The 569,353-nt window shown below is 43.1% G+C and overlaps 29 protein-coding genes, 2 long non-coding RNA genes and 1 pseudogene across 60 annotated transcripts; 20 read left to right on the top strand and 12 right to left on the bottom strand.

The window, feature by feature from the left end:
• The first annotated feature begins 5,762 nt into the window (after nt 1-5,762).
• Nucleotides 5,763-72,053, top strand: znf469 (zinc finger protein 469). Of its 2 annotated transcripts, none has more exons than XM_030426216.1 (3): nt 5,763-5,901; nt 28,707-28,926; nt 58,836-72,053. In XM_030426216.1, the coding sequence occupies exon 3, from the start codon at nt 59,025-59,027 to the stop codon at nt 70,848-70,850; it is 11,826 nt and encodes a 3,941-aa protein (XP_030282076.1). In that variant the 5' UTR covers nt 5,763-5,901; nt 28,707-28,926; nt 58,836-59,024; the 3' UTR covers nt 70,851-72,053. The 2 variants fall into 2 exon arrangements, with proteins under 2 accessions (XP_030282076.1, XP_030282077.1); XM_030426217.1 differs by having other exon boundaries at nt 5,781-5,906.
• Nucleotides 72,054-97,946: 25,893 nt separating this feature from the next.
• Nucleotides 97,947-111,861, bottom strand: kras (v-Ki-ras2 Kirsten rat sarcoma viral oncogene homolog). Of its 2 annotated transcripts, XM_030426825.1 has the most exons (6): nt 111,225-111,861; nt 108,329-108,446; nt 106,782-106,960; nt 105,894-106,053; nt 103,285-103,409; nt 97,947-100,530 (listed from the first exon to the last, which is right to left on the bottom strand). In XM_030426825.1, the coding sequence occupies exons 2-5, from the start codon at nt 108,437-108,439 to the stop codon at nt 103,290-103,292; spliced, it is 570 nt and encodes a 189-aa protein (XP_030282685.1). In that variant the 5' UTR covers nt 108,440-108,446; nt 111,225-111,861; the 3' UTR covers nt 97,947-100,530; nt 103,285-103,289. The 2 variants fall into 2 exon arrangements, with proteins under 2 accessions (XP_030282685.1, XP_030282686.1); XM_030426826.1 differs by lacking the exon at nt 103,285-103,409 and having other exon boundaries at nt 111,225-111,859.
• A 4,861-nt stretch (nt 111,862-116,722) lies between these two features.
• rassf8a (Ras association domain family member 8a) lies at nt 116,723-131,584 on the top strand. Of its 3 annotated transcripts, none has more exons than XM_030426823.1 (6): nt 116,723-117,180; nt 122,742-122,944; nt 124,962-125,767; nt 125,967-126,164; nt 127,195-127,330; nt 129,120-131,584. In XM_030426823.1, the coding sequence occupies exons 2-6, from the start codon at nt 122,842-122,844 to the stop codon at nt 129,239-129,241; spliced, it is 1,365 nt and encodes a 454-aa protein (XP_030282683.1). In that variant the 5' UTR covers nt 116,723-117,180; nt 122,742-122,841; the 3' UTR covers nt 129,242-131,584. The 3 variants fall into 3 exon arrangements, with proteins under 3 accessions (XP_030282683.1, XP_030282681.1, XP_030282682.1); XM_030426821.1 differs by having other exon boundaries at nt 116,725-117,180; nt 127,186-127,330; XM_030426822.1 differs by having other exon boundaries at nt 116,727-117,180; nt 124,962-125,761; nt 127,186-127,330.
• Nucleotides 131,585-133,302: 1,718 nt separating this feature from the next.
• Nucleotides 133,303-137,680, bottom strand: bhlhe41 (basic helix-loop-helix family, member e41). Its single transcript, XM_030426824.1, has 5 exons — nt 137,094-137,680; nt 136,928-136,994; nt 136,652-136,759; nt 136,421-136,532; nt 133,303-136,221 (listed from the first exon to the last, which is right to left on the bottom strand). Exons 1-5 carry the CDS (start codon nt 137,153-137,155, stop codon nt 135,257-135,259), a joined length of 1,314 nt encoding a protein of 437 aa, XP_030282684.1. The 5' UTR covers nt 137,156-137,680; the 3' UTR covers nt 133,303-135,256.
• A 960-nt stretch (nt 137,681-138,640) lies between these two features.
• Nucleotides 138,641-147,440, top strand: sspn (sarcospan (Kras oncogene-associated gene)). Its single transcript, XM_030427181.1, has 3 exons — nt 138,641-139,107; nt 141,495-141,581; nt 143,461-147,440. Exons 1-3 carry the CDS (start codon nt 138,880-138,882, stop codon nt 143,818-143,820), a joined length of 675 nt encoding a protein of 224 aa, XP_030283041.1. The 5' UTR covers nt 138,641-138,879; the 3' UTR covers nt 143,821-147,440.
• Nucleotides 147,441-151,130: 3,690 nt separating this feature from the next.
• On the bottom strand, nt 151,131-220,513 carry itpr2 (inositol 1,4,5-trisphosphate receptor, type 2). The gene is made up of 57 exons (XM_030425891.1): nt 220,006-220,513; nt 213,014-213,084; nt 212,583-212,701; nt 212,402-212,488; nt 211,028-211,186; nt 208,991-209,089; nt 208,771-208,854; nt 208,524-208,670; nt 206,914-207,009; nt 206,572-206,616; nt 203,959-204,110; nt 202,411-202,510; nt 202,111-202,271; nt 201,879-202,020; nt 201,626-201,784; nt 200,052-200,224; nt 198,971-199,090; nt 198,583-198,765; nt 198,195-198,446; nt 197,968-198,115; nt 197,732-197,879; nt 196,868-197,055; nt 196,630-196,753; nt 196,478-196,535; nt 196,228-196,393; nt 195,792-195,959; nt 194,909-194,995; nt 194,684-194,809; nt 194,451-194,573; nt 194,028-194,228; nt 193,668-193,919; nt 192,461-192,586; nt 192,167-192,295; nt 191,708-191,828; nt 191,438-191,619; nt 190,811-190,953; nt 189,447-189,555; nt 177,386-177,506; nt 176,243-176,430; nt 175,904-176,087; nt 174,982-175,238; nt 174,671-174,871; nt 173,720-173,830; nt 173,250-173,345; nt 172,452-172,571; nt 170,004-170,126; nt 169,701-169,893; nt 169,344-169,469; nt 167,676-167,851; nt 167,420-167,584; nt 167,159-167,342; nt 165,088-165,180; nt 163,492-163,613; nt 163,212-163,377; nt 162,965-163,125; nt 154,738-154,899; nt 151,131-152,446 (listed from the first exon to the last, which is right to left on the bottom strand). Exons 1-57 carry the CDS (start codon nt 220,095-220,097, stop codon nt 152,366-152,368), a joined length of 8,070 nt encoding a protein of 2,689 aa, XP_030281751.1. The 5' UTR covers nt 220,098-220,513; the 3' UTR covers nt 151,131-152,365.
• Nucleotides 220,514-229,966: 9,453 nt separating this feature from the next.
• On the top strand, nt 229,967-240,589 carry plekhg7 (pleckstrin homology domain containing, family G (with RhoGef domain) member 7). Its single transcript, XM_030424618.1, has 14 exons — nt 229,967-230,061; nt 231,277-231,317; nt 231,697-231,798; nt 232,257-232,406; nt 232,689-232,784; nt 233,149-233,247; nt 234,088-234,201; nt 234,549-234,723; nt 237,414-237,529; nt 238,243-238,330; nt 238,416-238,495; nt 238,665-238,818; nt 239,041-239,138; nt 240,280-240,589. The coding sequence occupies exons 3-14, from the start codon at nt 231,715-231,717 to the stop codon at nt 240,388-240,390; spliced, it is 1,365 nt and encodes a 454-aa protein (XP_030280478.1). The 5' UTR covers nt 229,967-230,061; nt 231,277-231,317; nt 231,697-231,714; the 3' UTR covers nt 240,391-240,589.
• Nucleotides 240,590-241,079: 490 nt separating this feature from the next.
• On the bottom strand, nt 241,080-261,554 carry eea1 (early endosome antigen 1). 2 transcript variants are annotated; one of them, XM_030424616.1, is made up of 30 exons: nt 261,382-261,554; nt 257,539-257,616; nt 257,339-257,451; nt 257,201-257,255; nt 257,037-257,102; nt 256,874-256,904; nt 256,689-256,793; nt 255,529-255,650; nt 255,033-255,188; nt 254,120-254,134; nt 253,720-253,836; nt 251,712-252,050; nt 251,392-251,541; nt 250,921-251,040; nt 250,445-250,648; nt 250,072-250,272; nt 249,826-249,939; nt 249,526-249,681; nt 249,290-249,429; nt 248,781-249,111; nt 248,553-248,654; nt 248,260-248,454; nt 247,989-248,171; nt 247,013-247,198; nt 246,771-246,902; nt 246,172-246,357; nt 245,842-246,080; nt 244,729-244,849; nt 244,506-244,604; nt 241,080-244,422 (listed from the first exon to the last, which is right to left on the bottom strand). In XM_030424616.1, exons 1-30 carry the CDS (start codon nt 261,403-261,405, stop codon nt 244,300-244,302), a joined length of 4,203 nt encoding a protein of 1,400 aa, XP_030280476.1. In that variant the 5' UTR covers nt 261,406-261,554; the 3' UTR covers nt 241,080-244,299. The 2 variants fall into 2 exon arrangements, with proteins under 2 accessions (XP_030280476.1, XP_030280477.1); XM_030424617.1 differs by lacking the exon at nt 254,120-254,134.
• Nucleotides 261,555-261,611: 57 nt separating this feature from the next.
• nudt4a (nudix (nucleoside diphosphate linked moiety X)-type motif 4a) lies at nt 261,612-276,963 on the bottom strand. The gene is made up of 5 exons (XM_030424619.1): nt 276,376-276,963; nt 270,768-270,878; nt 267,695-267,739; nt 267,345-267,432; nt 261,612-263,644 (listed from the first exon to the last, which is right to left on the bottom strand). Exons 1-5 carry the CDS (start codon nt 276,472-276,474, stop codon nt 263,418-263,420), a joined length of 570 nt encoding a protein of 189 aa, XP_030280479.1. The 5' UTR covers nt 276,475-276,963; the 3' UTR covers nt 261,612-263,417.
• A 4,384-nt stretch (nt 276,964-281,347) lies between these two features.
• slc17a8 (solute carrier family 17 member 8) lies at nt 281,348-292,833 on the top strand. The gene is made up of 12 exons (XM_030424825.1): nt 281,348-281,947; nt 283,375-283,630; nt 284,676-284,794; nt 285,881-285,995; nt 286,744-286,831; nt 287,529-287,615; nt 288,628-288,770; nt 288,867-289,016; nt 289,124-289,256; nt 289,484-289,594; nt 290,131-290,258; nt 290,688-292,833. The coding sequence occupies exons 1-12, from the start codon at nt 281,847-281,849 to the stop codon at nt 291,015-291,017; spliced, it is 1,761 nt and encodes a 586-aa protein (XP_030280685.1). The 5' UTR covers nt 281,348-281,846; the 3' UTR covers nt 291,018-292,833.
• Nucleotides 292,834-294,359: 1,526 nt separating this feature from the next.
• nr1h4 (nuclear receptor subfamily 1, group H, member 4) lies at nt 294,360-309,247 on the top strand. 7 transcript variants are annotated; one of them, XM_030426191.1, is made up of 10 exons: nt 294,360-294,509; nt 295,212-295,387; nt 298,487-298,861; nt 301,760-301,900; nt 302,997-303,163; nt 303,277-303,372; nt 303,553-303,652; nt 304,182-304,328; nt 307,823-307,936; nt 308,528-309,247. In XM_030426191.1, exons 2-10 carry the CDS (start codon nt 295,291-295,293, stop codon nt 308,764-308,766), a joined length of 1,476 nt encoding a protein of 491 aa, XP_030282051.1. In that variant the 5' UTR covers nt 294,360-294,509; nt 295,212-295,290; the 3' UTR covers nt 308,767-309,247. The 7 variants fall into 7 exon arrangements, with proteins under 7 accessions (XP_030282051.1, XP_030282049.1, XP_030282052.1 ...); XM_030426189.1 differs by having other exon boundaries at nt 294,361-294,509; nt 303,274-303,372; XM_030426192.1 differs by having other exon boundaries at nt 294,361-294,509; nt 303,021-303,163; nt 303,274-303,372.
• A 129-nt stretch (nt 309,248-309,376) lies between these two features.
• c1qtnf13 (C1q and TNF related 13) lies at nt 309,377-314,926 on the bottom strand. Of its 2 annotated transcripts, none has more exons than XM_030426198.1 (2): nt 314,796-314,926; nt 309,377-310,970 (listed from the first exon to the last, which is right to left on the bottom strand). In XM_030426198.1, exon 2 carries the CDS (start codon nt 310,927-310,929, stop codon nt 309,913-309,915), a length of 1,017 nt encoding a protein of 338 aa, XP_030282058.1. In that variant the 5' UTR covers nt 310,930-310,970; nt 314,796-314,926; the 3' UTR covers nt 309,377-309,912. The 2 variants fall into 2 exon arrangements, with proteins under 2 accessions (XP_030282058.1, XP_030282057.1); XM_030426197.1 differs by lacking the exon at nt 314,796-314,926 and adding an exon at nt 312,595-312,730.
• ube2na (ubiquitin-conjugating enzyme E2Na) lies at nt 314,077-320,766 on the top strand. Its single transcript, XM_030426199.1, has 4 exons — nt 314,077-314,220; nt 318,205-318,451; nt 318,871-319,011; nt 319,465-320,766. Exons 1-4 carry the CDS (start codon nt 314,191-314,193, stop codon nt 319,506-319,508), a joined length of 462 nt encoding a protein of 153 aa, XP_030282059.1. The 5' UTR covers nt 314,077-314,190; the 3' UTR covers nt 319,509-320,766.
• Nucleotides 320,767-321,767: 1,001 nt separating this feature from the next.
• On the top strand, nt 321,768-334,203 carry bmal2 (basic helix-loop-helix ARNT like 2). 3 transcript variants are annotated; one of them, XM_030425927.1, is made up of 17 exons: nt 321,768-322,112; nt 327,149-327,278; nt 327,383-327,436; nt 327,540-327,581; nt 327,735-327,892; nt 328,510-328,589; nt 329,042-329,134; nt 329,746-329,863; nt 330,019-330,168; nt 331,259-331,502; nt 331,586-331,692; nt 332,000-332,150; nt 332,260-332,330; nt 332,446-332,560; nt 332,666-332,756; nt 333,096-333,195; nt 333,300-334,203. In XM_030425927.1, exons 1-17 carry the CDS (start codon nt 322,055-322,057, stop codon nt 333,455-333,457), a joined length of 1,920 nt encoding a protein of 639 aa, XP_030281787.1. In that variant the 5' UTR covers nt 321,768-322,054; the 3' UTR covers nt 333,458-334,203. The 3 variants fall into 3 exon arrangements, with proteins under 3 accessions (XP_030281787.1, XP_030281788.1, XP_030281789.1); XM_030425928.1 differs by having other exon boundaries at nt 332,449-332,560; XM_030425929.1 differs by lacking the exon at nt 329,042-329,134 and having other exon boundaries at nt 321,769-322,112.
• Nucleotides 334,204-336,966: 2,763 nt separating this feature from the next.
• LOC115586683 (guanylyl cyclase inhibitory protein) lies at nt 336,967-341,199 on the top strand. Its single transcript, XM_030425930.1, has 5 exons — nt 336,967-337,084; nt 337,748-337,880; nt 338,917-339,066; nt 339,167-339,272; nt 340,297-341,199. Exons 1-5 carry the CDS (start codon nt 337,014-337,016, stop codon nt 340,431-340,433), a joined length of 597 nt encoding a protein of 198 aa, XP_030281790.1. The 5' UTR covers nt 336,967-337,013; the 3' UTR covers nt 340,434-341,199.
• A 524-nt stretch (nt 341,200-341,723) lies between these two features.
• ppfibp1b (PPFIA binding protein 1b) lies at nt 341,724-364,284 on the top strand. Of its 8 annotated transcripts, none has more exons than XM_030426319.1 (28): nt 341,724-341,903; nt 348,137-348,218; nt 349,290-349,495; nt 350,642-350,731; nt 350,844-350,957; nt 351,311-351,439; nt 352,843-352,935; nt 353,311-353,403; nt 354,084-354,201; nt 354,376-354,420; nt 356,798-356,859; nt 356,959-357,043; nt 357,428-357,561; nt 358,080-358,177; nt 358,962-359,022; nt 359,138-359,324; nt 359,736-359,768; nt 360,370-360,511; nt 360,621-360,752; nt 360,951-361,101; nt 361,214-361,325; nt 361,439-361,527; nt 361,807-361,929; nt 362,043-362,168; nt 362,258-362,446; nt 362,726-362,890; nt 363,094-363,159; nt 363,257-364,284. In XM_030426319.1, exons 2-28 carry the CDS (start codon nt 348,155-348,157, stop codon nt 363,338-363,340), a joined length of 2,991 nt encoding a protein of 996 aa, XP_030282179.1. In that variant the 5' UTR covers nt 341,724-341,903; nt 348,137-348,154; the 3' UTR covers nt 363,341-364,284. The 8 variants fall into 8 exon arrangements, with proteins under 8 accessions (XP_030282179.1, XP_030282180.1, XP_030282181.1 ...); XM_030426320.1 differs by having other exon boundaries at nt 358,965-359,022; XM_030426321.1 differs by lacking the exon at nt 359,736-359,768 and having other exon boundaries at nt 341,725-341,903.
• An 11,120-nt stretch (nt 364,285-375,404) lies between these two features.
• Nucleotides 375,405-379,381, top strand: endouc (endonuclease, polyU-specific C). Its single transcript, XM_030424717.1, has 8 exons — nt 375,405-375,561; nt 375,749-375,805; nt 375,880-375,979; nt 376,063-376,174; nt 376,263-376,384; nt 378,376-378,488; nt 378,656-378,806; nt 378,897-379,381. Exons 1-8 carry the CDS (start codon nt 375,551-375,553, stop codon nt 379,170-379,172), a joined length of 942 nt encoding a protein of 313 aa, XP_030280577.1. The 5' UTR covers nt 375,405-375,550; the 3' UTR covers nt 379,173-379,381.
• A 965-nt stretch (nt 379,382-380,346) lies between these two features.
• Nucleotides 380,347-400,895, top strand: polr3b (polymerase (RNA) III (DNA directed) polypeptide B). The gene is made up of 28 exons (XM_030427163.1): nt 380,347-380,543; nt 380,903-380,935; nt 381,688-381,744; nt 381,825-381,889; nt 382,016-382,091; nt 382,603-382,703; nt 382,816-382,907; nt 383,013-383,130; nt 383,317-383,425; nt 384,241-384,363; nt 386,072-386,188; nt 386,265-386,399; nt 387,595-387,756; nt 388,606-388,806; nt 389,067-389,229; nt 390,126-390,279; nt 390,411-390,485; nt 390,667-390,765; nt 390,876-391,003; nt 392,546-392,755; nt 393,276-393,434; nt 395,128-395,245; nt 395,372-395,514; nt 397,764-397,867; nt 399,116-399,282; nt 399,765-399,878; nt 400,030-400,203; nt 400,513-400,895. Exons 1-28 carry the CDS (start codon nt 380,472-380,474, stop codon nt 400,640-400,642), a joined length of 3,399 nt encoding a protein of 1,132 aa, XP_030283023.1. The 5' UTR covers nt 380,347-380,471; the 3' UTR covers nt 400,643-400,895.
• A 2,866-nt stretch (nt 400,896-403,761) lies between these two features.
• Nucleotides 403,762-423,966, top strand: rfx4 (regulatory factor X, 4). Of its 2 annotated transcripts, none has more exons than XM_030426075.1 (18): nt 403,762-404,005; nt 406,344-406,430; nt 406,657-406,717; nt 410,261-410,384; nt 411,707-411,768; nt 412,416-412,629; nt 413,130-413,207; nt 413,310-413,473; nt 414,089-414,189; nt 414,279-414,337; nt 414,457-414,601; nt 414,923-415,017; nt 415,543-415,660; nt 417,771-417,890; nt 419,267-419,431; nt 419,532-419,697; nt 419,794-419,932; nt 422,572-423,966. In XM_030426075.1, the coding sequence occupies exons 1-18, from the start codon at nt 403,963-403,965 to the stop codon at nt 422,842-422,844; spliced, it is 2,214 nt and encodes a 737-aa protein (XP_030281935.1). In that variant the 5' UTR covers nt 403,762-403,962; the 3' UTR covers nt 422,845-423,966. The 2 variants fall into 2 exon arrangements, with proteins under 2 accessions (XP_030281935.1, XP_030281936.1); XM_030426076.1 differs by having other exon boundaries at nt 419,571-419,697.
• A 2,354-nt stretch (nt 423,967-426,320) lies between these two features.
• ric8b (RIC8 guanine nucleotide exchange factor B) lies at nt 426,321-438,432 on the top strand. 2 transcript variants are annotated; one of them, XM_030426084.1, is made up of 10 exons: nt 426,321-426,695; nt 427,127-427,174; nt 427,269-427,898; nt 429,203-429,297; nt 431,360-431,510; nt 431,787-431,882; nt 431,969-432,113; nt 432,218-432,362; nt 432,459-432,578; nt 435,499-435,859. In XM_030426084.1, exons 1-10 carry the CDS (start codon nt 426,612-426,614, stop codon nt 435,605-435,607), a joined length of 1,623 nt encoding a protein of 540 aa, XP_030281944.1. In that variant the 5' UTR covers nt 426,321-426,611; the 3' UTR covers nt 435,608-435,859. The 2 variants fall into 2 exon arrangements, with proteins under 2 accessions (XP_030281944.1, XP_030281943.1); XM_030426083.1 differs by having other exon boundaries at nt 426,322-426,695; nt 431,784-431,882; nt 435,499-438,432.
• A 44-nt stretch (nt 438,433-438,476) lies between these two features.
• si:dkey-103i16.6 (SIRT1 domain-containing protein) lies at nt 438,477-452,388 on the bottom strand. Of its 3 annotated transcripts, none has more exons than XM_030426088.1 (8): nt 452,104-452,388; nt 442,938-443,169; nt 441,876-442,094; nt 441,406-441,638; nt 440,050-440,150; nt 439,778-439,939; nt 439,477-439,689; nt 438,477-439,090 (listed from the first exon to the last, which is right to left on the bottom strand). In XM_030426088.1, exons 2-8 carry the CDS (start codon nt 443,159-443,161, stop codon nt 438,896-438,898), a joined length of 1,347 nt encoding a protein of 448 aa, XP_030281948.1. In that variant the 5' UTR covers nt 443,162-443,169; nt 452,104-452,388; the 3' UTR covers nt 438,477-438,895. The 3 variants fall into 3 exon arrangements, with proteins under 3 accessions (XP_030281948.1, XP_030281949.1, XP_030281950.1); XM_030426089.1 differs by having other exon boundaries at nt 452,100-452,387; XM_030426090.1 differs by having other exon boundaries at nt 438,934-439,131.
• A 1,829-nt stretch (nt 452,389-454,217) lies between these two features.
• tmem263 (transmembrane protein 263) lies at nt 454,218-458,164 on the top strand. Its single transcript, XM_030426103.1, has 3 exons — nt 454,218-454,424; nt 456,190-456,260; nt 456,685-458,164. Exons 2-3 carry the CDS (start codon nt 456,194-456,196, stop codon nt 457,002-457,004), a joined length of 387 nt encoding a protein of 128 aa, XP_030281963.1. The 5' UTR covers nt 454,218-454,424; nt 456,190-456,193; the 3' UTR covers nt 457,005-458,164.
• Nucleotides 458,165-458,497: 333 nt separating this feature from the next.
• LOC115586746 (zona pellucida sperm-binding protein 4-like) lies at nt 458,498-461,401 on the bottom strand (annotated as a pseudogene).
• A 4,685-nt stretch (nt 461,402-466,086) lies between these two features.
• On the bottom strand, nt 466,087-471,067 carry LOC115586740 (zona pellucida sperm-binding protein 1-like). The gene is made up of 9 exons (XM_030426065.1): nt 470,972-471,067; nt 467,915-469,591; nt 467,516-467,700; nt 467,332-467,429; nt 467,091-467,251; nt 466,813-467,005; nt 466,478-466,622; nt 466,317-466,395; nt 466,087-466,232 (listed from the first exon to the last, which is right to left on the bottom strand). The coding sequence occupies exons 2-9, from the start codon at nt 469,464-469,466 to the stop codon at nt 466,141-466,143; spliced, it is 2,505 nt and encodes an 834-aa protein (XP_030281925.1). The 5' UTR covers nt 469,467-469,591; nt 470,972-471,067; the 3' UTR covers nt 466,087-466,140.
• A 116-nt stretch (nt 471,068-471,183) lies between these two features.
• LOC115586766 (uncharacterized) lies at nt 471,184-472,170 on the top strand. Its single transcript, XR_003984912.1, has 3 exons — nt 471,184-471,371; nt 471,518-471,806; nt 471,906-472,170. It is a non-coding gene; the product is annotated as an uncharacterized LOC115586766 (long non-coding RNA).
• A 1,411-nt stretch (nt 472,171-473,581) lies between these two features.
• cax2 (cation/H+ exchanger protein 2) lies at nt 473,582-486,754 on the top strand. The gene is made up of 20 exons (XM_030426074.1): nt 473,582-473,762; nt 477,766-477,918; nt 478,015-478,121; nt 478,234-478,342; nt 479,029-479,145; nt 479,233-479,294; nt 480,053-480,205; nt 480,319-480,510; nt 480,612-480,711; nt 480,794-480,935; nt 481,091-481,274; nt 481,472-481,571; nt 483,019-483,152; nt 483,254-483,285; nt 484,358-484,470; nt 484,586-484,731; nt 484,814-484,908; nt 484,985-485,063; nt 485,166-485,274; nt 485,619-486,754. The coding sequence occupies exons 1-20, from the start codon at nt 473,693-473,695 to the stop codon at nt 485,690-485,692; spliced, it is 2,271 nt and encodes a 756-aa protein (XP_030281934.1). The 5' UTR covers nt 473,582-473,692; the 3' UTR covers nt 485,693-486,754.
• On the bottom strand, nt 486,742-493,573 carry LOC115586754 (kelch domain-containing protein 10-like). Its single transcript, XM_030426093.1, has 10 exons — nt 493,288-493,573; nt 492,515-492,607; nt 492,190-492,411; nt 490,601-490,755; nt 490,364-490,512; nt 490,175-490,259; nt 490,032-490,098; nt 489,900-489,947; nt 489,674-489,813; nt 486,742-489,001 (listed from the first exon to the last, which is right to left on the bottom strand). Exons 1-10 carry the CDS (start codon nt 493,367-493,369, stop codon nt 488,792-488,794), a joined length of 1,251 nt encoding a protein of 416 aa, XP_030281953.1. The 5' UTR covers nt 493,370-493,573; the 3' UTR covers nt 486,742-488,791.
• Nucleotides 493,574-497,858: 4,285 nt separating this feature from the next.
• Nucleotides 497,859-508,975, top strand: LOC115586762 (ubiquitin-conjugating enzyme E2 H-like). The gene is made up of 7 exons (XM_030426101.1): nt 497,859-498,186; nt 502,963-503,039; nt 503,151-503,225; nt 503,341-503,380; nt 503,664-503,716; nt 505,557-505,685; nt 506,628-508,975. The coding sequence occupies exons 1-7, from the start codon at nt 498,134-498,136 to the stop codon at nt 506,750-506,752; spliced, it is 552 nt and encodes a 183-aa protein (XP_030281961.1). The 5' UTR covers nt 497,859-498,133; the 3' UTR covers nt 506,753-508,975.
• A 3,700-nt stretch (nt 508,976-512,675) lies between these two features.
• On the top strand, nt 512,676-515,440 carry LOC115586767 (uncharacterized). The gene is made up of 2 exons (XR_003984913.1): nt 512,676-512,911; nt 514,632-515,440. It is a non-coding gene; the product is annotated as an uncharacterized LOC115586767 (long non-coding RNA).
• A 4,191-nt stretch (nt 515,441-519,631) lies between these two features.
• Nucleotides 519,632-530,577, bottom strand: LOC115586747 (putative adenosylhomocysteinase 3). Of its 5 annotated transcripts, none has more exons than XM_030426077.1 (17): nt 530,253-530,577; nt 525,551-525,662; nt 525,000-525,137; nt 524,419-524,519; nt 524,102-524,204; nt 523,916-524,010; nt 522,595-522,701; nt 522,392-522,508; nt 522,250-522,313; nt 522,080-522,168; nt 521,875-521,945; nt 521,698-521,792; nt 521,503-521,601; nt 520,646-520,714; nt 520,442-520,520; nt 520,231-520,351; nt 519,632-520,137 (listed from the first exon to the last, which is right to left on the bottom strand). In XM_030426077.1, exons 1-17 carry the CDS (start codon nt 530,541-530,543, stop codon nt 520,131-520,133), a joined length of 1,758 nt encoding a protein of 585 aa, XP_030281937.1. In that variant the 5' UTR covers nt 530,544-530,577; the 3' UTR covers nt 519,632-520,130. The 5 variants fall into 5 exon arrangements, with proteins under 5 accessions (XP_030281937.1, XP_030281940.1, XP_030281941.1 ...); XM_030426080.1 differs by lacking the exon at nt 530,253-530,577 and adding an exon at nt 528,366-528,479; XM_030426081.1 differs by lacking the exon at nt 530,253-530,577 and adding an exon at nt 525,899-526,083.
• Nucleotides 530,578-533,687: 3,110 nt separating this feature from the next.
• Nucleotides 533,688-545,108, bottom strand: LOC115586753 (muscarinic acetylcholine receptor M2-like). Its single transcript, XM_030426091.1, has 4 exons — nt 544,604-545,108; nt 536,621-536,843; nt 535,552-536,412; nt 533,688-534,714 (listed from the first exon to the last, which is right to left on the bottom strand). The coding sequence occupies exons 2-4, from the start codon at nt 536,789-536,791 to the stop codon at nt 534,403-534,405; spliced, it is 1,344 nt and encodes a 447-aa protein (XP_030281951.1). The 5' UTR covers nt 536,792-536,843; nt 544,604-545,108; the 3' UTR covers nt 533,688-534,402.
• An 8,884-nt stretch (nt 545,109-553,992) lies between these two features.
• LOC115586757 (guanine nucleotide-binding protein G(i) subunit alpha-1) lies at nt 553,993-564,357 on the top strand. Its single transcript, XM_030426096.1, has 9 exons — nt 553,993-554,500; nt 558,138-558,180; nt 559,682-559,823; nt 560,807-560,964; nt 561,082-561,210; nt 561,656-561,785; nt 561,876-562,029; nt 562,966-563,158; nt 563,243-564,357. Exons 1-8 carry the CDS (start codon nt 554,383-554,385, stop codon nt 563,154-563,156), a joined length of 1,065 nt encoding a protein of 354 aa, XP_030281956.1. The 5' UTR covers nt 553,993-554,382; the 3' UTR covers nt 563,157-563,158; nt 563,243-564,357.
• Nucleotides 564,358-569,353: the final 4,996 nt, after the last annotated feature.

A 569,353-nucleotide genomic window follows, 5' to 3' on the forward strand; every position in this document is an offset into this window, starting at 1 on the left:
CACGGAGAAGACAGCCCCCCTTGTACCCCGCGTATCCTCCACTTCATCCTGACCGGGGATGATCTCTTTGATCGTTCCTTTAACTCTACCCAAAAGTTGCTGCAGCACTCGTGTGAATCACATCCAGAATCAGAAAATGTATAGCAGATGCCTCTGATTACATGTCGACCATGGCTAATATACTTCTCCGCAGGCTGTCTCTTTTTTTTTTTATAACATTTTTCTATGTCCGTCATAAATAAAGTGAGCATGTGTGTGTGTTGCTGAAGATCCACGATGGCCGGGTCTCAATCTCTTTGATGATTAGATATACCGTACGAGATGCACTGTAAATCTTTCCAGAAGAACAAAGCCTCAGGGAATGCGACTGTTGGGCAGTGGAAAACCTGTTCGTACCTACAGTGTTTCTCTTTATTCTGCACTTCTTTTTAAGGTCGCTCATTAGTCGACAACGGCGGATATTGAAGACGCTGTTTATAAAGTGTCAGTCAGGTGAAGTCATGGCTGAACCATAGGCACCGCGCTTGAGGTGAAAACCTGTACGCGGATTCTTGCGGGGACTGCTGTAGTGTGATCATGCGCGGCTCTCAAGCCACTGCCTGCATCAACTCGCCTGTCTCCTGCGGCGAATGTTAGTAGGAGCAGGTGTTGCTGCAGACAAAGGCCCATAGGAGAACTCCTCGTTGCTCTGGCTCCGATCTCTCTCTTTTTCTCTCTCCCGCTCTATCACGTGAACACGCCTTCGCCTTCTATTCGCCTTTCAGTTAAGTCACCCAGCGAAGAATTTATGACCGCTGGGCTTGGATTCCAATCATTATCTGTTGAAATCACCCATGTAACGCACATGCATTTTCAATAGCTGGAGGGCAACTTGCCTATAGACACTTCATCAGGGAGGATGTTTAATAACCCATCATTCTGTGACCTTTTTTTTTTCTTGTTCCCAACTTTAAGCGACCCCTTCGGCCCGGCTATGCACGGTTTTTTGAGGATAATCTAATCTGACAGGGATGCATTTGTATAGACTGATGGGTTTGTATGGCTCGCTGTGAGTTTGGGGCACATGATAAGGTCAGAGTCATTATATACCCTTCAGATTTTCATCCATAGAAGCACCTGCCAGGGCTGTGTGTGTTATTTAGCCTGACAGAGCAGGTGTTCATCTGTATAACACTGGGAAAGAAGTAGGTGCCCTAGACAGCGTCAGATGTAGAAGATCTGGATATTATGCCAGTTTTGAGGGACTGGGGAGACGACATTCAGGAAAGAATAAACTGAAGAATCAAATGTGACTACGTCCTTCGGTAAAGAGGTGAAAAAAAATGTTGTTTTATTATAAAAACTAAGTCTTTCGATCACTCAAGCCAGGATGATTCATTTTCCAGTGATTTCACTTCATCGCCTTTACAGGAATGTATTTCTGCCCTGTGCCATTACACTGCAAACCTTAACTTGTGATGACTAAATGATTCTAGTTGTTGTGAATGTTTCCAGACCGCAACTCCATGAAATAAAAACCCACTATTTTCCTCATTTTCCAATCACCACCGTCATGCCGAATACTTCTTGTCATGCCCCCTGTGGGTGCTCGTAAGCCCCGCTCCTAACTGGAATAGGGAGGCAGAGTTTCCAGTGGGCGTTTGTGGACGGCATTCATCATGGTCCTCATTCCAGCAACATGTTACGATCACTTCAAGTCCTCTGGGATCACATCCGGTGGAGTTAAAATAATAATGTGCTGAGAGATCATCTGTCAAGTCGAGTCAGGGGTCATATCGACAGACCCACTCCAGACTTAATGAAATGTCGTTCTCATCACATGTCGGTCCTGATGGTCTCTATGTCAGATTATGTGATCATGGTAACTCATATTCCAGGTGTGACTTGGCCAAGAGGTATGTCAGACTAAACATTGAACACTGACAACACTGTAACTCCAGCAGCAATGTCTGTTTGTCGCGGTTCATAATCGGATAAAACCACCCTTTCAATCTCAAAAGTTAAAAAGCCTCTTCTTAGCGTGTAAACAGCTCTGGATTAGAGCATAGTATAATGTAGTTTTGGATGTTTATTCCCCCAGAAGGTCTGGTTCTGCACCCAACTCTCCTTTCCAGAGCTGGCCCGGTGGAGAGAGTCTTCCAGGTTTGTTAGCATTGACCTGCAGACAGCTGCTGGAGCTGGCGAGCTCTGGATCGCTGGAGGAGACAGCAATGGGTTGAGCCTGAAGCCTCTGGAGGAGTAAATACCCGGAGTCCAGTGGGTTTTTTAAACTTTTGAGATAAAATAAAGTGGATTTATCTTTACTGCTTTGGTAGTGCCAAAATCTTGTGCAATTCTGTCTTATTTGTCTGCTGCATGGAGTGCACTGAACTTTTATGATCGTACAGAGAGGAGATAGGGAGGAAGATTCTGGCTAATAAACCGGCGGACGAGTAACACGAATCAGCACGTGCACCACAATAGAGCCGACACGAGTAATGTCGGGTGAAATCAGCTTCTCTTTGTTTGTAGACGCTGAATTCTGATGACTTCCTCGGGATTTCCTGGAGATTTCCTCAATGAGGTTAACATTTGTGATTCAGAGTGAAATGTCTCGGACCAGTCGATCTGATGCAGGCTTGATGGGTCCAAAGTAAACATTGATGAAAACACTGTATGTACCAGTAAATATCTGAAGTACTTGATGCCCAAATAACCTACACTGTCACATCTTACCTCACCACAGCGGCCCTTCTGCTTACACCATCCTTGTTAAACCAGGTGATACTGCCGCACACACGACAAGATCTAGAGTGGCTGCAGACACTTTGTCCTATTTACAAACCACGTGACATAAAAGAGTGATGGGACAGAAGGATCATCAACGGCATCTGAAGAGTCACCGGACACCAGGAAAAATTGGACAGGCCAGTTTGTTTGTTGGGGCCTTGTGGGTGTAAATCCACCGTAATGTCACCTTTTGATTTGTGGACCAACGCTCTGAAGTTCGACCGTGACCGTATTTGGCAAGAGGGAGGAGCGAGGGAGCAGTGGCGGTTCTAGACCAGTTTTAATAGGGGGGCCAAGTTGGGGCCGGCTTTTTTGTTAGGGGGCACATACAACCCAGAAAAAAAAGATAAATCCCTCATTCAGACAAAACAGTGTTTACAATTTCAGCAATTTTGATTGGGTAGTAAACTGCTGAGACACTTTATTTCTGCCTTTCCCTTCAAAACAAAGTCATTGCAAGACATTTGTCATTGTATTATTGATGCAGACTCCCTGTTGTGGGGGCCACAGGGGGGTCCAGACTCGGAGTTACGGGGGCAATGGCCCCTGTTGCCCCCCCCTAGAACTGCCCCTGCGAGGGAGGACATCCTGATTGAAATTGGACTGAGAACCCAAGGGCACAACATGGTAGTGCCTGAAAGCATAGCGTGCTCTATCATCTATTTTACTCTAAATTGGACCATAATTTACACTGTTTTGAAGCATACTTGAAACTAGTGGTTAAGACCATAAACTCTTGACCCCTGCTTGCCATTGGCTTCACTTTTCAGACCCGGAGGCTCTTTCCTTATTTAATACAGTCAGTGGAGACGTCCCAGGGGCGAAGTCATCTGCCTTTTTTCATTTGCCAAAGTTGTCCTGATATCTTGCAGCCTTAATCCTGAATGTGAACTTTCACCACCAGAGCAGTGTGAGAATCCCATGACAGTCAAGTGGGATCTGGTGTAGATTTACATACCGAACGTACACAAATTTACGTTTGCATGCACAGGACTGCGTAGACACAAAATATCGCCAAGACTGACTGACACAGCCATATTACTGAACATACAGACATTTGGGACACTGGCATAAGTATGTGAACAGTTGTTAGGTCTTAGCACATTAGGGTCCATGACAGAGCTGAACCCCTCTTTTGAAATATTCTGCTGAATGGGTGAGACGGAGATGGAAATGTTTTAAACTGGACAAGCGGGAATTGGGAAATCTGAGGGGGGAATGGGGGATGATGATCCGGCAGAGTAGGAAGCGGTGCCAATTCTCAAAGACTACACCATGACTCATAGGTCAAGGCCCCCGTGCCTGTAAACAGGATTTTTCTCATAATTCGTGGGTTGAATCACACGCTGCACTTGTACACTCTGCTCTGCTTTTCTGTTATAATCTCCGTCACTTTTACTCAAGGAGTACTAATCTCCCAGGAAGGAGGGGAGGGATGGGAAGAGTGTCAGAAATGAATCAAGGGAATAGAAACCGGTTATCAGTTGAGTCAGGAGAGGGGGAGGACGTGTGAACAAAGTTAGGGATGTTGAGGATGTTGTGTGTGATGGCCATTGTTGTGATATCCCTTGTGTGGTGTTGAAGCTGGGGCCAAATGATGACGGGGATCATCGTGATGACTCCTGTAGGGCTGGGATTTGTTGTGAAAGCTGTTGTGTGTCAAGGTCATGGTTGGGGTGTCAGCACTGCTCTGGCTTATCTCTTGATCAGGTTGCAAGATGACTGAAGAGCTGGACCAGAGCTACACTCTGCTCCTCTTGACCTTGTCGTCTTTTTTCACCAGAAAGTGTTTGCTAGTGCCGACACGCAGTGAGACGGATAATGAGGAGATTCTCTTGAAGTCAGTTCCAGGCTCTCGTTGTCTTCTTGCTCTGACAGATTGCCTTGAACAATCAATTCCAAATTTAGCCAACTTTCACTTCTTTTTCTCTGCGCTCTCTTCCTTTCATTCAACGAGGTCACGACCCCTTTAGGAGACTCCCAGTGGGTTTGCACTTTAATGGACACACTGGCCCGGCCAATCAGGCACAGCGCATTCCTCACATTCTGGAAAGAAAGTGTCAACGCCATTAAAACCCTTAAAGTGAAAGGTGTGTGTGTGTGTGTGTGCGTGTGTGTTGCACCGTGGAAAGGCCACATTACACAATGTCGCATGCAGCAGTCAGGCGTCCGTGAGCCAAACCTGTGCGTTTCTCCGAATCATCTATTAAATACCTTCGTCGGTGGACCACAGATTTATAGTTGCAGTTTAACTGTTCCTGAAACCGGACTACACTTGAAACAGTATGGACTGCAAACTCCAAAAGGATTCCTTCCCTTTGCCATACAGTGAGCTCCCTACCACACAAACACACACACACACACACACACACACACACACACACAGGCACGCTTTAATAATAACAGGTGTGTCTCCCTCATCATACAGCTGCACACCAGAGCCTTAGAGTGAGGCAGAGCTGTATGGATAGAAAGGGACACACTGAGGGTATCTTGAGTGTGTGTGTGTGTGTGTCTGTGTGAGTGAGTGAGTGAGTGAGTGAGTGAGTGAGTGAGAGAGAGAAAGAGAGAGAGGGAGGATAAACAGTGACATACTGCAGCAGGGAGAGGGGGAACTAGAGAAGAATTTTTTTTTTGCGAGTGGAAGAAGCAGAAAAGGGGACAGAAAGCAGGAATTTAAAAAAACAGAGCGAGCGGCTGCTTTTACTGATTGGCCGAACCTCAAGAAAGCAAAAGTGGTTTCAGGAAAACTTTAAAAGCTGTTGGGAAGAGGGAATGGAAGAGAAGAGAGCCTGGTAAAACAGAAATCAGTGGAAACAGCGCGGCGGTTGTGAAAGTTGAAAATTTTTAGTGGAGCGAAGTGTCTAATCTTTTCTCTCCTGAGGGCGTTTTTGGAAGCCTCTCTCTCATCAGTCTGGGCAGGACTCAGTTGTCCCTCTATACCTCCCTCCCTCCCTCATCCGCTTTCCCTCTGCCGAAGCTTAGTTCACTGCAGTAGAGCGTAACTAGAGCCACGCGATGACTACAGGTTGAGAAGTGAGTGAGAGAAAAAGGGAGACAGAGATCAAGGAGAGGAGAGACTGACGCACACCTCACACATTGGAGTTTGGAGTCACTGTGCAGCCCACAAAGGTGAGGTGAGAGGAGAATATCTTACCAGTTTGTGAGCCTTCCCTGTGCATGAGTGAGTGCATGCGTGCACTTGTGTGCATGTACATTAGCAGCGTCTATATGTAAACATGCGTGTGGGTGAGAGTGCGACCATGATTAGGGTTGAATTAGGGCATTGAGCAGGCGGCTGCACGCAGTGGATCTGTTTGAGCAGAGAGTTTTTTCCTTGAATCAGCCTGAATGAAGGCTGCTATTCATATTTCTGCGCGTAAACCATCCCTCGTGTCAGTGATCGGACCTTGAAGGGTGTGTGACAGGTTTGCCTTTCCGAGAGATCACAGTTTGGTGTGTGTGCATGAATCACCCTGCGAGCGGGGCAAAAGACACATTGTATGGACGTCACTGCACATGTATGTTTCAGCATGTGTGTGTTGCCCTCTCTTTGATTTCACTCTGATTCTTGGCTGGAGAGAGATCTATGAGCAACAATGAAACGTTCAGCTGTGTCAGCAGTGGACACCTAGTGGAAGACAGACGGACCGTAGAGACTCAGGGACTCATCTGGCCACAATATGCCTGCCTGTCTGCACATTTTTTTGTTACATTTAAAAAAACGCTGGGTTCCTTTTGTTAAAGATTTGTATGTGCAACGGACAATCAGATGTTACGACAGTGATGAGAGGCAGAAAACAGGCATAGTGAGTTTGTTGTCGGAGCGTCTCTGCAGAATGTAAAAAGCACGCACACATCAAGATGCATTTAGAAAGGCTGAGAAGTAGCTGCAGCGGTGGTGTTGTCCTGCCCTTACCTGCACGCCTGAGTACTGTTTACACTTACAATGCCTCCACGCCTCAAAAGAGTCTTCTTTCTTCTTCCTACATCTTCGGATTGTTTTATCTCTTGCTTGTGGTTACCCTTGCTTTGCCTGCAGCCCTCTGGTGACAGCTCAGAGGTAAGAGCTTCCAGGGTGTCGCTGACGGACGTAAGGGTGGGGCTCAGGTAGAGCAGACAGAGGTCACTGTGGAATGTTTGAGATTCCTCAGCAGCGCTGCCTGCGCGGTGGATACACCCAGCCCCCGACCCGAGCGGCCCCGACCCAACCCCTGCTCACCTCGCCTCCCACCAGGTACTCCGCTTCCCCTCCCATCACTCCCCACACCCACTTTATCCTCTCTGCCCTGTGAGCGGAACCTGCTCAGTCATGCCAGTCTGCCTCCTTGTGCCTGCCTAACTACCACACGCATTTAAAAGGTGGAAAATCATACTCAGTGCTGCCAGGTGTGGCATTCCCCCTGCGAGTGTAATGTCGGATTGTGCCAGGTGTGCCATCAGCATGTCTGAGTTAAGGAGACAACAGTATTACAATGTTTGAGCGGAACTGGGCAGGCGAGTCGTTGCTCTCCGATCTTGAGTGCGTGGGTCGGTGATGAACGGCACAAATGAAGCTGCTGTCAATACTGATATCCTCCTCTCGTGATGCGTGTTTGTGTGTGTATCACATTCTTTCTGTCAGTGATTGAGATAATTAGCTTAGATTACTATGTTCAACTTCCAAGAGAAATAGGAAGTGTAGGTGTGTGTGTGTGTGTGTGTGTGTGTGTGTGTGTGTGTAGCGAGGCTGTAAAACCTTGTAGTTTTATCTCTTGCAATCCTGAGGACATGAAGAAAAAGTGAAGTCCAAATGCAGGCAAGTGCGTGTCTCTCAGGCAGAGGAGGACGTCAGAATACGGCTTCTTACGTCCGTCTTTCCTTTTCGGAAGCTGCCCTCGAGCATCCATTAAAAAAAAAAATAACATCATAGGCGTGTAAACTCCGTGCAGGGCAAGCACTGTTCGATAATTACGACAATGGCGGCACAATTACAACACCGCGGAAACAAATTGCCAGATTTTCCATCAGTCAGCGATCAGAATCATGTGCCCATTATGACGGGACTATCCAGGTACTCCCTTGAAATCTTTACAGGTGAACTGATTGATTTATGGGATTGAGGGCGGCGGCGAGGTCAGAAATCCAGGTGCGCGACGTCATGAGCTGAGGGTGCCAGACGCAGATTCCACCGAGAACAATAGAATAGACGAGGGATGTTTGACGTAAAGTTGGTGTGCGCTGGAAACGTTGGCCGAGGAAACGGGAGGCTAAAAGGTGTCATTGATGGCCAAGGGAATAAAACCTCGGGCCGTTAGCGAAAAAAGGAGTGGAGGAACGATGGAAAGAGAAGGGTGTGACAGAAGAGGGGAGACAGCAGAGAAGTGAGAGTCCCTGTCCAGCTGTATGACAGAAGTGTTGGCCTGGTAGAGCTCCTCAATGGCTCAGTGAAGACTGCTGGAATGAAAACCATATCAGCGCCTCGGACTTTTTTACCTCACATTACCTCTCTTCTCGCTTCTCCTGTCCCTCTATGCCTTCCTCCTGCCTCAGGGCCTCCACGGCTCTGGCAGTGGTATGGTTTTCATTAGTCGATTACAACCTCTGTAGCTGTCCGCCCTTCTGAAAAAAACTCTCTTTTCCTATTTTTGCTCCTTTTTTTCTCCCTTCTCTCTGCTCAGTGCCACCTTCCTCTCATTTTTCTCCCCCTCACTTTAAGTTTATCAAAGTCATGACTCATCACAGTCTGTTATGAACTGACTGTGCTCCCTTTTATACTCTACCAGTGACTGTGACAACATATTGTCAAATTGCCAAATAAGGCTTGATGTGCTTTTAATTTAACCGGCAAGTCCATCTCAGGCAAAGTATTTTTGCTAGCATAGCACGTCGCAGCCGCTCGTGTTTGTATGTGCACGCCGAGCGGTATGTGCAGAGCAAGATACACAGAGCAAAGCCAACACATGCGAGCCCTCACTTGCTCCCCTGCATTTATCAATGCATTTAACAATAGGATACCTCCATATGCCTTCAGGGATTTAGATTGTCAAACACCGAATTAAACCTCAGCTAAAAAATGCAGTAATGAAACATTTGGAAAGACGCACTCAGGGTGTTTCTCCAAGATTCCTGCAGGATTTTCTCTGTGCTGTCAGAGTTCAGTAACAAGGAGGTGTCCTTGGGTTCACTCGCATAAGACACAAGTGGAAATATCTGCCCCATGGCGTGGGACTAAACCCAGTAAAAAAAAATAATCAAATTCAAGACTTGCGAGTACTTGCTGATTAAACTCCCATTACCAATTATTGTAATATCTGAAGTATGCCAGATGGCATTATACAGGTAGGCACTGGCCTGTTATAATGTAAATAATTCAAAAGCAGTGAAATATCATCTGGCATAATTGAGTACATTTTTCACTGCTAATAGCTAAGACTCAACACCCATATGTGCATAGATGTATAAAAGCACTGGCCTACAATAACAGGCAGGCTGTGTGGTGGAGCCGGGGGCTGGACGGATAAACAGCTGTGGGCAATTTAGCTCATTGGGTGTAAAGCATGGGGCAGTGGGCAGCAGGTCGAGTTGGAAGACAGTCAGCTGTTAGATGTTTGTTCCTGTTTTCGTCATTGGCGGACATCAGAGCATCGGGCTGGCTCTGGTCGACCGAAATCGAGGGCTAATGTAGGAAATTGCAGGAAATAAGAAACAAATGGCATCGGAGCCGACTGCTGCGGGATTATCATTAAACACCACAAACTCACACAGACAAAGCATTTCCTCCGAGATAAGTGTTTCCTCTCCTCAGCTAGAGAAAACGAGCTGAAGTCACTTACTTTTTCAAGGGTTCTGGTTGTCTGAAGTCTTTTCACGAAACGGTTTATACTTAGGTTTTTATTTGCTGTTAATGACACTCTTAGCTTCAATCGGCTGACATTAACATGAGGACGGGCTGTAGTTTACGAATGTGCTGAAGAATGTTGAACTTTGCATTTCCTCCCTCATACTCTTCCTCAGTTTGTCGTTAGTCTCCACCAAGTAATCGTGTGTGCGGAGTAGTTTAACGTCTCCTTGCTTTGGTTATGAGCAGCGGTGACACTGCAGAGGGGACACCCAGTTTCATCCTGCCCCCTTTTATGTTGCGGCCACTTCACGTGGGCGGGCGGTGATTTAAAACCGTTATGAGTAAAGAGTTGAGTTATGAGTTAAAAAAAAAAAGTTCATCCTCCGAACAGGAAAATGCCTCTCTAATATCAGGGTTGGTTTTATGTGTTCTGTTCATTGGAGCTCCAAGCATGAATAATAATTGTGTGCCATCACGTTCTTTCACTCTCTTTTTAAATACAGCAATCGCTTATCGAAACAATGCGCGCAGTGCATATAAACATGATGTATGTTGTGTTATGGAGACATTTCTGAGCATGTAGGCGCTTCTGCTTTTCACGCCTGAGGCACCAAACCATCACTTGCTCTTGCCGCCTGTAACCCTGTAACCCTGCAACCCATCTCAGCACTTTCTCTGAGACCTCAGCAGAGGACCAGGGGCGGGGGTGTGGAGATAATGATCTCCTGACAACCGGCACGACTCTCAGCTCTGTTTGAAGGCACATAACTTACTTAATGAACCGCCATTCCTGCCCAGAGCATTAGCCAATCCACTTCTTGTTATAGTTTTTTGGTTTATTAGTTTTGATAGTTAAAATACACAGTCCCGCCCAGTTCAGCGTGAAGAGCAGCTCAGTACAAGCTGGACTCCAGATTGCATTCAACATCTCACCTGACTGAGACGCAGTGGGACTGAGATCACAAACCCTCCCAACAGGGAGCGTACACAACAGTGGCGGTTCTAGACCAGTTTTAATAGGGGGGCCAGGTTGGGGTTGGGGTTTTAAGTTAGGGGGCACATACAACCCGGAAAAAAGGATAAATCACTCATTCAGACAAAACAGTGTTTACAATTTCAGCAATTTTGATTGGGTAGTAAACTGCTGAGACACTTTATTTCTGCCTTTCCCTTCAGAACAAAATCATTGCAAGAAATCTGTCATTGTATTATTGATGCAGACTCCCTGTCAGGGGGGCCACAGGGGGGTCCAGACTCAGAGTTATGGGGGCACTGGCCCTTGTTGGCCCCCCCTAGAACTGCCCCTGGTACACAAGGACGCCAAGAGGAGATAATGCCATACACCAGTAAAGCACATGTTATCACATATAGTAGACATGCACAGGCAGAGGCAGACTGTCTTAGTCCTACGTTTGGTGTCACAATGAGTCAGGATTCACATGATCAAGTCCTGATCTTATCAAACGCGCTCTCATATCTGTGACAGAGCACCTTGTCACTTCTGTCACCGACTTCTCTGCAAGTGTTTGTCAGCTTGTTCCTGAATGACGGGCTGCAGGATGGAGGGGACAGCAGGTTGTCTGTTCCAGCTCCTCTCCTCAAACGTTCCTCTGTCTCTGAAATAAGGAACAACAAACTTCCTGTGTTCTCCCTCCCGTGTGCGATCACTCTAGTTGTTTTGTTTTTTTCGGATTTTAACTCCCATCATAACTTTCTTTTCAACGGGAAAAAAAATCTTCTTTTGGTGTCAGGTCAGCTGGAAAGGTCTTCCCAGGAGTGAAATCACATCGGGAGAGTTCCTGTGAAACAGAGATACGAGCGTGATGGATGAGAGACGGGGGGGGGAGCGTTGACCTTCTGGCCATCATCATTTACTTTGAGTTAACGAAGCCTTTCTTAAGAAAGGTTCTTTTTGGATCTCATTGCAAACCTTTCAAATACTGATGCTTTGAGACTGTCGGTCGGGTCAGCTGCTATCCCAAATTGCCAGAAGCAAAGATGGGGGGCAAAAGATGGGGGGTGGGGGGAGCGTTGACCTTCTGGCCATCATCATTTACTTTGAGTTAACGAAGCCTTTCTTAAGAAAGGTTCTTTTTGGATCTCATTGCAAACCTTTCAAATACTGATGCTTTGAGACTGTCGGTCGGGTCAGCTGCTATCCCAAATTGCCAGAAGCAAAGATCTCTTTTCCTAAGAAGTGTTTCTTTAACTTCTCTGCTTCTGTTCAGTCATTACCAGTGAGTCAGGGAGAAAGACTGACCTAAATAAAGCATGCAGCGGTGTGTACGTTCCCATCTTTAGTGACTAATGCGACTTAGATTTCCTCCTGTGTGTGTGTGTGTGAGTGATCGAGCATGTGGGCGTGTGCGTGTGTGTGTGGATCTGCGGTCGCTCGGCTGCGTCTGTGTGTCTGTGCTTGTATGCACGTGTTTGTCACAATAGTAAAAGTCCTTAACTCCTTGTGGTCGCAGCGCTGCGGTCTCGTGGACTAAATGAACTCAATGTCTCATTCACACACACACACACACACACACACACACACACACACACACACACACACACACACACCTCTAGGTGACTCCCCATGGCAGCGGGCCCAGTGTGTCACAAAACCACACAGCTGTACATTCCCAGACTCTGAGAGTGGGATTAGATTAGCAAAGTGGAACACTTGCATCTGTAGGCGATGGCTGTGTTTTTGTCTGATTGCATCTGTGTGTTTATCTGTGTCTGCACACAAACAGGCTCGGTGAGACTGCTGCCAGCTCAAGGTGTGTGGGAAGGCACAATCAGCGCTGGCTGCGCTTTTATTAGCTTATGTGAATGTTCTCCAGTGAGCTCCCATAGGTCAGCTTTTTACGGCTGCGTTAAACGTCTCTGTGTGCCACATGCCCGTTTTAGCTGGTATATAATTTGATGTCTTTTACACTGAATGGGTTCTTTGATTGGCAGTAAATCCTGTATGGCTCGGTGCGACCTAGTGGCCAGAGGATAGAACGTTTTAGGCAGCTTTTATTTTTGAAATTATGACTCTAAACTATTATTGTTGGCACATCGGACAGTTTATATTGTTGCTGTTTTCTGAAACCACACTTTTTAAAAGTAGTTTCCAGCTCTGAACTCTCAACTGGACAGTGCTGGAGCAGTTTCATGTCTCCTCTACTGTATGATATACTGTACACGTGGGCCATATTTTCTGGGATATGTGCTGTGAGAAGCTGAATCCGAGTCAGCGGGGTAACTTTTATTCTTCAGGACCATCCCGCCTGATATGAGGGTTTTAATAAGTGAGCGTGTGTCATCCCAGGCTGAGTGTTTTCCTGCGTGGTATAGATTTGTGCATGTCAAACACAGTCAGCAGTAGCTGTGTAGAGGCTGTAGATTAAAAAGTCTCGCCACAACTGTTTCCAGTGGCGTTGTGATCGGTAATATTGTGATTGAGGCTGACAAGCGTTGTAATGAGAGCCAGTATCTCCCACAGCTTCAGGCGGAGCCTCTGAGCAACACTAAATCAGCAGAGTCAGCCGTATTTTTTGGAAATCGGGGAGCGTTTTGAAAATAGTGAGCACTCGGATGAGCAGCCAACAAGCAGAGTGTTTATTTAAACATTTTTTTTAATTCATTTTTTCAAGCACAGCCACCTTTCAAGCCTTAAGGAGGTGAGAGGTGGTGTGATCAATAGATTTTGGGTGAGTTACTACTTGGCCACAATGATTTTGTTATATTTTTAGGCTCGATTTATATCTTGATATTCTGAAATGCTTGGAGTGGGCGACAAAATCAAATACCTTATTGGTGATAATATTGTATGAAGGAGATTTATGTAAGTAAAAAAAAATAAAAAAAATAATTTTACTGGGACGCACCTTTAAAAGCACTTATGACGCATCACAATAACGACGTGTCATTATAAAGAGATATTTTGATATATTGCCCAGCCCGTTTAGAAGCACATCATTCAGAAAGAATGACAGGCTGCAAGGTTCAGGTGTAGAGCATTTCTATTTATGTATACGTTTGTGTGTGTGGGTGTGTGTGTGGAGATAGAGAGCCCCCGGGCCCCTGAAGGCAGCGTGTGTGTTTTTTTTAGCTTACAGTGTTGAGTGTTCATTAAAGTGGCGTTGAATGAAAAGTGTGTAGGTTAGTGAGAGTGGGCGTGCCGGGGATGAGTCTGTTGTTGATGACTGCTGGTAACTCCAGCTGACTGTGAGAGTGTCGACTTCGACTCCTCAAGTGACGGAGAGCAAAGTTGTGGCAGATGCAAACGGAGGAAAAAGAAAAGGGCAGATAGGGATGGGGGAGGGGGGAGGGGGGAGGGGGAGGGAGATTGAGTAAGCAGCGATGTGCCGAGGGAGGAAAGAAGAGCAAGATGCCACCATCTGTTACCCACATGCACACCCCACAGCAGTCACATAAATCTCAGCCGAGCTCAGCAATGCAAGGCTGCATTCCGCCAGGCTAAACGTGCACTGGCTAGCTACCTCAACAGAAATGTGCAGCTCATGCGACATACAGATCCGAGTCATACATTTGCTGCAGCCAGAGGGGTGAAGATTAAGCGCGATGGACGGACCGGGACGCCGGAGTGATCCGCGAGAAGTGTGGGAAAGTGTGCGTTTCAAACCATTTCTGCTCGGGGGAATTGCGATATCGTCGCGTTGCTTAAAAGTTCAATTATCGACTTGCCAACGGGAATAGAGTCAGACCTTCAGAAGCAACCTTTTTTTCTAAACGTGCTACTGTCGCAGCAGATCCATGAATTATGGCTTGTAAAATGTTGGTGTGAAGACCTGCAGGAAAAATACTGCAGATGGGAAACGGTTGATTTAAAAGTTGTTTATAAAGCCAAAGTTCTTCTGTTCATCTGGTGTGGTCCCTTGGCCGTCCACGATACGAGGAAGAGTGGATGTGAAAATACACAGGGCACACACACACACACACACACACACACACACACACATATACACAGTTACAGGTCACCAAGGTTAAAGTCAAGCTCAAGCATGGGAATGTGCGGATGTTGGGAGTTCCTGCGCCTTGTTTTTCTGACAGTTTGCTACGATGTGTGCCTTCGCCCCTCTACTGTCCGATGCAACGTGCCATACTCTATAAAACATGTGTATGAATCACTTCAGTGTCTGCGCAGCCCATAGAAGTCGAACCACGCCTGGCTGCTGGTATTTCAGCCACAGGTGAAGTAGCAGTAAAATACATATTTCTGAGATGTTTTCCTGGATAAGTCATCTCACAGTTTTCATATCTTTATTGGCGACGGTATTTTTTTTTAGATAAATTATGTAGCGGCAGCGACTTTTATTTTTATTGTCGATTCATCTAATCTAATTTTCTCTAGCTGGATCTATGAAATGTGAGAAAATGGAGAAAAATCGCAATCAAAGTCCAAAATCAGCGAGTAGGAGAAGAGAAACTAGAAAATATTCACATTTAAGACGCCGGAATCATAGAATTGTAACCCTTGTTTTTCTTCTTTGTAAATGACTTGAACTAACCAATGAGTTGATCAATCGTTGCAGCTCTAAAACAAGGCTTTCGATAATGGTGCCGTCTTCCGCTCTGCAGGTCAGTGGTCGGCTGTATATGACTGGTGAGGCAGCACAACTATAGTGATCCTCAGGCCTCTGATGTGACTGTGACCTCTGAACTTCAGCTGCTCTCTGAAGGTTTAACAGTTTAACATCCAAAGAAAATTCTCCTCCCCCTCCTTCATAAAAACCAGTGAAGTGGTGCCGTAAAGCCGGTAGTTTTCCACATTGTTTTTACACTTCGTCAATAACTGTGAAATTTTCTTGTCATGTCTCCGATGATGCCTCGTGTTACAAATTACAGAGCTGCGGAAATATCGCCTGTGAGTGGCAGACGGCTGTCAGCTTATGGCTGTGATTTAAAGAGGCATGTTTTTCTGGGAAACATCTTGCGTGTGTAAAGCGTGTCTCCGTACGAGGACCCGTGCTCCAACTTAAAAATGGTCTAAGATCTATAGAACGTGAAAGAAATGCGGTCATTAAAACAATATCATCTTTTCCGTCTTTTTCGGATACAGACACATATTTTTGGCTTCTTCGGTCTGATTTCATGGAACTTTCAATCGATTGAAATCATCGCTGGTGAAGAAATTATATAATAACATAGCGGCCAGAGATGAGTCACCACTAATTTCACGTTCCCTTTAAAACCCACTGTTCAATTGTACCGTTCAAGCACTGCGGGTGAACGGAGCCCAGCCAATGAGAGAGCCCAGTCATGACATCACAGTCATGCAGTGTGGCAGATGGATGGGGAAGAACATTCCAGGAAAAACATCAGAAACACTGAGAGCAGAGGCTGGAGTTAAACTCTAGCTGCGTTATTCGCACAGCAGCAATCAGCGGAATCGGTTGGAGAGTGGAATCCGGCCAGAGGTCCCTGCTTACGAGGCAGGAACGCTGTGACACTCTACGGTTACTTTAGGATAAGGAAACCATAAAATAATCACAGCCCTGGAGAGTGGCAGCACTGTACGTCCATCATCGGTCCTTCATCATCGTCATGCTTCTGCTATGAGGCTCAGGGAGCCGCAGCCGATGTGGCGGCTTGCCTCCATCTGTATGTGAAGTAAATGAAGGAGCGTCCCTCTGAATATAATTGAAGACTATCGGGAACGCTGCACAGGGTCTATGGATCGGAGCTATGCTTCCAAAAAGTTCTGGGAGACAGCTGATTAATCTCCAATTTTCTAGATACATTAACAAAATGGCCAGCTGATGAAAGCGCCGGCATGCGAGGTTGCTGTCGGTTCCAGCTGGCTTTGCTCCAACAACAAAGCCAGCCAGCTGCTCCGTTGCCAATTAATCCCTGGTTTTAGCTTCTTCCTGCGAAATTAAATCTGGTTTGCCGTTATCAGCGCATGTATCAAAAGTACTGTAACTAGATGCTTCTCTCTGAATGCTGTGGAGATTTATGGGTCGATTATGCAGCCAGTCACATGTTCAGTCAGCAGCTGCAGGATGGGGACAGCTGCGACTTCTTGAATCCCACCTACGGAAACCGTTGCCAAGCCGGACTAATCACAGCTGGAGCGATCTCATTCCGATATGAAATGATGCGGCTTACACAAAGTTCTTTAAAAAAAAAAACCAGACATGTTTTATGATCAGGGGTGTTATCTTGAAAGTGGTTGAAAAGGAAAAGTGCTCAAGGTTGTTTGGGGCATCTTTAAACATGCACTGCACAGCTGGTTGAATCTGTTCCAGGTATTTAGGATCCAGAGCGCCTGCCTAGTAGCAACAAAGCGCTACTGTGGGGTTTATTTAACTTAAAAGGCATCAGTTGGTGACATAAAAATCGTAATTGGATGAGCACGAGAGTGTAAATCTATCCACTCGTTTCACTAATTGAATAAGGCGCTCGTGAGATGGGATCATTAGGAGTTTTAGGAAATGATCAAAACAAACTTAATGACGGAAACGCTCGTGTCATTCTGCTACTGGCGATCTCTTCTGTCTGCCTCCAAAGCATAAGACTTGTTCATCTTCCCTGCCTCTATGTGTCTCCTTCTCTCTTCTTCTTCGTCTTCCTTTCATCCTCAGCCAGACGTTTTTGGAGATGTAAGATGTAAAAAAAAAAAAAAAAAAAAAAAAGTGCAGGAAGGAGAAGGAGAAGAAAGAAAGGACAGTTCTGAAGGAATATGGCTCGTATTAATCTGGAAATATTGCTTTACCTCATCTGAACTAAATTACTGGTCTGAACTCGCTGTCCTCAGAGAGCAGGCAGAGCGCCACCGGCAGCCCAGATGGGCAAGGAGTGGTCGGCAGATCTGTCACCGTGACCACGGTGAGCACATGAACCCCTGGTCTGCCGAGCGCTGTAGCTGTCCTTTTATACTGCGGATCAAAAGTGCCTCTTTGTTATTGTTGGACTCGGATTTTATACTCAGGGGCAGCGTCTCTGGAGGAGAATGCGAAAGCTTTGAGACTCTTCCTCTCTCTCTTTCTTTGTCCTGTTTCCTGCTATTGCTGTGGCTCTGTGCATGTGTATTGTTATAAAACTAGAAGAAGCAAAGAAGGAGGGGGCAGAAGGAAAGCAAACATGTGACGATAATAAGAGCCGATGTGTTATCGTTAAATACGAAGGATAACCTCTTGGTTTTATGAGAGCATTTTGAACAATTCTATGGATGACTTAAGGACACGGTCGCACCGGTGCCTTGTTGTCGTGTGATATCCAAGCGCTCGTTGCTGGAGGCCATGAAATCTAAAGTTAGACGAGTGGTGCTGGCTTATGGTGAGGCCAAAGCTTGCCAAGGCTTGTGGTTTCCAGTGGTAAGTAGCAGAGGCAGACACAAGTGACTGCAACCTCTCTGACTGCTACTCTGAAGGAATTTAAAGGTAGGATTGCACATGCTCCGAGTAAACACTGGTCCATCTGCTCTCTCTCTCACCCATAACTGAGCTGAGCTGACACAGAAACATTTCACTACGCTATACAGCGAGATCGACGGCAGCCTCAGAGAGACAAGAGGTGGATATATGGCCATTACGCAACTTCAGTGGCCAGTGGCACTGAGTCGAGCAGTACTTGTTGCTGCGATCGCTCATAACTCCACCTGTCAGAGATGAGGGCGACCCTGTTTTTATTGGAATAACTTATCGGTGAAGAGCACAACACACTCGTGTCAGATGAAAGGCTCTGTTGCATCATTCAGTGTCCTCAGATGTGTAACGGTGTTTGACACCAGATGCTTTTTTGTCATTTTGTCGGCCAATCGCAAGAAAGAAGGAGGAGGAGGAGGAAGAGCAGAAGGGAGGATGAGGAGGAGGTGCTGTGTTTTTTTTTTAATTCCAATATCTACTCCAGTTTTCACCTTTAAAAAAAATTTACAAGACAGAAGAAATCTGTGATTTATCTCCGGCGATGATCCTTCATGAAATGAATCGTAAATTACCCTGCAGATGCCACTGCCGAGAGTCTCTAACAGGAACCAGCAGGAATGTTTTACGGTAGGTATGACAACACAGGAACGGGCTTCAGTCACAATAACCAACCACCAACCAATATGGGCAACAAGATGAAGGAAATAAAACAATAAATCAGTCACCAAAGTCAGTAATAATGATTGTGTAAGTATCATTATTCTCATTAGCTCATTATCTTGGTTTTAGTGTTTGTTTTTGTTAAACTAATTAGGTTAAGACGGATTAGGTGTAACAAGTTGCATCACTGATAATTCCAGTCTGAGTCTCTTAATCACGATTGTCTGACCGGACAAAGTCTGATCTGATAGAGGAGTATTTTCCTATGTAATACAGCTGCACAGTGCGTACATAGCCTAAAGTAGACAGCTGGTAATTTATATGTTTGACAGTTGAATCACTCTGAATTATGAAAAGCTCTGCATCACAGCGTCCCTTTGATGGTTTGCCATGCTCTACATATAATGTATTTTTGTATAATGGCCATATGTTTTATATGATATCTATGGAGACAGGAGTGTGTGTGTTGATCTGTTGTGACAGGAAGGTTTGGACAGGAATAAGACGGCATGATTAAAAAAATACTGAAGTTCAGCTGCAGTTTTTGCCAGCTGCAGCTCTGCAGAGGCATTATACTCTAAAGAAATGTCCCTGAGACGGATGTATGAGACATGTTAGTGCAGAAAGACGTTTTTAGACAGTTGTTGGACCGTAAGTAGAATTAGTTGCACTAAGCCGACGATCAGATGTGGTGTGTTGGGGCGTTATGATTGGTTTGGATGTTGATCAAGATCAGGACATCGCTGCTCAACATCCTTGAAGTGCAACAGGCCATGCAGACAGAGAGAATAGTGAAAGTACAGCGAGTTATGTGACACTCTGGGATGGGACCTCCCAATACATCCACCTGCACTTCCTCAACCACAACAACTCTCACAAAGTGTGAGTATTATAGGTCAACATGCCAGGGCAGCTTAAAACAATCTGAGGTGAGCTAAACTGTGGGAGGTGTTGGGTGTAGTATGATCGGTGGTTTATCTATGAATTAATTCAGGGGACGGTAGTCAGACGTGGCATCAGATATTTTTGTCTTTTATCCTTTTTTTCAGGGATGCAATGAACACATGGCAGCCTGTCATGATAAATCACCGCCATATTTCAGTCAATGCCTATCAACTCCTCAGAAAGCCAGCAATTTTATTGCGTTTGCTCCCTGGATTGGAAAGTCCCAGCTACTTCTTCGTAGCCTGTATCGCCTTGTGTGTGCTACAGCGCTAATTGATGCAATGTGACACCACAGATGTGTGTTGCACTTAAATTGTCTGTATCCAACAACAGGCCTGCCTCGCAGAGCTGGAAAGTTGGCACACCCTTCCTTCAATTAGAGGAGGATACTCATCATTGTCACCCGCGTTTGTTCATATACCTGCCTTGCATACAGCCAACCTCTGACCTCAGGAAACACATCCCCATGGGAGAGGGAAATGTGACTGTGAGAAGGCCACTCGTGGGCGGCGGAGTGGTTTTATACACAGACTGGCATTATCTGCATCTCCTGCTCCGCTCAAAGGACAGGGCCACTAAGTATACCCTGTGAGGCCTTCCCAGGCTCCTCTGGGCTGGGGAGATGCGGCCGCTTCTTGGGCCGAAGGCCAATGACATGGCGGCCGACCTCCACGGAAAGTATTTTTAAGGTCAATTACAGGGTACAGTGCCTTTAGATGGCCGACTGGTGCTGAGGAGGCCTCATATTAAAGGTTTATGTGGAGAAGGACCAGAGAAGTCTGCCTTAGCTCACCCCAGCTCCCATTGTTCCCACACACCCACAGGGACAGTGTACTCTGAGGGATGATGCATGGCAGCGTGCGTGTGTGTATTTGTGCATTTGTATGAAATTCTTGTGCATTTAAGGTTATGTTGTGGCCAACCTCTCCCCAACAGATAAGCCGAGGATTTATCAAGCGGTGTCAGTGCAGCAGCTCATAAACACAGGACATTCTAGAGAAACCCAATGGCCTCAAATTAGATGAGTCACGAACGTTTGCTTTAAGTGTGTGACCTTTTTTTTTTTTTTTTGCTTTATAGGTATGGCTTCCTCCAAGCTTAACATTGCATAAAGCTTACATTGCTTATAATTAAAGGATAGGTTTACATTTTTCTAAGTTTGTCTTAAAACAACACTCACAGGCCTCATATGTTTGTTGAACATATAAAACAGTTTGGAAGAGTGATCGGTCACTGTAATCATTCCTCTTGCCCGTGCTGGTCATAAAGATCCGCTTTCTTCTCAAATGCACATAAAGTTCATCTGAAGCCAATACAACCCAGAGTTAGTTAAATCAAGTGTAGATTTGTGGAAGTAATATCAGTCCAAAATTCCATCTTTGTGTCATCATCTCTCCACCACAGCTCAGCAACGAGGAAACATTGTCTGTGAAAGCACAAAAAAGGAAATTTCGACCATAAATAGATCGTAAATTCGGGAGATACCCACTTGATTTGACTCAGAAAACTGAAGCCTCATATTAACTTTGATTGAACTTCAACCTGTAATTTTGTGGAAATATGACCCATCATCTCTCACATCGGAGTGGCACTTGAAAGGGAATCGCTTTATGGCCAGTATGAAACGGATGAACGATTATAACTACTAGCAACTTGTTGCATGCACATAATGGCATGTGGGCATTGTGTTAAATGTCCAGTGTGTAGGATTTAGAGGCATCTCGTGGTGAGGTTGCAGATTGCAACCAACTGCACATCCCTCGTCTCACCCTCCCCCCACAGCGGCCGCTAAGAAAAAGCCCTTCTCTACACCCACAGTGTGGTCTGTCCATTCTGGCAGGCTCCCTGGAGAAGGATCCTCCCCCTTTGTCGATATAAAAGCTTAAATTTAACATAACAAACACATGATTCTTATGTTCCATCCCTGCCCACATAATATTTAGTTTCTGCCCCTTAATCCCCCTCAATCTTGCCCACTGTTTTTTAGATAAGTTATTGTATTGATGATGGTGGTTTATATGGTCGTACTTACTTACACAGTCACATTTCAGCAAACAGCCGGGCTTCGTAATGTAGGACGGGAACACAGTCTCAACAGAGGAAGCATGTCGCATTTTCATCCATGCAGACAGACGGATAATAAACACAGAATAACCAACACACTCATTGCTCATTAGAGGGCTTATCTTAATCCTCGCCACCACACATTCACTGATCCACTTACACAAGCCCCATTCTCTCCACATGGGCCACACACACACAAACCCACACAGCTGACCAGCTCTCAATATAAATGAACATCCAGCGAGATGATTTTGGTCCTTTTCATGATTCATTCCAACACGACTGCAGCCCGGCCATAAATACAGGCCTGTCAAAATGTGTTCTACCCCACAGAGAGGGGAGTGGCGCTCGGTACAGTAGACACCATTCACCTCTCTGTGTGTTTGGAGGGGGCAGAGGGAAGGTTGGTAGTCGGTGGTGGCTTTTGGTCTCCACGAAGAGTGAAGTATTGATGGGACAAAAGTGAGGGGAAAGATTGAAAGGCCCTATTTGTGCAGATGAGGGCTGAGTGTTTGGTTTGCTGTGGCTCCGCTACAGTTCAATGGCAGCTCTATCCAGCCTCCTCTATTTCAACCCAGACGCTTTTAATCAGACAAAATAAAAGCACCGGAAGATGCAACCCAAAGAGGAAACATCGATATGTGTTTAACTCTATCGCTTTATCGCCGTGCTCCAGACGTAAATGACATTTTGAGCCGGTTACCCTTCAATTAGCCACAGTTTAGCCTGAGACACCAGTCTGGCAAGGCGCAGCATAGCGATTACCTTGTTTTCACTGTGTGAACATGATTAGCAAATGGCTTGTTTTTTCTTTTTTTATGTCCTAGTTTAAAAAGTTCATGTGTCTTTTATGTTGCCCCAAGATTCAGGTTCAAGCAAGATAATCTTTGTGAAAGATAATTGTGTAGAGAACTTCAGTTTCTTGTGTTTCATGATTTACTTTTTTTTTCTCAACATGATTATTTTCTTCATCAGCAACGGGAAAGGTGTCCGTGTGAGAGCAGTGCTGAAGCAGCATCCTTATGATTCACATCTATGGTGGAGGATTCGCATATTTTAAGAAGTAGTTGATGAGCTACTTCCTTAGTTAAAAAGGCCTGATGTGTGGTGGATGGGCGTGGGGTACATCCAACTTTCACGCAGGAGACCAAAGTTTACCCTTCCATCCCAGACCTGCAATTAAACTTTGCAGCTCTATTAATTATAATCATGATCTCACTGGGACGTAATTGATCGGCAACAGTTCTGACCTTGCAGAGCGAAAACATTGCAATGGTCCAAATTATTATCGCAATAAAATTCAGTGTTTCTGATATCAGTTGAATTTGTCAGCTACAGCAGAGCAGGCTGATAAGTCAGATTTGCATTGAGAACATTTTTCAAGAAACATTTTTAGGATAGAAAAAAAAGTCTTTTGCTGCTGCTCTATAAACACAACAGAACAGGCCTTTCTCCTTCAACTCTTTCTTCAACTCTTCATCTTTCACCTTTAACCTCCCCCCTGAGTCCCACCCTCCCTACTCCCAACCCAAACCCCCAGACCTTGTCTCCCTGGGAACATCATCACTCCTGGTCCACATGGTGAGGCGAGTACACATCGCCGAGCTGCTAAGTCTACACTGGCCGGGGTGCCCCGTGTTTGCCCTGGGGGAGAGCATGTGTTCGTGGAAGCTGGGCTCTCTGGGTCAGAAATGGCACACCAGGGTGTGATGGGCTTTGCGCTGCTGGTCATAGCCATCGTAGGTGTGAAATTCCCAGAGCTGAGGCTGGCCACTCAGCCCGGCAGCACCAGAGCCCAAAAGTTGCACAGACAGAGGGAGGGAATGGAGACATTTTGGTTAGCCACCATCACCTGTGTCTGAGATCAAACCCACAGTCTCAGTTTTCTGGAGCCCTTTCTTGTCTCAGTGCACAAAGACACAACACACTCATAGGTATAATTTGTAAATTATGGCATTTTCCTGCTGTAAAGAGTTAATATTATTGTATCTGTTGGACACATCAGGTGTGTGGCAGTCATGGAAATCAGTCACAACATGTAGTCACCCTCAATGCCCTTAATTGAGAGTTACAGGATTATTGGTGGTGTTGGGGAGTCCTTTCATTGGGGCACTGGGTGTGTCTGCAACATGTCCTGGAATGATCCCGGCAATGTACATTGTGAATGGAAGAAACTTAGGTTACATCATGGAAGAAAAACAGTAACTTACTGTACTTAACGGGCTCTAATACCATGAAGCTGTGCATGACGAGCCTCAGTAATTATTGCGTAAAACTCTGACCCGAGGCTTGATCTTTTCTTCAGCAGCTAAAACACTTCATTGTCCAGTCTTGTTTGAGAAGCGCTCCTGGTTACCACACACTAATGACTGTGTGTGGCCGTGTGAGAGCACCAACTGTAGTGGCACACAATGTGGCATTCAGCCAGACCACAACACTTGACTCCACGACCATCTCGCCATGACTACATTGATAAAAACCCTCTTATCTCTGAATTGGTGCCACGATGTTGTCTTCCAGTAGTTTAAAGAGGAAAAGAGAAGCTTTTGTGTATCTGTTGTTAGAGGGTAAATGCTAGAAATGTGTCCCATCTCTATGTTTAGCTTAGAATTATATTTAGTAATAACAGTAGGTCAGTGAATGTCTACCTGCATGCTGCTTCCAAAAAGACCCAGTTTAATTAGAATTCTGACCCAGGTGTTAGTCCCTGAGGGGAGGTTAGAATACTCTAAGGTCATTAAAACACTTTATATGTTTAGCATTTGGTGTTTTATGTGACTTTTTCTTCCACAGAGAGAGAGAGAGAACATTTAGACACCTTAGACGCTTGGCAGAGTGAGGATATGAGTTTGAGGGTAAAGTGTAAAACCATGTTTCTCTTAGTGCTCTGCATGAACAAAAATACATTTTTAGACTAGTACAATAAAAGCCATTGGTGTCCTGATGCACAGGCTCCAGGGCCGGATCCAAACAATCTCCATATTCATCCTGGAAAAACGTTGAGGAGTCGATTCCTAAACTCCACTTTGATACATCTCACAAAGGTTTTCTGTGTTAACAACACAGAAAGTCCCCTCTCTTCTCCATCCGCCCCGACTCTGTTTTCAATTCAGGTTGTTAGCGAAAAATTTAATTTCACAGCAACCTATGATTGAATCCTGAAGTCTTATATGATTCCAGCTGCCATCTAAAGACATGTTGTCTCTGAGAACAAACCTTATATCCTGTTGTATCTTTCTTGGTCCATTTCTCTTGTTTAATTCACTTACATGCCTATGTGATCTTACCACAAACTATACTTGCAGTTATTGGCGTTAAGATGTTTCATTCTTTCCTCCCCTTCTGGCACAACCAACCATGGATGTTTTGCCAAATCTGTGTGATGCCTAACACTCAGACTCCTGTCACTTGTGAAATCTAATCACAGAGGCAGCCATACTGACTTTTTCTGTATCCTCTAGTTGCTGTAAGATGATGGTGTAGTTCTTCTTCCTGCCTGCTCTGTACGAAGGGTGTTTTTAACCCAGCGGTGTTTAGATATTCACCCAAAAATCCTCTTACTTTGATATATAAAGGTCCCATATTGTGGAAAGTGATGTTTATACTTGTTTGATTATAAGGTAAGTTTACCTCTGAAACAGAAGCCTCTGAATATATAAAGTTTGTTGTCATCTCCTTGTGTTAGTTAGGCTAGTCGCTTATATTATTTTATTTATTGATGTAGTATTTTGAGGATATTAATATTGGTACTAGGTGTTGTATGAATGCCAGCCTCTGTTTATTTTTACGTTGTTCTTATATGTCGCAGGTATAGCCTACTGCTAATGCTGCATTGATTCGACTAGGATTTCATAAAGCTTTGTTTCCGCCACAGCATTTTTCTGTGAAGTGCTGCCTGTGCTGAGTTTTCAAAGATTCAGCTGTGGTTGCAAAAACACAGACAGAGCTGATACTGAAGCATGGTGGGCAGTGCCTGCTCAGGCCTGTGAGAGCTGACCAATCAGAGCAGACTGGGCTTTTTGGAAGGCTTTAAAGAGACAGACACTGACAGACATAGTGGTGCTGCAGTGACAGACAGTATTTCTTTTAACATCAGCTTGTAGGCATCCAAAATAAAAGCTTGCACCTGAAAATGAGCAGAATATTGGATGTTGTTTAATAGATTCTTTCGTATGCAATCAGGAAGACATTTGGAGCTTTCTGGCATGTTACAGCTCACTTTTTCAAGCCTGATGACTTCTCGTTGTGATCTGTTGTTTGACATGAGCAGATTTTTGCAGAAGGCAGCATGTGGCATCCTCATAACACATGCTGCCTGTGTTTGTTTGGATCCTTGGATTGAATTCAGTTTACAGTACCAGACTTCCACAGAAATGTTGGTATTTGCTATTTTGAATCTTCCTAATGAGTTTCTGCACAATGCCTGTGTGTGTGTGTGTGTGTGTGTGTTGCACTTAATTAAATGGATAAAATACAGATGACTAAAATGACTTACGAACCTCCCTAAAAAGACGTCATTTGGGAAATCAAGAAACACAGTGGTTCATCCTCCCTAAAGCAGAAACATGGAAAGAGAAATGGAAAAACTTAGTGTCAAACCTTCCCTCATTTCTTTCTGTAAATGCTGTGTATGTACTGTACATTACAGTTGAACTCAGCCCCTAGTGGCTGGAGAGAATATTGTATCCCTCTGCAAATCCCACTTCATTCCTAAATCCCAGTTTTAGAGCTTGAAGCACAATCATATCTCTTTGCATCAAAGTGTGACTGACAGCCTGTCATTACTGTCTAATTTTCCTTTATTATGCGGCCACTTTGTGCTATTTTTGATCTATTTACTATTGTTTGGGTGATTACAATACCTGATTACATAGTAGCCAGTAAACAAACAACAGCTTTCAGATGTTGGATTAGTCTTTTCTCTGTCACTAAAGCCCCGGTTTAAAGATGTAAAACACCACAGAAGGGCTGTCCATGTCTCTGGTTTTTGGAGGGATTAGTGTTTCTTAGCAATGAAGTGCACTGAAATGAGTTTGTCTTTCCTTTCCCCTGTCATACCTCGACCAAACCCACTCCAACACTCTCAAAACCCCAACCCCCAAGGCTGGGGCTTTCACAACCTGCAATGAAGGCAGCCATAACCTTAAGTACTGTTTTGTGGACCGTTTAAATTTGACACTATTATGCCACAGAGAGGGTCTGTGTAGGTGTTAATGCTAGAGCGGGAGATCGCCAGAGATCTGTATAATCCCTGCTTACCTCATCATGAGCTGCCAAAAAATTTGCTCCCTTTTTTTTATTACACCGTGAAGACTTTTCTGGTCCTGTAGTTCTTTTGTGTGATCTTTTGAATAGCACTGAAGTTTTTCCTATAATGCTCTAGTTTTGCTTTGGAATACAGCACGTACTGCTTAGTTGTGTTAAGCAATAAAAACGGTACCACAGGATCTTTTGTAACGTTATTTAAAGTCAGCGCTGCCTTTTCCTGTGAAAGCGTTTCAGACGGGGCACCATATGCAGTAGCGGCGGCGCTGGTGGGTGCAGGGATGAGCTGTGGTGGTGTCTCTTTCTAATTTCTCAGCAGGATCGAGGCTCAACTGTCCTCCTGTGAACTGGAGCTTGACCTACATCATATACCAGCAAATTATTTCTCTCAAACTCTCTGAAAATTACTACTTTAATTGTTGCTATTGCATGAGAAGGATCTACAGTGCAGTTTGACCTGAGTGAACCCACAACTGGCAGCTGTTCGGACTATGGTGCCCTTGTCTTGTTTTATTTTCTCAAGTTGAGTAAATTCCCCTTCCCCCAGTCATATTTCCTATCTTAAACTTCAAACTTTTCTACTCTTCCTCTCCTTTAACTCTGCACCTCTCCGTCTGTGTCATGGCCCAGTTTTTTAACTGGCAGACTTGGCAGCGCTGGGTTTGTGTGTGGTGGCACTGGGGGCAGGGTGCAGAGCTCGCCTGGGCTGAGCGTACCCAGCCCCTCATAATTACAGACAGTAAACAGCTAGCGCTTTTCAGGCCTATTACCCCCCCCCCCCCCCCCCTGTCTGATGGGGAGAGAGTTCACTTTGGCATGAGAAGAGACAGCCGAGGGGATGAGAAGGAGAGGAGAGATGGACAAAAACTGTCATCCTTATTTTAGGTGGTGACGATGGAGGAAGTTTGCAAAGAGCTGGTGACTTGGAGACAGGTTTATAGACACAAACACAGTAGGAGACGTCGTCCCCACCCCCTGCACATACTTCTTGTGCGACAGTCTTTTGATGTGATCTTTTCTTACAGTAAGTCTTAATTAGAAGTTCCAACACCCTCTGGTTAAATATGCCTCTTCACTTTTTACTTTTCTCCCTTAAAAACTGTCAGATTGATCACCCGCCTCTCTCTGAGTGTGTCTGTGTTTTCTTTTCCATCTGCCAGCCTGACTCTGTCTCTCTACCCGCCCCCCCTCCCCCCCCCCCCAAGTGAATCTCTGCTCACACTCTTAACTTTGGTCCAACTTGAGTTCTCCTCCTTCTGCTTCTCCTTCTTTGTTTTTACTTTATACTCATTTAACACCCCCCCCCCCCTCCTCTCCACACCTCCCACACATGCAAACTGTATCCGTCCTCGTTGCGTTTCTAAGTGCTCCGCTGGCAAAAGCTGTCGACCTGAAACAACTCTAAGGCGGTGTGGTCGATGTAAACTCTCAAAACAAACAAATAACATCTCATGGATTCAAACCATATGCTCCATGCCATCTCTCTTGTCTCTTCATCTCCTTTCTCATCTCTCTCCGTCCCCCCCCCCCCCCTCTCCCTCTCTCTCTCTCTCTCTCTCTCTCTCTCTCTGTGTGTGCACTGCACAGCGCTGGCAGTCAGAGGGGTTGGGAGGTTTTCTTTGGCAGTCTGCTTCCCCTCTCTTGGCCGGGACAGGCCCTGGAGCGTGCTACTGGCTGGGAGTGTGGAAGGGAAGCGGGGAGGTAGCGAGGGAGGAGAGGAGGGAGGGAGAGAGGGCTCAGGAGGAGGGAGACTGGAGGGGTTGGAGGCGTGGTCTGCAGCTGGTAATGAAGTCTTCTCTTTTCATCCTCAGAAGGCAGAGTGTGAGCGGACGGGCCCGGGGTCTGCGCGGCTCCACTGCTTTCTCCGCCTGTAAAAGTGTGCCGAGCGTCAGTCCGCTCTGCTCCGCGCTGCTGCCGCGTCTCAGCGCCTGTCTCCCACAGCTGAGAGATACAAAGAGACCCCGAGACTGAGTGGGACCGCTACAGTCATGAGGCTTTCCCTTGTATCGGCTCCACAGCAATACTCTTGAGGTAAGACTTCAGACTGTCTCCTGCTCGTGTGCTGCTCCTGCCTCACTGTCTGTCTGTCTCTGTTGATTGTTGTGGTGGGGGGGTGGGGGGGTGGGTGTAACGTGGGCTGTCTGCTTTAGGTCCCTCCCACTTTGAACGTGTGTGTGCACATACAGTAATGTGCAGTGGTAGGTCGGTGTGCACACATGGACTCGTTGCATTTTGTGCGCACGTCTGTGCGTTTGGCACGTTTCCTGCACTGTTTATGTATGAACGCAAACTGAGTCAGCATTCAGTGAAAGGTTTATGTTAATGGTGATAAATGGCTCCTACTGGTCATGCGAGGAGGAGGGTCAGACCGAGGGCTGAGACGTCCTGGAAAAAAGGAAGATGGGACACAGATATGGGATGGGAACTTTTGGAAGAGTTGACTGGAAGTTGGATATTCAATCATTATTCTGTTTTGGTTGTCAGGTGAATAAGTTGAGGAGTTCCCATGCGTTGACTTTTATCGTTGGTCTCTTGCGAGTCTATGCAGCCATATATAACACATGATACTACCCTTTAACTTTAAATGAGCTGTTAAATGAATGTACAGGGCAGTGGTACTGACCCGGACTGTGTGTGGGCACGTGTGGAATTGTTTATTTACACTGCTGATTGCAGTTTAAGGCATGCCATTGCGCTATATTGAGGATCATCCCTGTAAATATAAAAGGACAGGAGACAGTCTGTCCTCATCTGCAGCCCAGTGACACCAGGCTTTGAAGTGATTTCAGTGGATCTGTCCTCCTCCCCGCTGGGCAATTCAGATCCGGCCTGCGACTTCACTCACTTTCATCCACATTCCCTTGGAAATCCATCCATCTGTATTCTTTCACTCACCTCCTTCCTGCTCCCTTTCACCCCATGAGTTCTTGCACCCTGATACCCCTCGGTGGAGCCTTCACCTCCTATCAACACCTCTCATATTCTCATCGGCAGTATTCCTATGGTTTTATTCTCCATCCCCACTATTCAGACACGCTTCTGGGGAACGGGTCTTTCCGATACTTCTCCCGGAAAAAAAAACCTAAGCGACTTTCCATTAGTTTTCTGCCGGGCCATGAGAATTATGGTTTCCCAAATGAATAGTGTACAGGAGCCCGGCTTAATTGAAAAAACACAAGCGTGGTCTGCCATGAAGGAGACGGTCCTTGTGTCACAGTTGAACTGTGCGAATGTACTTTCCAGAGCTGGAGAGGGGGAGAGCAAGAGAGAGAGAGAGAGAGAGAGGAAAATACTAGAACAGCATGAGATAGAGGACAGACAGAAGGCTGAGGCAAATAAAATTATCAGATGAAAGTGTTGAAATTCAAAAAAGGGCTGATTGAAAACATCGTGGCTACCATATAAATAAAGATTCGTAAGAAAAGAGGAGGACCTATCAGGGGTCACAGGAGTTTCTATAAAAAATCTTTTAAAGGAACCTAAAAGAGAGAGAGAGAGCAATGCTATGTGTGTGTGTGAGTGTGTGTGTTTGTGTGTTCGTCTGGTCTGTCAGTTAGGACCATGTGTATAAAATGAGATTTAGTGGGAGGGAATGGCAGAAGGAGGCCATCGTGAGACTGTTTGCTGGTCATTAAGCCCCAAAGGGCAACAATAGAATCTGCAGTAAAAACCTGCTTAATTGCAGTCCAGCCAACAGCAGCGAGTCTCCCATGAGTTTCCCAACAGGGAGTCATCATAACAGTTTTAACCCTATGCAGCAGTCTGCTCAGCTGTGAGTCAGCCTCTATTGTAAACAGACCACCAGTGAGCCTCCAGCAACGTTTCATCCGCGTTGCTGCGTCACCCGTATCAACAGTTCATGACACATTTTATCAATATCAGCCGTGGTGTATTTTTTTTATTGTGTCTGCTGCCTCCCCCCTCCTTCCTCTGTCCCTCTTCCACCCCTGCAGTCTGTCTCCCACACTCCCTGCTGTGTTTGCATGACATGTTTGTGTGGCAACCCCATATGGTGATGATTGAGACCCTGTCATTGGTTCAGATGGGACATTTGTCACACACATGTTTGCCAGCCGTTGCTGTTGCTAGGGCTCGTGAAGCTGCCGTGGAAGGCATCTCCTGTTGACTTCCTCACCGGGGGAGGCTCATTTGTTTGTGAGGGCACCGTGAACTCTGACCCCGCTACCACCTCCCGCCTCTCACGCTGCCTGCTAACGTAACTCTAGACTCCCCGACGGTCCCACCGCTCCCCCCCACCCACCCACCCACTCTTCCGCCGTCACCACCGCCACCACACATATGCATGATTACTGGGACAGAGATGTAAGGAAAGATCAACACTTGCAACAGTAGAGTCTTCTAAAGATTCATCCTCAGGGATCCTGGGAAAATGTATGCAGGCAGGATGACTTCACTGTAACCAGAGAGTGTCAGGAGATTGAAGTGTGGACAGAAAGATAACTTCAGGAAGTGTGATTTAACGCTCTAAAGAGACCCTTTTTCTTTTCATGACTCACACACATTTGCATCTTCATCTGCTAAAGACTGTTAATCATAATCCTCCGGGTCTTAGTATTAAATCTTGCTCGGTGTCTAAGCGGCATGATTGTGACTATAAGGTTGGTTTATTATCTGCTCAGCAGGTACTGTTCCTACCAGTCACTGAGGTTACATAAGAGCAGGGAGGTTATTCATCCCTTAATTCCCATGTTGACTGATACCGTCATGACCTCCGACCTCCCTGCCTCCCTCCTGACAGGGCTGAGCTGACTTTCATTAGGCTGCTGCAGTGAAAGGCTAACAATGACCTCGACTTCAGAGGGAAAATGCCTGAGTCATAGGCTTAATCTGCTCTTCATCACTAGTGTTATATGGTGTGAAATGACTGGTCGGGATGTATTTTAAGGAGGTGATGAGTCGTTAAAATACATCTTCATTACGTCGAGCTTTATGATGTATGTTTGCTGGAGGGTTCTTCAGCAAACATTTGGACCAGCTGGTCTTGTTGTCCCTCTGCAACTCATTGCTTTGCTCATCTGGACTCAGACAAATGCACAATACTTGTGGGGAAGACACCGCATGGGATCATACAGACTTAGATTCAAATGCTTTTGGTAATCTTCTCATTCAAGCCAACGTCTTCTCTGATTTGTAGATACAGATTAGATTGCCATTAGTATTATTATCTCACTGTCAACATTTGAATTATCAAACAAACTGGACGTGTGACTGCCATATGATACTCGTGTCCCAACTATTTTACTGACAGCTGGCATCAACATATTGTAGATATTCCCCTCAGGACAAGGTTTGTGATGTGGCCCCAGGGAGCAGTTTAAAAGTGTTGTTACTTTAACGTGAGCGACAAACACAACATCAAGGGGGAAGAAAAGAAAAGGGGAAAATGTCCTGACTTGGTCGTACCAGAACGCTGTGAGTTTTGAATGTGTGATAGATAATCAGATTTAGATTTGAATGAACAGATTTGTCACTTAAAAGAGAAACATCAGAGTTGGTTGTAAAAGCTTCTTTTTCCTTTCATTTAACAGCCAAACCTTGATTTCTTTGCCCTTTTTTAAAGATGTATAATATAATTTGAATATGTAATTAAAAAATATGCCTTGCATGGTTAAAAAATCATCATACAGGCCTGTGTTAATTCTTGATTTACAAACTTTGGTGATTGAAACAAACTTATAATATACCTTATCAAACATCCTCTGTGTACGTCAAGTCCTGCTACTCTAAGAGTCATAGCAAGTCTCCTCTGGGGGATCAATACAGGATTATCTTCTCTCATCTTACCTTATCTTATCTATAGTCTAGTTGCTACACAAGGATCTGAGGATGAAAAGTTCCTTCTTTCTCATTTTGCATGGCTGACTTCTGTCTCCATTCAATTTGAACTAACAGTTAATATGTTTTCATTGTTTCGGCTATAGATATTGAGGGTACGTTGGCATGATTAACTTAGTTCTGACTCAAAATGTGCTTTAATTATAGCAACTGCATTTTCACTTTTAGCCTCTTTTTCCTTCATTTTCCATTCAGCATCCCTGTCAGTTTTTTTTTGTATCATCGGGATGCTTTCAGAGGTGAACTGCTGTCTCTGATGTAACTTATAAAGACCTTGAAAATACGCAGACGCGTCAAAGTTATCAGTTACTTTGTCCTCCATCCTCTCTGGTGCCCTCTCCAGCCGATGGTGCCGGTCAGCCCACACGTAGAACCGAGCCTGTGAGGAGGATTCGGAGGCCGATGCTTCTGAGCTGAGCAGACTCAGATGTAAAACACATGACTTATGGGAGAGGAGAGTCCCTCAGCTCTCTCTCCACCTCCTGCCTCTCCTCCCATCCCTCCCTATCTCCGTCCTCTTCTTCAAACAGGACACATTCGGCATATTTTCCATCCTACCGTACGTCTCTGTTTGTCAGGTCGCACCTTCAATCTAAAAGGCCCCCTGAGCTCCCACACAAATCCACTTCCAGACTCAAGAGACTTATGTGTCTGTGTGCTTCTGCCGTGCGCATGTACGTTTACGTGTCGGTGCATCCTCGCATACATTTTATGCATTCTTAACTGTAAGTCCAAGTATCTCTGTCAGATGGAAGGCGGTTTACTACGTGTCCGCTGACAAATAACTGCTGGATCAGCCGTCATGAGTTTATTAGACACTCTATCCAACAGGCAGAAAATTGGCCTGAATATTTCGCCTGCTCCTCGACTCCTTCTGCTGCCTGAATGCAGACCTGGCAGCTCTGATTGCTTTTGACAGTGACAACAAGAACAGGCTGCCCGAGAAGACTTTCTGAAGACCTCCTCCTGTATTCGCAGGAAAAAAATCAGGAGAATGCGCCAAATCAAACAAGATATTGTTTTTTTCTATTTTAACCTTCTTGCGAACTTTCTGGAACTTTGACTGTTAAAGTTGGGATACCACCATAGAAGTTACTTTGCTCCGTGGATGCCTGTAGTGGACTTTTCAGTGTGCTGAATTGAAAACAGACATGAATACACGTCACTATCGTGCACCATGAAAGGCAGAAGCACTTCACGTCTTCATTCCGCCTGATGCTCGGTTCTGCAGTTGTGACATCAGGACTTTTAGGGGGAGCGAAGCAAAAGGGAATCACCAGTAGATTATAGCTCAGGCACATCCCCAGACGCCTTGGCCAGGGTCCTAGAGCTAAACAGCTTTAGGACCGCTTTCCCTTTTTCAACCCCTTTTCCGCCACATTCCTGCTCTTCCCCTCTCACTCCTGGGTTTCGCTCCAGATGTGGCATTGTTTGGACACATTTGTTTTGGGCTCGGGCCGGTAGACCTGTGCGGTGTCTGATGTCATGCTCTATTTAGAGGAAAAGCCATGAGAACTGGGTGGAAAGGAGTGCTGTGGTCTCACTTCAAAGCTCGTGTCTAGGACTACTGATGACTGTCATCCGTGGCACAGCAATCTGTGTCATGGACAGATGACCACATTCATTTTAAGTGTTGACAGGCATGTCATTTTAGAAAGGTTCAGAGAGGAGGCACCACTTTGCCAGAAAGATGGAATTTCTTTTTTTTCTGTTATGTTTTATCTCACATTGCCCACCGGGGTGGAGTGAAGTTATCTCAGCCTCGCTATTATTTGGAATAATCTGCCACTCATACAAACAACACCGGGTTTTTTTTTTTACTTGAAGCTTCCGCTGTGGCTGTTTGTGAGCGAAACTCGATATCCATTGTTGGATGAAAATGAAAAGGAGGATGCCCTCAATTGAACCAACAAACATGACAGGTTTTTTTATGGGTCAGAGGAGTCACATGCTGCCTAAACTTTCATGCCTCTCTAATTAGCTCTGTCAGTCAATGAACCTGGCACCTCCTGCCATTGAAGAATGGGATAATGAATCTCTCTCTGTCTCCGTCTCTCAGTGTGCGGTATACGTGTACGCACAGTATAGTTTATTCCACAACCAATCTAAATACGAAGGAATCCATTGTGCTCCAGCCTCGGGGAGCTGGGAATAGCACCTTAGTTTCATGGAGGGTAATCTTTTCCCTCTGTGCCTTCTTATGTAAACCGTCAGCATTGTGGAGGCTTCACTGTCAGATTCCCCATGGGAGCTCTGCCTTCCGCACTGTTTGGCCTTCAAACACACATGTATTTGCCAGTTCCTCTCGAGTGTCCCCAGCTCAAACAGCTATAAGCCCTGACCCCGCGGAATATTTCCGGTTCAAACGGGCATGTTTGCCAGATCTCCGTCCCGCACTGTGCTGCCTCGCTGTTTGCTCAGGGAGTTCACAGTGGCTTCTTGAAAGCCGCAGTGACACGAAGTGCTAGAAGACGTATGGCTGTCTGCTAGCACTTCGGTGGTCGTTTTTCCCATTCAGTCGCACACACACACACGCACAGAAACAGACACAGAGAAAGGGAAAACTGCATTTGGATGATACAGTCATCAGACAGCCTCTCTGTAGCCTCCCGGTGACCCACATCTCGCTGCATCAGTGGAAAAGCTCCACATCCTGACAACGCTTTCAATCACTTGTTGCTCTTAGACACAAGTGTTTTAAAGGGAGATTTCCCTCGGGTCAGAAGGTTGAACTGTCATCCTATGAAAACAGGGTTTCGAATGTTTGTAAAAGCAGCGCTTGCCTCACCTGTGTGGTATGACGGCCTCCAGAATCCAGGTGATCTGTTCGTCTGTTCTCTCAGGTGTTCGGCCAGCAGCAGCCGCCGTTTTATGCCGAGGATATTTAAGGAGCTCCTCTTCCAACAAGCTGGCAACGCAGAAAGAGTTTTTTTTTTCCCACTTTTGCACCACACATATAATTCTGTTCTTCTAATTCTGTTTTTTTGAGAGTAATTATATATAAATGCAGATGTTTTTTGACATAAAATGTGGGTCTCTGCGGGTCTCCCTCCCGAAGTTCACTACAGCGCAGTGCCACTGTGGTCAGCTTCAAAGACTTGGACACAGACATGTTTACACACTCGCATGCGCAGACACGCAAACAGACCTTCGGATGATTTATATTTACTCCCCATACAGGACCGTGAGCGAAAAAGATGAAATCGGTAAAAAATTCTCCCGCGTGTACACACACACTCGCACTGCAGTTTTTTTGGCTCGCGGCTCCAGTGCTGCGCCCAGTGTTTCCCCCAGCCGTAAGGGCCAAATATTACACACAGTGAAAGCATAACAGTTCGTAAGGTCAAGCACATCTAGGTGATCAGCGCTTCCGCTCCAGATTCTGTTTATGACTATGTGTATACACACCATGCAGCCTGTCAGACAATTGTATACACCCCACACCCAGCCTCGAGCTCACACAGCTGGCACAGCCAAACATTCACAGAGGCTGTTGTTTCGGGGGGTGGTGGTGGGGGGGGGGAGTTGTGTGTGTTCGTGTGTGTGTGTGTGTGTGTGTGTGTGCATGTGTGCGTGTGAACTCCCTCAACTTTAAGGATCTTCGACTGCCACCCACACACTGAAAAAGTTACCCATGCAAGCACACAACTTCATGACCTCAGGCAGAGCTTGACAAGGAGGCTAACACCGTGTGGGTGTGTAAACTCGTACAAATAATTCTCAGTTCTGGAAACAAATTGAACCAGATTGGATGGGATTTATTTAGATTTGGCAAAAGTAATAGACTGATTGCGCCACATTTCCTCAGCTCCTCAGTGCCAGAAGGTCCATTGAAATTTTACGACCTCTCTATCTTGATCTACGACAGCCTGTGTCTCTTTAAAAAAAAAAAAAAGAAAAAGGTCCTTGACTGTCTGCATTCCCCTCACATTCGTCCATTTCCCTTCACATGAGAGTGGATCGAGATGTATCTGTGCTGCGAAGTTGCAGGAAACAGACAAAGAGGCGGGAATATATACAGCCACACAGCGTGCAAAGAGATGCAGCGTGTTCACACAAACCTTTTGAGTGCAGAACATTCACTTTTCGAGGGTAATACACTGACGTTTATAGGGCTAAAACAGGTGGCTGGGCTGTAGAAATGGGAGGCACAGATGGGTGAAGTGACGGGGTGGAGTAATGACAAACTTGAGTATAAATTAAAGTTAAACATTGTCATTTGAGGGGAGTGTCAGACTGCTTTGAATGCACCTTTAATCTGCCTGATTCTTTCTTTTTATTCAGTTTTGCCATTTGTATCCCAGATTCTTCCTTTTGGTTTTAAGTTTTGGGAAAGTAAATTTAAAGGGATCAAAAAAAAGGGGGGGAAATAATAAATGTGTTTATTCATGTGAATTTACCACTTTTCATCAGCTCACTGTCACACTTGCCAAGACATAAATTGGTACTTCAGTGATCGCAAAAACAGGAAATCCATCTGTCCAAGAAAAAAAAAAAGTCTCATTTAAACATTAATAACAGTCCTGGAGGCGAAGTTTGTTTCCTGTCACAGTGGGAGCAATCCTGTTTCATGTTGCATCTCTCAATCTGCCTGAACCCACTTGACTTTAAGGCCTTTTACAGAATGGTCATCCACTTCACCACAGCTGACTGAGCCTGTGTGTGTGTGTGTGTGTGTGTGTGTGTGTGTGGGTGTGTGTGGGTGGGTGTGCCATTTATACACACACACCCACATGTGTTTTTGTTTAAATGGCCCCTCGTGGTTGCTCTTGGCTATCTGTTGGCGATATCTCTGCAGCAGAAAGTCGGTGCCCACCCCTCAAGACTCAGCCTCAGCACAGTAGTGTATATCTCATTTCCGTGTTTGCATGTAGCCTTAAACTGCCACAGAGAAGAAAGGGATTTGTTATGCGAACCATGTGTGACTGCTGACGCAGATGGGAGAGGTTAAAGCAGCGGGGGAACTCAAAGAGTGTGGCTTCATCTGCCAATCTGTTTCACCCTGCATCTGATTTCAGACGTCAGATTGACAGCCTGCGAGATGCTATCGGCTCCTGGACGAGCAGCGAGGCCGAAAATGAACACTGATACTGGAGATAGTGTTAGCCCTCTGGGTTCTCCTTGAGGCCAGGATAGCAAATAATGTTTTGGATTGAATTAGGGATGGACCGATTGACATCCTGGCTGATTATTGGATCCCATATTCAGCATCCATCTGAATAGATAGATGATAAAATGGAAATGAGTAGTACAGTACTTGAGTAAATTGTGCTTAGTTACTGTACATCGCTGGTTATCATCATGTCATGTCTCCTTGATTACTATTAATCGGTATCTGTAGCTATAAATCAAGTGGTGCACATTATTTCACACTACATAGTCCACCTTTGCTCGAGGAGTTTTTAGAAACCAAACTTTTGGGTTGACTTTCAAAAAGCTTTCACCTTTCTCCAGATCTGGTGAGTGGGCTTGTGCAGCTGGGCTAAACCAACAGAGCTTCTCCCCGTGAGCCACAGCTACAGATAGCGTACCGTGGAGGCGGATGTATTCACAGATTTTGGGAGCGATCCACTCACAGTGGGCTAACAATGGCCTCGTCAGTATGAGGTGCGGTGGGGTTGGTGCTGCGGTGTTTATGTAGCCTCGGGATAGCTGTCATGCTACATGTGTTAGCACAGTATTGAATCATGCTCACGCTGACAGCATTATCGTAAGGATGTTGACTCTGGAAAGCTACGTACGGCTGGAATTCTTCCAAAGTGTCATCATGCCATAGCTGTATAACTTTCATTTTTTTCTTCTGCAGACATAAAAAAAAAGGAACCCTGCAGATTTATATACCTTTTTTTTATGACGCATGAATGTGGTTCAGTAGTTCAGGATTTAAAGACATGATATGTCACATATGTTTTGTTGAGTTGTCTACGTGTACAATATTTCCAAATGTTTAGAAGAAGAAGTCCATCGTTTTGGTGTGTTTCATCAGGTCGCCTTTTGGTATAACTTCCGGGGGAAATGCCAGATGGTGACTAATCTTAACTGAATTACACTGGTTTGTCTTTGGACATTTCTGTCTGAGTCACATATATATATTTATCCTTCAGTCATGGTAACAATGGGGACAACAACTCCCATGATCCCACGCTTCTTGCGCCTTGTGTTTGTTTTGATAGAGAGACCTTAAATGGCAGAAATCGCACACTGTGCATTTAAGAACGAGCTCTCAGCAGGAATAAAGATAAAGCTGCCTGAAAGTTTTATATTTAGTTTTTTGCTGCATATGTTGACTCGCACTTATTAAGAGGGCATTACATCCGAGTCGGTGAATCAGCTTTACCAGTCATCGCATGCAGCAGCCAGGCCCCGCTGAAAGAAATGCCTCTGCCTGAGAGCCGGGGCTTAATGAGGATGTTTTCTGCAGGAGGCACAGCTCCAGGTATGCTAACAACATAAACGCTCTGTAGCCCTGGAGCAGAAAGGCTTTTCCTGCCGCAGGTCTGAAAAAGGAAACCTCAGGCTTTCAGGTTCCTTCTAACAATGGAAAGCATAATAGGCAGCTCATCGCCCCGGACCACAAATGCCCCTTTCTCTCAGCTACTTTAATTTGAGAAGCTTAAACACATCTAAGGAGCTTAGTCGTCTTGTAGACACAGGCGTGCACATGAGAGGAGGGCGAGGGAATCCCCCCGGACTGTCTCGCTATCAGCAGAGAACACTGATGTTATCTCCCTTCGCTCTCCCTGCTCCTGAACAGCTCCTTGTCTGTCTTCCCTCCTCCTCCGCCACTCTTTCTCTCTCGTCTCCAGACGGTCTCTGATGCTCCAGGGAGAGCTATACTGATGCTGCACCTGGGTTTTAAAATCCTCACGGCTCTGCGAGATCCGAGACTATCACTGTGGTCCAGGCACCCCCCTTCAGCTAGAATGACAGACTCAGAGGGGTGTAGCAGGAGAGAGAGAGAGAGAGAGGGTGGGCACCAGCGGGGGTATTACTATCAGGTTTCCCCTCTAACTACAGCAAAAACTGGGCCTGAGCCAGAGCTGCCACAGGGCTCTTCATATTCCCAGAGGCGCTCGTCTGCTTTCTGATTATCAAATGACATGCTCGGCCTCAGCGATTCTATTTCACGGAAGAACGTTATTGCTGATATTCTGTTTTCCGTGCTTTTTTTTTCCTAGCGAGGGGGATGAAGCAGGGAAGGATAAGAATGAGTGGGGGTGGCAGTGTTTTGGTGCAACAGTTGGATACATCTCTCTCTGTGGTCTCTCAGCTGCGCCCATGTGTTTTGGATAAAGTTACATATCCCGCATAGATATTTTTACGTGTGATTGACAATTAGCCCAAATGTGTTCCTTGTTTTCTAACTGCGGCTCCCAAAGCATCAATAAAATATGCTCGAGGAGGAGCCATTTGAAGTGGTTTGATGCAGCAGAAGTCGCCATGGTGCTCTGTGATTAGACTCCTCTGGTTTGTCTTTATCACTTTCCCCTCCTCATTTTTCACTTTTTCTTTTTCCGACGGCAAGCTGCTCACACTCTCCGCTCTTTGTTCCCGGCTCCATTGTGAGAATATGGCGAAGGTTTTGCGTTTGGCGAGAAGTCTTTGATCAAGTGCGCACACGCCCGCAAGAACGACTTCAAACATCGCTGTCCATCAGAAGCTTAAAATTGTAGTCCTTTTTAATCTCTGATTTATCTCGACTGCTGATTTTCAACCGGGTTCCCAGGGCTCATTAGGCGGGCTGTGATGGAACACATTACAAACTCCTCAAACAGAGTTGCTCTATGTCACTTATTATTCAACATCCAACACAGAGCTCGAGTCATGATGGACTCTGAGTGAGTTTTAATGAAAGATTTCCTGCTCGGTCCCTGCCAGGCCGACTACCACGCAATATCACCCGCTCCCTGAGAGCTCACTCCTTCAAATTAAGGGCGAGGGAAAAAGCTGCGATGCTAAAAACAGAATATTTTCAAAGGGAACGGGACTGTTTTCAAGGGAAAGTAACAGGAGCTGCATCCGACTTTAGACCCCGGCATGGGTCAGCGAGAGTAGGACTAGTAAAACCCAGAGGGCCATGTCTCCCCCTCTCACTTCACCAGTTCAGGCCAGAGATGAGGTGATCCACATGCCAGGGGAAGTGTGTGTTTCCTTGTGTGTGTGTGTGTGTGCAGAGTACGGAGGAAAAAGTCAGACTTTGGTTTTGGTCCAAGACAGGAAAACGCTGAAGTAAGCTCACCCGTCACCTCCCAGACTACCGGATAAAGCCCTGGTCTAATTGTTCCTAAGGCAGTAGTGTGATTTATTCTTTTTAACACCCTTTTTAACAGTGTGTGTACGTTTGTGCATGTCGGAGCCACCACCCGTCTAATGTGGCAGTGCCGACGAGGGGAAAAGAGGTCATGTGAGGAGAACTGCACCAAGGATGTAATGATATATCGGGCTCTTTTTTCATTTTTTTTTCCCTCCGGCAGATGTGTGTTTTCTGACCGCGAAGTTTTTTTTTCCTCCCATCGCTTGATTTGTGTCAGGGGCTGAGACTCAACCCATTTCACGGTGTACAGACAGAACAGAGCAGCCCCCACAGGCAGGAGGAAGGAGTTAGGTCTGTTGAATGATGTCAGTGTTTGGAGAGGATGAGTGTGTTGGTGGTGGTGGTGGTGGTGGTGGTGGTGGGATGAGTCTGGCGGAGGGGAAGGAGGAGTATGTGCGGGGGAGGTAACACGAGATCCCCCACAGAGATGCTAAACTCCATTACAGACTGAAAAGAGAGGGAAGAGGACTCTTTACAAGGATGGAGAAAAACGTTCCACTTTTAATCTGTGCGCAATCTAAAAATAACCTCCCCTCTCTGTCTACTGCCCACTGGGGCAGGCTCGTTAAAGAGTCTGTCTCCGCAGAGAGAGAGAGTCAAAGTGCTGCTGAGGACCAAACAAAAAAGAGGAGAGAAAGAGGACGAGAGAGGAGGGAGGGATTAAGATGGAAAATGGAGCACAAGTGGGAGGGCAGAGACGGAGTAAGAGCTACACAAAAAAAAAAAAAAAAAAAAGGCAAAGAAGGAAGAGAGCTGGGAAAGATGTGGGACAGATGAATCTTCGAGAGAGAGCGAGAATGAGTTCATGATGCTGCAGAGACTGCTGAGTGGATCAGACTCTTATGTTGTCAACTGTTCCCTCTCACCACGCCAGTCAGCCAGTCAGGCTCAAGCAATGCCATTACACACCTATTTGGCCCCGAGGCTTTTGTGAGTCTTGGTGCTGCAATAAAAGCACCTAGTGCTTGGAAATGTGGAATAACAGAGGAGCTTTTACAGGGCCCGGTGGCATGGCCCTTCTCCGAGTGTCGTTTCACCGCACAAGCAGTGAATCACACGCACTACATAGTCACCCATTCTTCAGATGCTTCCACTGCTTTCCAGTCTCAGCGTGTGACTCACAGCTTACTACTGTCCCAGTTCAGCCTGCCACCCAGCCTGATGTGTCATCCTCATCTCTGTTACTGTTAAGTTGTTCTTTTCTTTCCCCCCCTGACTGGCAGGAAAATGAATGGAACAGGTGAGTGCTGGTCGGTTTCGCAGTGGGGACCGGGATTTAGGCGATTTGTGCCAAAGACTTATGAGAAGCGTCTAACAAAGAGGACTGCTTCTAAAAATACTAGACTACACTGTCTCTGGGACGTTGACATCCTCCCTCGGAAACTAAAACAAGCTTTTATTCACTAACATCCATCTGGCCACTGGTAGGAGACTCCTCTAGACGGCACACGCCCGTGGTTCTGCCTTTCTGAACAATTTGGAGCAATCCTGGCACAGCTTCGACCAGGTGGACCCACTGCGCTCGTCTCATGGCGAATCTGCTGTAGCTTGCAGAACTCTTCCTCTCAAAAGACCCGACTCTAATTTTGTTTCTCCACTTTAAAGAGACGGTACACCCTGAAATATAAATGCATATTTTTCATTTTACAGTTGCTGTTTATCCATCAAGGTCTGTCGATTATCTTGAGTAACCGGGTCATGATTTCTGGACGCTTTTCAAATGAGTTTGTTTAGGAGGGGGGGGCTTTGAGCTCCACAAGCCGAGTACAGTCTTGTTCCATTATGTTTTCGAAAAAGGCAGCAACTCACACCAAAACGATCTATATGAATAAACAGCACGACAGGTAAGAGGAAAAATATGTATTTTTGATTTTGCATTCGTCTGTCCCTTTAAGCAGGGGCCAGTAAAGACATCCCATCATCCTTTCCGCTTTCTTTTTATATACATATTCACGCCACGGTTGCCAGCAATTACATATTGTTCAGATTTTCACTGAGACGACTTAAAGAGCTGGGTGCTGGCTGCCAAGTACACAATCACAGCGGAGCTGATAAATGACATATGGACACTTAAAGTCCCGAGCGCGATCACACAAATATACTGAAGTCACATACCTTAGCAGGGGTGCCTTTTTACTACTGTGATGTCATTTTTCCCCCTTTAAAGCAGGGGCGCTGACCCCCTACCGCCATTACTTTCTCTTTCTTAAACAATGGAACATCAGCTGGCCGTCTGCGGAGAGATTGCATCACCGAGATTATTTAGGTCTGTCGGAGCAGCAGCAGACGTCTGAGAGAAACAGACAAACCCAGCACCATTCATAAATTCCTCCAATTCTGTAGCCAAGTGTACAAGACCTGGCGATCATGTGTGGACTGTTGTGACTCTGTAGTCATGATTACACACACACACACACACACGCTGCAGTCCTTACATCCGCCGACTTTCACTGTTGCTTTGAAGAAACAGTGGTTGCCATAGAAAGGAAAGTATTATTATTGTAAGATAAGAGCGTGTTCTCTGCTAGTTTTTCCATTTCTATCGTTACAGTAAGTGTTCACCGACACTTTAAACTAGCAAAACACAGATTCAGGTTGGGTTTTTTTTTGCTCTTTTAGGATTGGTCAATGCTTTTAACGTTTAAAAATCCTCTCTAAACTTTACAGCCCCATATTTCATTTTAATTGCCCACCTCTTCTCCGTCTGCAGTGATAGCAAGGTGGATAAGGGATGCTGAGAATCCACTCCCGGGAGAGAACGCACCAATCAGATAGGAATATGTTCGTTTGTTATTCTTTTCCTGCACTCCCCCTTCATAGCGTTCGGTGCATGAACTTTTAAACGCGCCTCGGTTGGGGAAAACAAAATGAAGTTGATTTAATTCGTAACCTTCAGAACCCAAACTGTACAACAACACCACCGTTATATCTTGTCAGTGATGTGCGATGCTTGCGTGCAACGGCGGGTCACATTCAAACACATCTGACACTGTCAGTCGTCAGTAGGTGGAAACAGAGCAGGGAAATGGGATCACAGACATGTAATCACATTTTACATGTGAACAGCTCTTGTTTATGCGGCATTTCTACAGGTTCAAATATTTATACGCGTTTCTTAAATGACGGCGCCTATTTCTGACTGCCCCTTTGACCAAGATCAGGGTGTGTTCTGGTGACCGATGGTCCTCACACGGCCACTAAAGACCCGGTAGCCTTAGATTAATGGCTTTCCTGCTGCCCCAGAGATGGAAGCTGTGCCAACACAAACGGTCGGGCACGCAAGGCTGGCATGACAAATTGAAGCGAGGGCAAAAGGGCAACGGGCAGACCGCAGTCCAGACAGGCACGTTTTGTTTTTTTGCCTAGCGGAGCTGAATGAAGGCAGCGTCAGGACCACAGTGATGAGCTCAGAGGTCAAAGGTGTGACCCCAAAGTGTCCCTCTGTCTCGGCCTTTTAATGGACTGTGACTGGGCTTCCGATCCCGACAGCTCAGCCGAATGGTTTATTCATCAGCGCTGCTCGCGGGCGCAACTTTGTGTGCGTAGATTGACACGTAAATTACCTTGTGATATCCTTGCGTCAGCTTGTGCAAACGCTAGTGTTTTCCTCTGATTGATGCGTGACGCTCTGAAAGCCAAGGATTGCAAATTTGTGCAGTTACAATCGCTGAAGTCTTTTTTATTTATGCTATTGATTGTGAGTTTAGAAGCTGTCAAAAATGTGAAACATCATTATAACAGCCTGCAGTGAAACATGTAAACAGTTCCCCGTTCAAAACATGAGCTAAGTCCGTCTTTCACTTTTGTGTATCTTAGTCACTGATTTATCGTCATTTCTGATTTCCGAAACAATAATTTCTATAATCTCTAAAGTTGTCTGCGTCTTTAGTGACTCATTTATTGTATCCTGTCTCTGATTCAAGGCTGACTTTTGTCAGTACAACAGTTCAGTGTTTGTTTAATGCTCTCCAACTGTTGATTTTGTGACAGTCTTATAAGGCCTCACACTCTGGTGCTTTTACCTCCTGCAGCCTGAAGTCAATTGACTAAATCAAAGTAGAAAAGCAGATCTTATAAATCATCGCTCGTTCTCAGATTGCGTTTTTTTTTCCCGAAACACACGAGCACGCAACATTACGCTCGCGCTCGCACTCACACATTCGCGGGCATGAATGTTTGCGTGCGTCTCAAGGTCAAGAGGGGATCGTTGGTGGTTGTTTGTGCAAAGGCTGCACGGAAGCAGAGTGACTGTGAGAACCTGAGTCCTGAACACTCTGGCTTTCTTGTCTTTCTCAGACACCGAGGAGTAAAGCGTTTGAGCAGATCTAGATGCACAGCAGCTGTAAAAATAGGAAAGAGAGGGAAAGTATGATTCATGTGATGGAGGACGGGATTACTCCAGTGTACTTATGCTGTTTTGCTGCACCGTGAAGAGGATCCAAGTCAGGCCTTATCAGACAGCTCCCACCATGACTGAAGGAGATGGAGTATGGGAAAGACCAGTTCGATAAGGGGACAGCTGTGACTTAAGACAGCTTGATAATACCACAACCACGGTCCCAGTCTCCACTAGTAGTGTGCTTAAAGTCGACACCAAAGTGTGCAAACTCTCACTGGTTTCCAGCAGATTTCATAAAGGATCAGCTCACCGGAAAACGATCTATTCAGCGTCATGCCGATGGAAAGTCGGGTGAAGTTTCGTCATCCGCAAAACATTTCTGGAGTTTCACAGCATTGCAGCAATCTCCTAAACCACTGAAGTAGACGGGGGCTTCAGGGGCTACATTCAGCTCAGCGTAATCAAATCCTCTGGAAGCTCAGAGGCCCCAAATCAATTTGAAATAAGGTTATTTGCACCCTCGACGTGCAGTCGAGCTCGTGCTAACACTTTAGCTTAGCAGCTTGAAGAAGGGTGTCTCTGGGCTTCTGTAGACTGGGATTGCGCTGGAGTCCCAAACCACTTCAGCTGCTTAGAAGGCTGTTTCGCTGTGAATCTCCAAATTGGTTGTGGACGACAACACTTCACCTGACTTTCCGTTGGCATAAGGGTGAGTAGATAATGACTGAATTTTTCTTTCCTGCTGAATTTATCCTTTAATCTTCTGCCATAAGACTGCTGCACACTTAAGCCAGAAGCACTTTCAGTGTGTTTCTTGCCTCTGGTGTACCGTCCTCTGACGACTGACTTGGAATAAATCACACTCATTCATTCTATACGCCTGAACGTATCACGGGAGGGGGAAGTCGTGTTATCTTTGTGTGTTTCATGTAAATACTGTACTAAGTGCTCCTGAACTGGTATATTTTCCATAAGACACGGGTCGAGGATAAATATACAGTACACAGCATTCTCTTTGGGTCGCTCTTTGGCTTGGCCCGGCCGCCCGCCTGCCTCACACACTGGTATGTGAAGGTTGGGCATGGTTGAAGCACAGAAGCCACTTTCTCTATCCCGGCCTCCAGCACCGGTCTCCAGTGAGCCTGAGCAGGTCTTGAGGGGAACAACGTGAGCTCTGCCAGGGGCTTTGGTTTGTTCCTCAGCCTCCAGTCAGCCACTGACCTATAATAAGGCCTCCTGTTCAACATGGCAAAGGTAACAGGGAGAGTGGAAAAGAATTTACAGTAGCCGGGGGTTGACTGAGTTTGTTGATCAACCAGAGATTAGTCCAGCAAACACAGGTCGGGTAGATACGCTGCAGTATCTTAATAAAACTCAGTCAGTAATGGCGGCGTTGTTGTCTGACAGTCCGTAGCGATTCCGTCTTGGAGAGAGGTGAGGATCTGGATGTACCGTCTCATCCGTGCAGGTGTTGACTGAGCCACTTGCGCAGGATCGTGCTGAAGTCTGCCCGTCTGGTTGGATCAGTGGCGGCGCTGTCTGCGTCGGTCGATCCTGCTGAATCAGTGGATATGTTGTCTGAGTAGTGCCGTCCTGTCCAGCGTGGACTAGATCAATACTGGTGTTGTGTAGTGTTGGGACAGCGGGGACTGGATCAGTACTGGTTCTGTTCCAGCCACCGTGGGTCAGCGCTACACACTCTCTGTGGCTGAGCTGTGGCTGTATGAATGGCTTCTTGCAGCGGCCGTACAGAGCGTCATTCTTCTCACCCTCATCTGAGGCTGACATCCGAGGGGGAAGCCCAGGGAGCCGGCAGGTTAAATGTTTTTCTATCCCCCTGGTAGGAATGGACGTATCGGGTGCTGTTTTAATGCGTTTAAAGAAGAAAAACAAGGCAGTGTCCAATGACCGAAGGTAGGAACGACAAGGACAGTAGTGAAAACAGACTGTGGCTCGGGCCGGTCGCCCTCCCTTCGCAGTGTACAGGGGGGGGAAAAGCGAAAACATCCAGTCCAGTGACAGACTCATCATTATTGCTCAGGGTTTGTTTGTCTTAAGAGTTATTTGCCCACTTTGCCATTTCCCCAAGAATCTTAAATACCCCCTGCCCCCCTCGGCCCTCGTTGGGTCCCTGCTTAAATAGTCCAGCTCAGTGGGAGCCCGCTATCCCCGAGCTCCTGTCCTCCTCACTGTTGCCAGGTCTAGATGGGACAAAGTGAGCATTCCAGGAATAGCAGCACAACTCTAACACCCAGACCCACCTGCTCCCCTCCCCCTCCGACAGGGAGTACGAAAGCCTGCAACCTTTCTCCTCTGCATTCGTAAACGTGACTGCGGGGGTTCCCATGCAGTGACAGTTTTCCCGCAATAAACTACCAAGACTCATGAACAGACGAAGCATCTTTGTAACTATGTTGCTCCACTAGAAGTTGTCCTTTTATCTATGTCCCTCGCTCCTCCGTTTCCCTTCTTATGTAACAAGACAGATGCGAGAGGTGTGGCTGTTGCCAGACAGACAGACAGACAGACATCCTACAAATACTTGACATCAGCACATTTCACCTCCCCAGCACTGACACAACTAGTCTGTCAAGCACCGCTGAGAAGAGGGAATGAGCTTCGGGTTGATCTCAATCCCTCAGTGAGGGGAATATTTGTGAATTTTAAAATAAAGCCATCCTGAGGCTGGTAGGGGAGAATCAGGGAGGAGCAGTGGGGAGAGGATGAATAGGGTCCTGTGCTCAGCCCCTGGGTGGACTGAACCCCTCTGTTAGTGCTTTTTTCGGCCTTGGCACACAGGGCTGCCTGTGAGGAGTGGGTCGGAAGCAGGAAGTGGTTGTGTAAGGCGATCTGCAGATGCAGCACAGAGCCCCTTTTCAACAGAAGACCCCTTGGTCCCGTTCTGCACAGCGACACATCAGGTAGTCCTCCTGCTGCAGCCGCAGCAAGATGCAGGACACACCTACACGGGACCAATAGGAAGAGAGACGGGGGAGATGAGAGGAGGAGATAGAGAAGGGGAGAGAATGAGGTGGAACGCAGGGGAAAATGACAAATGGTGGGCTTCTACAACTTTAGTCACAGATGGGAAAAGATGTTTACCAGAGCGCTGCTGAGGTCTCTGCCAAAATGTGACATGACTGAACAACAGGCCAAACTGTTATCCGTGAAATCTTCTATTACTGCAAAGCAAGAGGGATGATAAAAAAAAACTAAAAAAAACAATGCTGAAATTGGACATGGAGGATCAAGCAACAGGGGTACAACAGGTCAATTTTTCCATGGCACACAGGAAGGAGTAACCTGTTAAACTGTGTCTGTCTGAGGCAGTAAAAGCTGCTGTATAATCCCATCCTGGATCTGAGGTAGATTGGCAGTCATTGCTCGAAGCCCCGGGAGCTGGAATCCATCTTCTCTCTGCTTGACTTCCTTTCCTCTTCCACATATTTGCCCTCTCTCCCACCTTTGGACTTTTGGATTTCCCAGGTGACCTAATTGTTGTAGGTGAATTGCTGAACTCCGTTATATCTGATTTCAGATCCTGCAACTGCCCGAGGTCGTCATTCCCCCCCTGCTCGGGTATTTATAGATAGTTTTTGCAGCTGGGAATAAAAAAAAAAAAAAGACTTGCTCACAAAGGTGGCCCATTGACAAAACACTAATTTTAAACACCGAGCAGGAATTCAAGGCACTCTGACTAGTCCATCCCTTTCCCACTTCATTTTGCTTTAATTGTCCTGGCTATTTCCAAACCATTACTATAAAGTGGTTTCGAGCAGGATGCATACCACCTCGTCTCCTGCCGTGCTGCATAAACAAACACAGTAAAAGGATAAAGTTAGAATCACGCCGCTGAAATGTCGCTAAATGACAGCTGAGCTGAGCTTCACTTGGTATGAATGAGGCTTTTGTTTGAACAGGACTCATTGTTTTTGTTTCCAGGCGCTACTTTAGGTGCAACTAAGCTGTTGAAGTGGACAAAAGTGTCGGAGGCCCCAAAATAGAAACAATTATTTAATGGTGTTTGTTCGGGCAGGGCCGGCTTTTGTGTGCGAGTGCCCATCAGTGCCAGAGTGGGAACTTCAGTAGTAGTTTGACTTTATTTTTAGTCTGGTAAATGTAATACCGAAGCAGAGTTTTTATGTGGTTTTGTATTATTGTGACATAGATTAAACTGTGATGGAGTGATCTGGTGAAATCTATGTCTCTGGCGAACCGTTTAGCTCCAGCTAGCCCTTTGAAGGTCTGCCCAGACCGAGGGGAAAGCTCGAGAAGAGCCGAGACACAAACAGAAAAGTAACATAGACGCAGACAGAACCCGGCTCAGAGTCCCACCATAGCGCTAATAAAACCAAACAGATGAAAAACATGCTCCGCTGCCACCAGAGCCCTGCTGTTTTGTGATCATGTGTATTTTTGAATACCATGTCATGCGTTGACACGGGCTACTTAGGAAAGCCTGAGTCGTAATTAGGTCATTTGGACGTTTCCTTAGACTATTTAAAGGGAGGCAGGCAGGGTGAATTTGGAAAATGCTGGTACTGACTCACGCACACTGTGCCTGGAATTCCCTCTCTCCCATTGGCCAGGGGACTACTGATTTTGGCTTTGGTGCAAATTGGACTGAAGAATAAAAAAAGGGAGAGAAAAATATTACTCAATGTTTTTTCTTTGCTACCCTTTTCCACCCTTCTCTTCCCATATGTGCTGGAATAGCGTCGGAGAAGAGGAACTGCTCAGGTTCGTCCCAAAACACTTAACTCCAAATAACCTCAGCTCACGGCCTTATTCTTCGAGTTAGCCGTGTTGCTTCTAGAATTTAGCCGTGACTGTCAATCATGCGCCTCCTCCGCTTAAAAGTTCATCCTAAATCTTCCACAAATGTTTTTGTTTCCTCCCAGCGCCAACCCCCACGTGCCCCTCCGTTCCTGCGACTTAATACCAAACTGAGGAGATTTTGCTTTCATGTGCGTTGGAGGGTTGGAGAAAGAAACGGAGACAGTGAGACAGACAGAGAGAAAGTAAGACGGCAACGATGATGCATCTGCCGCTGGGATTTGAAGCAGAGGAATTTAAGAAGCAGGAGGTTTTACCGGTGATGGTCATTTCTCTTCTTCTCTCCTCTTGGTTTTTATTTTTTGAGCTGCTCCTCTCACATTTTACCTGAAGCCGAGTCTATAGGAAATGAATCACTTCCTGTCACGGGTCTGCTCGCCCTCTGAGCTCTGTGTGTGCTAGCCTGTGACCCCGAGCAAGACGGCATTAAATCTGACTGAAAATGCGTTGATTCATCTACTGGGGCTTGGAAAAAGCAACATTATACAAACCAGTCTATAAAAACCTTCTGCCAAACTGCACGTCAGTCACAGAATATACACTGAAATTATACATGAAAGCACTTGCACACTTAAATGCTGCACAACCACACTCGCAGAGATGCACATATGTACAATTATGCCCAATTGAGTGTACTCACACGCATTCGGCGCGTTCGTGTAAAACCTGAAACGCTCTCCTTCCTCTTCATTGCAATCATGAACTCAGACCAGAGGTTCATTCACAAGTAGCACTTTTGTGTATCCGCCGGCTCCGTATTCTCAACAAGGAAACTTTATTTCATGAGAATTAGTTTTGTTTCGTTTGGTGTCGATTATGTGGCGCATTAACGTAGCCTGCTTTCACCAGGTTTAAGGAAAACCCCCTTTTCACCGTCACGTGTTGGAACTTGTCCGGGGATAAACCCTGTGAAACCACCCTCTAAGTCTTACAAGCAAAGGTCTTACCTATAGGTGAAAGGTTAAAGTGTGGCCTGAAGGTATGTTGGGGTTTAGACCAAACAAACTGCCCGAGTCACACTTCACAATTATTCCTCCCATGTGTCCCTCCGGAGGCGGAGAGCCTGGCGCTCTTTATCTTCTTCGTCTTCTTCACGAGGTGATAGTGTGGCGGACCTTCAGCCCTGAAGCGCTCAGTCGCAGCTGTGTACATGAGGAACAAATGAAGCCAAGATCGTCAGGTTCATTTCAACAATTCTAAGCTTTATGTGCTCCGTGCCGTACTGTACTTGTAACTTTTCACACAAGAACACATGAAATGTCAAAATTCCAGACGCATTTAGTTATTTTGCAGGAGAATATAGAATTTCCCGACTGCTCAAAACATTAGCCCTTAGTGTGAAGCACCGCGATATGTAGCCTGTAAAAACCATTACTGAGATTTCGTGACACTGCGGCCTCGGTCGTGCCGTACGAATCGGACCGAGTGTGTTGCTGAATAAGTGTTTTGCCTGTTATGCGTTACGCACGAGGGGAAATGGAGCTTCTGTCAAAAAACGTGTGGTTGGTGACACGCGGACGCCGCTACTCACGGCCCTGCATGCCTGTGCGCGCTCGTCTTCCGTGAGTTTGCTCATTGATTCATGGGAGGGAGGGTGACGGGTCAGGGAGAAAGGGCTGAGTCCCCTGAGGGCAGGGGGCTGAGACTCTGTCTCTGCAGGCCCAATCTCCTCACTGGACTTTCACCTATGCGGTTGTGTGCCCCGACTCCTCTCACTGCCTCCGGCTTCCCTGTGGTAGAGGATATGTGAATGTTAATGGAGCTAAACATGCAGTTTTTTCTGCGTAAATAAAAACACTTCCTCTGGAATACCTTCTTAAATCAAATGCTGATCAATGGGAGCCTGTAAAGTAATGCTTACTGACTCAACTGAATGACCAGCAAACTCTTATGTGTGGATGTGCAGGAGCTTTTTCGCATCTGCTGTCGGTTTGCACACAGATTTGTTTATATCAGGGTTCACATATTAACCAATGACTAGTTGCTGATTGCTGATATAAGGCCATTTATCGAAACCTTTCCCCCACTAAGCTCCTGATGATAGTAAGTAAGGAAGTTGTACATGAGTTAACATCTTAAAATGCCGAGCTCAGTACGACAAGAAGTTCTTCTCCATTGATAACACGTAAAGTTTATTCTTACATAACAAAACACTCGATAACAAGTGTCAATAGTGTCCAAATTACTCTAAATTAAGTGCTTCATATTAAGATAATAATTCATGTACAGTTTCCTTACTTGCTACCAATGAGCAGTAATTAGGAGGTTATTGAGGAAAACTCTTTAATTATTGGACTGGATGTAGAATAAAGTAAGAGGTAAGAACTGAGAACTGAAAGCATGAAGATGAGAGAGGCAGAGAAAATGTCACATCTGCAGTTAAAAATGAAACTTGTCCAGTCAGCCTTTAAAAGATTTTATGAAATATGTCGTCTCTCCATCTGGCACAGCTGAACGACCAAATTACAATGGTGAGAATGTGCAACGGATTATTTTTTTGTGCTCTTTTTTCTGTTTGTTGCTTTTGTGCCGGGTCGGCTCTCTTCAGCGCGCCGAGGCACAATTAAAAACGAGAGATTTATGATTTCCTTGTAAGTGTGTGGCATCGTTGAGATGCGAGGCTGCAGTATTTCACCCTCCGCCACTTGTTTATGTGTGTGTGGGGGGTCCGTCCACCGCATCCACATTCAATTTTTCTCACCCAGAAACCGCCTGAAAATGGCGCTCTCGCTGGTTACCTTTTAGCCGAGAGCTCAGAAAATCCCTTAAGCCGTGTGGTTTGGTAAGGAAAATATTAATTGAGGGTCCCTTACCTTCTGAATATCTGAATATTCGCAGCCAGCAGGCGACCGTTTTATGTGTGTCATATAATATAAACCATCTCTTCGGCCATTAAAGTGCTTGAAAATGAGCGCCGCCTCAGACACAAAATATACGATGATTAAGTCTGAGGTTACAGAGGGCTGTCTTGTCCCATTCCATCCAGAAGCTTCTTTTACATTTAATAAAACTTTGCTGATCTTGAGAGGCGACCAAATACTTTTGGGCCCAGGCAGAAAAAGGGACAAGCAAATATTGATACGCTGAAAAAAGGAATGCAGGAGGAATAAAAAACCCCCGATAGAAGGATTTCGTCCGTTAAGGATACGGTTGTCGTGGCTATAAGAGGGAGTCAGGAAATTTTAGTCTAGCTTGCCCTTTCGCTAATATCCTGTTCCTCTCAGTCATGTTGTAACGTCTATTATACACTTTACCTGCTTTCCGCACAGCCGCGCACGTAATATTCCGACGACGTGCGGAAATAAAGGGGGGAAACTGTGTCAAAAAAAAAAAAAAAAAAAGGAAGAAGAAATAACCTTTAAACAGCCTGAAACAAAGATTCCATCATGTTTGTGGAATGCTGTGGTTTGCAATATGGAAACAGACCGACTCCAGAATTCGGTGGTTAGAAAAAAAAATAAATAAAAGAAAAAAAAAAAACCTCGTCTGAGAAAGAGGAAAAACTTGGGAGGGGGTAAGGGGAGCCTCTGGAATTACACACCAAAACCCCCTCAGACACACACATGTACGCACACTCAGACACACACACACACACACACACACACCACACACATGCACTCCTTCCATCTTCCCCACTGCGCAGCTAACCACACTGGGTTAAGGGTGGGGTTGGGGTGGTGGTGGTGGTGGAGGTAGGGAGTGTAACAAACCCTCCTTCAGTGCTGCGCTCGCCGTTTCATCTGAACGTCGGGGGGGGGGGGTTTTGCTCCGGCGTCTTCTGACGAAACGTCACCGGCGCGGACGAACGCGGATGACTCATTAATTACTCTCCTGTAAATCACGACTGGGGGAACTTCGGTTTGTCGACGACTGACAGACCGCTCCTGTTCACACATCCGGAGCTTCTGTATTAATAAACCCCGTGGTTGGTTGTGCAGTTGTGAAAGCGCGCCGGGCTCTCTCCTCGCGTCGCTGACATATCTCCCCTCCCGGTATTTGCCTTTGAATGGACGTACGCGCGGATATCTTAAAGGCAAATTGCTTGCATAATGGATGTTTCCAAAAATACAGAGGAGTAGGAAGGCATGCTGACCGAGGTCTTGGCGGCGCGCCCTGCTATGGGCCCCGGCCAGCCGCTCTCACTTGCGCACTCCCTCCAGCCCGGGCCAGTCGTGCTGGGAGAGGTGTGAGGAAAGACAGCTTTTATTCTGCCACCTGATCCTCCAACCTGCATCCCTTCTGATTACACAACCCGCCAGGCTAACCAGAATACTGAATATCCTCCCCCTCTCTACCCTTCCTTCGCTTCCTGACACTCGTCCCTTTGTGTGATTTCCACACTCGTTATTGGCCCTCTTCCTCTTCTCCTCTCCATCACCTCTGATCTCATCACCCCTCCTCGTCTTCATTTGTCTTCTCTCTCCCACTCTCTCTCAGCGGTCTTTGAGACGGCCGCGTGGTGATATTTCAGCGAGAAAGCATCTGGAAAAGCTGAACAACTTTTTTGGGGAAATTCCTCCAAATGCCAGTTATTGATTTACATTATTATAAAAGGGGCCATTGTTTGTCGGAGTGGATCGCTCGGCTCGCTGCTGCCCTTCTCTTGGCTCTGGTAAAAAAAAAAACGCTTTGTGTCTCTTGAGACTCATTGTCTTCAGGATCTAACAGTTTTCTTGTGGTGTCTTACGCAAATGTTAAATTGCAGCTCTGTTGAGAACGGCCTATCTTGATCGCTGTGGTCTGCTTTTGCCATTTCTTCCCAGCCACCTTTGGGTGCTCTCCTGTTACAGAGCACACACATCTTACAGAAAATGTTGAATAGCTCAGAAGAAAGAGACGCCGAGCCTGTCGTCTTTTAAGTTTCGCAGACTCTGAGAGATGCGGAGCTTATTGGGCGATTTGGCCCCCTCGGGAAATAGAAATTGCAAAAGCAATTACGAGCTTAAGGCGCTGATGTGATGAGTCGACGGAGATTTTCACGGTGCTACCGGCATATTTCCACTCAAGCCAACACCACATACATCCTGCGCCTAAACGACAGGAAAAGGACTTTCAGGAAATTGAGCTTTTTCTTTTTTTTTTTAATCGAGCACCTTTTACCCACTCCCTCCGCCCGGGGAGAAACCCAATACGCTGTGTGTGCGAGTGATGACAAAAAGCTCTAGTTTCTCCAGTTTTGCGCCCAGTTGTGTACTCACGCACACACAGAAACACACGTGCACCTACACCACAAACACACCAGTTCTCCGACACTCAGCAGTCTCAAGCTTCAGGGTGGCGTTGTGGTGAAGCCATATGGGCCTCCGTTGCCTGAGAAACTTGGTGATTTGACAGGAGGCCTGAAGAACACACAAGCACGCACCAACACACACACACATACACACACACACAAACACACAAACACACAGAGACTTAATTGACTTGTAAAACTGCACTAAAACACACTTTTATGGAACAAATTTTAGACCAGTCGCACAGGATCTGATATCAGCTTGTGCCCAGCTTGCAATTCTGTCACCACCGCGCTGTCTTTATACGCAGTCCAAGAGCAATTTATCCCTCTCGAGGTATAAATGAACAAGCCGAACCAAAGACGCCACCAAATTGGCAGATGGATACGCTTAAAAAAAGTCGCAAAAAAGTCTGCGAGTGAAGTAATTCTGGCTTGTGAGGAGGAGAAGAGTTAGCGAGCCGCTCCGGGCTGTAGGGGGGGGGGGGGGGGGAGTGGACGAGGCGTTTGTTAGGATATAAATGAGCCCTTACTCTTTGTAAAGTGACAGCTCAGGCTTCGGTGCTACTTCTGTAAGGCCCCTGTGATCCTCATACTGCTCTTTCTGTTGCTGGAGGCATTCATCCTCAGCCCCAAACCTCAGCGGGCCGGTCTGGGCAAACACAATTGGGGCTATGATGTATGATTGTGACTGTTGACTCTGCGGAGCTGGATCAAGCACTTCCTGGTGAAGATGCTGGCCGGGCCATTCATACCAGTTTCCCCCCCCCCCCTTGACCAGTGGCAGAGATGGCTGCAGACACTCCAGGCTTTCAGATTCTGTTGGAGCTGTAGAGGGGATGTGATTTTTCACAACCAGCCTAAAGTCAGCCAGGTCTCAGCCTCAAGCCTCCCTCCCAACCTGCTAAATACCTCCGGGAGGTTTACCAGAGGATGAGACGAGGAAACACATAGCGGGGTGCGATCCCCTCTGGGTAAAAGTGGAGGGTCATATCTCACTGATTCATTTGTCAGGTGGTATCTGGACACGCCGGCTACCGGTCTGCTGACACGAACATAGCCCTCAAGATGCAGTGCTATAGGCCAAGACGTCTTATCTGATTTCTGTCCTCCTCTCTCTGCCTCTGAGAGGGCCTTGACTTTATTCTCCGAATAAATTTGCCCTCTGGGACCACACGTCTGCCACTGAGGCCCCTGAAGCCTCTTCAATCCACTCCTCTGGGGCTGCGAGCCCTCATTTACACTGTAAAGCAGTCAACACGCCATGTTTGGAGACTCATATCATTAATTAGGCAACGAGACATGCCCCGACTGTAGATGGTTTGGTTGTTTAACCAAGGTTCACAAAGAATTCATTTGTGCGCTGTCTGTCAACATCTACGTGATAATCAGCACAAATGTGATGTCAAACAATCTTAGCATAACCTCGGCGCTGAGATGATCAGATAGGATCTGTAGGAAAGGAATCTAGGTGTGTTGTAGAAAAAAAAAAAAAAAAGAAAAGCTGAGCCTGCGAGGAGCCTTCACTCTAAAACTCAAGGAATCTTTCTCAGAGTCTGAAATGTGACGTTTTGGCAAAACCACTGCAAAGGGAATGTTTCTGCAGCCAAACTAAGTTACTCGAGCAACAAAAGAACCAAGAAAATGAAGAAAAATGGCATGTGGGTGTACAGTCCTAATTAAATCAGTGCATCACAGTAAGCTGGCTGATAAAAGCTGAACCCCCTCGGACTGGAAGAGAGGCGCTCTGGATGGAAACATCTGATGCTGATCTCAGAATGACCCCCGAGAGGGCAGAACAGCTCCTGAGAGATTGATGAGAATGAAGATTCTGGTGGACATATTTCCTGCATCCTCTGCAGAGGGGATTATGCAAACAAACACATTTGGCTCTTCGCTTGATGACAAGATGTCAGAATTATCAGTCCACTGAGGTCTGAGGGTGAATGTGGGCAAAGATTTTTAATATTTTGTCTTCTCGCCAAACTGACTTTAAACGTTTGCTGCTGAAGGTGTGTTTCAACACCTGCTGGGTAATCAGTCGTTAACGATCGAGAGGCTCAATGCAACGCTAACATGCGCCACATTCATACAGTAATACTGCAGTGTAATTGTACAGTTCTTACTCAATCTTCCCAGGACCATCCTTAGAAAAAAAACCGTAAGAGCACTACTATAAAACTGCCAGGAATGTGTCTTGCTCAGGGACACTTCAGCAGGGTGGACGGTAGCCAAAACAGAGGCTTGGACCCGAGTCCTCTGGCTGAATTGTGCTCTCTCTCTCTCTCTCTCCCTCCAACCTCCAGGCCACCCCCAACATTGGCTTTGGTAGTAGCCAGACAAGAAGGTGGGATGGAAGTTTGGTAACCAGGCCTAGAAATTACATTTTGGTGCTAACGCCAGGTTTCATCTGGTCCGACCTCAAAAGAAGCAGAGGCAGCGGAGGGGCCAAAGTAAACCGGGACCTGAGAAGCTGTGTCTGGGATGCCTGAGGAAAGGCAACAAACGTCAGTGTGCCCACAGTCCTCACTGTCTAATGGCTGACTGACTAATCCCTGATATTCCTCCATGATCTAAACCTGCAGCCCTCTGTAGCAAAAGAACACTGTGGCATTGTGTCCTCGCTCCTAAGGAGTCTGTGATTCATTCACTGGCAGCACTCTTTTTGGATTGGTGTACTGTATTTTTCTCATCCTCAGTACTATAGTGAGCTTCGTCGCGTCAAGACCAGACTGGTTTTCCTTGCGTGATTGTTTATATAGAGGATTAGGGGCTGTGATACTCCTGCAGCCATCAGTCCACTTCTGTAAAGTATGAAATCCAACGCTCTGATGGAAATGCATTTAGTTGTTTGAAATGCATTTTTACTGTAGGAATAAAGAGTGTCAGTAGTATCTCCAAGACTTGGAGTGTTTGACTTTGGCAGTTTTTTTGAAATGCCCTCCTGATTACACTGGTGCTTTGTGCGGCTCCTCTGTGAAACGCTGCAACAGTGCTCTCTGCTGGCAGAAACCGGGAACACTGAACTTGTACTCAGTCTCACACATGATGGTAGATTTTTTTGAAATTGTGTCTTTATTAGTGTCTCCTCTTCACATACCCTTTAATATCTTGTTTCATGTACAAATTCCTCATAAGCTTTTCTATTTTTTTATCTTTTTTTCAAGAATGATTCTGCTGATTTTAAAGATGCAGCATTCTTTTATCACCAGTGTTTGCTGCTTTGCTTGCATGTTTGGATTGTATTGCCAGATTTTGTATAATTATTATTTAAAAGGCACGTAATATAATCACTTTACATTACTTTTTCAGTCGAAGAGTAATAAGCTTGACATCTGATCCGCTCTTTTCTCTTTTGCTTCCAGGTCTGCTTTGCTTCGGTGCCGGATCACAGGTTCACCATGAAAGCGAAGAGATGAACCTGCAGCGAGCAGCCCTGTCCCTGCAGTTCCTGCCACTGGAGGTTTACTGATTCATACTACCCAGAAGACGATGCCCCTGTCTCCCAGATATCACCTCTGAGGACCAGGCCTTCACCGCACGCATTGTGCACCATGGCTGGAGAGACTCAGCGAATGCATGCTGTCAAAGAGCTGGACGCTGAGTCCAAACTGCAGGATGAGGGGACGGCACTGGATAAGCAGAGTGACAAAACCACAAAGGAGACTACAGAGCACTTTTCAAGCACCAGCACTGAGGCCAGAGCCAGCAGCAGAGGGGCCAAAGTTGAAAAACTAGAGAAGGAAAGGGACTGTCCTCAGCAGCGTGAGGCTGTCATACGGCCACAGCAGACAGGGAAGATTGACTTCAGGTCATTGCAGAACCGATCAAAATTTGCCACTGACAGGACTTGGTCGACGGGCAAAGGCAGCCCCCAGTCCCCGAGTGGAAAGGGCCGCAGCCGCGAAAAGGGGAAGCGGTCAGGAAAGGCAGAGCGTGGCAACCCGCAGCAGCTGTACAGACTCAGCATCACTAATCCACGCTCCAACCCGAACATTGGCATCGCCTACCCACAGCAGAAGATTTCGCCACCCAAGAAGTTGGAGACCAGTCGTGGCCCGGTCTCGGGCAGCTACAGATTCCACGTCCCCAGTATACCAGAGAGAGAAGCTGAACTACAGCAAGAGGAGCTCAACTACAGCCGCTGCTTCCAGGAGGCCTCCTCTAACCTTACCTCCCCAAGCTATACCTCACAGGCACTGGTTTCCTCAAGTGGAACGACATCCCACTCACATCCGACCCTGTCGCAGCAGCAGCAGCCGGCCTTGATGGAGAACAACGGCACGCAGCCCAGCAGCCAGCTAATCCTGGCCGACTTTCAGCTGAGTGGCTCTAATACATGGCAGTCTCCCGAACGGACTTTTAATGGTGCTAATTACGGGGTTTCATCACAAAAATCCACTGCCCTTACAGAAGCTAATAAGGCGGGTGCCTTTGTGCCTGCTCCATTTCAATACGGATATCATTTTCTGGAGGAATCGACCTCTGACTCTTTTCCCTGTGAACAGAACCCGCAATCCCAAGACTTTACAGACTCCTCACTCGGTTCTGTTCACGTGACCCACAACTCTTTTTCCTTCGCGCCCGGAGAGGGGCAAAACATTGCCCAGAACAGCACCCAGTTCAGTAACGAACAGCAGCCGGAGGATAGAAACTCTTATCCTCAGCCCCCACAGTCACAGTTTATTCAAGGGGTAGCGACTTCCATCCAATGTCCCCGGAATCTGAGTGAGGACTCAGCGAGCAGTGACAGCTCGGGCTCCAGCTCGCAGCAGTCAGAGCAGGGGAAGACGGCCCTGCCTGAGAGCGCAGACGTTACTGGACAGGCAGTAGACAGTAGGGATGCAGCCATCACCTCGGGGAGTAAGAGGAACTGTCACCCCAAAGACACAGCTGCCAACCAAAGAACACTCATTCAAGGAAGTGTGCACCATGCGAGAAATATTTCACAAGGTCCAGGCTCCCAAATGCACTTTCCCGGAAAAACATATAACAACCCTGCAGTCAGTAACATGCACACGGGCTCCATGCCCTTCGATAAAAACATCAATAATAAGGTTCTGAATAGGTTACCACACGCATGGGAAGGGTCCAACAAGACATATTCACCGGCAGATCAAAACACGATTCAGTATTCTGACATGAATGATAAGTTTCACTTTCAGAACCAGCCAGCACTTGACCAAAGGCCGACTTCAGCTAAAAATAGCAGAATGCCCTGGCAGCAGATACGGCCGACCCCTGCCATGCCCAACCAGAACAGAATCGAGCTATCGAGGCAAATAAGCAGCCAAAAAATGACTTACATGGTTTCCCCCTCTGACTGGCAGGATGACAGCAAATCCCATAAACACAGCTCCCTGAAAAACCCCGGCTCGTTTCAGAACAGCAGAACTAGCGACGGCTTCCCAAACCAAAGACAAGAGGCTGTAAAACACAGCGGCAACACGGTGTCGACTTTCAAAGTAGAGATGAGCCACGCGCAAGTCTGCGAATCCAAAAACAAAGCGGTGTATTTTGGACTCAATCAGTCTCTTCCGGCAGCGCCAACAAGAAACTATAGCTATCCTCCATTACAGGTCCCACCTATGGGCCTCATGATGGTGTCCCCTTATGAATCTCCTCTGCCCTCGCCGGTCCACAACCCCGCGTCCAGTAGCACCTGCTCCTCCCTCTCCCCGGCGTCCACCAGTCCTGTAAACATCAGCTCTGAGGACAGCCAGATGTCGAAGTCGGCAAACCCCCACCCGTTTTATCACCAGCCCCAAGCCAAAACACAGCTAGCGTCCGACCACCTGAGCTCTCACCCTCACCAGTTTCATTCCGACGCGCCGCGAAACCTTCCCTACGCGCCGGACAGAGCCAAAGACGACATAATGAGCTACCTGCAGAACGGCACGCATCCCAAGTCCGCCATGGATGGAAACAAAGGCTACATGGACAGTTTCGGGGTGGAGCATCACCAGCCGCCACCGCCGTACTCTGCACATCAGCTGCTAGCGACCTCGCTAGCCGCGGCCAATCTCGACCAGTTAGACGTGCTCCTGACGTGCAAGCAGTGCGATCAGAATTTCAACAACCTGGCTTCATTCCTAGGCCACAAGCAATATTGTGCCCAGCACGCGTTCTCACAAAATGACCTCAAAGACATATCGAAGTTGGAGGATGGCAGAAAGTTCCACGTGGAGCCGGCGAAAGCGGTGACATCGACGGCGAATGTCTCGATGTCGAGGTGCCCGTCTGACCTTCACTTGTCCCTGCTGGGCCTCAATAAGAATGGAGAGCTGATATCTGAGAGTGAAACAAAAGGAGACAGTAAGGACGATCCGATGAAGCTCAACTTGTTCTCCGGCCCCGGTAACCTCCCCGTCGCTCTCCCTGAGCTGGAAATGGAGGACGCCAAATTAGACAGCCTCATCACAGAAGCCCTGAACGGCCTGGGTTATCAGTCAGACAATGCGGAGATAGACAGCAGCTTCATCGACGCGTTCGCTGACGATGACCTCACCACCGTTAAAGCGACATCACACAAGCAGTGTCTGAAAACCAAAGAATCCCTCGTCTTTGAGAGCAAAAATAAACAAGCAGCCGATGATGACAGGTCTTTCACGCAGGGAAAGTATTTTTACGACTCTGATGTGGAGAGCCCTGAGACGGATAAACAGTACACAGAAAGCAAGCTCGAGAAAATATCTCTGAATTTGGAACAAGACGAGAAAATTAACATAAAAAAAGAAGCCTCTCATAAAAATTCAAGAAACGCCCCGAGGGAGAAGACGAGGGAACAAGACGGCAAAGTGAAAGAGGCGAGAAAACTGTGCAAGAGTGAGGACGAAAACACGAGCACACAGAGGTTCCTCTTATCCAGCAAGTTCTCTGAGCGCTGCGGCGTTAAAAGCTTTCAGGAGAGCGCCGCGCTGCGAGGGTCAGCGCCCTCGCAGGCCTCCACGTCGCCGACCTCGAGGAGCGCGGTGAAAGAGAGCAAGAGGAAAAGCACCGGAGGGGGCACCTGGAGCAAAGAGCTGATTCACAAAATAGTTCAACAGAAAAATAAGCTGCACAAGCTCCACGTTAAAGGCACCAAAAACCTCCAGTTTTCCCTCGTGATGGAGAGAGTGACTCCCACCGTGCAGAACCCCGCGTTCGGAGAATACGACTACGTCTCGGACTCGGACGACGAATGCGAGCCTGTAAAGATAGCGAGCCAAGGCCGGCTGAATCAAAGCAGCCGGTGCAAATACACGTACACCAAGGAGTGCAAATGGCGAGCGAGGAGCGAGAGGGACCAGGCGGCGTGGAGGCACGAGTCGAAGGAGTGTTTCGAGGTGAAAAAAAGCGAGGAGGTCTCTCTCTCGCCCGAGAAACACAGCTCTCACCAGAGACTCAGGAGGAGGGGGAGCAGGTCGTCCACAAGCAGTGAACTCAGCACATCTGTGAGCGTTTCCAGCGATAGTATCAACAGCCCCAAAAGCACTGACCGCACTGACTCTGACTGTGAGAAGAAGACAGACATCAAAAAGAAAGAGCCCGCGGAGCAGAGAACGTACGAAAGGTCCTCCCCGCAGAAGTTATGTAAAGAGTCCAGCACACTAGCACTGACGTTCACCAAATCTGTCAAGAAGTACAATACCGACAAAGCCGCTCTCTCCGATAACAAAGACGGCACGGAGGATCCAAAGAAGCATCATTCGCACCCGGACGTCGGTGAGCCGGTGTCGTCCTCGCAAAAAGCGAAAGACGCAAACAAAAGCGGCGAAAAAAGCCGAGGCTCTCACACCAAATCCAGAGGGAAGCAAGTGTCTCCCAGAAAAGAAACAGGCGCAACGGTGTGTTCAGACAGAAACGCCCTGCAGAGGACGGACAAGCTGCGCCTCAAGGAAGAACCGACGCGCTGCAGCAGTCCAGATAACAAGCCACTACGGTCTGATTCGCACCCTCCCGCCATCAACAAAGAAACTGATTTCAATATTGACAGAAACACAAAGGGCAAACGGAGAGAGGAGCCCCGAGCCACGCGGGCAGAACTATCAGACAGCAGCACATTTGAAAAGCTGAGCGACAGTGTCTGCATGGTGAAGGAGCCCATTACTTTAGTCAACGACCTGGACACACACAAGCCGGCGTCTCTCTCCGCCTCTTTGATGGATGAGGTGTGCCTGTCTCCGACCGAAAGCCAAGGCCCGCTGATACAAAAGGACGCCCTCAACCTCATGCCCTACCCTCTGGATCAGGAGCAGGGGCTCATGAAATCCCCGCTTTCGTTCGACACGTCGTCGATGTTCGGGGACCTGGCCGGGTTCGACAGCGGCCTCTACTCGGATATGCCGATCCAGAAAGAGGGTTTCCATTCGATAGAGGCCGCGGCTGATAAAAAGGAGGAGTTTGTCTCGTCCTTCTCTCCCTTCCTGGAGCAAAGAGACTGGAATCTTATAGTTAGCCCCGTGCTGCCGGATGAGATATCCCAGTACAAAGGCAGCTCTGAGAAATCGAGCGAAAAGAAACCAGATTACGATCATGTTCCTTTGTCTCTGCCAGAGAAAATAATTGACTACAGTGCAAATCTCAACAGCTGTGCATCAGAGGATGAGCTAGAGATTAAAAGAATAGTGAATGAGCTTGAAAACCAGCTGCAGACAACCAAGATGGAGAGCCCATCCTTGCTAGCTCAGGACGTCCCCAAGCAGCTGCAAATGAGCAAATTCTCACCTTTACGTCTGAGCGATGATTCAGGGAGTGGAGGCTCCAGTCTGGACATGAGGTGCCCCGTGCAAACCATCGACGTGCGAGTGACCAGTTTGCCCTCGGAGCCTTTCACTGAACCGTGGGCCAGTCCGTTCCAGTTCGAGCTAATGGGCGGACACCACAGTCCCCACGCTGCCATCCACAATGAACCAGGGGCCCTTGAACATTTCACTGAAAAAGAAGACAACGCACAGAATTTGATCTCCGCGGCCTCGCGTGTCGAGCACCCACAGCTCCCCCTCGAGCGGAAATCAGAGGAGGGAAACACTGAAAGCGAGACTCCCTCAGAAACAAAGGAAGACATCTTAGAACAGAAGAGATATACAGAAAACCTAATGAAAAGCCTGGAGGTGATATCAGACTCTATATTCAAAAAAGAACCCATTATCTCGGAACAGAAAGAGCCGAATGCCACCTCTCGCACGAGTCAACAACATCAAGAAATTGAATGTCAGGAAACTGATGCAGTCGAGAGGGAAGATCACAGAGAAAAGGAAGCAATTACTGGCAAGGAGAATATATTATCACCTCGAAATATCAATGAGCGGAAGGACGATGGTGAATTCATTCTGAGTGAGTCACAGTCATCTCTCGCTAACAGCACTGACCCCGCTGTCGATGGAAAGCATCCAATTTCATCGCAGCCCGGCGAGCCCGCGGAAAACAAAGGAAGCGAGGCTGAGACTAAAGTCACTTCAGAGGCGGATATCGCTGAGAATAGTGATTTGATTGAGTCTGCTCACCGCTCAAGTGTGAGTACACATGACCCACATGTGCTGGAGGAGTCCGGCGGGAAAAGCGACGCGGCAGACAATGTGAACGAGTCATTTAAAGGCGGAAGAGAAGGTCCAGAACACTCGACAGGCGGCTATGAGGAAACAGAGGCGGTGAAGGGAGTCGCCGCTCAGTCCGCTCGCCGGCCTTCATCACCAGCTCGCCCTGCTGGTTCCAGTTTAATTCCGGATGTGATCAAAGCAGCACTCGAAGAGCAATCCACTGATAACCATCACAGTCCTGGAGACGTTAATTCATCACATGCTGATGAGTTGAAAGTTGAGTGCTCAGACGGTGTGATGGAGGACATAACTGTTGAAACGGCAGAACGGGATCATTTGATCGGACTGTCTCCCGCTAAAAACTGCAGCCCTGCGAAGACTTACAGCCCAGCGACTGATATGTCAGTGGAGATAGTCACCACAGACAAGCCCTGCAGTCCAATACTGGTTGAAACCAGCGCAGAGAGGACCAGTCACTGCTCGCCTGCCCGCAACACCGAGCCAAGTAACCTGTTGATTCATTCGCAGCCCGGCGGCATCGTTGACGATGATTCCTGCAAAGTGACTTCACTGAATGACTCCGCCGACCGCGAGACAGATCTCGCCTTTAACAGCATTCAGAAGCGAGAGGAGATTTTAAATGTTCAGGACATCAAAGAACATCCTCCTGTGGATTTCATGGCAAGTCACCAAAACTCACCATGCACAGAGGAGGCGGAAGAAAGTCTTTTTCTACGCACCGCCGCACCAGCCGGTCTCCTACCCACCTCTCATCAAACGCCCATGCAGAAATGGGAGTTGGAAGAGGATTCATGTCCGCCACAAAGCAAATGCGGCGATGCGTTTGTTGACTCGATTCAGAATATGAAATCCCCCGTAAACAAAGAAGAAGAAAGCCACATCAAAGAGGCCTTAAACAGCGACGAACCAGCCGTGATGGAGTATTCTCTGATAAGCCCGCCACCCCTGGACTTGGGAATCATGGTGTGTAAAATCCCCGGCGCCGACACCGCCATTCCCTCCCCGCTGCCGGCGACCAGCTCGGCAGAACCGCAGGAAGAGTCGGGCGGTCTTGAAAAGCGAGGCCCGATGTACGATTTCAAGCTAAGCCCCTTCAACTACAACAGCATCTCGGACGAACCGCCGCAACTGAATCAATACGACTACATACCGATTTCGCCAGCCGGCAAAGCTGAAGAGATTCCCGACATGAAGCAGAGTCCCAGCGGTGACTGTGGACAGTGTGAGTGTCTGAGTGTCGACCCCGCACTGAATTTTAACAAAACAGACACAGACACAGAGGCAACACTGAAACCAGAGCCTGCAGCTGAGCTCAACTTATCAGATGAACCACTGGTCCTCCAGCAGGGTCTGAAATTCACATGTTTCTCACTGGGCCTCCCACCCGAAAACACAAGCAAAGATTCCTCAGCTGATAATGTAAAGACCAACATGGACGTTTGCCAAGATCCAACTGGGCCCGATGAGCGTTTACATATTCATGCGGCCCTGCTGAGAAAGGTTGAATCAGACAACTTAGCTTCTCTCGAGGCTTCTGCCGAGGACAGTACGCTCGTCCGGAAAAAGACTTCAGATGGTCCGCCCACTCCTACGCCGCTCGTCATCTGTGAAAACGAACAAATGCCTCTTCTTCCATCAGACCCATCAGAGAAACAAGCAACAATAGAGGTTGGCCCCTGTCCAACGGCGCTACAAGTACACAAGGAAATGTCCCCCAAAAAGACACGGAACGGCGCTCAACAGGGGAAAGTGCTCTGCGAAATCTGCCTCATGTGTTTCAGGACCGTGCCGGGGTTAAAGAGACACAAGGCCATGAAGCATCTGGTCAGAGCTGAGAAACACATCGGCCCGCAGAGCGCGACACCAAGCCATCCGGGGACCGTGCTTATTTATGAAGCATCGCAAACCACCGAGAAAGAACATAAATATGATTCACAGACCTGTTACCCAACAAAAATAGACGGGCTGCCCGAGACAAGTAGCACTTTCATATCTAAAGCAGCAGAGACTGAGTCACTCCTGGAGGAAATGGCAACAGAGGCGAGTACAGTGGCGGCGGATGAAACGGGCCATCAGAACCCTCCGCTGCCGGCGAAAGCAAAGAAGAACAACAAAGCTAGAAAGAACAAAAACAGCGAGGTAAACATAAAGCCTGACCCCTTCTCTGATGAGCAGCTGAATATATTGAAAACAGACATACTTCAAGCTATAACTCCTGAATTCAAAAGCGGCGGGCTACAAGAGCGGCCCAAATCTCCAGAGGCCCAGGTGAAAACCGGTGACAGAACCGGAGCAGAGAAAATCCCTCGCAGCGGCTCCGACGACGCGCCCCGATCTCCGACAAAAGAGATGAGTGTGCTTAATGAAACTGTGGAGCTAAATCAAACCACTGACAAGGACGAGGAGATGAAATGTACAAGCATGACAGAGATGGCAAATGGGGAAGTATGCACAGACGATAATGTGGAGAGCGCTATATCTGTACGCGAGGATATAATCAGAGAATGTGACGGAAAGTCTCTGTGTGCCGAGGAAGAGATGTGTGAACAGAGAGGATCAGAAGACAGCCTTGCCCGAGAGATTCTCCGAAAAGTGGCAGCCGAGATAAAATGCGAGAAAAACAGCGGCCCTTCAGACGAGGTGCGTCCCCTCTCCTGTTTGAATTCGTCGCCTCTCAGTCCTGCCGGCTTAAGTCCCGAGCTGAAGGCCCTGCTCGACGATGACACCACGTTTTCACAGCTGTTCCCCCGAGACGAAGAGGCAAAAAGGAAAAAGTGCCCGAGGGTGTACAGCAAAAGAAACAAAAGACAAAAGCTATCGCCTGATTCGAACGTGACTCAGGACTGCCCTCCCTCAGAGAGCTTCGTGCAAAGTCAAGCAGAGCCGACATTCAGCGACAATCAGACGAGCCGCTGTGAATACGAGACGATATCACTCGACGATGCCATCATGTTGAACATGTGCCACAACAGCACATTAAAGGCCGACGCCAAGCCAGATGTTCAGCAGAGTGATCAGCAGGATGCTCGTGAGAATGTTAAAGAGCTCGGGAACAGCCTGCTGAATCCACTCGAGAGCGGCGACGAGAAATCCACAAGTCCCCCCGGTGACTTCGATGGAAGCCCAACAGTGAACTCTGATCCCAGCGCCTGTAAAGAGGAAGTGCCGCCTGCGCCGTGCTCGCTGCCCGCCGCCCCCTACACCGCGGAGCCGTGCGTCGCAGAGAGCGTCCAGGCCTTCCACAGCATCGACATCCAGAACATCAACACCACGTTTCAGCTCCCTGACATTCAGTTCTTCGACTCCAACAAGGATATCTCGGTGGCTCCCCCCATCGTCGCCGCCGAGACGGAGAACAGAGATGACGAGAAGTCAAAGAAAATAACGGAGCGGCGGGGAAGGAAACGGAAAGACGGTGGAATAAAGGTCAAAGATAAGCAGTACAAGTGCAAGGCGTGCTTCACCTGGTTCCTCACGCTGGGCGAACTGAACTTTCACAAACTCTCCCACAACCCCTCCCCACCTCCGACCTGCTACATGTGTGTCCAGCGCAAGTTCAGCTCCAGGGAGCAGCTGAGAGACCATCTGAGGGAGAAACACGCCAAGAACAAGACGGGTATCTGGACCTGCGGAATGTGCCTGAAGGAGATCTCGGATGTGTGGATGTACAACGAGCATTTACGAGAACACGCCACCCAGTTTGCCCGGAGGGGTCAGACACAAGGCTCCATGTTGGGCATCCCCTTCATGCAGGAGACCGCCGTGAAGAACTTCATCACCTCCATCATGCAGCACCGCCCCAGCAAAACCAACAGGGAGTCCAGCAAAGCCACTAAAGAGCAGGACAAAGCCGCCGCTGCTGCTGCAGACAGCGCTGTGGGAGAGGGGAAAACCTCAGAGGGGGCCGAGCCAAAAGTTCACAGAGCTAAAAGCAGCAGCGGAGCGGGCGGGAAGCAGAGCACATTAACCCCGCTGGAAGTCCTCCACAAAACTGACACGCCTAAAAGTGTGGAGATGCATCCCAACTGCAAAGATCCCTCGAGAGACTGCCACCACTGCGGGAAACAGTTCCCCAAACCCTTCAAACTCCAGAGACATCTAGTGGTTCACAACTTGGAGAAGATTTTCCTGTGTCACAAGTGCCCCGTCTCTTACCAGGAGGCCCAGGAGCTGAAGGGCCACCTGAAGAGAGAGCACGAGGAGGTGGACGAGCTGGATTCGAAACACACCACCCTCTACACCTGCGAGCTCTGTGCTGATGTCATGCACGTGATTAAAAAGTCTTTCATCTGCAGCACCTGCAACTACACCTTCTCCAAGAAGGAGCAGTTTGATCGCCACATGGAGAAGCACCTGTCAGGGGGGAACAAAATTTTCAAATTCCGAGGTGTTCTCAGACCTGTCAAAGCGTCGGCGCCCAAAGAAGATGAATGTGACTCGCCCGCGAGTAAGAAGAGGAGAATTCTCTCCGACAGTCTGCAGGAAAACAGCTCAGACAGCGGCATCGCCAGCGTCAGCTCGCTGCACCTAAATCAAAACGCTGAAACGCAGTCCTCGAAAGCCTCCATGTCCACGGCAGACGACTCCACGCAGACCATCACGAACGAATACCACGGTGACACAAACAATACGAATGTCAAGACGGAGGACATCGCTGAGGATTACTCCGAGCTGCTTGTGGAGCTGGAGAAATGCATCCACCTGGGCTCCTCTGAGTCACCCAAGAAAGAGGACATTGACCAAACCACCTCAACTATTTTTGATAAAGAGGGTAATGGAAAATCAATTACTGACCCATGTGATGTGAAAGAGGAGAGCGAGTCAGTCTGCATCAGAGCAGAGGAAACCTCATGGCCAGTGTCCAAAGAGAGCAGTCGTGCAGGGGAGGAAATGGGTGAAGGTGACACAGCCGAGACTGAGGAAAAAACAGATTCGCTCCCGCCCAGCGAGGACTCTTTTGTCAGCTCAAGAGAAAATCAAGCAGTTTCAAAGGCACCTGAGTCAGCAAAGCATGAATTAGCTGCTGATTTGACAGAGCAACAGAGGGACGAGGAGCAGTGGCATCACGCGTCGAAAGCTTCAAATAATGACAGCAAACAGACGACTTTATCTCACGGCGCTGAGCAGGAAAGTAGCAGTCAGACGAAAGACAAAGTCGCCTCAGACAAAACGGCTGACAACACTAAAAACGGCACGAAGGCTACAGAATCCACGCCAGTCCTCCACTCCAGAGCCACCCTCAACGCTTCGACCGCCTCCAACGAGGACAAAGAGTCCGTGAGACCGCAGAAGAAGAGGAAAGACGTCAAATCCCCCCACAGCCTGCAGAGGGTTTCCTCTCCAGCCACGCAAGAGAACTTTGGCGTCGACTCTCGGGCCAAAAAGAAATTCCGCCCCAGCAAGTGTGCGAACCCGTCTCTGCAGAGGAAGTCAGACGGACCCAACGACTACCCCGTCCTGTCCTCGGTGCGGGACGACGTCGTGAGCAACAAGATCGTCTCCAAGTGCAAGACCTCAAACACGGGTCTGCAGTCGAAGAGGAGCTTGCTCGACAGCTGCGCGCAGAAGAAAGCGGACATCGTGACTCCTCTTAACGGGGAGTACAAAGCCAAAAAGGGACCTCTGGGACGTCCTTTGCACCCCCCTATTTCTAAAGTGTCCTCAGTTTCCATGAACAATTCTCTGAATAAATCTAGGCCAAAGATGGGGGTCAGGTCGATGGAGAGCCATTCCTACCGGACAGCTGAGTCACAGAACCACCTCCTAAGTCAGCTGTTTGGCCAAAAACTGACAAGCTTTAAGATTCCTTTAAGGAAGGACACGTCAGAATCTATTAACTGAGATGGATCTGTGAATACGGGACTGTAAATTTCACAGCTATTAAAAAAATGTTTAAGACAATTCATTATGGTGAATGAGATTGCACAGCTCTTTTCTGTGAAACGCTATCTTTAAATACTTACGTAGTCACTTTATGTCTTCTCTGTACATGTGTTTTTGATGACACAAATGTGAGGACGAACAGCAGATATGAATTTTTATCTTTTCTGGGGGGGGGGGGGGGGCGGGTCATAAAATGATGCTACAAAACACTTTTTTTCTACTTTTCCTTTTGTAGGATATTATCCGTTTTCGGAGATTAAAACTTCATTTACCTTAAAGGAAAGAAAAAAAGAATACTTGAAAATACAGTCCAATATTTTCTTCTAAGAAATGCATGTTCGTTTTGCATTCATAACATGATCTCTATCAGTTTTTTTTAAGTCTTTTTTCTACGAGAGGACCGAGCGACATCATAACTGACCTGGACTATTGTCTGTGCACCTTTTCGTACATGCTTCCAAATATTCATTTTTGTATTATTTTGTAACTTTACTGTACTGCATTGACATTCATCATATTAGCATATTTTTTTTTTTTGGTTGTTGTATAAATATTACCTGGTGCTACATCGTGTTTTTTTTTTTTTTTTATTGTAATGTGAATGCCAATGTCCTCGGAAGGGAACGTGAGATCTGTAGCAGTTACAGTTCATTCATCCGACTGTTTTTACTTTTTTTTTTTTTTTTATTAAAGATACTGTGTAAAAACCATCCAAGTACATATGTAGGCTGATAGAAGATTAAGAAAAAAAAAACCTTCCACGTAAAAAAAAAAAAAAAACAATAAACTCAGGTGCATGCAAGGACATCACAGTCCCAAAGACCTGTATTCGGAGATCTTCCAATGCACTGATAATACCACACACAAATCACAAACTCAATCATCTGTGTCTGTAACTCCAACTGTTTAATTATGAATAGTATTTACTAGGACAACAAAGGTGCTTTATCTTGTTTATACTGTATGTATCTTATACTGTATAATATTGTAGGTAGATTGTTGTTTGGTGTAATGCTTCATGTCAAAGTTTTATTTTAATAATGTGCAAAAAAGAATCAAGAGTGAGAAGAAAAGGGAAATGCAGTGCCTCTTGCAGGTTGTAAAGTGGTTCACTAAGTGCCTCCTTTATAGTTGGTTATTAAAGATCTGTATTGGTCTCTCCTTGCTCTTTTTCTTCCTTTTTTTTTTTTTGTTCTCGTTCGTGACAAGTTTTTTTTTTTTTTTTGCAAATGTACTGACTTTCCATCCCCGCGGACTGCAGCTGTCACCGCATGCATCAAACACTGCAAACAGTGGAAGCCGCTTGTGCCTGGAGGCAAAAAACAGGTGCACACACAACAGAGTCTGACTTCTTCTGTCTTCAGATCAGCACTTCAGTGAGCGCACTCATCATGTGAGAGATGAGAATAAATGTGTCTTTTACTACAGGGAAACATTCGGCACGAGACAGATACATTCATCCAGCCATATGTTACAGTCTCCGGCAGCGGCGTGCGGCTCTCGCTTCTGTCAGTGCTTCTGTCATGTCGCTCATCTCGCCGCGTGTAAAATGGCTTCTATTCCTACACGAACATTTTTTTTCATCATCACATAGGAATAAAAAGCCATAGGACACGGAGGCATAAAGTGTAGGGAGTCCACACGGAGGTCAGAAAAAGGGGAGAAAAAAAAACCTGAGAGGAGCGGCTGTGAGGGGGATAGATTGGGTAGAGAGCAGGAGGAGACGGAGAGGGAAGAAAGACAAGAGTTTAGATTATTTGTCAAATATTGCTGTGAACAACATAAAGTCACACTTTTCTCTCTGCAGTTAGCTGTGGACTGACTGAAAGTGAGTCTATTGACACTAATCAACAAATGAATCAGCCTATGTGTTGATTTTATAAGCATTTCTTTACATATGTGGCAGCTTTTTCTTCAGATCACACATCTGTGATGCATCGGAAACACTCACATATCACATTGTAACATGCACAGTGCATCAGGACGGCTGATAACTACAGTATGGCCCGCGATATGTCATCACTCTTTAATCGGAGTTTACGCGGCGATGTGAACATGTCGGTACTTTCTGTAAACAAAGTAAACAAACGGTCAGGCCGTGCGTTAATTGGGTGACCATGGCAGACATTCAGAGGAAGTGTGGAGCAAACAGAACCGCAGTGTTGTTGTTTGCTGAAATAACTTCTCTAATTAATTTGGTGGGAATACTGGTTTGGCAGCACCCACAGAGAGCATATTTTTGGACTCATTGACGACAACAGAAAAAAAAAAAAAAAAAAAACAGCAAGAATAACTGTCCATGAATTACAGGCCGTGCTCGGCTGTCTGCTTGTCTATTCCTCTCCACTCTCTGGATCAGAGTTCCTCCAGGCGGGATGGAATTCAAATCGTCGTGAAGCCGGACGTTGTGTTACATCTCGACCTTTGTCGCAGCACAGCGCAAAAGTCATGAGCAGCACCTCAAAGATACAAATTCACCCTCGGGTGCCTCGAGGCAGAGGAGGAGCTGTCATAACAGCTAATGACTCCCCAGTTACTATTATGTGTTTACAGGAAATCACCTTCATGTTCATGTCAGCACTTGTGCCCCATGATAAGCTTTTAATCAGATATCTGCTCAATGTTTTATATGGGCTTCATCGGCAGAAACACAAGTTGAGAGATGCATATTTCATGATCTGCTGAACCCTATTCTTGACTTCTTTTTAACATGCATAACGATTAGCTAAGTGCCTGGGAGCATATTATAACTACATTGTTAAAAAGTCAAGGTCAAAAAGTTTTTCAACACCCTTTATTTTGATCATTTTTGGTCGCAGTGTGACTGCAAATTGATGATAAATACCAATCTACTGCATCGCTTGCAGTTAGCGTTAGTTTGCATGGTTTAAAGTTACTGGTCTGCCCGTGGGTTTGTCTTTTTCTTCAGTATCTAGAATCCTTTTCACACAATAAACAACAAAACTGATTAACTGTATTTGGCTTTTTCTTAGCGGACAGCAGGAGCCGTCACAGTATGACAATCTGTCATCTATCAGAGAGCTATTAGTTCATCTTTCTGCAATCTCGATCCAAACAAAGCGCCGAATGTTTGCCTTTCGCAGATCTGTGTAGCCGGAAAATAACTTTTCAATTTCAATCACAACAGAGCGTCACTGGGGAGGTCAGCGATTTGGATCTATCGCAGATAGTTTGCTGATTATGTGGTAAACACCCGTGAACAGCTCACCCGTCGTAACACTTCATGTTGCTGTTAAATACCTACTCGTAGTCATGGGGGAATATCAAAGTGGTGCACTAAACGATAGAATGTGTTGTGCGATTTCGGTGGGATGCCTTCTTCTTTTTATTCAAACCACAGGAGAGCCACGAGTCCCCTCAGTAGACCCAAATAGAATCAACTAAATAAAAGTCAGCGTGGGAAGATGGATGACCATCTGTTGTTGTTGTGTGTGGGTCCTCCCGCTATAAATGGCTGCCATTGATCCAAAAGCGGGAGTATTAACGTTAATTGGGAGAAGAAAAGAACGCTTACTGAGAATCATGATGTGTTTTAGTTTAAACACGCAGTTTGATCTCACATGGAATGTAATTAATAAACATTCCGAAGACTCCGTAATGTTGTTATGTGAATATTGCGAAATTAAATCTAGTTAAGTATTCAATTAGGCAGAGGAGGCATGGTTCATTCTCCAAGCCCAGATTAAATTCATCACACCGCGGGAATCTTGGCCAGTCATGGGTTCAGTGATGAGTGTGGAGCCTGAAGGCAGCATGATTGATGACTGAGCCATCAAGACATGTAAATGAAATGTCTGTGATTAACATGATAATTAGAAACGAGGCCACATAACAGTGACGCATGCTTTTTTTTTAAGTTAAATGCCTCCAAGTGCTCATCTACTGTATTTCCCTCCAAGATTCGTGTCCTTGAATGTACCTGGAGTTTTTACCTGATCCCCCCCCCCCCCACCTCGGTGGTGTGTCCAGTCTTCGCTGCGGAACCTGAACGCGACCCTTCCTCCAGGTCCTCCGGTCAGCAGCTGCGTGTTGATTAAGACACAGAAGGACAAAAAAAGGCAGAGATCTCAGTATGTTTTTGTCACCGCTTCAGACGTGTCACACAGTGAGTGAGTAGGAGCCCCACGCAACACCGACTGTCAGCCGTCCTTTTATCATCTGATCTGTGAGGAAATTCTCCAGAGGCACAGTCACGCAGGAGCATGACAGGAACGCTTTGCACTTTGAAGTAGAGTGACATTATCAGTAAGTATGGTCTTGAAATAGCATCTCTTCTCTCTCTCTCTCTCTCTCTCTCTCTCTCTCTCACTCCATTTCTGAGTCTCCGTGCGTGTCTCATCTGATCTCCCACTTTCTTCCCTCCGTCTATTCTCCTCCGCCGCCACCCTCGTTCTCCTGCTCTTCCTCTCCTCTCCCCGCCATCAATTTAACCAGCGACTCACCCCTTCTACCTATTTTTTTTTTTTTGCTCCTGCCTCTCCCTATTCTCGTCTTTTAGCACCTGCTTTTGTTCGCCCTCTCTCTCCCTTCCCTCCACCTCATTCCATTTCCCTTCATCCCTTCTGCCCTCTCACCTTTCCCTCCACCATTCTCCCTTGTTTTTCACCCCATTTCTATCTCCTCTCTCCCCTCACCCCTCACGGTTTGCTCTCCCCCCTCCCTCACCGAGCCTCACTGGGGAGCGTGCTGTTGGCTGCCTCTGCAGGGAGGTCGAGAGATCACGGGCAGATCGAGATGTGGTCAGCGGTAATGACACACAGGCTGAGGGGCCACGCGGGTCGCTTCCGTCGGGAATGTGAGGCTTCAGCCATCACGGGCAGAGATAAATAGATAGATGGACGGGGAGGGATTTGTCGCATGAAGGGGGGAAGGAGTGACTGAGCATCCCTCTCTCTGCACACACACGGTGGGGAGATCGTGATGAATTTCCAACTGGGGTGATATCTGAAATCATTTGCGTTCGACAGTGGGAATGTGTATGAATAATTCAATATAAACACGTTCCCCCCGGTGTGAACAAAGAGGACAGAGGAATCTTTGAAATCAAGACATCAAACCAGTTTTTGCCCTACAACCATCAAATAACAGCCTCAGCCCCCTCCCCCTTTTTAAAATGGGAGAGCCGGCAGTGAGAAAACACGCCGGGGAAACTACACTTCCACAACAATGGCACCTGAAATAGGAGTCAAAGGAACTGGGGCAGTTGTAAGATCAAAATAAATCACCAGGCAAATGAGCGTGACAAAAATAAAACGCGGAAGACGAGACATTAAAGCAAAGTCAAGCGCACTTTGGATTTCCTAATTAAAGGCCTCTCAGCGGGAAGCTGTGGTCGCTCGCTGCCAACGGAGCCTTTATCTGCTCAGCCATTTGTCACCGCAGTCAGCACCGGAGAGGGAACAGGGTGTACACAATAGCTAAAAGTACCTGTTTGATGTTCCAGGTTTACAGGCATAAATGGGGTTGCTCTGCAGGGGCTATGCAAACAAATGAGACGCCAGTTGGTGTGTGTGGCAGCGACTGGAAGGCTGCACCCGACAGCTGACGACACAGACACACACACACACACACACACACCTGATTTTTGAAGAAAAGTTTGTAACGCACACTTATGAAGTGGATTGCGAGTACAGGAACAGATCATTCCAGTTATTTTATACTGTTGGAGTGGATTTTTTATTTTGATGACAGACTGCAGAAAATTTAGGTAGCAAAACATTTAGAGAAGCCGATTTCTTTCTTGTCCGAGGCAAATATCCCTACGAACACAAAATGAACGTATCGTATCGCATCGTATCGTATTGTATCGTATCGTCTTGTATCGTATCGTATCATATCGCATCGTATTGTATCGTAACGTATCGTACTTCCTTAAAACGACCCAACTGCAGTCCCACATAGACAGACAGAGACAGAATTCCCCATATTGGTTACAAACATTACAAATGACCGTTCCAGCCGGACCTGCTGGCCAGTAAGGATGCCTCTCGCACCTCCCCTGAGACTCTCCCCAACCCCTCCCTCGCCTCCCCTTATTACTTCTCCGCTAACCTTCATCCTCACCCCTCCTCCTCCTCCTCCTCCTCTACTCCTCAGCTTCTCCTCCCGCCGTCTCAGTGGTTATCACGGAGCATCTGAAGGATCCACCCTGACATTTGATGTGGCACAAAATTGGATTTCCAGTGTGATTCTCTCCCCGAAGCCCCTCGTGGAGTGTAATCCACGCTGTGACTAATTGAGTGGCATGCCAACAGCCTGAGCGTGTAAATGGATGGCTGCTGGTGAAATGTGTCTGGGACCTGAGCTGTTTTTTTTTCTTCTTCTTTCCTTTTTTTTTTTTTTTTTTTAGTCCGATGGCCTGTGAGTTCATTAGACAGAGAGGGAAAGGACACACACACACACACTGTGCGGGATTCTCCAATACAAAAATATCCTTTGTCAATGTCATCCCTCGTCGTCGCCTATCGAATGTGACCCTGCGTGTGCCGCCGCCTGGCCGTCTGTGACATTTATAACTAATCTCAGCAACAGGAAATCAATTATCCCCCTATAACACGAGAGCCGTCCTATAGACTTGTGTGCGAGGAGCATCAGTGAACCGTGTCGGAGCTCTCGTGCATAAGCAAAACCCGGTAATCTGAAGTGAGCGCTCGAGGTGTCAGGTACAGATGTTCCAGGATGACTCACCACGGCTGTGTCACCTGTCTGACCACCGCTATCCCAGAAGGCATTGCTTTAACCTGGCGAATCTGTCACGCAGACAGAGCTGGAGCTCTGTAACAATGACGCAACAGACAAAGAAGCTTTCTTTTCTCGTTGTTCCACGTCGATAGGTTATCTTCGCACACAAAATCCCTTCACTCTAATCTCAAATCTCTGTCATGCCCTCTGCTCTGGGGACCCCACATCTGATTCGGATTTGAATAATTGAAGCTGTTTTCCTCCCCGGAGGACTCGATACAGCAGTTTCTTCTTCATTAAAAACTTTCCACTAATGCCTTCTGTGTGTGTGCGTGTTTTTCTATTCCCGTATGTGTGTGCGTGTGTGTGTGTGTGCCTCCTCATTTACAGTGAGCACCCTCCTTCCACACCCCCGCTAAAATATACACACCCACACAAATTCACACACAGACGGGTCTTGGATATAGAAGTCTACACACACACACACACATACACAGTCCCGAGGTTTTGCTGTGACACATCCTTAAAAAAAAAATCACTTTGAGCGGAATGAGATGCCGGCAGCAGTTTTTGAAGCGTAATGGCAGGGCAGCACGCGACAAAAAGGCACTGATGAATGAACTCGGGGAAGGATGAGAACGTGGCATACGTACCTGCAGGATTTCATTCACCAGACTCTCCCCTGCTTCTTTCTCCCCCTCTGTTTGTCTCCCTCTCTCTCTCTCTCTTTCTCTCTTTGTGGATGTGGTTGTTGCCAGCCCGGCCAGCCTGTTTTCTGGAGGAGAGAGTCTCTTCACCCCGTCGAGTCGGGGACCGGGGCTCAGCTGCAGAGACTGACATCATCCCTTTCAGAGAGGAGGTTTTCCCCTCCCGCTATCTGCACCCTCTCTCTCTCTCTCCCTCCCTCTCTTCCTCTCTGTGTGTCTCGCTCTCCCTCTGCCTCTCTCACCCTAACTTGGCCACTCACTCTCTCTGTACAGTAGTATACTCCTCCTATCTCTCCCTCCCCTGCTCCTCTTTTTTTTCTTTTTTCTTTTTTTTTTTTATCTCTTTAGCTCTTATTCTCGCTTTCATTTTCCTCCACATATTGCTACTATTTTTCAAAGCCACCACACGTGAGAGAGAGAGGGAGAGACGTTTGTGGCATCTGTGCACAGTAACAAGTGCTAAACTAGGACTTGCACTGTGTTTTACCTCATAATCAAGCATATGAATCTGTCATCCCAGAGGAAACTTATCCACCAGGAGTTTTTTTTTTCTTTTCTTTTTTTTTCCCATCAGAGATTTTATTAATAGATGTGGCCGCCTGAAGGTCTTTCACAATTAGCTTCCCTTCTTCCTATTTCGCCCTGCATCTCCCTTTCCTATCCCTGTGAAAGATCAAGGATCCGAGGAGTACATCAAGGCTGTGGAGCCTTAATGGGCAGCCGGCGTACACCTATCCAATTCTTTTAGATCAGCAGGAAATGAAAAAGGAAAGGAGCCGGGGCAGGGGGAGCCTTCTTTGAGTCTATTGAGATGGATGCCTGCTGCGGCGCCTACGGTGGTGGAGATCGGTGTTGCTGTCCGTGGTGCTGATTACAGCTGAAGGAGACATCACTAAGGACAGCAGTGACCCTGCAGACCCACGGAAAATAGCCTTGAACAAGGCAGCGAGGGGAAAAAAAAACCTGTTTCAGCCGCTGCAGAAACCTTAATAAACACACACACACACACACACACACACACGTATAGAGACTTACGTCTACCTCCCAGCCTCCTCCCCTGTCTCCCGCGGGCATTTCTCTGCGTCTCAACTCATTTAGGCTTACATTCATCATTGTAAGGTAACAGTGGCAGGTGGGATTAAAATGGATTAGCCCTATTAAAGAAATGTGTGGTGCATATTACACCCAGACCCACACACACACACACACACACACACACACACACAGTGTTGTCCAAAGAGCCATTTAAATGCACAGCATTTCCCAGCCTCAATCCTTGGGCACACACACACACAGGCAGCAGAGTATGTTGAAATGCACACACATGCCGAACACAATGTTTTAAAGGCACACGCCGGCAGGTAAAGGTGGCGGCTCGAGGACGTCCTCCGCGCCGGCGGGAACAGGAGGGAGGAGGTATGGGTGTGTATATTGCTGCTTTACTGCCACTCACTCTGTGGACTCCTTTTTGTTGTCTTAACTCTCGCCTCAAGAGGTAGCTTTTAGAAAGCTCGCCTCCTTGTTTCCATAGTGACACTTTCCCTCCTTTGTGCGAGCGAGTATGTGTGTATTTCAGAGACACACAGCGAGGAGAAAGACAGGCGTAGGGAGGAGAGGGAGGGAGGAGGAGGAGGAGGAGGAGGGGGGTGACAGCGAGATAACTTGGTTCACTTACATTTATTCACTACAAAAAGAGAAAGGGAGGGAGAAGGAAAGCCGGTTTTCTGCATCAGGGAAAGCCTCACTTGTTCACTTTTCATTGGCCTTTCAGCAATAAAGTTGCTCAACTTTTTTTTTTTTTCGACTAATGGCTCCGCAACAGCTCGCCAAAAATAAAACTGTTGTTACCTCGACTGAGATAGCGACAGTTAACGCCAACGTGTTAATGCCGCGTCTGAACTCGTTCCGGGGGCATATGGTTTTTGTTGGTTTTGTTTTTTTTAATTGATTAAACACTGTGTGCTTTTTGTGGGGGCTGCGGGTGTATCTGAAAATACACCTGCCACATTTAGAGTTTAAAAATACGCTTCTGAAAAAAGAAAACACACAAATATTGGATTGAAACTTGAAGTCTTTCTTATCTGTGTGGAGAATTAGTCTCTCCTACCGTGTGAGGTCATTTTCTCACTAACTGGAGCCTCTTTTGAAAAGGTGAGATATGGATTTTCATTAATTGTGTGTGTGTGTGTGTGTGTGTGTGTGTGTGTATGAGGGGGATCTCAGGCTGCATGTGAAACCTTTTTGGTAATGTCTGGTCCTAACAGATGAGTTAATCAGAGAAAAATATGGATGAAAACTTCCCCAATCGCCAGAATTAATGTTTCTGCAAAAAAAACACCATTATGTTGAAACTTTCCCCTTCGCTGTGTTTAGAAACCACTTGGTGAGGGTTTGGAGAAGATCACGATTTGGCTTACCTGGTTCAGTTGCCACAGTCACCGCTAAAAACATCAACTGCATCATCGCCATGTCGACCAGCTGTCACACCGCCTTACCCTCCACCTCCTGAGATGAAGTCAGTTTATATCAGCCCAGTCACCAGAATTACAAGTTGGCACTGCAAAACAAAAAAATGTTTCTGCAAAAAACAGATTCGTTTGTACGTCATACAACGTCAACGTCACCGACTTCCCTATCAGAGGGTGGAGGGGACATGTTGGTGGTGGTGGTCGGAAGTAAAGATGGCTCGTTTGCGAACGAATCAGTTTGAAGGAACGACTCTTTCACGCGAACGAACTGACCTGATTCCACGTTTCACTTCTCTCTCGTTCGTTCTGTCGTTCTCACAGACCAGTCGCTGCGTTGTTCACTGTTCAGTTATCAGAGTGGTGAAGAGGACTGAGAGTCAGCCAATCGTATGCTGAGTCTAGGACACTGTCGTCGAATTTTAGCCAATGAGAAACAGGAAAGCGTAGCAACCGTTTCCATGAAAAAAAAAAAAATGTATTTCGTTCGTAGCTCATCGTTCTCGTTAAGTCAGTCAGTCACCCTCAGCTTACCTTCAATACATGTCAATTTAATGTCAAGGTGAATATACTCATTATCCTAATTGTGTTGTATAAAAGTACACATAATCATGAAGTTGCAGCTTCATGTATTTGCCTCGAACTACAGTGTTATGTTGACTGTTAGCACGATCGTTTGAGAACGAGGAGCTGAGAACTGTGCATCACATGATTCACCGCTAAACAACGTTGTACCGGAACCGCGACTGAACAAACGAATGAACGAACGATATGAATGATTCTTCCTGCCGAACTGACCGATGGGAACTCAATCTCGACATCGAACGATGAAATCCACCTCTGGTGGAAAGCGAGAAGGCTGCCAAGCCAGTGACTACAGTTCAAGACTGTGTTCCCAACATTTGTAAGCGTGAAACCACTGGATGTTTTTACCGGGATATCGGGACAATTTGCGACCATGTTTCAAAAGCAGATATTTTTCTGGGGAAGTCCGTAAATCTCCAGCCGTGTTCGTGCTGAAAAACCCAGGTGTTTTTAAGGAGTCCTCCCAACATCTCCAGCTGTTTTTGTGGCGAGCAAAGCAGCTATTTCAAGCCAGAACATGATGTTTTCCTAACCGTAACCCTAACCAGACCATAAGATCAGCACTGTCACATCATTAAACATGAAAGCTGCAACATAAAGGAATGTAAAGTTTGAACGTCTCTGTGTTTTTTGCAGAAACCGAAATTGCCGATTGGGTTGTTGCCGACAACACATATTGCAGAAATGCTGCTACGGTGCGTATGTCACGTGCAGATTTGTTCATATTGGTGGTTTGCGGAGACATGTACATATTCTGCCGACCCGGCTGATGAAGTCCGTTACGAATCCTCATGTAACCCTGCGGTGTTGTTCTCCCATTTTTCCCCCCAATAGTGTCATTCAGTTATTATCTCTAAGTTATTGCGCAGCTGTAGGGCGTAGTGACTGTAAGCTCAGGAAGCAATAATGAAAAACATTCAGAGTGACCTTCAAGGCTACAACTATTAGCCAGATAAAATACTACCTAATCTAAATCTGCGGCGCACCGTGTGTAATGAATTATTAATTATGGATATTAAATGGCCGAATTTATCACTTTCACAACAACCTGGGTGGGTTCAGGAGATTGATGGCATGCAAACAGATGCGTGTGTTATTGCATGTGTGCGTGTGCTGCGTTGCATGTGTGTGTGCCCTTTTGAAATTGTATATATGAGAGTTTAAATCTCCTCTCATGGCCCAGCAGGAATCGGCGCAGAGAAAAGACTTAGCCGAGGAGCAAATCCCCTTCTCCCCATGCCATGCAGCATCTCTGCCGACCGCGTTCCACATCAGTGAATCAGTATCAGGAGCAAGGACACTGGAGGCTCGGGGTTGACTACACATAAGGGGATTGTCTAAACTGAGACGTCTGCCATCTTGAGCTGTCACAACTCTTGTGTATAAACAAGGATACACCTGACAAACTTAATGAGATGACGGATGAGGTAAACGGAGCCTTCGGAGAGCGGCTGAACTGTGTGGCTCCCCTCTTTATCATTCGCCGTCCTGATAACGCAGCGCATTTTGAAAAACAAGGCCCCCGAAAAAAAGGAGCACCTGCAAAACTTTTTTTTTTTTTTTTTTTTCCCCCCAAGAAGCTCCAAGAAGTGTTCAGACAATATCTCAACGAGTTCTGTGGCTGCTCTCTCCAGTTTCTGAAAGCCTAACAATGACTAACATGGCAGCAAAACATGATCTGAGTGCAATGGCAGGGTGGTATTAAATAAATTGGAGCTGTTCCCCCTGAGTGGTTGGAGGTAAGTGGGGGGGGGGTTCTTGACATTTTTTTTTCTCTGGCGCTGTAGGAGAGAGAGAAGAGCCACGCGAGAAGAAAAGAGAGAGAATGCAGAAAGTGGCGAAACGAGGCTGTTCGTGTCAGCGGTGCCGACTGATGCGTGAGTGGCTCTGAGCGGCTTCTCAGCGGGCAGGTTGAAGTCGTCTTAAGCCCAGCATTGCTCAGCTTGCTCCATCAGCCCCGGAGTTATCTCCATAAAAAGCCGGTCCATCACCCTGACAGTGAGGCCGAGGCGGAGGTGCAGCGCTCGATCCCTCACCATTTCAAATTACTGTAACCTACCTGCCAGACACTTCCCACTGTAGACGGGAGGGAGGCCGTGTTACCTTGTAAGGATTTGTTATCACTGAGATATTGGAGTTGCTCGCCCATGTGATTTCGAATCTGTGCGTGCGAGCGAGAGCGTGTGTGTGTGTGTGTGTGTGCGACGCCGAGCGAGCGAGTGGCGCATGGCCGCAGATGACTGTGTAGCCTTATCTTCACTTTTTCTATTTTGTCTTGAATCAATCCCCAGAGTGTAACAATACCTATTTCTCTCTGTATAATTGGACTGGATGACAGGCACATCTGAAGTCAGCCGATGAAAGCCTCTCCTGACAATGGTGTCTGGCCTGTGACATGACTTGAATGAGGAAGAGATAACGCTGCCACACACACACACACACACACACACACACACTCCACACACACACACACACACATATATATTTATATACTGTAGGTGCCTCTGACTTAGCTAACCAAAATGTCCAGAAACCTTCACACACATTTGTAAACTCACTCACTTTGGCCTCGAGTCGGGGCAGCGAGTGAGCAGGAAGAAGAGGACGAGGAGATGAAATGACATAATTTGTATGATGCGCTCAAATCTGCCTCCCATAAATCTCATCCGCATTGTCAGATATAAGTTGCAGATTGAATTTATTGCGGCGCACATCAAATATTTGCCGTCAAATTCTGCATAACTGCTTGCGCTGCATAATGTGGCAGACTGTAAGTTTGAATGGCTGCCAGTGAAACAAATTATTATTCAGGTTCCCCCCCCCCCCCCAACACACACTGTATTCTGGCTCAACTATTTATATCCGCATGTGAGGGTGTGAATGTAATATCCTACATACTGATGCACATAAACCCACACACACACACAAAAAACACACTGCGGACAAAACACGGGTGAATACGTCTCAATAAAGGCACTCAAGGAGGCAACCGTGAAACCAGATTCTCAACTTGTGCCCTCCAAAAAGCACAAAACCCCCCTCTCTCTCTCTCTCTCTCTCTCTCTCTCTCTCTCTCTCTCTCCCTCTCTCTCCCTCTCTCTTAGTGTATTTGCCGTTCGCTTTGTCGCCACGGAAACCGCCATTACCCAAACATCCCCGCGCTGATGGACACTTACATTAAAAGTGTCCTCTCCCTCCGTTAAGCCCCACACTTCCATCTCTCTCCCCTGTCATCACCAACATCATGAGGTCCAGCAAGCAAACATCTCCGACTAAGTGGGGTTTTTTTTCTAAGCACAAAAAAAAAAGAAAAAGAAAGCTTTGGTTCAAAAAGCCAAAAAGAAAAATAAATACATAAATAAATCACAGTGTATTCAAGATTTTTTTCTGATAAATTAAAGCCAGTGGTGGAACACTATGTGGTGCCTAAATCAATAATGTCACAGGGCCAAAAGTGAAATGTTCCTCTGAACAGAAAATTGATTTATCTCCCCCAAGTTGGCTATATTCACACCGTCTAATGACACCCTCTGTGTCACATCATACACAATGACAAAGGTCTGTGTACATGGATGTGCGAAAAGGTAGAGGGTTACATAATGGCGGCCATAAATCAATGTGACACAGTGTCTAAAAGTGAAAGCTTTTTTCTTTTTCGTCCTTTATGTCCCCTTCACAACCCTGAGCGTGGCCTCGTGGAGTATTTATTTCTCTGCCCAGAGTGCATAACACAACGCTAATTCCAAAACAGTGATTTATTCAAGTGGGAAACTTCTGCAGCCAGTGAGCAGAAAAAACTGCAGCTCGGGAGGATATTTGTGAATAAATATAAAAGTAAAACATTCATCACATGCCAGTGTAATCATATGAACAGAAGGCAGAGGGGCTTTATCTTTTTAACCAATAGCTCATTCATAGTAAACTCATCGGTGTGTGTGCAGCAGGTGGATATATTATCACGAGCACGTGTACAATTGAATGCAGGCCCGATGCATCTGCATTAACACTGAAGCTAATAAGGTTACAGTTGTTTTGAGGAGCTGATTCAGCTCTCTGGAGAGACGCTGCTCTGCTGTTGCTGTACATTAGAATGTACTCATGCAGATTTCTTAAATATTTTCTCTCTGCCCTTCTCCCTTCAGCTCACGCTACATACATACCAATAAGGCTGGTGACTCTCTGCGCCGCGCTCATCGTCAACAATGACACTAACAAGTGTTACTGTGTAGTTTTATTATTTGCCACAGAGCTTCATTATTGTCCACAGACTATTAAAAACACAGCGGTGAGCCACCATCTTCTCACCGGGCGACATATTGCTTCATTACAATCAACCTGAACACTGTAGTTTATTTTTCAGTCGGTCTCATAATCACTGTCTCGCGCTAAATACTCATTAGAATCAAATATGTATTAATCCACCACTGAAAGCAGGCCTCCACAATTGTGCTGTCTGCCCCTGACTGAGGAACATTTGCTAAAAAAATGACAGTGCCCAGCTGTCTTAAGACATTTAAACCCTTTTGACGGATAAGAACAAAACATCTGTAACCTGTTTTATAGCAGCCGATCATCATGTGCAATGGGAAGGGTTAATAGTAGCACAACAGATTGCACAATATCTGCATTAAAGAACCTTTGTTACAGCGCCTTCGTTTTTTAACACTTGTACTCATATTTCTATAGCGCTTTTCCGGTCTACTGACCGCTCAAAGCCGCTTTACAACACTTGTCAGATTCACCCATTCACACACACACTGATGGCAGAGGATGCTATGCAAGGTGCCAACTGCTCATCAGGAGCAATTTGGGGTTCAGTATCTTGCTAAAGGACACTTCGGCATGCAGCTAGGAGGAGCCGGGATTTGAACCAGCGATCTTCAGATTATTATACGACCACCTGCGCTACAGCCGCCTTGTTGTCCTCCTCACACCGGAACGACTGACTATGAGAATCATTTTGAAATATAATTTTGAAGTTGAAATGTCGAGAATTATGTTGACATATGATTTTGTGAATTACATCAAAATGTTTAGAATAAAGTGAAATCATTTTGTGAAAAAAGTCAAAATGTCCAAAATAATGTTGAAATATAATTTTGTGTAAAAAGTTAAAATGTAATTTTGTGAAAAAGTCTAAATGTCAAGAAATCACAAATCTACCTACATTACCGAACGTTACTTCACTACATTAGTGAGTTAAAGGGTCAGTGTGTAATATATCAAGTATTTAGCGCCATCTAGCTGTGAGGTTCTACATTGCAACACTCCTTTGCTCACCCCTCCCGTTCTGAAGACGTTGGAGACGTTCCGGAAGCTACGGTGGCCCTGACGGACAAGAAACTCATTTTCAAAATATGGACTCTTTCCCAACAGCGTCGAGTATTTCTACTGATTCAAGTAATGAGGTAAAGATGTAGTTAGTTATTAAGGCTATAAAACTAGAGGTTCCCTCTCAGTTCCGCAGTCAAGCTAGCTCTGAGCGAAAACGTGTTTAGCCTTACTACGTAGTACCACGTAGCGCATTGTGTCCCTCTCGGCAGTCCATAGTTTTTTTAAAACCGGGAAGACATGGCAGCTTCCATAGAGCTATGTTTATTCAGAGAGGTAATTCTTCACTCAGGAGGATAAGTCAGATTGTTGGCGGAGGTAATTGTACACCAATGAGGACTTACTTATGAACGAAGACGTTGATTTGAGTTAATAAATTACATAAATCGTTACACACTGTCCCTTTAAAATAACTCACTGTTGAAAGTCTCTACAGCTGCCTGAGGTCGCCGCCTAACAACACGTGCTGTTTTTCAACCCATATGTTTTTTTTTTCTGATGTTGGATAGCATGTCGCCGTTCCAGGAGGCCAAACAGCTGACGTGTAACTCAACACAACAACGTGGGCATCTAGTGTGACATTTAATAGACACGTCAGCCAGCCTTTTCTTAATAAGGGCATGCCAGTTACATTCATTTACCGTCTCTGTTATGTGGTTGCTGATCCTTTGCTTGGAGGATGACGATGACTTCAGTCTCTCCTCAGCTTGCAGACACTTTCGGTTGACGTTCTGCCAACAGCTGCTAACCACCTCCCGCTTGTCGATCGTACACATATCACATTATTAAAATATCACACCCCTGTCCCGTCCTGCCAGCTCTCTCTTTTTTGCTCAGACATCGATTCGTCACTGTTACTGCCTCGTCTGCCGAGTTCAGAGGCAGGACAACGATGGCCCCTCATTCCACGTTTGCACCTTCTACACAGGTTGGCGCGGTGGAAGAGCATCACAACATTTACACACAGAACAGGAGAATTATTTCTGGACTCTTGCAGTTTCCCCCCATAGCTCTGTTCACTTTGATTTTCTGTCATGTAACTTTGTGGTTATGGGTTTCGTCGTTTTTTTTCCAAAGCCAAAGCAGATTAGCAGATTAACCCATTTTTATTTTACCTTCCCCGCACCGAATGGAAGACGGCTGGCCGGAGTCCAAAGCAGAGCTAACGGGAGAATCAATATTGCACTAACATTCATCAGGTGCACATAAACACAACTTCAAATGAATGCTAATGTAGCCGCTGGATGTTTGATGGGTAAATGTTTGCCAACACATTCCCCGTATTAACCTCCTGCAGCGTTAACGGTCAATGATGTGCTTCCACTGGCCTCAAGTGTAAAAACAATCAATTAATACCGTTTTAAAGATATGAGTCACAACTTAAGCCAGCTCGTTCATTCCTGTCGGCTCTGCTTTGACTAATTCTCCTGTCGTGACCCCTGCTGCGCTGCTGCGACCCCTCTCCCACCTCATCCATCACTTGACCTTCCCTGCTCACCTGTTCCCACTTTCCTTTATAAGCGGAGGAGTATGTACTGTACACCGGCTCATTTTCACTCAGGCCTGTCAAGACTGTCTATTGTGCTCTCGTCTTAGCTCTCCCAGCCTTTTGTTCTGCCTGCCCGACCTTCAGACTCCTGCTCCTCTGCCTGTCCCATTCCGGATAAATTTGCCTGTCTTGATTTGACTGCCGGCTTCTGAAGAGGACTTTTTTACTCATCTGTCTCGTCTTTGGGTCGTGTTTTGTTGGTCCAAAACCTGGTTATTTTTCAGCCACTGCAGTGTCGAATGGTAATGTGTTCAGTTTTTGAGTCTGTTTGTGTGTCATCATGGCAAACTGTGATCCTGTGGACACCCCCTTGTAGCACGACCTGCCACAGACAGCAATTTTGAGCGAGGTGTTTATCTGTGGACAGATGCGAGATAACTTCACAACCCTGCAAGATGCAGTCATGAAACTTAAAAGGTGTGTAGTTGAGATCAAAATGAAGTTTGAGTTTGAGGATGGGCGCAGTACGACCCATGAGCACGTGGTAGTCGTGGGTTGGAACGTGAATGTGTTGATGTCCATCATGGCTAGTGTGATCTGATCTAAAGATGATGGCTAGTGAAGATCTAGGGAACATATTGGGCCATATTAAACATCATATTTGATGACTCATAAGCTAACGATAGCATTTGACCTTTCCGAACTAACATTACAATTTCATTATATCCATTGCCTTTCACTTTCAGTTGTTATTTTAGACTTAATAATGCGTTTCTATCGAATCGTCTAACAAACAGTAATGTTAGCTAGGAACTGTTGAATGCTAACGTTAGCTAACTGAAGCTAATGGGTCGTCTTTCCAGTTTCTTATAAACCAGGAAGCAGTTAAATGATAACAAAATGAAAGAAAACTCTCTTGGACATATTTATGTAAGCCTGGAACGGAAAACCACCGGATGTCATCAAATCAAGGAAGTGGTTAAATGCTAACGTTAGCTAACTGAAGCTAATGGGTCGTCTTTCCAGTTGCTGATAAACCAGGAAGCGGTTAAATGATAACAAAATGAAATAAAGCTCTCTTGGACACATGGAAGCCTGGAACGGAAAACCACTGGATGTCATCAAATGGTAGCGTTAACCAGGAAGTGGTTGAATGCTAACGTTAGCTAACATGACCTGATGCCCTTCCAGATTTTCACTACCCTCCATCTTTTCAGTTGCTGATTTTGCTGTTTTTAGGAATTGCAACCTGGAGCGCAGCAGTACAACAGGAGCTTCCCACCCCTGAGGGTGATGTCAGAGGAAAATGGCCACTGTGAGATTATTCTCTTTGGGCTTGAGGCTGAACGCCACAAGACATTGGAGGGCACTCAGGAAGTACTGACACTGACAAATGAATGTGTTTTTCGTGGGATACACGCGGAATAACAACATGAAAATATAATGCAATCCGATGCAACATCTCCACAAATCACAGTCTTCGGAATCACCTGAGTTCACTCAACACCTCTCCGACACAGGAACACGAGGTTGCCTTGATTGCAGGGCTGTTGTGCTGTATTGCATTAGACTTGAAATAACGTGCACGATGTTGTGTCCGGCTGAGAAGGGAAACAAAAAAAATCAAGTCCCGCTGTGTTACGTATGTACGGTAGAGCTTGCAGGGGGTGGATTTTTTTTTTAATGGAGAGAGAAGTGTGTATGATTTAATGATTTCTCTCTCAGCTTTGTGTATCCATCATGATATGCTCCCCCCCCCCCCCCTCCCCGACACGTTGGTCAGCAGCAGCAGGTGGTATGATGTGGCTGAAGTGTAAGTGGCTTTCAGAATGCAGGATAGCCTGTCAGCCGGAGGCCCTTAGGGGAACAGCTTCACACCATGTCTGGTTGCAGAATGGCCTTTACACACTCCCTCTCTCTCTCTCTGTCTTGCTCGCTCTGTGTGTGTGTGTGTGGGTGTGTGTGTCTAAAGTCGACATAGAAGCTCATCCCTCTTTCTTTGTGTGTGTGTGTGTGTGTGTGTTGAAGCGAGAGAGGGAGAGGGTGTTGGTGGGCGGGTGTAAATCTCTGTCCAGCAGCACGCTGGGATGGGTGTTTGGGGACTGGTTGGAGAGCTGGCTCACAGGAGCTCAGATTGATGAAGTGATGGTGATAGATGGAGGTAATAAAGGCCTGGATGTCCTGTCTGTTGCCAGTGATGAGGCTGGTATGAATCACCCGTCTGGGGCTGCTGAACATGACGCTGCTCAATCCCCAGGCCTTCCACCCCGCCACGCCGCCGCTCCTCCGCCTCCGTCCCTTCTATCCCTTTATCTCTTTGCCTTGTTGACTTACCGTCATTATAGGAAGGCCGCAGCCCTGAATGCAACCAAGAATTAACATTCGACGGCATGCCATTACTGTATCAATCTGTGCTGATGCATACTTTGAAAGATATTATGGAGCTTGTTTATCCGTCTTGAAAACACGGCGCGCTCACAGTTCAAAGCGCCGCACGCTGTTTCATTAATTTTGTGTCCAAACATCACTTGTTGAGTGATTGCGATGCGTGCAAGAAAGAAATCCAATCAACTCAGTCAGCCACTCCTCATGAATAGGGTCATTTGAATAAAGAAGGGCATCTGAAATTGCAGTGTTTGTGTCAACATAACAAGTTAATGATCTCAGATGATAATTGGTAGTTGGATGCCGGGGCGCTGTGTTGTGGCCCGTGAGGTTCAGTGGCAAGGACCTCCTGTGATAAAAGAAGCAGCATGAGGGCTTTCAAAGTGGCACGATGCTGTAGGCAACACAATTCATCACCGCTCCATGAATATTCATCCGGCTCTCTGCTTCCTCCAGGGCTGGTGAGAACACGTCTGTGTTAAGTCTCTTCTATGTGTTGCGGTTTTGAAGACACCTGAACCTTCTGGCCTCTCATTACCAGACCGCGGTCTCGCTGCCCCGCGCTCAGCTGCCTGCCAGGGAGGGAAGCCGGGCTTCATTAAAATAAAACGGAAATCCTCTCACTCGGTGCACTAACAAGGCGAGAGGTCAGGCAGTCGGATGATTGTGAATTCGCCCTCGCCGCCCGTTCACACGGGTCAGCGCTGGTGATTTTGATTGAGCTCGCTCCGTGCAAAGTGTGCACGGGGCGAGCAGGCAGATGGATTTTGCCAGGCCGGGATGTGTGTGGTTTCTGAGTGGAACCAGTCTGAGGCTTGTTGTTAGCAATTTAGGAACATTTGCTGTGTCTTTTCCTCTCCCCCCACCCTTCTCCTTGACAGGAGACCAGAGTGCCACAGATTGGTTTCTGGGGCATCTTTTCAGCGCTTTATCAGACCTGCAGGCTCCTCAGTGCTGTCCCCAGATTACAGTTTAGGGAGGGGGGCGCTTGACTGACAGGCCTTGGCCTCGGCGGTCCCCGGGGGGAAGGGGAGGGGGATTTGTGATGGCTGCACTGACTCGTACTTCTCTTACAATTTTCTCCAGGCTGGTTTCAGACTGTCAGGCTGAGAGAAAGCTCTCTCTGCATAATTCATTAGATCTCCTCTCTTTTTCACTCTTGGCTGCTGTGTGGCAGGCACCGTAGCCCCATTGTTTAAGAAGACAGAGTAATGGAGCTTGTCACAATATGTTAACATAGTTTATTGTTCACAGCAACAGTTTGGAAACAACTTAACTTCCTTTGAAACAAGGCTATTCTGCCTCTGCAGCGCGGTATAATTACGAAGGAAACAGAGGATTCAAATGGGCTATTAGGACAAAACAGTTGCCACTTTTAATTTATAATTGGCAAACAGCATAAAAAAAGGATTCATTAGAGATAATCATAACTGAAATATCAATAAACAGTAAGGAGGATACTGCGGTACAGGTTGCCTCTGCACCAAACAATGTTTTGCAGCCAATTATCCCAGCATTGCCTGCATGTGACACACACACAGGGCTGTCCTTTTGAAGCTTGTATGCTGTCTCTGGTCGTGATGTAGCAGGCGTTTATTTCTTGGAAATCTGCAAGGGAAAAATATCTCATCTTTGATGCTACATGACGTCCCCCTTCACAGAATATGACTAAACAAGCACATCCTCCAACAAGCTGAAGCCAGAGGACAACTTCTGTCACCGCGGCAGTAAATACTGGGCTGGTAAGGAAGCGACTGAAATGACACCGTGCCAATACAGAGTCAGAATGACCTCTGAATTACCTCGAACGGATATAATGTGCCAGAAACTCCACATCCATATTGATAATGACACCGTTTTTGGAAATATGTCTCCGTGTTGGCACGATTTTGCTTAAATGCAGGCAGCTTCAGTTTGAGGTTAAAAATAAAGGGAAACATATACATTTACAGCATATAAAACAACAGTTAGGCTTTAAAATGTCACATAAAATGCCATGTATTCTGCTAAGTTATGTACTTTTATGACCCCAAATGTTAAAAAGTATTCCTGAAAAATCCATAGTTTTATTGAAGATTTAATTTGGTCACCTGCAGCTAAAACTTCAGGAGAAACGTCAAGACAAAACATAACGTGAATAAAACTTTAATACGTTACCTCGACTGCGGTCCTGCATCTGCATTAGTGAAACCAACAACTCCCATGATCCAGCGCTGCTTCGTGATGTCATCAACGTCTTTTGTTTTCTATAGCCCCTTTTAGTTAGAAAATGCGCCACATTTGCAGCCGGGTAAAGGCTGCAATCTGCCGTCTTGTCTATGTGAAATGGAGGTGTAATAATCCTTCTTCTCAAAAAAGCCGCCACTGGGTTAGGCGTAAACATGTGACGTGACGTGAAGCACAAAGTTGGGCATGAACAGCGATGTGAAACATACGCGTCGGAAGAATATTTAGCCCTGTGATACCAGTGTCAGTTTCAAAACAACAATGGCGGGAGAACATGAAACACATTTTTAGATCTCTTAAATCGCAAATGCAGCTGCTGTGGTTTTTAGGTTATCAAATAGCAGTGCTTGTAATGGAAGACACGAGCAGACACCAAGTGATGGACTGACTGCTGTGATCAGCTGTTTCCTGGTTTTAAAACTCCCGGCTGTGGGTCGCACAACAGTGTACGTCATCGACGCCTCCGCCCATCTCTCGCAATTGCCAGCACATCGACAACTTGGATCTACACACTAATGGAGGTGGCAAAAAGTGTAACCTCCTAGGCATCATATTGGCGGACCAAGGCCTTGTCCACACGTACCAAAACGATCTTTTTTTCCTCTGTCGTCCTCGGCATCGTTTCAAGAATATTTGCGTCCAGACAGATCCACTGAAAACGACTCAAAACACGTGTAGTTCATATTCCAGGCATATAGGTGGCGCTTGAAATTCACCAAAAACGGAGAAGAAGAGACGGAGCATACACATTAAGCTTGCGCGCTGTAAACAAACAGACAGTAGACGGAGAAACCAAACACGACAAGAAGAAGATGAAAATGGCTAATACAAGGAAACCAGAAGGGTTTGTGTGGACCGATAATGCTGCTCGACTACAAGGCGAGTAAGTTGCAAGAAACACGAACACAAGCAGTAGTCCGCCATTGTTGTTGTTGTTGTTGTTATGACACGTCGCAGGGTTCAGAGGTGGAAGGCTAGAAGTCGAGGGGTGGAGCGATGACATCATCGTTTCGGAAAGTATGCGGCTTGCTGTCCACACGAAAACGGGAAGGTTGCGTTTTCAGATTTTTCCACTCTGAGACCCGGTTTCAAAAAAGTGCGTTTTCAGGATCCGTGTGGACGATCGGCCAAAACGATGCAAAAAATGTGCATTTATACAAAAGAGAGTTTCCGTGTGGACGGGCTCCAAAACAGACGCCCAACATTCCGCGGTCTGTCTAAATTTGTGTTTCTAGCCGCAAAAAGGACAGCCAAATCGGCGGGTTGCTGCCCATTGTTTTCACTGACAGAGGCAGAAATTACATAATGTGCATTTAAAAATGAGCAAGAACGGCACAAAATTTAAATGCGTGAACATTTAGGAAAATGATCTGATGCGTGAGTCAGACTCCAGTTAAAGGAGCAATAAGACAGATTTTACAGCCCCATTATAACACTGTACAGATTTTAATAACTTTCCAGAGTCTGTTACTGTTTCACATCATTTTGGACCGTCTCTATCGTCTTCTTTATCTGCTACAGGTATATTATCCTCCTTTCATTATACAATAACTGTTGTAAGTGCTGTGTCAGTACAAAATCAAGGTACATTCACATGTCCACACCACTAGATCTCACTTTTTTTTTACCGTCCGGTGAAAAACCATTTAGCATCTCTAAAAGTGTTCAATCTAAATGTTTGTGAAGACCAGAAGGATTACGTGTTCCCTCCGCGGGTCGAGAAAATCCTCCCACGTCTGAAGCTTAATGACCTTTTTAAAAACCCTCTTGGATTAGCTGGAAAATGTATCGTCACGAAGCTGAAAACAGGCTGTTCTTCTTATAAAACCTTGACTTTTTAGAGAAAGGTGGTTGTCACAGGACAGCGACACTGCAAACACACGATGATCCCTGAAGATACGATGCACTGCTGTAGATTAAACTACCCGACAGCATGTCAGGTTGTTAAATAAGCTTCATCTTAAACATCTACTGCAGTAAGATGAAACACACATTAATCTAAAAAGATCAGACAGGGAACACGTTACTGCACAATAAGAACCTTTGTTTAGTTTATAATATTTGTACTTATTCAAGGTTTTAAATGGTATCAGTTCTTACAGCTCAGTAAAAGAAGACTTCTTTCACCACTGGCATCGTATTGTTCGCTTGTTCTTTCTTGTTTTTGAAAAACAATGTCTTAATATTCATGTAATTCCCAGTGAGGATGAACTTTGTTGACCACAAGTCTCGCTTTTCCTGACAGAACGGGTCGTAATGTTGCCACAGTGAACAGTTGAACATTTCAGTTTGGACGGGAAAACAAAAAAAAAAAAACAGAGGTTGTTCTTTAAGATGCAGAAAATAGAAGCAGGAATTTGCACATTAATAAGAAAGTGAACAGAAGTTCTTTCAAGTTTATAGCCCGGTATTAGTATTCTGATGCTACTCTGCAAAACACTCTTGGCTTCTCGTTCAAAGTTATGGATTACCTTCGCTGGCAGAATTAAACATCTCTGGAGCTGTTCCCTTTGTTGTTTAATACTGAAAAATGAGTAAATGAGCCCGAGGTTTTTTTTTTGTTTTTTTTTTGCAAAATAAGTTTAAACCATGTCAGTCACAGTCGGAGTTAAAGAAAGGGAAACCATTAGAAACACAAACAAAAATAATCAAAGTGAAGCTCCGGCCGTCCTTTAAAACCCTGAATGAGCTGTGCGGTTGTTGATCCCGGGTTCAGTGTCTGACAGAGGAGACTGAGCATCTGTTTCATATGTGCTGTCATGGATAAATCCGTAAATCAAAGGTCTTAAACCAACACCACACATCATTATTAAACATGAATTTAAATCAGTTTGTTTAACAAGGTTGTCACTTCATTTAAAATGTGAAATTCAACTTATCAATTCATGCTCAGGTTCACTGAGACGAGTGCGGTTTAGGGCTCAGTGGACCTGATGGTGCAGCAGAACTCTGCAGTAACCTTTTAAAGGTGTCATTGGTTAAGAAATGGCTAGAATTCAAACACAGGTGGCTCCAAAACTACAGGGGGCTCCAAAACTACAGGGGGCAGCACAACAACTTACTGCTGCTCATGAAACTGGGCTTGCTAATCTGTGCTGTAGCCGGCATTAGCATGGAGCCCAGTTGGCGTGGCACTATGTGGGCCTATGAGCTGAATCGAGTCTGGCGGCGCCGCAATCTCAGACGGCAGATGCCAGTTTGACGACAGGTATGGAGGTGAGTAACAGCAGGTCTGAGGACAGAGAGTCGGACGTCAGCAGCGACGTGTAGTCTGAATATTTTCACATCTTACTCACCGAACTGATTTATTTTGAGGAAACCAGAGATGATTGTAGAAGGACACACCAAGAAGACGGTATAAGACGGCCTGGTGCTAGCTGGTTAGCATGCTAACTTCAGTGTTTTTGGCATCACATCAACACTGTTGTTCTTCACGTCAGTTCATATTGAGAACTAGAACTTTGGCCACATCTAACAGAATGGCCCTTTAAAATAATCCTTTTATAATGAACAGACACATAAACCTTTTTCTGCAATGTTGAGCCGTTTCAGACGTGTAACTCAGGTTACATTCAGAACAACAGTACATGCAGGTGTGTATGAGTCTGTTTCTAAGAGCTGTGTGTTCATTATTTTGGCTGAATTATAACGTTAACACTCATTGCACTTTACAGCAAACTGGTGGTAACTACTCTGAACAAAAATATAAACGCAACACTTTTTTTTTTGCTCCCATTTTTCATGAGCTGAACTCAAATATGTAAAACTTTTTCTATATACACAAAAGATCCATTTCTCTCAAATATTGTTCAGAAATCTGTCTAAATCTGTGTTAGTGAGCACTTCTCCTTTGCCGAGATAATCCATCCCACGGCACAGGTGTGGCATGTCAAGATGCTGATTAGACAGCATGATTATTGCACAGGTGTGCCTCAGGCTGGCCACAATAAAAGGCCACTCTGAAATGTGCAGTTTTGCTTTATCGGGGGTGGCTGGGGGTCAGAAAAACCAGTCAGTATCTGGTGTGACCGCCATTTGCCTCACATCTCCTTCGCATAGAGTTTATCAGGTTGTTGATTGTGGCCTATGTCGTATCCAGAGTGTCCCAAACATGCACAATGGGTGACATGTCGGGGAAGTATTCTGAAAGGGATCTTTTGTGTATATAGAAAAAGTTTTAGATCTTTGAGTTAAGCTCATGAAAAATGGGAGCAAAAACAAGTGTTGCGTTTATATTTTTGTTCAACTGTTGTCATGCAGCCAAAACTATGACTTAATAATATAAAGTAATAATCAATCTGATTAAAGTTTCACAACACAAATATTCCCTTGATATAATATTCCCATTTCTGCAAAGACAGCTGCTATAGCTTGTATTTTGAAAGTTCCTTGCCATCTATATAACTCTAAAGATCTGATTTAATACATGATCCTACCTGCTGTAGTGTCGGACACCCTCCATTTCCTCCCTTTACAACCTTGTGAAAAACACTGAGGACATATTGATGACTGAACGTATCATTTTATGACATTTAAGCTCATCCAAACTTCTCAAAAGTTTTTTTTTAACACCTCAATAATTTGGTACTTTTTAATCCCCCTGTTGTGCGGAACTGGAAAAATAATTTATTTACAATAATAAGTCACAAAACTACAAGAAGCCTCGTCACTTTGAATATTTCCTCTGGCTGCGGGTGTCCTTGTGAAATTAAACTGTTGCTTTATGTTAATCTCGATGATTCACTCGATTCATTTCCTTTAAATCTTGAAAGATAATCAACTTGACAAGGCATGAAATGATTTCCTCTCTCTGGCTCATGCATTTTAAAACAATGGCACTCTACGCAGAAATGCTCCCAGTCTATTTTCGTGTGCTCCAAAACGAACACATTTAGTGGTCACTCACTGGTTGTCGTTTTGTTTTTTTAAGACGACTTGTAAAAACTAAATCCAGGCTCACTTTCTATGGGAGTGTGGGCAGCTGGAGAAAAGCCCCTTCATAGATTTTGTGGTCTTTAAAAGTTCTGACCTGTGAGTGAGCAGTGCCACCTGCTGGGGAGATCAACACAATCTTCAGATATAATGGAGGAAAAAACAAAACCTTGTATGCAAATTGACATATTCGGGGGCCAAAGACAGTTTAAGAACGACAGACAAAGTGACGTTCCTCTTTACTTTGTTCTTTATTACACATTAAATAGGAGTGGTGAGATTCATGGCAAAAAATAGACTCATTTGAGATCAGATCACCACTCTACACTGCCCACAACAGGTGTGTTGTAAAGTGGTCATTCATTCACTTCCCTAGACCTGGACCCAGTCACACTCTCTAGTCACATACACAGAGCGGAGTGAAACTCCATTAAAGCAACATTCATTTAGACACACCAACGAAATGAAGCACAATTTACAAAATATGCACCTTTCAGTATCACAACTATACAAAGGTTGTTAAAATATGATCCAGGTATAAATGATACATTTCAGAAATCAGCTGTTGGCACGCAATAAAGGAAGAGGAACATTTCAGTAAAACTACTTTTGAAACAGTATTGTTAACAAGAGGGTTCCATAATTAAAATTGCATTAACAGTTATTATCTACTTCATGAAAAAAAAACAAAAAAAAAGAGGTAATAATAAATTGGGTCAAAATTCATTACTCCTGAAAGCAAAAATGTGTCATGTCTGGATTTTCTGTGTCAATAACATCTCTCCGCTAAAAGAGCATTTTGTGTATTTCTCGAGCACACACAGGACAAAGCAAACGTTGTCTCGGCTCTTTCTACCGTCTAAATGTAGCACCTAATGCAAACATAAAAGGCAAACAAAATCCCCGGGGGAACAGCGTGTAAATATGATGGAAATGGTGAATTATGGGTTGACCTTGGAAGGAAAACTTGGCCTTTTTTTTAATATAAATTCAGACAATTTTTCTCTAAAAACCAATTTTACGGCAAATTATTGCCTCATTTACAAACATCAGTTCCAGTTACATCACCACGATACACGAGCTTTGTGAGAGAGAGAAAATGACAAATTAACTTTGCTGGACAATCATTTCTGTTGAAAGGCAGTACACCAAAACAGATTCAACACTTGAAATTCTTCCACAATAAAAGACTCTTTCAAAAGCTCTGCTAAAGGAAGAATTTGAAAATCCATTTGGACGACATATGGAACAACCTCTGTGACACCACACCAAGAGAAATATTCCTGAAAGCAGCTTGGGAAAAAAAAAAAAAAAAAAAAAAAAAGATGCAATCTGCTTTCTGGCTAGTCGCAAGCGAATGAGCCAACATTTAGGAAATGTGTAAGGCATGACACCTCCACGGCTACTGAAGAATCACGAATCCTCAAATTTAGAAACATTGAATAAAGATTATACCGTTAGCCTCAATCAGGAGGATGTCGAAGGGAGAGTTGTTTTTGTAACAAGCAGCAATGAAATGATTATTGTCAGGATGAATTAAAAATGATCCTGCAGTCAAGAAGTTTACAGTAAAGAGAAAAAAAAAAAGCAGGAAAGGTGACCAGTGAGGTCAAAACAAGCTGTTAGACATTCGATTGTGAGGAGGCGTGAATCCCTGCAACATAAACCGACTCTGCACGGCCAACACAAAACCTGGCTGTTAGTCCCGTTTTATTACCACAAAACGGGTGGAGGAAAAATAAAATCTGGATCTCTGAATGTGTCGTTAAATCAAGCAAGAAGTGGGTGATTTCTTTCTCACAGAAGCAAGTACTGATTACTTTATATAAACCTGAAAAACTGTATGACATCCGCTTGGGTTCCTTGTTGCTGGCTCTTTTCAAAAAACACATCAACCAGAGGCAGATTTGCAATACCCATGTCTTTAAGGACACAATGCATGCAAAAAGAAAGAAGAACAACAAATGTCTCATGTAGGCATGAAATCACTCCCCACACAGTACAAAGCATTGACAAATTGCAAATTAATTAATAGCTAATTAGGGTGTTAAAACATTCGGAGAAGAGTAGGAGTTTGCATGCATACTTATATCAGTGACATAACTAAGTCATACCTAGAGGTCATTAGAGATGGGAAATTACACAGTGGCTGGGACATTTGGATCTCATCTGGCTGAATGTTGGTCCTTTCTTCATATCTGTACTGTCGACGTAAAAAATCGGGATGAAAACTCGTTTCTTTGGCATCCCATACTTAAAAAGGGCATTACAGAACTTTTTGCAGGTCATGACCTTTTAAGCAAAGGGAAAGAAGAAAAAAAAAAAAAAAAAAAAAAAAGTAAATTGTTAATGAATAATTTGTCATACATGAGTTGTGATGCAATTAGCTCACAGCTCCGCCGTTATAGAAAAAAAAATAAAAATATTCAGATTGACATCATCATCCTATTCAAATCAAAAAAACAGGCTGTTGGACCAACACATGTGGGCAACTGGCACTAAAACTGAAAAATAAAGCTTATCGGTGTCCAAGTAGCAAATAACAGAAAGGCAGAGATATTGGGTCAGGTTTAGTATTCAGTATGGTGGGTATTGAGAAAGAGGCTAATAATTTAGTGTAATGTACAAAATGTATTACTTTAACTGTTCAACATAGTTTTTTTTTTTTTTTTTAGTCTGTCTTGAAAAGGGGTGATTATTCACATAAGTGTACACTTTGTCTTGGACTTCTTTTTCTTCTTTTTGCCCTCCTTGCTCATCTTCTCCTTATGCTTCCGGATTTCTCGCACTAATGTGTAAAAGGCATCATCAACGCCCTGTGGGGGAGAAAGAATAAAGAGAGAGGTTATTGTTAAAGCAACAGGTAACCATTTTCCACACCAGAATACAAGTAATCATCCGATAAATATTATACCACCTGACAAAATGTGAAGGATTGACAATGTTCTCTGATTCTGAGCTGAAGTTTTAAAGGCTTTTTGAATTTAAAGGGTAATTCCACTGCCACCGACACAAAATTCAGTAGTTTTACAAACATTTTTATATCTGTGGCAGTTTGAATATAATATTTTTTCTTACCCAATTCAATACCAGAAATTAAACTTAAAGCAACATTATCTAGAAATGGCATTTTGTGCGATTTGGCCCTCCCACATTTAGTAAAAGTTTGTAAATCCCTGGTCTGTGAAAAATGTTTGATAACAAAGTTTTGGCTTGAAAACTTGTTTGTTGAAGTAAACATGTAGTAATGCTGTGATCCGACCCTCCCACTGAAGTTACATAGTGCAGAAACAAGTGATGGAGGGGCAGAGTGGCTGATACAGACAGCATTCAAGACGCCCGTACAAGACACTGTACAATCAAAATGATACATAATGTTGCTTTAAATCTCCAAAATTAGCCTTGATCAATCAGTTTTCAAACTTATTTTCTGTCAAGTGAACATCAGCATGACACACATCAGGGTGCAGGTAAATGTATCAATCCAGTCCAGGTTATGAGAGACACATTTGAATAAAAGTACAGATCCAACTCCACTCTGATGTCGAGCATAAACATCAGCAGTGTTTCCACTGACGACAACACAGACAGTAGCTGCACTTAAAGGAGCCAATTTATTTTCCCTCCAAACGTAATCAATCCAGATTTACAACTCCCACGTGTTTGGGATGGTTGCTAAATAAAATGTCAGGAGAGTTTGTCCCATTTACATTTGCAATAGCCTGCATGTGCTCAGCCAACACAAGCAAGCTCTTGGAAAAAGATGGACCGGCTTGGCATGAGCACTGGTTTACTGCTGTGGGTTTGCACTCAAGCAACAGTTTTGTAAAAATATTCCTCCAACAGAGTTATTGGACAGAAGGCGAGCCTTCTGTTTATCTTCATGGAACTAATAAACAAACTATTTGAAGGTGGTTCCTCTGGGAAAGTTGCAACACTCAGAAAAGTGGCAGAAAACTCTGAAAAGCAACAAATTAAAGAGGAGACACATCTTCCTCAGGTGAATAAGCTTTGATTTATGTGAAAAAAAAAAGCCAAGTGCGTTATAACATCTGAAGTTGTTTGAGTTTAAAAAACACCTTTTGGACCAAATTATGTTTTTCTGACTGATGTGTTGAAATGAGGCTTTTACTTTCTTGCAGAGATCTTACTCCGATTATTAGTGAATGAAAAGGCTCAGTGTAAATGCAGCTAGTGTCTGTTGATGCCACAAGACTGAGGCAAAAAGTACTGGAACAGTTTGTTTAGTGCGATGAATGTCCTGATGAATCTGCAAAGAGCTGCAGAGTGAAGAGTCAGGTTGACTTTAGAACAGCAGGAGAGGAGAGAAGAAAGAATAAAAAAGGGATTTGAAAAGAAAAATTCTCTCACCAACACACAAACACAAAATTTTCGTTCTGCCAGTTTCTTGAACCACATCCTCTGGAAAAATATCAGCACATGATTTGCTCCCACATTCACCATAATCTCCTTTAAATCACACACACACACACAAACATTGGCTCACCGGCCCATATTCCCCTTTCTTTATGATGATTTCAGATGAAGATTAGGACGCTTTCGCACTGGTATCTGATCCGGGAACGATTTGCACAAAAATGTGATAACATGAGCGATTCATCTGAACAAGAGTGCAGACAGGAAATCTAAGTCAACCTGAACGAGTCGGTCTGATCGGCTGTAGGCCAACTGCAGTACGACTGAACGCAATCCATTTAGCTCAGGAGGACGTATTCATTTCTGTGGTATTTTTACCAACAAAATAGGACGGATAAAATATCTCACTGGTGGATAAGTGCAGAATAAAACCCCCAACTTGATGCTATGAATTCATGAGTGGTAGGGTTGCACTTGTTTTTTTTTTTTGCTGTTGTTCTTGTTTTTCCAATTGTGATGGTTGCCTTTACATCTGTATCCATTCTTGCATGGGCCGTCATAATTTGCTTGTGGAAACGAAGATAATACACCCAGGAGATCGGAACAAAGTAGGTCTGCATGATTACAATTATTTTGACAGATATTACAATATGATCATAATCAGTGGAAATTGTCCTTTTCACATCAAAGTTGTAGTTTTCACTGAAAAAACTTACAATCATGATGTGCCAACTTATGAACGACATTTGTAGATCAGAGGATCACTGCAGCGCTACAAAACTTCATGTTAATGCTGTTTGTTGCACATTTGGATATTGCGCGTGAACATATTGCAGTTTCAATGATACCTCCATCACTTGTGCAACCCGAGAGCAAAATTGGAGAGCAGACCAGACCAGCGGGGTTAGCAGAAGAGTCGCGTTCAGCAGAAGCCAGTGTGAAAACGACCTTAGATAATAATCAGCCATGACACAAAGACACACTGAAAAAAGGGAAGAAATCATCTGTTTCAGCCTCCTGTTAGAGCTTCACCACAGCCCAAGTAGAAACCAGCAGGTTAGCTTTGAGAATCCATGAAGCACCAGTTCTTACTGCGCCTCTTCTCTCCACAATCCCCACTAACGACACACACACACACACACACACACACAAAGACACACAGAGCTGGTGGGCGCGCGGCTGCATACACTTACCCCTTTCACATCACAACACACTTTTTAAGCTTGACACAGCGCGGAGTCTTTTCTTCCTTGCTGAGCTTATTGAGCCGGTACAGCCTGATCTCCCGTACCAGAGTGTAAAAGGCATCTTCCACTCTCTGCAGTATAAGACACAACTTCCCTCAATGTTGAGGAATACAGGAGGACATACTGTGTTGGTGCATGTGTTACATCTTACAGATACAAAAAAAAAAAAAGGAAGGTGGGGTCTTCCTGCAATGTCTTGCCAGCCTCATCATCATCATCATCTACATAGACTGATACTCCACCCACAGCCTGTCCTGTGAATACCAAACACTCACCTCCTGAAAAGCTTGAAAATGTTCGCCGTTTACTTCTGCTCAGTGAAATTAGCAGTGGCTAGATTTAATTTGAACTGTGACAAGTTTACATGGTATAACGAAAAAGTATCAACGCATCTTAATATACATTTGGGGCGTAGTTTTAGAGCTGGGCAATAAACCATTATTATATTGTCTTCTTGATATGAGACCATACATAGTCTTAGATTTTAGATTATATTATATTATATCATGACAAGGAAAAGGTGTGGTCTTCTCCTGGTTTTAAGGCTGCATAACAGTAATCTGACTTAATTTTCTGAGCGTAGTAGCATGTTCTACTTGACTGGATCACTGTGACGTCACACCAACAACAGTCACTGCTGCTTTTTCCTGACATATTCAGCCACGTTTAAAGACATATAGTGAAATGCGGTGGTCAGACCGGTCCGACATCCTTTCTTTGTTTATTTTATGTACAGTGTTGCGTGCTGGGCAGACCAACTGTTTAAGGAAAAGGCCCAAGAGGGAAATTAGGTCTCCAACCAAACGTTCTGAAAAGTTGCGGTATTGATGAGATATGAATGCATAAATCATGAGGTATACTCTTTGAAATGACATTATGACGAAATGACATTAAAATATATGTAAGCTAGTAGGAAAAATAAACACTGAGGGTCTATACTTGTCATTATAGTCACACTTCTGATGATTATAAGCAAAGACTTCATGGTGTTATTTATATGTGAAAGTATCTGTAGTTAGTGCTACAATATTGTTATATTATCAAGATAATTGGTCAAAAATATTGCGATATTAGATTTTTGCCCAGTCCTAACATTTATGATGTGAAGATATATTAAAAGATATACATCATGTATTGCAATATAGCCTGAAAACACATATTGCTCGAAGGCCATATTGCCCTGACCTATTCAGTTTAGTATGAAAATTACTGTTATTGCAAAATGTATCTGGCTACACTGTTTCTGTGTTGTGCTTTTGCAGCCTTTCAAGTTCTGACAGAGTGTATATAGCTGTATTATTTGCACCATGTTGTGCACACACACAAGGACAGTGAAGAGGTGGATTACGGTGCACGAGTGGGTTGAGAATTTTTATATTTAATTTTCAGTGGAATCCATTTAAACCGAACGTTAGGGGGGGAAAAAAATAAAAATAGAACCAAAATAAACGTATACATTTACAAAGAAACGACACCTTTTCAGCCCACAGTGGGTGAGTGTTAATAAAAATACCCGGTGGAGCATCACTTTAACGGTCTGGCCTAAAAATAAGTACATGCATGAGGAGCTTATTTAACATCATGTGGCAGATTTCCCAGAGAAGTCAGAGAACGTCATTGAGATCTGGAAAGTATTGTGACTTTGAAAGCAAGAGACAGTTGCTGCTGGTCCAACAACAGCAGCGTGATATGGACAGTGAATTATTGTAGGTGGGAATAGGTGAACAGAGAAATCAATCATTGTGTCATTAATTTCCCCCGCACCAGAAGGATCCATGATTCACCCCCAGGTCAAGAAAGGATGTGTTTACAGATCACTGCGTCAGCCGTTCAGCCACCTAACGCCATGCTCACAACACACACACACACACACACACACACACACACACCATTTGATGCATCTGCGCCACGGCAAATCTTCCAGCACCCAGTCACAATAACCAGTAAGCAGAATCATTAACCCCCCTGAGTAATTACCGACTGTTTGTCCTTTCATGCAGACTCCTTGACACAAATTTACTGATTTGCTGATTATTTATAATGCAGGGTCCTTTGAAAACGGCCCTAATGATGATATAATTTCACATGTCCATGACAGAGTAGCATGCAATGATTACATTATCACCCATAAATAAAATATTCAATTAACCAAGAGGATTTAACGATGTGCAGCGCATTGCCCGAGACATTTCCAAGCAAAATTATTATAAACAAGACCATTAGAGCCAATGAATGCAACACAAATCAACAGCACCACATGACTCGAGACTTGAAATTTTCCCTGTGATCCAAGTGCAAAAGATTATCAAGCCTATGCAGGGACACTTTTCATAATGAGCTACATCTGCCTGGGAAAAGTGATACAATTTGATTCAAAGTGAAATTACAGAAGGACTGCTGTGTCCATCAAGCCAATAATCCCCCTGAGACCACATGCAGCTTCTCACCACTCAACATGCTGTACAGACCTGCAGTGGAGTACTCCAGCTGTTCAGTGACAGACTGACAAGTTAAAGTGATCAAAAAGGCGTGGCAGTCTCTGGGTGCAAGCTCACCTGTCTGGTTTTGGCTGAGGTCTCAATAAAGGGAATGCCGTAGCTGCGTGCTAAGTCCTGAGCCTGCTTGGTGTCCACTGTCCGGGACGGGAGGTCACACTTGTTCCCCACCAACACCATGGGGACATCTTCGGAGTCCTTCACCCGCTTAATCTGTTCTCTGGACATTGACAGACACAACAGACATTAATTTTACTTAAATCTAAGTGAGAGTGAAAAGCGTTCATCTGTTCAGAGCAGGGCTGGGTGATCTGGGTGAAGAAAATATGGAAATAGGTGTGTACTTTAACATGCAAGCCAAAAACTACAGACTGACTGGCTGTTGTCACATTTATTTCTGTTCTGTGATCCAGTACAGTAAAAAATGTTTAAAGCTCATCATTGTCAGATGTGAATTTTATCTCCCAGCTTGAGTACCTACAATAAACTTCATTTTGCGCAATTCTGCAACCCATTAGCGTACATATATCACAACTATCATGCATTATTCTGCCCGTTCTGATGTGGTGCCAGATTTCGTCAAACTTGTTTTCATTTATTAAAAACTGAGTACTACAATGTTGTCACAATCAAGTGATAGGGAGTTGCAGTCTGCAGCTGAAGTTTTTTTTCTCTAAACTCTGTCAAAATGTCACCTTCACTTTTCAAAAGCTCGTCAGACATGAAACACATGGTGCAGAGCAGTGAGGGGGCAACAGATGTAACGATCAAACCACCACATATACAATCTTTAAAATATCAGTTTGTTTTTTTGTTTGTGACATTGTGATAGACATAGTCAGAGCCTCACACCCTTAGGCCATCCTGAAATACCCTGTTTGAACAGTAATTACAGCACTGCCTTCACAGAGGGTCCAAAGAATGCAGACCTACAGCCTTTCAGCTCACCTATAGTGGTGAATGTCCTCAAAGGACTTGGTGTTGTTGATGGCAAAGACACAGAGGAAGCCCTCTCCTGTCCTCATGTACTGATCCCTCATGGCGCTGTACTCCTCCTGACCTGCAGTGTCCAGGATGTCCAGCAGACATGTCTCCCCGTCGATCACTACCTGCTTTCTGTAGGAGTCCTGAAGGAGGAACAGGTCAGAAAGTGATCAGAATGACTGCGTTTAGGTGGAAAGAGCATCAAAATAAGCAACTTAATAAAAATAAGAGACAGTTGTGGACGATATAATGCAAGAATGATTTTGAGTGATACTTAAGGTTTTTTATAAACCAATTTAATTTTTATTTATTTTTTTAAACTATAGTATTAGGCCTGTCAGAGGAGCTGGTATGGTATGACGTATCATGCATGTGTTATGTTGTGTTTGCATGCATTTTAGCTGACATGATGACAGAATAGCAGGCAGGGTTTTCCCTCCATTATAAGACTTAGGTGAAGTGCCATTCCCTGCCCCCCACCCCACCCCCCACCGTTTTATTTATCATTTTGGTTGTGTGGTTTCATGTTTGATCTTTTTTGTTGTTGATGATTTTAATATTATTTTCACATTCTTAACCAAACGTGAATTGCTCTTTGGAACGGTATATTTGCATTGTTAAGACATATTCCCTCTCAGTGGCATAAAATGGTCTTAAGATGACAATGAAAGTTCATCACAATCATCTCACAAAAGTCAGTTACCAGGACAGGCCTTCGTTGTGAAATAGAGTAACAGCTTTTATGCATGTTTTTTTCTGATACTCCATACTACTGGCTAGGTAATTAAATGATAATATCACAATAATCAAAATAAATGCAGATGTATTTGTATAAAATGCAAAACAAATGTTCAGCTCCGTGAACTGTGGTGAAAAGTTATTTATAAAAGTATCCATGATGAGCTTTATTTTTATTAAAACAGAAGTGTTTACATGGCCTCATCGTGACATGATTATTTCCACATGATTTTGCCAGAAGACGTCACAGGAGGACACTTAATTACTGCCCTACTCCAACCGTCTTAGGGCCCTCTTGTTTCCAGCAGACCTCGAATTATAACGGAGGTCCCAGTTTCCACTGTGTCAAAGCGCTCCAGCTTTTCATCATGCTGATGGCCATGCTCAGTCTGATCCCACACAAATAATTACCGTCTGATCCAGCGAGCGGCTATTGTTTCAGATGTTATCTAGGATTCAAATAATCTTTAGTGGAGCTCTAACCTGCAACAGCACATCAATAATTGATTGATATCATAGTGAGGCTATGTTCACTCAGCAGAGGCTGCCCCCCTGAGAAAGCAGACAGGCCTGCAAGGAAAGTAATTAAAAACCTGTTTGGTGTCTTTTTAAGACTTAAACCAGAAGAACCTGCTGCAGCTCCTTTTCTTTTTATAGAGTAGCTTCTTCTTCTTCTTCTTCTTCTTCTGCTTCCATATCAAAAATACACATAAAAACCATGCACATGGTTATAGACGTCCACATGTACATCCATACATACAAAGTTTCTTTACCTCAATGGTGGGGTCGTATTCATCCACAAAGTGATTCTGGATGAGCTGAATAGTAAGTGCGCTCTTGCCAACGCCACCAGCTCCCACCACTACCAGCTTATACTCTGTCATGATTCACCTGTGGGACCAAAAAGAAAAAGGAAGCACACTTTATTCAGATATTCACACAGGCAGTCATTTGGCACAGCGTCAACTCATCTAGTGCTCCATCAGCGCATTAAAAGTCTCTTTATAGCACTGAATTGTCGCTTAAAACCATTTTGTCAACCAGCTCCGTTTGCTGCTCTCCATTTCAGTCTGACAAGCTGTCAGTTCACGAGGATCTGTGTCCTCAGTACTGGCAGAGTGAGAAAATGGTAATGTATCAACACCACTTCTGCTGAGAAAACTCCTACAGCCTTATGTGGAAGAAAAGCCTCAACTATTTTTTTTTTTTTTTAATAACACTGTTGATTCACTGGAAAATTAGATTTCATACCCCCATGTTTATTTTGCTTTTCATTTAGAAAATGCCCATTTTAGTATTCAAGAGGAGTTTGGAGAGGAAACTATAATCACCACAAAATAAATATGATGATTCAACTGCAAGAGATTATGTGCAAATAAGGGAACATAAAAACTCTTTTTTTTTTTTTTTTTTTAAATGAAAACCTTTACTGAATTCAGGAAAAGCCCTGAAAAATAGATTAAATGTTGATGAACTCCTATTTTGAAACGAATTCAATCAAAACTGTGACGGTGGCCCAGAAATAACTTCATACCACGAATAATCAGGTAGTGAAGTGAAAGAAATTCAGTCAAGTTATGAATCGCTAATCAAATGTCTAAATCCAGCAACACATTCAGTGTTGTTTTCTATGTGGCAGCCGCACAGCAGAAACTAACCCCAGGCACAAATCTATGACATTACATTAAGGCTCCAAAATTGACAAGCGACTGGGAGGCTCTCTGCTGTCTGCTTTGTGGAGGAGCACCCGTCAATAGTGGCAGCTGGCCTTTTCAGAAGTTACAGAGCATGCTGCTCACAGCTCTGCACAGCCTGCAGTCAGGGAGGAGTTCCACCGAACATTATTGCCTTTTCTAAACAAACAAAAAGCAGAATGTGGTTTGATAGGTATCTGAAGACAGAGGTTCACTTAAGGGTTGTTGGTGATCCCGACACTTTTAAATGCTCCCATGATGAGCAGTACTTTATATAAATGACATCTAACACGGACTGTGATTTTACACATATTACAGCGAGGCTGTTCTGTCCATTAGGAAACAATCTTATCTGGACCTGAGCAGATAAGACTACTGTCAATGTCACAGGCCGTCCCAGCGACATTTGAAAGTTGTCTGCCACATGCTTGCCATACCGGGACAAATATCAACACTTTTCATCTTATAAGGCAGTGAAAGTGCCTTTGAGTCACAGAACGCAGTACATTACATACAAGGAAGTATTGTTGCTTATTTATTCACTTTTAAACATGTTGTACATTTTGTATATTACTTTTTTCTATTGCTATTTAATACGTCTAGGTTGCTCCTCTTATTTCATTGTGTTGTTATTGTCTCTGTGTATAATGCTGCTGCTACACCGGAATTTCCCAGCTTGGGATCAATAAAGTATATCTATCTATCCATCTATCTAGCAAGGATGCATTTAATTGTTTTATTTCACCTTCATTATACCAGAAAGTCCCATTGAGACCAAGATCAATTTTACAAGAGAGACCTGGCTAAGGCGGCAATAACATATTAAAGAAATGTTATTAAATCACAACAGTTAGAGAAAAAAACTTTCGACATAAACATCATGATATACAAAAATCACATCAAAACAGATGAACACAAGAAAAACAACATGCCCCCTTCACTACATTCCTAATAATGCTCTTAAATTCAATGGAGTACAACTTATTAATGGTTCAAAAATGAGTTACATTCAGTAAAACATCTACTGACATATTCACAGTGTACAACACAGTTTGTTGCCTTAAATTGTGGTTAACTTCTGCTGCTGGGGCATTTAAATGGCCCATTAATTTCCTTATAATGTGACTGTGCCAGTGCCAGTCATGGGCGCTGTTTGCTTTATGTTGACATCATCTGGATGGCATTGTGTGGACACCTTTTTTTATTTACTACACCACTAAACAAGGTTAATCCCAATGCACACTGCCTTTTCAAACAATTTCACACCAGCAGCATCAGCGGCATGGCGAGAACCAATTGGCAGCCACACAAATATTGGGGCTACTTCATAAGTTAGTCGCTTATGTCAATTAGCCGAGGGTTTTAATCAGGCCTCCCTTACTTTTCAATGAAACCCCTCTGCGCTGTGTTCAAGCAGGCGGTAATAAACACCCAGAACAGGCTTAAAAGTCGAAAGGAATTTGATTTAAATCCACTGCTCTGTGCCCGCAGGGTTGCCAGATTTGGTTTGTGTGGAAAAACCTCCCGAGTGCTGCTGTGTTTAAATAACCGGGCTGCTGTTAGCTAGCTTTAGCATTTGGAGCTCGCCCACAGCATCAAAAAGTGAGCCACCTAGCCCCCGTGTGAGCTAACCTAGCGTAGTTTACGAGTGTAATTCATTAACGTGGTAATGTCTCACATCGTCTGTATGTACAAACTCGGTACCATTCATTCAAAAAAGGGGGTGAGGGTGCAGCTTAGTTGTGAAGCCGCCATTGACAGGCTAGCCCAAAGGTCTGCATTGCAGGGCCAGACGTTAGGTTAACAATTGGGCGTAGTTTGCACTCACAGCGAAAATGAACATTTCCACTACAATGACACGGTCCGGTAGTCCCACAGCGGGCACACGGACACATCTACTGAATAACAGAGCAAAACGTCGCCACAGACCCCCTCAAATCCCACCACATGTATGAATCTTATCCGTGTGTTTTACCTTTTAGCGAGTGGAGTTCCGCGTCCGAAAGTAGCGACCAAAAGAAGTCAAGCTGATAATCCTCTCGTTTCACACGATCTCTGCATTTCCTATTTCACACCGAAACGCCCGCATTTACGTCGGTCTACCTCGTCTTTCTTTTTCCAGAAGCAAAGCAAGGGTACATGCGAGGAAAAAAGTGGGTAAAATTAATCGATTGAACTTTCCATTTGATCCAGCGTCCGGCCTAGCTGCTCAGGTTGGCCTCCTTTAAGCGAATATGGGCGGATACCGGGGCGCACTTTACCCAGAAAGCATAGCTGAGGATTTCAACCGGTTTGGGGCATATCACTCGAGTCTGTGTCGCAATATGGCCACAAATACGCTTTTCTTTGTCTTATATAAATATGCTATTCACGTTTTAATTAATCACTGTACATTTATATAAACCCTCATTGCCACTGTTGTGAATTTAATGCTTATATTCTGCAAGTACAGCAGAGTTTTTTTTTGCATTACACCTCACTGGAAGCTAAATGTAATAATTTTAATTCGTGGTTAAATGCTCAGAAATAATATTAAAAGTATGTAGGTCACATGGTGTGAGTTTCTGGACGTCTTCCTCTCAGTATGGTGATCTCCTGCCGCTGCCTGCTGCAGAGTCAACAATGCCTAGGGGGCGACTCCACTATATATAGGCTCTAAATATAACCGAGCCGTGCTGGAGAGGACGTCATTCCCAGGCAAGGAAATGATTTGGCAATCCCATGTCAGTATTCCAAAGTGTTCACGAGGATGCGTCCTGCGCACTTCATGTGCATACGCGCATACAAGGCTCGCCACAAAACAAAGACCCCCAACACTGAAATCCACCCTTAACATGCACAATGAGGGTGGGAAACAAACAAATCTATATTTTTATTATTCATTTGATTAGATATTAATTTGATAATAAGGATCTCTTTGAAGGAATGTCTAATTTGTAAGACACAGTAACCATATGGTTAACATTAAAGGGACACTTTCTCTTAAACTCGATAGCCAATAGGAAAACAATGCAGGAAAAAAAGAGGAAGTGTATAAAAATAAAGAAATACAAAAAAGATGATAAAATAAGATGATTATTTTACCTTCTCACAGCAGACACACTAGAGGTCACTATTGACTTCTTGTCTGGCGGCTCTCCAAGCTGCACAGCCATGTTTGTGATTAGCAATAGAAGTGAAAGTGAATTTGAATTGAAAATTGTTATGTTTTGTTTCTGTGAAGCCCTCGTCATTTAAGATTCGGGAAGCAATAAGTAATCACCTCAGCAATAAGTAATTTATTGTGGGAAGAGATTAGTCACTGCTGCATGTTTGAGACAGGATTTTTTTTTCAACTAGAAGCTAATTTTATGAGCAGCGAAGCAAAAAACACACTGTGCATCTGCCCCACTGCATTAAGTTGTAGGTCCATGCCAAACAAAAACAATACATGAATGAAAACAGTGTGTGATGTCTTGTAAAAGATTAAACTATCCAGCAAGATGCAAAAGTATGTGAAAGATAATGTAGTTTTAAGTTTTACTAATTTCACTTTCATAATGAAAAGTCTTGGATGGTAGAAAGGTCACACTTGAACAAGGATCAATTCACGTCGAGAACCACATTCCACCGGTCATTAATAAGATAAGTTAAGTTAAGATAAGATGTTCCTTTATTGATCCCCCGTGGAAGAAATTTGCAGCAGTACAGAGACAATAATAAAGAGATATTGGGAAGAATAGAATAACAATCTGAATAAAAAGTTAGTGGAGGTCTCATCTGAGAGCTTGTTTTCCCAGTGATGATGACATAAATGCTATACAGAGAAGCTTCAATGCAGTAAATCTACAGATTAAGTACCAAATACCTATTATACAACAATAGAATTTGTATTATGTTATCAAAAACCACATGGTATTACACTTGCCATATTTTTCATTTACAGCTGCTTTGCTACACATGAAAAATACCAGCATCAACAACAGTATATAGACATTTCTTATATGTCACAACAGGACAGTCACAGGTGTCGCAGGTGGATCTGATCACAGTAACATGGCTGTTTTTTAAGCGCAGTGACTCATTAGAATGGCTTCCTGCATAATAAAAGGCCGTCATTAACGTCATTTGCACTCCTTGTTAAGAAATCTGCTGTGGAATGATTATACTCGGGCTTTGTTTTGAGAACAACTTGCCAAAGATTAAAACAGAAGTTATGAAATCACTTTTTTTATAAAAGAAATTAATCTTCCAAGCTTAAGCAGAGAAGCATGTTGTGAGAATAAAGCTGTAATCCTAACCTGTAGTCTTTAACCAGACTCGATGATTGACTGAAGGCATTTAACCCTGCCGAGTGCACCGCCCTCAGACCGACCGCAGACCTAACTGAGACCATATTTAGAGATCTGACAGCTCCAGCTGACGTTTTATCACAACAGCCTGTTCTGTCACAAGAGGGCAGTAAGCCTCCAGTTATATACGGTCCCACTACCAACAGTCCATCAGCTGCTCCAGTTGATTCTGCTGCAACTTCAAGTTCATCTTATTACCAACAACTCACACATGAAAATATAATTATTCTTACATTATCTCCTGCATAAATTAAATGACAGTTTCATATAAATTTCTTTTATTTGATTTGCAACAAAAAACACATTCTGACAGTTATTACCCTTAGCAATACATTCTTAAAGTGAAAACACATAATATAATCATGATTTTGCATTGAAATTGGAAGTCTACATCTATCTACATAGTATAGAAGAGTATTTTTAAAACTCCTCTGCAGCAGCTTTGAATGAATCCAAGCACAACTTTCTTTACCTACACTACATCCGCAAAAATGATCTTTTGCAAAGATCCTGGAAAATCTTCTTTTTAATAAACACATTTTTGATAACATCCAGAAAATAATGCAACAAGCTACATATTTCTATAAATTATACTTTGTGATATAAAAGACTTTTAACAGGATCACATGTAGCCACGACTGAAGGGGTTTAGATTGGTTTATGTAGAAGGTAGAAGAAGTACTCGATGTAGAAATACTGCAAAATGCGTCATACTACATGTACAACGCCGTTACCTGCAAAGGTTCCGTATTCCAATTTTTTACTTAATTAAAAGTACAAAAGGAGACGCATCAAAATGTACTTAAAGTATCCCCAAAAAATATTACTCACCATGCACAATGGCCCAATTCAGCAAAATAAATCTGATTGTATCATAGTTATAGTTGCATTAATTTGTTCATCACAATAAAATAGAGCTAATTTGTATTACTTTTAAGTTATTAACCATTACACTACAATTGTGAAAGCTATTTGTTTATTTCATACACTTTATTGAAAAATGTCATAATTGGGCTGCAGCAAAACATTTTAACACTTTGCAACATTATGTAGAAATTTTGCTTGGTTGCATCCACAGTTTTTGAGTGCAACACCAGTGTCATTAATACAAATCCTGGTCTGTAGCAATTTCTCAGATGTAATATAGGTGCTAACTACAAACAAAACTGCTCATTACATCACAACAATGTTGAAAACTTGTATCTTGAACATGTATGTGACGCTGTGATCCGACCCTCTCGCTGAAGTTACATAGTGAAGAAACAAGTGACAGGAGGTCAGAGCGGCTGAGACAGAAACACCATCCACTTTATGTCAAGACACTGAACTATCAACCCAATTTTAAAGCTGTTATTTTGATGTTAAAAAGTTACATAATGTTGCTTTAATGATCATTTTAAGCATACATTTTAAAGGTCCAGTGTGTATCTATCTGCAGTTAGCAGTCTGCCCCTCCTACACCATTAAACATGTCCTCTCTGCCGTCCGTATTTGGTTTGTCCATTTTGGGCTACTGTAGAAGCACGCTGGTGAAACACGATGGATTCTGTTGAAGACGACCGGCTCCCTCTGCAGCGGCGGTTCTTGGGGGGGGGGGGGCAAACAGGGGCCAGGGGCCAGTGCCCCCGTAACTCTGAGTCTGGACCCCCCTGTGGCCCCCCTGACAGGGAGTCTGCATCAATAATACAATGACAGATTTCTTGCAATGATTTTGTACTGAAGGGAAAGGCAGAAATAAAGTGTCTCAGCAGTTTACTACCCAAACAAAATTGCTGAAACACTGCTTTGTCTGAATGAGGGATTTATCCTTTTTTCCAGGTTGTATGTGCCCCCTAACAAAAAAGCCAGCCCCAACCTGGCCCCCCTATTAAAACTGGTCTAGAACCGCCACTGTCCCTCTGTAGATATTAAAACACTTATTCTAAGGTAACAAAAACACAACAGTTCTTAGTTTGAGGTTATTAAACACTAATGAAAACTTTTCTTACAAATAGCACATTTAAAGTTTCGATTTGAAAAATGGTACAAACACGAGGTCAGTTTGCTTTTTGCATATATGACAATTATTTTTTGGTATATTTGCAACACAGGTAATGAAAATGTGAATATATTTTTAAAAAAATTAAAAATCACCTGGGTAATAATACTTATGTTCATTACTTACTTAGTTACATTCCACCACTGCTGACGTCGGTGTGCTTTTGATGAGTTAGTAATTAGACTCAAAAATCTACTTTTCACCTTTAATGATTCATTGTGACAACTGGTACAATGATTATTACAGAAACACTTAAGTGCAGTACTTGAGTAAATGTACTTAGTTACATTCCACCACTGGTGACGTCTTCAAAGGGTTCTCCTGTTGAGATGCCCAGCATTTGTAAAAGTTGACTCGAGGAATGAGACTAAAAATCAACTTTTCTTACAAATAGCACCTATAAAGATTCATTGTGACAATTGGTACAATGATGATGTCGTTGTGCTCTTTATATTTACAGATATGACAATTCTTTATTGGTATATTTGCAACGTATGTATAGAATATGTGAATATATTTGAAATAAAAAAATATCACCTTGGTAAGAACACTTTTGTCAGATAATTAATTTTATTTAGCAGAACTAAAACAGAGCAGAACACAGAAAGACTTAAGTGCAGTACTTAAGTAAATGTACTTATTACATTCCACTGTCGAGATCCCCAGCCATGTATAAAAGTTGGCTCGAGCAATAAGACTAAAAATCAGCTTTTCTTACAAATAGCACCTTTAAAGTTTCATTGTGAATATTTGTACTTTTTATATCACAGATATGGCATTGGTATATCTGCAACGTCTGTATTGTGAATGTGAATATATTTTAATTAAAGAACAAATCACCTGGGTAATAATTAAAGAAAATAATATATAATAATAACTTCAAATAATTTTATACAATTAATTTAATTCAGCAGAACTAAAGAAACAGCAAAAAACAAACATTTAAGTGCAGTACTTAAGTAAATGTACTTATTACATTCCACCACTGGTGATGTCATCAAAGGAAGCGTCGGTATGGTCTCGTGCTCCTGCTGAGATGCCCTGCCATGTATAAAAGTTGGCTCGAGCCCCTCTCCTCCTCCTCCTCCTCCTCCTCTTCCTCCACCTCCTCCTCCTCACAGTGTATTGCAGCTTTAAACAGTCCACAATGCCTTGCGGTGTCCCAGTTCCAATGCGATGTATTTACCAGCAGGAGTACTGAAACGGGGGAGAGGGGCTTTTTCCGCAGCTCACGGGTGAGACCGCAGAAGACTCGCGCACACGAGAGGACGGACGCAAACTTCTGGACACAAACGTCCTGGTTTGTGTCTCCGGACGCGGCTGTGAGCGCCTCTTTTTCTCCCCTCCGCGTCTTTGTGTCCAGCAGCAGCAGCAGCAGCGGCAGCAGCGTTACTTTGTCGCAGTTCGTTGGGAAGTGATTTACTGGGCGATGCTGAAGAAGAAGGACACATTTTGCGGAATTCACGCCTCTTACCTGTGTTTCCAGCCCAAAGTTCAGCCCGGAGAGGAAACACTGACTCTAATCCTGTCTGCGGCATAAAAGAAAAGAAAGAAAAGAAAAGGTAAAAGACCATGACACGGTGCTAATAATGGCAGCTGAGCCCTGTTGTAGTTGTAGGAGGAGGGGGGCGCTGAGATAACGGGAACATTTGTGTAGTAGAATAGTTCTGCTACTCTGTGAGCCCACTAAGAGCAGCCCGTTATCGCCATTTCTCTCCAGCCTCGTCCCACTCGACAGCAGCACAACACCAAATGTCCAAACATCCAGCGCATACTGCTTTTTAATGATGTCTCATGTGTTAGTTTGGTGAATAAGAGCAGTTATACATGCGTTATAAAGTGTTTTAATGTGATTCAGATTGTTGTTTACTGTGTTTTGCAGATTTTTTTTCTCTTTTTTTCGTTGTGGACTATTGTCTCAAATCAGGTTCAGCATCTTCTGCTGTCTCTAAAACCTTTTACACACCAGAAATCATAACATCTAGATACAGAACCGCTCACAGTTCTCTCTTCTCTAAAGCCCCTAGTGCTCTTAACACACACCAGGTGCAGCAGAACCAACCTGTGGAGTTGCTGCACTCAGCCAAGGCTTTTTTTTTTTTTTTTTTTTTTTAAATGCTTTGTGATCCTCGAGGACTGCTCGAGTCTGGAAATAGAAAAAAAATCAGTGGACCTTTGCGACTGCGTTTCATAGCACCGTGAAGACCAGGCTTGCAAAGGAACTACCTTCAGTTCAGACTGGGGAGACAAAAAATAAACAACTCCTGTGTGTGGCTGCCATTTCAGCTGCCGTTGTAAAACCCATTTCACTTCTATAAATGCTTACATGCGAGAGCGTGTGATCCAGCACCAGATGAGATGTTCCACAAACCGCTGTAACATGTAAACCTTGGCCAGAGGCCCCGTGTTGCCCCGCTGTGCTGCTGCCCCAGTGCAGGAGCCTGCCGCCCGCCCCGCTGGCTCTTCAAAGCTGGCTAGTGAGCAGCGAATATGGCAAGGGAACAAAGGCGGCATTTATTGCTGGCTGAACGTGCCGTCCAGATGTTCGAGATCCTGCCAGCGCTGACCTCCCAAATGGGGGGGAGGCAGCTCCAGCGCCTAATAGTTTAATATCAGCCAGGCAGAGAGAGAGAGAGAAAGAGGGCGGTTTGCTTCAGGCCAGGGGCCACTGCAGAGCTCTCAGGGTGCAGTCTGTAGCGTGACTGGACTTGGGTTTAATCCCAAACACCCCCAATCTAAAGACCGGAGCGAGAGTGAGCACTTTGACTGGGAAATTGTGAGGAAATGTCAGACGATGCTTGTGCCTTTTTTGCGTCTATAGTTGGCGACTGTCTTTCTCCAGTTAGGTGCCGGTACAGTGTCACCTTTAATGGTTCTGGTGTAACAGTTGTCTTTATTGCAGACATGGTCATTGTGTTGCGACTAATTCAGGTGCGACACTTTATTATCTGAGAGGAAGCCGACATCGTGCACAAGAGGGGCTTTTAAAAAACGTCCTCAAAAAAATAGAAAACCATTTGAAACATCGCTTCATCTTTTTGTTTTTTTATTTGATAACGCTCTTTTCGATTGGATGCAGTTTGCTGAAGTGCCGTTTGCCTGTTGCAGAGGCAAGATCGCAGAGCTGAGGGACCCATAGCCCTTCTTGTCTCTTAGTCATGGCCCGTTGCATTCTCACAGCCCAGGAATGCATATCCTGGACGCTATCAGACGCCACCCCTTCAGGATCAAGGCCTCCTCTCTGGCAACAGTCTTTGCCCTGCTCTGCTTCGTTTACCTTTGCAGAGGCTGGCATGCTGATGACTATCTCGTCTGCTTCTGTCTCCTCCCCTCTTGCAAGACCCCTCAACTCTTAGCCACAGGGTTCCCATCTTGTCAGCGATTCTCTCATTAAGGTTCGACTGTTGCCGTCCCGATGTGTTTTAGGCCCAGGGATTACACCGCAGCTGCAGCACTTGACGACAATATGGAGGAATTGAAAGCGAGGAAAGAGATTTCTCCAGTTAGCTCCAACTGAGCCGCCACCAGCGCCTCCACAATAAAACCAGCGTCTGTCTTTGGCTGCTCACAGAGATCTGTTTCACAACAGATCTGTTACCAATTACAGCCGCGTATAAATTGCTAGTAATTACATGTTGCTCTACAGGGAGCGCAATTTAAATTAAAGTTTGGTTAGCAATAGGCAACAAGGTTTAAGTACTTGAACAGACTTATGTCTCATCAGTCTGTATGAAGCATCCCATTGTCTTTAATTGAACAGCAGTGTGGGGGAGTTTTGAATGTGAGGAACTATTACAAATTAGTTTCCAGTTCTAATCAGCTACTCGAATATCCAGTAAATTCTTTCAGCGCGGGCTGCATTGTTTTCCACCTTGTGAACAATGGCGAGGAAGAGCTGGTGTGTAATAGCGTCTATTCAGGGACGCTGTACTTGTGGAACATTGATGGTTTCCTGTGAGATCATTTTGCTCAACTCGGTTCAGTCGCTGCCCCGCAGGCATTTTCCCGAGTCGACCTCAGTCTCGGTTTTGTTTAAATGTAATGAATGCCCCATTTTGTTTTCTTCAAATGCCCCCTTGTTCAGCAGACGGCTAAACTCCACGATCCTCAGGCCAGTACGTGATGCGTGACAGACTGTAAATCCTCAGAGGAAGCGGTGCCATGCTTAAAGCTCCTACAGTTAGAAACTCCGACAGTATCCCTTCATGGTGTATGTCACAGCATTGTGGTGCTGGTGGTGGTGGTGGTGTTGGAACACCCACCGGAGCATATGGTAGGTTGTTTACACCAGCAGCCACTCGAAGTCTTTTCCCTGCCAGCTCGGTGTGCTCCTGTAGGCCTGGAGAATCGTCACCAGCAGCCGGCTGTTCACCTCACCGCTCTCCAGAAGAAATGCATCTTGAGTCAACAACCAGTGAACCAATACGAGAGTAGAATGATTGAGTTTGATGGTTTGCTGCCGTTGATCATCTTCTCAACGGAGCTTAGATAGAATTCAGGGGAATTTAAGCCCTCCTCTGTCTCATGAAATGCCGCTCTGGCAGCAGACGAGCAGCACAAATCAGGGAGCGGGCATCTCCCCAGGCTGTGGCTTTGACAGGCCAGAGGAACGGAGCCTGCAGAGCTCAGGATGGCACTCTGCCCCGCACCACTGTGCCTGTATCATCAGTTGGGTTTTCTGGGTTAATGTTAATGAATATGAATGTTACGAGACCGGAGCAAGTGACATTTATAAATGCCCCGCTGGGTCTTGTTGGGCTTCTGCAAGGAAGAGGCATCAAAGCAGCCCGTCTGTTTTGAAATGTTCTGTTTTGGTTTGAACAACTGTCTCTCTTGTGTTTCTGCGCAAAAAATTGTGTTTTTAATCAAAACACATGCAGCGTGCATGATTTCATGCAGGGGTTCTTGTAAATCCCTCCGACACAGTGTTGTATTTTCTTTAGGCACTTTCTCCTTCCCCCCCCTTCAGTGTGTCCAAACGTTCTCCCCCCCCCGCTGATCCACCATGCCTGCTTTGCATCAAGACCCACTCAGTCCCTATTATTGCGTCCACGTCCCCCTGGAAAAGAGGGTTAAACAAAATGGTGACAGTGTTTTGGGTCACTGCAGAAAAAAAAATCTCACTCAGTGTGCTTGTGTGTGACTATTTTCCTGTTCCTCTCCATCCTTTCAGCCATTTAATGCCATTTAAGGGCAGTCTGAAATGAAGGACAAAAGCACTTTCCAACCAGCTGTGAACACCAAGAATAGAGTAATCAGGAGCCAGGCCGCAGACAAAGATGCCGTCCGTGTACATACAAATGTACAGACTGTGTTGGATTAGTACATAATGAGACACCGACTGTACGTTTGTGCACCTTATGCACACCTGAATCTCTAAATCTGAGAGCTGCCCAAGGCTTTGTTTTGTTTGTGTGTAGGGTTGGAATGATTAGTTGATTAATCAGTGAGGCAGTCAAATGAAAATTAAAAAACAATTTTAATATTCTATTAATCCTTTAAGTCATTCATTAAGCAACAATGCCAAGCATTCGCCACTGTATCACTGTCTCAGATGTGAGGATTTGCTGCTTCTCATTGCCTCACGTGATGCCTTTTTTAGTTTTCGACCATAAGTCAGGAAAAAACAAGCAATTAGAAGCTGTCATCTTCGTCTTTGGGAACTTGTGATGGGTATCTTTTATGAAGTAAACAATTAATGAACTGGAAAGAAAAATTGAACTAAGATAATCATTCGTTGCTGCTCCATCTGTTAGTGGAACTCTTCAGAATGTTATTTTGAAGTACTCCCTAATGTCTTTACCATATTTAGAAAAGCAATTGGTGCAGGGTGTGTGTGTGTGTGTGTGTGTGTGTGTGTGTGTGTGTGTGTGTTCGTGTGTGTGTGTGTGCGTGACTTTGTGAATGTGGTTGGGGAATACGCGGGCTGGGGGAGGTGTAATTGGTGGGGGGTTGGCGAACAAAAGGACCTTTTGACTCTGTAGTGTAGGTGCAGTGAAGGTTAGATCCATGGAGAGTGATACAGATCTGGGGACATGCCATTCATTCCCTCCCAGTACTCTGTCCTTGAAGAAGGCTTTGATGGATCCCTCCACCTGGATCGCTGTTTCATACACTGTGTTATGGCCGTAGTCATTATTCACATGTTTAATGTTTGATTTGTGAATCTGGTCATGTGAGTTACCGGTTAACAAAGCTGAGTTTGTCAGAAATGTATATACTTCATACTTTTTGAAGACAGTCCATCAATAGTATTTTTCTTTGTTGTAGTTGTACTTTATTATAGTATTGACTGTTCTAATGTCTCAGAACATTTCTCACAATTTCTCAGAACCCAAAAAGACTTCAGATTCTGTCAAACTGTGTCCAACCACCAGTTCAGAAACTCTTCATTTGCTTTTTGGAAATGACAATAATGAAAGAAAAGCAGCAAATCCTTACATTTAAGAAGCTGGAGCTACCGAATGTTTGAGAGTTTTATATGAAACCGTTGATTTTCCAAGTAGTTTAAATTGTAGTTTGAGTGACTAATCAGTGAATTGAGTAATCGTTGCAGCTCTGCCGTGCTACATGTGTTACACAACAGTGAAAATAACTGCGACATCAAAAACAACCCCCACTCTACTCCCATGTGTTGTGATTCTTCCGGCTCTCCCTTTTTTTTCATTTTTTAATCACGCTTTCACACCTCCTCTGTTTCACTCTCTGTTTCAGTTCTCTCTGTGTCACTGAGTCAATCTTCCTGCTCGCATGTAATTGGTGGTACAAAAGCAGGAACTGGACTTGGGAATGTCTGCTGGCAGACTCTTCCTGCACCCCCAACAGACATGTACCTATTCATAGAGAAGAACAAAACAACAGCGTTATGGCCAGCTGGTCTTGGCATGCCGGGCTGTAGAGTCCATTCTCGACTGGACTATCCTTTTACCTTCAGCTACGGCTGAAATAGCCTGAATGTGCCTTTTATTTTCTACTTATTTGACGACTGGGATTAGAAGGTGTTACCACAACTGTTCACATCTCTGTGTGTCTTAATGCTTTAAGGCCGACTGAGCATTATGACTGCAGCCTTGAGCACATCCTGACTAACTGCTTCCTGTTTCCCGTCGCGCTTCCTCCCCAGTGAAGTAGCCGGAAGGGGCTTCGGCTGCCCTGCACCACTGGAGCCTTCAATAATGTCGGGGCCAACACACCACAACCGGCCCCCTCGCTTCTGACCCAACATGGAGCTCAAGGTCTGGGTGGACGGAGTCCAGAGGGTCGTGTGCGGGGTCACCGAAGCAACCACCTGCCAGGAAGTGGTGATTGCTCTGGCTCAGGCCATAGGTAGGTAATTTACACACACACACACACACACACACAAGCACACCTGAAACACAAACAAACAATGCTGTTAGAACTTTCCACAGAGTTGTAATGTTTACTTCCTCATGCAGCGAGCACCCGTACCCAGTTGCTTCAATGTAATGTAACACAATCTTACTCAATTAATGAGCATTTTTTTTGTAAATCTAGGAAGATGTTTCAAAACAAAGGCTTTCTATCATCAATAAGTCCAATATCATGTTGGAAAACATTGTGGTGTACAACTCGAAGATTGCAGACTTCTGATTCGTTGACGAAGTTACACCACTGATGTGAGACACATCCTGGTGTGTTGGTTTCACAAAGGGTTGTTCCAATACTGATACCAGCATCAGAAGTGCCTCACATACAGTGTTAAATGCTTTATTGGGATTTGGCAAGTACACAACAGATGTTTTACAACCAAAGCAGCCAATATCAATAAACTACAAGCAACGTGTGTAACTTTAATCAGATTTCAGCAAACCTACATTTGTTGATAGTTGATAGTTGATAGTTGATAGTTGATAGTGTCGGGAAGGTAAATGACAATTCCCACGTCTGCTTTGCTGAATTGATCTAAAGCCGTTTTTGTCACTTTACTTCTCAGTCTTATTTAACTGCTTCTGGAGTGGAGCTCTGGTTAAATTTAAGCAATGCATGTGGTTAAAAAAACTGACCAAGTTGGTCGGACTGTAGATAGTATAATACCTCCAGGTTAGCTTCACCTCCAACTTAAAGTCTTTTGTTCATGAGGGCAGACTGTTAGTCTAAAAATGTCTCTCCCATTTAATGCATCATAAGCTCTTGGATGTTTACTGTTATTGCCTTCTAGTAACTTAAGCAGTTTTCGTCGAAGTTGAAAGTAGAAAACAATAGAAGCCTTTTTCATAAATTCTGTCGTTACGCATTCGTCAACCAACAGCTAATTTAACTAAAACGCTCTCCAAATTACCTTTTGTGTCCTGAAAAGAAATCCTCACGAGGTAAAGAAGTGTCCTGCCTACATGTTAAGCTCCTGCTGTGATGCAGTGGGTCACAGTCGAAGGCTTTCATTGGTACTGTCGTGGATCTGAGCACCCCCTCCCTTCCCATATGGCTCTTCTTCAGGAACGGGGGCACTTGAACAGGCTGTATTGACATCACTTCCCACAAAGCGCAGGGAAGGAGGAGGGAAAGTCTGACTCATCCCTCAGTCTCCTGCCAAACTGAGAAAGCGGCACTTCTGAGCCCCCTCCTCTGCCTTTTTCCCTCTTAGAAATACATGCACCACGTCAAGTGATCAGACATCAGTACTGATTTAGTACTTTGGCATTTTACGAGTGCTTATGTCGACATACTACTTGCAAGCTTTGTGTCTAAGTTTCCGTAAAAAGCATTAATAAATGTATTTCTTACAAACATTGAATCGAATGTAAAATTAAACGGCTGTTCATAGTTCTGATACCAATTACAAAAATCCAGCTTTGCAGATCTATGCAGCCTTTAGCGTCTTTTAGCTCATTGTTTTGTTTTCCAGCCTGAGTTTTTACTGTTTTGTTGAAACATCTCACTCAAACGCGTTGTTGTTTGCCAAAAACATGCGACAACATGCTTGGCCGAAAAAGCATGACTCCAACGGGCATCTGAACATTTGATGGACACAGGGTCGTAATTCCTGTTTCATGCTGTTGACATATTAGAGTCTCTGATTGGTCAGCTAGTGAGGGTCATGGTGACATAGTGTGATGTCAAGAAGTCACTAAATTAAAGGCTGGACTTCTGACGAGGGAGAGAGGAGCTTCTTTTGGTGCAGACTTTGACGTTTTTAACTTTCAAAACTTCTTAGTTAACTTTCTGGATGCACAAGAATATAAAACAATGAAGAAAAGGAAAAAACTGAAAAAGCAAAATAGGTCTCAGTCAGTATCCTTACAGTTTGTCGAAACCATCTGCCAGCATGAGACTCCATTAAAAGACATTTTTAAAAAAGTGGTTTGTTCTGTTGTGTTGTTTACAGGTCGCACTGGGAGATACACTCTGGTAGAAAAATGGCGGGACACCGAGCGTCACCTCGCCCCGCACGAGAGCCCTGTGGTGTCTCTGAACACCTGGGGTCAGTACGCTGGTGATGTCCAGCTGATCCTACATCGCACCGGCCCCTCCCTGACTGAACGACCTCCCTCAGAAGGACCTCCTCTCAGGGGGCCTGAGCGTGGGCTGCATCGGCAGAGCCTCCCTCCCCTTGCTAAGCTTCGTCACCCCAACGATCGCTCCCTCCGCCGCCGCGAACCGCGCCGCAAGTCTCTCACATTCACCGGAGCGCCCAGAGGCCTTAGGGAGATACTGAGCGGAGGCAGAATCGGAGAGGCTGAGGCTAAACGAAGGCTTCTCCTGGGAAATGGTGGAAATCACCACCATGCAGGACCGGCCATCGGGAGTGCATCACCTGGCCTGTGGGCCTGTCGCATGGAAGATCTGGTCAGACTGGTCGGCTTGCAGAGAGAGACTCTCAATGTGCTGGAAACAAAGCTGGAGGCCTATGAGGCTGAGCTCCAGGCCTGGGCTGAAGGGCGACTGGGACGAGGTGGAGGGTGCATTGGGGACCCAGGTGGAGGAGGAGGAGGAGGGTTGATAGAGGAGATCCTGAGGCTAGAGAAACATCTGAGGAAGAATGAGGTGGAGATGGAGGAGGAGGAGTTTTGGGCCACTGAGCTGCAGATTGAGATGGAGAGTGAGAGACAGCTGGAGGAACGACTGCAGGAGCTACGAGGACGCCTGCAGGGCTGCGAACTGGACATCGAAGAAAAGCTGGCAATGGTACAGGTGTGCTATGTTTGGGAGATTTTTGGGATATTGAACAAACAAATAGTTTCGGGAAAATGCAAAGCAACCAGCTAACAATCATAGAATAACAATACCTTTCTTCCTTTTTTTCATCATAGTTGTTCAGCTGTTTTTCTAGTGATGTGTGTAGTCGGTGGTCTCTTTGTTTTTCCATATCTGTTTGTCTCTGTCCCATCAGAGTGTAGAGGCAGGCCTGGAGGAGGAGCGTCTACAGAGGGAGCGGCAGGAGACCCAGTGGGTGAGCGAGGCCGAGGCCCGGGCTCAGGTCCTCAGGGTCAAAGCGGAACTGAAGGCCCAGGAGAGACAGGCGGTCCAGCTGGAGAGCAGCTGCAGAGCCGTGGACAGGTCTCTTGGACAGAGCAGCAAGAAACTGCAGGTAAGATATACTTCATGCTTACATTACTTATTTCTCATAGCCACTGAGGAGACTATCTATCAGTGAAAATGCATTAAAGCATCTGTTCGTCTGAATCATCACACAGCATGACGCCAACTCCCTGCCAGTTTGATGAGGTTTTTTTTTTTTTTACAGTGAGGTCTGTTTACAGTTCTACTGCATATGTTAAAAAGGTTGTATAAAGCCTCTCGGGGCTCCAGAGGGAGCTGCGTGAAATATGATAAATTGCCTCAAGTGATGTGCGTTGGCTGAAGGATACAAGTTTGAAAGAAATGTTTGTAAAAATGAGTAAAAAGTGAGCTCACGAGACTTCTGTAGCCCACTTTGTATCTATTTCTTCACTAGCAGCTGCTATCATAACACACATGAATCACTACTTGAGCTGCGCTTAATGAAGGCACCAGGTTTTGACAAGGAAGTGAAATTATTGGAATCATAAAAGACAATATCTCTGGTAATGCTGCGTCAATTTACACCTTTTTTGAAACTGTTCATCATGATGCTAAATCATGCTGACGAATATATGCTTATAAAATGCTATTTTTGGTCAATTAATGCTCATTATTTTCAGAAATTTGTGTCTGATTCGTTTGTTGTATGTAAAATGAGGTTCTGTCTTGTGTGTGTTTCAATAATACAAACAGAAAACGTGAGAAAAAGGATTTATAAATGTGACCTTGACTCATGACACTGTATTTTTAGTCAGCACTACAATTGTCAGTCATGAGTGTCTGTCTTTGTCTCACTTGCATCGCCATTGAAGAGATGATTTTAATTGGTTAAACAAAATGAATAAGATAAATATAACAGTACGGTTGCACAATAACTAAGATTTACAAATATCTTGGGGATTTAAAATAACCTTGCGAATGTCCCAACGCCACGATTCTCAAGCACAGCCTCATACAATCTGTGACTGGCACTGTTTAGTTAGTTTCAAGCTGCTCGTCATGTTTTCTTGTCCCCTGGAGCACCACTCTCTCATGCTGTTTCATTGAAGGACATGCAGCACGAGCTGGAACAGCTGACCAAAGAGCTGAGGCAGGTTAACCTGCAGCAGTTCATCAAGCAGACCGGCACCAAGGTCACAGTTCTGCCGGCTGAACCCTCCGAGGATGAGAGTACTCACAGCAGTCACGGGATAGGTAATAACATTTTATTTTAAACATTAATGGGGTGGATTTATGTTCTCCTGAGGAATTTGGACTGAAACATTTAGCCGCCGTTTTAGGGCATGCTTTAAAAATGACCAGTTAGGTAACTGACCTTGTAGGTACAGCATGTAGTCAGTGACACAGAGGGTCAGTTCAGACTAACTGAGCTGAACCGGTCTGACCCAAGACAGGATTTACAACTTCATCACATGGGAACGTGCATGTTGTGAGGATAGATGTTGTTCTGTGGCTGCTTTTCTCACTGGAGACACATGACTTACTTTTACTGAAGTCCAGTCTGAGTCCGCCCGTGCATGAGTAAAGTCTGTCTGTTCCATCAAGGCACTTATTATTTTTCTACCTCATGCCTCGACAGCCTGCTGAGAGAAAATGACTCAGCTTAGTGTGTGTGTGTGTGTGTGTGTGTGTGTGTGTGTGTGTGTGTGTGTGTGTGTGTGTGTGTGTGTATGTGTGCCTGACAGAGAGAGAGAGAGGTTGTGATAGAGAGTATGGGATGTGGGCAGGGGTAGTGGAGAGTATAGTATTAGTTTTTACCCACTCCAGTGGCAATTACAGTCTCCATGCCAACAGCTGCCTGGATAAGGGCAGGCGTGGCGTCATTCATTCACCCTGCTCTCTCCGTCCATCCCTCACTCCTTCCATCACGCTGTCCCTCTATCACATGCTCAGCAGTTTCTGTGATGGGCTCAGTCAACCAAAGCTCCATCAGCCTACAGAGACTCGCAAGAGAGACGATACATAAACTCAGAGCAGTGAATGATGGGATAGCTGTCAGACAGCGGCTGTCCACATCCAAAACTATACAGTAACAATATAATCACTGACATATGGTAATTTAGACTGACTCTGAGGAAGTATGAGGTGAGAGCAGAGCTGCGCATTATGTGTTGTAACCGCGGGACATAACCACCAGCTTGTAGATTAAAGCTTGAAAGCAAAAAGATGGTTGCTTGTGGTTGCAAAAACACCAGAAAAGCTGATCCTGGTACACAGTGGGCAGTTTCTGCTCATGCCTGTGAGAGCTGACCAATCAGAGCAGACTGGGGTCCTTGAAGACAACACCTTTAATCACCCTCTCTCTGAACAGTCGACGGCGATGTGTTTTTTGAACATTAAAGCATGTAAACATTTTCTAGTAGACACCAATATTGAAAGTAAGAACCTGCATTTCAAAATATGAGACCTTTAAATGTTTATGTTCAGGCACTCCTAGGTTAATTAAGTTCCTATCCAACATGCCCACTGCCAAAACATCTGATAACTTGTGTTAATATAAAGGAACTTTCACTTTCATGAATCGCTCTCCAAATAATCTTCCGTGACATGCTCTCCATCATCGCATCCTCCTCTTCATTAAACTTAATGGATTTCAACTGTGAAAAGTAATGAACTGGGTCTGCATGTCCTTCTGGTGACCTTCCAGTTCATGTGTGAAAAGTCAGCAAGCTTTTTTTTTTTGCTCCCGGCCATAAAATTCACCGCAGAGGCAGATTCTGTGTGTGGCTCGGCACTGCCCCCTGGTGGCGCCTCAGCAGAGATATCATGTAGCACCATTTAAGGCTTTGTATTTCTTTTAAATCAGTTATAGTCTGGGTATTTATTATACAATTGAATGAGAATGTAAAATAAATAAATAAGAATAAATCTGATCAGTTAAAAAACTCTAAAAAGGACTTTATTTTTAGTGCCACATCTTTTGAAGCACACTTTAATTTTACAGTGTTTTTAAAGTTTTTCTCTCATGCGTTTTCACCCTCAGATTTAGTTCCCCTGACTGGTTCCCTGAAGCGTCCCGTGTCGTCACACACGATGTCCAGCCACCTCCGGGTCCTCCACAACCCTCTCAGCTCTGGCCTGAACCCGGAGGGGATCTACGTGTGAGGCGGTCACGATATGTGGCGGCCAAACACATCTTTTCTCCCTCCTGGAGCCCATTTCACTCGAGAACACATCTGTAAGTGGATATCTTTGTACAGGATACCTCAGTAGCACACTACTATGCACTGTTTTCCCAATCACATGAAGGCAACCTTGGGTGTAAGGACTCCACTAGTGAAGGACTGGTGTTGATCTTTTAAATGGAAGTCATGGAGCACTTAGTGGGATTAAAGGCTAGAAGCTATGACAGGAAGAAGACACGCAGCGGACAGCAGCGTTGTCTGTCATGGCGCACACTCCCTGAACATGTAAGGACTCTACGCATCGGGCTGTTGTGGACTCCCTTTATAAACATATCCACTTAATGTACTTTTACTCCCACTTTAGTACCTGCTGAATGATTTGTATTGTTTCTCACTAGCATCATGACTCCAAACTATTGCCTTCTGAACAGTATTCTTGAGAATTCTTGGTATGTGAATCTTATGAACTGTATCCCTAAAAATCATGTGTAATTCCTGCAGTGAATACATTCTACCCAGCATAACGACTGGTTCTTATAAAAGTAATGAAGGATCTACTTGTGTCTGTAGTAAAACTGGCTAGAATCTCTCATTTTTAGCATATCAGAATTTTATTCCTGTAGCTCTGATTGTCCGTTCATGTTCAAACTATGCACAAATGGTTAATAGTTTTGTTACCGAAGAATGTCATTGTCTGTAATGTACCAAAATGATGGCTTACTGTAAATATGTTTTCTTACTTTTCAGCTTTATTTAGTGAATTATTCTATTTTATTACGAAACTGTGCATTCACGGTTACAAAGATTGGAGTGCGCTCATTCCTGCAGTAATGTCTGCATAATGAACCAGTTAATTATCCTCTTAAGCTGATTTCTTTTTGTTGTCGTTGTTGTTAAGATGACTACACAGTATATTTTTGCCAAATGTATTACGCTTGATTGTTTTTTTTGTTTTTTTTCTTGTAAGGATTGGTTGGCCAAAGATTAGCAGGTCTTGTTGCATGATTGTGTCGTTAATATAGCCATATCTGGATGTGCACAGCACCCACAGTACAGTAAGAAAATCAATTAGTCGAGTCTACAAATGTACAAATGGTGGCATGTAAACAATGAATAGCTACAGCTACAGTGTGTGTGTGAGAGTGTGGGCGAGTCAGTGATCAAATCGACGTGCGTGTGTGCGTGTGTGCAGAGTCAGAACAGCCAAGGTCTGAAGCCCCTCTTAGGTTGTAGTTCAGCTGCTACTCACATCAAAGTGCCTTAAATCCATTCCCCAGTCGGCGTATTCAAATAATGTACAGTGAAGCTTTAGTAGGGACGTTGAAGCAATGAGCAGTAGTCAGCGTAGGTCAGATGTCACTCGATGTTTTAGGAGAGAGAAAACGGCAATAGCGCAGCAACAAACAGGAAACTATAATTATGTTTTACCTGTCAGTATTTTATATAAATGTCAGTGGAAGGAAACATCAATGATAGTGCTTTTGTTTTTCCACTTTGCTACTGTATTATTGTCACCGTGATACTATGTGCTGTGTCTTGCATTCACTCGTGATCTGATTTGCAACACATACTGTATACTATAGTGCTGTCAACCAGGTATGAACAGTGGATGTAACACAGAAGGAAAAGTCCACCCTGTAGCGTTCAGCAACACATCACCACTGCAGCGCGTCTCTCTCTCTGCTTTTCACTGAAAGAGGAGACCTTTTTAAAAAAATCAATGATAGCATATATTTGGGTGGATTTTCCCTTTAAGAAACCACTTGTGTGCATTTTTCCACCCGGGGACGAAGAAGACGTAGCTGTTTACAACCTGTTTATGTTCTAGAGAACTGTAAGATGTCGCTGTATATAACCTGTTTTTATGTTTTTTTTTCTTGCCTTAATATACTGCAAAGTGTCGACAGATGTATTGGCTGTAAGTGGCTGCTGGTATGACAAAGGATTGCATGATTCAATAAACCATCTGACGAAAAAAACAAAAAAAAAAGAGATGCGCCACCGCAGGCGCTCGTGGTAACCGTACGTGTTTGCTGGTGGATGTAAATGAGGAGGGGGGGCGGGGTTTGTGATGTATGGAGCAGCATGTTCCTCGAGCTTTTCACCACTAGAGGGAGACATCTACTCAGTAATGGTGGACACAACATGGCTGGGATAGACTTGAGGGGGAAAGCCACCTTTTGTTTTTTTTTCCCCCTGCAGAAGAGCGAAATGATAAGAAATGTTCTCGTGTGTAAAAATGCATATTCTCTGCATAGTGAACTATGTCACCTGGGTTTATAAGAGGATGTTGAAAATAAAGGCAAACATGCATCGGCTGAAACTTTCAAAGTTACTCTCAATCGTGGAAAGAAGACGCTGAACCTTGAACCTTGTTGCAGTTTGAGCCGAGAGAGTTTAAAGTGGAGGCTGCACCTTGAGGCAGCAGGGATAACACTTTAAAACCTTGAAAGTTGGCAGAAATTGGTCTTCTGGATCGCTAGAAGGAATAAACTTAAGATGCCGAGGTCTTAAGACTGACAAAATTATTCATACGGATGAAAATAATATCGCAGCCAGCCGGTTAATGGCAACAACAAAAGAGCGGGTTTGATCCGGCTGTAAGCTGCAGACAGGTTGGGAGGAGGCCCCCTTGTTTTTCATGAGCCGGTACAGACTGAGGGTAATCTCACTTCATCATCCTTCTATCACATGACATTTGTTTAAAGCCTTGGCTTACTGTACATTCCTCTGCAGTGACCTGTCAGCTGATCAGAGTCTTTGTAACAATACAGTTCATCTAATGGACTGCTGGTATTGTTATTAGCAGTGGAGGAATGTAACTAAGTAGTTTTACTCAGTGGTGGAAAGAGTACTCAAAGTCTCTACAGGTACGAGACTGAAATATTACTCAGTCACAAGTAAATAATATTGAAATAATACTTTAAAGAGTGCAAAGTATTTCTGTCAAACACTCCTCAGAGTGTTAGTTACTTTTTAGAGTTTGGTGTTTGATGCATCATCAACAGCAGATATTTAATTAAAGAAGTTTCTGTTTCTCCAAATCTCCTGCTCTGTTCTGCTCAGTGGTCACGCTCGCCTCTCCAAACCTGCTCCTGCTGCATAGATTTGTGTTTTTTCCTCTGTTTGTCAGAGTTTTCACTGTCCCGTCTGTGATCAGAGGAGCCATGAAGCTACAAAGATGCAGATGAAAGGTGAAGATGATGATTCAAATTGTGCTTATAACTCATTTTTTAAAAGTAACTGAGTAGATTACATGGTCTAATTCATACTTTAGTACGAGTAAGATGACGGACTTGGAAAAAAAATGCTTATAAAAGCACCAGACTTAATCTCAGCAGTTTGAGTAGTTGTAATAAGTTACTTCCACTCTAGTATTAAACTTGGGTATGAATTGAAATTGAGTCTTTCCATTTTATGCAACATTAAACTTCCACTCCACTTCATCTTACAGGCAAATACTATTCTTTTTACTCCTCTACATTTCTCCGAGGGCCGTAGTTACTTTACATTTCAAGATTTGCATACCGATCATCTCCAAAGTCGGATATTTTAAGTGTAAAAGTTCTGTATGGGTTGGGATATTTCTTCTGCTTCTTAAACCAAACAAACTTTTAAAAAACTGCCTCGAGTACAAAGATGAAAATAGGCTGTTTCTCCTATAAAAGTGGACTTTTTTTTAGAGAAACTTTGTTTTTTCGCAGGCTAAAAACATCTGATTATCTTATAGAATATGATGCACTGCTGTTGATTAAACTACTCAAAGTATATAAAGTAGTCACATACAACATGCACATTAATGCAGCAGCGATATTCCTCCAACACTGACGGGGAACATTTTGCTGCCCAGTGATTACTTGTTGCTGATAATACTTGTACTCTCACAGTGTGGTATTAGTACTTTAACAGAAGTAAAGGATCTGAATACTACTTCCACCGCTGGTTGTTAGTGGTAATGTACCTTTGCATCGTTCCCCCACGACCCAAACATTACGCGTGTGTTCATCTGTTGCGTTGAATAAGAAGAAGAAGGCTGCAGAGTTCAGTTTTGATATTTATTTTACAACTCATCAGCAATAATTTAGAACAGCATATGTGTAAAGCATTAACGAAATGTGCAACAGTTGCTCAGTTAAACTTTAAAAAAGAAAAAAAAAAATCCATAGACTTCTACGACATTGACATAGACATGTATACTTTATGGTATATTCACAAAAAAAACCTATTTACAGACGCACATGCCACTTTATATAACAGTTGATAACAGATTTGAGGCAAAACAACGAGAGAGAGAAAAGAAACAGCTGAAGAAAAACTACAAAAGCAAATGTCCTGTATGCAAAAATACAATGAAAATCATCTGTTTTATTCAGTCACGTGTGAAACTTTTTAAAAAAGAAAAGAGAAGCCGGACAACACTTACACTTTCAGGAATTAATCTCTCAGAAATAAAATAAAATAAAAAACAAACAAAAAAACAGGCCAAGATAAAGTTAAAGTTCCTTAAACGGCAACAATCATAACGGATGGTCGGCTCCTCTCCCACCTTTGTCACATATTAGGAAAAAGAAAGCAGAGGTTTTACATAATGATAGCACAGAGCACAGAGTGGAGGGGGCAGCCGGGCGTGCAGGCTTTTTTTCTCAAATCTGATTATGATCTGAATCATTTTTACCCTGAAAGAGCCGACGAATGTGAGAAAACCGGGTCAGTTACTTTATCACCACAGAGCATGTGGTGTCTCTGCTCTCCTTCCTGCTCTTCTTCTTCTTTTTTTTTCTCTTTTCTTATTATCTCAAGAACAGACTCAACATAATAATAAAAAAAAAAGAGAGAGAGAGACTTCAAATTCAAATGATGAGGTGACTGTTTCTCGGGGGTTGGGGGGGGATCAAAGCAGAAGAAAGTGCACTTTACGTCTCGTAGAGTAAAGATCGTCCTACATACAAACTTTTTTTTTTTTTTAACGGCTGGGAAAAAAATACAGGTACATTCAATATCAAAGATCTCTAAGGTGCTATCCTACAATGTTTCCTGGAGGTGCAGGAGGTCACTGCATCTCTGTGCTGAAGAGCTTCATTCAGGGGGGGAACGTAGCCTATATATGCTGGTTGAGCAGCCCCCCCCTCTGTGTGTGAGGGCTCTCTTCTTCTTCTTCCTCTTCTTCTTCTTCTTCTCTCCATCATTCTGAATGCTTTCAGAGGTTTTATTTTTATTTTTCTTTCCTCACAAGAACAAAGAAAAACAGATCTTTTAAAAAAAACCAAAAACAAATGAGCTGAAGTGCAACCAGGCCTAATACCTCTCCCATCATGTCTGTATGATCAAATCGTTAAAGTAGCTGATTCTTTGTGTTGCTGCTAATGTTGAGATGTTTTGGGAGGAGGGGGTGCTATTCACTTCCTCTCAGGAGGGACAGTAACGTGCCTCCCAATCAGCCTTCTTCCCCCCCACCCCACCCGTGCAGAGTTGGGGATGAGGTACTGTGGCTTCTTCTACAGGCCCGTTTAGTGCACGTTTTACATGTTCGTGAATCAGACAGTCTTCCAGGTGAGCGTATTTACAGTCAGAGTCAGCCAGGCTCTTTATCACCTTGGCAGAGGTCGGTTGCAACTTCATACATCCAGAGAGACTCGCTGATTGGGACATTGCGCACAAACGGCGTACTCAAAGTTTTGGCACCAATGCTGCCGTTTTTCCAAAATGTTTATTTTTTTTTTATCAAAGAGGATAAAAAAAAAAGAAAAGAAAACTAGCTCCAGCAACAACACAGCCGTGTATTAATGTCAATCATTGTCGATAATCGTTTTAGATTGATTAATCTATAGCAGGAGTGCAAAAGGCACGCGCCGTCACAACTGTCCCCTGTTTCGCCAAAGATACTGTACATGAGAAACTCTTCTGTGAAACCTCGTTTTAAAACTCGCCTAATATTTAGAAAAATGACAGACAGAAACTCCTCGGCAGAGCGCGCGGAGAGCAAACGCGGACACGATTAGCTCGTTTCACAGGCAGAGAACTGCTCGTCGTGCGGGCTGCCGCTGCTGCTGCGGCTGCTGCTGCGCTCCTGGAACATGTCAGCTGCGTCACCCTCTCCCTCGTCACTCGCGGGACTTTCCTCGCGCTCCTCAGGTGAGCCTGCCTCAGCCTCGTGTGACTCGTCGCTGTCTGGACTGTGGGAGTCATTGGACTGCGAGGAGGATCCGAAGTGCGCAGACAAGCCGGGGAAGGCGGCGGCAGCAGCCGCGGCCGCCGCCGCTGACGCGTGTGCGGGGTATAGCCAGGGGAACGGGGACGCCAGGGCGGCTGCGGCTGGGTACATGTACTTCTCAATGTTGCTCTTGTCGAAAAAAGGCATATAGGACGCCGCGGCCGAGGGGTTGATGAAGTAGAAAGGCATGCAAATAGGTGTCTGCTGTCCCACATTGCTTATTCCCATCAGAGAGTTCATTAGAGCCAGGTCGGGTCTGGCGGGGTCTGTGCCCCCTAACCCGTTCCCAGGCCAGTTCATCTTTGGTTTCTTGGCAGCGCGATCATCTCCAAACTCTTGCTTGATCTTCACCGCCTTGTGTCCCTGCGCCTTATTGCGCTCACATTCTTTCTCTTTGCCGTCGCTCTTCTCGGCCTCGCCCCCGTATCCACTGTCCGTGTCTGTGTCGTTCTCGTTAAGCTCCCCGCCTTGGGTCCTCTGGATGACGGGGACACAGTTTGCTTGGCTGTCGGCTTTCTGGCCATCCTGTGCGTCCCCGGCGGGTAGCTGGTGCTGGAGCGGCGGCGCGCCGGGCTGGAACTGCGCCAGCACCTTGTGAAGGTGGCTGATGAGCTGCGCGCACCTCTGCTCTCGCGTCGTCCAGTTCTCAAACTGACTCAGGTACTGCAGGACTTCTTTGGCACAGGCCTGGAACCCGGAGTGGAACGCGTCCAGATCCGCATGAATGGAAGATTTCATCGACCGGTCCCCTGAGAGACACGCAGAACACAGACCATCAGTGAAATAAAGACAACGACAACGTGTCAACATGCTCTCTGTCTGCGCGCTATCTCCATATTACTTCTATCTGTTCTGGTCATGCGCAATTACGGACCAGTAAAGTTTAAAAAACCCAGCCAGTCCGGCAACCTAACATCGCTGAAAATGATCCAGGTCGTTCAAGCTCACCATTCTGCAAAGCGATGATCTTCTGGTGCTGCTGCTCGGTGACAGCAGTCAGCGCGTTGAGATGTTTCAGTGTCAGCTCCAAGACAACTGCTTTCTCCAAATGCCCGAGCGTCTGTGGAGGGAAAACAAAGGTTCAGCTGCTCCCTCTCTGTCTGTCTCTCATGTAAGCAAAAAAAAAAAACCCAAAACAGGTTGTCTAAACTTTTTTTTTTTGTGGTGTCGTGATCTCACCGATAGCTTCAGATGTTCGGGTAACAGATCCTTCAGCTGGCCGATACATTCGTTGATTCTGTCCCTCCTCTTCTTCTCTATCAACCGGTGCGGTAACTTGTACGCGTCCTGTTGGCAAAAAACAAGAGCTGATGCGTTAAAACACGCGTGTATATGTGGGGGAAAAAAGTTGCTGTATCATACATACGAATAATCTGAGTTTAATGGAAACGACAAACTGAACATTTCGATTCTCTTAGAATAAAAATGACAATAAAAATAAAAAAAGGCGCGCACCTTCCCACCATCCTCTCGTTTGATTCCTCTCTTGGACTTGCACATGTAGAGAGAGGGGTAATCCATCCTGAAGGAAGAGAAGCGGAGAGAAGCGTTAATCGTTTTGTTTTTTGTTGTTTTTTTATGAGCGACAGTTTGACAAGAGTTTGCCAAAAGCGACACTCACCCCAAGAAATCTGCATGCTCCATGAACTGTCTGTCCTGTAAATGCGGTATTCTCTCGTCCATCACTTCTCTCGACTGGTCTCTTCTCCCGAGCTGCTCTGGAGGAAATGTTTTTTTTTTTGGGTTGTTGTTGTTGTTGATTTTCACACGACCCCGCAAGACGGACGGCTGAACGGGAGATGATGCACAGTGCGTGTCCTCCGGTAGAGCTCGCGCCTCAGACTGATGTCTATAGTTCCCTGAGCTGCCGCCTCGCAGAGCCGTCGGTGCTGTGGTTAGAGCGCACGCGCGCCTCCGGTAGGGAACAAGCTTCCGACTCACGTGTAGCCTGCACCAGCACAAAGTCCGGTAATTAGAGCTGCTCTGTGTTACAGCAGCAGCAGCAGCAGCGACCGCGGCTGTTCCTATAGCGATGTAGTCCAAACAGTGTGGCGCGGCGGGGACGTCTCACTCCGCGCATAGAAAATGTGTCTGCTGAACTTTGAGCCAGTAGAAGTGACAGTACGCGAGATCTCATGTGGAAAAATAAACACACTTTAAATCACAAATATCGCAGTTTTTCCAGCTTTTAATAAAACATTAATAAAACACACACACACACACACACACACACACACATACGCTAGTGAATGTGAAGTAAATACACGCGCGTAAACACAATGTGCATCCAAAGGTGTGTGTGTGTGTGTGTGTGTGTGTGTGTGTGCGCGCGCGCGGGCGCTACACTCAGGGCACGGCAACACGTCTCCAGCCGTTCAAAGCTGCGTTGTCAGTAACCATGGCACCGGCCCAGCTGTGTGCTCAGACACGTGCGTCGCGGTTCTTTATTAACCTCAGCATGGGTGCTGCTGCTCTCCCACCTTCAGCCGCGCGTCTTTGTCTAATAATAAAATGTTAACAGTCATGTGACAGAGGAGAAGAGGGGGGGGCGGGGGGGGGGCTGCTAAATGAGGGTTTTATGACTGTGACTCTCTCTTCTGATTTGTCTCATGTACTAAAAACAATTATTATCTAGTAATCCAATCATGTGTGTGTGATGTCACTGCTACATTTGCGCGTAATTTAAGTGTTCCACCCGAACGTGTGGTTAGAAAAAGTTTTCCGGACACCTGTTCTCCTCACTTGGGAACATTGAAGTGCTGAGAAACTTGTTAATAAAAAAAAAAAAAAGAATCTGAGCCCATGTAATGCCCTCACATGCCTTATGATCACATTACTTCTTCCTGTAAGTCATGTGACTGTTTCTGGCTGGCAGCATATGGCTCTCTTGTGTAACAGTGCTGACAAAGAAGGATCCAATCACTCCTGCTCTCTGATGAAGTGTGACCTCCTCTGCGCTGGCTTCTCATTAACTCATACCTGCTGATTTGCCTCCCCACCTTCCCCCCCTTTTTTTCTTGCCCTCAGAGTGAGCAGAAGTGAGATCACCTTCGCTGTCGTACGTTGGAATCCCCCTTTGGCGTCTTCCTGCCCCCCTTCCCTCCCTCCCTCCCTCCTTCCCTCCTCTTCCTCTCCCTTCCACAGTATGCTCGCCTGCTCTATATGTGGCTCTGGTTGCTGCTTTAGGAATCCAGTCCAAATGTTTTCCATATTAGTTCAGAGCCTTCTCTGTTTCCAAATAGCAGCCGAGCGGGGCTTATGGTGAGAGGAGGCCTTTGGCAGGGAGGGGAAGGGAAGGGTGAGCGAGGCAGACGGCAGACAAGATCGTCCACCCAAAAACACTGCAACACCAAAAAGTCGAGAGTGCAGACAAGAGAGGGGAAAGTGAGGTAAAGTCAGGAGGAGACATGGGGCAGGGGCAGAAAGGTTCCTCAGACAAGAAGGAGGGCAAGACGAGGAGAGATGAGAGCCCGGCGCCAGAAGACGGCCAAAAATGCAGAGTCTGTCGCTTCCCTCTGCTCGTCGCCCTGCTCCAGCTGCTGTTGGGGGTGGCCGTCACAGCCGTGGCCTTCCTCATGTTGGCCATCAGCCCCTCGCTCCTTGCCAGGGAGACGCCACACTGGGCTGGGATCATTGTAAGCTCCATACTTATACACTCTATCGGCTCGCACACTTGCATGGACTCTTGAGTCTGATACTGCTGCATGACCCTCAGCTATCTCCCACCTGTCTCAGGCAGACGGTCACTGTAGGCATGGCAAGTCACCGGCACTGTCATGTTCTGATAAATCTCCATCTGTCACGTGTACGCACCTGAATCTCCAAACCCATCACAGCCACGCGGGCCTGCTCGCACCTTCTGTTGTTTTTGTGCGTGTACGTCCAACAAATCCTCAACATCTGGCGCGATGCGTCGAGCCAGCCGATGACAGCATGCCGTCTCCCAGCCTGACCTTTGAACACCCGAGTGGCTTCTGAATACCTCGTTCAGAACTTTAAAAAGGAACATATGATGTGCCTGCACACACCTCGTCATCCTTTACCGTCTCATGTCACCGAAGAGTTTGAATCTGACAGTTTCACCGAGTTTTGTGTGTGGAATAATTTGTGCAATTTGCAAAACTGACATGAACATGCATGTGATTTATTGTTTGGGAGATGCACTTTAAGTTGACACACACTGAACACAAATTTCAGTTCGAGCTTGAGCTGACTGCAGCTGAAAGGTCCGCTGATGCGAAGCATGTGAAGTTGCTGTCGGAAGAGGAGTTGTCAGTTTGTGTGTAAACATTTCACCTTTTTTTTTTTTTTTTTTAACTGGGATTGGCACAAGTAGAGCATTGAGTTACGCAGGGGCGGCATGAAGCATGAGCACGTGCACACACACTTCCTAAATACAACTAATTGACCATTTTTCATATGTACTTTAAGGATTAACATTACAGCGTCTGACAGTTTCCTACATGTTTATTTGTATTTGAAAGAGAAACAGCCGGACCAATCACAACACAGCAGAGTGAGTGACGCCATATTAGTATAATATGAAGCTCCCGCGCTTCCTTAGTACGTAAAAAGAGATCGCAGCTACATTCAAAGAGAAAACAATGCATGTTCAACAATACGCCTCCAACAGTTGGTTCAAGCTGACGTCCTGCCTCTCACTGGGCAGACAGCCCATCACACTTTAGGGTGGCTAATCCGATTTCAGGGGTGGGCGGTGCCACCACCAGGCCACCCCTGGTGCACGCACCTGTTTGGGATAAGAGCGAAAGGAGTTCAAGTGTAATGGCTCTGATAGAGCAGGGCAGAGGTCAACCAATCAGCCAGCGTCGAGGCCATCAGTGAGAGAAGTCGCTCTGATTGGCTGTTAGTCTCAGCGCACAAGATGAGAAGAAAAGAGAAGAAAAAGGGCGTTGAGCTTTTCCCTGTACTGTCCATGATTTCACCCATTTAGCAAAGTTTATCCTTATTTTGTTACTTTTTATCTGACATATTCTCGATCGGAAGAAAGGCAACTGAAATAAAAGCTGCTTCGTCACAACAGTGGCAGCTGGTCGTCGGCTGCAGTCTTCACTGTGTGTTCGAAAGCAGTTTTCTGGGGAAATAAGTCGGTCCTCGTCGCCACCGGTTCTTTGATGAAAGCAACTAAAACATCAGCTGACATGTGAGCGCTGAAAGCAGCTGAAGCGTCAGTTGAAGAGTAAGAGATGAACATTTAAACAAGCTTGAAAAAGCACTTCGACACTCTGAAGAGTAAACGAGACTGTAAAATGTTTTTGTCTTTTAGTCGAAGTGAACAGATTAACTGTCTGTGAAATGTGTCATATAAAACAACAACACATTTTTTTTTTTTTGTCCTCATGATCCTGGTTTGGCTTTAAGATATAAGGTCACATTTTGGTGAGGGGAGTAAAAACGTGTTGTTGCCGCCTGGATACCGTGCCGGGCCAATCACAGACGCCATCTGCTCTCGAAAAAACATCCCTGGACACCAACATCCCGAGTTAGATCCTCACGAGATCCAGCCGAGTGAAAAACACGTAGGTCATCGAGACCTTTCCAGAAAATCCTGAGTGCTTAAGAACCTGGGAAAAAAACATTTCAATAAGATGCTGCATGTTAGTCACAAGACTCCAATTGCACTGAGGAGATCGAGTGTGAGCGTGTCTGCGCGCGTGTGTGTGTGTGTGTGTGTGTGTGTGTGTGTGAGAGAGAGAGAGAGACAGAGAGAGGGGGAGAGAGAGAGAGATAGTAATGTAATCAGATGACAGCTTACTGCTGAATCATGCAATCATGCAATATTAAGAGACAGCCTGAAAACCCGGACTCAGAATTGAGAACAAAACGCTTGTTTCTATACTGTATCCAACAACACACACACACATTTATACTCTGTAATAGCAACAAGCACGTGTTGAAGGGTTTCCCCGCGACACTGAAAGCTACAAAATGAGCATTATGTTGACATCACCGTCCAGATGTTAGTGACTTCTTAAAATGATGTTCCGATCTCTTGCTGCAGCTGTGTTTAGTGTCCATCCTGGGCTTCATCCTGTACTTCATCACCTACCTCCCCGATGAGAGGACGTCTATGCAGTTCATTTGCAAGGTGAGTCTACAACACACACACACACACACACAGACAGACGCTGACACACAAATCTGCCACGTCATATTTGGGGTCAAATCGGGTTCCTCAATGCAGAACGTGTCCATTTGACCCGAGTCTTAGTTGCAGCAACGGTGTGATCAGATGTATGAGTTTTCAGACAGACAGCGCTGTTTTACTCACCGAGATGCTATGGCTATAAATGTAAATGGCGCAGAGAGAGAAAGGCATTCCTGTTTTTTAAAGAGAAGCTCAGCGGGGATTCCTGCGAGTGGATGAGTGCGTTCATTAATGCGACTCGATTGTTCGGCTTAATTAGCCGTACGATATATGCAGTCGGAATTTCAAGGCAATTAAAATCAGTCCACCATTGTGTTTTTTTCCGCTAAGGAGAAGACGGAAGCTGCAGCCACTTTTTTTTTTTTGTCATGCTCTTGGGATCAAATATGTACATAGACTGTGAAGCGCTCCACTGGTCCCTGAGCTCCCAGTCCTGACTGCTAGCTGCACGGCTAACTGAGCTAACAAGCTAACGGCAGCTACAGTTAGAGGTTGTTTGTTTGGATTCAACAGGCGGCCGTTTCTTACATACCGCACCTTTAACGCACAGACTTTCAGAAGCAGACTTTGGGAAATATCAAACTCTCTCTTTTTTTAAGACGTAGTTATCAAAATGATGCATGCGTCGCTCTCGTTGAGTTATGGCTGTGTTGTTCTGTCGCACTGCAGTAAGCTCTCCTCCCCGTCTCATCCATAAGCACTGACCTTTCGCGAGTAAAGCCAAATAAACGTCTCCTTTAAAAGCGGTCGGTAATGCGAATGTGAGAACAGCCGCAATTAGCCTCGAGTGTTTCACTCTCTCACATTCCAGCGTGTTTCCATCTATTAATGTCATTAATTCAAACAGCTCAACGATCTCATGGCCTTATATTCGTTATTAGCTGAAGAATTAATGGCTCCACAATCAGGTCATTTATTCATTTCGATTGCTCTTGGAGCAGCGTGAGCAGGGAGCACGCTGGCAGTGGAGAGATTTCTGAAGTGAGGTGTTAGAGAACTGTAGGATGAAGGTGGAGACCCCCTCTGATAACCTTTTCAGATAATAATTCATTGTCTGGAAAGTGTTCCAGGACGCCATCGCGACTGTTTACAACGCCTACAGCACTGAGTGATGGGTCTACCTGGTTCAGGGTTTCAGATCATCTCCTTTTTAACGAGTAGGGCCTACATCATGTTCAACCAAGTACTCGTTGATGCAGCTGCCGCGTGTACATTTTCGCCCTTAACCCACCATACTCCAGATTTCACAGCTGTTCCAAAATTAACATAAATGGCTTCTTTTTTTTATTTTTTATTTTTTCTCCAATCAAGCACACTTGCATAATTCCATAAGCAGCGTGTAACCGAGATCAAAATACACCAGTAAACGAGCGCTCCCGTTATATAAGCGCGCGGATTAAGATGAGGGTTTCGTGTGATTGAGATTGTGCAATTGCATAAACAACACAAAGCCTCCGTCACATTTTTGCAACTGTATTTTTAGACGCCGTCTGTTGTTCATACTCGCCCAGGATGTGCACTAAAGGTGGGAAGCGGCTGTAGCTGCAGGGCAGTCTTGCATGTGCTGCGTCTCATCTGTGCTTGGAGCCGGGCTCCTGTTCTGAGGGTCAGACCTCTCCCTGTAGTATCGTGGGTAATCTCTTTAACTTGCCATAGGCTCTGAGCCAGCATGTCTGTTTCTAAGCTACGGTTTTGGCACTCAGAGTTAATCATGAGACAATAGACTGAAGCAGGAGCCAAGTTTCTAGTATAAGCAGCACAAAAGACGGTTTGGAGGTTTTGTGATCGAACCGCACGATTTGTTCTGTGCCCTCTGCAGCTGCTGTACTTCATCCTGTGTACCATCGGCCTGGTCATCTCGGTGCTGGTCATGGCGTTCGCCTCGCACCACTACGCTCAGACCAGTAACTTCACGTGCGAGAGGATGGGGGAGGACTGCGTGTGCAGGCTCAACCTGGAGGACCCGATAGCCCGCACCTTCACCTACGAGGGCGTCGACGACTGCGAGGTGATCACCGGGACGCTCACGCTCTACTTCCTGCTCCAGATCGTGCTGAACGTGCTCCAGGCGCTGGTCTGTGCCGTCGGCGCCTTCATCATGTGGAAGCACCGTTACCAGGTGTTCTTCGCCGGTCTTCAGATTGGATCTCCTTCCTATAAGCAGTGGCAGAAGGTGTAATGTGGTGATGGGACGGAGGGTGACGTCAGCTGTCTGGACAAGTGTGTTTTTTCTTCAATGTCAGTTTATATTAACCTTTTGTGTTGGTTGTACTTTATAAGCTTTTTGCACAATTTTTCTATATTCTATATGTAACTTTGTACTTTCAATGTCGTGAATGGACGAAGAGGAGAAAAGCTAAACCAAGTATTTGTTTTCCACGTTAACAAATTGATCACAAGCTTTCTGATTATCCTGACTTTTTGCTCTTGTGACTTAAAGCTCAAATACAGTTGTGGTACTAAACAACTATTAGCAAAAACAAAAGCAAAAAAGCTGATTTATTATGCACTTAAAGGGTACTTCCATCCATTTTACACATTACAGTGTGTTTACAGGTTGTTGGGAGCAGCGCTGCATATGAAGAGAAGTCATCTAAAAAGCTTTTTCGGCTCCAGAGGAAGCTTAATGCAATTTGCCGCCAGATATGTCACTAAGTGAGAAGTTGCATTGTGGGTAATGTAGGCGCCAGGTTTAGAAAAGCAGTCCACTGGTCACGCAGTTAAACTCTGATGATGCTGCCTTTTTATTTCAAAACCTGGTGCCTACATTACCCACAATGCAATTTAGCCACTGAGCGACATCAGCGGCAGCAGATTACATGCAGCTTCTTCTGGAGCCACAAAAAAAACTTCATACTACCTTTTTCACATGTGCAGAAATATTCCTCAAGACCTGTGAACACACTTTAATGTGTAAAATGTGCTGGAGTTGCCCTTTAATTCCAGAATCCTACATGGTTTTGCAGAACGTCCCTTGGTTTGAGTTTACCGAGATACAGCGATCGTGATTTGTTGCTCCAGTGATGCAGCGATCGGTGGCAAGCTGAGTCTCGGTGCCAAATGTTAAACGCCGCCGCCTCGAAGCTTCTGGGAAACTGTTTTCACACAGTAAAAAGGTCACATGTAATCAAAGTCATGGGCAAATATTGCGAACACATCCTGTTTTAAACTTAACTCAATGAAATGCTTTCCTAGTTTACTGCCTTTTATTTGCTGAATCACATTATATTTAATCTTTTAACTATGTTTGCCTGACGAAACTCATTTGCAGTGTTTGAAACACGAGAAAAAAAAAGCAACGAGACGGATCAACCCTGTGAAGAGCCACAGTCTTCTCTCTCTCTCGCCGTTGTAAAAACTTTTGCAGCTCTGTAAATACTGCGCAGAAAATACTTGTCAGCTGATAGAAGTGACCCTGTAATGCTCAGTTATATGCACTAAAAACAGATCCTGACAGCAGTAAACAATCTGTGCGCTTCACGAGTCTGGATCCAGGCTGAACTGGGCTGTGGCTTGCGAAGGTGGATGCCAGGCCAGTAGCCAGCATGACTCAAACAGCCTGTAGGAGTCAAACTACTGCAGCCACAGAGGGAGGAGGGGAAGAGGGCCGGGGTGAGGAAAGGGGGACTCAGACAGGCAGCTGGACTTGAGGTAACTAAATCAATCTCGCTGTGTTTATAACGTTTCAGCCGGTTTTTTTTTTTCACTCTGGCAGCCCGGAGCGAAAAGAGGTGAAACAACCACAAAATGTTAGGTTTGTAGTTTCAAAAGCGGTTTTGCCTTTTTACGCCGACGTTCAACTGTATGTTTTCTTACCCTCGTCTCAGATGCAGACAGTCTCCTACAAGTATACACGCCGAGCAGGAAACACGAGGCAGTTTAGACGAAACATGAGGCCAGAAGGAGGATTAGTAATTAGTTTGTCATGTCACATCTATTTTGTTTATCAACTGGGGATAAATAAAGAATATGACTATTTTTTCACAGAAGCCTTAAATGCGTTTGAGAGACTGTCATGATGTTTGTGGTCACAAATACAAATCTTTGCCTCGTGCAGTTTCCTTGTTCCTTTTTTTTTTTGTCGCGGCAAACACACAGTTAATAAACAGAAAGACAATTCAAACCCACCACACTTGTGGTAAAACGCATTACTATTAATAAAGTGTGAAAAACTGAGCAGGAAGACGACGAGTGAGCATCTCTAATTTTGCATCCCGAAGGCCATTATACCATGTAGTACACCTCAACACGAGGCCAGCGCACCGTCACAATTTATAAGAAGACGCTCATCGTGACTGAGGAGGGAACTATGGAGGATTACACGGTTGTTAATACGGATCCTATCGATCCAAATCTTAATATCCGAGTCAGCCTGATTCGATTCGACACACGCAAAAACAAACAAAAAAAACACAAAAACTTTTTCTTTTTGGCACTTTCAGGATGAGTTAAATGTCTCAGCGCTGGTGGGAGAGTCTTGACCACCAGCCTGATTTATCTGGGGGGTCACGACTTGAAAAGGTCGCTGAAGAACGACTGACCAGCGGTGGCCAATCTTCTTCCCTGGGAGGTCCGAAAACTGAAATTTAATAGGGGGGCGAAGGGCCGAAAGTAGACACACATTCAAGTTTCTTCAGTCGACTCTGCCGAGTGCCTTCTGTGCTCCAACCCAGATAAAACACAAATTAATAATTAGTGATCCTACTTATCTAAGGAACACTTTTACCTCACAACAAAATAAATAAGCATCAACACATCAGGATTGTTTTTATTGCTTTAGAGCAGCTGGCTACCTGGAGGCAGAGAATAACTCCAAGCTGAAATAGTTGTCTGGTGTCAGAGGAAGAACTGTGCAGGAGGAATCAGCCGTCAGCCAGTTCAACACACGCTTCAGCTGACAGTGTTTACCATCAACACTGATCGGACGTCTGCATAAAACCTGCCAGTCTTCAAGACACAACCTAGACATATATGACCAATCTGTGAAACCGGCCGGCGATAAAAAGTCGTCTTTGTCCGAGCCCGGTTTGTGTTTTACTGGCGACGCGACTTGTAATTTATAGCCGTCACGGCGACACACTTGATACCTTCCGTCGTGAAACATTATTGCTGTTGTTGTGCCGGCGATGGAGCTCTGTTGGACAACACTCAACAGGATGTGAAAAGCAGAAGTGCGTCGTTACTGAAGTGATTAATCAATTCTGTTTAATGATGCATTTCGCACACTGTAGGAGCTCACACTGTACATACTGCGCCTACATGTGATCGAGGGCAGAGGCCCGTTCGCAGTGTTTTTCCATGCGCCCGCTCAGTGTTGTGTTGTTGATGCGTCATGTGACTACAAAGGGCTCAGACACAGGAAGTCACATGGCCGGCGTCACGGGAGGGGGCATGTTTATTTATAAAAACAATGACAGTGAAGAGGGACCTTCCAGCCTCGAGGTTTTCTGTGTGGTCAATTGATCTTTTGAGGCTGAAAAAAAAAACAAAACGGCGAATGATATTTTAATCTGACGCTGCGGTGAGTCTTCAGAGGCGGCTGCAGGAGACGGAAGATCAATACGTGTATTGACACAAGTCACAACAACTTCCACAGCAACTTGACAACAACAGGCTGAACACTCATCGACTAGCACCACTGCGTACGTGGAAGAGAGGAGTATAAAGAGGAAGCTGAGTGCACTCTCATAAATTGCCTCCGGTGATGTCACTCAGAGGCCAAGTTGCATCGTGGGTAATGTAGTCACCAGGTGTAAAAAGGAAGATGAATGCGTGGAATAAAAAAAAGTGATGTCTCTGGTTGTGCTGTTTGGTTTTGATCATTTGTTTTTAAACTTTCCATCAAGAGTCCAACAAAGTTTTAGGAGTCCAATGCTGGACCAGTGAGCTGCTTTCCACAACCTGGAGCCTACATTACCCACAATGCATCTTAGCCACTGAGTGACATCACTGGAGTCAGTTTATCAGATTACATGCTGCATATGTCGAGAAGTCGTATAAAAAGCTTGTGTGGCTCCAGAGGAAGCGAAATGTAATCTGTCGCCAGAGAGGTTACTAAGTGGCAAGTTGCATTGTGGGTAATGTAGCTGCCAGGGTTAGAAAGGCGGTCCAGTTGTCTCGCATTACACTCCAGTAACACTGTTGGACTCATTATGATGCTGCCTTTTTTATTTCAAAATCTGATGCCTACATTACCCACAATGCATTTTAACACTGAGTGACATCACCGGAGTCAAACTATCAGATTACGTGCAGCTTCTTCTGGAGCCACAAAAAACTTTATACTACTTTTTTTCACATATGTAGTCGCACTCCTCAAGACCTGTAAACACACGGCCACATGTTAAATTGGTGAAGTTACCCTTTAGGTAATAAATATGACCCTCGAATTGTTTTGTTCCACGTATATCTACGAGATGTACTTTATAGTTTCTATCCACTTTGAGTCTGGATCTTCCTTCTGGTCCGCTCCTCTCGGTGCATCGGAGTCGTCTGACTCACTGGCGCTGGCTGAAGCGCTGCTTCCAGCCACAGAGGTGTTTGGGACATTGCCTCGTATTTATTGACCTTCTCCGGGTGTTTCCTCACTCTCGCTACTGAACACACACAGGCCGAGCACGTGACTGCTCACTCTGCTTCACAAAGAGATGACTGTGATCCAAATGTGTCCGAGGTTGTGTTGATAAAGTAAACAATAAACTGCCCACGTGAGGATGAGATGAAGAGGACAATCTTTTTTTATTATTCTAAGCTGATTCTCCCCCCTAAGTCGTTTAAAAAGTCTTTTTGGAAAGTGGAGATTTAATGTTTTCTCTCCACGATCGAAACCAAATAAACCCGAGCTGATAAAATGTTCCGTTCAGAGCGTGGTGCAGACCGAAGCAGAGCGTGTTTGTTTGGTCTCACACTACGGCAGTGAGAGTTTTGCCAGACAGTAATGACGGTCCTGGTATTATCCTCTCCCCTCCCATCCCTCTCCGAGTCCAATACATTCCAGTAATGCTGCACTTTACCCTTCTTGTCTACGCAGTGACAGCTGCTCACCATTATGGCACTGCGTGAGCTAATTTTAATGGCTGTCACAGGCAGCAGGAGAAAATGCAGGCCTGCCAGCGTAAACAGCGAACCGAGGCCAAGAAGGACGGGCTCCTCTGTGGAGGGTAAATGACAGGACGGGATAAAAGACCAGTCGAGGCCTTTTCTGCGATTCGTTGATCATCCCAAATGTGTTTCACAAACACAAACATACACACAGTCAGCGGGCCACAGCTTTGAATTATTGTTTTTTACAGAAGTACTGAGTGCTAAATTACCGACGATTTGAGTGGCTGTGCTGATGACAGGCAGACACATTACCAGCGCTTCGTACCTACACAGGTATTTCATTTCTTTATGAATAAACACACTGCGAAGGGGCAAACATGGCCGTTTGAAGAGACGGCAGCACTCAGCGACTCAAACGTAAGATGTTTATTCTTTGTCACATCTTGTGGAGAAGAACTTCTGTCTGACGTGCATCTACAGCCCTGTCGGATGAACTCAAAGACCCCTTCATTAACACCAGCGAACGATTTCTAAAAACTGGATGTTATTCAACTACAGACAGCTGAAGAGTCACAATTCAAGCAGTTTGGTCACGCTGGCATCCGTAGCACGACCTCTCAAACTGGCAGAAGATGCCCATTACTGAGTGAGAGAACGAAGTAAACGTACCCAATCACTGGGACTTAAGGACAAGTTTGAATTACTTATACATAATATGAGCACTTTCATTTTGTGCTTGTTCATACTTGTACATTTTGGAAGCCACCATTGTACTTTTTAATCCCACTACCTTTATTTGACGACATCAGTTACTAGTTACTTTGCAGATTTATCATTAATACAAAATATAAATCAGCTATGTAAGTATGTAAAGTTGTTAAATCGCTCATCAAAGTTTAGTGCACATTTACCAGCTGCAAATAAGTGAAACTTTGACTTTAAATGTGGTCATTTATTCACATGTTTGGCTTGTAAATGATTCATACATGTTTTTAAATCAGTCTGCTGGATAGACGGGCAACTCCGTCATCAAAGTTACGCCCGATAAAAATGCTTCCCGTAGACGATTCCTTAAGATATTCACCCTTTTTTGTTGAATAATAATTTCCTTTTTTTGCAACCAAAAACAAAAAGTCTCCTTCAAGGAAATGTGAGTCAGAGTTTGCCCGGAGGAGCTGCCAGCAAGAATTCCTTCCCAAAGTCACGGCTGAATAATTAACTGATTTTGAGAATCGTAGATGGGGCATCAATTGCGATTGCTCACCTTCTCCTCGAGCGAAGGTTTTGTTCCAGGTTACGAGGAGGATTTTGTTATGTAACGAAAAGTTCCGTCTCTGTGATATATCGTTTCCGTGATGTTCCCAAGACACCGAGAACAACAACCTCAGCCTGTCAGTGGCGTAAAACAAGAGCTTTTAGTGGACGTACCTTTGTCGGTCGGCACCAACCCAAAGGATTACCGTGCAGCCGTGTTGTGACGGCCCGCTGAGCTGATCTGCTGGACCGGAACAATTGGTGAGCATGAATCATTTACACACCAAAACATTTAAACACCGAGCGCTCGTTCTGCATAATGAGTCCTTGTACTTTCTGGTACTTTAAGTGTGTTTTGATGCTAATATTCACTCTGTGGGGACCAGAGGGTGGGCCGGTTCAAGACCTGCATGGACCAGTAGGTACTGCGTCTGGACTGGGGAGCTGGAGGGGTGCCAGTTCCCACTCCTGGGCACAGCTGAGGTGCCCTTGAGCAAGGCACTGAACCCCTAACTATCCAGACGCCCAACTCCAGCGCAGCCCACACTCTCTGGCATCTCTCCAAGCATGAATGCATGTGTGGCGGTCCTGTTTGTGCGCCTAGGTGTGTAAAAACTCAACTAAGATTTATTATTTCATACTGTTGTATTAGTACTTGAGTAATGGAGCTTTAATCCCTAATACTTCTTGTGTTATTTCAGCTATGGATCTATTATTTCCCTGCATTTCCTTCGTACCTGTGGTTCTGGAAATGTCGCTGAAGAAAACATCGGTTTCTGATTTTCTGCATCTCATTTCTATATTTTGATTACTCATGAAGACGACGGATGTGAGAACAAAAAGTTAGATTCCAGAGTCTGCTATAGTCTCTGTGCATATATAAGCTACCGGGCAGCTGCAGCTAAATGTCAAGATCTTCCGAACAACAATATAGTGTCGGCGTGCACAGGGTATCTGTTAACTTTGCTTTTAATATTAGATGACTACTCCTGCTGCGTGAGCTGAAATATGACCCCGTCTTTTCATAGGTCCTGTGCTCCCTTCACGGACGAGTACAAGTGTGAGTAAACAGTGCGTGTGTGGGAGGGTGGGTGCAGAGGGGGTCAGGGCGAGTGTGGGGGAGGGCTCGTTCATCCCCAACAGCAACGAGGGACGGAGGCAAACTCTCCTAGAAAGCACGAAGCCGAGGAGTCTTTTGTTACGAATTTTATTCCAACATCCGACCACATAAAAACACACAATTCCTCTACAAACTTTGCTTTAACAGAAAAGTGTCAAAGAACAGTCGCCGCCGAGCGCGTGCAACTCGTAATATGCTAGTTAGTTTGTGCAAGTTTTTAAAAAGACGAAAGTTCGGGGCGAACAATCGGTTGCAGTCCAGGAGAGACGAGTGAGGAGGAGTTAACATCAAAATATGAAAACTTTAAGAAACAGTAGAACACGTAACGACATGTAGTAGAAGAAAAACTGTTAGCTCACCATCTTTCGGTCAGTACTACATTATGTACCAATATAAGATTTAGACTTAAAGAGAAATTTCAAGTAAGTTCTGCTCATAAATCATTATTTTTTATTCACATTTCTGTTATTTATATGCTCGAAGAAATCTGTAAAAAGGCAACTGAAGTGGTGCAGTGAATGCATTCTTAAACACAAAGCATGCAAAAATAATACCCCCAGACTAAGCAATGCTTTTTTTTCAGTTTACAGGCTTAAATTGTTACCCTTTTTCTTTTTTTAAAAAATAAAAGTGCACTTTCAGCAATCGCAACGTACTGTTCATAAAAGTTAACGAGGAAGGCAGCGCGATTCCCTTTGCCACAAAAAGTAATACTCCAGTTATGAACCGCAAATTTCTCTCATAAATATCATCATTAATCTAAAAAAAAAAGAGGGGAGAATACTTGACGCTCTTTCCCTGGAGGCCATCTTCTCTGCCGATCGCTGACCTCTGTGCGTCCAGTCGGCCCGCTCTCTCTCTCCGGCACGTCAGCGCTCAGACAGTCGAGGAAAACGAAGGCCGTCTGCAGACCCGACAGCACTTAACCATTAACCTTTACATTTCCCCTCGATCCCTGTCAGGCACGCTTACACCACACTGCTGGATGTGTGTCGTGGCTGGCAGATCATTCACAGAGACGAGTTCCCCCCCCCCCTCTGCCACTCGTGGCCGAGCGAGCGCATAAGGCACGGTTTGTATCCCGTCAGGCCGTGACTGTGTCGTAGGAAAAAGGCGCCGAGTCAAAAATGATGTGCAGGCGTCTGGCGTTTTTTGTTTTTTTTGACATCAGTAATTGTAAGTGCACTCTGAATGCATGTATTGTTCTTAAGGCTTGAGTTTGTGTCGTTTCTATTTTACTGTGAGCCTGCAGTCGCGTGGCCCGTCACTGAGTCCCGTCGGAGCCGTGAGCCCCCCCCGTCCGCCTTCAGTGGGCCGGGATGTGATGGTTGGGCTGAGGAGGACCCAGGAAACCGAGCCTCTGCTTGTTCTTCCTCTGTTCCGTCATCTGTGAAGGAGGGAAAAGAAAAAAAACTCATCAACCTGGAGTGGCTTTTAGTTTAGCATGTAGCATTATTGTTCTAGTGGGCACTTCATTTTGCGAAACACAATGTTCCCACTTCGTTCATGCATAATTATCACATTCCAGAGCGGAGTGTTTATCTATCTGAACACGGAGAGCAGCTAAAACGGTGCTCTAGACCTCGACTCCTGAGTACATGTGTTTGGAATCTTTGGTTCATTGTTTCAAGAAATGAATCCGGATCAGCTGTGGACGTCTCGCATTTTTGAACATTTACTTTGTGAGCAGCAGTTTGAAGTTTCCGCCCCGACATCTGAGACGTCAAACTGTTTTTTTTTGTTTTGTTTCGCCGTTATGACTGGAAACTAAAAGAAATGCCCCCTGGAAACTTCATCAGAGGACACGGTCATGTGTTGCTCAGAACTGTAACCTGCACGCTGGATGTTTTATAAGTGTGGGCTGCAAGTTCGATGAATCACAAGCGGCTGCTTTCTTACAACCGACGCATTAAAGCTGTGGTTGTTTGGTGCCGACGTCATGAATGAAGGCCACTCGTTCTATTAACCATAAGCTGTGTGTGTCGGTTAGTGGAAACGAGCACGCTCTGCAGAACCCTTACACCCACAAGCAGCAGAACACACACGCGCACAAGCACAATCTCAGCTGTGACGGTGTAAAGTGCCGAGGTCAGCAGAGGTTGTAATGAGGGAGTGAGCTGCAGGAAGTCAGAAACAGGCCTCTCCTCGTGACTGCAGATCTGTGGTTTGACCTGCATAAACACACTCACCTCTTGTGGCCTGCGCTGAAATGTAGGTTTATCTGAGAGTCGGAGTGACACCTTTACCTAGATGGGAATAATAAATGTCCTGCGGTTGATCCAAACTGCATTCAGAGACAAGGCGCCTGCGTCGAAGGGCACCTCGACACGCTTCCTGTGACTGAGGGGTTACACGAGGGATGTTACAGACTTAACTGTTCACCAAGGTCGATGTTGTTTTGTTTACTGGAGCGTTTCCTCCCTAAAGTAGGAGCTGGTTTTTTTTTTTTTTTTCACACATCTGCCAGAAGAGGAACAAGGACAAGCCTGTGACTGGAATCACATGCAGGGGAGGCAGGTGATGAGAGTGATCAGTCACACTGCAGCAGCAGAGCTAGTCATCCAAACAGCCAGAGGCTCGCTCACTGGCGGCTCGCAGTCGCGTTGATCGCTGACGTGATAGTCACCTGTCGCGCTGCGTTCAGGAGCATCGAGGGTATGACAGCCTCTGTCGCGCTACGGAGAGGGATCGCTAAAGGAGAGCCATGAAGCCGACCTCGCGCCCTTCGGGTGTTTTTAGGTGAAAGTAGACTCGAGGTCAAGAAGCACGAGGAGTTTATGGTCCTGTGTGCTGCAGCTGACTGAAAACAGCACGGATCTAAACAAGATGTGACGGTGATTCAAACTAGGGCTGGGCAATAAAAGTAAAGTAATTGTGTTAAAATATTACTTTGGTAAAAGTGGAAGTCTCCCATACAAATAGCACCTGAGTAGAACTCTTAAAACATCTGATATTTAATGTCCAAGTCAAACTAAAGTGATTGGATATCGTACAGGATGGGTAGATTGATTATCAGCCTGCACTGATTGGTCTCTGACACGGCGTGTAATCAAAAAAGTACCTCATAACGAAACTTTTCAGATGAATTTGGCGAATAAAAACATCGATACCTGTCTCCAAAATGTAGCAAAAAGGAAGCAGGAAGTCACAAAAAATGCCTCAGTGCCTCAAAACTGCACAGTACTCGAGTAGATGTACTTAGTGAGGATGACATGTAGGCTCATACAGCGATGGAGTTAACTATTTTTATATTGTGATGTGTCACAGGTGTCGTCATCTTCTGGTTTTAAAGGCTGCATTTAAAGTTAAGTGATGTCATTTCCTGAACTTAAACTGTTCCACTTGTTCCTGCCTTTACCCACTTCATCTTTCTATTCAAAATGCGGCTGATCATTTTGTGAATGACCTACAGTGTTGTCTTAATATCAATATCAAGGTATTTGGTCAGAAATATGGTGATATTTGATTTTTAACATCAAGATATATATCTTGGACCACAATAAAGCCTCTTAACATTATCTTAAGGCTGCAACACACAACCCTAATTTATATGATCATAAAAACAGAAGGATTTTGCTTCAGATGCTTCATCTACCATTCAGTTCAGACGACCACGGTGCTTTTCCCACCGCGGCATGACAAACAAAAAAAAAAAAACACCCCGATGTTGAACTCTACCTGCTCCTTGAGCTCCGACAGCTGGCCGGACAGCTGAGACACCAGAGTGACGGTGCTGTCCAGCTTGTCCTGCAGAGAGCGCATCTCGTTCTGCTCGTTGTCTCCCTCGCTGCTCACCAGAGACATGGCTCTCATACGGGGGAACCACTCCAAGTTCTTCTCCTGGGAGGTGGAGGAGAGAGAGAGAGAGAGAGAGAGTGAGTGATGAGAAGGGTGGAGGGAACACAAGGCCCAAATAGCGCTGATTCAGCAGGTCAGCGAGAGAGTCGCGATGGCAGAGACAAGGGCGAGGAGGATCTGCATAGGCATAGAGGGAGCGTCTCTGCAGGAGGAGAGCACACAGAGGGGGTATCAGTGACCGGAGAGCGGCGTGGAGGTTTAATATTAATCATTCCATCGGCGTGGAAGCTGCTCTCTCTCTGCGTTTCTTTTTTTGCGCTCGACAGTGCAAAAAGATTTTGAGCAGCGCCACCGCCTCTAGGATACTGCAGCTAGCAATTATACACTAAATGAACAGCAACTGGCATTTCAATTCTCACCCACTCCTGAAACACACTGTTGATGTGAGGATGAGTCACTGTCGTCTACCGAGAACTCAACGGGGAGTGTAGTATTATCTGTGTGTGTGTGTGTGTGTGTGTCCTCGTATAAAAACAGAGACAAATTTATTTTATTATCTGATTTTCCACCAACTATCTGCATCGTCGACAGGAAAAAAAAAAAAAAAAAAAACAAGCGAGCAAAACAAACCTATAGCATTATGTAATGGACTTAAGTGCGTCTGTGTTTGTACATGTGTGGGTGTGTGTTCTGTCGGCGTGCATCCGCACGGATATATGTACACAGCAGACGGGCGAGCGAGAGCGTGTGTGTGTGTGTGCGCGTGTGTGTGTGTTTTACAACACGCATGCTCTTGAAAGTGAGATGGCGCTCGCAGAGGCAAACTGCCATCAGCTGATCTTATGTAATATTCCTCTGCCAGTTCTTCTGATAAAAATGACTTAAAAAGGTGCCGAGAGTGGGATTTGACTGGCACCACATTAAGTCCAGTAGGAGGGAGTGAGGTATTCTCCCACCTACTCTTATATAAGAATAGACTACAGGGAGAGAGGAGCCGATCAGAGTGTGAGACGCCGAGGACAGAGAGGAGGACATGTGGAGAGCCTGAGGGTGGAGAGCGAGCGTGGGGTGTGTGTGTGTGTGTGTGTGTGTGTGTGTGTGTGTGTGTGTGGGCTATTTGTTGTTGCTTCCTTAATTAATGAGTTTATCACACTTTTTTGCTGAGTGCGACATCACCGCCCAGGACCTGCGTATCATCCAAATCTAAAATTCACTTTGTTTGTGAAATTCATGCACAGGACCAATAAACTGAAGTTAAAGTCCAGAAATTTCAGATAATTATCACATTGATGACCCGTGCTGACATCCTCCTGCTCGTTTCCAGAGTATGAGTGAGTATAAATCTGGAATATTTGGAGTATTTGTGTAACGCTGGCTTTTAAAATGTACAACACGTACGCCATGTTTAATAATTCATGGCTTCCATAAGAGTAGAAAGGCGCCGTCAAGCAGCTTTTCACCAGTAATTTGAGGATAAAGAACAACAAGGATACAACTGTTGGGAGAAAACTTTGCTTTTCCACGATCTTTTCTTTTCCCCTCGTAGTTCAAAACTGTGTAACCTACAGTGTGTATGGCTTCGGCAGCAGATTACATTATAGACATTTTGTAGACAAAAATCTAGGAACTTTAAAGAAACGACGCCGGGCTGTGATTAGTTCTTACAGACTGTTGAGATTTCGTTTGGAGACTTAAAGATAAAATACTGAACATTTCTGCATTAAGATGTCTCTGAAAAAGAAGTAAAGTCTGAAGTGACACTTTCAAACTCGCCTGCATTTCAGTTAGTCGGATGTGTGAATACCTTCTTGGATTAATGTCGTGTTAATATGTGTAAAAAATGACTCGGACTCAGACGTTTTGTTAAGTTGTGTACTTACATTATCCCAAATGTTTCCAACAATGATTGAACCCATAAAAACATGTAACTTTATTCACTGTAACGGGGATTTGATCGCCTGTCGCTAACAATTTCCGGGAAAACATCCGGCGGTACGTCAGAATGAGGAAGGAAGTTGGCAAACCTAACAGGACATGACACGAATGAAACTTCCCTCACGTGACCTGGTGGTTGTCTGACAGCAAAGATAACGACTATCAAACTCAAACTATCCCACGCTGCTTCACAACATCATCGAAATGCAACTTTATTTTCATCGTTTCGACTGAGAGACCTCCCTAGCATCAAAAATTACTTTACTAATACTTTGAATTTTTCGTTTGTTGGTTGGCTGACACAAAAAACTACTGAACAGATTTCCACAAAACCTGGATGGATGGATAAACATGCATAAATTGGTGCCTTACTTCCAAAACGCACCTTTATTAGCCTCAACAGCGCGGCTGGTAATGTTTTCACCTTACGAGTGATGAACTGAGCAGTCAGGACGTCAGCGTGTTGACCGGCTCTGCGATTCCGTCGCAGGATGGTCTCTAGTTTTGCTCGTTTTCAACACTTTGACTACTCTTGAGGACTCTTTCCATCCCTGGTTACATGGGAGGCAGTAGGACGGGACTTAGAAGCCTTTTTCTGTAAAACCTCGCTAATTCGGGCCTCGGGTGTCAGCGGCCCGACAGAAATTTCAAAAAAGAATAGTTTCCTTTCACGCAGCTCCGAAAACACAGTCGACGTTCTGTGAGCTCAAAGACAAAGCCTCAACATCACTGAATCCGATACTTATCTTATCAAGTCATCCGGAACTGATGGATTAAATAACCTCAGAGATCCAATAAAGGGACCTTACGTCCTTCCGGCTGAATACATACAGTCACTGATGACGGATGGAGTATCGCCTCTATATTAATGAGGAAGCTCAACAATGAACGTACAGAATCTGAAATGTCCCGCTCATGTCAGGCACAGTGGTCCACTGTCTGAATGAGTCGAGGCTTTAGTGCTGCTTCACTGATCCATTTAAACACCTCAGTGAGCATGAACCTACAGACATTCATGTGCTCTCGCTCCGCTGCCGTCACCGCGTACAGTACTCTTACATAATGTACCCCAGCTGTGCACGGAGGCACGTCATCAACCAGAAAAGGCAAGTCGGTGCTTTGAACATACGGCGTGAACGACAAAAGTTCACCGATGTCGGACGGTATCGTCAGATTTTCAGCCAGGCTTGAGATATTTGTGGTTGCTATATTTACCTTAACTACTTCTGCTACATCCTGAAAATGTCCCAACATCTGTAACATTCAGACGTCATTCTGTCTTGAGTTCTTGAAATGAGAGAAAGTCCAACCTTGTGATCCTCTACAATGACCGTATGACGCATCAACACTGTTACATAACTGCTTCATTCCTCTAGATCTGGTAGAAGAAACGCTCTCAACTCAAACAGTCAAATCTGTGAAATAAGTAATGAATGAGCGGCACTCCAGGTATTTCTTAGATGACCAACCGAGGACGCAAAGTTTCGCACTATAACCCCCAAACATGTTACACAGAGTCCAGGAACTACCCAGGACCAACTTCAAGGCACTAAAAGGTTCATCACTAAAAGGTGAATGTACAACAGCGAATTTCTTCTCCAACTCCATCTTGATGCCCCTCAGCGCAATGAACACGACACAAACTGGTTCCAGGCCGAAATTAAATGCTGCAAGTTCTCCACAATCAGAAATGTTTAGTGCTGAAGGCCCCAGCCCAAAAGTTCTTTACCTTCTTTTCAGGGGGTAAAATTATTTAGACCCTGGTCTCTGTGGTGGAAATCCAACCAGCTCCTCTCAAAGGTTCAGAGTCCCTGGGGGAAAGTTTCTGGGTCAGAAACGTGGCTAAACATGTGACGATTCGCTCGCTTGCTCCTTCTTTCACATCCATTTTTCTTATTCTAAACCCGGTTGGTCAGAAAAATCTAGAAACTTTAAAGAAGCGACACTGGGCTGTGATTAGTTCTTACAGACGGTTGCGAAGATAAAATATTGAACATTTCTGCATTAAGATGTCTCGGAAAAATAAGATCCCGCACTTAAAGTCTGAAGTGACACTTTCAAACTCGCCTGCATATCCGTTAATTGGATGCGTGAAAACCTTCTTGGATTAAAATGTGTGAAATAAATGATTCTGACTTTCATGTCATTTTATTCACTGTGACGGGGATTTGATCGCCTGTTGCTAAAGATTTCCTGGAAAACATCAGTCGGTACATCAGAATGAGGAAGGAAGTTGGCAAACCAAACAGGAAATGACACGAATGAAACTTTCCTCACGTGACCTGGTGGTTGTTTGACAGCGAAGATAACGACTAACAAACTAGAATTATCCCACGCCGTTCAACAACGTCATCAAAATACCACTTTATGTCCACTGTTTTCGATTGAGCGACCCCCCTTAGTGGCAAAAATTACTTTACTAATTCTTTGAATGTTTTGTTTGTTGGTTGGCTGACACAAAACCTGGATGGATGATGGTTTTCGGTCCTGAACAGACCTCATTAACTTTTTGCTGTAGATCCTCATTAAGGGATCCCAGGAATTCTTACATGCATATTTCGGGGGCTGGTTTCGTTGAGTGAATACAAAAGGAGACCGTCGGGCCTCGGCGGAGGGGATGCGCGCATCATTTGCATATTCCTTCCATACCTCAAGAAAAAAAAATCCTCCGATCAAAAAAAAAAAAAAAAAAATCACATAAACATCACTTCATTGTGTCTGCAGTATTATATACTATTTACCTTTCACGCAGTCGGAATTTTGAGCTAAAAATACGTGCGATAATTTCTGGCTGTTGCTCTGCTTGTAAACAACGACTGCAAGGAAACAGAAGCATGTCAGGAGGCGCAGCCACACAAGCGCACAGAGAGTGAACCAGATGAGTCTGCAGATGGTATCACTTTCCACACCCAAGCACACACACACACACACACACACACACACACACACACACACACACAGACACGCGTTGATCAGCTGAGCAGTTTCTAGAGCTACAGTCCTCCTACATGACCTCTCCCCTCACTTTACATGAAAAGTGCAGGCTCCCTTTCCTCTCAAAACACTTCTGCTGCTGCGTTTGTTACAGACAACGTGTCACATGTGCGTCGTAAAGCAAACGAAGGGTTCGTGATGTGACTGTGTGTGTGTGTGTGTGTGTGTGTGTGTGTGTGGGTGAGACAGAGAGAGAGAGAGAGAGAGAGAGAGAGAGAGAGAGGGGGAGAGGGAGGAAGGGACAGGAGAGCACGTGCCAGGCAGGGCTGAGCTATTAGCAGGCCACTTGAGATGGGTTATGTAAGAGCGCTGTGGCTGCTGCAGTACCTGCAAGGCCTGTAGTCGCTGTCATAATTTTACACACAAACACCCGCACACTGATTCGCATCCACACGCACAACACGCCAGCAGAACAGTCGATGTAACACGATCCTTCTCTCCGCTTGGCACCGCATCAGTCTGTCCTGTCCAACCAGATGCGATCATTACGAGAGTCAGTGCGTGCGTGTGTGCGTGTGTGTGTGTGTGTGTGTTGAGGTCATCAGGTTTCAGCCCTTTTTCCAACGAGGCGAGGGGAGGGAAGAGGTTTTTTTTTTTTTTTTTTTTTATTAGTGCAGCAGCTTCATGTTTGAGGTGTCGCCCCAAAAAACGGTAGTGCAGCAACGGAGGAGATGGAATAATAGATGGAGCTTGACAAGCGGAGCCCCGCTGCCACCGCTGCGTCCCACCACCGCCTCCTACCTGCCCCGTCAAACACACACACACACACACACACACACACACACATAAACACACACTTATCCCTACCCTAAACATCAAGTCCGAGCCTACTCTTAGCTGCGGTGTGGAGAAGAAAGACGGAGCGGGCTCCAGCAGGAGATTTGCACAACTCTACAACACTCTTCTACTTTCTCATTCAGCTGTTTTTCCACTGCAGGTCCTGTCATTGAACATAAACGCTCCCATTCACAGTCACTCGCTGTGTGGGAGCAAGTTTAGGTCCGGCTTAAAAAGGGGGACTCCAGCAATCTAGTACTACACTTGCATACAAGATGCATCTGATAGGTCTCCTCTTCTTGTTCTTGTCAGTGTGCAGGATTTATTTTATGCGATGGGACGAGTAACCAGAGACAGGTTTGGAAAGCTGAAGTTATTTCTGTTGCACGTGCCGCTGTTTGAAATGTATCTCAAATAAAATAAAAGTCTTAAAGATCAGAATTGAAGCTTTCGAGATCTCCCGACTTGAAGTCTTTAGTTGAACAACATTTACTGGAGCGTGCATTTCATAAAGATACATTAAGAAGTTTTGGGGAAGAAATATTTATCAGAAGACAAAAATCTTCTTTGATTGTTTTCATGACTGAATACAAAGAATTAATAAACTGTTTGAACAAAACGCAACAGAATTCATCTTTTACTTTCCCTTTTTGTTTGTATCTGCAGGACCCTTCATAGTCGACACCTTTCTAGCTTTATCGAGTGTTCAGGGAATATTTCTTCATTTGTTTTATTACCTCATCGCTATTGTAAATATTACCTTTACGAGTGTGAATTCCTTTTCAGAAACTACACGCTTGTTTTCCTTCCAGACGAATCATTTTTTAAATGATCTTTGTAAAGAGTTGCATCTCGATTTCGATTGGAGGCCACAAGTCAACGCACTTCAGTTCTATTACTGCGAGTTTGGTTGGAGTTTGGACCCTTTAAGAGGGATTTCCCCTCTTCGTGAACTTTGCACGCCGCTGAAGTCGCGTCAGAACCGCTCGCTCTACCATCCGATAACAGATCCGGCCTCTCTAACTTTAACCATGAAAACATATTTGCCCAGCGTCCCGTTACGGGCTACAGGGTGACGGATGAAAACAAAGTTATCTGGTTATGTCACATGAGAGTTTTCTATATTTAAAAAAAAAAAATTTCCGTGCTCGGTTATAAAACGGTGACACATGCGTCCGTGCGCCAATCAGAATTTGCCGACAGTTGATTACAGCTGTGGGGCTGTTTGCTTCTGTGACCGCCGTCAATCAAATCTGATCGGATGACACCCACACAGTCTTGACGAGGCTGACTGTTCCCTTAATAAACAATGACTCACTTAAATTGTTCCTGATTTAGACGGGAAGAAATTCACTGTTATCGAGACCCGCGATCGGCTTTTCCAACCAGGCGAGTCGTGTCAGAATGTCTTTTATAAAAAACGGGTGTGTTGCCGCATGAAGTGGCAAAATGGAAACCGAGTCTCTTCACGCTGCGTGTGGAGGTGTTGATATAAATTCCTGACTCATCACTACCTCATCACACAGCGACACTTTGGCCCGGCATCACAGAGCCGACCTGCCGGAGGACCTGCTGATGCATATTAATTCGGTGTCTGTCACCAGTTTGTTATGCAAATCGTTCATTATAATGCAACCGTTTTTATGCCCGTCATGGCCAAGTGTTAATCGCGAAAATGTGCCATTGTGCTCCGAGGCTTCATCCGAATCCATTAACCTGACGGCGAACACCTTTAGTCGCCCTTACATCCTTCAACTTCTTGTCTGTGTGTCAGCGCAGCAAGTTGGCGCATTGATGATAATAGAGCCGGACTGCGTTTAATTACTATTTAACCACACTGTGTCCCAGCAGGTTCAGCAGCTCAGCATAGTGAAGGCAACCTGAGCACAGAGACCCATCTCTCTCCACCAGCGAGGGGTGAGGAGGAGGAGGAGGAGGAGGAGGAGGAGGAGGGAGGTAAATTGGGATGCTCGGCACAGGCCTCCGGGCTCAGTCTCATTTTTTCGATCGCTCGTCTGCTGTAGAGGCTCACGCTCGTCTAGCACACTGTGCAGGTCTGCAAAGTGAGGAAGGCTGCACAACTTTGAGACTCCAACACCGAGACATCTGTATGCTGATTTGTACCGCGCGCCAGCAAAATGCGAATTAGGAGGGCAGAATGCATAGATTTGTTTTGTTTTTTCCTATGTTGCCGGAATAATAAATAAAATCTCTGAGGTTGGCTGTGTTTATGTACTTGGCGCCATCTTTAAAAAAAAAAAAATAGCGCAGTGCAGTTTAAAATTCTTCCCCGTTCTTCTTTACATCACCACTTTGTCGTCGACCTTGCAAACAACAAATAAGCATCAGACCGCGTTACGAAAGGTACCGCGCGACTGTTAATAACGAGGAAGCAACTGACCGCAATCATCTGGGCCACGTAGCTCTCGGGGCCCGTGTACTCTGTCGGATCCTTCACCCTCACCAGAACCAGGAAGTAAAGGTAGTGCCACATGCTGTGCTCCGACTTGATGTGCTCCTCAAACGACACCGTCTTGTTGTCGAACTTGTCCCTCTCCAACCCTGCAAGACAGCAGATTTATTCAACATGGCTGCGTCTGAATGTGCCGCGGTGGTCATTTCGCTGTCTTTTGCATTTGGGCACACACCGCAGATGAAACAGGTCGTCTTCAGGATCTCCTCCTTCCTCTGCTTCTCGCTCCTCAGGTCGGCGAAGGTGTCGATGATGACGCCGAAGATGAGGTTCAGGACGATGATGATGACGACGAAGAAGAACAGCAGGTCGTAAACCACTCGGGCTGCGAACAGCGGCTCCTGGATGGTTCAATTCACAGGTGAAACGAATCCAATTGAAGCAGCACACTTATACATATTTCATTGCAAACAGAACAGGAAGCAAGTTAATTTCGTCCACGCTCGTTATCGAACCTCTTTGGAGGGACTCCTGAGAATGTCTCCCACACCTCCTCCGTTGCGTAGCCCCTGGTTCAGCACTGTGATTATACACATGAGCAGGGTGTCGCACACCCGCTCTATCCCGTCGTCTCCTTCTGTAACACAGAGGAAAACGCGTGAGAACAGTTGGAAGAGGACAGAGAGTGACAAAGTTAAAGAATAAAACATTATTTAACCCTCCGAAAACCGCCGCATGCCAGACTACATCATATGTCACAGGCGGAAACAGTGAAAACAGATGCAGTGACCGTTTCTGTCATGCTTTATTCTACATGTGTCGTTTAAAATGTCACCAAAAATAAAACATTTGCACTAACCTGCATTAAATTCATTAAATTACATTAAACTAAATGTTTCCAATGTTGGTCTCACTTTCAGGCACATGTTGCATCTTCCTTTTCAAATTCTTTCTAGAGTATCTTACCAAAGAAAATCAACTTGTGTTTTCCTCTTTTTTATGATTTATTGCATGATAACTGTGCTGAGCTGCACAAAGAACACTTTCCACTTCTCCCTACTTCTTTACAGTGCTGTTTCCATGGAGGTGCAGGACTTACTGTATATGGAGGAGGGAAAAAAAGAAACTGCATAAATATTGCATTGAATGTGAAAAAATGTGACCGAAAGAGCAAAAAAATGAAAAAATAAAATGCCCAGAAACCACCATGGGTTCAGGAGGTTTGAAAAGAAATTCATAAAAACAAGAGAAAATGTGCAGCAGTGGCTTCTGCATCTCTACGTTTGTGTTACAACAAATATACGACAAAAAAAACAATAAGAATACACGCAACACTTCTGATGTTGCGTCTCCTTTTTGTTCTCCTCATTTGATGATTTTAAGGATCGATTAGATTTAAATAATACTCACGACTAAGTTTTTCATTTGTCAAATCATTAATGCTCCTACCGAACCTGAGCCAAGAGTGCGTCACCGGTTTCAAGAACATTCAAGTTCGCGTTACTGATAACGAAACGCGTCTGCAGCTGATAACGTCGTGACTAATGATCGAGTGATGCCTTCAGCTCCCCCGCTTCCCTTAATCATGACGAAATGAGAAGAAATGAAAGGAGTTACAGCCCTGTAAACGATATATAAAAAAGGAAACAAATCTATTATTCATGTCACGTATGAAAACTGTGTGTATACTGTAAATAGGAAGCGGCGTGCACAGCTGCTGGGGACAGAGAGGAGGTGAAGGATGTGGACCAGATCACGTGCGTGGCCCCGCGGCGCAGGTGATCCGCGGAGACGCAGGAGAACAAACAGGAGCGTGAGTCACCCCCTCCGTCTCATCAAGTTTCTTTGTGTGCACGCCTCTCCGAGAGAGTGAGGGAGTGTGTGTGTGTGTGTGTGTGTGTGTGTTAGAAACAGTGTATGATTGTGTGTGCGTAACCTTTCAGGAACTGACTACTGCGGGGAAAGGTCACACGCGCGCCACATAATCCCCCAGTCAAGCCGCAAAATCTGACAACTTGTCAACCCAACGGTGACTTTCAGTAACGAGCGGGATGAAAGAAAAAATGCATGAAATACATTCAATCTAATTTAATTAGAATCAAAACACTTACCAGGAACAGATTTAGGAGGTGAAACGGGGCAGCTCTCTTTCACACACGAGTCGGGAAGTTCTTTGTTACTCAACAAATCAGTTTTTCCTTTTTCTGCAGGAAAAAAAAAAAAACAGAGAACAAAGAAAATGGGAAATTGATTAATGATAAAAGCACGGAGGATTTGCAAATGAAAGACGATGGTTAAATAGTACTCTCGCAATGAAAACACCTTCCCGCTAATTCTCATCAGCGCTGGTGGAATCAGCTACAGTCAGACATTATGTAAACCCCGGCAGCAGCAGCTGCTGGGTGGGTGGTGAAGTGTTGCTGAAAAAACCTGAACTAATCACTTGCACATCGGCGAAGCCCTGAGCAGCAGAGGAGCTGACTGCGATCAGCTTGGGCAGACAGGCAGAGGGAGACCTGCACACCTGGGTCAGAGTGTCGCTAAAAGGGCCTTCATCCGTCACAGGGTGGAGGACGGAGGGTCGGGCCGAGACAGGAGGAAGAGGAGGGAGAGTGGAGGGGACGGGCGGGGGCGCAGGGTTCACAGCCCCGCGGCAGCAGCAGCGTGGACAGGGTGCTCCTCGGCGCTGTGCCTCGGCTCACCCCGCAGAGAACGGAGAGACAGGCGCGAGCCCAGCTGGTTACATAACCCTCCACCGCTCTGCTGCGTCTGCCGCGCTCTGTTCAGCAAAACACAGGATGGCGCGGCCACCAGGTTATGCAACAGGTGCACACGTGCTAGCAGGTTGTCTTCCTGACCATGGGAGCACTGTGGCGGTGCTCATTAGCACTCCCACGCACCACACAGTGTTTTCAAAATACGAGTCTGGGTACGTATATACAGGATACTGCACGTACTCTACAGCTCTTTGTGTAGAGGTTGCATGCATGTGGACAGAGTTTTTATTTGAAAATTCTCATTCAAACGGGTTTTTAAAAAAACAGAGAAAATACATTAAGATTCTGCGTTTTATCAACTCATCCTGTAAAAACCAAGTTGGGGAATAGATTCATCCTGAAACAAGGAATCCTTTTGATGATTGTCCTCACAGTTCAGAGGTTCTCGTCTGTGATACACTGTAAGCAGAGCAACCAGCCGCAGTTATCTTTCATTTTGAAACTCATTAACCTTTAGGACGTACAATCTCCAGGTTATTGATGAGTTTAAAGCAGAAACAGAACACACACACACGCGTCTGTGAGAGGTCAGGTTCAGGACAAGCTTCACTTCACTTTCAGTTTATTTTGCTGATTTTGTTGGAAAAAGTTAAAAAAAAAGTCAACTTCATTCCAGTGTCACAACCGTAGAACAGGCTGAAGAGCAGCTTCATGTCAATCCATCCTCCACAGCAGCTGTAATTTGATGACTTATCCAACCCGGATTAGTCGCCATCCGACCCGATGACAGGCATTAGCAGTAACTATAGAAACTGCAGAAACAGCCAATCTTCTCACTGATTGTCTCATTTGAGAGGCATCAGTATTAACGGAGACCGTTTCATAACCAGTTAAAAGGTCCTTATAGAACAACCTCAAACTTCTTATTGTTGAGCATTTCGAGGCAGGTGAGGGGACGGAAACAGATTCTTCGAGGCATCGCAAATTTTTCTTGAAGTTTATGTCCGAAAATGGAAGATTTTAAAACCAAATTCCCAACAATTTCAACAACTTCAATCCAAGTATTTACGTCACTGAATCTCGCTTTGGTGCCGGACTGTGGTGACAGCTCTATAGAAGTCTACGGGAGATGCCTGGAGAAACACACGTATCTACGTCGTAAGACTTCTGATGAAGAAAAGCCTCGAGAAAATGAAGGAACACACTTAAGAGAGTTGGTAAAACACTGATTACCTTCTTCATCAACACTTTGTTAGTCCCTTAAATTTGATTTTCTGCTTGCAGTGTAATTGCAGTTCTAGCCGCATTCCTTCATCAGAAGTCACACGATGTAGACGTGTTGGGTTCTGGTGACATCATTTTTTAGGGTTCCTTCACCCAAACCAGCATTTTACAGCGCTAGGACACCCGGACACCACCATTTTATTTTTCCACGATGGGAGTGAAGGTACACTGAAGTTCTGACCTGGCGCCGGAAGGCGGTCCACCTCCATGCGGAAGTCGTCCTTGAAGAAGAGGAAGCCGATGATGGAGAAGAAGTAGACGAGGAAGATGGCCAGAACGGCCGTCAGAATGATCGAGCGGCCGTTCCTCGTCACGCTCTTTATCACGTTCAGCAGCGTCTCCTCTCGGATCAGCAGGTCGAACAACTGCGGAGGGGAAGATCGTCATCGGTGAGTCATCGGCCGCGGCGCGACGGAGGTGAAACGTGTGAGAGACTTCTTACCAGGAAGCTGTAGAAGAACTCGTGCACGCACAGGCCGAGCACACAGATGATGGCGTAGCCCAGGTGGAAGAGGAAGAGCATGTCCATCACGACCGCTTTGTAGCCTCGGGTGAACGTCCCCTGGTTCCCCACGAAACTCACGAGAAAGATCAACTTGTTGAAGAGCTGAAGGGGAAGAAAATCAAAGAAAAAAGAAGTTCTGATGGCTGTGGAGGAAAGAAGAGACAACGCTGGGGTCAAATCTTCCATCACTTACATTGACAGTGCCCAGCAACAACAGAGCCGGACCGAGGCCCATGGTGTAGATGGCGCGAAGGATGAGCGAGACCAGGAAGAAGAGGATGCCCCAAGGCTTCGGTAAGACAGGAAGCAGCACGGTGAACAACCCCAACGCCACCCACAGGGAGATATTCCAGAACGGGGACAAAATGCCTGGACGGGAGAGAATAAACACATCAATCAAGGCGCCACAACATCAGAGCTCATAAACGTCGTGGCATTTCCCTAATGAATTATTCACCTGAGCTAAGAGCTTAACTTAGCACAACGCAGTCGGAGGCAACGCTTTAAAATGTCAAACAGTGGACCGTCAACTTCTTCAGGTCGCACCGAAGTGAAGCCCTCGATTCTTGAGGAAAAACTGCAGCGTTCCGATTATTTATTGATGAAAGAGGCTTTCAGGAAATACTTAAACACCTCTCAGCACGCCGTGTCGGTTCGCTTTTCTGCGAGGATCAAAGCGTTTGATCGCAGTATGACACGACAATAAAACATCCCATCTGTGGAAGATCTTTAAAAAAAAAACCCTCGTATGTGACGGATTCAGCTGTCAATACTCTTGAAAGCAATCTGGCAACATCGCGGGTAAACATAAAGAGATGAAGTGGGACAGTTGTAGAGAGTCGTACAAACACAGACAGGTACGTTTCTGTGAATCTGGGTGAGCAACAATCAAAAGCAGATTAAAAATCCAAAGTTGTTCCGCTTCAACAGGTGCAACGAGAGCGCGGCGAGGCACATTTGGGACGAGCAAACACCGTCTTGAAGTGTAACGAGGCGAAGAAGTGAAAAAACACCTGTGTGAAACCACGATGGTCGTGTATGACAGCGGACGGCTGCGTTCAAAGTGTGATAAAGTGCAAGTTCAGGGCAGGTTGTGACGCGTCGTAGCTCAAAAACTCAAACTTCTTTTGGTTTTAATAACCGTGTTTACACGTTTAAAAGAGTTTAACACAGTTAGACACAGTTAAAGAGAAAGGGCGAGGTGGTTTTATGTGTTCATCTGTGACTTCTTCAAGTTTTTTAGATCTTAATACAGCAGTTAGGGCGATGCCTTTCGAGCCAACCCCAGCCCTAACCTGCAAACATGAGGCTGTGAGAAAAAAAAGGGAAGATTATCAGGGGTATCGACAAAAGCCCCCGCCCCCGTATAGCCTTACACCACAGATTCATAGAATACAAACAAGAAGTTGAAACTAAAATGGTTTTTTAAATGCAATAAGTGTGGGAGTGTGTGCCAGAGAGACCTCCAAAAAGAAGAAGAAGAAGAAGAAGAAGAGGAAGGATGAAATGATGAAAGACTACAGTCTGCTGAGACGCGGCAAGCGGATGAACAAATGAGTCAGGAGAATTAAATTCAATAAAGGGGAAGGTCATTCAAGTTGAGTGAAAATAGTCTTTTTTAGGACCTGTTGCGTCGTTTTTAGGGGCAAACTGAGAGGAACGCCGTGACGAGACGCACATCAGGCGGGGTCGTTTCTACGCGGCGAACCCCCAACCGTCCTCGGGTTTACATAAAGAATGTTGTTTGCTGGATGAACAAAACTGATGTTTTGTCGCCAACCATGAGGGAAAAAAAAAACAACCCAAAACTGATCATTTGTTGCAGAACAAAAGAAAAAAAGAATAATATAAAAATTCTTACCCTCATCTCCATCATCGCCAAAGGGGTAGAACACGGCCACGGCGATGTTGACCAGGCAGGCCAGGTAGAAGGAGATGCTCCCCCACAGAGAGATGTGGCGTGAGAACCAGAACAGGGCCTTATTTTCTGCACAAACACAACAGGAAGTATAAGTACAGGGACACAAAACCTCGGTACACAAACGCGCAAGTGTCGCTGCAGGCCCCTCAATTTATTCTGGAATAACAATAACCAGACACTCTGGGTGATAATCATGATTTCCCATCCCGCTGCCAGCGTCTGCTACCACCATCATTGTCTTTATTTTTTTTTATTTTTTTTTTAAGCGAGAGCCGGATTCAGGATTTAAAGACTCACTGCGGATCTTCTTCTGCCACCGCATCTCATTGTAGAGGTTGTCAAACTGCTGGAAGAAGTCGTTAACCTTGCTGCCCTGGTCGTCTCGCTCGGTGGTGGTGAACACGCGCACCTTGGACTCCTCGGTGAGGTACTCGCAGATGTTGGGCACCGGAAACACGATCTGCTCCATGGTGCGGTCGTGACGCACAATCTGGTAAACAGGAGATCCAGTAAATCCTCATGGCGGATTTATTAATAATGTGTGTAAATAAAAACGCACAGACTGCGAGGACAAACGGACGAAGTAATGATGAGGCGTACCTCTATCTGAGCGGTGTGGTTGGCGTAGTAATGAAGAGCGTCGTCCTTTTCGTGGTCGGGGTCCACGCCTGACCCCGACCCGGGCCTCAAGCTCTGCTGCAGGATCTTATTGTGTCGCGCCAGCTAGGATCCAGAGACACAACTCGTTTAATTAACTCACACGTCACTCAGAGAGGGAACCGAGATTTGACTTCAAGGAAAAAAAAAAAAAAGATCCAAAAGACTTGAAATATTAATAACACAGGTGATATGATCCAACTGAAGGGGACATTTTCGTCTTATCCCGCCTTTGATTTGCACATCGAATGACAACACGTCCGTCCTCCGTCACAGTGCGTTAAACACGGACACATTAGACAACTTCATGAAACCAAAAAAGAGAAAATACAACCTGACATGACAGTGAGAAGACAGACAAACGATGGACACATTTAGGGATCAGGAGACATCGATAGCTTAAATCTGACCGGATAGCAAACAGCTACTCATCGACAGATCCGGCAAGACGAGGAAAGTTTATTTACAGAAAACCATTCGGACACAAGGCAATCCAGAGGGCTTTACAGAGACAGAGAAATGTGTTAAAATAAGACATTAAAAACAACAGCAAGGGAAAAAGACCTCGAGTATTCAGGAACGAAACAAGATGAGCTGACAGGTCTGTACTTCGGCCCGAGACAATTTGGTGCTTTCTAGGTCAGTAATAAAACTTAAAGTCTAGTGTTTTACACACAGGAAACCAGCGCAGTGATTTAAGCGCTGATGTAATGTGCTCGACCTTCTTCTTCTTCTTGACCTTCGTTGCAGCGAGGACTAGATCCAGCTGCGGAAGAACATTTGTGTTCACTTGGTAAAATCTACGTCCGATATCGACTCTCTTTTGGCTCCATTTTGGTCTCTACCAACTCCTGAAAACAGCTTTGCAAAGCTTTTTGGTAATCTTGTTTTCCTTCCCTTTTTCAATTTAACGTAGGGTATGATTATCTACTTACGTTGAGAATTCAGACTGCTTATTTATTTCTCTTTTGTGTAATTGTTCAACGTTCGTCTTATTTTGTTTATACGTGCCACGGCGGTGTAGGAGGGTATAAAAACAATAGAAAACAGAGTTGGTTCTTGTGCAACAGTGGAACGAAACGGTCTCCTCTTCCTGTTTTCCAATTCCCTTATTTCCACTGAATATGAGTAACACATACGGAAGCTTTTGCAGAGCTCTTTCTATGAATCGCGTGGCTGCCAGTAAAAAACACGCACGGAGGTTTACTTCTGTATTTTTATGATATACTGTCGATCACTCCTGCTGATTTACTCACTCGTGATCTTTTTTTTTTTTTTTTATCCGTCACTGAACGTCAGCTGTCACGGGGAGACCGGCGGACCAGATAATATCTTTTAATCAGATAGATGATGAGCTCGTGCCTGAGTTAGAGTGTCATCGGTGTGTGTGTGTGTGTGTGTGTGTGTGTGTGTGTGTGTGTGTGTGTGTGTTCAACTGTGAAAGACAGTGACACCACACACACACAGTCAAAAAAAAACTTTCCCCGTCATGATGAAACTTGTCTGTTGGTCGGACAAAAATACCCCGTTTGACACTTTGACACTCTAAAGAGGCAGAAGTGAAAACCCGCTAGACTCGGTCTGACCTCTCCAACTGACATCAACTGTAGAAAGAGGCGCACACACACACACACACACACACACACTCAATACGACTGCTTCAACACACACCCATCTTTCTAGGTGCTGCATTGCAGGCGACTGAACATGTTTCAGTTTCTTGAAGACGTTCCTCTCATCCAAGAGGCTTCAGTTCTGACTAACTGGAGCGGAGTGGCAGACCCTGCGTGGGAGTATCCTTACAGAGTCGTTAGGGCCACTTGCGGGTCGTTGATCAAACCGGCCATCATGTGGGTTGCTAAGGGTAGGTGAGCCCAGGTGTGAGCGGTTGTCGAGCTGTCTTGGGAGAGAACTCGGCGCTGCTTTGTAGGTGGGTGATGAGTAATGTCGGAGGCCACCTCCTCAGTTCAAAGACGGTCGCTCCAGTTTGACGTAGATGGATTTAATCACTGCGACCCGGATGACTGAGAACCTTCGTCAACAACACACCCGTCTCATTTCTTTTCTGCTCACACCCTGGACCAGGCGAGCCACGCTCGTTTAGTAACACAGCGTCTACCGCCGGCTTCGCTGAACACCTACGTCTGCTCGACCCTGCGCCACATCCTGGAAGCTAATTTTAGATAACTGGCTGAGCGATCTGCTCGTAGAGGAGCAGTCTTTTTAGCATTCAACACAGAGGACGCAATGAAACAAGAGCATGGATGCGCACAAACACACATCAGCCGCTGCAGTGCACGGCCCAGATGTGGGCAGAAGGTCGGACAGACAGAGAGGAAATGCAGTAATTCCTCCGTCACAGACAAAAACAAGCTCAGGCATTTTTATTACCTGGTGGGCCAGGATGTAAATGTTGTGTCCGACGTCCCGGGGCTTGATCTGGTCCCCAACGCTGTCCTCGTCCTCCTCACTCTCCAGACCCTGGGCGTAGGCTTCCTTCATTACATCCACCTAACGCACAAAAGTGATTAAAAGCTACTTACACTGTAGCACATGTGTCCGTGTTTGTGTATTAGAGTTCGTGACATTTCAATGCTGCAAAGGCTTTTGTTGCATGTCATTAACATCTTAATATCTGCAGAAATTGATCCAGGTGGTGGCTGCACAAGTCCAAAAGTTCTAATTTACTGAGAAAATTAATCATTTCCGAATTTGCAGCATGTTTTTTTTTTTTAATCCAACATAACAATCGATCCATTTTTTTCGCTGTTTAGCCTTTCAAAACAGCATTTTACCTGCAGTCAATGCTTTCCCGCTTGCTGCACACAAAGGGACGCGCGCACTTATAGTCACAGGACAGTCTAGCAGCAATCTGACAGCACCATACACAACGTCTACATAACCACAATAACAAAAAAAAACGTTTTCATCTTGAACACTATTATACTAAATTACGCACATTTTTCATACAAAGCAGCTCGGCGCTCCATTTAATCCGGCGAATCTCTTTATTCGAACGGAGGGTTTTGTTGGAAGATTTTTTATTTTTGTTTTTTGGGAGCGGAAAAATCCTCAATAGAGGCTTTGAATTCAAGAAACATTCGGTGCAGCCCTCGTGTGTGTGTGTGTGTGTGTGTGTGTGTGTGTGTGTGTGTGTGTGTGTGTTTGTACACGCTGACACACACTTACCAGCTCGGTGGGTCTCATCTTGTAGAGGATCTTCTCTGCGTTCTCGCTGTCATGGCGGCTCTCCATGATGGCCAATAGGAGCTTGGAGGCGTTGTTCTGCAAAACAGGGCCTCAACGATAAGCTATAATAAGCTTAATGACTTGATTGATGCATCTTTCGAGCAGAATCAAACCATTTGTCAGTCCAGCAGCTGAACAAACAGGCCATCGCGTGGAATAATATAAGCTTGCAACACGTTCTCCGAAGAAAAACGTGGCTCATGTGTTCAATAAAACACAACACATCATATCGCTTTCATCAAAACACTGGAGATTTGGTCAAGCTGCCTTCAGCTACCTGTTCCCAGCCACGAACACTAAAGGCGATTATATCGTATAGCAAATTGTAAGTATTTCTTTTTGTAGCGTGTAAATGGCTGTGAGTCATAGCGAGCGGCCTCTCAGGGCTTTGAGAAACACCCGCTGCTCACCTTGAGCTCCAGCACCAGGTCCAGTCGATGCTTCCCCAGAGGGTTGATGGAGTTGACAATCAGCGCTATAATAATGTCAATGCCATTCGACTCATGCTTGGCTATACACGTCTGGAAAAGAAAAGGTTGGAGTGACAGCACGTTAGACAACAATAAAAGAAACAGCAGAGAGGTGTTTTGTTAATATGTCGCCGAACCACAACTGAAGCATCGGAGTGAGCCAGAAAAGCTTAAATGACCTCTTTTTTGCAGCGAAGTGCTCGGTAAGTGGTTAGCGCTCATGGGTTTGGTTTTCTGAGAAGCAAAGTCCCGACTGTGACACTTTCTAAGAATGTCACAATGTGTCAACTGTGGAAAAAGTCTTGAGGAAGCGTGTTGATTTTGCAGAGTAGTCAACAGGCTAAAACTTTCAAAATGACCATAAAGTTACATTTTCTTTATATTATCTGTATCTAGCATCTGCTTTGAGTCGTGGAAAAGTCACAGGACAAGCTTTTTATCAATATATGACCAGAATCTCAGGGTGTCTAGACTCTCATTATACTGTTAGAGGTGCAACATATGAGCATTTTAGTTAAAATAGTTAAAAGTTCCAGTGTTATGTGTTGTTTAGCAGAGTCATCCCCTGAAGTTAGCATGGTAGCCAGCTAGCCTCATTTCTAGCGGTCCCTACCTTCCCAGTCCGCTAACTGTAGCTGCCATTAGCTAGTTAGTTCAGTCAGCTTTGCAGCTAGCGGTCTGGACTGGGAAGGTAGGGACCGCTAGCTGCACAGCTGACTGAGCTAACCAGCTAACGGCAGCTACAGTTAGCGGTTACTCTGGTAATGCGCTGCTCAGTTTTTGTTCATTTGTCGCCAATTCTTACAAACTGCACCTTTAACTTGTGACATATTTAACCATTCACTGAACTAAACCGTTCATCAACTCCAATCCAACCAGTCCTCCCCCTACCTGGTTTTCATGGCAGGGGCCCTGGCAGTACTCTGTGATGGTTTCCAGGGTTTGTCGAACCAGGTCCACATTACTCTCATTTATATAAAGGCCCAGCAGCCCCAGTCCTCCGGTGGTGCTCCCGCAGATACAGTCCAAGAACTGAAGAGTCTCGCACACCAGATTGTAGTTTGTCTTGTTGTTCTGGTTGCGCAGAAAGTTCTGGATTCAGAGCAAAAAAAAAAAAGGAAACAACAATCAGTTTAACAGCGGTTGGACTTCAGGTTCAGGTTCTTACTCTCGGTGACAAGAAAAGGGGGGGGGGTCAGTACCTGCAGGTCCAAGTTGTGGTTCTCACAGAGCAGCTGTAGGTAACGCAGGATCGGTTTCATGATGGTGATGGCTGGGCTCATCACTTGAGTTTCCTCCAAAGCGTCGTCTATTCCGATCATCTCGCTGTTGTGGCCGAGGCCTTCGAGGTCCGGATCCAGCTCCTTTCTGAAGGCACAGAAGGCCTTTGAGGTCACTGACGAGGCCTCCTTCAGCTGCCCACGCATGTCTTCCCTCATATGAAGCCCCGAGTCTTTCCCTAGAGCGGGCATACAGAAGAATATAAAAAATAAATAAAAAATAAAACATGTTACGTGTGGCGGAAGATGGGCGGAAGGGAAACATGTGAAAGGTTACTACAATCAATGGCATCCTGACATTCTAAGCATGTTTTGAAAGAAATTCAGAGACCCCCCCCCCCGGACGAGCGGGGCAAGTATCGAGTGGGGTTCTGTAGCATGAAAGTACCCGATCTTGATACAATGGCCTTTTGATAGGCTTGTGATGTGGGCCGTCACATGGCCTCTGACATGTGACTGCAGCGGCGGTCTGCACGGGAGGCCGGCCGAGCCACAAAAATCATTCTTGATATTTCTCCCCCGCTATTGTTTCAGCGGGAGGCCGAGCTGAACCGAGCGACGTCACATACAGGAGAAGCATTAAGGTGATCGAGTTTATATATGAGCCTATTTCGTGGCTTTTTTTCCGCTCAGTCCAGGTCTGTTTCTATGGAAATGCTCGGCTGTGCTCAGGACACGACCCCGTGAGTTAGTTCACTTTATACAAACCTTTCTCTCTCAGAGCCAGCTTCGTTTTTGACACAGAGGTTTTTGCGAGACGTGTCCTCTTTTGGAGAAGCCACGCAGCGTGTCGGTTGTGATTCGAGCACGCAGCGGTCCCAACGCATCGTGACTCAAACTCTACCTTTCTTGATCCTGATGCTGCTCACGTCGGCGCCGTCGTCGTCCCTTTTTCTGCAGCTGAGCTCGAACATGTTGACGGACACGGTGGCTCGGATCTCCTGCTGGGCCGTGCGCATGCGGTCGTAGAAAACCTTGAAGAACCTCTCGGACTTCTTCTGCTTGTACAGCTGGTTGTAGAAGGAGTTCTGGGTGGCAGGCAGAGCGGTTATCAACATGAATGTCAATGCGAGGGTGTGAGTTTTATCTTAGAGACGATAATATATCAAATATGTCTGATGTTTTTATCCACAGCAAATAAAAAGAGCTGCTACATTTGAGTGTGTGTGTGTGTGTCGCCCACCTGTATCTGTGTGTTTCCGCCCTGCAGGAGGGCGATGCCCAGCAGGATGCTTTCCTCAAACACCCGGTCGTTCTTGGTGTTGACGATGAGGTCAATCACCAGCTCTGACGCCCCGACGTTGTCCAGGAGACACTGGATCTCCACCATGCTGCTGCCCGGCTTGTCAGAGTCCAGCATGGGAGAGCCGCCTGCAGAGATCGAACGTGAACAATGAACTTGATTGCTCATTACAACATTTTTACATCAAATCTAATCAACATTCGTACTTGGCGATCAGATCGAGAACACACTGGGATCCATTTTGCCAAGACCACATTCAGAGGTGGTCTGGGCCGCGTATAAACACATTATTTTAGCGGACGTGTCTGTGAACTCAGTCCTGCAATGTAGGTGGGAGATGAGTAACGTCTCAGGCCGACCCCTCTGTTCAAAGACGGTCGCTCCAGTTTGAGGTAGATGGTTTCTTTTTACTCCTCTTTGAAACCATCCGTCTTCTCAGGCCAAGAAGTTCACCTTACGCAACATTAAGTTGTTTTCTTTCTCTTAAAAAAGTGTCAGTGTGTCGCAGCATCGCCGACGTGCATCTTACCTGCCAACATTCAGCAGTTTGGACGCAATGTTCCAACTGATTTAACCTTTTTCACTCATTCGATCAAAATATAAAGACAACATTTCATTAATGGTTAGCGTGGGAAATGTTACCATTTCTTTGCCACCTGTGGAGAAAGTCCCCAGAGAAATCACGTAATTTTGTGAGCTGCCGAGTTACGAGAAGTTTTTTGAACACTTCTGAATTCTTAATCAAATAAACTTTATTGTTAATTTGGCAAATTATTAGAATTAGACTTTTTCTCAACTTGTGTCTCACTGGAACAAACAGACACACTGTTTCTGACACAGAGAAAGAAATCAAGTGTTCAAAACTATTTAAAGCGGTTCACCTGACACATGTTAAAGCCAGGTGATCTACAGCCTCTATAGTCCACAACAGTCTGGACACAAATACTGCATATATATTCAAATTGTCAAACAGCATTTGTCCACAGTTGCTGAGTGATGTCAGCTGATGTGAGCCGCTGTTGTCTCCTCTGCAGTGAGCAAGTCATTGCAGCGTCGACTGGGTTTATTTGGGGTTCTCTCTACCTCCAGATGACGGCTTGACAAAGCCGCCAGATGAGCTGTTTCCACTCCCGAGCTCCGACTTGGAGAGAAGCTTCTGATTTCCAAAGTAGCGTGTGAGCAGAATCTTTCTCAGCTCGTTTCCCTGCGGAGACAGAAATCATAATGTTAAATCCATATCACAGTCTAAGAGAGTCCCAGCCTCAAACTAGGAAATTCATATTTTAACACATTGTGGGGGAAAAAAAAGGAGCATTTTGTGAGCCGCGACCATAAAAATGACATCAAAAAGAAGGGCGAGCTCACGAGTGTCCTGTTCAAGAGAGCGTTTGTGGCGCGGCGTATTCACCGGAGGGACGCCACCCGACCATTCTAACAAGAGGGATGAGCTGGTTTCATTTTAACACCTGACATGTCATCCCAAGATGCACCTCTTTCTCGACGGAAGCGGTAGGCTTTCAGGGAAACAGTGCTCTCATCAGGTAAGAAATCGGGCCGCCCCCTCGCAGAGCGGGACAATAATCGTGGAGTCCAGTAACGAGATGGCGACCGAGACAGAGAAAAGTAAGCTAACCTCAATCATCTTAGGTCTGTTGTTGCTTTTGAGATAATCAAAACCTTTTATATGAAATCTTTTATTGTGATGTTCTTCTTTCTTTGAGTACATAAAGATATAAACTGGCATTCAAATAGCTGGAGAGAGACGGCGGGGCGATGTCATGCAGCAAAGGGCGCCAGGCTGGACTCAAACCCGGACTGAGCCTTTCGAAACGTGGCGTGCTCTCTACCAGGGCACCCCGAGGTTTTCCTTTTTCCATCTTGACTGCGAGTCCGTAGCAGGAAAAGTTTGCTCTGTGTCCGCTCACAAAGTTTAATGTCAGAGACGGACATAACAACTAAAAGAATACACTCGCAGAGCGTCACACACCTTCGATGCTCTGTAGGGGAAAACTGACAAAAGGAGGGCTGCGCGTCGCCGTTTGTGCGAGGTGATGTTTTATGTATGCGCACGAAGCAAAGCATTACACAACAGCCGTCGAACATCCTATCTAAAGACTATATTTATTTTCTTTCTATCTCTCACAAGTATCTCCGCGCGTCTCTTGTGACATTTGACGCAGACGAGCAGAAACGAGATTAAAGGATTCGCGGAGATAATCTCCCCGCGGCGGGTTGCGTAATCGACGGCTGACAGGTGGACGGCTCGCACTGTGCCTGAACACCGGCGACGTGTGCATTGTGCAACAGGAGGGAGGAAGGATGGAACACAGAGAACGTACGGACGCTCGGGCCGGTCAACATCCGTTTCTATGTCAACCGAGCAAGTCAAAGTGCCCTCGCGTCGATGACTCATCGCCACCGTCATTATTGATCAGCAGAGTGGAGGGGTGGATGTAAAGATGGACAAACAGACCGGCTGGAGGGTGGAGCTGAAGGATGAATGGACTGTAAGCAAACCATCTGTGGTTCACCGGGGAAACGGGCCTCACCTGGGATACAAAACACCTGAAACTACCGGAGCTTTGCAATAAATCCATTTGAGATGTTGATCCACCTCCACGAACACCGTTAAGGCTGCAGTTTGAGGTGTCGTCAGGGCTGAAACGGTTCAGTCTGCTCATCAGTGAATAAATATTCATCAACAATTTTAACAAGTGAATAATTTTTCGATTATCCTGTCGTTTATCAAGTAAAAATGCCAAACATCTCCCGGCTTTCACTTCAGCTTTTTTTCTCTCTTTTTCATATCGTCGTAAATCAAAGATTTTTCTAAAACGAGAAATCTGAAGCTGTCAGAAGTTGTTTTCATACGTGATTCTGAACATTAATATAGCAGTAAAAACAGAACTGCCACGTAACGATATGGAGCAGTAACAGTGTCCTGGGTGGAGGGTGAAGTCACGTTCCTTCCTGGTCCTCTGGCAATACTCTTGACACTTTATTTAAATGTATGTAATGCACATTTTTGCCTCCTGTATATAATACTCATAGCGTATAATCCTTTCTATGATGTATCTTTTCTCTCTTATCTAAATCTTTTTAGTATTTTTCTTTTTCTTAAAAGTGCGTCTTATTTTATGTATGCATGTCTGTCTACCTGCTACTGTCACAGGTGAATTTACCCAATGTGGGATGAATAAAAGTCAAAAGTCCAAAGTTTTGGTAGCCGGTCGCGTGTTAGCTCACTTTAAACCTTCCCAAACAAACTGTTGGCCCTCCCTTGTGTTTACAAAGAGGCCAAGAGAACTGTGACACTGAGATCACAGAGCGCAATTGGACGTCAACGTGTCACAAAATCCAAAGTTATGCAGTCATTTTTTGAGGTTCATTTGTAGGTTGAGAGAGAGACAGTCTTGTCTGGAGTGAAGGCTTTTCACCCAAGTTATTTTGCACTAGTAAACATTGATATGGAACTGCTGTAAAAAAGGCTTTGAGCTGCCAACAACAAGCTTCCAGGACATCGTATCAGAAGCAGTTCTGCACATTAATGTAGAATAAGACATTGCGTATACGGCTGTAAGGGTCTTGCGCACGTACATAGACTATACAGCCGCTCTGAAAAAAACTGGACTAGTGGAGCGAGCTGATGAAATAAACCTGAGGCTTCGAGCTGGATTCGTACGCGGGGCAGTTTTGGCCTCAGAAGGTCGAGCGAGTCATCCAGGGATCAGAAAGAGGTTTGATCTCTGACCCGGCAAAATGATGCTCAGAATATGTAATTGGATGCACAAAAGAGACATTTTTTCATCCTCTACAGTGTGCAATTATTAGCCTATTATAATTTTGCGTTGGATTTACAGCACTGCAAATCCTGAACGTCTAATCTGCGCCTTCGGTCGGTGACGAAAGGTTTAGTTTTGCCCTGATAAACATCTGAAAACGCTCCGGGTCACTCAGCAGAACAAAGACAAACCTCTTTACTAAACTGAGGAGGTGACTAATGTACAGTCGGGATTAACAGCATGTGAAGACAGAATACTTTCACGTCTAACTCGCTGAATAAAAAGTTAATCTCAACCAAACCGGAGCTGCCGATCATCGGGACAGTAGAAAGACAAACCAAGGTGGTTTCGTTTCGTTTTTTGACGAGTTTGAATTAAGTTTCCTGAAGATCTGCGACGTGAAATGACAGATTTTGTCAGTAACGACCGTTTCTTGATTTAGAGCTGTAGCCAACGCACCCGCGTGGTCTGAGGAGCTGGTGCTCTACTGCGACATCTAGTGGCCGCGAATGCTGCATGTAAACACAAGAAATAAGCTCAGATTTATGACGAACAATAACGACGATCCCTCGCGTCCGTGATGCATTTCAAATCCTTTTCCCTTGCTGTGCTTTCCCGACTGGCACACGAGCATATATCTTCGCCTCTCCGTCCATCTGCACGTCCCCTTATTGTGACTGTCACACCTCTGTTTAAGCGGATGCATACTGCTAATTGGTATTCAGCTCGATATGATTCATTTGTGCAGCTGCCTCCGCCGCTTACAGTAAATTTCTGGTGCTTTGCAAGCGAGCGAAACTATAATGGCGCAAAGGGGAGAAAAAAAAAAAGTCACTGTCGACATTATATTTTCAACAACACTCAAGACTGCTCGCTGGGAAGAAGAAGAAGAAGAAAAAAAAAAGAAGAAGAGACCAGATCAATGCTTTGACACCGAGAGATCAGACAAATGATGCACCTCCGTGTCGCCTCAAAGGCTGCACAGGTACAGTCCAGCTGAAAAGCCTCAAACGTAAAGTGCACCGGCGAGTGAAGATATGGAGGAGCACGTGTAGCCGATGCTCCCTGTGTCAGTAAACACTCCATCTCATCTGCAGTCAGCAGAGACACTTGTCTGCCTGCACTGTCTGGCTGACTGTCTCACAAACACACACACACACACACACACACACACACACGCACTTCTTGAACTGAGGGTGAGCATCTATTGAGCTAGCCTCTCCTGTTTTCCACACCGCAACGCGCAGACATCAGTGCAACTAAAAAAACCCAGCGCCGCACTCTATGAGGCGTCTCGATGCGCGCACGCTTTGACTGATCGAATCACGTTTGACTCAACATTTTCCCTTTTTTCTGACACAGGACGTGCTGGTGTTGCACTGCTCTCAAACACCAGCGAAAGGCGGTGGGGGTGGGGGTGGGTGGGGGGAGTTGAGAAGGGGGTGACAGGTTTGTGCTCTTGTTTCGCCTCCCTTCTGGGCGATGCAGTCTGCTGGCTAGGTCTGCAGAGAGAGAGAGAGAGAGAGAGCTGAGCAGAGGAGAGGGGAGGAGAGGGGAGGAGAGGGGAGGCAGGATGGCGGTAGAGGAGAGTCAGCCCAGCCTGACTCATCTGCTTGCTGCTGCTGCTGCTGCATTGACGAGAAAAAACTCCAGTCAGGTGATGTAAGAGCCACGAGAAAGAAAGAGAGATAGAAATAGAGGCTGAAGAACTGACAGAAGTAAGAGAAGGAGGGAGGGAGGGAGGGAGGGAGGGAAGGAGGGAGGGCTGAGGGGGTGAGGGAGGACAGGAACAAACACAACCTAGCGAGAAAGCAGACAGTCGTGGTGTTTTAAAATGTGCACCGGCACGCCACACTGCGGCTCTGGTGTCCAAGCCGGGGATGAGCTGCTGATCCCCACCTCAAGCAACCTCGCACCCCCTTTTTCTTTTCTCCCCCCTCCCATCCCTCCCACCCATCCCTCCCACCCATCCCTCCCGCTCGCAGCTCTGCTGTCGACAGTTCTCCTCAACCCCGGAGAGACGCGTGGAGAGAAAAAAAAAAAAAAAGGACTCAAACACCAGCCTGAACTATGCTTCTTTAGGTGGTCTGAGAACTCATGCAGGCAGCGGAGGGCAGCACCAGCTGCGAGCCAGACAGACAGAACCCGGGAACAGGCGGGGGGACGCCGGAGCTGCTCAGGTCAGACAAGGTCGATCATAGACGAGACTCAGGCCACAGAGGAGGAGGATGCTGCCCGAACAAGGTTCAGATCGGGAGAGCTAATAGTTTTCTTTTCTGTGTTGTTACTTTCTCACACAACAGAAACCTGAGAGGAGCCAGTGTGTGTGCGTGTGTGTGTGTGTGCGTGCGTCTCTTGTAAACAGTGGGGAGCGCTGATCAAGAACACCGCGACACAGCACAAGTCGAGCTTCCCCTTGCGAGGGCTGAGCAACATCCAACAACTTTACCATCAGGAAGCAACAATTAGGTCCCAGCAGTCGACTGCAGGCAACACACTTTGTTCAGCGGAGGGGGTTTCAGACTGAAACTCTACCTCGTAGCTGTTGTTGTCATTTTCCAGATCACACTGAAACTCAATCTGACCGTGCACAGTATGAAACCATGTGCAGCAGGTTATCTGATAAAAGCATTGGTCGTCTCTAAGGAGTCGGCTCGGGACCGGAGGGAAAAAGAAAAGCTCGGAGCCTTCCGTAACATAAAACGTATCCGTATCGGTGTGTTGTGCAAGGCTTTCTCACCGAGCGGTCGTTCATGAATACGACTAAATCGTGAAATCAAGATGCACACGGTCACATGATCCTGCTGTTTTAGTGCGGACACTTTATTTTTCATGATTATGAAGTTGGGGAGTGGAGACGGAGACGGTGAGGTCGTGTCATCTGTATTATATCAGGGAATGTTTTTATAACATTAGAGGAGATTTTTTTCGCTCAATTTTCTGCATTTTTTAACCCACTTTTCTTATTCGCGGCGCAATTATTTGAAATACTACCAAAATCGCTATCGTGCTAAGTGAAATGTCCAAGTTACAAGTTAACTTCCAAAGTACAGAAGTTGCAAAACGTGTGACAAACTGCATCTTAATGTTTGTTTCACTATAGATAAAAAATGTCACATCATCAGGATTTTTTGTACTTTTTAGAGTTCTGATGCAAAACTGATAATTCCTGCTATTCATGAATCATCCCACAAATGCAAAATCCATCAAAACAGTAACAATCTGGTTTATTCTAACTGATCTTGGGGCCCTACTGGACAGAATTCTGTATTTTTCCAGCAGAATGACGCTAGCTAGCTTATGCTAACACCAGCTAAAACACAGCAGATCAGGACAGCCGGCGTCTGTTGTAATAATCACAGACGTTTATGGAGATATAAATGGAAAACCTGCTCCGTGTTTTAGCTGAGGTTAGCTTGTAGTTGTGTTTTACTGCTGGATTTTTCTAGACATTCATATTTGGGAATTAAATGATAATACTTTGCTTATGGTTTCCAATCATTTCTAAGTCATGAGAATTTCGAAATTTCCTAGAAATAAGTAATCTGGCAACGATTAAAGGATATAAAGAAGGATTTCCAGTTTGTAAGCTGTCAAGAAATCCCATGCATCAAATCAAATGTGCAGAAAACATGTGTGACCGTGTGGTGGCGGCTTTGACTCGTGACCTCCTGAGTCATGACACAGAGTAAGCAAACAGGGGGAATCATTTCTCCCGTTAATCCCAGAGTGAATTGTTGTCAGTGCACTTTAATGCTTCCGTGCGAGCCTGCGTTAGGTGATGCTTTTCAAATACGGAACATTTCCTGACGCACGGTCACCGCGGGTGGCTCAGCAGCTTAAAACTCAGGGCCAACACTTCATCGCAGTACGCTCATCCGAACAAAAAAAAAAAAAAAAAACACGTGGAGAGACGGGGCATCATGTGCCGTCATTTACAATGTTTTTCAAGCCGCAGTTCCCCGCAACACATGAAATGCTTTTACCCAACAAACAAGCGAATCAGCAAAACAAATTAAGCACACATGTGAGAGCAATTGGTGGGACGGGGTTCAGGCAGAGACGAGACCAGCGGCAGCAGCGTAAACAAGCTGCTCGGGAAGAGGCCCGACTGTCAGCTGCCCGGCTCGCCGTGGAAGTGTTACATGTGATTCACTAACGACGTTAAGCGCCGATCCAGATTGTTGACTATCTCGCCGGAGATCAGATGGCGATGGCTTGTTTATTTCCTCCGTCTCGCTGAGCACGGACACAAGGTGGACAAAAAAGGAGAAACACCTCGCGATAAAAAAGGACCTGCGGGAAATAAACGCAATGCCACTGCTAATGCTTAATGTCAGTCGGTTGATCAGCCACTTCGGTCCAGACTGGAATAACTCAAAAGCTCTTAATTGCTGGTACAGACATTCATCTCCCACTAAAAGGAGGCACTGCAGTAACACCAGTTACCTGTTACACTAATGACCTTCCCATCAGCCTCAGCAGTAATTAGATTTGGCGCCATTTAGCGAAGAGTTAGCAAAGTTAGCGTTGTGATTCTGGGCGTGTGAGCATGCTGACACTCTCCTCACAGAGCTGCTCGTGTGGCTGCAGACTCTTTGTTCACTTGAGGTGTTGAATCATCTCAACAGTCACTGCTGAGTCTGTAGTGTGTGTTCAGTGTTCAGTGTTTTTCCTCTCGGTGTAGGTGAGCGTCTACTCTCGACCACCGACACATGCTGTCACGACAGGACACTTTTTTTTCCTTCCTGCTCTTACGTCATTTTCCAGCGTCTGCGTCGGATGCAGACGCAGTTTTGTCTTGATCACAAAAGCCGACTTTATCCAGTCGAGTTAAAGCCCTGATGAGCTGATTACTTTCGATGGTTGTGATCATCGCCAAATTATGTAATGTGGCGAGAGGAAAAGTCTTAATCTAATAATGAAGTGGAAAGAGGAACAAAGGTCACACAAAGACACAAATAAACACCGACTGAGGAGGCGTTTAACAGCCGAGGAACTCTCAGAAATGACCACAACAGGCGGTGATAACAAAGATAACTGGGTCCACTAAATTCCACTCCTTTATGTGCATTAGCTAAATTCAAAGCAGGAAGCAATTAATCGTAACACAAGCTGCAATTCACAAGATTCATCCTGTCGCCCGTCATGTGCTCCCCTGAGCACAAGAGACCTAACTCACATGCGGTCAGATTGGATGACACGCTATGAAGTGTGTCGAAACACTGTTCACGATGACAATTAATCTCATTCATAGCGGCCCCCTCAGATGCATGAAGTCGAGGCGCTGCACCGTTTCTTTTCGAGCGGTTCCTCCAGGACGCCAGAGTTCGGCAGTCAGTCACCGCGCTGCCGCTCTGAAGGCATTTTCTGCACAGGGTACACAGACTTCCTGTGCCCAGTCGCAGCCAGACCAGACAGACAAACAACATGTGCTAATCCCCCGTCGCCATGGAAACCAAAGCATAATACTCCAGTAACAGACACCTGACTGATGGATCAAGGGAAGCGAGGGCAGCGAGGGAGGAAGGGGACGACCTTCTCAGCACACACTCGCCGACTGAAGCACAGATGACAGATTTTCACAGAAATGTGTTTGGGTTTTTTTTTTGGCTTTACATGAAAAAGTATGACAGGTTTGAAACTCCAGCTTTCTGGTTTGACTCAGCGCGCTGCGTCAGCCTGAATCCAGCCAGAGGTCAAACTGTCCGAGAGCTCAGCCGGCTCTCTGCCTGACCCGCTCCCTCTGGATGAACCTGAGCCATGTTCCGCTACTCCCGGGAGAAGACCGACGAACAGGGAAAACCCAGCAGGATGAGCTCACACAGGACAGGCCAGCGTGGCACTGCACGCTTGGAAGTGTGTGTGTGTGTGTGCGTGTGTGCGCGTGTGTCTGGGCGAAGCTTTCCGTCTACATGCGTCTGTGTGATGCGCTTAGCATTGAGAGGCTGGTAATCTGTAAATCTGCTTTGCTTTGGGCAGGTGGTGTGAAAGTTGGCAGGCAAGGAAAGAAACGAGAGGGAAGGGAAGGGAAGGGAAGGGAAGGGGGGAGACGGACAGACGGACAGGGAGACGGCGTGTGAATGACAGGGACGAGTGTGAAAGAGAGGAGAGGAAGGAGAGTGTGAGAGTGGTTTATATTACATAACTGGCTTTTTTCAATCCCCGGTAAACAAGACGACACGCTTACGCGTGCACAGCAGAGCACGTTACGCACACATGCACGCTCGTGCTCGCAGAAGAACGTTTGGAGTTAATAAAAAGGTCGGCTTGGTTTTATTCTGTACATTTCGTATCATCAACCAATCCCATGACTAGAAATGAAATGAAATCAAAGCGTGATTTAACTTCTTCCTCTGTGCCATTAAACTTTTATGTTATTAACCGGGAGACACGGTGCTTTAACATGAAAACTCGAGTCAATGCATATCGAGTTAATAGCACATTTTAAAGTGTTTCATGAGGCGTTTCGCACTTTTATTCAGAGGTGGACAGGGAGGATCTAACCCACAAGTCCGCCGCGATGCTCCGAACTGATGCCATTTCAACACACACCGCGGCTAACTGTCTTGAATCCGACGACATACGACATCCCGGCGCTTTAAACGCTCGTAGCACATCAAATGTTTATTAACCCGGAGATGAAAATAGTCCACAAATGCATAATTAATTCCTGCTCGAGTAGCTACATTGCCCAAATGATGCCAAAGATGATTTAAGAAATTACGCAGCATTTTTTTTTTTTTTTTTTTGTAACTTCTGAATTTTTTACGTCTTCAGCAGCAACAAATGTGCTCGAGGTTGAGCATCACAGACACGGTGGGGAGGTTGGAACGTATGCAGAGATGGATTGATGCATTATTGGCTTTTTCACAGAATTTGAAAATCAACTAAACTACAACTAAAGTAAAACACCAACATTATCTTTTCATTGGCATGGAATGAGATGAACATTGTATCTTGATAGTGTTGTCCTCAGGAACGCGATATAATTCTATGAACTTGTTATAATATTTGCCTTTAACCACTTATAATCAACATTACTGATGATTATTTATCATTTTTCACATTATCAATATCAAGTAATTTGTCAAAAAAAAAATTGGGATATTTGATTCTGTCATCCAACCCGAGGGATTATGGTACAAATAAAATATTAAGAGGTAATATCAGCAAATATTGTGATAATATTTTAAGGCAGTATCTCTCAATTTCTTCTCTAAAAAAAATGGTATTTTATTCTATTCCCTCCCATGTAATGTTTGTACACAGTATCAGTATGCGCGTCTTTCATTTTTTCCCTGAAAAGCCTCCCTCACCCAGACGTCTCGGAGGCCAAGTGGGAGCGCAAACATTTATAAAGCTGCCCTTATCTGACAGCCCAAAACAAGTGAAGTGCAGCAGTCAGAGCCAACACGTCTCTGCGCTGTGGCTGCTGCGGATCTCTCTCCCTCGCCGGCTCCGGTCAGCGCTCCTGGCGTGACCCGGGCAAAACAAGAGACCCGGGGCCCGGGTGGGAAGAGGAGACGGACGGAAGAATAACTCGGTTGGGCAGACAGAACGCGATGGACTGAGACAATGCGTGGAAGGGGGCAAAGGAGGAAGAGAGAGGCAGTGAGCGGACAGAAGAGTGAGAGTAACGAGGGAGGGAGGGAGGGAGGGAGGGAGAACATGATGGTCCACGTGACGCTGGCTCAGCCACTGCAGGCTGTTACGTAAGCGCACCCCCTGCCCTGTCTCCTCATAGACTGAGCAGACTCTGCTTCTCTCCAATCCCTCACCCTGCAGCCGCTGCCCACTTTTTTTTTTCCCTTCCACTCACATGGCTCCTCACATGGCTGCCTCCCTCCCTCCCTCCCTCCATCCCTTTCTCTCGCTCTCCTCCACCCACTCGTTGCATCCCAGGGGAGCCACCAACCTCTGCTGCCTATGCTGTCACTCTGTCTCTCTCTCTCTCTCTCTCTCCTTCTGTTTTTTGTCTGTCTGCCTCTCCCTCTCTCATTATTTCCATCAATCGTTTCTCTCTCTCCCTCCCTCCCTCCCTCCCTCTTCCTCCCGTGCAGTGAGGCTGCAGCTCCACGCTCAGGGCTACAGGGATATGACAAAGAGAGGCCACAAATACATGCTCGAGCACACTCACGCACACCTACACAAACTGACATTTCACATATCGTTACCGCACTGTCTGGCTTCTCGAATGCGCCGAGCCGCTTTAAAAGAGAAAAAAAAAATTAAAAAAAGAGTGACTGTTTTTCCACTTTGAATTCCTCTGATCTTGTTCCACACAACTGTTGAATAATTTGCCTTTCGAAAAAAAAGACAAAAAAAAAAGAGAAAAGAAAAGAATAACAGCTTGGCTGACTGACACAAGACGCAAACACAAAACAGGGAGAACAGAACTCGGCTTCCTCCGGCAGCTGTGCGTGACGCCGGCTGACATGTAGCGCAGAGAGAAAGGTAGTGACGGAGGGTAAAGACACACGCATGCATTGTGTTTCGAACAGCTGATGATCTGCTGCACACATAAACAGCCTCTTCAGTACGTGGCTGCATGAGGCCACACGTGCCGCCCGTTCCCCCCCCCCCCACCCACGTTTAACGCGGTGAGCCGACTTCCAGACGATCCCTCGCTGCCGTCTTCTTCCTGGAGTCTTGCCGTCGGTCCGGATCGTGTTGTGTGGATTGCATCTCACCACACAGCTGGAATAAACTCTCCTGAACCTTCCAGAGGTGATTTCACACCTCACTTCTTCTTTTTTTTTCCTTTTTCTTACTTTGGCCTCGGCCCCTCTTGCTGTGCACAAACATCCACACACTGCCCTCTCCTACAGTCTCCTCTACCAACTCTTGTCATTCACTTTCCAAGGCCTCTGGCTGAGAGGGGGGGGTGCAGCAGGAGACGGGCTCCCGCAACCTCCCCCCCCACCCGCTGCAGTATTGATTTGTTTGTTCAGTGCTTGCCCCCCTCCTCCCCTCCTCCTCCTCTTCCTCCGCCTCCTCCTCCTTTCCTTACTTCCTCCCTCCTATTCTCCCTCTCAGTGTGAGTGTGTCCTCAAGTGCCTCCCTGCCTTATGTAACATAGAAAGGCCCACAGCATACTGATGAAGGGGAGTCTGGGCTCTGGGCCGACAGACCTGGGAGAAAACAAGGACTTCACTGCACTGCTGATAGGAGAGCAGAGCCGCCGACACTTGAGGACGCGGCTGAATCCAATCTAAACTTTCAGATAATTCTGCCTAGTTTAATGTGTTTTCTCACGTGACGGTGAAGGTGTTGCATTTTCTCAAAGAACCCCCCAAATTCTGGCTTTCCGAACGTGAACAATGATTGAATGAAAACCACGTCGGGGTCCGATCACTCACCGTCTCCTCGAAGCACTCCTTCTTGCCCAGCATCTCTCGGAGCGTCTGCAGGATCTTGATGGACAGCTTCTCCTCTTTGTCCATTAACTTCTTGGTGTGTTTAATCAGTCTGACAGGGTGACAAGAGAAGTGGCGGATCATTTATGGCCCGCGTCCCGCTAATGCAGTCACTGGCTCGCGCGTTAAAAAACAAAAGCAAATGCTTTTCATCGATCACCACATGTGAGATCTCCTTTGGTGCGTCTCCCGGGAGGTCAGAGAGCAGCAGCAGGGTAACAGCACCCCCGCAGGTGTGCCGACGTATCAAACTCACTATTCAGGAAATCAGTGAAGTATTTAATTTGAGTCATTTCACCAGAGTTAACTTAAATTAATTATTTTTCTTCTTAATGGTCTTCTTTTCAGCTTAACGTTTGGAATATTTATTTATAATTTCATTTTTTTGCTTTCTTCATTTACATATTATATACATTTATACACACGTCTATTTCTATTTCTTACCTTTTTATTATATTGTTTATTTTTTACTATTATTATTATTGTTTATTGTTATATTTAACTGTCATTTGGCTGCTGTGACGCACAAATTTCCCCGTTTGCAGGACTAATAAAGGAATTCTGATTCTGACTTTCAAATAAATATTATCCTAGTTGTTATTCAGTTACAGCGATGGAATGTAACTAAGTACATTTACTCAAGTACAACTTTGAGGTATATTAAATGTTACGAAATATTTCCACTCAACTACATTTTGGATGCAAATATTATAGTTTTACATCAGAGTGAAAGCAGCATTTTAAAGTGGAAGTGACCAATTTCATCTGCCTTGTTTTTCCCCGAGTCTGTAATTTTCCTTATACTTAAGTATTCATTACACTGTGTGATCTACTCAGTTACCTTTTTAAAATCATAACCGAGCACTGAGTACAATTTGAATTAATATCCAAACCTTTCATCTCCAGTTTTATAGTCAACAAGGTTTGATGTTGTGCTCAACACACAGTAAACACACCTTGTTATCATGATGTCACATATTCATGTCGTGACAACACACATGTAAATATGTGTGTGTGTGTAATTTACTGTCACATCTTCTGTTATTTTCTACTCAGTATTGCCCTTTCTGCAACACTGATTGTTTACAGTACATTATATTATCTCTCAACGAGCCATCTTCAACTTTACAGACATTGAATATCAGCTTTTCTTTCGGTCCAAAATCTCAACTCATCCAACTCCAAACCACCACATCAGTCACGCAGCTGCGCCGACTCTTTAAAATGCGGCCTCGGGGCTTTTTTAGAAGTTGGGAGTGCGTTCTTCTTGTTCCGCACACACTGCGGGGTCGTACGCGGTGACTTACTTGGACATGAAAGCTCCGCTCTCGCAGCGTAACCGAGCCGCCTCTGGAAACAGCAGCTCGGGGCTGTGGAGGACGTCCACCAGCACAGAGAACTCAGCCTGAACCTTCGGACTGAACTGCTCCTCCAGAAGAGACACGACTCCCTGCACATCACGGAGAGACGAGGAGAAAGGCTCAAGAGATGCCGTCCTGGAGAGATTGATACTGAGACCTCGGAGAGGTCTATAGATAAATGTATACATATCTCAAAAAACTTCTTCATGCATCACCATGAGCCGAGCAACTCTGCCGATTCCCAAACTTTTCCTCTCGAGCCATCATGATACTGATCATTTCATTTTTTAAAGTGAAATGCGTAAACAACTATTGAACGGACTGCCATCAAATCTGGTCCAGACATTAACGTCTCCCTCGGGAAAAACTCTATTAACTTCGGTGACCCCCTGAATTTACATGGAGCACCGTCATCAGGACAAACTTATAATGTGTCCGCGTAAATACCTAGAAAATAATGACATTCCCATCAGCCTTTAGCGCTAAATCAGCAAATGTTAGCATGCCAACATGCTAAACTAAAAGTCTCAGAGCTGCCAGCCTGGCTGTGGATTGTTGTGACAAAGTTCTCACCTGCAGCTTCTCGATGATATTCTTGTAGTCGGGGCCGCCCAGGGGCTCCTTGCGAGGTCGTGTGCGCGCAGAGATCCTCCAGTCTTTGGCCGCTCGCTGCACCATGGTGCTGTGGACCTTGAGAGACAAAGTGTTCACCTGACTGTCCAGGTCCACTGGGATGGCTATGGCGCGTGCCTTAGCTGAGGGGAAGAAGATGAAGGATCAGATGATGCGGCTTTAAACGCATCTCGAAGCTGAAAGGCGGGACGGCAGAACAGCAACACTCACCGACGTCAGCCAGCGTTTTTATGCAGCTCTCGATGTTCGCCTTCTGAGGCGAGTTGATCCAGGTGCAGCTGTAGATCCTGAAAGAAGACTGAAGCAGCTTGATGAAGACAGACTGGTTTGTCTGTGAAAAGAGGAGAGGGAGCGGGGAATACAGGTTTTTAGGGCATAAGTGCAGAGAAAGACAGACAAATCTGATGGGAGCACTTTGAATATAGTCTCTGATAGGAGACATTAGCGCAGACTTCTGCAGAAAACACCTGAAGCGGGTGCTTTAGCTACAAACGTCTGCAATCAAACAAGAAGGATTCAGGCAGAAGGCAGATTGGCGCAGGAAGTCGACCGGCTGTCAAATATTTTACTGTAAAGTAGCTCAAAGTTGGCGGAGGACTCAGACGTGATGTGAGCGAAGCCTCCCTCTGCGGGCACATCGAATAAGCTGTCAGAGGTGGAAAACAATACCTGCAGGTTGGAGTGGTTGACAGAGAACGGCGAGCTGAAGAAACCCTTGACAATGGCCATCACCGTCTCCGTCACATACTTCTCCAGGGCGGGATCGGCGTGGTTGCGGTCTGTCGTAGTGTTGCACACCTGAAATCCGAAAGCAAAACTTGTGAACGAGCTCGACCTCACATCACAGCTCTATCCTCTGTCTCTTCACCCGCAGTGTGTGATGAGCGAGTCTCGTGCACGCCGCCTCATTAGGAAAAGTACCAGGCGGACATGTGCGACCTTTAAAATCTGAGAGAGCCTTACTCTGGACATGTCCACCAGGAAGTTGTCGAAGAGCTTCCAGATGTGGTTGGAGGTGTAGATCTCCTTCATTTCAACCTCCGTGTCCACGTAGCAGTGATTCACGAAGTTCACGTAGGCAGTTTTCACCTGGGGGGTTAAAGAAAATAAGAAATGAGATGCCTAAAGAGAGATTGCAGCCAACATATTTACAACGCCTTTATTTCTCTGGCACTCTGTATAACTTATCTTACTTGTCATATAACAATAGAAATGTAGACGTGAAGGCAAAGTGAAAACAAGAAGACATGAAAATGCTAAATGCAAAATATGTTTTCAGAAGTGATTTAACAGAAGTCACTAAATCTCCAAAGCTGAGTCACCTTTAGATTAAAACGGATTTATTTCACTTTTCAGTGAGCGCAAGTCAAAAGTGATGCATTTTCAACAGAAGAAAGTGTCGCTCGGCACTTAGAACATGGAGAATTTTGTCATATTTTGTCACATAATGTTATGCGACAATCGGGATGATATAATGTGATATACAATTGAAGCAAGCTGGCTGGAGGATAGCATCTGGTTGCTATGGGGATGACTGAAAGCTTTCACCGAAGCAGAAAAACTAAAAAAAAAAAAAAGGAAAATCACGCGGCTCTTTAATCTCTGTTGTGCAGCACTTGCGTCGTCACAATGCTGGAAATTCTTTACTTCACTACCTTGAAAAAATATAGTTATTGGTTACCATGTGGAAAACTGTATTGTAGGCATAGTATTTCAGATTTTTATCTAAAGACAAACATAACAAGACGTGTGTAAGTTGATTTAGTTCCGGAGCCGATGGGGCTCTACAGCGATGCATTTGTCAACTTACTGTTGGAGAGGAGAGCGAAAAAAAAACAGCTAGTTCTGCAGTATCAATATTGCGAAAAATCAGTATTTAAACCATTTCAAATATTCAGTATCGATATTTAGTGATATTTTCAATCTTTTGCCAACAGTAGTGTGAAGCGCCCCTGACGTTGGAACGACCAGAATGGCTCCACCTGAAGATCCACGGCTGCACCTGGCTCTTACAGGGGCCAAAATCTCTGTTATGTATCTTGGAACCAGACAAGCTTTATAAGTGATCAATAATTTATTAAAATCAACTCTTAAATCAAACGGGAAGCTAATGGAGAGAGGCCATGACCGGGTTATTTATATGACTGCTCTCTGGTGAATCACGCCTCACCTCTGGTATACAGTGGACATCAGTCACAACTTTGACGATGTCGTCCAGCGGAAGCAGAGAGTTGCACTTCAGCTCGGTGTAGACGTTCTTGCCCTCCGTGCAGGCGGCCAGCAGCTCCACCAGCGTGTTGTGGTAGGCCAGAGCTCCGTCTTCATCCGTCCGCTCTCGCTCGGAGCCCATCATCTGCAGCAGCACCGGGAAGGAGGAGCGGTCGTTGTAGAACACCAGCACGTCCTCGCCGCCGTTCACCAGCTGGACCCCAAAGTGACAGTAACAAGCGCGTTAAATTCTTTCTCCGCTGATACTCCTTATTCTCGGAAGCTGTCGTGTGGATTGATGAGACGTGAATGTCGTTCTCACCTCCGTCATCACTTTGTCCTGACACTTCTTCACATACTTCCCGTCGGCTTTCACGATGGTTTCCAGGAACTTGAGGTACTGAACGTGTCTCCCGTGTGTTTCGATGCAGTGGACGAAGTGATGGACCACGCGGTCGCTGATCTCGTTGCACAGCTGGTAGTTGTTCATGAAGATGTGACGCATCGTCTCCGCCTCCAGCAACTGGGGGAAAACACAGAAGAGGATCTTTATAACGTCAGTAAACTGATTTATTTGCAAAACAGGAAAACAGAAACAAAGAAATCTGGTCCTGCTCATAAAAAACTAGGATAAAATATCACTTGTTGGGGACCTTGTGCATTTTATTAAAGGCTAAGGCTGCCAGAAAAGAACACAAGGTAGATCAACGAGGGGGGAAAGAACAGCGATGTCATATCAATTTACCCCCGGAGTGAGGAAGAGGTTCAGGTGCTTGTGCAGCAGAGCCTGGTTCTGAGGGTTTCCTCTGCAGAAATTCTGCAGAAACGTGTGTGCCAGGGTCATGATCTCATTCATCTTCTCGTCGCTCTGTGCGAAGGGCAGAACCGAACAAACAAAAGGAGGCATTATGTGAGGGAATGTCAGACAGACAGACGGAGATTTCAGCGCGAGGAGTCATCCGGTTCGACATGACTCACCGTCTCATACGGGATCTGCAGCAGGTCCAGCACCACAGTGTGAGCGCCCATGTTCTTCAGCAGCCTCTGCTGCTGCACACGACTCTTCTTACTGGGATAACACAGCTTACTGAGCCTCAGGAGGATCTGAATATCACACACACACACACACACACACACATCTATTAGAGACACACTACAGAACAAAGTGTCATAAATAATCAGGAGATGCAGACCAGAGCTCACCTCTTTAACAATGTTGTAGTTGTTTGCCTTGTTGCTGTCAATTTGAGGCTTGATGTCTCCATCCTGCACCGGGCTCAACACGACCTCCTGCAGAGAGAAACACGTGAGCAAAAGACATTTTATATTTAAAAGGTGCAATATGTAAGGATTGGCATCTTGTTCCATTTATGCTCAAAACAAAGGGGGGGGGGGGGCAGCAAATTACTAGAATAACTGCTAACTGCTGCTAACTATAGCTACCAGAAACTAGTTAGCTTAGTTAGCCGTGCAGCTAGCAGTCCGGATTTAGAGCCCAAAGTGTTGAAGTGAGATAGGCCAGGGGCTAGCTGGTTAGCATGCTAACTTCAGTAGATATTTCTGCAACACAATACATCAATGTCATAACGTGGAAACGGACCTCAACCCTTTTTTAACATATTGCACCTTTAAACGTGAAGGCACACGTCTATAAAGGTTTATCTCTGGCGTGCGATCACCTCGACATCCAGCCTCTAATCACCAGGCATTCGTCACAGTGCGGTGGGAAACATCCCCGCTCCGATCCTTATCGCCACTATTACTGCATTATTGTAATAATAATGATGTAAAAAAGCACCCTACATGTTACAGGCCGGACTAATAAAAGCTGATTTACAGCAGCTTCCTGTTCTGCCAGATATTATTATTCATTATTCGGCTGCAGTAGGCTAACAAAACAGCTCTGATGAACGACAGAAACAATAAACAAAGACGCCGTTTACAGTGCAGCTGAGTGACTGACAGGATGCCCACGATAAATATAGTGACTTCCTGTGGAGGAAACAAATGTCATTTCACACTAATATCTCGAGTGTGAGGTTTTGCTTTTTGATGGTGGCGAGGCCACTGAACGACGGTACAGCACCTCGATGTTCTGCTCTTTGCCCTGCCGGACCCCGAGGTCTTCACCGTTGTAGGCTCCACTCTTCTCCACCCACAGCTCCGACTTCTCCACAGTCAGACGCAGCTGATCCAGGTCTGTCTTGATCTGCTTGTAGTTCTCCACGTCCTGCTCGGACACCAGCAGCTGGACCTGGAAAACACACGCACACACTTGATGAGAAATAAACCAGGCTAAGAACAAATGTGTGTGAGAGCAAATCTCTGCCAAGAAGTCTCCCTGCACCACTTTGGGACGTCAGCGAGTTGTTGAAATGGGAGCTGAGGAAGCTCTGAGCGAGACAGTTTACAGCCGCCGCTGTTCGGCCCTTTGGAGAACCCTCCTAATCCAAACTGATTACATCAACCATGACAAGAATCACTTAGCTCAGGAAGTGCCTAACGCCGCACTCTGTCGCTACCTGTTTGAAGGCCTGCAGCACCTCGGCTCTCTGGCTGAAGTGTTTGAAGATGAGCTGCAGCGAGCCGGACACCAGCGGGGGGTAATCCTGCATGATCAGGTGGATCAGGACCCTCAGAAACGTCCGGCCGCCCTCGTCGTCCAGCTCCACCGCACTCAGCTCCGAGCTGGAATCACACAACGCCAGGAGGTTCAGGTTGCATCTTTATTTGTAAAAATGTTTGAGTGTATTTAAGCAAATCGCCACCAACCTCCCCGCAAACATGCTCTCTGCTTTGGTGGCAATCTCGTCGATGTCCGGCTCAGAAGCTGGGGACACAATAAAGTGGACAACGAGTCAGTGAAGTGCGGCAGAACGAACGCTTCGCATTGTCTTTTTTAAGGAGAAGAAGAAAAGTCTCACATGTCATCGGGAGCATTTCCGCCAGTGAGGCGGAGCTGTCGGCGATGCTCTTGTCCCCAAACTCTTTCTTGTAGATGGACAACAAGTATGTGATCCTGTAATCCAGCCGCACGCTCAGGATGAACTAACGGGGGAACAAAAAATACACACACAAGAAAAAAACACAATCAAACATTGAAATCAAACAGCTGAGCAACTCCAGAAGTCGTCGAAGGTGCGTCCAGCAGGTGGCGCTTACTTGCAGGATCTCGATGATCTTCAGCTTGGTGTCCATCACCATGACGTCCTCGATGTCCGGCAGCAAGAGTCCCTTCCCGTAGCGGAGGGAGGGAGGGGTGTCGGGGAGGCTGTGCAGCACGCCTCGACTCATCACCATCTGAGTCATCATTTCCCCGACGCCGTGGATCGTGCGCAGGACATTGTTGCCTGAAGGAGAACACTCATCGTCACACATTTTGCATCCCGAAGCCTCATCATTTACTTCCACTCACACAGTTGATGCATTTCAGCCAAGTTTGATGATGTGTTTCATAAAAGCTGGAAAAAAAATGCCCTGAGGACATCAAATAAATGGTGCGGGAACCTCTCTCAGCGATGTTAAACATTGCCGAAAGAGGTTTTTTTTTCAAGCCCGTTACAGCCTCTCCTGAATCATTTCCAAGAGCACGATCTGTGTTTTTAGTTCTGTGATCTGAAGTATGTCATCTTTGACCTCGTATCGACATGTTATTTCGGTTCCACTGACACCAAAGCTTCTCCTACCAAGATCTGCAAACTATCACCTTTTTCTACCGCTGTCTGCCGGGTGCTACTTGCACAGGCGAAGTCTAAATCCCAAAGCTTTTGTGCGTAGCTTTGCTCCTGCATACATTTATGAACTGCTGCATCCACATACCGCATCTAGAAAGCTGAGGGCTCCTGACAACGGATTATTGTCTGTCTCTAACTTGAATAATACGTCCCTCTCTTGTATAATAGATCTGCATCCTCCTGCCTGATCAATTAGATTGGTCTCTTTTAATAGGAAACAGCGGTTTTTCAAGAAGATCTACGTTGAGCAATGCAGTGAATTCATGCACTTTGACCGTGTTGCAGCACTGACCAGCCTCTGGGCTCTTGTTGAGCTTGTTCATGAAGGTGAGCGGGTGCTGGACAATATCCAGGATCGCCAGCAGAGTGCGCGTGAGACGCAGCAGCTCGCTAAAGCTGTAGAAGCCGAAGTAGACCAGGTTGCGGGCCAGATTCACCACCTGGAGGAGAGAGGTAAAACCCAGAACGTCACACGGAGAGCCGACGTGAGGAAATGAAGAAAATGAGACACGTTGCAGTTGAGTTTACTTCTAGCGTGAGTTCATTCTTGTCTTTATCCCCGAACGGATAAGGCTGGCTGACCACATCTCTCAGGTACTCTTCCACAAACTCCATAGTGGGAGCAAACTTCCTCTTCATCTCCTCCCTGGAGGTGTCGGCGGACTCGTACTCGAACCTGTGGAGAAGCACGACCTCAATCACGATCACAGCCTGCGCGTAACAAAGCACACAAGATCACACGGACGGGCGCCTACTCGTGGATGGTGATCTTGGAGGGGATCTCGGTCCAGAGGCGGGCGTAGCGGACGGGCACCACGGCCTCCTGCGGGTCGCGGTCCACGTGCATGTGCAGCATGAGGCGGCAGAAGGAGGCCCGGAGGTTGTAGGGCAGGCAGTCGTCGAACATGCAGCGCAGGATCAGATCCACGGGGAGCTGGCAGGTGATCTGGTTGATGGCCAGGTACTGACGGTCCAGACACATTTTAGCAAACAGGTTGAGCTGGTACCTAGAGAGGAGGCGGGGAGGGAGAAGAAGCACCGTGTGAAGGGGAGAAAAGGGGAAAAAGGTATATTCTGTCTTGCTTGTGTGTTACTGGGGAAAGCAGGTGTAGCACGTGGGGCAGCTAAGTGCACCGCCGTCACCTGTAATAGGTGATGATGTCTACATCCATCTTGTGGTTGCCCTTAGCATCCTGGGCCAGGTGGCGGATGGATTTGCCGTGGGGCTCCTTGTGGCTGTCGATCCAGTAGAGCCACACCTCCTCCTCCTCCGCCTCCTCCTGCAGCAGAGACGACTCCAGGGTGGTCTCCGTGTTGGGGATCAGCCTGTGAGGGAGAACGCGCGACATTAAAAGCAGTTCCACGACAAACCGCACATATCACAGTCCGACGTCGGGGCTGTTTCACACGAGAGGAAAACTGCACAGAGCACCGTATGTGCGTGTTTATACATGTTTGAAGACGGAGTGACTGAAACACGCCAGGATCAACTCGGATGCTTTAAATATAGATACCACAGGGTGTGACTCACTTGGTCTGGATGAGGATGTCTGCGTTGGTGGGGTTCAGCATAAATTTACAGATAAGCTCCTGCGTGACGGGGATGGCAGTCTTGTTGGACACGCAGAGATCAGAGAGATAATCCAGGAATCTGGGAGAGTAAAAACAGACATGAATCAACACATTAAACCAAATGTTTCACACACACAAAAGATCCAGCACAGGAACACACGAGCTGACTGTTCACATGAGAGTCGGAGCGCGCTCCCGTCTGCATGTAGCATCTTGTGATTATTCGGTTTTACTCCAAGAACTCTAACCACTGCTTTGTTTCTTACAGAACTTTCTGTATTCTGACATGTAAAGATGATTAAATAATAGTTACAATTCACCTAAAACACACTCGGATACAAAACAACAAAATGTGCGATCACATAGCGGAAATAAGGCGAAATTAAAGGTGAATTTATGATAAATAACTGATAATCTTAAATCAAAAAATGTAGTTTAAATAAGTAAGATTCACAAATTGTATTTGATTGCATCCATCTGTCCCTTATTAACAAGCATATGAGCGATATACAAAACGAGTTCACATCTATTTTGCTTCAAGAATAAACAACAAAATATAATGAATGTACTTTTTGATAATATAATGGTAATATATACTGATATGTATTTATACTTAAATAAATATATGTTATGCATATATTACCAGATAATATTTGGGCGAAATCAAATTTCTATTTTTAATAGGATATATGAAAAACTGCATTACTTGGTATATCTCAACATATGTAAGATAACATTTTATGTACTGTATTCAATAACTAAATATAATTAAATATATATATATTTAAATATTTAAGAAGATGAAAATAACATGCGCCTGATTCAACTTGCACAGTTTAAACCTTAAACGTTCAAAAAATGTATTTAATATATGAGAAATGTTTTTCTCCTGCATGAAGAGCATTCTACTGTGTTTCCATCATCGTGTCTTTCCTACAGAATCACACAGTTGTATCCGCTCTGTCAGACTCTTCCTATACTTCCTATTATTAAATAGTTTCTTTAGGTCATCTCATCTGCGGGAGGTGAACGCGTCCGACCTGGGCTCCCTGTTGCGCCTCAGCAGGTTGACGAAGGTCTCGATCTCTCTGGCTGTGATGTGTTTCTCCAGCAGCTTGCGGTTGTTGTGCAGCAGGGCAGTGATCGTGTCCTCGGCCAGGATCTCATACCCAATCTGAGACTGCATGATGGAGAACTTCTTGGCTATATATTCCTGCGCGGAATAAAGAAACACACTTGGTTGTAAACACTTGCGATGTGGCGGCGGCGGCGTGAAGTTGAGAAGAAAAGTTTGAGGAGTATAAAATGTGCTGAATCACATCCGCAGCCTGTTGGCCACCGAGCGGCTCAACGCGACCTACTTGATGCTGCAAACGACGCCTGTGTCTGTGGAGGAGTTGCTTAGTTTGCTCGACGAGCCCGACATAAACTAAAATATTTAATTTGCAATTAAATAAAATTGAGACACACAAGCAAATCTTCATATTTTCAAAGGTGTTCCTAGCAAATGTTCCAGTCTACAGACCGCTTGAAACACTTTACACTTGTCACATTCACACATTCACACACTTGCAGAAGCCGCTCATCAGGAGCTATTTGGGGTTCAGTGTCTTGCTCAAGGACACTCCGACATGCAGCTAGGGGAGCCGGGGATTCAAACCAGCGCACTTCCGATTACTAGACGTCCCTGCTCCTCCTCCGGAGCTCCAGCTGTATCTGAGGCATTTTCACAGCAGGCGTTTTGATATGTTATAATAGAGAAGCACAGGTGATACTAAAATCATTAACAACGGCTTTGTTCTATTCAAGGTTTTATCATTTACAAATGTAGTTTTCCTCCCGTGATGTGTAGAAATGTCTTTTAAAAAAGGCCGGTGGCTGTAGTGAAGTAATTATTTGGTGAGTGGAACGAGAATAAAAGCAGGAAATGAAAAAGAAACTTTCAGCAAGGTACAGCTGTTGTACTACTTTTACTCTTGTTATAAAACCCACACACACACATCATATGTTTATCTATGACGTGCTGAAACGCTGGACGACGGCAGCAAAAGCAGAAAGAAGTAGAATAACCTATGAAGGCGTATCTGTCTTAAAATTAGCGAGCAGCTGGTCGTACCTGAGCGGCACAAAGCCTTCAGTGTAAATGAACTTCCTCCCAAACAAAACTTCCACCATCATCCGCTCAGCTCACTTTCATTAACAAACGTGTCGTGAATTATTCATCTCCAGTCCAATAATCGATTCTAAAGACTGTTTGAAGACGCCTTTGTTTTCTAGATTGAGGGCATCGTCACAGCAGCTGTGATCAGACTGATAATCTCCCAGAAAAAAAAAAGCCAGAATCTCCTGTTAAAAAAACACATTCACATCGCTTCCATCTTGGAAATATCACCGACAGTCTGAGCAAAGATGAAACCTGCCTCACAAAACTCATAAACTCAAACTCATGCATTTGCTCTCGTCTCCTGTTTTTTTGTTTAGACCTGAAACACGTCATTAAAAACAAAGATCCACCCTCTGTCCTTCAGCTTCCCCACATCCCTGTGATGACGAGCGTGTGGATGAACTCAATGAACACTCGACGTCAGACTTGTGCACAAGGAGGAAAACATGCCTGGTTCTTGCGATAGTCCTGCTGGGAGTGGCGCAGCACCCGGTAGCAGAGCCTCAACATGTACTTGAAGTGGGCGTAGCGCTGGTCGCCCAAATCCTCCAACTTGAGCATCGGACCCTCGCCCTGATCCGTGAACGGAGCCTTCAGGATGCCGAAGATCTGATGGGACAGAAACGAGCATACGATGATAATGAAAAAGGAAGATAATTTGATACAAACACTTCTGAATTGGTGCTTGCGTGCTCGTGCCAACCTGGGCGAGGATGTTTTGTTCCCTCATGAGTTTCTGCCTCTCTCGGTTGGGTGTCGAGGTGACCACGGACAGAACATCCTGGCCGTTGTTCGGTACCACGCACACAAAGAACACCAGGTCCTCCAGGAGCTTAGTCACAAACCTGAAAATACATATCAAGGACGTTACACTGAAATGCAATCGTAAAACGTGCGCACCGTCCCGTGTCGCCTGTCCCGTCATGTGTCCGCACCTCCTCTCGTTCTGAGCGATGTTGCCGTACTGAAGCTTCCTCACAGTCGACTCCAGGACCTTGCTGGCGTCGTTGGCAAAGTCCAGGTCTCTGACCTCCGACAGGGGAACGGACACGATGGCGAAAGCCTCTTTGTCCTCTTTAGTGGGACAGGTGCCGATCTGTCGTGAGAGCCAAGAGAAAAGTCCAAACAATGCATCCATGTTTGTTTAACTTGTGTGTGTGTGTGGGTGTATGTGTGTGTGTGTGTGTGTGTGTGTGTGTGTGTGTGTGTGTGTGTGTGCGTGTGTGTGTGGAGACCTTGAGCATGACAGGGCGCTCCTCCTCTGCGTCGATGGGGACGTTGGTGCTCGTCACCCAGGTGTTGGTGCACAGGTGCCGAAGTCTCACGTAGGAGTTTCTGAGAAAGGATGGGACAGGTAGTTTAGCATGTGCACTGTGTTTTCACTGAGGCCCTGTGGATTCATACTCTGCACTATGATTAGTAACCATCCCTCGTCACTGGGCCATAATGACATGAGATTTCTTTATGTGATGATCTGGTTCTGGCAAATTTAGGTGCTTCAGATAATGCTGCACAGATGAATCATACTCATGGAGTTCACTGTACATATTTTTTATATTTGTAAGGTCACTTTTGCAACTCTTTTGGATGTGCATGCTTTTATTATTATTATTTTAGTTGATTGCTTGTTGTTGTTAATGAACTGATCCTAGAGAGTCAGTCAGCCTCATATCTAGTCTTAAAGGCCAATTTTAACACCTGTCGAATTCTTACTCCAAACCAGCAGGGGGCAGCACATCACCGGAGTCACCGCTAACTGCTGCTAACTGAGGCTGCCATTACGTAGTTGGCTCAGTTAGCCGTGGAGCTAGCGGTCCAGAAGGGGAGCGTTGGCGTTTACACACTGTTAGCCCAGGAGCTGTGGACTGTGACGGGCCAGGGTTAGCTGATTTATATGCTAACTTAAGTCGATACCTCTGCAACAATACATACTGGTGACATCATGACGACAAAACTTTACTTCTTCACTTTCTGTTGATCATTTTGTAAACTTTGAAAGTGACATATTGCATCTTGGACCCCAAAGCATAAAAAACCTTCAGAGTCCTTCTGATTCCATGACTTTTGCTCTAACGACACCTTTAACAACTACTACATGGGCTGCCATGAAGTTCGGTCGTATCCTCCTGAGGATGAACTTTAGTGATTTGTCATTTGTGAGGTACATTTTTCTCTAATTTATCCAACTCTTTGGTTTATGACCAGAAGATACCTGCAAAACCCTGAGTGCTCTTTGTGTTTAGAACAGTGGCGGTTCTAGACCAGTTTTAATAGGTTGGGGCCAGGTTGGGGCCGGCTTTTTTGTTAGGGGGCACATACAATCCTAAAAAAAAGATAAATCCCTCATTCAGACAAAACAGTGTTTACAATTTCAGCAGTTTTGATTGGGTAGTAAACTGCTGAGACATTTTATTTCTGCCTTTCCCTTCAAAACAAAGTCATTGCAAGAAATCTGTCATTGTATTACTGATGCAGACTCCCTGTCCCTGAACTTCTAACACAGTTCCATTTGTTTGTGAAATGATCCAGTAACAAGTGTCGGCTGTTTCAGGTAGTTTTTATTCCCGACAAACAAAGCGACACTCTCTTGAAGGAAACTCGCGGCAGCAGTTGGTTTTGATGTCAGACTAAGTGATATTATCTCACCCTAATGGCAGATTTCCCGACAATAACCGCTGTGCTCTGTGCTGTGAACTCTGGCGAACAATTGCCCCTCCCGTGGATTAAAACTACAGCAGATGTTACCCCCACCACCACCACCCGCCCCCGGGTGAGTGTCTGACCTGGGCACGAGGCAGTCGGCCCGCTGCAGAGTGGTGGCGTCCAGCTCAAACAGAGAGGCGATGTCATTCCCATGGGGAACAGAAACCAGGGTGAAAGCAATCTTCTCCGCTGCCTGATGCTTCCTCTTGGAGAACACAATGTCCGTCTCGTTCTGCACACACACAAACACACACACACCACACACACACACACACACACACACAGGAAGGAGAAGTTAGTGTCAGCGGTCTTAAAGCTTGTACGGTGCAGACAGTTAAGTCTTTTATCAATACTCACACGGTGGATTATTTTCTTTTGCAGCACCAACAATCTTTAAACACACAGTGCACAACACTACATGTCCCTTTGTGTGGTCGGCCTATATATTTAATATATAACAGAAAGATGCTCGAGTGTGTTTATGCTGTTACAAGTCAGTGAACTTCACCTGGAGCCTGTGTGTGCATCTAACTACGACTTTGGTTACTGATTATTTCTGTAAACTGTTATTTTGTCGACCCAAGCTGTTGGTGAGATTAGCTGATGGCGGATCAAACAGAAGATCAATCTACAACTTTTTTTAAATAACCGATTGATCATTTTAAGCCATTTTCAAGAAAAAATGTCAAACGTTCATGATTCTGATTTGCCGCTTTTCTTTGCTAAATGAGATCGTAAATCTAAACTTCAGGATCCGAGTCCAAAGTAAACCGGAGCAGGTGGATCAAGACGACATATTTTCAGCTCAAACATTTAACCAATACAATAACGTGTGTCTTCATTGATTCTGATTATTCCTCAAGTTTCCCCTCCTTCTTCTCAGTAAATCTAAAATCTTGTGTGCTTCTATAAAAGACGCAGTACGGTCAAATTAGATCGTGGGAAACTGCAGTGGGCATTCGTTTTTTAGGGTGTTTTTCACTATTTTCACAATCTTCTGACATTTTATTGACAATGTGATAAAATAATTGGGGTGATGATTGAAAAACAAAGCGCACAATCCCAAAGAAGTCAGTTTCTAATACTAAAATACAGATAAAGGAGGAAAAAGCCAGCAGCATATTTGGTATACGATTTAGGATTATGACATTAAACGTATAGATGCACAGGATAGTGTGAAACAAGTTGGACAACACACTAAGGCCAAGGTTTCAAATCGCACAGACAAAGTTGGAGGAGTCAAATCATCCACTCCTACATTTACACACTTAGTCCAAAGCGGTAACATCATCATCACCGACTACTGAACACCTTCTTCATCTTAGAGAACAGGTACGACAGTCGGAGGGCGTCAAAACAGGTGAACAGGACGGGAATCTGCATGTGTGGTCGGCAGCCGTCATCACTGTCGTCTTGAGGTCTTGTCCATTTCCTCACACAGTGCTGACTTGCAATTTTCAATTACCCGAAACAGAAATAGCACAAAAGCTGTTAACCACAAACTTCTACCTGATCACTCTAAAGAGTCGAACTGCATGTGCACGGAAAAGAAGACCTGTGTAACTCCTTCTCGTCTGCCTTAGGCCACGAACTTATCAGTCACCCCTCACATCCGGCTATAATCTTAAAGAACGGCCTCATTAAGGTGAACAGTGAAAGTGTCGAGTGTCAGTGAGTCCATGTGACCAAAAAGTAAAAGCAGAGACGTGTTTTGAGCCGGTTCGCCTCGACTATCCACACATACAGGCGTAGGAAACTGATAGCCCGACTGTTGATAAAATCTATAATTGACGACAGACGGATGCGAGCCAAACTATACTGTCACAGCGCCTTACACTAATGAGGTATCAAATTACGCAGAAACGTAGCCGGAGAGCCGTGACTTCTCTGTGTGCTGTGTTCGACTCTGCAGCACGTAGGCTGCTAACAGTCTGCGCTGTGCAGATGCGGCAGATAATGGCGAGGGTTAATTTCTCCCACTGTTCTCTGCATGTCAATGGGAAGCTCCCCAGAGCTGCCTCCACGCCTCAGCTTCTCCATCCTCCCACTCCCCCCCCCCCCCCCTCCCTCCTCCCAATGCTGGTGACTCACCCCACCAGCTTAGCACAGGCGAGTGGAGCAGAGCAGACAGCACGTCTGCCTCCCCTCCATCCCCTCTCGCAGGGCACCCCCACACCCAGACGTTATGTAAGGAGCCCCCTGTGTGTCTGAAATTCAGCATGTGCATGGGAGAGTGTGAGGCTGTGTGTGTGTGTGTGTGTCTGTGTGCGTGTGTGTGTGTGCGCGTGTTCCTGTGCGTTGCCAGAATACAAATGCGCAAGGTGGCTGAGAGCTGAACGAAATGTCTAGATATAGATTCAGAGTTGTGTGTGCGTGCGTGAGTGCGAGCACAAGTACTTTGCGAGTGTGAGAGAACTGGTGATATTGCATAACCAAAGCATGAGGAGACGGAGAGAAGGGCCCCGAAGTTGGACAGACAATGAATAACCGCTGAGATAATTGCTCCCTCTACGAAAAACACACTTGTGTCTTCAGTTCGAGGGCGCCGTGACTCATCTATTGTGCAACATTACAAACTATTTGCATTGCCTTTTGCGTGTCCTGAATCATAAAATGTGAAATTTATGTCAGTGGCGGACCAGTCAGAGGCGAGGCGCAGTGTTTTTTTCTGCAGCCGTGTTTGACCGACTCACCTCTCCTTTGGGCTCCACCGTGTTGTCTTTGAATTCAGGGTTCACCTGCGGGGGAAATGAGCAGTCAGTGACCTCAAGAAATCTCAAAACAGCTCTGATCATAATCCTGTCATTATCATCCCCCCCCCCCCATCACCCAAATCCAGACTGCTCAGCAGCCGGAGATGGGCGATAGTGGCCATATCAATGGGAACACTGCCACCTACAGCACATCCCATAAACTCCCCTTCAGCTGTGCTTCAGTGACTCAGACAAAGTGATCAGGAGTGCGAGCGACTTTCTGAACGTGCTGCAGAGTTAATTGCAATCACGAAGCAGAGACCAAACGATGGACAAACTCACCTCCGCTGCGAGGTAGTTCCCGGTCGCCAGGTGTTTGAAGCGAAAGAGGCTGTTCCACTGGCCGGCTCCGCCTCTGCAGGGGTCGTAGTGCACAACCTGACACAAAGACACGAAACAAGGAGCGTGAAACGTCCACCAACATCAGCTTTCGTCCCCCGTCTGTGATGTTTTCTGTCTCCTGCGAGTGTTTGGTTCAGTGTCAGTCTGTGCTCGACTCCAATACAGTACGCTCCGATACAACGCAGAGTGACTTTTAAAACATTATTCATTGTTTTCATTCATTTTACATCCGTTTGTGTGGAACAGCACTGGTCACCGAGAGTCTGGGTTTGTTAAGGTGATTCAAGGAAGCTTTTTTTCATAAATGAAACATTTTCCTTTAAATCTATATAGATATAACATGTAAAAAACAAGATAAAAGAATGAAAATAAATGGATCAAAATGATGTAATCTCAATAAAGAGCCTGTTTAGCAGACAAAACAGCTCGGTGTAGGAGAGGACTGTTTCTTGGGATAATTTCTGTTATTCAAAATGACAATAGTTCACAAACTACATGAAATGCGCAGTGTTGGAAAGTAACTAGTTACTGTAATATTCTTACTTTCCCCAGTGACAAGCAGCATCAGGGTTTGCAATTTCCAAATCACAAATGATATCACAGTTGTTCTATGAAGTCATGCTGCATTCCTGGGCTGCAGGAACAGATTGCTTTTTATCCGAGGCTGTGTTACGATGACGTGTAAGTGTGTCAGGTCAGGTCAGGACATGACAGGCTACCAGGTAAATCACTGTACGAAGGATGGAGGATGAGGGAGAGAGTTTAACCGTCAGCTGGAAGTGTTTCCATTAGCCGTTATTTTGTGTTTGTCTCAGTAGAAGATGCAAAGAACATTTGACGCAAACTTTGTGCGAAATAACTGCGGAAAATACAGCATGTTGGTTGAATTCCTCCAGAACCCTGACTGATCTGATACGGCAGCACAGCCATGTAAATAAAACACTGCTGCTGGAAATGAGGCGTTTACTGCCAGTGAAGCAGGAAGGACTCCGGCTCAACAACAGAAACTGGATTTCAGAGAAGAGAATTGGTTGAGGAGAGACGTTCAGTGGGCAACTTGTACAGAAGCTTGTCCCTGGGTAAGATATCTGATGGAAGAAACGCTATCTATGCAGTAGGAGCCGTACAAGTAAAAAGTAACTTGTTACACTTCCTGCGTAAGGGGGAGAATGAGAGTCACCCTAAGACATGAGCACAGCAGGAATTTGTTTGTCATTCTGACACGACGACATCTCAACAGCTGATACGGTAACATAAGTACGTTCCGGCACAACAGGAACTACAATTTAGTGAAAGCTGATAAGAGGAAGATGAAGTACAATAGACAATGTGTGACAAAGAACTAAAGGTTGATAAAAGGTCATCAAAGAGGAAATAAAGGTCGACGTTCGGGAGAAATGGACCTTAGCCATTATAATATGACCAAACCGTCAATTCACCTGCTTGAAAATGAAACATTTGTTGATTTATTATATCTAAACTGAGCTTGACGAATGATTCTTTTCAACTGCATCCATAAACAATGTTGTTTATCCCCGTGTTCGTTCTACCTCGATCTCCCAGAGAGCCTTGGAGCTGGTGGCGGATGTGGCGGACTGCCGCAGCGTGGTCCTGAGGAAGACGTGCTGCTGCTTCTTGTACTCGTCACCGGTCAGAAACTTCTCCTGCTCGGCGTGAAACAGCCGCACCACGTCTCCCTGACGAGAGGACAGGAAAAAAAAACCCTCAGATTTCTGTGACAGATACCTGCACGCTGTAGGCGCTACGGATTAAAAGATAAAGTACAAAATAACACACCCCCTTCAGCACGTCTTCCCTGTAGTCGCTGAACTTCATGAACAAGGCAATCTTCCAGCTGGTGTTGCAGTTGACGGCGTTGACCTGCGGCGTGAAGCGGAGAATAAAGAGAAACGTGAAATGAAGCGACGTGTTCCTGATAACACCAGCCACTAATTAAGCTAGAAGACAAGCTACAGGTTCATCTCGCTGTATGTTACCAGCACTGATCTCATCCCACCTCTTTGCAGCCGGGGTTGTCCAGCAGCTCGATGTTACTGGCGTGAAGAGGCTGCCCTGCGTTCACTGGCATCAGCACCACCTTGTCTCCAACCACCACCTTGAACCCAATTAAGAGACAGTCACACACACAGGCAGGAGACGCAGGCAGGTGAACTTTCTAGCAGTGTTCAAATGGACCAAACAGAAAGTAGGTATGTGTTTCCATGCAAAGGGGGGGTTTGTCTCAGGTCTGCAAACATGACTCTTATTTTGAAAAACAAGGTGCTCAGTGTAACAGCAACAGGCCGAGCTTCACATGAGAGACAGCTCGGTTCAAACCACGGTGAGTGCACATGAATGCAGCATATGAAGATATGGTGACTGAGAAGTACACAGCCTGTTATTGTATCATTGCTTGCACAACACATGCTCGCTTAACTCCCTAAATCTACGCTGTCATAGCCGTCATGTCATGTTTACCAGGCGCACACAAGCACACCGTGGCTTTAGACACCGGTGGCTCATCGTCACACATATTCCAATGTCGTGTTGGAATGTTTAAAGTTCCCCTCCAGACAGAAAAATGTATTGTTTTTGTAACTAAACACCAAGTTATTTTAGAATGCTTTCATTTATTTATCCTACTTTTTAAAATCCTTTTATTTTCTACATATTGTACTCACACACATGTTTTCAGTTTCATACCTGCACCAAGTATATCGGTCATTTTGTCATGCTGTCGTCTATTTGAAGGTATATTTAAAGGACACCCATCATGCTTTTTCATTTTTCCTTTCCTTCAGTATTTTATATCAGGTTCTTGCGCATGTAAAATATCTCAAAAGTCAAGAAAGGTCAAGGTCCTCTTTCCCACAGAAAACACTGCTCCTTAAACGCCTCATCGGTAGCCCCGCCTTTAATTCTGTGACTTTGTGACATCACACTATCTCCTCATGTCACACATTTTCCAAATGTATGCCTATTAGTTAGTTTGGCTCTTTAGAATTGATTTTGCACGGCTGCTCTGTCAAGTGTGTTTGAACCGACCAATCACAGCGGACCGGGCATTAAAGAGGCGGGTCTTAAAGGGACAGGAGCTTAAAACAGAAAAACTCATTTGTTTTTGTGCACTAATGCATATTTAACCAAAAATTATGAACATGAAAACTAGCTTTATATGTGTTTGTGTTTCATTCTTATCTAACTGAGGCTCACTTGCACATAGAATAACAATCTCAATGTGATATTTTGTGGTGCGGATCAAAGATGGCTGACGTTAGAGGAAACATCGGAGAGATTCAGTCATGACGAAACATGTTTGAGCCTCAGACAGTCGCAGACGAGAAGTCTGTTCTGCATCAAAATCAGCAAAATCTTAGATGAATCAGGACGGAAAGTGTTGTTAGCATCTTTGATTTGTTGGTGTTGTTTTTTAGCTTGTTACTGGTACTTGTGAAAACAGCATTAGTGGTTGTGTATTAGACAGCAGTTGGCTTTTTGAAGTGCACAGACATTTCACCTTTCAGTGGAGCAACGTGAAAACACCTCTCGAGTGATAAATGTTGCACACAAGTCAGTAAAATCAATGTCAGGCATTTTAGAGGACATAAACATAAGAAAAAAACTTGTTTTATGAGTGGAGGGGAACTTTAAACACATATTAAAATAAAGTGAAGCAGTATCAGTGACATACAGTGGATAGAAAGTCACATCCGGGGGGGGATGTTTTTAAAGCTCAACCTAGAAGCCTACATGCATTGGGGAGGTCGGTGTATCCATGCTTTGTACATGATATTCTGTGTCTGACTGAATAATGCACAAACACCATGCACAATCAAGAGCAATACCTTTAACCATAGGATGCTAAAGCCAAAAGGGGAAGGACAAAATCAGAAATGTTACTGGAACAGGACGAACAATGAACTGACAGTGTACAGGATGAAAAAAGTCGGCTCAAACGCCAAACGACATACGACATCTGCTCGTAACAGAGAGGAAAGTCAAGTTGCTGTTCACGACTTCCTGTCTATAGAAAGGTGAGTGGAGGTGGACCTACATTGTCTCCTTCGCTGCGGAGCTTCCAGAAGGGCTGGATGTAGAACCAGGAGCCCTCGTTACCGGCCGGGTCCAAAGAAACCCGCATGGCGTTCTTCTCCAGCAGAGCGGGAAGACGCTTGTTCACCGTCAGGTACTTGTTACTCTTAATGTGCAGGAGCTGAGCGAGAAGAATCGAGGTGTTTAAATACTTCAAGAGCAGCAAGGGATGAAGTGTTAGAAGTATTACACCGCTGTAGAAATACTTTAAGTTAAATTGTCAGTGGCATAACATATTATATCATCAGATTATTATCACTACAGATGCTCCAGAAGAAGCTGAATATAATCTGACACATTTCCTCCAGTGATGAATGTCAGCGGCTGTTGCATTGTGGGTAACGAAGGTGGCAGGTTCTCATTAAGGACGGTTTTTAAAAGCAAATGATCAAAATCAACACAGCAGAACCGTTTTTACTCCACGCATTTTTCTTCCTTTCCAAATCCCGATGGCTTCATTACCCATAATGCAATGTAGCCACTGAGTGACACTTGAGGCAATTCATCAGATTACACGCAGCTTCGTCTGGAGCCACAAAATACTTTATAACACTTTTTTCACATATGCAGCAGAACTCCCCAAGGACTGGAAATAAGCAAGTTACCGTTTAATTTTTCTGTCCATCTACTAATCAATTAACCGAGTGATCGTTTCAGCTGCTCTCCATATTTCTCGTGTGTCAAAATCTAAATGTGTAAAGTAACTAGTCCACTAGAGCTGTCATATAATTCTGAACAGCAGTGGAGTAGAAGTAGCAAGTTGTATGAAAAGGAAATACTCAAGTGAAGTAGAAGTACCTCGAAGTGCTTGAGTTAATGTATATAATTACCTTCTGCCACTGTACAAAAGTAACAACAGATCTACATTTTGGGAAAAAAGCAGCTGTTGGTTTTCACCTCCAGTAACTCCTTGTTTGATTCAACAGAGATTTACTATTCAATTCTATTAGACTTCATTTGAAGAGGTGTGTGTAGAAGCACATGACACATTTCCTGATTCCATTTAACAAACACGGGCCGAATTAAACCAGCGTTTAAAGTCAATCCTGATACATTTCTTATTGATCAGGCTGAAGCAGTGGAACAATGGAGACTGCCCTGGATGCATTTCGTAACATCAGTTGAATATGTAACTGCTTTTCCTGATTTAGTTTCCGGAAAACAAGTCTCACAGAAACCAAATTTGACCGCTGTGAGCTTCCACGGTGTTGCCTGAGGTGTCAGGGATTTGATGACTGTAACGTAACCTTGGTAAACAAGAAAACAAGAGCAAGGCTCCGGACTCGAGACAATCTGGCGCCGCGGGTGTTGGTGTTGCTGGAGAGGTGGACGGTACCTGGATGACGTTACTGTATTTGACAACTTCTCCGAGGAGCTTCTTGTTCTCCGACTCGTTCTGCTTCTGCTCCAGCTCTGCTGCATGCTGAGTGATGAAACAGAGGTCGACTCAAGCTTTTGGGGTGCAAATGAAAAAAGGGAGATCGAGAAGAGAAGCATAATGAGACAAAAGGTTCTACCTGTAACTTCTTAAACAGGTCCGCCTGCGTGTTGTTGTTCCCTTGTTTTCCTTGTTTGGCCTTCCAGAACTGCTTCTGGGCCGAGTATCTGTTCATGGGACACACCTTGAAGAGGCAATCTGCAGAGGAAGAGAGGCATTCAGGCACACGGGAGTCGCTCTCAGGGAGTCGGCTTTAGTGCCACCCAAAGGTCTTAACGTGGTGGAGCCGCATTTTTTGAGGTTAATGGGTATTTACCCACCGGAGGCCTGCAGAGTCACTTAAACACATGAAAGCTTCTCTAAAACCACAATGTTGTGTTACATAACAGTGAGCGCCAAGGATCAGGTCAGCCTCGACAGTTTAAACAAGTGTGTGTCTGTGTGTGTGTGTGTGTGTGGGTGTGTGTGTGTTTAACCTTGAACCAGTGTGACTAGTACATTTCTACTCACCTCTGAACTTTTTGGGCGGGTTGGCCAGATCTCCTGCATCAGGCTGGACCACACACCTGTCGTCGACAAGCCTGCAGAGAAGAGCACAAAATGACCACGTCTAAATTAAATTATTTGACATGATTTAATTCATACATAAATGATAATGAGTTTCACGTTACAGCGATCCTGCTGCGCGTGACACAACGCAAGCCGATTGTTAATGATACGTCGACAAAAAACAGCAATTATATATTTCTATTCACTGAATGGTTGTGTTTGTTTCACAGAATTTGACAGGTTAAATACAACAAAATAAACCTCTTTATCACACACACTGGCTGCAACGTGTCCATGTGCACGTGTGCCATCACTGCAATCTATAACAGACATGACTGAACGGACAGAAAGCAGAACAGTCCTGGAGTTTCGTATTTAAAAGGAAGGAAACAAATTCGCGCCACCAATGATCTGAATAAATTCACATTAGTTTACACCACAAGGAGTCATAAAGTTGTGACTCTGGTAACTTATCACAACAGGAAGCAATACAATATACTGTAGTAACATTTTAAAGGGACCCTGTTGACTTTGTTTTAACCTCAGCAGCATTTTTGGGTCCTTGTTTTGTCTCGTGTGATCCACAGTGATACGTAGTGCAGCCGGTGGTTTCACACGATTTCAGAGGTGGATTTAATGTGTCAAGAAATGCAGCAATGCACCAACAAAGATGTAAACGACACAGGAATTAAAACACTTTGCATCTAAAGTGTCTAAATCCTTAAAAGAGACGAGAGTAAACCCAGAAATAACATCAGGAACCTGAAAATGTCTCCTTTAATCTTTATGCAAATGTTCTATTGGCCATTAAACTTAAACACAAAGATGGCATAAGTTGCGGTCTAATTGTGGTATTACAGTCAAATGCGAATACACAACACACAGTCTCAGACCGCTTCTAAAACCCATCATTTGAATACACGGTTCAGAAACCACACCGGCTCCACCGCCGGCTGCCTGAAGCCTCCTGCAGGATGAAAAAGCTGCACAGGCGAAATATAATAAAGAATGACGTCACTGTGCAGCATCATGTCCATCTCCTCGGTGCTCGCCCGGTATCTGGACTGACGCTCTGAACATTTCTGGATGGAGATCATCGAATTTTATGCCGCTTTGATCTCCGCTTTTCAAGCCCAGCGGGGGGAGGGGGGGGGGGGGGGGGGGGGGGGGTCTGCTCGGGCTTGTGGTTTGAATCGAGGTAGATAAAACGACATCCATGTTTTCTGAGGCCTCCACAGAGTGCAGAGTGCAAGTGGGCGGAGAGAAAGTATATCTCACGGTACATCCATAGGCAAAACCAGAAATCAACATGGTTGAAAATGCTGAATGAAGCTTTGAAGGGTGAATTGTTCTCTGAGGATTGAGCTCCTCTGCTGTATGTGAGTGTAGCGAACGCAGGCCACGGTTGGCTACTGCCACCAGAGGAAACCATGTGGTTTCTGTGCAGGGTTGATTAGAGGGCGCTGGAAGGGTGTCATCCAGTTAATAACAGCCTTGTTTACCCACATCCAAGACTTCTTATCTAATCGTTTAACCTACTAGGGATGTTTTATTGACAGTTTAGTGAAAGATTACTTTGCAGCTGATGACTGACAGGAATTAATGGCACAAGTGAACACTGTGACAAGTGTGATGGGCATTCCTTACAGCCTCGTTTACCACATTCATGAAAACATGCATTTATCTGTCCAAGGACACTTTGTGGCGGGGACATGAGGGGCGAGGATAACGTCTTTTTTAAAAAGGACCTGTCAAGCATTTTTAAGAGCAAGTAATTTCTAAATTAAGGGCCAGTAAATCATATAGATGGTCATATCTATCAGTCTAACATGTATTAGGGACTGTATGAGATCACAGTAGTTGAATATGAATCAAAATCCATTGAATCTTAGTTATCCTTTATTGGTGGGAGCAAGTTTTTAGCTCATTTCAAAAAGGGGTGGGGGATGTTTCCTTTGCAGGCGTCACATCACATCTCAGCGGGTCGAGATGAGCTGTATCCGATGACATGAAGTCTGTCTTGTCGTCGGATGACTTACGGCAGTGTAAATGAAAGCAGGCGCAGAGTGTTAATCCCAGGTTTAAAAACGGCTTTCAGAAAACCGTGTTAAACAAGTTTCATTTCAGCCGCCTGTGTTAGCAGTCAACACTCGGAGGACTGAAGGTGACGGCGCACATAAAAGCCGGGATGGCAGAGAGCCCATTATTTAGTGGGACTGGAGGGAAGACAATGAAGGTGGGGAAAAAAAAGAGCGGACTGGCGAACATAAAGACCTAAAAATGTCAAAGTTGTCAAAGGAGAGGAGAGTCTTACTTGTGACTCAGTTTAAAGTGTGCTGCAGCCGCGAAATCATCTTTATTTCATTTGTTTTAGTAAAAGAAAGTGTTGGAATTTGTTCTTCCTGTCAGTAAATCCTTGTTTTCACGCTCCCACTCGTTGGAGTTGCTTTTAACACACTGATCTGAAGTTACACCTGCCGTATTTCACACTGCTGGAGTAACTCTGACTCTCAAACCTTTAGGAACTCGGGTTCAGTCAAGTCACGACAGGCCTGAAGATGAGCAGACCACGTCTTAGAGAGCAAACGTGAGAAAATCTGGTGTGAACGTTTACTTAAGTTCAAGAGCAAGGTTTAATATCATGTGTGTAAAGCTAGCGAGGGCAAAGGTCACAGTGTTCACGGTGTGTGAGAGACTCCTCACGTGACGGACACATACGGCTTTAAACCGGAGAGATGTTGCAACTTCGACCTGTTGAAAACACACTCTATATAACACCAGCTGCGAGTTTTCTATATCAAACACTCCACGTCATCCCGCTCCCTTTATCCCACTCGCGCCAGAGGCCGAGGTGCACAAGCCCGTCCATTCATCCCGTCCACTGAGGAGAAACATAATGCGATGGACAATTCCTCCGATTCATACAAAGCTGGCAGCCGCGCAGGAGCGAGCCGAGGCGCTTCCTATTCATGCCACGGCACTTGATCGGCGTCGAATCCACAGGCTGTGTATTATTTCCTGCGACTCTGTATCAGTTACATCTAAATGAGAGACAATAGAGCCCCGGCAGGAAGCAGAATCGAGTGCTAAATGGCTAGAACAGGAAAGGCTCTCTGGAAAAGTCCCCCGAGCTCATAAATAAGTAACCTTAAGTCCGCACAGAGCCGAGCTTTAGTTCAAACAGGGAGGCTTCGACAGGGCCCGGCACTCACCGCCGGCGCAACAGTTTGCTCTGTAACCGAGTTAAACATGAACCGATGATAAATCCGCCAGGTCAGACAGGGGAGAGCTAAATTTAGCTCCACCGCTTGCGGGGGCAACCTGAGACAACAACAGGAAAAAATAATACCGTACGTAATGCTGAGCGGCGGGTCTGATATGATTCTAACGTTGAAGGTGAAGGGCGACATCCGTCAGAAAAGTGTTGGTGGGTGAGCGGTTTTACAACTAATGTGTGTCGCTGCCTGTTTCGACCTGCTGATAAAGCAGCTGAGCAATCTAAGATGAGTCATTCGCGCTCTCATTAACTGCACCCTGTCATTATTTCAACACTCTAGGAACATAATCATATAGAAATAAAATTATCACCCTTGTCTTAACGGGAAAACTGCACCAAAACGAGGCCTTTCTGATGATTTAAACATGTGGCAGGAGATCCAAAACACAGAGGTCGCTAATGGATCCGATCAGCCAGACGACCTCGTGAGAAACTCAAATGTCATTCGGTGTTTGCAATGTTTATTATATCTCTCGTCTCCTCCGTGCACAATAAAGTGGACTGAAACACAAAAAACTGCAGCAAAATGAACCTCTGACGATTAAAAAAAAAACAAACGTGGCGGGAGATCCAAGACACGGAGGTCAACAACGACGGATCTGATCAGCCAGAAACCATAAGGAACTCAAAGGTCGTCTGGCTTCAGAGTGTTTGCAATGAAAGGCGTGTGAGGAACTCACAGATTTAAAATGTTATCCTGAGCAAACACGGGCATGAGCAGCCTTGTGCAGCCGAGGTTACACTGTGCTCACAGTGGGCCGTGGCGAGCTCGCTTTCCTGGGCCTTGGCGAGCTCTCTGGCCCTCGATAAAAAAAAACACTCAGCGCTCCTGTCAAACTATAAGTTATGGAGTCGCTGATAAGAGTTTCCCGGCTTCGTTTCACCACAACAGGAGCTGCACAAACAATCGGCCGCTCTACACTTTTGCATTTTTGAATTGTACTGCGTGGTACTGCTTGCTGCGCACATTTACTTTGGCACCGGCTTTTAAAGATAGGGAGGATTTCATGAAAACGCTGAGGCAGATAGTGAGGCCGGGAGCATTGTTGTCCATCTACTCACTCAACAGCACAAGTGACTAAAGAGGAGCCAGCTGTGCTGTAGTTTCTGTTTCCGAGGAATTTACGGCTGAAACGTCAAGACTGAGAAACAGATTGGTGAGGAAAAGGGAGAGGAGGTGGGTGGGTGGGGCCGACTCATTCCTTCAGAGCCAGTCGGTCTCTCCGCGCTCGTTCTGCAGGCTCAGAGTGCAACCAGGAACCAGCCGAGACATTTCACCTCGCACTGACGTTTTTCAGCTGAGGAGGAACTACGGTCAAACAAAAAAACTGTCTGTCTGTGGTATTCATTTTTGTTGCACGGCTGTGTGGAGAACGGCGCCCGTGAACAGAAGTTTCAAATCACACCCACACACAGCTGAGCATGTGAATTCAGACTGACAACCGACTGACTGGATGACTTAGTTGGCGGAAAATTTTAAGAAACTCACATGACAAGTCAAAGTATTAACGGTCGGCTTGAAAAACACAAATATGCTTGTCAGCTATCCTGCAAAACTTCACTGATCGACTCTCTTGATTGTTATCGACTAAAAATGCACCCACGCCTACTAAAACCGGCAAATTCCGTATAAATGTTGCTGTCATTTCTTCTTTCCTGTCACTGTCCTCATCGTGTGAGCCCGAAGTCTGTAACCGCTGCTTTAAATGATGAAGATTTGTCAAATTGTAGCTCAGATCTCGTGTCTTTTATACTATTATCATTATGCTTCAAAGCTGAATTATGTCACAAAGCAGCTTTACAGTGAAGTAGTGTAATGCTAATGACACGCCCTGACCAACACAACTTCTTTTATAGATGTAAGAAAACATGATTGTTTGGTACAGACGCCAACAAAAGTCACATTAATCAGAATTCATCAGTTGTTTTAATTAGTTTCTTCTGTGAAAATGAAAATTGGGACGCAAAATGATCACTCTCACTCAATGAATCATATCATAATTGCAATATCTGTCAAAATAGTCCCAGTGTGAGTTTTTGACCGCATCTTGCAGCCTTCCTTCGGTGTGCAAGAAGTCAGCATGCTAACCAACTAGCCACATCCACTCTCTTGTGTTCGCTGTGTAAACGCCGAACGCTGGTCCCCGAGCTCGCTGCATGGCTAACTGAGCTAACAAGCTAACAGTAACATTAAGTACCATGAGTGCTATGAGGTGTAATGTTGAAGGACGAGGCTGACGACAGGAGATATAAGGTCGTGCCAGTGAACACAAGTGTTTATATTCGACATCACACGGCTGGATTTGTGTGTCCTTTGAATCAAAAAACGCATTAGAAGTGAAAAACACTCCGACGTACGGACACTAGACAGAATATAAACACATTAGGATATAAAGTTCTTCTTAACTGCAACCACATCTACCCTCGCATACAAATACAGTAACCTTACCTCAAGTTACGGTAAAGACTGACTAACATTTAGACCCAATTAGCAGCCAGCAGCACCTAAAGTAAAGGCCTCAGTCACTGCGCTGTGTGTATACGCTTATAGGATTATACGCAAGAAGCTGCAGATTTCTTTAGGGTGTGTAAACTCTAAATATTGACTCGGGCATGTGTGACATCATGCTGCAGGTGGAGGACGTAGCGAGCAGCATGGAGAAAGACTGAATGGATATAAAACAGCGATCACTCCTCTGTTACGTCTCTGTGTCGGCCTCGGCCTCAATGAGTCTCTCAAACAGAATATCAGAATCACATGTTTAGTCTGATTAACATCGCACTTCTCCAACTTTTTCTTCCTGTTCCCATGAACTCCAAGCTGTGTCACTCTCTGTAGCTCCCTCCTCCTCCTCCTCCTCCTCCTCCTCCTCTCTTTTCATTCAGGCTCCCCTCCTGATGGAAGGGGACATCCACCTCTCGTGGCCCCTGCTGCCTCACATACTGACGGACCCGGATCGTCAAACCCTGGTCTCTGCGGGATCATTGCTCTCATCATTATATCTGTATCTCTGTCAAATCTGGTGCCTTTCCACGCTGATATTTCCTGTTTTACCGATAACGATCTTGCGGTGGCCTCTTCCAGGTCACCACGGTGGTGGACAGGCGGTCATGTGGCTCAGGCTCAACGTCTCCTGGATCCACAAACTTCACATATACTTTAAGCTCCTACATCTTTTTTTTTTAAATCCCCATGTTAAAGGGTTTGTTTTCTCAATATGGAAAGCGTTTCCCTCACTCCAATCGAGGGTTTAAGGACAGATTTGATCTTATTTCTCTATGGTCCCCCCACTGACACCTCCTCATGTCCCTCTCCGGTCCCCGAACCCTACTTTGGAGGGGGGGGGGGCCACAGATGGAGGAGCCCTTCTTGTGAGCAGCACCACTTTGTGTACCTGGAGCAACACGCTGCTTTGCATTCCTGTTACATTTGCGTAGAGTTTCCTGAGAGGCAGCGCGCTGACGGGCCTTGGCCACAAGTCGCACACTTTCACACTCGGGCACTTTTTCTTTTCTTTTCCTTGTTAAACTGCCCAAGTGAACACATTTAGGATTAATAAAATAATAGTGAGGAGTGGGAGAGATGTGAAGTGAGAGCAGCAAGAGATAGACGAGGATTAATATCCATATGGACCGGGTCAGTGCGCAGAGAGACAGAGAGAGAGGAGGAACATACCCCAAAGTACTGATGAAGCCATTCACCGAGCCTTCCGCGTACAGAGACACAATGTCTCCGATGTGAAGGAAACTCGACCTGTGCTCTGACATTTTTCACTGGTCGTTTGGTTCGTTTCCCATTTAGAAAGAAGTGTGTGCAGGCAGGTCTTCTCTCCGGACTTGAAGGGACCCCACCGCGTTACAGCTCCTCCGCCTCAGCAGCAGCAGCAGCAGTCCTCGGATCCACCTTCATTCCTTCCAGATCTGCGTTTCCATCGAGTCGATTTGAGGGGAAAAGGCGAAAGTGCATAACAAGAAAAACTGGTGACGCTGCTTTTCTTTTTCGCCTTTTGGGGGAAAACGCAATGTTTGAAAGAGTTAGTCAACTTCTTCCTGTATGTCAGTCAGACCGGAGAGGGCTCTTCTTCACATCCACTTGAGGGGGAGGAGACTGCTGCTGTCAGGGCTGTGAGCGAATTCCGTTCAGTGACATGTTTTTGTTTTTATCCGGAGCAGGAAGACTTGTGCTCATTCATCGGTCACCCCGAGTTGTGAGTGGAGGCACTCAGTGTGTCTGCTGCTGCTGGAGGGTCAGACCTCTGATGGATGTTGGACACATGGAGGATACTTTCTGTTTCCGTTGGATTTAAACATTTTAATATCCGTCATATTCTCTGTGTGCAGATGGCTTTATAGAAATCCAAACTGCTGAAATGGGGAAAAAAACGACTTGTAATACATGCTTTTATTGTGAAAAGCAGCAGGATTAAACGTTTTAGTCAATTCAGTCTTAAACATCGTTAAAATCAGTGAGGATTATTTCATGACGTCATAGTTGTATAACTTATTCACTTATTTCATTTTGTTTTAACATTTAACACTTTATGTCGGCGTTTAAGTGCGAATTAAAGGTGCACTCTGTAGTTTTGGAGAATGAATTGTAATCAGAAGAGTTTGTTTTTTATGTCTAAACAAACTAAATAAACACTCTGTTTGATTTCACGACTGAATGAACTGAATAAACAAATACTGTTTTACTTTGTATACATGTGGCGGACCCTGCCACCTCTCTACAAACAGTGTTCTTGAGATCATGTTTTCCTCTGAGAGCAGCTGGTTTACTCAGTCATGGAAGAAAATAATATTTCTGAGTTTGTATTGTTACCTCATTATTATTATTATTAATGGGTCCAGAATTTCATCTTTAAAACTACACACAGGTCCTTAAATGCAGGTAAAAACAACAACAGCATATCACTTTTTTAACATTAAAAAGAATAAAGGATATTTTAACAGTTGGATGAAGGCGATAATAATGCCCTGCACAGGAAATCAGGTTTCTTCTCTGCACTTAGTTTTTGAAAACAGCAGCAAAAAGCCAGAGTGAGTTTGTTTTTTGTTGTTTTCGGTCATTAAGGTTCCTCCAGCTGCAGCAGGAGCCACTGAAACTTCGTCTCATGCACATGTCGCAACAGCTGTGGTGCATTTTTGTGCCATGATGAAGATGTAGTGTCTGTGTTTCTTCATTTTTTTTTTCTTATTTTATTGTGAAATGTTGTGTTTTGGACTCCAGGGCCACCGTACTGAATGACTGAACGCCAACAGTTCTCAGGCACCTGAACCTTACCTGAGTATATGTAGTTTAAGCTGCTTCATGCTTCTTGGTGCACTATTTTCTTTACAGCTACAATAACCAGTTACTTTTTAGATTGTACACATAAACCTTGTCAAAAACAATTAATTGTCAACGCTTTTACAAATACCAGCGTGTCCTTTGGCTCCTCTGCACGTGATGTCAGATCAGGTGTCCTTGAGTTGATGTACAGGAGAAACACATCTCCCCTCTTGAACGCATCATTTAAACAACAGGTTCAGTCTAAAAAAAAAGGCTAAAGTCACCCAATGTTTTCCAATAAATAACAGATTAGAGAAACATCCCTTTGACGCCTCGTCCTCTGAACTGAGAACCTCCAGGTACAAACCAGCAAACTGAAAATAAAGAAGTTAAAACCACCTCCACCTCAACAGTAACACGCTGCTCACACATCCACGCATCAGTATTCATATTCTTATAATGTTACACATGCTAATAAATGAGACTTTCATCCAGGATGACTACTTTTAAATACTTAAAGTGCATTTAATATGGTTTTGCATGAAGGACTTGTGTGTATTGACATTGTCGTAGCCGTCGTCTTACTTAACAACAGCACCTGGATACTTTTAGAGGCTCTAATGGTGAAGATGATAATGATGATAATGATGATAATGATGGTGATGTTTCTGTGGAAGAGACAAAAAAATGCCTCATGTTCGATCACGACACGTCGACATTAAACATCTAAAGGAAAGAGACAACATTAATGTAATTATATCTGATGTTCAGTGATCTCATTCATAGAAGAAGTGAGACAGAGGCCTGTGAAGAACAAGTGGTTCTGGACACACTGATGCACCACCTGTGTTGATCCAGAAGGGGCCGCACGGGTTCTGACTCAGCTGCGCTGTCATCCCATTATTGGACCTGTGTCGCCCCCTAGTGTTCTGAACCAGCAGGTAACTCCCCTGCTCCCCCACCTCCTTTTAATTTGTCTGTGTTTTAAATACAGACAAGCAGGACAGACAAGATTGTTTCACACTGATGCCAACAGTCCTCAGGTGTATGCACAGTCTGCAGGTGAGACACAGTATCACACATCTGAATCTTTAGGGTCTGATCCAAACATGTAGCGATCAGAGTGATGATAGTCCACAACATTCAGCCCAAACTGTCTCAGGGTTATATTAACAAAATGCAAATTATTCTTCAGAGGAGTCAGTGGAACCAGAGGAGACGACAGAGGTGCATGATGGTCGACTCTGAAGTGGTTTGTACATCCTGCTCTGACATCACAGATTACTCCTGACCTTTAAATGCACTGACAGTTATTATTTGATGTTGCCACACAAACTGGTTTTCCTGCCCGGAAGCCACATGTTTACAGCCTCGGTGTGCCGAACAGACGTCACGATACAACACCTGTAACTGGACGGCACTTCAGTCTCCATCACCGTTTTATTGGGCAAGAAAAACACGGACGAATCGACCTTTATTGTCAAATCTGTCACACAATGTTCTGAAAGAAAACAACAAAAGCTTTTCACAGTACTGTAATCTTATACATCAGTATGAGTTTCAGCGACTTTACTTTGCTGTTTACATTTTAAGCTACTTCAGATCTCCACTCCACTCACTTTAAGAGGCAACTGTAATTTCATACTCGCAACCTTTATTTAACAACTCGATTAATGAATAAAATATGATGTAGTTAAACACATTCAACTACCCAACATCTATTTTAGGTACATAACATTATCTTAATCTGGATCACAAATTTGTCTTCTTCCTGCTCCTGGTTTGTTCATCGAACATGTGTAAGTACGTTGAGAAAAAGTGTACAACTGCTTTGTTTTTTCATTCAAAACTTAAATGAGTGAAGTAAAAACAGTGTGAATCACCTGCGACATTAACATGCCGCGTACATGTTAATGCATCAGTGATTTTGCTATACAATGTATATAAATCATAGAAAATAACACATTTGTTTTTTTTGTTATTATAGAATAGGTGTAGTAGTAGGCTTACGTCTTCCACCGAGGCTGACAGAATTATATATTATATTTTATTTTTTAAAGAATTTCCAGTATGTGATGAGATTAGACATACTGAAAAGATATCAAACAGAAGATGAACAATACAATAAACACAATGTGAACCAGAAGCATTAATGTATCCGAGAAGTTCTCTGTGGAAACTGGCGACTTAGTTCCATTTTCTGTGACAATGATCTGACACAAGTTTATTGAACAAAAAGTATTGATTGAACAAGCCCAGTTATTGTTCCTGTAGAGAGGGGGAGGGAGGGAGGGAGGGAGGACAGAAAGGGAGAGAGAGGAGAGACAGGGAGGAGGGAGAGGGAGGGTAGGGGGAAGAGAAAGAGAGGGAGAAGAGAGACATAGAGGGGGAGAGAAGGGGGAGACACAGATAGGAGAGGGAGAAAGAGAGCGGGGGGGAGAGAAAGGGAGAGAGAGGGAGAGAGAGAGGAGAGAGGGGAGAGAGAGAGAGGGAAAGAGAGAGGGGAGAGAGAGAGGGAGAGAGGGGGGAGAGAGGGGAGAGAGAGGGGGGAGAGAGAGAGAGGGAGGGAGGGGAGAGAGAGGGAGAGAGAGAGGGAGAGAGGGAGAGAGGGGAGAGAGAGGGGGAGAGAGAGGGGAGAGAGAGAGGGAGAGAGAGGGGGGAGAGAAAGGGAGAGAGATGGAGAGAGGGAGGAGAGGAGAGGAGAGAGAGAGAGGGAGAGAGAGGAGAGAGAGGGGGGAGAGAGAGAGGGAGAGAGAGAGGGAGGAGAGAGAGGGAAAGAGAGGGGAGAGAGAGAGAGGGAGAGAGGGGAGAGAGAGGGGAGAGAGAGAGGGAGAGAGAGAGGGAGAGAGAGAGAGAGGAAGAGAGGGGAGAGAGAGAGAGGGAAAGAGAGGGGGGAGAGAGAGGGAGAGAGAGAGGGAGAGAGAGGGGAGAGAGTGGGGGGAAAGAGAGGGGAGAGAGAGGGGAGAGAGAGAGGGAAAGAGAGGGGAGAGAGAGGGGAGAGAGAGAGGGAAAGAGAGGGGGGGAGAGAGAGGGGAGAGAGAGAGGGAGAGAGAGAGGGAGAGAGAGAGGGAAAGAGAGGGGGGGAGAGAGAGGGAGAGAGAGAGGGAGAGAGAGGGGAGAGAGAGGGGGGAAAGAGAGGGAGAGAGAGAGGGAGGGGAGGGAGAGAGAGAGGGAGAGAGAGAGGGGAGAGAGAGAGGGAGGGGAGGGAGAGAGAGAGGGGAGAGAGAGAGGGGGAAAGACACACACATACACACACACAGACACAGAGGAAGGGAAGATAGAAAGAGAGAGAGAGTGTGTGTTGATGGTGCAGGTCGCACCTTCCGAGCAGCTCCGGACAGTGAGACGCTCCACTCCCTCCTCCTCCTCCTCCTCCTCCTCCCCCCTCCTCCTCTCTCCTCCTCCTCCTCCTGGCGGCGCCACACCGACCTGTTCAGTTGCGTGTCGCTGCTGTTGGACGCTGAACTGTCGGCGGTGTTCACAGCGACGCTCGGAGCCTCTCAGCTCCGCGACACCCGCCGGCAGCTGCGGCTCTCTCCCCGGACACACTCACAGTCGTCGCGACGCAGAATGTGAGTAAAAACCAGACTGGTCACATTTGAACGAGTTTACTCTCAGACGCGTGTTTGTTTCTGATATCTGGTTTAATCCGAGGCTGTGAACTTTCTTCTCGGGGACGCCGCTGTTTCTTGTGTTACCTGCTCACCTCGTGGGTGTGACGAATGATCTGCTCCTCCATAAAACAATGAAACTCAGACAAAAGGGTGGGAAGAGAGAAAAAAGAAACGGAGAGAATGAAGAGCGACAGAGTGAAAGGAGAGAATCGATCCGAGTGTTTCAAAAGAACAATAGAGAGAGCTGGAACAAGGTGCAGGTCTGGCTCTTTGTGTCTCACAGCATGTCATGACAAACTGTGCTGATCACTGTGCTGATCACTGTACTGATCACTGTGCTGATCACTGAGCTGTGTACTCTGTGCGGGTCTCGACCTGTTGTCCTCCTGCTCTGTGCTTAAAGCTGCTTCACTGCCAGATGACCACGTTCAACCCGGTTCAAATCCCCTCAGAAGATTAGTTTTTGTGTTCAGCCTGCCTCGTTTTGCCTGTTGACATATTTTCTGCTTTTCTTTTCTCTCTCTCTCTTTCTCTTTCTCTCTCTTCTCCCCCCTCAGCAGCTGCAGAGGTGAATGGTGAGAACAGTGCTGGAATGCAACAGGATTATCATCTGACCTTAAACTCAAGAGGAGGAGGAAAAAAAAAAAAAAACCCAGGACCCCTAGATCGCTCGCCTTTTCCCTGATCTCTGCCGCACTACGATGCCTGTGAGGTTATAATGTCTGCGCTGAAGCACGTTATCCTACAAGACAAAGGCCAGGACGTGGAGAAGAGGCTGGACTGGAGTTACATCGAGTGGGACGAGAACGAAGATGTCAGCGCAGGCGTGGCCAACGCAGAGACACAAACGGACCGAGGTCCCTTTGAGGATAAGGAGTGTCAGACCAGCAACCCGGTCATCATGCACATAGACCTCACACGGACAAACTCCAAGCTGAGACACTCGTCCCTGGTGGACGGTGACGGCTTGGCGGCACCTTTCTTCCAGTTTGACCGGCAGGCTCCCGGGCGCATCTCCACGTCTCCCACCTTGAGGAGGATGAGGAGCACCCGGCGTCCCCTGACGGACGCCTGGGATCCTCTCAGGATGGGGAGCACCCGGGAGGAGCCTTCGACCGAGAGCACGCCGTCCCCTGTGAGCCCCCACAGGGTCAAGTCTCCTCTCGCGGCGAACCCCCTCTCTGACGGGGAGACGGGTCACGACCATCAGTCCGTCTCATCGTCCGGCCGACAGAGAACCAGATCGCACAGATCCCAGACTTTTGACAACGGCCTCACGTCCAAGAGACAAGAGTGTCACAGCGCTCGCCCGGCTCATAGCAATAACAAATTTGGATTTCCTGACAGTGAAGCACAGGTGAGACAGCTTCTCTCACCAGACATGTGCTGCCGAGAGTCCATCAATTCAGTGGTTACACATTCCTTCCCTTCCTTTCCCTCCTCTCCCCTCGGTTCCGCCCTTTGCCTCCTGCGGTGGTCGCTCACAATGCGAGCTTTTGACAGCAAATGAATCAGCAGTTACATGCACTGACAGCTCCGACCAAGCCCACTGCCCCCGGAGAGCCCTGGGAAGTGCTCTCCTCGGGCCCCCATTCACCGCAGTCAGCAGTCACCCAATAATGGAGGGGTCAGTGAGCGATGGAAAAAGATAATGGGAGGGGGGGGGGGGATCTATTCATCAGCCCGCGGTATTCAAGCGAGCACATTCTCAATAGAGTCCCGACATTCTCCTCAGATATCAGAGGCTTTTGAATGCAAGCGGCCACTTAAAAAACACTGATTCAAACTTGACCGGTCTTTGAAAGTGATACAGCGGGTGTCCTGAGCGGCAGGAGGCCTCTGCACCCGGGATGTGACGCTGCGCGTACAGTGAGACTAATGCTGAGATGGCACGAAAAAGAATAAAATCAGATTTAAAAAAAAAAAACTCGTTGTGATCCACGCCGACAGATCGGTCGATCAAAGGAAAAATGAGTGCCAGCTATTTTGATAATCGACTAATCGTTTAAGTCGCTTTTTCAAGCGAAAAAATGTCAAACATTTGCTGAACCGGCTTTTCAAATTTGAAGATTTGCTCCTTTTCTGGACAGTAGAAGCAATTTGAAGACGTCTAGTTTGTGCTCAAACGACTAATTGTGTAAATAATCTGCTGATTAATCGATTGATTTGCTCTGTAACTCGTCGGCCTGTTTCTCATTCCCACTCAAGAGGGACTGAATCCTCTCCAGCACATTTACTGTCATTCATGCCTACAGTTATGTAACAGTGTACAGAGTATTTACCATTCAAAGTATTTTTCCATTGACTGATGCAGTTTTTTTTTTTTCATTTTGTTTCCCCTCTCTTCCTGCAGGAGAAAGAGCATTTACATAATAGGTAAGTGAACCTTTGGACTGATTTGCATGTCATGCCAGCGCAGCCAGAAGCACCTGGCCTCACCTTTTTGAAGTCCAGCCGGAACATGTTTGCATGTCGGGAGGAATGTTGTAAAAAACTTTCCCTCCTGTCACTGATAAGTAAACGACGGCGCTCGCGAACTCTTCTCTGTCACTCAGATCCAACTCTTTTACTTCCCAAGCGAGCCGCCGACGCTTCTTGTTTCCAACAAATATCTGTGTCGAGGGGGGATAAAAAGCAGAAATATGTGAACATGTCACCGTGCCATCCCCTCGTGGAACGCTCGCTCGCGGGGATGATTGGACGTTTCGAGGAGCCCCCCATTGTGCATTCATTGTCGCTCACGTCTTTGTTAACGGAGCGCAAGCTTGCTGGGTTAAGTTTTGAGAGTCCCATGGTTATGGATGGGCTAGACAAACCCTCATTAAGGCTGTTTTCTCTCACTGCCACCCACACCCCTCCTAATGGGCTGCCGGGCTCTTCCCCTCACTGGATAATTAGGCAGCTATTGTCCCTGTAATTGCACTCTGGCACTGTGCCTCTTATTACAGTGACCGGGGCCCTGTGAGCCATTGGCCGGGACAGTTTTGTATTTTTTTCTTGGAGGGGGGGGGGCATCATTATTTCTCTTGTTGTGCTGGAACAAAACACCCTTTTTCTTTTCTTTTTTTTTTTAACAAGTGCTCTCGGTGGCACAGAGAAAGCTTTCTGAGCGGGCCACAAAGCAACAGGACGCCATTGTGAGGATGAACTGCAAGGAGGTGCTGACCTGGTTTAGAGGAGTAATCGTGGCTGTCTTGCCATCCCATTAACCACGTGTCCTCTCCACAGCGTTCAGGTGCTGCTGCTGCTGCTCGCCACACTGTCGATCTACTGCCTGCCTATACATCGATCTCCGTATCGGTTTACCAGGGAGGGCTCGACCCCCCCGCCGCCAAGAGCGGCTGAGAACAGTCGGTGCCTCAGTCGTGCCACTCCAGTTCAGTTGTAAAGTAAACTTATCCTCAGCGGTACAGGTTGTCCCCGCAGCCGTGTGGCCTACATGTGCATTCGAGTTAGTCTCGTTTGCTGCTTGTGCAACAGTTGAGGCACAGCGGCAGAAATGCAGCTACTGTTTCAGAGGATACTGTGGAGCTGAAAAGAGGAAAGGCGGTTCGCGTGGAGCCTCGCATATAATGGTCGACAGAGAGAGAACCAGCACCAGCGTTTGTTCCTCTCGCTCGTACTTCTGCTCTAGTTTATTGTGTTGTTATCATAAACAGGCACTCCGGCTTCCTCATGGTGCGACCGTGTCCTGGTGACCTTTTTGCCAGATGCAGTGTGTGTCGATCGATTGTTTTACTGCTTCTCCCTTCAGCTCGTCTCTTCAGTTTCGATCTGCCTCTGAACTCTAAACTCTCCTTTTTTAAAAGGCGAGAGCCTGAAAAATTTAGAGGTGAAACCGCAGCGCGTTGACGTGGGTCACTGACCAGCTGTCGATCAGTGTCAGCCGGCTGAAAGTGAACCTTACCTTTGGCAAAACAAGCCTGTCTGGTTGCTGAGCGACTTATAATGCACGTTGAAACGGCCAGACGCTTCTTGTCGTTGTTGTTGTTGCTGGCACAGTTTGGATTGTGATCGTTGTACTCACGCAGCCACCGATCAAGTTTTACTGACATTATTGTTATAGTAAGAAATGAAGGCCTCATTATTGAATTACGTTTATTAAGGTTTTTAATTTCACCACACCAATGTCCCCCTTTTTTTTTTTTTACTCTCAGCTGTAATCCCAGAAGTGCAGCAGCACAAAGATAAGTCAAAACACTTGAGAACAGTGGCTGTTTGAGCTTTGCTCCAGGCTAAAAGGCAGGCCTGTGTTTTTCCAGCCGCGGCCGTTTCTCGGTTCCTGACTATGAAAAGGAGACCAAGAGGATTAGAACCGGCTCACACTGACAGCTCGCCTCCTTCCACACAAATAGGGTGATCCATTAATCGGTTGATATCCACGCATAAGCCGGACACATAACATTATCCTCTATGATTTCTGCTGCTGCTGCTGCTGCTGCTCGTGTTAATCGCCAAATGTTCTGCACAATGCAGATGGTATTTCAGTGGCATTTCAACCATGTAAAAAGCACAAAAGGAATTTTGTTATTTCCTGTGGCCTGCGCTAAGTCTCTTCACTCATATCTACAACAGGACGACGACGGTCCTTGTAGCAGCGAAGCTAAGTTTCTGATGAGGCTGTTTTTTTTTTTCATATCTCGAGCGTTAGTGCCAGTTTAAATCTGCCAACGAAAGCGGAAAAAACACATCTGTAGACATTCACCTGTGCACTGTTTCCCCCCTCAGGCTTCAGGAGAGGAGGCGGAGCTCCGTGGTGGTCAGCCTGCCGGGATTGGATGTTTCACCAGGAGACCTTTTGTGTCCAATGGAGCGGCGGACAGACTAAACGGTTCAAACTTCTCTGGTAACGTCCCGTGTTATGATATATTGTTGCTGATGTAACCCCGTCTGTCCGTGTAAAAACGGATGCAGGTGTATCTGACTGTCAGTCAACAGTCTTTAAAGGGAAACTCCACCAATTTTGCACATTTAAAGTGTGTTTACAGGTCTTGGGGAGTACTCCTGCACATGTGGGGGAAAGTAGAACACAGAGGAAGCTGCATGTAATCTGATAAATTGACTGCGGTGATGTCACTTATGGGTCAAAGTGCATTGTGGGTAATGTATCTGGTCTATCATTGCCACTCCTTGTAACACTGTTGGACTCAAATGATCAGGAATCGACACAGAAGAAGCCGAGCTGTCACCTTTATTCCACACTTTCATCTTCCTTTTCAAAACTTGGTGACTTAATTACCCACAATGCAATTTAGTCACCGAGTGACATCACTGGAGGCAGTTTATCAGATTAAATGCTCAGCTTCCTCTGGAGCCCAGAAAAGGTTTTATACTACCGTTTCCACATATTCACTAGTGCTGCCTAACACCTGTAAACACACCTTAATGTGTCAAATTGGAGGACTTACCCTTTAAGACCGACTGTATCTGCATCACAGTTGTGTCCGAGTCTCCATATTGAGGGAAAAGAGGCTGTAAAAAAGTTTACTGAATACCTTTGTTTGGTCTGGGTGTTGACCTCTTGACCTCCACCTCTGAACTCTGCAGGCTCAGTAAAAGCTGCAGTAAGCCTGTTCTTTCTGTCAGCTTCACCAAAAACCCTCTCGTGAGTTGTTTTACTGTTTTGTAATGAGCCTTCACACTCCAGCAAGTTGTGATTACGATCATTCACGTCTTCTTTTGTGCAACACGTCCACGTCTGAAGCTAATAACACACTCGGGTGGCACTAAAACACAGGTTTGACGCAGCGGACGGTCATTTGGACGTGACCAGCGTCACGCTTCTGTCTGCAGTTCAAAACCACAAATCAAGTCCAGAAGATAAAAGACAACTCGTGAACTGTTCGCGCGCTGCTTTGAACTCGACTTGACCTCTAATATCTCCAAAAATAACCGAGCCGTTCTCACATCTCTTAAGTCCTTCAGTCTACCACAGTTTTTATCCCAACACACTGTTTTGTTTGTTTGATTCTAATCCCGTTTATTGCACAGCGCACATTCTTGCGCTTTCTACTGTTGATTAATCGGTATTTTGTGTTTGGGCTTTTTTCTTTTTTTACAGACACGAAGAAGTCGAAGTGGCCCTTCTCGAGGCGTAGCACGGTGGGTGTGTTTGTCCGTCTGTCTGTTGTTGTTGTTGTTGTTGTTGTTGTGTGGTTGAGGCGGATGCTGTGCTCGTTGGTTTGTTTCGACGTTCCCTGTCGAAGCAGCGAGCGGTTGGTTTGGACATTGTTCTCTGACCCACTTCTCAAAGCAGATTAATGTTGTTCCTCTTATCCCGTTTGGCTCTCTTATAATTGGTCAGCGCTTGTAATGCAGAACTTGAGCCAGACTTGTTTTAGTTTTTCAAAGCGATTATTGTGGAGGGATGCTGGAACGAGGAGAAAAAAAAAAAACACGCCAACAACGCGTCCGTAAACCGAAAGTCCTTTTTCAGCGTCACACCTGATGTAGCTGTGTGTCTTCTCCTTTTACTTTGCAGACTAAAGCGAAGTTGCAGATGAGCACGGCGTCCGACATTGAAAAATATCTCTCCACGGCGCAGATTCAGAACTGGAGGAACTCTGACCTTCAGCGGTATAAGGTGAGCCACGAACGCTGTCAGCAGCAGCAGCAGCAGCAGCAGCAGCGCCTCGAGCGTCCAGGCTGTTTGTTATGTAAATGGTCGTGCAGCGACTTCTAATCCGGGGTTTGAACAGCGAGAGAGATTCAGATTTCTAAACCAAACAGATCTCAGTGTTTGACAAGTGACTCAGGAATGACAGCGCGGACGTTAGCGGGGAAGCTGCTGCAGCGCTCCAAGTAACACGAGTTGTGCAAGAACCAGACTTTCTAGACTGTTAGCAGTCAGGTCAAACCGTCACGCGTGTGTAAACAAACACTGACTCCGAGTGCATCGGGGTGGGGGGTTGGAACTGCACAGTGACAGAATGTACAGTTTCTGTTCAAACACACTCTCTCAGTTAAATAAATAATCCTTCTCGATATCTTTTTCTTCTCGTCTGATGATTTTTTTTTTTTTTTGGTCTTTTCTCCGTGCAGGACTTCTGCCTGGCGGAGTTCCTGCGCGACCAGTCCTCCCAGGTGAGCTCCACCTCTGACCCTCAGCTTTACAAGAGACAGGAGGCCATCTGGGAACTCTTCACCAGCGAGTGTGTTTACTTCCTGGATCAGCTCATGGTGCTCAAAGAGGTAACCGTCCCCTGCGAAAGCCTCAGAATGCACGCACACAGCCAAACAACACCGCCGCGAAATAACTCGACCAAACCCAAAAAACGAAACCCAACACCCGCTGCTTTGTGCTTTTTCCCCCTGTCACTGAATTCCTGTGAGTGAGCTTGGTGTAAAAGTCTCTTTTGGGGGGATTTTCCATTCTTTACAGCGACGCGTTAGAAATTTAATCCTGGCACAACAAATATCCTGATAATAGTCTATTCTCTCTCTCTCTCTTTCTCGCTTCTTCGTCGCACTCAGGTGTTCTCGGCGACACTCACGAACCTGCAGACGGCGAACTGCCTGATCGACGTCGACTCCTGGAGGCTGTTCGCAAACCTCAACGAGCTCTGCCTGGTGAGACACGATGCAAATGAGCGACAGTTGTTTACCTCTAGTTTTAGGAACATTATGTAAATACTTTCAAACAGCAGCAGCCTTCATAGTATCATAACAACGCAGGCTGTTGTGCAGGGCTCGGTGTTACTCTTGGAAAAAAAAAAGGCCCAGCTCCGGGCCACCAGCTGCATGGCTGAATGAGCTAACCGGCTAATGACAGGTTGTAGCTGCAGCTCCAGATAGCTACTGTGCATGGAAAAAAAGACACAGTGCGCAGCAGTTAGCGGCACGCCTGGCGATGTGCAGCTGATTGTGACTGAGGTGTGAGCGTGCGGCCGTTCTGCTGACTCGTGACACGCAGAGTGTTTTTTTTCTGCTGCAGGTGAGCTTTGGTTTCCTGACCAACCTCCTCCGCGTCATCGGGGACACGTTGGAGATCACCGAGGGTGGCGGGCCCACCCTGCCGGAGCTGCTGAGCAAGGCGAGTGTCGCTCACATGTGGAAGCACACACACACACAGACACACACACACACACACACTGAGTTTGACTGCTTTCTCAGGTATTTGCTCAGTCGTAAAACTCCACACTGATAATATGTGGGAGGCAAAAAGAAACATTTCGCACTCGACAGACGTGGTTATCTGAATGTGGGTGAACGCTGGGTGCGTGTGCACATTTCGCAGTAGAAGAAGAACAGACGGATTCACGCGAACACAAACACAATTCTGTTTTTCACCACAGACTAAAAAAATAACCAGCCGGATCTTGAACTTTACATCAGCAGTTGTCAGAAATTGTGATACGCAGAATCTTTATTTGCATTAGTGTATCGAAAATGTTCACAAATTTGACACTATTATGAAGTTTCAATGGCATTTTATTGTACTTATGTTGTCACTAATATTCACTTGTTTTTGAGTTGTTGTTGTGAATCCGTTGCTGCTGCCCCTTCAGAATAAAATAATGCTAATAATATTAGTGGACCTTTCCTCAGAGAACAGAGAAAAACTTGATCTGAGAACAATCCTGGTTTCATATTTTCTCCTTTCATTATGAATCATTTAGCACTCCAAAGCCCAGCTGTTGAAATAGTCTCAGGAAAATAATAGAAGCCTCTTCATCCTGCTGTTCAATTATGCATCGCGAGAAGCCGCAGAGAGGAAATAAATCACCTCACAGGAGCCTGAGAATACATTTTCTGTGCTGGCTCTCAGATCCTCGCCTTGTTTGCGTCTTTATGCTCTTGTTTATCTGCAGCGTGCTGGCCGGTGTGACCCGGCAGTCTGTGTCCTGATGTTTGTGCTTCTATCTGCTGGCAGGCTTTCCAGGAGAGCATATGTCACTGCCTGCAGAAGTACTGCCTCAACTACACCACCGCTCTGCTTTATCTGGACAGCCTGAAGGCCAGAGAGGACTTTGGATCTTATGTGAAGGTACGAGCAGCGCCGTGCCAAGTGTCAGAGAGGAAACGCAGCGACACCGCTGCCCAAACCGGCAAACAAGCGGCTCAGTGTCACCGAGGCCTTCCAGAGAGAGGAATGTGACCATCTGTCCTTTGTGTAACCTTCGCTGTCATCGCGCTTATGTATCTTTTAGACCTTGCATTGTGTTTGTGGTCTTAGATCTCACTTCTCTTCACACGCTTTTCAGCACCCATCCCCCCGCCGTCAGCCCTCTGTTCTAACAAACACCGTGACGAGCTCTTTCACCCCTCTGACCTCCTTCTTTTTCCTCCTCTCACCCTCTTTCTCTCCCTCTCTCTCTCTCTCTTTCTCCACAGTGGTGCGAGAGGAACGAACAGTGCCGGAGGCTGCAGCTGCGCGACCTGTTGGTGGCGCCGTTGCAGAGGCTAACTCGATACCCGCTGCTGTTGCGGAATATCGCGAAGAGATGCCAGACGGAGGACGAGAGCGGAGGCCTGCAGGCTGTAGCCGAGCAAGTGGACACGTCTATATGTGAGCAGCGCGCACCGCCCTGACTCACTTTACCCTTTGTTACCTCCACCGAGGGGGTTATGTGTTACCTGCGGCCATTGTTGGTTGGTTTGTGAGCAGCACTACACAAAAACTACTGAACTGACACCGTGTGCAGGAATTTGTTCTGACTTCTTGGACACTGAGAGTTTTTCAGGACGTCTTTTGTTGATTTCTCGGGGAATAAAGCATGGATCAGGTTGAAGTGAGCACATTGTGATGCTGACACAAACGAAAATTCAGATCTAGCTGATTTAAATATGTTTCATTGGATCCGGCTTGATTTAAAGAGGGGGCTGTGGGGTGTTGGCAGAGGTTTCGTGCTGTAGTTTAAACATCCATCACTTCGGCACCGCGTGATGATTTCAGCACCGACTTATCTATCAGCAGTCACTCACTGGTTGTGTGTACTGTTGCGGGGCTAGGAGTATGACTTTAAAGGTATATTATGCAGGACTCGACAACAAATAACAGCGTATAGACTCAAAAAATCAGTGCGAGGGCGGCAGTGGAGTGCACAGGCTTTTTGAAGGGCAAGGGCGAAAAGAAGGGCACTTTAGCGCACGTTTTGGCTTCCAAGAAGGCACTTTAGCGCGCGTTTTTGCCACCCAAGAGGGCAGTTTATCATGTTTTAACCAGCCAAGGGTGGCAGTTTAGTGTTTTGCCAACCAAGATGGCACTTTAGAGCGCGTTTTGGCTCCCAAGAGGGCACTTTAGCATACATTTTGGATCTCAGGAGGGCACTTTAGCATACATTTTGGATCCCAGGAGGGCACTTTAGCATGCATTTTGGCTCCCAGGAAGGCACTTTAGTATGTGTTTTGGATCCCAGGAGGACACTTTAGCGCGTGTTTTTCAACAATTGGGCCATGAGGGGCCACTGCCCTGCCCCCCCTTGTGCACACCACTGCGAGGCGGTGTCTGAGACCCCGCCTGTGTTTACTGGAAGGCAGAGATTGCGGGGAAACAACAGTCATCGATCTTTTCTTCTTCATTCCAAGGAAGTCACGCTTCGGGTTGGTGGCTCGCCAAACCAAAGTGTCGATATCTTAAAGGGCTGGCCGTGACACTCGGCAGGGAACAATCTTTCGCCTGAATCTCACTCACCTGCTGTGTTTACAACGGCAGCCGGCCTCTCGGCTCTTCTCACAGATCTTTTTCAGCCGCTGATGACAATCTGAAAGGCTCACCTGGGCCGTCATTCAGAGGGTTTTTTGTCAGCAGGTGGTTTACAGACGTATTAAGACACAGAAGCATGTTAAGTAGATCCATGCGTGGTTATCTCGCTCAACACAAACAAAGCGAACGGGGCCACATGTTTTTGGGACGGCAGCCAGGATGCGGTGACCGCTCAGTGTTCGGCACGCCTCCGCCTGCAGACCTGTCGAGGCGGTTTACTCTGTAACTAGATGGACGGGCTGTGGGAACTCTTGCTGCGCCTCAGTGTCATTTATGTTGAATTGAGCAATTACTCATACGAAACCACACAGATGCGGACGCTCTAACAACACACTTTCCCATAACCATTAAAAAGGTGTGGCAGAGCTGCACCGGTGACGAGGACTAACATGACCACAGCTCAGGTGTGTAGGTCAATGTCCTCTGGGTGTGGGGGGGTGTTTACTGTAAGAGCTGAGTGTCTGTGAGTGTGTGTGTGTGTGTGTGTGTGTGTGTGTGTAATCTCTCACGATACAGGCCACACCCGTGTTTGGCAGGTAACCATCGCAGTACAGAAAGACAAAACAAGACAATAAAGTGTTGCTTTAGAGGACGTGTTGGCACAAAGAAGGAACCATGTAAAGTTGTTATTAATGGGGCTGAAGCACGTAATTATTCTTAAGAGTAATTAACAGTTTGAGTCGGGACCGATCCCAGTCAGTGTCTTTACTGGGCTTCTGACCTGATTCACTTAGATATCGGATCCATGATTCACTGATGCTAAATTCCAAGCTCTGATTGATTAAAGATCTGTTTTATTACGGTTTGAACTCCAGCGAATACTTTGTCGCTGCTCTGTAGATTATTCAGATATCTGTACTTGAGTATTTATTTGTCTGACAGCGTTTTCACCTTTTGCTCCCTACGTTTCAACCCAAACATCAGCACTTTCTACGCCTTGCATTTCCACAAACACCGTCATCACGTTTGATTAATCCATTATTCCTGTTTTAGCGTCACTGCACGCCGCCTTGCCAAACATCACAAGACTGATTTCGCCCCATCAGTGCCTATTGTTATGCGCGGCAGATGAGGCGAGACGGAATGACGTGAAAGACGTAACGAGACAGAAACAGACGGAGGGAAACTAGAAAAATTGGTGCAGTGACAAAAGCTCAGGTTCAGTTAGTTTTGCACAGGAATGGTCCTGAGGGAAACTTCTTGCTTTTATATTTGGAGAGCAGTGAAGTGAAGAAGTGGAATCAGTACTTCTACTTTTATTACAGTGCATATAATTCTACTCGAGTAAAGAAAGCGTTAACTTTTGCCATCTCTGGTAATACTGATGAGAAGACGACAAATCAAGAAAAAAAGGAGCTTCGTATCAGCAGATTTCCACATTCAGGTTTAGAGAACGGAACTCTGAAAAAAAAGGTGGAGCGGTGCAGCTTTACACTTGCAGTAGCGTTAAATTTTAAGCCCCTCTCATTGATACGATTCCTCTCTGCTTCCAGGTGACTTGGAGGGAAAGGTGAAGTGGCTGGATAACTACCAGAAGGTGAAACAGCTGAGAGACGCCCTGGTGTGGCAGCCCGTGTGGGAGAGGGACAAGCGCGCCTTCGTCCCTGAGGTCCGTCTTCATGTGTATATTCTGCATGCACAAGTTCAAGTTACTGTATTAGTACCCAGAGGTAGATTTGGTTTGCAGTAGTAGAGTCCTCATACACACACGTGGGAAAACAGAGAGACACGATCACAGTGGAAATTTAAAAAATGGCAAGTTAAGAAGTTCTTAAGAAGTTCTTAAAGAGTTTTTACAAAGTTCGTACAGGTCCAGATCATTCTAAGATGGTGAAATTGAACTGAACTACTAATAGTAAGAAGAAAATATAAAAAATGAATCAATAAAAATATTTAGGATTCAAAAACATACATAATGGGTAAAATATAAATAGATAAGTAAAATAAAATAAATACAGCAACGAGTAAATAAGTAAAAGCAGCAATAATTGATCAACTTGTGCAAAATATAGTTTTTACTTGTGCAAGTCATTACTGTTTGTGCATATCTGTGACTTTCACACTCTCGTCTGTCAACAAGGCACAAACACTTCATCCTCTGATACCTTCTACGTGCCGATAAGCTGTCCCGATCGTGTATCTGAATGTGAAATCAGAGATCTTGGCGAGCAAAGAAAAACAATTTCAGTGTATACAGTTTACAGCGGCGTGTCGCAATCTGCCCCTTTTGCTATCAGACAATCGGATCTTTCCGTGTCAGTTTTTACGGGCCGAGAGGCGAAAATGTTTTCTTCTCACCCGACCGACGGCTTCTTCTTTCAGAGTCTGAAGCATCTCTTGAAGGCCGTCACTCTGGAGAATCTCATCTCCCACAGGAGTCTGCTGCACGAGGGGAAGCTGGTGCTCACAGGTGGGAACAGACTCCAGTGTTATCTGCTCCCGGAGCCGCGATACGAGCAGAGATCTCACGTTGTTTTTCTTCGGTTCATTACTAGAAAACACGAAGCTCGTGGATGTCTATCTGTTCCTGTTCGACGAATTCCTGCTGATCACGAAGATCAAGAGAAACAAGAAGGTACGGCGCTGCTCTCAGCCTGAACTGGGCCGAGTTCAAGTCTGCAGAGACGCTTCAGAGCTTGTTCATAGTGTGTGTGTGTGTGTGTGTGTGTGTGTGTGTGTGTGTGTGTGTGTGTGTGTGTGTGTGTGTGTGTGTGTGTGTGTGTGTGTGCTGTCTTCCTGTGTAGCGGTCCATGGGTCCAGATCAGAATCCTCTGAGGGTGCCGCAGAACCTGGAGCTGGATCAGCTGCTGAAGGAGGGGTGCACGTTCACGGTTCTGGACCAGCCCGTCTCTCTGGACCGGCTCCAGCTGAGGAACATTGATCAGCTCAACGCCTCAAGTAACGATTTAGACCCTCAGTTCAGACTCAAATCTAGTTATGACAGATTATTTTAATGACTGTAATTTGTCCAAGTGAGTGGATGTGTTGAGCACATGCAGCAGAATCAAGAAAGTTCTGCCGGGCCTCGATGAACTTCTCTCTGTCGATGTTTGCAGCCTGTATTGTGCGTTTACAGCTGACGTCGGTGGAGGAATTGTAATGTTGTGCTTTCTCTCGTAGCGTCCGGGCTGCCTCATTCTTTCATAATCATGCACCAGAACCGCTACCAGCAATGCATCGGTGCGTTCATCCTGCAAGCTGCGTCAGAGTCCGCCAAGGTAGATTCACTTCACCCGTGACAGTTTTAAAGAGGCACGCGGTGTTTCTAAAACGCTGGCAGAGTGCTGATTATATTCTGTAAACATGGTGTGCGGATCAACGCACGAGTTCACTGGTGACATTCAGAGAGAACCACAAAATAATGGTTTGTCTGTGAGTTTAGAAGATGTTCTCATCACTCACATCATTTAAATGTACCTCATATGCGAGCTGTCACTAAATAACAGAGTATTCTTGGTCGTCTCTTTCCTCTATGAAATGTGTTTTGCTGTCTTTGAGTTGAACTTTAAACGTCATCTCCCATATTTATGCATGTAACGTGTATTATTTATTTACATTTCTAGTCACGTGCAGCTCTGTAGTATCTTTGTCCCTTCTGTAAATGGAGGGAAGTAGTTTAAAGTCGCTGGTCGTCACATGTCTGGGGCTGTTCTGTGAGCTCGAGCGCAGAATTAGTGGCAACTCGTCGTCACGGTGTCACAGAAAGTGCCGCAAAAAGAGTAAAAGTGTAAAAGAATTATTAAAAACACATGTTTAAATACAATAATCAAACAGAAATTAATATATTGCATTTAAATGTTTGTATTCACTTGTTCATTCTTCTTTATTTTCCCACATTCATCTTATTTTTTTACATTTATCCTTTATCGTCCCTCCTGTGACTCCATACGTATAAAACCACTTCACAAAATAGGTGTAAATACAGGGTTCGTACGGGTGCTTGAAATCCTTGAAAGTGCTTGAATTTCAATGTTGTGTTTTCAAGGTCTGAAAAGTGCGTGACATTATAACTCTGTGTCTTTCACAAAATTGGGATCAGACTGGATAATTCATTTCTGAAGTTTTTGCTATTATGAAACATAATTTTAGATGTTTACAGCATAATACAATGTACATAATTGTGATAAAAAGTGAAGAAAAAAATCATGAGTATATATATTCCTGTAGATACGTATTTTACCCCTAGCAATAAGGTGCTGGAAAATCTTGAAAATGACCCTGAAAAGTGCTTGAATTTGACCTTGAAAAATGTGTACGAACCCTGTAAATATTACAAAGAAGTAAATTAACATCACCTTTTTTGCGGCTAACTGTAAACCCTAAATCTGATTCCATCCCTCTTCCTGTATGTTTTTCCAGAGAGTGTGGATTTCAAAGATAGAGGGCGCTGTGACGGCGCTGCTGAAGCTGGACTCTGAGCAGCCGCGAGTCAAGAGCTCCTCACTGTGGCTGGAGTCCTCGCAGATATGAGCCGTCCATCAGCCACGAGCAGCCAGCCGAGCTGCCTCTCTCCTGTCAAACGTGCACTTCACTGTCTCTTGACATCCTGTAAATTACTGTTTTGTTTTGTTTTTTTAGCACTAGGATCATTTTGTAAACTAAAAATGTTGTGCCTGTAAAAGGCAGCTGCTGCAGTAGTGTACAATAAATATCTGAATGTGTAGTAAAACTTGTCCTCCAGGGTTTTTTCTATTTCATTTTTATTTATTTTAAGCTTCTAATTTGCTTTTCCCCACACTCTGAAATTTGTGATGTTCAAGGTCACCTAAAGTTGCATTTAATATCTGTTCCTGAGCTTTTGATCATATCACATGCTCTTCGTCGGCAGACTGAAGTTTACGAGGTCTCAGTTTTTAAGCCAACATGAACGAGAAGTGCTTCAAAGTGAAACACAACCCTGACACGTACATGTCCACGACAACCGGGCAAAAAGATCATGGGATTATTTCTGATGGAAAGCTCCAGAACAGTCACTACACAGACCTTGAGAATAAACTTCAAATTAAAAGTCTTTCTTGGTGGACAAACATTGAAAAACAAACATTTTAGAAGCTTATTGGCTGATTCAGCATCATTTTTCATGTCATTATAAATAAATAAACCTTCAGTGGCTGTAGGAGTGATTCTTCTCGTCTGTAAAGAAAGACAACAACACGGGGGAAAATAGAAACGTACTGGTTTTATTTACGTTTTGTCATGATGATGAATTAGAAAATCAACTGGTGAAACATGTGAACACAAAATGACACGACTCCTCTCGTCCCTGCGGGTGAGATGAGGTCACCCTTGACTGTGTGGTAAATAACACGGTGCGTGTCGCCGCCGACGGTGAGCGGCGACGTGCGAGACGTTGGCCTAAGGCACACCTTTCACGACCATCGAATGCGATGACTCTAAAACATGGAGAGGGGGGGAAACGTGTGAGCCACAGGCCAGTTATAAGTCATCATGCGTGATAACTGACAGCAACACGAAGCAAGCCACAATTCAGTGTGCACAGGTCTGTGGTGCCATTCTGTAGAAATGAGTAAGACACTGATGAGTCCACGTACATTTTCACTGTTGTCATGATTCTACATCCACGAGTGTTATATATAATTTCCTTTTTTTTCTCTTTCATTACAAACATTTACAAAGATAATTATGACAGCCTTAGTATTAATGAGCAGTTTAAGTACATCGGGGCTAGAAATGCTGAAGCCTGTATAAAGTCGGTGGTGGTCCTATGTTGTTGTTTTTTTTGTGGCTGGAGGAGCCCAGAATACAATAAGGTGCAAATCATCTCTCTGGGTTTGAAGGGGGACTGTACAGCTTGATAGGTAAATCACAAATCCTTGATCAAATGCAGGCAATGACACAATACTTGTGATCTCTGAAGGTTTAGAAATAGTGCTTTCCTGTGCCAATCTGAGGTAGACAACAAAACCAATGCAACACAAAAGAGAAGGTGTTTTCTTGAGAGCTTGCAACTTGAGATGGATGTTGTTATTTGTCCAATGAGCATACAAGCATAAAGAGTTAATTTGGTAAGCCAAAGTCTGAAACAAGAACAGCCTCGCGTTGTCGCACCTGGCTTACAGTGTTTGTCGCCCCGCTCCAGTCTTTCTAGACGATTGCACAAAAAAAAAGGTCTTACCAAATATATCTGTCAAACAATTATAAATTAAAACAAACGCAGGAATTCACTTTTACAGTGTCCTCGGCTGCGGACAGGTCGCGCGGAGAACCGACAGTCACGGCGGCACCTGAAAGCAGCACCGACGTCCCTGAACGCGGGCCAGAGAGATGCTGAGGTTCTGAGCAGCCGACATTCGTACAGTGCATCTCAGCAGACGAACACAGCAGGCCTAAAACACTAAAACACACACACACACACACACTCTGTTACAGCAACGTCACACACAGCCACAGTTATTGCTTGGAAGCAGAGCACACACACACGCTCTCACACACACACACACACACAGCTCGAGCAGTAGTCGGTGCTGTTGAGCGGAGACGAGCAGCAGGAGAAAAAAAAACATTAAAATAAACATGCAGGCACCTTCGATGACTGCAGAAAGCACCATGATTTGCAAACGACAGAAATGTGGCAGCGCAGAGAAAAAAAACACAACGGACTGTACAGAAAAAAAGCCTCTCACGTCGTCATACGTGCTGCGTTCAAGAGAAAAGTGTAGGACCCTGTGATTTAAAACTAAAAAAAAAAAAGCATTTAAAAGGAGACACTTAGAAAAATACTGAAACATGAAACAAACTCAGGTTTTTTTTTTCAATCTCGGCTGTTTTCCTGCTGCTGACATTCTTTGGTCGTGAAAACATTAATTTCAACAAAATACACGAACACGCTGCCGCACAAAGGAAACACACAGTAACTTGGTTTGACATCAACGTTGGTTTCAAGTCTGGTACAGAAAAAAATCGCTGGTGCATAAATCGACTGATGAACTGTTTTCTTTTTACAGTGGCGGTTTAAACCTAAAAATCTCAAGCGGTGGGCACTTTGACACAATGTTAACAAGAAGGATCTAGTTCTCTTTACTGGCTCAAATTTAGAAAATATAATGCATCCTTACAATTAAAATCAATGTATCGTCATATTTTAATTCAATCCTGTCCGCGAACATCAAATTAAAACTTCAGCTGGTAAACTAACAACCGTTTGTCGACTTGTTTTGGGGCCAAATGAACTTTTTTCTGGCACATTTTGTAGAAAGTGAGGTTTCCGTGTCTTTGTTGATTATACAGCAGGTCAAATACTGTGAAAGTATCAAAACACTCAATGCACAAAGCTCCCACTCTGAAACTGTGCCCTTAAAACAAGCTGTCTGATCGTCTGTCAGGTTGTGATGTCACAACTATACAGTCGCTGCCTTCAGCACAGCAGTGGTTGCAAGACACAGATTTTAAGTAGAACTGGTGAACCTAAAGATGGCGCCCGTTCAGTCCAATGTGAACTGCTTGCTGCCTGGCGCCAAAAAAAGCTTCCAGGTTTACTTCCTGTTTGTGCAGCACACTGACTGGAGAGTTTCTCCCGCTGGCCCCGCCCCCACGTGCTCCTGCTCTGCCTGACGACATCACATCAAGACGACGTCAGATTTTTAAAACAATTTTTACAACTCCCAAATTTTTTTTACAGATATAAAACCTCAATAGATCAAAAGTTCATTACAGAAAGAGTCGTATTTGTTTGCGGTTCGAGGTGGAGTTCAACGCACTGTTAAACTGACAAAATACCAAAAAATATTTTAGTCTTCACCGATTAATTTTTCAATAAAATCCTAAATGTATTTTAGTTTTTTAGTGAAGGGTCGGATTGACGTAGCTAAACACAGAAAACGTCACTTTTCCTGGACACGATAGTTACTTGCGTGTACCTTTGTAGGGCAGCAGTGATTTCCAATATTTACTTCCCCGGTCACTCCTGCAGTGTCACACCGACCTTCCACCTCCTGATGCCGAACATTTTTACAACAAAATGCAACTACCTTGCGATCGCAAGCGATGCCAAAACGACGATGGAGATGTGAACATGAACTTAAAAGAGATGGATGGTGTCGAGTTCTCACTGTCTCCGCTCTCTGGCAGTCCACAGGAGTAGCAAAGGCACAAAAACAGATACAGACAATCCCAACCAATCCCACCAGATTCCCGTCACGTGGCTCTGGCGTCCCTTCTGTAAATACCCTTCAGCTGTTTCCCTCCACGCCAGGGCCAGGAGTCACATGCACGTGGGAGTCTTGCACTGGGTCTGTCCTTCATAGTGCACATTAAAATATGACGAAGACACGCCTTCTTCTGTCTGCTGGAGTAGGAAGGGATGGGGGAGGGGGAGGGGGAAGTGGTAAAGGGCGGTCGTAAAGGGATGGGAGAGGGAAATCAACCTTGAAGCTCCTCGAAACATGTCTCGCAGACCCGTACTGGCTTTTTAGAGGATGGCGTGAGGGCGTTCTTCGCCGAACACTCGGCGCAGAAGATGTTTCCGCAATGTCTGCAGTGGTGCTGGATATTGAGAGAGGGGGACGGAGATTAGAGACGGTTTAAAATATGCGTCCAGCTGCCGACAAGCGTCAGTTCGCTCTTACCTTCCTGACAGAGAGAGAGAAGCCCTTCCCACAGGCCATGCAGTTCTGCACCTCGTGATCCTCGGCCCACTTCCTGGTCAGAGACTGTGACTGCTTGATCTGAAAAGGTACCAACAGCAGGACTCACAATCAGAGGTTCGGACTTTATTCGCGAGACAAACTGTTGACACCTGCCAACATATCTGTACTTTCATCCCATCAACTCTGGCGTTTCCTCACTCACCTGGAGCGACTGGTTCTCTCTGCCGAGCTCCTGCATGGCCGCCGTCGTGTCGTCCAGCTTCCTCCTCAGCTCCACCATCTTCGACTGCAGCTTCTCGATCTCGCCTTCACCCTTTACACACCTAGAACACAACCACATGGGACACAATGATTTGTGTCTGCGCTCATTAATTGGTTGTTCTGGATCATTTTCCCCACCATCGCTACTTGGCAGGCTGCATAATCAGTTTGTTAATTAATACTTTTGATGTGAAGTGTTTTGGGGAATTATAACTTGTCTTCTGGGACAGTTTTATTAATTATCTCTCTGCTACCACAGAGCTCTATTATTCACAGGTGGATTTGCCTCAAGTCAGTTTTGACTAATCACTTTGCCTCCATCAGAGCAGACAACAGACAGTGAAAGTGTTTCTCCCATATTTCAAAGCCATCAGCGAGTGTCCTCCTATTTTATTGTTTCTCTCAGGAAACATCCGTAATTTGCGAGCCCCCTCAATGTTTACTATTATTATCATCAAACTTGAATCCACAAGTGTTGTAGGAATGTTTGTCTGATGTCACCTAAACTGTAAAAAATCTTGCATCTTGCAGCCTAAAATAGACTTAATATATAATAAATATCACATCATTTTAATTAGCTCCTTAATTAAGTTCTTTAAAAAATGAGACGGTACATTAGCGAATTTAAAGAGCATGACTATCCTTGAGGCAATGTTTAATATTAAACAAAATGAGTTTCACACAGCCCAATTGTTTCTTTTGGGGGAACTAAAGCCGAGTGCTTGTTGCAGCGGAACGTGTTAGTCACGCCGGAGACATAAGAACATCCTGGTGACAGATGCAAATAGATTTAATTATCTGAATGTGATCCCTGAAAAGCGTCTGTGCAGCAACAGTCTGATTATGGATAACTAAATTATCTTTTCTCTCGGCTTTTAAGCAGCTGACTCAAGTCACCACCTCCGTCTACGGCAAGCGATTGAAGTCATTCCACTCTTCAACACTGCTTCTACTTTCCTTCTACAGCCGAGAACATTTAGAGTCTTTCTGCTAATTTAAAGACTCTTTACCTGCAGGCAGACATGTCGTGAGAGGAGAAACAAGATCAACTCACCTTTCTAAAAGCGCACGCCTCTCGTCCTGGTTGTTCTGGACGGTGGCCTCCAGCACAGCGATCTCTCCTCTCAGCTCATCCGTCTGCTTCTCCAGCTCACCGACCCTCCGCTGGCTGCCCTGCCACTCTCTCTTCAGCGTGGCCACGTTTTCATTCAGAGCCGTCACCTGCACGCCCATCTTGGCTTCCGCCTCCTCCCCGCGCTTCACCTGCTCTTCTCTGGCTCGCTTCTCGGCCACCTTTAAGAGGAAGCATTAATTGTGTCATGAAATGGGGTGAGAGGTGATCAATATTTGGATGAATTTGGTGGGATGTGGAAGATGGGCCTACCAACTTATCCTGGACCTCTTTGGTCTGGGCGAGGAGCTGCTCCTCTCTCTGTTGCCTGCTGTCCTTGGTGGCCTGGTGCTCTTTCTGCTCCTGCTCGAGGGAACTCTGAGCCACCTCCACCTGACCCTGCAGCTCCAGTTTCTGCTGGATCAACAGCTGTTTGGCTTCCCGTAACTCAACTAGCTCCTGAAAAGAAATAAATACTGTAAATATGTGCAATATTTGGTCGTTAAACACAAGTTTACCGTCTCTAAAGAAAGCAGCAGTACTAAAAATGAGATCACAGTTGGGGTAAAACTATGAGAGGCTTCAGCAGGTTATTGCTCTCACAAACGGCTTCAGATCAATTTTAAGACAGCTTTGAAGAACTGAAGAAACCCGGGCTCAGGTCAAATTGTCGACTCAAGCACGCTTTAGCTCTAGCTTTGAAGAATGTGGCCCCTTATGACCTGCAGTATCCCCGAGTTAAGCTGTTTACATAAGACACAAGCATGGGAAGCAGGTCACGTCGGCCAGTATGGGACAAAAAATGGCGGACAACAGCTCAGGCTGTGACACGTGGACCATTAGTTAGCTGCTTCTTATAATAAGAGACTGACCTTCTCGCTCTTCTCCGTCAGTGCTTTTAACTCAGAAGTCAGTCTGCTGTTATTCTTCTCCAGGACACTCTTGGCTTTGTTCAGCTCCTCCACTTTACTCCTCTCCTTCTCCATCTCCTCCTTTACTTGACCCTGATTGAGTAACCACAGTTTACCATGTAACGCCTTGGACTTAATCGCAGCGAGTCATATAAGTGTTTATTTCTGTGTGTGCCACTCTTTTAAACTTGTGTTCGTCTGACCTGTTGCTTCTGTAATTCCTTCAGGGTTTGTTCTTGCTGTTTGAGCGTCTGGTCCCGTTTCGTCAGCTCCTGCTCCAGCGAGCCCCGGCCCGTCTGCAGCTCCTGGATCTGAGCCTCTAAACCTGTCTGATGGGTTCGGTTGGCAGCCAGCTCCTCTTGAGCCAGGCGCAGCTTCTCCTCCGACGCCTACAGTCAGAGAAACATCACAAGAACCCGAAGTGAGGGGGGGGGGGGGGGGTGAAGAGAGAAATCAATATAAACAACGAGGACTAAGGGAACTGCTCGGAGGAGTGTGTGTGTGTGTGTGTGTGTGTGTGTGTGTGTGTGTGTGTGTGTGTGTGTGTGTTTTGTTTATTGACCAGTCTGCAAATCTTTGTCTGGAGTGATCAACATCCATCCGTTTCCTTAATTCACCCCTGAGAAATAGTTAAAAGTGATGCAGCATCACAACCTCTCTGCAAATACAACGTGTAACACAACCTCTTTAAACTAAGCCTCTTCTCCGTCAGCCTTTCCTGCATAAAATACCTTCAGGGCTGTGTGTCAAGACCCAAATCTCATAACCCGATATAGATAGCAACACATCCAGATAACGAAACAAATGATAATCTGTAAATTCAATGATGAGTTTACATAAAATGACCATATGGCTTTATTGGCCTGTTAAACACACCTTTACCCCAAAATACTGAATTCAAATATCTATCTTTCATTATGAAAATAAATCCTAGAACAGATCAGATGTGTCGATATTTCTGTATCGACCCGCAGAGCACGAGGTCTCGTCCGCAGACTTGAAATCAATGAGGTACCAGATGATGTCGGCACCAACCAGGTGGGCTATAATCTACAGAAACAGATCCTTTTTTAAAAAGGAGAGGCCAATAATGCTCTGAAGAAACATCAAAATAAACAATACACGTTCTTCAATCACTAAAAGATACATGTCGTCATATCCCACAGCCACACACATTACCTTCATGTCCTGACGCAGGGCAGAGACTTCGGACTCCTTGCCGTAGAAGTCAGACTGAAGCTTCGTGAGGCTTCCCTGGCTTTGCTCCAAGGCCTTCTGCAGCTCCGTCGCCCGGCTCTTCTCAGAGGACAGCTCCTGGCCGAGCCCTGACAGCTGCGCCCTCAGCTTACTCTCCTCTTCTCCCTGGAGTTCACAGGTTCACGGTTCACATCGATCCTCTCCAGAGTTGACAGTCACAGTATGCATGTTTGTATTTGTACCCTCTACTTGCCTTCTTGACATTCACTTCCTGTAACTCTGCCACTTGGCCCTTCAGTTTCTTCATCTCCTCCCCGAAAGACCCCTGGGCCGTCTTCAGCTGTGCCCGCTGCTTCTCCAACTGATTCTCTTTTTCTTTGAGCGCCTCCTGAGTCTTTGTGTGCTGCTGCTCCGCTGTGGTCAGCTGCACCTGCAACTTCTTCTCTGCCTGACATTTCACAGAAACAACACAACAGGTCATAAGGTGTTACATTAGAATACAATTAAGCTCGATCCTTCAATTTTTTTCCCCCTCCAGAAACGTACCTCTCTCGTCTGCTCCAACTGCTCTTTAGCCTGGTTCATTGCCTTGGTGATGGCCTCATTATTCTTAAGAAGCTCCTGTTTGGCCTTTTCATTGGCCTTTTCCTGGGGATTAAGACAGATTAATGTTGTTAGTGTCCTGGTGTTGTAGTCAGGCGGCTGTTTCTTACTCTCTGTTGAAAGTGAAACATAGAAAAATAACACTGAAGTGGCTTTGTTTACTGAGCCTACCTTCTCTTCCATGGCTGACTTGTGGCTCTTCCTCTCTGTGTCCAGCTGACTCTGACTCTCTTTCAGTGCCTTCTTAGCCTTCCCGAAGCTCTCCTGCGCAGAGACAAGCTCCTTCCTTTGAGCCTCTTTCTCCTGCTGGGCCTTCTGTAAGTCTGCTGCAAGGCTCTGAGCCTTTCTGTCAATCTCTGCATGCTTAGTCTTTCCCTCCTGGGCTACCTTGTCCAGGTTCACCTTCAGAGCAGATTTGTCCTGCTCGCTGCGCTCCAGCTGCTGCTGAATGTCACTCAGAGCAGCTGCCTTTTTATTCAATTCCTCTTGTAGTGTTGTAGCCCTTAACAGTGAAAAAAAAAATTCATGTTTTTAGCCAAAACGCAGTGGAACAAACTGAAATAAACAAAATACATGTGGTTGTACCATCACTGAGATAAACGTTGATCAAGACTCCATTCATATGCATTTCATCTACAAATCTTAATAAAGCAGACACAGCAGTTGTGTGTTTATCTCACCCTGCTTTCTCCGTCTCCAATGAGCGCTGCAGCTCCTTGGCTTTCCGTTTCACCTCCGACCCCTCCTTCTGCAGCTTCTGCACTTCCTGCTGCACCTGGTCGCGCGTGGTCTGCAACTCCCCAACCTGCGACTCTAATTTCTGTCAGATAAAAATCAAAACCCCGGATTATTCTAAAAGAAACGTGTATGCAGAGGACGCTTTATCGGGTACTCACTGTAAAGACTCAACACAAACCTTATTGTGGCCCTCCAGCTGCTCTGTACGTTGTTCTGAGGCCATTAATTTGTCTTTGAACTCCTTCACGCTGGCTTCCAGCTGCGTGCACTGCTCCTGTCTCTCCTTCAGCCGCTGGGCCTGCTCCTCCACCTTCTTCTGAGCTTTATTCAGCTCCTATGCAAGATGGTGGGAGAGGGTGCAGGATAAGAAGGGGAAAAGGTGGAGTAAAGGGAGCAAAAGAAATATTGTACATTAAAAGGGACACTGTGCTGCGTTTTAGCCTAACTGCAACATCAGTGGCAAAAAGAAGGCCCTTACCTGCTGCTTATCCTGCAATGCATGCTGGGCACTCTCCAGGTTGTTCTCCAGGTTAGCCTTCTGTGCAGCCTTGGCTGCCTCTGCAGATAGTAACATCTCCGTCTTTGCCTTTAGCTGAAGAAGAAGATGAACAAACCCACAGAAATTGTTATTTTTCTGAAAATCTGCAGGACAATGTGGTCTAAGACTACAAACTGAAAAGAAATATAATTGCACTGCATGTTAATAAATACACATTGCAATTACCTGAGCATCCAACTGGGCAACTTTCTCCTTGCTGTCCGCGAACTGAGCGGTGAGTTCAGTGACCGAGGTCTCCAGGGTGTGTGCTCGGTCCTGGGCTGAACGCAGCAGAGTCTTCTGCTCCTGGACCTGCTCGTGGAGGTTATCCTGGGCTTGCTTGTTGCTCTCCGATTGGTTCTTCATCTTGTCTGTCAACTGTGTTACCTTTACAACCCACATATAAAAAGGTAATAAGCTCAAGGATGACCAATAGTTTGCTGACATTATTGTACATTACAGCACATTTCTTTGTGTGGGTGAGGCATGTGTCTTTTGTCACATTATATTTGTATAGTAGAGAGGGGCAGTGTGTGTGTGCATGTTTGTGTGTACCTACCTGTTCCTGTAGTGCATGGTTTTTCTCTTTCAGCTGGCTCAGCAGAGCCGTCTCCCCCTCCCCGGCCTGGATCTTGGCACATAAGTCCTCTCTCTCCGCTTCCAGCTGGCTCACGATGTCCTTGCTCTTCTGCAGCAGAGCCTCCAGATTCTGGATCTTCTGGTCTTTGTCTCCAATCTGGCGCAGCACCTGCTCCAGGTCATTCTGCAGCATGAGAGCGAGCCGGCACAGCAGGAAGGTCACGTTGGGTTTTGGAGCAGAAATGTATTTATTTCATGTTGGGTTTTGTGTTGTGTGTGAGGTATATAAGACCACACCAACGGGATATACTGCGCCAGTGTTTTTTTTGTTTGTGAACAGACAAAATGTTATGTGAAATATGTAATATAATCTTATAGAGCTTCGACACACAATTATCACTGTACTGTACAGTTTGTCATGATTGTTACTGGAGGGTTTTTTCTGGCGGACAGTACCTGCGCCTCCCGGAGTTTGCCGTTGGTGTTCTGCTGCAGCGCCTGCAGCTCCTGGTGCTGCTGCTTGGCTTTCTCCAGCTGGTGCTGCACATCTGTGTTCTTACCGGCACTCTCCTTCAACTAAAGAAGCAAAACACAGCAGCACGTTCATTTATTTTCCTCCGCTTATTTCTTTTCTTTCTTTTTTAAACCATACTAGTCATTTTGTGCATCTTGCTGTTTCTGTATTATAACAGTTACATTTGTATCTTGATTTGTTTGTCTTGCTTCCTTTTTATCTCAACTTCATGGATCATTGGTTTCCTCATGTTTTAATGACTCTGCTTCCATTTCAGCCTTGTAAATAAACCTTCGACCACACTTGCAGTACACTTACAAAATCAGACGCATCTACCTACAGACGTTCTTACTAGTCTGTTACTGTAACTTAGTTTCCCTGTAGCCATCATTCAAGTTTCGTCTGATTCCCACCTGTTCTTCTGCACGGGACAGTTTGAGCTGCAGGTCGGCTGCTTGCTGCTCGCGGTCTTTCAGTTTCTCCCCGGACAGCTGCCTCTGTTCTTTGAGACGACCTTGCACCTCGCCCAGCTGCCTCTCCGCCTCCAGCAGTTTGGCGTGCAGCTAGGAGGAGCACAGAGAGACGAGTGATGATGAAGACGGAGAACGGCAAGAAATATGTTGGATGAGTGGAATCCTCTGTGACTTTGTGTTTTTTTGAGCACATCTCTACGTGACATGTACATACATTATTATTGATTTCTGACAGTCCTGTGTCTCTGTCCTTCACTCACCTGACCGATCTCAGTCTGCTGCTGAGCACCGTGGCTCTCCTTCTCTTCCCTTTGCTGCTCCAACTGTTTCCTCTCAACCTTCAGCTCCGCGTGCTTCACCTCCAGCTCCCCAATCTCACTCTTCAACTTTGCCACCTCCTCAGCCCTCTCTCTGATCTCCGCCTGGGCCTTCTGCAGGGAGGCCTCTGCCCCCGAGGCCCGGGTCTGGAGCTCTTGAACCTCCAGCTCCCTCTCCCTCAGGCTGCCTTGAACTCCCTTTTTGGCGGCCTTCTCAGCTCCCAGACGCTCCTCAAGCTCCTGATATTCTTTCTCTTTACGTGCAAGCTTTTCAGACAGGCTCTGTGAGAAGAGGAGAGGAGAGGATATCGTCAGACCGATGACACAAGTTGCCCAGAAGCTTTGGATTTAGGAGGGTTAAAAATGAACTGAAGGCGAAAATCTAAACAGTGAATAAAATGTCTGTGTTCTGACTTGAAGAAGAGAGTTTGACAGCGTTTAAGACGCCATTCAGAAATTGCTTGAGTCATCAATTTAAGTCACAGTTGGACGTGAACCACTTCTCTTTTCTAAGTTAACAGTCAGCTAGTTGATAGGAGCTGCAACAAGGGCACAAACACCCACGCCCTGTGTGCCTCATACGCTATGGAAAAGAACAGTTGGTTGTCAAGAGTGGAGAGTAAAGTGAGGTATGGCATTTCTAGGTTTACGACACAGGACTTACAGGAATACCACGCTGTGTGTGCAGCACTCGCCCCTGAGCTGGCAGTAAACTTGGCTTCAGGGTGATAAAGAACAAAATGCTGTTAATAGTGGAGCGTGCTGCTAACTAGGGAGTGTGACGGGGCACCTGGACTTCACAGACGCTCAGTAAACCTCTGCAGGCCGACACAGCAGCTGGCCAACATTAACAAGCCTCTCTGGGCACTTTCTATTTTTTCCCCTCCTCTTTCATTCAGCCCTCTTCCTCTTCATGGCCTTGTTGCTGTCCTTCTCTCGTGTCATTGTCACAGCTCCCTGCTGCGTGCCTCCCCTCTAATCCTGAAGTTACAGACCAGTGAGACCCCTGTTGCTGTTCACCTGTCTGTTCTTAGTCCTGATCCTCTGTCCATCACTTCTGTCTCTATTCTCATGAGATGAGTCTCTCCATCAGGTCTCAAGGTATCCACTCTGTAGTCCCCCCCCCCTTACCCGGAAACCTACTTGGCTGGAAGGGCACTGATGTGGAAGGATTTAATCTCTGGCAGGAACCCCATGCCTCTATTCCCCAGTTCCCAGTGCACAGGCCTAGTTACCTGTGATTGTATTTCACGCAAAGTGACAGAGCTGGCATGGCAGAGATCCCCCCCTGCTGGTTTAATTATAGGTCTGCGTTTTTAATCAACATGGCCGGGTTGCCAAAGAAGGCTGATGACAGCAGGGCCTGATGCCGGGCAACAGAGGAAGGTTTACAGAAACTGAGATAGCGTGCACTTGAGAGGCAGCTGGCAAGGCGTGTTAACATTACAGAAGTCAAAGTAAATCCTACACAATCTTATAAAATGTGTGGTAGACGCCATGTGCCTGCCGTTAGCTGCTCAGAATGACTTTAGAGGTGTCACGATTCTCCAAATTTAGGATTGATTTGATTCAAACTTCTTCTGCGCTGACAGCTACGCCGTCGTTAGACCATCGCATCTGGATTCGCAAAGATCAACAGGTTTTAATGACCTGACAACTGTCATTTACATGTTCAAATTCTTCAAAAAAACAGCTTCACTTAAACCAGGTGGCTCAAATTAGACTTAACAGGACAAAAAAATGTCTGGAGGTGCGAGCTGTGTCGTCTTCAAATCTTTCTTTTTTCCCTTCTGATGTGCACATGTAGGTAGAGAGAAGAAAACATTGGCTGAATTGCTGCTCGTGCTTTTGATTACGATGATCGAAATTGAAAGCTAACTTTGATCTCGAAACCGTGACGTCCCAAACTCTAATAGCTGTAATTGTTTGGCTCTGGTTGTGTGTTTTTCACCTGGCTTTGCTGCTGCAAATTATTCAGATCACTCCTCAGCTGGTGGATCTGTTGCGTGTAGACGGCTGCTTCCTGTGGACCTTTCTCCAGCTCTGCTTTCAGTTGGGATACAGTCATCTGCAATACAACGTTCAGACAGGTTACACTCTCTTTACAGAGCCGTTTAGTGTACATTCAGGAACTGAAGCAGCACCACTGAGAAGGACGGACATAAAAGAAAACACAAACACACAACATGGATTAGAAACAACCAGGCAGCAGTTGCACAAAAAAAAAAACAACAAAAAAAAAAAACACATGAAGAGAGGTAACACACTATTAAAAAAATAATAATAACTTTCTGGAGAAACTCAAAAGGATGCAACCAAATCTGGGGTCGACTTGAAACAACAGGTTTTACCTCCAGTTTACGAATCTTGAAGAAAGAGTGAGTGTTGGAGAGGGAAACAGTACGTGAGGAGGAGAAAAAGAAGGAGAGGAGGGGGAGGGAAAGAGAGACACGGACAAAAGGTAAGTCACAAAACAACAGCAAGATGCCGAGCAACACTGATCGAGATGCTGCTGGGATGAGAGGATAAATATTCAAATCTGTTATGGCAGAATTCATCAGAATGGGTTTGTTTTGCTTTTTGCTATGTGCTTCTGCAGGAGCAGACGATGTATGGAGCTCAATATAATATTAACTGTTGCATGTTGACATTTCGCTGGCAGACCTGGAGGCAGCAAAAACCTCCATGTTCATTCTGTGGCGCTTAAACCTCAATGACTTACAATCTTGTTTCAGACAGCTTGCAGACTATAACAAAGCTACTTATAATCCTGAGAGCTGTTTCATAATCTAAAGACAAGCAGCTCTCAAATATATTCAGAATATGGTTCCTGAATGTGTTAAACTATCTTCTGAGATGATTTTCAGAAGGAGAGGTTCAAGGGCCTGGTGCTGAGAGAGATCTGGATCAAACATGCAGGACAGAAAGACTGAATTATTCACCGGGTCTGAATTACTAAGAATTAGGCGAAAAGCCATTAGGTCTGACATAACCGGAGTCCATCAGAACTAATTCATAAGTTATTTCAGAGCTATTTTTGAACCAGAGTCTTAAGACCCGGTTTCTTGCCAAATAGCGCCGTGTGTGGCCTCAGCAAACGACTGGTGAAATGGAAAAGGGGTCACATAGGGACAACTTCACTATATGACAGATCTTCTCAATGATTATGTCAACTGTGGGAATCAGGGCACAGAAGGAAATGAAATAGTTAAAGTGAAAATCAGCAGAACTACATGTGACCTCCAGGACTTCAGGTGTTTTTACCTCTGAGGTAGTGTAATTGGCCTGCAGCTGGTCGTAGTGTTTCTTGAGGCGTTCGGACTCATCCTCCCTCTCACGAGTCATGCTGTCCATCAGTGTCTGGACCTGCACCAGCTCCTTCTGCAGCACCTCCACGTCCTCCACGCCCGGCCGCTGCAGCTAGAGGGCAGAGCGGAGACAGCCTGTTAAAGCCGTGGGAAAAACATGCTGCTTGGTGCGACGATAACTGCTCACGTGTATACGGATGTATACGGCTCGGCACGTGATAAAGATGTTTAAGTTTTGTTTCACATTTCCGTAACAACCGTGAAGGGATTGTCTGGTCATGATCATCTCTGAGTCGGCCACAAAACAGCGCACTGCCAAATGGATTTCACGGTGTTGATTCAGTGTTATCATTTTAAACTTCAAAGCACAAAATTCATAAACGAAAGGACTGAAAGTACGTCTCGAGCCAAGTGAGTAGAGAATAAACACCGACAGAAAGTGTGTCCTGTACCAGTTCTGTTTGGAGTCGCTCGTTCTCCTGCTTCTCTTTCTGTAGCTGTTCGGCCAGTTTGGCCGACCTCTGGTCGCCGGCCTCCCTCAGGCTCTTCTCCTCGTCATAGCGGGACTTTAAGTCTGTCACATTCAACAATGAAAGCATTTCTTTTTTGTTAAGAAGCCCATTCAATGATATCCAACATAAATAACACAGAAACCTCACTTCTGAATTTATTTAAAGGAAAACATCACAGTCTGCCTACATGTTACGTGCTCCTCCTCTGATGTGCCACTGTGGCTCACGCTTGGCCTCCTGCCTTTCCAGGTGATAGCGTCTGTCTAATTATGAATAACAAAAAAGGGTACGGCACCAGACTCTCCCCTTCTCCATTCCACCTGACCAGAGACGCAGTGTGGAGGCTGGCTGTGGTATTGTGTTTTGTTTTGGTTGTTCATAATCAGCCAGACCGCAATCACCTGCAAAGGCAGGCGGCCAAGCGTCAGCCACAGTGGCACATTCTGGCCAGCAGGGGGGGAGCATGGGACACTACAGCACGTGACACTTCAGCACGTAAACTACATGTGTTTTTAGACCCTTTCAAGTTATTTTTTGACCACATTTCAAACAGATTTTAGGACAAATCATCTTTTTCTTATTCAATCATTCCAGGTTTGTACAAAGGTTATGTTGTATACAGCATGTGTCCCCATTAAGACGTAGGTTTTATGTAGGAATATGAAAGATACTGTGAGTTATGTTAATCTACATTTTGCCAACAGGTATATAAAGTAGGACCTGGTAATATCGCAAGTATGTATTGTCTTAGATTTTGTTACAGTGTTATTTCAAGGCCATATTGCACAGCTCTAGTACAAAGCTAAAAAATACATTAAAAGGTTCAAAAAGAAAAATGATGGATAAATGAAATCAGATAAAATGTTTGTGGCTTTCGGCAGAGCTTGATGACAAGCTGACCGTGTTGGGGCAGGGAAACATCTGGACCATGGACCAGGATTGAAGAACACTGATTTAATGTGTCAAAAGGCCTACTATTTCTAAAAACAATGGATGGATTATGCTTTACAGTGGTGTCGTAATAGAGAACTTCAGTGTTGGTAAATAATGCGCGCACACACAAACAGACAGGCCTCCCAGTTTCTTGGCCGCACACTAACCTACTATCTCTGTGGCCAGCTGCGCAGCTTTCTGCTCAAACAGGTCTTTCATCTGCTTGATGTTGAACTTTTCTGTCTCTGCTTCGTTCAGCTTCCTTTCTAGTGCTGAGAAAAAAAAGCACCACATATCATTAGCAATTGATGCTTTTGGATCTTTTTAATTTCTAAATGTATTTTTCCCCTACTTGAATCTTCAGAGTCCACCGGCCCGTCGTTCTGTGGGATCGAGGCAAAGAGAGAAACACGTACAGTAAGAGGAAGCATTGTCATCATGTCTCATTAAGCGGTTTTATATCCAGATCGGCCACATTTAATCGTAATATATCTTAAATATCTTGAAGGAATTACTTGCTTCAGTTGTCCTGTGACTTTGTCTAACTCCTTCTTGAGCTCTCCAGAGAACCACCGTTCCTCCTAATCAGGTGAACACACACAAACGCAGATACACAATCAAGTCTTTGTACGAACCGACCATTTACACACCTCTGTTCGCTTCCCAAACTCCACCGTACCTTGAGAGAAGCGTGCAGGTCCTGAACCTCTTGCCGCAGCATTGTGAGGTCTTCCCTGTAAACGAAGGCAGAGTGTGTTCACAAAAACACCACATTCTGTCGATGGTGTAATAATTCGTGCCACATCAATACCCTCACCTCGTGGGGGCCACATGAGCGGGCAGGTCTCCGGTGTCGTGGAACAGCTCATAGTGCTTGAACAGCTCCTCTGCAGAGTTGTGAGACTTCATACACTGAGGACAGATGAAGCCCTGGACACAAAAACAGACCATCAGAGTCATTCAGGTGATAAACACTCTTCAGACAGATTGAATTCTGCAGCTCAGAGTTTATGTTACCTCAGACGTCTGGTCGTGATTGAGGTCTGTGCTGGGCTGCTCGGACTCTGCGTTCTGGGAGCCTCCCTTCCCAGGAGTCTGGGGAGGAGAAGATACGGATTATTACACACGATACATTAACGTACAATATTCAAAAGACATTTTAATTTCACACACACAAACATGCACCTCTGACTTTGATGCTTGTGCTCTTTACTTGTATGCTTTTGCAACTCTTGCATCTTGGTAAGCGCTGTATCAGGTAAACAATAATCCAAGGTCCAGAGGGTTTCTCAGAAAAGGAGTCATGGCCTTTGACAGTTTGAGCCCTGGCATAAACAACTCTGCTGGGTGCGACTTAAAAGCCTTAAACACATTTTTGTGAAGGGTTTAACCCTGGAATGTTGTTGTTGTTGGTGTTGTGATTATTTTGGATCGCAGTATCATGACATAGCAACACTGAAGTGTGCGCTGACACCAGTTGTTCCAGCTGCTGCAGGATGTCATCGACTGTTCATTGTTTTACAACTTTGAATCACAGTGAGTCTCGTTCATCTTTACTCACAATGAAAAACAGAAAAATACATCGGCATGTTGGGCAGCGATCAGGGACTTTGTATGTTTCTGTCAACCTAAACTAAACTGCTGCAAGCCATGTCTCTTTTTATTACTTAACAAATACCCACCCTTCATTTAAGTGGAAGCTTTCAGAAGCATAAAATGCCAACACCACTGACCCCATCAATAATTTTTACATGACTACATTATCAAAGTTCATAGTAATCAATTCTGTCAAACACACCAAGGACTGCAGGGGCTATAGCTGCTGTGGTGGACACATTAAAGCGATCAATGCAGGAATCATTCGACGAAAGAAAGTTTTGGTGCTAGGTTATTTCGGTAAAAGTATCAAGTACCAACACCCAGCGTCACAAACTGCTAAAGCTTTGTCATGTTGAATCATTGAGGTCGTGAATGAACAGCAGTTTTCTGTCATCCACTCGTGTATTTTTTCCCTCTTTCTACATTCACAACCCTTCAGGTGCCTCTTGCAGAGGAGCATCCTCACTGCCATTGAGCTTCTTTATGGTTGGGGTGGTGTTCGGCTGACACCAAACATTTAACACAATTAGCCAAATGCTCCACTTAAATCTCATCAGACCAAAGAAGATTCTTTCACTTTATACAGTCAGAGTCTTCCACCCTGACCTCCGCCAAATGTTAGTCCTGATGTCATTTACGGTAAGTTTTTTTTTTTTACAGCCTCACAAATTTGTGACTTGTGACGCAGTCAGGCAGAAGTATTTTATAGCTCTGCCATAACTTTATCCACATTTTATGGTTGACTTTATGATATTCATTGCCTTGGACATGGACTTATATGCTTAAAAATGTCAATCAGTGCTTCTGAAAGCCCAAAATTACGTCTTTGGTAGTCATGTTCTGTCCACAGCTCAGAGATATTCAGTTTACTGTCAAAGGGGACTCAACTCTCTTTTAAAAAAAGAGACAGATTCACCAAAATAGTGGACATTTAATTGATTATTAGTTGCATCTCTATTACTTTTCCATAACTTCGTTGTCTGAATGTTTGCAAAGTTTCTTTTTCCACTCCATTTTCACAACACAGTTTTTTCACCAATTCAACTTTGTGATGTCCAAACATAAATCACTTTCCAAATTAAAATTCTGCCTTAGGATTAAAGTGTGAGTGTCAATGCATTAACAATACACCCAGAACATTAGACTATTGCAGGGGGGACGCTGTTAGACTGATGAAAAAGAATCAACCCTCTTCAGAGGCTGGCAGTAGACGTGAGTAGGGTCACTTCAAATCAGCACAGTCCACTGGCTTGAAGCACAAACACATAAAGTGGACATGCCACTGAGGGTCCATTCACAAAAAAGGGTTTTGTGTTGATAGTCTGCATGAATGAATCCGGTGACAACCCATGTGTTTGTGTGTGTGTGTGTGTGTGTGTGTGTGTGTGTTGGGAGAGGGACTTTGTGTACTTTGAACCGAGTCATCAGAGCCCGTTGGACGGCTGAAAAACACCACGGTAAAGGCAGACCCAGCATGCGCATCATGGAACAACCTTTGAACCAACTCAAGAACTACATTAATAAAACAACGCTCCAACAGCGTAACAGAAAGAAAATTAATATTTAGCTAAAGCAAAGTCAGATAAAGAAATTATTGACTAGATTTAAATCAACATCGGTCCTATACATAAATGAAAACCTTACTTTTTAAGGGATTTTTGTATCATATACTGTCTTGAAATAGACCCACAACTTTTCTTTCTACTACACTATCTACTACACTATCAAGCCCCGGCTTTCAAGGGGCACGATGTGGTTTTGGAGAACAAATTAAAACTCAGAATTTCTGAAATACAAAAAGTTTCCATAACTGAATAAACAAGCTGTTCTCAGAGGAAAAATAAGGATCTTCAGAGAGTTTGAAGATAAAAAGGTTGCGGGGTCCGCCAGATATAAACGAAGTAGAACAGTATGAAACTGTGTTGTCCTTTAAGGACGGTTTGTTTATTCAGTCATGAAAAGGAAGAGGGTTTGTTTATTTAGGCATAATAAAAACATCTGTCAATGAAGATCTTTCTCTATTGATCAGAATACACAGTGCACCTTCAAAACATGATGAAACCTCCATCAGTGTTGCCAAAGTAAACACATTTGGGCCAAAGGTGACACAGCAGCTCCGACATGATACAGCAGTAATATTAATATAACTGTTATCTTGACAATGTGGTGAACAGTTTGACTGTTTGTGCCAGTAAACTGTCAGGCAAACTCTCTCATAAGGGAAACAGATGTGTGTTAGAGACAGGACCCCTCATATTGTCTGCTGTTAGCCTGTGATCATGTCTGTGTTGTTAGCTACACAGCTTGAATAATTAACAAGCTAACGTTACTGCACAGGTCCGGGAGTGTGATTTAAAGGGCAAACTAAAGGGGAAACATTTATAGCATAACATATTTTATTTCGTTTGGTTTCTTACAGGTTTGCAGTGAAGTGTGTATGAGTGTCCCTGACCTAAAAACATAGATGGATTTTCCTGGTTACAAGGCCGGGACCTCAAAATGTACACAATGATGCAGTTGACGTTGGCAATGCCCTGTGGTAAATGTAGTCCAACACAGAAGCTAGCAAGCGAGCTAACCTGGGTTACTCCCACTTGTTTTTTTTAGTGACACGCTTGTAAAAGCCACGTTAACATTATTATGGGTCCCTTTAATTAAAACACATAGTTTTGTCCATGTTGCGGTCAGCCATCACACACAGGACCTCCCAACGGTCAATATACGGACAACGTCAGCGTTAGCATGTGATGATGAGTGGACGATGAATTAACCCACCGCTATATCACAGCTAGCTAACCATGAAACGGAAACCGTTGCAAACATGGCATGGCTCCGTGACCAATCACGTTAGCGGAGTTATTCCTTATTTGACAGGGCTACGGCAAGGTGGACACGTTAGCAACTTAGTTTGCTAACCTTACTGCTTTATATATAGACATATACTAGCTTGCTACATCCCTGTCAACACTAGCATCAATCAAGCGAACCTAGTTAGCATTTATGGCTAGCTGTGTCAATGCCACACAAGGAGCGCTTGATATGTTCACTGCGATCTGACGGAGTGACGGATTTCTTTTTCCATACTAGGAACCCCTGTTGCTACAAACAAAAACCCCGCCCATCCGCAACACTCTGTGTAATAAACGGCGCGTACCCTCCATAAAATACATAGACAAGGATAGGCCTGGCTCTCCCGAGGTAAACGACTCGTTTTAGCTTACAGAACGCGACACGGTGGACGTTGTCGCACCACAAGCTTACCATCTGAAGTATCCGTCTCAGCATGGCCTCGACTCCGTTCGTCCGGACACGAAAATCCCAATCTGTTTTCCTAAAACGCAAAGTTTACGTCGCTGTACAACGAACACCTGACCAGGCTCCGGCAGCAGCAGCGGCGGCGAATGGGCGGGTCATGGAGAGGATGGTCGCACGAGCCTGGCTACATTCAAGAGTATAAACACCACTCTCACTGATCAAAGCGTGGCACTGTGGACGATCAAAACATTTTATTTTTGATGTTTTATATATACACACACAACATGATGGTGCACAGCAGAGTATTCCAGTCACACATAGAAAAAAAGGGGAGTTAATTATAATAATCAATTTCCCAGGCTCCTTAAGAACAAGGGCTAATGATGGTCAACAAACTGAATTTATTACATAATTAGCTTCTTCTGGGATGTTGACAACAAACAACAAACAAACAAACAAACAAACAAAAAAAAAGAGTCTGGCCTTCACACTGACCATGACTTCCTGTAATAGTTTTCCTGTACGTGATGGGAAGGGGTGATCCCAGATGAAACACAAATAAATACATGTAGTCAATACATACTAAATAATGTACATTCAATTGTAACAACAATCCCAAGTTTCCTTCATCATCCTTTTGTTTGGATCTAACAGCTGAGAACAGTAAGGGTCTGGTTCTGACAGTGTGTAAGGCAGATTGTATGTCCTCCAGTCATTAAGGTGCACAGTGTCTAGAAAATAAACACAATTTACTGTTGTGATTGTAAAAAGGCACTTATAACACAGAAGAAAAAAACCAAAGGCCTCCTTATTGTCTTCTCAGACATTAAACATGCAATATGTAAGAATCAGCCAGGTGTCAAATTCAAAACAAACATGGAGCAGCATATCACCAGAGTAACCGCTAACTGCTATCTGTAGCTGCTGTTAGCTAGTTAGCCTTCGTGCTAGTGGTCCAGACTGGGTGCTAACCACAGCAGGTATCTCTGCATCACACAGGTCATCTCATCTCTTCACATTCTGTTGATAAATGCAGTTAATATTCTCAATGTTTTCAACTAAAATTCTTACATATTGCACCTTTAACAAGACTCAACATTTGTCCGAAAACACTTTATATTCATGATTCATTTTCAGAAGATATGTATTGTTTTGTATGATAGTCTGTTCGTAGTGTTGAATGCGTGCTTTCTTTGGCACATTTGCAAGTTTTGTTCCACGATACAAAAGCTTATATTTATTGAACTGTGCCAATATACTGAAATTTGTTCAGCCTGACAACATTAAATATATGTACAAATGAAGGATGTTTGAAGAAGGACTATGTAAAACTCCATTCCAGTGTGCTGATATTCATCTCATCTGTATTTTGGTGTACCGCTGTTACTAGTGATCAGAGATGATACCATACTGTTTACTTTTAAAGGTAGTAATTACAGGAGGAGCAATGTTGCTCGCACTTGAATCCAAACAGACTTTGCCCTCAGCTCCCTTGAGGCAAAATACCTCACAGGACTTGAGCTACACCAAGATCACATTAGTTTAACTCCCAGAAAGTCATGATAATTCACAAAAACTGAATTGTAATCAAATGTCCACACAAATGTAGCTACTTGTCTTCAGAACGGCTTGCAGAAGGGCATTATTTGGCACTGAGTCACTGTGGGGATATGACTTCCTTTGAGGGCAAACACTTCCCAGTACTGGCTTCCAGGAAACCACCCAAAAGCTCAGTGCACTGCTAGTCAAATATATTCAGCATATAGGACTAAAAAAAAAAGGACCTTTACCTTGCTTTACACATTTGCTCTATGTAGCTGGTGATGGTTGTTAAAAAATATCCATATAAAATCTTAAATACACTTGGATAACATTTTGGCACTCTTCAAGCCCACTTGGAACCAGTGTCAAATCAAGTTCAAGGAAGTCCATCTTGTACATATTAAGAGGCTGCGTTAGTAATGCAATCAATGCAGAAGTCTTTTCCAGATATGTCCATCCTGGTGTCCTGTTAGAGGAGCCGCTAGCTGCTGGTGATGGTCCTATCTCTTGACCAGATGTGAGCCCTGTGTGGAGCAAACAACATAGTGAGGTGTGTTGTTGTCCGTCACTTGGGAGCTCGGGGTGTTGCCGTTAGTCGGGCTACACACAGGACTGCAGGTGGGGTTACAGGTGTTTGTGAGCCTGCGTAGGTACTCTGCATGGACAGGTCTGTGGCTCTGCAGGACCCGGATGGCTTCGTCAATTTTGAACCACTTCCTCTTTCTCCCTGTGGAAACATTCAAGAAAAGGAAAAGTTGGCTAACACTGATTGACAGGTAAATGTCTGTGTTGCAATTGGGGATTATACTCAAAATGTTGGCAGTTGTCTAGACAAATTCTGTTACCCACTTTGAGACAGCAATGGAAAGTTACAAAAAATGAGAGATGTAGATGTCAGAAAGACGTGGGACGAGAAGTTTCAGAAGCTGTTTGGCAATCCAGCTAGTACTTTAATCAAAGCCCGTTAAGTAGGCCTCCATCCTGCTGACGAATCAGCACTCGAATGCCAAAGCGTGTAATGGACCTGCCGATCCACTAGAGGTCAGTGTTTGAGGGTGACTGTCTGGCTTACCTTGGCATACATGCCTTTATGGAGATGCAGTAGTGTTTCCCACACATAGATGTTACTTTAGTGGTATGCCAGGTATATAAGTGCCCACCCAAGCACATTTGCCAACCCATTTTAGCATTTTGTAACTTTACATCTGTCCGAGAGTACGACGCCACCTGTAATCGATTAACTCGCTTACAATCTCCGCCCACTCGTCCCCTCCTGCCTACCGACAACCACAGATACCTTGCAGAAAAAGAAACAAACTTGTATATGTGCACCTGATTGTTGTGATGTTGTTCGGTGGTTGTCGTCATTGTGCTAAATATTTACCAACAAGCTTCCTCCACACGCAGCTCATATGCTGGTATGATGGCATTGCAGATGAAATTATTCTAAACACAAGCTTCTTTTTTTTGGCAAACTTTATAAAATACATAAAGAAAGCAGATTCAATTTCTAGTGGAGAGAAACAGAAAGGTGAGGCATGCCAGTGTGAATGGCTTTCACCCAGGCAACTAAGGTTTGAGTCCCGTTTGAGGCCAAAAGGTGATGTTTTAAAGAAGTGGTTATTCTAAATTATTATTCAATTGCTTGTAGAGAGAGGTAAAGAAATGCAGCAAAGGTGCTGCTGATGTAAATCAGGCTCACACTCTACTTTGTTAGCAATCAAGACACCCCATTAGGGAGTAATTCCATGCAAAACCAGGTTACATGACTATATAATGGACAACAATGTATAGATGGGAATAATTAGTACTGCTTTCACCATCATTGTTTCCCTTCACAGTGTTGTTAACTGGCTCAGAATTAAGCAGGAACCTATAAGTAAAAGATTTCTTATTGTCATATCATGGTCCCTTTTCAATATACATTTTTTTCTGCCTTCCTTGAGAGTTTGTGTCAAGTGGACTAGCCATCCGTTTGTAGTTTGTATTATTGTGTGAACTTGGTGTTTATAACATGTTAGTTGGGATCAGAACTTAAAGTATATCACAACTAACATGATTGAGCAGTGAGTAAAGTTGCTCAACGGGCAAAATAACTGCTAAACCACAATAACATAGAACATGCTCAAGAATAAACTAAAGCTGCAGCACTAAAGTCAGAATGGGTATGGACATTCTTGACCTACTTCATTTTTATGATGCCCTCATGTCACCAAACCGTCCTAAAAAAAGCATCTTCCACAAAAACGATCTGTTCAGTAAACCGTCAGCTGGTAGTTATTTTTACTTTACTTTAAACGCATCATCTCCTCCAATTCAATGCACAACAGCATTTTGGTTAGTACTTGGGCGTGGCCAGCGATTATGAGAGAGTGGTGTGAGACTTGATGTTGACACCCTGAAGTACACAACCTCTGGCCTTTCAGCAGCGGGCGGAGAGTAAATTAGACAAGTAGCGCCGAGCTCTTTCTGCTCAGTCGCAGCCCTCGTGCGATGCAAGAGAGGACTAGTGAGGACGGGGGCTGTGGTGAGTGATGGTAACTGGAAAACAACTGGGGACAGCAAACATTCCTCCCCCTCGTGAACAGGCTGAACCATTTCTGTGGGTGAGGGGAGTAAATTATCATGACCACTGTTTTGCAGCCCAGTCAGAAATAGTTTACGTTTCAAATGACCAAGTCCCCAGAAAAGTATGAGATTTAAAATACCAAATCGTGGTCGCATGCCTAATCATAATCCACATAAAGCAACATTAGAAAGTTTACAGTGGATACAGGGGATAGGCGAAGAATATTCATTTTAGGGCTAAAAACGTACATTTCATCATCATCATCATCATCATCAGATAACTCATTCTGTCCAATCAAACAGTCCAAAATCTCTACGTTCAGATTTCTATTAAATAAAACAAAGAACAGAACAAGCTCCTCAAAGTTGAGCAGCTGGAACCATGGACGTTTGCAGTTCTTTGAGTAAAATAAAACTGAAACGATTAATGGAGAATCCAAACCAGCTGCAGATTAACTTGTCAATTTGTCAAAAATTAATTGACCAATCATCGTTGTCAAAGAAATGGGACAAGCATGTATGGCAAATTGTTGCAACATGATAGGACCGTAAACGATGTAGATCAGGTGCATTGACCTCATCCACAGGTATGTGTCCCAGTTTCTCAGTTTACAGAGTGATGACTGGAGGCCCCAACAGTCTTTCTCAACGGTTTCCCGTTATGGTCTTGATGCAAACTCAACCTTCTGACCTGTGATGTACATAGGACTGTTTGTACCCTCATGAAGACAGCAAAATCACCTACATTTGTCAGAAATATTATGAGCTGTAATGATATGATTTATATAGTTTGTCTCATTCACATTTATGCTATTCTGCTACCTGTAATTAACCGTTTTCAATGCAGACATTTTGACTTGTCAAAGCTGGAAGAGCACAGGTGAAATGGATAATATTAATGATGGCGGCAATCCATTTAGGTGAGCCAGATCCAGGGCTCTGGTATTGTACATGTTCACCAAAATGGCTCACTGGGACACTTAATGGTGCCATTGTTAACATTAATGGTGATACCCATGCTTTTTCTGCTTTCACAAGTCCACAATACCTGCCGTGAAAATTGGTGGTGGCAACATTCAAAGGAACGCTTGGTGATGAACCAACAGAGGCACAGATTTATTCTCTAGAAGTCTGTGATCCGTATAAATCAGCACTTCTCATTTGCCAAGGTAATCCACCCTCCTGACAGGTGTGGCATATCAAGATGCTTTAATATTTAACATAATATTCAATTCACAGGTAACAGCTCTCATGGACATTCCCGCGGTCTGCATGCCAATTGCAACATCCGCGGTATTGTGTTGTGTGACACATTTTAGAGTGGCCTATTGTTTTAATAAGCCCAAGGCACACCTGTGTAATAATTATTCTGTTTAATAAGTATCTTGAAATGCCACACCTGTCAGGTGGATGGGTTGTCTTAAAAAATAAGCACACACTAGAAAGGATTAAAATCTTTAAGTGCTCAAATATAAAAATCTGATAAAATAAGTATAACTGTCTGATACTTAAAAAACGGCTTTGCAAGTCTTTTACTATTAGCAAAGCTCACATTTCCTGGACCTCAAGGATACACACACTGCAATCTGTGTACACTGTGTTCCATTTACACTGAATGTAAACAGAAAGTGTGGTGTCATCTTCAATTTCACCTCAGTGCAGTAGGTTGAGAGGCCCCAAATTACTTGCTAAATAGTGAAAATGATCTAGTCTTATGTGACAAAAAGGACTAAACCCCCTTCAAAATATAATTAAATTGGTTCAGTAAACCCCGGGAACAAGATGTACTTGTTGCAAAAGACTTTTCTGTGTGTGCGTCAGTCAGTTATATGATAACAAAGTGAAACTTAGGGGCATACCAATGTTGACAGATTCCTCCCAGTCTTCCAGCGTCTCTGTCACTATGAGGGTGTAGACGTACGTCCTGTGCTTTCTGTCTTGATTGTGCTGCAAAAATTTGGATGAAGACATTACATTATGTAATTGCACTAAACTGTATCAGTGCAATTCATGCAAAGCTTTCATATACTGTGATAAGCTGTACTGTTCTACACAAACACAACAACTTAACAGTTTAGCTGCCTGAGGACTGGCACAGAGACATGAGGCATACCTGCAAAGGCATCATATGCATGATGGCAGGCTTACCAGCTAAGCTGACACAGGGTTTTAACAGCATAATATATAATGTTGTGTATGCCAAGCATACCTCAAATATCCCGAGTAGTCTGCCAAGCTTCCCCTTCACACCAGCCTGCACACAAATAAAGAAAAACAATCAGGACCCATTCTACACATTTACATTTGAGTGACCACACAATGTTGTTTTGTTATTATTAAGTTAAAGTTGGTGAAAATAAATATCATTGCTTAATTAAGTTTAATTAATCATTAAGTCGTGGAAACGAGATAATCAAGTCATGGCCACACGATATTAAGGTGTGGGAACAAGATAAGGCCAATACAAGCTCAAGATGTGGCGGGATAGTTGTCAGTTTTGTAGTGACGCTGTATATCAGGGATGGGCAACTGGAGGCCCTCCAGTTGTGTGCTCTGGTGTCATCCATGGAGACGCGTTAATAACACACGCCCAAGACTTAATTATCTTGTTCCCTTGCCTGTGTATCGCATGGCCACGACTTAATTATCTCTATCCCACACCTTAATAACGTGTGGCCATGCTGCGTTGCCACGCGTTATTTAGCAATAATTTTAGAAACCTCCTGATGCCAACAAATCTAAATGAAACACTTACTGTGCAATGTTTTCATACAGCTGCAACACAGCGAGAACATGTGACTTGGTATTAGGTACAGCTTGTCCCTGTTTTAATGTGTGTCCACGTTCTCACAGTCACATTTGTCTCACTCAGGTCAGGAAACCCTGCGGCTTAGTACCATCCTAGCATGGACACGTGCCGGTGAGAGAGCATGGCAGGGATGACCAGGTAGGCCTAAACATAGTCTGAGTGACAGCATGATGACACAGAGGGGCTTCACACAAGCACAGTGCACGAGTCGAGATCCATTTCTGCTTATGCACACTTTGCAAAACAGATTTTTGCGGCCACTGCACTTAGCTGTGGAAACTGACATATATCCTAGAGCAGTGGTTTAAAACCTGGGGGGGTCGGGACCCCCATGAGAACTTCTAAATATAGGTTGTGAGAGGATTGGGGGGTGGTAGAGAGTAAGAAAGAAAAGGACCTGCTTAAAAATGTTTTCAGACATTTGCTTTTTCTTGTGATCCTCTGGATAGTTGAACCTCTTCAGGGCAATTAACACTGAGATAGAAGAGAGTACTCACTCAATCCAAACCTTTTTACCCCCGCCCCCCCCAAAAAAAAAGGAACCACTATATTAGAGTGTGTCAGTAAAGCTAGACAGCTTGTGGAGCATGCTTCAAGACAGCAGATACATGTATAATTAGCTTTTTGTGAACCAATAAATTGGGTGTTGCTGGCTGGCTTCAGACTTCATTTCAGATCTACCAGGATCAGTAAGATCATCTTGAAACGCTAAACAGATTGTTGTATCCACATTTAATACTACGTGCTCGAGCCCCGACTGATGGGCAGTTTTTGGGGCTGATGCTGATATAAGGTAGTAAACAATTACAACCTGCCTAACATTTTTGGCAATGATCCCTCTTGAGTGTCATTTCACTTGTGACAAAAATATGCAACAGGGGCAGGATATTTTCCAGTTTAACAATGAACTCTGTTGTCTAAAGTGACATCATTGAACCAAAGTTCACTCGAAATGTAATAGCTATAAAATCACCCCAAACATCCTTTTCTTCGCTGTATTCTTTAAAAACAAAACGTTGGCATCAGCTGACATCAACACCATATCAGCGATACTGATATGTCTGAAATAGGCCAACAATTTGCAATTTACTGCAATTTAATGAAGCTGCAATAAATTTCCTTTTGTGCATAGCACTGTAGTAAAATTGTGTTCATCAACAACCCATTCAGAAATCAAGCATTTTACAGTATTCTTGTGGTCCTTTAAATTGGGCTGGCACACCAGAAAGGGAGCAATCGAAGTGACGGACAGTCATATGCGACTGGCTCGCCATATATAAAAAGACAGCTTATTGATTTTAATGAATGGCACCTTATGCAAAATATCAATAAAGGAATACTTTACAACTCTAAACTATACTACAAAGTATGTTTTGCATGTGCATAACCCCTTCTCTAACCACCACCACCACCACCTGATAGTACCATCACAGTGATTGTTTATAGTAAGGCATAACAAACCACAAAAGATTAATCACTGACATAATTATCTTTATAGTGATATTTTCTGGCACTTTTGTAAAAACAGATTAAATTTGAAAATAGCCTGACAAATATGCTTAAATTATAACCATCAGGTGGAACCATGAGGTCGTTGTGCTGGACATCAAGTCAAGAGATCTTTATTGTCCCCGGAGGGCAATTTGCGGTGCAGCCAGCAGCAAAAAAACAACATATGTATGGACCCAGCAGGGTTTTAAACATGATGTTTTGAATACGGTAGTTGGTTTGCAGCTCATCCATATTGAGATACATGTCTGGTCTAGGAGGCACAGGATGTGGGTAACTGGAAACCCTTCCCAAATGTCACTGCCATACTTCAAAAGCTATCAGCACCACTACTGTCCAAGGCAGAAGCTTACAGCCCACTCCACGTCAAACACTTTGGCCAACTACCAGCAGCCCCCTTAACTGAAGCACAGAACAATTAACTGGACATTTATGGATTTTTGCCAAATACTTCTATCCAGGCCAATGCGGGCCTGAGTCTGGGTTTTAAAAACTGTTTTTTCTTATTCATGTGTTAATTTCAGTTCGAATTCCAACATCTGAGTCGTGGGGAGTTGGCTTCCACACCACAGACCTTTTGGACCCACGAAGTGACCTAGTTTACAGTGTCCTTTTCCAAATGTTCATGTTTGCTTTTTGTCTTCCCCTTTCATTTTATGACAACAGAGCATGTGAAAGTAATGCTGTCAATCAGCTGACTCTCACAACTCACAGGCTGGAAGTTCCCACAACCAGCTAAGTCCACCTGTTACCTGCATTATCATAGTGTTACAACCTTGACCCCGTTAACAAATACCATTCCTTTTCCATTTCTGAAAGTTCATTTTCATATTGTATTATCACAAATTGAAGTGGCTCAATGGGAGGGAGAAATAAACTAAAAACATACAGCATCCTTTGGAAATCTGATGAATTTGAAAATGTAGAAGAACAGATACATGATGTGTAACTGAGTAATGCTCACCTCTTCGTACACCTCTCTGATGGCGGCCCCACACGGCTCCTCTTCCGGCTCCATTCCTCCTCCTGGCACGATCCACTGGTCCGGATGTCGACTGCTGCTCACCAGTATCACCTTCAAGGAGAAAGGCCTTCGTCAGGTCACTGCTACGGAGCTCAGGGTGCCAAAAACACGCCGACGGCATGCCCAAGTTCAGTGTCCCTCGCCACTATAGGTGTCTGGTGGTGGCAGGATGTTTATCGAAACGTCTCACATGTCATGTCAGTAATTCAGTGCGTTTCCTTAATGCAATATGAGCGTGGTGTGGACTGGGCTGCTGAGCATGAGAAACACTTTGCCACATAATTTACATAGGTGACTGAGAGTCAGCCTGGTGTTCAATGTTGCATTAAAAACACTAAAACACATGAAAAACAAACAACCTTTAGATTTAACACTTCACCCTAACTCACTTTCCTGCTCAACTACTTGTCATTCTGAAGTAAATGTGAAGATTGCACCATATTATGGCTGTAAAAGAAAAGAAAATGACGCAATCTGCATCTAGATTGGTTCCCTATGAACCTTGTTTTCACCATGCAATTCCACATGAAGCATTGCATTAGGCAACCAAAACAGGAGGCATGGTGCTATCCCCAGGTAATGGGTGGACAATTGGAATAACTATGGAAACACTTCACTGCAAAAGACGAAGAATTCTGCTAATGGAAGAGGCAAAGAAGGTGAAGAGGAAAATGTTAGAAACCACGATAAAACAAGAGTGAATTGACGAGTATTCACTCGATGGAGAGTGCTCGATTGTCGTTTCAAAGTCTGTTCCATCATCAATATGCGTTTTCCCTCACCAGCAGGACATACTACGGTTCAGAACTGGCATTCTTTCTACTGGATCAATAAGTAACAAAACCTGCACATTAATAATACAACCAAGTTTCCCTCTGCCTTTTCATATCACTGAGATTGGGGTTACCTGGTCAAATTGGGATACTTAGGATTGTTTTTTGCTTTGGATAGCAGCCAGCTAGCTGTAACCAAGTTGCTATTGCAGTGCCAAGAACTGTCTCTTTACACTTTAAGATGGACGCTCTAATGTTGATTTAAAAAATGTAAAAACCTCTCCGAAAAATGTTCATAACACACATAACATTGTAGTGCTGTATTTCAGCCACAATTTGCATAAAAGTACTTTAAACTTTTATTTAAAATGGAAAAAATAAAACATTAAAAGCTTGAGAAGCTATAAAACATGACAAAAGAGATGACAAATCATCAGTCTAATCTGAAATAATGTAACTGAAGCCCCGCACTATGTTTAACTGACCTCAAATGCATGTAGTTGGGTCTTTTTTGAGCACAGTGCCCCTCAGGAGAAGCGGTCACTTGACCTTAAACCCCATCTGGCATCACACTGACCCACATTAAGTTCACTTGTGAATGCTTTCTGAATTCTACGAGACATATGCAGCCTCTACATTCTCCTATAGTAGCTCTCTTGAAAGCAAAGGTAAGGTTAAAAACTGCACCAGAAATCAACTATTTGCACTTTATTCACTGCGGACAAACACAACTGTCCCAGAAAAGGTTTCCCAAATGTTAAGAGGCGCCTGCATGCCTGCTGAGACCTGATAGTGGAAACATGGCAGAAGATTTGTGAAGAGCACTAATGACAACATCTTCACTGCTGTCAAAGCTGGTCTCAATTGCAACAGAAAGTACTGTGATGAGTGAAACTTCATACTGTGTGACCCTTGGCTGTAACTCATGCTGTAAGCAGGTCAAGATAAAGATAAAAACCACGAGCAATCTCAGGACTCATACAAACATTATTTTAAACAGTCTCACTGTGAGTTTAGCTTATTCAGACATAAACCTCAACCTGAATCAGCACATTATACACACAAAGATAACCTGTTAATCTGTTTACATGTTTCGGATCATTTATGCAAACAATTTAATGCATATGGGTGTGACAAACTCTCTTTGTGTTCGTCCTTGCATATACAAACTCTCTAGAGAAGATGACAAGAAGATTAACACAGGCAACTCTGTCAATATTTATGTATGGATATCAGGCCCACTTAGTGGATATACGTGATTCTTTCTGTCATGCATCACTATCAGTAAAGTGAATTTGGCTTACTCACTAAATCCTGCAGAGCTTGATCTTTCACTGGTCCTACTCTTCACAGAAATATATAAACTATAGACGATTATATAAAAAATAAAATATATAGAAGCCAAAGGATGAAAAAGAATGTTACATATTTCTACTAAAATGAGCATGCTCTCCTTTTTTAAATGCAAAATCAGTTTTCATAATTTTATTTTGAGTTGCTGCTAGAATAGGCTGATATGCTGTAATGCTCAAAAACACATCAGTTTTATCATACTGTCCAGTGCTGCAGCACTTTATTCCCTCCCGGTCTCAGATGCTCTGTTTTAGCTCCCGTCTCTTTAAGGCCCGCCTCCTGGAACGCCCAGTATGCAGGTATTGGTCAGCTCAAACACGCCTGAGCCAGCACTGTTCACCATACCTCCAGTAGGCCTTTTTCGTGTTTTTAAGATTCCAGTTAGCTTCATTTCTTCTGTCAATTTAAGCATCAATTATGCAGATGTGTGACTCCGTGACGTAGTGTGATGTCACAAAGTCACTACTGACTACTGACGAGGCGTTTCAGGAGCAGTGTTTTCCGTGGGAGAGAGGGGCTTTTGTTGGTGAGGACTTTTTAAACTTTCAAAACCTTTTACATGCACAAGAACCTCTGTAACACACTGAAGAATGGGGAAAGAAAAAACAAGAAAGGAGAATGTGTCTCCTTTAAATCAATAATGAAGCAGACGTCTACATATTTAATTTGCTCCAGCCAACCCAGAATACTGCACCAATAAAAAGTATTCACCGGCATTACAAGTTTTACAAAGTGATCTAAACTGATTAGAAATAAAAACTGATTTATCTAATGTCTTAAAAAGGAGCACAAAACTGTATGTCACATTAATGTGGTGTGAAGATTTTGCTGCGTCATGACTGATAATGAGGTGGCAAATTAATAGCTGCAGAGGATGAGAACAGAGATGAGTCTTATTTTAATCTCTGCCCCATAAACTATCCGTGCAGCCCTGCACACTGCGGAAACACTGGCAGCTGTCTCACTCACACAAATGCACACAACACACACACATGCATGCGCAATTTCACACAAACGCCATGCGGAACACGTAGGCCTGCGCTCTAAAACCACTGGATCAGCAGTTGCCTTTCAGTATGACAACAAAAAGGCTCAGCAGAGGAGGTTAATGACCCCGGCATGCTCCACACACCTCAGTGAGACAGAGCTCAGTGTGAGGAGGAGCTTCGAGTGTCCACATCAGCTTTAGGGTGATCAACACAGCTAACATACTGTCAACATATATTATACACTAAGCTAGAAACTGTATCATGAGGCAAGGAGTTAATTATACTGTAAGACAAGAGCCAAAGTGATTATTCAATTAATCAATTATGCAAGTATTCAATTCATTTGAACTATTTTGATTTGGTTAGAGGATTTTAAAATAGTAATAAATCAAAATTATCTGATTTCTTTCCTCTGTTACAGTAAACTGAATGTCTGTGGGTTGTGGACAAAACAAGACATTTGAGGACGTTATCTTGGTCTTTGGGGAAAAACTTCTCACCATTTTCTGACATTTTACAGGCCAAACCACTAATTGATTTTTGAAGAAAATAATTGACAGATTTCTTGACAATGAAAATAATAAGTTGCAGCCCTATGCAAGACCAATTTACCAGATTACTTAAATAATGTTATATGCCAGTTACAGAAAATACCATTTAATAATAATAATAATAATAATAATAATAATAATAATAATAATAATGTTTTCTTCTCATATGGGCAGATGGTATTATTGTTCTACAACCAATGTGAAGTCATCCAGCCTAGTATTTTTCTGCCTCCTCGACTCCAGCTGACATGTTGAGGAAGTGACTGTAAAACAGGCATGCAGCCTGGACGGATAGCTTACCACATAAAGAGTGACACATGCAATCAAAGCAAAGCAGTGATAATGACACACAAGCCAAGCCATATGAGACCAGTTCATCAACTTCAAGCGCAATTAACAATAATCGACGTGACTTTTAGGAGATGTCAGCACTCTGTAACAGATGACCAGGACGTGGGGGGGGAAGCACGAGGAGCAGGAAAGTAAATCGGTCAGGGGACAGAAAGTGCCGGCACCTTGTTTCTATAAATTGCAGCTGATAGGTCACTTGGTGTTTAGCACGCAGTGTAACACTCAGCCCCCAGCCAGGCCCCTGCGACCCCACTCCCCCCATCACATGTGGTCCAGAGATGGGCTGCCGTCACTGGGCAGACACGTTGCGATATGACACAGCTCCTCATCCACCCCCTGTGTTTAACTACTTCATGCCAACTCAGCCTTAAAAATGTAACAAAAATATCCTTCTAATCTCTGCAGCATCAAAGAAAACATATATAATCACAAAATGTCTTATTATTTTACAAGATTATCTTAAACTGGCAACAACACAAACTCAGAAATGTGTATTTTTTTCATTAACTTAATAAACAAGCTGCTCTCAGAGGAAAATTAGGTCCCCAGAACACTGGCTGAAGCTAGAAAGGTGGCAGGGTCCACCACATATAAAAGTAAAAAAGTATGAAACTGTATTGTCCTTTAAGGTCACTTTGTTTATTTAGTTTGTTAAGGCATAAATAAGACAATAAAATAAAGAGCCTTCTTTTCTGATTTATTCCCTAATACTACCACAATGCTCCTTTAATAATAGAATTGTAGACAGTCTGAATGCAATATTTTAAAGCAGGTGTGTGCAATCAAGTCCTGCCTTTGCACATTTTGCTCTATGATACATCATGAAATAAAGACTGAATATGAATCAAGTCACTGCACTACATTTCCATCACACTAGCTCAGAGCACGCAAGAAACATGATCCCAGATGGGATGTTGGGAGGAAATGCAGCAGCAACAGGAGTGCAGGACCAAAAGATTAGTCATCACAATGACAAGTGTTGATAAGTAAATTACTCTGTAAAATAACCAAGTTAGAAACCAGACACCACCTCCCTGAGAGAATTTTGGTTTATAGTGACAGGAGGTGTTTGCAGGCTGATAAAAGATGTGGCAACACATTTTATGAGAGTATAAATATGTAAATCAAATAAATTCTTCAGTGTGTAGGAGTGTCAGGACACACTGCTGAGGAAGCCCTGTCTTTATGAATTATGAGTTTTCTGGATCTCCTCCTGGACAGGAAATGAAAAATGATGGTCTCCTGCTGGGTGTTACAGTGGGTGCCAGCTTGTTTTGACTCCCTGTTGTTCAGTAGGTAGAATATCTCAGGCCATGTTATGCTCGCCTCTAGTCCAAAACATCAATTAAAAAGGCGCTGCTGAGCTGAATATACTCACAATATAACACTTAACAGCCTAGCCTGTGTTAAGAGCGTGTTTCACAAAAACTTTGGGCTTTGTCAGAAATTAAAGTGTTAGTAAAATGCCCCCCCTCCTTCTCCAGTGACGACCGCTTTAACAACTAACTTGCGCCATCGACACGCCGCTTACCTCGTCCTCTTTTTCGTTCTTGAAGCACAAACACGCCGCTCTTCTCTTGAACCCCTCTCCGTCGTACGTCCTGGTCTGGTTGGGCTTAAACTTCATCATTTATAGTATTATCCTACCAGTCGTCGAGTGCCAGGAAACGTAAAAAAAAAAAAGAAAAAAAAAAAGAAGAAAAAAAGAAAAACAAAAGCAGTGTTGGGGAGAATATGTGGATTCAACCAACACGGTAAACAAAGTCCGACACGACGGCGTACCCCCGCGAAATCTGCCCGACTTTCTTCAGCTGGTCCCGGTTTTTACAGCGTGTGAACACGGTCCATCCATTCCCGGGCAATGTCAGACATCTGGTCGTAAATTGCAGCTACCGCGGTGGTGTAAGCTAGCACCGCCGCTGTCAACACGCATGATTCAACAAACTCGCACACATCTGTGGCCGGAGAGCAGCTAACGGCTGACCTGAGAGCTGCGCAACGAGCTGCCTGCTGTCAGCTCCCACCTGGCGTGTGTGTGTTTCTCCTCCATCACTGTGAAGGCTTGACAAACCGGACACGGAGCTTTTATACTGCTGCCAGCTCCACGCGGACGTTTTTTCAACACCGTTGCCTAGTAATCATCAAAAACGTCTCGTGCTTTGAGTGGTGCGTTCAAATCTGACTATCTAACCCCGTTTTTCACATCTTCAGCAGCAAACACTGAACTAAGTAGATACTTTGAGTGCTTTTTCATAACAGTTAGTGACACATCAAGGGATTGTTAAGTGATGAGGAGGGTGTTTTATCTCAGAAGTGATCCTTTAAAGGTGCAGTATGTAAGAATTGGTCACCTGTTGAATACATACAGCTGATGTCACTCTCCTTCCGGTTTACCTCATGAGCCCTTATTTTGAAAATTGCGTGTTGTTTGTGAATTTCAAAAATAATTTTTAAAGTCAAGAAAGTTGCATTTTCTTCCAAATTAAAGGAGAACTTCGGTCGATTTAAACATGCAGCTTCATTGCTCAAGCTACCCTTGACTTGCCAGTACCGAAGACGCGAACACATGGTCCAGCCATTACAGAGCTCCGTGAACGGAGACTTAGCATTGAACGCTAACAGCATGGGGTCAGAACTTTACACTGTGTTTTAAGCGTCTTAACATGCTCCACATCTCACACCAAAAGTTATGCAACATCAGCAGACACCTTACAACACAGCACTGTAGCGTGTATGACTCAAACTGAATAAAAAAGTAGTTAAAACAGTGTGTTTGTGCAAGCAGCTACTTACCTGTTTGTTGACATCCGCGTCTTCCTGTAGCTAGACCAAACTAGTATATCCATCGAGTGTGCACTTAACAGGCTAAACAGGCTATTGTAAGGCTCATGGCTCATGACAGGCTGTAACATGGACATGTACATTATGAACAGAAACACGAAAATGCTGGAATACGTTTCCGTCTCCGTCAGTGAGGGTGTAAGCGCACGCTCGACGGATTGACTAGTTTGGTCTAGCTACCGGAAGACGCGGATGTCAACAAACAGGTACGTGGCTCCTTGCACAAACACACTGTTTTAACTACTTTTTTTTTCATTTTGAGTCATACACGCTACAGTGCTGTGTGCTAAGGTGTCTGCTGTTGTTGCATAACTTTTGGTGTGAGATGTGGAGCATGTTAAGACGCTTAAAACACAGTGTAAAGTTCTGACCCCATGCTGTTAGCGTTCAATGCTAAATCTGCGTTCACGGAGCTCTGTAATGGTTGGACCATATGTGTTCGCGTCTTCGGTACTGGCAAGTCAAGGGTAGCTTGAGCAATGAAGCTGCATGTTTAAATCGACCGAAGTTCTCCTTTAAAGAGGTTATATTATGCTAATTTTCAGGTTCATGCTTTTAATTGGGGGTCTTAGTAGAATTGGTTTACATACTTATTAATTTAACATTTTCAATCCCGTTTTAATTGTGCCATGAACTACACTATGATGTTTGTCAATTTAAAAGATGATTTTTCCATGTCATGAAAGTTGCAGTCAGTATTAAAACTAATGACATATAATACTGTGCTATTAAAAAGACTACACAGCTAACAGTGTCATTAGTGACATCTTGTTGAACGGTCACCCAAAACCCATAACTTAAACATTGTAGCTATTTAGATTTAACATATAGATTTAGATGTGATATTCATATTTAGCATTGAATTTTTTTATTTATTTTTTTGGTGTAAAAGTATTTGTAACAATTTACATCTCAGCTGTGAGGGAATGGGCTCGCAAATATATGAATTTGAAATCTGAAGTCAAATTTGTTACATGCGACAGCAGCCTGGTGATGTATTATTTATTCACAGCAGCATACTTACTGTAGTGAGGTGGTGTATTCTGTAATGTACTGGTGAGTATCGGAGTGGCAAAGCTCAAGGACTCCCTCTAGTGAATGTGGACTGTCTTTAAACCACAGGATGTGTTCAAAGGTGACAATGTTTACAGGCGTTCAAAAATGACAACCCTTGTCGAGCTGGATGTGAATTCTTCATTGTTGGCTGTCATTGTCAGGAACCAGAATGTTGACTTTAATAACTGCAGGACACTTGAATTTAAAAAGACAAAATTCTTGAGGATTGGTGATTTGATTTATAAATTATCCTGACCCACATCCAAAGCAGCACTATGGCTCACATGAGTGACTCACAAGAACCAATGCCATGTTCTGCAAAGCTAATTACTAAAATCAGGGGCATGGGAGCATGCGGCCATCAATTTTCCAGGCAAGTGGGACGACTCTGATGACCTCTGTGCACTTTTAACTAAATCTGAGTGAAGCAGACCCGTGTGCCTGCTGAGAGCACACAGCTCAGAGTCATGCTGTTTACTGTGTGAAGTTTTGAGACACCAGGTTAAGAGAAAACATTTGTATTTAACACTAAGTTCATAAGAGTGAGAGAGTAATTATATTTTTACATGTATGTATGAACTACAGGTCGACTTATCATCGGCCTGGACATTAATCAGATTTGATATACAGCATAATATCCATGTTTTATTTTTAGTTTATTCAATTACTAAATAAATACATTTTTAAAACAGGTTTATTCAGCTTTGAATGCAGTGGAGTGGTATTATAAAGAGGCCGAAAATGGAAATCTGCCTTAAAATAGTACTCCCAACAGCACAGTGCTGTTAGCAGTGAACTTACCGGTAGTTAATTCCATCACTGATTGATTACACAGTGTGTGTCTCTCTGTAGAAAGATGGTGTGTCACTTCCTCATTCCAAACACTAGATGGTAGGCACGACTTGCTCAGAAATAGAAAGACCTTTTAAGACAATGTGTGTTCAAAACATTCCTGGCTTCATGTTGAGACATTACATTGAGTAATAATTTATATCAATTAACACCATGTCTGACATCTTTGTGCCATTTTACTGAGAGCGTTTGCCTAACACCCTCAATGTATAGGTGACATTTACACCAAGGACACTGTGAACATGTCCCACTTTTTGAAATAACCTTTTTTCTCCCCCGTCACTTTTGCACCAGCGTGCAAAAGGGGCACTGGAGGACACCGTAGATGGCACTTAATCATGTTTTATCAAATATCGGTGCTCACAAAGGGCGCACCCAAAACCCCCTCTGAGACCAGCTGTGGCTGTAAGCAGCAAACAACAACACGTGCAGGAAAACTGTTTTTGTTCATGAGATAATAGACATGGGGGCGCTCTGGTAGCTCAGCTGGTAGAGCGTCCACCCCGTGCACAGAGGCCGTGTCCTCGCTGCAGCCTCCCGGCGTTCAAAGCCGACCTGTGTCCCCCTGCTGCATGTCATCCCCCTCTCTGCAGAAGCAGATCCCTGCACCTTATTTTCTGGACGTTACTGTCCGTAAACTGTAGCCTACACAATAGTTGACAGTGTAGCTTGCTCACGTAGTTTTTAATACCTCCCCCCTTTTTTCCCTCTTGGACATCACATTTTCTGAAAGAGTGGTGGATTCAGGATGTTAGAGGGCAATAGCTGGATGCGATGGGGCAACAGCACCCAACAGGGGAATTGAAAGAGCACCTGAGAGGGCACTTTATCATGTTTCATCTCCCATAGGAGCATCTACGAGGGCACCACGGAGGTGATCTGTGCTCTTATGTCCCCACCAGTATTCAACACATGATGATGCCTTCACCTCACTGCCTGTTATTCAAAAGATTAAATTAATAGTTGAAGCATTTGAAGTTTTGATGGTAGATTCAATGATTTTGTGGAAAATTGTATTAATTTGATTACAACCAAAAGCGTGTTTTGTAAACAGTAATGCTGCTGTTTAGATCACAGGCACAGGTACACACACCTCACTTCTAATTTCTGATTTCTGATCGAATTTCCGAAGTAGCATCTGATCAGAACCTGCAAAGTGAAGGCAGGCAGTTCCTGTCAGCTTCCTGTAATAGAGCTGTGATGTTTTTGGTGTGAAGAACCTTGTTTTTGCCCACTGGGGAGCGAGCCCCCAGTTTATTTATGGAGTGCAGAAAACAGCTGGAGAACCAGCACCATCCTGTTACGGCTCCGGCCCACGCCGTCTCTACTGTTTAAATTTTAAAGTCTCCCTGAAATGCTGCATATTTGATTGTCTGCAAAAAAGGGAAACTCGCTCTGGAAAATAATGAGCTTCGCCCTCCTGGCAAAATAAGCATTTTTCAGGGAATGCCTGTGGGTGTCAAATGGTAAGAGGCATGGTGTTGTTGCTCAGTCCATGAACGACAGGGATGATTTTTGTCACTCTCTCAGTGATGTGGAGACAGTAAACAGCAGGAGAGTGAACCTGCGACTTGGTGGTTCTGTCTAACGTTTCACCTGCTCCCATTTTACACCGCAGCCGTCCAGCTACTCCCGTCTCTCCTCAATTCAACTTGTCGAGCTCATGCAAATTTAACGCGGGTCTACTGGGTTGCTATCAGATGAACTAGCTGAAGGGGTGGTGCTGGGGGGGGGATGATGAGTAAAGCGAGGGGGCTGGGTCTCGTGAAACCAGCTACACCTGCCCCTCCTCGATGGATGAGTTATGAGATGGAGAGGAGATCTAAGCAGTCCATTCAGTTCAGCTGCAGACAAAAGGGGGCTCGCAATGTCTAGAGACTAGATTTTGGATACTGCGCTCCTGTCCTCCATTCATCCGCGTTTTTTTCTCCCAACTGGATCTTCCTGAGATGAAACGAGCTCCAGAGCCTCTGGCTTACTGAGGAATACTTCAGCATCATCCTCCCCTTTCACTTCCCCACTGAATCCTCTCCTCACAACGAAAGAAAGGTGGAGAGGAAAAGTCTGTCCTACCTTCTGAGGGACCTGTGGCACCGCTGAAAGGTGGAGCCAACCCCCCAGTGCCACAAACTCAGGCAGGATGAAGAACAGCTTCTAGGGGGATTTTAATTGTCGCCTTTCTCAGAGCAAAGTGTAGTGAGGTATCGAGACATTCAGGAGGAGAGTAAAACAACGCCAGCAGAGAAAAGAAAAATGCCTTTTGGTGGGTTAGCAGGTTTGAAGGAACAGGTGCTGAAGCCTGGAAAGGAGGAAGTGAAGAACACAGTGGGCGACTCTCTCGGAAAACTGCAAAGGTGAGAGGGTGGAGAGTGGTGGGAAGAGTGCATGCGTGTGTGTGTAAGGCTGTTTGATCCACACTCCACGGGGGGAAATCAGCATTTCACTCATTATCCATGTATTGCATTCAGGGTGGAGATGAATTTTTAAAATAACTTTGTAAGAACGCTCAACAGAGAGAGGCTGAAACATCAGAGGGATGTGGAGAGCCTGGGAGCGAGCACATTAAGCCCAACGTGTTCTCAGAGATCCTGGAGATAAATAAATATTTGATTCTGGCGCTTGCCAGGCATTGCCTGTGATGTGATCACAGATTTTATTTTAAGACATTAATACATATTTCATATCTGATACATATTTCACAGATGTGCGAGTGTGTTGCGATGGCGGGGGCACACATAATGAGGACTGTTGTAATTTTAAGAGATAAAGCGCTAAGTAGGCAATTTCCTGGAAAAGAAATGTACATTGTTAATATGCATGTTCTGTAATAAGAATGCATTGATTTGCATTATGGAAAAATGAAAAATGTGAATATTTTTGGTGTACGCTGTTGATGAATGTAGTTATAAGACATGAAAAATACATCAAATTATGTGTTTGTTTGTTTTTGCAAAATGTGTTTGTTGCATTTTTCATGTCAGGAGTTAATATTTGATGTGAAGAGCCTGACACTGATCCGGAACCCCAACACAACTATGTATTTTAAATGTTCCCAAACAAATATGGTGATCAGTATGGGGTTTGGGGATTCGGATGAAAAAACAGATTTTCACCTTTGAGACTGGTTGCGGTGTACATTAACGCTAAAACTACATAAAACATTTTAAATTGTATTTCAGTTCACTATTGATGCTGCGGATCTTATTTTGCACCTACCAACCACATTGTTCCTTCAAAGAATCGTGTCCACAGCAAGACTGCTGCTCTATTTCTAATTGATCGAAGTTTTTAATCAATAATAAAATATTTTCTTTTCCGTAGCAATACAATAGATTATATAAAAAGACAAATTACATCTTACATTTGCAAAGACCCTACCGATTTTTTTTAACACTGTCCTAAAAATAAGTGAGAATTTAAGAGCTTGATATCAAAAACTGATCCAGTTTCTTTGTAATTTGTGTTTTGCTGGGGAGAACAACCATTCAGGGGAGCAGGGGCACAGTAACAGAGATGAATTCTGGGTAGTGGAACAGGCGTGGAGAGTGATGCACCTGAAAGTTACCCGATAACTGTGGTTGCTGTGACCTTTTTGGTCATGTGTCTTGGCTTCACCTCCCTGCTCTTAGTAAGAGAGCAGAGAGACTTGTGTTACTTTATCATTTGTGTTTCTACATTTTTTATAAAGCTACTGACAGAAATGATTGCAATGTTGACACAAGAGTACTGAGTGGTACTGCTGCTCTTACTGTGGATTTGTTTCCTAATACTTTCTTCTCAGGAAAATAGACGGTAGCAATGTAGAAGAAGAGGACAACATTGAACTGACGGAGGACGGGCGTCCGGTGGCTTCAGCGCCACGTCCTGCCCCGCTGCTGGACTGCAGCTGTGGCGGTCTGCCTAAGCGCTACATCATCGCCATCCTCAGCGGCCTGGGCTTCTGCATCTCCTTTGGCATCCGTTGCAACCTCGGTGTGGCAATTGTGGAGATGGTGAACAACAACACTGTCTATATCAATGGGACCCCTGTGCTTCAGGTAGCTACATCCACCAGGCAGCACCCCTGGGTCACGGACTCTTCAGAACTTTTCATGATGTGTGTCTTTTTTCTTGTTGCTGAGAAAGGAGGATACACCAGACTAAGGCTGTAGCCATCCAGACCTGCCATAGTGGAGGCCACCATTCATAAAATGATCATTATCATGACACAAAAACATCATAAGTGGCAGTGATATATCATGCTCATATAAAGTACTTCTTCTAGAATGGAAATGACACTCTAAAGAGATTAAAGAGATAGAAATAGAGACGACAATAAGAAGTAAGAGCTGATAAAATAAATATGAACTACAAATAATAAAATAACTGTAAATAACTATATATATATATATATATATATATATATATATATATATATATATATATATATATAGACCACACTTTTACTATAGTGTAGTCATGTAATAATAAATAAATGCAACATAAATAATGCAAACAACTTTGAAATACACACATGATATTGTGGGGGAAATTTGAGAGGAATCTGATTAATGAAAATATTGAGCAGTTAACAGAATAAATAATGGTCTTATAATGCTACAGTGTAAACATGTTAAATAAATGCTACAGTGTAAACATTTAAAATAAATGCTACAGTGTAAACATAATTAATAAATGCTACAGTGTAAACATAATTAATAAATGCTACAGTTTAAACATAATTAATAAATGCTACAGTGTTAACATAATTAATAAATGCTACAGTGTTAACATAATTAATAAATGCTACAGTGTAAACATTCTAAATAAATGCTACAGTGTAAACATAATTAATAAATGCTACAGTGTCAACATAATTAATACATGCTGCAGTGTCAACATTTTAAATAAATGCTACAGTGTAAACATAATTAATAAATGCTACAGTGTCAACATTTTAAATAAATGCTACAGTGTCAACATAATTAATAAATGCTACAGTGTAAACATTCTAAATAAAGGTAGAATAAACCAAATTGATGCATTTTGGTGCTAAATGGGTGAATTTACGTGTGCTTCTGTTTTCGTTGTTTCCTTCTCCAGAAAGCTCAGTTTAACTGGGACCCGGAGACGGTGGGGCTGATCCACGGCTCCTTCTTCTGGGGCTACATTGTAACTCAGATCCCCGGCGGTTTCATCTCCAACAAGCTGTTTGCCAACAGGTGACGTGCACTTCATGAACCATGACTGATAAAAGTGCCAATGTAACAACTCAATAACTGTCTCATGATTATTGTTGTTTCTCGGCTGTCGGTTTGAAAAGGAATTTTTTTCTTAACTCTGATAGTTTATACATAATTAAAAATACGAATTAGTTGCAGCCGTTAACACCGTGCAGAGACTGCTGCTGCTGCGGCCCCTGAGACAGACACTGATGTTTGAGAAGTTTGCAGAGACACATCGCGCTTTTTTGTCTTTTGTTGATATTTTTCCATGAGCAGAGGATGAAGTCATGGTCTCTGCAGCCCTGACCACACATGTAAGGATCATAAGAATGACAAAATAAAGATAAAGGTTCCTCAGCATGTGTGCTTAAAGGGTTAAAGCTGCACGGTGCGGTGAGCAGTGCTGATGGAGCAGATAGCAGTCCTGTAATAAAAGCTTCACAGGAAAAGAGGACACGCCACTGACAGAGTTAATAATGAAAGATCCTGCCTCTGATTTCTTTCTGAAACACCAGCCACTGGAATATTACAAGTGTCACTTACACGCTGTTTTGGAAAAAGAGAAGGAAGGGGGGATGAGGTGAAGGGAGAAAAGAGAAGGGAGCTAAGCGGCGCCACCGTGATGAGGCACAAACTTTTGGATTGAATGGGATGTCTTTATCTCGGCGTGTGAAAGGCAGAGGCGTGAGATGTGTCTCATTATAAGGCTGACGGAGAAACTCTGACCGCGAGATGTTTGGAGATATACCGCCTGTCAGTATTAGACATAAACACCAGCGCTCAGACACTGAAGAGCAGTTTGTTTGCACCTCAATCATTTCTTAACATGTTTCCTTGAACAAACTCCTCCTCGTTCTTTTTTTGTCTCTTGTTCTCCATGTTGAATTGTTTGCCTGCCTGTGGATGAAGTTCACATTTTTTGCGTGTTCAGCTGCCGAGTAATTGTAATTATTCAACTGAAAGTGTAGCATTTTATAACACTGCCTGTATTTTCCCTATCAGTATCAAATTCTCCCCATGAAAATGCTCTACATTCATATCTAAGGTGGACAACAAGATGTTGACATGTCAATTTTCCCACAGGGTCTTTGGGGCGGCCATTTTCCTGACGTCGGTGCTCAATATGTTCATCCCGTCAGCGGCGAGGGTCCACTACGGCTGTGTCATGTTTGTTCGTATCCTGCAGGGCTTAGTAGAGGTAAGCGAAAACATGTTAGTGGCATCAAAAGAGTGGCAACCATGACTATATATATACTTCGATATTTTGAGAAAATAGTCTTATTTACTTTCTTGCTGAGAGATAAAAGTGTTAATAACAACATTCCATTGCATTCATTTTACAACATCAATGCTGTTCGACTCATCTGCTCCCTCAAGTGTTTGCCGGTCTGTGCAGTAGCGAACATTGCTAACGTTTAGTAGTTGTATACACATTTTAATGAGCAGTGGGTGTAAGTTACAAACGCGACTATCGCTAGCTAGCAAAGGTTAACATTGCCAATATTAGCTAACGCTGATAACCTTTACCTAGAGGAGGACGGAGACGAGTGCACTGACACACACGTGTGGCTGGACCGGCTTCCAACACAAAAAACAGAGAAGCTCTTTGGACGCATTTACTTCAATACATCTTTTCCCAACAAATAGTTGTTGGCTGCTAAATCTAAATGACCTTTAATCTTAGTTATTAACATGTTATATGTGTAAGAAACCACTGTTTCATTTGTTCAAGCAACAAGCACAATATGATATGTTAATTAGCGATCTTTAGAGTAGCCAGGCTAGTTGTTTCCGTTTTTAAGCTAGGCTAAACTAAGCTAAGCGGCTCAGATCAGCACCATCCAACTCTTAGCAAGAAAGGCGTTATGTGTGTTTTCCAAAATGTCGAACTATTCTCTTAAAGCATGTCCACTTCTTCAGTTGAAGCCCTTTGACATCTTCCACAGGGTGTCACCTACCCAGCCTGCCACGGGATGTGGTCCAAATGGGCACCACCTCTTGAACGGAGTCGACTGGCCACAACTTCATTCTGTGGTGAGCGATGCCTCCTGTCAAAATGCTCCTAAACACTCCACCGACTGCTTCTCACTGATACAAACTTCTGCCTCCACCATCTGTTCTCACAGCCTGATCAGCCATAGAGGGGCTGGTCAGCAGATGGATGTGAGGGAGCAAATTTTGCTTTGCAGATTTTGTCCACTGCCGTCGCCCCTGAAATTAAAATCACCACGTTGCACTTTCAACTGGTGCCATGACAACCCGCGCATCAAAACCCTCTTGACATTGTCTGTAAATGAACACGGATCACCTGCGAATTCTGAAGGAGCTGCTCTCTCTATGCACCTAAATGAAGTGTCACATTGCTTACTGTCCAAAAGCACTCTCATGCTCCGTGCTCCATTCTACTGGATCTGTCTGATAATAGAAAACACATTAAAACACCCTTACTGCGCCAATGGCTAAATTTGACCGCGTGTATTCAATGAAACTAATGCATTTCTTTCATGTTTTTCTTTTTATTAAGGCACATATTTTCTATACAGTGAGGTGTTTTTGTGCAATTCTGCTATATAATATTCAGATTTATGAAATATAAGACTCTTCTTTCTTTTAGTCTGACAATCTTGTCCAAAAGTTTGATAAATTCTTATTACATCATCACTGAGATCTGATGTGAGGACTGGTGTAATAATACCTTGACACTGAAATCTGACACCAATTGTTTTCCCAGGATCCTATGCAGGAGCAGTGATCGCCATGCCTTTAGCTGGAGTGCTTGTTCAGTACGTCGGATGGCCTTCGGTCTTCTATATCTACGGTGAGACTCATGTTGGAATAATACATTGATAAAATCACAACAAACACTCCCTCTTTCGGAAACAAGTGCTAAGACAGAGTACATCTGAACAATCTGGAAAGGTGCTGATACAAACTGATTGGAGAGGCGCGGAAACACTCAAGAAATAGTTGGCAGGTGAGAGCAGGTGGCCTACGACACGACTTATCACCCACTTATCACTCACCTACAATGCAGCACTGAGTTCCCTCCCCAGACAACAACCATTCACACCTGGGCTCACCTAGCCCTAACAACCCACACGAAGGCAAGATGGGTAAACGACCCACAAGTGGCCCTAACGACTCTGACACTCAGAGTTCACACGTGTCCTTAACGACTCTGTAAGGACACTCCCACACAGAGTTTAAAACCCTGCAACTCCCCTCCAGTTAGTCAGGACTGTTACCTACGATATAGCACCTAGAAATACCCGCACCTGGATGACTGAGAAACTTTATCAACATATGTTGTAAAGTGATAGTAAACTCTTAACTTGTATATACAGTGAGATACGTAGGCTGTGCATCAGGTGTTGAGTCTATAAATACACCAGGTGTCAGTTTGGTGACATGCAAAATTGTTTTAGTAATCCGTGACTGGCTCTGTGGTAGTTGCACTTTGTATGCGTCAGCCAATAACGATATCTGAATAGCTGTAGAGTTTGATTAAAATGATTAACGTTGACATCAAATTCATACTTTGCCAAACGTGTTTTAATAAAAGTCTTCTCTGGTTCTGCTGCGATATCATCTCATGATTTATTGATGTGAATTAGCATTTTCCTGTCTGAGCTCTGTGACTCATACCTTGTTCATTTCATTTTAATAATGAAAATTTCTTGTGGTCCAGAGAAGGTCGTCGCTTGTTTTAATTAGTCTGTCCTGCTCCTTACAAAGCCCTTTTCTACAAATAGAGAAAAATCTTGACCCTGTGTGTCTCCGCAAAAAGGAATGCATTCACTTTTTCTTGTTGTTGCCATTTTATGAAACAGGTGTTTTTGGGATCATATGGTATGTTATGTGGCTCCTGCTGGCGTATGGTAGTCCTGCTGAACATCCCACAATCACTGAGGAGGAGAGGACGTACATCGAGACCACGATCGGTGAAACAATGCGCCAGTTGAGCGTGACTGAGGTGTGTGAGTGTAAAACATGCTGCCAATTTAAGGGTATCTAACACAGATACACACAGCATAAATGACATTCATTAATTTTTATGTTCCCATCACAGAAATTCAAGACTCCCTGGCGTCGTTTCTTTACCTCCATGCCCGTTTATGCCATCATCGTTGCCAACTTCTGCCGTAGCTGGACCTTTTACCTGCTCCTCATCAGCCAGCCGGCGTATTTTGAGGAAGTCTTCGGCTTCCCCATCAGCAAGGTTGGGCCTCACAGTTTCACTACTAGCTATTCCACTGACAATGACAAATATCCAATATGAGATAATTAATCATAGGACTGATTTACATGGTGGCTTCCTCAAAACAGGTTGGGATCCTGTCCGCTGTCCCCCACATGGTGATGACAATTGTAGTTCCTATTGGAGGACAGCTGGCTGACTTCTTACGCAGCAACAAAATCATGTCTACCACGAATGTGAGGAAACTCATGAACTGTGGAGGTACGTCTTGGTAAACTAGAAACAAACTTTCTTTATCTTGATGATGGAAACTAGATGACTCACTCCCTGATTTTTCTGTAAAATAGAACCCAATAACCGAGATAAAGTCAGATTTATTTTGTTCTTTACTGAACATTTCCCTGTGTATATTCGAAAATGTTCATCATGTCGTGAGCATGAGCTTTTGACTCACTCCTTCACTCTGGTGTTGAATTGTTTTGGTACAGGATTTGGTATGGAAGCAACGCTGCTGTTGGTGGTCGGATTTTCTCACACTCGAGGGGTCGCCATCTCCTTCCTCGTTCTGGCTGTAGGTTTCAGTGGATTCGCCATCTCAGGTATTACCACGTCTATGTTTTGTGTGTGTGTGTGTGTGTATATACACATTTTTGTTACGTACTGGGGACCACTTCTGGCATAAACCATGTCAGGACCAAAAGTCTTCATGGGGACAAAACATGACTTTTGTGCAAACCCTTGTGTGTGTGTTTGTCTGTGTATTTGAAATTGAAGACCTTTAATTTTATTAAACACTAAACCTAAAATTTGAGGCTTTTGCTTAAAGCTTGAGCTGGTTGTTACACAAATGCGCACATCGTTGCAGAGATACTGTTTTTCCTTCGTAGCCTTCTCTCTCTTTTTGATTGTGAAAGACTCCAAAAGCTGAAATGCAGTACTTCTTTTCCTTTGGGTGTGATGCAGTATACATGCACACTGGCGCTTCTCCTGAATATTTCATGGATTGTTGTCAAGGCAGACGAAAAAATCAAAACCTGTGTGTGGATCTAAAGCATGTTCATCTATTACAAGATATGAACATGCCAAAGAAGGAATGGATGTATAATTGTTGCTCTTGTGTTTGCTTCTTGTTTAGGTTTCAATGTCAATCATTTGGATATTGCTCCTCGCTATGCCAGCATCCTGATGGGCATTTCAAACGGGGTGGGCACGCTGTCTGGAATGGTGTGTCCTTTAATTGTCGGAGCCCTGACTAAAAACAAGGTATAATAAACTTATCTGTAGCAGCACAGTAGCTGTTTTGCTCAGGCTGCGTATTCACACACATACATACATTAATTAGTTGTTTACCAGTTGTTCATATTAGATATTTTGCTCTTATCTTGTCTGTAACTGAAGATGAATACTTGAGTTAAGCGATCTCATATTCTGTTTGATTTATCTTTAATAACATGCAGTATGGGTTTTCCTGTGCTTTATATATAAAACATATCAGCAGAATCATTGTAAGAGAATATCACCAGTGGATTTTGTAAATAATTTATATCCCTGTACATTTTTTTATACACACTGCAGTTGTTTTTTTTCTGATGCCATGAGTAAGGCAGTGGATTTACAGCCTCAGTGGTGCATTAAAGATCAGTGAGTCTGCTGTGGAGAGGAAATTCATTGACTCCATTCATCTCCCCACAGACTCGTCTGGAGTGGCAGAATGTCTTTGTTATTGCATCCATGGTGCATTACTCAGGGGTCATCTTCTACGCTATCTTTGCCTCGGGAGAGCAGCAGGACTGGGCAGACCCTGAGAGCACGAGTGAGGATAAATGTGGCATCATTGATGAAGATGAGCTGGCTGAAGAGTCAGAGCTCAACAGTGAGAACATGATGGTTCCCAAGAGGGGTTATGGAACCACGGACGATTCGTCTGGCCGAAAACAAGGCTGGAAAAAGAAGAGAGGGGCGACCATGCAAGAGGAGGAGGAACATTTTGGGAATGGCGATTACCAGGGCGGGTACCAGTGAGACGCCCTGCAGAGGGAAAAGGACTTCCAAAACACTCAAACTGGTCAAAGCTGAAGATTTCAAACCTGTGGAGATGTCATTAAACCTCTGAGAAGTGACAGGAAAAGCAGCATCATATGTACCTCAAGATGGCCCTATTTCACTTTTAGTCATTACTCCAGTTTAACTGTGATGGACTGTCACATGAAAACACAAGATTAAAAAAAGGAAAAATGCTAAAATCAAATCAAATTTATTAGAAACTAGAAATAGAGAAACATGAACAAAAACATGATATCAGAAATTGAAAAATACATTTAATCTAGACCAATAGTCCCTGTAGACTAGTATGACTAGTATATAATTAAAACAAGAGCAACATTCATAAACCAACTAGTGCTGCGTTAACAGAAAATCACAAACACATATCAACTCTCAGACCTGATCGTACTCCGTCTGTGCAAGCTGAACTTTCTGTAGTTTACTTTGAACCACGTGAACAGTTTTTGAAATGTTGTGTGTCGGCTATGCAACGTGAAAACAGACGTGCTTCTGGAATGTAATAATGGGTTTGTCAGCAGACCATAGTGTTAATGTAACAAGCCTTATTAGGATTTTTTTTTTTTTTTTGCTTATATGTATTTGCTGTTGCTGAATGATTGCACTCTATCACTGCTTAGCTCACTCTCCTCGTCTGAGCAGGTCTTAGTTCACCGTCCGTTTGCGATGCCCTTCTTCTAGCATTACATCAGCCTCATTATTTGGAGCGCTCTGAGCTCATAATGGGACGAAATGGACGGTGACTTCAGTGCCGACGTCACTCTGTGAAGCATTTAGTGTAACTCTATTTATTCCTCTGGTGTTTGTCTTTTGTTGCAATTTTGCAATGTTTGATACATGGCGAGTCAGATTGTTTTCTACCTTTGACTGTATAAAGATGGAATACATGTGAGGCCAAAACATCTCCATCGCCCCCTGGTGGCCGGCTGCAGTATAGGCGATAAATCGTGTGCACATAAAAAAAGAAGGTTTCTGTAATTTTAGGGAGTTTGGTTTTAATCAGTTATTTGGTGCTATGAAAAAGGACGAAACGTTGTAACTGACAGATGAACCGTGCTCGTGATCGAGCAGGTGGATATATGAATGTTGAAACTCAATACTGCAGCTCCACCAACGGCGCAGACTCTGGCTCCTGTTTGACGTCACCGGCGCAATATGGCAGCGCTCGTGTCCGGAATAGCTTAGCCTCATTTTAGAGCAGCGGTAGGATGCGGAGACACATTGTCTATCTTTATATAAGTCGGTGGTTTCTACCAATGATGTAATGTTTCACTTCAGTCATAAAAAGAGTATGTGAAATGTATACTCACGGTTTATCATCACCGCTAAAGAGGAGAAAATCAGTTTTGTACAGTAAATTGTTATCTTACTGTTTGAGAGATCATTGATTTGATTTGCACTTTACTTGAACACATTGGAAATGTAATAAACTACATTTCTACTCTGTATTACGATTGTTTAGAGACATAAAGGAGCTTGAAAGTTCTGAATTATTGAATACTTTGCATCAGGTCATAACGAAATTTCATGTTACTTTGTGTGTTTGGAAAATTATAAAAATGAGTTTATCATCAAATTTGCTCAGCTGGAGTTATGGAAAGCATGTTTCTTTGGGTTAAAGTGAAAGTTTGATGTGGGGTTATATGAGGCACTCATACCTTGTCAGTGTATTACTTGCAGTAAATGACTGTCAGGGAAGCAGAGCATTGTACTACTGTAAACCGGAACAGCAACTAGATGTATATTAACCACCTAAAATAAGTCCCACCTTAAAAAATATAAATCCATTTAAGTGTATGTTGTGTTTTGGGGCTTTACGCTGCCGACAACCAACCCTTTCCTTTGGCACTACATTCCCTCAACTGTACAACGACCTGCACTTACGGTACTTACAGTAGATAAAAGATGATAAAGTGCCGTCTCGGGTGCCTTTTTTTGATATTTCCACCCCTTCCCCTCGTCCGCCACTGGACAACCTGCATGTGGCGTCACAGGAAAAACCCGGGGATTACCAAAGTCAGTAGGATTTGTTCTCTCTCTCAGTGTAATAGTTGATGAAATATGTCGCTCTGGATGGTGTTGACTCATCGACTATTACCATCCATAGAGCCGAAATAAAGCTACATTTAAATCGTGAACATAAAGTCTTCTTAAAGATGAAATGTGTGATACCATTCCAACTTTATGTTATCTTCTGTCAGGCTGTCCCTCATGCTGCCTGTTTATATTAGCAGGCCCAATTTAGACATCTTTAAATATGACTAAAGGCTGCTCTGTTTCCCATCACACTGTGGTAAACATCCTCTGTCTTATCTGTCTTTACAACGCCTGCTTCATTTTCACCACGGAGGGTAATTACTGGACAGGATGTTCCACACAGCCGCTTGACCAGCTGATAGTTAGACGGAGTCATTTTATTGTGAAATATACACATGCACGTCTGTTCTTGTTTATATGCACTTTAAGTTCGCTCTCTCATACGCTGATGAATAGTTTCAAGGTTACGGACTTTATTGCCGGTTGTCCTTGAGAACATGTGGGTGATTATGTCACGTCCAGGGTGTGCTTGTGTTTATTCATGCCTACGTCACTGACAATACCTTCTGTCTGGAATGAGTAACAAAACGCCATGGCGAAAGGTAACACCCATTATCTGTTCTAGTCCTCATCTTGACACATTTAAAATATGTTTAAATGAGCCTCACCAGTACTCGGGAGAGCTTTGACGACTGTACATGTTACTTGGAAATCGTATCCGTCCCATTTTAGAGGCCATCGCTGCCAACTCACTCCCCACATGCTCTCAAACACAGACCAGATAGTCCACAAACAGCTGGCAGCCAATGGCAAAGGTCCTGTTTATTTCAGAGACTGTCTGTTGACTCAGAAGGGCCTCTCTGGATGAAGCAACAGCCCATCAATGATTAAACTATTGGTTTTTGGACAAATTAAGGATCATAAAGACAAGAACGTTTTTTACACTGAGGTACACTGTGTCCTCACGTAATGGCTTCAATTACCTCTAGGATGGATGGTGACCAATGTCCCCATGACTTCTATAGTAGCCTAATTTCTTCTGTGAAAATATAATTAAAAAACTGTTACACTGCAACACCAATGAGTGGATGTATGCTCCACGTGTGATGTTTGTGTGAGTGTGGGTGGGATTTCTGGTCTGCTGGAGAATCTATGAGGCAGTCGCTTGTCTTGTCTAAATAAAGAGGGATTTTTTTTTCGGGGAGGGGGGCATGGACAGGAATGGACAGTTTAATTAATAACCACCATCCATTCCTCCCTGACCTCAACTGGTCACAAATGCTTTCACTGGAGCCCAGACACAAGCAGCGAAATGTTCATTAGCCAATACTGATTGAGCTCACAGCGTGGATATCGCAAACGAGGCCGGAAAAGAACGAGGGGAGTTAACTTCAACGGAAAAAAAGACAGAATAAGGTAAGTGCAACGAGATCGAGTCCAGACATATTTTAGATTCACCGGTGAATAGGGGTGACTTCTTACGAGTCCGCGGTGTGTCACTGTGTCGGAGCTGATGTTTGGCTGTTGTGTGGGTTGTTTAATAGAGTAGGTTGGAGGTTTCCATGAGGCCATGTGGGTTGCCTTTGGATCTCAGGGGAAATTACAGTGAAGGTAATTGTGAAAATGTGGCAGAATATAAAAGTAATGTTTCACATGTGACCATGTTGTGGCCTTGACAGCAGAAAGGCCATGGGCACGTTTATAAACAGGTCTGTTACTCGCCAGACACCTTCAAGTTCATCAATAATTTAGGTTATAAAATGAGTTGTGTACATTTGCTAAGACAAAAGTCTTGCATAGTAATGTTTAGTAGAATTACAGTAAGAAAGAGGGCACTGATCTAGAACATCCTGTCAAGGGAACCCCTACGAAACAACACAACAGGATAAGGTTGAAAAAAAAAAAGACTCTTTCAATGAGCAGACCTTTACGTGCCGCCTCCCTGCAGGCAGCTACTGAACATCTCATCTCTGTGTGGGAGAGAAGACCTGTCAGGTGTGATGATGTAGAGACTCCCAGGCTGATGTTTAATTACATCGTGGTGCAGGTATCAGAGGATGCTGCAGGAGACCTTTGCCACAGTTTCACAAATCACACTATTTCTTATGCTTGTTACAGAAGCAGACGGAGGCTTACTGCTGCTTTGCGGCCCAGTCCAACCTGTGTTTTCTGAGCTGGTGCCCAACGACCCTCCTGAATGAATGAGTGGGTGGGCCCCGACATCAATGTGGTGGGACCACTGGAAATCCCACCCAGCGATGAATTCTCCATCTCAGAGAGCTCCCACCTGTTCGGTAAGTTAACCTGGCAGGAAGCAGCTCATGCAAAGATGGAAAAGCACTGCAGAGGAGTCCAGTGTTTGGCTCTCAGCAGCCAAATTGGGGCCTGGTGGAGCTAAATGTGAGCGTCAGCATGCTAATATGTTCACAACATAGACCAAATTAATTTCCCCTGATGTCACACTCAAATGATGGAGTAATGCTGCTGTGTATGTTGTTAACATTTCACAGCTTCTCACTCAATCAGCAACTGAAAAGATGATGAAAAGTAAAATAATAATGGTAAGTTTAAGCCAAAAGAAAATTATCTGTTTCCACTTTAACATGCTGATTTTTAAGCAGACATGTTTACTATCCTTACTATCTTAGATTAGCATGTTAGCATGCTAACAGCTGCTATTTAGCACTGAACACAGTTCAAGTTGAAGGGAATGTCTTTAGTTTTGCAGCTATTTTAACCAAAATAGTCGACAAATGTACAAAAAACACACCAATACCTTATCAGAAGTAGAACTGATCCAATAATCAACCTTTTCCTACTTCAGTGATTCAAATTTGAAATATATACATTTTGATAAGGGGAAAAATGTATAGATGTATAGATGTGAAGCAGGTCTAGCTCATACTTCTTGATTAATTTAACTGTAGAGACCCAACATTTCCCCCGTGAGCGAGCACTTGGCAACAGTGTTGAGAAAAGAATTTCCTTTTACATATATATGAGGATTATACTATAAACATGCACATAGAATTGCAACTAGTTTGGCGTGAGGTTGATTTTTTGTCGGAACAATCCACCAACTACTGGCTGTTATAACTGACCTCCAACTTCTTGAGTGACTTCTAACACCACATGCTGCACTTGAGTGTAAAAAGTAGTTAACAGGAAAGAATCAAAGTGAAATTGAAAGCTCAATAAAACAGATAAATTCCTTAAAATGTCTGATCTTTGTCACTATAAACTGATTGTAGCACAAATACATAACCTTGACTGGAACAATATCTGAACCTGAAGGATTCCAGGATCACTCTTTGTGTTTTATGCAACAAATATTGCAAATGGATCCACTTTTTTTTTTTAATAATAACCATTTTAAATAGCAGGTACAATAACACGTTTATAAAATCATCTGAAGTGAACACATCTGGAACCTGAGGGCTGGTGACGGGGGAAGGGGTAACTGAGTTTATCTGACAGGGTATTGTATAAAAATCTGTCCTTGATAACTCTGTACATTTAAAAATAGAAATAAAACAGAGGGCAGAAAATAATTGCCCAGCACCTGCAAACAATGTATGGAAGCACATGTTCCTCCAGATAACTGCATGAACCAGCTCACCTCTGTCTCTGGCCTGCTCTCGTATCTGAACACCGTACAGTAGCAGTCAGCTGGCACCGTCGCCCAAATCTGGAGCTGACTTCACACGTTAGGCAGCTACTTGTAATGATGTAAAGAAATGTGACCACGCGGTTAATGAGTAGCCGTGGCAACCTTTGCTCCCCTTGAGATTTCTCAAGCAAGCGCCAAGTAGTTCAGGACTTGATCTGCTGGTCTCGCAGCCTAAAAGGAAGGTTTCCCATCAAAAGACATACACGGAAAATGGTTTGTTGTTTAGAAGGAAGGACAGATCGACGGCTGTCGGGATCAGAGAATAAAGCCTCTGAATAGTTTGTGTGTGCGGTCACACGGAGATGGCCATGGTCCAGACTAAGTCTTCAAGAGGTCAGTGTTACAAAACCTTTTACAGATGTGTTGAACATGCTGGTTTGCTTTAGACAAAGATTTAAACATCGGACGGTATTTAATTGCAGTTGTGTGATTATTCATGTAGGCTACACGTGGTTTATAAAGTCATGAATATACCACACTTGCTCTGAAAATCAAATGATGAAGCAACACTGTAATCCTATCAAACATTCTTGTAACCGTTTTGAAAAGTGTCACCTTGATTGGCGTGGCGTTACATGTCATGCTAAGACACAGTGTGCTCTGTGCACAGCGGGGTTGTTAATCATTTACAGGTTTATAACATGTGTTGTGTGGGTTGCCGACTACTGCTGAGGCCGTTTCTGTTCCAACAAGCTTCTGCTGGGAAGCACGTGAAATAAAACAGTTTCGTGGAGTTTTTCTTATCTGCAACGAGGGTTTAATGACAGAAGGTGTCATGTTGCACAAACTCTAGAACCCCCCCGATACAAACATGTGATTTTGGGACATGAAAATAAAAGTGAATTGGCTTCCTGTGGTGTCTGACCATTCCCACTAAAGGAACCAGTCCATATTGTTAAAGCCGCACTAATACTGTATTCTTTTATCTTATCAACATTGATAACATTATTGAGCACCTGTATTGTGAAAGGTGTCTCTGATAGTGATGTTTCCACTGATAATCGTGAGCATTTTAGTGTCCTTCAGTGCAGTTTTTTGATTGTCTGCCCAACATCTTGGTAAAAGCCTGACATCAGGTGCCTGTTTTAGGCAGAAACATAAGAAACTGGGATTAAAAAAAGATTTAATATGTAGAATTTAGTTCAAAAGTTACCTAAACGTGAAGGAATCCTAGTTTTTGTGTGACGAGGTCTATGTATTGTGTTGCGTGTTTAGCATGCTAACCAGTTAGCCCCGTCCCAGTTCAAAGCTCCTGTACTCGAAAGGGAAATACCAACACTTCCCCAGTGCTCCCAGTCCACTCTGCTAGCTGCACAGCACATTGAGCTAACTAGCTAACAGCAGCTACAGTTGCAACTACAAAGCAAATCTTTACTTGCAGGGGAAAAGGTAATTAAATCGATATACAACACAGGGTTGCATGACAAAATAGAAGTTCATAAACTCTTTCATGCTACATAAATGAAAGAATATATATTTTTATTTACACACAAATATACATAAACATGTCGTGCATAGTTTGATTTAAATGTGACTTGACATTATTCCAAATGAACAAGCTTTTGTATTTTAGTTTGTTCCGCTGACATATTAGTATCTGCAATGATTAGGTTTCCATTCACTGGAAAGGCCACGACATGTTACTAAGCAGAGTTACGATTCATTTTTTTTTCTTTGTCAGACTTATTATTACATTTTAATCCGTGTCCTGCTTCTGTCTTAGATATTCTGGCAGATCAGAGCAGTCCTCTCCTGCAGGATCCCGACATCTTACCCTTCACCAGCTATCCCAGCATGCAGTACACGTCCATGGAGCCAACCATGCCTTCCACACCATACTACTCCAGTCAGAACTACTACCCTCAATACGGTTCAGACGAATGGTACTCACACACTGGGATATATGAACTGAGGAAAGGACCCCTGGAGGTCTATGACGCTGAGATGGAGGAGGCGTCTGCTGTGATGCCTGCCGTGTGCAAGAGGACCCGGCACATGTCGCAGGCTGGGAGGGTCAAAGGGAAGGAACTGTGTGTTGTGTGTGGAGACAAGGCCTCTGGATACCACTATAATGCTCTCACCTGTGAGGGATGTAAAGGTGAGAGAAGATGCGCTGTAGAGGCACAAACATACGCTGGATTTAAATTCAGAACAGTGTATGTGAGTTTGACTCCAAACTGTTCAAAGGGTCAACTACACACACGTCTTTGCTACTGGTTGTTACTCGCAGGTCAAATTTCCCCTGTGTTGCGATTAGCGATTAGCGATTAGCTTCACCACCAGAGGCATAAACAGCCTTTTTCCCTCCCGTAGAATAGAAGTGAATCGGAGGCAACACGGCTGATTTTGCGTATGCGTGACTGTTCCCCTAAAATATCCTTCAACAAAATTTCAAGAAATATGTAGGTAGAGAAAAGTTCTGGAGAGCTAGATGTTAATTTTGTAGCCTACTGTCCATCGTCCAGTTTGTAGGATTCGGTGGTGTCTAGCAGCTGGGTTGCAACAAACTAAATATGCCTCACCTCACCTTCCTGACAAGGTGACCTACATCAGCGAGTAAAAGTACAAAACAGGCACACATGCATAAGGCCCTCTCTAGAACATGGTTTGTCCAATCTTAGCTACTGCAGACACACAACAAATGTGGACATGGAGACGTAAAGAGGGGCACCAATAAGCCACGCTCAAGGTGGGAAATCTCAATCTACCCCTTTTTTTCAGTTTCTGATTAATCGCAAAGCTGTAAAATTACAATTTGTTACATTTGTCCCGACGTAGTCAAAGTCCACAGTAGTGTAGGATGGCAGGTGACCCACATAGCAGAAATTCTGTTGTTGTCAGTAGCTGTTGACTTTAGGGGCCAGCCATGACAGGGTCGTCCATATCTACAGTCCAAACAGCAACTGGTGAGGAGTATTGATACACGATCGTTTGTCATTTATACAAGAGCCCTGGTCACGCTGTTTTTTCTCACTAGGAATCTGGAGATAAGTGGCAGTTTGTCGCAGGGGAAATATTTTGTCAGGAAAATGCTTTGGTGCTATCAAGAGATACTTAATCATTGGCTGCAAGCTCAGGTCAGACTGACTTCTTCAGCTGGAGAAGACTGAGGCTAATATAACTAGAACAAAGGACACAGTATATGAGGAAATATATGAAGAAACATTATACTTTACAACCCCTGTCAGTATAAGAATTATCCACCCAGTGACGGTGGAGTCGTGGCCTCTGGCAGCTCCTCCCCGCGTTTTTACGACACTGTGAATTTGCTGTGATTCCTGCCGACCCACGGGATGAATAGGTATGAGTGTAATTCCACACTGTGCGGGCGGACAATGCCAGGAGTGCAGCAGCTGGTCCTGTCCTGCCATTCGACTGAGAATAGGCTCAGGTCTACCTGGTTCTGCTGCCAGATTGGGTTCCCTCTCAGCTTTCTGCTGCACAATGCACGAGCAACCTGAGCTCAGTTACGCTAATGCATGCCATTCTGTTTAATGTGCTGTGTCAGAATGTCTAATAACTGTTCCAAAGTTATTCTGTGTGTGTGTGTGTGTGTGTGTGTGTGTGTTTTGCTATGTTGCTCTCCTTGTCTGAAACACTGCTGTGACATTATTAGCACAGTGTGTAGCCAGCGGATAAAATTTATACCACCTTGTCATTTTATCGATTCTGGTTATATAAGCTTAAATCTGCATGGAATACATAGGTTGACTATCCAAAGTTTCAAAGAAACATTCTGCCTTTTTTTGGCTGTGTCCTCCCCTGTCTCAGAGCTTCGTCTTGCGATTAGCAATTAGCTTCCCCACCAGAGGCATAGAAAGCTTTTTTCCCTCCCGTAGAAGTGAATTAGAGGTGACGCGGCTAATTTTGCGTATGCGTGACTGTTCCCCTAAAATATCCTTAAACACAATTTGAAGAATTATGTAGGTAGAAAAAAAGTTTTGGGGGACTAGAAGTTAGTTTGTAGGATTCAATGGCCTCTAGCAGCTGGGTTGCAACAAACTAAGTATGCCTCGCCTCACCTTCCTGACAAGGGGACCTACATCAGCGAGTAAAAGTGCTATCATAAGAAATCCTAATTACAACATCGATGTTACACTTTTCAGACAGCCTTGCTTGTTTCTTTTGCACCAAAGTGGCTGATAAAAAAATCTATAAATGCAGATTTAAGTATCAGAACTACTAAAACTCAACATGTAGAACAGACTCTGTGTGCTGCATTATAATGTAATATCGAATTTGTCGTCATTACACTTTTCAGACAGCCTTGCTTGTTTTTGTTACACCAAAGTGGCTGATAATCAAATCTGAGTTTACGACGAAAAAGGCACTTATAAGATTTACTGTAGTTTTGTTTTCGGGCAAGCTAATTTTCAATGGAGTGCATGGGGCACTGGCACGCTAGCTTCAAAATCGCCATTTTTAAAACACTAAGAAGGTTCGACACAACATCAAACTTTGCTCGTAGTATCTACAGGCTCTCTGAGAACATTGTTTGTGTACGCAGAGTTTACTAAAAAGAAGGATTTTGAACTACTCATCGTAGGAGCTGGATCTCGGGCGTCGATCCCCGAGTGCGACCTAACAGGCAGGAGAGTAATGGTGGACCTCCTACCTGTTAGGTGCACACTTTTTGTCTTTTTAAAAATAGCGATTTTGATGCTAGCGTCAGAGTGCCCCTGCACTCCGTTGAAAATGAGCTTCCCCGAAAACGAAACTATGGTAAATCTTGAAAGTGCCTCTTTCGTCGTAATTATGCATTTACATGAAGGTTTGACTGATATTCAATCACAAATGAAGCCTTGGTTGCTTTTTGGTGAGAGTTTCACTTTAAACTATGCTTAAAATGGTAATACCTTGGAAATGTACTATAATAAAGTACTTCAGTGATTGTTCTCAGTTGCTTTCCACCGCTTCACTACGGTGTTTGAATGTCTTTGTCCAATTTGTGCATCCTGTGTTAAAATCACTTGTTTTTTTTATCGACCGTGCTCAGGTTTCTTCAGACGGAGCATAACAAAGAATGCTGTGTACAAATGCAAGAGTGGCGGAAACTGTGAAATGGACATGTACATGCGCAGGAAATGCCAAGAGTGTCGGCTGAGAAAGTGCAAGGAGATGGGCATGCTGGCTGAATGTGAGTATCACGGGCTGACCGGAGACTCTGGTCTGCAGGGACAACCGTTGATCAATACGATGGAGAGCAGAAGGATTGTCGGCATATTTTTCTGCTGTCCACGTGCACACACTGCGCTGCCTGTTTAGTAGAGTCAGGAGAGTCCGTCACTGGCTTCTGTGGCGAGCCCTCATTCTCCATTCTGACGAGGCTTGTTGAATTTTCCTGGGTGATTGAATGTCACAATAAGATGGTCCAGCTTTTGTTACAGTTACAGGATTAGACGCAGTTAAACAGACGCCTTAAGCTCCGTTTAGGAATCATTTACACCTTCAAAGTGTTTCGCTGTCATTAAAAGGGAATTTGCTATGAAATGTTGTGTCCTTAACAACCTTTGGACTGTTGGGGAATGCAGTCTTCATTAATTTTATAAGCTGAACATGCATCAGTGTGAAGACAGAGCTGTTAAATGTGAACATGTCATTCTGGGGTTCTTTGGAGGGTTGTTTTTATTTATTGGCTCCATCAAGAGCTGGCGGCTGGAAAGAGCAGGGTGACGGACCGGACTCCTGTTGCTCATAAATAAGGCAGGGAAGTCGTGATGAATATTGCAGGGCGGCAGGCGTTCATGACTCTAACAGCTGGCACAGTAAGAGCTCAACAAAAGAGACTTATTTTGGGGTAATAGTGTAATAAAAGCACAAAATGCTCATTCAGTGGAGAGGTCGGTATCTGTCTTAATTCTTTGATTGCTCCTCTTTTGTCACCGTGAGAAGCCTCTCATTTAGTCTAATCAAAATGTAAATGACTAATAAGTTGGAATAAATTATCATAATAACAAATTGTGAAGTCAAAATATATGTTTTGTTAACGAAAATTGTGCAGAAGCAACCTTTTAAAAAGGCACTGATAGAAAAAAAAGCACACATGTGGATTATGTGGATTTCATTACAGTGGATATGATATGATGTTAGGATATTAATAACAGAAAATGATGTGTAATTAAGATTCTTATTTCACTGGTGAATCTTTGTATTATTGGCACTGATTTTAAGTACAAGTTGATCATTTACAAATGTTGTTGAATAAAGAGCCGTGAGGTATTTAACACACATAGTGAAGCCTTCATCACCGCTGGCAGGCCTGCTGACGGAGATCCAGTGTAAATCTAAAAGGCTGCGAAAGAACACCAAGACCTCCCCGGGACAGTCGACCGGAGACGAGACGGAGGGCGCGGACAACACAGACAACAAGCAGGTCACCTCAACCACCAGGCTGTCAAAGGTGATCCCAGTCTCCACCCTGTCTGTGAACATTTACAGTTTTTATTCTGTCGTATAAATGTAACATAAAATGTGTCACCGTGTAATGATGTGTTTTCTGTTTGTGTCCAGGAGAAAGTGGAAATCACCAAAGAGCAGCAGGCGCTCGTAAAGGTTGTTGTAGAAGCTTACAACAGACATCAAATCCCTCAAGATGTGGCCAAGAAATTGGTAAATCATCCTCAACATCACTCAGCACCCGGTCATGTTGTATCTGCCACATCGGGCAACCAAGAGAGCACATTCGCTGCTGGCACATACACGTAGTAATCCACTAGTAAAACCTGCTGCTGAGTCTTTGTTCAGCTGATCTGACCTTTGTCACTGCTGTTTACTCTCGTTGACCTCCAGCTGCAGGACCAGTACAGTGCAGAGGAAAACTTCCTCCTGTTGACAGAAATGGCAACCAGTCAAGTTCAAGTTCTGGTGGAGTTTACGAAAAATATTCCAGGTAGGCCCCCACATGTGTCGACTCGCACTCATCCAGTGCGTTTTTCCAAAGGTAAAAACACTTTAGGAACTACTCAAACACTTTGAGAGGAGAGTTTGCTCAGGGGGGATGCATTAATAACAGATGATGACAACATTTCCAGAGACCCTTTGTTGATTTGCATGGGAAAAAGATTTACTCGGGATGGATTTGAGAAATCACACAGTGTAGTGAACGCAACACTTCTTCTTCTTTTGTTGTTTTGGTGAATGTTATTTGAACTTTTTAACTCTAGACTGCAAGAAGCCACCAGGATAAAGTCAAGTTGTTGTTGTAAAGTATTAAAATACTTTTAAAAGAAGAATTAAAATACATAAATGACAGTGGTCAGGGCATAAAACCAATGAACTGTTGATCTTTACAAGTCCAGATGTGAGTAAGATTGTGACACCACACTGATACAATGATATCAGTGCAAATACAAACGCAAAAAACGAAGTAGCTCGTTGTTCTTGGCTGGATATAATTAGTGGTGTTGTGCATCCGGCAGGTTTTCTCTCTCTGGATCGCGAGGATCAGATCGCTCTGCTGAAGGGTTCGGCTGTGGAAGCCATGTTTTTGCGCTCGGCTCAGGTTTTCAGCAAAAAGATGCCAAACGGACACACAGAAGTTCTGGAGGAGAGGATACGCAAGAGTGGTGAGTCGACTGAAGCGATACGTGATAATGTAAGGCACCGTCCGATACAGCATACTGTGCTCAACAGCACTCAGATATATCTTAACTCCTAACTCATGACCTTCAGGAGTTTTGGTCCGTTCCTCTTCCACCTGCAGCATCACGACTTTTTGCAGTTCTACCTGCAGCCAAGTCAGATCCTCCTTTAATAATTGATGCCTGATCTGTGTGATGCAGCTGGGAGATGTGTGCTGAACCTGTTGATCTCTGGCTCGGTTTAGGTTACACACACACACACCCTCGCTGGGTACAGTTTCACGCGGTGTGTGGGCATGCTTTTTTTTGCGACGCTGGGTTTGATTTATTAAAAACACACAGGTTTGTTTCGACAATGGAAAGGTTTCCCCACATATACTGTTTCTACAGACCTCTACATGTTACCCTTTAGAAAGTAGTTGAACAAAAATGGGAATAAATCAATAAGTAAAAAATAGTTTACAGCTGGGTGGCTTCATAAACTCATTCATATGTATGTGAGGTGTCATCGTGTCAACCAGACTGGACAGTTGGACGGACAGCAGTGGTGATGGCAGGAGAGTGTGCGAGTGGCTGGGTCCCTCAGCGCGGCTCTGTTGTGAATGGTGGGGATAAGAGATATTCACACTAAAGGCCAGTCTGGGAGAATAAGGGAGCAAAGCTGTCTGAAGAGACCATTGTTCCTTATCAAAACATCAAGACTGCTATTGTCCACTTCTCTCCCTCTGAGCCCCGCTGGCATTTCTGAACGCTTGATGATGTGTCCGAGCAGACAGACACCCTCTGCTAGTTTGAAGAGCGCCCAAAGTGGGAACTGAACGCAAACATTTGAAATCATACAGAGAAGCGGTTTGTAAATATCATCATTTTTTTAAAAAAATCTTTACCTAAAGAAAAGCAGAGATGTTGTTATGCTTTGCAATTATGTAAGGGATAATGCCTGACCGGGTCCAACGGCATTATCCCGCTTAAACCATGCTCACTTGCAAAAGAAAAACCCATTGAGATCATTTGCGTATATTTTGTTTGTGTTATGTGCGATCACTGTCTTCCCAAGCAGTAACTCCTGTTTCAAAAGAATCATCACAATCCTGTAAAGTTTTTATGTGATGGAAACGTTGATCCCATTTCCATTAAATGGGACGGACCTTAGTTACGGCTTAGCAACGGGAGATAAACTGAACCCTCCGTCTCAGCTGTTAGCCGGAAAGCTAACATATGCTAGCAGGATTCAGAGTCAGTAACATTCTTTGCGGTCGACAAACAGTGAATATAATTTTACAGCATGTTCAAAAAACAAGATCCAGTTCCACAATCATATGATAATGTAATAATGTAATGATAATGAACACCTTGTCGGGCATTCACCCAGCTTTTTAAAATCAAACAGGGTTTTGTCGAGTGTGGTATTAGCAGTGAAGGCTACTTCTTGCAGCTTGTGTGTTACAAGCACCACCCAGTGGATGATGCACTGAAGGACTACGTTGTGTTGTAAATAAGATATTCAAATATTATTTTATTCTAACGTCAAGGTGTCTGCAGCCAGCAGGTGTCAATGTCGCTCATTTTAGATACAAGCTATTACTCATTAATAAAGTACAGTGAACAGACAGTTTTACTGGAACTACCTGGGGAGTTCCAGAGGACCCTCCAGCCAATCAGGTTCAAGTATTCTCTCAGACCATGGTAGACTGTATTTTGATTTGTGCCAATGGGAGATATACGCAATCAAGGTGCTTCAGCCTCTATCTTGTTGTGAAATACACAACTTTATAACACTGATCCAAGGCCTCATTTTACAGTTATGAGTCCTCGTTACAGTTACAGCTCTAAGATCACTCTCTTTATCCTCCTGCCTGAGTAAATCAAGTCTTATCATTTTTGTGTCAAATGTGCAAAAGTGTGAAAACATTCTCATGTGAAATCTGTCACTGCCGACAGTTGAACAGCTGGTGATGATTGCAGCTCCTGTTTCACTGTAATCCATACAAAAAAATGAGGAAAAATATATATAGAAACATGAAAAGCAAACATGATATGCAAGAGACAGTGTGCACAGAAATGTGCCCTGTTTGCAAGAAAAATAACACCAGAACACTTCCCCTACACAGAGAACTGGACATAGGTTAATAATCTTTACGGTGGATCATACAGGTGAACATTAATGAAGATTAGGGCGGCACTCTTATTATATTATATGTCTGGCTCAAAGTGCAGACGGTTACGTAAGACAAGCATTCCCCTCTGCAATGTTCCATACGTGCATTTTATGAGATAAAACAATAATGTTCTCAGCTGTTCTTCTCTCGGCTGCGTTGACTTCTCCTCATCGCCTTTGACACAGAAGTCTCTCCATAATTCATCAGATTATTCATGAGGTGAAGCACTAATGGATGAACATTTTCCGTTCACAGATACCCGTCATGCTTTACATTAAGGTCCTTCTGATAAACATTAGTTAATAGGTAAAAATTCACCTGTCATTCCTTATAAGATGTTTATTAACATTATTATGTATGTATATATATATAAATGTTAGTAATAGTGTCTTATAAGTGCTTGTAAATCTCTTTAAACCTGTTTATGATGCTATTCTTTAACACAAACATGATGATAAGCATCTTGAGGACAGAATATAGATATGTAGCATTAATATTGCTATTATTATATTAAAATATGGTGTAAATAGACATATTTTCTGCCCCCCAAAAGTGCTATTATGTTTGGCCTCACCGTCCCACATACAACTGGATGGCTTTCCATTTTACTCAGAGTAGCAACTACCAACAGCACGGAACAAAAAATTAGTTTATGAATTCATTAAGTCTATAATGGACCTGTTGAAGGAGGTAGAAAAGCTGCCAGGCTGCCAACCTGACTTCATTTTCCCAGACAATCTTCTAACCAGAGGCAGATAAAAGTAAATAGTGAAAAAGAGGTTTATAAGGAATAAATCTAAACATTGATGGTGTCATTATTCTAAGGCGCTGACAGAGTTCGGTCAGGATTAACTTCATAACAATAAGTTAAAACAAACATTTCAAGGACCTGAATATAAAGTGCCACTTCATTAATCATTTGAGAAAGTCTGTTTACTGTACCCAAATAAAGTTTATCAGAAAGATTTACAGTAAATATAGCTGATAGATTTCTAGTCATCTCAGAGACGACAACGGAATAAAACTGAATATATCATCTCAACAGTCAGAAGTTCATGATCAATCATAATGACTAACGCTGCCCTTACATTAAACACTGTGGTTATTTCTGCTTGTCTGTTGCGTGCCTTGTATCTTCTCATTGTTGGGCTTCACTAATGTATTGTTTTGTGTATATGCTACTTTAACTTCTCTGAGTAATTAAACCATCTCAGCAGGTTGTTCATGTTACCACTGCTCCAAGCTTTGTGAGTTTTGAATGGAAACTTGCCCATCCTCTGAAGATAGTTTTGAAAAGTTTGAATATATGTTCTTCTGCAGGTATATCAGAGGAATTCATGACACCCATGTTCAACTTCTACAAAAGCATCGGTGAGCTCCATATGGTGGAGGAGGAACAGGCTCTCCTCACCACCATAACTATCCTGACACCAGGTGAGCCCGAACCAACAGCCTCTGTAACAACATGACGACATGTCGCTTTCTGCTTCTCTTTTATTATTATTAAATCATGTTGAGGTCTTTTTTAAATTGTTTCCTTTTAAAGCAATGACAAATCGAATGATAATTACAAGCATCTAATATCATATCAGAAACTACATAAAAATATTATGGAAGAGATATTCAACCCATGGACTTAAGAAAACAAAAGAAGGTAAATCAGAAACAGAAAAATGTAGATAAATGAATAAAAAGAAAGAAATATAAAAAAAAAAATCTTAAATTAAAAATACATATGTATACCCATATATAAGTAGTGAACATAAAGAAATAAAAACTCAAAAGATCCATGTGGACTATGTGTATTATGCAAAAATCAACATTAGATAAGACTTAACAAAGCCATAAAGGAGACAATGTTTTGAGGTATTTTTTTATATATATATTTGAGGTAATTATCGAGGTAATTTGGGGTTCATTTCAAATATGTTACTTAGCTTATCCGACCTACTGGCACAAAATTGGCTGACCTGTGAAATTAAGCATTATCGGAGATATTCTAAAAGGCTGATGTGTCTTCACCAGATCGGCCTTACGTGAAGGATCAACAGGCCGTCGAGAGACTTCAGGAGACCATTTTGGACGTGCTGAGGAAGATGTGTGTCCTGCAGCATCCGCAGGATCCGCAGTACTTCGCTCGTCTCCTGGGACGCCTGACGGAGCTGAGGACGCTCAGCCACTACCACGCAGAGATGCTCACATCCTGGAGAGTGAACGACCACAAATTTACCCCGCTGCTCTGTGAGATCTGGGACGTGCAGTGACACGCAGGAAGTGAAGGATGATAACATGAACATTTCAACTTGCGAGACAAGGTCATGGTTCAGCCGCAGTGTGTATTTATATGGATGATTTAAATCCCCACACGACCCGACCTCGGGATCAGCCATGTGTTGGCTCTGTGAAGGGTTTATGTTATTGCTTGTGTTTATTCTGCTGGCGTAGTTTTTTTTTTCTTTTCTTATGACTCAAAGAATCATCACGTCTTTACTGTGTGATTCTTGAAGTCCCATTGTGATTAATCCAACACGAACAAAACACTGGAAATGATTCACTGAAACGATGGTGCTTGTAAGAAGTGCAGAAGTTTAGATTACACTGAGTTTAATGAGGGGTTCATTTATTTTTTATTTGTTAATGTCATTGTACTTGCTACATGTATTTGCTGTAAATACACAAAAGTTGCATGTTCTGCCTCAATAAAAAAACACAAGTACAACCGGAAAATTGTCGAATTTGAACGTTGATAAGCTGATTTTTCTTTCTTTCTTTCTTTCTTTCTTTAACATAAATGAACTAACAATGAATCTACCCGTCTTCTCAATAAATACTGTATCATCAGCATCAGACTTAGGAGAAACCAGACCCTCTTAATCCACTGAAGTGTAGGAATTTATTTATTTTTTCCTTAAAATGCACATTATTCATGAAGACAGATACAGATATATCCACAGCGTGTATGTTCCAGAACATGACGCCCACTTACATGACCACGATGTTTCTCTAAATCCCGTGTTTACAGTCAGTAAATGTTAATAAACTATACATCATTTACAGAATTATCCTTACAAGAATGATTTTTACATGAAAAAAAAAAATGCTGTTTAAAACTTCTAAACGCAAAGACTTTTAAAAGAAAATGTATCTTCCGACCAAACTTAATCAAGACGTTGTTATGTTTGTGTTATATTACAGCTAATTGCACTTTTTAGTACAAAATCAACCGTGTTGCATGCTGGTTAGTGTCCATAATTGTATCACAGCACCACCTTGTGGTGTAATTTTGCAGCAACTTATTAAAACAATAAACGAACGACAAATAAACAAAGCAGTGAATGTACAGAGACTATACTGACCACAAATTAGCTTTTACTATGTCTTAAGAGGGACACCGTGAAGGGTTTAGACATTCAGAGGTGAGTTCTGTCCTGTGTGGCGGGAGGTGTGAATGTTTCTGCCTCAGGGTAAACCAGGAAGCCAGAGAAGGTGGTGTACCTGCCCTGGTTGCTGTAGACAGCGTAGCGCTCATCCTGCTGACTGTACAGCCACACGCTGTCGCCCCGGTGGAGAGTCAGCAGCAAGCTCTGACTCTGCATCTCCCGTCTCTTCGATGTGTCCTCGTCAAACACCATCGCCTGCACCTCGCCCTTCCCGGTCATCAGCTTCACAGAAACAGCCTTGCGGGGATGTTTCCCCACAGTGAAGGCGAAGAAGTACGCGCCGGGGAAGTGGCAGGTGAACATGCCCGAGGTTTTGTTGAAATGGCCCCCAATGTTGACGTACTCCACATCAAAGGTCAGAGGGAGCTTGCCCTGCTGCCTGCTGCTCTGACCCATGAGTGTGGATGTCCGTGCCACGGAGAAAGCAGACCGCGGCTGACCTTTGGCCCAGGGATCAACCTGAGGAGGGCAGCTTGGGTAGGAGAGGCCTGAGGACAGGTGGTTGGTGATGTAGCTGTTCGGGGAGATGTCAGGATAGACGAGGTAACCAGAGAAGCTGATGTAAGGGCCAGCGTTGCTGTACACAGCATACTGGGTACTTTGCTGCAAAAGCAGCCACACTGTGTCCATCTCCTTCAGGCTGATCATCACACTTTGGCTCTGTATTTTCCTCCCTTTCTTGCGGTAGTCATCGTAGGCAATGGCCTGCACCTCCTCTCCGTTCTTCACCAGTATCACAGAGAGCATTTTCTTTGGAAATTTCCCTACCGAAAAGGAGAAATAGTAAGCCCCGGGGATGCGGCAGCGGTAGTGACCGGTGTCTGGATTGAAGTCCCCTCCGATGTTGACCTTGAGCCTGTTGAAGGTCACTGCCTTCTGCTGGCCTCCGACCACACTGTTGGTTTGTGTGGCAGAGAACGCAGAGCGAAGACCTGTCGTCACCGGAGGTGCATGAAGGGGTGAAACTGAACCAGAGCAGGCGATCATGATGAAGACACATGCCAGGTAGCAATGTGTGCTCCACGGGGCTGAGAGAGAAAATCAAAGAAATTAAATTTAGAGATTATTAAAAGGAACTTTTAACTGGTTACAGTCTGAAGAAACTGCTACTGCAGGGGCTTTTTCATTCTTTCATCTGTAAAAAGACTTGTTATCCTTCCAGGCCTGAGATCCTGAGATAGCAGCCAGTGACCAGCTCTCTCTTTTTATTCTCACTCCTGAGCCTCTTACACTTCAGCCTCATGATGATCGATGCATCATGTAGCCAATGAGATCTTAAAAGCATGCCTATACTGCAAACGGTTCGACAACAGCTGAGAATTTACTTTCGGCTAGACAGAGATAGGCGTTTAAATAAGATTAATATCACTCATGTGTCAGCCTGACTGCAAAAAATCCACCTGTCTGCACCTCTAAAGCTCACTGATCGTATATCTAGTTTGTTGAATCTGCACAAAAACAAAGGTGTAAAAATAAAAAAGGTGCTGCAGGTGTTGGTTGGCAGAGCCAGCCTAGTCTCCCCTCGCTAGGAAAGTTTCCTTCCACTGGAGAAACTGTGATCGAAGTGCTTTTTCTTCACTATAAACTACTAACCTACTTTCTTTGCAAAGGTATCGAATATTGACTGAAGTGAGAAATTCTTGTATCCCAACACCAGTCGACACTGCTTCATTTTAACTGCCAATATCAAAATAAAATACCCGTCTCTTGGATTGAGTCTTGTGTATCAGCCTGAGCTTAACTGATAATACCTCTATTTATAAAAACTCCACGTTGATAAGGAAGTGTGGCTAAGCCCTGTCGAGATGGATGTTGCCACTCAAATCATGCACTCTAATGTGGCTGATATTGTCTGTTCTCTCTGTGCACTGAGAGAAGGGTGGAGATTAGGTGCTGGTTCATCTGTTCCTCTGTGTGTTGGACAATGGAAATTTTTTTTGGAAGGGGTAGGCGAGGTGAAGCAGGACGAAGTGCCAAAAGATACCACTGAAAAGAGTGACTGAGAAATGACCTAGAAGCGTGAATACGTCGCAGGAAATCAGTTACGAGAACATTTTGTTTAGAAGTTGTTGATTTTTTAAAAATATTTGTAGATTGCGTTTGGCAAAATTTAAAAAGCATCACATGTTCAGCTTCAGAATTATTATCAAATCCATTAAAATGTTCTATACTGTGTGCACAAGTGTTTGAATAAGTATATCAGCTCTGATGCCTAAATGAGCAGAAGTGGTGCACCTGTAAGAGCAACAAACATGAGCAGTAATTGTAGGCGAAGATCTGACACCTGGCTGTTTCCTCTGCTGCCTGTAATACACAGATTTTACAAAACACTAATAAAAGATATTCAGGCTTAAATTTGTCTGGAACGGCCATGATCAGTTTAAATATGACCAAAGTGACATTTTAATATTTGAAAACAAATTGTGCGATTTTTAAGATTAATTCTTGTCTGTGTAATAATAATGTAAAATAAAGCCCGACTGTGATAAACAAGATCAGAAAATCCCCTTTGATTATCACAAAATTGAACTTAATCTCTACGGTGACGCTGCTAAAATTTACTCACCATTTATTTCTGTCAAGACAATTTTCTTTTTCTTTTTTTTTTATTCCACTGAAGAAAGCAACCATTTAGAGAAATATCAAACCTACCCGTTGGGTTGTATTGGGACAGATATTGCATGTTGGCTGTCTTCTTCTGAGTCAGCTTTTTTGAAATAAAGTTCCTCTTAGTCTGCTGCACTGCTAATGTCCATGTCTGACACGGTCTGATACCCAAAGGGACAATGCTTTTGTCTGCACAGACATGTCAGGAGGAGGAGCTCCAAACCCTCCGACCTATAGCTCCCCCCAGTTCAACCAGTGGGGCAAGAAAAAGTGAAAATGCAGCTGTATCGTAAATCCTGAATGGCCCTCGGAGGTGTTAAGTCTAAAGTGTGCTTTGTTATGTCTAGAACAACACTTTGTGGGAAACATGTTTTGGATCTTCATGTCAGGGAAATGTTCGCTTTCAGGTCAAGATGTCAAAATGTGTCAATGGAAAACAAATGAAATTGACAAAAAAATGCTCTAGACGAGGTTATTTCAGAGTCGCTCCTGTGCTATAATGAATCATCTGCCTTCTTTAGCTGTGATGCAATCGTACAATCAAAGTGTTAGTGGTTAAATGACAATTCAGCAGCTGCAGGACTCAAATTTGTCATTAAAATGAGCAACATCACAGTGCAAAAATATATTATGAAAGTCCTTTAAATTATCAGGCTGAAAAATAAATGTTGTATGTAGAATCATCTTAAGAATATTAACAAAGCATTTTCTCACTTGAATCAAATCAAATCAATTTTATTGATATATCTCAAGATCACAGTCACATCGCCTCAGTGGGCTTTACAACCTGTACGGTGAACTACATCCTCCACATCAAATAATGATTAAATTCAAGTGAATCATCATGTTACATGGCCTTTTCAAACACATAGAACTCACAGACATAAATCTATCATTTCTGTGCCAATATCAAATAACACAAATATTCTATAAACACATTTATTTAGAAAGTAGTTTGCTTGGTGAATTATAATCTTATAACATTTCTCTGATTTTTGATTTTACTTCAGCACAGTCTCAAATGCTTATTTGTGGGTTTTTTGGGTTTTTTTTTTTTTTTTTGCTGAGGTTTATGTCTCGATATATAGCTCCATTTCCTTCTTCAAAGCCACTTTACAAAATAACGCATACAATTATCCACATGTTTGGGAAGATTACTTTGAAAATATATTTCTATATAGTTGCTACTTACCTGTTAAAAAATGTAGACAGTAACCCAATCAAAGAATCACAATGTTAAAATGAAGTACTTGATTACTTTCTGCTATTTTTGTTTTGCCTCAATTTCAAAGATAGCCTTTGCAAATAAAGACAAGAGAAAGTAATTATCAATAAATTGACTTTTATTCAATATTCATAGTGAGTAGATATTACAGACTAGTATACCAGTAATACTTTGTACAATCATCTTTTTTTTCTGTAAATGTAAAAAAATATCCAGTTGCGTTTTTTTGTATCCCAATTATTTAACAATCCTGTCACAAGTATGCTGTTGGAAGATAAATGTACAAAGATCAGTTTACGTGTCCATCAGCTCGCCTGTCATGACGCAGCGACCCCGGAAGACGTGCGTCTGCTGTCAATGCTAACGACAGAGAGGAGGAACTGAGAGAGCTAAAAGAAGCCCGCATTCAAGACAAGATGGCAGGACTGCCCCGCAGGATCATAAAGGTAATTAATTCACACTGTAAACAGCACAATGTGTGACTTTTCTTTGTTGTCCTGGCTGAAGGTCTGCACGGACAGGGTGAACTCTCGGCGCTCGGCTGCTCCGCCTGATTAACTGTTTTGTGCGCTAACGTTAGCATCCAGCTAGCTGCCGCTAGTTTGATAAAGTAACTTCCGTTTCGTCCCTGTGCCCAGACACACCTTTACTCCGTGGATTAAAAATACAGCAACGCTGTGTGGAAATAGCGTTGGTTGTATACACGCAAATAATGTTCTCAAGTTGCTGCTGGTCAGATTGTGGTGCTGACACATACCTTGTGTGGCTAACTGTGCTAACCCCGGCTAGTTTGTTAGCTTTCATTTGAATAATGATGTCAGGAAGACTCACAAAATTAAAGCTAGCCTGTTCGTCTCAACCCACAGGATCACACTTTTCATTGAAGCATACATAAGCTTCAGGTGGGATGTTTCCAACCTCGAGTCTTTTCTTTCTACACTGTTTTGCTCTTTAACGTTTAGCTCTTTCGTTGGTTAGCAACCAGCCAGGAGTTATGTTCACCATGAGAATCATAACATACCTGCCACAGCGGTGTGAACGAGACGTCTGATTCTTCTGCAGCATCAGCATCATCCCCCGCAGGGGTTTCCATCCAGCTCACCTCACAGGCTTTTCTAGGCGCACTAAATGTGGTTTTGAAGGAATTACAGTGTCTGGCCTGGACATTATGATACAGTGTTGTCACACAGTGCCTTGTTTTTAAGAGCAGTTGTCTTATATTCTCACCTCCTAAATGAAATGTAATCACAGCACTCAGAAGTTAATCGTAGTATCATGGGGTACAAGTACATTACCCCATTATGGAGGCCTTTGTCTTCATGTATGTTCTCAAGTAATGATAAAAATAGTATCTCAGGTGCACCTTGTTTCTGTGTTGTCATGACATGTCAGTAGACTAAGTTTTGAGAGAGGCTCTGATTACTCAGCTCTACTTGTTTCCATTATTTATTCATGCAAACTGTGTTAAATTATTGAGGATTTCGTCTTTTTAAAAGTCAAAAACCTTAATTTCACAGAGGCTGGGATGGATTGATGGTTCAGCTACAAATCCACAAGTATTTCATTTAAAACAGTATGAAAAACAGAAAAACTAGCCATTGTTCTATTTGTGAACCTATTACGTGACAAATTTTTGTTAGTATTGACAGACGAGCCTTACAGAATCATGTAGTTTCGCCCTTCCTTTTTCTTTGCAGCCACTTTGAATATTGAAATAAGCCATTCATTGTGTGTCACTTGGGTGTGACAGACATCTGAAATGAAATTACGTTGTCATCCACTCGTGGCCCTGCCGATGTCAAGTCAGGTCCTCATATATGTCTGGGGCTTCACAACAAAATAGAGTTGGATGGGGACTTGTTTTAAAAAATATAAAAAATTAAACAATGAAAGAAAACAAAAAAATGTCTCCATATAGCCCTGAGATCCCAAATTTATTTGAAAAGACATATTTTTTGCTCTTGACCCATGGGCCAGCTTGTGCACCTACTACAGACGGGGTTGCCAACCTCTGTAGCTTAAGAGGAAGATCTTTTTAAAGAGATCTGGGCTCTTCCAGAGATGAGCTACATGGAGAGAATCGGTTGTTTTTTCAAGTTGTAAAACAAGTCCGCAGCTTCTTTAGTTGTTTAGGCGAATGCTCCAACACTGTTTTGTTGCGACGTTCCAGAGGAGTTTTGTGGACTACGAAACTTCACCCGGCTTTCCATCTGCGTCAGAGTGAGCAGACAATTGCTGAATTGTATTTTTTGGCGGAACTTATTGTAAAACTGGAAACAGAGGGCGTGATTTGTTAAAGAATAGTACTTGAGATGTATTGAGTTGTATTACGAATGCATTATGGGAACAGGAATGGTGTCCAAGAGAGGGTCGCACAGGTGGATGAGCAAACAGAACATAGACTAGTGTTGGTGGGAAAAGGTGGCAGGGCTGGGAACAGTACGGAGCCCTTGAGCCCTCAGAGCGTGTGACTGGGACTGGGAGCCCCTCTCCCGTCTGTGTTTTCACTGCACGGTTTTGTCTGTGGGTTATCTGAAACATTTCAGGAATCTCACTCGCAGTCGCTTTCAGGAGAAGAACGTCCAAAACAAGAGTGCCAGTTGTTGTGCAGGCTGTATTTGATTTAGTTCATAGCTGATTACGCTCATGTATTTGTTGTCGAGCATGATGCACACATTACGCAAGCAATTCAAACATGCACCACAGAAAGCAACCAGTTTTTAAGAATTAAATCAAAGGGCTTCGTATAGCCTTATTAATAAAGTCAGTACTGCAGTTTGACAGAACAAGTGAACTGCAGTGTGTATATAATGATGTGAATAGCAGTGAGTCTGAATGCAGTTTCTTTGTGATTCATTCTGCCTCATGTGTACCAAGAGATATCAGATGCCCCCTCCTCTTTCACAGTAAAGGTGTTTCTGTCCGTCATATAGCTGACACGATTTAGGAGAGACCTTGCTGCAGTGGCTGATGGGAATGGAAATAACTGTTTCCTGTGGTGCTGTGGCTGAGTCAGTGTCACCTCTAAAAGGCAGTTACATAGTGCACCAACAGTCTGCAGAGATACAGCAGTGAGCCACTGTTGCATTTGAGGCCACCCTCCCCTCTGTGTTTAAGCAGACAACAGTCAACCTTCCAACATCTTGTTGTCGAATAATAATGACTCACAACTTTTATATGGTAATGAGAATTTAATGATTAACAATATCAAGTATCAAGTGTAAATTGCAGCTGACTGACAGCAGCATAGAAGTTTGACAGACAGCGTTGGGTAGTGTCCCCCAGTTACTGATGAAGGTACCTCAGTTGGATGATATTCTGTGTTATTCAGTTTTTACATATTAGACATTGGTTACAACAAAGGCAGTATTGATAATGGAAAAACAGAGAAAAAACTTGACCATTAGCCACATTAACTGCACTGTTTGAGCTAGGCAGCGTCATAAATCAAAAGCTGTGTTTCATCATTAATAATAACTTCATCTACAAAAGAAACGGCAACACAGAAAAAGTAGAAAAGTAGACAGATCGGTTGCTCTGGCCTCCGTTGTAACTCAATGGTTGATTTCTGGAGTGTGGCAGATGCTCCGTGCTGCATGTCCTTTACAAAACTTTTAATAAAGTCATTGGGTCCTCATTCATGAACCGTTCTTACGAACAAATCTGTTCTTAAGTCCCACTTACGAAGATTTTACGAAGATTGTGGCATTCATGAATTTTTTCTTATCTAGGATTTTTTCTTAGGCAAGAACAAATCCTACGAACACTCAGGAGTACTCTTACGCACATTTCAGTGCCGAAATGTTGGCATGGTTGTGTTTTATCTCTTGTGTAGTTCAATAAAATGCAATATTACAGTAATAATTCTGTCATATTGATTCATTTATTTATGCATTTCATATTTTTGGTAATTTACAAAGAATTTAAATTCTAAGATAAATTAAATGTGCCAATGATTTAAGATAAATCAAGTAAATTGGAAACATGCCATCAATTAGTAACCCCCCCACCATATTTATACGTGGCATTTCTCCATCCAAGGCCCGCAAAACAATGGCATATATATTGCTCCTGCGGCTTTCATCAATGTAGGAACACAGCTGCGAACAATTCTGAGGCTTACGAACGCGTTGGTGAATCTGACGTAGGGTTTTCTTAAGGAACCTCTTAAGAACAACTTAAGAAATAATCTACGAAGATTCTTAAGAAGATATTGGTGAATGAGGCCCATTGTTTTTTTTCCCTCCCAAATTGTGCAGTTGCATTTCACCGCTGTCCTACCTTCACTGAAATATAGAGTTTAAAAACGTTTCCCAGAAAACGCACATCCGTGTCCTCTATTTAAGATTTTCCATGTAAATTGACAGTACTTTGTAGCACTGACTGTGGCACCAGCACGTAGTTAATTTCGGTCTTTTTTTCTGTACCAGGAAACTCAGCGTTTGATTGCAGAGCCTGTCCCAGGCATCCGGGCAGAGCCAGATGAAAGCAACGCTCGCTACTTTCATGTGGTCATTGCCGGACCTCAGGACTCACCTTTCGAGGGCGGCACATTTAAACTTGAACTCTTTTTACCAGAGGAATATCCCATGGCAGCTCCTAAAGTGCGCTTCATGACCAAAATATATCATCCCAATGTAGACAAGCTGGGAAGAATATGTCTAGACATTTTGAAAGGTAAGTCAGCGCTCTTTGTAATGTTGCTGTTAATGTTTGGCCAGCTATGTGTGGCATGCATCGTGATTTATCTTCAGGGACATGGTTTTGATTTGTTTTAGCTTTGCAATTGTTCTTAATGTGGTCGGTTCAGTCAGGCTTGTTACTGTAGAAAATCTTGTATGTATTATGTCCTGTGATGTTTGGCCTGTGAGTGAAGTGAGGGATTTTCCAATTTCATCTTGCTCAAAAGATCAAGGCCTCTTTTGTTACACTTGACGTGTCCCTGAACTGGAGCTTTGTGGCAGTAACACTTCATATCACCGCTGTCTGTTCACTGCTCCCCGCAGCTTAAAGCAGATACACTACTACTTCTTGTTACCCTCTATTGTCCCTCGGATTTCCTTGGTCTTTTAATCCCCCTGTAATTTTTCTCTCAGATAAATGGTCACCAGCTCTGCAGATCCGCACAGTGCTGCTCTCAATCCAGGCATTACTAAGTGCACCCAACCCTGATGATCCCCTAGCCAATGACGTCGCAGAGAAGTGGAAGAGCAGTGAAGCTGAAGCCATAGAAACAGGTGAGTGTTACGATCTGGCTGGGTTCAAACGGAGGGCTCTTGTCTGGAGTGCCCTCGTTCCCCTCCATCGTTTGAGAAAAAGGAACATTCAGCCTGAACACACATGCACGTATGAAAAAATAGAGATGGAACATCATTCAGATTGGTGGATTTTAATTATTACAAAGCAAACCATATTAAACAAAATAATGATTACTAGTCCAGTGACTGGGCTTTGAAATCTTTGAGATAAGAAAGTCATTTATCTTTTTTTTTTAATCAACGTAGTACGATTTATTTTTGTCTTTCTTACTTTTAGTGTATTTAGTTTTTTATTTAGTGTTTAGGTATGGCAGTCGTTGCAATATACCTTTCGTAACACATGCTTTGTAAAGAAAAGAAAAACATTTAGGTACGTTTATTTGACTTGTGTTCATGTTTCTTTTTGTTGTTTGTTTTTTTTTTACTTTACAGCCAAGACATGGACCAGGCTTTATGCAAACAAAAATGAAGTGTAGAGCAGCCCCACCAGTGGAGATACATGTGGAAGTGAAGTGTGAAAAACAACTCATGTTCTGCCAAGACCTCCTCCGACTTTATTTGCATTAAAAGGACACAGTCTTATATATATATATATATATAAATATATATATATATACACATATATATTATGAAACAAACATGAATATGTTGTAAAGGAATAAAATCAACTGCTGATAATTGGTGATTTAAATGCACACTAGCAATGAAATGACTCGTTGTCGTCCTAACTCACTACTGTTCAAGTGCATGGGCAGAGGTCGTAGATCATCTCACCTGGCTTTCTTTGTCCATTGATTTTGGGAGGCTTTTGCCAATTGTTGCTTACAAGCACGTTAAATGGGGGGTGGGGGAGAGAGGGGGTCCCACATTTTTGGTGGGGATGTGGGTTTCGGAGCGGTGGAGTGGGAGGAGAGGAGACACTGGCTAGACTTGGTCAATATTGTATACTGTTTCTTTTAACTTTGATTTCTTGTCTCGCTGTTTGTTTTATTAAAAGCAGCTAACTACTACTAGCCCACTGTATGTAGACACTCACCTGGAGGCGTAGCAGAGTTTTGTCCTGCTTAGAAGGCCCACCAGGACACATGAACAATCATAGTACTACTTCTTCTCAATCACATCTGGCTGCATTTAATACAGAGTAATGACTCAAAACCAGACTGATCCTTTCACCCTCATTCATTTTCTCACCCTCTCTCTGTGTAAACTGTAGGCTTGTGGATGGTGTAGGAGAGTGTCAAGTGTAGGACGGACATTTTGGACCTTTTCTTAGTTTTAGCCGATATGTTTTATTACCATATCCAGTCTTTTTTTATATGTGAATCTTTCTTGCGATTGCCATACTAACCACTCTGCTTTTTTCCTGTATGTCATCACAGTCTAATTCTTCACGACTCAGTGGTTTACTTCTTCCAGTGGTATTTATTTGACAGGGCAGTGGTTACATTCGAGCTGTCAGTTGTTTGATGACGTGAATGGGGGGGGTGGGTTGGGGATCTACTAGAGAGGAGATGTTAGATTGTCAGAGGATAGGACTCGAAAAGATCAGTAATGGCTTTGATTCTCAAGTGTCAGAATTGGTCTTTGGCTACAAAAGTCTGTATTCAGTTCACTGTTTGTAAATTCATTCTTTCTATTAATCTGGGGAGGAAATGTTTTCCTGCTCTCAGAATGCTTTGAAACAGTCCACCTGCATACTTTTATGTTCTGTAAATAAAATCTGTTGATTAATAAGTTGTATTGTAGGTGTCATTCTTGATTTTGTGTGGCAATTACTACTGTGTTCACTGTGAGGTGTTGGTAAAAAATGCTCAAGGACAAGGCCAGTGGTGGAAGAGGAACTTGGGTATAAAAAGTATGAAAGTATTACTGATAAACTACCATATGAAGAATTAACTGCAGAATGGCCCCCTCAGTTTATTATATAATATGACATTTTAATCAGAAGAGGAAGATCTTCATTGACTAATTTTTGCCTAAATATACACGCTCTTCATTTTCATGGCACAGTTTGTGAAACATTGATAGAGTTTGAGCATTCTGTCAACAAGTGTTTTCTGTCGATGTGTTCCAAACTGTGTAGAAGCCTGCTATTTCTGGTCTAAAGCTAATTTACTTTTGCCAGTAACTGAAGATGTTTTTTCAAATCCAAGGCATGCAGTACTGTGAGTTGTTCCTCAAAATGATAGATATTCATACATTTTATTTTGGAAATGTAAATCCCTCATTAATGTCTTAATGAGCGAGCTGATAAAAGGCAATATATGACAGATGGGTTAAAGACAGATTGAAAAAGGAAAAAGAAATTGCTCAAATTAATGACCAATGTTTCCTCTTCATCTGTGAAATTCGTATGAGTATAATTTGTATTACTGATAAAACTTTAATCAGAATCAGAAACAGATTTATTGCCAAGAAGGATTTTGCAAAAACGAGGAATTTGTCTTGGTGGAAAAGGTGCATACATTGAAGACAATAATCAACAAACAGTGACTATAATATATACAATATAAACAAACAGAGACAAAAAGTGTGGGATGACTGGTAAATAAAGACGGAATAATAGTCCCTTTATGATCATTTTGGACTGCCATATATTTCTTTGATCAGTGGAATATATTCTGACATATTCGATTAAATCCATCATAATTTCAATGGTGCCACCTGGTGTGAATATAGGATATATCAGCTATTCAGGCCGCATTCTGATTTTCCGACGGCCCTGAAGGTCTCACAGGAGCGGTAAACAGCAGCGGTGACTCCGGTGCGCCGGTAGGAGGAGACTGTGTGTTGCCTTCCGCGTCTCCCCACAGCTCTCCGCCGATTTCACCGCACGTTACAGCGACCTGTCCCCCTTTCTTTCTCACACAGGAAAATAAAGCTATTGCACGGCATTGTGCCTCCGTCTCGGCTCTCCCCCCCACACAACCCGTCCTATACACACAGCCACATCCCGGGTTGTCGACCGCCTCATCCATGCATTGGAGTCCTGGGCCCCAGCGCACCGGCTCCGGCTCCAGCCATGTCGGCCAGGAATGCAGCGGCTGGCGACGGTGACAGAACGGGAGACGAACCGGCAGGTAACAGAAAACACTATTAACGCTATATACGAGTTGTAATGGTCGAACCGGGTGACACCGGGTGTACGTGCGGCTCCAGAATCGAGCAGCGCAGCGGTGTGTGTTGGGCGGTTCGTCACCGGTTGACCGTAAGTTTTTGCGCTATTCCAAAACTAGGTCAGTAGATCAGTAGAGCAAACTCGCCCTCAACGACATTTATGTAACGCGTTGTTTGTCATGTCGCCGTATTGTGTAGAATGTGGCTTACGTTTATATCTCCGCTTGCCATCAATAAAAACGTTATTTACATGTGAATTGTGTGTGTAGTTTGTGCTTATGTGAACCCAAAGCGACCGAACCAGGCGAACGTTAGCTTAGCAACGGTAGCAAGGCCTGTTTACCAGTGCAACGGTCTCACTAAGTCTCAGTTCGAGCTGGTTTTACAGCCCAGGACAGCCTCTTACTTTGGATGTTATTTTACGCTTGGATAGTCCGTGATTTCCGACCGAACTTGGTGTTGTTAAGGCCGAACTAGATAGCTACGTTATATGTTCGCTCGACCAAGCCGGTCCATTGTAAGCTAGGACGAAGCAGACGTTGCTATAAGTTAGCTGTCCAACGGTTTCTGTACGTTCTGTGCCGATTGTACATGTCAGCTGCCGTTAAAGTCCAACTGGAATCAATCAAACCAACTTCACTCCAGCAAACACACGTAAACATGAGATGTTTAAGGGAAAAGGCAAAATGTACTTTGCATTACTGCGACAATACCGTTCCACTTTTACTGTGGTAATTGTTGTTACATGGTAGTTACATAAATAAATATGACCTACAACAGGACCACTGGTTTTGCTTAAATGGTCACCTTATAGACAAAGGCAGCAGTATCTTACTGGGACTGGCTAAATAAGCTGGGGAGTTTTGTTTTTCTTGAAGATCACCTGTGCTTCAGTTGATTATAGATGTTCTGTCAGACCTAAAGGCACCATGATGCTGTCAAAATGCAGTTAAAGATGTTTAAAATGTTGTGGTCTTTCCCCAGAGAGACACAAAAAATATTGGCGTTTGTACTCTTGGCTTACTATTTCACGTTAACAATATTTTGATTTGTTGCGGTTGTTAAGCACTTTGTAACTTGGATTTAGAAAAGTGCACTATAAATGCAGTTTTACTATTTACTTACTTATTTAGTGTTTGACATTTTTTGTAGCAAAAAATGAATAAGATGATTAATGGATTTATGAAATAATAGTGGATCAAATATCTGTAGGCTGACAAATCAATTGTTGCTCTTCAGGATATTCTATTTTAGTTGGCAGTGAACCGGTTGTTGCTTGTGTGAAAGCTTGATTTTTAGAATATGACACCACTTTTAAAAGCATCTGTGAATTAGATAAACATTTGTGAGGCAGGTTGAGTGAAATGCCCAGTGATGATGCCACAATGGACCTTTCACTGGGACTGTGTAACAATTAATATTTTTTACTTTTATATAAGTAGTTATCAAGCCAGGTAATCCTATACCATGTTGAAATTGATATGTATGAGTCAAACTGTTCAAGTCGTCGGGCATGAATGAAGGTTTTTATGTAATCTAGTTATCATTCATCAAAACGCTTGTCTGGTATTGGTATCGAGGTCACATGATCTGTTATCGTTTAGATGACCTAATCAGAAATAATCACTCACACTAGTGTTGCAGGAAATGCTGTCCAGTTGGTTTTATTTATACTTGATAATCATTGAGGGCAAGCCCTAATTTTCAATGATGTTGAGTAAAACAACATATAAAAAAAGATAAAAAAGACCATAGATTTAAAATCGAGTATATTAATACAAATAGAAGACCAATTTTAAATGGAGATACAAGAACAAGTCATTGGTTTAAAATCCCCAAATGATATCAAACCCCTAAATTGTGCTCTGTAGTGTTTCAGACCATCTGCACATAAAAACTAATAGCAGATTTGCAAAGTTCCGGACAAACTCAAGGGAATTGCAGTGACAGCCAGTCATTAGACCGAGTTTGATAAGGACCCGAGGACCAGTGAAGCAGAGCAGATAAATGCGACGGCCATTTGTAGATGAACAAATGAACAAATGAAAATATCCGTCACGTCTAACAGAGGTACCTTTTTTCATGCAAGGTACAATGATGAGGCATCTCTATAAATCACATCACCATAATGCACTACAGAGAGACTGACTGCTTCAACAACTATTACCTGCAAACAATGGGAAATCAACCTCTATTTCTATATAAAAAAACAACTTTTTTGTTGTAATTTGGAGACAAGATTGTCTATATGGTATTTGAAAGATTGTATTACTATGCTGTGACAAAAATGGTCTAACAGTGTTTGTGGTGTTATTCAGTGACTTTTTCAAATGTATTTAGCCTCTGAGATATGGTGCCAGATTAGGGGTAGAAAGTTGGTCAATTCATAGTATTCAACGAGAAATTCTACAGTTAATCACTTTGATATTATTTTATTTTAAAATCATGATTTAGCATGTATTATAATTACTATTATTATGATAATTGTTGTTGTTGTTATTCACCTGGTAGAACTGGATTGGCATAATTGAAGGTTGTTGTAGGCCTTTACTGTGAAAACAAGAATGTGTCACTTCTCTTCATCAAATGAAAAATAAAAATGTGTGTACTATTGTGACCCTGTTTACACCTTAATACAGTAATGTATCCTGGGAGGTAAAACCCATAACTTTCAGAATAATAAAAAAGTACGTTTTTATTTCATTTATTCTCTGTCGGACATGTTTTTCTCTGCATCACAACACACTTATTGGTATGAAAGGCAGCATGCAGTAAACAGTGTGTTATAGCATAAATGTTTTTGGGAATTTCAGTGTTATCAAATAAAGCTATTGCGTTGGCAGCCATCAAAGACTGTGGACTAACTGGGCAGATCCCAGTTGTGCATGTTCATGATTAACTTTATGAATGAGAAGTAGGATGGCCTTAGGGAGCTCTTGACCTAGTTTGACCACACAGCGAACAGTGATCGCATAAATATTAATACCACCTAATTGTGTTGGAAGTCTTTCTTGTGACAGACCAAAGTTAGCTTGACTTTCATAATGATAAACCGATATGCATCTGTACATCATGCTGTAATTTGTATCAACGTGAGTAGGACAGGTTTGTGGGGTTATTCAGGTGCAGCAGATGCTCATTCACGGATTGAGTGAATGAGCAAGCTAATAAACACTTGGACAAGAGTGTAAGGCCTGTTGTCCAGTCATGTAGTTGCCTTCACTGTAACCCTGTAATCCCGCAGATCCTGACAGGGGGAGCGGGATTAAAAATCAGGTTGTCTCTGATCTGTTAATGGCTATTTGGGTCACAGGGTCTGTGGAGCAGAGTTAAAAATAGATGCCATGAATATCAGTCGCATTTGTGCAGTCTCGTGCAGTGCTCTCGTGTTTCTCTCCCACACATACACTCACATACTTCTGAGGCCATGACTAATCACAGTCACAGCAGCTCCACATCTTGCCAGAATAGAAGAGAGGCTGCAGAGAGGGAGGCAGTGGAGCTTGTCGGTAGTCACTGAGCAGCTCCACAACAGCCGCTTGAGATTTAATCATCTCTATCAACGCGATAAAGATCCCTGTGGGCGAGCAACAATATTCAGGCATTGTCTGTATGCAGTCATCAGTTTAAAGGCTGACCAGCAGTGATGGACTGTCTTTAGCTGAGGTGTAATGTAGGGCTGAAGGGATTAGTTGATTAATTGATTAGTCCAGGCTTCCTCACTCAAGAGCCAAGAAGAGCAAAGAGTAGTTTCCATTGCAACTCAGACGACATCAGTTTACTAATCATTTTACTGATCAACAAGAAAAGTTCACTTAAATCACACAAGAAAAGGACTCGGGATATTAGTCGATTAAAAAGAAAGAGAAATCAGCCTATTCGGGTAAAAGGCTCATTGCATATTTTTGTATGAATGTTAAATGTATGTTGGTTACAGTCAAAAGAGAAGATCTGCTTTTCAGTGTATCACTTTAGAGATATACAGATAAAAACAATTCCTTCCCAATTTGTTTATAATGCACGAAGTTAGAACAGAGTAACAGTGTAAAAATAATCGATATTGGTGTTAACAGGCCAGCTGTAACCATGGTAGCAACTGCATGACAAACAAACTCGGGGCTTTCTGCAACAGGCTCAGGTTTGGTTCAGCATAAAAAACAGAACACGTGACGATTTCGAGTCGGACTCATCAGGTTTGGAGGTTTGGATTTCCTCAGTACTGGAGCTGTCAATTTCTGATTATAATTAAGTAGTTTTCATTAACAAGTTGTGTTTTCAATATGTGTGTGCACTTTACAACCACCAGCCCTCACTTCAAAACAATGTAAGCATGATGACAGAGAAACATGGTTATCCGTCTATATCAGTCCTGCCTCCACATATTCTATATGTAAGTGTGTCTGTGTCTGTTAAATAAAAAAAAATCATCTGAAGATAGATAGTTATGGGCTTAATGAATGAACGACTGAGTTATCTTTATTAACATTGCGATTTTTATGGCAGAGCACTGCAAACACACACTAACACAGGCAGTGTTATCAAAGCAACAGGCCTCGGTCATGTGAGGACGATGTTATGGTTCAACCTCACGCTGTAATTTTACAGTTTGAAATACCCTTTTGGAATTTGAAGACACTGATATTATTATGCAAACTAATTATATCAGATGTAAATAGTATGAAAATCATACTATCTACAGACTGTGGGCTAAAATGTACTAGGCCTCATTCTCCTGTATAATAATTTACTATAATACTCATTGAAATATTCCCTCATTAAGATCAGTCTATATGGTGAAGTAGTGGCATTAGAATGTGCCAAAGGCGACCAAGTATGGGCTTTGTTAGCCACCCACTACCTATCCACTTGAATGTGAGAGAAAGTGCAATTTGACAGATGTATTGCATGAAATTCTGCACTGTACGGCAGCAAAGTGTTCGCAAATTAAATCCCCATCCCTCACGACCAGTTACAGCTCATTTTGTCTTGTGTGTTTCAGATGATGTGCTGGTTGAGGAAAACGATTGCAGTTCTATGTCTTTGAGCAGCCTGATGACTCAGTCGTCAGCTCTTAGCATGTCCTTGAGCATGGAGATGCCCCGGAAGCGCAAGGGCAGCATGGACAACCAGTAAGTAGTGTGATTACCTTAATTTGACTCACAGGAAATCTCATTCGTCCAGTGACCTTCGTTTGTTGCTCATTGATACTGATGGTTATGAATGCTCTTCCCAGGGATAGAAAACCTGCTTCCACCCCTGATGCAGACATGGAAGACGACCAAAACGGGTACTGTGTGCTATTTCAGGACGTTGAGAGCTGACCTGTTTTATTTTGTGCTATTGTGCATGTGTGTACAAATATACATTTCTAAAGTTTTTCTGCCCTACAGGTCAGACGGAGACGACCAACATGCTAAAATGAAATGCTTCAGGTAGCTTATATTTGTCACCACTGCATTTATTTCTGTGTTCTTGTTATACTGCCATCAACCTTAAAATATCCATTGTGTATCTCCTCTAAAATTTGGGATATGCTGCACAGATGGTCTGAATTTTGAATGATTTATTATTTAATGTATCTGCAGGGAACCACACAGCCAAATTGAGAAGAGGAGACGGGACAAAATGAACAATCTCATTGACAAACTATCGGCCATGATCCCCACTTGTAACCCCATGTCCCGGAAGCTGGACAAACTCACAGTGCTCAGAATGGCTGTGCAGCACCTCAAATCTCTCAAAGGTACCATGTGAATCGATGGTCATTGATCTGATCACTTGACTGTGCACGTTTCTTGTCTGACTTGTCTTAAGCAATTTTACCATGCTCCTAGATCTTAACAGTCAACTAAATAAGTTAGTTGGTATTACCAATAGAGCTGAGAGCCTAAAACTCTGAAGATTTCCGGTGCTGCATCCTTTGGAGGATGTGGTCTACAAAGCCGTGCCTTCCTAGGCCACGAGGGCCAAACCAGGTGGCATTGTTAATGAGACCGCCTGGTCTACATGGAATTTCCTATATACGTCCTCAGCTACCTCAGAGCTTACCCTCAGGTCATGATGTGACGCTTCTGTCACCTAGCAACAGTGACAGTTTTGGGGTTCCTTGGGTATTTTTTTGTGTGATTTGAAACTCCATACTGAAATTCAGAAGTTAATGCAACGTTTGGAAGGAAGGCTTCAATCCTCAGGTGCATTTGAAGGAGCCCTCAAATTGGGACGTCTTTGACGCACCCCTGTGATCCATTTGGTCAAATGCAGCTTGAAGTATGCTGCCCCTGATTTGAGACACGGCTCTAATGTCTAGATGTGTTTATCTCATATTGGACTGGCAGTGTAACACTGTTGTCTATTTTCCAGGTTCAGGAAGTTCTTTTTCTGAAACCAACTACAAACCATCATTCCTTCCAGACGAGGAACTCAAACACCTCGTCCTCAAGGTAAACTGGTTATTTACTTGAGAATAAATATGCAATGGAATACCTGTTTTGTTTTGTAAGATGTTTGTTTCAGTCACCTGCTAAGTGGTCTAAAGTTACAATGTTAAGATCTGAACTCATCAGTCACTTAAGGATGTCACAGATTAAGCTTAAACTTAAAGGATGACTCCACCATTTTGACACATTAAAGTGTATTAACAAGTAATTCATAACAGAGAAACAACTGTTACATGCATTGCATATCAATCATTGTGTAGAATGTTCTCCTTATAGTTAATTGCACCAAATTTTCATGATATTTAAAATGCTTCTTTTTAGTTCAAAAACTTATATTAAACTAAATGACATATAAAATAAATGAAACAGATCTACTCAGTGGTCTCTGATGTTTGTCTTGACCATGTCATCACAATGGATCCCCCTATTCTCCCCCATGTTTCTTTGTCGTGCAGGCTGCAGATGGGTTCCTGTTTGTAGTGGGCTGTGATCGTGGGAAAATAGTTTTTGTCTCAGAGTCCGTCACGAAGATATTAAATTATAGTCGGGTAACACTTTTTACCTTTTTGTTACTGTAACTGTAGCATCTTTGTTCATGTGAAACCCCGGGCACACCAGATGGGTTGCGTTGTCATGGCGCCAGTGGTATCTGACTAGAACCCACAAGTGTGTGTGTGGGCCTGTAGTGACACATTTGGCATTGTGTGAACAGTGAACACTTTAGAAATACAAAATGGATGGTGATATTTGCATCATGATACTGAAAACTCACATCAATATGTCTTTACTTTATGTTAATTCATGTTAAAATGAAATGTGCAAACAATGATGTTGGTGTGGATGAGCACAGTGTAATGTGATATGTTTGAATACCACATTACATGTGATATTGTTGATTACTTGCATAACAGGACATTCATAAGCTGTCCTTTCGAAATGAGTTGTTGCTTCATACCTAAAACTAAATCTCTTGAATTTCTGCTCCGCTCAGTATCTGGTGTGCTCCGGGGTCAACACTCTACAGTCAATGTACTTTGTTCAATTTGTTGTTTGTCAGCAGGACTTGCCTTAGATGCAGAATGGTTTTACATATCTTTTTTTTTATCAGCATGAGAACCATGTTGAAGTCGGTTTGATAAGCTGTTTGTTGTTCCTACAGGCGGAGCTGATTGGACAGAGCCTGTTTGATTACATACACCAAAAGGACATGGGAAAAGTGAAGGAGCAGCTGTCAGCTTCTGAATTATATCCTCGAGAACGGCTAATAGATGCTAAAAGTAAAGCAATCGTTATGGTCTGTGATTCTGTGTGTTTCTGTGTGTGTGTGTGTGTGTGTGTGTGTGTGTGTGTGTGTGTGTGTGTGTGTGTGTGTGTGTGTGTGTGTGTGATGTGTGAGAGAGAGAGAGCACATTTAACACTGTCATGTCTCCAGCCGGTCTGCAGGTCCAGGCTGACTTGCCAGTTGGTGCATCGCGGCTATGTACGGGTGCACGGCGCTCATTCTTCTGCCGCATGAAGTACAATAAGATTTCTGTCAAAGTGGAGGAGAAGGAATTCCAAGCAGGCACTTCCAAAAAGAAAGGTAGGGAAATCATAAAGTGGATTATTCTGTTTTCAAGGTCCATATAATTTTTAATCAGGAACGTTTCCATTCACAAGAAGTACTTGTGTAAAGTTGAGGTTTTCAAGCTTTGTGGGGCCTTAGCAATAAATTGATAGCAAAATATATTAGTCAATAACACTTCATCAACAGCAGTGAGAGGTTTGTGCAGTTTCGCTTTAATTAATTAAATGCCAACCACAATGAAGGCACATAACGAATATGCCCTAACTCATAAAACGGCATATCATATCTCTTGATAACAGAGAGACTGCTATAACAGACCAGCAGCCAGTCAATCATTTAACAGGTGTGTTGTTTGTTGCACCACAACCACAACCATCACTTTGGCAGCTCTGTTTTCGCCACTGCTTACTTTCAGCTGTTGGTGAGTCACATTAGCGTTAATTAGTTTTATACTCATTTACAGACAGTATCTTTGGTAGCAATAATAACATTAACGCAACATTGATGCAAATCAAAGTAATTAAATCAAAGTAAGGTGTTTAAATTCAACCTTTTCTTTGTTTGAAAATAGGTAATATTATCAGTAAGTATAGATGTAGATTGAAAAAACAAAACATGTCATCGTGAAGATATTTTGCCCAGCACGAGGTGCAGTTGGTGGAGAGACGTGAGACAAAAGTACCATGTGAAGTGAATTTCACGGTTTGATCAAATCTCTCACTCAGTCTCAGAGTCCTAACTCAGTCAAATATTAAACTGATGTGCAATGATTGTAATGTAATCCTGTGATAGTTGCTGTTACATCTATGACCTGCTAAAACTTAATTAAATTATTTTTTTTAAAATGTGTATCAGGCTGTAACCCATAGTGTACCTCCCCGAATCTAAGGAGATTTTTACTTCCTATTTAAGGCTCTTAAAGCATGATGGAAAATATTGTTCCCAAATCTATTGCATGATTGTCCCCCAAATAAAAGTAAGATAAAGAAATTCGAGGAGTGACAAAATCTGTTAATATTGTTTGTACAACAATAAAAAGAGATCTTTCTGACATTTCATTGGTCTACTGTATGCATATTTTGATCTGTGTCCGTCTGTGCCTCAGAGTCGCAGAAGTACTGCACAGTCCACTGTACAGGCTACATGCGCAGCTGGCCCACCAGTCAGTTGGGAGCAGATGGGGAGGGCGAGGCAGACAAGCAGGACAGCTCCCACTTCAGCTGCCTGGTGGCCGTGGGACGTGTCCACTCCCACTCATCGCCGCAGGTCAACGGGGAAATCAGAGTTAAACCCACTGAGTTCGTCACACGCTATGCCATGGATGGCAAATTCACCTTTGTTGATCAAAGGTAAAACTGAATTTCAATGAGAGGGTGGTAGACGAATGGAGTAGACTGGAGTCTGACTTTACCTTGTTCCCTGTCTCCTGCAGAGCTACAACCATTCTCGGTTATCTTCCCCAAGAATTGCTTGGGACATCATGCTATGAGTACTTCCATCAAGACGACTTACCGCAGTTAGCTGACAGACATCGAAAAGGTAAATTCCATATTTCATCAACTTTATACCACGTCTGTGATCCTTTTTTAGCATCTTTCAAGGTGATACCTATAGTCCCGTTCAGATCAGATTTCACTTTACAATACAGCTGCAGTGTTGAAGATGATTCATTTATAGAATGTGTTAGATTCTATATGTCTGGTCAAGTAGATCATTATCTTGTGTTGATTTCACTATATTTAATGTCTGCTGGTCCTGTACTCACAGCATTTCCTGCCTTAACCTGACGCTTAATTGTCCACTGTTTAGTCCTCTGACTCATCCTCTCACTATCTTTCTCCCACAGTGCTGCGGAGTAAAGAGAAAATAGAGACAAACTGCTACAAGTTCAAAACGAAACACGGCTCTTTTGTCACTCTGCGAAGTCAGTGGTTTAGTTTTGTAAATCCCTGGACCAAAGAAGTAGAATACATAGTGTCAACTAACACAGTTATATCGTGAGTACATGCTTCAGTCTATTTGTGCATTACCTAAATGTCTTAGTACTTGAGATGGACATGCAGTGCATCACACAGAGCTTCACCTGTTTTCTCCTCCCTTAACAAGGCACGATAACAGTCGATCCAGTCGGTCAGGAAACAAGTCTGAACGTTCCAGCAATTCCAAGACATCTGAAGGTCGGTTCAAATGAAAGAATAAATGATCTGATCTGATGCAGATTGTGTTGTCGTAACAGTCTGTAAAGTGCACTGTGTCTGTTCCTTTCACTCCTCTAACATTTATTTCTGTCAGAAGATGGCAAGAAGTCCTTTGCGGTTATACCAGGCATCTCCACCACACCTGGGTCTATGATTTATGCTGGAAGCATAGGGACCCAGATTGCCAATGAGCTGCTGGATTTCAACAGGTGTGGCTTGGTAACGGAGCGTGTTCTCCGAGCTTTGTGCTCATCAGTTGTTGTTCATGTTATTTTGTGTAGTTTTGAACTGATCTGTGTCTGTGATGCTTTCAGGATGAACTCGTCACCTTCCAGTGGCAGCGTGAGCCCGTTCAGTCTGCCACCTGATAAAAGTCAACAACCTCACAATCAAATCAGCAACAGTGTAAGTTTGAACACTAAGCCATGCAGACAAAATGTGGTCGCTGAAAAATAGGTTTCAAACTGACTCTTTTAACTATACAAGCTCCGTCTGGTTAATCATGTTTTACTGCCTCCTTTGTTAAAACATCTCACAGCTATACGGACAAAATGTTTAGAGTTAGAACAACCATAATGTGAAGCGATCACAACTGTATTGATAAATCATGGTGAATTTCTACCAAAAGTTTAAAGGCGTAATCAAAGCTTTTACAGATTTGCTGATTTTCACATTTTCCGTCATTATTAAACTCGTGCCATGCTGCTGCTAGGGCTGTAATTTCCTTTCCTCCTTTGGTCTCAGGTGCCAAATGGAGAGGCAGCGGACGTGGAGATGCCAGGAAAGTCCAGCTCAGAGGATGAGCCACAGGGAGCTGCGTTTTCAGGCGGAGAATCACTCATGGGTACTCCTTCTGATGCTTTTGATAAACTTATAAATTGTTTATAGGACCATGTTTAGTTTTTTCCTGTAATAACTCCATTACCTTGTATTTTTTTGATACCTCAGGGGAGAATTCCCAGCTGGATTTGGACAGCGTGGTCGGACCGGGCCTTAGTAGTCTTAGCAACGATGAAGCAGCCATGGCAGTGATCATGAGCCTCCTGGAGACGGACGCAAACCTGGATGAAGCTGTGGACTTTGAAGAGATGCACTGGTCTTTATAGAATCTGCTCTTGCAGTGTGTGACGTTGTAGCACACTGAAAAAAAACTTGGACCATCAGCTGTCGTTTTGTTTTACTGATGACGAGAACCGCTCGAATGCTTATTCAAAGACACAGCATTCCTCTTTTTTTCTAAAGGACATTTTTTTTTTTTTTTTTTATTTATTAGTAACCTTTTTCCGCATAAGCTGTGTAGTGTTCGTGTGGCTGCTCTAACAGGGAGCAGGATTGACACCTGCTTCCCCTTTTCAAAAGGAGGATGTGCCTCTAAAGCCTTACAGCGGTCTGCCTGCCCTGAAACGCTGTTCCTCACTGCTTTCCTCACATCTTCGGTCATCCTCTGTTTAACTGAAGAGGCCTCACGAGGTTCAAGAACCCATGAACAAAAAAACGACAGTGACGTGATGGGATTCCTGCTTATATTTCTCCCCTGTACCTACAATGGGAGTCACGATGCAAAAAAAAAAAACAACAAAAAAAAACAATTTGCACTGAATCATTTTCATGTTTTTTAAACGGTTGTACTTTGATTAGGTACTGTATGTTTAATTAAAATGCGAGGAAGACACCATGACAACCTGGCCCCTCTCTGTGACCCCTCAGGATCCAAGCCGCCGGTCGCCAGTGTACCGCGGCAGACCACACTTCCATAACCTCTAACTTTGAGAGTCACGTCATGATGTGCCGCTCAGAGATTCTCTCTTAACTTGTCAGTATCTGAACATTTTCCATGAAAACGGTCCAGTAACCTCCTCTCTTGTCCACTGACTTGAACATACTGTATATGTGTGGATTTGGTATGATTGCAAACACCATGTCTTCAGGCCATATCTGTCTTAAAGGGATAGCTTGTGTAGGAAGAATACTTTCTTTTTTAAATTTTTTTTTTTTGAATGCACACCTGTATAGACATTCAGCCCCTGATGTTGCTGCCCTGGATTTCATTTGCCCTCAATCTAAACATTCAACATTTGATGACAGAAATGATTCATCTTACTAAAATGTGTCACAGAGCTGCCAGTACTGGTGGATTTATGGAGTTCTACTTCATGCACAGTGAAATGGTACTTCAGAGGTGCTGACATGGAGGTTTGGGAGCAGTCTGTTTCACATTTGTGACATTTTTATCAACGTGTGTTAGAGGTCGGTCTCGTGAGTCTGATGGTAGAAGTGATATCTCAGGGAGTGACGGAAACAGAGCTGACCTATTTTGGCATACAAGGACGCAGTTCTCAGTAACTGTAGAGGTATTTTGTCCTCCTACCTTCCTCCTTTGTGTTAATTCATGTCTCATGATGAGTCTGTGTAGGTTCATCTCTTACATGTTTTATTGTCAGCGTTATAAGTAAGCCATAGCTTCAGCTGTGTTTGTCTTTACCGTAGTCTGTCAGTCAGGCATTTCTATAAAAACATTTGTTAAGGGATTATCCCATGGAGAGTTATCATTCCATAACTTCTAACTTTTAAGCTATGTTCCTTACTCTCCCTATATATACGTCTCACGTCCATATCATGCATTACACAAAAAAAGGTATGAGCCATAACTGCGACATGTAAAATGACATTTGGTGAGAACTTGAATGGGTTGGATGGATCCCGTTGCGATTTCCCACATGTGGAATTTTGTTTTTCCATTGCTTACAAGTGCATATCGAGGTATTTACTAACCCAGCATTGATAGCCACGATGTGATGACGTCTGTGTGATCCACTCCTGAGACTCATGTGGCAGCCTAAGGCATTATGGGTCATGTAAAATTGTCGGTAGTCACATAATACTCGTACAATGTTTTTACACTTTGGTTACTTCTAGGAAAATTATTGTGTCGGCTCACTTTGCTATACTTCCTCCGTCTTTAATGAAAACGTTCTCAAACTATAGTTGATGCAAATTCTGCAAACTATATGTAGGAAGATTGGAACACACTGAAATCCAGCTATGTTAGCTGGCACATTGATTTTGGGCTGTTCATTGTTACTTTTACCAAATCCCATTTTTACCTGATTAATCTTGAGTGTACACTGCCTGACTGCAAAGTCAGTACATGATTTTAGGTTTTGGGGTTTTGGCTGTGTCTGTGCATCTTTCCCCTTTAGTCAAAACATCAGTGGTTGTATTGTTGCCCACGTGTAGAATATATGGAGCTGTGTAGCTTTTTACGTCCTGCCACCGTTCACATTTCTATCTATGGCAGCGATATACATATACAGTAGTCATCTCTAATGGACTGTTCAGAGTTTTTAAAGGATAGAAAAAGCTTGTTGAGAATCATGAAAAGTACTGTTTTTTCTCCCAAATGCTTGAATCTAAGAGGAGCCGGTGGATGGAGCAGCTGAACTCCCGAGGACCCTCCTGCCTGTGTCCAAAGTGCCTTTTGGACATGTCTGCTCGGACACACACATTATAAAAGCTGTGTTGCTTACAGAGACCGCCTCCCCACCTGGCACCTCAGCAGACTGAAAGGAGGGCTAAAATGTACCAATGGATTAACTTGATGCAACACGGCATGCTGTGCACATCATGAATGAAGTGGAAGACAGTTGTTCACTACCTGACCAAACCCAGAGCTGCGGAGGCGTGCCATAGACGCAGGCTGGTCTTTTTTTTTTCTTTTTTTTTTAAGTCCATTTTGTGTTTTATTTTGTTTCCGTTCCTCTTGTCCAATCGTTGCACTGTTGTAGCTGTAATTTCCCCCAGAAAGCTAAAACATTGGTCTCACATTTGTCTCAGTTTACTCGATGGTGACGGAGCGACGCACCTTCTGTTTAAAGTTAAACAGTAGATTTTGTAAGATAGGGAATATTTTGTTTGATTTCCTGCCCTGCTCTGTGTCTCGTTGCATGCTGTGTTTGTATCAGTTTTTTTTTGTTGTTTTTTTTTAATTATTATTATCATTATTCGTTGGATCATTAGACCTGGGGAAGTTGAGACAGACAGGTGTTTGTGTTGTGCGTACTCTGACACAGCCATCTGTCACCGCACGGGAGGAGAGACTTTGACCTTTGGGCTTACGTTGGGACTGTTGGGACCTTGTTACTGCCTCCATTGTACCACTTCCTGCCAATTTATAGCTTCATTGTTTGATGATGATGATGATGGTGATGTTTGATTTTTTTTGGGCCCCAGCGGAAGCACTTACTGTATGTGTCTAATGCATTATTGCTGCTGCTATCAGCATGTCTGGGCTGTCTCCCCAGGTTGTCATGTTAATAAATATTAGTTTTACTAAACCCTCAACAGGAACTTTGGGCATATCATTAAACAATCTCTCAAACAGGAGGACTGGAGGAACAGGTTTCCTTCTGCATTGTTCTGTCCTCTGTGAGTTGGATTGAGAAGCAGCCGCCTGCTTTCTGAGTAATTAAATTTGCCGTCTACTGAACCCACTTGCGCCCTTCCTTTTTTTGCCCCCCTCCCTCTGAGGAGATTAGCACTGTGTAATTTGTCAAATGTGATAAGGTAGTGGTCGGTGCAATTAAGAAAGCATGGCATAAGCTGGGATTTGTTGTGTATATTAGGTCTGTGGTGAACACAGAGCTGTTACTGCTCCTTCACAGAATGGGACAAGCTGCTACGTTGCCTTGTAGGAGAGGGGAGTCTTACGTTACAGAGCTGTACGAATGGTTCAGGTAAGATTTTCCTTTTCGCCCTGACATTGTTATTGTTACAATAGTAATGCCATGCACTATGTGTATTCAGGTAGAAGATGTCTATTGAGATGAAAGGGGAAATGGAGTGGAAACATCTTAAGCCCCCATCTGAGCTGTGAGGAGCTACAACAATTCTGAATGTAGATTTTTGGGTGAAGCAGCTCTTAGGAAGAGTACGGCTGGGTGTGTTTTGTTGTGTAGAACATGTTATTTTCCAGATGAATTTGCGTATCACTTCGTTTTTATATATCTTCTCATTTTATCTCTTTGCTCCTTTTTATTTTTCCCGTTTGAGCAGTTGTATAACTTGAGGAATAGTGTCTCTACCGCCTGGCTTTTTCTTCATGACGCTGCAGATAAGCTTCACTTTGCCATGTTGTGGTGAAGTGGTTCAAAATCATTTGGCCTAATTATCTTCACACTCATGTCCCGGGTTGTAAACAAGCTTTTGAAGCATGTGTAATCTCCACAGGTTGGGGATGGCTTGACCTTAATTCTCTTAATTCTTAATAATTAAAAAAAAAAAGGACACATGTCTTCAGCTACAGATGTAACCCTTCTTCCAAATTGTACCTTTATCTTGTGTATTACAACAACTTTTGTCTTTATTAAAAAAGTGTATTCTTTGTTGTTTTGTCATAGAAAGTTTATTAATGAATGTCCAAGTGGTCTGATCACTCTGCATGAGTTTCAAAGGCATTTCTGCAATGGGACGGTGGGCAGTGAGTCGGCCGAGTATGCAGAACAGATATTCCGCACATTGGACAGTAACAGGGTAAGATATTTTATTTCCGATGAGTCTGGAGGGAATCCTACAGGACAATAATAAATGTTGCTCTATCATAATGATGCATCATAGAGTTCAAGGTCCCATATTATGCTCCTCGTTAGGTTTATACTTTTATTATGGGTGTCTCCTAGAAAATGTGTTGCTTTTGTCCCTCAGTCTATTGGTGCAACACCTCCGTTTTAGAGCCTGTATCTTTAAGGTTCCCCTCCCGAAAAGCCCAGTCCGCTCTGATTGGTCAGCTCTCACAGGCCTGAGCGTACAAGGCGTGGAAGTAACAAAAATTAGACCATAAAAATGGATGGGAATTGAAAGTATGAAACAGAAAAATATTGAAAGATTATCAAGTGATTTGATTAATTTAGCGCCAATTTGATTAAACCAATTATGATCAAATGAAAACAGCCTTCATTCATCGCTCACAGGACAACAATGCAATTTATTAATTACGGAATGCTGTCTCGATATTGTGTTTTTATTTTGTATTAATTTATTTAAAACCGATAATCAGCTGTGCTTGTCATTGTCTCACGTTTTCGGCAAATGTCAAAAGCCAATTAATGTGAAAGTGATGAACATCAAGGGAGGTTTTTTGTTGGATAAAGATGAATTCTCTTACTTCCCTCTCTTGAGTTGTTGCCGTTATTGATAAACATTCTGGCCGGACGTGACAAAAATTGCTAGCTGTATACTGATTAATTACTGTTACTTCCACTCCACATACGCGTATCTTTTTGCAACCACTGCCATGATTGAGGCACAGCTGAGGGTGCTGACGCCTTATTCGTGACATCACAACTTTATGTGAGTTGTGATGTCACTTGTTTGAAGGCACCGTTTCTGAATACAGGCTATGTGCGTTTCTCCTTGGTTTAATTTGACTTGATACTTTCAAAGTATTTGTATAACACCTAGACCCGTTTTATGATCAAAAAATATGTAAAAAACCTCACTTCTAAAATACCAGAGCTTTAAAACAGGGAATAACAAACCAACAGATGCTAATGAGGCTGCTTCTCTCCAGGACGGGGTGGTTGATTTCAGGGAGTACGTCATGGCCATCAGCATGCTTATCGATGGTTCCGCTGTGGAGAAGCTGCGCTGGTCATTTAGGCTGTATGACAAAGACAGTGACGGAGCCATTACGAGGGAGGAAATGCTGGAGATCATGCAGGTGTGTGTGTGTGTGTGTGCTCTCAGACATTTCCAACTACAGCTACAGAGGCCACAGATGATGCATCTTTCAGTCCAACTGTGTTTCCTTTTGTCCACAGGCCGTTTATAAGATGAGTGTAGCAGCTGCTCTGACCAAAGCCAACTCACTCACGGCTGAAGAATGTACCAACAGGATATTTGTGCGATTAGATAAAGACAATAACGGTGAGGAAATGATTTTCCCTTTCTGCCTGAAGTCATGGTGTGGTGTTATTTCCACATGGGACCGAATCACACTCGCTCTGGTGGTGACAGGGCGCCGAGTGTGCACGATTTCACCCTTCAGAAACCAACCACACAGAGTTAACAGCTATATTTCTATAGAAAAACCCATTATGTTCATCAGGACTGTTTTATGTGGAATCACATTGGAAAACATAATGAATGAACAACCTAAATTAGCTCTTAGAGAGGTTTTATCATTGTTAATCTTTTATTGTAAGTTCTGTTATGCAAGCCAAAAGAAACACATTTCATTAAATGAGTTGGAAAAAGTCTTAACGGGGCAAAACCATGTTGTTGTGGAGAAGATATTCAAACTCACAAATAGAATTGTAATATTTACAAGATGAATAAAGTAATGATACACACTCAGAAGTATTTATATTTTCCATGACTGAATAAACAGGCTGTTCTCACGGGAAAATAGGGTCTGTATGGAGTTGTGTTTCCCTTTAAGGTCAGTTTCTCTCAGAAAACTAAGAGAACTTGTTTATTTAGTCAATGAAGGTCTTTCTCTTCTGATTTAAGACAAACCTTCCCCAAAACCACAGTGTACCTTTAAAGTCTATGAGTGTTACTCAGTTAAGGAGGCAGGCACATAACTGAAGCTGAGACAATTCATTAAATAGAGGATAAACTACAGCATTAGTAATGCACAGTAAATGATAATCAATGCTGAAACCACTAAATATTAAAGAGACGTAGTCCTTAAACAAAAAGTAAACGCAAAACATCCGGCAGAGTTCAGAAATGTGATCCATTTTAGGTTGTATATACATTTCCCTCTATGTAATGCTTACATTAAAGAAAACATGAAAGACATCAAATATTCTCCTGTCATAGGTTATATACTTTATTATTTTTTTTAATGGCTGTGTTTAGATAACATTAACAACCTTCCTCGCTAATATCAACACTTGCAGCGCTCTTTGTCTGTAATCACTGTCTGCCCTTGTTATGTCTGTAGCCATCATCAGTCTGGAGGAGTTCATAGAGGGAGCGCTGGATGATGATTGGATCAGAGAGATGCTGGAATGTGACCCCAGCACTGTGAACGTGGAGAGGCCCCAGAGGAGGGACACCGTTCTGGGGACCCATGGTTGACCCGAAGTCGGGGTATTCTACTCACTGGGAGCAGGGAAATAAACTGGTCGATGTTCAGACTGAGATTTCCTGGAATGGTATTCACTGTGATGAATTATATCAAAGCCTGTTGAGTAACTTCAAAGTAGATGCCGAAGAGCACAGGAGAATTTAGACACGGTTGTATGAAAAACATACATTTCTGCCTTGTTGTATTTTGTATTATCAAACTTCTGCCATTTGAATCAGTGCTGCTTAGTTATGTTCTGTTGTTGGTGTTTTCTTTGCCGCATAATTTAATGTTGTTTTGATTGTTCCTGTTTATCTGATTATGATTGCATCTCCCTATTTTGTTTTGAGTATGAAATAAAAAAAATGCCAACATATTGCATGCATATTGCATCTTTAAATCTACTTTATTTTAGATGGAAATACCGCACTTTTTACTCCGCATTTATCAGAATGTTTTGGTAATTACTTATTGTGCAGATTGAAATTTATAAGTATTCAAATTATCAGGTAAGATTGTAAAAAAAACAAAAAAAAAACTACAAAGTAACACAATAACTTGCCCCACCATATTGTTGTTGATATTTATGTGCTTTTATCGAACTGAAAAGGTGAATTAAAGGTACACTGTAATTTGGGGGAAGACCTTTTAGCAGAAGAGAAAGATCTTCATTGATCTTTATTTTTCTTTAAACTAACTACATAAACAAACTTTCTTCACTTTCATGACTGTATGAACCGAATTAACAAACTGACATTAAAGGACATCACAATTTGATACTGTTTTACTTTTCTTTATATGTGGCGGACCCTGCCACCTTTCTAGCGACGTTCAGGGGACCTTATTTGACTCTGAGAACATCCTGATTATTTGAATATTTCGGATTTGTATTATTGCCTCATTGATATTATAAATATTATAATTCTGACTTTGAATTTAATGCTCCCACCACCACTTAAACTAATGGACCACTTGATGTCGCCTGTGTTTTGTTAAACTGACACACAGGCACCTCCCAGACTTGAGTGTGCAGCTTTTACGTTTCAGCAAAAAAAACAGAAGATCATTTAGGTAAGGTTTCCTCCGTAGTTTTCCGGCTGTTTACGATTGCTCCTGTTCATCTTTCTCACAGATAAGTAGACAAAGTGTTTTCTCTTTTTAAATATCTTCATGACGTTAACAGTGAGCGGGTTTTATCCAGCAAGAAACTCTCCTCTCACATTTTTCCCATGCTACAGTGAACGCGCCACGTCCCTGCTCCAGAGCCAATCCACGCAGTCGGGGGGCGGGGCTAAGTCTCCATGACGTCCCAAGTTTTCCAGCGGTCTTGTCACTTCGACATCATGGCGTAGCGATGTGAACGGCCGGGGGTTACACTGGTGGTCACGGAGAAGTTCAGAAACCAAGCACTGCGGACTTTTTGGAAATACTAAAGGGGAGAAACTAACGGAAATCCCGACTTTTCTTCGAGTGGAGTTCCGGTAAGTGACTAATCTTTTGTTTCGGCTGTGATTTATTATTTCCACTAACTTTGGTTCTGGAATTGCGACCGTTGGATCGAAAGAAAAGGCTGCGTTCACTTTTTTTTCCTCCTCAAAAGTTCCTGGGTTACTTTTTGGGACTTTTTGGCATCCTCGCAAATGAGTTAAATATCACTTTTATTTCACTTGTTGCACGTCAGAAAAAACGTCGAGAGCAAAGGGGCTCGTAAAGCTTCACTGGAGTTAAAGTTAGTTTTATGCGTCAAGCTAACGTTACTCTGATACTTTCGTCTGGGAGGAACGTTAGCTACTGTTTTACAACAAAGTACAAATCCTCACGAAGGCGGTGTACAGTTTTCTTGACGTGAGAGAGTCAGTCTAACGCTGGTTTATGACTGTGCCACAGCTCCAGACAGTGCCAGACACTGTGGTTAGTTACTCCCACTACCCGAGGCCAGCTCTTTTAACATCGTCTACACCTCATCTGGTGTGATGTCGCCCCGAGGTGCTGTTGCCTGGTGAGATTGACTTTGGTAGCGAATATGATGAATGGACCCAGACTGTAAACTTTACTAGAAAGGTTGTCCAGAGTTTACTCTCTGGGATTGTCTTTTTTTAAAAGCTAGGAGATTTGACCAGCTGTTGTAATGCCCTCCAGTCAACCTCTTAAGACTGTTTGCTTTGTCTCAAATGCTTTCCCAAACAACAGAGTAACTTCAAAACCATCTAAAGGTTACATACCCCTCAGTTTAGTAGATTTGGAGCTCATCTTACTCCCATCTCTGGAGAGTGGGATGCTGTATGAAGTTGAGTTGTGGTATTTGAGGTGTCTCTTTGTGGTTTATCTCAAAGAGTTTTCATTCAACATGTTCACTTGTTGGGAAAACCCCCAGGGATTCTCAATTACAAATTCTTCCAGTCTTGACTGCAGCAAGAAATGCAAGGAATTTATGTAGAAACAATGCTACAGAGATGTTGAAGTTGACATTTAAAACTGAATAATACAACTGTTTCAGTTTACATGGAGCGATGCTTTATAGTCTTGTGCAGAGCTGCACAGATTAATTGATTAGTTGTCAACTATATAATTATTCATCTTCAACTATTTCTTTCTGTGATTGATACATTTCTTTGCATAATTTGTTAAGAAACACAAGTCTTGAATGTTGATATTTTCTTGTTTCTCTTATGACATCTTTCGTTTCTTTAAGACATCGCCTCGCCAATTTTCTGACATTTTAATGACCAAGCACCTAGTCTATTAATCTTAAAATTGCAGCCCTAGTTTCTTTTATACACTGGTAAACAACATTTGTGTGTAAACCCTCTGCTGTTGTGATTTTCATAACCTTACCCTCTGCACCACGTGTGCGCTTTTCAGTGCTGCTTGGCTTTTTGCATAGATGTCAAAGATAAACAACTTCTAGGTCGAGTTCAGATACGGGCAGTGCAGGCGTGACTTAATGTGAAAAGAATGCGTGCTGCTGTCCAACAATTTTTTTTGAAGATTTTATCTCATTGAAGCTCTTTAATTCAAGACCTCAGTTTCCATCTTTTGTTCAACGTGTTTACACACTACATCACACATTGCACGGATGCCTTGCGAGCTGCTTACTTTTAGTTCCAGCAGCCAGACTAAATATAAAGAAAAGGCTCTTTCAGCTTTGCACCCGCATCTCGTCTTCATATAGGCCTCGTTGTTTGGAGGTGTAAAATTAGTCATGATGTATTCTGCCTGCTCACTCGGGGTGGAAATAGCTGCAGGTTATTCCAGAGCAGCGCCCTGCAGGCGGCTGGTGAATGCCCTGACTGTGTGTACACCCGGTGAATCAGCGGACACACAGCTTCATTTCATGCAAGCCTAAACCCGTACACGAAAACATTACATGTCCCCGTCACAAGATCACATCACTGTTTTGCTCATAGTACAACCACGTTAAGCATCTTGTACACAACATATGGTTGATGCCTGCTATGATGCCGAAAGAAAAGTAACCCTCGAGCAGTTGCAGTGTCCAACAGAGCATTCGCAGATTGAGGTATGACAGAATTGAGCTTTTCTCATGGAAACATTGTCTGAAGGTAAAGACTGAGTCCAGGCATGCATGACTCAGAACATGATAAATGCCATTATTTGGAGTGACTTTGATCTATCTGTTCATGTCCACAGGAAATGATAACGCTAAAAAAAACAACCTTCGCCTGGATTAAAAAAAGAGAAGCAGAATAGACAAGTAGTTTATGATTCATGCCAGGATTGCAAATTCCTTTCTCTCCGGGCCTTTTCACCACCAGTGCAACGCGTCTCAACACAAGCTGTTAAAGCCAGTTGCATGGCTGCTGTGAGGACTTTCCCCCCTCAGAGACATGTGGCCCTGGGGGCTTCTATTTTGTTTCCTATTTCCTGTGTGTGCAAGAGAAAGTGTAGTTAACTGGTCCTCCGGGACTGAGGAACTACAAGATTGTCTCTTGTCTTGCCCCACTTCAGCTCTCTGCAGTGTCCAGTGTTGATGGGTAGTGATGGTTCTTCCAGCCTGAAGGGACCAGAGCTGAATGTTTTGTGAAAAGCCATTATAGTGGTCCACTCTCCCCCTTGTATTCATTATTCTCTGCATGTCTCCATGGATTATATGGCTGTTTTCACCAAAGGGCAAGATTGCTATTTGAATGCTTTTCTTCCTCTCTTTTTTTTTTCTTCTGGTTTTGTTTTGAGGCTCTTTGGGTCTGAAAAAAATATGCAGGCAGGTGTTAGTGAAAAAATGCCATGTGTACTGTAGTGTTGCACTGTGCTTTTTTTCTGTCTTTGTCTTCTCATGCTTCTCAGTCAAAATACCCGCGACCATGAACAATAGCACTCTCTGTGCGTCTTATGGTCGGTGTAAGTGCTGCTTATAGAAGAGCAGACAGTGAGACTTTGTTTTTAGAGAGTGATGCTTGTGTGTTGGGATTTTTGAGACATCTCCTTTGATGGAAAACTTGCACATATTAATTAAGAGCCAATGTAGGTGCAGATATATCCTCCAATAATATCTTTTTAATTTAAGAAAAAAATGAAAGCAAATTGAGCTTAAACAATTAGTGGATTCTTCAAGCACTAATGCCAAACATTCTTTCACGCTAGCTGCACTAATGTGATGGTGTCCTGCTGTTCTTTGTCATATGTAATAGTTAACTGAATATTTTTGGGCTTTAGACAGTTGTTTGGACAGAGCGAGCAATGTCAATGTCTCTTTGGGCTCTTGGGAAATGAAATGAGCATGTCAATGTGACATTTGATGGATTAAGTCCCATAAAAGCCCTAAAACACTGATCCATAGCAAAGACAAAGGCTGCACAAATTTATTTATTAATTTAGTCAACTTGACATTGATCTTCAACTCTTTTGACAATCAATTATGCCGTTTGTAATTTTTTAAGAAACGCATCTGACCCCAGCTTTGAATATGTTTGGTCTGTGGACAAATAAAAACATTTGAGGAAGTCCTCTTCGTCTTTGGGAAAGACAGACCAATGTTTTTCACTGTTTCTGACATTTTATAAACCAAACATTAATATTAGCAGATTCATCGCCAAAAATAATGGTTAGTTGCTGTGCTAGTGACAACAACATTGTCAAAGTCACCCTGCCTGTTTGCTAGACAACTCTCTTGTGTTTACATATGACTAACATACCATTGAGGCATCCCAGGACTTGAGGACAGGGTGCACCTCTCTGTAATTAGGCATTCTCTGTGCTGACATCTCTCTGGACTCTTTGTGTCCGCTGAGTCCAGGATGAAGTGCCCAGACAGGCCCTTGACACTGGTTTAGCACTGATACACACATGGACAGCAGGTATCTGGGCAGCGTGTCTGGTCTTGGCCGGGTGTGTTTGAAGTATGTTTGCTGAAAGCCATGTGTTAACTTTACCCATGTTTGCCTTTCCGTCGAGAGAGAAGAGCTGACTCAGGGTTTCGAAGGGGATGCCCTGCAGGCCTTCTTTCCAGTTTGAGTCATCACAATCCAAATTCAGTCTGTTTAATCTGCTGCTAAGGACTGTGTTTCCTCTGCTATGAATTTATTGTAGAGGTGTAGTGAGTTGAATATACTCCTTCTTTTATGTTTTTAATTTTCCAATGGATCTACCGCGGCGTGGATGTATTTTGAGATGTTCCAGTAATGAAGGCCTCTCCCTGAGTCTGTTCTTTTTCTTTTAGCAGAATACTTTTGAAGTGCTTCAATCAATGCAGTAAGGGATGCAATTAATGATAATTTTCATTATCAATTAATCTGCTGAGTTTAGTTTCTTGATTAAAAAATTAATCTACTTTATTTTAGTTTAGTCTGTAAAATGTCAGAAGATTGTGAACACTTGTTACAATTTCCCAGAGCACAGCAATGTCTTTAAATGGCTTCCTTTGACAAACCAACAGTCCAAAATCCCAACGACTCTTCATTTAATATCACAACTGACAACTAAATAGCAGCAATTCCTTACATTTAAGACTGAAATGATTAATCAATTATCAAAATAGTTGGTAAGTAATTTTCTTTCAGTAACCTAATTCATGAATTGACCAATCATTTCAGCTCTAAATCATAAATGTGGACTAGATTGTCCCGTTGTCTTCTTGTATTACTGTCTAATGTTGCGTGTCTGTCTGATACTAGGCCATTGTTAGTTTTTCAGTGGGCGAGATATTTTGAGGTTCCCTTTGAAAACATATTTAAATACTGTCTTTTGAATTCTTTAAGAAATTTGAGTATTTCTTTCCCTAACAATTTAAAATGCCAGCATGTAGATTTGTCCTTTTTAGAAGTAGGCTGACTGTTGGATTCTGTTTTCTGCACTGCCTTCTTTTAAATGTCATGCTGTATGTCTCCCTCACCCATTTGTACAAGAAGTGGGACAGGCAGTAACTGAAGGCAGCCTGAGAGGAGCGTTTCATCCACATCCAGCATTTTACTGTTGGAAACCACTCAGCAGTTTACGATGGAGCTGACTGATGGCATGCTGGTTCCTCAGCCTACTGTGTGCTGTGATGATCCTTATGTTTAAGGGCTCGCTTATTTTACACATAATGGAAACATGTGACCAAAGGAATGCTGAAATAACAGTGTAAGGTCTGTGGGTGGTTTCTATAAAGTTTGAAAGCGGTGCTGGTGTGTCCCAGCGTCGGGCACTCCCAGGATGTGAGGCAGCCGATTAAATGGAAGAGATGCGTGCGTGTGTACATGTGCACGCGTATATGCAGATGAGTGGCTGTGCGTGCATGTTTAGGCATGCGTGAATGTACAGCAGAGCCTTTTGATTAAACATCCAGTGATAAAGGGTCTGTTGTGTTGCTTGGGCAGATGTCCAACGTCGGGACGCTAAAATGTGTCTTCACTCTGCTCCAAACAGAGACAGTCCAGTGTCCTACTGGCAGGACATTCATTTTGGCAATATTTTAGGTAAATGGCCTGATTGATATTCTGAAAATGCATTCACGAGTCTGACAAAATTAACACAACATCTCTGCAGCAATAGAGGGTTTCACGACTGGGCAGAGAACATCATTTTCTTTCAGTTGTTTTTGTTTCAGGCTCTTGTATCTGCCACTGACCCCTGGTCATCATGTTACAATATCGCTCAGCTTAACTGCTTCTGTAAAGTCAAGCTCATCTAACAAACATGCCATTTCACCAGGCACTGTCCTTTTTTAGGCATACGGGGTTGTTGAGGATGTACTGCCGTTCGGGCCTAATTCCTGGGTGGGAACCTTTTGTAATCACATGCTTAAAGCGACGTTCCTGCACTTTTTAGCCTCGAAAGCCGAACGCCACTGTAACTGGTTTGCTGGATTTGTCCTCTTCCAATACTGTTGACATTTACAACACAGAGCGGCTGCCACTATGATTTGTTATTCCTATGACTAAACTGTGGTTATCTCTGCATCATGCTGCTGAGTTAGTAGTCACAATAATAATGGATGTTTTCATTTTGAATTCCTCTGTTTGATGTCACGGTCACTTGTTTTCTTTTCATGTGTTACTGCTTGGTACACAAAGTCAGTGCATAAAGAGGATTTTTTGCGAAACATTACTGTACTTTTCAGTGTATTCTTTTCGTGCAACATCTGTTCTTTCATCCATTCTGCATTCTTATGGTTCTTTTTAATAAGATAAAAAAATACACACATTCAGTTTACAAAATACAGTTATGAAGTTATGAAGGTTTTTCTCTTCTTACATGGTGTCATTCCTCCTCCCAGGCTTATCAGTGACTCAAGATGATGTCCGATGCCAGCGACATGTTGGCAGCTGCTCTGGAGCAGATGGACGGCATTATAGCAGGTAAGTTCTCCTACAGAATTGTTAATCTGATGCACAGAGCTGATGTTATAGCGTGGAGCTTCATGTTTGTCAAGGGCGGTTTAAGCTATTATTCTCTTCTTATTTAGACTGTTCGGTCTGTAGCCGTGTTCACCAGCGTTGCAATTGTTACATTAATATAAATACCAACGTGCATTGTGCATCAAGAGACCATTTGAAATAATATCCACACAATGTGTTATTGAAAAGTGCTTTAGAAGGACTGGGTGTGGCTCAGGAGGATCAGATGTCAAAGCAGTGCGATAATTGTCCATCTCCAGTCCAAATAATATGACTGGAATTACTCACTTTAGTTCAGCTGATGGTTGCTGACTACTTTTTAGTGACCACAAAAGTACTAGTTATACATAAAAAAGCCAGCTAAAGTCTTGTCTAGAGGTTAGAGAGATCGGCCCAAAAAATAATGTCAGTTCTTTTTCATTGTGATCACTATCCACAGTCTGAACTATGATCTTATTTCTCAATTGTCCTCAGCATGACTTGAAATAGGCTCTGAATTATTCCATTCGAAACCATTTAAAACAAAATTGGGTTAAAGATGGTTAGTTCTTGGCTCAAACTCTACATCTGCCATGCTAAAGCTCACGTTGCATCGTTTCCAGTAAATCCCTCAAGGAAGAGCCATGTGAACTAATTAATCCAATCAGCGTAGCAATCTTGTTAGTAAAATCACTCCATTGGTTTGTGCATGTAGCGCGGATCAACTTGTCAGTAAGGTTGTGTATAGGAAGGAAACCAAAAGTAAGAGGACATTAAATAATGCGATCTCTACAGTTTGCTTAAACAGTAGATTGTGGAAGCCTTCAAGATCCATCACAAACTAAAACTGACAGATATCCAACACAAGTCTTGTCTCATATGGGGCACAGTGAGCTTTTACTCTGTATGATTTAATAATGAGAACCAGAGCCAAAAATGTTCATTTGTCCTCTCTTCTGTGCTATTATGACCAGTAGTCTAAACTTTCTTTCTTTGGATTTAAGCTCCTTTTTAATGTGTTTCTTCCTTCTCCATTGTGCTTCTTCCCCTCAGGCTCCAAGGCTCTGGACTACTCCAATGGGATGTTTGACTGCCAGTCGCCCACCTCTCCTTTCATGGGCAGCCTGAGGGCACTTCACCTTTTGGAAGACCTGAGGAATGTCCTGGAGGTAATGGACACAGAAGAAAGGGAAAGTCTACGCTGCCAGATCCCCGACTCCACAGCTGACAGTCTGGTCGAGTGGCTCCATGGTCACCTGGTAAGATACATACATACTGCAGTAGACTTTAACATGTCTTTATTGGAGATATTGAACAGATGACGTAAATAGGTAAAGTAGCACAGGTGTGGTGCTTTCATCTATAATTGAGAGCAAGAATGTGTTTTTCTATTTTAATCTTTAGTTTAATAGCTGGAATTGAAGATCTTAATAGACTTGATCCAAGAAAAGTCTAGCTGTAGGTCAGATGAGTTTCACTGGTAATGTCACGTAACTGGTTTATCTAAACATTTGGTACAAGATGTACAATATAGATACAATATATTGACATTTTCTGTCCATTTTACGCTTGATAAATTAGTGAAGGGAAAGAACCCTTATCAACAGAACAGTAATCGGTTAAGTTGTATAACCATACAGGGGTTTTGTCTGCCATGCTTGGACAGAATGTGCTCTAAACAGGCTGAAGCACATCTGGTTTGCCTCTGATTGTGCTCACTCTGTGTCGCATTAGAACTCTGCAAATGCAGAGTGGGTTAAAAGTCCTGTGTGCAAGTACATGGCAGACTTGTTTGCTAAGCGAAAACACAACTGTCCTCCTCTGCTGAGTTCTCAGAGAATGCAAGATGAAATGCTGCTGTTGTGAATGTCACAGCCAGTGTGCTGCAAGAAACATGCTGACTTCTTGGGAACCAGAGTTGTGTTTAGGAGACTGATGGGCTGTAGGCCTGATAAATGCCAGAGCTTTTGTGTAATGCTGTAACTCACTCTGTGTACTGCAGTCTGAGTCTGAGCCTCCGTCTCAGCCATGTAAGGTTTTGTTTGTGCAGTGTAGCCAGTCACACTGTAACATGAAGCATTTCATCAGAGAACATTTTCAGGTATGGAAGATTGTTTTCTATGACAGTGTCTGTCTGCTTGACAATCCCAATAAATGCAAAATGATTGAAGTAACATTAACAGATTGAAAACTTATATAAAACGGTTGTTGGTTTTACTTTGGGGACATAATGTGCCATTGAAAAATAAGTTGCAGTATATGTTATTTCAAAATGTCTAAAATCACAGTGATATATCGTGGGTCCTCTGGTGATTCCCGCCCCTGTTATCTGTACCACCTAATTGTGTCATAGATCAGTTTGTCTCATGGTTTGTTGTCTGATCCATATTCTTTCTTCCCTGCAGTCTAATGGGCACATCTCTCTGAGTGGGGGAGACCACTACCAGGAGAGGCTTTCCCGACTAGAGAGTGACAAGGAGTCTCTGGTTCTTCAGGTACCAATCCAGGAATGATTAGATGATTAGAGAAGTATTTCCACAAAGACTAAACTGGCTAATACACATGTATGTTAGAATTGTAAAGAAGTAACGTTTTGGTGTCATGCAGGTGAGTGTGCTGACTGACCAGGTGGAGGCTCAGGGAGAGAAGATTCGAGACCTGGACCTGTGTTTGGACGAGCACAGGGATAAACTCAACGCCACTGAGGAGATGCTGCAACAGGTGTGTGTTTGTATGTGATGTAAAAATAAAGCTGAGGACAAACTGTTTGTACGCAGGATCAAGATTTACCCAACAGCGAAAGCCTGGTTCACATGTGTGAAAGAGACGCTGACTTGCAACGGGAAGCTATGACTTCATGTCCTTTTGACAGCAAACATCTGTTGTGTTTGTTCCTTGTGCTTGTTGTCAGCTATTGAGATTTGTCTCTCTGGAGCACAAAGCTCTCAACCTTTGCATGTTTGGAAATCATCATCATTATGCACCACCCATACTGGAGATGTTGTTTGCACTGCCAATACTGACTACATAGCAACCACAGTGTTTTTACAACCAGTCTTCATTTATCATTGCAGGAGCTTCTCTGCAGAACTGCGCTGGAGACGCAGAAGCTCGAACTGATGTCTGAAGTGTCCAACCTAAAGCTGAAGCTGAACGCCATGGACAAGGACGGACTGGACTTTGACAGATTTAGGGACAGTGAGGTATGTGAGCCAATTCACAGGACAGAAATTCTCTTTGTTTCTGCCTATGTCCTTTCTCTCTCACCTCACACACGTGCCCACACACCAAACAGACACTCATTCATGTTGTCTGACACCTGTGTGGGAGAGGGACTTGTTTTATTGTCAGTCTCACAGCAGCTGTGTGTTGAGGAAGGAAAAAAAGTCAAATAGAGTTCAAGCTCTTCGAGGAATCGACACTGAACTATCCATGGGAAATGTGCCTGCTGTGTTGTTTTGAATATAAATAAAAAACCTCACTGAACAAAGTTGTTTTTTACCTCTTTTTTATTTTCTACCCTCTGGTCGGATTACAAAATTCAGATGTCAGTCATTTGTTTACTCGAGATGAGGGAGATTTCTGCTCCCGGATGAACCATGCAGACTACTTGGAAAGCTTTCAAACACGTCATGTTATTGTTGCAGCAGCGCGGCCGTCTCTTCCACCCCACTGGAACAAAAAAGCTGCTGTCCATCTTCCGCCTCACTGCACATAAATCACTTTTCCTCTACGGGCAGCTTCCTCTCGTTTTCTCACTGCTGCTGCTTTGATGCTTCTACTTTCCAAGGAATTCAGTCCCCTCAAACGATTCTAGTGTTTTTATACTGGATTGTACCGGTTAGGCTGAGTTAGATCAGATTTGAGTGGTTAATGGAGTTTAAACCTTAGGCTAGATGTGTGCAATTCTTTTTAAAGGGGCAATTCACCTCAAAGTCAAACACATATTTATCCTCTTGCATGTAGTGCTATTGATCTATGTAGATTGTTTTTGATGTGAGTTGCCATGTTTTGGAGATGTAACCAGAAGAGATGTTTGCCTTCTCTAAATTCTAATAGAACTAGATAGTACTTGGCTTGTGGTGCTAAAAACACCTGAAATGCATTTGAAAAGCTCAACAGTAATTTCACTTTCCAGAAATCATAACCAACCTGCTTGTTGTGAGCAGTTTCATATAGGAACTATTTTATTTCCATACCACAGCATAGAAGGAGGCGTGCATGTAGCCATGGACAAAAAGGTAGCTAACTAAGCTAGCTAAAAGTACAGGTCAACTAACGAGGATGCCATTAATGTTTACATCCTCCGCTGTCACAAGTGTCTGTTCCCTGAGTGCATGAACGCCTCCCTGTGTGTGCTGATATGGTTGGTGTATTGATAAATCCGGGTCTTGATTTCTGGAAAGTGATATTATTGTTTAGGTGTTCAAATGTATTTTTGCAGTTTGATTTGAACTTCTAACTGTAAAAGTTGAGTAGGAGAGGTGCACAAATTAAATTACTTAAAAAAAAGAAAAGAAATGAAGTATTATTGTACGGCCAATGTTTTAAGAGTTTGCTTGTTCTTTGACTACCGTTCTGTGACATGCATGTTCTATTCTTTTAGGATCTGATTCTTGAAATGAATGAACTGCGGTACAGACTGACCGATCTTGAGGGTGAAAAACTACAGTACGAAAAGAAACTTAAATCCACAAAGGTGAGTTGTCACAGGGAAGTTGTCACACTCTTTTATGACTTAACGTTTTACTCTCTTCTGGCTGGTTAAATATCTTCCAGGGCTGACTCCTCCAGTTAAACATTCATTTAAACCCATTTTGCTGTTGACATAGTTAAAAACTGTTTATGTGGATTCACGACTGAAACAGTTCACAAGAACATGCCACATTCTTTCAGGTTAAAATATCCTCCTGCTTCTATAAACCGCTCACAAATAATTCAGTAACTCCTCTCTGGATTGATGTAAATATCTTTTTGTTTTGAATTTTGGGTATTCCACCTCTTTGACCTCGTTATCTTTCACCTCTTGCATCTCTATTTTTCTCTCTTCCTTGGTTTGTCTCTCTACTGCTAGTCGCTAATGGCCAAGCTTTCTAGCCTGAAAATCAAAATGGGCCAGATGCAGTATGAGAAACAGAGGAAGGAGCACAAACTCCAGGCTATGAAGGTTGGCTTTTCTCAGGATGACTGCTTTGCTTGCTGTATGATTATGGTTTTTGACCTCTCCCTTTGGCTCCTCTTCTGTTTTTATTTTTGAGGGAAAAAAACATTAAATCTGTTCTGCAGCAGTTTCCAAGTTTGTTTTGGTTACTATTTTAAGTAAAATGATGTCACTTTGCACACAATGAAATCACTCTATGTACTGAAATATGCAGTACAGCAAAATACAAAAAAGTCAAGTGTAGTCACTTCCTTAAGTCTGCACCAGTGTCTCAAACCACAGGTATGCTTTAATTTTGGGTTTTTGTCAAGAGTTTGCAAGTTGTGTTTTCCTGTGTCTTTCTTTATCCCTCCTTACACTTGTCCCACTGATTTCCTTTTTCTGATCTCTATTAAAACCGACATTTTATGTGTCTGTCACCATGTTTGATTCCTTTGCTGTTCACTAAAACACTTTTTTTTGTATAATGCCTTCTGTATTTGATTTTACCTCAATCCTCCCAGATGTGAGTGCTGACAGCTCACCTCTCACATGAGCAGGTGTGGCCAGCGTGCCTGTACGCCACGTCAGCATCTGTGAACCTTTTGTGTTGTGGTTTGTTTGTAGTGTGGAGTTGGGTTGGGGGGGTTGGGTGGGATAGCGTCTGTGTGGAGGAAATCTCCTCACTGTTGTTCTCTGTTGGACAGGAGGAGCTAGCCATACTGAGGAGGCAGCTGGAGGGCAAAGACGGAGAGATGAGGAGGCTACAGGATGAGACAGGCTTCAAAGGCGTCACCTCGAGCAGTGCAGATCCCACAGAGAGAGGTGGGAAAACCAGTCTAAAACCAACCCTCGCTGAAGATGAACATGCATGATATTTAAATTCATGTTCACACGTGTTTATCTGTCTATAAGTCGGAAAGCACTAGGATAATTCTATAAGAAGTCAGAATCTGTAACCAACCAGTTTCTGTTTCATAACTCTTTGTCCCGTTTTAGTCTCTCATCAAGATGAAACTCTTAGAAAGAGGCTGAAAGAAAAACGTAAGGGGGGTTTTTATGCCTGTGTTTGTTATTGCACCTTATTGCTGCACCCATCGCAACCCCTGTTTGCATGAACGAGCATGAGCCACCTGAACTCTGCTTGTCCATTATAACCCACTGGAGTGCTAAAACCTGACCACAGAGCACCACATCATCAACCTGTTCAACGGTTGTCAACCCTTTAAGGGCTTGAAAGTGAACAAAACCAAGGTCATTCCAGGGTTCCTACGCAGTATGGGAAAGCATTGGATTGGATTTTAATCATTTCCAGGTGAGGATAAGTATGGACGAAAGAGAAGAAGAAAAATGTGTTTCCAGACTTTTGCCTCTATTGTGTGTCCTTAAAAATGAAATTCAGAATTTAAACATAATCTATTTTGTATAATCTTGAATCTAAAAATAATTTGACCACACAAGTAGTGTTTTTAATGCCAATTGGAGCCGGCAGCCAGCGCAGTCGAGGCATTTACCACTGCGTGAGCGATCACGGGCCAGAGCGAGACTGATGTTGACAGCATCACAAGATGTTTGGCGTGCAGCTGGACACCCAAACCCTAGACAGAGCTGCTCCTACGCCTGTGTGTCGCAGCCTGTCCTAAGAACAAAAGAACTTTACCAATCTGAGCAATCCGAGACCGAGACCATATTAGTTTAGGAAAATATCTTTGAATTGCATAAATACGTAGGGTTGCAAATAAGCAAGCGCAAAGCTTGTCTATACATTTATAAGTTATACATTGATGTGGTAATCAGAAAAGAAAAACAGACTAAAATTCCTGCTCAAGGAAACCGTAGCTTTACAGCTGTGTTGATCATTATCAATGGTTTGGTGTTAATTGATTTATATTAGCTTCAGTATTTCGCTACAGTCTTCTGACAATGTATTGCATACATAGTCACAACATAACATACGTATTAACAGATGTATTTTATGACCATTTATTTACATAAATAACATCTAGGTTTTTGTATTAAGATATCAAATAGAAATCTGGAACAGTGAAATCTTGAAAGAAAAAATGTGTAGGAACCCTGTCACCCAAAAGCTTTGCATCTATGTCTTTTAATGTCCAACCTGGAACAGCAGCGAGGAATGTCTGCTTTGTGTTTTCAGTAGGAATGAGGAATGAATTGTGTTGTTTGTCTTAACCATTCAGGCTGCTCACTCATCCTCCTGCCTCATGTCCTCCAACAATAATCACCTCCTGTTCCCCTCAGTGTCTCTCCTCAAACTCCTCTAAACCTTCCACTGCTCCCATCATCAACCAGTGTGTTCCCCGCTAACATGTGATGTTGTGTTCATGTTCAGTGTCATGTGACAGTGTTTTGAATTGTGCCTACGCCTATCAGTGATACTTCACCTATGTAGAACAATTTCATTTTTCATTCAGGCTCAGACTCCCTCAACATGATTCTGCAGAGACGGTGCTCAGGAGTTTACATCACTAGAATTGTACATGAGGCTTTAAACAAAACTTGTTTTTATGTTTTAAAGCACTTAACAGTATGTTTACGTTTCTTATTAGAGATTACACATGTTTAAACAACAAAATCCCAGTCAGACGCACAGTGAAAACAAAGACATCGTTTGATGATGTCGAGAAATAGCGTGGGATCATCAGAGATGTCGTTTTGGTTTAAAAACCACTGTTGTGGTTGAAATCTATCTGATGTGACTCAGGCAGAACAACAAAGACATGTATTCAAGTTTTATTTAATTACATTTGCTGACTTCCTTCCTCACTCTCTGACATTATGAGCAACATGCAACCAAATGAATCCAACCTTTACTTAAATTACACAATTCTCTGGGTTTGAACATTTTAAGACATTTTGAGACAGAAATGTTACAAATTCTATCTTTCATGCATTCGATAGTATCCACAGTAACAAAGCTATAAAAACACAGACCTTCCATCAGATGTTCTACCCAAGGTTGCGCAGATATTAATATTATTACATTTGTTTGCTGACATTCTCACTATCCGCACTACATGTGGATTTTTCATAGGAAAAACAAAATGACTGAATTGATGTACGTTTATTTTAAACTTCTTGGAGATAAAATCACAAGGACTGGTAATGTTGACGGTTGCCTGCTCACAGAACCTTGAAGCTGTGTGTGTCCTGAAAAGTGAAAATGTTCTGCCAAAGTGAAACACCTGCGCACACAAGGACATTAGGTCTCTGTTTGAAGGACGCTTACAAAACAAAGACTGTGGCTGTGATGTTACTGTAATGACAGTGAGTAACATTGCAGCCTGTGTGGTCTGAATGAAGTAAATCCTCCAGTTGCTCCTTGTGTGTTCAGGCTTACTATCCATCCCAAACGTGAACACTACAGTTCTTTGTCTAATCACTTTTCTTTGCTCACTAGATGTGGAAGTGCAGAGAATGAAAAAGGCAGTTGAATCATTGATGGCAGCCAATGAGGAGAAGGTACATTTGACAAGTTTGTGATTTGAACTGCAATAATTAATTCAGCTCTCCTTCTGCAAATTTGCCTCACTGTGATTTAATTTGTCTTTTCCTCTGCAGGATCGTAAGATTGAGGAACTCAAGCAGTCGCTGCTGCGGTACAAGAAAGTTCAAGACATGGTGATGTCAGTGCAAGGAAAAAAAGGTTAGATTGTGTGTAGATGAATAATAACTATGCATATTTTATATTATTGGTCATTTTTCAGGTGTTAAGTAGGCGGCCATTGGCTTTAATTTGAAGCTTTATGAAGCTATAACTAGAGTTGATCTCCACAAGGAATAATTAGCTTTATTTTTCTCTTATTGTTGCATTAAAGGATGTTTGAAGTTACATTATGCTGGTGCAACTCTATTGCTTTCTGCAGCAAATTCCATTGGACCTGTGTCATAAGTTGTGTCTAGAGGGGAAACATGTCTTGTCAGATACATTTGTTCCTCAGAGCTTTGAGATGGGCTGATCGATGCCAAATAAAACGGCTTATATTTTACATGTCAAATTCAATTGCATCTTATTCATTGTGTATTTCAGAGAAAACCAAAGATAACGAGCATGTCGAGATTCACAGTGATGGTTCCATCACATTCTCGCCCGTCATGTCTGTGGAGCTGCAAAATCATGAAATGACAGATGTTGAACAACTGATAAGAAAAAGCCCAGACGAGGTTTGTCTACTAACTGTATACAGCGTTAAAAAGACAATATAGTAGATGGGATGTACTAAAACAATGTCCCAAGCACGTTCAGTGTTTTCATTGTGGATCATGAATAAGATGTTTACTAAGCCTTTATAGTAAACGTACATGTAATTTTTTTGTGTGTGTCATTGTACTAATTTATTGCTAATGAGTAGCAGACAAAAGATTCTGTTGTCCTGTAGCTTTTACCTTTTCCCCCTCGAGCAGCTTCAAATCTTATTAAACTCTAAAATGCTCAGTAAAACACTAATGGCTCACATAAATTTCACACTGGTGAAATGAGTGTTGAAGGGCTCGACATCCAATTAATTGAATAACATCTCCCGTCAGTTCTCTAGGCCTGTGTGCAAAATTAGTCTGCTGCTTTTTCATGGCCCCGGGAGAATATGCAAGTTAATGGTTTGGGACAGTGCTCGCTTGGATTTTAGAACTGTGTATTTTCTGTCTCGTCTTATGTCTTCTCATTCTGATATATCTGTGTGTAGTTGGAGAGCCTCAATGGACTGATGGAAGAACCTTCACCCACACCGAGCCCTTCAGATCCAGAACGACTGACGGAGACTGCACCGACAGACGTAGACAGGTGGAATATTCACATGCATTGATTCAGCCGGAGTTTGGCTAATCTAAATATTTTTTTTAAGGAGATACAATTTTTTACTTAAGTTATCATTTCTTTGCCACTCGTCATATCCTTGAATGAATAAAATGTTGCAGGTTTTACTGATGATATTATGTAGCTGTAAAAAACATCTGAGCTGATGATAAAAGTATGTAAAGAGCAAGCCATCGCCATCATTTTCTTCTCTGTTGAAAGTTGCACATGTTCAGTACTGATATCTTTCACAAATCAACATTTTGTCATGAGACTCAGTTCTCAAATTACTTGTAGGCAAGTGCTGTACTGAAAATGTCTCTTATCAACACTGAATCATGAAACTGTAAATGAAAACTTTAAAATGGGATGCTGAAAATACCAATATTTATATTATTTATAGCTGTGATGTATTTTTTAAAATACAGTAACATACTTATTAGGAAAGATTGTAACATATACATTAAGATAATGCTGCTCTCTCAATAGTCAGTTTGTCTGTGTACCATATGAATTCACCTTTGTTTACAGAGTGCCGCTGAGAGCAGAGTAGTAATTCACTCTGTATGACTGCAGCAAATGGACAAAACAGGTGTCAGCCTGCTTACGCAAACAGAGTGTGAGGAAGCCTTCTTTAAGTTACACTCGAGAGGTCATGGTAGTTCACATCCTGTTACTCTCTGCGCTCCTTCTCATGACCGTGTGACATGAGCTCTAGTCCAGTGCACTGTCATGAGTGAAGTGTGTGAAACGTTTTTTTTTGTTATTTCAGCAGCCAAGATGCCACAAAGACTGGCAGCCAGGACCAGCTGGATAGGAGCAATAATGAAAAGGTAAAGGTAACACAGTTTGAATGGTCTTTGTGTTTTTGTGTCTCTCTCTCTTCTTCATACTGTTAAAGATAAAGATAAAATATTTCTTAAGGCATATTGTGTTTTGTTCTCTCAGAATACAAGTGAAGAGATCATTAAGATCAGTGAAAAGCCCCCCATCAGTCCCACAGCCACCTTGCCTGCCAACCTGCCTGCCACCACGGAAGATGAAAGCTTTGGCTCGAGAAAGGCTCGTTCATCTTTTGGAAAGGGCTTCTTCAAGATTCGAGGGGGCAAGAAGACAAACAGCACACCTAACCTGGGTAAGAGCAAACCACCTGATTCAGCAGCTGCGAAAGGTGACTGTCTGTATTTGATGCCATTTAGATGTTAACACATCTGTGGAATTGACTGGCTGTTGACTGGAGAGTGACATTTTTTTTCCCTGGAGGTTTTTTTTCCACCATGATCCACTTTCTATTTTCCCAAGCCACACCCATGGAATATAGTACATGGACCAAGACCATAATTTGCAGCCCACACAAACTGTGGTCCCCAGTTAATTATGGAAGTCCGTTTCTGTGCCCTTCGTCCTGTGTTATGTGCGTTTTCGTCTGTGTTTGTTCCACCTCTCTGATCCTGTTGTTATTTCATTCATAATTTCTGCCCTTTGTCTTGTTCTTTTTTCTGTTGGACCCTTTCCCATGTTGCGTGTGCTTTGTGAACACATGAAGACCGCAGCCGGAGTGCAAGTGCGCCTATGCTAGGTACAGTATTGACCACAGGTCATTGTAGGGTTGCAGTAGTTCTCCGAAGCCAACAAAGGAAACTACTGAATACCTCTTATGTGCCTTTTCTAAACTCCTCCATTCAGCTCACATCTTTTTTTATCACAGTAGCTGCAGCGCTTCAGCAGCCCCACCCTTGTCACTACCCACTATACGTCCAACATACAACCAGTCTGTTGTGTATGTTGATTTGCCTGCGTGCTTGCATGTATTTGTTTACACTCTCAAACCCTTCACCGAAACAAAATCTGTGTCGAGATCCAGACTATCAGCTCAAATGATTTATTTGGATCTTGAAGGCATCCCACTTAATAGCTAAAACAAAACAACTAATGAACGTTCTGTTTTATCTGATACAACAAGACTATTTTATTCAAGTCTTAGTCAGATATCAGCAGTGTCTGATGCATGCACAGTAGAGAGGAAACCGCTTTTAACACAAACCACCATGACCTCCCAGTCTGTCTAGGCGATGTCATGTGTCTGTCTTTTTTTCTGGCTCCCTCCACCAGCCCTGAGCATGTCTGCCACACTGCTGCTCAAGATGTTGATGATTTTCTGTGGGCATCTGTTTGTTTAGCTGAAACGGAACGACAAGGTACCGATCATCTGGATTTGGCCGGGATGCCACAGAGGTCGACTAACAGCGACAGCACCCACACACTCCCGACAACCCCAGAGGGCAAGAAGAAATCCAAAGGAATAAAGAAACTGTTTGGGAAGTAAGTAAAATAATTACATGAGGATCTTCAGCTTTGATTTAAAGAAACACATGAATATAAAAGTTCAGATTCAGGTTTTTTTTTTTTTAAATAATGTAATTTTTTTAAGGTTAAAAAGAAGTCAATCTACCACATTTAACCTGGACGACAACCTGCCAGAGGGTGAGTTCAAGAGAGGCGGGGTGCGAGCCACAGCGGGACCCAGACTGGGTTGGTCTCGTGACCTCCAGAGAGTCAACAAGTAAGTCTGTGCATTCAGCCTGAATAATGAGACTCAGAATGTGGTTTCTGTGTTTGGAATCTCTGGAGCACAATGAAATTCAGAGATCATGTGAGTGTTTTTACAGAGCAGTCTTTGTGAGGATGATGGGGAAATCACAAATGTACGTACTATACTTTTACAAGTTTTGACTTTTCTGTTCCCCTTTCTTTTCATCAGTGAAGTTGACGCTCCCTTTGCACGCTGGTCAAAGGATCAGGTGTGTGACTGGCTGCAGGATCAGGGGCTCGGCCTTTATGTGAATATGGCTCGTGTGTGGATCTCCTCGGGTCAGACGCTTCTACAGGCCTCCCAACAGGACCTGGAGAGGGTGAGATGAAGCAGAAGAATTAGATTAGTTTAGCCAAGCTGTCAGACGAGCAAAGTATGCTTGTTGTAGATGTTGTGGATAAATCCTTCCATGTCTTCTTGTGGTTGTTTAGGAGCTGGGAATCAAACACCCGCTGCATAGAAAGAAGCTGCAGCTGGCTCTGCAGGCCCTCGGCTCAGAGGAGGAGGACAATAAGGGAAAGCTCGACTTTAACTGGGTGACGAGTGAGTATGGTCTGCCGGTCCAAGACATTCAGTCACCAATGCTCTATATTTTGAATCCTGCTTCATTGTAAACATCCTTCTTATGACACTGTATTTTATTCTTCTCCTCACAGGATGGCTGGATGACATCGGCCTGCCTCAGTATAAGACCCAGTTTGATGAGGGGAGGGTGGATGGTCGCATGCTGCACTACATGACAGTGGTAAGTGTTGGCAAGACATGTGACCTCCCTTTAGAGCCCCCGCAGATAAGGAGCTCTGACAAGTCTGGTGCCATCTCGCATTAGGACTGTGGCTTAAAGAGTCCTGATCTCACCCACCATAATTGGGACAGAGTTGAATAATTGCCCCAGCGTCTGTCTCTGCTCAAACTGTGATATCCTGACAGAGACTTCTTTGTCAGGGAATGTTCATGAAAGTCTTCTTTGCATTTATTGTTTGGGTATCACACTAAGCCGCTGATGTCTGACTCTGTCCCCCAGGATGACCTGCTTTCTCTAAAAGTTGGGAGCGTCCTGCATCATCTCAGTATCAAGAGAGCCATCCAAGTGCTTCGACTCAACAACTATGAGCCCAACTGTCTGCGTCGTAGGCCGTCTGACGAGGTGCATCCACCTGAGAAATGATTAGACGGAGCTCAGCAGCCTGTTCTACTCTTTCACATTCTCATTTTATGATGCTTTGGCTGTATGTTAACATTCCCATCCTCTTCCCTTAGAACAATATTTCTCCAGCAGAGATTTCCCAGTGGACCAACCATAGGGTGATGGAGTGGCTGCGGTCTGCGGACCTCGCTGAATACGCTCCCAACCTGAGAGGCAGCGGTGTGCACGGAGGCCTGATGGTGAGACCGTCCGGTGTTCAGTCTCCCATGGGAAAACAGAGATTCTTTCCTCAAAGTATCCAATCCTCAAACGTCCTTTCTGTCTTCAGGTTCTAGAGCCGCGGTTCAACGTAGAGACCATGGCTTTGCTGCTGAATATCCCCCCCAACAAGACGCTGCTGCGTCGCCACCTCGCCACACATTTCAATCTGCTCATTGGCTCAGAGGCTCAGCAGCTCAAACAGGAGTGTCTTGAAAATCCAGACTACACTCTGCTTACTGCCACCACGAAGGTCAAGGTAACACATGAGTTCTTGAATATAGTAGTACTTCTGCTTACATGGATTCCCGAGTAACGAATATTTAAGAAATGTTTTGAATTTTTGGATTTTGCAAACTAACATAAGTTAGCCAAGTGTGAAGTACAGTAACCAGAGTAACCATGTCAATGCACAAAATCAATATTTTATCAGACACAGAATAACAAATCTTAAATTGATCATATATTTCTCCCATTAAAGTAAAAAAACAAAAACAAAGATATGTTAACTGTATTTCTCTCTCCTCGTGTGCACCAGCCGAGGAAACTGTCATTTGGAAACTTTGGCAGCCTGAGGAAGAAAAAGCAGGATGAGAATGAGGAGTACGTGTGTCCGATGGACGTGGAGATGCCAAAGGGACGAAGCTTTCAGAAAGGCTTCGAGCTCCAGATCTATGAGGACGACCTCGACAGGCTCGAACAGGTGAGCTAGTTTCTCAAATGGTCTATTTAATGATCATTTTGTCATCAATCACTATTTTATATATAACTGCATTTACCGTACATCTGAAGTCAAAGATGTTATGTGCATCATTAGGAAAAACTCTTCCTATTTTTATTAGGGCTGGTCTTTTTGTACTGTGTGTAAATCATCACAAGTGTTGAAATCTGCTTGTTGTTTGATAGATGGAGGACTCAGAGGGAACTGTGAGACAGATCGGAGCTTTTTCTGAGGGCATTCAAAACCTGACGGTAAGACTTAGTCATCCAGAATACATTACACTCTTGCGCTTGACATTCCAGCTCTTGGTAGTTAAGTTAATATTATTTTTCGTCTACACTGTACCAGAGCATGCTGAAAGATGATGAATTCTTCAAAGAGATTTCAAATTCACCGAACCCCAGCGTAACAGACGAGGACTCCAACGCATGAGACTGACAGCACCACAAGACCTGGTCCTGCTGTGAATGAAACTCTGTGCCAACCCCCCTCTCCACTCGCACACAGACCTGTCTCAACAAACCCCAAGAATGCTCCCACATTTCTTCTTAGTGTTACGTTTTAAAGATGAGCCGAAAGTATTAGTGTCCTCCTTCTTTCAGTGTCAAACGACGGTGTTGAGGAAGCTCGCAGTCCGGTATCCACTTCTGCTCCTGAACTTTGTTACTGTCGTCTGATGACAGAGGGAACATTGAGGGCAACACCACTGCTCGCCTGCCAGCTGGCTTCTGGAGATATTTTGTACTCGGTCGTGTACTCACAGCAGAAAAACAAAGACAAATAAAATATGCCATATAGATTTTAATATATGTCTTTTAAGTTGCTTTCTGACTGTAGAAATGTTGAAAAATAGAGATGGACTTCATTCAGAAGTTGAGGCGATTCCCCTCCCCCCCTTTTTTAGAATTTAGTGTAAAGTAGTAACTCTGGAACAGCTGCTATGTTTTCGACAGAACTAAGCCCTGCTAATGAAATAGAAATTGTTTTTTATTTTATCCTACGCTGAATATTTTACAGGTTTTTCACTCAACAGTAATATTCTATATGCGTTTGCCTCAGTACATATCATACAGTACAAAGCCTAATGAATATCATGCATGGTATAGAAATCCAACACGTTGATATATAACAGCTTGTTGTTTATTTTATTTTTATTTTTTACTATAAATCGACTTTTAATGGAACCATGTTGGCTGACAGAGTTATTTTTATGAAGAAAGTGTTTGTGGCATATTGAGATTTGTGAGATAATGTCAGATTTTTTTTCAAAATGATAATGTTGTAATACAACCCTTGAACATACCTGAGAAAATAGACTGTGTTGTTTTTTTTAAACGTTTATCCATTTCTAAGATCAATAAAGTAATTTAAATCAGTTTGGATATTTCCCTCACACAAGTCTTGTGAACTGAGGACCGAAGACATGATGGTAAAATTGCTGATTTCACTGCTGAATGATGAAAGTAAACTACGAGTCCTGAAGAAAATGGCTGTTAAAGAGTGCTTTAGTGCTTTATCGACGAGTAATAGGATTTTAAAGTCTATCTCTGACACACAGTGCAGTGACTTATTAAACCAGAACTGGGACAAACACACCGAATACATTTTGCACAGACTACAATGAGGCTGCATAATGAGCATATAAACTACTTTAGCTGCGCAAAATGACCCTTTTATCTGTCTGCTTCATGATGTTACAGGCAGCATTCCAGGTATATTTCATATCTTCAAAACTTCTCACTGAGCTGCTGTTGGCTTCATTAATGTGATAAGAGATGGAGAGAGGCTAACCTGCTCAGACATTATTAAACAACACGTAGTCCCAAATAACTTTTTTTAACAAATTAACTTTTTTTTACATATTATATAAATTAAACAAGTGACATAAATGAATGAATAATTCAAGACAAGATGATTCTGATTTCATGATCAATATACCTGCCTACAACTGCTGTCACTATCTCAATAAGTCAAAAGGCAAGAGGTTGTGAATCTGAACGAATTTATGTATTGCCCTTCTCCAGCTGGCCTTTCCAAAAATACACCAGAATACCGGATTTCACATCTACCAAATTCAGAATTTACTGGGGGAGGACCCCCAGACTCCCCTTCCCCCATTTGCACCCACTTTTGTACAAATAAGGTAGGTGGGGTCCTTGTGCATCTGTTCCCAGGGGACATTAGTTCACGATCACTGTATTAATACAATTTATAATGTAACAATATAGTGTGAAATTTGTGTCAATTGTCAAGCACAGGTGGCTCTGTGGTGGTGGAAGGGGGGGCCCCAAATCAAATTCTGCTAAGGGGCCCCCAAAAGGCTTGCATTCAGGTGTGATCTCAGACAATGGGAGATGGGAGTTGTCAAACCTGGGGGGACTGTGTCAAGCAAGCGCCACCTACTGGACTTTAGGGTAGATGCACTTTCATTTGTTAGTTCAATTTAGGCCGCTGGCTGCATAATGATCATATAAACTACTGTAGCTGCTCAAAATGACCTTTTATCTGTCTGCTTGGTGATATCACAGGCAGCACTTCAGGTATATTACATATCAGCTGTTGGTAAAACGTTATAAACCTCTCACAGCTGCTGTTAGCTTCATTCATGTGATAAGAGATGGAGAGAGGCTAACTTACTCAGACATTATTAAACAACACATGGTTTCTAAATCAGTCATTCCCAGAATAGGAATAGACAATGAAGGTAATGGAAGCCCTGCTCTCCATTACAGAAAGAAAATGTATACATCAAATTTAGTTAAAGCTTTGAAAATGCCACTGAGAGGAGACATTGGACTCCATCAAAAGACTCAACACCTTCTTTAAAAATCTATAAAAACCACAATATAGTGTAATTAAAAAAAAGGTTTTATTATGTAAATAACCAGCAAAGACAACAGTGCTCACTGTCTGAGCAGGTGAAACCAGAGTCAACAAAAAAGTGCAGGACCTGAAGGAGTTTCATCAGAAGACAGATACTCTGTTTTCCTGCTTCAGGTCCTGTGGCGGCTCGTCTTATTCGTCTTAGCTGCTCGTCCGTCACCTGCAGGAAGAGAAAGAGGAGCAGTGGTAGTTTGATGTCTCTTTGTGGAGGTTTTGTGTTTGTTTGTTTTTAAAGGTTTTGTGTTGTTTTATGTTTGTATGTTTTTAGAGGTTTTGTGTTTGTTTTTAGGGGTTTTTGTTTATTTTTAGGGTTTTTGTGTGTTTGTTTTTAGAGGTTTTGTGTTTGTTTTTAGGGGTTTTTGTTTATTTTTAGGGGTTTTGTGTGTTTGTTTTTAGAGGTTTTTGTGTGTTTGTTTTTAGAGGTTTTGTGTTTGTTTTTAGGGGTTTTTGTTTATTTTTAGGGCTTTTGTGTCTTTGTTTTTAGAGGTTTTGTGTTTGTTTTTAGGGGTTTTTGTTTATTTTTAGGGGTTTTGTGTGTTTGTTTTTAGAGGTTTTGTGTGTTTGTTTCTAGGGGGTTTTGTTTGTTTTTAGGGGTTTTGTGTGTTTGTTTTTAGAGGTTTTGTGTGTTTGTTTTTAGAGGTTTTGGTTTGTTTTTAGGGATTTTTGAGTGTTGGTTTTTTAGAGGTTTCTGTGTCTGTGCAGGTTTTTATTGTTTTTGGAGGTTTTGTTTGTGTGTGGAGGTTTTGTTTTGGTGGTAGTTGTTTGTCCTCCACAAAGAGACCTGGGTCTATTTTTGATGAGTTTTGAGTCTCCTCGTGGAGGTTTGAGTCCCTAACTCAGTTGTATTTAACCTGAAATCACTTTTCATAATTTAATTACATGGAGTTTTAATTTACTTTGGAAGTAAATTTGAACATTTACAGGTTTTGTTTTACTGAGAGGAAATATAAACAAGTCTGGTTACAGTGCCTAAATACATTTATTTGATCTAATACATAAAGTATCTAACATGTGTATACACTGAGAGCCACATCATTAGAACCAGTGACAGGTGAAAGAAAAAACATTCATCATTGTGTTCCAATGCCATGTTCGGTTGTGAAACCATGACTCCCAGCATTCATGTGGATGTCTCTTTGACAAACACCAGTCACCCAAACACAGCTGCAGACCTAGTACACCCCCTCATGGCAGCAACACTCCTTGATGGCAGTGCCCCCCCAGCAGGCAATGCGCCTGCAACGCTGCAAAAACTGCTCAGGAACAACCCGAGGAATATGGGAAAGAGCTCAAGGTGTCAACCTGGCCTCCAGATTCCCCAGATCTCAATCCAACTGAGCTTCCACTGGATGCAGTCAGAGCCAAGAACGATCCATGGGGGCCCCAACATGGATAGGAGTTGGTTCTGGCGCATCCAATAGATGCTCAACTGGATTGTGATCTGGAGAATGAGGAGGCCAGTTTGACACCTTGGTTTCTTTGCCATGAGGGGGTGTAGTTGGTCTGAACGGTGTTTGGGTGGGTGGTGTTTGTCAAAGAGGATCCACAGAAATGACAGAACTCAAAGTTTCCCAGCAGAACATTTGATTGTAACAAGATGATCAATGCTCACTTCACATCTCAGTTGTTTTAATATTGTGGCTGAAAAGTGGAGATATACATGTTAAATACTTTTCATATTTAGCATAAATTGAGTTTTTAACTATATTATTCATCCTTTCATTGCACTTTGTATTAAATTAACAGCTTTAATACTAGTTACTTTGCAGATTTATATTAACAATATTAAATATTCTCTGATCAAACATGATGTGTTATTATAGATTAAGTTATCCAGCATTAAAAGCAGAAAGTTGAGAGCCAGTGTGCTGCATATGGAGGACAATTATTAATCAATTGATTAATTGGGTGATGTCGGTATACTGATAAAGCAATTCTGTAGAAAGAAAGCTGATTTTTGAGTCTCATTCTCAGGTCGTCAAATAACGCACTTTGTGGTCTATTAACATCCACAAAAGTGAGAAGACTTGTATTTTCATACACATTTTATTTCAAGATATATTTTTTTTATATCCTGTAGTTGTAAAAACACTCCTTGAATCCTGTGGGTTTTGAGGCGGGGCCTAAGTCTGCTGTGGTTGGTCGGTTCACACAAACCTGATAACCAGGTTTGCCTAGCAAACTACTAAGAACTGGATTGCTGTTACTGAACTTTTGTGCCTAGAACTCTATGGTGGTGAACTGGTTGTCGTAGCTTACTGCGCTCAACATCGTTTAGCTAACACTGTTAGCCTGAAAAGCTGTATACCACGATGTTTCTCCAGCAAAACGACAACTTCAAAGGCTTCATAAAGCTTATCAAGCCCTCTCTGAACGCACATTTGTGCGCTCAGGTGAAGATGAACCTGAACTGAAAACAACCTTCAGTACACTCATAAGGGGGCAGACAAGCTAACAACTGCTCAAGCTGTTTGTAGCTATCAATTTGCTGCAATTCCACCATGAACATAACCACAACAACTGCTTCCAAACGAAAACGTCACCACAGCACAATCGTGATCGTTATTAGTGGTCTGCTGGGCAGTGAGGCTGAGGGCCCTGGAACAGCTTTATAATGATCTCTGCATGGTGTTATCAAGCAGGATGCTGTTACACACAGTTGCAAGAAATTGAATTCCTGCAATTTTTTTTTATTTTGTTTTATCACAGAGTTCAACATTATCTTCAAGCAAAGGCATCGCGTCCATGCACACTGAACTCGCGAGTGAGATCGTCATGGACAGATGAGGGCAGAGACCGGAGCCACTTTAATGGCGTCAGGCTAGCTTTTACCGTGGCCCTGAGCATGTCCCTAGCAAGGCACGAGGCCCAACTAAACACGCACACTTTGTGCACGCTTCTACCAACCATAGGTATGTAACAACAGGGGCCTGTAAGTTGGCGGGATTGCACAAGGGCTCATAGGATACGCTATTACCAATACCAGCAGCTGATCAAAGGCCTGACTACTGCCATTCATGGAAAACACACCTTACAGCTCCGATGGACAGCACTCGGGCATTTGCCATTGAAGATAGCTGAAGTCCGGTCAAGTTAACCTGTAACTTACAATGATAACACCAGGTTTGCCTGGCAGACCACTAACAACTATATTACTGTCAGTGAACTTTTGTCCCTAAACAGCTCTATACAACGAGGCCTCCAAAACAACACTTCTCCGCTCAGTTCTAATGGTGTTGTAGCACTTAATTCACTGCACTTCTACCACGAATAAGAATGCCAATGTTAATACCAGGCTCTGCTCAACATAGTTGATACACTCAAAGGACGTAGACAAACTTACAATTGCTCAAGCAAAACCTTACACAGGCTGACAGAATTTAACATGTTTCCGGTCATTCTGCTGGTGTTTGGAGCTCATTTTACTGCATCTCTACCATGAATGAGACCACAAGAACCGCTTCTAAACCAAAAACTTCACTACCGCACAGTTGCACGTCAGAAACTGAATACGATCCTTATTAGTGGCCTGCTGGTTGAATAGGCCGAGGCTTATGTTAATGTTGAATCTATATAAATGAAGCTGTCCATTTAAAATGTATAAATCCCAGCTCAAAACCAACAGCGTTCAAAGGAAGAGGAAGTCATTTAAACAGGTTTTGTTTTACTGAGAGGAAATATTAACAAGTCTGGTTGCAGTGCCTAAATGCATTTATTTGATCTAATTCAAATTCTGGTTGTCGTAGCTTACTGCACTCAACATCACAGTAAGCTATGATCTAATTCATAAAGTATTTAACATGTGTATACACTGAGAGCGACAACAATAGAACCAGTGACAGGTGAAATAAATAACATGGATCATTGTGTTCCAATGCCATGTTCGGCTGTGAAACCATGAGTCCTAGCATTCATGTGGATTTATCTTTGACAAACACCAGTCACCCAAACACAGCTGCAGACCGAGTACACCCCCTCATGGCAGCAACACTCCTTGATGGCAGTGCCCCCCCAGCAGGACAACGCGCCTGCAACTCTGCAAAAACTGCTCAGGAACGACCCGAGGAACGTGGGAAAGAGCTCAAGGTGTCAACCTGGCCTCCAGATTCCCCAGATCTCAATCCAACTGAGCTTCCACTGGATGCAGTCAGAGCCAAGAACGATCCACGGGGGCCCCAACGTGGATGGGAGTTGGTTCTGGCGCATCAAACAGATCCTCAACTGGATTGGGATCTGTAGAGTGAGGAGGCCAATTTGACACCTTGGGTTCTTTGCCATGAGGGGCTGTAGTTGGTCTGAACGGTGTTTGGGTGGGTGGTGTTTGTCAAAGAGGATCCATAGAAATGACAGAAGTCAAAGTTTCCCAGCAGAACATTTGATTGTAACAAGATGATCAATGCTCACTTCACTTGTCAGTTGTTTTAATATTGTGGCTGAACAGTGGAGATATACATGTTAAATAAAATATGATCATATCATTTATATTATATATAAATGACATCAAATAAATGCAGGCGTTCTAAACAGACAGACTGTTTATATTTCCTCTCAGTAAACAAAAAACATTTAAAATACTACTAAATTTAAAGAGCCATGTCCTAACAGAGACACTATAGTGGCTTCTACCAACCCAAACTGTCGGTATTCAACGACCTGTGAATGAGACTCGACTATCCTCTAGAATCATTTACTGATTTTAGAGTATTAATGAATGGAAACTGACACATCTCACACTTTCTGCCTTTAATTTTTGCACCTCTATTGCACTGACCTTGTTGGACCAGGTGTCTCTCCTCTCCAGGTCTGATCACCATACAGGTCAGAGCTGTTCCACCTGAAGCTGAAGACAAGTCCCACTGTTCACCTGGAAAGAGGAGGAAGTACTTTAATATAACATGATGACTACATGCATATGTGTGTGGGTGTGTGTGTGTGTGTTTGCGTATATATATTCCGATTATAGCAGTAAAAAAGAAGATGTAATCAGATTACAGACACATCTGGCAAAAAGGGGATTTCTTACAGGATTATAATTTCATAATAAAGAATGATATAACAGTCTGTAAGCATGTGCATGACATCACTTCAGGAGTCTCACATCACTCTGCTCTATAAATCTGCTATAATCTGATTTAATAAATGTGTTTTTTTTTTAAAGGTAAACCAAAAGTTAACCAAATGTATTAAATCCTGAGAACATTTAGTGCTTTATAGATGAGTAATATGATTTTAAAGTCTATCTTTTGACACACAGGGAGTCAGTGCAGTGATTTAAATATCACTTTAAACCAGAACTGAGACAAACACACTAAATCCATTCTGTGCAGGCTACAATGAGGCTGCATATTGTATGTATAAACTACTTTAGCTGCTCAAAATGACCTTCTAGATGCTGACATACTAACATACTGAGACATTATTACACACAACACTTGGAGCCTGTTAGCTAACTGTGCTGTCCTCAGATATTCAGCTGTAACGATGCTAGTATTAACAAGCTAACATTACACAGCAGGATAATGCCGTCATGCTAACACTCTCCAACAGACACACACGTTAGCTAACATGCAAACTTGCCTGTAAAAACACGACGATTGAATGACTCGTCTTTATAAGCTCGTTATAGTGTCAGTACCCGGTTCATGTGTCCTCACCGTTAATAAAGGCAGCTGAGCCGCTGCTAACGTTTTTCCAAACCGTGCAGTGCATCTCCAACAACTTTAAAGTAAGCTAGCTAACATAACACCACCACTCACTTACACTGACCAGTAAAACATTAGCCAAACAGCTTTCATGCCGTTGTAAATAGTAAATACATTTTAAAAATACTTCATGCCGACTTTACCGAAACTACCGTTTGTTTTTAGATAGTGACCAAAGTTTAGTTAACTGTGCATTATTTATGTAATTAACATGGCAGAAATAAAACCGACCAAAATCCCAATGGAGTTTGGTGCATGGAGCAAAACACAACGTCCATCACGGATTTAATTGGCTGTAATTAAAGGATTATGTTCCAGCTGAATTTACCTGTTCAGTTAAATGAGAGGTCTTCAGCTTCTGTTCAGAGTTATTTCAGAAACATTTGAGGTAGAAACAAATCTCACCAACATGAGAGGGAGGCAGGCTAGACAACGCATGAAGGTAGTTAATATGTGGAGCTGCTGATATATGAAGGAACATCACCTGGACTTATTACCTGAGACCAATAAGTATTAACTGTCTGTACACCTCCCACACAGACATGAATACACCTGTACTGAGCAGGTAACTGGACACATAAAGCAGATTCGTACAGAAGAGTTTACTCACCATGTTCGTGTCCTCAGAGAAGAGCAGCTCCAAACAGAGTGACAATCAGTCAGCCATTATTATACACATCTAACTTTTTGGAGGGAAATGCGCTAATGTCACGCGGGAAACGAGGGAGACCGCCCCTTTTGGCGCGCACCGCATGGATTCTTCAGAAAATCTGTAGGCGGGACTTATTTGACGTGGTTTACGTCATTTCAACCAGAGAATTCTCTAGCCATCCAAAGCTGTTTAGCTCAGTTGGTAGAGTAGGAGTTCTGTGTCCAGAGAATTTGCTTTTATCCTGAGTTCAAGTCCCTGCCGGAGAAACTCAACTGCATCATATTTACTGTAACTTCTCTTGTCAAAAGTTAAGATAAAAATTAATATAACGAACACAGATAAACACTTGTTAACAGGATACACAAAAAGCTACTTTTTTAAAATTGATATTTAATTTCTCTGGTCTTCATTTGTTATTAATCCAAAACGAACTGAATATAATCAAGTTACATTACTTTAATATTGTAATCGGGTGCATTCAGGTAATTTGGACACCTCAGCTCAAGTGTTACTGATTTCTGTTCTGTACTTTTACCATAAAATTAATTAAATTAAATGTGAATGATGACTTAATGGGGATGATGTCACAGAAAGGGGCGGGGCACTAGTACATATTATGTATGTAAGAATCTATTTTTTTACCTTTTTATTATATATTGTTTATTTTGTACTTTTATTAATGTTTATTGATTAGGCTGTTGTGACACGCGGATATCCCCCGTTTGCAGGACCAATAAAGGAATTCTGATTCTGATTCTGAGTCAATCGCGCTCATGGGAATTGCATGAGGAGGTCAGTGACGTGATATTCTGATCAGTCATAAATAAGAAAATGTTTCTAATATCTTATCATATTTTGTTTGTTGTGGAGCTGTTGAAAAAATAGAGCAATTCTGGGGAAAACGGGACAGGTGGCATCTCTAAGCTGATCACAGCAGTCAGTCCATCATTTCATCCGCGGACATTAAGATGAACAACTGGACAGCCGCTGAGATCCAGGAGAAGCTAGCGTCTCCTCGGTCTCTGTAGCCAGAGACGTTCTACTATTGTAATCTGGAGGCCAGGTTGACGCCTTGAGCTCTTTCCCACGTTCCTCAGGTCGTTTCTGAACAGTTTTTATAGTGTTGCGGGCGCGTTGTCCTGCTGGGGGGGCACTGCCATCAAGGAGTGTTGTTGCCATGAGGGGGTGTACTTGGTCTGCAGCTGTGTTTGGGTGACTGGTGTTTGTCAAAGAGATATCCACATGAATGCTAGGACTCATGGTTTCACAGCCGCACATGGCATTGGAACACAATGATCCATGTTATTTATTTCACCTGTCACTGATTCTAATGTTGTGGCTCTCAGTGTATACACATGTTAAATGCTTTTTACAGATACACTCAAAACCTCCACAAATTCACACAAAACTTCCACAAATAAACACAAAACATCCACAAATGCACTCAAAGTCTCCCAAAAAGACTAAAAAACTACACAATGACACACAGAATAACCATAAATACACAGAAAAACTCCACAAAACTTCACAAATTCACAAAAAACTTCATAAATATACACAAAACCTCCACAATGACACACAAAACCTCCACAATGATACACAAAACCTTCACATATATACTCAAATCTCAACATATTCACTAAAAACTTACACAAATACACACAAAACCTCTACAAATACACAAAAACCTCCACAAATGTACACAAACCTCCACAAATTCACAAAAAACTTTCACAAATACACTCAAATTCTACACAATGTCACACAAAATCTCCACAAATTTACAGAAAACCTGCTAAAATACACTCAAAATCTCCCAAAAAAGACTAAAAAGCTTCACAATGACACACAAAATCTCCACAAAGAGACTCAAAACTGCCACAATGACACACAAAATCTCTACAACCCTCTGTAAATTCACAAAAATCTCCACAAATTCACATAAAAACCTCCACAAATACTAAAAAACTTCCACAAATTCATAAAACCTCCACATATTCACTTAAAACTTCTACAAATACACAAAAAACCTTCACAAATACACATAAATCTCAACAAATGTACACAAACCTCCACAAATACACAAAAAACCTTCACAAATACACTTAAACCTCCACAAATTCACTAAAACCTTCCAAAAATACACACAAAACTTCATCAAATACAAAAAAACCTCCTCAAAATCTCCACAATTACACAAAAACCTCCACAAATGTACACAAACCTCCACAAATTCACAAAAAAACGTTCACAAATACACTCAAATTCTACACAATGTCACACAAAATCTCTCCAACTCCAAAGTTAGCTAGCTAACAGCGATCATAACCAGCCGACTCTACAGTCAACGTTGGCAGACAATGTTCGATGCCATCTTAAAAAATGTTGCCTATTGTTTCATGCCGACTTCGACAAAACCAGCGACTTCTTTTATGATAGTGTCCCAAATTGAATTCACGGTGGCATTATTCTAGTTATAAACACGGCAGAGAAAAACAATTCAAAATCCCAACAAAGTTTGGTGCACCGAACAAAACACAACGTTCATATTGGATTTATTTCTATGTAAAACGATGATTATGTCAATTAATTACAAAAGGTTTCATGCCGACTTTACCAAATCTATTCACTTGTTTTGGGGTAGCGTCCCCAATTGAATTCATGGCGGCATTCTTCTCTTTATAAACATGTCAGAGAAAAACTTCAAATCATAGTGAGGCTTGGTGCACAGATCCTTACACAGCATCGATAATGCATTTAACTCGCTGTGGTTAGAGGATTATATTCCGAACAAATTTTCCCCAACACTTTTCAGTTTAATGAGACGTCTCCAGCTTCATTTTCAGAGTTAGTTCAGAAACATTTAAGGCAAAAACAAATCCCTCTGATATGAGAGGGAGGCTGGTTCTCTTACTGTGCTGAGCCAACACAAGAAAGTTTAACTAGCTTAAACTCACTGATACACGAAGGTAACATTAGAGTTAACTTCACTGGGAGAGAGGCAAATGATAACTGATGTTTACACTCCTGAGTCGACCTCCCACACAGTGATAAATATACCTTTACTGAGCAGGTAACAGTACAAACAAAGCAGATTTACACAGAATAGTTTACAGACGCTACAGAGTCCCCTGGCCACTCCCACACCCAATCATATTGAATCATAAGTAAATCACTTATAAATCACTGCATGCATTTTTCATCACCATTCTGTCTCACCATTTTTACATTAGGACACACTTGGCAGAAAGCGCCCTCTGGTGGCTGAAAAATAAAACATGTGGAGCTGCTGCTCATGCGCAGTTAATCTCACATGGTCCTGCAGACTGTTAGTGCATTAGGGTGGACACAACAGAGTAGTCTGCTGTAGTCGAGCTGCAGGAGAGGAAGCTTGGAAGAAGTATCATGGCTGCAAGGTATGTGCTTTTATTTTTGTCCAAACATAGAAAATGAATTTCCTCCCTGTGGACATTGTTTATTGTTTGTTTATGACTGTACACAAACTACTGATATTGTTGTTGTTGTTTTTTTTACTTAAAGGGTTCAGTAGACCAGGTGAAGTCCTTATTGTCTTTTTTTCTTCCTCCACTCTGTATTGTTCAGGTTCTGTGGAGTCTTTGTCCTCCTCACAGTGTCTCTCAGTGGACTGACTGCATCAAGGTACAGTCAAAACATTCCTCATGAGTTTTTGTGTTTGTCAGTGTTTGTAGATGTGTCTGTATTTCTCTTCACAGACCAGCTGTCAATCAGGAGCTATCTAATCTTTTCAATGAGCTGTGGAGGCTGGATGTGAACCGCATGACACCTGGAACAGACTACACAATCTCAGTCCAGGTACGGAGCCAGTCCTCATTCAGATCACATGTATATCTATATGCCATTGTGTTATATGTTATTATATTAGTCTGTGTTTCCAGGGAAGAGCCAGTTATGTGACCCAGGGCAGCCATGTTGTGCGGGATCACGCCTCGCTGCCTCTGTTCTCCAACGTTAATGAGAGCAAACTGATGAACACGACCACCATCTCCCGTGAGTGGCAGACAAAGTTTTTCTCTGTCTTAGATCATTTTCTGACGTTTCTTCAACAAATGAAAATGAATTTCTGTTGTTCCTGCAGAATTCACCAAACTGTTGGACAACTATGAGCGGTCCTCAGGCGTGGCCGAACGAGTCACAGCAGAGGAGCTGACAGAGATTAATCTCTTCCTGGATGCCGTCTTACAGACAGAAGTCATGAAGGTACATCTGACATGTTACAACCAGTTGCACCTAACAAGCCCCAGTATCAGCTCAGTCACTACCACACCTAATTTCTTACACCTGTTTGTTTTCTGGGCGTCTCAGGCTTCTAAGAGTGCAAAGTTCATGTATAAAATGTATATTATCAGTTGTTTTGTTCCCACTGATTGTTTCCAGTTTTCCAACATTTTGTGGTTGTGAGACTGCAGCTGAGCTCCAGAGGGAGGTTTGTCTCCTCCTGCCTCGCTGCAGCACTCAACACACTCACTTCATGATGTTAGAAAGTTAAAAAACAACAACATCTGAAACATCTGTGAGCAGCTGTGGAATGCAGCTTTGGCCTCAGCTGTCTCCCCAGAGACGCTCAGTGGAAAAAATATGGACATACAGTTCTCGTTGTGTTTGGAACAAGAAGGCGTGTTTGTGAGAGACGGACATGATGGCTGTTGTTGACATCTGGACTGGAGTTGTAGCTCCTTCTCCAGAGGACATTAACACAGTTATGGGTCTGTCTGTTTTTCAGACTGGTTAAAAAATAAACAGAAGAATAATTTGAGAAAGGTAAAATGAAGAAGATGGACATACAGTACAGATGAAATAATATTAAAGAGCTAAAGTTAGAATCCTAACACAATATAAAGTAGTTATAGGAACAATATAAAGGGTAACTCTGCCAATTTTACAAATTAAAGTGTGTTTACAGGTCTTGGTAAGCTCAACTGCATATTTGGAAACAGTAGTATAAAGCATCCAGAGGAAGCTGAATGTAATCTGATAAATTTCCTCCAGTGATGTCACTCTACGCTAAGTTGCATTGTGGGTAATGTAGGCAGCAAATTTTAAGAACCAGTACATTGCTCGCACATATCGATACAGCAGAAGCAGAGATGTCACCTGTTTTATTACACACATTCTTCTAAATTTTCATGACCTCGTGCCTACATTACCCACAATGCAACTTAGCCCTTGAGTGTCACCTTTGAAAGGCGATTTATCAGATTAGATTTCGCTTCCACTGGAGCCACACAAGGATTTATACAACTTTTAAAAAAGAAGTACTCCTCCAAATCTATAAATACACTTAGTGTGTAAAATTGGTGGAGTTACCCTTTAAGTGCTGTCTATACAAGAGTAATAATATAGTTAGTTAGTTAATATGAAGTACTTCCTAAGTGAGTGTCAGTAAATGGCTGTTTCTCATACATGGAAGAGCTCATACTAAATGTTAATGTATTGTTACAACATGTTTTGATACTTAAACAACAGTAACATTTCTCTGGTGTCTTTCTTTAATCTTTAATGAATCCCTGTTAGCTTCCACAGAGTTGTTACTGGTCTTCAGTGTGTCTTAATTTTATTTTAACCACGAAAATACAAATTAAAATCATTATAAACCAAACAATACAGCACAAATGAATAACAGATGAAATAACACTTCACATGAAACAACAAACCACATCAGAAAGGAAAACATTGTCAGAAATGTGTGATGAAAGAGCAAAAACAAAAGAAAACGTTTCCAGAAAACAAAAACAAACATGAAGGCACCAAACAGTAAACAGGAATACCATTAAAAGATGTCAAGTTAAAAATGTGTATTTTATGAATACATCTGAATATGAATGGTTAATTATCCGTAAAGATAATAATATAATAATAATAATAATGATAATAATAATAATAATAATAATAATAACCACATCACAAAGAAACACTGCACACTTACTGAACACCTGACAGAAGAAAGATAAAAAGAATAACATAAAATAAATAAATTGGTAAAACTAAAGCCTCAAAATAATAGTATTGACATGACATATTAAGTAAATATTTGTGATATTAACTGTAAACGTTTAAAAGTTTATTGTCCACATGTTTCCTTCTCCTGTGTCGTTGTCTCATCAGGCCTGTTTCTGTGCTGAGTCAGCGCTGTAGACCTCTGAGTCTGTTTTATCATTCACTTGTACGTCCTAAATGTGATTCCTCCTCAGCGCGCTCACAGGTACCTGGTGAGCAAAGGGAAGTCCAGCTCTGACCTGAGGCAGTTTAAGAGTCAACTGAACTTGATCTGGTTCCATCTCTACCACAGACAGAGAACCGCGGGGTGAGAAAAACCCAGACAAACACCAGCAGATGATGCTTAACCTCATTAAATCAGTGTGTGTGGACGGAAAGCGGTCGAGGGATTTACTGCAGTTGTGGGAAGGATTGTTTGTGAGCTGTTGTTGAAGTGATATTTTATTTCCCTGTGGTATTTCTAAACGTTCACAGCCTGGACTCAAGTGGATTCGAGCATGTTTTTGTTGGTGAGACCAGATCTGGATCAGAAATCGTCGGTTTTCACAACTGGATCCAGTTTTACCTGCAGGAGAAAAACAGCCACTTGGACTACAAAGGATACAAGGCCAGGGACCATGACTTAGTGAGTAACAAACAACATAACAAACAACTCTCGTCTTTATCATCCAACCACAACTGTGTCTGACTGTGTCTTCTCTGTTTCCGTCCACAGCCCGATCAAGACGACCACGTCCTGAACCTCCAGTTTAGCTGGCACGGTTTGGTGAAGCCCGTTGGCAGCGCCTTCATCGGGACCAGCCCCGAGTTTGAGATGGCGATCTTCACCGTCGTCTTCCTCCTGAACACCGACAGGAGCACCACAGTGCTGGTCAACATCGACCAGTGTCAGATGGAGCTGGTGGTCATCAGACACGGCCGCTCTCTCGGGACGGCGTACCCCAAACTGCTCAGCAGCAACAGCAGACATCTGAGGCAGCACTCGCACTGATGTGAAGGTTCCTCTGAAGTGATGCTCACATCCTCGTCATGCTCACGACAAAGAATCTGAGGCCCCAGTGCATTGTGGTTAATCCAGCAGAGTTAGTGTAGTGCAGGACTTAGATGTGCACATGTCTGTACTTTTTAACAGGATGATTAACTTGATTTATTCATCATGATGTTTCAATAAAAGTCTTTTAATGCCCTCAGCAAACAAAATGACTCTTGTTACCTTTGTAATCATTTTCTACCTCCAACGAGGATGTTATGTTTCCACTCGTGCCCATTTGTTGGTTGCTTTGTCAGCAGGATTACACAAAAACTAATTTTAGATGCAGATAGAGGGACAGATCAGGACTGTCCTCTCACTTTCTTTAACATTCCCAATGGATGGATCTTGATGAAATAAGTCAGGTGTATTCTAAGTACAATTTGAGACAGCTCCCAAACAATATCTATTATTCTTCCACAACACAATAAAGATTATAGCTGTAATCACTTTTTGGCAGGTGAAATACAGCCTTTTATGAGTTGTATTGACCCTTTAAAGGTATTTCGACTGGATTGGTGATAATCTGACAAATGAAACTACCAAGAGTGAAATCAAGTGAATATGATGCAGAAACAACCTTTCAGTCACAAGGTAGGAGCTGTAATCACTTTTTGGCAGGTGAAATACAGCCGTTTATGAGTTGTATTGGCCCTTTAAAGGTACTTCAACAGGTAAAAAGGACTGGATTTGTTATAATCTCACACAGCAGGTAAAATAATGGACAGCCATAAGGATAATTGCAATAGAGATCAATACTTTATTTTACACATAACCCATCCATCAATCATGTTAATAACAGTCTAGTTACCAAATATAGGCCTAATCAAGGATATTAGACATACAAACACATAATAACACTGGAAACAATACTATTGTCTGTGATCACTAAATGTCATTCCCTGATTATGATATAAACTGCAAACTCTTTGGCCACATTTGTGATTATTCGGTTACAAGAAACGTTGCAGACATTCATTTGCTATAACCACGGACATAAAGTTATTTGCATGTGTAGTTATGACTGTTAGATCAGATTAAAACAGCTGTAGACGTAAATAAACTGGGCGATGCAGCTTTAACAGGAAACGGACGTCAGTTTCTGTCGGACGATAATTTTGTGGCACCACGCGGACACGGACGTTTTACAGTGCAGCACACGCGCGAGGAGCATGCTGGAGCGACTTCCGACGCCGCACAACAACACTGACAGAATGAGCAGAGGTTTGTGTCTTTAGCATCGAACAGGAGAAACAAATCATGGAAGTTCTCGGGGGAGAGTTTTGTGACATGAGTCCTCAGGAGCTGGCGGCTCCTGTCAACACTGTCGAGGTGAGTTCAGCGCGAAGAAACACGGAAAGTTTCACACCACGAGTGCAGAGAAGCTAACATGGTGGCTAGCATAGAAGCTAACAGCCCAGAGGAACACAACACAGTTGGAGGAGGAGGGAGGATGAACCTGAACTACTGACAGTGTGTCAGTTTGACTGAGTGTTGAAAAGAGATAAATGTATTTACTGTTTTGTTTTATAAAGACAGTTAAACTCATTAACGTTAGTACATTAGTAACAGTTGCATCATTAACAGTACGTCAAGTTCAGTGTTTATTTAGCTTGTTAACAACAGTCCAGTGAAATTGTGTGGTGTTGTTGTTGTTGTTTTTTTTAAACTTATTTTATTCATCATGACAGGAAAAATGGAAACTGCTGCCAGCCTTCCTGAAGGTAACAGAACTCACCTGCTGATCACCCCAAACATTTAACTTTTTAAAATCCTACATCTCCTCTAAATCATCTATCATGATGTTGGAAACATTATGCTGTGGTTGTTTAATTGATAGAGCTGTTGTCTGTTAAAGTCTGTTTTCCTTATATGCAGTGAATTAATTACATACCAAGAAACAATAATGCAGAAATCACAGTCAAATCTGATATTGTCCTAAATCCTCCTTCTGCTCATTGATTTGCTTCAACCTTGCTTACAGTGGGGGGCTGCAACAATTATTTTCATTGTGGAATACTTTATCGATTAACCAATGAGTTTTTTAGGCCATGAAGTATTAGAAAATGTTGCCTCAAATGTCTTGTTTTGTCCTCAACTCCAAGATATTCAGTTACTCATATAGAGGAAACCAGAAAATATTCATCAGTGGATTGCAGCTTTGTTTTTTTTTAAGAAATATCTCAAACTACTTTAATCGGCTGACAAAATAGGTCGCAATAACTTAGTAATCGACAGCTTATTAAGCAGTTGTTGCAGCTTTATTACAACAACCTCGCACATCCAGAAACATTTAAACAGTGAATATCATCTCAGGATTTAGGTTGATGATTTGCAGGAACATTTTTAATATTTTGCTATCAATTATTTTTCTGTTCATGGACTTAATCAGCGACATAACACTCACCACAAATTTACTTTTTAACTGTGTTTATTATAGTTTCCTTGTCATTTATTGACTTATTCTGTTTTCCAGGTGAAAGGGCTGGTAAAGCAGCACATCGACTCCTTCAACTACTTCATCAACGTGGAGGTAAAACACGACTCCCGTATGAGTGACTTTGTGAAAGTGGTTTCAGCTGCATCTTGAAAATGAATGTCTTGTTTTTTTAGATTAAGAAAATAATGAAAGCCAATGAGAAGATCACAAGTGATGCTGATCCCATGTGGTACCTCAAGTAAGTCGCACGAACTGTCATCGCCTGCATTGACCAACAGTAGTGTGACGCATGTGATTCACAGATGTACGTGAGGCAGCTTCTAGTCTCAGCTTTGAATAAAAATGTTGAAATGTTTTCTTTCAGATACCTCAATATCTACGTCGGCATGCCTGATGTTGAAGAAAGCTTCAACGTCACCAGACCAGTATCTCCTCATGAGGTGAGCTCACTTTGTTGCGTAATATTAAATATTTTGATCCATTTAAAGAAAGAAATAGTTTGTGTCAATTGAGAGAAAACTGACTAAAATACTAAATACTTAACTTATTAGTTGGTTATAATGTGTATAAATGTTGTTTACAGCTGGATTGAGAAAGAAGAAAATATATATGCTGCACTGTTGTTGACAAAAAAATACAAAAGTTTTGGTTGCTGCAGTTTCTTGAATGTGTTTGTCTTTGTTGTATATTATTAACGATTATATATTTTAGTGTTTGGACAGTTGGTCAGCCAAAACAGCAATCTTATTTGTACTTGAAACTTACAGCATGATGCATGTTTCCCCCAATGATTTTGATATTTCATCGACTACATGATTAATTGATTACTTAAAAAAACATGAATGAATGCATGGAAAGTTGTTGTAACCAAAACGGGGATATTCAGTAATCAATCTGACAAAATGTCTCTGCTGTTGAGATACAGCTCATCATTCCTGTGTGTTTCCACAGTGTCGTCTCAGAGACATGACGTACTCGGCGCCCATCACGGTGGACATCGAGTACACGCGTGGCAGCCAGAGAATAATCCGCAACGCGCTGCCCATCGGAAGGTATCACGGTTTGTCTTCATGTGTCCCGTAATGAAACATCTGGGAGCTTCTGACCTAATCTTAACAGTTATATACAGTATTCTTGTTTACGAATGAACTCTGCGTCTCTCAGGATGCCGATCATGCTGCGGAGCTCAAACTGTGTTCTCACAGGAAAGACGCCCATGGAGTTTTCAAAACTTAATGAATGTCCTCTGGATCCAGGTACACAAAGGATTTCTAAGAATAGAAGCAGTGATACAGTCGTACTATTATCAGTCTATTATCATAGTGATGATTTATAAACTTCATTGTTTTATTTCTTCACAGGGGGTTATTTCATTGTGAAAGGTCAGGAGAAAGTCATCCTGATTCAAGAGCAGCTGTCAAAGAATCGAATCATTGTGGAGCAGGACAGGAAGGGTGCAGTCGGAGCCTCGGTTACCAGGTACCGTAACAACATCTGCCCTTTTTAATCACACAGATTGTAGGTATAGATTTCTAGCTAGCAAAACAGAAATCCTGCAAACTTGGACTGTATTAGTCAATCGATGTCAAATGGACTCTTGGATCGTGCCTCTCATTTATTTTGGAACTCTGTTGAACCTTCTGCTGATTCTTTCTTGAATTCCAGCTCCACTCATGAGAAGAAGAGCAGAACTAATATGATCGTCAAACAAGGCAGATTTTACCTGAGACACAACACGCTGTCAGAGGACGCCCCAATTGCCATCATATTCAAGGTAAAGGAGTTGATGATGATGATAATGATGATGATGATGATGAGCACTGATACAGTGCAGTGATACTTTGCTGCCAGTAGGGGGTGCTGCAAGACAGCTAGATGATTTTGGAAACTGTCTTTATGTGCTGCCTTCCCCGGAGGCTTTAACCTTCTGTTTGTTTCCACTGTAATTTATTGGATTGAACTGAACTCTTCATGCCTCCCTTTGTTTTACTGCGGCCCCCTGATCTTCTTTCATGCAGCAAGAATAATGCACGTGTTTAGTAAGAGGATTGTTGCATGTTAACGTGCAGTCGGAGGTCAGCGTTGTTATTAACTCATCTTCAGATTCATTTTCACGTGTCGCCCTTTGCTCTCTATGAAAATGTCAGCTAACCAGCTGGCATCATTAACTTCTCTCCCTCTGAGGACGGATCTCCCGAAACATGTCATCATGTGATCGTCGTATGTTTGGATATTGTCCACAGGACTTGCGTGTTTGTGTTGTTGCACTGTTTGCTGTGCACTTGTATATCCTGGGAGACTTCTTCTCCGTCTCTTCTAAACGGCTGCAGAAACAACCACGATCCAGTGTGGTACAAGACGGATCAGTTCCCACAGCTTCACATTTCCATAAGCAAATGTCAGACAACCTTATGACTCCCAGCTCACCTCTCCCTCCCTGTATGCACGCTGCTCCTCCTCATGACTCCTGGCTCACCTCTTGTTCCAGTTACTAGCTACATAATGTCACTGCACCTCATCTACAAAGTCCTTGTGTGGATACATGAATAAATTATTGATTAAATTTCTCTTTGCTTGTCATTCACTCAGGGCATGGGCGTAGAGAGTGACCAGGAGATCGTGCAGATGATCGGGACGGAGGAGCACGTCATGGCCAGCTTCGCCCCGAGCCTGGAGGAGTGTCAGAAGGCCCAGATCTTCACACAGACTCAGGTACCTCATGTGTGCCAGAGCTGAGTGATCTGGTTAAAGTCATTATTACAAAATCAAAGGAATAGTCGGCTAAATATAAACATAAAATGCGTTCACTAGTAGTGGAGTGCATACAGGTGTCGACAGGGACATTACTGAGAAGCAGCATATACGCCACATGGCGTCGTATCGGTCACACTCGTGTACTCATCAATACCCGATCAATCAGAGGCATTTTCAATACTAGTATCATTACCAGAAGAACACTACTTATCATCTGTCACTCAGCAAGAAAGCATATTTCCCGAAGTTGAAATATTCCACATTATGACTCGACACATTTTAAGTTGCAGCTTGTTTAGAATGATTAATGCAGAAAACAGAAATTTGTAGAATGATGGCGTGAAAACATATCATGAGTTTATGATTCAGCTGGGGGGGAATTATCGGTCGGCACTAATGGGCCCATTGAGTTTGTGTGAGGAGCAGGAAGTCGTTCAGACACACAGACGAGCGACTCCTGCCTGTTGACAGAAGCTATTTTTCTTTGTCTCTCTGTGATCAGATGACTACGGGTTTTGTCTTACCGGCCAGTTAAGTAACGCTTTTCATGTGTTATTCAAGACGCCCGCGTGTTTTCTTTGACATCTACAGATGAATGCAATCGGCCAATTTGTTTTTCAGAAAGATTATGTTGTTAGAGGAACCACTGATGCATTGATGAGGCCATATTTGCTTCCTAGCAACCGGTCGCCGCAGCTCTCATGTTCCTCTGTCTGCCAGCCTCCATGATGTCTTTTCATGGTATTCATTGGGTCATTGTATTGTGCACAATGACGCCTAAATCTATATAATTAAAGGCAGATAAGGCTTAAGAAACATTGTTATCAGATTATGATAAGTAATCTGCCTTAACCAAATTTGATTGTCATCTTTTTTTTTTTTTTTCTAGTGATGCACACTGAGACAGATTTTTCAACACTGGATTTGATCCAATACGAATAATTGATTTAAACAATTACTTGTTTTCCTACAATGCTGTTCCAGGGTATATGTGCATATATATGTATGTATGTATATATATATGTATACACACACACATATATATATATTATGCATCATGGTGGACAGGGTGGGTGGTCTTACCAAAAGTCTTCAGCCTCATTAACCTTTGACCTTTCTGGAGATCTGTAGAAGGCTGCAGAGGCACACTGAGTCAGGTGTGTGTGTGTGTGTGTGTGTGTGTGTGTGTGTGTGTGTGTGTGTGTGCCCTTTGTGATTAACTTGACCTCACACAACCGGATATGTGGCATTTTCTTTGCTCCTCCCCAAGAAAGTTCCACACACATTAATCATTTTGCAATAATTTTCTCTTCAAACATACGTAAACCAAACGCCTCTGAATGCATTCAGTTGATAAACATTTTGTTCACCAAACTCTTGACATAGCCGGGCAACAAACCTTCTCAATACCAAGTCACATTTCTCTGTACCATCAAGTATTGAAAGCATAAAGAAGAAGAAGAACAGCACATCTTTGCCACATTGTTGTGTAGATGAGGAAGACAAACTCAAGGATGTGAATTTAACCAATGATTTCACACATCTTTTTAATCTTATTCTGTACCAACCATTAGAAAAGGGTAATTATCTGACAATTGAATCTCGGAAATACAATCTATGTCCTGCATCCTCACTCTTTCTGACCTCTGTTGTGTTTGTGTCGCAGGCTCTCAGGTACCTCGGGAATAAAGTGCGGAGACAACGCATGTGGGGAGGCCCGAAGAAGACCAAGATGGAGGAGGCCCGAGAGCTGCTGGCGTCTCTCATCCTCACACACGTTCCTGTATGTTAACAGACGGACAAGAATCACAGAGAATCACTTCTCCACAGAGTATAATCGCTGTGTATTTTGTCTTCAGGTGAAAGAGTTTAACTTTCGGGCTAAGTGTATTTACCTGGCTGTGATGGTGCGGAGGGTGATCCTGGCTCAAGGGGACAACAAGGTGGACGACAGAGATTACTATGGCAACAAACGTCTGGAGTTGGCTGGGCAGGTAAGGCTCCGTGCACACGTCCTTTTTCACTGCTTGTATGTAATCGGCCATTCAGTCTTTTATTGTACATGTGTGACAAAAACGTGAAGGTCCACTAAGTTCAGTTTGTTTGTTAATTTGTTAACAACATTATAATCGAGTCAGAGTTCAGCTGCCACATCAAAAGGCTCCCTGTTGAACCGAGTGCTTATTCAAGTCTTTCATCCGAAATGTGTTTACCACCATGTCTTTGCTCACAGAGCCACTAGAAAACAAAACAGGCTTCATGCCTCGTATTAATAATACAAGAATAGAAAAGTGCCAATAATGCTCACAAGCTTTAGTGCCAATGGATCACAGCACCGGACCAGAGGACAGCGGCGGCTGCCGCCCTGATCTCTCACCTGCATCTTTGTTCCTGCCTCCTTCCTTTAATAAGACTCTCATTATTTTCCCTCAGCTTTGTTTTTCTCTGTTTTGTTTTCGTCCCCCCTCCTTCCCCTTGTATTTCAGCCTGGCTTTGTCAGGAGAGAGATATGCAGTGGCACCAAAATCCAAAGGCTGTGGAAGCATGGGGATTTTTCAGCACCGTGACAATAGAATTGCTGCCTTGACTGGAGCGATTGAGCTAATCCGCAGGCCCGGCTCTGATAATGTAATTACTGCTGTCTTAAGGCCTTTAATTTCCCCCCCCCAACCTGCTCTGTATAAGGAGCAGGAGATGGGAGGAGGAGGGGGAGGGAGGGCACAGAGCCTTCTTTCAATAGGGGGCTTACACACTAACAACGCCAGCAATCTCCTCACTCTCCAATTATGGTTCCCTGACATTCAACTAATTGGCCTGGCTGCGAGACGGAAGCTTAATTTCTTTATTAATTTTAAGCAGCGCTGCCTGTTTGTTTTGATGTATGCTAATGCAAAGGGTGGGGTGGTGGGGGGGCGGGGAGAGAGGTGGCTCCTGTAGGACAGGGACCTGGGCCGGGGGGCCGGGTCAGGCTTATCAAAGAGCCGGCACACCTGTTTATTAAATCTGACTGTAAACGCACCTCAGCGCTGATTAAAAGCTGGAGCAGGTGTAGGGTGCCACAACATCTGAGAGTCGGACTGTGTGACGACTCTAACTCTGAAATTTTCACTTGACAAGTGAATCATATCAGTCAACAACTGTCTTACTGATGATGGTCTCTCTCTCTCTCACTCTCTCTGTCCTTTCCAGCTCTTGTCTCTTCTGTTTGAAGATTTGTTCAAGAAGTTCAACTCTGAACTGAAAAAAATCGCCGACCAGATCATCCCCAAGCAGAGAGCCGCTCAGTTTGATGTGGTGAAGCACATGCGGCAGGATCAGATCACCAACGGGATGGTCAATGCCATATCCACGGTGAGTCCGACTCCACGAACGTAAAGGAATAAGTAAATAAAAAGGATTTCTCCTCTTGAGAAACGCGGTAATCGCTAATCAGAATGTTTCCACAACCGCAGAAGTAAAACAAACATTGTGTCTGTGGAGGGAAGAGAAGAGGAGAGGTGGCGCAGAGTCATGAATATGCCGATCCATAGAGACGTGTTCTGTCATGGCTTCATCAAACTGGTCCGGTCCAGTCAGGGTTGTTTGACTGGAAGTGAGCTCAGTCTGCTCCTGTCAGCTTGTCACTTAATGTTTCATACTGTGATGCCCGCAGGCCGAGTTCCAGTTTTTAGGTGAAGCACACTCTAGAAGGCAACAACGTGTGAAATGGACTTCGCAGAGCTTGTTTTCCTTTCTGTTTCCCCAGTTAACATAATTTTTGACAAAGAAGGAAGTCGTAAGTAATCAAACTTTAGTAGAAAGAAGAAGTAAACTAACAGGACAGATTGAAAAGTTGAGTTCACAAAATTAATGAAACACAGAAATCAGTTCTCTTGCCATTATATTTACTTTTGGTATGTTTGATGGTTACATCTACAGACTCGAGAACTACAATCAAGTTTGCAATTGAAACAAACATCACACACCTTAATATCACAGCTTCATCTGACTGTATGTGCTGAGACTTTGCATGAATCTGAAGCAGCTCTTCATCAACATCAACACTGTTGTCACAGCAGTATGATGTTAACATGGTGGAGGTTTTAAAAGTCTGTTGCATTTAAATCAATCAAAGACCTTTGAAAGCTGCAGCATGTTTGTTTATGATACAATAATCTGATTTATACTTTTAATAAAGAGCAGTGAACTCTGTGTCCACAGGGCAACTGGTCTCTGAAGAGATTCAAGATGGACCGTCAGGGTGTGACCCAGGTTCTGTCTCGTCTCTCCTATATTTCTGCTCTGGGCATGATGACCAGGATCTCCTCCCAGTTCGAGAAGACGAGGAAGGTCAGCGGGCCGCGCTCCCTGCAGCCGTCGCAGTGGGGCATGCTGTGTCCGTCCGACACTCCCGAGGGAGAGGTGAGCTGCAGCGGCCACACCTGACTGAGCCAGTGAGAGGATTGTACCGACAACTGGTGTCCATGTCGAATATCTGCCAAATACTACATATGTTATGATGATGAATGCTGTCCTTGAGGCTGCTGTGACGTGCCGCACGAACCCGTCAACCTTCCCTCTGATGTCCTTTGATGCAGCATTCTCATGTCGTGCTAAAATGTAAAGAAACATAACCTCTTTTAAAAATGCCTGCACCTGGTTGGTTTCGTTTTGGTTTGTAGGCGTGCGGTCTGGTGAAGAACTTGGCTCTGATGACGCACATCACCACCGACATGGAGGACGGTCCGATCATCAAACTGGCCTTCAACCTGGGAGTGGAGGACGTCAACCTGCTGTGTGGAGAGGAGCTCTCGTACCCGAGCGTCTTCCTCGTCTTCCTCAATGGTAAAACTCCTCTGCAGCAGTAGACGACTAACAAACGCGGAGAGAATTACGGCTGGATGCTGTCGCTTTAGATCACTTGAAAAGAAAGTCTTAATCCTCCCTGTTTTGAATGCATTGCTTATGAACATGAAGGGAAAAATATTCTGTTTAGTTTACAGAAGGCAATTTAGTGTTTTGCAGGCACGCTGATAAGTCATTAATTTCATGGCAGCAGTAGGTATTATTCTTGAGTCAGAACTTGGCCCCTTAATTACTGTATATGTTTGTCTCGCCACTGATAACTGTCAAATTATATTAGCTGCCATACCATTTAATTAGCTGCTAGCAGCAGGTGTCAAAGCCCTTCAGAGTGTGTTCGGTGCGACTGTGCCCTCACACAGAGGCAGAGCACAGTGTCTCCTCTGTTCTCCAGTCATTTGTCTGTCAGACTTGATATGAACAAACCCCCCTGCAGCCAGTTTGAGCTCTGCTTTCACCGGTCGTGGACGCTTCACTACTGTAAAACGCATGCTGTTCCCTATTTTTCTCGCCATTTATGGATTGGCAGTTTTTGAGTCCGTATTTAAACCCAAAGCTGAATTGGTTCATTGTCATTATTACACAGTAACTTCAGTAAACTCTTCCATTGTTAATATTTCTTTAGACTAGAGTCGATTTTATTTTATAAATCTGCTGTTTGGATTCTGAATAAGTGGTCTGAGTACTTTTTCAAACAAAATTGCCAAACATCTCCATGTTTCAGCTTCTAATATGTGCAATTTGCTGATAAAACAGCAAATGTATTTCCCTAAATGTCTTTTTAATCAAAGCTGAATCACTTTTAAGAGTTATTTACATTTGTCAGATATAAACATCGTCTCTTTCTTTCTCTCTGTCCGTCTGTATTCTGTCGACAGGTAACATCCTCGGTGTGATTCGAGATCATCATAAGCTGGTCAACACCTTCAGACTGATGCGCCGCGCCGGTTTTATCAACGAGTTTGTGTCCATTTCCACCAACTTGACAGACCGCTGCGTCTACATCTCTTCTGATGGAGGTCGTCTCTGCAGGTGGGACGTCTGGACTCTTTACGCACAAGGACATTTATATTCTTTGCTGAAACAATTATATGTAAAAAGTGATTCTTTAATTGTGGGACTGACAGTATTCTGCTTATGTCTGTGTTCTTGTTCTCTATCAGACCGTATATTATAGTGAAGAAGGGACAACCGATGGTAAAAAACAAGCACATTGAAGATCTGTCACAGGGCTACAGGTGAGGCTGGAAGTCTTGTTGGAAGATTTCAAATAATATTTGTTTCTTAAAAGCATATTATATGCTTTTAAGAAACAAATATTACTTGTTTCCAGATAACAAATATCAAAGAGCAGATTGTCAAGATATTGTTGTCATCTTGATTTTTATCATTTCTGAAACACACTTTTCTTGACGGCAGAAACTTTGAAGACTTTCTGCACGAGGGCCTGGTGGAGTACCTGGATGTCAACGAGGAGAACGACTGTCAGATCGCCCTTTATGAGCACATGATTTACAAGTGAGCGCCACAGGATTCACCTGATGTATTTAGAAAATGAGGATAAGGTTCTCCTAATTCACTGCACTGGTTTCAGCGCTTCTTTTTTTTTTGGTTTCTTGTCCCCGCAGAGACACAACACACTTGGAGATCGAGCCCTTCACGCTGCTCGGGGTGTGTGCTGGCCTCATTCCCTACCCCCACCACAACCAGTCACCCAGGAACACATACCAGTGTGCTATGGGCAAGCAGGCGATGGGTAAGACTCAGCTGGGGCAGGTAGCTTCAGTCACATGCGGGTCAATAAACTGTGAGGATCCCAAATCCTCTCTCAAACATCCTCTACACAGCTGCAGTGTTTACTCCTGTGCATGCATACACACAAACACAGATCCTGACAGTAATTTAATCTCGCATCAACACCGTTCTTAAGCCCCCCTAAATCTGCAGGTTCAGAGTTTAAAGTTTTATTTGCACGAGTTAAAATCATACAAAAGGACATTAGAATAACAAACACTAACGATACAAGCAGCCTGCTGGTTCGTCTCCCCCACAAAAAAACTCTGCTCGGGCTCTACTTCTTGTCAGAATACATTTGTATGTGTGATTGAGTGTTTTTCTTATGTGTGTGTCAGTGTGTGTATGCGCATGGACATCAAACATGGGGCGCTTGCGTAGGTTCTCTATTGTGCCGTGTGTGTGCGGAGGCCCTTTCCCTGCCAGTCACCCAGAGTGTCATTAGCAATTCATTGTGTCTGCTCTGGCTGTGCTCAGGGGGTCAGTGTGCTCAGCTGCGAAAGACCACAGAGTGCGCACCCGCAGCTCCCTGGTAACCAAAACTTCCCCAAACGGCCCGGCTAACATTCGTAAGAGCCGCGGTTCGCCCCCACCCCTCCGCTTTACCTCCATCCGTCCCTTCCTCCCCCTCCCCCCATTATTACAAAAACACAGACTGGAACTATATTTGGCCCAATATCCTCTGCCTTGTCTGTTTTTGTGTGGACGGCCCCCATACATGTGCAAATCTGCTTGTGTGGCTCGGGCCCATTATCACGCACTCTGTGCTTGTAGCCTGATTGTGAAGTAATAGCATCTGACAAATGTCAAGGCTTCCAGGGAGGCCGGATATGTGCCATAACTCTCCTCCTCCTTCTGTCATCTGCTCTGGGACGGTGTTAACTAGGCCCTGCCCCGACACATTAAAGGATTAGTTCAACCAAATAATTCAGTTGTTATCTAATCACCCTCATGCCGATGGAAAGTCAGGTGAAGTTCTGAAGTCCACACAACGTTTCTGGAGCGTCACTGTTTCAGCAGTGCAGATGGTGACTTGTTTTAAAACCATAAAATGGCGCCCTGAGATCCCAAATTGATCTAAAAACACACTTTAGACCTGTACTAGAGCAATCTTAACAATTCCAGGGAAGATTTAGACTTCAGAAAGAGGTGCAAGGAAAGTCTTTCTGATCAGTTTGGGATTTTTGGGTTTCTCAAGACTTAGATTACACCTGATGAGCTGTATGGAGACATGTTATGTTGTTTTTGTGATTATTTTTTATGTTTTTAAAAGTACACCTTCAGTTTTTTAGGAGAATGCTATGACACTGTTTTGCTGTGAAACTCCAGCAATGTTTGCGGACTTTCCATCAGCCTGGGATAAAGACAGAATTTAGATTGTTGGGGGGAACTTCTTATCCTTTAAACAGAGATGTACTGTAGATGTAGAGTACACTTTAACTTTGAAGTCAAGTCTCTGTAAGATGTTGGTCATTCATCTTCTCTCCACGTCTCCTCTCTCCAGGCACTATCGGCTACAACCAGAGGAATCGTATCGACACTCTGATGTACCTGCTGGCGTATCCTCAGAAGCCGATGGTCAAAACAAAAACCATCGAGATAATTGACTTTGAGAAGCTGCCTGCTGGTCAGAACGCCACCGTCGCCGTGATGAGCTACAGCGGCTACGATATTGAGGACGCTCTGGTCCTCAATAAAGCTTCACTCGACAGAGGTGAGAGGTGATGTGTTGTCAGTCTCACGGGATTATAGGATTTTAGTTAAAGTCTTTCAATGGATTTCCCTTAAACGGGCTACCAGGAGTTTTTGACTGCTTATGAAAACGGTCTCAATTTAATACTGATGTCTCTGTTTGACCTGTGTAATCAAAGAAGACCATCAGCAGGAAGATTCGCTGTTTCTGTACAGTTAATCTGGGTCTGATGAGGACAAAGTCTCACAGCCAGAAGAAGGAAAAACGTGCTTACAACAGAACATTTTATGTTGGTCTTGTTCCAGAGTTATATTTTATATTGTCATAGCTATGCATTCTGCAGACAGCTGTTTACAAAATAGAAAATCTGGGGACATGCCTCCAAAACGAATACAAGCACTCAGATCCAGCAGATGGTGGTACTACTTTTTTCCACGTGGCTGTCAAAATCAAGTTCCTTGTAGCTGCCTTAATAAAGGACTCTCTTTACAATATATTTGAAGCAGGCACTTTCAAGCCTAATCTCTATATTTCCCTCCAGGATTTGGCCGGTGCCTCGTCTATAAAAACGCTAAGTGCACACTGCGGCGTTACACCAACCAGACCTTTGACAAGGTGATGGGACCGATGCTGGACGCTGCCACACGAAAGCCCATCTGGAGACACAGCATCCTGGATGCTGACGGCATCTGCTCCCCCGGTGAGTACGTTACTCTGAGACCCAGCTAGCCTTACTGCCTCTAACATGTGACCGACTACATCATAAATAAAACAGCTGGATTCAACCTTAACTTATATGTGAATGTAAGGGATGATTTAATGTTTCCATGTTTTTAAGTCTGACATGGGGTTGTAGCTGATCAGTCATTTATCAGGTGTTTAATGTTTATCTATTGATGATATAGTTGCATGAGGCCTTAGAGTTTGGCTGGAGTTGTGACATTTCTTTGAATGTGTGATGGTATTACAGTTTGATTCTGTTATTCCTGCTTGTAGAGAATTAAAGATTAAATGTTTTACGAGAAGAGAAACGAGCATCTCTTCTTTCTAGTCTTTATTTATTTACCTTTTTAAAAATCTCTCAGTCCAGTACGGACATTCCAACATTAACAGAGTCTCCAGCTTTCTTGATTAAGGCTTCATTTTGTGTTTACATTCACACGACACGACCCAATTAAGGACACTAACGTGGTGCAATGAGTTAATTAGCACACTTCATGTGCTTGCCTGGTTTTAATTGTTTGAAAGCCAATCAGCAGATACTGACAGCATCCAGAATGACTTCAAAACAAAAAAGTGGTCGACAGGTTAGTTGACCAAAAGGCCATTTAGTGGAAATGCTGTGCTTCAAGTTGTTCATATTAATTGTGATATAAACATTTTATTTACAGATAACTTCAAAACAACCAAGTCTGACTGAAAAACACGGGGTGAAAATTAGAGCCCGGCCAGTTTATAGCAGATATTATTAATCGTGTTGGCCTATCACAGATCTGTATTGATATGAATACATTTTTATTGAGATTATAATGCAAAAGAAGAAGATTTTGGGGCTGATTTATAATTCTTAACTTCCCAGTGAAGTTTATTCAGGGTTCGTACGACTGCTTGAAATCCCTGAAAGTGCTTGAATTTCAATGTTGTGTTTTCAAGGTCTGAAAAGTGCTTGGATTTTAGTTTAAGTGCTTGAAAGTGCTTAACATTATAACTCTGTGTCTTTTACAAATTTAGGATCAGACTGGATAATTAATTTCTGAAGTTTTTGCTATTATAGAATATAATTTTAGATGTTTGCAGCATAATACAATGTACATAATTGTGATAAAAAGTGAAGAAAAAAATCACAAGTATATATATTCCTTTAGAAACGTATTTTACCCCAGCAGTAAGGTGCTGGAAAATCTTAAAAATGACCCTTAAAAGTGCTTGAAAAGTGCTTGAATTTGACCTTGAAAAATGTGTACGAACCCTGTATAATGCAAAAGAAGATTTTTGGGCTGATTTATAATTCTTAACTTCCCAGTGAAGTTTATTATTTCAGTGGATTAATGATATAAAGTACAATAAAGTTTCATATTTACCTCAAAATATACAAGTTTGATTCCAAAAGCCAAAAAAAACTTTAAAACATCCTGCCAAGTTGCAAATCTTAAGATATGTAACCACATTTAAAGGACAGTTGCTAGAATGTGTTAATATTTCCTGATATATCGTTATCTTTACTCCCTCGGCCCCAAAAATTAAAATTCAGTCGGGCTCCAGTGAAGATCAAGAGTGACGCCGACTCTCTGTTCACATCTGCTCTGTTGTCGTTGAGTTACCTGTAATTACTGAGTGTAAATTGTTGTTGACACCGTGATGAACTTGTCTGATGTGTCTTGTGTGTGGAACAGGTGAGAGAGTGGAGAACAAACAGGTGCTGGTGAACAAGTCCATGCCAACTGTCACCCAGACACCACTGGAGGGCAGTACCCAGCCAGGCCAGCCCCAGTACAGAGACGTGCCCATCAGGTGAGAAGCTACCACACGCCCCCTCTGCTTGTCTCACCTCGCTGTCAACTCACCTGTGTGTGGAACTCACAGGTGCTACTCTCTCTCTCTCTCTCTCTCTCTCTCTCTCTCTCTCTCTCTCTGCAGCTATAAGGGCTCGACGGACTCGTACATCGAGAAGGTCATGATCTCATCCAACGCCGAAGACGCTTTCCTCATCAAGATCCTCCTGAGGCAGACCAGGAGACCAGAGATAGGAGACAAATTCAGCAGTCGGCACGGACAGAAAGGTGTCAACCTCCGCACGTTGTCTCGTCTCGTGAAAAGAGCTGCACACTGAGCTCGAAACCTAAATGTGCAGAGTACACAGGACTGCATTCATCGTCACCAGCCCCAAATTTGAACCTGTCATGAAAGATTGTAAATGACTAGGGGGAAAAAAAAAAAAAACTTTGGTCGTCTCCGTGCTGGAGCATTTGTTGAGTCAAGTCCCAGTAGCTGTTGCTCTGTCACTGCCCCCCTGTCCTCATCTTTCAAGAGCTCTTTTCAATTAATTGGCTCTTTGTCCTGTGCCAGACTATGCAAATTTATTACACCCCAGCAGTATTCTGCTGCTACTGGGGGAAAAAAGTGTTTACAACCTCCATTGTTTTGCAGCACCTCCCCTATAGAGGGCTTGTATGATGTTTTAATCAAAAAGCTAACTGGCGCCATGCATAATTTACTCTCCTCATTAACGCTGTGGCCACTGGGCGGTCAGCTCGGGGTGGGACAATGTCTTCTGTCTCGGATAGTGACGAAGAGAGAGGGGTCGCCGGGGGGTGAGCTAGAGGAGACCTGGACGGAAAGATCCCAGATGTGCGACTGATGGACAGGTTTTTTATTATTATTTTTTTCATCAGAGCTCTTTGAAGTCACTTTTAAGGTGTTCGCAGCTTCTTCAAAATTAAGAAACGCTCGTGAAACCTTTTTTATTTTGTTGGTTTTGTGTGTAGAAGTAACCATATTTTTTTTTTTTCTTTGAGTCCCAAGTTTTATTATTTTAAGTGAATTTTGGACACAGCAGTAGATCTCGCAGCTACTCATGACCAGTCTCATAAGTCCTGGTCAGCAGAGCAGAATAAGTTAATTATTTACCGGTCACACACACACACACACACACACACACAGCTGTGGAGGTGGGGGAGGAGGTGGAGGGGTTCGTCAGTAGTAGGGGCCCATTGTGCGAGCCGCCAGCGTGGAGCTGTATGAGCTGTGATGGAGGGCTCTGGACCCTTGCTGTTGTCTTGCCTTTCTCTGCTGATTTCATGCCTCTTTTATCATTCACTTTCACACAAAACAAACAACACCGAGGATGTCGGCTATGGGAACTAGTGTCTCTCTCTATTCCTGAATCATTCTGCTCAACTTCTCCTCCATTTTCCACTTTCCGTTCCTCCTCCTCTCTTTCCTCTTTCATCCTACTTTTGCCCCCGATATTCAAACGTTTTCTTTTTAGTGCCCTTTTTCTTTCTTTTTCTTTTCCCCCCCTTTTTACCTTTTCTTCTGGCCTTGCCTTTTTCTCCTCTCTTTTCACCTTCTTCCTGCTGTTGGATGACTTTCCAGTAAATCGCTGCACTTGTTCTCAGTCAACATCCTGCTACTACATCCTGTAAGGCATCAACAGTCGGCTGTGTCGGTGACCGCCCGGCTAATAGTGAATTTTTCCCACGTGCACGGATTCAATTTCTCCCCTCCAGTTGATCCCCTCCACTTCCTCTGAGTTGAACTGAAAGTCATGGATGTGTAATCCCGGTCTCCCTGTCAAGCTAAGCACCTTTCTCCACTTCCTGCTCTCCTTCTCTTCTCTTCTCTCCTCTTTCTCTTTTTTTTTCATTTGCAAATGGGCCTACAATCTGTTTACCCTGGCCGGGGAAGAGTGCTTTGGCCCCTCGGCAAACATTTGCACTCACACTTAAACTCCTGGCTACCAGGGCGCTCGTCCCCCCACGTCATGTGAATCAAAAGACGACCCTGTCTGTCCACATGAGTATGGAAATGTCATGCTGCACACCAGGTCCACACCGAGCCTCCCGGCAGCAGAACACACAGCACATTTTCACTTCAAGTTTGCTCGTTTGTTTGTTAGAAGTGTGTGGGAAGAAACCGAGCCGCAGCTGACATCCCGTTCGTCTTTTATCATCTTGGATTAGTTTAAATTCTGATAAATTCTGAGTTCTTTAAATTGCTTGTGTAGTCTGAAACACAAATATTAGATTTATTATGCTGATGAACTGAGAAAAGCTTTTAATCCTCACGTGTAAGAAACCAAAACATGCAGCAAGTTTGGCATTTTTGCTTGATCAAGGACCTGAACCATCAATTAAAAGTCAAAATTATCGACTGTTTTCATACTTAACTAACTCTATATAAATACATTAAAAGTGTTTTGTGTTCTTTATCTGCAACTTCAGTAAAAGTGCAGTCACACTGCTGTGTGTACAGGTGTTAATATGTCTTTTATTTTTCGTGTGTCTGTGTGTGTGTGTGTGTGTGTCAGGTGTTTGTGGCCTCATCGTCCCGCAGGAGGACATGCCGTTCTGTGACACCGGCATCTGTCCAGATATCATCATGAACCCTCACGGATATCCCTCCAGAATGACGGTACGACTCCTCACAGCTTTGGAAGAACAGAGTTTAGTAGAGCTCAAACTATTTTAATCCCAGATTAATCTTCAGAGTGTTTTCACAATGAATCGTTTAAAGTAGCCCGAGGTGATATCATCATATTTGGGCTGCTGCTAACTGTTATCGTCATAATCTGTCAGGTTAAGATGGATCTTTTAGATTCACATAAAAAAAATGCGTACTGTAGTTTTCAGCAACACAATATGACGTCTTTACGTGTCTTTTTTCACTGACCCGCAGACCAAAATTTAAAAGTATATTTTATTAAAAAGAAATCATCACATTTTAGCCACTTGAACCAGTGAATATTTTGCATTGTTGTTGAAATAGTGACTCAAAAGTTTCCCTAATTATCAAAAAGGTTTGCATAATAACTACCAGTTAATTCATTATTGATTTAATCATTTCAGCTCTAATATTCTGCTCATCATATGTCGGGCAGGTCGATTTAATTTGGGACTTTCTGTGACTTGACACTCGATCTGAAACCTCACAGACAGTCGGTTGTTGTTTGTGATTTTTGGCTGCGAGCTGAGTCTGAATCACCTCCGTCTCCGTGTTGACCGTCGCTCTTCATAAGTTTGTGTCGGCTCTTCTGAGACAAAACCCTCATTATCCCCGCTCCTCTCCTCTCTGGGTTATCATTGGCTTCCAGAGCACACGTCCATTGACGCCGCTAAAGCACCAATCTCACTGTTCACAAACAGATATTTGTTGCTGCGGAGAGGGCTGCCAGCGCCGCCGCCGCCGCCTGTAGCCGTGTGTGTGGAAGTTTTATCAAACATGCACAGTACATCTGAACTGTAGGATGGTGCTGAATGTGAATGACATGAAACTTGGCTCCGCTTCTGGCTGCTTTTTGTGTCCTACACTGTAAAAAAAACTGGAGCGATCTTTACTGCTGAAGTTGTCAGCGGCAGCGTGTTTGCTCGCTCTGGTTGTCATGGAAAGGACTCAGAAATGTTTGGCTCGGGAGGATGTTTCTGCGGCCTGAGAGTGAAATGAGAGTAGGTGTTTCCTTTTATGTGACGGGGTCAGGGGTCCTCTGGGTGCGACCTCGGTGGAATTGTTGAAATCAGTCATCCTTAGACTGCCGGTCCCACCCCGAGGGGTACATGTGTAATCTAATCTCACCCACAATATCCACATTTGGTGCCAGGAAGGAGTGAGATTTATGGAATGAGCAGAAGCATTGTTGCATTTCTCTGCGTCTGATCCTGTCAGGTGGGAAAGTTGATTGAACTGCTGGCGGGGAAGGCGGGAGTCCTGGACGGGAGATTTCACTACGGTACGGCCTTCGGAGGCAGCAAGGTGAAGGATGTGTGCGAGGATCTCATCCGGTACGGATACAACTACCAGGGCAAAGACTACGTCACCTCAGGAATCACCGGGTAATAAAGAGATCAAGTGTCATCTCATTAGACTCAGGACTCGTATGACATTCCCCAAAGGGCTGTTTACAGTTTCTTTATTAAGAAAAGCAGCTTGTTGAATCATAAAGCTTCATGACTTTTTGCTTTAACACAGTTTGTTAAAGCATCGCCTCTTGGCAGCCAGGTGTCAAATATAGGAAGTCTGAGCTTCTCATTGGCACCTGAATGCACCATCATCCTCATGATGTTTTCCGCATTAAGTGTCTCTACTGTACTACCACAACACAATGATGTGACTTTGATTAACATGTGAATCCTTCAGTGTGTAAAAACAGTCTTGATTAGAGCACAAAACGACAAACATCAGTTAATTTTACAAACATATCAAACACAGCTGAAGTAGCCGTCCCAAATGTGAAACAAGATGTAATCCTTTCTCCGTTATAGTGTTGACTTGATCTTTTATTGGATGCATTATTTTGATATATGTGTTTCCTCAGGGAGCCTCTGGAGGCTTATATCTACTTTGGACCGGTGTATTATCAGAAACTGAAGCACATGGTGCTTGATAAGATGCACGCCAGAGCCCGAGGCCCCAGAGCTGTTCTCACCAGGTAAACTCAATGATCTTCCTGTAATTACAACATAAAAAGTGTTGCTCTCTAATGTCAATCTACAGTCAATGTTTTTGTCTGGAAAAGAAACAGAATCTCTCAGTAACAGATCAGGTCGATTAACAAAGTATGTTGTGTCGTCCGCCATCAGGCAGCCGACGGAGGGTCGCTCCAGAGACGGAGGTCTGCGTCTCGGAGAGATGGAACGTGACTGTCTGATCGGCTACGGAGCGAGCATGTTACTGCTGGAGCGCCTCATGATCTCCAGCGACGCCTTCGAGGTGGACGTGTGCGGACAGTGCGGCCTGCTGGGATACTCTGGGTGGTAAGTTGAACACTTCTTTTGACACCTGTTGATCCTGGAAGCCAGTGTACAGGCTAAACTTTTAACTCTGAAGATGTGAAGGTTGTACAACACACCTGGAAAGATAGAAGGAATCAGAGAATTTTGACTCTTTCCTTAAAGAAATTACTCAAACAGATTCATGGATTATCAAAGTATTTCTCAATTTATTTAATAGTTGACAGCTGATCGATTAATCGTTGCACCTCTGCTGGATGATAGATTCAGAACAAAGTCCAGTCTTTAGTCCTCTACTTTATCTCCAGTCTGATTCTGTCTTTTCCCTTCCAGGTGTCACTACTGTAAGTCTTCCTGCCACGTCTCCTCCCTACGTATCCCGTACGCCTGCAAGCTGCTGTTCCAGGAGCTGCAGTCCATGAACATCATCCCCAGACTCAAACTGTCGCGCTACAACGAGTGACCAGGATCAGGGACAGAAACAGTCTGTGTGAGTGAAAGGTTTAGTTAGATATGATTTACAAAGTCTGAAGCTGATTCATTTATAAAAGCTGTAGAAGAAGAAAGAAGGTTTAAAAAAAAAAAGTCATTTTGACATTTTTGTTGGTGTTGACGAACCAAAAGAATGTGAAGTTTCTTGTTTATGTTGATACTTTCTCACCATTATGTTCTTTGTATGTGTACATAATAAACACAAAACGACTATTTCGTAAACAGCTGCCGTGTGTGAATACTTTTAACTCAACGTTTCCTGTTTGAATCCATCCTGTTTTTAATCCCATAATCAACCCAATAAAACACAAAGATATAAAAACAACGCCATGAAAATAAAAAATATGAACTCTTCGCATTAAAACAACATCCCAACAGGAGTGAAAATATCAGCAACAGAATAAAGATATAAATTATTTTAATTTACTCTCACCAAATAAAATTTTTGTCAACCTTGCTGAATATTAGATTAACTAATAATTGCTGGAAAGCACTTTATTTAATAGTTCTGAAAGATTTCAATTGATCTCTGTGGGAGATATATACAATTGAATCTGTAAAAAATGAGTATATTTTCTAATATTGATCGATTATTAGCAAAAAATAACACAGAAAAAAAAACAATGTGTTGCATGTTTTTCCAATTTTTCTATTCAGGATTATTTCCATTAGCAGTTAATATCTAAATGTTAGCAATTATGAATTATACCTAAACCCAAAGATAATCAGCTTACAGCTGTAGAAGAAGGAAAACTGCAGAAAAAAAAAACTGAAAAAAAAGGAAAGTAATCTTTTGAAAATTCTTTTTAGAAATGAATTAAATTGAAATCAGAGCAAAACAATATATTTGATGTTTTACCTCTTCAGCCTCATTGAAGTGGAACGCTCCGTTCTCCAGGTGAACAGGTTCAATGGCACCAGGTGATGGTTTTGTGACTGTGTGTGACATGAACATCCTCCAGACGCTCAGACGATGGGCGAGTTTCAGCGCTCAGGATGTTTCTACATGTGAGCAGGAACAGACCGTTATCTGCAAATGATTACAGTCTGTTTCAAGTAACATTTCAAACAGCATCTCGACTGTTTCAGAATCAGGGTTGTTAATGAATGACTTTGCAATAATTTTGCTAATTGTTTGACTAATTGATTAATAAACCAATCATCAGGGCTTTCTAGTTTTTTGTAGTTCATAACAAAAAACGTGTGATTCTCCTGAAAATCTATTGAATTATCTCTCAGCTCATATTAAACTTGACTTTTAGGTAAAAATGTAGATTTGCATGTACATGTGAGCCCATTAGGAGCCAATCATCTGCTCATAAAACCATTAAATCAGTTTTGTCGAGGTGTCTTTTTGTTTTCATGAACAAGTCTCTCAGCAGACAGTGAGGAGGATCTCTGGATGTAAATCCAACAATGTAGAGTGACGACACACACACACACACACACACACACACACTCACACACACACTGAGCAACACCCTCATTCATGTTAATAGGAAGAGAAAGTCTCTTTACGGTTTCCTCTTTCAGACCGAAGCTTTAATACCACCAACATGTCGTATGTGGCGTAACCATACCCCCCACTCGCACATACACACACAACTCAATTGGGGCCTTTTCACTGAACAAAAGCAGTACACATCCGTTTGTGCAGGCAGAGTGTGTGAGAATAGGACGTGTGGAAGAGGCTCTTTTGGTGGCTGCACCTGTCCTATTTTATGAGGCTCTAATAAGCAGATAACAGGACGGAGGGAGACGCAGCCTCCACCTTCTCCTTATTGGACTGAAATTAATTAGATCCTCCTTTGAGGTCACAGCGTCGCACCGGCCTCCATCGATGCCTTCGGTCAATGTGACATTGACGGGTTGTGCTCTTGTTTTGATTGTCTCTCACGCACAAAGAATCTTTGCAGGAACTGATTTCTTGTGATGATGTTGGAGGTTTTTTTTCTGACCTGTCGCTCCGTCCAGCAGCTTTGTTTTTGTTTTGTTTTTTCTTCCTGTCTGCGACTGAACGGATGCACAGACCTGTTGGGACTCTGCCCACAGTGTCCCGTGTGATGTTGCAGCCACCTCGTCCAACACGTGCTCACAGGTGGCTGCGCGGTGTGTGTGTGTGTGCGTGTGTGTGTGTGTGTGTGTGAGTAGCAGCCATGGTGTCCACGCCTGCGCACTGGTGGAGAAAGTCCTCCTTTGCTATCCATGGTGTGGTGAGTAATTCAGCCATAATCCGCCTTTCTCCTCTCCCCTCTTCTTTCCCCTTCTCCTCTCCCCCTCTCCTGTGGTTCCATTCATATTCTAATCACAGCTTTCCCTTCTCCAGCTCTCAGGCACTCCATCAGAGCCCTCCCAGCCTCGGGCTTTGCACTTTTACTTCCCCCCCTTTGTGACCGTTCCCTCTTCTCAGAGGCACACCAAAAAAATAAGGTTGCCACAGCGGAAAAAAAAAACAGAGTGAGCGAAAGAAGAGGCCGCCACCAGAAAATTCACACTGGTTGGGTTTTTGCCAGCGTGTTCGGATGTCTGTCTGAGCGAAAAAGCTCTGGAAAAAAAGTTATCGCAGAGCCGGTTTCACGGTGGAGAAAGTGGACCAAACGTGGCAACAAGTGTCTGCAGGGATGATGTGAAAATTGGAGTTTAAAGTCAGAAGGAGAAGCGGGAGCGGCGGTTGTGTCGGGATGTATGTTTATGTGGAGCTCTGGGGTGTATAAAAACGTATTAAATGCCATAATGGAAGACGGGGAGGCCACAGTGTTAGGACTGCGTAGATCTAAGCCTCTTTTTTTTTCGTTGGGAGGGAGCTTTTCTTATTCAAAACAGCCCCACAAAAGACTTCCAGTGAGCCTTGCCACATCCCCATCTGACTTGGGGCCATTCATCAGCCTTCCAAGCCTATCAATGACATGTCCCCATCAGGGCTCCTATAAAATCAGCCCCTTTCCCATGAAACATCAGCAAACATTTTGACGGGTCTGGCTTTCCCCCCGCTGGATTTCTGGAGTCTCTACCCCCCCCCCCCCCCCCCCCCCCCCCCCAACTCTTTCCTCCCTTATTCCCACCTCCCCCCCCCATCCACCCATCCACCCACCGAGCCACCCACCCCTCTCTCTCTCTCTCTCTCCTCCGCCAACACCACCCCTCTGTGGGCGAACCTCAGATCCTCAACATCTCCTGTGACGGGCAGTGGTCACGGAAACACAGAGCGAGACAAGGGGAGAGCCGCTGAGGAGGGGGAAACGTGCACTAAGCCATTTTCTTGGAGGAGCCAGTGTCGTTGATGGGAAGAGGATGCATTGCGGGCTGCTGGAGGAGCCTGATATGGATTCCACAGGTCAGTCCTGTTAAAACTCTGCTCGCTTCGCCTTGTTGTGGATTGTGTTGAGAAAAAAAAAAACTAGCGTCTGCTGATAGACGGTGTGAGAGCTGCTGCTGCTCTTCTGGAAGTCTCAAACTTTCTCTGCAGGCATTCGGAGCAAGTGTCCGGATGCTCGGCTGTCGATTTCCACCTTTTTCTCTCTCTCTCTTTTTTTTTTTCTCGCTTATTTAATTTCTAAATTTCTCAAGTTATTTCTGAATCAGCATCCAGTCACACACGTTTATGAGAAGCGGTCATATAAACAGCAGGTGTCGAGTGATTTAAAGTCACAGACAGCGGAGAAATAGTCCTCACATCTCCAGCAGTGGCTCAGCCAAGTGGTTTCTTGCTGTTTCTTTTCATCTTTTCAGTTTTAACGAACTTAAAAAAAAAAAAAAATCTCCATGCATAAAAATCTGCAGGTGCACATCTATGTATCATGTATCTGCAATGTTTGGCACATTTTCCTGGATTTTCTGAAGCATTTATTTAACTTTCAAAAGCACATTTTTAGAAATAAATTCTGTGAAATCATTTTGTATCTTATAAAAGAGGAAAGTCTTCTGGTTTACAGACATTAATGACTGATGTCCACTCTGATTGAAAGAATTTAAAATAAAACAAACTCCCTGCAGTTTCTTCTGAGCTGAGAAGCAGATGATTGTGTTTAAATGATGGATAGGTTTTGAAATAATTTGATATTTGTATTCTGGAGCTGTGTGGAGTAGTTTAACATCTGTTTGACTTGTTGATGAAATTTAATCCAATTATTTAGATCCCCAACTTATCTGTTCCTGTGGCAAATGAAGCTTGAGGTCTGAGCCTCTGTGGAGAATTAGCTTCACTTCAGTGGGTTCACTTTTTCATTTCCAGGTTTTGTTTTTTGTTGTTTAGTTTTTTTAATACTGTTTATGAATGATGAGACGTGCGAGAGGGCCGTCTGTGACTCTAGTGTTTTATTCACAGTTAAGACGTGAAAATACTCAAGATGTTATTTTTTTTATTGTCCAACAAGTTTTACAATTGTCATGTAGAGTGCTGTTAATCAGTCAGAGGTGATATTAAGCATGGACACATTAATTAAGACCATTACAGAGATCTAATCAATACATTTCTCTAGCAGAGACAGAAATAAACGTTCTGTTCAGAGGCCGGGAGATTTCTCTAAATTACTGCAGTCTGACCTTTTCTGTCAGCACGTGCCGACCGTCGACGTGAAGAGTATAAAACTTCCAGAACTTGTGAAAATCTGCCCGACAACAGGTTGAGCTGCCAACAGTGTGTCCCAGAATCAGCTGCCACAATCACTGTTTTATCAGTTCACATTCAGAAAAGAATGATTAACTCAAATTCAAGAAAATATAGAAATGTCTTGAAGAGTTAGTAGTTTAATTTAACTGCTTTATGTGCTAAATTAAAGGACTTTTCCACTCAAGGTTACGTGATAGTTTTAATTCACCAGAATTAATTATAATTATTCTACTTTTTATTTCTGTTTGCTTAAAAAAAAAGAAGCTTTTTCGTCTTATTATAACAAAAAAATGCTCTAAAAATGCTTTGTTGCACTCGAATCCACAGCAAGAATTTTCCTCATGTACAATTTCCTTCTTAATTACATTTATCAAATGCTGAATACCTTTCTTTAAACAGAGCAGGAATTCAAAATGGATTTCCACTCTACTTATCAGGCTGTTTCTACATGAAAGCTTCGGTGTTTTGCTGCTGCTCGCTCACAGAAAGCACACCAGTTGAGCTATTTCTAAAGTAGAAATTAAAACAGGACAATGGCCTCTATTCCAGCAGACTGCCTCAGTAATGTGCGCTGGCTCTTTTAAGCGAGTGTGTACGCTCGTAGTCCCCTGGGAACAATGCTGGATTCCTGCCGTCCTGGTGAAAACATCTCAAATAGAGCCGTGGCTGCACCGCTGCCCATACAATCGATTGTTGTCAGCTCGCCCTGTCACATTAGTGACGTTTAAAGTGTCCTGTATAGGCGGTGATTTTCACTGTTTATGTAAATACAGCTTTGTGCGAGAACTGCGGGACAAAATGGGTTCAATTAGAACGTTTATTTAAAATGACAGTTTAAATCTGAAGGAAAATTGGTAGAAAAATGTGACCGAAACTGTTTTCAGTCAGATCACAATTAAATGTCCCAGTGATGGATCTTTAAAAAATCATATTCCTTTGCGTAATTTCATAATGGCTTCTGTCTAAATAACAAAATTAATAGTTTTTCTTGAGTTGTACTGAGAGGTTTCATGCCAGCGTCACAGTTTCTTGATCCTGTGGTCCATCTGTGTCTTTTTTTCAGAGAGCTGGATTGAAAGATGCCTCAACGAAAGTGAGAGCAAGCGATACTCGAGTCACACGTCTCTGGGGAACATGTCCAACGACGAACGTAAGCAGCACAAACACTGTTGACGCTGAAACCACAGACTTCACTGAGGAAATCCTCTGAACTGTTGTTGTGTTTGTCAGAAACTCAGTCTTCATCTGATAGTGAGCGCTGAGTGCAGTTAAAGTCATTGGACCACGTCGACACAGAGACAGTGTTGAACTCTTACTGGTTCCATATTTGTGACGCTCAGTTTTGTTTCTAAATTCCGAAATGTTTTGTGTCACAGATGAAGAAAAAGAAAACAACAGAGCCTCTAAACCCCATTCGACACCGGCTACTCTGGAATGGTAAGTTATTAAAAATATTCTTTATTTAGTCTTGCATAAAAAATAGTGAAAGGAACGCGAGAAATTAAAAAAAATAATAATTATTTTACATTACTTTTTTCTGTTATCTTAATCCTGTTCAGTAGCTGTAACTTGGTGATGAAGCCTGCAGGATTTTTGTCATGTGAGAGATAAAAATTGTGTTATTGTGTTTATTTTGTTGTTTTATACAACAACATCAACACTGGTTTCCCCTCTGGCTTTATTTTAACGGTGAACGTAAGATTTATATTGTTTGCTACCAAAGCACAAAGATGCAACTGACTTATTTATACATGTTGTAAAGATTGAGCAACAACAATTATAAATGTTAATTTTTTTTATCTATCTATCTATCTATCTATCTATCTATCTATCTATCTATCTATCTATCTATCTATCTAAAATACAACCCCCATGAGTACCTTTTGTTGACATGTGCTCTCAGATTAATATTCATACTGATTTAAAACCTGCACTGCGGGGGGGCTTTAAACCCGGTGTGAGGAACACGAGTTGGGTCAGTGTAGGATTGTAAAGAGAAGCATTAAAGACCTCACTTCACTGATCATAGTGAGTTTTTTTTTGGTTTTTTTTGTAGGTATTGCAGTGAGATTTGCTTTAAATGTGTTGATTTAGCAGTAAAAGTGAACACTACTGCTCTGTTTACGACTGCAGTGAGGAGTTTTTGAGTTATTGTTTTCATTGATCAACCTGAAAGAAAACATTTGGCCACAGGACTGATTAACCTCAACGTATTCAGATTTTAAGAAAAAAATTTAGTTTCATCATTTGTCAGGCAATTCTCCTCTGCATTCATTTATATGAATATAATATTCTAGCTCAGATTTTAGGAAGATATTTACATCACAACAAGTCAAACCTTCATGAGTGCGCTCAGTAGAGTACAGATGTCCACCAGGTGTGTCTGCAGGCATGTAGGTCGGGAACAGGAGCGTGCAGAGCTGCCTGTGTGTCCAGCATGTGTGCATGATAGAAGTGGAATTCAATGGTAGACAGTATGCAGGTTTTAAAAATGCCAGCGACTTAAAGTGTCAATGCAAAAGTCAAAATGCCAACACTGACGAAGGCACACGTACGTTGACCCGAGTGGAAACTTGTTGATCTCTCAGTCGGTTTAAACAAGTGAAGAGACGGTCGATGTCGGTATGAAACAGAGCAGCCACAACAGGCTCTTAACCTGACAGTCCTGAATGTGCACAAAAAATATCAGGCTGATGTTTGAGACTAGATGTAGACAAATCCACACACACACACACACACACACACACACACACACGACCAAAGCATGATCCCCTGCAGGCGTGAGTTGTAATGACTGTAATTGTTATATGACTGTAATTCAGAGGACAGTTCAGCTCTGTGAGTGAAAGGAGACGCTGAGTTAGGTTAAATGAAACAATACAGTCACGCCTCGTAAAACAACGGAAACAGGCTCTTATAGAAGCCGTTTATATTCAGGTTGGTCAGGACTGAAAAAAAAACGAGGTTAAAAACATTTTTGTCAGCATTATAAGTCGAGTAGTAAGATCTGATCTGATGACGAGTGCATAAGCAGACGTGTTATAGAAATGGAAATGTACGTTTGTTTTGTAGGATTTAATTTGTATTTTAACTTTGTGAAGGTTTAGCTCCATTAAACATCACTTTTATTTATTAACTGCACAAATATTTTCCTCTGTCGAATATTCAAAGGCTAAAATGAGTTTATCAGTGAAGGAGTTGTTCCAAACAACGGGAAAAACTGCAGTCAATATTCAAAAAACATGGCTGTCACACTACTTTCAGTAATAATAACAGACCTCTGTGTTTTCTGTAGAATTTATGGTCACTGCTGTTTTTTTACAACAACGTTTTATTCAAATAACATATTATATGATGTCGTACCTCGAGGATGAGATTAAGGTCTGCTCTTATTTTAGTTATCCGATCTTTTCTTGTGAAGTGCGAGTTGTGCACAGATTGAATATATGTGATAATCTGTATTTTGAGCAAGCTGACCAACATGTCAACAAAGAGGCTTTAAAGTAGCATGAAGGGATTTTCATTTGTTGGACCATTAGTGAACAGAAATACTCAAATGTTTAAAAAATTTATGTAATTTATTCAGCGTCCTTGAAAAACGAAGTTACAAACTGCTTTACATTAAACTATTACTAAAAAATCAAACAGTTTTTAATTTCAGCAAGGCGAAACATCACACATCACACTTCAGTGTTTCCAGGCGTTATCGGGACATACAGATGCGTATCATCCTCTTAGCAATGAAAATCAGTAGTATGTCTATACATGATTTGCCCGAGGAGTAGCATGGAGATGGTTAATAATAGGGGACCCAGAATAGACCCCTGGGGGACGCCACAAAAGAGAGGAGCACGAGAGGAGGAGGCCTTTTTTTCCACACAGAGCGACCTGTTGGACAGATAAGGGATGAAGCGCTCCGGAGACAAATCACTGTCATGGTGAAAAACCAGCAGACACAGCAGAATGCAATTTTTGCTTCTCATTAGGATTTACAGTGACGCACTTGCCACACCGGTTAAATCAGCAACACCAGAGGGAGCTGTATTAAAAAAAATCTTTTGTGCAGCTCACTGTTCTGAAGTCATTTTTATCTTGACATGCAGAAAATGTCACTAAATCAGACTTTAAACTGTAAGAGTGTGGAAATATGTTTCTATTTGTTGAAAAATACAATCTGACAGTTTACTGAATCATTAACTGCTCTATATTTAGGTACCAAGTATAGAAGAAGACGTCTAAAATTAAGAAGTCATTATATTTGTGCACGATAATTAATTGTTTAATTAATCAAGTGTCACATTAAGTGTGACAAGATGCCTCGCTCTCTCCGACCAGTAACCCTTTCACATCAAAGAGAGAGATTGATTTGATGTGAATATTGAATATTTATCGCTTAATAGAGATTTAAATAGTTCACCAGCTGAAGCTTTTTTAGTGCAAATCAATTTAACAGCAAAATGGGAAAAATAATTCCAAAAACCATTTACATACAGGAACTGGAAACAGATAAAAATCTGAACATATGATCACTTTCAAAGTATCATGCAGCTCAGTTGTTGGTGTTGATGTCTGTGTTATAGTTTAATGTTTAATGTCCGCTAAATGAGCTTTAAGCCACATGTGGCCTGATTATGTGTTTTGTGCAGACATGACACTAATTTAATGCGCTTGAAGCTTCTGTTGTTTCACTTTACATGACTGTACTTAAATCTGGTACATTTATACTCTGTCTCAAGTAAATACTATTCTTACTTAAACATAATATACCATCAAATAATCCCTTTTAAATACACTGACTCCTTTTGTTGACATTGATGTCATCTGTCTTTCAAAACGTACACATTAAATCTCTGCATATTGTTTTTAAACCATTTTACATGAGGCCTTTTTCCCTGGTGTGACTCTCATTTCATATTAACAACTCTCCAACCTCCACATTTGTTTATGTGCCGCACTGATCACTCCTGTTGTCATTCGCAGGCTAGAGGAGAACTACGAGATAGCTGAAGGTGTGTGCATCCCCAGAAGTGCCCTCTACATGCATTACCTGGACTTCAGTGAAAAGCACGACACGCAGCCTGTGAACGCGGCCAGCTTTGGAAAGGTAAAGCTTTACAAAAATGTCTTGAAAACACATGAAAGTTAAAAAGATCTGTAGCTGGTGTCTTATATAAAATGAATGATGTGTAGTTGAGCATTTATTTAAAAAAAGAAATAAGGTGTTCAGGGTTTTTAATATGCATTTATTTATGCACAGTTAGTTTAAAGTAATCAGAATAAAATGACTCAGAACAGAAGAAGATGGTAAACAAGACTCCCTCTATGAAGGCAATAATCTCACGCGCTAAACTAAATCGGCAGTCAGCATTAGTCTGACCATTTCATGCCTGGCTTGGTTTTGTGCCGCGGCTCTGGCTGCTGCTGAACTAATATCAACTGCAGCTCAGTGTGAAGCGAGCAAAGCTCCGCGGCCGTTCACTGAACACCTAATCTAGAGCCAAAGGAGATGTGCTTTCGTCTGTTCCCACAACCCCAAGAAGTTCCTCAGCCTTCCTACCCCCAGCCATCCCCTGTACTCTGGACTCCGGCCCCAACCCCCAACCCGGCCCACCCCCGCCCCTCCGCAGCTCCTGTCGGAAGATATTGAAAAAGAGAAGGGGCCTGGATTAATGTGTAATTAAAGGAAATTTGGAAGGGTGAGATGTTGCGGAATGTTAGATCAGTGGCTGGAGCAGTGTGGGGTGTCCTTTAGGAAGGCTTCATTGATTCAGGACAAAAAAACGAGAGAGGGCCCGGACTGCCTCCCTGTCTGCTCATTTATCAAGCGGGGCCTGACAGAAACTTCACAGCTTGGCCTCTTTTTTCATCCCACACAATGGAGAGCTACACTGTTTGCTAAAGTTTCTGCACCAGGAGCCGGACCGAGGAGCCAATCTCCTTTGGACAAAAAGAGAGGAAAGGAAGAAGGGAGGGAGTGGAGAGGAGAAAGAGAGTGAGAAGGAGAGAGGATGGGTGGGAGGATGGATGAGGGGAGACTGTTGATATAGGGGAAAAGAAAAGTAATACCCCTGGATGTCATAAATGGATGGCTCTCAAAGCCTTTCTTCTCCCCTCGCAGACCTCCCCGTGGACTCAGCTCTGAGACGCTCCTGACAAACTTTATTAAACACTTTCTCATACAGAGCTCAAGATCCTGTACAAGTGCAGTCAAGTCAGGTTGCATATATTTACTCTGCATGTAAAATGTATTTTAACAGTATTTTCATCCAACGGGTAAAAAAACAAGTCGATATTTTATGAACATCTTATTTTTCCACCTGCTTTTCCTTTTTCTCTTTACTTAAATAATTTGCAGTGAAAGACTGACGTGAAATTGATGTAAGGAAAAGTTAAACCTGACAACTTTTTCTCTTCTACAATGAACAGATCATCAGACAACAGTTTCCAGCGCTAACCACCAGAAGACTGGGGACAAGAGGGCAGTCCAAGTAAGTCTGGTTTGGTTACCTACATTCACCAAAGCAAAACATGGAGCGTGCAGAAACAAAATCTAAAAAATAAGACTACAAAAGAGCCGTTTTAAAGCCTAAAATGAAACATGAGAAAGGAAAACAACACTTGAAGTTAAATTATCTTATTTAAACTTTGGTCCTGAGTTACTAAGATTCTGAGTTTGAATCCAAAAAGTCTAAAAAGTCTAAATCTACAACTTATTTGTTTCTCTGTACCTGTTACATTTATCACATTTGATATAGCCAGACTAGCAGGCTTAAATGTGATTATTTTCAGGTGTTTTTATCTTTGGGTTGTAGATAAAATGAGACTTTTGAGGACGTTTTCTTGGGCTTTAACATTTTTCACCATTTTTCTGACATTTAATCGACCAAACAACTTGATTATTCGTGCAAATAATCCACAGATGAATCAATAATGAAATAATTATTAGTATCAGCCCTGTTGTTGACTACATGCATGATTTGATGAGATTAAGTCAGAGAGAACTTTGACAACAAATATATTTGTTAGAAAGACATATTTATTTAGTTTTTTCCCTCACTGTGTTTTTTCCTATAATGACCCTGCTCGTAGTAAAATTCTGCCATTCACCCGTCCGTCGGCCCTCTTCCCTCCTCAGGTACCACTACTACGGCATCGCGGTGAAGGAGACCTCTCAGTATTATGACGTGATGTACTCCAAGAAGGGAGCGGCGTGGGTGAACGAGACGGGGAAGAAAGAGGTCACGAAGCAGACAGTGGCGTATTCACCGCGCTCCAAACTGGGGACGCTCCTGCCAGAGTTTCCAAATGTCAAAGACCTAAATTTGCCTGCCAGCCTGCCAGAAGAGAGGGTAAACAGGAGTTTTAAAAGTCCATCCTTACAGCCTTCCCCTCCCCCCCAGCCTCCGCCTCCCACCTCTCCCTGCCATCGCACCATCTCTGCGCCCCCTCTGGCTCCAGCCTTTTATCTGCCCCGGGACCTTCACTGGGTTTGCATTTAGAGAAGGACCTTGAGGATTTATATGCTGGCTCCTCACTAACTCTTAATCTTTTGGGGGAGATAATAAGATCTAGCGATGGACAAAGGACAGGCACTAGCTGTCCGGCTCTTAAAGAGGGGCCATGATTTTAAATGGTTTGTGTTTTTGCTGATCTCTAAAGCTGGTTTTATATCACTCCGCTCCAGCCCAGACCTGTAACATGTATTTATTGGCTCACATGCTTTGTGCAAGATTTATTTTCTTGTTTTTTGTACCACTTTTCTTTTCCCACTTTCCCCCCCCCCGAAAAGAGAAAAAAAAGCGATTAAGTTTGTGATGCAGTGAGATTAATGATGTGTTGTTGATCGCAGGTGTCGACCTTCATCATGATGTACAGAACGCACTGTCAGAGGATACTGGACACTGTGATTCGAGCCAACTTTGACGAGGCAAGCTTCCATTTTACACGTTAGATTCAACAAAAAGTTTGATTGTACGCGACTGATCTTTTATTTTCTTGTAACACGTAATAACACTTGTGATACTTTCAGGTCCAGAGCTTCTTGCTGCACTTCTGGCAGGGCATGCCGCCCCACATGCTCCCTGTCCTCAGCTCCCCCACGGTGGTGAACATCGTGGGCGTCTGTGACTCCATCCTCTACAAGGCCATCTCTGGGGTGCTGATGCCCACCGTCCTGCAAGCACTGCCTGACAGGTGAGCGCCTGTTCTAACCTAGGATGATATCTCTTCTTCTGCTTCGTCTTCTTCTTCTTCTTCTGCTGCTTCTTCTTCTTCTTCTTCTGCCTCTTCTTCTTCTTCTTCTTCTTCTTCTGCCTCTTCTTTTTCTTCGTCTTCTTCTTCTTCTTTGTCTTCTGCCTCTTCTTCTTCTTTGTCTTCTTCTTCTTCGTCTTCTTCTTTGTCTTCGTCTTCGTCTATCATGCACTTCAGGAAATTGAGCTGTTCATCACTTAAAGTCACTTGCAAAGTTTCTTTCTTATTAAAAATATCATGAACTTTATAATACTTGGAAACAGCAATGTGACTCAAGTTCCACTTACTGTTTTTTTTTCTGTAGCTTTTAGTCAGATCTCATTCTTCTTCATCATATTTAGGTTCCTCGATTGCATTTATTTATGTTTTGCTCAGACAAAGGAAGCGATTTGAAGATCTCACTTTGGATTCTGGGAACTTTGCAACCTTTTATAAACCAAAAAATATATTTATTATTTATTATCTAGAGATGAAAACATTTGTTCTTGCTGCCTAAATGACGTCAGGCACGGGGTCTAAGATATTAATTGCGTTTTGTTCTTTCCCTCGTTCGAACAGTTTGACTCAGGTTATTCGAAAATTTGCCAAACAACTCGACGAGTGGCTAAAAATAGCACTTCACGACCTTCCTGAAAACCTGAGGAATATCAAGTTTGAATGTAAGTATTTAATCCGGTTAACACCTTAATGTTTTTTTTATATTCAAACAGAAATCTTAACCACATTTCCTCTCATTTTTCATCCGCAGTGTCCAGGAGATTTTCTCAGATTCTAAAGCGACAAACATCCCTAAACCATCTATGTCAGGTGCCTCTCACGCTCTGAATGTGTTTTTTTTTTTAATAAAAATCCATATGAACAAACACAGCTGATAAGGGATATGGGTATGCTCGTGTTGGTAATATTGCTGATGTATCTGTCCGCAGGCGTCGCGGACTGTGATAAACAGCGCCGACATCACCTTTCAAATGCTGGAGGACTGGAGGAATGTGGACTTGAACAGCATCACCAAGCAGACACTTTACACCATGGAGGACTCGCAGGAGGAGCACCGGCAGCTTATTATCCACTGTAGGTTCACGCAGATGAGCTGCAGAGAGAGTTACACTCCGCTTCCACACAAACAACACACACACAGAGGCAATCATTCCCACGACCGGTAGAGTCAAAGCGTTAATGATGGAGACCAAAAGGTTAAACAAGTTCACTCTCCTCTGAAACACCCCGTGGAGCTCCTCCGATTCACTCCTGCCTCGCTCCTCTGAATCAGCCCTGACGGGATCAGAGGTCACACATACATAGCAGTTGTTGCACAAAAGATGCCGTTCTCCTACGAGTTTTTTCAGGTGATGTAGAATACCGCGTAACCTGTCGTTCTCCCTGCTTTCACAGTGTATCAGGAGTTTGACCGTCTACTGGAGGAGCAGTCTCCGATCGAGGCGTACATCGAGTGGCTGGACTCGATGGTGGACCGCTGTGTCGTCAAGGTCAGCAAAAACTTTTTTAAAAGGTGTAGAAGCCTGGTTAAAGTCAGTGATTTTGCATAAAAGATCTGTCTTTTGCTCAATTTGCGCAAATTAAGTTGACATGTTTTCCACTTTGGATGCTGAGCTGTGATTTTAGCTGAATGTCTGAAGTGTTTGCGCAGCAGAAGTCTGATTAGTTTGTAGTCGAGGAGACACCTGCGGCTGGAGGCCACACGTCTCTGCCTGTCTTTCTTACTCAGAGGCACTTAGGTTGCAATCCTCCCAGTTAATGATGTCTTCAAGCTTCCCATTTGCGTCCATTATGTGCCAGATATGGGCTTGTAAAATTTGGTCGCCCTGGCAACGTCTTGGACCGGCCAGACAATAGTTCAATAGGAAGGCGTGTCCCTGGGGGCAAATTAAATAGTTGACTTGTTGACATGTTTTTCGTTCCTGAGGGTTAAGCCCCAATGCGGACCCAGGGGTTAATTCTACCCCGGCATCCCGACCCTTCCCCCCCTTTTCTCATGGAAATGTTCTCTCTAGGTGGCAGGCAAGAGGCCCGGGTGCCTGAAGAAGGTGGCCCAACAGTTCCTGCTGATGTGGTCGTGTTTCGGGACCAGAGTCATCCGGGATATGACCCTCCACAGCGCGCCCAGCTTTGGTGAGCTGCTGATGCTTTGTCATCATTACTTAACGCTCCAGACGGGGAAACAAACACATCTGAGACGACGCTTCATGAGCACGCATGAAATGTAATGTTTATTGTGTCGTGCACTGGGCTGGATCCAGGCCTCCGTCATGATATGGAGCACAAGCTACCAACATTAAATAATGTTCAACATGTGTTTTTAAAATATTTTGGAAACAAAAAAATAATAAATAAAATATATTTAGCTTTATTTAATGTTTTTGTTTTTTTTTTAATTGAAAGTCAGAAGAAAGCATCTGTTTTTTAATTAAATATTTTTTTATTTAAATGTCTTTTATTTAAATATCCAAATTTGAGTAAGATGGATTAGAATTACATTTAAAATTCATATAAATAAAATGTTTAATCCAGGGCTGTGTTTCACAACTTAACTATTGCAAATGCATACTGATTAGCTAAAATATATCAGCATGATAATAATAATAATTTGGCAGTTAAGTTTTTGTTTGTTTACGCAGAATTATAAGATGACAAAAACACTCCTGCAGTACACAAAGAATCAAAACTTTTAACACTGCAAACAAAGAACTTGTTCTTCGGTCGAATAATAATCTGCAACAAAACAAGCTTCAATAATCATCCATCTTAATCTGACAGACAGTCCGACACAAAAACATTACACACACATACACAGAACAGGATCCATAACTCTGACACCCTCAGCATGAAACATGAAAACATGAAGAACATCCAGGGTTATATTTGGTTTAAACAAACCAACAGCAGACAGAGCGATGGACAAGATTGAATCACTGGAACATGTGAAGGATGTTGAGAGTCCAGAACAAAAGAGATCTGAACTAAATTGAGATTTTTTATAGAAATTCGTATCCTGGAAATCTCCCTATGATGATCAACAATACAATAAATTGACTTAAATTTTGCAAAAACAATCAATAACACATATAACGTGTTATTTCACATAAAGTATTTCCTCTTCAGAGATAAACGTTGAATCTGCTGGTTTCTTTAGTTTCTTCTGATTAAATTCTGCGTCACATTAAACAAAATGTTGATGTTTTTAATGAAGCAGTATGTTTGTAACTTCAGGTTTGTGTCATCAGTGGACGATTATTCTTTATACTTAAGAAACAAGCATCATGAAATTACTCACCAACATTGTTTGAAAACAAACAAAAAAAGAAATAGAGTTACAACAAATTTAAAATGTGATATAACTAAGCAGAAAGGTCTTAGTTAAAGATATTTTAATGATCTGCTGTTCAGACATTTGTACAAGTACAAGTTCCCAAAAAATAAAAAATAAAGAAAACATCAAACATTCATATCACCACTGACGTTAAAGCTGGCGTACATTTATATTTATGTTTTACGTCCACAGAGGTTCAAGATTCCTCTGCTGTGTGAATCTAAAGTCGGACGTAAGGAGAAAACAGGAGAAAGCGTAAAATGGCTGCTTTAATTGGCCTGTTGTGCTCGACCTTGTTGTGCAATAAGTGAAGAGTTGTAAAAAATGAAAGAAAAGAAAATGGCTCCTCTTTCCTGTCTGTGCATATCAAAGACACAGCTGGTTGCAGTGTTTTGATAAAGCAGGTCTCTGTGCACAAACAGCTAATTAACAAAAGACGGCCCTCCCCTCCTCCCGACGTGTTTGCCTGTCTTTTCCATTTTACGACCGGTCAGTGTTACACCACCGCTCCTCCTGAATGGCCACAAGTGTTTATTATGCGCACGGCAGCGGCGGCGACCGGCACAATGACACAATTGTGACACTCCCTCACACGCCACGGCCTCGTCTTCCGTGCGACCTTTGGGGTCAGCTGACATATTTCTGGCACTGACTCGGCACACGGAAAAAATCTGACTCGCTCCTTTCTGATAACAGCGACCCTCCTGTCAGCGTGCAGGATGTGATGTCACCACACGGATGGCTTTTTTGGAAACACTTCAGTCTTAATGGCCGTCATCAGTTATGTCCTCACCCAACTGTGTTTCATTCAATCGGTCACATTTCAACACAGAATAAACATCTCTGGTACAAGTAGCACACACACGTCCTCTGTGGTGAACTCATCCTGTCTGTCTGTCTGTCTGTCTGCAGGCTCCTTCCACCTGATCCACCTCATGTTTGATGACTATGTGCTTTACCTGCTGGAGTCCCTGCACTGCCAGGAGAGAGCCAACGACCTCATGAGGGCCATGAAGGGAGACGGCAGCACAGGTGAGACCGCTACCTTCGTCCGGCAATCATGTAGAGTTAATTGCTTAAATCATTAAAGAAAAAAAATCACTTATCACTCTGGTTCCAGCTCAAGAGTTGTGAGGATTTGCTTTGTTTTATGTTAAAATAAAATAAATAACTATTTTTTATTTTGTTGTTCGGACAAAAGCAGCAGCTTAGTTTGTTCATGAAGATCCATCTGTGCTCTCAAAAAAATTATTTGCAGCATGAAACCAAGTCATGAGAATTTTAGGAGCATATGATCGGTTCACTCACCAGAAGCAGAGATCTCGTTTGTGTGTTAAGTGTTCTGCCATGGTAGTTTAATCTCTTCAGCCCGAGATTTACACTTACTTGTGGTGATCACGACAGTAAATATCTTCCTCAGTTTTGTCATACTGGTTTTTAGCTCCTGTCTCATTAAGCCCCTCCCCCGCCTGAATACTCAGTCTCCTCTGATTGGTCAGCTCACACACACCTGAGCCAGCACTGCCAATAACAACAGAGCTGCTATGCTAAATTAATACTTACACGCCAAATGAGCCGCTAGACTAAAATTGTGCAAATGTGTGACAGTGTGATGTCACAAAGTAACGGAATTTAAGGCGGGACTACTGGCGAGGCGTTTCAGGAGCAGTGTTTTCTGTGGGAGAGAGGAGCTTCTGTTTGTGCCGACTTTGACCTTTTAACTTTTAAGACCGTTAACATGCACAAGCACCCACTGTACATAAAACACTGAAGGAGAGAAAAATAGGTCTACTGTAATGTAAACATTTAGATAGCATATTAGCAGAATGTGCACTGAAATGTAATCTCCTTCTGGTCGAGTGTTTTGAAAAACAACTTTTAATTCTGAGATGTCACACAACCACAGGCCTTTTGTCATGTTGTTGTCATGTTTTGTGGGACTGTGTTCATAATGACACACTGCACACAGCATTTAAAACACAGTTTGGTTATTGAACAATGTGATTAATGGTTACAGATGACTCTTGTATGATAGGCAGTATTTTTTCTGACAATGTTCGACCTTCCAGAGTTAAGTTGTGTTCAATTTTTATAGTCTTCTTAGTGTCATTAGTTGTTAGGGAAGATCACTGATTCAAACCTTTCTAAATATAATGAACAGTAATATGTGTCTAGTTTGAATGATGGTAAACGATCACTGCTTTGGAATATTTTTGAGTCAACCTCACTGTTTCTGTATTAGACACTCACTTAATTATGTACATATGCTTTTCTCTCGTGTATGTACTTTAATTATACGCATTCAGGTGCGACTCACAAACAGTTCAGCTATTTTAAAGTAACAGCAGAATTGTACCTTACATGAGATCACTGTAATCTAATGTTCATTCCTGTCCTGACACCTTCAGCCGAGAGAGAGGAGGAGTTCACGCAGACAGAAACCACCCCCACCTCACCGTCTCCAGGATCCTTCTCTCCGGCTCGCTCGGTCCACTCGGTGGGCGTCTCCTCGGCGAGCTCCCCGACCGCAGCCGTGTCCCCGGAGTACAGCGGCGTCCCCACCACCACCACAGGTGACACAGAGCTCACAGCCACACACAGATATCTTAGAGAAGCACATTAGTTTCTTTGCGCCAACATATTTGTCTCTGTGTCTGTATATGTGTCTGCCAGGCGCTGTTCAGTCATATACCTGGTCCCTTACATACACAGTGACAACAGCAGGCGGCTCCACTCCAGAGGCCGGGCAGCAGCTGTCCTGTATGAGGAACACTACTCCAGTCCCACCTCCCTCCTCCACCCACCGGATGCCAGTCTACACCCACAGAGAGGAGCATGGGTAATTATAATCTTAGTATTAAAATTCCAACTGTGAGGCTTTTTGGAAACATTTTGATTATGTTGTCTTGAACGAACATTGTTTACTCCATTCTAGGTATACTGGGAGCTACAACTACGGCAGCTACGCCAACCAGCATCCTCACTCCATCCAGAGCCAGTATCCCAATCTGGCCCACGAGCCGGCCATCCCAGCCCCCCTCCACTACTCCGCCTACCACCGCTCGTCTGCACAGGTCAGTCTCCGTCCCCCAAGAACCGACCTTCAGTAGCATTTGAGATGAACGTCAGTCATTTCATACGTCTGCTTAGTGGTTTTAAATCCTTTTGTATCCAACATAGAAACTATAAAGTTATTTGTTTACAAAAACTCAAACATTTTACATTCAGGGAACTAAAACAGCAAAAAGATATAAAACTGTCAAAGTAACAAAACTACAGTATGAAAATACTCCAGGTAAAGTCAAAATCGAACACAATAAATAAACAGTATTATCCACAAAACTCACTTAAACATTCAGAAGTAAAACTTCTAATCATGCAAGATGAGCCATGTCAGAGCTTGTTATTATTAGCTTTTTAAAATCTATTTTCATTCATATTTAATTAATGTAACGTAGGAGCTGCATTCTTAAGTGGTTCGTGTGTTGTAAAATCATGTATTTTGTTGTATGCATCTGCAAAGTAACTGTAGTTTCCAAGTGAATGGAGTTCAAATTTTAATATTCCCTCTTAAACAAAGTGGAATTGAGTAAAAAATCGCATAAAATGGAAATACTCAGCGACTAAAGCTGAGGAAATGTACCTCTAATTTGTATTTACGTAAAGGACTTTTTGTGATTAGATTAACTTTCCACCAACATAAACATGACGCGTACAGACAACAATTGAATATGTTTGCAATGCCGTCGAATACGTGTGTCCAACCAAACTGAAACTAATGGGTGAACTGTGTGTGTCTGCAGTACAGAGCCGTGTGAAACTCACACATGTACAAGTAGAAGAAGAAATAGTAGCACATGTGCATAAATGTGTCCAGAAAGATCGAACTACATCGATGTTAACAGACGATGTGTGAGAGGTTGTTACACTTTGAGCTGCAGCAGATGAATAATATCAGTCTGTCTCTTTAATACTTAAACTGTCCTTTAAATGGAAAACTGAAGAATTAAACATGAGAAGAAGAAAAAAAAAAGGTTATTGAGGATGAGATGGAGTCATTGATCTACAGCTCGTGTAGCGACCGGTGTGATTTAACTCTTTTGATGGTAATTTCCTGTCAAGGGCCCTCGAACCTCCGCTGCCTTTATAGTGGGAGGAGATCAGCTGGGCCTCAGCGGTCGCAGTGTTTCCAAAAGTCCCCGAATCACCCTCTCCACACAGCGGAAGCAGACAGTGAAAGGTGGCTCGGCTGGGGCCAAGAGGGGCCCTGCTCTGTTACTCCTCTTTCCAGCTCTCAATAGTCTCTTCATCTGTTTGAGCCAGTAGCCACAGAGCAGGGCAAGGGGGCGTTTATTAAAATATTGTTATTCAATGGTCTCTTTTCTGCTTGTGAACAAGAGGCAGCTGAGCCGTCTGTTCTGCTCTCTGACCTGCGCTGACTGTCTTTTTCCATGCCGTGATCCCTTATAATGGAAGCGACTGTCGTGTTTATATTTAGTGAGAAAAGGGAAAAGGGGTCCTACTTCCACTTTTTTTTTTTAAGCCCGTCTGAGCTTAAATCGGGCACAATGCCGGCGCTTTGTCCGTGCGAGAGGTCTGGGATGGAGCCGAGACCGACACAAAACTTTGTCGGATCCCCATCTGTCCAAAATATTCTTGTCAACAGGCAGATTTAGTCGGAGCTGTTGGGCTCAGTCACCATAGGCAACAAATATAACACAGGAAACCTACTTTTCTCTGCTCATTTTCGTAAGTGGCTTAATTTTCTATTCTGTCCACTGTGGTACAACTTGTGAAGCAATTTCCCCTGACAGGAAATTACCATCAGCAGGGTCACATCACACCCCCGACGCTGCAGGACGAACACAGCGTCAAATATGAAATCAGCAGGGCCACAGCTACATCTGAGGACAATGTCTACCTTCAGGCCAGTTAGCTCCCGATATTGTGGAGAAACATTTTGAAGGAATAGCTCGACATTTAAAAAAGGACACTTAGATGAGAGGACGGTAACAATTTCTATGATCTATTGTGTGTTTTTGGGGCTCTGTGTTGCAACACGTGTGCCAAAAATCTGTCAAGTGCTCCTAAACGTTTTCATCGGTGCACCTGAAACTAAGCAGTTTATGTTTAAAACGGGTTACAACGGGTCGCTGCAATTTCTTTTCAACGTTTGCTGTGATTTAAATTCAGGAAAAACAGTAATTGCGCCTTTCGTCCCATTTGCAGTCATTTACATAATAATTTAAAGGTGCAATATGTAAGAATTTTACTTGAAAACATTCAAAACTAAAGTTATCAACAGAATGTGAAGAAATCACCGTTCTGACATTCTGACATCTGTGTATTGTGTTGCAGAGATGTCTACTGAAGTTAGCATGCTAACGAGCTAGCCCCGGCCTGTCTCGGTCTAAAGCTCCCGTGCTAGCCTCCAGTGCTAACTCCTGGTCCGGACTGCTAACTGTGCAGCTACCTGAGCTAACGATAGATTTAATATTTCTGAGAACATTGATCCCCCTCTTATATCTGGTCGTTGTGTATGGGGGAATAGCTAGCAGCTGATTAGCTTAATCTTAAGACTGAAGGCAGGAGGAAGAGTTTATGTGCTGGAGTATTGTATCCCAAGCCAGGCTAAGCTTTATGCTAAGCTATTCACTGTACATGTTACGCTTGCGTCACCATAACATCCTCTCCTCCTTCTTCTCCTCCACAGTATCAGCTCAACGGCCAGATGTCTCGAATGGAGCCTTGCTTGATGAGCAGCACTCCTCGGTTGCACCCCGCACCTGTTGCTCCTCGGTGGCCAGATGTGTCGCCAGCTAACAGCTGTTACACCAGCCCACCTATGCATTCATCCCGCTATGCCGCCTCTGGGGACATGTACTCTCCACTGGGCCCACGCAGGAACTCAGAGTACGAACACTCGCAGCATTTCCCCGGCTTTGCCTACATCAACGGAGAGGCGACTACAGGCTGGGCCAAATAGCCTGCAGACGCTGCTTCAGACCGTCGTGTACAAGCTGCAGGCCTGCCAGCCTGGTGGATGCAAAGCCTCTGAACACTTCCAATCAAGTACATCAAAAAAAAAGAAGAGCAGAGAGTGGAGAGTACCAAGGCAAGGTGGTAGGAATCATGGTGTGGATGTACTGACTATTTGAAATGACTCATCACGTCAGTCGCTCTAGTGATCGTGGTGTAATTTGTGCAGAGGTTCAGTGAAATTTATTCCACAATTGATGTTTTTTTCTCACTGCTGGAGCAAAAAAATATCAATTTCCAATCAAATCGATTGTTCAAAACTTGCAGCAAAATCATTTTAAAGAGTGCAATGCTGCTGCCAAGCTGTGCCTTTGTTTTAAGGAATGTACACCTCTGCCAGAGTTTCCCTCGTCAGTCTCACACGTCAGCGCACAGATCAGCCCTCAGTCGGATCAGAGTGCTGCAATCTGTTACTGACGCCAGTACAATCTCAGTGACGCCGCTGTCTCCTCTCTTCGCTCAGCGCGACATCTTGTCGATGGGCTTGTTGCAGCACATTTGTCTGCTGCAGGATGAACTGTAACCGCCTTAAGGCTGTTGTTTTTGGGGCCAGCGGTCATAAAAACAACAAACGACATCACAGAACCTGGTGAAAGACCTCGATCGGTGCGTTAAGGTGTCTTCATCCTGGATAGTTTTTTTAATGATTGAATGCTGTGACTCAAAAACAAACAGTGCGAGTGTATTCTGTCGCAATCTTTTTTGCTGTTTTCCTGTGACAATATATATATATTATATATAGTATGTATTTTCTGTAACTTTGTAACATGGTGTATCCTTTATTTTCTATGTTACAATTGGTACTTTGTTCTCTGTTTTGTATGGTTAGTAAGAGACACATTAACTTAGGGTTGTGTGTTTTATAATGCACTCAATGCTACTGAGGACCTATTACCCTATGGGTATTTATAAAAAAAATGGAAAATATCAAAGTGTACAGTAACATGAAGTCTAGTCACTTTTCTGTAAATAAAAGCACTGGAAACCGTCTGTGGTGACTGTTAAACTATCGCAGTTGAAGCTGATGTGTTTGTGGAGGGACATAAATAATTTCACAATTTAAAACACAGTGAGTCGTGTTTGTCAAGTCGTCGTCTTTTCTCTTTTCTTTATTCTCAATGTGTGAAAAAAAACACAAAAGCATGCACAAAAACAACATCAACAAATATTAAATATATTAATATAAGTGTAGAAACACATTATTGTATCTACTTCACAATTATCATCAGTATTAGCGCCGGATCAATTACATTAATTTCTTCAGACCTGCTTTTTTCCAGTCTTTAATAATCAGCTGTGACTAAGACAGCTGTTATCGACCGTGTTGGAAAAAGAAAAAACATTTTCTTCAGTCGTCTTTTTACTTCTCTCCTCATGCGGTGACAACACAGTGGGGGGCGGGTTCGAGGCCCGCAGCAGAAAGAATTACATTTCTATAGAGAGAATGTCCTGCTGTGCTGGGGTCACTGCACCTCAGTCCCGTGACCTTCGACCCCTGACCCCTGCCGAGGTTTGTGTTTATTGGAACATAGATCCTTCTGTGTTGTTTGTCTCCAAGAACCTGCAGGATTCACGACCCGAGACGTTGAATGGAGAAAAAACCTGTTCAGAGAAAATAAATAAATAAATAAATACAAAAATGGCGCTATTGTGATTTAATCACCTGACCTGAGTGTCATTATCAATATCCGCTGCAGATTTCAGAGGAAGATTGGTGATACAGGGTGAGCAGGAGGACATCAGCCGTCAGCTGTGGGAGACGTGAGCCGCTTCTACAAAACCTTTTTATTTTTTAAATCCAGAGATTTAAGTTTATTTCTTCAACAATCACAGTGAATCAAAAGGAAAAAATCAAAAGACGTTACAATGATAGAAAATATTAATTCAAGTTTCAACTGATTTATGTTTGTTTTGTTATACAGATAAAATACACACAGCACTTACAAATAATACTGAAGTAACTCAAGATTAATTTTCCATGTTGTTGTTGATGAAGGTTCTCAGTCGTTCGTCTCATCGTTGCAATATTGTTTGTAAGTTTCTAAATCTACAAAGCAAAAAGACATTTCAGATTAATATCTGAATTAATATTCAACCTTCTTCTTTATAAAACTAAAAAGAGAAAAATAATGTTCTTATTTTCTAAGTTTATTTATTATCAGGTACAATTTTGAGGCACTATTTGCATTTTCTGCTTCTTTATACTTCTGCTCCTCCACGATTCAGTTTTTTTTACATCACTCCAAGTATCTGACAGCATCACATACTAGTTAATTTTGCAGATTTAGTTTGATAATATGTATATGAATAAAATCAGCAAGTGAATTATGATTTATTTTTAAAGATTAAGATAAAAATGTATTGATCGTCATTGGGGAAATTAACTTGCAGATACACGTAAGTAGTCAAATCAGCTTTACAAACATTAAATCAATATTTTAATATAATAACATTAATATGTTAATCCTTTTGTACCTTTACTAAATAAATATGTCTTTTCTCCACTTTGGTATTTCTACTTTTAATACAAGATCTAATTACTTCCTTCTTTGTAGGCCAAATATTCAGACATATTCAGGGTCTGTTGAGTCAGTCACATCAGGCTGAACATGATATTTCTGAGTTAAACAACTGCAAACGAGTATATTCATCAATAGCTCAGCGAGAGAGACAGAGTAGATGTGACCATCGAAGAAGAATATGTTTTTTGAGGCTTTATGACACCCAAAGTGACCGTGACAAACCCGACAGGACCTTTAAATAGTCTCCTTCATCTTCAAAGTCCACAACATTTACTTTTTAGGACAGTTAGCATACGCTTTTATCCAAATCACCTTACAGTCATGCATACATACACTGATGGTTGTGGCTGCCATGCAAGGTGCCGGTCAGCACATCAGGAGCAGTTTGGGGTTCAGTGTCTTGCCCAAAGACACTTCAACATGCAGACCAAGGGAATCAAACCAGCAACCTTCCGATAACAAGACACTAGCTCTACCCCTGAGCCACAGCTGCCCTTGTACATGTTCAATTGCATATTCAAATCAAAAAGATTTTTTAAGTGTGGTCATGTGAAATTATTATTATCATCATTAGACATCCACTATGCTTTTAAGTATTTAAATATATCAGAATCAGAATTTTCTTTATTTGTCCCACAAGTGAGGAAGTTTCTTCATCACAGCAGCCAAAGGACAGTGGAATTGTAACAAACAATAATAATGGTAAAATATAAAATATAATTTATAAAATATTATAAAATATGAATGTTTCACTAATATAAAGCTCACTGTTGTACAGGCTTATAAATCTCTCTACATTATATCTTAATTATCCTCCTTTACATTTATTCTTCCAACATATTTTCTGCCTGGAAACAAGGCTCTGATCCAGACATGTTGAGGGTGTTTGTGGGTTATTTGTTTTATACTATGAAATATAAATTACCAGAATGATGAATGGGGTATTTATACATTTTTTAGAAAACTATATATTGAGTACACAGCACTGAATAAACACAGTGTAGAGGGAGGACAGCCTGCTGGTGATGGAGACAGTCAGGGGAGTTTCCCTGCTGACAGCCGCAAACCTCTCTTTCACACACACACACACACACATACTAAGCTAGCCGACCAGCTAGCTAGCTAGCTCCACAACACTAACTGGTCACCGTAGAAAACCAAGCTAGCCCTCCGTTTTCTTCAGATATCCACCATGGATTTGAACAATATCCTCTCGCAGCTTGAAACTGCCAACGAAGAGGAGATCGACGCGCTGCTGCAGCAGTATAATCGAGAGGTGAGTCGCGGCTCTGCTCGTTTTCACGTCAAACCAAAACAAACGGCGCTGCTAACGTTAGCTCGCTAGCTAAACGGCTAGCTTTGAGTTTGCTAAGCATCCTACTGACCAGCTAAGCTAAGATGTTAGCACTGTCATGTGATATCTTAGGTTGCATTGTTTAATCATATCACACCAAATCTTTGAATGAGGCAAACAGGACTTTGATATATTGATAACAGTAATGCTAATGCTGCCTGCTCACGTATCATGTTAGCTAGCTATACAGCAATATTAGCTAAGTTTGTAAGCGTTACCTGGAAAATATGTTGCCATTTATAACGTATTTCCTCTTTAAAGGGGCTGAGGTGTACTTGTAATAAAGTGTGTTTGTTTGTGACATGTCAGACTGAGTTGTTTGGTGTCCACAATGAGCATCTTATGTGTTTCAGAACAGCCACACCTTCGCTTTTGAACCAAAAGAAGAAGCCCTACGGAGTGTAAGTGCTGCTTATCTGAGCATTTGTTCATTAGATGGTCGAGGAAGCTCAGTAAAGTAACAGTCTGTGGTGTTTCCTGTCTGTGTGCTTTCAGAAACTGTGTCAGAGTGTGCTGACAGTCCTCGGGAGGCAGGTGCTGCCCAGCTGTCAGAAGACATGTCTGGAGACGCTCCGCATCCTGTCCAGAGACAAGCGTGTCCTCGCACCTGTAGCCACCAGGGAGGGCATGATGACCCTGGGACGGATGGCGAGGCTGCGTACTGGAGAGGAAGGAGGTGATGAGGAGAAAAGCTCTCAGGAAGACACCCTGTCAGAGGAGGAGGAGAGGGTGGTGGTGGAGGCCTTGAAGTGCCTATGCAATGTGGTATACAACAGTCCTGCAGCCCAGCAGGTGAGTGTCGACGTGCAGCTGGCTCACGGCCTCTGTGCCAGCCTGCGTACGGCCCGCTCATGGCGCCACGAGGTGGGCTTGTTCTCGCTGCGCCTCCTCTTCCTGCTGTCTGCCCTGAGACCTGATTTGAGAGGCGTCCTGAGGAGAGAGTGGCATGCTGTGAGACTGCTGTCGGAGGTGCTGGAGCACACCCTGGATGTGCGCTGGGTCGGTCCATATGAAGCCGCCTGTCCAGATTCACAGGCCCTGCCGATGCCCGCAGAGGACAATGAGCGAGCAATGGAAGCGCTCAAAGCCTCATTCAACCTCACGCTGTCTTACACTGGTGGTGAGGTGAGTGTGTTATTAGTGTGTGAAAGTGTGTCATGTTACAGTAAAAGGTGCACACTAGTTTATCGTGCATGGAGGGGTTGAGGATAGGTCGGTTTTTCAGTCATCTGCTCAGGTTACAGATTAGACTGACCCGTCCCACAGCGATCATACATTTAATCCCCACAACAGCCAAATTATATCTGTCACAAACCATTTCTGCATCAGGAAGAGAAATACGCTTTAAATACATCAGTACACACACTGTCAGGAGAGAAGCTCTAACCAGCAACCAGCTCTGTTACTGATAAAATCACTATCAGATGAGTTGGGGGGGTCGTTATGAATAGGTGTTTCAGGTTCAGGGTGGAGCCATTGTTATTATCAGTTACACCTGTGCTTTTCTGTCTACGTCAGCTCAAACTGTCCACAGAGAGAATTTAAACGCCGACTCCTCCAGTTTTACATATTAAGGTGTGTTTTCAGGTCTCGGGGAGAACTACTACACATGTGGGGAAAAAAGCAGTAGCCTTTTGTAGCTCCAGAGGAAGCTGCACGTAATCGAAAAATTGCCTCCAGTGATGTCACTTAGTAGTCAAGTTGCATTGTGGGTAATAAAGACACCAGGTTTAGAAAAGGAAGAAGAATGAGCAGAGTAATAAAAGTTATAACTGGTTCTGCTTGATTGATTTTGATCATTTGTATTTATTTGTCCATAATGAGTTCGACAATGTTAAAGGAGTGCAAAGCCAGAACAGCAGGTGCCTACATTACCCAGGATGCAATGTCTTCACTTAATGACATCACTGGAGGCAACTTTTAATTGATAGTTTAGGGTCATTAAGTATGTGTGATATTTGATTGGGATTGTTGTTGTCGAGATGATGTAGCTATAGATGATTTGCTGTTCTACTTGGCAGTTTTTGTCTAAGAAAGTATTTCAAACATTTCCCACAAGGAGACACATGATGGCAAACTCAGCATCTAACAAAGTGTGAGTCTTACTGACACACATTAGCTCTTAGGCTCGTGTTTGACCCTTCACTCCGCTTTGAAACTGTAGAAGTCCAAACCTCCTCTTCCTCCTAATTTTTTAAAATCCAGACTAAAAGCTTTTTAATGTCATTTTACCTTTTTGCTCCTCCATTCTTGTGCTGTAGACCAGTTGTGACGCTCACTGAGTTTTGAGGAAGCTTTTTGCAGTTAAGCCTTTGCTTCAACCTTCACATCCTTGTAGCTGAAGTGTTTCTGCCTTTTTTTTACTTTTACCTCTGAACAATGAAACATCTGCTCGGAAGTCATGTTTTTGTGCATCCTTGACTTCACAGGAGGACGACCACCAGTTCCGACTCATCGCTGCCATCCTGCGTCATCTGTTGATGCTGAAAACTGAGACGGAGGAGAAAACAGAGGAAGCACACAGGTGGGAAGTCCGTTCCTCACCTCTCTTAATGCGTTATTACACATGATGCTTCTGTGTTTCATAGCTCACAGTACGTAAACGTGTGTACTAGTATTACTACTTTAACTAAAATGCTGCTTCGTTTGAAACTGATTTGCATAAAGAGGCCCACAGCGCGACAAAGTGCTTCAACCACTCAGAGAACCAGCTTGTATCTTTGTCCTCTGCTGTTATTTGCATGTGAGCACCTCCTCTGGACGAGCTTTAAGTGTCCACCGAGGAGCTGTGAGTCAGAGAGGGGCTCGCTGCAAATTAGGACTGATAGGTCCGATAGCAGAATGCAGTGTCGTGGGAAAAACGCAAACCAACAAGTGACTTTGGTGCCCTGTTGGGTATCTCATCCTCTAAATGCTCTTAGCTGTCGTAATAGTGCAGCAGTATCTTCTTCTCATGGTAATTTATGCAGGAATGCCAAGAATCTGTGGCCCTAGACTGAAATTTAAACAGTGTCGTGTAAAAGTGACTGATGTTTCTCTTGACCTGTCAAGTCGGTGGCTGAACTGGTCATGGGAGTCTGGCCCAGTGACCAGCATCACATTGTTTCAGGTTGTTTGAATAATAGTATGTGACTGAATGGAAGAGGGGAGTGTGAACAATTTGTTTTAATAATGAAAACGGCACAATTACACGTCTGGGGTTTTTAAAAGGAATATTTCCAAAAATAAGTAGATTTAAAGTGCTTAAAAATCATAATCAGTTTTAAACCAGTGGCCATCACTCAAATAAAAAGACATTCAAGTATGTATTTGTTAAGATCAGAGCAATGTTTTTATGCCTTAACTCCTGAAGGCTCCTGTCTCTTTAAGGCCCCCCCCCCCCCCATACCCAGTCTGCTGATTGGTCAGCTCACGCACGCCTGAGACAGCACCACTGGTTAGCAAAAAAAAGTGTCATTAGATGGCAGAAAGCTACTAGTGCAACGAAACGGAAGGGCAATGGTACTTATCACAATACAGTAAATTCAGGGTTTCCCCTACATGTACTTGACTGTGGCGCACCGCCACTGCAAAATAAAAGCAGCCACACCTTCAAAATTCAGGCATAAATAAATCCAGTGTTAGAGAAAGGAAATATTTTACCGTCGTCTTCCACCGCAGTCTTTGACATTAACTAGCATGTTGGATATTTCGCTTGATAATTAGCTAGAGGATTAAATGGTCACTTAGAGCGGAGTCCTGCACGGGTCACCATATCCGACCAGTTTCCCGACACAACTTACATTCCGCACCCGAGCCGACCCGGTATAAATTGATACCAACGCCCAAAGGAAAATTGGACGGACACAATTTTAAAAGTAAAAGTAAGACAGCGTAGAGGGAATGAGTTCTGGGAGGGCGCAAGCACGCATGAATGAGCTCATATGAAACATAAATGCTTATCATTTTTGTCGCTAATAATGACTGATGATAAGTGACGCCTTGAAAATGGCAATCGTAAAACCCGACCCACCTCTCCAGGCATCCGCATGTCCTGCATCTGTGTCCGACACAGGACATTATTTACTGTGCAGGACTCTGACTTAGATAACTCCTCTCTTGAAACAAATAATAAAAATAGCATTTCTTTACAATATTAGAGTTCATGATGGCTGTGTGAGAGCATTATAACCAGAGAAAAAAAAAGGAAATTCCCTAAGTAGCCTATGACATAAGTATAAATATTACAGTATGATGACCCAAACTGGCCCCCCCGCCACAGTCTCAGAAAATATTGGGGGAAATGCTGAAATTGTTCTGTAAATAATTTAAGATTTTTAAAGTAATCGTCACATTTGATTATTTCCATCTTTACTTGGAACTTCTGTACAAAACAAAAACATCCTCACATGAGATACTTGAGTTAAAAGCAAAACGGTTTATCTGATGTTCTTTCAAAAAAGAAGCTTAAAGTTTCCGAATGAGAACAATAATTTCAAGGGTTAACAGGTGTAAATAAACATCAGCCTGACTTTAAATCATTAGCATCACTGGTCTTACTGCCCCGTTCATGTATGCGTATATACATTTTGTATTTTTGTCTCCAGCCATGCCGTCAACCTGCTGAACAACCTGCCTGTTTCCTGCCTGGATGTGCTGATTGATCTGCCTGTCCAGGGAGGTGAAGAGAAATATGGTGGGAAAAACATGGATGTAATCCAAGTGTTACTAGACTTCATGGAGAAAAGGATCGACAAGGTAAAATTCATCCTCTGCTGCGAATTCAGAGAAAGAAGCCTTGTTTGCACACAGAAAATTACTGATCACTTGTCCAATATGTATATATTAGTAGCAGTTATTCGAGAGTAGTGACCTGGTAAACCTCAGATTTGAAAACAGGGAGCTAAAGTCAATCACTGTCTGATCTACTCATCCTGTCTTTACCTCAGTGTCCTTTATATTACCCACTCCTGGTGAAAATCTATCCACTGTTCCAGCTTGTGAAGTGTCTGTGGTTTGTGTCACTCCAAGCAGGGCTCCAACTACAAAGAGGGTCTGACTCCGGTGCTCAGCCTTCTGACCGAAGGATCCAGACAGCACAGGGAGATCCGTAGATATATCAAAGCTCAGGTACAGAAGCTGCCTGCAGATTTAGATCTAAAACAATACATAGAAAACGGTAATCTGACTGATTTTTAAATCTCTGCATCTTCCAGGTACTTCCCCCACTGAAGGATGTGAAGATCAGGCCAGAGATCGGCACCACCATCAGAAACAAACTGGTTCGCCTCATGACACATGTTGATATGGGTGTGAAGCAGACGGCTGCAGAGTTCCTCTTCGTCCTCTGTAAAGAAAGCGGTGAGCAGGAGGGGGGGGCAGTGAAAATACAAGAACGAGTGAGCAACTGTTATTACAGCAGAACTTACTGTCACATCTTGTGTGTCTGTGGCGTCGTCTCGTAGTGGACAACCTGTTGAAGTACACAGGATATGGAAACGCGGCAGGACTGCTGGTGGCTCGAGGACTTCTCGCAGGAGGCAGAGGAGAGACTCAGTACTCCGAGGATGAAGACTCAGACACAGAGGAATATAAATCTGCAAAGCCCTTGTAAGTGCTCTGCAATGTGATGTCAACTTGTTCGGTACATTAATGTGTATTCGTTGGTAAAATATGAATGAACTGTACTCGTTTTTATTGTTTCAGCATCAACCCGATCACCGGTCACGTGGAGGAGCCGATGCCAAACCCCATCGAAGAGATGACGGAGGAGCAGAAGGAGTATGAAGCTCAGGAACTCGTCAATATGTTTGACAAGTTGTCAAGGTAAATATACTCAACAAGAAAGGACTCGGAGAGCACGAAAAGTGTTTTAATCAGCTCTCTTCTGCAACAAGAAAAGAGTAAGAGGAGGGACAACATGGAACAAAGGCCCCCACCTGAATTCTAACCGGGGATGAATGAGCTTTTAATGTGTACAGAGCGAGCGACTCCTCTTCCACGAGCGGTCTGCTGTCTTACCAACATGTTTCTACAGGAGCCCAGAGCAGACAAGTCAAACACTGGCTCGCCTCCATTGGGGAGTGTGAGGCAAAAGGTGTTTTACTGCTAGACTTTTTATTTAGTTTATTAATACAGTTTAGAGTTACAGAGACATAGGACATTAATAACATTACTGTAAATATGCCAGTTTAGCTTTCCTGGCTAGTTTTTAACTGTGTAATGACTGTAAGTGCAGTAGACACAAAATACAACTGAGCAGCAATACTGTACATGTAACAAAGCATATATAAAAACACTTAAAAGCGAGGAAAAAGATACATAAAACCACAGATGCCACTAAAACCGACACACTGGACCTTTAAAGTTACCACGCCAAGCCACATGAAGTAAAACTAAAATACTAAATACGTATGACAAAATGAAAAAGAAAAGGAATGTTTTCTTTTTATAGCTTTTAATGAGATCAGACTTTATTAAACTTCCCTCTGTAAATGTAAGTCCTTGTATAAATGGTTAAAAAGATTAATAAACCTTCCGACTCTTCCAGTGGTGAAAAAACAAACATTGAAGCACAATTACAGCCTGTCAGTGCAAGTCCAAGTATTTCTTTAGATGTAACAGGTGATGGGAGACGCCTGTGGTATATTCTGCCCGACTTTCCACCAGATTTCATTAAAAATCTGCTGACAAATTTTAGAGATGTTTGGTACTGTATTTTAACAGTGTCTGGCATCTGGTATATAACGGGAAAGTCAATGGAGAGACTGAAAAGAAAAATGTTTTTCAGAAGGAAACAAACAAGACAAACAAAGGATGCCACAGAAGTTTGAGACAAATAATGAATTGTGCTTCTTTTGTTCAATGATGAACTTCTTCTGTTGCTTCCCTGCTCAAATTATTCATATTCGTTATTGTTTCCTCTGCAAAGAGCCCTGTTGTATTTGTGTTGACCTTTTTCCTCGGCGAGCAGAGGCTAACATTAGTCAAGTTTGTACAAAGGTAACGGTGAGCTCGCTCCCTGCCAACCCGTTCGTCAAAGGAAGAATCTCTTGCCGTTAGCTGCTGGCTTCAATTAGGCCGGGACTTCCAGCACGCCGCAGCATTCAGCCGGGGTAAAGGGAGGCTGCCGGCACGCCACTGCACCATCATTACCAGCGCTCCGTTAATTATCACCTAATTGGCACACACAGCCGGCTTGCCTTTATGTGGCGCATCCAGTTTTAATAACTCGTGCGTCCTGACTTTATTCTTCTTCATTCTGAGGAGTCGGTCACTGGCCAGACATGGAGTGGACTGAGACAGAGGAAGAGGTAGACAAAGCAATTTGGGTGGAACGTGGACGAAGAGGAAGAGACACGGTTGAACAAATGTGCAGACGCAAGAAAGCTGACCTCGTCATTGTTGAGCCAAAGAGGGGGTTGAGCTGTAATGAGGCACGTGCGCCCAGAAGAGGAAGATTCCTTTCCGAGGCTGCACCCTCTTTCTTCTCTTCCTTGGTAAAGGAGATGTGGTGACGACGGAGAGGTGCTTCCTCATTGCGGCCTCTAAGGAGATCGGTCAGAGCCCTGCAAGAATGTGCTCCCCTAACTGCTTAACTGGTCCTCCAATTAGCACATATTTTGCATCCCCACCCACCAGCCCCTCTCACATGTGCCAGAGTCTCAGTCCTCTGTCAACGCTGAGGAGCAGAGGAGGGCTTCTTTCATTTTGCTCTAATTAGGAGAGATGATGTTCAATATTTTTTTTTTTAGTTTTTGTCTTGTTTGTACCTGCCGACTTTGACCAGTGCTACGAGGCTGTGGACTGGCTGTGCCTCACTGCAGGCTTAAGATATTTTCAGATTTAACCGCATCATAGGTCTCCTCTGTCTCCATTTAAAGAACTTAACCTGTAGATTTCCCAGGCTAAGTTCAATTTAATTGCGGGAATCAGCAGGAATTACAAGGGCATTTATATTTGAATCTCTTTTCAAATGAATGCAAATGGGTCCTTTTTAAATCTTTGATGGATAATTCTCTGATAAATCATCTTAGAGGGAGTGGTGACACACAGTGCAGGTATAATTGGATTAGGATGAAGGGGCAGCCGTGGCTTTGAGGAGATTAGTGTGAGCGCTGATCCTGTAATTAAACTGCCACAGAAGAGGAGGGGAGGAGGGCAGGGAGGATGGCCAGACAGGGCCGAGTGTCCATGAAGGGGGGAAGGGGGTTGTTGAGTGAGGGTCCTCAAGCTTTGGATGTAAAGAGAGTAAAGATGTACAAGTGAAAGCCTTCATATGAGTGTCCGTGCACACAAAGGGTCCTGAACAGAGTTCGGTTTTGTCTATAACATCTGTTTACTTTGAAAATATCCACAAAGACGTTCATGTCCATCTTCTGCTTGTACAATGAAGTGTGACGTATGTCCATTTTACAGGCTGCACGTCTGTTTACTTCCACTCAGCTCTACAGTTAAAACAGCTCTTCGAGGCACCGAGTGTTAAAAAAAAACCCCTCAGTTTCTTAGATAACAAGTGGTGACATTAGCTGGACACACAGCAACACTAACAAGCTAACTTCAGTTCACAGTGGCGTGTTGGCATTGAAAGCACCATCTACCAAAATAAGAGAGCACTAAGTTCGAGTTTTCTCACTATGGTTGGAGTCTAAGATTACTGCAGAGTTCACACATGTACGTTACGTTCTGCAAGTAGAGAATTAAGATGTCCAGATAACCTCTGATGTGCTTCTTTTTGTGTCTATAGGCAGAATGTGATCCGGCCGATGGGGGTCAGGCCCGACGGGACGTTAGCACCTCTTGAGGAAACTCTCTGTGATCCACACGAGGACAACTCAGGATCCGATTCTGATTAGTGCACTCCACATCCAGGCCACACGTTCCAGGCTACGCCATCCGAGCCCCAACACATCTAAAGCTGTGTCCCATTTCAAGGCGTGGATCCTTTTTGAAGGGTGGTGCTCATGAAGGGGCAAGGCTGAACCTCCACCATTTATAAGATCAGTAGTCAGCCAGAAGAGCCGCATGCTGTTCTGATATCTCCCAATAAATCACACAGTTACCTTAAATGAATTGGCAGATATCAGCACAGTGTGTGGACTCTGAAACTAATGGTGGAGTTAAGGCTGTAGGCAGGAAGTCGCCCGAAGATGGTTGAAAAAGTGGTTCTATGATACCAGAGTTCATATTAAAAGTCTTAATATTTCAAATAGAGCATCAAGTTGAAGGAACAATGTTTCCATATAGCATTTATTTATCTGTGCGCTTCTGTCAGGCATCAGTTTATCACACCTCCTCCAGTTTAAGTCAAATATTAAATTGTGATCAACGACCACTAGAAATCTGGTTAATTTGACAAGTGATTTTACTAGTTGACAATCACCTGAACTCATCATGCAACAATTGACCGGTGTGCAGAGAGAATTCGGTGTAGATATGACTTCTGATGATCCAGGCCCGGACTGGGACACAGCTCAACATGTCAGAGGGAATTCTAGAGGTTCTGCTGCCGCGGTGAGCCGCTCTCCAAAGTAGAACTGGACCTACGCGTGGCTTAAAGACTCTGCTGTGACATCAAAATGCATAGGAGGGAGGCCTCCATGGTTGCTGTTGCACCTTTATCATTTATTGCTCCCTATGTTGAGAAAAATAGAGGTAATAATATAATTTTTTGCTTGATCTTGTGTATCTCACTGAAAGAACTGTTGCTATGTTGAAAGTGTAATCATTCCTTCACCGGTGCTTTTTTTGATTCTCATTTTTCTTTTAATTTTTTTTTCTTATTTTCTGCTGCGACCTTATGATTTTGTCCACTCTTTGTGTTTTCTAGATGATTCAAGTGCACATTATATACAAACACATTTAAAACTGTTAGCAGTGCGCTTAGTTCTGTGTTTAAAATCATGGGGCCTGCTGAGTGAGGACCACAGACAGGATTGGTGTAGATTTAAAAAAACATAATAATCAGGCAGTGTCAGTGTGGATAGTTTTAACAGTGCCTGACATCAGACTGAATTTTAACACTCCGTTTCCATCAGTCAACTCGATGGAATCAAATATCTGGACGCAGGCAAACTGAGTCCATGTGGCTGTGTAATTATCATGAATGTTGCACACCAGAGGAAAACTTAATTCAGGGTTTGTCAGCTTAATGTTTCAGACAAGAACATCTTTTCATTCAAAATCATGACATTAGATGGAAAGATGCGAACATTTTCCTGTGCTGGATGAACGTACAACCAGATTGTTTTCTGCCTCTTGACAAAGAAATGTGTAAACCTGCGACGATTGTTTTGGAATCCATGTTACTTTTGCCAAATCTGCATGACGTTAAATCCGTTGTCAGTGCTGTGATTTTTTTTTTTCTTTTTCTAGATTGACATCTTTTGCTAATTTTTATATAAATCCACGAGTTTAGTGTATGTATAAACTGAATAATATTTCTTTATGTTGGTACAATTAAATCTATTGTAAAAGCTGCCAGTTCTGAAATCAGCAGCATGGTTTTATATACGACTTCACAACAGATCTGAAACCCTCTCTGGACTACAGATTGATTTGTTTGTGAGAACCCAGACAAAAGTGCTTTAAAACCAGAGAACATGTGTCATCATTACAGGAACTGGTGGAACTTCACTTGTTTACTAGTGAATAATCATGAGCACACTTTCCACCCGACCTGTGATTCATCACTACTGCCCGGCTCACACACAGAAGAATAAAAAAAAGAATATGTAGATGATCTGGACTTGGCTTCACACCGGTACAGAAGAGGTGACTCAACACTGTGAGTCGCATTCCTGAATCGTGTGACTGTTCTGTTCTTTTTATTTTTGGGAGAGCCATGAAAGTTCAGATTTATAGATGTGTCACAAATGAAAGGGAAAAGCAACATTCAAGGGGCACTATGTATTTTTGGAGAAGAAATTTAAACTAAATGTTTTCGACATCAATGAGGTAATAACACAAACTCAGAAATATATATTTTTCCCATAACTGATAAACGAGCTAATCTCATTTACTGAACCAAGAAAGGTGGCAAGGTCCGCCATTTATAAACAAAGTTAAACAGTATGAAATTGTGTTTATTCGGTTCATGTAGCCATGAAAACAAATACATGTTTATCAATTTGTTAAGGCATTAAAAAAGATTCTTCTGATTAAAATGTCTTCTCCAAAACTACATAATGCTCCTTTAATTGACTTAGTGAGGTGTCAGCAAAGTTTCATGAAATGTCTGTACTTATCAAAACGTTCACTGGCTGTTAAAAGTGCACTATGAATTTCTTTAGTGTAAATTTTAGTTATTTACTTCGAAAACGTGCGCTTTTTGTTCTCCCCATTATAACTCAAGTTACGAGTCCGTTTTGCTCAGTTGCTTACAAATAAATATGAACGTACAGCGTTGAAACTCATGTCAGCTCCTGCACAGTGAACCTCTAATAATGTTTCTCCCTTTAATTTGTAGCGCATCTTTGGATTCTAGTTTACTTATTCTTCTTCTTCTTGGGCTCTTGTTCCTCCAAAACCTTAGTGGTATAAATCAAACTTGCATGTTGATCACTTCTCCATGTTCTGAAAAACTACTTTGTTCTTTTCTTTACACATTGTAAATAGCATCACACTTACTTTATGTAGTGAGGCTTCCACTGAAATGTTAATAAACTGGAGAGCAAGCTGAGCAGTTGTCATTTTTGGAGCCGTGCAACATGAATCAGAAAGAGATGCAAAACACAACGTTTATTAAATATTGATTAAAATACAGTGTTGTGCAGATACAAAACATGAACAAGTTTACTGACATGGAACAAATAAAAACACCTGAACAAACATTTGAATCTCGCCTCACAGGACTCATTTATATACTAGTGTTCAGGATGGACCCTCACTCTATAATAAGTGCTTTAAATGTGCTTGTTGAGCTTAATAAATTGTAGTTGTCGACTTGATTAACATATGAACATGACTGTGACTCCCAGTCGCAGAGGTAAGATGATGCACTTTCACTATCATGCGCATGAAAACAAACCAGCAGAAAATAACCAGCTGAACAGTAACGTGTTCACAGCTGACGGGAGAAACAGTCTTAGAGTGAGAAACCATCTCAAACCTTTCCAGTGCTGTCGTTCATGAAACATGCAGCATCAGTTGCTCAGGCCGGATGACGCGGAGCTCTTGCTATCTGTTTCTGAGTCCGTCTCCTCGCTGCTGCCGCTGCTGGCTCCTCTTTGAGCTCCTGGTCTGGACCTGGATGTCTCCAGTCTGGCCGGAAGCTCTGAAGCTCCTCTGCTCTGACACGGTGTCACTGACGGAGGATTGCTTATCAACGTAGGGAGGCACTGCAGAGAGGAAGATTACTGCCATAGTCAGAAGGCATGTCCTAAAATAGAGCCAGGAGATACATAATGTGGAACTCTTTTGTTGGGGAAGCTATTGCATTTGTGGAAAAAAAAAGTTTATACATCTATATAGGTTTATCCAAAGGGACGTGAGATTCTACATGCCTTTATAGAGAAATGAGTGGAAATGAAGCTCATGCAGCTGTTTCTTTAATGACTGAGATGTATGAAAACAGAATCAAGCATATTTAATAGATATTAAATATCATAAATATGACATAAGGAATGCGTATGCATATTTGGTCTTGTGATTACAAACAGTTTTGGTCGCGACTCTGCAGAGTTTTATCTGAGATCTGGTCCCTGGTGCTGAAGATGGAACTCACCTGTGTTTCCTGACTCCTCATCAGCTCTTCTATCTCATTATTCCAGCCGAGCATTTCAGCAAACCTCCGTACTGTATCCTCCAGGTCGCCCAGCTCCACGTGGTCTCCTCGGCGCAGTGGGACCCTCTGGAAGGGGCCCACAGCGTGTCGGTTCAGGAGGAGACGTGGCACAGTGGAGCGCACCGTGTTCACCAGGCTGGCAAACGGCTCAATCTGAAACATTTAGATACATTAAACTCAGGGTTTAGCTACTCATAAAAACACATTAAATACCCTGAATAAAGATATTACAAATGTTTACTTGTAAAGATGTGCCCATGATGATCAGCAGGTCTGCTTTGGGGAAGTCTTTAGTGTGGAGGAAATACTTCTGGGGAAGGTCCTCTCCGAAAAACACGACATCAGGTTTGACTGTCGCAGCGCAGAATGTGCATATGGGGACGTTGTCGCTCATTATGGCATGCTGTCAAACAAACAAACAAACAAACATGAAGGGAAGCATTCCTGTGGCATCAAATAAAGAAAACTCCTGTATTCTATCAGAAAAGTCTTTGTCCACGGGGTCGGACATACCTTCGCCTCCTCAGCAGGGTACGTAGTGTAGCACAGGTGACAGGAAGCTGTGGCAAAACTACCGTGAGCTTCCACAAGTTTGTCATCGGGAATGCCACACACTGCGAAGAGAGTTATCAAATATGATGACGGACATTCGGAGCAAACAAAGACTCCAAGACAGAATCATATCACAGCCATATGTTCTTTTTACTAGACATTTGTTTTGCTTGTTATTATCTTTTTTATTCTTTTTATCATATTGCAATTGGTATGCATTAGCCTCTGAACCTGGTTTTATACCATGTTTTTCCCCCCAATCACTTGAGAAGCACTTGTTTGATTGGTGCCTTTTCAAATGCAGTTTAACTGATGATTGAAGACTAAACAGAGTGACATGCTAGGTCGGCTAAAAGCCAGACAATGACAGAAACATTGAAGTTTCAGTATGTGAGTGCGGGTCATTATAAAGACAATCAGCCCGCGCAATGGTGCACTCATGGACATTCTGTACAGGGGAACGCTGTATGTTGGCACTTTCCAATAAAACAATGTATTGCTAAAATGTCCACCCGTAAACAACAAGAGCTTTTATAGCCCAACCAGCAGCTTTCACACGTGATGGAAACATAAAGACGACTAAATCTTTTATGTTTCTGCCTGGAAATAGAGAGATTTATCTACAAACCTGATGTCTTTTGTCAGAAACAGTGCAAAATATCAGCATACATCTTTTAATCTAATTGTTTGATTTTGTTTATTGTCATCTTTTTGTGTGTTTGTTCATTTCTCATGACTTCCTCCAATGACACGTTTTCAACTGGTTATGAAACTGTCTCTATTTAATATTGATGCCGGACCATCAGCAGGAAGATTGGCTTTTCCTGTCTAGTAATTATGGTTCTTCTTAATGACAGTCACTGGGTCAGTTTCCGACTTATCTCAATCAGATAAGACATAAAATTAAAATCTATTTTTCATGGGGGGGTTGGCTGAGGCTGAACTGAGGGGTCTCACAGCCTGAAGAAAGGAGCTGCTCTGTCGGATACAGCATGGCACTTAAAATTTACTCTTCACAAGAGTGTAGAAATCAACAAAAAAATCTTCCTTTTCGCTGCTTTAATAACGTTTCTTGCTGTCTGTACATCCAGTTTGTTTGTTATGCATAACATCAATCTGCACAGGGGCGGCAGATGAAGAAAATATACAATATATTCATGCTAATTAATGGATGTTGCCCCTGATAAATAACAAATAAAGAGAAGAGGTCAGTATCTTCAATGACAGTTTATTATTCCTGCTGTGTAGAACGTCAAACACTTCCAGCTGGTCTACAGTTCCATCTTAAGATCCATTTCTCTTTGAGATCTCACTCACCTTTCTCCAGGCCGTCGATGTTCTGGGTGTACATTCGGAGCAGCAGGCCTTTGTGATGGAGCATGCGGATGAAATAGTGTATGTAGTTGGGTCGGTGGCTGCCGGGATACAGAGCTTTGGCCAGGGAGAAGAAAGGCTGCGGGTCGTTGGAGAAGTAGTCGATGTTGAAAATAGCTTCTGGGTAGGGAATGTTGTACTTCTCCAAGTTGGCGTAAAGACCGGTTCCTGGAGTTCTGAAAAAGTCCAGATGTTTTTGACATGTACATTTTGAGGATATTATGGAGACGCTGTCATTTAAGAGAAGCCAAGAGTCAGCGTGTTGCTCAAAGTATTCCAAAGGTTCAATATCTCTTTTGAGCCAATCTGTTCCTGGATGCTTTCTATATCCAATAAAAACAGATTTACACCTTAAGAGTGGAACTGGAAAAAAAAACACACAATTGTATGTAGAGAGACTAAAAAACACCAACCTGAAGTCTGGGATGCCGCTGGCCGTGCTGATTCCTGCCCCGGCCACCACCACCACGTTCTTACAGCGACCGAGCTTCACCAGACGAGCCACAGAGGCCAGACCGCCCCGGGATGAGGACTTGGCAGAAACCACTGAGGGACTGCTCAGATCAGGTTTGGACCCAGAGGACTGAGCAGCCTGCACAGAGTCACCGCTGCCTTTGGACATCTTTCCTTCACTGAAGACCGAGACGAGAAAAGACACATGAAGACAACGTAAAACCAAACGTGGTCCATGTTCAAGTCAATCTAAATAATTAAGCTGTGATCGAGGACTGCTTGTCATGTCCTAAATGTATAAAATCTCACTGCTTCAGTTCTGATGAGATCTCCAACAAAGTCAGTCAATGTTGGTTTCTTGCTGAGAAAAAAAAGACACTTTCAAATTCTGTCCATTGGTGCAAAAAAACATTTTATTCTCGTCGGCGCTAGCGGCTCCAAGGACGAGGTGTTGGAATGTCGGTCAGTTTGTGCACCACTTTGGTCCAGACTGAAATATCTCTTCAATTATTTTACAAATAAAAGGTGAAACTTTTAAAGATATTCATGTTCCACGGAGGATGAGGCCTACTTAGATCCACCACAGGGTCAGTTTTGTACTTTTACTGTGAGATAACCTGTTAACTCCTTGATAGACTTGCATGCCGGCGTGGGTGTAGAGTTTTGTCCAGCTGACGAGGACGGAGTTACACTTGACCAAGCATTCAAAAAAGATTCTGTGGCCGCCTTTTTTTTTGTACTGGACGAGTCATTGTTTCCACTGGTATGGCTTTGTTTTGTTTCATGGATGTACAACAGTGTGTGTGTGGTTATTTATGTCCACCAATATGCACGTGTTTATGACAAAACATAATCTTTTTTTTTCTCTCTTTGTCAATCACTGATCATGATAACACAGAGTGGCCTCCAGCTCATGTTCATGGTCTCATGTTTGATTTCTGGGAGCTGTAATGCTCCTTTTCCATATCAGTGATACATTATTAAAAGTTAAGTATAAAAATGGAACCTTAGTGTGTCCTCACCTTGTACTTAAACCGTCCTGTCCACTCACACTCATCTGACTGAGGTCCTGAGCCAAAGCGGAGTCCGTTTGCTTCTTTCGTTGTTTTCCATACAGGCCCGGTCCGGACTCCTGGGTCTCTGTGGGGTCGCTCTGTCTGCTCTGGGTGCAGCTGGAGCTGCGAGTTAACCTGGTGACTGGAGGCTGGGCGGCTTTTTTATCGCAGCTGGACCCGGACCTGTTCATTCCAACACCTGTTGACAGCAGGAAGAAAACAAATCAGAGAGCCTGAATGAAACATCAATCACTTTTTATGAGCTGTAACACGACTTCCCTTTCCTCTGTGCCGTCCGCTCAAAATGAGATTTGTCTAATTGACATTTGAATGTCAGACATGTTTTATCTTTAATTGTGCAAAATGGAAAATACGGGCTTGATTGTTTCTTCATTTTCTGGACATTTTCTTGTAACGTCTTGTTTTCCCTCACTGCACCAATCAAATGTTGACTTGTTTTCAGTGAATTCCACTCGCACTCCCTCCTCTCCCTCCATCTTCTGTGTCCCATATTTAAAAAGCTGTTACACTGAAATCATCGCACCATCCCTTTCTCTTCTCTCCCTTTACTCAGAGAGGAGCCGAGATGTTTTAAAACTGTCAACTGCTGGACAAAAGGTAATGGCCGCAATATATTTGGCAACCCCCCTCTGCTTCTCAGCAGCTATGCTAATACAGTCCACAGCTGTGGCAGCTTTACTGTTCAGGGAAAGTGGAGGGTAGAGTCGGGGGGTGGGTTTAAGGGGGGGTGAGAGTTAAAAAAGAGGGGTGGCAGAGGTGAAAGAGAACCGTAGATTGACTGTGTGTCAACAAACCCAGCTGGGAGAGAAAAGAGGATGCCCCCTAACGGCCCCCTCAGAGTGAGGAAAAAAGGGCAGAGAGGGGGGGGATGCAGAGATAAATGATACGGAGGCGTGATTCAATAAAGAGGGAACAGAGGAGTAGAAGAAGGAGAGGAGAGAGGAGGAGGAGGAGGAGGAGGCGGGGGCTATTCTCGGCCTTCAAACAACTTCCATGAGGGATGAGTGTGAGTGATCAGGGAGAGGCAGCGAACACGGAAACAAAAGAGCTACAACCCATAAAACACGACTGCTTCAGAGGGCAACAGGGAGATAAGGCGAGCTTTTCTCCAGCAGCACCCTTATCGCCCTCCGGAGGGGACGGGAGACGGGGAGAGGGGTCACCGGAGGTGACAGAAGGAGCAGCAACACAGCTGGAGACACGGCAGGAGTATCAGTCTCAAAGCTTTGTCTAATTCCTCCATCAACATCTAAAGAAAATTAGTTAATACTCATTTTAAAACCGATGCTTCACTTGCGGACAACCTTTTGAACCATCTTAAAAAGCTCTTTCATTTTAGCCTCTCAATCTTCTTTCACGTTACCACTGTGTTTTCTCTCCCCCCGCACATCCTAAAGAACTATTAAAAACAGCGGGAGGGTGAGGGTCTCGGCTTTTGTCTGGACTCCTCTCAAAAAGACACTGCTGAGTACAGGCAATAAATCACCGGCCCAGTTATTAAGGTCTCATACAGATGGTCCGCCGCTACACCGCACCCACGATCAGACTCGGCTCTAATCACATCTGGAAGAGTTACGCCTGCAGACAAAGTCGATGCAAACAAACAAACTGGTAAACCTGAAATGAACTGAATAAGAAAACAGCACATGCAACAGGTTGAGAGGGAGGGGAACAGTCAGCGAGGCTCGGGGACACTGTGGTGCGGCGGAGGACCCTTCAGCATCAACTTAAGACAATTTAAAATAACATTGCACATATTTCTGAAGGTTCCCCAACCAAAAAATCTTTAAAAATCCCATCCACAGGTGCACAAACGTTATTTTTTATGAGATCAAACTTCCTTTCAGCTTTTAAGTGTCCATCTTTTTATCGGATAAAGACCTAATTGTGCCACAAATGCTTTTATTATTCTTTAATGACAAATAAATCCCTGTATAAATGACAAAAGGCTTAAAAAGGATTTGAGAGCCAGCCTCCCCCCCCTCCCTTTTTTTTTTTTCTTGGCCTTTCACATTCGCAGCTCTCCACAGTCGAGAAGCTGAGCCCAGTGTGTCCCAGTACCGGACCACCAGGAGTGTAGCTGCTCATATGAGGGTTACAGTTATCTCATTAGGACAGTCCTGCAACACTGGGCACAGCTCGCTGCTCTCCATTACCACCCAAAAAGTCAGGCTGCTGAATAATCCTTTTTGCAACTGAAGAGGCTGGGAGCAAAAGCCAGACAGCAGCGAGGAGCAGCAGGAGGACAAGTTTGTGTCAGAGCAACAAGGAGGCGACAGCTGCAGCTCCTCTTTTAGCAGAGAAGACGCCACGATGTGAGGTGGAAAGAACTGAAGAAAGATGGAAACAGATGAATGAAACCATGTCATTCCTACTTTGAGAACAACTGCGTGGCTACACATAATAACTTTAACAATATATGAGTGATCCCGTTAAATCTCACAACCTGTTCAATCTGTTTAGAAGTCGACCTGATGTCTAAAACTGAAAAACTAAAACTAAAACTGTGATTATTCTCAGGCTCTTGAAAACGTACCGAAGCATCTCTGAAGTGACAATAAGTGGCTAAAGAGACTCAATAGCAGAAATCACTCTGACGATAAATGTTCCTGGATGGGAAATGTTGTTTTAACTGCTAAAAGATTTTATCAAAATAAATCGTAACAGTTCAACAACAGTGTTTTTCACAGCAGACATCTTGACACCTGCGCTTCTCCTACGAAGACAAGTCCATACGTCTGCTGTCAAAAAGGCCCATCAAGCACAGTTTGCACATACGAACACAGTTAAAAGAGGTCTAACCACTTTGTAGAAGACAACACAAAGTTTCATTCCATCGAGCTACAGTGTTCAATTTTTCACGTTAATTTTCCGTCTTTGACTGGAAGTAACTTGAACTTTCTTTTTAAATTTGGGGGCAACTAACAATTACGTTCCTTGTAAATCAAACAGACTTATTTCTGTGTTTTCAATCGTAGTTCAGTATCTTTAAAATCATTTGTTTTGTCTGAACCATGATCCAAAACCCAGGAAAAGCCACAAATGGTTGCAACCAGATCATGTTCAGCATTTTTATCAGGATAAATTACTTAATTATAAAAACTGTTGTTGATTAATATTCATGATTTTTCCCCCTTTTATTCCATGAAATTTTAAATCGAGACGATACATCAACAGCTCTGCTGATCAGGAATGTAGCTCGACACAAACTAAGTAAATCTGTAACTTAAAAGTCTTTTAAATGTTTAAAAACTGGACAATGATCAAGTTTATCCAATGTATATTCTTTAATACTGTAAATTAATGTTATGTTCCTAGTATTAAGCTTCTTTTCTGTGAATACCAAAAACAATATTGTAAGATTTGTCTCCATTTATGGGTTTAGTGCAACAAAGCGCAAACCTTCTGAAATAAACATGTATTACATCAAAAATCATTTCCTCATTTAATGTAAACAGCAGAAGCTTCAATCTGCAGACAGTCTAACTTTATGTCAAGAGGAAGGCTGCAACTTATCATTTCTTTTAAATCATCCACTAATCTGCAGATTATTTTCAAGATTCATCATTTGATCGTTCAGTCTACAAAATGTCAAAAAACAAAAAATCATCACAATCTCCAAGAACCCAAAGTGAAGAGCCTCTTCTCTCCCCGTCACAGATGATAAAGTAAAACAGTAAATCTTTACGGATAAGAATTTGGAACCAGCATGTTTTAATGCATTTGCTTGAAAAATGAAAGAAACGATTAATCAATTAGTTGTCGACTCGTTGTGCTCTGACTGACTGATCGACCGGTCGCTGCGGCTGCTCTGGAGTTGAGTGTGAACAACGTGTCTGGAGTCGTACGTCAGCCGCGTCTTAAAGCAGATTTGGTTAAGTTTAATGAGGGGCTTTTCCCGGCAGCCCCGAACATTTAACCCTCCACTTACAGCAGAACTGAGGACGGCCGACTTTGATCTCTGCTGCCCCCCCGCGACACAGGGGACGGCGGCCTGGTCGCCATGGAAACCTCTTCATTACTTAGTTGGAGAGGCGGCAGCTCCGAGTTCTCCGTCCCCACCTGCTCGCTAATGACATATCACTCTGTGTAGCATCTTTGTTGCTCCCTCAATTGACACAAAGCAGCGAGTCCTAATTTGTGTTGGTATATTGTTTGTGCACACAGAGGGGAAGGAGGGCGGCGGAGAGCTAATGCTGCCCGGTGGGTCGATGGCAAACTAATGACTCCTGTCCCGTTACTCCTCTGAGGAATCACCAGCCCTAAATTAAACCCCAATAACCGGTAATGGTTGTTAATAACCAGTTATGTGTCGTTATTTTGTACGACCACGTGGATTCTTTGCTCTCGCTCTGACAGAAAAAAGGTTAAGCCGTCACATAAAACACTACAAACAGTGACACACAACACAACACGCAGCTGAGACGGAACAAATAAAAGGTTGCACTGTTAATTTACAGCTGCAACAACCAACTTTCTACATTATAAATCATTATGAAGATTGATTATTGGATTAAGTAACCAGGTAGTCTTGAAATTTTCCCTTGTTTTGTAAAATCAACACCTTAAAAACTAAGGATATTTATTTCTATTCAAGCTGCAAAGATGAATCAATTAGTCATCAACTATAAGATTCATTTTAACAACAATTTTGATAATTGATTAATCAGTTTCAGTATTTTATTTATTTATTTTTTTTAAGAAAAAAGGTCTGAGTTCTCTGATTTCAGCTTCTTAAATGTGAATATGTTCTGGTTTCTTTACTTCTCTTTGACAGCAAATTGAATGTCTTTGTGTTTTCGGACAACACAAGACATTTAAAGATGTCATCTCTGGCTTTGATTAACATTTTTCATAATTTTCTGAAATTTTATTAAAAAAACAACTAATTGATTAATCGAGAAAAAGATCAATGAGTAAAATCGTTAGCTGCAGCCCCAACATGAATCCACCAGCAGATTAACAATTTAAACAATCAAGTAACTTTTTAGTCTTAAAACGTCTCTAGTTTGTTAAAACAATTGTATTTATTTCTATATATTTCTGTATAAAAACAAACAAAAGACTTCTTAACATCTTAATCTTAACATCTGATCAGTGACTGTTTGACATGTTTGCTGTGATAAATGACTGAACAATAAACTGATGATCAAAACTGTTTTTCATCCTTGTTCTCGAATTGACAACCGACACGAGTGAGTTTTTGAAAACACAATATTTTTAACCTCTATTTAAAAGAAATAACAAAAAGGGCCACAGACTAACTTGTTGACGAAGCACACCTGCTGAATACAAACAGAAGGTGACACATCGCTGTCATCAGTCTGAGGAGACACAACAGTGAGGCTGCGCTGACACCTGCAGGAACCTGAGTGTCATCACACATGAAAACAAAACCACTCACACACTGGGAGCTGAAAGCTAAAACTGGATTCAATGTTTAGAGTCTCTCAGTGGAAGCAGGTTACAAATGATAAACTCAGTTTAAACACTAAATATAATCAACACGCACCCAGCAGTGAGAGTGACACCAGGAGGAAACGTAACACACGAACACGACTTCAGTTAGACGATGGTGAGCAGATTAAATCCTGATTCTGAGGGATTTGATCCATTAATGAGCAGAAAGTTCATTATTATCTTAATAATTGAGTAACATACATTTTAAAGAAGATTTTGATGTTGAGATGCAGATGTGATGGACTTTGTTGTTTTTTGAGAGCCTCACTGATGATATGATATTGATATTCAGCCGTAAAAGATTTGATATTGATATATTAACTGATATACACTCACATTTTTTTAAATTTTTTTTGCAATAATCCCTCAAAATTGGTCATCAAACACTCGTCTGCAGGATATTTTACAGTTAAACAATGAACCTCATCTTATCAGAATCTTATTCTGCTTTATAATCTCTATAATCTTATTCATCTTTATAATCTGCTTTATATCATTTCATATCGGTTTGTATTAGGGATGTCCCGATCCGATCTGGGCATTTTTCCGCTGATCGGAATCGGCAATTTTGAACGTGGACCCAAGCCCGATTTTTATTTTTATTTTTTTAACATCAGAGCAGAATTTGTGGAAGAACGCAGACGCGCACATGGCGTTATTCTGGCAAACCTATAAAGTATCTGAAGTGTGGAAATAACTTAAATTAGAAAGCGAAAGCATTCCAACGGCGACATGTAACATCTGCTATACGACCGTTTCGCTGAGCTGCATTTAATACTACTCATGTGTTACAGCATATACAAAACAAAACCCCAAAGAATACAACGTGTTCACTCGAGAGTGAAGGCAAGGAGACCCAAGCAGCAAACAGTCGCGGATACTTTCAGTTAAGAGAAATATCCTCAGCGACATGTCCACAAATATTACAGAGAGGGTCATCAAATTAATCTCTCTGGATAACCAGCTCGTCTCCGTGGTAGAGGATCAGGGTTTTCTTCGTCACCTGGAGTTTTTGAATCTCCAGTATGCCCTACCATCTCTGCATTACATTGACTGCACTTTCCAGTTGCAACGTGCCGGTATATGCGCACTAGTTTCGTGGGTCTCATACAGCAGAGCATGTAAAACAGGCAATCCAGGAGATGCTGAACGCGTTTGAAATAGACAAGCAACGTGTCGACGTCATTTTATGTGACAACGTAAAGAATATGAAAAAAGCAAAAGGATAATGTGGAGGTACCAAGCGTGAGCTGCGTCTCACACACACCTGCTAACACAAGGAAGGTGGAGGCCAATGTTAGAATAGCATATGCAGAATAAGAAAGAGCGATGTGAAAGTATATACTTTGTTTCAACAAAATAATAAAAACCTATTAAGGAACAGCTTAGATGCAGGTACTTTTTTTCTTAATGCAGCTGTATTATCTAGGAAAACATTAGTTAAGGCCAAGTATCGGATCGGGACACGGTATTGGCAGATACTCAATATTAAAGGACTCGGATCGGGATCGGGGTAAAAAAAACCTGATCGGGACATCCCTAGTTTGTATTGGGCAAAATATACACCCATACCAATCTGAGCATGACAATCTGTGAAAGGCCGATTTCAATAAGGTTCTTTTGGTTTTTAGCATTTTATAAAGACATTAAGCATTTCATTTAAAATGATCAAGCGCTTACAATATGTAAAGAGGAACATCTGCACCTTGAACATGCACTAATGGGGTTTAAAACATTTAAAATACTCTCCTAAAACATTTAAAATACTCTCCTAAAACAACAACTGGCATGTTTAAAGATTGTTACAGTAAAATGATAAGTACTTCAAAAGAGAAGTATTCATAATCTATGAAATGAATCTTTCTTTGATTACAAAATACCCGAGTGTGCACATCACACAGGACCTCTCCTGGTCCTGTCACATCCATACCTTAGTGAAGAAAGGCCGCCAGCGCCTTTTTTATCTGAGGACACTGAGGGACTTTTACACCTGCACCATAGAGTGTCCTGAGTGGGAGTATCACTAACTGGATGGGTAACAGCACCAAGAGGGACCAGCTGGCTCTCAGGAGGGTGGTTCGCTCTGCTGAGAGGACCATCAGGACCGCCGCCCTCCTAAACCTGCAGGACATCCACACAAACCGCTGCAGGGCCAGAGCAAGAAGGATTACCAGTGACCCCAACCACCCAAACAATGGACTGTTCTCCCTGTTACCTTTAGGGAGACGCTACAGACAGCTGACGACCAAAACGGAGAGGATGAGGAGGAGCTCCTCTCTATGGAAGGGGCTACCATGCACTACTGCACTTTGGACTTTTAATAATATACAAATATCCAGAGACTTTGATTTTAATATCATATGAAATAGCCGTATACGTACAGAGATATGCACTGTCTTCATTTTTCTTTTTTATATTGGTTGCCATTGCACTATTATATTATATTTTTAAAATCTACTACTACCTTTTTTGTCTCGTTTTTAAATATTCTTCTCTTTTTCTTCTTTTATATTCTTGTATCTCTATTTATGTTATGCAAATGACCAAAGGTACGTAAGAATTTCAGTGTAATTACTTGTAATTATATGTGACAATAAAGTAAACTTGAACTTGACAAAAGTTTAACAACCGGACACAAGATGTCTCCATTCTCAGTGAACGTGACTGTGAGGCTTCAAGTTTCCACCGAAATTGTAATATTGTTTATTTCAATATCCAAATCACAGGAGTTGTATTTAAAATATGTGACACATCAGTGTTGTAATGAAGAACTGTGGCGCTGCAGAGATGGGCTCGCTCAGGTCAGCTGACCAGTTGCTTTTCGTTGTCTCCAACTAAAAAGAGGTAGCGTCACAAACTTGGCACCCGAGTCACTTTAAGGATAAATCCCTTTTCAAGAAGAAACCTCACCTGACAAAGCAAAGCTAACATCAAACAGCAAGTGTATTTCTACTTTTAACGACAGGAAATGCACCCGCTGGAATCCGTTAAGATTCAGGAAGCAAAATAGATGATGTTCTTTGAGGTTAAGAGATCGCTCCTTTACATGTCAGGCTGTCCTCAACACTGCCTGTTCTTAAGTCCTGTCTCAAAAAAACCATGTATTCCTCGGCTTTTGATTCAGTTCTTTTGCAATTTCTTTGACCAACTGTTGTTGTTTTGAATGTGTTCTATACATACATTTGGATTGGATTGGATTGGAAGAAAACATATATGTGTGGTGCAGACCAAAACACCCACGCCTACACTTCCTCTGCTGAGATTCAGTGTGAGCAAAGATGAACTTCTCCCTTTCACTGTTGGATGTGGTAAACTCTGCAGAGACATCAGTCCACACACACACACACACACACACACACACACGAGAAAACAGACTGGGCAGTGTAGTGAGAGGTAAACAGACTTCAGGTCAGTCTGAGCATCCAGGCTTCATTTCCACTAATACAACATCCTCAGCTGCAGCTCATCACATTAATCAGGCTGCTTATATCGAGTGAAATAATAAAAACTTGAAAATCACATATGGGCTCATGTTAAGTCAGCAGGAAATGGCTGACATTGTTGTTAAAAAGGTGGAAGAAGGCGTCCCCACACCTCTCCAGGTAACAACACTCCACATCCTGAGAGGCTGATCATGAACATCCTCACCTACCTGGCTCTCCAGTTGGCGGACCTTTTGAATGCTGAGCAGACGGCGGTGACTTCGTTCAGCCACTCGGGATGCTCCACATCCAAAAAACAAAAAAAGAGGGGGGAACTCGGGAGCTTCTTGAACCTTTAAGCTGTGAGTGTATCACCCCGCAGCTCTAACATGAGCTCCAGCAGCAGTAAAAGCGTCTCCTTCTCCTGAAAAACACGAACTTTGTCTGCACGCAGCGGCCTGGAGCCGAGAGCTTTAGAGGACAGAGCTGTCACTCTGCTGCTGTTTCCGGGTCCTCAATAACTCATTAACATACGGGCGGGAAACAGAGCTGCAGTCACGTGGGTGTGTATTTCCGCTTCCCGACCCCAGCGTCCCATCACGTCAGTACATCTACTACAAGTACTGCACTTGAGTATAAATGTGAGGTATTTGTACTTCACTTGACTTCTTTCTACTTCTGCTGCGAGACATTTTTCTCAGAGGGAAATATTTGAGATATCAGTCAGCTGTGGTGGCTTGATAGGCAACTTAACACAGTTTTTTTGGTTGCATGCAAAATAAAGAAAAGCTTGTGAAATGTATTTGGGTTTTTTTTCTTTAAATAAAAAATAAACTACCCAACCGTGCATATACAGATACAACTGTGTGACTACACTCAAAATGAATAATTGAATTAATTAAAAGTCAAATACAGCGACTTTAAGAATTTTGATTGCATGTAAACTTGATTTATGATATTACATACAGAAGGTTTAATACACCTGTGTTCTGCTACACAATCATTCAAGCTTCTGTACTTTTGTGAAAGTTTTTGTGAAAAGCCTAGTTGATTGTTTCTTTGAGTCTGTTAAACTGGTCACCAACAAGGAATGCATTTCAGCAATTAATATTTACTTTGAATTATTTGCCTGAAGAGAGTCTGTCACTAATATATATATGTATTCATTTTATTTTGTATTCTCTTATTCTGCCATGGCCTGTTGTTACTTTTATCTTTTTGTTTGTTCTTTAAACATTGAACTGGTGCGACCAATTGTGTGAACATTATTCTGAATAATGCATTTAAAACAAAACAAAACAAAAAACATGGAAAGCCTACAAAGAAAATTGTAAGATATGTATGTCTGAGATCCACGCCTTTATCTATATCTGTTTGCACAAATTAACCTATAAGGGAGGTAATCTAGATAAACACATTTTTATGTAGATATATGTGAATGTTAGCAAAATCTCTTTTACAGGCAGGTGGTGAAGACAGGTAATGCAGCCGCTGCATTAATCATATCAGTTAATAAGGTGTTTAAACATTCATGCAAAACAAAGAAGAGCTTAAAAATGTATTGTTTTATGTATGTACATAAATTAAACTACCCAACAGTGTATATACAAACACAACTGAAACCATTTGGTTGACTGACAGAAAATGAATGGGCAACTACATAACAACTAAATAAATGAATAAATAGTTATTTTAGTATTTTGATTGCATGTACATTTTCCATCTAATTCTAGGTCCCATGCCATTGTGTCACATTTAATTCTTTATTGTGTTGAGTCATTGTGAATAAAGTAAACAACTGTCTGACTAAATTAAATGAAAGCAGACTTCAACACAAACTGTATGTGTTCATTCATAAATTTGAAACACTGGTGAAGACAAAACCACCTTGGCAGGTGACAAAGTATGACGCGGTTCTTGATTCTGGTGTGTTGTTTCCAACCGTGACGTGAGATCTCTTCATAAAAGAGACGATCTTTGAGGATTTGAACAGATGCTGACGTCACTTCCTCGTTGTCGGGAGGAGGTTGTTTTTTTGGGGCTGTTTTGATCAGTTTCCTCTCCCGCCAAAGTTACACCCTCTACTACACAAACCTCCAGCGTATCTTATATTTATCTTCTTGAGAATTACCACACCCTGAGATCGTTTCTGATTGTGCTACTCAAACAGTGAGGGAGGATAACTTTGTTCCTCATTATCACCAGTAATATCTGGATTTTCAAAATAAAATCCCCTTTGTTTGCGTGAACTAACATTTAATCCAGACAATATTTTAATTTCATCAAACTGTGTTTTTATAGACGCAGCCAGCAGCTGGAGCTCCACTGTGCGGACAGTGTGTGCCTCTGTGTGTTATGATGGGTGGAGACGGAGGTCCTCCCCCAAAATAAAATACAGTCAGACAGACAACACAAGTCAGCCAAACCACCACCACCAGCTACATCCCTGCAGAGCCCCAGGAGCCTGGACATTGACTGGATCAGTTGGTTTAAAGTCCCGCACATTACACTAACAGTACATCGGATCAGTTTACTGACGTTACAAACCAAGGTAAGAGCTTAAGCAGCTAGCAGGGGTTCAGTTTGTCTAATGAGAGTCAGCCATGAGAACTTATGAAGCTCCGCTAGCGTCAGTTATGATGAAAGTGAGCCATGTTATCTGATGTAGCAGCTTTAAAACAAAAAACGAAAAAAAAAAAACCCATGTTAGAATCGACGAGAGAGACACTTAGACCAAATAGTAACAAAAGAAAAGTCGATGAAAAACGGTTAAAGTGATGTTTAGTGTTTCGGGGGTGACGTGTCTGTTTGGATGTCAGCTAGAACGTTCTACAGAAGCGTTAGCGTCAGTTGATGGCGTTTAAATGCCGAACAATAACCACACGGGGCGAGATAATTCACTACAAAGTTCACTAATTTCTGCTTTTAAAAGTTGAGGCAGCAACATTTCTCACGAGTTAAACTGAACAGTTTGTGTACTTTTAACTCGAGCATCCGCTACGGTCGAGTTGAAAAACAAAATGTAGGTTAGCTTCAGTTGACGTAACAAACGCTCCAACGTAAAGTTAGCTAATACACCTAGCACAAGTTTAACTCCTTGTACGTTTAGGCCTGTAGCCAACTAACCAGGATACACAGGGGGGTAGTGCTGTTTACCTGTCAGGTGAGGTGATGTGACATATCCTTAGTTCATCTTTAACGCCATGAACTGAATAAATGGCTGAATAAACAGCTCCTTTGTCTGAGTAGATTTAAACAAAGGCATCACTGACGAGGCCTTTATGTTTTAAAAACCCAAATAGACAGAAGAGTTCAGTCATGTCGGTGAGATGATGTCCGCTCTGTTGTTACGGAGTTCAGTCGTTTAAACCTCTAGTTTATATTCCTACAGTCAAGAAGACAAGGACTCTTAAAAGTAGCTACTTCAATACTTGTCCAAAAGTCTGTCCTTGTTTACTATTTTAAAGGTGCATTATGTAGTTCTGGAGAAGGAATTTTAATGAGTGGAGAAAGATCTTCAAACTGCCACAGTTTAATACTGCTTTACTTTGTTTACATGTGGCGGACTCTGCCACCTTTCTATCCTGAAACAGTGTTATGTGGGACCTTATGTCCCTCTGAGAACAGCCTGTTTATTCAGTTATGGGAAAGATAAATATATCTGAGTTTGTAATCCAATCTCATTAATATTGTCAGTTTGAATTTCTTCTCCAAAACTACACAGTGGCCCTTTAACTTGTTGTACAGCTCTGAACAGGTCTGCCCTGTTTTTAGGATCAGCAGCACACCCAAAGCAAGCTCCTGTATTTTCTTTGCACCATGTGTGCAAACTTCAGCCCCATTCCTTACCGTTGACACTCAGGCTTTTTGTATAGACTATCTCTAATGAGAAGAACCAGCCTTTTTGTTGAATGTAAGGCTTTTAAAAACATATGAAGAAATTAGCCTTGTCACCTCAGAGGTGCACCAGGTAAAACAAGTTGAACATGGGAATATCTCCTGTGTGCAATGATATGCACATTTTAAAAAGTCAGGTACTGCTGCTGTGTTGCTGGAGTTTTGACCTTACCCGGCCTCTTTAACAAGAAAGGAATTAACACAGGAAAATATGTGACAACAAGCTCAGGCACAGATCTAGTCTAGCTTGATTTACATCATAACAGACATTACACAATGATGGCAGCAGGAAAAACAATGTAAGGTAGAGGCATTAGTGTTAAACAGAATCTCTTTCCATATACTTTTCTTTGCTGTGTATCTATGTTTATTATCTGTCACTGTCTCTTTTGGTAAAATGTGTCATTTATTTTTACCAGAGCGATGAGTCAGGCCGAGCAGGTGCCTGAGGACATGCCTGCATACCTCAATGATGAGCCAGTAGCTACAGGTAAATTCAGTTGAAGATGTCCTTTGACAATGAGCAGGGCAGGGTTTGTTGTTGTATTTCTGTAGTCAAAAAACTTGATGAGCTAGAACAAAGATGTAAGAATTTTTGAAAAATGTAAATCGCTGTTTCTCAAAGCCTAAGATGATGTCCTCAAATATTCAGTTAAAGAGAAGCAAAGAAATCAAAATAAAATTCACATTTAAGATGCTGGAGTCAAAGAACTAAATGACAACTAAATGATATATATATATATATATATATATATAATATGAGATAATATTTTTTGCCAGTGAATGAGGATAGCAATTTTTATGAATAATTTGAATACTTGCAGCTCTAGTTCGGAGCTTTTCTTCACTCCTTTTGACTGTTATTTGGCAGCGATATATTGAATCTTAAAATTACTCTTGTCGTTTAAAATCAGACAACAACAAGGACCACCCACAGACGCAGCCAGGCATGTTCAGCAGGTTGGCGGGGGGCTTGTACGGTGTCACCAAGGGAGCTGTGGGAGCAACGGTGGGCGGTGTGACTTGGGTGGGAGGAAAAAGTCTGGACCTAACCAAGAGCGCTGTCAGCACTGTAGCCGCTGTGCCTGGGATGGGAGTGGGTCTGGTCAAAGGAGGAGTGAGTGCTGTAGCCGGAGGGGTGAGCGCTGTAGCCGGAGGAGTGACTGCTGTCGGCTCTGCAGTTGTCAGCAAAGTTCCCCTAGGAGGATGCAAAAAGAAGGACAAGTCTGACTGACGTGTGGATGGCTCACGCTGTGTTTGCCTGTTATAGCATTTATGAGCAGGAAAAGACTAACAGAGGACTCAAAAGTTTAGTGAACACATTTTGGTGAGGGGGTATGTGTTTTGTTTGTCTTTGTCCTTTAAGTTTCTGTTTTGTGTGATTGGTGGTGAATATGAGTATGTGGCAAGGACCTACAAAGACTCTCCTGCGCTGTTGTTAAAGGTAAAACACACCATGATATTATCAGCCGTGCCTGAAATAGTTCTTTCCATGAAGATCCAAGTCCATATTTCATTTTTGATGATAAGCCACAGCACTGTTTTCACTGCAGACCGTACAAGAGGAGAAAGCTCAGAGGGTAAATGCACTTAAATTACACTTGCAAGACAATCATTGATGAACGGTGATCTAGCTGGAAGTATTTCACTGTCAACTGAAAAAATACATGGGTCCAGAAAATGTGTGCAGTGTGATTACATTACCTTCATGCATCTGATCAAAGATGTGATTTGAAAGTGCGGACCAGTATGAATTGACATTTTCCTCTGAGGTCACATCGCCCTCTGGTGGTTAGATCCTCAGCTCTTGGTCTTTTGATGCAGAATCAGACTTATTTGTGATAAATACTGTGTCATAAAAATCTAAGAGTATTTTGAACTATCTACATGACACTTTTTTTAGCGAAAATCTATATTTTCATAGTTACTGTGACATGTTGGTGAATGTCACTATGTTATCATCATGCTGCCACGTTATACCCAGAATCTTCATAATGGCATAAATCTCTTAACTAAAGCATGAGAGTTAAGTACTTGGCTCCGTCAACTTGTTTAGGTTTACCATGTTTAAAAAAATCCAATGGCTGGGATTCCTTGACATTAAAACCAGAATTTATTTTTCCCCTTTCAGTTGTAAATTTACTCTGAACTGTAAACTGCTATTCAAGCCTTGTATGATGCAAAACGAAGGTTTCAAAGTGTTAATCAGTGTTGCAGACTGTTTGGAAGTATCCTGAACAATGACAATGTATTGAAAAATGGCAATGTTGTATTAGGAACATGTATAAATAAAACCTTTGCTAAAGGTTTGGTATGCATTGTGTTCCATCAGTTTCAAAGTAAGTCTTGTGAAAACCATGTGTTTGAAATGTATCTTAAACTTTGTTGCCTGTGTGTTTTGTCTCCCTTTTTTTTTTAATCAAATTAATGACCGTCAAAATATGAGTGTATGGAGGTGCAGAGAGTAACAATAACTGTTAAAAAAGCATACACAAAGAACATTCATCACTGAATGAATAGTGAAAAAGCAACAAGATAAACTCCTTAACAAACTTGTAACATAAGTTTAAAGTGACTTCACTGTCTGCCGATACAAAACGGGATGTTTTAATGACTCTTTCAGTACTTGTCCGTTCACTAACTACAGAATTTTAATGCTCTGTCAGTAAATGCCAACTTCTGTTAATCTTTGCAAATCAAAAAAAATATCATGTTTAAGAGGTAAGGTAAAGATAATTGCTACTGTTTATGATATACAGTCAACATTTACACAAAAATGATGTATTCTTTTATATTCCTTTAATACAGATTTGATCTCGACACATTAGGGAGCCATTTCATTCTGCTGGCATCATGCGTTTGGCTCTTTGGACAGTATTTTTATGTTTAATTCATTTCACACCACTCATGAATTAACCAAGTTAATATTCCACATATTTGCTAAATGTTATCAGTCAAATTCTTGAGCCCAACAATGCTGTTTACTCCTCAGGTGTGCTCATGATCACAGGTCCAACAGAAACCACAGCCTTTGGCTCAGTCGGCCTCTGGACCTCTGCCTTGACAGCTCTCTCTACAGACAGATATACAAACATGGTCAGATTTAAGTGCATATTGCTCTTGAATTCTGCAGATGAAAAAAATATATAACTCTTACTTCCTTTCCTGTGGCATGACGGTTCACAGTTGCGGCCTGGTGCAGCACTGCAGACAGCTGTACTGCAGTGAATGTACACCTGAACAAGGAGCAAACAGTGTTGGCAGAGCAATGCAAACATATTTTGTTATCAGTTTCTCAACTGTCAATAAATTAATTACCTGTTCCCTCAGGGGCTCCTTTGAATTGTCCACAAAGGTAAACATTTTGAAAATGAAACGTCTGAAGTGACCTGGGAACTCCAGACCAGAGGATGCATCAACTGGGACCAGTTGAGACAAGTAGCGATCATCCCTGTTTGGACACCTGGATGAAAACCAAATTGAGTAGCAATAATTTCCCCATTCAATATTTCAAATAACCAGACCTGACAAAAGTGCAAACTCTGAAAACAATTAACATGTTGTAATTAATAGGACAGTTTAATTTAGTGTTTTAGTTACCCGTCTATCAGAATGTCCCACTGGGGCAGGCTGTGAGGGTTTGGGCTTGTGGTTGTCCAACAGTGACCAAGAGTCAGGACAAGGGCAGGATCTGTTTTATCGAGGAGGAGAACCTCCACGTATACAGGGTCCCTCAGTACTTTGACCACAGGGTAGTCTGTCTCCGTATAGAATGAAGTATAGGCTGCACTCACTGTGAGAGCAGAGATACCAGTTACTATGGACATTATGGAATTATTTACAGAAACAGAAATGCTGCCAGGCTAACATACACTCACCTTCATTACAACCCTTTGTATTGCATTGTCCATTAGCCAACCTCAGGTGCACACTGATGGGTCCCAGAGCAGCAACCGGCAAAGGAGGATCTTGCAATGGCAGTACCTCTACAACCAAAGTTTCAACAGATAAGCCGGTGTACCTACACTGGAAGAGCAATCTGAAAAAGACAACTGGCATTATACTTGGTGTGAGCTTTTATTTTGACAAAAAAACCATTTGTTTTTAGATGATCACTTACTCATAGCTGCTGTCCCTGGTAATGGCTCCAAAATCCCCAACTTGAACTTCAAATGCGGAAGACATCCTGTTCTCATAGATGATAACACCAGGCTCCTCCTACAAAAGGTGGGATAATAATTGTGTAATAATCCAAAATTGTATTTACTGTTTGGAAAATAGAAAATCAAAGTCTTACCATAACAACAGACCCACAACCAGTTACAGGAAACTGGTAGATGGCAAATTCCGAATTAGAGTCAACATGTGTACAGCCTTGACCTTGTCCCAACAGTGAGATTGACTCAAGGTCAATGTTGGGCAGGGTGGCATCTCTGGCCACTACTACAATGAACTGGGCATCTTTGGTGCACTGGACGGTCACTGGTGGCCCAAAAACAGAGATTTATAAGTTAAAGATTTGTAATCAACCAAATGTAGAAACATACAGATGCAGCGCACCTTTGCGCAAGAAGAGAATTCTTTCAGTATCATCCAGTTTTAACTATTTGCAAAGTTGTCTAGTAAGCGAATGCCAGTCTTCTCAAAAACTCACCTGCCTTTCCAAAGTAGCACTGTTGACCATTAAAGCAGCAGTTTATGGCTTCACATCCAGCAGCAGAGATATCGTTATGTCCACATGGGATTCTCATGTTTGACGCCACTTCACAACTCTGGACAGGAGGTTGCTTTGCACCACTTGGCTTGTAGATGGAAGATGACTGTGCTTGATTCTGCTGTCGCTTATGCTGAGGGACCTGCGGCTCCTGAGGAGATTGATCGTGGAATATTTGAGGAATCGTTGGTGGTTGAGGAGGGGAGACCTTTGATTGTTTCGAATATTGAGGAAAGGTTGGTGGTTGAGGAGGTGAGACCTTTGGTTGTTTCGAATATTGAGGAAAGGTTGGTGGTTGAGGAGGTGAGACCTTTGGTTGTTTCGAATTTTGAGGAAAGGTTGGTGGTTGAGGAGGTGAGACCTGCGGTCGGTAAGGATCTTGAGGAGACGTTGGTGGTTGAGGAGGTGAGACCTGCGGTCGGTAAGGATCTTGAGGAGACGTTGGTGGTTGAGGAGGTGAGACCTGCGGTCGGTAAGGATCTTGAGGATACGTTGGTGGTTGAGGAGGTGAGACCTGCGGTCGGTAAGGATCTTGAGGATACGTTGGTGGTTGAGGAGGTGAGACCTGCGGTCGGTAAGGATCTTGAGGATACGTTGGTGGTTGAGGAGGTGAGACCTGCGGTCGGTAAGGATCTTGAGGATACGTTGGTGGTTGAGGAGGTGAGACCTGCGGTCGGTAAGGATTTTGAGGAGACGTTGGTGGTTGAGGAGGTGAGACCTGCGGTTGGTAAGGATTTTGAGGAGATGTTGGTGGTTGTGGCTTCGGCCAGCCCTGAGCTTCTACCCCTGTCCCAATAAAGCACCCCAGCAGTGCTAGTGCCACTAGAGTTGCGGTATTCCAGTGCTTTGCCATGGTTCAACAGCAGTTTGATCTGGATGATCCCCCAAGTGTACCACTGTGCTGCCACATTTATATGTGACTAAAAACACACCTCAGAGGTAAAAAAAAACAAAAAAAAACAGATCAAAACTTCCTATCTTTTCAGTAACCACTAAAAAGCTTCAGAGGCGTATTATGTAATTATTGGTTAGAGACTTTAGCCTCTATTGGACAGTTGGGAGAGAGAGGGGTGTGTGTAACATTAAAAACAAATGTCCTCGGCTGAAATTTAACTGTTTATGTATAATGTAATGTTTTACAACAGTATTCAGGTGATTGATGATTCACTGAGCTGTTGTGTGGGTGGGATGAGGGGATGAAACACGTGCCCTGTCAGATCAGGACACTGAGCTGGAGGACTTTTTGACATAAAAGCCTTTATTGACAAGTCCAACATTTGGGTCACTAAAACCTTTAATAAAGGTCTTTGTGGCCTCAGGCTTTATTTGTCACAAATGTTGATCTTGCTAGTGCACAATAGCGAATATATTGATCTTTTCTCTGAAGCTATAACATATAAGGCACTTTAGCTTGAGCTAGATCTGTCTATATTCTTGCCTTGCTGCTGTGTCGCCTGCTCTGAACATATTGACTCATAATACAAACATTGTTTGAACAAAACCACTTTTCATAAGCAGTGAGCTATGAATCCACTGAATGAGTGGATCTGCAAGTGACATGATGGCACACATGAAAGACTCACAAGGTGTGTTAATGATGAATAATTTTTGTATCTTTTACTGTTTCTGTTGTCACATTCTTGCTACATAACAGTTCACCATGATAACGTTAGCAGATTGACTTCATTACACTTCTAGTATTTTCAAACACTACTTTGATCTCACACAGAGGAAGATTACAGCAGCTTCTCAGTTATAGTTGGTAACCGCTGATTTTATCATCTGAGATTTGTTGCTTGGAGATTTTATCTAGCTGTCGCTATCTAGCTAGCAAGCTTATTTAGGTAACGTTAGCTCCCTGAGTTAGATATTTAAATTGGTAGTCTGTCACTTTTTTAATGTTTTCAGCTGACTCATTTTAAAATGAGAATCCTGCTAAAAAATATGCACTGAATGGCTACTAATACAATATCATGCTGAAAGACGGAGGCTAAACCTGCATGTACCAGGCAAACAGTAATTTGACTTTGGTATGGAGAAAACTCTTGTCGTCGATCAGCTCTGTTACTCTCTTTGGTTTCTTAACTGTGACATTTCTTTGTACATTCAAACTATATTTGTTTTCATTTTCAATGTAACAAGAGGGGCCTTTAGTTTTGTTTATTTATTTTTGGCTTTATATGGCTTTATAGCTAGGACAGCCTCAGAGACGACAGAAAACTGGATGGTGGTGAGGTAGACATGCAGCAAAGGCAAAAGCAGCCACTGGAGTGAGGACTGAGCTTCTATAAAAGAGACGCCTGCTTTACCATCTGAGCTAATGGGCACCCAGGAGGGTGAGCTTTTTCTAGAGAATGAGGATAAGTGTTAAGCAATGCTATCATAGTTGTGTTGTAGGGGTTGCTTGAGTTTCACCAATTTTGATAAAGAGCAGGGCAGAGCTTCTGTAATAAGCCTAATCTCTGATAGCATCCAGAACCTGCCTCCACATAGCGAGGCAGTAAGCTTCACATGTTAGTTGTGAACGGGGAATTTTGTAATGTATTCTGTAATCCCACATTATAATGTGGATAGTGAATGATGTGCTCCTTGGCTTTGGAAGTTACACTCTGTCACCAATGTAGATTGGTCGGGGCAGATAAACCCACTCTTTAATACATCCCTACACTTGTGTGTTCTTTAGGTTTTACTAGTGCAGTGCCCGTAACAAAAGTGTATTCCTATAAAAAAGTGGGAGGTTAAGGAGCTTTTCTTTTTTTTGTTGTGAAATCCGATATTCCGGCGTATAATTGGCTGTTTTTGACTATTTTTGATTTTGCCATTATATTTCACCTTAAAAACTATTTACTTGGTGTCATTATTTTCAGCACAACCTCACATGTGTGACTGTACAGTTATTTTTTTTAATTTTGACAAACTGTATTAACACAACGGATCTAAAATCTAAAAAAAAAACCATAAAATCCGAGTAGAAAAAGTAAAACAAATAAACAAATAAACATATTTACAACAAACCATTTTTTTTTACTTATAATGCAAATATAAATTGTTGTTAACTAACTTTGTGCATACATTTAAAAAATTTACAAAGTTAAATGTAACTATTTACATTTAAATGCAGGAAATGCTCAGGTCTGCCTATGCTCCTTGAGAGCTGCACTGCCTGCTCCACATTCAGCATCTTCTCATTGTTCTGACTCATTAAACGAAAAACCGACTCCACTACACACTAAACACACTACACCAAACACTACATAACACACTAACTACACACTCCAAACACGCTAAATATAACAAATCTCTCAACTCTCAATATCGCTGTCCGACCGTCGTTGCCTGTCAATCATCCGCCTAGGTCCCTCCCACAACTTCCTGTTCCTCAACAACCAAACTTGCTGCTTGGACACTTTCGTGATAAAAGCCCGTTTTTACCGTTTCTTTCTGCACCAGACACAAAACAAACGTGATGGCAATGTCCCCGTGGGCCGTGTAGCTAGCCGCTAGCAGCTAGCAGCTAGCTACACACGAACATCCACAGATTCCGATTCCACTTTGTTGTCCGCGCGTCTCCAGATCTCCTCAGACCCAAACAGATTCGGTCCGGACTCGTTTAATCTCATTAATCCTTAATTAAGACTGTGGTGGCTCCGGTGGACAATGCTCAGTGGAATTTGTAAAGCATTTATGAAATAATTTATTCATGGTATCATTGAAGTCCAAGCAAATGCTTAGATGCATACCACTGAACCACGCAGCAGCCATGTTGAAAGTCTCAGGTCAGTGTGATCCTGATACGCAGAGATATTTGACCAACAGACACATACACACACAGACAGACAGAGATTCCTCGTATTTATAGATAGATGAAAGGCAAGGAAAAAGACAACACACTTTAATCCCTGTGTAATGATAAATAGCTATCTCAATAGCACACTGGTATAATGGCCTTTAATCAAAAAAACAAACAAAAAAAAAAACCTGAAACTAAAATTTAACTACACATTTATCAAACATTCTGGTGTGTAGTGTCCACAGCTGTCTGTGTATGCATCCATGTGGGATTATCATCCGATCCTTAAAATGTATGTAATTGCATAGTATAAAATAGTTGAAACTTAATTTGAAGCTTTGACAAAAAACAAGTCGTTCCCTTGGCTGAACAACAGAGACAGATTGTATGATGACCAAATCATGTCAAAATGAATCCTGGAACTTCTCCATAGAAAGCAAATGAAGGAGGAAATAATAATATCCTTCTTTCACAGCCTACACTGAATCTTAGTTTGGAAATTTAGCACATATGCTCAAGTACTGTGCTTTTACTTAAAGTCATTTTATTTTGTGTTTCCACAGTTTTCCTCCTCACAACAACTTTCTGGACAGAAATATTGAGCTGATTATTCCACTGAACATCTGATAGCTGTAGTCACCTAGTTTCTTAAATATTAATACTTATTACTTGCATAGTATATGATAAGCCAATAAATATGATGCATTCAATTACCCACCATGTTACATAACAATGTAGTGATAATTTGTTGTTATTACCACTTTTACTTTTGACAATTTCACCCATTTTCTATTGAAACTCTGCAGCTTCACTGCTAAAAACTAGTCATAGTTTAGTTTTAAATTATCATATTTATATATTGTGTGTGTTTATTGTGTTCCTGTTTTGGATCTCGGAGAAATGCAATCTAGTTTTTGCTGCATATCTTTTGTTGATACAGCTAAATGACAATAAAGCTTTGATTGATTCATTCATTGTTAGATAACAGTCCAATTTTGAATTTGTATACTGTATGTACACGTATTAACATGTATTTTTAAATAGCGGTAGCACTGTATAACCTGCTCCATATAAAGGGTCCCTCAACACTGTACAAAATAAATTGTATCCATCAAAAATACCATTAAATACTGTTCATACTCCCTGATGAGATGACAGGAACTTTGACTGAAAATAATTACATGTCAGAACAGTTAGGTCCATTGAAACACTTATGACTCATTGACAGAAAATATTTGACAAAAAAAAAATGTTGTGAATGAATTATTGTTTTATTGACATTTTCCATAGTATTTTGGGAACATGGTCTAATGCACACAATACACATTTATTTGAAAGTCACAGATTTCCCTAAAAGTTCAAGTTCAGTCAAAAGTTGATGCAATACTGTTTCTGCCCCTTTTTGTTTCTCCTGTTTGTTTTAAATAACTTCTAATTAACTCTTTTAAAGCAATCCAATCCATGTAATATCTTTGTTCACCTAAAAATGCTTTTCTTTTCTTTTTTTCTTTTCTTTTTTAGAACAACAAACAAACAGAAAAATCAGATGGAAGTTGATTTAACTATGTTTATCTTTTATGCTGTATTTAGTTGTTGCATTGTGTTGAATTTAAACATATAGAGAGATTCCTTATCTGTTTGCCTCCATTGTGTAGAAATGAGGGCTGACAAACATTAGAAACACTTCGAATATCATCTAGTTCAGTACAACTTCACCACTAAATACGGCCTCAAATTTACTGTTATATCTGCACTTCACTGGCTTGATGTGTACAGTGTCATTTTCATGTGCCACTAATAAATGAACCATGCTAATGTTCACAATCTTTATTTAATGTTCTCAGGAAAATTCTTGAGTTAAGTTGTTTACTCCTCAGGTGTGCTCATGATCACAGGTCCAACAGAAACCACAGCCTTTGGCTCAGTCGGCCTCTGGACCTCTGCCTTGACAGCTCTCTCTACAGACAGATATACAAACATGGTCAGATTTAAGTGCATATTGCTCTTGAATTCTGCAGATGAAAAAAATGTATAACTCTTACTTCCTTTCCTGTAGCATGATGGTTCACAGCTGCCACCTGGTAGAGGACTGCAGACAGCTGTACTGCAGTGAATGTACACCTGAACAAGGAGCAAACAGTGTTGGCAGAGCAATGCAAACATATTTTGTTATCGGTTTCTCAACTGTCAATAAATTAATTACCTGTTCCCTCAGGGGCTCCATTGAATTGTCCACAAAGGTAAACATTTTGAAAATGAAACGTCTGAAGTGACCTGGGAACTCCAGACCAGAGGATGCATCAACTGGGACCAGTTGAGACAAGTAGCGATCGTCCCTGTATGGACACCTGGATGGAAAGCAAATTGAGTTAATGCGACAACACTGAAATTAAAAATGGCCAGGAGGAAGTCAATGTTTTCACAGCAATCATTTCCTCATTCACTATTTCAAATAACCAGACCTGACAGAAGTGCAAACTCTGAAAACAATTAACATGTTGTGATAAAAAGGACAGTTTAATTTAGTGTTTTAGTTACCCGTCTATCAGAATGTCCCACTGGGGCAGGCTGTGAGGGTTTGGGCTTGTGGTTGTCCAACAGTGACCAAGAGTCAGGACAAGGGCAGGATCTGTTTTATCGAGGAGGAGAACCTCCACGTATACAGGGTCCCTCAGTACTTTGACCACAGGGTAGTCTGTCTCCGTATAGAATGAAGTATAGGCCGCATCCACTGTGAGAGCAGAGATACCAGTTACTATGGACATTATGGAATTATTTACAGAAACAGAAATGCTGCCAGGCTAACATACACTCACCTTCATTACAACCCTTTGTATTGCATTGTCCATTAGCCAACCTCAGGTGCACACTGATGGGTCCCAGAGCAGCAACCGGCAGAGGAGGATCTTGCAATGGCAGTACCTCTACAACCAAAGTTTCAACAGATATGCCGGTGTACCTACACTGGAAGAGCAATCTGAAAAAGACAACTGGCATTATACTTGGTTAGAGCTTTTATTTTGACACAAAAACTTTTTTTTTCAAATGATCACCTACTCATAGCTGCTGTCCCTGGTAATGGCTCCAAGATCCCCAAATCCAACTTCATATGAGGAAGACATCCTGTTCTCATAAATGATAACACCAGGCTCCTCCTACAAAAGGTAAAAACAAAAAGTCAGGTGTGATAATAATCTTTCAAAGTCTTTATTGTTTGGGAAATAGAAAATCAAAGTCTTACTGTAACAACCGATCCGCAGCCAGTTACAGGAAATTGGTAGATGGCGAATTCCGAATTAGAGTCAACATGTGTACAGCCTTGACCTTGTCCCAACAGTGAGATTGACTCGAGGTCAATGTTGGGCAGGGTGGCGTCTCTAGCCACTACTACAATGAACTGGGCATCTTTGGTGCACTGGATGGTCACTGGTGGCACAAAAACAGAGATTTATAGGTTAAAAGATTTGATATTATGACCAAAGGAAAATGTCAAAGGTCCAGAGCCAATTTTAATAACTATTTGAGGATTTTGCTTAGGTGTACCATGAGCAAAATGCTAATGTCAGATTGCTAAAATGCTCAAAATGACAATTAAGTTAGAATATAATTCTGATAATCACAGCTTTGTTAAAAAACCCACCTGCTTTTCCAAAGTAGCACCGTCTTCCGTCAAAGCAGCAGTTAATTGCTTCACATTCACCAGCAGAAATATCAAAAGCTCCACATGGGACTCTCTGGCTCTCTGTCACTTCACAAAACAGGGTAGAAGGCTGCTTTGAATATTCCTGATGTGGTTTCTGCGGTTGAGGGGCCTGTGGTTCTTGCAGAGAATCAGGAAATGCTCTTGGATATCCACCAAACTTTGGTGCTTGAGGATATTTAGGAAACTTAAGTGCTGGACGAGGTCGGACCTGTGGTGTTTTAGGGTATTTAGGCTGAGGCTGAGGCACCGGTTGAACCTGTGGTGTTTGAGGATATTTAGACTGGGGCTGAGGCTGAGGCTGAGGCACAGGTTGAACCTGTGGTGTTTGAGGATATTTAGGCTGGGGCTGAGGCTGAGGCTGAGGGGCAGGTTGAACCTGTGGTGTATAAGGGTATTTAGGCTGAGGCTGAGGCTGAGGCACAGGTTGCACCTGTGGTGTATAAGGGTATTTAGGCTGAGGCTGAGGCTGAGGCACAGGTTGCACCTGTGGCGTATAAGGGTGTTTAGGCTGAGGCTGAGGCTGAGGTACAGGTTGCACCTGTGGCGTATAAGGGTATTTAGGCTGAGGCTGAGGCTGAGGTACAGGTTGCACCTGTGGTGTATAAGGGTTTTTAGGCTGAGGCTGAGGCACAGGTTGCACCTGTGGTGTATAAGGGTATTTAGGCTGAGGCTGAGGCTGAGGTACAGGTTGCACCTGTGGTGTATAAGGGTTTTTAGGCTGAGGCTGAGGCACAGGTTGCACCTGTGGTGTATAAGGGTATTTAGGCTGACGCTGAGGCTGAGGCACAGGTTGCACCTGTGGCGTATAAGGGTATTTAGGCTGAGGCTGAGGCTGAGGCACAGGTTGTACCTGTGGCGTATAAGGGTATTTAGGCTGAGGCTGAGGCTGAGGCACAGGTTGCACCTGTGGCGTATAAGGGTATTTAGGCTGAGGCTGAGGCTGAGGTACAGGTTGCACCTGTGGCGTATTAGGGTATTTAGGCTGAGGCTGAGGCTGAGTTACAGGTTGCACCTGTGGCGTATTAGGGTATTTAGGCTGAGGCTGAGGTACAGGTTGCACCTGTGGTGTATAAGGGTACTTAGGCTGAGGCTGAGGTACAGGTTTCACCTGTGGCGTCAGAGGGTACGTAGGCAGCGGCCGAGGTTCAGGTCGGACCTGTGTCGTCTGAGGGTATGTAGGCTGAGGCTGAGGTACAGGTTTGACCTGTGTCGTCTGAGGGTATGTAGGCTGAGGCTGAGGTACAGGTTTGACCTGTGGCGTCTGAGGGTATGTAGGCTGAGGCCGAGGTTCAGGTCGGACCTGTGTCGTCTGAGGGTATGTAGGCTGAGGCCGAGGTTCACGTTGGACCTGTGGATCCTGAGGAGGTGGAGAACCCTTTGACATTTGTGTTGCAGGCTTCGTCCAGGGCTGAGCTTCAACCTCTATCCCAAATGAGCACACGAACAGGGCTATTGCCACCAAAGACGAGAAACTCCAGTGCTTTGCCATGGTTCAGCAGCAGTTTGACCTGGAATGTCCCCAACTGTACCACTGTGTTGCGATATTTATATGTGATTTGACCTGTGTTTTGAAAACCCCACCTCTTCGGCCAAATCACAGCCAATCACAGATTCCTGTATTTTCAATAAACACATGTATTAGGTAATGCTTTTTTCTTTTCATCATTTTGGTGGAGGCTTGCTTAGCTGTTCATAAGACTTATCGTTCGGGTGGGACAAAGGGTAAAACACATGCCCTGTCAGATCAGGTCAGTGATGGACAGTCTGACATTAAACAATTATTGACAAGTCCAACATTTGGGTCACTAACACCTTCATTAAAGATCTCGGTGGTCTCAGGCTGTATTTGTTCCAAAATGTTTATTTTGCTAGTGCACAGGATGCACTTGCAGGATTTCCATTTGGTTTAGCTAGCAGTTTGTCTGACACCTATAACTTCAAATGTCAAAGGTTTAGATGACACTGAATAGAAGAAGAAACACAAGAAATTAGCCATGCAGATCCCTTCCTCAGAATCTGAAGCTTCATTGTGCCATACTTTGCTAAACAGCAGTCCTCTTGCTGTAATAGACTACTGACTATAGCAAGTAGAAAGTTTTAAGGGTTGTGTTTCTGAAAATGATTATGTATCCTTCCTTCAGCTTGCTAGATGTTGTCCTCACAATTAATAATGGAACTTAATGAGAAAACTAAGGCAACCCAAGCCAACCAGTCAGAGTTCTTGCGGGCATGAAGTTGTATCCATAACATCCATAGCTCTGTCAAGTAGTCATGTTTTATAAACTTCTGTTTTAGAAACAGTTTGAGCAGTTTTAATCAGTTTGAATCTAGACTTAACCCTAGGATAATTCTATTCACATGCTGCAAACATTTGGATGTAATGAGAAAAAATTCAGTTGTATAATGCAGCTGCCAAATATAATAGGTTGATTTAAAATCAGGTCTGGAAGTGCAAATTAGGTCTAAACAAATCCACAACAAAATTAGCTTTTTTGTGTACGCTAAACCACATTTACATAAGTTATATATTATGTACAACTAGTCATATAATAAAACAACATCCATTTCCACTTAATCCTTCGATCATCCACTTCAATTTGACCATTTTCCTTAAGAGGTCTTTCTCAGAGGGGTTGCCTTGTGTAGACAAATAAGCTCAAACTATTCTCTACTAAAAAACTGTTATACTAAACATCTACCTTTGAGGTTACAAGTTGTTATTGCAGTACTGCATCAGGTTTCCTTCTCTAAAGATTAAGTTGCTTAAAAGCTTGCTTTACTTTTGTGATAATACTAATCAAAATAGCTTTGTTAAAATGTAATATAATGGTAGCACAATTATAGAATAGGTTAAGTCAGCAAGCCAACTCTGTAATGTCTGTTCCATATCAGTATCTATCTGAAGTTTGGCAACATCAGCTATCTTTAGCCAGAATAAGTTAATGGTCATATTAAACTGTGTAAGGTATATTGAGTGATTTAGTGGCTTTTCACCTTTTCATTTGTTAGAGGAAAATCCTTTTTTCAAAATCTGTGTAATCTAGACTTAACCCTAGGATAATTCTTGCTTTGTTAAAAAATAGATGTAAAATTATTCATTGGAGAATATATTTCTAAAATGTAATGCTTAATAAATGACTAAATCATCATGATCAAAGAGATTTTTTTTTATTTAGACACTAAGTTGTTTTTTAAAAAGTGCATTCATGCAATTTTTAAAAAACAACAGCTGTTCACAAAATGGACTGCCAACACTTCAGCTTGTAAGCTGACTTAAGAGCTGGGGATGTGAAACAAAAAACAAAAAATCTTCCATGTCATAGCCACTATTGACCATGCTGTGGAGCTATTTTCTCTGTCTCCGCTACAAGAAGGCACCGTGGATAGATCAATGGTAGGACACACACACACACACACACACACCTTACTAACACATACTCTTTCAGAAAAATTTATATATTATGTAAAGATCTTATTTTTTATGTATTATTATTATTATTCATATTTTTTCTGCTGTTGTCTTTTCTGCTTTGTTCAAAGTCAGCTGCAGAAAGCATCAATGAATGTGTTCTACATGAGGGCAGTGAATGGATACAACTTAATTGTCATGATCCCATCACGGCAGCCGTGCCCTCTTCCTTGTGTATGTGTGTTCTCCCTGTCTGTTTTCCTCCTGTGTCCCTTCCCCTGTCTGTTCTGTGTGCCTGCATGTGGGCGTGGTTTGCTCTCCACAGGCAGCAGCCAGGTGGATCCAATCTTCAATCAACTCCCTTTAAAATCTCTGGGTTCCCATACTGCTGGCTGCCAGATCGTTTCGTCAGTCTCTGTGGTTGTTCACACCTTGGCTCTCCAGTATTAGTTTTTGTCGCTACATTCTGTGATTAGCTTGTGTTGCTAATGTCTCTGTGCCTCTCCTGCTTTGCTCCAGATTGCTGTGCCATCGCCGTACCTTGTGTTTGCTGCTGCTTTGCCTGCCTGTGGATTCTGCCTGCACGCTGTCTCATCACCTGTGTTTCCCTGCCAAGCGAATACGCTCGGGAAGACAGACCTCACCACGCCTTGCCGCGCCACGACACCTTCACCCTCGTCACTCCTGGTGATTCTTCAAGACATGTCGGGACCCTGGGACCTTGCACCACCTCTCGCACTATCCTCACCTTGCTGTTCATTAAAAGAACTATTATTCACTGTCATCCATGGTTTGATTTGTGCTTCTGGGTTCAGATCAAATTCATAACATCAATGTTAACGTGACATAAAAACAGAAGGACGGTTCAGTAACAGTAACACTTAATAAAAAACACAACTTAAATATGGCAAATGTATTTTTATTTGAACATTAATTTATTATTTCACTGTTAACAGACAAGAAATGCTTTATAAAACATTTATTAAGCAATTGTTTAAAGTAAAGTTACAACTGATGTTTGTAATACTTTGCAAATGGTACTGTGTATTTCTTAAAAAAACATTATTTGGATGGCCATTAAAAAGTTGCAACTGAGCGCCTAAATGGCTTGAAATTCAGAATTTATTAAAAATGGTTATTACAAAGTATTACCCTAATAACAGCCACAACATAAGGCCAAAGTTCAAGTTACAAATTCTTACTTGTGACTTGGTGACAAGTACAATTCTATTGTTGACATTTCAATTTCAAGTCATCAGGTATGCTCTGATTTTGAGTATTTGGGTGACAGGCTATCTTATTTGTGCAACTTGCAGGTGGGAAAAAGATAAATTTAATCTATTATTAAGAATGTAGTAGAGTATTTAAATGTCACATGTTTCAGAGGGAAATATTCTAATTTTACATGTGTTTTTTGTGTGTTAGGTTTTACAAAACTTTAGATGGTGGAATGTCACTGAGTAAAGTGTAGGCCTCCCTAAGTATAATTCAGAGGAACAGAGAAACAATTGTACTTTTGACTCTGCTGCAATTATTGGATGACTTCAGTTACTAGTTACTTTGCAGTTTGTTTGCTGTATTAGTGCCAACGTGGTACATTTTTTAAAATAGGTTATTTTATCTGCAATCCACGAAAAATAACTATCATTTTACTTTCACTTGTATTTTCTAAAGTGCATTTATTTCCAGAATATTACATGTAATACTTAAGCGCATTGCATATCAGATACTATTTTAAGAAGACATTGACTTTTACCAAAGTAGTAGCCAATTGTAACATATATATTTTTATTTTTATGACTTTTGGGTTCTTTTTACTCAGACAAACACTGATAAATTAGTGTGCAGCTACAATATTTAAAAAGTAATACACATAAATATATAAGAAACCTGATTGTGTGACATATAATAACATATACATTCTGTACAATGATGAGGGCCTACTTTTAAATGTTGTTGTTGAATGCAGGGCTTTTTCTTTTTATACAATTAAGTGTATTTCTTTTTCAATGTAACTACTTTTATTAAGGAAGAGGGTCTGAATGCTTCCTCCACCACTGCAGCCCAATGACACATCTTTAACGGCACATTTAAACAGGTCAAGTTTATGGTTGGTTTTCTCTTTACGGAGCTCAACTATGGTTGCCTACATTTCCCACAATTCTAGGCGAGGTAATTCCTCGTGAATCAGTGCGCCTACTTCGCAGCACCGGCGCGACAGCAGCAGCAGCGTCCGTTCAGTGAGAGTATGAGCGGGTCGGAGCAGCCGACCTCGACCCCACGGTGAGGTATTTGTGCCGGCGGAGATGTCCCTGTCTTCCACACAAAGCTCGGACACGAGCAGCCGGAGGAGGAGGCCGGCTGAATACACACAAGGTGAGCGACTGCAGCTCATATTTAGCTTGTGGTAATAAAAAAACTTTATTTGTACGCTAACAAGGAGACTGTGTCGTTAACAACGCCATCACTACATTCTCCATTTTAAATCCGTCAGTATGTGTAGGGCTGTTATTTAACGTGATTTGACTGAGATGATGAAAAAAAGGCTGAAGACAGCGGTCCAGTGTACAGAACAGGGCTGCTGCGTACCGGACGGTCACGTTGGATTCATTACGATGTAGTCCGCCCACCACCCCCCTGTGTGTATATGTGTGTCTGTGCGTGTGTTCCTGTATTAGCACATAGTGAGGACTGGGTTGCTGGAACAGAATGAGGACATTTTAAAAAAGTGCAGACATCACAGTTTCAAAATGCTGTTTGAAGGTTAAGACATGATTTTTAGGGTTAGGGTTCAGCATGTAGTGATGATGGTTAGGTAAACGGCTTGGAAATGCATTATGTCATTATGGGGGGGTGTCTCTGTCCATGTCCATGTTAAAGGTGCACATTGGAAATCCCTCTTTGCTTCAGTTTGTTTGCAGCTTTAAAACAGTCATCTGCAGCTATCCAAACAAATTATTTCTATTACTACCATTTTCATTTTATATAAGGCTCATGTATAAAAATGACAGACAAATAGTGAAAAATAGTCCATCACAGTTCCCCATATTCTGAGGTAACATCTGCAGCAACCTATTCAACCACTTCTTGAAAAAAAGTGGTAAGGGGCAACTTTTACATTCCCTATGCCTTTTTCACTCGCTTTGTTTATTAGTTTTAACAATTAAAAAATAGATATTATACATGTATGCAAAAGTACTGAAAAAAGATGCACCTTTTTAATCTTAGAAGTAGGTGGTCAGTTCAACATTTGTAAATTACCTCTTCTTAAACAGCCAGACATAAGTAATGAAGTGGCGAACACGCCTCCCAACAAAATTATGGGGTTTATGATAGGATAAGGGCCAAAATGAGGTTATAAAAAGGTAGATTGCTTTTGGCCCAAAATTGAAATATTAACAGAGAAAAGCAACAAATCCTCGCAATGGAGAATTTACAATCAGGAACTGCTCAATAAATTGCATCAATGATGAATCGATTGTCAAAATATTGAGTTAATCAAATTATACTTTCTCTATTAATCCATGGCAGCAACATGTCTGAATCTGAAAATTCATAAACTGCCAAATCGGTAACAATTTAATATATGTAAGATAAAAAGTGTGAGTTCATGAATGATGCCCTGACTACATGAATCTACTTTGATCTATGCCCATCATGATATAGATATTAATAAACTAGTGAATAGTGAAATAAACTGATGCTGCACAATCATTAACACTTATAATATTTAAAGAGTGTGCTTATTTCAGGAAGCAGGTTTTTAAAAAAGAAAGAGGAAACAAAACAAGACTGATGTGTGAAGGGGCAGTTTTGTAGTGTATAAATGGGGAAGTCATGGCTTTCTGTGCTCTCTTGTCTCATGATGCCAGTGGTTTGTCAGTATTTAAATCATCAACGCTCTGTATTGTGAGAGGCAAACCCTTGAAATGAGCAGTGAATGATCCAAGATGTTTTTTAACCTTTCCTTAATTGCAGTCATGCCTCTGGTTTCCTTGCAGAACAAATCAAGCTGTTGTCAGATTGTTAGAGTCAATAATCAGATCAAAGACAGACAGAGAAGCTTTTTGACCTTACAAGGAAGATTGTACTATTTATACCTCGAGACATTATACTGCAAACATCCACACAATAGTTATTATCCTTGATGTACGGTGTTAAACTGATGGAGATTGTGCCTGGGTCAGGCGCTATTGCAGGCCTAAATACTATTTGTATTATGGTTATCGGTGACGTCTCAGACCTTGGGTTTTTTTGGAGGGTCATTTATTTGATTAGAATTTTTCTTTTTACATATTAAGCTGTGTTACCATTAGGGGTGTGCCAAAATATCGATACTACGATATATCGCGATATTTCGTCTTGAGGTACGTTATCAATACACTGGTGCCAAATATCGATATTTAAAAATGTAAAAAAAAATATATATATATTTTTTTTTGGCCCACCACCACCACCCCTCTTCGGAGGACAGCTTTATCTTTATTCAAACATAGATATACAACCAAATAAAATTAAAAAAGTGGTTTAAGTAGCTCTGAAACCCACACATATAGATATTTAATGATAGTTGTAGTCAGTGTGTGTGTTAAGAAGAGACACTGTGCAATATACTCTTTGTTTACTTGGCTTTCATTCATGTGAAATTGATTGACAATGTTTTGTAATTCCTGTGAAATGGATTCAGTGCAGTCAATAAATTCAGAATTTCTTCAGTGACACAGATATCGTGATGTATCGTGGATGAAATTTCTTGCAATATATCGATTATCGCAGAATCGCTGTATCGTGATATTATCGTTATCGTGAGCAAAATATCGTGATAGTATCATATCGCGAGGTACCTGGTGATACCCAGCCCTTGTTACCATTAATGGTAGTCTGACTCTGGGCTGTACGGTATATGTTGACCTGTGTGACTCTGCTCTGCAGAGAAATTGCTGTAGATACGGGGTGTAACTGACACAGTTTTGCATCATGTCAGTACTAGGACTGTCTCTTTTTCAAAAAATCAAGTTAGAACTAATTTTTTTTGCCTTTTTCCTGGTCGAGAATTATGGAGGCTGCGTTGGCAATTATAAATTAAAGTTTTGACAGCATTTCGGGTGCAAATTTAGGAGGCTCATCAGAAGAGCGAAATCTTGAAAGATGATTAGATTGATAACATGCATGGCAGCATTCGGTAAGGAACATGTTTCTATTTTTCAACAGGCTCACCAGTTATTATTATATTAGAAATATCCATATCTAACCGTTGTGCTGCTCCAACGACGGCTCCGGTGCGATCCGGGGGATAATGTAAGTAAATTCGAGTTAAAACACAGACTTCGCTTATCCCGTGCAAATGCGCCGCACAAAACACAGACGTGGTGGGGTAATTTCTAAATCACTTGAGGTCCCCAGGTAAAACTAGTCCCATGCGAATACAGCTGCTTTGTTAATTACTTTTCCATCTACGGTGAGGAACCCAAAATAATTCCATACACTGCTATGAAAATGGAGGACACTAGTGAGCAAAGCCGTACTGAGTGGACAATCATGACACCAAAGCATCTGAGAAGTAAACAACATTGAATTGATAGGTCAAGGGTCAATAGGGCGTGCAATAGGTCAAGCTGATTTAGAGCGCCCTCTGCTGGATCACAAGGCGAACAAATTAAAACGATCTGTTGTGCTTATAGACTGTACATTTTGTTTTTCGAGCAGGTCACCACATTCGAATACAAACTTTTCCCTCCACTTTCTAACAAATTTTCGAATTTCGAATAAAAAGTAACAGCCCTAGTCAGTACACATGGACGTTGTTCTCAAGAACACTTGTCTTGTATTGCAGTCTGAGAATAACTACAAATGTTAGATGATGTTTCCATTAAATGTTTTAACGTGTGGTCCAATTTTTTAACCAAGGTATAATATGTTTAAAATAAAACATATTATACCTTGGTTTGCAGGTAATGAAACCTTAGCACTGTTCTAGTAAAATTAGTTTTATAAACAGAACAGTTGACTATATAAAGGAGCAACACACTCAAAACTCAAAGCTATTTTGTCTGGTTATTAAGATGTTAATTACATCCCAAATTCATTGTGTATTAGGTTGACTATGGCATCAGATTTTCACCGTATGATAAACTCTCAGAAATTACCACGATATTACAGTTTTACACATTTATTAGCCTAATTATTCGTTACAGTAAAAAATACAGGAAAAAAACAGTACAAATACAGTAGCACAGTAACATCATCTGTATTTTCAGCAGTACACAATAGTAGTTTGCATTTTTCAGAAAAAAGACTGTCGCTGTATTTCCTGTAATATTCCTGTCTTTATGTATTTACATATTTTGGCTACTTACCTATTTCTTGCTTGGTGTTGCAGATTCTCCATGGGAGTCTGATCCTCTGGCAGGTCACTATCAAGAACAGATCCATGACCGACTGCATGGCGGGCCACAACCTATTTCAACTGGCACTTCACATCCCTCCATATGTCCTGCTCTGTGCACAACAAAATGCACATCTTCACACACATGTGAGTACTGGGCACCAACATATTTAGATCTCTTAATCGCCAATATGTGGCGTGTTTTTTAACACTAACTTGTCAACTTGTTGCTTGTTATTTAAGGTCCGAGCCATCATGCCTGTGATGACAGCTGGGTGGAGATCCAAAGCAAGAGAACCATCAGAGCAGAGAACGAAGTGGAAGCCAACAAACTGGTCAACAACTACAGGGTAAGATGTCTGAATTCAAATGTTTCCCTTTATAAATCAACAGTGGTTTAGGTGAAGCACTGCATGCAGGAAGGATGATCCCTCAAACTGTGTCTGTGTCTGTTTGTGTCAGTTTGGTTTTAGAAAATGGAAGAGCCATGTGACAGAGCGTCCATTTGAAGTCAGGTCAGAGGTTGTAAAAGAGCTCTACTCTGAACTGAACGTCATTAAACCTCATTCAGGTACAAGTTATGATGCTTGTGTTAAAAGATTATTAAGGTTTATTACAACTTGAGCCTTAATTTTGTAGATGTGACCATTGTTTTTTGTGGTAATAATAATAATACACTCACTAAAGAAATTACTGAGATGCAAACACTACAACAACTGCAAAAAAAAATCTGACAGCGAAATAAATTAACAATGAGACAATCTTCACACAGGTTGTAAACACACCCACAACTCAGCCACATCAGTTACAACTTTATTTTGAAGAAAAACTGCAAGCAAGTGGACCTGAAAAGCCACAGATAATCCACTCATTGTTTAGAAAATGAGAAGTCGGTCTGTAAACATAAACATACAACTATTTGATACATTCAAAAAGACAAAAAGGACAGATGGACACAAAAAAGTAATGAAAGAAAATAAATAACATTTGGTCAGATCCCTTCAGTAATTCATATGATTCAATTGACAAAACCAGTTCATTAAAAAACTAACAAATTAATATCAGTAATAATCTTCACAGGTATAATGTTATTATTACTGGGAGAAATGTTACTTGGCTAAAGCTACAAAAATAACATCCAAGTTGTATTAAACCAACATTATTATTTATATGTAAGTCACATGGAGACATGTTGTTACTGTGGCTGCTGAAGAACCTGTCAGCCTTTTTAAAAATGTTTTGTCTTCTTGGTTTTAGGTCGCCTTATCACATGTGGAAATTTAGCATATGTGTTTCTCTTCGGTTGGTGGGTCTCCCTGATGTATTTTCTGGTCGGCATGCTCATGTTCATCACTATCTCTGGTATACCATATGGTAGGTGTGCCAATCAACAGGGATTAATTGTTGTGTTTATCATTCAAAAAGATGGTGTCCTCATTAATTGTATCTTTCACTCTCCAGGCATGCTTTGCTGGAAGTTGTCATGCTACTTCCTGTGGCCATTCGGCAAGTCGATCCACGAGGTATTGTTCAGGTTCAGTTGATGTTTGGGATGTTTCTCCTGCTGTTTCGTTTCCCATTTCTGTAAAGAGAATCTTTTAGTTTCCTCATTGTTTCTCAATGACTTGTGGTCATGAATGCAGAGATTTTGCTGCTATTGAAAAGCACTGCAAGTACTACTTGGTGCAAACTGACTTTCAGCATTCAAGCAGAGATTGAGCTGTCAAAGTAACATCCTCTATAAACCTTGAAACTACCTGCTGTCACTTAATTTCTGTCCTAAAATTCTCTCTCAACAAACGTTTTTACTCTAACACATTTGGGACTAGTCTCTATTTTATATTATTTGATTTCTTACTGTTTTCATAAATTTGATTTATTTTTATTGTGTAGTTTTGACAACAAATTTGATAATTGATTAAGCATTAGGTTATCTATCGAGCAAAATATCCATAGTGTCCAGTTTCACAATTGTGAGGATTTGCTTCCTTTCTCTTGTTTCTATCACACTGTAAATGGGATATATTTGGTTTTTGCTCCGTTGGTCTTATAAAACATTTTTGAGACTCTTCCTTAGCTCAGGGAGATGATGTTTGATGTGAACTATTTTCTGACATTTAATACACTAAACAATTGATTATTTGAAATAATAAAAGACAGATCAATCAATAACGAAACTAATTGCTATTTGCAGCCTCAATTGTGACTATTCTTGATCAAATGTAACCTTGGTGATCCAATGAGCCAGAGATAACACGCTCCACTGGTTGTGTTTCTCAAGATTGGAAATACATTGAGGAGATGTTGTGAGCAAGCACCAGACTGTGACTGTAACGTAGAGGGAACAGAAGAAAACTCTCCAGTTCTGCTGCCTTCACCCACAGAGGTGGTTGTCCCAGAGTGGCCTGGACGACCTCTGCGCACTCCCTACTGGGTAATTATCATGTGTGAAATATACAGTACATGTAGACACACAACACATGAGCACTTTTTATGCTTTCTGCTAAATGGAATATCAATCATAGAATTTTTGTTGTTGTTGTGTAGCATCGTTTCTCCACCTACGTGTGGCTGCTGCTGGGATATCCTCCTCTGGTGGTCATCCACTCCCTGGCCTGCTTCCTCTCTTGGATCCTGGTCTTCACCATCCCTGTCTCCAAGATGAACGCAAGGACCCTGGGCGTCATTCTTCTCTTGGCTCCGGAGGATGTTTCTGTCTCCACCTGCTCACAGAGGAAGGCAAGGGAAAGATCAAATTTTTTCATCCATAGAGCGTAATCCTAAAAAGATTACAGAGCGTTGGTTTTTTGCTTGCTTTATTTTTTTTATTTGACCCTCAGCCTCAAGGCTATGAGACCAGAGCTCTGCTGTGCTGTTACCACGCTGTAAACTGGTACTACTACAAGTACACTGTTGATGGGATCAATGTGTTCGCCGTCAGTATCCTTTACCAGTAAATATGTGTGTATATGTGTGGGTTTGTCTTGTAAGGACCTGTTGTTATCCTTGACTCCGATCTCAGACCTCCTCCCTCTTGTAATATTTGCCATGATAATCGGATATATTGACAGAGAAAACCAGTACGCCAGCTCTGAGGTCAAGTTCGCCATAGCGATCGGCTCCATCATTCCTCTGTCTTATTATATTGGTATGGGCATTGCCAGGTGAGTTGTTTTTATTTCCTTAAAACTCACCTGCACAGTGACGTTAGAAGTCAAAGTGGATGTTGCCTTTTAAATGTAGTGCACCAGAAATGTTAAAAGTGTTACACATGTTCATATAAAGTGCTTCTGATGTTAATTGTCTATAAAATTTGCAGTATCTCCGCCCAAAGTAACTTCGCTGTGGGTGCGGTGGTGAACGCCAGCTTCGGCTCAATCACAGAGTTGACCTTTTACATCACAGCCCTGCTCAAAGGTCACCACGCAAACAACAAGTGTCTTCAGGAAGTTGTTAAAGCAGCACTGACAGGCACGCTACTCGGATGCATCCTCTTCATTCCTGTGAGCCAATCAGTCTCTTTTTACATCTTTTAACAGAAACATTTGAAAATTAGAAGTGGTTTGTATGAACTTAATTTCAATCTGTACACTCAATGATAAAATAAATCCATGAGTCAGTTACTAGACAAGTTCAAAAACATCAATATAACAGGCTGTGCATCATGAATGAGGCTCCTGGCTTTGTCTTTTTTTCTCAGGGTATCTGCATGATAATCGGAGGGCTGAGACACAGTGAGCAGACGTTCAACAGTCGCTCTACAGGAGTGAGCTCTGCGTTGCTTTTCATCTCTGTAGGAGGCAAGTAAACCAAAACACATCAACCAGCTATACATTTTTGAACGTGCAGGAGTTGGTTGGTGAGCAGGATTACACAAAAACTACAGTGCAGATTTCCACGAAACTTGGATGGAGGATGGGTCTCAGCCCATAGTAGACACAGTTACCTTTCAGGGACAGATCCAGAACCTTTTTCTCACTTTCTTTAACATTGCACGATTTAAACAGTGTTTTTTTAACATTTAACATCATTCATTTGAAAAAAGGGGACTGTTGGGTCTCAGTGGAGGTATGTGCCAAATTAAATGTTAATAGGAAACAAGTTCAATTTGATTCAGTTTAAATCAAACTTAATTTTCATCCAATACTGCTAAGATCTGCTACTGAAGCAACAGACTTCAGTTTGGCATTGAACTGGGAATGCAAAAAGCAGTTAAGTGTAGAGTAATGTATAAAAAACAGGGTAGATATTAGATAATAGATTAGAGTTTACGCTAAGATACAGTGCAGGTTTAAGTTCAAGTAATGGAAATAGTGAGACATTATAGACTATAGATTATGAGAGTATGTGAGAGCACATATAGTTCAGTCCTGTGCTGGTGTATAGCAGTAAGTATGAGCCAGCAGCCTGTGAGACAGAGACTGTCCCAGAGTTCAGCAGGGTGACAGCTGAGAGGAACAAGCTGTTCCTGAAACTGCTCGTCCTGGAACAGACAGTCCTTTAGCGCCTCCCTGAGGGGACCCCCCTCATCAAACTGGCCCCTAACTTACTCACACACTTATCCCTTCACATCAACTTAGCTGCAGTTTGTCTACTGGGACACCTGTTTGGTCATTTCCAGAGACGTCGTACAGGAAACAGCAGCAGCAGCGTGAACCTCCAGATTCAAACGTATTGTTTTTACCTCCTAAAGAACACAAAAAGCAGCAGCTGCTTAAAATGCCGATGCTTCTGCCACCCGATGGCAACACATGTTACAGCTACATTTGTTTTCTTTTTCCAGCTTCTGTTTTCATTCAGAGTTTTACATTTAATACTTGCACCACTCGTATTCTAAAATAAACTCTAAAGATTTAACATAACTGAACCATGCTTGTCTCCACTGGATATTTGATAACAGTTCAACACCAAATAAAGTTTAGGCAAATTCATGTAAAAATTATTTCTCTATCTAAATATTGTGACCATGACCCAGGCTTAACATGAGTTTTTAAAAATTTTACATGAGACAAGTCAGTGTCTTGAGAAAAGAAGGTCACATGTTCAGAGATATTCTACCCATAAAGAAAAAAATCAACCCCAAAAAGTTACAATCTTACATGAAAACGCTTAGATGATTTTAAGGTGATGGTGGCAGTCACAGAACCAGCTGTACAGCTGTTTTGTTATTTCCCTCCACTGAAGCAGAAATCAGCTGCATTACCAAAATGTTTGACACTGACTCCTCCGCCTGACTGTCAATGGCAGGTGTGTTTGCCCCCACGCTGTTTTCCAAGGCGTATGGAAATCTGGTGTGTGATGCCTGCACTAACTCCACTGGAGGAAACAGCACGAGTAACAGCAGCGGGCCGTTCGTCTGCCACAACTGCCACTACGATCTGGTCGGTATCGTTTATCAGGAGGAACTCCCAAACCACTCATTTTACAAAAAAACATGTGTAACTTAACACTGAATTATGTGTGATTTGATTTCTTTCTACAGAACAACGGTACATTGTTCCACAACCATGTTGAGTAAGAAACTGTTATTTTCTCTTCTCATTTATTTAGTAATGGTTTTGAATGTATTAGCCCTTGATTGTAGGTGTGGAGCCATTCAGAGCCATTCAGTTACATTCAGTTCAGTAATAAAAAAAACACTACACCTGACTGAGAAAACATATTGAATGAAACAAAGTTGTAATTCTGTATTTGTATTACCATTATGCTTTGAGCAGAGGTTAATTTGAGAACTCTTCTCTTTGATGCTCTGACATCCAAGAGTATCAAGTAACAAGGAGGTTTCAGCACTTTTCTCTCTCAGTTGATTTAGAAACAAATCCAGAACAGATAGTCTAAGATAGTCTATGATGTACATATTGGTTAGCACTGATTTAAAGGGTAACTTTAGTATTTTTTGGGGGCAACAGTTAATAAATGTGTCCAGTAATGAGTGGGCAAATGCAGGCAGCAGCCACGAATTGGGCTCCAATGTAATCACTGCTGTTAATTGCAATCCGCCTCAGATGCCCACCCTTCCTCTCTGTCCTCTCCCGATCTCCCCAATTTGTTTCAACCAAGCTGAAGTTGGTGATTGTTGGATCAGTGTAAAGATGAACCAATGTGGATTTGGTGTGTTCTTGTTTTGTTTGTTTTGTCAAGTTTACGGCGATATAATCACTGTTTCTTCAAATGGAGTCTGGTGGCTTTTGCGAGAGCAATCGCAGCTGTTTTGGGTTAGAACATAAAAAAACATTTTAATCTTTGACTAAAATGTCTGTCTCTGTAGGGAATCCCTTCAATAATGTTGTCTGGCGCTTAAAAAACAATCTGAGCCTGCCAACAAGCACTTCAAGTGGTTGTACTTTCACATTGCCTGCAAGGATTACATTGCAGCCGCAGTCTCACTCAATACTGGACCAGCTTCAAGAACGTTGTCACCATTACTCACTTAGATCCAAACACAAATAATATCCAGGTTGAGAGTTACCAAAGTTACCATTTAAGGTGTCAAAGACCAGAGCAAAAACCATATATTGTAAAAGAATCCAGTGAGCTGTTATATCCTCCTTCCTCCCTTGTTTATTGCGTGTGTTCATGTCTTCAGGCCGCTGGTTTACACAGTTTCTGCCCTCTTGCCTGTTGCCTACATCATTGGGCTGACATTCACGCTGAAGACGCACTCCCACATTTATGACATTCACGTGGGAGAAGAACAGGGTGAGCGTCGGCCTCTCACACAATAATCGTAAAGATTTTAACACTACAATAAAGTGAGTGTTCTTCTGTCTCATGATAACACACCACACCATCATCTCTTCACCTGTCTGTGCAGTGACCAGCCACCATGGAGCAGTGGTCCACTGGTCACGCTGGAGGTCTCTGGTCATCCTCATCATGGCCACCGTGCTCACGTCTGCTTGTGCCGATCTCGTCACGGAGAACATCCAGCCCATACTGAACCAGCCCAACATCTCTCAGGTCAGGACACGCACCTGAGTGCGCTGAGGTAGCTCTTATGTGATCATCCGGCTGTTCTTAACGTTTTTGTTTCTTTCTGCAGTATTTCATTGGGGTGACAGCTCTCGCTATGGTCCCTGAGATCCCAGAGATGGTTAACGGGATCCAGTTCGCACTCCAAAACAACATCAGCCTCAGGTAAATCCTGTTTCTCTTCAGAAAGGTTCTGTATGAATAGATACGTCTGTATTCTAAATGAGTTGTCTTTTCACAGCTTGGAGGTGGGGATCTGTATTGCTGTTCAGGTCTGCATGCTACAGATTCCAATTCTGGTCTTATTTAATGCTTTCTACGTAAGACACCCTTTCTTCATTTTCATTGATTCATTCATATTAACACCTGCTGTCTGCTCTTGTATAGTTTCTGGAATAAAACACCATCTCTGTTTTGGGTAGGATGTGGGCTTTGTGCTGTTATTCAGTGACCTGCACCTGTGGGCCAGTATCTTCAGCGTTATTCTCGTCAACTACATCTTCATGGACGGAAAGTCGGATTACTTTCAGGGTAAGTTTAGTGTTTTACAGAACATAAAATTTAAGCGCTTTTCAAAAATGACAAGACTCTTGAAGCCTTTTTTCTTATCACTCAACTATAAATGCAATTGGGAAAATATTGCAGAATTTAACAAAATAATTTGTATTTTTTGGTCACGATCATTTAACTCTTTCCCACTCGTCAGGAGAAAACAAACAAATGTGGCAAGTGGATTGTCAGAACAGCCAAACAGGCTTCAGGAAGAGTCACTTGGCGCATCTGAGTGTTATGATTACAAACCACTGACGCTGACTAAAATCAACATGACAATCTTGTATAGTGACTATTATTTCCTGTCTTGTTTTTCCTTCCAGGCACAGCTCTGGTGGTTGTCTACCTTATTCTACTGGCTATGTATTACTTCGCTCCATCTCCAGCAGGCTGCTGACACATTTCAGCAACATTTCGGACCACATTTAATACCACTCCCCAGATGACAAGGTTTTATTCTGACAGGATTATGACTTAACGCTTATGCATAAATCATGACACTGGCCTATAGTTAAAGGATTGGTTCACCTAAAAGTGTTAATTCAGCCACCATCTACCCGACCCTCATGCCAATGGAAAGTCAGGTAGTTTTGTAGTCCACAAAACATTTCAAGCAAAACAGAGCTGCAGCATTCACCTAGACAACTGAAGAAGGGGGCTAGTTTTAAAATAAATAAATATTAAATATGTAAATAAATAAATTGTTCCATACAGCTCATCCAGTGTAATCCAAGTCTCCAGAAGCCCTGGGATCCCAAATCGATTTGAATAGATGTTATTTACACCTTTGACCTTGGTAAAGCTTGTTCACCCACCTCAGACAAGGTGAGGGCGCTTTCAGCTCAGCAGCTTCAGTGAAGATTTCAGCTTTTCAAAGGGTGACAATAAAAGCTTTTAGTCAAATCAGTTTGGGATGTCAGACTTCCAGAGACTTGGATTACACCAGACGAGCTGTATGGAATTATTGTGTTTTAGTTTTTTTTAAATTACATTTTAAAACAAATCCCCATCTACTTCAGTCGTTTCACTTTCCATCTGCATGTAGGTAAGTAGAGCATGACTGAATTAAAATTTTTTGGTGAAGCTATCCTTTGAGTATTTTTTTTCTTATGCTAAATTATACAAATGACAAAACTGAAACTTTTAATCTCAGGTCGGCACTCCTACTGTAAAATGTACAGTTTGTAAGGTAGCACACTGACAGATGACTTATTATGGTCTTTGTAAACTGATGAAAAAGATAGAGAAGCAGTATTTTTACTATGTGCACTAATGCTATTTTGTTAGGTACTGTGATAATACATTTGTATACTTTTTAAATGGTTCGTGTCTGTCAGAGTTAATGATACAAGTACATTATTTTAAATAAACTGGCACCATATAGCTGTAAAACGAGGCATGGCTGGCTGTGCTTAACAACAAGAACAATAATCCATCAATACAACATTTTGAAAAACTGGCTGCCTGTGTGTTTATTGTTTGTACAATAAAGGAGGAATTACAAAACGTAATGTACATTACAGCCATAACTGCCTTTGAGGAGGCATTCACCTTTTCTCCCAAGAGATTATGTAAAGTCACATGCACACCATACCGACATGCAAAAGGGATCATTTTAACATCAGAAAAATGATGCAAATATAAACATCTCATTCTTAAGCAACGTAGTACATTTACCAAGTCAGAGCATGTACCGAAGCAGACTGTTGCTTCACCATAAGATATAAATAAGGCCATAACATGTCAAACTAAATAAAAAGTAACGAAGGCAGAGTTTTGAATGTGAAATAGGAAAATACGGTGAATGACACAGTGAGTTTGAGCTTAGCATTAGTTTACAGTGAACATGTGAAATAAAATGCTGCAGATACTCGAGAGGTCGATAAAACAGGTTAAAAAAAGAAGTGTTAATTAATACAAACAGCTGGGAGTTTTATTAGAGTATTTAAGCTTGTTAGTCCACAGCAACCTCAAAGGATTCGTTTTCATCAAAGTCATCTCAGCGTACCGGAATCTAGTTTCACAAAAATTACAGTCTGTTAACAGTTTGGCCAATGTTTGCGGAGCTCAACAGAGTCTGATCACAGTATTTAACGTCCTGAGTACGCCTTACATACTCTGCCTTGTGACTAGTTACAAAAGTCCCATGCCACTTAATTTTCCAAGTACCACAGCAAAACATTTGAGAAGAATAAGACAAAAAGTAAAAAACAAACAAAAATAAAACAATAATACAGCTTATGTTACAGTATAAAAAGGTTAAAGTGGAGTTGAGGCATCAAGTGGGAACTGAAAAGATTAAATCAAAGTTGAAAAGGAAAAAAAATGCAGCAACACGTTCTGCTAGACATTGTAATAGAATAAAACAGCAGCACAGTGTTTAAAATAAATAGGTGAACTAAAAAAAAAGTCTCCGTGGATTTAAATTAGAGAAAAATCTTTAGCTGCGAGCGGCATCTCCTGATTCATCACGAGCAGAAACGTTCAGCAACAGCGCACCAGGTAAATCACAGGGGCAGAAAACAGCTACGTGTACACCGTTCAGAGAGCAACGAACAAATAAAAATCTAAATAAGAAGACTGGTTTACAGAAATATAAAAACAACGTGTGACATTTTGGAAATTCAGAAGGCACCAAATGACAAAATAAAAAGTCTTGAGAATCACTGCGGGGCTACAACTTCTTCTCATTTGTCCAAAAAGAGGAAAAATAAGCGAAGAGGCACAAGAAGATTCACAGTGATGCCGTGTCGCAGATCTTAAAAGATCTGACCACAAGGCTTGACACAAGGGGAATGATATTCAGTTTATAATCACAGCTCCATGTCAGCATGCAGTGAGAAAGTCCTTGAGGCGAAAACATGATTCCTTAAATAATTGACCTAATTAGACAGTGAAGAGGTATCACAGTGATTATGTGTCCATGCTTAATCAGCAGCGTGCCTCTTATGTCGACTAACTAAATGGAAATTTAAAAATGGAATCAGCACTGTCTGATTTCACCTACATCACAGTGGGAGCAGCAGCAGCTGACTGAACGTGTGACAGAGATGGCGACCGTGCTCAGCATCATTGTCACTTCAGCGATTGCGGAAACAAGCTGATCTCTAGAAGCAGAAGCAACATTCATTTCGCCTTCAAGAAGTGGACTCTGGAACACTGAACTATTCATGCTCATGCAGCACAAGTGTCTGACGGTGATAAAGTACCAAAATGACAAGAGCAAGTACCTGGTGGTGGAAATAAGCACACTACAGTGAGTTCGGTGGATGCATGGCTTCTGGTTTACGCGTGCAAACTGAAATCTATTAATACTTTCCTTTTAAAAAGAAAGCACAAGTTTCCATAAGACTAACGTTAAAAGGCATTCAAAGTTGTTTGATAACCGTCTGACATCACGAAAAACTTTTCTTTGTCCTTTGCTTTTTTTTTTTTGCCAGGTTACCTGCGTTTTTAGAGTCAGTGCTGTTACGTCACGTACCGCCTCCTTCAGTCTCTATTTGAGCCGCTGAATTAGTGTGTGTGTCAGTCCCAGGCTGAGCAGCTGAAGCGTGGACAGCTGGGCTACGTGAGGGAAAGCTTTCAGCAGTTTCTCCCAGGTCAGTTCCAGCAGGCTGGGCACCACCAACCACACTTTGTACAAAGAGCCCGTCCTCCTGTTCCCGGACATGTTGACGACACCGCCGTGGACGTACATACAGCCAGCCTGCAGGAGAAAGTGACAAAAAATGAACATTAAACTGATCAAGCCTCTAATTATGCTCAGATTTCAGTTTAACTGCCATCAGGACTAACATTAGGCTTTTGTCTGTTTTATTGCAAACTGACTATCTTTGGCTTTAGTCTTTAAAAATGCAACAATTAATCGATTCAAAGACAGTTAATTACCAACTGTCTTGATATCGATTAAGTGTTTCAGTCATTTTTCCAAGCAAAAATGTCAAACACTTGCTGGTTCCAGCTTCTTAAAAGTGAGGATTTATTGCGTTTCTTTGTCATTTATGATCAATGAAACATCTTTGGGGTTCTGGACTGTTTGAACAAAAGAAGAAGTCTCTGGGAAATTCTAATGAGAATTTTTAATTTTTCAACCTTTTACAGAGTAATTTATTAATGGATTAACTGTGAAAATACTCTGCAGAATAATCAATAATGAAAACATTCTTTAGATGCAGCCCTAGTAGGCTGTTTGTCAGATCAAAGATCACCATGGGTTCTGACATTTTACCAACTAAATCATTAATCAGATTATAAACTATTAATCGACCATGAAAATGGTAATTAGTCCTGATCAGTCCTACAGCAAATACGTTTCAGTAGATTTCTCTTCTGCCACTCGGTGCAGAAGAGAAATCTGTGTGAATGATATTAAACTAACCGGAGTGACAGCAGCACAGTGAAAGTAGGCTGGTTCTGGCATGAGAGCAGGCAGCTTGGTCCAATGAAAGGTCTGTAGGTTGATCTTCCACAGGTCAGACAGGATCATCTCCCCATTATATCCTCCACATATAAACACCTCTGGAGGAAGAAAGAGTGAGATATTCTTTATAAAACAACATGTCAGACAGGTATGTCCAGGTAAGGCTGTGTGAAATACTCCTTACCATCTTTCACCTGCACACAGCTGTGACACCGGCGGGCAGCAGGATATCCTGCGATAACAATGACAAATAAAGTTAATTGAATGTCTTGTCTTTAAATCCTCTATTCAGCACAAAAAAGGTTGGATGACAAACCTATTTTTTCATGAGGCTTGGTGACGATTTCCTCCCAGTAATTTGTCTCCAAGTTATACGCGTGAATCTGATAAAGACACACAGAAATTAGTAACAAACTGTTTTTTCTGTCAAATCTTTCACCGGAGCTCGTCCGTTCTCACCTTGTCAAGAGGATACGACGTCCAGGAAGTCCCACCTCCTAAAATATATATTCTCTGTCCGTCATGAGCTAGTTCATGTCTGTACCTGTAAAAACATGCATTCAGTTTCAGTCCATCTTAATGAATATTCTTGTGATTCACTATAGGTCACACATACTGGAGCCGTTTCAACTATGACTGCGTTCTGACCTCTCTTCAGGCAGATCTGAGGGTGCGTTGTTGGGTTTGAGGTGTGTCCACTCTCTGGTGGTCAGGTCCAGCCGGTGCAGGTCAGTACTGTAAAGGTAGCCCGTTGTTCCTCCAAACACATAGAGGTAGCCGTTTATGATGATCATTGCCTGAAAATGGAGATGTCTGTTGTTTGAATACACGGCTACGCATACGTGATGGGCTTAATATCTGTAAATGTAATCCAGCTGCAGTTACCTGTCCGTAGATCTTGTTGGGTTTCTTCCCTCTGCAGTTGAGCAGGTTCCACCGCTTGTACTGAACGTTACAAACATGGACGTCATTGCCGTTGTTTTCACCAAATGGAATCCCAGTGCCACCGAACACGAGCAGGTTGTTGCCATGTAAAACAGCTGAAAGAGCGAGAGGGAAGTCGACATGATCAGTCTCAACTGCTCCAGTTCAACATCTTAGGAACAAAGATTCATTCAAATCTAGATACAACTACAAATATACTGCTCATGAGGATACAAAAAAATCATAAAGATTTGTTCAAGGTGCCCCTGTGGACCTTTATTTCGATCATAGAGCAGCGTTGTGATTCATTGGCCCAGTGTGTTGTTTCACAGTGATATGAGACACAATAAACAATAAAATAAAAAGGTTTCACAAATGTCAGAGTCAAAGTCACGCCGAGTGCAAACTAAGACAGCGTACGGCATTAAATCCCTGAAGGCTGACTCTAATCTTGTTACCGAGTGCATGTCAACCCACTGATTGTTTGCAGTGGGTCAGACAGCTTAAACAGAAGGAATTAAAGGAGCCCTGTAGAGTTTTCTTGCCAACAAACAAAGCTTCCGTTTACATTCATTCAACAAACTCATTGTCTGTATCCTTGAGCTCCAACACCACCTATAACAACTGCTTGATTGAAACAGCATTGTTGACATCCATGGTTTTATCCCAAGTCTCTTCAATCACATCCATGTTATCCTCCTTCCTTGTGTCTCAGTCCCTCCCACAAAGGGGGCGTGGAGAGGAAACCATGCAAAGAGAGAAGGAAAGAGTAGAGAGATCCCCTTCCTCTGAGGTGTCATGGAGTGATGTCATCTCATTCAAATGTACCAAATGTGGGGGCTATGGCTAATCTCATGTATCCTTGTTCATAGAGATCCCTGCTCGCTCTTCAGAGCAGAAGCATGAGCAAGATGGCGGAACGGAGTGACTTCAGGGTCAAGCAAGGAGGGAGGAAATATTAAATAGGAGACTTAGGATGTGCCCCTTGTTAACGCATTTGCTGTGTCTCAATTCAGGGTCTGCATCCTTCGGAGGCCGCATTTGAAGGCCAATTACGTCACAATGCGAAGGCTCCTCCAAATGCAGCCCACAAGCTACTATCCTTCGTGGCCTCACATATCCCAAGAAGAAGAAAGAAAGAGAGAAAGCAGTCTTCAAAGGTGAGTCCTTCGGAGAGACCTTGTTAACCACATCAGCCGTTGTTAAATGGGGGAATTTAACAACAGCAAAAGGAAAAAGAAGGCCGCATTTGTGGGTTGCATTTGGAGGAGCCTTTGGATTGGGACAGCCTTCATGCGGCGTTGTGATGTAATTGGCCTTCAAATGCTCCTCTGAAGGATGCAGACCCTGAATTTAGACACAGCAAGCAATTATCTTCCCTGCCCTTGTCGGAACACGACATTGCTTTTGGTGCATTAGTGCCACCTGTAGCTCAGTAGGATAATCTGAAGCTATCAAGAGAAAGATGGAGACTCTCATACAAACATCATGACAAAGTCCTACCAGGGGTCAACAGCATACCTTTAAACAAGACAAGAGTGTGTCCTCACCTGACATGGAGGCCAGCTCTGTGGGCATGTAACCCTCTGTGCGGACCTGCTGCCAGGTGGCTGTGGCAAAATGAAACCGCCAGAGCTCCCTGAAAAGAGGGTAGTCTTCGTTGTCGGACCCGCCTGCCTCCTCAAAGTCTGGGTTGTAGCCTCCAAACACGTACAGGTTGGCGCTGTCTGCCACACAGCGATGTCCACTGCGGGCGGGTGGCACACAGTGTCCTGAGGGACGGGGAAGACAAAGGAAATGATGCAACTAGCTCGCCTAAAAAGATTATCTGGCATAAGTCTCCATCAGTAACAGTCAGACGTGTGCTTTCAGCACCTTCTCTCAGGAACCTGTTGGGGATACGCAGGTTGGGGCAGGAAGGGGAGAAGATGCGTCGAGCCTGAAGCCACCGTGCCCGCTTCTTGGAGCCTGTTAGTCAGTCACCATACAACAAGATGTGAGAGATGGAAAAACAAAAAAAAAGGACAGTTAGATGTTGGGTAAAGGACACTGAAGAGTGTTTTGTTGAGAGTCTCAGGTTAAAATGTTTATCACCAGAACTACTAGATGCCATTCAAAGTGGTTCTTCAGTGTTTTTGTATCCAGTTTCAAGCTGTTTATTCAGCTAGTTAATGTTTTTACCAAAAGCCACTTCTGTTGGCAAACACTGTGTGGAGTTGAAGGCCCTTTGACACACTAAATATAAATTATTAATCGTGTATTTGCAGGTACAGGACGTTTCCTGAATTGTTATCAGTGAGGTAAAGCTGACCTAAGCAGAGGCTATTCCTAATGCTCATCCCTCAATTCTTTATCAAGTCTCTCATGTGGGATGTTTATTTAAAGTAAACAACTGCAACAATAGGGCCGTGTTAGCCTGCTAGGTGCTCATTCTCTTACCAACTCCTGCTGGCTTCCGTAGCAACGTTAGCTAGCTTTAGCCTGATGATACACCACATCGCCTACTCACACAAATGAGTGTCCTGGTGCACACGAAGACAAAATAAACTATGAGTAATGTCATCTAGATCAACATTAGCTCCTCTGTTTGCTCTGCTGACTGCCGCAGGCTGCTTGTTCCCGCAGAGCACTGAGCTTTGTTTACAAACCTGAGTCGCGAATGAAGGGCCTCCACGACAGTTTCTCAAACTTGTTGAGCTGACTGAAGGTTCCGTCATGTTCGGCCGACATGTCGACAGGGAGCCACGCAGACCGGGCTCAGCAGACCGGGCTCAGCAGACCCACACCTGGACAACGACCCGCTTCGGTTTGACCAAACGCAGTGGCATGAGACCGCGGGTTCCAGCAATCACAGCGAGCTAAAGAAACAAACAGCGCCGAGCGTCCACACCTGCTGCTGCTGCAACGTCACAGCCAGCTGGCCTCGACTGACCAATCAGAGGAGGCGGGACGGTTCATGATGCGTTCAAGAGCCACATGGTGGTGTTTATAGTTGTGAAAGGCTGCAGTGGCCTGAAACTGTCAATGTAAATAACAGTTAAAACACAGAAAAAAACATAAAAATAGAATCTTTTTAAAAAACAGAATAAAAGCAAAACTGAGTCTAATAGAAAAGTTAAAAAAAAATGTGTTATTGATTTTTCTCCAGATTATGTTCTTGATCAAACAGAAATGTTAGTAAACAGAATTATTTTTTGTCCAAATAAGTCAAAAATCTGACAGAAGAAAATGAGTTGCCAGATGTAATGTTGTGTGATGTATGTTTATTATGTTCACATTTGAAGTGGGTTCGAGTCTCGTAAAAAGCACTGTACAAATTGAATATATTATTATTACCATTATTATTATTATTACTACTATTATGAACTATTTTGGTATTTCATTAATATTTCAGTCACTTTTAAAGCAAAACAAGTGTCTTTGTCTAGGTTTTCTTTGTCATTTAAGATAGTTAAGACTCTGGGTTTTGGACAAAGAAAGCAACTTGGAGACTTAACTCTGAGCTCTGGATAATTTTAAATAACATTTTTTCAAATTATCATATATTTTTGCAATCCAAAGATACTAACGTCACAATCTCATAAGATTTAACAGCAACAAATTCTCACAAATGAAAAGCTGGAAGCGATGACTGTTTGGCATTCTTAGTATAAACATTGTCACAAAATGGGTTTTCATCTAAAGTGAAATACCAGAGAGTCAGGGTGTGAGGAATATCCCCCAGTGAGTGAAATAAAGGGCTCAAAGTGAAAGTGTTGAGGTGTCACATGTAAAGCCTCGATGTTGTCTCTCAGTTACTGTCGCTCCATTGAGTTTAATGTCACAGGACCTTTCTGACTGTAATACGTCTGCTCATGGTGACATATTACCTGACAAATGAAAGTTAAATTTAAGCAAGGTATAAACAACATTTTCTGTACAGCTTAAATTAAGGACAAATTATTTACTTTGAGAGCAACAAGTGGTTGGTCTGACTCCTTTCGATCGACTGAACCAAGAGTCAACCTTTACCCCAGATCTTCGGGTGCTGCTTTGCTGACATGTGGTAATCTGGATTTGAAGCTCGGTGGGATAGGCTGAGGTAGCAAATCAGAGCAAAGGGACCAATCCCATGAGAAGCTGCTGTGGCTTTTTTCATTTTAAGCAGACTGTGTGAAAATTAACTTAGTACAGTTAAGAATTGTCATCAGTAACTGTCATAGAGCAGACAATTATATATATATTTTTTTTATTTAACCTATATTTAACCAGGAAAAAAGACTCATTGAGATTAAAAATCTCTTTTACAAGAGTGTCCTGGCCAAGACAGGCAGCAGCATATTCATACACACAAACACAAGGTAGACATAGACATTAAAGACACTTAATGTATGTCTACCTTGTGTTCATAATAATCAAGAGAAGACTGGCTCAAACTAGAGCTGCAACTAATGATTAGCTTTATTTTCGATTAGTTGTTTAGGGTATAAAATATCATAAATTGGGGATACATGTTCTCCACGGCCCGAGATGATGTCCGACATTCAGTTAACTGTCATAAAAATATTCTCATTTAAAAAGGTGCTATTTGTAATTAAAGTAGATTTTTGAATGTCTTTCAAAATATGACGAGTTGGGAATGAGACTCAAAAATCATGTTCTTACAAATAGCACCTTTAAGGAGCTGGAATAAGACAATTTTTACTTTTTTCTTAAGAAATTACTTAAAGCAGTTAATCAACCATCAAAAATGTATTAATAATTAACTAAATGGTGGACAACCACTGTATTAATCGTCCTAGCTCTGAATCTAAGACACTATTTTCAGTTTTGTTTACCGTTTTTACTCTATAAACACCTCACACCAGTGTTTTCCTCATGCACAAACAATCATATTAACCATTTAGGGCTCTTTCCCATCGAGACAGTATAGTTACAATTGAGGCAAACTGGGATTGCACTCCTGGTCTCCTAAAGTGTCGTCTTGAGTCAGAAGGAAACTTGTGATGGAGCATGGTGGATGACACGACATGGATCTCAAGTAGATTGCTGCATTGTGAGGATGCTATCTCAGTAGAAACAGTGGCTGAAATGTTAATCCGTGTTTTCCTCATGCAGGTGGTTTGTCAGCAGAGAGTATCGCTTCCTCTGTTGGAAGGTTAATGTCACGTTGCCTCTCCAAATGATTCCTCCACAGATTGATAGCAGGCAGCAGATGAAGCCACTCCAGGAAAATGGAACAATGAGCTGCAGCTGTGTTAATGAGATTAAACAGGAGACGAGTCATCAACTTTTGTTCCAGCCAGTGATCTACTCAGATTCATGGAGGTCAGGACTTTAAACCGTCTAATCAATTCTGCATGTTTTAAATCTATAGGATAGACTTCACATAGAGCTGTTTCCTTTTGTATTAACCCAGAGAAATGAAAGGCCTATACACACCTTCTGGCACTCAGCAACCTTTTGGAAATTGGATATTGGAAATTCATCTTGAAAAAGATTTTACTATAAGCCTTTAAAGCAACATTTTTAGCTGAGCTGAGTACACAAAAAAGTACAACACGTTTGGTTTTTGACCTGCAGAAAGAGTTTGTTTGGTGTTCATTAAAAACTTTCTTAAGACAGGATCTCATTACAGCATCACCTTTAAATCTAACCCTGAGGGACACAGCCTGCAATGCAAGAGGTTTTCAGTGTCCTTAGGTTTGGAGTCAAGTTTCATGACTCGACTAAAGTGTGATTCATAGTTTAATTAACCGAGACCTTCGTCATGTCCGTGCAGTTTGGCAGCAATGTGTTGCACAGACACTAACAACAGTGACAACATTTCACAGCCAACAGACAAACAGAGAGATTTAAGAGACATTTGTCAAACAGTAATGACATTTTGTTTTTGTCACACGGCTCTCTCCTCTCTCTTGTTTGCATGTGGTTGGAGTTGATGTGATTTCTAGCAGCAGAACAAAGTTTGGTACTGTCATCTGATGACAAGCGAGGGTCTCGTGACCTGAGGAGGTCATACTTTGACCGCCACACACTCATGTCAGGTCATGTGAGACTGTGGGAATACAGCTGATTTGACTTTTCAGCATTCCTTAAGTGTGTTTTCATTTGCACGCACGCTTCCATTTACACAAATACACTATTGTCGACACAGATTTTAGCTGCTACTGTATGTCTCCTTTCAAAGAAATGTATGGGGGCGAGGATTTTAGGTGACCTGAGCTAATAATAGAGTGCAGCATTCACGCTATTTGGGGCACCACATACCCAAATTAATATAAAATGAATGTAAAACTAAGTAAATGGCTTTGGCCAGATCTAATGGTTGAAGTTGGGAATCCCCTGAGAATTTGTTCCAGTTATATAAAATCCTGTCAAAACTCCAAATTCCTTATTTTTTTAAAAAGTGCATTTTTTTTCTTCAGGGATGACCCCTGTGAAACATATGCACCTAAGTCTTTGACAAACCTTTTGATAAATACTGTTTAATTACTCTATTTGCAAATATTTCAAGGAAAATACATATTTGAAGGACCAATTTGTATGATAGCCCATCAAATACTGACGATTTGGCTTTCCCAGGTCATCAAATACGGACATTTTGTGTTGTTAGGTCAAGCCACCAACCCAAAGCGTCTGTATTTGAGAAGTTGGGAATGAGACTCAACAACAAACTTACCAAATGTACCTGTACTATATATAAACATCACAAAGACAATGGTGTCCAAAAACATTAAAATATGCTTGCAAGGGCTTTGCAGCAACATCAGAGTCCAGAACCTTGATTTGGTTAAAAGAAAAAGCAGGGCGTTACATTTGGAAGATAAAAGATGAGCTGACTGTCCTGGACATGTTATGTATATGACAATTAATATTTACCAACATGAAGAACAGGATAAGAGGCAAAAACTGACGATTATCTTTATGTATAATTCATGTATCTGTTGGACACAGAGTGACTGTGAAGAAACAACTTTGGCCTTTAAGTGCTTGTTTCAGCCTTCCAATAAGCTAACTTCGTCATAGATGTAGACAAAATAGACAGGCACGCGCTTTATATTTGAGCACAATTCGACCAGCCTCGCTTAAAATACCTCAGAAATCAACTGCACATTTAAAATGTCGACTTCTCTCTCAGCAGGAACAGGACAGCGCTTTTATTCACCACCGCAAACGACACACAAACAGTGTGTGCGTGTTCTGTGCGGTGCAGTTCTACACCCGGGCCCCTCCTCTCCGCGGTGTGGACGCTGGAGGTTGATGTCACAGGCGGAGAGAGTCTTCAGGACAGGACGCAACGAGGCAGAGCTGGTCAGGGGAAACACTGAAGATCCGCTGAGAGCAGAAGGAAAAAAACAAAGTGGGCGATGTTGCAGCTAGGATCTTGTTTATGGACATCGTGGGAAGGCTGCTGATACAGTCCAGAGGGCTTGTGAGGTATTTTCAAGCTGCAAGGTTGAGGTAGCCTCATCGCCGCAGTATTTTTAGATCACTTCTGAAAGGAATACAAAAATGTCGTCTCCAAGTCCGGGCAAGAGGCGAATGGATACCGACGTGGTGAAACTGTATCCTTTTCCAGAACATTAACAACCAGCCCCGGATAGCAAAAAAACCCCCAAATGTGTCATTTTGTGTTAATTGTCAGCTCTCTAATGTTTGTTGAATTGCAGTATTTGTTCCCGACGGCTGCTATGAGGATGTGTGTTGGCTAGCAGCTATGAGATGTTAACAGATTTGGTGAAAAAGTGTGTAACGATGAACACTTTCGCGTTAATGTTCCCTGACGTTAGCTTGTCCGCTGTTAAGTTAGCAGGATGGCGATGAAGCTACACGTTTTAGTTCGGGTTATTTGTGTGAACTCACTTGTCTGTTAGCCAGCGTTAGCTTTGCTAACACATTAGCAGTGCTCTTCTTGTTTTGTATCAGTCGTGAATTAGCGACGGAATATGTCGCAACATTACGCTGAACTCTCTGTTCGCTTTTGGACGGTTGTGTTAGCTTTAGCTCGGAAGCGATAAGTTAGCCCGTTAGCTAAAAAAATATATATTTAAATGTGCTCCCACAGGACTGACAACACAATGCGAAGGGTTAGCAAGGACTTTTTTCACGTTTTCAGGAGCATTTTTGAAAGACGCGTTTGTTTATTCGTGTGTTTTGTAACGTTATCGTCAAAGGCAAGCTAGCTGTGTAGCATGCTATCACCAAGGGAGAACAAACAGGCTCGATGTAGCGCGACGGAGACGATGTGTGACAAATGACAAATGCAAAGTCGACAGATTACTACACGACAGGGACGCCACATTTTGACCTTTTGTGCCATTTGAATTGTTGCAAATTAAAAATAAACAAAATGTAAATTCTAATCTTACTGACCAAAAATTCTGGAGACGAAATTACATATTATCTCAGTTCAGCGTTGCTAAAAAAAACAAAAAAAAATAATGGATGTTTTCCTTTTTTGATTGTGTTTTCTCTCCATAACATCTCTCTCTTTGAGGTGCAGTGCCTCGCACTGTGTTTTATTTGTTGACTGCTCACAATCCTCTTCCATCGTCGAATATATATTTTTGAGTTATCGCCAGTTATTCGCAGAGATCAGCTGAAGTTTGCATGAAAGGATCTCTGACAGCGTGAGGTGAATTGTTTTGTTTTTGTCCTGCAGCGAGATGCTGCTCTCTGATTGGTCAGCCTGTTACCATCCGGAACATGGTAGAAGGCGGAGCTTCACACACAGCTGATCGAGGAACAACAAGCGTGCTGTACGGGGCACATGCAGGGATGAGGCGGGGGTGGGGGACTGGGAACATCCAGTCCACGGCAGGAACAGGACAGGGGCTGTAGGCTGAGGAGGTGGACGACTTGTGTCCATGTTGCTTCCGGAGAGCAAACAGACAGCTGCTGATGAAACTGTTTGTTGGCTTGTGGATCAATACAAGATTCATCAGCAACAGTTCTGAGAATCTTTGCTGTCATTTGCATTATTTTCTTTAGGGTCACACAGAACAACAATTTGAAGACTTACAATTGAACAAACAAATTGAACTGATGTGTAAACCAAGAGTAGAGATCGTCATTGTTGCAGCATAAAGTGAGCATACAACTTTCAACATCCGAGTCCAGATGATTTGATTTGGTTAAGAAAAACGGGGGAAACATTTAGAAGATAAAATCAACTCCTCTCTAAAAGAATTTCAACAAATCTTCAACATCATAAGTCATCAAAGGAGAATTTATTGCAGGACTGCTGTATTAGTTTTAACTGGCATCTGTGCTATTGTGAACTGACTGTACTGGATGTGTTATTTATTTGACGTTTAACATTTACCAAAATGAAGTGCAGGATAAGAGGCTAACACTGATAATAATCTATAAATACCTATAATTCATGTAGCTGTTGGACAAGTTCATGCTTGTTTCAGCCTTCCAATAAGCTGACTTTGTCATAGAGGTAGACAAAATAGACGAGCACGCTCTTTAACCTGTAGCACAATTTGAACAGCTTCACACAAAAAACGCCTCAGAAATAGACTTTATGTTAAATATGTCACTTTCCACCTCTGTAGGAACAATAACAGCACTTTTATTCACCATCACAAACATGCAAACAGTGTCATTAGTGTTGTTTTCTGTGGAGTGTACTTCTATACCTGAGCCCCTCCTTTCCTCGGTCCAGCCCTTCATAACTGAATACATTATGGTTGCATTTTTAAAAAAAAACTTCTACCCCAGATTCAGTTATTGAATAAGAATTATGTCAAAATTAGAGATCAACTCATGTCAATTCAGTTACGGCTGTCTAAAGAACTTCTTGAGTTTCAAAATGAAAGTTTTCATGATGAACAAATTTTACTTTACAAAAGCTACAGGTTGGAATCACACCCCCAGACTCGGTGGGGCACACAGTCTACCAGGTGAGCCTTATGTCAATAAAACAATGAAAAGATGTTGCAGAAACATGAATTCTGGCTCTTAAATGATGTAGAATTGACATCTTTTGAACGTGGTTTGCTCACTGGGGCAGTGATGGAATGTAACTACAATTTACTCGAGTACTGTACTTTACTGAGGTACTTTACTTTATTTAAATATTTAAATTTTCTGCTACTTAAAACTTTCGCTTTAATACATTTGTTGGATAACTTTAGTTACTAGTTATTTTCAAGATTCAGATTATGCAATGTAAATAGTCTATTAAACGTGACTTGTAACCAGTCAGATAGTGTTGTGGGAAGCTCATTGAATGAGAGCAGAGTGGTGACTACCTAGAAATAATAAAGAATCAGAGCCAAAGTAGTGAATTTTAAATTCATTTATTTTATTGCCAATCAGAAGCAAAAAACGCTGAAACTGATGATTGGAAAAATGCAGAATATTGGCCCCAATAATCGGCCAGGCTGTTAAAAAGTCTTTACCTGGTTAAAACGCAGAGTACTTTAGTTATAGAAAAAGTTTGAGTTTACATAAAAACTTTTTCAGTTTGAAAATAGAAAGTTCCACCAACCCACCCCAGTATGTACTTGGAATTATTCAAAGTATAATCAGTGTTGATGCCATGAGTCACATTTATCAGTTTGAGAATTTTACACTTCCCTTTTTACTGTAAATTTCCCCATTTTATTTAATTTCTGTACTTTTGAGCATAGAAAGACAGCGCAGTATCGGGGTAGGTACCACAGGCACAGTGTTAATGTGCTATCATGTCAATGAAAAGATGCAAACAGAGAGAACACGACATAAGCTTATTTATTGTCATCAATATTGTTTTGTTTTACTGTCATCGTAATAAAATGCAGACAAGGAAACAAAGACTACACAGTGCGAACATGTTGGGATCCTTCAGTTCATGCTGCTGCTTCTTTTTGACTGTAGCACCACTGTTTTACCACCGGATGCTATACATAGTTTCATGATGTGGCTTTAAATCAAAAGATGTGCGACTGAACCACTGTGACAGAGCACAGTTGATGCTGGCCGGCCGCCACAGCTGTCATAGCTGCTCTCAGATTACTGTACAGTCACAAACGAACCTCAGTGTACGTTGAACACGTGTGCATCAGGCTGCAGCAGAATGTCCTGCCATATGTTCTGACTGCAGGTCAGGAGAGTTTGTCCTTTTTTAATGTGTAGTTTAAGTGCACTGATGGGTTCAGATCGGACAAACTCAATGTGGAGCAAAACTTAAACGCAAACCTCTCTAAACCACAGTGCACTGAGAGCTTTTTTTAAAGAATAAAGCTCTTCCCTGTTGTAGTAACATTACTCTCGAGTGAGCGTATGCTTGGGTTTTCTGTGCTCAACCCTTGGGGAAAGGCATTACAGACAGATGCACATTTTTACTGCACAAGTCTATAACATGTTTATTTATAGGCCCCGTTGCCTCGGATCACATTTAGTGCATCTCTGTCGTCTTTGTCAGTGGTTTGCGAACCTCCATCTATTGAGTGTCTTGGCTTTTTATACCATCATCCTCTGGTAGATGTTTACTGTGGCTTTGCCTCCTGACAGTTATGCAATCAAGCTATGTAGCGCTATTTTTTGAGCTCCAGCAGTTGAGCTAAATTAGCATCCTTGCGTTACCTTGGTTAGATGGTGGGGCGAGAGATGACAGAAGGATTTATGACAGGATGATGAAACGGGGCGTGACGGTTGCTGGTGAGGTTTTTGCAGGGTTTTGTTTCTCGGTCTGTCATTGTGTCAGACTGGCGCAGTCGTTGATTGAATACGCTCTGCTGTCACCGCACGCTGTGATTATGACACATCCTCCCCCTTCACCATCGAGCTCTGAAGTTACCTGAGAAAACAGATGAAAGTTCCCGTCAGTCAGTAAGCTGGGCGGAGGCAGAACAGACACAGCCTCATAATGTTTGATACACCCACCACTGATGTCTCTGCCATCATTTCCCTTTTGAGTTTGTGTATAGGGATTAATGATCTGTGATGCTAAATTGATCAGCTTTGCTTGTTAGTTGGAAAGTTTTTTTTTTCTTCCTCCTTAACCATCAGAAAAGTGATGATGTAGCTGTTGGTTGTTGGCGTTTCTACGGCTGTCTTGATGTTTGATAAGTTGTTATCCTGTGAGGTTGTTTTGCTGCTCAGGAGACACAGTTGTGTGTTGGTGGAGTTCGTGTGCATTATTCATCTCACTGCTGTTGCTCATGTTATTGATCCTATTAGTTTGATCTCTGCCCAGACATAAAAAAGAGAGAGAGAGAGGCAGTTTTTGGATCAGTTCAGACACAGCACTGCGGCATCTTTTTTTGTTGTTTGATCATGTTTGAATTCTCTCCGCGTCTCCTGTTGCTTCTTTTTTGGTCGCTGCCTTTTCCTTAACCAGCCGTCAGCATCGAAAGCAAGCACGAGGTCACCATCCTCAGCGGTCTCAATGAGTTTGTAGTCAAGTTTCACGGACCACCAGGAAGTAAGTGCCTCTTGGTATTTACAGATTTTCACACGTATCCTCCCTCTCATTGGGTTTGTACTGTTTTATGTAGTTTGGGAATCAATCAGTTGGTTTGTCTTCTCTTTGCAGCGGCGTATGAAGGAGGTGTGTGGAAGGTGCGAGTGGACCTACCAGATAAATACCCCTTCAAATCACCATCAATAGGTTTGAAATATTTATTTTTACAAGTGTTGTGGTGAAACCGTGAAATCTCCTTAAGGAAATCATACTCTACGATGATTAAAACCTGCTTGTTTTTCATCTGTTTTTCTTTTTACAGGATTCATGAATAAAATCTTTCATCCCAACATCGATGAAGCGTAAGTAGACGTACAGAGTTTTAAATATCTCTCTGCACTGGCTCTTATTTAGCCAGTCAGTATAGCCAAGATTGAAACAGGTTTTTATAGCAACAACGGGCTTGAGTACAAATATTTTCATAATTTCCTGTAGCACATCCTCTTGTTTGACGTGTGGAGATGATTCACACAGTTAAGAAGAAGTTGATGTTTTTTTTTTTCCCCCTCATTCTGCGCACTGCTTTGCTTTGACAACCATAAGTAGGCTATTGTGTTGTCCTCACAGTGTTTTTGTCTTTTGCAGGTCAGGAACTGTGTGTTTAGATGTCATTAACCAGACATGGACGGCTCTCTACGGTGAGTCACGGGTTCATGGAGTTTCATCGGTCTCTTGTTTAAACTGACTGGCAGGAATGGTCAATACAGAAAACACACACAAAGTGAGCCTCTTGTACCTCTGCAGTGCAGCTCCGGGCAGAGCATCTTTATCGGTTTAATCAGCTTACACTTCAGTGATAACCGCTGCTTGTATTGAGGTCATGCATTGAGCACGGACAGATAAGAAGGTCCTGAGGCTGAGAGACGGGTGAACTCGCTCACCTGAAGGGGATTTTTCTCACTTTGTGTCTGTTCTTCAAGTTGGTGTCACAGTGACTGTTAAACTCTTCCACACTTTCTGTCAGCTATGCTCAGGTTTAGGTTGTAGTCTCCCGAGGCCAGCTGCAAAAATCACCTCAAGTGAAAATTACCCAGTAAATTCCCAGTAAAGGTTTCCTTATCTCAGTCTTATACTTAAGTATTACCTTAAATTTGCTCAAAAGAACTCAGCAAGGCACTTCAGACCCTTTTTAACCACGACATTGTCGACTTTACTGTAGAAATTAACTGCTGTTAAACCTCATAATCCAGTAAATGCCATACCCTTTTTCCTCAATTTAGAGACCTTTTCAGAGATTCTGCGATTTCATCCTTAAGGAGGCCCCTCGATCAGGGAGACATTAAGTTTAAAGTGTTATACTTAGGGAGAACACTTGGCTTTTACGTGTATTAAATGTGATAACTCATAGTTCATTTAATTGGCTTGTAACTCATATTGAAAGCTATCTGATTTAAAAAAAAAAAAAAAAAAAAAAAAAAAAAAGCTGCTGCATAGGACTTCATGAAAAAAGGTGCATTTGTTTTCAAACTGAAGCCCCTCTTTGTTGTAAAGAAAGATAAAGGGTGTCAGGATTGTATAACAGAAGAGGGACAGCCAAGAGACAAATGAAGTTTATCTGTTCTTCAGCCTGCTTTTGATCCGCAGCTTTGTTTGTTTTTACACGTGCTGTGTTCGTAAAAAACCCCCTGATAAGTATTTGTGTGTCTTGCGGGGGCAGTGTGACACCGGTATGATGAGTAGTTAGCACCGATGATAATCTTCAGCTGCGATGACTAACCGTTGGACAAATGGAAGAATACAGCCAGCAGCTGTGTTTGAGTCTAGACTGATGTAACATTTAGATTTTGTGAAGGTGTGACTGAAACCTTAACAACATAATACTGAACAAAGTGAGTTTCAACATGAAGGTCATCCCTTTAGATATCCTTGGTTTGTTTAATCATGTATCTGCAAATTGTTTTCAGCTGACAGACCGCATCAAAACAGATGATTTAGTTGGAGACTGCAGCCTTTTTCTACTAATTATGTAACTTCTAAAATTATTTTCATGTTAAATCAATGTGAGACTTCCCTTACTCCTGTACTAACACTTGATGAAATACTGACACCCATTGTTTTCTGAAGTACAGCTGCATTTTAACATGTTATACGCCCTTTTTTTTTTGGTATTTTCTTCTTTTTTGTTCTGAGCACGGCGAAAACATTTGTGACCTACACTTTTCCTGAACGCATCCTGTGTGGTTACAGAGTTGGATGTTATTCTGTTATAATTTTTCAATATAGTCGGTATGATGTGTTTATATAGAGCAGCATATGTAGACGATGTACATCTCTGTCTTTGCTCACACTTCTGAGTGCTGAGATTGATGACACATGACCAGAAAACAGTGCAGTTATGCAGCCAAACAGCTGTTTGAATATTTCATCACAAGAGAGCCCTCTAGTGGATGATGTCGTAGCTACACTCATGATGGAGTAATGAGAGCTGTAACTGTGTAGTTATTTGTACTGACTGATCTTTCTCCCCACATCTACTAGACCTCACCAACATCTTCGAGTCGTTCCTCCCTCAGCTGCTCGCCTACCCCAACCCCATCGACCCTCTGAACGGGGACGCGGCGGCCATGTACCTGCACCGACCGGAGGATTATAAACACAAGATCAAAGGTAGCACACCGGCGTCTTACACTGACAATCTGACATGACGAGTGAGATGTTAACATTAAAAAAAAGATGACAATGGTAATGGTTGCGCAAAACGAGCCCACCTTAAAGACCACATACTTGCTTGTTCTGGATTCAGTGCGTTAATGGCACTTTTAATCCACAAGTGTTTAGTGAATGTTGTTGACATGTTCATATCCAGCTGGGTGCCATTTTACACTGTAGAAGAAAAGGTTGCGGCAAGTTAAAAAAGACAAAGAAGAGCCTGTCGAACATCACGTTTTGGAAAACAACAATAGGGAAACTGTTGAAGATATGTGTTCATGTATGAATTTGAGGAACTGTACATTCTCTTCATCGCTCCACAAAGATCTGATATGTTCAACTCTTCCTCTTGGCTCGAGTGTAAACACTTAATTTAATTTTTATTATGCACAAATTGAAAATGTGCATAAAATCAGGTTGATGGAAACGACTGTGTTTGCTCAGTAGTCATCGAAATATAGATTTCAGAACTTTCCATTAGTATTTAGAAGACTTAAAGTGGAAGCAGACAACTTTCCCCCCCTCCACCATTTATAAGGGTATTCTTGTTGGTGCCGAGTTGCAAAGACGGATGGATCGCTATCTGTTTTCTCTAGTGTAGCAACTACCAAACAAGTGAGTTTATTCATTAGTTTAGTCTATAGCAGATAGAAACTGTGCCTCGCTGAGAGCCTGACTGGATCTCGCCACTCAGCCTTCATTTTCCTGGGAGATTTTCTGCCTGGTGGCAGACAAAATTACATGGTGAAAGCAGGGTGAAAAATAGAGAGCCAATGGAAATGGTGGAGTCACTGATGGTGTCATTATTCTGTGGCCATTTTACTGTGCAAAAGAAAAAGAAAGTTTGACAGATAAATTCCTGAAATATGTCCTAATATCTCCTTGTCTTTCTTTTTTCAGAGTACATCCAAAGGTATGCCACGGAGGAGGCTCTAAAGGAGCAGGAGGAGGGAGGGGGCGACTCCTCCTCCGAGAGCTCCATGTCAGACTTTTCGGAGGACGAGGCTCAGGACATGGAGTTGTAGTGAAGGGAGGAAGACCCCGTCCCCCTTCGCCTCACAACAGACTGTTGTTTCCTAAAGAGCAGAAACTCAGTACTATATTCATATTTAAACAAGACAATTTTTTACAGCGACACAAGGATTTTTATTGTGACACAAGGATTTGCAGTATGATATTGCAGAATATTAACTCTTATTTAGGAAGTCACGACCACCTACCCTTTGCCCCCGAGAGCCTGTTTCGATCAGAAAGGAGTGCATCATTCATTTCCATGATCTCCAGCGGGGAGACCAGCGCTGGAGGCAGGAGGACCGTCGTCCAAACAAAACTGTTTACATTTTTGGTTCCACAAGCCACAACTCACCACCTCTTCAGCTGCAACATGCGTAGCTGTCACCAGTTTTTTCCGCGTTAATTTGACATTTAAGTGAGTCATCACCGACAGAGGACCGCAGGATGACAATCCACCACTTCTGAGCGGTGTCAGCTTCAAAAGAACGTGGACTCTCAACTGATTTTTTGATTTTGCCCCTCCCTGAAGGAGTCGCCGTTACAATCATCGCCTCCGAGGAGCTGACGACCAGGAGGCCACAGCGCCGCCACGTGTTCATCGTGTACAGATGGTACAGGCGCAACCTCTCTGACAGGACTGCAAACCTGCTGACACGTCACACACGCCATCAAACAACAAATGCATCAACCATGACGATGCCACAGTGTGTGTGTATGTATGTGTGTGTGTGAATGCATGAATGTAATCCAGGGAATCATGGCGTATTGATGACCTGTGTTGTACTGACCGCTGACACAGATCAGGAGCACATTCCTGATTCCTCCCTTCAACACCCATCTCCTCCCTTCTCCTTTTCCTCCCCCTCCTCCTCCCTCTCCTCCTCCTCCTCCTCCTCCTCCTCCTCCTCCTCCTCTCCGTTTTAGGAAAGTGTTTGTCATTCTCTGAGTATCTTTGTATATTGTGGCATGACACAGAAGTAAAGTTGTGTAGGGCTTTGTGGAGCTGTAACGCTGTAGACATGGGGAGGACACCTGTGTGCAGGTGGGGTTTATCCAGGTCCTTGTTGAATTATTGAACTTCTTAACTTTGCCTATTGCTTGTGTTGAACTATAATAGGTGTTTGACTTGCGTAGGGATACTTAGTTTTTTTTTGCGGGTGGTGAATCCTATCATTATGTATGGTTTAATACTTATATAACACACTAGTTTAAAGACTAATTGTCCTGTAAAGATGAGGAGAGTTAATAACTTCTGTGTCTGTGGGATGAATCAGTTCCTCCAAAGACACGTTGCACCCCCTGCACCCCCTTCTTATATGCAAATATGTCCATAAAAGATCATTTACGTTGTCGGACAGAAGTGCTCTTTGTTTCAGCCATTCAACACTGCCGCATTTACGTTTTCATGCTGTTGATGGCCTGTTTTTTCTTCTTTTCAAAATGGTGGGACCAAAATATAATGGATCTACAAGCTTAGTTTCATAATTATACCCTCTCAGAAAACAAGGAAATCCTCCTCAGATTAAGGAAAAAAGACTCGAGTCTGAGGTTAAAAAGAGAAGATGGACGAATAATGTTCCTCCACGTGTCAAAATCTCAAAGCTCAAGTTGAGGCACAGGTTACTTTCAGTTTAAAAGCTTTCAGTGAAAACATTTGTGTTCCTGGAGTGAGTTTCCTGTTAAATTTCACGATGGTACGCTGGTCTGCGTTTCAGTGCGGGCTTAAAGCCTGACACATGTTTGCAGGATGCACTCCAGGCATTTCAGAGCAGGGTGTATTATTTCTGGGAAGGAAAACAAAATATGACTCTGACTTTAGCCCGGTCACAACAGGCTTCTTGGATTATAATCCAAACTTTAATTAATAACCCCTTTGTTATTTTTCAAAATGATATCAGGATCTTTCTCTGGTCTCTTGCAAGAGGGTTTACCTTTGTTTGAGAATTAACATAGTTTGGCATAACAAGCATGTCACAGGTTGTTTTTTGACATGACATTAAAATGTATTTGTTGAATGACCCTAGTTGAAACGGCTGTAATTGGCCTCAGTAACCAAATATAAGTTGGTGTAGGTCTTAGGACTGTCATTTGCAACAAAAAACAAACCACTGTCCAGCCTTGTCGTCTGTTGTTATCTGGATTCATCAGTGTGTTATGTATTTTTTTTTATTAATGAGACACATATATTTGACGCCTATAATTTCTTTGAATGTTTTTATTTTTTGTCTTTTAAGCCCTTTGTCCAGGATAAAAAGAAAATCCAGATATCACTGATTTTTAAAAAGCAAAAAATGAATAAATGTGCTTCCCTTGTAACTTGAAGAAAGAAATAAACAACAAAAAAATATGTGATTTATGTCTGTACTTTGCTTGTGTGTATGACATGGTTACAGGTTGCCTCACGTGTTGAGTAAAACTTTTTTTTGCCATTTATCAAGAAGATTTAAACGTCATTCAAAGGTGCTTCTCAAATTGTTTGAGTTGTTGAATCTAGTTTCCACAGGACTATTCACACAAGGAACATATTTAAAGTCATGTGATGGTGCAGAATGATGTCACTCTGGGAATATTCAAACTCTCTAAATGACAATAACATGTCCCTCCTCCGACCACTAGATGGCAGTCCTATCTGTCTGTTTCACAGACTGTAGAGGTTTAAGAGGAACCTTCACTTATTTACTTTTTGTTGTAAATGTTTTTTTTTTTTTGCAACATCTTTTATTCTTTAAATTTATAAGAAAAAAGATCCTTTCTCAATCACATTGCACAGTTGTTTTACATGGCTTGTATCTGTAGGAAATTGTGTATTCTTGCATATTAATTTTTCATGTCTTGGTTTAATGTGTGTCAGCAGGCCTTTTGTCGTGTCACAGGAAGGAAAGCACAGGTGCGGCTTTGTAATACAAATACACAAAGGCTGAATTCCATTTAGCTGCTTCAGTTTCTGGGCGCTGGTAGTGTTAATGTTGGCACACTGTTATAAGTTACTGCAGATACTTGATTAAAGCAGAGCCATTGCTAATTAAAATAATGTCACTACTATGAGATCTCCTCAGAGGTTCTTCATCAATGCTGAACTGGTCAACAAAATCGATTATCATGGTATTTTTTTAGTAAAACACCTGGATATTGATGTTACAAAATATTGTGCGGATGACATTTAGAAAGCCCTCAGGTGTTAAAGAGGTCGTATTGTGCTAGTTTTCAGATTCATCCTTTTATTAAGGTGTTCTAGTAGAACAGGTTTACATACTTTAATTTTCAAAAAACAAATTATTTGTCTCATATTGTGCATTGCTGCAGCACGCCTTTTCATACTGTGTCTTGAACAGCCTGTTTTATATACAGAGTGAGACAACTCGCCTTTTTTCAGTCTTTGATGAGAGTTACTCAATAGGCAAGATGTAGCCAATCAGAGTAGGGAAGGTCATGCTGAACAAGGTAGTGTGATCCAAAATAAAGCCACTCAGCTGATAACCACACAGTATAAATATATATATTATAACTCCTGTTACATAGTGACACAAAGAGGTTACTGTGGTAAAGGCTCGACTCCAAACCAGGTGATTCAGGAAGTGCAGGAGCTGTGGGAATGCTGCGTAACACAATTAAAGAAGAGGCCAAAAGCATAATATGACCGTCTTTGACACAATGACAGTTTACTCATCGGTAATGTGCATATAATTGTCAGTAAAGGCAAAATATAAGAACTATATATAAGTCTGATAAGGTCGGAAAATTATGTTTCTTTACTGTAATGCAGCATTTAAAACCAGGAAGAACAACACTTATGACATCTCACAACAACACGACATATAAATATTTCCAGCCTGTTATTTTCCTCCAGGTCAAGATGTCTGCTGTGAAATAGGCCTGTAGGTGAGAGCGGAGTGAGCAAAGAGCCGTTTACGACAGGAAAATAAAAAAGAGATGGAAAGTTAGTCATGATGAAATAAAAACAGCTCATGGTAAAATTAAAAATGTATTCATTTAATTAAAACATATAAAATTATGAAAATAAAATAAATACAGTTTATTTCAAATTAGGATTTGGGTTTTAGACATTTTCAAGATGATTTTGACTTTGACCATCTCATAACTATAAGCATTTTTTCTTGCGTGATATTTCTTCAGAAACATTTTACTATTATTTTTGACGGATATTGTGACTGATAAGATTCATGAAGAAAAGAATAATCAGATTTGCATCACAATTAACATTTTCACTGTAAAAACTGGTACATTCATGATGATGTGACGTTTGTGACATTGTCTTCTCACATCTATAGAAAAAACATTTGTAGTTTAGTTCATCCCTTCTTTAAAACATTTCAGCCTCTTCAGTTTGGATACTGCATTTGTCCAAAGTTCAATTAATGTGCAAATGTTTTTCTGAGCACTTTGTTAATTTTGAACATGTCTTCTCAAATGGCCAAACCCGTAGTGATGGTGGTAATGTTATCCATGTCCTCTCCAATTAGATTCCTACTGGGTTAGTTAGTAACTAAGTAAGTAAATGAATGAATGAATGAATGAATGAAGGCAGCCCTCCTGCATGCGATGCTGGAGTATGACGCTGTTCATCAGGAAAACAGGAGCTCATAATCATCTTATGAAATATTCATAGTTGTGTGGCCGTTCAGCCTCCTCAGGAGCGCAGTCAGGTTTCTTGTTTCAGCATCGGTTTAATTTAGCTGGAGGGTGAAGACACACTCAGTGAGGCAGATTAGACATTTGATCACCGGGATTATTTTCTCCAGAAACTCATTATTACTTTTAATATTATCACATGTTGATTTTAACATTTAAAAAAAAAAATGGGATTACACACTCCTGCATATTTTATTCACATCTTTTATTTTGTGTTCTGCTCAGATTAGAATGGATGATTAGAATATGATCCATTGATGGTTGAGGTAAAGATATTTTATTAATATTTGTGTTATTTCAGGCTCAGTACAGTTAATATTTGCAGTGTAGAGCTACTTTTTAAGAAGATTTAAAACTGTATAACCATCGAAAAAGGGGAAATAATGAGTGTCATGAGTAATAAAATAGACGTATCGGTTGTTTTAGGCGTTAGTGGTTGCTGAGTGAAGTTATGTGAGAGTAAGTCGAGCAGCAGCAGCAGCGGAGCGCAGCGCTGCTGGCCGGCTGCGCCTCCTTCATAATGTATGGAGAGGACAAAAGGCTGCGCGGGTGGATTTCAGCGTCAACTTTGAAACAGCCGTAACCCAAACCTGCCCCATCCCACTCTGACGGCTTCCCGTGCAGCTGAGAGGATGATGCCTCTTTTTCCACCTGCAATCTGTCTAATAATCACCGACAGCAGGTAAATGAGCCCAGGAGGGACCTCTGGGTGCGCGTATATATAACGAGGAGCGGAGAGCGGAGACAGGCAGACAGAGGAGGCCTGCGCTCGGAGAAAAACTTTTGAGTCCCGTGGAGCTGCAGCAGCAGGGCGCCACACCCGCTGGAAGATGCTGGTAGGTCTGCAAAAAAACGTCAGGAGTTTTTATTTCGTAGCGTGTAAAATTTTAGAAAAGGAGCTGAGAGCTTTGCGTCCGGCAAGTCCTTAATCTTTAAAGTTTAAAGTAGCACACATCGTCGTGAGTGCTTTATTTCCGGCTTGTGTCGCACTAAATTAACTTTATTTTCGTCTGCTCGTAATCTTGATTTTGTCTGACGTATGCAGGCTGATTTGGGCATCACTGGAGTCCATCGTCGTCGTCGCCACTGCAGTGCGCGTCCTGTGCGTAAAAGGGCGCAGGGGGAAATGTGCCGTAGGCCATGCGTAGATACAGGAGCAGCAGACGGAGAGGGAGGAGGGAAGCTTGGATTACTATACTGCCAGTGGGTTAAGATGCTTACCAACTAATTACCTGTCCACTAAAATCCCCTGCCATACAGCCTAAACAAGCAGGGGGCCGCGGGGGACGGAGAGATGGAGGTATGGAGGGTAAACTGGCACAGAGCGGAGCAAGAGAAAAGTCATCAGGTCATCCAGATGGAGACCACTTCGAGGTTGTTTTCTCCTTTTTCAATTACAAAAAACGTCTGGTTGTGGAGATATTCTGCTCCTGGAGGCTCAACAAGCAAGTTTCATCTTGTATTTTTTGAGAGAACTAAAGTTTTGTTGTGAGCTTTGAGGATATTGGATCATTTATAAGGTAAGAATCCAAACAAAATCTACTTGTAAAAGGAGAGTATTCAGACATTCATACTTATTGTGAGCATTTATGACCTCTAGCCAGGCTCATCACAGGACAAACAGATACAACACATGAGTAGCTGTTCTTTGGAAACAACGCTTTTGATTTCTGCTTTCATAATGTAAAGATTTGGAGATCCTAGAAAACTAGCAGGTGATCGCACAAGATGTGGTGGATTTGACGGGAAATTACTGTTTTGAAGAATACTGAACCATCAATGTCTAGACTGTCAGATTATCACTCCAGACAATGTGGCTGTCACCGAGAGGAAAAAGCGACCAAGACATGAGGAGCAACTAAAAAAAAACAACTTCCAACCAAACGCAGCAGCTTCAGCATATTTCTGTTTACTCTCTCTCTCTCTTTACCTCTCTCTCTGTCTCTCTCATGCTTTTTGCTCTATTGATCTCTCCCGGAAACGGAAAGATGAGCCCTGCTTTGGGAGCCATTTGGAGCATCTCAAAAATCACTTAGCGCATCATTCCCTACAGCCAGAATCAATCCGGGCAGCAGCAGCAGCAGAAGACCTGCTCCTCCACACCGAGCAGGCACCACATCACGGAGGCCGCTTGAGTCCCAAAACACCGAGGCCCACAATAATCCTGTAATAAGGATGAATAGGTGCTAATTTACGCGGAGATTTTCTCCCACTACAGGCCCGTGTGTAGCAGATGGCGTGGCTGGATTTACTTTACTACAACGCAGAGATGAGGGGAAGGACGCCGCTGACTCTGATACTGCCTATTTCCACTCTTGCGTGCTCCCCGACCTTTACAGAGGTCGGCAGGAGTTTTACAGGAAGTCACGGACAGCTCTGTGTTTGACATTGTGTGTTGGCGTCGGGCTCCAGTCGTATCTCCTCCTGTTCTGTGTATGGCACTGGTAGAATTCACTGTCACAGCACACTATCAGTGAATTACCATAGGGCCATAAACAGAGTAGAGACAGAACCACACTGCCTACATCCCAATCTGCTTCAACCCGGTTGGCGTTCGACCGTCTTCTTCGCCCATTTTGGCACTAGCACATTTTTGCTTTGTTTCTCCTCGCTTGAGCAATCATGTGTAGTGCCAATATGGGACAAGAGAGACACGCAGCTGCTTGGAGAATACGTTCGTCTGTCTGTGAGAGGAGAGACGGGAGGATGAGCTATGGATCTGATCGATTTGCGTTGTCCCATCTCAGATATCATTGGTTGCCATGGAGGCTCGAAACATGGCGCGTAACCCGAGCCCTGCTCGTCACACAGATGTGGTGCGCTCTCCCACAGTGTTTGGCAATGGTAGAACTCACTCTGGTGGGCTGGAAGGATCCGGTGGTTCTAGACTTGCCAACAACTGCCAGAGAGCTTTGACCTGCCCGCCACCACGGCAGGACTCATCACAGGGGGAGGAGGGTTTGTTTTTTATTGTAGGAGAACACGGGTGTGGTTGTTGGGTGTGTGTGAGTGGCTGCAGGCGGAGCAGTGAGGGGTCCGAATCGATTATCCCCCCCTGAGCGTTCTTGCAGTCGCAGAACATCAGAGAAACTCTGCAAGGGATGCAAGAAGTTGGCGGTTTCTGAGAGGAAGGAGATCAAAATGAGCCACGTGCAGGAAGTCCAGTAAATCTGCTGGTTAGGACAAAAAACATCCCCGGAGATTTTAAATCCTCTTTGTGTTGCCTGTCTCTCCTTTCAGATGTATGATGCCCCCTCGGGGTCGTCTCAGCCGGGAAGATCACACTGAAGGTATGAACCAAAGGAAACTCTTGACCAATTGCCCGCGACACATAAATCTATACACGCGCCATTAAGCACCGAGTTGACCATCATCCACCCCGATCAATAATTCAATAAATCAATGTTGTTCTTAAGTGTTTTTGGCCGTGAAGCCCCCAGCTGAGGGCCTGGAGCTGTGAAGCCTCGGCGTGTTAGCAGTTAGCAGCAGCGGCTAACTCACTTTTATGCTGCAACCTGATCCAGCTCAGTCACGTCGAGGCGCCAAAGAGGTTCAACATAAGTGATGTCAGCGCTGCGTCAAACCATTAAACCATCATGATAAACTGTTACAGTAACATTCAACATTCATTATTTCTGGGAATTTGAGAGGTTTTAACGACCCGAGGAGTTTACGTTCCCCGATCAGTCAAAGCTCAGAGTCAGAAGTCTGGGAAAGTATTGAACTTGTGCAGATTAACCGGATATTATCCAACTCATTTTGGAAGTTTGCAGATGCCGATGTCGATATATGCACTTATTTCATTCCAGCTAATTGCAGAGATCATCAAATCTCTCCTGTCATGGAATTAACTTATTATCTTGTCGACTCTTATTATCATGACCAGACGCAGACACACAGTGCTTTTTTTTTAAATGTTCACATTCACAAGACAAAATAAGAAAACTACTCAAACGTTTGTCATTAAAGCGTCATTTTTATCTTTTTCGGGCTGTACACAGTGTTTCATTTTAAACATATGATATGTGACATTTCTGTATTAAAATGTATAAAAAAAACTCAAATTTCACAATTGTTTTTCTTTAGGTGTTTGCCTACATTATCTCAAATGTTTTAACAATGTTTAAACTCACAGAAAAAATCCTAATTTACTGAAGGTAACGGTGCGTTTTGTGGACTGTTGTTATTTCCAGGAGTCATGTGTGATGAAGGAGGTCAGCGAATGTGACTGAACACATTGTGAATAAACTTTAAAACATTACCTCGTCCATCAGACATCAGCAGCTCCCATGATCCCTTGCTGGTCACCTCTTTTGTTTATTTTGATTAAGAAAACCGCTGGCGTCAGAATAATATCGACCAATACCAGTGATTATCTCTGACATACACTCTGACATGAAACATGTTAATATAATTTTGAAACACAACATTTTAGATTAATAGAAGATTCAGAAAAACACCTCAGTATTCCTGAAATCCCGACTGTGGCCCTGAAACCTTCTGGTAAAGCAGAATGTTTCCAAAAATGCTGAACATCTGTGGCACAGTTAGAGTTGACGGATGCCTGCAGGCCCTTTCAAAGTCCTAAAATCAATTTAATACATGTTGGGCCTTAAAAGTCAATGAATAATTCATTGGATTTGTGAGGTCTTGCCACAAACATTTTATCTAATCTGATTTATCCACTTTATAATGTATTGTTGTCGTAATGAGTCAAGCCCTTCTGAGTCGTATCCACATTTCTTGGAACCTACGACTGAAACTAACACCGTCTTCTTACTTTATACTTGCAATCATCTTTTGGTAAAATGCAGATTGACCAAACTTAACTCACACAACCATATTCCTTGATAAATGTCCAAGAATCAGACTGAAATTCGGTTAAAAAATATCCTGAAAAAGTCTTAAAACACTGAATTAAAGTGACACCCTGTGCAAGAATGATGCACTACAACGTGTCGGATTTATCCGCTGATGCACTGCAGCCTTTAAAGTTGTATCTTGGATTTAAATGTTTCACTTCTAATTGTTATAATTAATGATTTACAAGGTGCATTATTAGGAACATTATGTTGTAGCAAAGTGTGAGAATAAAGACAAAATGTGAGGCCAGGAGGAAAACAGAATGAGGAGATGATAGACGATAAATGGCAAGAGTCCATTATTTAGTAAGTCCACCATCTGCGTCTCTTTGGTGGGACCGAGCGGTCGGAGCGATGAGCGTCTGATATACGTTCATCATGTTTCAGTATGGACGCTGTGAGAGTCCATTATGGCTGACTGCGGAGGATGTGAGGTTAAGTGGTGCCAGTGGAGAACGAGGAGAGAGGAAGGAGGGAGGCCGACGCGCTGACAGCTGGTACGAGTGATTAGACCGTGTAGTGATGCAGGGAAGGCATCAAAGCTCTTTAGGGAGAATCCCTGACAGGGAGGAGGAGGAGGAGGAGGAGGAGGAGGCCAGGACACACACGCACCACACACACACACACACACACACACACACACACACACACACACACTCACAATCCTGAACTTCCTGGTTGCTAACACTGCCTTTAACCTGAGCACACAGGGGCCTGCAGCGTATAGGCTGAACGGGCCATCTGTCATTCTCAGATGCACCATCAACCAATGGATTATCAGCAGGAGACACACACACACACACGCACACACACACACACACACACACTGCTAATACAGGAGAATGAGTGGTGTCATTAGATTAGATTGGGTGTGGCGATCTCCTCATTAATCTCTCACACTAATGGCTGTTAAATTGCTTTTGTCTCGACCGCTCCTCTGTGCTGTACATCACTGTGTTACTGTGTCTATTACATTAAAGGTGTATTACACTAATCTCAGCGTGCCGAGTCTGAGTTTATCGATCGATCGCAGCATTCTCTCAGAATACAAAGACAGACACGTTGACGTGCTGACACCTCCTCAGGACAAGGTTGGCTCCAGACGCTGATGATTTATCGGTGGACCCGTTCACTTATTGTCACCGCGATGAGAGAAGAGTGACGGAACGAGGCGTTTGATGTAAATCAGTAAAATACAGTCTCAATTATCTGAGAGAGGAGAGGCAGCGGCTACTGTTTCCTGCAGCATTAGTGACTCACCTTTAGCCTGCTGCCCCAAACGAAACAAAGTGTTCAGTTCAATAAGGATCTTTAGCACACACACATCCACACACACACACACACACACACACACACACACACACACACACAGACAGACAGACACAGACACAGACACACATTCTGGATTACAGTAATCCAGGGACAGGGGGGTATTTTTAGGACTTCATGATCAGAGACAGACAGGATGCATCAATCGAGCGAAAAGAGATAAAGATTGTCATACGACCAGCTGGATCCTCTTGGAGCAGATTTAATTACGTAGCGTCTGATTCAGAGAGCTACTCAGGGAGGAATTTTTGTGAATAGATGTGAAAATTAAAACAAAATAAAAGGCACTAATGTCTCACGCTCAGTTAATGACTGAACTAAACCAAAACATGGTAAGTACCTGAAATACAATGGCGGCATTTATCACACAAATGGAGCCGATGGTTCAAACTAATCACTTGCACAAGAGGAACTAATTACAGGTTTTGAGAACAGATAGATTGTGTGACGCTCAGAGGCGATGATCACTATCATTAGCTATGACAGGGAAATGGAAAACATTGGAAAATACGTATCTTCTTTCCGCACACTGCAGCGTTAAACATCACGGGGACAATTAATGAGGATGGGGAGAAAAGGTGAGAATTACAAACTGATGATGGCCTGACGTGTCGAGTTCATGTTCTGTAGGTGGCAAACCCTGTTCCTGTTGGATATAAATGAATTACTGTGTTACAACACTGGTTAAATACATCTTTAGCTCAACGTGTGTGTCATTTCCTCCCATGATCGTCACAGCAGAGAGGCAGAATACACTTAAGATTCAAGAGCTCAGGAACCAGAGATGTGAGATTGTGACTCCAGCTTGACTTGACAGAATACAAATGAGTCGAGAGAGCAGCACAATATCAGGGACCTGAAACTGAGGCAGCTAAATGGAATCCAGCCGTCTTTCATTTTCATTATTTACACCTGTTATACTGTTGTTTTTTTTAAATCACTGCTAAATGTCAAGACGTCTCCTGTAGCAAAGGTCTGTTGTGTTTGGGTTTTACCTCATCACCTTGCAGATTATCTCCAAGACAGCTAACTGGACACACACACACACACACACACACACACACACACACACGCACACACACACACACACACACACACCGAAGCAAACCGCCGTCCATCTACCACTGAATCCCTTTAACCTTGACCTCAGTGCGGTGTGACTTTTTGAGTGAGAGGTTCATTAAAAAGACAAAACAAACTGGTGCTAAATAAAGACCATAAACAAAAGTGAGACCTTTAATTAAACCCACTGCAAGAATCACTCAAAGACAACAGAGCTCCGACGCCCCCTAGTGGCAAAACAGTCACTCAGGAGCATCGGCGGTCTTTTAAGAACTGCAGGTAGTTGCACTATTTTGCACTTTGCTGACAAAATAAGAGGTCCTACTGACAGTTACTTGTGCATTTTGTGCATATGTGTGTTAAAAAGAACAAATGTGTAGTGTGAAGGCCCAAAAGCTGTGTTGGTGGCCATAAAGTTCCTGGTTCATGTGGATTTTATTAGTTTAGGGTAAGTGGTTCTGGGACAGTCTCCAGACTCCGAGACCAGTTTAAATTACATTTGTAATTAAACTTACGTCTTTCTGCAAACTTGTAGGTATGATGTCCTTTGTATATGTTGCTTGTCACAAGGTTGAGCCAATTGTGTGCTTTGTGTGGCCGTAACAATATATTTAGATGTATGTGGTGTGGCTCGACTGATTATCTGATCCATCATTCAGCATTTATCTGCTGATTTTATTTTTATCTTTCGGTTGAGTGCAGACGAAATACTTTTATCTAAAAATGTGCATCTTTGGCTCAACTGAGGAAAAGTAATTTAACTTATCAAATACATGTAGCGGGGTTAAAAATAAAATATTTGCATCCAAAATGTAGAGCATAAGAAGAAAATAGGAAAACTCAAGTACCTCAAAATTATATGTAGAGTAAATTGTTAGTAAATGTACTTAGTTACAATCCAGCACTGCCTGCATGTACACTTTCTTGCAGTTCAGTTCAAAATGCCTTCTTTTCGTTCTGTTAAAATGATGAGACACAAGAAAAAGCTGTGAGAAAACTGTTGCTTTTATTATAATATCTCATGCACGCTGAACTTCCAGAAGTTTTTAAGCTGAAGTTCAGAAAAAAAGGTTTGATCCAAGATTTAAATCAGGAGACATTTAGCTATTCTATGTGTACAAATGTGTTTTTTCAGCAGATATTCAGCTTTAATCACTTGACTTGTTAATTTATAACCCACAGTTAAATACAGTATATATATCACTGATCGCTTCTCCATTTAACACATTACATTGTTTTTTTATTTCAGCACCCATTCAGCACTTTGTGTTTAAATCAGAATTCACTATGATTGCATTCTAAACACTGTGACAAGGAAACAACATGTTAAACAGATTGAACAGCGCAGAGGAAAGAAGCGAGCTGACGTCCCGACCGACCGTCGCTCCATGAAACTGACTCTGATTCAGACTGTAGAGGGTGTCAGAGTCTGCAGGATGTGAAATCCATAAGAGCGCTTCTGTCGTTCAGCTTTATCTCCTGGGGGTTAATACCTGTGTGGACAATTAATTACAATATTAATTACAATACAAATAAAGAATACATCGTGTATGTGTGTTGTTGTGTGTGTAAGACAAAGCACACACCTGTAGTAGTTGGGTTTGAAGGGCCCGTGCTTGCTGATGCCCAGGTACTTGGCCTGTTCGTCAGTCAGCTCTGTGACGTGAGCATCAAGCGTCAGCAGGTGAAGACTGGCCACAAATTCATCTGAAAGTACAAAACATACACATCGGTTAATCACTTCTGAAACACAATAAAAGCTCTGACTGTTTCAGGACATATAAGCGGACGACTTGCCCATCTTCTTTGGCAGCAGGTAGACGTCCTGCTTGTATCGTCCCTCTGGAGCGCTGTACAGCTCTATGAGAGCCATTGCCTGACAAACATTACAGTGAAAGCCTCTGTTTATACAACGACAGTCGGCTAACACTTGTCTCAATGTGTCAGCATTTTGCTAACATAAAACTGTGTAAGTGTATAAGATGAAACGTGTGATCTGACCTGAGTTGTAGCGGTGATGGAGAGGACGAGTGACGGCACCGTGGAGCAGCTCAGGTTCAGCAAACGACCCTGAAAGAGCATCAAAAAAATAAATACACACTGTGATGTGACAGCAGTGACTCATAATAATCGAAAGACGTGTAAAGGAAAGTGTTTTATCTCAAATAATTATGTAAAGAATAATCCTCAAGTCTCTATGCTGCTCTGCTGGATCCCATCACAATGATCAGCTAAATGTGCTCCTGGTGCTCGACTTATCTCGGGTCAGACGTGCATACGTAGAGCTATAAGACTCTATGTGAAGGTTTAGAGTGATAGTTCAGGTCTTTTTATGTGGAGTTGTATAAGGAACTCATCTCTTATCGGTGTATGACCTTCAGCGGGTGACCGTCAGCTCTCCTCCTGTGCGGTGAAGCAGGGAAGCAGAGCATGCTGCTTCTCCACACAGGGTGAAGGTTGACGGTCATCTTCTGCAGGACAGACACCCATCAGGGATAAGTTCATCACACACACATCAAGAGGTATTTCATTATAGAAAGCATCTAGCACAGCTATGGTTAGTGCTGTGTATAGTGTAAGCTATGTGGGGTGAACGGGATAATAATATACAATAAGATACAATATATCAGCCTAACTAAGTACCGAAAATAGTCGCTGCTACTTGAACTTATCATTATTTAAATCAACATTTTATGTCAGTGGATTCATTTATTTTGTAAGATTATGTGTAATAAATGTCATGATGTGCAGCAGGAGCCCAGTTCAGAGCACACTGTGAGGATTTACTTTACAATAAGTTGTTTTTTTCCGTACATCATCCCTTGGTGCTGGTGTTTAATGATCAAATTTATCATCACCTCAGCGAGCAGGACGATTCTCTTCCCATCCGGCCAGATCACATGATCCACCTGAGGCCTCACGCGCTCCCACCTCAGCTCTGTAGTCCGCAGACTCGCCTGAGAAGGAAGAGTCCATGTTTTATACAAGGTAATAAGGAGGCACACAGGTTTACACACACACACACACACACACACACACACACACACACACACCAGGTCTATCTCGGTGCTGGAGTGCCCCATGTTGCAGACGATGCAGCCATTCTTCATTCTGTCCAGGTGTTCTCTCACCACCACGTTCTTATTCCCTGCAAAGAAACAGAGATTACATTAAACACAATCCTATTATAGTACTGATATTGCTGATTAGAGCTAGAGGACAGCAGTTACCTGTGCAGGCGATGACCACGTCTACCTGTCTGACCACTTCACTCAGTTTAATCACTCTGAAGCCGTCCATGCTAAGAGGAGAGGAGGAGAGAACAGGGTTTTGTTTTGTTTTTTAAGCAATATTTCATGACGTTTTGCTGCAGCGTGCCATAAAGCGGGAAGCACACTTCACATCTGTGCTGATAAAAGCTTCCTGCATTCATACCAGGCCTGAAGGGCACAAATTGGATCCACTTCTGTGACGTATACGATGGCACCCAGCGCTTTCAGGGCGGCACAGCAACCTTTGCCGACCTGCAAGAAGAGAGAAAAATGGTTTGTGGAGCTGCTGAGATGTCATCATTCTTCTATACTGAAATTCCTCTTCGTACTGACCTCGCCATACCCGCACACCGCCACCTGTTTCCCGCCAAACATGGTGTCAGTGGTCCGCTTCAACCTTAAAAAGAGGAGAGTTCAACACAGTCAGACTGTGGTTCTGTGCTGTACCAGTGGTTTTCACACGATAGTTCATTACCCGTCCAGTATGGACTCCTTGCAGCAGTAAAGGTTGTCAAATTTCTGCTTGGTCACCGAGTCGTTGACGTTCATGGCCGGGACACAAAGCTTACCCGCCTTTGACAGCTGGTACAACCTGAAACACAGGCGGAGACACATGTGAGCTGGAGAATTAATTTGTGGACTCTCAGGATCATGGTTCTGGTTCTGTGTGAAACAAACCGATAGATGCCTGTTACACTCTCCTCCACGATGCCTTTGAGGCTCTTGAACAGGCTCGGGTGCTTCTTATAGATCCAGTGGGTCAGATCGCCTCCGTCATCCAGAATCTGACAAGAGTGAAAAACAAGCTGAAACCTCCATCGTTCCTCTCACTGAACTAGAAAAAGTAATTAAAGGTTCCTGACTGTAAAAAGTGAGATATCATGTCTTTTTTTATGTAAGTATCAAAATGCAGTAGTGCAGTTAGTAGTGCCTGCTCAGGCCTGTGAGAGCCGACCAATCAGAGCAGACTGGGCTTTTTGGGAGGGGACCTTAAAGGGACAGTGTGTAATATATCAAGTATTTAGCGCCATCTAGCTGTGAGGTTCTACAATGCAACACTCCTTTGCTCACCCCTCCCGTTCTGAAGACGTTGGAGACGTTCCGGAAGCTACGGTGGCCCTGACGGACAAGAAACTCATTTTCAAAATATGGACTCTTTCCCAACAGCGTTGAGTATTTCTACTGCTTTCAAGTAATGAGGTAAAGATGTAGTTAGTTATTAAGGCTATAAAACTAGAGGTTTCGCTGAGCTCCCTCTCAGCTCCGCAGTCAAGCTGGCTCTGAGTGAAAACGCGATTAGCCTTACTAAGTAGTACCACGTAGTGCTTTGTGTCCCTCTCGGCAGTCCATAGTTTTTTTAAAACCGGAAAGACATGGCGGCCTACATAGAGCTTGCCGGTGCTATGTATATTCAGATAGATAATTCTTCGCTCAGGAGGATAAGTCAGATTGTTGGCAGAGGTAATTGCACACCAATGAGGACTTACTTATGAACGAAGACATTGATTTGAGTTAATAAATGACACACTGTCCCTTTAAAGAGACTCACTATGATGAAGCGGTCAGACAGAGGGTAAATAGAGGTCCTGCAGGTGTGGATGATATGAGAAAAATAATGTGTACAGACAACCAAAATAAAAATATATGACCTGAAAATGAGCATAATATGGGACCTTTAAAGCAACATTATGTAGAAATTGGCATTTTGTGTAATTTGGCACCCCCCAAAGTTTCTGAGTGCAACACCACTGTCGTAAATACAAATCCCAGGTCTGTAACAACTACAAACTAAACTCCTTCTGTCATCACAATGTTATGTGTTGAAAACTGATATCCTACCGTCTCACTGAATTTACAGAGTGCAGAAACAAGTGATACTGACGACACCATTCACTCGATTACAAGAGCCTGTACCATCAACATGATTCTGAAGCTGTTATTTCAAGGTAAAAAAGGTTAAACATCCCTGTGACAGATCAGAGGTGTTTGCTCACGGTACCATGTTGGGCTGCCAGGTGTTCCCACCCACACATCTGTCAATACACCACAAGAAGTCGTCCTCTGATTCTCCTCTCCATGCAAACACCGGGATGCCTGAGATACAGAGCGGGCGTTACTTAGAGGAGAAGGTGAGTGAAGTAAAGAAAAACAAACGGATGAGTCAGGTTCACACAGTCGCTCGCACCTCGTTCAGCCAGAGCAGCAGCCACAGCGTTCTGGGTGGAGAAGATGTTACAGGCCGCCCAGCGACACTGAGCCCCCAAAACAATGAGAGTTTCAATCAGCACCTGCAACAGAGCGCAAAACACGTTCACCTTCCGCCTTCAACGAGCCGTCGAGACAGACAGACCGCAGACAGTCACTGGGCTCAGCCACGCCCACTTCACAGCTAGAGAAGAAACAGTGGGAGGAGCCTGCTCAAGCCTGTTAGAGCTGACCAATCAGAGCAGACTGATCTGTCTCAACATTTCAGTGTGTTTTCTGTGTGTGTGTTGAACTGACCGCCGTCTGTGCAGTGATGTGTGTGCAGCCCAACACTTTGGCTCCAGCCAGAGGTTTCTCCCCAGCCGCTCGTTTCCTCAGGACCATCAGAGCTGGCATTTCTAAACATCACAGACAGAAACCGATCAGGAACACTCACGTTCATCAGTGGCGTGCACAGACTTTTTGAAGGGCAGGGGCGAAAAGAAGGGCATTTTAGCGCACATTTTGGCTCCCAAGAGGGCACTTTAGCACAAGTTTTTGCCACCCAAGAGGCCACTCTAGCGCTAGTTTTGGCACTCTAGAGGGAACTTTAGGGTGTGTTTTTGCCACCCAAGAGGGCAGTTTATCATGTTTTAACCAGCCATGGGGGCAGTTTAGTGAGTTACGCATACCAAGAGTGCACTTGAGCACACGTTTTGGCTCACGGGAGGTCACTTCAACAGCGTTTTTCACAAGGGGGGGGGGGCGACTGACCCCCCTACACCCCCCTTGTGCACACCACTGACGTTCATGCATCTAGGGATTCTTTTTCTTCTTGTGTGAGTCACGCTGGACGGGTGCTCCAGTCTATTAGTGGTTCGACGACTCTTTGACGTTACCTTGCTGCGCGATCTCTATTTCTCTGCGTCCGAAATCGGCCTGTTTGATGTTTTTGATGCAGAAGTCGGAGAAGCCCTTGGAGGTTGTCTGAGCCTTGTCTCTGGGAGAGGACTCATCCTCTGAGCTGACGCTGCCCACTGCAACACAGACACGAGGCATTTTGTGTGAAAGTGACCAGCTGATATGACGTGATGTCCAAAAGCAGACACACTAATTGAGGTATAAGGTGTTTCTGTTGTTTCAGAAAATCGGACTCAAGCTCGGTGACTCCTTTTCTCTGAGCCTTTGAAGTCTCTACAAACCCTGACAGTGATTGACACGTTTGAGAAAGGCATAAAGAGCAGATTAGGACCAAATTAAAGAGACTTAAGTCTTCAGAGGACTTTTCCTTTTAATTAAGGTTCAGCTGAGGCAGAAAAAGCACCAAGGCTAATCCTCGGGGGTCTGTAGTTCTCGTGCTGCTGGGATCAGAATTAGCTCCGTGTATATATCAAAGACATGTGATCAGACTTAAGAAGGTATGCGTGTGTGTGTTTTCATGTTTCCATACCTGAGCTGTAGCTGTCTGTGGAGGACTGTGAGATGGAGTGAGACAGAGAGCGACGGCCGGTCTTGGTGGGACGCTTGTTGAATTCTTGCTTCTGGTCGGTGAGCTGTATCTGCTGTGGAGCCAGAAAAGACAAAATGAAGTTAGTAGGACAGAGAAAAGTAGTGGTTTTAGTAGCTGCTGGTCACAAGCACAAAGTCTCATCAACTTCATGCAGCTGTAATAGATAAAAGTGCACAGAAACACCCTTCAGAGCAGATTTATCATGTAACCTGCTCAGAGCCTGCCGCTATCACACACATCTCCTTCTCGTCTCCTGACTCATCCCTTCATCATCTGCTGCCGTCTCACCATCCAGCGAGGCTCTGTGAAGGCTGGGCTGCTGCCACAGGAGTCCCACTTGGCCATGTCTGCTCCCTGGCTGCTCGCCTGACTCGAGTCCAGCCCCAGAAAAACAAAACAAAAAAACCCCCCGCAGGCTCAACTGAAGGTTTTTCTTTTTCCTCCTCCTACTACAATCTCCTGCTTTTGTTCTGTTTCTTACCCATGTGGGCAGACGCGTGCACACACCCACCGACGCGGACACACCTCCACACCCACCCCTCCTCCAAACAGTGCAGTGTTTAGAGCAGGTTTAATGAGCTCACTGCAGAGGGGAGGGATTTAAATATGAAACTACAGAATACTGCAGGTTTATTATACTGTTGCATGAAAACATACGCTGCTGGCTCAAATATTAAAGGAGACCTTCAACGCTTTTTCGTTTAATATGCAAATTCAGGAGCAGATTTATACATTTCAATGTGACTATCACAAAAAAAGAGACTCTGCTCATCATAACTTATTACGTTTCATTGGGGAAAGGCTGAATAATCAGTCAGGATCAGGAGAGGAGTATGTCCTGCTGCTAGTCAAATCCCCCCAAAACCTCGTTAGGTGCAATTAAACTCGAGATGCTCACGAACGATTGTAATGACGATCTCTGTGGGGGGTCTCTCCGCTCTCTTTACTTTGATTTTTAACTTTGTATTCACACCACAACATCTTTTCCTCACAGCTCTCATTATTACTCTCACAGGTGATAGAAATGTGGATAAGAACCAAAAACCAAAGAAAAAAACTAACACTTAAATAATAAGAAAAAAGGCAGATAAGATTTGAGTTTTAAATATTATATAGACATGAATAATGGGTGCAATGGTCCTCTCTTTGTCCCTTCATTTATTGACAACTACACTGTACACAATCTAAAAAATGCAATAAAGCAACATGATATTTGAAATACAATTACCTTTAGAAACTTATAAGTTCTTTTTTGGAACACCACCAAAGGATGTAGAATAAAACAATCAAACATAAATATTGAGAATCCTTCTTTTAGTTGCTAAAAAGATTATAACAGTCTCCTGACTGAGGCCACGGCCCTCCAGTTTAACACAATAGAGGGAGAAAATTAAGGATGTCTTCTGTATGGCAAATATCGACAATTAAAAACAGATATTTCTGACTGAGTGGGCATGTTCTGGTTGCTACTTGTTTGTTAGATTTTCCTTCACCATGCGTGTATTTTCCCCTGAGAAGGAACCAAAAAAAATGGACATTGAAAGATGCTAAAAAACAAAACAAACATAATTTAATTTGTAAAGTTTGTTTATTGTTTTGACAAGGTGATACACTGAGGTGCATAAAACTAAATCACTTAACAAGTAACAAGTCACAAGTAAATCATATATATGTAAAATGCACCGTCCTTCTCATTTTTAGTTATTTATTTCTTTCTGACCTGATCAATTTAATCCACAATAACAAATCTTGGATTTAAGCGGCCCGGTCCTCAGGATAAAAAAATATTAGTCTGTAGAGTTTTTCATAGTGACATTTGTACAAAATGTGTCATATCACACGTTCACATCACACGTTCACTGAATAACTTTCATATGAGGAGACGGAGGAGGCAGACGGCTTCCGAGCCAGTGACTGCAGTGTGAGACTGCTTTAAATATTCCTAAGTGTGACAACACTGGATATTTTAAAGGGACCTCGAGGAAAATCTCCAGACATTTTTGTGGCAACAAAACCGTGTTGTTTTAACAAGACCTGAGACGAACAAAGCAGTTATTTTATGCCAAAACATGATGTTTTCCAAACTCCTTTGGTGTTTTTTGTGCCAAAACCAAACCAAAGCATGTGCACAATGTGACATTAGAGAAATAGAAAATTAAAGATGTAGAAACGTAAAATTGCAACATAAAGAAACATGATGTTTTAACAGTCTGTGGTTGAGCAGGAATGTACTTTACCAACATTTATTCTGTCGAGTAGGTTGATTTAAGACAAATACATTTCTTTCTTAAGCACTTACGTCTGTTTAAAGACTGACTGGTCGAGTGATAAACTCTGTTTTCGTTTAAGTAATGATCACTTGAATACAAATGTTTGAATAAGGAGACTCTTACTCAAGCAGCTGCTTAATCTTTAACACAAAACGACGTTAAGCTGTGACTTGGAGCAGTGTGAAAGTTAACTGAATGTTCTCACGCAGGGGTCAGAAAATAGTTTGAGCTCAGCTATTGTTAAAAAAAACAATGAAAGCTAATAATCATCTTAATTAGAGTGACCGTGGTAAAATGTGTCTCCTTGGGAAACCAGTCATGCTTTGATTTGTAGCCTGAATTCCTAATTAACTTTTGAAAATGTTCCTCTCTGTCCTTGGAATCAATAGAACCAAGAAAATTCTTGGCTGTGCTTAAATAACAACATTATCCTGACTCACCGCCCTCCAGAGGAAAACCTCTCCACCAACAAAAAGCACTGATACCTTGATGCAGATGGACTGCACGGCCTCCTGCTCCTTGGCTTTAGTTATGTTCACTAGACTGTACGCTTTCTTCATGCTGGCTCTCTCACTGACCACAGCGACTCTGCAGAGCGGCGAGCTGATGCTGATCAGAGTTCACAGAGTGACGCTTTATGCCACACCTTCGCCCCACACACACACACACACACACACACACACACACACACACACACACAGGTGACAGGTGGAGACAAATGGAGTCTTTGTGAGGCTCACGGAGGGGAAGAACAGGTTAGAGATGAAGGGAAGAAAGCGAGCTGTGAGGAGGGCGAAGCTCAGGCGAGTGTAACTGGAGGCGGCAGATGAATGCATGTACAGTCAAGTGCACTCTGCTCTCAGGCTGTACATTACGCAGACAGTAAAGAGACGCACATACATGAACATACTGTACATTCACGACAGAAAGAAGAGAAAGAAGAGAGCAGCTGTTGCGACAGAAGAAGCAGCAAAGTGAAAAAACACAAGCTTTGGAGCTGCATTCAGGGACAGACGGCAGCTTAGTGTTCCTCACATAAATCAGACAACTGAGCTGGACTGTATACTGTCATTGTTTTCTGTCCACTAAGTGACTAAAGCAGCTCAGCAAGGGTACTAAAAGACTCTTAAAGGGGCCGTCCACACTTTTTTCCTGACACATGGACAGTGCATGTCTTAGGAAGCATCACACAACCTGCAAACACAGTTAAAACCTCCTGCGCAGGTCTAATAAAAGATGCTATGCAGCTGCATCATGGGAAATATAAGGATTCAGTGTTTTTCAAGATATTTTCGGCTTCTGCTGCTTCGATTTCTTTCTTTCATGTCTTCCAGCTCTGTGGATGTATAAATATAGTGTCTGTTTCAACCTCCAGTTTAGAAGTTTAGTACGCCTATAAAATTGTTGGACACACAGAACATAAAAAAAAAAAGATGACGCAGAACCAGAAATGCAGTTTCTTTATATTCCACGCGTTGGCGCCTGCATTACCCACAGAGGGCAGGGGGTGGAGGTGCGGGGTGGAGGTGCAGGTGGAGGTGCAGGTGGTGGTTGTGACTAACGTAGTCTCAAGATAGCTTCAAGGTGAGGTGAGGAGGTCAGGTACGCTCGCTTCTTTATGACTTCTTACTTCCAGATAAAACTCGTAGTCTTCAAGTTTTTTTTTTTTTTTTTCATTTGCAGCAATAATCTCCAAGATCTGTTAGCAGACTTAAAGGGTTATTGCATCAATTTTACACATGAAAGTATGATTACAGGTGGACTGTATTTGTGAAAGTACAAGTAAAAAAAGTCCTTTTGTGACTCCAGAAGAAGCTGCAAGTAATCTGATCCAATGATGTCACTCATTGGCTAAGTTGCATTGTGGGTAGTGTTGGCGTCAGGTCCACTGGTCTACTATTTCACACCTATGTTGGACTCATTATGGACAGTTTATAAACAAATCAGACATTGACATTTTATATTCAGCACATTCTTCCTCCTTTTTAAAACCAGGCGTCTTCATTACCCACAATGCAACTTACTGTAACATCACTGGAGGCAATTTATCAGATTGCATGCAGCTTCTTCTTGAGCCACAAAAATCTTTATACTACTTTTTTTTTTTTTTTTAAAGTTGCCCTGTAAGAATGGACTTATAGAATATATGACATCAGCGCCTTTCCCCTTTAAGTCCGTCCAGTTCTTCTAAAGAGACTAAATGTTTACAGAGTTATAAATATGCATGAGGGCGCTGGTCAGACATTCATCGAGGCTGCACGTTGCAACTCAAATCATTAACAGCCTGAGTATATGCAGCTTCACACCTCTTGTGGAAAATGCTTACAGATGCATGTATTATATGAAATGTCTCGATCGGTGTCTTTGCTCACCATGTCAGTCTTCCGAGCTTCAGTCACTTGCTCTCCCGTCTCGGACTCTGCCCCGTCTTCGTGCTGTCCCTGAGGCGTCCACTTGCTCTCAGCTGCCTTTAACATCTGCAGCAGGTTGGGGCTGCATTTTGCTGACTGATCCTTGACTCCTTCCTCTGTGGTGGCAGCAGAGGCATCCTCCTCTTCCTCTCTGTTCAGCGCAGCTTTGTTCTCCATATGTGGTTCAGGATACTCATCAGGTAGTGGCAGGTCCTCCCAGGAGCCTCCTGTCTGCTCCTTTTCCTCCGACATGACTCCCCCGGCAGCCAGTAATGAAGTGAATTAGATCCCTGCTCAGGTGACCCGACTGGAGGCCAGGTGGCGGCTCGGCCGTACCCTGCCCACATACATCTTATTTCCTGCAGCAAGCGTCTGTTTACACTAAACAGCAGCAGCTCTTGGGTTACTTTGACTAAATGTAAAGTAGATAATTAGACCAGGATGCAGTATTTACAGGGTCAACACTGATGGGAGTGCTTCACTGAATGTAACCTGGAAATGTGGGAATGTGTCTCACTTTAAATGCCATGTGGGTATATGTCAACATGCCCTCGTCCAGCCTTTTGGACCAAAAAGGACCCCGAGTATGTTAAAAAGAAGCTCTTATACTCGAGACCTCAGGCATCCGGGCTCAAAGAGCCACTTTTGTGTTGTCTCTGATAACACTGGCTCATATCACATCGTGCACAAACTCATGAGTGCAACGCAAACAGAGTGTTACATAATAAACAAACAGGCATGTTTACATCAAACCCCACCAGCATCAATAGTGGCCCCATGGTGACCGTCCGCCGCCTTTTATGTGTCTGTTGCCAGGCGGAAAGTCAGGAGCAGCTCAGGGCATGACGGCAGATTCTGTTACTGACCAACTGGAGTAGTTTTAAGTTTCATACGGTGTCAAAGTTCACAGTTTTTCACTTCTGTCTTGACATCATTGTGAAGCTGCTTGTAATAACACATTTTGCAACTTTGGAAGACATCCACTTGATTTGTCAAAGTCACAACGACGGAGCCTCAAATAACCTTCAGACAAACTTTTAAATGTGTTTTTCATGGAAGGATGATTGTGGTTTTTGCCTCCCATCACCCCCATAGACCATTATCCACATGGCCGCCATTTTCCTCTGATGTTACTGTCAGGATGTGATGCTCGAGTGTTGGGATGATATTATACTGATGTGTTCCAGGATACAAATTCACGGCAAACAACATATCTGATAACCCATTAGCTAGCGTTAGCATTCAGTCCCTTCCTAGCTAACATCTCTGTTTGTTTACCTCCAGTGTGTTTCACTTCCAGGTGTAGATAAAGGCGTCTGAGATGTGTGTGCTAGCTTGAAAGAGGTTTAATGCTAACGCTAGCTGTTGGGTTAAAGTAGTAGTTAAGTAGTGAAGTGATCACATTTTGCTGGATCCCTGATGACAGCAGGCCCGTGACCTTGATGTCAGAGGAAACTGTTCGCTAACTGACACTGAAATCACTATTGGTAAGGAAAGTAGATTTTTGAGTCTCATCTCCAAAACAGAAACAAGGTTGGATCTATTTAAATGGCCCAAATGAACTGTAAGGAAGATTTCAGCAAGTGTTACCCGCGTCAATGTTCGTATCAGCACCTGACTGTAGTATTTAGAAAGACTTGAAAAATTGTGTACCTCTCCTTTAAGTTTTGGTCGTTGTTGAAGGTTTTAGTTCAGGTAACGTTTGGTGGGATGCAGGCTGAGGCGAGAGACTTGGTCTCTAATGATGTTTTCATTAAGAAATCACTACATCTTTGAGTATTGATTGTCTTTCTGTTCAATTCTTGTGCAGCTTGCATTATAAACAGACAGTGATCAAGCTCACATTTTTAAATTTTCACTCTGTTAAACACACCTAGCAAGTGTTGAACTAATGGACTGGATATAGATAAAGCTTTAAGGTTTCTGTCTGATGAGGCTTTCGGTGCTGCAGCTTGATTCATCGGTTCCACTAGAGGGCGCAGCCGTCCCACAGCTACGCCAGGAGTTTCCTCTTCACACACACAGAGACACCCTCTGTCCTTTCTATCCTCAGTGTGAAGCCTGTGAGCAGATTTCAGATTGACTCCTTCTGGTTGGTTTTCTGGTGGCTGACAGGATCCAGGAGAGGTTTATGACCAGAGGGAGAAGCAGCAGGAGGGGTTTGTTACAGTTACACTCCACAGTCTGAGTCTCTCCACGTTTCTACTCAGTGCAGGAATTTCAGACTCTGGTGTTAAACTGGCAGGAATATAAAAATGTCCCTGTTGGTGCTCAGCGAGGTGTTCACTATGACACCTTTCAAATTAAGGAGTAGTTGTCTTTTTTCTCTCTTAACTGAGACACTGTTATCAGTTCATGTAGTGTTGATTTTCTTGATTTTGCAATTCTTCCATTTCCCTCTTTTTGCTATCTGTCTCCCAGTAGATTTTTACATAGAAACCACATAAGCTGCTCATGGTGGAAATGTATACTGTTACACTAGAGGGGAAAGAAACACAGAAGCATTCAGAGAAAGAAAAACATGCAAATGTGGGATTGCACAATCTTGTTTTGCCTCTTTGCTCATGAAGCATCTTTATTGTTGGGCAGGATCTGGGTTATATAAGGAAAAGCAAAAACAGGGAGTGCTGCTCAGAAAAGGAAAGAGCAGAGTTTGTTTACTTAGAGAACTAGTTACATTTGGTTACAAAAACATGTTATTTCCCAAAGTTTGTGGAGGAATTATTTGGCGTGGTATCTGACGACCCTCTTCCAAGAAAAATATGATTAAAATATGCACTTCACATAAATTTGGACCATTATTACCTCTGTGTTAGAAAGAAAATTGGCAAAAGCTGGAACATGTGATGAACAAACAACACACACACACAACCAAAGAAGTCCACTGAGGACAAACTACAACTATTAGATCTGGAAAAAGTCATTTAGTCAGTTTTGATGATCTCAACATCGATTACACGTTCATTTGGCTGAGGTGGTGCTCGGGTGCTAAAAGGAAAAAAGCCCTGAAACATTTAATGAGATTTGCTCCATTCTAACTGAGTGGAATGAAGCTATAATCTCCCGTACAGACGACACAATATGCAGCTTTTGCCGACCATGTTCAGCTCAGCGGTGGTGAAACAACACTGTGAAATAACTGAAATGCAGCTCTGCTTTACAGACACTCTGCTTCGCAGGGGTTTGCCCCGTTTCCTCCAGCGTGCAGACTACTGCAGTGCTGCATTTCTGCTTGTGGTGCAGTGTGTGGTTCTTCCAGTCAGGCAGCAGCCCAGCAGCAACTGGACTGAAGTCACGACGCCCCATTAAAAGCCCGATGTGGCCATGGATGCCAATAAATGAGGCTCATATGTTGCTCTGACCACAAAGATTGTGAGAAACCCAAACAAAACGCTCTCTCGTTACTGCTTTTATTTACGGAAAACATTGTAATACATGAAGACAGAAGAAGGGGAAGAGATGGACAAATGTTACACTTGGGCTCATTTTACAACAACATGGATTACAGAGGTCGTTCGCTTAATATGAGTGACTCTAACCACACACACACACACACACACACACACACACACACACACACACACACACACACACACACACACACTCTCTCACACACACACATGCACTCAATACTCTCTTAGTCTCTCTCTAGTTTGGCTGTCACCTGTATGTTATCTTCTTTTTATACTGGAGTTACACTTTTATTCTAGAGTAAAAAAATCACTGTTCACATTTATCACAATTATATTGTTGGGGGTAAAAAAAAAACAGGTTGCATCTTAAAGAAAATACTGCACAAGTTCATAGGAGGAGCAAAGAGGGGAAACATCCCGTCAAAGTAAAACCCCTACTGACACCCAGTCAAATCTAACCTTTTCACAATAAACTGCATCTCCACCAGAATGCACCGTCTAGAGAATTATAACGCAACGCCACGTGTTTTTAAAGTCATTACAGTCAAGATTAATTCTCGATGTGGGAAAATGAAAAAGAAATGGAGAACGTGTACAATAATAACACATCTAGTCTATATTTTAACATGTTCATTCCCATATTTGTGTGACCGCAGTTTACAAGATCACAACTTATACATGAGTTGGTGTGTTCACCCTCATCGCGCTGTTCGTATGTTCTTGTACTGGCACAGAAGCAGGTGCTTGAAGGTGTTCTTGAAGGTGGCGTTGCAGAGGGCGTAGCAGGCCGGGTTGATGGTGCTGTTGATGTAGCAGAGCCAGTAGCCGATGGTCCACAGGGCGTTTGGGATGCAGACGGAGCAGAAGGTGTTGATCAGGACCATCACGTTGTACGGCGTCCACGTGACCACAAAAGCGACCAGGATGGCCATGATGGTGCGCGTCACCTTTTTCTCCCTGGAGGAGATGCCCTTCCTCTTCCACTTTGCCACAGCAGTCTGCTTTGTTACCTGGAAAAATCAGAGGAGGAAGAGATGTTTTATTGATTGCTTTTAAAGGTGTACTTTGTAAGAAATGTCCATGCTGTTTATCCACCCATGACTGTTGATACTGTTAGCTTGTTAGCTTGGTTAGCCGTGCAGCTAGCCAGACTACCCTGAGAGTGGTGGTGTTTGTTTGTCTTAGACAGTACATCAGAACTGTTGTTTTTATACTTTTTGAATTGTTTAATCAAAATTCTACATATTGTACCTTTAAACTTATTGTTGTCTAACTGTGTATTTCTATGATGTAAGGTGACCTTGAGTGCCGTGAAAGGCACCTGTTAAATAAAATGTATTGTTATTAATATGCTCACAATGACAATGTTAGTCTGCTGAAGTGCAGCTGGTGTAACAATAACCACGTTCACCATCTTAGTTTAGGTGTTGGTAATTAGCAGTATACACAAAGAAGATTGCAGTTGAGCTCATGGGAATTCTATTGGTTTAGCAGATATTTAAGATAATTAAAAAAAATACTGGACAAGTTAACTTTGTAAACTGGAGATGGCGCTAAATTAAAAGAGAGATAATCAAAGTTATTGTAATTTATTCTAAGAGGAAACGTGAAGGTCTAATTCCAATTTTATGAAGACGCATCCAACTCTTCTTGAGACATTTCACTCATTCATTAAAGTCACTAGGTGTTATCCTCTGAGGACTGTAAACGTCTGTACAAAACTTGTGATCCATCTAATAGTTTCATTCAGTCTGGACCAGACCGACTGACTGACTGACATTGCCATCCCTGGAGTCTTAGCATGGTCAGAAATACTGATAATCATGATGTACAAGCAACAAATTTACCCTGAACAGGTTCCTTGTGACCAAACTCTGTCTGTCAGTGGCTGAGTTCCCCGGGGAAGGTGGCTGTGGTTGATTTGTCTTCTCACCCTCTGAGCCTTTCTGTGACGGTGCAGGGACCGCAGTGTCCTTAGACGTCGAGGCGTGGACGCGGTCTGCGCTGGCTGCCACCTGGACAGTTCTGTCGTCTTTGCAGGGCCCGCTTCCGTTCTGCTGCTGCTCCGCCTCCTTCTCGTGTCCAGCCTCCTCTTGAGCCTCTTTTGCAGTGATGCAGGTGTTCTGGCTCTCACATCCGTCCTCCTGGCTGGGACAGGGGCCATCTCCCAGACTGGTGCCGGACGTCTTCCTGCTTTCCCTCCTCACTCGGCTGCGGCTGGCCTTGGAGATGCGCCAGTACAGGTGGATCATGATGGCGACGGGTAGGTAGAAAGCTGCGATGGCTGTCCCGAATGTCACCGCTGGGTTCGAGAAGAACTGGATGTAGCATTCGTCTGGCGGGACGGTTCTGCCGCCGACGATGAACTGCCAGAACAAAATGGCGGGAGCCCACAGGATGAAGGACAAGACCCAGGCCGCGGCGATCATCAGACCCGCCATCTTGGTGCTGCGGCGCGCTGGGTAGCTGAGCGGTTTGGTGACACAGAAGTAACGGTCAAAGCTGATGATGAGGAGGTTCATGACCGAGGCGTTGCTGACAACATAATCGACAGCCAACCACAGGTCACACACCACGGCTCCCAGGGGCCAGTAGCCAATCACAATGTAGACAGTGTAGAGGTTCATGGAGCAGACGCCAATAATGAGGTCTGCACAGGCCAGGCTGAACAGGAAGTAGTTGTTGACGGTCTGCAGGTTCCTGTTTACCTTTAGAGAAACAACACGGGGCAGGCTGTCAGATGCTTATCTTTTTTTGTGCAATGTGATGTGCGTTTTCTCATTTCTATTAGATTACCACTCCTCACATGCTGTGTTCTTATCTCCAAGTCTGGGGTGTGCCTCTCAAGATGTCCAGAGATGGATGTTTGAAACACGCTCATTAATCACAAATGATGAAAAAAGAGGAAACCCAAACCTTAATGGAGAGCATGACCAGGATGTTTCCGATGACAGTGATCAAACTCAGAGACCCGGCCACCAGGACGATGAGCACAATCTCCACGGTCGTGTACGGACTCGCGGAGAAGAGGCTGGCGTCGCCCTCGCTGCTGGTGTTGGTGGCTTGGAATGAATTCAGAGTCTCCATACTTGCTGATTCTGGAAGTCCTTCTCACAGATGCTTCAGGCTCGAATCATGCCTGTACCAGGTAAACACACATTATAAACCGTTAGAAAATGATCGGCCTCTTTGCGGCTACTCCGCCGTGTTCCGTGATGTTCGTGTTTGAGTGCCCATTTATCTGTCTGCGCGGTTACACGTGCAAAGTCATGCGGAACTGTCAGCGTGTAAACACATGGCAGGTGCTTGAGTGCTTTTGAGCTTACGGCTTGGCCCAGGTGTGAAAGATGGACAGGTGAGTAAATACAGGCTGCAGCATCTGTGTTTTGAAATATACAGCAGCGGTGCCCCACATACTCGTATCAGGGATGACACGTTGAAGCTGGTCTGGAGTTAAAAGGCTTGAAATCTGCAGGTCTGTATAAATCATCATGATTGGACCTAAATTCTGTCGTATAAAGAGATTTTTTAAAAACCGTCTTGGCGCTCGGTCGACGCTCGGCTCGTGTTATTTTCCCCGGGTTGCTATCTTTAACCACATCTTAAGTGACCTGGAAGTCTTAACTCTGATCAAATCCGAGCTGACAGGTTGAACGAGAGCATCCAACGAGGTCACCTACACCTCCAGAGGGTTCATTTACATCTACCATTCGGCCTTGAAAGTCACAAAATGCCCTTTGAGAGGATCTAATCTATGCATGAGAGCCCCATTCAAAAATGTCAATTTGTTATCTTGATCCTTCAGGCGTGGGGGAGTGGGCTCCTAACAACATCTCTGCCCCTTGATATGAAATAGGTACTGCCTGGTTTGAAAATTGGAGTTTTCATATGGGAGGGAATGTCTGGGTGTGGATGTGTTTGCTCTCTTGGACAGATAAACCTTAATAGAGGACACATTTCTAATGTCAAGAGAGGGAAAGACGGTTTATCTGCGGAACAGTTTCAGCTTTCTGTGTGAAATAAAGAAAAAGGGAGGATTTTCTGGCACTGGTGAGTTATGAAAGTCTTTTCCAGCGACTGCACAGATGGATTTCTACTGGGGCCACCCACGCTGAACATCCAGGCACTCGTGCTGCTGTTAGGTGCTTTGGATAAAAGCATTTACTAAACAACATCTGACATGCATATGGAGATACCTGTTCTTTTGTGTTTTATAATGGACTGCCTATTTGAAATGCCTCCAGGAAAGCAGACAAGCAGCCAAACACCAAAACATCACAGTTACAGTTAAAAACCAAGAAACGTCGGGAATAGACCTGCGATACATACGCAGCATAACAATGTGATTAACGGACGTATTGTGATCAGAAAATCAATGTGAGGACACTTAGATGAGACCAAGAGGGTTGTTGCATACTGGTAAAACCCTCTAAGTGACTCCATTAGGCCACATGATAACATCATACTGTACCTGAGAGATGTTTCCTTCCTGCTCTTACAGCCAGATGAAACTTCATTACAGCATCTGTAACTCTATCACTTACTCATCAAAGACCCATTCTGGGCCCTTTTCTGTCGCAGATGAGAAAGACCTGGTGTGTCGCGCGTGTGTGCGTGTGTGCGTGTGTGGGTGTGTGTGTGTGTTTCAGGACCTTGGTCTTGACAGCCTGTTGTGACTTCTAGGATCGAGTTGTGCCGACATTTTGGTCTCAGTGGAGTTGCTGTATACGATTTGTGCGGATGTGCAAATGAGTGTGTTTACCTGCATTCATCATGGTGCCGACAATCTGTTCTCATGATTACATTAAACTCACCTCTCATTATGGGGTCACAAAAAATGTAACTATTACTCTTTAGGGTTAGAAATGCAGGGTATCGATTTGTAGATGTCATATTTTAGGCCGTGTGGCAGTAAAGGTTAACGTTGGGTCTTGGTGGAAGAGGTTTGAAGGTCCTATAACTAAGTAAGTATTTTCAAATCAGTGTATCCCGTGGCTCTACTTTAGCAGCCCACCCAGGGAGATACAGTTATCAAATAGAAATATTAAGTTGTCATTCTATAATTCACACAGACCAGCACAGACACTCACAGTCAAAGCTGTCAAATTCAAGGCGTCTTGACTGACACACGCTGATTGTAAGACGCCATCCTAAATGTTCCTGGTAGTCGCTGTTAGCCTTTGAGCAGCACCGTGAATAATTTTCTCTCCAGTCTGTCGGGAGCTACTGTAACGTTAACTTCTAAAGATGAAAAGGCAGCAAAACATCCTCCCATTCATCATTCTCTCCTCCGACGGTTTCTTTTTTTTTTGTGATGCATTTGCAAAGAAAACTTACAAAGCCGGCCTGTGAAACCTGGACAGTGTGTGCTGCATACGCAGCGCCTGCAGGAAATGACTGCACGCTTCACTACGTCTTCATAGCCTCGCCTGTGAGATATGAGCCTGACCTCTTACTGCACTGAAACTTTTCCTCAGAATGGACGTTTCCAATGTGGCTTCATCTGCTCTGCAAGTGCCCACCACACTATCATCACCATCTTGTTGCTGCTGTTTACATACACCCTGACGCAGATTCAAAAGATGCACCACGTATGTATATTTCTATATTAATAACTGTATATATGCTCTGTAATTTGTGTAGCATCGAGGTGTTTACAAACTTCCCTTTATTATGCAACACTGTATGATGACAAATAAACAACACTGTACCTGGTATATTGTTTAAATACAACCCACACATCGATGGTATTGCCTACTTAGCCAGTTGTTGTGATCATTATAGCTACTTATGTGGACATATAGATATTCATTATAAGTAATTATTTGTTTGTGAGAGTTAATTAGTGTCGTGGACCCACATGCATGGAATAAAAAAGAAGATAGCTCTGGTTCTGATGCTTTGGTGTATTTGGAGCAGTACTCTTTTAATGCCTCAAGTAGCTTGTGACTATAATGATCAAAACATTAAAGCAACACAATGCAACTTCTCTAGGATAGACAGTTGATTGTTGAGTTTCATCCCCCAGGTTGTCAAATACTGACACTTTGGGTTGGTGGTTCAGATCCGACACCACCTCACAGTGTCAGTATCTGTCGACCTGACAATGAGACTCGACAATCAACTGTCTTACTCCAGGATTTACTTTGTGTCGCTTTAATGATGTGGATGAAAAAAAAACAAAGATCCTCTCAAGTATGCTATTAGTTACTTTCCACCTCTGCTCCTTACGGACAAAAACATATTTGCATGTGCTTTGATGTGATCGTTTGCAAGAGTTTTATAGAAATACATTATAAACGGGTCCATTTAGCACCGTTAATGCAAACATTCATTATCAGAAACCATCAGAAGTATCAACACTTTTCCTATGTCCTTTGCCGGTGAGTGGGCTCATCAGAGTTGTCTGACTGACACCATAACTCCTCCATAACCTTTGAACTCTTGTGCTGTGAAGGGGATTTCTACCTGCTGGGATAATCTCAGTGGAAAACCTTGAGATATAAGCGCAAGACTGCAGACTTCCACAGAAGGCCAAATTTATGGATTTGACTCAGCCAACTTTCGACCCAGACATCTGGCAGACAGCCAAAGATAGGCATAAACAGCGGATCACATCAACAGAACATTACAATATCTCCTTGAGGCAGACGTGGAGATGGCTGCTGATTAGTTTGGACATGGGAGTCATATAAAGTGTGCCAGCCAAAAGAAAAAGGAAAAAAAAAAGTCATGTCACATCCTAAGAGATTATTCAACCTGTAACTCTTGATGTGGGCGATGCTGATATCAGAAACAAAAGATGTAAGACAATAAAAACAAATAGTCTGTGACAACTCAAAATGAATCATTTCAGTCTGCATGCGGGGGGCAATGCTATTGACAAAGAGCAATCAGAAATGTGCTAATATAGGATTTCATAGGACAAACTAGAAGCCCAGTTTTTATAGTGAGCCACCACTAACAGTCAGCAGAGGGATCGACAGGTTCACTAGGCTTTTATCACTGAGGTCAAAACAGCTCGGCAAAAAACAGCTGTGATGATCATTTCGCTCTTTGTGGTGCAGAGTTGACGACACCACGATGCCTGCCTCCACCACAACCGAGCACATTCTGCAACACCAACGTCTCTGAGAACAAAGTCAACAAAAAAGAGAAGACAACCCTTTCCTACATGCTCTGAGTCAGCAGGGTCACCAAAAGTTTTCTTTCTTTTTGAGTCTTTATTCCTCTTCCTGTTTGATTAGCAGTAAAGCAGACATCATGTGCTCAACTTAATCTGCAGCTGTAGTTCCTTTAATAAAATTTACTAGTCAGCCACAGTCTGTATTTACTCTAATATCTGAATTTCTGTCTGCTAAATCCGCAACAAATTCAGCTCCACCTTAAGTGATAAAATTCACAAGCTCTCCAGTCCTCCAGTACCAGGTTAAGGGACTGTATTGTCCTTAATTTTATTCAATTAGGATCACATTTTTTGATCCTATCAACCATGCACATGTTACCTTGGAAGAGATTGTGCAGCATTGGGAATCCTCCTCCTGCTGCCTAGAAATCCGACCTACTTTTGAAAAAATGTTTTCAACTGCATCAGATCTTCTGCAATTAGTCAACACTTCTCTACTCTCAGGCTTTTCTCCACCAGCCATGAAAACTGCAGTTATAAAACCACTCTTAAAATAAAAAGAAGATGTTGAAAATGCTGTTTTTCAAAAGCTTAACACCCTCCTGGTCCTTCAGAACTGTTTTGATGTTTTCCAGTCAAGATTTCGATCACAACACAGCACAGAAGCTGCTCTTGTTAAAGTATTGAATGACATCCACACAGACACTGGAAACATTTCTCTCATGATATTATTAGATTTCAGCGCTGCAATCAACAATCAAGTCAGCCACAACACATTAACAGATGGACTGGAAAGCTGGGTGGGCCTATATGTCACAGTGCAAACCTGGACTGAATCCAGTTTGAAGGACAGGGACTGTTTTGTTTCGACTTGTTATTACATATCTAATCGTGGAAATATGTCATGTGGCGTTCCACAAGGCTCCATTCTTGGACCTCTTCTGCTCAACATCTACATGTTCCCACTAACTGTTCTTATGGGAAACAAAACAATTTCTTACCTTAATTACATGGACAACACAACCATTTATATATTGATGCCATCAGGTGATTATGTTCCCATGGAAACACTGAGGTGCACTGAACAAACAGCTGTTTTTGGACCCAAAGATGATTGACTGCTCAGCTCCTGGTGTTAACATTAAAGTTCAGAAACAAGGACTGAAATTCTAATGTGGTTAACGACAAGGACCTACATTTATCATCCAAATTAAGATTATTACAAACTCAGCATACTATCACCTCAAGAATATATTAACAATTAAAAGAGTTGTAGAAATCATCAGTTTATTCATTCATTCAGCAGGCTCGACTACTCCAACACTGCACTTGATCATTACAACATTCACAGTCCTCACAAAAACCCGAAAAGTCCAATTCTCAGATCTTTGAGTTTGTTTCAGTGCCTCAACACATTTCTGATCTGCTGCTCTGTTACAAAATCTCTGAGATCCGTCAGCTTACTGTCTCCAGAGACAAAACTAAACACGGAGAAGCTGCATTTTCATGCAGAACAAACTCCCAGAAAGGTTTGAGATCAGTGCTGAAGGCTTTTCTGTTGTCGTCGTTTTAGCTAACTTCCTGTCCATGTTGCAGTTAGCAATCCCTTCCCTCCTCTCTATGTCGCCACATGTATGTGCAGCTGTCATCTCGACACACAGCAGCAAACAGGAGGATCCTGCTCTCTGTGGGTCCACGAGCAGACAGGACCGCTTTCTTTTCTCTTTTACTGTACGAGATATTTGATACTGACCAAACACTCAGTAGCTGTGATTACTGTTGAAATAAAACGCTATTCAACACTCAATCACTTACAGCAGCTGTAAGTAAAACTTGTGAGCATTTGTTCACAGAATTGTAATCTTCTGTCTCCCTCTGTTTTAATCCTTATTTATATTGTCTTTTTAAATTACCTTGTGTATCGATTATATGTTGTCTGTTTTATGTAAAGCACTTTGAATTGGCTTGTTGTTGAAAGCTGCTTCGCCCACACACACACACACGCAGCGTATGTTAACAAGCTGTCTAATGAGCTGGTGTGAAGATGTTTCCATGTCATGTGGTACTGGTTCGTAACAGAGCGGGAGATCGCTGCCTGCTCACGAGCCCGTCCGCACCTCTTCTCTTCATTCACACTAATAAGAACTGCATTACTGGACCTCCCTAATTGTTATTCAGGGCTACTGGAGAGAGTCACAGAGGCAAACAGTATTTCCTTGACAGCCACAGAAACATAGTAATTAGATCCAGCAGATGCTGCCTGCAACAGCTGTGCCGGTAATATGCTTGTAGGATATAGTAGTACTCCTCTGGCTGGGTGAGCTCGGCCTTAAAAAGACTGTCTTTGATATCACAAACCATAGGCGACAGTCAGCCGCAGAGTCAGTAAAGTTACCTGCAGACGAGACGATGAAGCGAGAGGCTTGTTTGCCAACACACGAGCAGGTGTGGATACACAGCTCCATCAAAAGGAGGATTTAACAACTGCGAGGATCAAAGTGTCGCAGTTTTTAATCATTTCATTGGGAAAAAAAGCTTTTATCTCTTAAATGCATTTTATTGCTTGCTATATCTCTCCAGGACAAACATGTTTCTGACTGGAAATCTGTTACATCATTTCAGGTGTTTGCACGGATGGGATTTTAACTCAGCCAGCAGCAAGTAAACACACAATATGTTTGACCTGAAAAAAAAATTACAGTGTACACATTATTTGGGGGCACATCTGACAGAAATGAAAAAGTTTTTCAAGGCAGTATTTTGAAGCAGGTGTTCCTGATGTTGTTGCACTAGTTACTGTAAGTTGGTTGTCCTGTCTCTGAACTGTGGGACATTTCACATGAACCTGAGCTTTGGCCTCACACGGCAGTGGTAACAGAGAGGAGAGAAAAACCTGCACTGCAATAGAGCCAGAGCGCGCGGAAAGTGCAGAGGAGAGAAGACCAGCAAGGTGGGACGGATTGCAAAAATAAAAATGAAATAATAAGGCTCGGAGGAGATGAGGCACGAGGGATGGAAAAGATGAAAATAATCTCTCAAAGCTGTGGGTACATACATAACAGGGGACTTCAGTGCCATGCAAGCAGAGCGAGTCCAAGAGTAGGAGGGCTGATGAGCGGGGATTAAAAAAAAAACCTAACTTGATTTCATCTGGTAGGTACAGTTTTCAGGGAGGAGCTGCATGTTTCAAATCTAATTAAACACAGAGACGGAGTCACGGGGGGGATTCCTCGGGAGCAGGGAGACTGGGGAATCCAGAGCCGGGATCTGATGCAGGTGGCTGATTGAAAGCTTTCAGCTCGGGAGAGAAATGAAGACAAACATGTCTAGAACAGCCTAGGGGGAACAATAAAACCCATATCTACCCCTCCGGTGTATAAAAAACTTCGACAGGAAGCCGAAACAGCACGTGGAGGGTAAAATTTCAATCAATGTGTAATCAATATATAAGATGTGACATTATGTTCTTGGAAAATGAGGTCTGTGAGGGATGTTTTCATCAATATTTTACTGTCCTATTAACTTACAAATGCTTCATATGTGTAAAGTGTACATCTTTGCTGTGAATGTGTATTTGTTTTTCTACTTTAGAGGGTGTTATTTAGACCCTGGGGGGGATTTGTGTGAAAATCCAGACATGTTAAACAAAATTCTCTGACTTTCTGAGTGCCAAAACAAGCTTGACTTAAAACCTGCGTCTCCATGAAGTTTGTAGATTTTTCTAAAGGAGTGTCCTTACCTTGGCAGAAATCCACAGGGAAATATTCTCTCACCTTGTCTGCTGAGAACGACGTGGATGAGCCGCTTGGGTCCGGTCCATGTTCCTCTCACCTCGGTCGACACACTGGAGCGGAGGCAGAGGCGGAGAGGAACCCAACGTTGATGTCGCTCCTCCTCTGACAAGAACCAGAGTGTGAGAGTGTTTTGTGTGTTCGAGAGACAGAAAGAGAGACTGACAGACAGAGAAGGGAGGGGTTACGTGGGCTATTAGTGACTGTTGTGTGGTATCCCTTGAGCTAGGGTCGCACATTTGAATAAACAAGAGGCTGAGACAGACAGAGAACAGAGAGAGAGAGAGATGTTTGTTTCAGGACCATGGAAAGCACTGGCCTCTCCAGCGCAAACACATTCTCCTGCGTTGCGGAGCTGTAGGCGATGATGTGAAGAGAAGTTTGAGTGGCTCGGGCATGAAATAAAAACGGTAAAGCACTATTAAAAAGAGGACAAAAGGAGAGGGTCGTGCCGATGTTCTGCTGCTGCAGGACGTTAACCTTTAAAACTCAGTTGTTTTGACCTTTCAACCAAACCCGGTGACGCAGTCTGCCCCAGTTGGTGGATGACCTTACTTTGATGGAATTACCACAAAGAATAATGGACCCCTTCTCCACGAAACAATACTGCAAATGAAACGAGGAGAGTGCATATACGCATGATTCAATATGAGAAAACACGACATGATTTATGGTGCTCGTCCTGATTCAGACTTATGGCGCGCTGATCACATCAACATCGGCCTGTTAGTTGATTTTCTGGGATGTCACGTCGAGTGTGTGTGTGTAAGAACCGCTGCGCCTTTTACATTCTGGTCAAGCTGGATGATTTAATGTCACATAAATATATTACATTTTATCATCTGAATGTGGGCGTAGTTATGTCGCAGAAAACTGTGCTGGTGCATCCGTGAGCCTCACTCCTGCCGTTCGACCATTTGTCATCAACACGAATCAATATGAGGCTTTGATTCTGTGTCTTCACTACATGTGTGTGGGCGTCTTTGGTTTCCTGTCTCTGAGAAGCTCCTTTTTCCAATATCCTAGACCCTCCGGCTCGTCTAATTATTTGCGGTAATTGTAAATAATTTTAAAAAACCAAAAAAAAAAATATTAGTAGGATTACTCAACCTGATGATTGAATTATCAGGATGAGTAACATGTGGAAATTGTTAGGTTAAATAGTCAAGAGTTGTTTGTTTTGTGGCAGAGAGTGAGATGAGAAGGTAAATCTCCTGTATTTGTACTCGGAGACTGAAGGGAAACATCTAGATAAAAGTCACCTGGCAAAGAAATAAACTCACAGAATCACTCCCATGCTGTCATGGTTCTGCAAGTGGAGCAACAAGTAAACAAAATGTTCGACCCAATTACACCAGGTGGTGGAAGAAGTTCAAATAATTATTCATAGAAGAGAAGGTACAAATCTCGCATGGTGGTGAGGCAGGCGGAGGTCCAACTGTGGGCAAGAGACTTCCGCAGACGGAGGAAGGCGTAAGTCTCTTGCCTACAGTTGGTGAATTTATTGATTGCTAATTTGCATTGTTTTACCTCCTTCTACCAGCTCAAGGACCAAAGTGTCACAGAGAGGCTAAATGGAATGACACAAAGTCTTCACAAAAACACACAAAACCTCCACAAATACACTCAAAAACTCAGATACACACTTGTTGGCAAAGGCAGTGTACATGCCACATCGTGAACAGAGAGTGATATCACACATGGAAATGGTCTATTTTACCATTGATTTCTTTCAACTCCAGAGGTTGCAAAAGGAAGTCCAATTGCATGTAAGCTTATGAGAAAATGACCCTACTTCTCACTTGATTATTTACATCTGTAAACAGTTTCCTTGTGAATTTATGGTCTCGATTGGGAGTTTCAGGTCTTCTTTAATACAGCATGATGGTCATTTTATAAATCATGGTCCCATTTCCATTCAGTGTCTTTGTAATCAAGACACCAGATAGCGTCCGTGTCAACATTGGTTATTCCTGAGATTATCTTTAGTGACAACAGAAAGAGATCTACTTGTGAATTTGTAGTAGTACGAGGTACAAAGACCACAAGTGTATTATATGGTGGCCTATAAATGGTTCTTGTGATTCCATGGGAAATGTCAAAATAACTCGAGAGTCGTTTTCATGACGCTGGCGATGGCTTGTGTGGAATTAAAGCCCAACACTGAATGTAAAACTCACAAGGGTTGCACAGCCGTGTCAAGTCCTCGCTGGCTACCGGTGACGCTTTGCATGGTTACGTCATACGAAGGCTTCCTCGCACAGGCACTGAATAAGAGTCTGCATATGTGAATGGATATGTGTCCTCAAAAGCGTCATCCCCTTGTTTAATTGTGTCAGATGGAGTCACATGCAAGCTGACCTGTGTGCGTATACATTCATGGGCTGAAATGTAAGTGTTCAGAGTTGAAAAGAGGACAGGCAGGAACCATAAAGGATGCACTGCCGCAGGGCAAATTATGTATATTATTTCACAGCACCATGAGTGATAAAAGCCATCACCCCTATGCACACAGATAATCCCCTTTCACACCAAATCACCTCTCCCGTCACTAGTTTTTTCTTCTGACTTACGCACATCGGCCAGCTTCCACCTGATCTGGCCGGAGTAAGCACATCAGTATTGCACAAAGTCCTCGAAAACATCTTGTTACATAGTGTCCTCGCGGTAAGAACACCCTCATTCAGAAGTTGCCTTGCACCACTCTGATGTGCATGTAAAAAAAAAAAACAGCTTACAATGAAGCTCTCTCCACTTCACTATGTGAAGCAAAGCCCCCAAGGCTGCCTGGAAATGAGGTCATCTAGTTGGAGCCCGAGCTGCTGTTTGAATGGAGAGGGGCCACGTACAATAGCAGCCTTTTATCTAACACGTCCGATAAGACAGAAATTTACTGGTGCATTTAGTTATCAACAAAGCTGTGGAAATTCAGAAAATGTCTAACGGAAAGAGAGAGAGGAAACTTCAAAGTCAGTCTGACAGTGTGGCGCGCATAATTATATACTTCATCGTGCAGGAAGAAGCTAATATTGATGACACGCAGACACTGACTGGAACTCTTCTGTGGGCCTGCAGCGCATCGTGACTATTTAACTCCTCTGATGATTCATCAAAGACTGGCTGTAATTCATCATCGTGTTAAGGCTCAGTTGGGATTTGGGCCACCTGGACTCTGGTCATCGGCTGCTGCTGATGTTACCTGCAGATAAAGTCGGCCCAGTTTGTGTGTCCCGTGCATTACAGAGCTGCGGATCAGTTTTTCTGAAAAAATAATCTCCTTGTTAACACGTACAGCTGCCTGAACAGCAGAAAGACTCTGCTGACAATCTGGATGAAAAAAACATTTCCTCCAACACACAGAAAAAAATAAATAATCATTTCTATCCCTGCACACGTCCTTGCATGGTTCTTTGGTATGATATGAGAAAATATATACTAAATACATGAATATACTATGTTATTATATTTATATATACTTATTTTGTATAAGAATATAAGATAGTGCAAAGTAACGTCAATGTAGATATAAGGTAAAGGACAAAACTTTCACACTTTGCTTTGCACAAATTGAACGTGGACATTCATTTTCAGTGTCCAACAGTGGTGATAAATATTAATGTTTTACTTTTTTTTATACAGTGATCAGAATATTTCATATTCTTAGTCTTGAGAGTTGTGGAAATACCTTCAGAAGAGCAGTGAGTTCTGTTTAATGAGCTTCTGGGTCTTTAAAGATAAAATGGATGTAAAACTGGATGTTTATCTCTGTGACTCTGTAATAGAGACTAAAGATAAATGTGACGACAGAACCTGCAACAAATCTTTTCTTTTCCAGGTTAACAGATCCAAAAAAGGAAAACAATATTGTCATTAAATAAATGCCTGATAACAACAAAGATTAACAAAACAGATACAGAAATTATACATTCCAGCAATTCACTGTTGGATTTCCTTAAAGCAACTTTCTGTTACTTGTTTATCTTAAAGTAGCAGCTTCAAAATCATTTTGATGGCACAGTTTCTTGTAACAGTATGAATGTTGTCTCAGTCTCATTCACTCCACCCTCCATCACTTATTTCTGCAGAGGGTCGGATCACAGCGTTACTACATGTTTACTTCAAGATACAAGCGTTCAACACGTAACATTGTAATGACGTCATTAGTTTTGTTTGTAGTCAGCACCTACATAACATCTGACAAAGTGTTACAGACCGTGGGAGGCGCCAAATCACATAAAATGCCAATTTCTCCACTACGTTGCTTTAAAGTTGGAATATTCACAAGAATCAGACCAAGATTTCCAAGCAAGGGTGTCACCAGAGATATGTTCTGACTCGCAACCTGACTTGACCCACAATAAATTCTTCCATTCCTCCTTGAAAAGCCCACTTCTGTCAGACCACACACAGCACACGCAGCCTTTTCTATAAAAGAAAACCTTCAGCCATTAATAATGTTAAGCCCCCCTGCCAAGGTTGCATCAACCCTCTATAATAATAGTGACAACTTTCATTCTCTTCTGACGACAACAACTCAAGGACTCATGTGGATCTGCTGAAACCAATTTGTTAATTACTTGTCTGGCATTGAGTTTAAAAAGAAACAATCTATTTAAAACCATCTCACGGTTACATAAAAACACATGATCCAAGCTCTTATCTTTTACTTCAAGGTCCCACTCCTTCTTCAGCCGGTGGTCACCAGCTGTGGTTGGTTGCTTCATGACTCTGCTGCCCTCTGGAGGACTGATGTCAGCCTCTGTTCTCCGTCCAGCAGCTCCTCGCGCTGCCTCCTGCAGACGGCTCTGAAGCCGAGCGCCGTCTCTCTCTAAGGAAGTGAAAATATCTGTAGAGTTTAGATTGGAAGGTGAAAGAGAGACAAACAGCATGCAGCCGACAGGATGTTTAAACTCAAAACTGCACTGCAAAAGTTTCTAATCTAATCTTTAGTCAATCCATCTCATTCAATTTAATATAAGACACAATCAGATAGAAAACAGCACTTCAAGGAGATACACTGGACCTGGTTTTAGATGATTTGAATGTCTTTTATTGGCAGATGTTTAACTGATTACAAGACAAAGACAAATTGTTTTCATTGTTTCTTTTACTTACTTTTGGAGTTACAATATTTCCAGTGTATTCAATCTCCTGAACTCATCTTCAACACTCCACCATAAAGATAGTTGTTGTCTTTCTTCTTGCGTAACATATAGGGACAACAACTTGCATTTCATTGAACGACTCCATGCTGTAAAAAGACAATCAAATAAACCACTGAACCACTGAACCACTGAACCTTTTGAACCTTTTGAAAACTGAAACTAACCTTAACCAGAACTTCTCTAACCAGCTGACATCCTTTTTGAAACCAAAGTCACGGGTGAAGGCTCGGGTGCAATAAACGTGTTAAAATCTAGTTAAGTAAATAAAGACTTATCTCTTTCTTTGTGTGATTAAATCAACTAACCACTGAGAGTTCACACTGAACACAGAGTTCCTTTTTGTTCTTAACTGCATCTCTCTTCGTCCGCTGTTTGCTCTGTTGTCATGAACATGGCTGTGTTGTCATCATGTGACCCAAGAATGGGGCTTAATGAATATGTGGGCAAGGATGCTCTATTGAAGGGCGGTCTAAGGCATCATGAATTGTTTATGGCTTAATATCCTCCTCGGCTGCTGACGCCCGGTCGATGACTTTGGCCTCGTCCCAGTCGATGCAAAGTCACCACCGGCCAGAGTACTGCAGTTAGAACCTGGAATAGTTCTTCAGTGATTGTTTGCTGATTGATCTTGAAGAGTTGAATGTGATGTTTGTTAGTCACAGAATGAGTGAACTGAAATTCAACCGATAGACAACCAGCATTGTGCAGCTAAAGGACTTTATGCTAATGGGTCCCACTTGGAGGTCCCGTTCTCAGTGGAGCGTAACGAGCGTCAGAGTGCTGACGAGCTGCTCTTTCGCTTCACCATTCAACTCACGAGGCTCCATCTCCTGAAAGAGTCAAAACATTTCCTGTTGCTCGGAGAGGGTGGAGGGGTGGGGTTTCTATGGCGACAATAATACACATCCCTCTGAGAGAAAACAACTAAAACATCCACCTTTGGAAACCCGACTGGTCCGTATTGTTTGTCTGATGGTGATAAGAGAAAGAGTTTCACACTGTGGACCTGACTGCCTCTCCTGCTCATGTGTGGAAAATCTTCCCATGTTCACTTAGAGTCGATTAGAAAAAAAGAATATGGCGCTAGTTTGCATGAAGCAGTGGCCATCTGCAATGGAAATCATATGCAAAGTGAGGAGATGAATTCTGACCACATGTCAACCCTCTCCCATCACGCTAAAATACATAAAACCATAAGAGAACATGATGGTTCACATGAGATCATAATGAGTCGGATCACAACAAGGGAGCGTGAAAAGATTCTGATTTCGTAATTCTCCCTATTTGCACCCCACATGTCGATGTAAACACACACAGTAATAATACAGCTCAGATGATTTTGTGCCTCTTATAACGACCACATGCTGCTACAGTTTATATTCATTTTAATTTCTTATGCACGATCACATCGTTTGTGAAATCATGCTCTGTTCATTTGTGTTATACTGATTGCAGGTGCTTTTGGCCGCAGAGCTCTTTAAAACTGAGCCACACAATCATCCGCCGGGTTATTTGAATTGCTGGATGTGGTCATGGAAAGAGCTTAACCACAGGGTGTAGCCCCACGTTTGTCAGCCTCAGCGTGTCCTTCCATTACCTGACGGGGACGCCTAAAGGGTAAGTGCACCCAAAAAATTTAGAATTCAGTCAATATCTACTCACACCTCATGCTGATGGAGAGTCAGGGGAAGTTGTAGCCCACAAAACATTTTATGGAGCTTCACAGCTAAAACACCTTTGAAGCATTTGCCTGAAGAGAAGCAGATGGGGAGCTTTTAAAAAGACATAAAATGTCTCAATTTAGCTCATCCAGCATAAACAAGAACCCAAAATTGGTTTGGAAATATATTATTTACACTGTTTTGTCAGCTATTATTGTCACTGAAGCACATTAAAGGGGTTAAATAACTATTTTTAAGCCCAACATTTCCCACGGTACGAGGGTGAGGAGAAAATGACTGAATTTTTCTTTTGTGGGTGAACTTTCCCTTTAACACTGAAGGACACCATCAGATCAACTATACTCTTTGGACCCAATGTTGTTTAAATCTCTTCTCAGGGGTATATTCTGACATGTGGGCCTTTATTCAGTAATGTTTTTTTTAAAGGTGCATTATGTAGTTTTGGGGAATAAATTTGAATCAGAAGAAAAATATCTTTTTTATATGTATAAACAAACTAAAGAAACAAACTATCTTAATTTTCACGACAAAACAAACTGAATTTACACACTGACCTTAAAGAACAAAACAATTTCATACTGCTTTACCTTGTTTATATGTGGCGGACCCTGCCACCTTTCCAGCTCCAGACAGTGTTCTGTGGACCTTATTTTCCTCTGAGCACAGCTTGTTCATTCAGTTATGGAAAAACAATCTATATTTCTGAGTTGGTATTATTGCCTCATTAATACTGTAAATGATAAACTACATCGTGCCCCTTTAATATGGGTGTATTCACTCGTCTTTTTCTTATTATCTGTGTTGTTTTCTTGTCTATTTTCCACATCTAAGTGTCAGGATGCGACCACTTAAGATGCTTTAATGATTCTGCCTTTAATGTCAGTCAGTTTCTATAATCTGGTCCTACAGAAGCGTTCTGTCTCAACTGTATATTGTCAAAGAGGGAGTGGAGAGAAAATGTTCAACTTTTGAACTTGAGTTTTAACATGCATGTAAATTCCTTATTCAAATAAATATATGTTCAGTAAATCTTGAAAAATAGAGACAAAGAAAGAAATCAAAGTCAGGACTCCTTCACCTGCGTCCAAACATACAATACCTTCTTTTGTTTGAAGACAACAGATTGTCAAATAGCCGAACCTGTCGACACTTTAAGTGTCTCTGTTTAAGCAGCGTGTGTCTACATAAGCTCCACATGCAAACATATTACTGAGCATCATCACCCCATGACAGAGGCTTGCAATGCAAATCAGCCCCGGCAGCACAGGCGAGGTATGCTTTATACTGATCTCACACACTCCCGGCCATGTGTTGCACACTCAGACAGAACAAACATGCGGCGCAGTCTTATTGCAGCTGATTTGCCTGAGTTGTCGTCTGATAGTCTGCGCTCCAGATATGCTTTACAAATATTCCAGGAAAAAAACACTGTCTTTTGTTAACACCTGGCTTGATGCTAAGACAACAGAAATCTGAATATTCCCACCAGAAAGGAGAACATTTAGGCAGCATAAAAATAGGCTCACTCATGGGTCACAGAAAATTGATTATGTCTCATAACTTTAAGGCTAATAAGCCACTTGTTTAATGATACTTACAAAGATACTGAGATGACTGATTGATTAATAATTTCAACTAAATCCAAATTTAAGTTATGAGATACTTATTCAAGATTTCGACTACATAAATGGGCTATGTAAAATATATATGTCTGACTTATGAGGTTTGAATTTTACGTGAATAGTACTAAATCAAATCTGTGAAGTTTTTACTTAGTCGAACGACTAAGGATGCAAAATTTATAGCTGACAGATAAATTATCTGTCATTGGCAGATAAAGAAATTATAGCAGATAAATCTAGCCGATAATGCTTTAGTCGACTGAACAAGTGCAGCATGTTCAAACAGAAGGTGGTGGTATGCACCTTTAAAGTTGTTTTGTGAGCAGCCAATAAATCAAACGCGATGTTGTCGCGCTCATAACTCTGAACTGCTGCACCTGTGTAGAGCCACACAATGTAGACATGAGTATTTTTTTATAAGAACACAACACGATAGAAAATGTCTTTTCACAGCTATGGAATATCAAATAAACCTTTGCTCACTACATCATGGCCTTTCTTACACTCAGGTGTGCATATACTACAGGTTAGCCATCCATTTTCAAAATATGAAAATGATAGTGTCTGGTATCGGTTTATTTATCATTATCGACCATGAGAGTCAAGTAAATATCAGGTATGGTATTGGTTGAAAAAAAACAATATCGTGAATCCCAACAAAAGACTGAATAAGTCTTAATTTTGAACAAAATTGTGATGCAAACATACAAAAAATACTATTTCACAATCTTGACAACATCTCTCATATGTTGTCCTCTCTGTTAAGACATTTTTTTGCCTCACATTTCATGCATCCTCGTGTTTTTCACGGTGATCTCAGCAGACAGGTCTTTAAAAGTAAGGAGCTTAACATTTTTTGAAAGAAGCTTGTTGCTCCTCGCTTGTTGCCCGCGCATGCGCAGTTCACGTGTGTGTGCGAAGAACAGGAAGCGAACAATTTGAGACTCCGACGCAGATGCTGCGGTCGACTCCCTTCCTTCTGTGAATGATACAGGTTGTGCTCGACTTGTTTGAGCCGTCGAAAAGCGAACAGCAGAGCCAGCTGCCGCTAAAGCCGCTTCGTGTGGTGAACTAACTATTTAGTTTGAGACGTCTTGGCCGTTAGATCGGGAGCTTGAGCGCGAGGCAAGGGCGTGTTTGAATCTCGGGTGTTGGACACTAACCACCTCCTCCTCCTCCTCACCCTCACTGGATGCTAACTCGGTAGCCCTTGCATGTCGTTGCACGCCTAGTTAAAGTTCTGTTGTAGTCTGCAATTTTTTTAATTTATTCGGAGGACAGGCGAGAAGAAGATGGGATGTACGCTGAGCACGGACGACAAGGCGGCGCAGGAGCGCAGCAAGATGATCGACAGGAATCTGCGGGACGACGGAGAAAAAGCTGCCCGGGAGGTCAAGCTGCTTCTGCTCGGTGAGAGAAAGATGGATGGACGGAGGGGACGGGGTCTCGGTCTTATTTGCTGGAGAGGCTCCTTTCTACTGCCCACTGTCTGCTCCAAACTTGTTCCCAACCGTTACACATTGTTTCATATGCAGTAAAATTAAAGTTTTATGTAGCTGCGTTAGCGCTGAATAACTTGAGGGGGTCGACTCCGAGGCAACAAACAAGTGGTCGAGTTTGAGGCGTTTCGGGGTTTTATATGAATGACAAGGCGGTGGTGCAGTTAGCTAAAAAGTTGGACTTGGTGGAGTTGCTTTGCTCCTCGGTTAATTAAAACCCGCTATGTGATTTAACCAGGATGTTATCAGATCGCCGTGCGGGTTAAGTTTTGCCAGCCGTTATCGCCCAGCGCTAAGTCTCTAAGCTAATTTAGCTCAGCAATTAGCTGCTTAGCTAGCGTGAGGTTAGCGCAGCGGCGCTAGCTCGGATTAGTTAGCTCACAGAAGGCTTAACCTTAAATAATATCCATGATGTTATCTTTCAACAGGTCTGACCGTCCGAAGTGCCTGTACTCATGTCGCTTTTGTTGCGGATTGCTTTTGTTATTATATTTTGAATCACATTAGCTAGCTAGCCTTCTTTTTCCACAGTCATTCATACAGAAAATAAACAGTAACGTAACGTTAAGTCACTTCAGGCCGGATGACTCTGTAACTAGCTAAGAAACGAGCTAATGTTTAAACAGATTTCATCTAAATGTCATACGACTTAAAAGTAGACGGCTGTGGGAATGTAATACATTAAATGGTGGTTGAGCAGTGTGATTTAAGCTACACTGCTCAACTAGTCTGAATGTTTCTGTTGACTCTGGAGGGGAGGCTTGAAATAAATGGAGGTTCACACTCATTACATCTTATTCATGATGTGATGATATCTTGTTCAAGACTACTGTTGATTTCATGATCTGATGGGATGTCTGAGGGGGAAAAACATCCATAGGGTGTATTTGAATATGGTGGCCAGGCAGGCAGAGGCTTCTCTCTCACCTTTCACTCAAATGACAGAAAGTCGTATCGCTGACCTGTAATGCAGCCTTAAAAATGGTTAAAAGCAGAGATGCAAGGCTTAAGGTGATATGACAATGACTAATCTTTCACATGACATCCACATTCATGTCCCTGTTAACGTGTTTATCTGGAATTGTTTCACCTTGTCAAGGAAACCTGCCACACCTCCTCTCAGTCCTCGCTAGAACTGGGAGCTAATGGCCACTGCTGGCTGTCTCAGTCAGGAGAAGACGGGCTTGAGGTTGCATAGCAACTTATCAGCCTGCCTGACTGCAAAAAGCATCTGTGACAACTGTACACACATCAGAGACTGCTAGTGTATGCTAACTGGATTTCTGCCAGCACCGTGCAGTCTATGAGCTCTTTCCAAAGAAATGCCACAGAATTCTGCGTCTTTTAAGTGAATTTGCCGTTCGGGCAGGTCTGTTTTTTTTTTGGGCATGTGACTTCACCACAATCACAGACGCTGCACATTGCTCAGCTGCAGCAGTCGGTCCTTTTGTGTTTGTGCGTCATTTGAGATGGGCCTGATTTGAATTTTCCTGTCACGATTCCCACAAGCACCTGCATGAGATGTCAGTGCTCGGCCTGTGGATTTGTTGCCCGATGGGGCTCAATTACCATATGTGTTGAAATCATCTCTTCCACATTTTTGACAGTGGACATCTTTTATATTGTGTCTCTGAACAATACAAAGAGATATGCAGCCTTACTTTACGCGCTCATTGCAGTTTGCCGCCCTGTCGGGCATCCCACCGGGGGTGTTTGCATTAATGCAGTAATCTGCAAATGACATGGCTCTTGAGACGAGTGTTTTGAGTGGGAGTGCTCCCTCAGATGGAGCCTGTTTGTGCTCTTGAAAATGCAAATCATAAAGATTGATCTTTCTTAATGTGTAGGGGTATTTTCACATACAGCAGCAGAACAGGCAGAACAAAGGAGCAGTAGGCACATTGTTTATTGTTTGTTGGGGGTGATATCTGCGGCCCGAGGGTAAAGTGAGTTCCCTGGCCCAGCTGGTGTAGTCCCAGCAAACATCCTAGCTCTGTGACAAATTTAAGCCATTTTATGTTTTCTACATTTTTGCTGTAATTGCTATCCATTAAGTCCCTCAATTCCAGGATCTCAGTGAGTGTCTTTGGAAATTAAATTTAAGTGTGTTGTGATGTTTGCAGTAATATTAGCTCTGCGTCTTTGGTGCGTAGCTGTTTATCATAAGGGACGATGAATTGGTGAACAGTTCTCCTCACTGGGGAGCTGAGAGTCCCTGCAGAGGTACGGTAATTAAAATGTTGTGTGCTCAGCTGAAAACACACCTGCATCTCAGAGGAGGCTGGTGAATTGTATGAGCCACCAAACACTTCTTGGCTACAGATTCACACCAATATTTTTCTTATCCTCCTTCACTTTCACCTTTTTTAAGGCAGTGATGATGTTGCGCTGCCTCACACAGCGCTGTAGGACTCAAATTGTCCATATGAGATGCAGCCGACAACCAGCCAGTCTGATGCAGCATGAACGCTAACCCAGGCATGTTTAAGCTGTTTATAATCTCATTGCCAAGAGGATCTAGTTGATTAATCCAATTGCACTGTGACCTGGCTAAACTAGGCCTTAGACACTTCCTCACTGCATTCTGTGACCGTGTAGCTTCTGAATCATTTGCTGTAGGTTAACATTAACACATTTTGTTTACAAGAAGTGTGTCTGTTAGTGATTAGTTTTGTTAGGGATGGGAGATTTAAGATGCCATCATAACCCATTAATTTAGGAGCTTATGCAACTGTGTTGACTTCAGGGCTTCAGGATGTCTGTTGATTGCCGTGTTGTAGTTTGGAGTTAAAAGAGAATTTTAACCAGTTTTGCAGCCTCGGGCAATTTGCAGAATCGTTGCAATCTCTGTGAAAATGCAGCCAGTGTAGCTTGAAAGAACTGTAGTTCAAACAAACTTCAATTGTTGAAAAAAAAAAAAGGGGGCTTATTTTCATCGGGATTAAACTTTCAATTAATGATGCATCAGTGATGCATTGATGGTTGTTTGGTCAGAAAATGGTAAAATGAATACAAGTCGATCAGTGTTTCCCAGAGCCCAGGATGACGTTCTCAGATGTTTTGTTTCATCACAATCCAAAGATTTTTTTTTATGCTTGGAAATGAACAAAGAAACCAGAAAATATTCACATTAAAGAAGCTGAAATTTTAACTTTTTCTTGAAATGATGAATCTATTATCAAAATAAACGGTGATACATTTTTGATTAATTGATTAATTGTTGCAGCACTAATCTGTGGTGAAGTGGCCCTTTTGGTTTGATTATGTTGACCTTCACATGTCTGTCAAAGAGTCGGATGATTGAATCGGCAAAATAAAATCATTATTTTAGCGTGGAGCTTCAAGTCAGAGCAAACCAATTAATTCAACAGAAAATATGTGATAAATAAATAAAAGGCTGCAGATGCTCGTGATGGATTTAAAGCTCACCAGTAAGCAAATAACCTGTGAAGACTTTATGAGGATGTTGTGAATTCTGAACCTACTTATCCTCTCATACTTAAAATAATAAACATCATTTAACTATCAACCTTTTCTCTCTCTTTCAGGTGCTGGAGAGTCCGGGAAGAGTACGATCGTCAAACAGATGAAGTAAGTGTGGACGGTTTGCAACACACTAATCAGGGCTGTGACATTTCAAGTACTGTTTGTTCAGAGGATCATCGACAGCACACACCGTTGTTTTAGTCCCTTTTGACTGATGCCAGACTAAACAAAAGAGCAAATGACGCACTAAACTTTATGGGCACCGGATCAACTGACACAGCTCTGATTATTAGTAATCAACAGGTGACACACAACTGCGCTGTGTGGGAAATCATTCATTTGTTTACTCATTCACTGTTCCCCTCATAATGGACGCTCGGAGTTTTATTCCACAGCGAGCAGGAAATTGAGATCTCAGACACCCAATTATGTTCATCATCTTCTTGCATCATCAAGTCTTGTGTTCATAAACTGTAATTTTTCTGCCACTTGAAAAGTTACTCATTAACTTGTTGGATAGAAAGTGGTTTATGTGCTGGTTACTAGTTCCTAGAAGCATGTGTGAGCTATACAGGCATTTGTTATCAATTTTACACTTTGGTTTAGATACGCAACAAATGACAATAACGCCATGAAATGAGTGAATAGGGAGTATTTATGAACTAAGGTGTCATTAGTAAAAATACATGATCTTCTTGTGATTCATACAGCAGCAATAAATACCCCAAAATAGGTGACTAATTTCTTACAGTAAAAACGTATTTAAAATCAAGCTAGTCTTCATGTCTCATTTTTAAATAGCCAACTTAATCCTCGTGCTTCATTCATTCATTCATTACAAAATCAGTTGTCTTTTTATTACATCCTTAAACAAAGTCATGTGTAGTTGCCCTTAAAAAGGTCAGTAGAGGTAAAAATCCAATCTCAGCATTATAAATGTGTGCAGTTTTGGATAAGTCCATATACAATCACAACAGTGCTCTTTATACTGAGTAAACACAGATTATCTTAACATACATATGTTGGTGTACTTAGAATCACATTGTTTAAACATGACCTCAAGTTTCATTGAAAAAAACAACCACTGTCGCAGTTTGTGATATTATTGGAAACTATCTAAAATGGTAAATAAACAAACACATCATCTTATTATTATGTAGTTCAAACATGTATTGTGTCAATGAATTCAAATTGTGGAACCAAAACATTTCTCAGTTTGAGAGTAAATTCAGTCTCTCACTTCCCTGTTTTTTTTCTTTTGTTTTTTTTAAGACTTGTGAAATAACCATGAAACTAAATATAGTAACTGTGTGGTTTGTCTCAACACGCCACTTTCATTCTTATCCAATCACAATGATCTACATAATGACCAAACTTAGGGCTGGGCAGAATGGCCTTAAAATTATATTTCGCTAGTATTAAAACATGTGTCATAAGTGTTTTGAAAGGCTACATTGCACTATAGTGATGTCACTTTCTGAACATCAGTTTAAAACAATTTCCAGACTGTATATAGTCTTAAATCAAGATAACTATCTGTACTGTGTATATTTCCCAGATGAGGCTACTTGGAGACAAGTGCTCATGTTCTCTCTTTTTGTGCCAGGATCATCCACGAGGCGGGCTACTCAGAGGAGGAATGTAAGCAGTACAAGGCCGTTGTCTACAGCAACACCATCCAGTCCATCATCGCCATCATCAGAGCCATGGGCCGCCTCAAGATCGACTTTGCTGATGCACCCAGAGCGGTGAGTGAGCGAATACAAAGCTGGCTTTTGTGCCGCTCTTCGAATATTACAGGTTGTATTTCTGTGCAAAATACATAGCTCAGTGCAATAAGGGCAACAGCTACTTAGTCATAAGTCATCCTTCCCCATTGGGCACTTCTCTTCTCACTCCCTCCTCTGCAGCAGGTCACACAGAGCTGTTTGGGTTTAGTATCACATTCATAACATTACATTAAAGCAGAGGCTTCCTGACATGAGAGCTGGCCGGGGGTTCCTCAGTTGTTGCAGTCACATCCTTGTTCATGAAGAGAAGAGTTACCTTTCAGCAACAGGATTTGCATGAATAATCAGCAACTTCATGATATTTTGCAGACTTGGCGCACAGTAGTTTAGTGTTGTATATTAATACAACATGATGCAAATGAATACAACGCAGTCTGCTGCGTATTTTATTTCTTCTTCTCTCCTAACAAACTCTTGTTTCATTCTATAAATCCGTTTTTTTTCCTGGCATAACAAGAGGCTTAGTCATTGCTTCAGCGTGACTGGCCTGGCTTAGTCATCGTGACCGATTTTACACCAAAAGCTTTTCTTTCTTGAGGTTATGCTCTAACACACATATCGATTTTTGGCCACTGACCTGCACAAAACACCATGTTGCTTTTGGAATCAAATTGTATGCAAAGTGTCGAGGCTAAAAGGACCGGAACAGACAACTAATTTTGCAATAAATTTGTTTTCAAAATGGCATGTTGTGGCAGAGTGCTTTTACTGTGACTGTATGAAGAACTACTGCAAATCCAAATGCAGTCAATCAATATTAATACGCTATTAGAAAATCTAATGTAATTTTTCCCTGATAAAACGAATATACAAAACATTACTCCCTATAACTCATCTTCTTTTGACATTAAAAGTACTTTAAACTTTAAACAAAACAGACCCACTTTTATATAAAGTTATTTTGGAGTGTGACTCTAATTGGTGAGCCTTTGTCTCTGTAGGATGATGCGCGGCAGCTGTTCGTGCTGGCGGGTTCAGCAGAAGAAGGCTTCATGACAGGCGAGCTCGCCGGGGTCATCCAGCGGCTTTGGAAAGACGGAGGAGTTCAGGCCTGCTTCAGCCGCTCCCGAGAGTACCAGCTCAACGACTCTGCAGCATAGTGAGTTCATTGCACTGATATGTGAAGGAACTGATGTGAAACCGAACACTGCAGAATTACTCTGCGCCTGCAAACCTCCATCTTGTTACTAATCTTTTGACTTCTCTCTTCACAAAGCTACCTGAATGACTTGGACAGGATATCCCACGGTGCTTATGTGCCCACCCAGCAGGATGTGTTGAGGACCAGAGTCAAAACTACTGGCATTGTGGAAACACACTTCACTTTCAAGGACCTGCACTTCAAGTGAGCACAGCCACCACAGTTTGTCCAGTCATTTTACTGCATTTACATGATGGCTAGTGGTGTTCTCTAATAGTCCGGCTGCAGACCTCTGGATCACTGCCCACAGCTCACATTTGTTCCCTGATTCAAATTTGGTCTGGTTTTCTTCTCACTGACGATTGGACAAACAGTTGACCAGTCAGAGTTTAGTAGATGGGACTAACAATGGGGATGTCATTTTAAGGTGTAAGGTGATTTATTTGTCATTATACAACACAAGGTTTCATAACGAAAATGTGTTTATCTTTGTAAAAGAAAATGCATAAACCAAGTAATTGAGTATCAAAATAGTTTGTCATTAATTAAAAGTGAGCAACAAATTGATTAATTGTTGCAGCTATATATCGATATGTGAACATGTGTTAATGCCTTATATTAACAGTGTATATCTGTTATCTCTCTGCAGAATGTTTGATGTGGGCGGACAGAGATCAGAGAGGAAGAAGTGGATCCATTGCTTTGAGGGAGTCACCGCCATCATCTTCTGTGTGGCTCTGAGCGACTACGACCTGGTGTTGGCTGAGGACGAGGAGATGGTAAGAGCTTTCAGACCCGTTCAGCTTTTAAATGAAGTCTGCACAGATTACCCCGGCCGGTTACTAATGTGCGTCTCTCCTGTCCTTCAGAACCGAATGCACGAGAGCATGAAGCTGTTCGACTCCATCTGCAACAACAAGTGGTTCACAGACACCTCCATCATCCTCTTCCTCAACAAGAAAGACCTGTTTGAGGAGAAGATCAAAAAGAGCCCACTCACAATCTGCTACCCAGAATATGCAGGTGAGGCCGAGACACAAACACACACATGCAAGTGCTGTTCTCCAGGTGGTGTTGCATAATAAATCCACTGACTATATTTAGAGTTTTATCTTCAGTCAAGGCCTTTTTAAAATTTCAGGAATTATCAAACAAGGTAATTTAAATCCTACATTATGAGTCTTAAAGCTCTCAGTGGGTTTCAGGGAGCCTGACACTAAATCAGTTCAAAGCAACATGTGGTTTAAAATCATCTTTCTACAAACATGCCAGGAAAATCTTTGTACTAAGTCTATAAAATACTTACAAATCCACTCTTAATCTTCTTTATATATATATATACCGAGAGGTCCAGAACATTCTTGATCACATTCAGTTTTCCATTATTTAAACACTCAGTATGTCGGCCTCTTGTTGCCTCTCAAGGGCGCGGCAGTCTCAACAGATGAGACAAAGATATTTATTTTTGCTCTGCTCTGCTCTGCTCTGCCCTTGAACTGTGTGGGCGGCTTTTTGAGTATAACAATGCATCTTTGTGAGGTTCTAGTAATACTTAGATTTCACAGATATGTCTACATTGACAATCAATGCTGATTAGACACAAATTCTCTTTGATTAAAAGGTAAATAAGCCCTTTACATTTGTAGTTTACCTAATTTATACAATTTTAACTGTCAACAACAGTTTTCTTGGTAAGCTGTGATGCTGAGAGGCCAAAATAATCGGATCCCTTGTTTCAGCGAACAAACTTGTGTCCAAATGTAAGATTTAATAAAACAATCAGTTATTCCCCAACTGCCACCATTACTAACCAGGCAGTTAAATATATATATGTAACATTTGTGCTTCAAGAAACGGCTTCACCTTTTTTGTTGTGTTTAGCCGAGTTGTGTACTTGCATGATGTCACGTATTAGTCAATACCTAATGCATAGTTTAAATTGTTCTTTGTCTCCATCAGGCTCCAACACCTACGAGGAGGCAGCCGCTTACATTCAGTGCCAGTTTGAAGACCTGAACAAGAGAAAGGACACCAAGGAGATCTACACCCACTTCACCTGTGCCACCGACACCAAGAACGTGCAGTTTGTGTTCGATGCCGTCACTGACGTCATCATCAAGAACAACCTGAAGGACTGCGGCCTTTTCTAAAGGTAACGCCTGCCGCTTCGAGGACGAGCTGGTGTCGTCTGTTTCCCTTTTCCTCCTCTAATCATGTTTTGTTTCTTTGTGTTCAGGCAGCCCGGTCGGCCGGCTTTCCAAGTGACTTTATTGAAGGGGACTCTGACTGGAGGGAACGAGAATGAGAATGTCACTTTTAACCTCTTATTAACTTATGTTCATCTCTAAAAGTTTTAAAGACGGTGTGTAGAAAAAACATTTTGTGTAAAGTATTTGTACAACTGTCTATGGCCGGGGATTTTTCACAGTTTTTAAAATGTGCTTGTTTTACCTTATTATCATTATTTTAAATTTTTATATAAGAAGGGGGGCCTTGACAAATTTGATTTTTTTTTTTTCTTTTCTTTCTTTTTTTTTTTTTTTGTCCATGAATGAACACTTTTTGTCTTTTTGTTTGTAGGTGCTTGTGCCTTGCATGCCTTAGTTGCAGTGTTTTGCTTTTTGTTGAGTTAGATGTTAGCTTTATGTAGATGTTATCCCGCCGCCACCCCGCGTCTATTATCGATTTCTTTCTGGTTATTTCAAAGTCGCATTATTTCTGCCTCCTTGGACAAACCAAGCAAGACCAAGTCACTCTGTAGACCAATTCACTCTGACTCTGACATACTGTGAGAGCTGCGTGTAAACCTTTTCAGATGTGTGGTTTGCATGTGTGCTGCGAGTGGGAGCTTTTGTTCTGATCAAAAGCCAGTGTGTATGATGGCGTGTGTGTGTGTCTGTGTGTGAATGTGTGCACAATATAAAAACAAAGGGACTTTATTCCTCTACTTGTCATCCTCTTTCAAAGTTTTATTTTTCTAAATGACCAAAAAACAAAAAAAACAAGCTACTCGCTGATTAATGAGTGCACGTTGCTGGTGCGCCGCTACAAACTGTAACATTCCTGATTGAATCATGAAGCAAAGAGAAGCTTTGAAAAGAGGATGCCAATGGCGGCCTTGTAGCAGACGGTAGGACCATATGTAGATCTGTGTTCAGTGCGTAGACAGACGGACAGGTGGAGTACAGGTGCACCGTTATTGATCATGATCTGTGATGGTTTCAAGTTACATATCCCCCTTAGACCCCCAACCCTCTGTTTCCATTGGACGGGCACATTAGTGGACTAATCTCCATGATTTTGCTAATAAAAGAGTTGCTATGGTAAAACCATGGTGACTTATGCAATAAACACTCTCCTGTCGGTTTTTTGTGTGTGAATGTTGGTATGATGGAGCAACGATTTTCAGAGTATTGGTTGATTGCAGATTGCAAAACAAAATGTCAGCTCAGTGTGAGAATTGGTATTTATTCTGTCGTGATTCTTTCATTCGACTTGAGTTTAAACTGTTGTTTGGACAAAACATTTGTTTGAACATCCACCTCTGGGACATTTTAGCAGACAGTCTTCACAAATATAACGTTTAATAGCCTGAATGCTTAAACGAGAAATAACTGTCAGATGACTCGATGGTTGCACTGCTACAGAAAAGTTGCTAATGAGGATTATTTGTCATTTGACTGTCTCACATCTCACTGATAATACATTTTATATTTTACTACTTGGATATGTGCGCAACAGTTACCGTATAGACAGGAGTTAACATATAATTCATTAACAATTTATGTTGCTTTCCTCAGGGACATCTCCGGTTTCGGGTCCAGCACTACAGAAAACAGCTTTTCTTTTAAGGCCTTGGTCAGTCGTTGACACGTCTTTGCATCATGTGAACCGAGTTGTCCAGGGCAAGTTTAGTAGTCAGCTTGTTAAAGCATCTCAAAGGTCCCCTGTAGACATGTTCAAAGACAACTTTAAAAAAAAAAATACTTTGATAAATAATTTTGTCAGATATCTTCATTTGAACGAAAGTTCAATAAACTACTTTAGAAATTCTTTTACAATGCAAAATACATATTCATGCAATGGTTCTATTTCAAAGGTCTAACTGTTGGACACAAAAGGTCTCCTACTTTATTCTATGTTTAGAAGAAGTCCCTATCTTCTTGTGCGTGCCAAGCTGTTTAGCTGTGAAGCTCCTGAAATATTTTGTGGAGTACGAAACTTCACCTGACATTCCATCAGCATGAGGGTGAGTAGATAATGAATCAACAACACCACAACAGTGTTGAAATACTCTCTCAAAGTACAAAAGTATTGGTATCAACATACATGCACTTGCAGTACAAAAAGTAACGATACTTATGCAGAATGGTCCATTACAGAATAATGTACATTATAATATTGAAAGGTGGACCTTTTTTATTGTCTTTTTATGATATATACTGCTGGTTAGGTTGTGAAATTCATCCTTTGGGTTAATTTTATCTATAACATCTATTGTGCAGTGCACAGTTCAATATTTGCCTTTGAGTAGAGGTAAATGGAAATACTTAAGTAAACTACAATACCCTGAGACTTTTGTAAATCCACCTCTGCAAAAATACGTCCTGACCTGATAACTTTACAGGACATCCTTCTAGTCTCAAACTCTGCAGATTTATCATTCTGCACATTGAAGCTCTAATATATTTGTAAGTGGAGGGAGACTTACCTGACACTGAACTTAAAGCCTCTGTAGTGGTGAAATGGGGGATTAAATATCATCTAGCAGCTCAGTTCTGCAGTAAAGGTTTCCATCTACTGGTCACATTTAGTATCTGCATCCAATGACCAAGACTGATCGCTGTTTGATGGTCATTGAGGAGACAGCTGAGGAAAATCTTAATCACCAGTTTTAATATAATTACCATAGATTGTTCCTGACAAAGATATCTTGGTCTTTCATATAAGAAAAACTCCATCAGAAACACCCCGAGATTAGGACTAATTAATCCTGAGCGGAGAGAGTGATTTTCCACCAAGCTGTGGTGATTTAAGAGCAAGAGCTGTGGCACACAATCCTTTCCAGTATTCATGAGCCGATCAAACGTTAAAGGAATTAGAGCGAGTGATAGGCTTATCACAGCAACTGTCCTGTTCCACTCGCTTTATATCTTTATATATAAGCACCAGGACGAAGACAACGAGCATCCTACAAATGGGTCAGAGCGGTGCCAAGGCTGACTCCTGTCTCGCAGACTTAGCTAAGCCATCACTGCTCAAGCACAATGATTAGGCATTAGCTGAGAGGACACTATTTATGGGAGGCATTGTGTGATTTAAAAAGCTAACTGTGGAGTCATTTAGTTAATCCCCAAAGCCCTCCGAGGGAGATCAAGCAGCGAGGATATGAAGCTTCTTCAAAAATGAAGGTGTAGTCGAGGAAAGTGGAGAGAGAAAAAGGACGGTGATGTTCACGATCAAACCGCTCATCGCTGCAGCCGGCCAGGGAGTCGAAGCGAAAGTTCAACTCAAACCACAAATCTTGTCTCGAGAAACATCTTTTTGAGAACTGTGTGCAATAACCAGCTCTTTTTTTTTTTTGATCTGCGGCTCCACATTTGCAACTTAAAAGGGTGAACATCAGAGAGGAACAGAAGAGAGAGAATTCATAAGATATGTGCAAGTTTATATAATGGTCTATAATAATGTGACCATGTAAGTGAGGACTGTAGGCCACTGGATCCTTTACACCGCGTTAAGATAACAATCTTTTAATAATACATCAGTGATATTTTCTACATGTACATTTAAAAAAACATAAATTTTGGCAGCTCCCAGCGCCTCCCGGTAGCTGCAAGGCTAACTAAGCTAACTAGCAAAAGGTAGCTACAATTAGCGGTATTAAACTCTTGTAATTTGCTGCTCCCTATTTGTTTTGAGTATGAATCTGACATTTGAATCTGGTCAGTTCTTACATATTGCACCTTTAACATGACATCACTATTTAATTTTTAGTATCACAGTTATCGTCAGTATCGGTATATCACATCACATTTTCTAAATTTCCTCAAACATTTAGCATGTCTGTCATTATCAGCCAACATATTGGCCCCACTGATATGGAGACGTAGGCTATTTGTCCAAAGCTGTTATCAGCTCATCAGCTTGTCTGAGTTCCCATTCAGGCTCCAGTGAGGAGGAAGTCTCAGGGTTTTGGTTTGGAGTCAGTCTGGACTTTGTACAGGTGTGCTCTGCCATCACAAGTTTCACTACATAATTAAATTTCATTGTGAGCTTGGAGGAAAAAGCCAACATGATTTAGTTGCCAATTCCCTGAAGCAAGTCAGTCTAATTAACTTATTCCTCTATGTGTGTTGCGCGCTCGTGTGTGCCTTTGTGTGTGTGTGTGTGTGTGTGTGGGCGCATGTTTGAATCTGATTTTTAACTGCTCCTCCTCTCCAGCACACCCTTGGGTTCCTTACTGGTGCCACTGTGCCGTATTTTTCATTTCAAACTTTGGAGCGTCTTCCAGACATCGTTACCGTCTCGGCAGACTTCAGATGGTCGTTAATATGTTTGTCTCTGCGCATCTGTGGATAAAGTACAGATGATAAGGACGGGAGGACTCTGTCTGCTCGGCCCGTTCAGAGAGCCTGTGTGAAGGTGACCCTGCTCCCCCCCCTGTCTTTGCCGAGCTATAAAAACAACTAAGTGTGCATTTCTTCCCTAACAGCAAGTGCGCAAAGCGGAGAGTCAATGAGAGAGGCAGCGAGCTAAATCCATATAATCTCTATTGAAATTCCCCCTCCGAGTGCGCAGACTGCCTCGTGTTATTGTATTTTTGCCTTCTGTTGTTGGCAGTCTGCTTTAGGATGCTCATTACTTTCTGTCTATAATGATGATGTAAAGTAATATCCTCTTCTTTCATCTCCCTCCTCCCACCTAGCGTGCACAAACACAGTCACAAATATATTTGCAGGCCTCCACGGATGCACAATCGCGCCCAACACAACTGTTTTATTCTGATCATTAACATTCTGGCAGGAAAGTGAAAGAGCTGGATGGCTTTTTTTTTTGCATCTTTCTGAGACAAATAACAGATACATTTGGGCTGTGTTTTTCAAAGCCGTTTTCCCCACATCGCACAGCACAATGACACCCTGACCAGAGGACTTCATTGCAATGCTGTTAGGAGCTCATGTAAGGACACCTCCGCCCGACACTGAGGCTGTGTGAGCGGCCACACAAGAGACCGAGAGCTGCGCTGCACCCCCGTCACGAGAAGAATCTCTGAGAGCCGGTGATTTGCTTGAAGTGACTCCAAATTTAGACGCACCAGCTCAAAGCTCCGACAGCTGATGTCTTTTTCCTTCTGTAGTGAAATACTCTGATCCAGATATAGATTGGATGAGCACGAGACAAAAATGTAGTGTCCACGGTCCTGCATACACAAAAATACTACACATGTTACAAAGGAAGCTGCAAGGTGTCCAGATTTTTGAATCTGTTTGAAGGCATCATCATCTGATTTTACAGTTTAGTCCACCCAGGAGCTTTTAAACGGGATGTCGCTGGAGTGAAAACCTGAAGACTCTGTGCACTCTGTATTTTAAACTCAACCCCTGAACTACATCTAAGGCCGGGCCTCCTGAAGCTGCAGTTCTGACATCCACCAGGAGGGGCATAAATGAAGAAAAAGCAGGAATTCATTTCCCCTCTGTGCATCTAATCTCTTAATCCAGCCAGTTTTCTGGCCGATACCAGTGCTCCTTCTCCACTGGTGGTGGTTAGTCTTTCATAATCATCTCGTCTGCATCATCATCTTCTCAGAATTACTGTCAAAAGCATCTGCTGGTACCAGAAACGCACAGCGTGACCTAAATGCCAAAACACTGAAGAAAGTAAAGTGACAGTAAAAGTGAATCTGCCGCTCAACATGGATTATTTACTGGTTGCAGATGCACGGGGGGGTTGTGTACAGTAATGTTGTTTTGTAGGGATGGTACTCACATTACAGAAGCACATGCATGTGTCCTTAAAACACACACACACACATGGCGGCCCTGCTCAGAGTGGGACTAACAGGGAGCATCATCCTCAGCAGACTTAGAGGAGCAGCTCTTGACATGTGTGTTAAATATTGAATGAAACTTTACTTCACCCGCTTCGGGAAAAGCCGTGCAATCATGAAAAAGTAATGGCAACAAAAGGATTTGTCATCTTTCTGTTGGACTTGGATTTATGTCATCGTCGCAATTATGTAACGCTGACCAACTTAAACGGGCTGGATTTCACAGCAGGAGTGAAGATCCTGGAGGAAAGTCAGCGCACTGCTTCGTCAGTCAGCTGCTCGTACGGTTGCAAT

The sequence above is a fragment of the Sparus aurata genome, chromosome 8, assembly GCF_900880675.1.
Source record: "Sparus aurata chromosome 8, fSpaAur1.1, whole genome shotgun sequence".
Classification (NCBI taxonomy): domain Eukaryota; kingdom Metazoa; phylum Chordata; class Actinopteri; order Spariformes; family Sparidae; genus Sparus; species Sparus aurata.

What these genes read in the sequence shown, in the direction of transcription:
- znf469 (XM_030426216.1), top strand. Translation starts at nt 59,025, where the DNA reads ATGGCTGGAGAGACTCAGCGAATGCATGCTGTCAAAGAGCTGGACGCT.
- kras (XM_030426825.1), bottom strand. Translation starts at nt 108,439, where the DNA reads ATGACAGAGTATAAGCTGGTAGTGGTGGGAGCTGGTGGCGTTGGCAAG. An exon ending in GAGGACATTCACCACTATAG is followed by an intron (nt 106,054 to 106,781) that starts GTGAGCTGAAAG and finishes GTCAATGTCCAG; the next exon opens with AGAACAGATTAAGCGGGTGA. An exon ending in CCTCAGCCAAAACCAGACAG is followed by an intron (nt 103,410 to 105,893) that starts GTGAGCTTGCAC and finishes CTTATACTGCAG; the next exon opens with AGAGTGGAAGATGCCTTTTA.
- rassf8a (XM_030426821.1), top strand. Translation starts at nt 122,842, where the DNA reads ATGGAGCTCAAGGTCTGGGTGGACGGAGTCCAGAGGGTCGTGTGCGGG. An exon ending in TGCTCTGGCTCAGGCCATAG is followed by an intron (nt 122,945 to 124,961) that starts GTAGGTAATTTA and finishes TGTTGTTTACAG; the next exon opens with GTCGCACTGGGAGATACACT. An exon ending in TCACAGCAGTCACGGGATAG is followed by an intron (nt 127,331 to 129,119) that starts GTAATAACATTT and finishes TTTCACCCTCAG; the next exon opens with ATTTAGTTCCCCTGACTGGT.
- bhlhe41 (XM_030426824.1), bottom strand. Translation starts at nt 137,155, where the DNA reads ATGGACGAGAGAATACCGCATTTACAGGACAGACAGTTCATGGAGCAT. An exon ending in GAGCATGCAGATTTCTTGGG is followed by an intron (nt 136,995 to 137,093) that starts GTGAGTGTCGCT and finishes CTCTTCCTTCAG; the next exon opens with GATGGATTACCCCTCTCTCT. An exon ending in CCGAACATCTGAAGCTATCG is followed by an intron (nt 136,533 to 136,651) that starts GTGAGATCACGA and finishes TTCCCTCCACAG; the next exon opens with ACGCTCGGGCATTTGGAGAA.
- sspn (XM_030427181.1), top strand. Translation starts at nt 138,880, where the DNA reads ATGGGGCAGGGGCAGAAAGGTTCCTCAGACAAGAAGGAGGGCAAGACG. An exon ending in CACACTGGGCTGGGATCATT is followed by an intron (nt 139,108 to 141,494) that starts GTAAGCTCCATA and finishes CTCTTGCTGCAG; the next exon opens with CTGTGTTTAGTGTCCATCCT. An exon ending in CTATGCAGTTCATTTGCAAG is followed by an intron (nt 141,582 to 143,460) that starts GTGAGTCTACAA and finishes TGCCCTCTGCAG; the next exon opens with CTGCTGTACTTCATCCTGTG.
- itpr2 (XM_030425891.1), bottom strand. Translation starts at nt 220,097, where the DNA reads ATGTCAGAGCACAGGTCGAGTTTCCTTCACATCGGAGACATTGTGTCT. An exon ending in TCAACCACTCCAACCTGCAG is followed by an intron (nt 191,829 to 192,166) that starts GTATTGTTTTCC and finishes CTCTTTTCACAG; the next exon opens with ACAAACCAGTCTGTCTTCAT. An exon ending in AGTTCTTCTACAGCTTCCTG is followed by an intron (nt 167,343 to 167,419) that starts GTAAGAAGTCTC and finishes TCCCCTCCGCAG; the next exon opens with TTGTTCGACCTGCTGATCCG.
- plekhg7 (XM_030424618.1), top strand. Translation starts at nt 231,715, where the DNA reads ATGAGCACGGCGTCCGACATTGAAAAATATCTCTCCACGGCGCAGATT. An exon ending in AGCTCATGGTGCTCAAAGAG is followed by an intron (nt 232,407 to 232,688) that starts GTAACCGTCCCC and finishes CGTCGCACTCAG; the next exon opens with GTGTTCTCGGCGACACTCAC. An exon ending in AGATCAAGAGAAACAAGAAG is followed by an intron (nt 238,496 to 238,664) that starts GTACGGCGCTGC and finishes CTTCCTGTGTAG; the next exon opens with CGGTCCATGGGTCCAGATCA.
- eea1 (XM_030424616.1), bottom strand. Translation starts at nt 261,405, where the DNA reads ATGCTGAGACGGATACTTCAGATG. An exon ending in AGTCAGCCATGGAAGAGAAG is followed by an intron (nt 248,655 to 248,780) that starts GTAGGCTCAGTA and finishes CTTAATCCCCAG; the next exon opens with GAAAAGGCCAATGAAAAGGC. An exon ending in AGGAATTACAGAAGCAACAG is followed by an intron (nt 246,903 to 247,012) that starts GTCAGACGAACA and finishes TTACTCAATCAG; the next exon opens with GGTCAAGTAAAGGAGGAGAT.
- nudt4a (XM_030424619.1), bottom strand. Translation starts at nt 276,474, where the DNA reads ATGATGAAGTTTAAGCCCAACCAGACCAGGACGTACGACGGAGAGGGG. An exon ending in TCAGAGAGGTGTACGAAGAG is followed by an intron (nt 267,740 to 270,767) that starts GTGAGCATTACT and finishes ATTTGTGTGCAG; the next exon opens with GCTGGTGTGAAGGGGAAGCT. An exon ending in GGAGGAATCTGTCAACATTG is followed by an intron (nt 263,645 to 267,344) that starts GTATGCCCCTAA and finishes ATGTTTCCACAG; the next exon opens with GGAGAAAGAGGAAGTGGTTC.
- slc17a8 (XM_030424825.1), top strand. Translation starts at nt 281,847, where the DNA reads ATGCCTTTTGGTGGGTTAGCAGGTTTGAAGGAACAGGTGCTGAAGCCT. An exon ending in GAAACTCATGAACTGTGGAG is followed by an intron (nt 289,257 to 289,483) that starts GTACGTCTTGGT and finishes GTTTTGGTACAG; the next exon opens with GATTTGGTATGGAAGCAACG. An exon ending in CAGTGGATTCGCCATCTCAG is followed by an intron (nt 289,595 to 290,130) that starts GTATTACCACGT and finishes CTTCTTGTTTAG; the next exon opens with GTTTCAATGTCAATCATTTG.
- nr1h4 (XM_030426189.1), top strand. Translation starts at nt 295,291, where the DNA reads ATGAATGAGTGGGTGGGCCCCGACATCAATGTGGTGGGACCACTGGAA. An exon ending in CACCTGTGAGGGATGTAAAG is followed by an intron (nt 298,862 to 301,759) that starts GTGAGAGAAGAT and finishes GACCGTGCTCAG; the next exon opens with GTTTCTTCAGACGGAGCATA. An exon ending in AAGATGTGGCCAAGAAATTG is followed by an intron (nt 303,373 to 303,552) that starts GTAAATCATCCT and finishes GTTGACCTCCAG; the next exon opens with CTGCAGGACCAGTACAGTGC.
- c1qtnf13 (XM_030426197.1), bottom strand. Translation starts at nt 312,625, where the DNA reads ATGCAATATCTGTCCCAATACAACCCAACGG. An exon ending in GTCCCAATACAACCCAACGG is followed by an intron (nt 310,971 to 312,594) that starts GTAGGTTTGATA and finishes TTTCTCTCTCAG; the next exon opens with CCCCGTGGAGCACACATTGC.
- ube2na (XM_030426199.1), top strand. Translation starts at nt 314,191, where the DNA reads ATGGCAGGACTGCCCCGCAGGATCATAAAG. An exon ending in TGCCCCGCAGGATCATAAAG is followed by an intron (nt 314,221 to 318,204) that starts GTAATTAATTCA and finishes TTTCTGTACCAG; the next exon opens with GAAACTCAGCGTTTGATTGC. An exon ending in ATGTCTAGACATTTTGAAAG is followed by an intron (nt 318,452 to 318,870) that starts GTAAGTCAGCGC and finishes TTTTTCTCTCAG; the next exon opens with ATAAATGGTCACCAGCTCTG.
- bmal2 (XM_030425927.1), top strand. Translation starts at nt 322,055, where the DNA reads ATGTCGGCCAGGAATGCAGCGGCTGGCGACGGTGACAGAACGGGAGAC. An exon ending in AGATATTAAATTATAGTCGG is followed by an intron (nt 329,135 to 329,745) that starts GTAACACTTTTT and finishes TTGTTCCTACAG; the next exon opens with GCGGAGCTGATTGGACAGAG. An exon ending in AGCTGACAGACATCGAAAAG is followed by an intron (nt 331,693 to 331,999) that starts GTAAATTCCATA and finishes TTTCTCCCACAG; the next exon opens with TGCTGCGGAGTAAAGAGAAA.
- LOC115586683 (XM_030425930.1), top strand. Translation starts at nt 337,014, where the DNA reads ATGGGACAAGCTGCTACGTTGCCTTGTAGGAGAGGGGAGTCTTACGTT. An exon ending in AAATGCTGGAGATCATGCAG is followed by an intron (nt 339,067 to 339,166) that starts GTGTGTGTGTGT and finishes TTTTGTCCACAG; the next exon opens with GCCGTTTATAAGATGAGTGT. An exon ending in ATTAGATAAAGACAATAACG is followed by an intron (nt 339,273 to 340,296) that starts GTGAGGAAATGA and finishes TTATGTCTGTAG; the next exon opens with CCATCATCAGTCTGGAGGAG.
- ppfibp1b (XM_030426319.1), top strand. Translation starts at nt 348,155, where the DNA reads ATGATGTCCGATGCCAGCGACATGTTGGCAGCTGCTCTGGAGCAGATG. An exon ending in AGTGGCTCCATGGTCACCTG is followed by an intron (nt 349,496 to 350,641) that starts GTAAGATACATA and finishes TCTTCCCTGCAG; the next exon opens with TCTAATGGGCACATCTCTCT. An exon ending in AAAGAGGCTGAAAGAAAAAC is followed by an intron (nt 354,421 to 356,797) that starts GTAAGGGGGGTT and finishes TTTGCTCACTAG; the next exon opens with ATGTGGAAGTGCAGAGAATG.
- endouc (XM_030424717.1), top strand. An exon ending in AGTGGACTGACTGCATCAAG is followed by an intron (nt 375,806 to 375,879) that starts GTACAGTCAAAA and finishes TTCTCTTCACAG; the next exon opens with ACCAGCTGTCAATCAGGAGC. An exon ending in CACAGACAGAGAACCGCGGG is followed by an intron (nt 378,489 to 378,655) that starts GTGAGAAAAACC and finishes AAACGTTCACAG; the next exon opens with CCTGGACTCAAGTGGATTCG.
- polr3b (XM_030427163.1), top strand. Translation starts at nt 380,472, where the DNA reads ATGGAAGTTCTCGGGGGAGAGTTTTGTGACATGAGTCCTCAGGAGCTG. An exon ending in GACCAGTATCTCCTCATGAG is followed by an intron (nt 382,092 to 382,602) that starts GTGAGCTCACTT and finishes GTGTTTCCACAG; the next exon opens with TGTCGTCTCAGAGACATGAC. An exon ending in CAATTGCCATCATATTCAAG is followed by an intron (nt 383,426 to 384,240) that starts GTAAAGGAGTTG and finishes TCATTCACTCAG; the next exon opens with GGCATGGGCGTAGAGAGTGA.
- rfx4 (XM_030426075.1), top strand. Translation starts at nt 403,963, where the DNA reads ATGCATTGCGGGCTGCTGGAGGAGCCTGATATGGATTCCACAG. An exon ending in ACGCGGCCAGCTTTGGAAAG is followed by an intron (nt 410,385 to 411,706) that starts GTAAAGCTTTAC and finishes TACAATGAACAG; the next exon opens with ATCATCAGACAACAGTTTCC. An exon ending in GAAGGGAGACGGCAGCACAG is followed by an intron (nt 417,891 to 419,266) that starts GTGAGACCGCTA and finishes TGACACCTTCAG; the next exon opens with CCGAGAGAGAGGAGGAGTTC.
- ric8b (XM_030426083.1), top strand. Translation starts at nt 426,612, where the DNA reads ATGGATTTGAACAATATCCTCTCGCAGCTTGAAACTGCCAACGAAGAG. An exon ending in TGTCTTACACTGGTGGTGAG is followed by an intron (nt 427,899 to 429,202) that starts GTGAGTGTGTTA and finishes TTGACTTCACAG; the next exon opens with GAGGACGACCACCAGTTCCG. An exon ending in AAAACAGAGGAAGCACACAG is followed by an intron (nt 429,298 to 431,359) that starts GTGGGAAGTCCG and finishes TTTTGTCTCCAG; the next exon opens with CCATGCCGTCAACCTGCTGA.
- si:dkey-103i16.6 (XM_030426088.1), bottom strand. Translation starts at nt 443,161, where the DNA reads ATGAACAGGTCCGGGTCCAGCTGCGATAAAAAAGCCGCCCAGCCTCCA. An exon ending in AGCGGCATCCCAGACTTCAG is followed by an intron (nt 441,639 to 441,875) that starts GTTGGTGTTTTT and finishes GGACTTTTTCAG; the next exon opens with AACTCCAGGAACCGGTCTTT. An exon ending in TGAGGAGTCAGGAAACACAG is followed by an intron (nt 439,091 to 439,476) that starts GTGAGTTCCATC and finishes TCCTCTCTGCAG; the next exon opens with TGCCTCCCTACGTTGATAAG.
- tmem263 (XM_030426103.1), top strand. Translation starts at nt 456,194, where the DNA reads ATGAGTCAGGCCGAGCAGGTGCCTGAGGACATGCCTGCATACCTCAAT. An exon ending in TGATGAGCCAGTAGCTACAG is followed by an intron (nt 456,261 to 456,684) that starts GTAAATTCAGTT and finishes GTTTAAAATCAG; the next exon opens with ACAACAACAAGGACCACCCA.
- LOC115586740 (XM_030426065.1), bottom strand. Translation starts at nt 469,466, where the DNA reads ATGGCAAAGCACTGGAGTTTCTCGTCTTTGGTGGCAATAGCCCTGTTC. An exon ending in TACAAAGGGTTGTAATGAAG is followed by an intron (nt 467,006 to 467,090) that starts GTGAGTGTATGT and finishes CTGCTCTCACAG; the next exon opens with TGGATGCGGCCTATACTTCA. An exon ending in TGGGACATTCTGATAGACGG is followed by an intron (nt 466,623 to 466,812) that starts GTAACTAAAACA and finishes CTTTCCATCCAG; the next exon opens with GTGTCCATACAGGGACGATC.
- cax2 (XM_030426074.1), top strand. Translation starts at nt 473,693, where the DNA reads ATGTCCCTGTCTTCCACACAAAGCTCGGACACGAGCAGCCGGAGGAGG. An exon ending in CTCTGCGCACTCCCTACTGG is followed by an intron (nt 480,206 to 480,318) that starts GTAATTATCATG and finishes GTTGTTGTGTAG; the next exon opens with CATCGTTTCTCCACCTACGT. An exon ending in CAAAACAACATCAGCCTCAG is followed by an intron (nt 484,909 to 484,984) that starts GTAAATCCTGTT and finishes GTCTTTTCACAG; the next exon opens with CTTGGAGGTGGGGATCTGTA.
- LOC115586754 (XM_030426093.1), bottom strand. Translation starts at nt 493,369, where the DNA reads ATGTCGGCCGAACATGACGGAACCTTCAGTCAGCTCAACAAGTTTGAG. An exon ending in GCCCTTCATTCGCGACTCAG is followed by an intron (nt 492,608 to 493,287) that starts GTTTGTAAACAA and finishes ACTGACTAACAG; the next exon opens with GCTCCAAGAAGCGGGCACGG. An exon ending in TCAGATCTGCCTGAAGAGAG is followed by an intron (nt 490,260 to 490,363) that starts GTCAGAACGCAG and finishes ATGTTTTTACAG; the next exon opens with GTACAGACATGAACTAGCTC.
- LOC115586762 (XM_030426101.1), top strand. Translation starts at nt 498,134, where the DNA reads ATGTCGTCTCCAAGTCCGGGCAAGAGGCGAATGGATACCGACGTGGTG. An exon ending in CTTCAAATCACCATCAATAG is followed by an intron (nt 503,226 to 503,340) that starts GTTTGAAATATT and finishes TTCTTTTTACAG; the next exon opens with GATTCATGAATAAAATCTTT. An exon ending in TTATAAACACAAGATCAAAG is followed by an intron (nt 505,686 to 506,627) that starts GTAGCACACCGG and finishes TTCTTTTTTCAG; the next exon opens with AGTACATCCAAAGGTATGCC.
- LOC115586747 (XM_030426077.1), bottom strand. Translation starts at nt 530,543, where the DNA reads ATGTCGGAGGAAAAGGAGCAGACAGGAGGCTCCTGGGAGGACCTGCCA. An exon ending in AAGGAGTCCATACTGGACGG is followed by an intron (nt 522,314 to 522,391) that starts GTAATGAACTAT and finishes CCTCTTTTTAAG; the next exon opens with GTTGAAGCGGACCACTGACA. An exon ending in CCTGCTGCCAAAGAAGATGG is followed by an intron (nt 520,352 to 520,441) that starts GCAAGTCGTCCG and finishes TTGTACTTTCAG; the next exon opens with ATGAATTTGTGGCCAGTCTT.
- LOC115586753 (XM_030426091.1), bottom strand. Translation starts at nt 536,791, where the DNA reads ATGGAGACTCTGAATTCATTCCAAGCCACCAACACCAGCAGCGAGGGC. An exon ending in TGGTCATGCTCTCCATTAAG is followed by an intron (nt 536,413 to 536,620) that starts GTTTGGGTTTCC and finishes GTTTCTCTAAAG; the next exon opens with GTAAACAGGAACCTGCAGAC. An exon ending in TCACAAGGAACCTGTTCAGG is followed by an intron (nt 534,715 to 535,551) that starts GTAAATTTGTTG and finishes TGATTTTTCCAG; the next exon opens with GTAACAAAGCAGACTGCTGT.
- LOC115586757 (XM_030426096.1), top strand. Translation starts at nt 554,383, where the DNA reads ATGGGATGTACGCTGAGCACGGACGACAAGGCGGCGCAGGAGCGCAGC. An exon ending in TTGCTGATGCACCCAGAGCG is followed by an intron (nt 559,824 to 560,806) that starts GTGAGTGAGCGA and finishes TTGTCTCTGTAG; the next exon opens with GATGATGCGCGGCAGCTGTT. An exon ending in TTCAAGGACCTGCACTTCAA is followed by an intron (nt 561,211 to 561,655) that starts GTGAGCACAGCC and finishes ATCTCTCTGCAG; the next exon opens with AATGTTTGATGTGGGCGGAC.